Source organism: Phoenix dactylifera, chromosome 16 (genome assembly GCF_051530095.1).
Source record: "Phoenix dactylifera cultivar Ajwa chromosome 16, Ajwa_hap1_PhDact_Kaust_v1.1, whole genome shotgun sequence".
In the NCBI taxonomy this organism is placed as follows: domain Eukaryota; kingdom Viridiplantae; phylum Streptophyta; class Magnoliopsida; order Arecales; family Arecaceae; genus Phoenix; species Phoenix dactylifera.
In genome coordinates, this window is record NC_143205.1 from 19,314,223 (window position 1) to 19,868,627 (window position 554,405).

Below are 554,405 nucleotides of genomic sequence, written 5' to 3' on the forward strand. Positions count from 1 at the left end.
TGCACGACTAGATCGGTTCTTTCGGTGCAGAATATATTTTTTTTAAAAAAAAGAAAAAAAATGAAATAGGGCATGACATGATATTTTAGAAAATGTGACAGCCATGGGGCGTTACCACGTGGAAAGGATGGTGTGAATGAGCGGCGCTGGAGAGAGTTTGGGGTACGGCGTTGGCGAGAGCTCCAGTAGCTACTCACTCGAGGGCCACCAGACAACGTAGCGATAAGCTTTTTAGTCTCATGTGGTGTTATTGGCCAAGTTGTTTTAGTTAAAAAAGAATTCAGTCTTTAGGTCCATGTCCTTGGTTCCCCCTAGCAAATGGATATGTAAGAAGATATCAGTGATCGTTCTGGAGAAGGTGCAGTACAAAACATGGGCTTAAGACTTATAATTTTTATTTAAAACTATAAAATAAGGGTTGAAATTGATAAAACAACATTACTGCTTGTATTGAGACATATTAAGAGGGTATCAAGTTCCAACATATAACATATTGAGATACCAGTTATGAGGAGATGTAGAGACGTACCGTAATACATATTGAAGAAAGAAGGATTTGTAAAAGAAAAAAACCTGCAGATTGAAGAACCATAACACTGTTATGTTGAGTTGTACAACTTGTACTGCACTTGATGTACATCTATATCTAGATTTTGACTAAAAAATTGGTTAGAATAGGTATTGGATGCTTTTGCGGCATTCCTATAATTAAAATATTACGTGCAAATCATGAGGAGGAAAATAAACAAATAACTTCTTTTTATAATCTAAGTGTTGGCACTATGGATGGACTATGCTCATCGGGAGAAAAGAGAATCTACTCTTTAATAATGAGACAATAAAATTGGAGGTCTATAGTATTGATCACGATTTATATTATTAAAAATATCTAAAAATAAAATATTGCATATTTTTATAGTTTTTAATGTGGACATCATGTGGATGCAAAAAAATGGATTGGTCGCGTTGTACTTGTATACTAAAATATATGATGAAGTATTTCAACTAAGAATCCATCTTATTCATCATGATCTACATATATTAAAACATACAAAAATTAATCGATATATTTTTAATATTTGGATCATAACAAAATATAATTTTATATAATTTTAATTATTTATTTTTATATTTTCTATATGCATAAATAAGTGGCCACCAAAATATGTGATTTTCAGTTTGTATATATTTTTAGTAATATAGATCATAATTAATGGTATAAATTTTTGATTTAATAAAAATTATAATTAATATTGATTTTAAGAGGAATAAATTTTCTCTCCTCTCGATAAGAGCATATGCTCTCTCTCTCTCTCTCTCTCTCTCTCTCTCTCTCTCTCTCTATGTATGCATATAATATTTGATAAATATTTGTTTAGACTATTGTCCCTCTCTAGACCCACGGAGGGAAAAAAAAGAGGAAGAAAATCTTACAAACTCAAAAGTTAAGTGAAACTTTTACGCAAATCCACAGGTGAAGGGCTTGGCTACATTTTACATATCCGTTCTTCCCTAGTTTTTCTTATAAAGTTATTTTCTTGTGATTCTAACCTTTATAATGACATTTCTCATGGCTTAACGCTTCTTTTTATGCTTAGTGTGCCGAATTACATAATTAAGATATCAACAAAGCTGGAAACAAGCCAAACCAACTTTTCTTATAGCTGGGTCCTTAGCTTGGAAACTTTTTCTAAGTTCAGGGTCCGGGATGTCCCAAAGTTTTTTTTTTCCCCTAAAGGTTGCAATCCAACCTGGGAGCCAAGCGGTGGCGGTGGTGGGTTGGAAGGTACTGGGTTTGGTTAGTCTTCGTGTCAAGCTCAAGCTGGGCAGAATAAGAACTTGGGGTCTACCACCGAGCACAAGCTCGAGCCTGAACTCTCCCAAGTGAAGCCGACACTTTGACCCGATACTCCCAGCTCAATGGGTCTCAGGCTGGCTCAGGCCCATTTTCCGTCCTAATCCCTGAAGGCAGCTTAAAATGGGCATGAACGAGCCTGAAAGTGCAACGTGCTAGCTAGCCTCTTTAAGTGGGCTCGCAAGGCTTATTTTGGCATAAATAACTCTCACCTTGGTTTTTGGCCCTGGCCGTCCTAAGTTTTCTTTGACCATTCTCCCGATGTGTTTCTTGTTGAACTTGGCCAGGATGGACCCAATTTTTGAATTAACAGCACCATGATGGGTGCCAACTTGTTAGATTGGACCAGCTTGTTCGGTCCAGGTTAAGGTGAGAAGCACCTTAGTGGTGTAGACTTGTCAAACCCAAGCTCGAATTTGGCACGAGCAGCACGAACGTGAGGTGGTAATTTGTTGAGTTGATTCAGAGCCCTGGTTAGGCCCATCAAATATGGATTCAATTGTGGCTTGTTGGCCTTCCGTTTCGTGGGAGAAGGCTAATCAGAGGTGACGGTTGGCTTTTTTGGCGGAATCCAGCATGTATTTCTCACAGGTCACAAGCCTCAATAACAAACTCCGTATCGGGTCAAAGATTAACCCACCCAAGTCCGCAGCAATGCGCCGAAACCGCCATTATCTCCACGCTCCCCTCGCTCTCTCTAACCACCAACTCGACTCCCCTTCGCTTCTACTAAAAGCCACTTCCTCTGCCTGTCTCTCATTTGCCTCTCTCTTATTTCTCCTCTCTCTCTCTCTGACCACCTCCATAGCCGGGCTCGAAAGATGGCTCTCTTGATGAGCTTTACCAAGCGCCTCCTCCTCACCCTTCTCTTCTCCATGCTACATTCCAACGCATTCGATTTCGAGGTTGGCGATGAGGAGGGTTGGGCCGTCCCTCCTTCCAGAAACACGCAATTCTACAACCACTGGGCCTCCAGGAACAGGTTTCAGGTTGGCGACACCATCCGTAAGCCACATACTCAATCCTGCATTCCATGCTCCTGCTTAACAATCCAAAGAACATCCTTCAGAATTCTTGTTTGTTTTTTCTTTTCCTTTTTTTTATGAAAAAAATAGATTTCAAGTACAAGAAGGATTCTGTGATGGAGGTGAGTGAAGAGGATTACGAGCACTGCAGGTCCTCCCACCCTATCTTCTTTTCGAACGATGGAAGGACGGAGTTCGAGCTCGATCACTCGGGGACGTTATACTTCATCAGTGGGGCGGCAGGTCACTGTGAGAGAGGCCAAAAGATGATCATCAAAGTGCTCAGCCATCCGCATTCGGAGGGGCCAAGTGGATCACAATCCAGCAGCAACCAGACGGCGGGAAGCTCGACTTCTCCTGAATCACCTGACTCGAGTGGTGCAGTTCAGGCCACGGCGAGCGTTCTTGAAGTCATTGGGTTATTAGTTAGCTTGCTCTTCTTCTAGATTCTGGAGACAATTTTCTAGTAGAGCATGGCAGTGTTTCAGGTTTTCTACTAGTAGTTTAGGGTTATTTGAGTTGGTTATTCTACTTCTGGTGATAGGTTCTGGTTTGGAATTCATAAGAAGAGTCATGCGGCTTTCGCATTCTTATTATGTTGAAGTCAATCCCAAGTATTTTATTTCTTTCTGGTAGTTTGGCACGATCTTTTTTTTAAAAACCTTATTTCTGTGGGTTTACTCCAGCAATAAGTTTTTAGACATGCCATGACTTTATTGGGAGAATTAAAAGTTGAAATTGTCCCTCAAGATCATTGTTCAGAGAGCAAATTGTGCAAACCGCTAAAATCATCTTTGTCCCACTGTTAATGGAACATTCCCTCAAACAAAAAAAAAATAAAAAAAATCATGGAATATTTTAGAATATCATTTTGTTTCAAGTACTTCTCCTTTGTACTTCTCCTTTCTTCAAGCACATTGTGCCTGTTGCTTTCGGGGGAAAAAAAACTTTACACAAACAAAGGTTTTATTTTGTTTGGTGCCTTCATGAAATAGTACACTTAAAATACTTCAGGTACATATAGTCTCCTCACCTCAGATGCTAGATATATGACAAAACTGCTCCCAGAGAGCAACATCAGCAACATAACAGTTATCCTTGCTCCATTTGCTTTTTCAAGCCCCCGAGAGGTCCATATTCTCTGCCCTTGTCCTGCACAACTTCTTTGCAATTGCATTTTCTCTCCACATATCAGACAGAGACCTTTGCAATTTGCATCGCATAATGCATTTATGGTTATCTCTACATGCACAATGTCCCTTACGTGTTTGGATAAATCAATTTCTTCTTTTTCAGCAGGGAAGTAGAGCCGGTCATCCAAGTCTATCTGTTTCTCATCATCTTCTTCTTCATTGTGGCTGCTTTCAGCAGAGGTTTTGGCTTTGTCTTCTCCATAGATTACTTCCAGATTGATTACATCAGGTTCCTCGATAGGATCCTCGGTCAGCAAAAGTGTGAAATTTCAGAATACACACTCAGCTGCTGGTTCAGCACACCTGGAATAGGAGTATAAAAATCAAGCATGCATCATATATTGCAAGAAGACCAATAGCAGGCATTTAGGGTCTGAAATATGAAAGATTATTTGAATAATTTATCATGAGAGAAGCAGCAAACAGAACAAGATTCAAATAAGGGAGATATGTCTGAACTTCTAGTATAGAAATTGTATCCGTTACTTAATCCTCCTATTTCAAAAACCAACACTGGCGATGATGCGCTTTTACTTTTTTGATGGAAACCTCGGCAATGAAATGTCAAAGCAGTAGGTTATCTTCGCCAAAAATCGACCAAAATACTGGATGAATTTGAAGCAAATTCCTCAAATGTTTGACAGACGGCTAGACTCATTTACTCCTATGAATTGTAGTTTGCAGGTCCAAAGAAGTGGAAAATATTTGGCATATCAACCCATTCAAATTTCAAGGGATGCTCCCCAAGTAATCATGTAAAACAGGTTATTCTATTCCACCCTCCACCTTAATATGACCCATACCTTTTGCAGATTGACTCTAAAAAAATGATTCTCAAACCAAGGTATGATTTTTAAGTTTGCATATATCCTGATGAGATGATCTTCACATACTATGTCTCAATGTTGTCAAAGTTAATCAACAATTGTAGAACCAATTCATAATTCTTTTAAAGTAGAAAATTGTTTCTACAAGAAAGAATCGAGGAATCCTAAAAATGGTACCTCTGTTTCAATCCTCAACTAATTCTAACCTAGTGGATTATCAGCAGAAAAATAATTATATCCGAAAACATCGTTAAAAAATTTACCATGTCTACTAGCAGAAGCACTCACCTATTGCAACCAAGGGTGATGACAGTCCTCACGATCCCATCCAGCTTCGGCCTCCGCTTCCTCCTCGTGACGTCAACGGAGATGAGCACGGGCGTCTCTCCATCGCCAAAAGGCGCCTCCTTTCCCCTCCTGGCCGGCAGCCGGATCCCCAGAGCCGACGCCCGGGACCGGGAGAGCCCGGGGGAGAGCTTGCGGAGGCCGAGCCGTTCGAGGGTGGTGGAGTACTCCAGATGGGTCGCCGAGGCGTCTCGCCGGTAAACCACCGCCCCCTCCCACGGCGAACTGGAGTTGTCCTCGTCGCCAACGCCGTCAGCGGTGGCGGTGAAGCGGTGGTCTCGGAGAAGGTGAAAGACGACGCTTTTAGGAGAAACGAGGGGTTTTTGAGGAGAACTCGGAAGGGAATTAGTGGGGATTTTGAGGTGAGAGAAGGGAAGGGGCGTTTAGGGTTTGGAATGGAGGGGGAGAGCGTGGAATTAGGAGCGTGGGGAGTGGTTCTGATGGTTTGTAGGAGAGGGGGAGGAAGAAGATAAGAAGAAGGGAAGAGGAGGGCCATGGGGGTCTGTTTCTTTGTTATTTGAGTGAGAGAAGTTTATTAGGGTTTAGTTAGGGTTTGTGGTCCGGGGAATGGAGGAGTTGGGGGGTATAAGGATGGGGTTGATGGTGGATTGGGTATCATGTTCTGGCCGCACAGCAAAGAGCCATTTTACTGCCAAACCCAAACTTAGGTTTCGAGGTCCTTTTGATTACTAAGTCAGGATTAATCAACAAAAAGCTCAACTTGTTTAGACTTTTGAACTTTCAAAATTTAGCAACATAATCTCTATGAAATTTACCAAAATAAATCACGATAAGAGTAAGTTCTAAGAAATAAATAAAACCATTAAATCTTGAGAAAAATATCAATTTATGGAGCTTGGGATGTTCTTGGAGTCACTAATATTGCCAATCGAATAAGAGTCCTATCATCTAGCATAATATGTTGCCAATATAAAGCTATTCAACAAACCTCGTTCAGTTCATGAACAAGTTCAACACATGAAAATTGCAGAACATACCCAAACTAGGCTCCAATATTTTAATTAAGCTTAGCTTAAGCTAGAACATAGCAAGAACACGATCGATCATCAAAGTTCAAGTCGAGCTTGAATTATGCAATCTTCTTCTCATCTCAAATTATTTTGTACCATAGACCTTTGATCAAGTCCCATCATCATCAACATCGGAGGATGGATCCATGGGTAAAAGAGGAGGGCTACCTTTTATTGTAGTGCAAGTATCCTTAACCAACTACAATACTCTATCTTTAGTTTGTACTTATGATAAAAACATCTCTACAAGAAGGGACCCACTATCGAGTTGGTAAAATCCTTAATTGTTGGACCAAATAATCTAGGACTGAATCCTACCTTCACCAGAGATTTGAGAGCCATAGATATTTGAAAGCGAGCAATCCCATGTTATGTGGTAGTTCATTGCTTAAACACTCCTAAAACACCTGCCCAACGTAAATTCTAGTGAAAGAAAGATTTAAACCTAAATCTTCAAATACAATGAACCAAGAGGCCTGAATATCAAGCTAAGCTAGCACCTTCAGCAAGCTCGAGTTTGATAATGGTCGATGCCAAATCTAAATTTTTGCTTTTCTTTTAGAAAATTAATTTCATCAATTTAAGTATTTGCTAAAACAAATTTAATTTCACATGGGCATCAAGTCAAAGCTCATCCTATTGACATATATTAAACGTCAATATGGAATGAATATCCAAAATTAAATTTAGATATAGTTACAGACACAAATTTGAGCAGTGCTAAATAACACTCATCTGAAAAATTAAAGCATTTTTCCTTCATATTGGCAAGAAGCATACAACTAGGATTGGGGAGAAATAGGAGAGTCACTTCAGCTATATAACCTTTTTGATTGAGGTTTGCATATAACTAAAGCATTCCTTCATATTTCGTGTATATGCCAGCTCAAGCATGAAACCAAGTACAAAATGGAATTCAAATAAGCATCCAAATATTCAGAGTCACCAACTTTATACTTGTCCGCCTCTTGAAGTAATTGACTGAAAGCAAAATTTGGTTGCTACTGGTTTAACAATAGACCATGACTCGTATCTAATAGATATCGATATTCATTCAACATCCCTATCCAAAATCTTCCAACTGAACCATTCAGTACATGCAGATTAGTCACTATATAACCCTTGCAAGTATGCAGCAATATGAGATGTTGCATAAGAGTTAAAAATGTCCATAACATGGCTGCTCTATTCAAATTTCTTTATCAGAGAGAGATCATTTAGCATTTTCTCGATTTAATCATCTTCATGTATCTGTCCTTCGCTCTGCGAAATAAAACAAGAGAAGTCAATGGACTTTAAGTTTAAAAAAGAGTCGATGTTTGCTAACAATTTCCTCTGGATTTTATCTAGAGGGAAGAGCATATGAAAAACCGGCACGGATATATTACTTGAAGTACATTCGAGAGAGAAGCAAATAAGGGCATGAGGCTATGTTTAAATAGGCGACAAAAGCAAAGTTTCTAGTAAATTGAGTTGATGAAGGTAGAAATACTAAGACTCCCACCATTAGCTAATGCATCGACACTTACCAAAAGTGCCACGAAAAGAACAAGCAAAGAAACCAATGTTTCTCTCTAATAGGGGAAGATTTTAAACTTGTCTAGTAGGGTTTATGCAAACTTGCTGGATTAAGGAGTCAGAAGTACAAACATTAGTGCATCATGCTGACCGAAAGCAGTATACCCCTTCCTACCAACTTTCTTGGCTATCCCCTTGGACTAATGTCTAAGCCCCCCACCCCTACTTCATGCAGGTTCCACTTGTTAGCAAGTTGGTGTAGGTCTAAATGATGTCAAAGGTGAGTATATTTAAGAATTGATCTTCACCTGAAACCTCACTACAGTGCCACTAAGCAGTAGATGAAGGCCCCTCCAGAAAAAATTTAACATTTATCTAGGCTGGAGAAACTTGCAACATAATGGAGGTTCTATTTGTAGAACTTCAAATGATGGAAGTGAAGATCATTTTATAAAGGATTTAACTAGTGAGAGAACAATAACAGGAATAAGATATCACTCAGATATATTGAGAAAAGGGAAATGTAACATGTCACAACTAGGTTGAAATAAAAGAGGAACAAATAATAAAATAGAGCTACTTGCAGAGTGGTTCATATTACAATTACCTTAATTGATGGGGCCATAGCAATAGCTCAAGTCATGCTAGATGCAGCTTACGAAAGAACGGTAGGTAGCTCAGAAAGAGAATTTCTTGGATTTAGACAACAAAAATTGTATGGCTTCAAGGATGCGGTTAGCTCCTCTGCAAAGCAATGCATGTGAACTTTTAGATTTGGAAGCCACATTGCATATTAAATGGTAGAATAGAAAAATTAGCAGGAGCATTTCTGGATCTCAATGTCTTATCATTTATGGCAAGAAGAGGATTTGAGCCTCACTCATGCTTCCGTTCCATGATTCAAATCTTATGTCTAGATCTTAGAATCCAAATCAAAATGGCTCTCAATGATCTGGATCCTATCCTTGGACCCGGATTAATGTAGGATCACAAGATTCAGATTCATATGATGGATAGTCCCTTCATCATGGTCATGATATCCAAGTTGATTATGCTAATTAGATAATAAATTAATAAGTGGGTCCAATTTATGTAATTTATGTGATTATGTGGTTTTTAAATTATTTCCTACCAACTAGTTTTGAATAATAAAATAAGTCTGTCAGTAGAGCTCGTAGAGTTAGAGACTCTATATAAACTTTGTACTTTTACGGCCATGTTCAAACCTTGTCCTTGTTTTTCTCTGAAATATTCTACTTGAAAAGAATATTTGAATTGTTAGATGATATATTAATTTTTTGAATAACCAAACAAAATATTTATTTCATCAGACACGCAATAAATGGTCCTTATGGTGAAAATTAAACTAGTTGTATGCATGACTTCTTATTCTCCATTCTTTTACTTTATAATTTACTTCTATTTCAATTTTGGTATTTCTTTTATATTCAAAAAATTCTAGAAGGAATTAGAAAAGTCGTACGGTTTACGATTCGATCCACAATCCAATCTGATTAATGAGTCCCCTCTGTGATTTATGACTCAGTCCCAAACTTAACAATATTGGTTTCGTTTAATCTTATATAAAAAGAATACTCTATATAAAGTGTTGCTTCTTAAGGAACCAAAACAAACATTGATGAGCAGCCGTTTAATGTGATAGCTTTCTAAATCAAGTTTATTATAGAGGAATTAATCTTAGCTTCTGAAAATGCCAACTTAGTTCCTCGAAGAACATGCTAAAAATCAAATAACAAATGGAGCGAGCCTTTTCTTATTTCTAGTAGCACCTCCAAGGGGCATAGCAACATGGGCTGAACATGGGTTTGTTCGATCCACGGCCCAATCAGGTCCTGATTTGATTGGACCTACTTTTGAAGGCCTGTATAGTTTAGGTTGACATTAAACGGCAAAACAAAATTGAGTATGGCTTTTGTAATTTCTTATGTAATCTAGTCTAACAGAATCGATTAAGTTCTATAAATATGGGTCAATCCAGAATATATTGATTTGGCTCGAACTCAAAACAACCAAATTTAAAAGAAAAAACCTGAACCATATAAAACCCTCCTTGACCTTTGCTTTCAGGCCACAAGATGCAACTTGATCGAGCTCATTCAAACATACCCAATCCCAAGCCAGCACATTGGGGGCTTGATAGCGACTCCAATCGATTGGTGGCTGGTGAAAAGTTTTTTCAATATCAAAGGGCGAGAATGCTACATCTGATTGCACAAGCATTTCAGACTGTTCAACTATCAACGAGAAGCAGCTTCATTTTCGCATTTAAGAATCTTTAGATCATTCACTGAATTCTTTAGAATGATGTGTCATTTGGAACAACGAATAATGTGATCCACTTAAAATTCTGAGCGAGCTGGACCATTAAAACTTGTAGGGACCATTTGTTGAAAGCAAACATAAATGCCGCTATCTACCGAGAATCATTTTTATCTAGACTAGATAAATATCCCGACCATTTGCTTAATTTCTTATCTATACTAGATAAGAGATTAAAAATGGGATAGTATGGTCGCATGAGATGAATGCAATTTTATCTTTTATGATATACTTGATCCAATGATACCTCCCATATCGCACGAGCTATATGCTAATTCCAGTCGAAAATATCGTGCCAACTAGACTTACCTTGACACAGTTTGGGCAGTGGCAATTTACTATTTAAATTATATCTGTCTGTTAGTTAAACCATCCGGGAGATTAGAAAGCCACAAGGCCACGATTCGACTTGTTCTAGATTAAATCCTCGTTTAACTAAAAGGAATCTGAGGTAAGATAAAAAAGAAACAGGTTGGCAGCGCTGGTAAAATAAATAAAAAAATAACTAAAATAGCCGGCTGGTTCCGCGTCTAGGGAAGCTGAAAGTTGCGTTCTTCTCCAGTACGCAACTGAAGAAACTTCATGGCAAGTTCCAGGATAAAATGACTGGTATGCAGGAATCAGGATAAATAATGTCACAAATCTGGATTTGTTTATTTTTAAGAAATAATGAAAGTGTTTGTTATAACGTGTGTGATGATCAGTCATGCAGCTCAATTGCGGGTTAAATTACGCTGAAGAGAACAAGAGGAGGCTGGATGAGCATCGTATTCGGACATAAGCATATAAAAGCATATTAGGTAGGAAAGGCCATCAAGACCACTGCAACTTGCGGGACCATTTAATTTGTTTGAAGCATCGCATGCAGACAAAAATATCGCTATCTAACAAGAACCATCCACCTACCACCTGATGGATGCCCGTCCTGGACGATGAACCAGTCAAGGCTTATCCCTCGCGCGGCACTTGGAGCCGCGGGTTCTCTCTCCTTTCTTTCCTTTTTCTGTAGCATTTCCTTTTTCTGCAGTGCCTCACAGCTTTCCGTTCTTTCTGAGTGTCGAGAGTTCCGTCCCCCTCTGATAGTCTCAAAAAATGGCAATGATCCTAGATGCCTTTGTGAGAAGATACGTCAGCAACCTTTCAGAATTTATAGAGGAAGAGATGTCCATGATGCTAGGCGTGAGGGATGAGCTACTGAAGCTTAGGAGAAGGATGGAGAGGATAAGAGGCTTTCTCGAATCCGCAGAGCGGAAGATGCATACAGATCCGAATATCAATTTGTGGGTGACGGAGTTGAAAGGTATCATGTATGATGCGGATGATATCATCGACCTCTGCATGATCAAGGGCAGGAAATTGTTGGAAGATCATACATCTAAATCAGCGGTACGCCATCCCTTATCTTTATTTTCTTGCTTCAGCTGTATCAAGGTCCGACATGATATTGGTAGCAAAATTAAAGAACTTAATGACAGGCTAAAAGAGATGGAAGAGGATAGATCAAAATTACCTACACTAGAATACACCGAGAAAGATGTTCAAGTGAGAGGAGTAAATCGTCGCCAGACTTTTCCTACTGGGGTCAAGTCTGATATTGTAGGGACAAAAATTGAAGAGGCTACCGAGAGTCTTGTGGAGTCGTTAATTAAAGAAGATACCAAAAAATATCAAATTTTGGGAATTATTGGGATGGGTGGAATAGGCAAGACCACTCTTGCTAGGAATATCTACAATGACGAAAGGATAAAAGAGAACTTTCCTATACGATTATGGGCGTGTGTCTCTCAAGAATTTTCAGAGATAATTGAGGGGGAAGTTGAAAATTGTAGGAAGTTTGAAACCAATGCCGCGCTCGTATCATATCTTTCCTCTATACTTTCAAAAAAATTTTTTATTGTATTAGATGATATATGGAAGATAGATGTATGGGAACATTTGCTTCGATATCCCATTGAAAGTGCCACAGCCAGTGGCAAGATTTTGATTACCACTCGAAATACAAACGTGGCCAGAAATATGAGAGCAGAGATCCACCGTGTTGATAAAATGGATAATGATAGTGGCTGGGAATTGCTCCACAAGAATGTCTTTGGAGACGATGATGAGGAGGAGGAGATCTCTAGTTTAAAAGAAATCGGGGTTCAAATTGTTGGAAAATGTGACGGTCTTCCTCTTGCAATCAAGGTCATTGCAGGGGTTTTAAGGTCGATGGATAGAACCACCATAGAATGGAATAAGGTTCTCAAAAGTGGTGCATGGTCCATGAGCCAACTTGATGAAGAACTCCCAGGAGCTCTATTTTTGAGTTATGAAAACTTACCATCCGATCTCAAACAGTGTTTTCTTTATTGCGCATTGTATCCTGAGGACTCTCGAATCCTTCGCGAGGATCTCATTCGTTACTGGGTGGCCGAAGGTTTTATACAACCAGCACAAGAGGATATACTTATGGAGGATGTAGCAGAGGACTATTATAAAGAGTTAATTGGGAGGAACCTTTTACAGCCATATAATGACATTGTGTGTAGAATGCATGATCTACTACGGTCCCTTTGTCTCTATTTGACACGTGATGAGAGCATTTTTCTTGGTGCCGAGCAATCACATAACATAAACCCCTTGACTAAAATTCGTCGCTTGTCAATGGTAAACATGGGAGAGAAAGTAGAAGTCCCTCATGCAATAAAACAGCAAAAGTGCTTGAGGACTCTAATGCTTGAAAGGAGTCTCAAGACAAAGATAATAGAGAATGAACTTCTTGAGAGACTGCAGTTTCTACGAACCATAACGATAAACGACACGGAAATCGAGAAGCTTCCAGACTCTATAGGAGATCTTTTGCACCTGAGATATTTAGATCTTGATCGGATGAACATCAGTAATTTGCCAGAGTCCATCGGATGTCTCGTAAACCTGCAGATACTGATGCTCTCGGGTTGTAGATTCTTGCATACTCTCCCCAAGGCCATCACAAAATTGTGCAATCTAAGATGCCTTTGTGTCGGAGGAGAAACTCGATTGAGTCATGTACCAAAGGGAATAGGCAAACTAAAAGATCTTAACCATCTTGAAGGATTTGTGGTTAGCCATGATGACAGAAGAGGCACGCAAGATGACGAGGGGTGCGATCTGAAGGAGCTGCAGTCTCTGCCCCAGTTGAGATTCCTAGAGGTAAGGAGCTTGGAGAGGGCACAACCAGTGGGAGCTCTGGCACTCGCAAACACCCACTCTCTTAGGACACTGATTTTGACTTGCAGCCCACCACCTGAAGATGCGGACGAAACAATTGCAACTCAGAGAATTGACGAGATTTACAATGAGCTCTCTCCTCAATCCATGGACCTACAAAGACTTGAGATCCATTACTGCTGGAGTACTCGATTTCCCTGCTGGATAATGTCACCTTCCTTGGATGTTTCTTTTCCTAACCTGACATCCATAGAACTCTATGATTGTAAATCATGTTTGCAGCTTCCTCCACTGGGCCTGCTGCCTCAGCTGAAATCCCTTTGCATTCAGGAAGCAGCTGCAATCAAAACCATCGGACTTGAATTTCTTGGCCCTCGTGCATCAGCAGGAGCAGGGACTACATTTCCCAAGCTTGAAGAGCTGGTATTTGACATCATGAACAACTGGGAAGAATGGTCGTTTGGTATGGTGGAGGGGGTTGGTGAAGAAAGAAGAGGAGCCCCCAAGTTGCTGCCTCGTCTCAAGAAGCTGCAACTTGGAGGGTGTCCCAAGCTTAGAGCTCTTCCAGAAGGACTATGGCATGTCACTAGTTTACAGGAATTGGAGATCTATGATGCTAACAACCTAATAGAAATCGACAACCTCCCCTCATTGAAGACTCTGAGAATATACAATTGTCCGAGGTTGGAGCACGTGGAGAATCTTGATAGGTTGCAATACCTAGACACAGCGACATCCGGCACCGATGCTGATGGAGAGACAGAGCACCTCCCACAGTGGTTACTGGAGCTACTTCAAAATGCACCAGCTGCGCTAAATTTAAAAAGGTTTACACTAACATGCAGCGTACCACTCCTTAAGACCTTCCTCAAGGACGGCCCCAACTGGCCCATCATTCAGCGGATCCCCCACGTCAGCATCTACAGCGGCAAGCTTGATACATTTGGCCGCTCTCAGTCATATATTGAGTATACCAAGGACCCTCCCGCCTTCAAAGCCCACGTGGTGGAATCAGAAGAATCAGTGGATTGATAAAGCAAGTGTCCAGAAGCGTCCTCTCTTTTATCGAGGTGATTAATTTCTCCTTCCATTACTTTTGTTTTTTGTTTGTTTCTATTTTTATTCACTCTAGCACCTTTAAACTGCCTGGCTGTTATGTCGCTAATCTTATGGTAATCTTATCCTTCCCCAGATATCACTGCTCGTGCTTCCTTCTTGATCGAGGACAGCGGATCACTGGCTGCTCAGCATTTTCCCTATATTTAAATCTTTCTGTTGGGTTTTATTTTGCCTTCTGTAATTTCTGTTTGCTGGTGTTTTTGATACATTTGTAATTTCTATTTCCTCTTATTTTAATGACATGATCATTTGCTGGAGTGTAACTTTTAGAATTTATATGAAATAAAATCATCATTTCTCTCACCCTCTCTGTCTCTGATGTCTGTTTCTCCTTGATCTGGGAGGCCAACTTGAATTCCTGAATTTTGATAAATTCTATTATTTATTTATGAAAACCTAACAGAATTTACTGGAAGGAAAGTTTAGGGGCGAAGTTGCACAATTCCCTAGAAGAATAGAATTTAGTGGAATAAATGAAAGATTTGAGATGAATGGGCTCACATTGATAGCTATGCGAGCAAGGGAAGTTGAGCAACATGATTTGAGTGGGAGTAAGAATCCAAATATATTTGTTCCATTCTGATTCGGATCCTGCAAGAATCCGACCCGATAAGAACGGGCAGCTCATTCATCACGCCAGGAACTATTAATCCTCACCATACACTTGTCCACTGCCACATCCTCATGCTTTCTAAAGATGGAGATAGAGAGGTGATGGATTTCAAGTTATAAACGGAAAAGGACTAGGAACGGAATCAGGTTCCATAGGATTAGTGGAGGCACACGTGTGCCACCAGGTTGGGCACGCACCGGCAGCATTATTCCTGAAAAATCCCCAGGAGGGACAGGCTGAAATTTTTGAGCGATAGCACCATAACTCCTATACTCTCCTTTAGATGCCACTATGCGAGAAAATATATCACAAAGCCAATGCTGAATTACTCTTTGCTCTGCTATCTACATCTAACTTTTTTATCCATAGATAATATTTTTATTGAATTTTAAAATTACTATAACTATAAATATATGGGAAGAACGGATATATAATATTTTATATAAAATATTACTTATTTATAATATTTTATAAATAAGTAAATTACTATGTCCGACCCATCTACCATTCGGGATGGGGAGGACAGAATATAAGCTAGCATGGATACTGTGCATCCCTGTATTTTGCGGTGTTTGTAAATATTTTTTTTTGATAAATTAGATTTATTATACAAGTCTAGTATAAATATATCTATGAAAATCGGAAAATAAAATATGCAAAAAATTAGAAAAAATATTTATCATAGTAATCCACAATATAGCTCCCATATGAAAGGTTATGTAAATGCTATCTAATCTGCAACACTATTAGCTTCTCTATAAATATGCGTTACTTTATACAGTACTATTAACAACCTATGGATTGCCTTATTTTATTTTATTTTATTTTATTTTTGATGACTCTGCACTTTGCTTTTCAAGATTATTCATTCTTTTCTTGTTACTTAAGCATTTTTCTTGTTGCCTTGTAGCTGTTTGACACTAGATCCTCGTGTCCATTGTTACGACAAAAAAAAAAAAAAAACACCTCAAATTTGCCTTCGAATTTGCATTTGACCTTCTATGGGCCTTCTTACAAAAGGCCAGTTCCCCCGCCCAACCTAAACAATTTGATGATATTCCATGCTATGCTCCTCTTTTTAAAGGGAAAGGACCGGGTGCAATGAATTTGAGAATCATGAAGCACCTCTATAGCAATTCTTGCAAATATTTATGGGGGACACGCAGGAGTCTCAGTAATATCATAGCAAACATACATAAAGGTAGAATCAAATTGAATTTACTTAATTGGTGTCCTTAAAAGGACTTTGACCAACTGCACCTTAGCCAAATCCAAGCATGTTTTGCAAGGCAAGGTTTTCGTTCAAGTCAAGCGGGCAATCCTGAGTGACATTTGCGTACATGGTTACAACTTGCAACAGCCCCTGGTCTGTTGCTTTTGCGCGTCATGTCTATACCACCATTGTGTTTATCTTTTAACCTTTAAGTGGGTCATATATTTATCATATAAAGGTTCCGTTGCTGTCTAAAATCAGGGGTTGTTGGAACATATCCAACGGAGGATCCTTCAATAGTTAAGTCAGATGGAGTTTTTGGTGAAACAGAAGAGATCTAAGAGTATGAATTACGATCTAAGAGCAAGGTAAAAGTTTTCCTAGACTTTCATGCATCCGCATTCTTGTATTGGTTTAGGGAATGGTTAGTGGTTAATCCTTTGTTATCTAGACTTAGAGGAACATAATACCACATGGCCGCCTCGCTGTGCAGATCATAGCAACACCACGTCCTTAAATTCAAGGCAAATTTTTTTTAAAAAAAAAGTTGATGGAACATTGCATAAATGTCGATTGCTTGGTGTTGGCAATAGACGTCATGTTTTGTGCAGGAATTTTGCTATGATTGGAGTTTTGTAGGCACATTAGGCTTGATCTAATAAGCTTTTGCAATAAATTGTTTTGGATGTTTATTGATGGACCGCGTCAAGTGATCATTTGATCTGCACCCGCACTTAAACGTGCCTCACATTTGTGAACCACTTTACTAATTCAGAACCATCGAGGAAGAGTGCCAATTGGAGTTGAGTGGGACATCAATGGCCATTTCTCCAATGTTACATCTCAATCTCATGTCAGTCCCTCGTTATACATTAATGGCACAATCTTTGCAAGGAAGTTACTGCGCCCTCGTAAATTGCCATCTTGCATATTTTTTAATTTGCTCAAAAATTGAATAACAGAACATTTTTGTAGCCCTATCTATAAATAATTGTTAACTCAGCTGGTTGGCAATTTCTTTTCTCCAAATGTTTATCCTTAGGAGATGTCCAAAGTTCATTTTTTTTTAATAAAAAAATTGGTTTAATGAAAAGCTTTATGCAAACTTTAATGATGTTTCAGCCTGATAATCTAAAGAGACTTTTAACTTCAAATAATCCAGCGAAACTTCCTAACAGCTAACTCACAATTTTCATTTCTAGCTGCACACAAGATAAATATTAGAACAATGGTCATTTCTAACCATTTAATCTCAACCAGGACCCTTGCCTCAAAAAAAGAAAGCTTGGCAGTGCATTGTAGCTTCCAATTATCCAACTACACTAAATAGTTTCAGACCATTTTTGAGGAAAATATTATCTAAACTTCATCTTCTGTTCAAATCATATTAGATGAACCTTTGTATTGCTATGAGAACATTTTCTAAATAACAGCTCGCCAATTAATTAGGGTTCTATTTTAACACAAATGTTTGATCAAATCGGAGGTCCTCTTTAACCTCTAGTTTCATGCTTGATCCATGCAAGTGCGAACGAAAACCTCAGCAATCCAAGGAAATAAAACGAGGGGGGACGAAGCACATGCATGCGCTGCACAAAACAATTGAACCAACTCCTTGCAGCATCAAGATTGAACCATTGATAAATTTAAATTATCTCAATAAACTTTTCGCCAAAGAAAAAAAATAATAATGGAACAAACTGGAAGACATACTCATGCATGCATTCGAGGGATAAAAGCCGCAGGACCCTATCAAATGAGAATACGATCTAATTCAGAACAGTAAAATCTGAAGCATAATCATCCTCTAAGGCGGTAGAGTCGGCATGGTCGCCGCCGCAGCACCTCAACACGAAGCCGGTAGTAAGCATAATACACACTCCCAGGATTCATGAACTCAAAAATCTTCGTTCCCAAGCATTATTTGCCTCAGGAAAAGCTCCGCCGCAGGAGTCCATGCCACCACCGAAGCCACCTGCTCAATCCGATCGCATGCACCCCTATCGTCATTCGTCGGGATGCTGTGGCAAGACCGCATTTTCCTTTTCTTCTTCTAGCTCTTCCATGCCCATCTGATATCTTTTTACCGGTCTGTAACAGTTGTAAAACGAGGGAAAACTATGGAATGGAACAAAGATATGGGAAATGAATACCAAAAGAATCAGCTGCTAAAAAGCTAGTCAGGGGAAAAATGATGAAGGAACTTGAGGAGACGAGAAATAATGGGAGCAGAGTTGAACGGTTGACAATACAAGGAGTCCAAAAGAGGGTATGGTTCTCTATCTTCACGAGGACTCCGCTGCCATTGGCGATAAGTAGAATTCAAAGGTGACGTAGAAGCCCAGGAAGATGGGATTTGTTGTTGAATTAAGTAACAAGCTATGCAATGTTCTGAATTAGTGCCATAAATAAGTGACATAAATAAACGAATATTGATGGCACGGATCTTTTGAGAAACAAGCATGCATGTACGTGGATGAGAATTTGAAGGAGGGAAGACACCTACGCAATAGGATTTCTTTTTTCCTTTGATCATGTGGTATTAGTTGGGGTTCCCTTCATGGTCTTTGCGTTCGCTTCCACTCGTTTACTTCCCCTTTCTCTCTCCAGCATTTACATGGGACCACCTTTTGACCAGGTTTCTCGTAGTATGACTGTCTTCGTCCCTGACAACTTGACCAGGACCATTCCTACCATAACCACAAAAATTAAAGCATCATTTGTATCATTTTACGTAATTATCATACTTTATTCACCGTAATTTGTGTTACATGAACATTCATAGCCGGCTCCAGAATACATTTTGAGTACATATCCAAGTCACACTTGGACGCTCAGTTTTTTTTTTTTTCTGCTTTCATGAATAAACGGATAATTTGACTCCCATCGGTAAGTTCCACCCACCATAATATTAATTTTTTGGTCCAAGAATGTACATATTCAAATAACTTTGCAAAATATTTTTTTTTCTTGCATCTCTCCACAAGCTTTAGAGTTTGAAAAACACATAGTGAAAAACCTTAACAAATATACCATGTTGTACTATTTTTTTTATACAAATTAAAATTAAACATAAACTTAAATTATAATTATTTTTTCTAGGTATACCTATTTCTCTTTTTTTTTTTTTCTTGCTGAGTTACATACTTGGACTTCTATCTGAATCCGATACTCCTATCAGTGTCCATGCAATATTGCTTATAATCGATAAATTAAAGAACAAACTTCATCTCTGTTATCTTTTTTTTTAAAATTTTTTTTTTCTTGTGCTTCTCCTTTCTTCAAGCACTTTGTGCCTGTTGCTTCCGGAGGGTAAAAAACCTTACACAAAAAAAGGTTTTCTTTTGTTTGGTGCCTTCACGAACTACTACACTCAAATATGGTTCTCTTCATCATAAATTTGCACTTGGGTGTTCTATTTAAATTATATACTGACCTTTAACTCGGTTTTCTTTCAACGTCTAAAACATCCGCACATTCATACTTAATTTTCTTTTCGGATTCAAGATGGATTTTTCCAACCACAGGACTTAATACGAATTTCTAAAAATTATACTCAAGCATAGCATAATAGCATATAGTAAAACCTATGAACTACAAAACTTTTGACGAAGGACTGGAACCTTATTTTTCAAATTCACGTCATTAATATATAATTGCAAATATCCAAGGGTGTATCAAAAGATTTCGATAAGTTTATGCTGATATAGAATTATGCATATTATAGAGCCCTGTTATTTCCTTTCTATAATATTTTGAGCTTGAGTTGATTAGCCAAAAGCAATGAGAAAAGGAATGTGGGTACAAGAAAATATTTTAGGAGATTGCCATCACCATGAATTGCTTCAGGTACATATAGTCTCCTCACCTCAGATGCTAGATATATGGCAAAACTGCTCCCAGAGAGTAACATCAGCAACATGACAGTTATCCTTGCTCCATTTGCTTTTTCAAGCCCTCGAGAGGTCTATATTCTCTGCCCTTGTCCTGCACAACTTCTTTGCAATTGCATTTTCCCTTATTAAGATTTGTGCCACATTTGAGACAGAGACCTTTGCAATTTACATCGCATATTGCATTTATTGTTATCTCTACATGCACAATGTCCCTTATGTGTTTGGATAAATCAATTTCTTCTTTTTCAGCAGGGAAGTAGAGCCGGTCATCCAAGTCTATCTGTTTCTCATTTTCTTCTTCTTCATTGCGGTTGCTTTCAGCAGAGGTTTTGGCTTTGTCTTCTCCATAGATTACTCCCAGATTGATTACATCAGGTTCCTCGAAAGGATCCTCGGTCAGCAAAAGTGTGAAATTTGAGAATACACACTCAGCTGCGGGTTCAGCACACCTGGAATAGGAGTATAAAAATCAAGCATGCATCATATATTTGCAAGAAGACCAATAGCAGGCATTTAGGGTCTGAAATAAGAAAGATTATTTGAATAATTTGTCATGAGAGAAGCAGCAAACAGAACAAGATTCAAAGAAGAGAGATATGCCTGAAATTCTATTATAGAAATTGTGTCCGTTACTTAATCCTCCTATTTCAAAAACCAACACTGGCAATGGAAACCTCGGCAATGAAATGTCAAGCAATAGGTTATCTTCGCCAAAAATCGACCAAAATACTGGATAAATTTGAAGCAAATTCCTCAAATGTTTGACAGACGGCAGCTTGTATTGTTTACTTTCACTTGATTTGGCAGCTTGTACTCACGCTAGACTTATATGAATTGAAATGCTGCTTTTGAACAAAAAAAAAAATAAGCAGCCAAATATTCAGAGCCACCAACTTTATGCTTATACGCCTCTTGAAGCAATTGACTGAAAGCAAAATTTGGTTGATACTGGTTTAACAATAGACCATGACTCATATCTAATAGATATCTATATTCATTCAACATCCCTGTCCAAAATCTTCCAAATGAACCATTCAATACATGCAGATTAATCACTATATAACTCTTGCAAGTATGCAGCAATATGAGATGTTGCATAAGAGTTAAAGATGTCCATGACATGACTGCTCTATTCAAATTTCTTTACTAGAGAGAGATCATTTAGCATTTTCTAGATTGCATCATCTTCATGTATCTGTCCTTTGCTCTGCAAAATAAAACAAGAGAAAACAATGGACTCTTAAGTTCAAAAAGGAGTCGATGTTTGCAAACAATTTCCTCTAGATTTTATCCAGAGGGAAGAGCATATGAAAAATCGGCATGGAGATAATACCTGGAGCACATCCGAGAGAGAAGTAAATAAGGGCATGGGCTATGTTTAAATAGGCGACAAAAGCAAAGTTTCCAGTATTCAGTCGATGGAGGCCGAGATATTAAGACTCCCACCATTAGCTAATGCATGGACACATAGCAATAGTGCCACGAAAAGAACAGGCAAAGAAACAAACGTTTCTCTCTAACCGAGGAAGATTTTAAACTTGTCAAGTAGGGTTTATGCAAGTCTGCTAGATTAAGAAGTCAGAAGTACGAACATTAGTGCATCATGCTGACCGAAAGCAGCATGCCCGTTCCTACCAACTCTCTTAGCTATCCCCTTAGACTAATATCTAAGCCCCCCACCCCTACTTCATGCAGGTTCCACTTGTTAGCAAGGTGGTGTAGGTCTATATGATGTAGAGGAATTGATCTTCACCTGAAACCTCACTACAGTGCCACAAAGCAGTAGAGGAAGTCCCCTCCAGAAAAAAATAAACATTTATCCTGGCTGGAGAAACTTGCAACATAGTGGAGGTTCTATTTGTAAAACTTCAAATGATGGAAGTGAAGATCATTTTATAAAGGTTTTAACTAGTGAGAGAACAATAATAGGCATGTGATATCATTCAGATATATTGAGAAAAGGGAAGTATAACATGTCACAACTAGGTTGAAATAAAAGAGGAACAAATAATAAAATAGAGCTACTTGCAGAGTGGTTCATATTAGTATTACCTTAATTGATGGGGCCATAGCAATAGCTCAAGTCATGCAAGATGCAGCTTACGAAAGAACGGTAGGTAGCTCAGAAAGAGAATTTCTTGAATTTAGACAAAAAAAATTGTATGGCTTCAAGGATGCGGATAGCTCCTCTGCAAAGCAATGCATGTAAACTTTTAGATTTGGAGCCACATTGCATATTAAATGGTAGAATAGAAAAATTAGCAGGAGCATTTCTGGATCTCAATGTCTTATCGTTTATGGCAAGAAGAGGATTTTAGCCTCACTCATGCTTCCGTTCCATGATTGAAATCTTATGTCTAGATCTTAGAATCCAAATCAAAATAGCTCTCGATGATCTGGATCCTATCCTTGGACCCGGATTAATGTAGGATCACAAGATTCAGATTCATACGATGGATAGTCCGTTGATCATGATCATGATATCCAAGTTGATAATGCTAATTAGATAATAAATTAATAAGTGGGTCCAATTTATGTAATTTATGTGATTATGTGGTTTTTAAATTATTTCCTACCAACTAGTTTTGAATAATAAAATAAGTCTGTCAGTAGAGCTCATAGAGTTAGAAACTCTATATAAAGTTTGTACTTTTACAGCCATGTTCAAATCTTGTCCTTGTTTTTCTCTGAAATATTCTACTTAAAAAGAATAATTGAATTGTTAGATGATATGTTAATTTTTTGAATAACCAAACAAAATATTTATTTCATCAGACACGCAATAAATGGGTCCTTATGGTGAAAATTAACCTAGTTGTCTGTATGACTTCTTATTCTCCATCCTTTTACTTTATAATTGACTTATATTTCAATTTTTGTATTTCTTTTATATTCAAAAAATTCTAGAAGGAATTAGAAAAGTCCTACGGTTTACGATTCGATCCACAATCCAATCTGATTAATTAGTCCCCTCTGTGATTTATGACTCAGTCCTGACAATATTTGTTTCGTTTAATCTTATATAAAAAGAATACTCTAAATAAAGTGTTGCTTCTTAAGGAACCAAGACAAACATTGACGAGCAGCTGTTTAATGTGATAGCTTTCTAAATCAAGTTTATTATAGAGGAATTAATCTTAGCTTCTGAAAATGCCAACTTAGTTCCTCCAAGAACATGCTAAAAATCAAATAACAAATGGAGTGAGCCGTTTCTTATTGCTAGTAGCAACTCAGAGGGGCATAGCAACATGGGCTGAACATGGGTTTGTTCGATCCCGGCCCAATCAGGTCCTGACTTGATTGGACCTACTTTTGAAGACCTGTATAGTTTAGGTTGACATTAAACGGCAAAACAAAATTGGGTATGGCTTTTGTAATTTCTTATGTAATCTAGTCTAACAGAATCGATTAAGTTCTATAAATGTGGGTCAATCCAGAATATATTGATTTGGCTCGAACTCAAAACAACCAAATTTTAAAAAAAAAAACTGAACCATATAAAACCCTCCTTGACCTTTGCTTTCAGGCCACAAGATGCAACTTGATCGAGCTCAATCAAACATACCCAATCCCGAGCCAGCACATTGGGGGCCTTGATAGCGACTCCAATCAATCGGTGGCTGGTGAAGAGTTTTTTCAATATCAAAGGGCGAGAATGCTACATCTGATTGCACAAGCATTTCAGACTGTTCAACTATCAACGAGAAGCAGCTTCATTTTCGCATTTGAGAATCTTTAGATCATTCACTGAATTCTTTAGAATGATGTGTCATTTGGAACAACGAATAATGTGATCCACTTAAAATTCTGAGCGAGCTGGACCATTAAAACTTGTAGGGACCATTTGTTGAAAGCAAACATAAATGCCGCTATCTACCAAGAATCATTTTTATCTAGACTAGATAAATATCCCGACCATTTGCTTAATTTCTTATCTATACTAGATAAGAGATTAAAAATGGGATAGTATGGTCGCATGAGATGAATGCATTTTTATCTGTTATGATATACTTGATCCAATGATACCTCCCATTACGCACGAGCTATATGCTAATTCCAGTCGAAAATATCGTGCCAACTAGACTTACCTTGACACAGTTTGGGCAGTGGCAATTTACTATTTAAATTACATCTGTCTGTTAGTTAGACAGTCCGGGAGATTAAAAAGCCAAAACGCCATGATTCCACTTGTTCTAGATTAAATCCCCGTTTAACTAAAAGGAATCCGAGGGAAGTTACAAAAGAAACAGGTTGGCAGCGCTGGTAAAATAAATAAAAAAATAACTAAAATAGCCGGCAGGTTGGAATTTGGAAACCGCGTCAGGTGTTCGATGTAGGTTGCTTCTCCAGTACGCAACTGAAGAAAATGGCAAATGAAGTGGGTTGTCTTTTATTATTTTCTAGCCACCTTCATGCCAAGTTCCAGGATAAAACTTGCAGGGACCATTTGTTTTTTTTTTTTGGTAGAACGGGGACCATTTGTTCAAAGCATCCAATAATGCAAACATAATTATTGCTATCCGCCAAGAATACAGTCAGACAACGAATAAAGTGATCCGCTTAAAATGCTGATCAGTGAGCTGGGAAGGCTGTCACGACCACTGCAACTTGCAGGGACCTTCTCTTTTTTTTACTCTTTTCTTTGGCATTTCCGCGTGCCATCTTCATGCCAACAGCCGGGCATGTTCATTGGGATCTTTATACATAGGCTTTGAATGATCCGTAGCGGCTCACAGCTTTTCCTTCTTCCTGAGTGTCGAGAGTTTCGTCCCCCTCTGCAAGTCTCAAAAAAATGGCAATGATTCTTGATGCCTTTGTGGGAAGATCCATTGACAAGCTTTTAGAATTTATGGCGGAAGAGATATCCATGGTGCTGGGCGTGAAGGATGAGCTACTGAAGCTTTTGAGAAGGATGGAGAGGATAAGAGGCTTTCTCGAATCCGCAGAGCGGAAGAGGCATGCAGATCGGAATATTAATACATGGGTGACGGAGTTGAAAGATATCATGTATGATGCGGATGATATCATCGACCTCTGTATGATCGAGGGCAGGAGATTGTTGGAAGATCATACGTCTAAATCAGCGGTACGCCATCCCTCATGTTTTTTTTCTTGCTTTAGCTGTATCAAGTCTCGGCATGAAATTGGTAGCAAAATTAGAAAACTTAATGATAGGCTAAAAGAGATGGAAGAGGGTAGATCAAAATTACCTACTTTAGAATACACTGAGAAAGATGTTCAAGTGAGAGGAGTAAATCCTCGCCAGACTTTTCCTATTGAGGTGAAGTCTGATATTGTAGGGACACAAATTGAAGAGGCTACCCAGAGACTCGTGGAGTCGTTAATTAAAGAAGAAAATAAAAAATGCCAAATTTTGGGGATTGTTGGGATGGGTGGAATAGGCAAGACCACTCTTGCTTCTCACATATACAATGACGAAAGGATAAAAGAGAACTTTCCTATACGAGTATGGGCGTGTATTTCTCAGGAATTTTCGGAGACAGAACTGCTGAAAGAGATCATTAGGGGTGCAGTTAAAAAGAGTGAGGAGGAGCTTGAGGAGGCTAAAACCAAGGAGAAGCTTGAGGCGGAGCTTGAGAAGGCTAAAACCAAGGCGGAGCTCGGACCCCTTCTTTGCTCTGCACTTTCAAAAAAATTCTTTATTGTATTAGATGATGTATGGAGGACAGATGTATGGGAGGATTTGCTTAGATCTCCCCTTAAAAGTGCAAGAGCTAGTGGTAGGATAGTGATCACCACTCGAGATACAAACGTGGCTAGAAATATGAGAGCAGAGATCCACCCAGTTGATAAAATGGATAATGACAGTGGCTGGAAATTGCTCCGCAATAAAGTCCTTGAAGATGGTGATGATGATGAGGAGGAGGATATCTCTAGATTAAAAGAAATTGGGGTTCAAATTGTTGAAAAATGTGACGGTCTTCCTCTTGCAATCAAAGTCATTGCAGGGGTTTTAAGGTCGAAGGATAGAAGCACCATAGAATGGAATAAGGTTCTCAAAAGTGATGCATGGTCCATGAGCCAACTTCATGAAGAACTCCCAGGAGCTCTATTTTTGAGTTATGAAAACTTACCATCTGATCTCAAACAGTGTTTTCTTTATTGCGCGTTGTATCCCGAGGATTATATCATGGATCGCGATGATCTTATTCGTTACTGGGTGGCCGAAGGTTTTATACAACCAGCACAAGAGGATACACTTATGGAAGATCTAGCAGAGGACTGTTATAGAGAATTAATTGGGAGGAACCTTTTGCAACCATATAATGATTATGGCTGGGGTGAACTACTTGGGAATCGGTGCAAGATGCATGATCTGCTACGTTCCCTTGCTATCTTTTTGACACGTGATGAGAGCATTTTTCTTGGTAGCGAGCAATCATCTAACATAAACCCATTGACTAAAATTCGTCGCTTGTCAATGGCAAACATGGGAGAGAGAGTAGAAGTCCCTCATGCAATAAAACAGCAAAAGTGCTTGAGGACTCTAATGCTCCAAAGCAGTCCCGAGACGAAGATGATAGAGAATGAACTTCTTGAGAGACTGCAGTTTCTACGAATCATAGCGATGAATGGCACACAAATTGAGAGGCTTCTAGATTCTATAGGAGATCTTTTGCACCTGAGACATTTAAATCTTGATGCATCAAACATCGGATATTTACCAGAGTCCATCGGATGCCTCGTAAACCTACAGATATTGATGCTCTCGGGTTGTAGGTCCTTACAAGCTCTCCCTAAGGCCATCACAAAATTGTGCAATCTAAGATGCCTTTGTCTCGAAGGAACTTCATTGAGTCATGTACCAAAGGGAATAGGCAAATTAAAACATCTTAACCATCTTGAAGGATTTGTGGTCGGCACGCAAGATGACGAGGGGTGCGATCTGGAGGAGCTACAATCTCTGTCTCAGCTGAGATTCCTGTCGATAATGAACTTGGAGAGGGCACAACCAGTGGGAGCCCCGGTACTCGCAAACACCCACTCTCTGAGGACACTGATTTTGACTTCCAGCCCACCATCTGAAGATGTGGAAGATGCAATTGCAACTCAGAGAATTGACGAGATTTACAATGAGCTCTCTCCTCAATCCACGGACCTACAAAGACTTGAGATCCATTACTGCTTGGGTACTCGATTTCCCAGCTGGATGATGTCACCTTCCTTGGATGTCTCCTTTCCTAACCTGACATCCATAGAACTCTATCATTGTAAATCATGTCCGCGGCTTCCACCACTGGGCCTGCTGCCCCAGCTGAAATATCTTTGCATTGATGGAGCACATGCAATCAAAACCATTGGACCTGAATTTCTTGGCCCTCGTGCATTAGCAGGAGCAGGGACTGCATTTCTCAAGCTTAAAGTGCTGGAATTTTGCTCGATGAACAATTGGGAAGAATGGTCGTTTGGTATGGTGGAGGAGGTTGTTGAAGAAAGAAGAGGAGCCTCCAAGTTGCTGCCTTGTCTCAAAAAGCTGGTACTTTGGTCCTGTTCCAAGCTGAGAGCTCTTCCAGAAGGACTACGGCATGCCACCAGTTTACAGGAATTGCATCTCTATGTTGCCGACAACCTAATAGAAATCAACAACCTTCCCGCATTGAAGTCTCTACATATAGCATATTGTCGGAGGTTGGAGCACATGAAGAATCTTGATAAGTTGCAATACCTAGAGGTCCAAGGCATGGAGACATTCGCCGCAGATGCTGATGGAGAGACAGAGCACCTCCCACAGTGGTTACTGGAGCTACTTCAAAATGCACCAGCTGCGCTACAAAATTTAAAAAGGTTTACACTAATATGCAGGTTACCACTCCTTAAGACCTTCCTCAAGGACGGCCCCAACTGGCCCATCATTCAACGGATCCCCCAAGTCAGGATCCAAGAATATCTCGACGGATCGTTATATATCGAGTATACCAAGGACCCTCCCGCCTTCAAAGCCCACGTGGTGGAATCAGAAGAATCAGTGGATTGATAAAGCAAGCGTCCAGAAGCGTCCTCTCTTTTATCGAGGTGATTAATTTCTCCTTCCATTACATTTCTTTTTTTTGTTTGTTTGTTTCTATTTTTATTCACTCTAGCACCTTTAAACTGGCTGGTTGTTGTGTCGCTAATCTTATGGTAATCTTATCCTTCCCCAGATACCACTGCTCGTGCTTCCTTCTTGATCGAGGACAGCGGATCACTGGCTGCTCAGCATTTTCCCTATCTTTCGCTTCATGTTTTCCTCCCCCCCGTTTCGTGGTTGTGTCGCTTGATTTAAACCTTTCTGTTTGGTTTTATTTTGCATGCCTTCTGTAATTTCTGTTTCCTGGTGTTTTTGATACATATGTAATTTCTGTTTCCTCTTGTTTTGACGACATGATCATTTGCTGGAGTGTAACTTTTAGAATTTATATGAAATCAATCAACATTTCTCTCAAACTCTGTGCCTCTGATGTTTGTTTCTCCTTAATCTTGGAGACCAGCTTGAATTCGTAAATTTTGATACGAGTATTCCAGCAGAAACTGCTTAGCCTATGATTGTTTTGCGATTGAAGATTGGTCGCATTTGAAAGAGCCTGTCAATGTTACAGCAGATGGGGAGATTCAAGCAATCAAATTACCTCATCTATCAGATCTTTTGCTATGCCATCAACGGTGGTGGTTTCTTACACCTGGTAGGTCAGGAAACCATAGAGAAGTGATGCCGTGGTACGATGCTATAGATGGTGGATGGGAATGCGTTGGAACCAAATGCATGAGGACGGATGGGCATACAAATTTTTGTGTTCATCATTGTCCTTTGATTGTGTGTGAATGGATAAACATAAAATCATTCTGAAATGTACTATTTTTTTAATGATTAACTAAACATACAAAAACTAAGCATCATGTCTTCATAAATCTAACTTTTTTAAAAAATATTTTGATGAAAAATATTCTTTCTGCAAACCAAACAAGTTCTTAGAGTTTTTTTCGCACTCCCAACATCTCATCTTGGTTGCAAAATTGGAAAAATTATTACATAATCAGATTGAGTGGACCGGTGCAATAGTCACTCGCGGCATTACATATGGGACTCGGAGTATAAAGGGCTCGTTTGGTTCGCGGGAAAAGAAAGGAGAAAAATGTGGTCAACGGAAAAGTAATAAAATGCCTCTTGTTTGGTTGGAGTTTTTAAAGGAGAGAGATGGAAAAGTTGTATTCCCATGGAAATATGATTCCCATATTTTATGGGGGGAATCACTCCATCTTTATTTTTTTCCAAAAAGGCACTTTAGCATTAAAGAAGCATTAAAGACCTAACTTTTATTAAGAGTATAATAGGAATTACACATAACTTTCCTAGGGAAGTGGATGATCAACCAAATATAAGCAGTCTGAAAATCTGTCACTTTTTCATATTTAACCAAACATGTCAAAAGTACATTCCCATGCATTTTCTTTCTAGGAATCTTCTTTCCAGAAATCATATTCTTAGGAGAAAAAATACTTCTCGCGAACCAAATAAGCCCAAAGTGTTAAACAGTGGCCATGAGTATGAGCTTCGTTACTCGGCTCCCATTAGATCATGGATTCCCCCTCACCTATCCCGTAGAGTCGTGGCCATTCTTTTCTTTTTTTTCTCTCACTTACATGGGCTGGTATGTTATATGTACCATGCACACCAAAAATCTTTCGATTCATATCCTACCTTATAAAAAAGAGTCACTCATTGAGTGTGTGGCATAAAAGGAATTGTACGGGGGCAAGATAATTTTTTTTAAAAAACGATTTCAACAGTGCTACTAGCCAGAGGGCTTTATAATAGTAGAAAAATAAGAGGCGGCAATTAATCTACGTTCACTTATTACATTTACATACCCTGATATCCACCATAATGTAGATTTTTTTAAAAAAGCATAACGACTGATGCTATAAATCTTGTGCATTAAATAATTTTATTATGAATGTAACTGTGTTCACCTATTCTGTTCTCAGAATCACGTGTCATTGTGAGGTACCACGCGGCCAAGTATACGGCCCGTGGGGCAAACCTTTTGGCCGGGACGCGGGAGGAGAGGAGAAGTCCCGGGTGGATGTGGTGAGACATTTGAGGCCCAGGCCGCCGTGGAGAAGCTTGACAAGCTGTTCGAAGCCTATGAGCGTCAGCTCTCCAAGACCAAGTACTTGGCCGGCGACGCATTCACGCTGGCCAACCTGCCCCCCCTCCCGGCCTTGCATTGTCGTATCGCGGCCCACCTTCCAACAACAACAAGCGTGAAGGCCTGGTGGGCCGACATCACCAGCCGGTCTGCATGGAAGACGATGATGGCATTCTGGAGTCGCAAGGCATTAAGCTTGTGAGACCCTGGAACTGAGCCCGGTCCATTTGACCGGCCCAGTCCCAAACCTTGGCCTCACGTGCGACGCACGTGAGGCAACGGGATGGAATTCCTTCCATCCCGAAGAAGAAGGAAGCCCTGTTTTTAGGGCTTCCTCTCCTTCTTTCCGCGGAGGCCACCGAGGAGAGCCGCCACATCAAGAAGAGGGAGAAGGGGGGGATTCTTCTTCGTGTTGCCCAAGAGAGAGAGAGACACACAGAGAGAGAGAGAGAGAGCTGAGAAGCCACGGCACGGATCTTCCTCTTTCTCCGTTGCCGCCGGAAAGGAGCCGCCGGATCTTCGCCGGGGCTGAGGTAAGGGTTTCTACCATTCATTTCTCTGTTAAACTATTTGAAAAAGAAAGAAAGAAAGAAAGAAAGAAAGAAGAAGAGAGGGAAGAGGGGACTTACCCGTGTGCGGCCGCGAGCACCGCCGATGCTGCGGGTCCCCGCCGCGGGCTCTTCCTCTCTTGAGCTCTCTTTCTCCTCCATGGGAAGAAGGAGAGAGCCAGCGGACGTCTCCCGAGCTCGCCGACCTCCCTTCGTGGGAGAAGAAAGAAGAAGAGAGAAGGGGGGGGAGGAGAAGAAGTCGGGAGAAGAGGAGGAGAAAGAAAAAGAAAGAAGAAAGAAAGGGGAGAAGGAAGAAAAGAGTCAGAGGAAGCTTCGGGAGAAGAAGGAGAAAAGAAAAAGAAAAGGGAAGGAAAGAAAAGAAAAGAAAAAAAAAAGAAAAGAAAGAAAAGAAAAGAAAAGAAGAAGAAGAAGAAAAAGGGGAAGGAAAGAAAAGAAAAGACAATAATAATAATAATAGTAAAATAAAGGGAAGAGGGCGGTCTATGGGTATGAACCCGAACCCGAACCCAAACTCAGGGTGCTAGGCACTCCTGCAGGGTCGGCCATGGGGAAATATTAAATTTAAGTTTTTATATATATTATGATAATTTTGAAAGAAAATATGATTTTTGGATATTAGGTCCTGCGAGGAATTTGTGAGATTAATTGGATTTGTTGTGGATCGCGTTCAATGTAAGTAATGAACTGCCTTCTCTAGACTCTTCATTTATATAATATTATTTTTGCATCAAGTAAATTGTTAATGAATTTATATATGATTTATGAATTTTACGAGATGATGCTTTGAATGAAAAATGGATATGTGAATTGGAATAATATTTTTTCGGACTATTGTTATATTATTGTTCTTGCATCGTATATGCATATTTAGATCGGATTATGATATATCTATTATGTTACAAAAGAATTTTGATGTGCATCAGATTTAGAACTCTCAGCCTGGCTATGTTCTGGACCCTGCCAATAGGAGGTTATGCATTGGCAATTCTGGCCCCACCACAGGGTATAAGTGTGGTATTCTGGCCCACTCCGCATGGTATAAGTGCGGTATTCTGGCCCACTCCGCAGGGTATAAGTGCGGTTCTGTTTCTGGCCTAGCCACAGGGTATAAGTGTGGTCGTAGCTAAAGGCTGATGAGATGAATGTGATTTGTTTCGAATCATATTTATGATTATGTATGTGGATATTTGAAAGATACGGATTTCAATGAAGTTGTGCTTGAAAAGGAATTGATTATGTTATTATGTTGATTCATCGTAATTTGTATTTATATTTTATGTTATTATATGAATTGACTAGTTAAGGTGTTTATTACTTACTGAGCTGTCTAGCTCATTATACAATTTCTTACTGTTTTTACAGATCCGAAGAATTAGCTCGATCCGGAGGTTTTACAATATGGGAGAGCGAATACAAGAATTATGACACAAGTTATCTTAGATTAGGTTTTATTTAAGTTAATGTTCTATCTTTATTGTTCCGCTGCGCATTGAGAACTGTGAAACTTTATAATTTGTGTCAGTCAATGGAATAAGATTGCATTTATTTCAGCTGAATTATTTTTAGTTATATATTTGAGATATTTGGTTTAGATGCCTTGCATGCTCGTAGGGAGAGTTCCCTACGGGTGTGTGGCGGTTGGCGTGACCTCCGGCTCGCGATCTCGGGCCGGGGGCGTGACAAAGCTTCTCTCCCAGAGGACCAGGGTGGGACTTGGGCGTTATGATGAAGTTAGTGAGTGTCTTAAAAGCTTGTCTTTGGTCATGTGTGGGATGCATGTGAGACTTGGGCACGCGAGAGAGGTCTGGAATCGAACAAACTGAGATGGTTATGATGTTTTAGATAGTTGCAGTTGCATGTGGAGCTCACTTTGGACTCTCTCCTTGGGTTTCTGTTGTTACCGTTTCATCACTTCGATGAAATGATCAGTTCATCTCCCAGTTCATAAGATGAATGCATTTGTTTGTAACTTATGTCATCTCCCAGTTCATAAGATGAAATGATCAGTTCATCTCCCAGTTCATAAGATGAATGCATTTGTTTGTAACTTATGTCACCAGAACTCCTATTCTCTGGGTATTTACAGATGGGCCTTTTTGAGATCCATATATAGACATTATTAAACTTGTGATGAAATCAGACACGGATTTCCTCATGAAACTATCGTCATTAGAATGATGTTACAACTTTGTGATGGAAATGAACACATTAGGCATCAAGAAGTGGGAGCAGCCAGGGATGAAGTTACGGCCATTTTGTTGAAGCAAGCCGATCTTAAACTTATGTCTGAGGGCCAGCAATCAAACTTTTTGAAAATATAACAATATATAGGTCAAATATAACAATAAAAGGAACAGTAGGGAATTAATATAAAAAAAGTACGTAGTCTTTAGTTGAATCCACTGATTTAATATCTTGGAAGAGAACTCTTCAGTCCGTTGCAGAATCAGAATTTAGTGAAGCAATCTTTCTGATCAAAATCTATTGGAGTTATGAAGGCTTGCTGAATTTTCCGTACCGTCCTCGCAGCAGGAGAAAAGACAAAAAGCTCTGATGTCATCCAATTTTTTTCAGTAATTAACATGTGATTGCAGGGTGTTTTTTTTGGTTTTTTTTTAGAGCCCGTCCTCGTAGAGGCCGGTTATTAAGACAGCTTTTTTTGTTCTTTTTCAGCAAAACAGCGGGAACCATCGGCGACTGTCATTGATGAATTAAACAAAACCAAGAGAAGAAAAGATAAATAAAGTAGGAAGAAAGAGAAAATAAAAGGATGAGGATCTCTGCAAAACCTAAGATCTCATCATAAAAAAAAAACAAATTAAAAATTATTATTTGGATCTCTTAGCTGTGCAAATACCTAAGATCTACTTGGTAACTAAGTTCTCACAAGATCTCACCCAAAAAATATAGCTATATAGATATTTAAAATTTATTCAGTATATAATAGATGTGGAATTAAATATATGCCTAGATTCTAGTAGTCCCATCACCCCCATCAATCCTACCATGACCACCTTTCCAAAACAAAGGAAACATATCCAACACCTCCCCACCTACAGATGCAGCAGCTATGCACCGCCGTAGCCCTTCCACGAACTTTCTACCAGTGAGTACAATTTACAACAGAGCAAGAAAAAACAGAGGGAAGATGAAAGTAATCCAAAAGCACCCAAAATCTAGCTTGATCTCCCAGATTAGTCAGTGGTGTAAGTATAGTATCAGGCCTTTGCTGTGGATGTTTTCTTCTAGAACACCTAGCTGCTCGCGGCCTTTCCCTTTAACCCCTAGGCAAGTCTCCAGCCCAATCACAGATAAGTCTTCACTTTTCAAAGGTGACATGATCTGCCATAGAAGGTTAACAAAGGGACACAGCACTCCACCATTGTTCAAGAACCTGTAAATTAAAAAAAGAACGAACCAAGAACAACTCTGGACTCCCACTTTCTCATCCATCTAATCTTCCATCCACCCTTTCAATCACCCAACAATGTAAAGAACAACAAAAAAATCAACTTCTCTTATAGTGGAATATACTTGTTTCTATTATTATACATGGCTATGTAGCAGCAAATAAAAAGGTGGAGTAAGCTGCTGCATTTTCTAATTTGAGGATGCCAGGTGTTAATCTCCGCACTTCTGTTATAAAGTCCGCTTTGGAGAAGACGGGCTGATAAGTGATCTTCCATAGGCAATAGGCAGAGCTATTATCTTCTTTGCTTTGCTGACATAAGCCCTCTTTGTGAAGTTATTATAGTCATTTGCTTCAATCTCATCAAGGATCTGCCGGTACAATAACGGAGAAGCCCACACCTGCAACAGGCAATGCACGAGTGTTGTTTTCTTTTTATTTTTTTTGGGTCGGTTGTAAATATTAAAGGAAGAACGGTGAGTGATCAGTGGGCTAAGTCCTACCTTTTATGTTATCGGATGTAACCGGTCTATGTTTTTTACTAGTACAAGTGCCTGAAGGCAGCTCTGTTTAATGAGACTAAAGGCTTCACAAGACAAGTCTCTGTAACAATGGCAGCATCACAAGGATTCTTCAAAAAAAAAAAAAAAAAAGGCTACATCGCATGGTTGGTGACTAGTGTTTTGAACAGATGGCTAAGATATCATTTAACATAACTTTCATCTTTTCTATTTTTATAAAATATAAATAAAATTTTATTTCTATTTATTTTCTCATTTAATTGCAATGTAAAAAGATAAATGTGTTTAATATATTTGATTTTTTTACAAAATAAATATACCAATGGTGATAGGCACAACGATGTTTGCAACGAAGGTAGCGGAGATAGATATCATATTGATAGCAGATATGATGGTGATAGCGGCAATGGTGTGGTGGAGGTGAGATAGTGGTGGTGGCGGTAGCGACGATGGTGATAGTGATAAAGGCACCAACATTGTGATAAAGGTGATGGCTATGGTATTGGTAGTGTGATGGTGATGGAGATAAATGGCTATATAGTGCTGGTAGTATGACGAAAGTGGCGATGATGGTAACAACAACGACGGCGGCAACGAGGGTGGCAATGACAATAAAAATAGTAGGGGGTGATGGAAGGACCAGTATTGATGGTGGTACAGATCATGAATTTCTTATTTTTAGATATAATAAAAATAATTTTAAAAATAAAAAATGAAGACAATACTATCAAATATGTTTGTATCTTGGTTTCTATAATTTTAATTTTAAAATATAAATAAGAAAAAAATGATACTAAACAAGCCTAAGTCTATTATTTTTCTTTTCAAAATTGGCTTTTTTTCATATTTGATTTCAGTGGAGAGGAATCATCGAATGATGCGCACTACAATGACGAATGAAAGTTCATATTTGGTTTCAATGGAGAGAAATCATCTCACTGATTGATGAGCATTACAATAGCGAAGGAAAGAAGGAAAAAGAAATTGATTTACCGGCCACCTACTAGCTCGACTGAGCTCGGGCACACCTTTCTCTGCTTCCTGGAAGAACACCCTTGCTCTCTTAATCTGGCTCTTCATGAAGCTTCTCCATCTGTTGATCACCTTCCCATTAAACACATCTTCATCTGAAAGGCCGCCTTGCGCTAGCTCCTCCTGTGGCAGATAAATCCTGCCTCAAATTGCACTGAGGAAATATTCATCAATAAGCAGAAGAAACGGAAACATTTACAGCATTTTTTTCTGGAATTCTGCATACAGAGTTTGATATTAGAGGAGAATTGAAAATAATAAGTATAAGATGAAAAACAACACTTGTTTAAGATCGGCTTGCTTCAACAAAATGTCCGTAACTTCATCCCTGGTTGCTCCCACTTCTTGATGCCTAATGTGTTCATTTCCATCACAACGTTGTAACATCATTCTAATGAAGCTTCTCTGCTTCCTGGAAGAACACCCTTGCTCTCTTAATCTGGCTCTTCATGAAGCTTCTCCATCTGATCACCTTCCCATTAAACACATCTTCATCTGAAAGGCCGCCTTGCGCTAGCTCCTCCTGTGGCAGATAAATCCTGCCTCAAATTGCACTGAGGAAATATTCATCAATAAGCAGAAGAAACGGAAACATTTACAGCATTTTTTTCTGGAATTCTGCATACAGAGTTTGATATTAGAGGAGAATTGAAAATAATAAGTATAAGATGAAAAACAACACTTGTGGATTTTCACTTACTCTTCTCCTACATCCTTGAGTATATTGGTGAGCTGGTTTGCTATTCCTAAAGCCAAAGCAGCACTGTATACGCTCTCTGCTGTTGCCTTGGACTCTGCATCAATACCCATTACAGGAACACTCATTAGTCCAACAGTCCCAGCTAAATAATAATAATACAGATAGAGCTCATCAAAGTTCTTGTATCTCGACTTCTTGAGATCCATCTGCGTCCCTTCAATCATGTACTTGAATGGCTGAAATGTGCAAAGAAAGAATCTGGATCAGCAATCAATGAAGAAATTGGTATAATATTGCTAGCATCCTTTTTTTTTTTGGTATAATATTGCTAGCATCATTCAAAGTGGAGTTCCATGCATGCATCAATAATATATGTTTAATGTGCTTATCAATTGGCTGAAAATTAAACTGGAAATGTTAAAGTGGTAGGCAAAATGTTTTTTTGCTAATTGTATAAGCAATGTGAACTTGGAGGCTTTATTGAGAGATGTAAATATGTAGATGTTTCTTGAGATAATTGATTGGCATCAAGACAAAAAGAAGTGAAATACTGAACTTCAACATTCTCAAGCCTCAAAAAAGTTCTTCTTTTGGCCACAGGAAAATTGGTTGAATGTCATGCATAAGGACTCCTGACTGTCATGAGCGCCAAAGAAATATCAAGGCCACTGATTCAGAATCGATTAATTAAACAAAAGTTGCTTGAGTTCTACTTAGAACACCAGTTATGGACCAGAATAAGTGCGATCAACTGGAAATTCAAAAACAATGGCTCGCTCAGTAATAAAATGGAAAAGAGTTAAAAGCATAAGCGAATGAAATCCTGGAGAAAAATAATGGCAGTACACTATCATAACATAGGGTGCTTACCTGAAGGGTGAAGAGCCCAGCTTCCAGTTTTCAATTATAACGCTCCTCTTCATCCATCTACGAAAATAAGATGACCAGATGTCAGGCTTCACCTTAAATAATAAGCTGAAGCAAACTCTATATTGAGATGAGGTAGCGATCTCCAAGTCATCCAATTCAAGTCTAGGAAGTTTGTTCAGCCTCAGTTTTAACTCCTGTCAGATTACCTACAAATTATAGCAGTTGATCATATGCCGGAGGCAACAAGTTATAACATCAATTGCAAGAAATCAAACTCGAGGAATAAAGATTCTACAGAGAAGTCAGCAAGATATCAGAATTTTACCTCATATAGGTGTCCATCAGTTTAGTCTATATTTTCACATTCATTTTCTTCTATATTTTCACATTCGTTGTCTACAAATTTACTTAACAATCTCTCCCTTTTTGAAACTCTCACAATGGCACCAGATGGAAAATTACCAAATACAAGGACATAAGATAAAGTGAATAAATAAAAATGGTGAAAACTAAGCACCAGGGTGATGACCGAATTTAATCAAATTTCTAAATGCTAATCAATAAATCTCTTATGGCAAATAAGTCAAAGAATTTAAAAGCAGATCAAGCTACAGATCAATTGATTCAGTTCCTCTTGGTTAACTAACAAAGAAAGAAAACAAGTGTACAAAATGTTACTTTTTTATTAACTCAAACTTTGTCCCCCTGCCATGCTCCACAGATGAACTGCTATGCCAAAAGAACTAGCTGAAGGTATGAGCAGGTAGGGGTGCAGGAATACGGAACATTGGTCCTAGAAAATAGCAGGAAGCTAACCTAAGCATTTAAATAACTCAGTACTAATTTGATTCAACAGAACAACTAATTTGATTGCATTCAACAAGGTAAGACAAGAAGAGGTGGCCCGGAGTGATTGAAATTAGCAACTTAGATGATATCATGTACAATAGCTACTAGCATAAGCACCCGAAGGCCTGGGAGCATGGTAGTGGAAATTGGTGAAGGGGCAGCATTGAGGTGGAAACTCCCTGAAACAAGGGGATAGAATAAAGGAGCCCTAGTGCACGAGGCTCCTACCACTGTGGGGTCTGGGGAAAGTCAGATGTACACAACTCTGCCCTCACAAGCAAAGAGGTTGTTTCTATGTTTCGAACCTGTGACAACTAGGTCATAATTGAGCAATCTTACCATTGTGCCAAGGCTCGCCCTCAAACAAGACAATAAAACGCTGCTTGTAAAAAAAAAGTGTAAGAGACAAATAACTTCAGCAGGAAACCTTATCCCAGCTCTACAAGGTTAGCTTTATCAACCACAATACGGTCAACCACAGCCTGAGAGTGTATTCTAATTGGCACTTGGCCTATATCAAACACCTATAAACCAGTATTTTCACATCCAGAGCAACGTGTGTTCTTTCTCAAGTTGCAATATACAATGAGGAGAATCCTCTGACATGAAACAAAAACACTCTCCATAACTACAAAAATATGTGTGTGTGTGTGTGCATGTGCATGTATATTAATATATATATATATATATATATATATATATATGAATTTGTTAGTAAGTGAATATCTATCTAATGCAGGAGCTCGCAATAATGGACTTAAGTGATATAATCTAACAAAATCAAGCAGGTTGCCCCATTATTGCGAGCTCCTGCATTAGATTATATCACTTAAGTCCAATATAATATCAACATGGCCTGTTGGCCGAGAGGGAGCCAAAAATGTCAATCAATGTCAACTCCCCTTTTTAGTATTGTTCATTTTCATTAAAAAAATTATGCTTTAGCATTCAAAACAATAATATGTGTAAAAATTTGTGAATTGGAAGCAAAATAAATTTGCTCTTTACCAATTGATTTATACATTACTTAATCCTGATTCCTTTTGTCCTATCAATGTGCTATCTGTTATTTGTTTTTTAGTCTGTTATCCTCTCTCATGTCTCAATTACTATTCTCCATGTTATACACAGAGAACTCTTATCGGTTCATACACATATCAAACTACATAATAGGCTGGTAGAGCAATTTTGGAAAAAACATTATCTAACATCTTGGTAACTCTTAATTGAGATGTGAAGTGAACTTTGTATGACTATTTCGGAAAAAATATTGATTGACAGGTTTGTGGTTTCAAGTATTAATTTTAAGTTAATAAAAAGTGGTTTCCTATTTTATTAATAAACCTTGTTCATTATATATATACAGGATCTTTACACGAGCTTTCCACGTGACAAAAAAAAAGAAGATAGACATCTAAAAGATTATTTTTAAAAAAATGGTAAAGATTTTTGAAGTTGGAGAAACTTTCGGTGGTGGTTGCAAATATAATATGAGATTAGAGATAAGAAAGATCAAATTTTATGAATGTCTTAAAATAAAATAGCATTGCATTCGATTTAGCATGTGAGACTAATATCACTCTCTGTGTATTGGCATGCAAAAGAGAAAATTTTACTTGTAATGAGCAGGTGGAATGTATTCCATGTCAGCAGCCAATATCCAGAAATAGGTTTATCCAATTCTATCATTATTTGTTATTTGCATTATTCTAATTATAGAAAATTCATGTTATACTGAAAATACTAAGATATTAAGTTTTAGCACCACTCGAGAAGATAATCTCCTACAGCATTGGCGGAGGTTGTGAAATTATAGGACTAAATTTTGTGGGTAGATCTGTTTGCTAATCGAATGTAGCGATTAGCTTGCGAGCATATGGCTAATGGTATACTATTATCTCCAGAAGCACTCTAGAATCGCTTCTGTGTTAGGTTACAAGTATTACAGTTTAGTAGAGGGTTTATTCTTCTATGGTTGTTATCCAATTTTTCTAATTTTACAGCTGCATAAAGGTTTTAAGTCAGCGCTTGAACACTGTAGAAATCTCACACGAATCATGGACAAAACAATTCAGCGAGTAACATGCAAATCTCACACAACAAATCACCAATTAATGTGGTTAATTTCTTTAATGTGAAGCACCAACTTGAAAAATGAGTTATGACAAAGCAATGCACCATCTTTGTGATCTTCGTGTAAAAGTCTGCACGCGTGCTGCAGTCTTTTCTCCCTTATCTTTCTCTGTCAACGCAGCCATGACAGCACATGCGAAGCAAGTTGTCTTCTAACTTGGTTGCTAAGAGAAACCAACCAAGATGTGACCTGCTTCGCATCATGCATGAAACCGGTCGTGCATTCCAACCAAAAACAGCGGACAATGGCCAGAGTTCTCAAATCCTTCATCATTCTTCCAAATATTCATTAAAGATCCAAGCCAGACACAGAAAACATTCTCCTTTACCCTTTCACACCCTCGGCCCCGGGAAAAGAAAAAAAAAGAAAAAACAAAAGAAACTTTCTCAAACATCCCTTAAAAAGAACGTTTACCTGAACCTAAAGAAAAGCAACTCGAGTTACAGTTGTAAATCCCAATCTATCCTTGATAATTGGCTAATAAAGAAAGAAAGGAATGGGGTTTCCATCACTTTAAGTCAAGATTAACATGAGCTAATCTTGTATCTCTCTGAAGCTAATGTTGTAGCTTTGGGTTTTTGTTTCTGTTTTTTTTTTTTTTTTTTGTGTGTGTGTGTGTGTTTGCCCCTTACCACTTACCAGTATTCATTTTAGAATTCTAACTGTTAACTTCAAATGCTTAAATTCGGCCTGGAATTCGGGATCGTACCTTTGAAGCAATCGCAGACATCAAATATGTTATATTACTCGCGACTATCTTAAATTATGAGACGTAGGGCAAGAAATTATACTATCACGAGCGATAGAATTGTAACCCAACGTAAGAGTCTTGGTCTTAGAATCGCATCGCTAATGGAGAGCAAGGTGGACGGGATGAGCGATGCGTACGACAACTTCGTAGCGGCGGCGACGCGGGTCCTCCAGGCCAACGAGGCCGCTGGCGGGCGGCGGACAGTGGCGACGGAGGTGGCGCTCGAGAACTTCAAGAATCGGTGGGAGGTGTTCAAGGCGACGTGCGATCGGGTGGAGGAGATCGTGGAGGAGGCGAGGCGGAGGATCGCGCCGGAGTACGTGGTGGATGTGGCGGGCGGTATGGCGCCGGCGGCTGCCGTGGGGGCGGCGAGGGTTCCTCCGTTCAGCGTGCCCCAACTGGAGCAGGCGCTCCATGTGGTCCACTCGATGGCGGCGGATCTCCGGCAAGCATCGGGCGGCAGCGCCGCTCCCTCCGCCGCCGTCCCTCCCTCTGATGCCGTACCGCCATCTGAAGAGAAGGATGAATAAATGATTCCTGCCAAGTATGAATAGATGATTTGAGGATGTAAATTTTTTAGCAAAGATTTGAGAAAAAAGTTTGTTTTCTTGCAAAGAAGATTTGAGAATAAAGTTTTATATGAATTATTGAATGTATGAAATTCTTCTTGCATTGGGATTCCCCAACATTAAAATTAATGATAACTACAGTCAAATGCTATGCTGCACCACAAGATTCACTGCCTCCATCCTGCCCATATCCTCTCTTGCCATCTCTGGATGAAGAATGGAGTAATAGTAGTATTAGTTGATAATTACAGTTGATTACTATTGAAAAAAATGCTACAATACTCAGTTCCCCTGTTTCATTGAAAGCCTATGAACCATACCAATCATCTCTCTTGCTAAGGAGGGTGAGAAAGCAGGATCTAAATCTTTTGTTTGAAGTTGGATCTAAAATTAGAGAGCTGGCATTCAGAATAGATTTGGAGCCTTTGTATCCAATTTCCATTCAAAAAATGATTATAAATGGATTATCTAGAGTTTTCCTATCAGGCTATCAGCAAAATATATTTTGGGAAGTGTCTAGGCCAGACTAGTGAAATAATTAATGATTGGTTAAATGAACATTTTGCCCTTCTCTCCTTCTAAAAAATGTTCTTTTCATCCTTTGACAAGCACTAATGCATGAGGCGACAAGCAACTACTAAATAATGCAACTCATAAGTTGAATTCTTTAAGATGACATCAAACTTATGTTGTGCAAGTTAATTAATGAGATTTATCATTTTGTTTTTATGTAATGATAATGATAGTACAAATACATGCGCCGGCTTTAGGCTGTTGAGAAATGAATAAAAAACAAATGAATAATAAGACAAAGTAACCATGCACTCAATGCCAACAAATCATGCTTCTTAACATTTATATCACTAGAGAGGTAGATAAATATCAAATTATCTATTCAATATTTTATAATGAACTCTTCTGAAAAAAGAAGGTCCAACTCTTTGTTGATTGTCTGGTTGTCCTCAGACAACCAAGGACCTTTTGATAATTCTACATACTTTTTAATGTTAAGAGAATGACAGGTCAGAAGACACCCGGGATTTTGCTGGAAAAGTCTCTCTCAATTTTTTTTTTCGTTTTTCTTTCCTTTTTGTTTGGTAGATAAGAAAGAAGCCTACCAAAGAATCAAATAAAGAAAGAAGTAACGTATCAGCATTCATTTCATAATAGTCGCACTTGGACCCATATAAATGATATAATAATGGAGAGAGAAGGGACCAAGAAGCATACAGCAGAATACCGGGAAGGCGTACCTATCAATGTCATTATTATGTATCCTTAAGATACAGGTTATTTCTCACATATTGCATGTGCCCTGATACTAATTAAACTAAGGGCATAAGCATCAAAATTATTACCCGAGTCTTGAAATAATATGAAAGAAACTTGTATCAGCTTCCATGCTGGAAATGGAGAAACTTGCTTCAAACTTTGATCGCATTTTGCACAAAATAATGGAAGCAAGAATACTCCACAACGAACGAGACCAGGTCTGGGAGCAGTCATGGATTAAGAGATAACCAGTTGATTACTGATATCCTATTGAACTTTCTAGACACTGCATAACCCAATCTGTCCTGCTGCAGCAAGATCCTTTTCTGTTTTCATTTTCAAGAGAGCCATCTCTTGGAGAAGAATGCTGCAAACAGTCTATAGTTTCTTCCACGGCTGCGACATATTATTCTGACTTATTATTCCAGAATGCATCTTTGCCAAATAAACTCGCTTGATCAAGGTGATTCTCCTGGCATTTTGTTCCACAGATTAACTTGACGAGTTTGCATTGAATGATTTTTCTGAAGTTTAGAGCGTCGCTGTTTGCCAATGCCTCTAACATTGTCCAGACCTTTTGTTAGCAATTCCTGAACTCCCAAGCTTCTTCATTATACTTCCCAGCTCATTATCAGACCTCCAGATTGTCCTGGTAGCATTTTATTTTTTTAGGCCTCGCCATCTGATACAAACTCAGCATGCTCCCTATATGGCACAAAAATCTGGATGGTATAAAATAGATAGGATCCATTTGCAGAAGATCACGTAAAACAATGGATGGAGAAATTACCAAGAGTAATAATATCGGATAGTTCAAAGTTACAGCAATCGCAACACTATCTCACTGTACATTCATCACATTATACATAGGATACTGGGGGCATCCATGAACAAGCCACCAGAGCACATAACAGAGCAATTATCGACTTTCCTAAGATGATGGTTCTTAACAAAAATTATAATCCAGCTGATAAGTTCCCAGAAGGACCAGCATGATAACTTTGCCAAGATTTTGATCCAGCATCATGCTTGTTGCTCTATTTATTGTGTTTAGGTACATTCTCCAGAGAGAAATTAGGATGAAGTATTTAGAGTAATAAGATTCTCTTGAAGTTTAGCGACCTGAGCCTGTAATTTTGAACTAACGTAAGAACCATATCCTAGTAAAGAATTAGTAAAGCATACGCAACATCTTGAAACCTAACATTCATTAGGAAGTGTTGGTCCATTTTCCAAAAACAAAAGATGGAGAATATTAACCTTGAATGATTTGGAGCGACGAATTGATGGATCAAGCTGCAAAGCGGTTGAATATGCCTTCTCTGCAGCATTCCATTCTCCCATTGCCAAGAATGCATCGCCTTGGCATATATAGGCCTACATGATTATACAGATAAGCATCACCATAATTTATCCCCTAACTAAAATTCAATGTGAGAAATCCAAGATGCACGAGCAGAAAACTTATTTTCAGATTAAAAGACATTTTTTTTAGCTTTAATCCTAAACGACGGCTTTAATGGAAATATTCTTTTAATGCAGCCACAGTGTGATAATTATCTTTAGGCACACCAAAATGACCTTTTCCCTGGTACAGAGGCCAGGAGCACTTGAACAACATGGTATGATTATTAGCTGTAGTTATGGCTGTTTCAATAAATAATGAAGCATAGAGATGAAATCAATTTTATTCTTCCCTTAAACTAGAAAGAAATTGTATATTACTGCATTGCATGGCATGCTCAGTGGTACTGCTGTCGGTGAAAAGAATGCAAGATTGAATAAAATCCCACAAATCATTTTTTTTTTTGCTTCTGTAAGGTTGAGTTACAAGGATTTTACCTTTCCCTCAATAAACTATTGATTTTTATAAATCCGAAGGGTTTTTCACACATTTTTCTGCTCAGAAGAGAAAAATACATGGTGGGTGAGATGCAGGGAAAAGCATATATATGGAACTCTGTTCAGAACCAAAACTGCAATGCCACTATGTCATGCATTTAAATTCCTGGAATAAAATTAAACACCCATCACAAAGAATTCTAACCTGCTTAGCCAAACATTATGAAAAAAGACCATATGCAGAATACACCTTGATAAAGCATTCTTGCCTTATAATCCAAACATTCTCGCCCCAGTGTCATAAAGTGAGCTGAAGTTCGTGTGGCTAGAAAGCAACCATGTAAAAGGTAACCAGCACCCCACTTTGCAACTAGTTAGGTTATCCAATCCCCTTACTTCTAATAGGATTAAGTGGATAAATGCACTTTGGAAAGGCTATAGAACTAATGTTGGGTGAAAGCGCACTTAAAACTAAATGGTAAAATGGTCAAAAATGGGTCTGTTCCAACCTAAATGGCAAAAATACCAAAAAGAAAAGTAAGTGGAAAAAAGGCCAAAAATGAATAAGTGTGTTTAGATAAAAAGACAGATTGGCTAGGGGCTCTTAACCTAGGGTAGGGTGCAAGCAAACTCAAACTAAGTGGCAAAAAGGCCAAAAATGAGGGTGTTCCAAACTCAACCTCAATGGCAAAAAGACCAAAACTAAAACTAAATGGGATAAAAGACAAAAATGCATGAGTTGTTTACTAGATTGAGGTGGCAAACCAAAGAGAACAATCAACCAAATGGCAAAACCACTCTTTAAGCAGCAAGTTACTGGATTTAACTCGATCTGCTTGGAAGCATTCTAAGATCAGGGCCGATCAAATCACATATTATCTTAAGAAAAGAGTTCCAATTCTAAGGAATAATTAGACCTGCATGTCATGTAAACAAACTCTCCTCCCTTGATAACCATAGATGGGGCATAAAGCAAACCCTAAGCAAAACCCTCAACACATTGTTACCATAGCTAATAATAGTCACCACCTTGCTATACCACAAAGGTCTAACTAAAACATTATTGTGGCAAAACTTTGCAGTGTGACTTGATCTCTGTTAAACCCTTGATGGCAGTATGTTCAGAATTTAGTAATTCATTGCTGTACCTATTTAGAATGGAATAAATAGTTATTCAATGAAAATTGATACTATATTTCTTAAGCATGCTTCAGTATGTTTGTATATTAACTCTCATTTTCTTTAGTTCCATGTTCTGGAGTGCCCTCATATTTATTTCCATACTGAAGAACTAAGATAACTTTTCTGCCTTTAGGCCAAGTTGGCTGCAAGATGGGCAAGACATTTTGGCTCAGAACAGGCAAAATGCATTCCAAAACTGAACCTAGAATACATAGTAAAAGGACTGAAAGGAGTTCTGCATAAAACTACATAAATGTCTGTAAACTCATTTTTGAAATTTTACTTAGCATTAAAGTTCTAAGGTGAATGTATGAAAATTCTGCTTTCAGCTTCATGGTGGGAATGTGGATTTCCTATGATTCTTCATGATATGATGAAGGGAACAGGAAGATGAGAAAAGTTGAAGCACATTTTTTTCTCTTCTAGGGGTTAAAGAATTGCATTTCAAAGTTATCCACTTCCACATTTTTTTTTTCAAATATTCTTTCCAAATTACTAACACATTCATGCCAAAACTTCTGCTACAGTATTTGAAATAAGTTAATACTATCTCACTAGAATTGATGGTATCATATACCATAAGCTCAATTCCAGGAATCATGCAATAGGTTAAGATGACAAATTTTAAGTTTTCTTTTTGGGCTGTTGATTTTTTAAAATTATAGTAACAGCTAAATCCTGAAATTGTTTTCAATGAGATCAGGTTGTTCATACGTTTTACAATTTACTGCTACATAATCGTTCAAACTTCTATACTATCATTATGTTTCAGTCAATACCTGAGGATATTTGGGATCTATCCTAGATGCTTCATTGGCATCATCAAGAGCACCAGCATTGTCGCCGATAGCTAATCTTGCAGATGACCTGGATAGCACCATTGAAAAATAAAAGGGGAACTCCCTCAGTTCTCATGACAGCATAACTCTTCCAGTATAATTCATATTGAAAGAAAACATAAAGAGCAGCTAATTTTTCAAGAAGCAACCAGAAAGCTTTGTTCTTTCAGTAATAAATCATCAGAAACCTACTAAAGTATAGTAAACAAACAATGCCATTATCTTGTTCTGATTCTAGTGAACACAAAACCTGCTTTTGTATATAAAATGCAAACCTCCGGAAGGTTCGAGACCTAGGGCCTGCAACCACAAACCACATAGTAGATCCGAAATTAGATTTTTTTTTTCCTTACGCGTTCTTCTAATTAATCTAAAGTAAACCCAAGACTATGATTTTCATCATAATGCTCATAAAGATCTTTTTTCTATACATGTATGCAGGTTAACATAGCGAATTGTACCTGGGAGAGAAGGGCTTCGGCCTCGGCGGCATTCCCCTTCTCGAGCTCTCTCTCTCCCTTTTTCCTGAGGGTGAGCACCTCCAGACTCCTCTGGGGATCAAAGGCGGAGCCGCAGAGATCGGCCAGGAGCTGAGCGGCGCGAGCGGCGGTACCGCAGTGGCCGACCAGGGAGCCGGCGGGGAGGACGGCGAGGTTGGGCCCGGCGCCACATCTGCCAAGGCAGCCGCAAGAGGTGACAGCGACCCCCGTGGGCGCAAGGGCGGAGAGCACCGCCAGAATCTCCCTCGACCCCTGCCGCCCACAGCTCCGGTTCACACATACCCTTATCTCCACCTTCTCCGCCGCCGCCGCCGCCCTCCGCCGCCGCCATGAGGCCGGCGATGCGGTTTGGAAACCGTAGCTGCTTAGACTTACCGCCATGTCTCAGCTTGGTCAGCCACGAGCTGAAGGGAAGACACTTATCTCTAACCAAGGCTGCAAATGGGTCGGGTCGGGCCTGACCCGTGTAGGTCCAACCCTATCGAAATTTTACGGCCCGCGGGCTGGGTAGGGTTCTAAAATTGGACCCAAACTATTTTTTGGGGCGGATCTAGGTTTACTGAATCTGGATCCGACCCAACCCGACCCATTATTTTTTGGGTCTATTTCGGGTTTACTGAATCTGGACCCGATCCCAACCCGAACCGTCGGCCCGAACCCGAAATGGAGCGGTATAAAACAAGCAGCACAGTGATAGGCTTTTCTTCTCCCGAATCGCTATTGCCATTCTTCATCCTCCGAGCCCCTCCTCCGAGCAGCCTCCTCCGAGCACTGCCTCCTGACTCCTGATTTCGGTGAGTTCCGACTCCCAACTTCCCTACTCCCAACAGAGATTCAATTTCTTTTTTTTTTCGTGTTTACGGTGATTTATTCTTTCTGAAGCTGTGAAGCATGATCCGAGTTCGAATCTGAAGTGTATTTCAAATGTTTTGTAACCATTATTACTGTTTGCTTGTTGGCTGATTTATTCTTTGATTTTATATCAGTAACCATGGAGTCGCTAACAAGTAGCAAGTGACTGAATTTTGGCCCTTCATCGATAGTTTGTATAATTTTTCTTCTTTTGCAGCCAGTTGCTTCTACAAGAACTTATTTACATGCACTCATACATGATTTCTCGAGTTTGATTAGCAATGAAAAATTCTAGAATTGAATGGAAAAAAGAATATAGAAGAGTCATATTAAGATGTGTGCATTCTTTTTTAATGATGTACTAAGTACTACACACTGAGGTTAGGTGACTTGGACCCGACCTAAACCCGGACCCGACCCAAACCTAAATTTTCTAGGTCAGGTCTGGGTTATACATGGACTCGATCCGAATGACCTGTTAGATCAAAAATTGTAGGTCGGAATCCGACCCGAGCCGATTTTTAACTGGGTCGGATCTGGGTCCAAAATTAGAACTCAAATAAAAAATTAGATTGGGTTGGAGTCACTCAAGACCCGACACAACCCATTTGCATCCCTATCTCTGACGCGGGCATACAGGCCCTATCTACCGCTGACCGCGTGGGAAAATTTTTGCGGGCCAGGACATCTTGATATCGAGTTAGCAGGGCCAATATTCGGATCCGCTTTCGGAAAAAAAATTATTAGATCCGATTCCCGATTCACCGGTTCCGTTTCTTGATTCCCGGTTCCGATTCGCCGGATCCCCGGTTGCCGGTTCCGTTTCCTTGGTTCGATTCGCTGCGGCGATCCATTGGATTCCCAAACTGGGGTTCTCTCTCTCTCTACTCAAATTTCGATCGCTGCAACTCCCCTCTTCTGACTCTCCTCCACGATCCCTTCTCGACAAACTTCCCGCCGTCGGAACAGGCCATTATAGCCCTCCGGCCGCTAGAATCCTCGTCTCCGGCCCCCTCCTCCTCCTCCAGGCGACGACAGCGACAAGACAAGCGGTGACTCCTCTCTTGCTCTCTATCTGTAGGGAATAATTCGTACTTATTTTGAGAGATGATATATTTCGATAAGATGGATTAATATTTCTTTTTAGAGTCAAAATCTCTCAAGAAGTATCTGCTTGCTGGTCGTTTCCGATTCATCTTATTCTAATTATATGTCGATACATTATCTTAAATCTCACTCCCGTTTTTCTTTCTCGCCGTAGTACTCTAATGGTGTTAAATTTTTTATGGGATTTTTCTTGAAGTATCGTGTGTTGGAGATAAAGGAAATTATTCCGTCCATATCGTGCCTCTAAGTTATGCTTCTAATGTGTTTGATGATATGATGGAGAATGTCATTTTTCTTCTACTCCGGATTGTTTGTAATAAGTTTAATTTGGCACCGATGGGACGAGTGTTCTGGTTAATGGGAAAAATGCTTTCTTTTCTTTCTATTCAGTCAATGCGGCGTTTCTAGTGAGGTAAATGCATGTTCAAAAGGGATTTAAACAAGCTTGTGTGGATAGTGATTAGGTAGCTCTATAGGAGTGAATTGTCAAGAAAGATCCACAAAGCGAGAAAATCATGTATTATGTTTCTCAATGATGAGAATAAGATAATTGCAAATTCGAAACTATACAGAGGGCTTTGGGAGTCTTAACATCGATTAAATTATGTGAAATACAATTCTAGTGCTAAGTCGGAGAAAAAAATGGGCGGTAATATTAAAACACTACCTAGTGAACTTAAATAGTAACCAGCAAGCTCTAGTCTATCTCATTCAGGTTAACTCCATGGTGGCTTCAGTACCATCTATTCCCCTTAGCAGCCAATCTATCCATCAAAGCAAGCTTCTTCAGCATTATCTGTCAAAGATGTGACATGGCTGACAAGCCCTTCCTGCTTTCAGCTGCTCCTTCCAGTTTGTTTCATGATGCTTGCTTTTCATCTCTTATTACAACACTTGATCCCATGACACATGCTGGTAGCTTTGACCATTCTTATGGGGATGCTTCCTTGACATTGTGACCCACACTCTGCTTACATAGTTGCCCTTTTTTAACTTATTTCTCAGTACTTCAGAACTATGGAAGGAACACGCATTCATCTGAAGGGATGGCAGCAGGCAGCAGTTGCCCTTGGCTCAGCTCTTGGTGCCCTAATGGATCCAAGAAGAGCAGATCTAATAGCTGCTCTTGGAGAGACCACCGGAAAGCCAGCTTTTCAACGGGTGCTTGAGAGGATGAAGAATAGCCCTGAAGGCAGAGTAAGCTAATCATGTGATTGTAGCTTCTATTATTCATATTTCAACTTTAATTTGTTTATATATGTTTTTGTGTGTACATGGTCCTTGTTATCTTTAACTGTTTGCATTGCTTATGCTTACACAAAAAACGAATCACTTTCTCAATGTAAATTTCAATTTTCTAGTTCTTGTTTGCTTATCAAGTGATTATTCATGAGCTTGTTTTTGTTGGTACAGGAAGTTCTTTTAGAGCGACCCCGTGTTATATCTGCAAAGGTGTCACATGCATGGGACATGCCTGAGAACACATTTGGTTCGGCATATGCAAGGTTCATGGGATCAAGGAACTTCTCTCCAGATGACCGCCCACCTGTTCGATTCATGGATACGGAAGAACTGGCATATGTGGCTACACGTGCTCGTGAGGTGCATGATTTCTGGCATGTTCTATTTGGCCTGCCTACAAATCTGCTTGGAGAGTCTGCCCTGAAGGTAGTGGAGTTTGAGCAGATGCTTCTTCCCATGTGTCTGCTGTCAGTTTTTGGAGGTTCAGCAAGGTTTAGTGAGAAGCAAAGGGCTCGCTTCTTCCAACATTACTTCCCATGGGCCACGCAAGCTGGTCTGCGGTGCACAGATCTTATGTGTCTCTATTATGAGAAGCACTTTGATGAAGACTTAGACGATGTGCGAAAGCAGTGGGGGATAATCCCTTGTCCAGAACCGAAACTGAAAAGCTAAGTTGTGTATCGAATTTTTCTATTTATTGTCCATATGACTTTTTTTTTTAAACCTGTTCATTGGCCGCTTAGTAGCCAAGGAATTACGGCAAGCAGGATTGCTGTTTTATCCAGATGCTTGTTACAGTGGTACACATGTACAATGTGGCAGCAATGTTGGTTTTCTTTTATCAAGTTGTTACTAGTGTGAAAGTGAAAGTTGTTGCTATCACTGGACGTTGATTTTCCAAATAATCTTATTATGAAAGAATGATTTCTGTTGCACTCGGTTCATTCTGCTCATATTTATACCTTACCAATTGTTTGAGTTGCAGCTTCGTGTTGCATCATAATTCAAGTTCTTCAAACATCACGAGAAATCAATGGTTATGCTGTTTAAAAAGTGCAGCATAGGACAGTCATTTGAAATGCATGGTAAATGTAGAAAGTGTACAGTAGCTTCTTTTTTTTTTTGTGCAATACAGAGTATTTACTTTCCTCACTGCTAGGGGAATGGAGGTGGAGCAAATATCTTTGAGACAAAACCAAATGAAAAGAGGGTTCAGTCCTGAGGTTCTAAAAGAACAACTTTTTCTTTTTGTGATCTGTTTTCCTGCAAGGAGATATCTTTAGTTGCTGGATTTCTCGGTATTAGTGTATACACTTGAAAATCTTTTATCATTTTTCAGTTATTTGGCAGTCGCTGTTTTAAAACGGAGTACTGCCTGTCTTCTGAAAAAAAGAAAAATGGAGCACCACATGTAGCAGTGCAGACTTGGACAGTGCTAGTGGAAGAAAGATATCACCAAAAATATTAGGGCTGATGTGTAACATATTGTTTCTGCCTTCTCGACTAGTAAAGGAGGACAGGAATGCCGAGTAGCACAAATCAAAAGCAATCATGTTACACACTAATCTTTAACTCTCCAGTCTCTCCTATTGCACCATTCACATCTATACAGTGCTGTACTCCTCAAAGATGAGAGGAAAAATTAAAAGAAGTGAGGGGATAGAAAAAGAGGAGTAATCCATGCAAGAAAAAAAAGAGTTACAGGAAAGCAAAATGGATTCTAACGACACTTCAGGCACAGAATGTATGGAGCATAACTTCTCCAAGCGCAGAGAAAGCGAAGCCTGTCTCTGCCCGAGGATAAACCAAGTCCTTGAAAAGAGCTAGAGTTGCCATTAGCTTTCTTTCCAAGGAAGATCCTTGAATTCTTTTCCTTCCATATTGTCCAATACAGACCAGTTGATCCCGTATTGGCTTTTACTTTGAATTTGATCCTTCTTTGGCGCAAAGGCCCAGAGACATTAGAGGGAGGCAAATTTGCCTTTACCCCACACTGAGAAGAATTCCAACCAAAACTTCATATGATTTCATTGTTACGGACACAAAAGGAACAGCCAGAGCTAACAGCCCAACCAACCTCAGCTAAATGCTGAAAAAAAAAGGCAGTTCTCAGCTACAGCAATTCTCCAAAGAGCAGAATAATGATGACAAATAACACCACCTTTGCTTAGGAAGGAATAGAAGGATTTGCCAGTAAAAGACTTGTTATTAGCATTCACATGGGTTGATCATAACGGGACCAAGGTATAGTAAGAGCCAGAAGGTTTTGTAGAGAGATCATTCAGCGTTCGCTCAAAGGGTTTTCTTTGAGTAACATATCATGAATTTCTTCTAGTTCCACAAAGAGAGCACGTATAAATCTTGCAAGATTCCTCATGAAGAGGGGAGGAAGGACGTATAAAGGAGTATGGCTAAACCAAGAGCCATCCTAGAATCAAACAGTAGATCTACTTCTAAGTTGACTCCAGAAGGAATGAACAGAACTGCAGATGTCCCTTCGAATAGAAGAGAGAGAAGATCCTGTTCATTAAGACGGTGAACCTAGATTTGTCTTCATGTATTAGTTGCCCTTGATCCAGGATTTCCGAAAATTTTCTTGCTTGGAGGAAAAACAAGAACACCACTTAACAAGCAGGGGAATACTAAAGCAACAAATCTCACACCTACGAGTTACAAAGCTGATTGTAACTATTCCATTCACCTTCTCTCTGACAGACATCTAAGATATTAGGTACTGTCTTCCAGTGAGATCTCTAGAGGAAAAGTAACATGACATCCATGTCACTTAATTACCTGACATTTTTTACTGCTTCACTACCCAGCAAGCAGAGATTAAAGCAGAGACATATCAACTGTGCACACTACTACGTGATATCTTAGTGTTTGACTAGCATTACTGGTGGAACTGTGTGTGTGAGATAGATGCTATTTGAACAAACAGAAACAGAACAAATTCCCAGACCATGCCCAGAAGAAGTGTTTCAGATCAGCAAAAATTCTGCTAGGCTATCTCCAGTGTGCAATAACTTGAACCATGCATGCTTCAAGTATGAGAGCCATCTGGTGAAAAATATACATAAAACTTTCAGGTCAGATGAAGTTAAATGATATTTTTTAAAAGTTTCAGAATAGGACAGGAAGAAACATGGGTGAAATAAGGTGAAGGTGGCACTCAAATCCAGGTCATTGGCGCCAACACCTAATAGCTTTACTGACCGCAAGAGTTAGCACCCTCAAACTGAATGAATAATTAAGAGCACTCATGACCAACTTGAAGGAGCCAAAGCAACTGCACATACCAAAATGTTAATAATTGATGATTTAACACATTGAAAGCGCTTTTCCGTGAGAAATAATTAGAACAATCCAAATTGGAAAACTAATGAACTGAGAAATTTTTTATTAACTAATATTGAGATACAAGATGCCAATTGGGCAAAAAAGAAAAACAAAAACATAAACATAAAAGCTCACTTATAAACACATATACCACTCAAATATTCATCCATTAGCTGTAGTGCACAACACACAACGCATCCGAGACCCGCCATCACCATCATTGTCATCATAACTGTTAGATACATTGTCCACAGAGTCTGAGCCATCCTGGAGACAGGGGACATGATATGCATGGCAACAAAAGAATACAACGACATTGACATTTTGAATGGAGAAAGGATCAAAGCACAAGCAACACCTCCCATTGCCCCTTGTTCTGGATTTTACTACCATCATTCTTGTCTTTGCTGCCCTCTCAGTTGTTGGAGCAGAAGCCTCATTTACTGTCTTCCCACATGTTTCTTCTTCTATATTGCCCAAGTAGATGGCACGACGGGTCTCTTTGTAATACTTGATCAAAAGGTTGACACAGTCGGCCTGTAGAAATTTGTCAGTTAACCAGAGACATGAGAAAAATCAAAGAAAGAAATCATGGTCAAGCTAAGTAAGAAAATGGAGGATAAAGTTGAACCTTGAGGATATCGTTACATCCATGTCTAAGAGAGGTTTCCGTTCGATAGTCAGTGATGACTTTGACGAGGCAATCTCTTAACCTGTAAGGTTTCAGTAGAACAGACATTATGCCTTTTTCAAAGGAAAGTTAAGAAAAAAAAAGGTACTAAAAAAACTTTCAAAAAGGTATGCCCATTGTTCATCCAGGTGCTGATATGGGATCATTCAGAAGAGAGAGAGAGAGAGAGAGAGAGAGAGAGAGAGAGAGATCTTAATCACCTATGCAGGCAACAATTAACAAGGATCAGGAAAATTTTAGAAGAGCATCAAATTTCATCACAGAGCCAGAACTTCTCAAGGAAAATATCAAGAAAAATGATATCATGACGAGTTAAAATAGTTGAAGATTAAAAGAGAGAATAACAAAAGTTGATGCTCACCGTGGTATCTCTAATCCATTGGGCACCATACTGACAATATACAGAGGATCAAGATTACCAATAGTGTTCTCCAACAACATCCCAACCTGCCTTATTGAAAACAGTAAGTATTTAGACACACCATGCAGGTTGAGACAACATGATAGGGTGACTTTAAATTAGTTTTGTTCCTGTCATGTACCATTTCGGGCTTATGGAGACATTGCTTGATCAACTCCTCCCATAGATCATCATCACACTGTGTACTTACAAAATCCACAGCCTGCACAAGTAATGCTTTTCATCTATCTTCAGCTCATTCAGTATTGGCAAATGCAGTTGTGCAAAAAAAGGGCTCTTGACAGAAGTGGAAGATGTCCTTGGAAAATGAAGATGACGAGATGTGCATACCTCCACTATGTCTTCCAGCTTATTTATGTAAACTGCAAGTGCTCTTTTGGCATTTCCCATTCTTGCAAGGATGAAAGCCAACTCTCTTAGAAGATCTTTTTTGACACAAACTTCATATGCCTGAGAGGTAGCGATAAGTCATTTAATGTTTTTTCTAAAATAAATAAATCACCATTATGTGAATAACTAGTTGATGTCTGAACCTTCTCTAGCTTATAATGGTGACTGCTATGAAGAAATGGGAGTAGCATCCGTGGCTCGTAGTCAGCATAAAGCTCTACCTGCAGAGAAGAGCATGAAATGTTATCTGCATGTTGTATAAGAATCAGAGCACAAAATAAAGACAGTAAGCTTTATCGCATAAAAATAGATGGGTGCGTAAACCACTGGTGATCAAGATTCTACATCAGAACAAATTTTCTCATCCTACAGCAATGAAGACTCAATTTATTAGGAGATGAAGAATCAAGAATTATAAAGTCAAACTCAAAGAAAGAGAACCATTGACTTGGAGACTGTGCTATGGGCTTTGATTAATTATCCAGTAAACCACTTCCGCAAAATCAGTGGAAGTAGTCTCTACAAGTACTCAACAGGGAGTTGCTTTAATCAAAGCTAGAATGCCCAGAGATTGATCAACAAACTGAGATTCTTCATGCATTACAAAAAGCATTTGGGTTGCATCTGCCATTTTTCAGAACAAGAGACAAGCTGGTTGTTTTCCTTTGTTTCCAGTTTTCTGATTACAGGATACATGCTTGGTGGTCGAAGAGTTTTCAGTTTCTAGAGCAAATAGAAATGGTGGCAGCGGAAGTAACACCAAGGTGGTGGCAATGGTCATGGCAGTAATTGGGGGGCTTTTGGTGATGGTCGATCAAGGGATCTAGTGGTGATGATCGGAGACAGTTGTGATGGTGGCAGTAGCAGGTTGATGGTGGTGGACACTGCACAGCAATGACAAAAGGCTGGTGGCAAGAAGAGCGTGTGGATCATCATGGCTGTAGTGGTGGTGACAACAGTGAAGTTGTAGCAGCAGTTACAGTTTTTCAAACAGAGCAAAAAATCGAAAGTAAAATATTTTCTGGAATTTATGGAAAATTTCAAAAAAAGTTCTCTAGAATTGGAGAAAAAAACTGATTTATAAAACATGTTTGTTCTTCTTGATAAGCTCCCGTCTTTCCCTGAACCTATAGTTACTGATTTACTGTTATTAAAAACAGAAAAAAGAAAACAATTGCAATTCCAGGTGCACTCTTTTTCTCCTAATTTCTTATAAAATAACGTTATATGTGACTTCTAAAACACTTAATTGACACAGTTTATGTAAAATACATATTTTACATTAATAATTCTGTAAATCACCAAATCTTACTAGCCAACTTCTTTCATGGCTTATGCACCTAAAAGATGGATCAAAAAGAAAAAAAATTACTTGGCATGTAGCAAATGCTGCATTCAAAAATTTTGGCAAAAAAAAAACAACCTTCATGTTGCTCAAAAATAAGCACATCATGTAACTTTTCATGTCTTCTTCCAGTGGCTTTTGTCAAACATGCAGTTTAGAAATTTTGAGGTTTCTCTATAAACTAACATACTCAGATCGTTAGCAGCCAATTTTCAGGATAGCTAGCTACTGCTTCAATTAAATAATAAGAAGAATCTCAAATGCCACATAGACCCCTAATCACTTAGAATATCACAAGGTTGACCTCGAGATTAGCACACCCACAAAGAACCATGTAAACATCCTTTGAAAGAAACATGTAGAATGACACAGAATTGAAGAAAGGTAATATGTCAATTGCATGCAGAAGTGAGAGACGAACTTTTTGTGGAACTGACTTATTTGAACCCTTCGGCTTTGTATCATGAATTCACTACTTTGCATTACTATATCAAGAACACAAAAGAGAACCAGTACTATCTTCACATGCTTCTCCAATATAAGCAATAATAGTTTTTGTTGATCTTTGATATCAACGAGCATACTGTTCCTTCCTTACCAAAATGCAAGCGAGACGAAGTACCTATCATGCATCCCATACAGAAAAAGCAATAAACTTTAGAATGGCCATCAGTTAGCAAGAATAAGCATGAGCGGCAACTTTGCTCATATATCTGGCAAAGCCTACATTTCATCATAAAGGACTCCAATAGAATCAATTACACTTCTTTCCATATTTGACTTGGTTTTCTACTTTCATCGAGCCTACAATGCTTAAGCCAGTGATGCATCTACTTATTTTCCATCAAAGTGCCATCGTGTACTTTCTTGAACACTGGAGTAACCCTTGTACTCAAGAAACAATGTTTAGAGGACATATTAAATCTCATTGACAATCAGGCTGCCACCTGCTGAGACCAATGTTTCTCATGATTCTTTAAATTAACTCAGTACCCCACTCTCTACTATATCACCGTATACCTGAAAAATCCCATGATGAAGTTTGAACTATAAAAAGGATGTCCTGTATTTCTTTTTATTTTCCAATTCAGATCGAAAGAGATTGGATGTGCCAGAAAATTATAGTAGAAGGAAATTGATGGCCTATTTTTCTTTTGAATTTTTAAGAATCAGTGAAAAAGGAAAAATGTTGCAGCGTGGCCGTGCAACAAAAATAATTAAGCCACAAGAAAAAGAAAAAATACCTGCAAATCATGGAATTCCTTCCCTGCTTCTGAGTCAATGTCAAACAGTGAATGCAGGTATAAATGCAAGAAAAATCTATTATCACACTTTTGCCTGGCATGCAACAGTTGACCAGCAACTTCAGAAGGGGATATTATATCACGGTGTTGGATCAATAGAGATACAGCTCTTTTACTGTCCAGGATCATTAGCTGGACTACCTGTCGAATGGACGAGAACAGTTAATATATAGCATGCATAAAATTACTAAACAAAGCACAAGATCTTTCAAGGAATAAATGTTGAGCGGCGCTATGTTAATTATCACATTGACATCTATGTCATGACGTAAATTTCCATTTTATTCCACTGAGCAGGAAAAAAGACAACAAATTGAGGGTTTAATAACATCCACTAGCTCTGCATGATCGTGAAAGAACTGAAATGATACTGAAAAAGAGCATTCTAAGGATTCATGTTCCCCAAATACTTTTTTCTGTTTCAGTTTTTTTAATGAAAAAAATAGAATAAAAGTAGTACACTAACTTGACTGCCAAGCTGAACGAAGCCCTAAAATATATCATGCTTTCTTCCCTCTACACTGTGTGCCAATTATAATATAATGGATGCCCATCATTTCTAATAGAGATTTTACATTAACATGTTTATTTGCAATTGATGACACTAGATGATACTGGTGTTAGCGTTGTAACTCAACAAACTCTTTAATCTCTTTCTTCCATAGCCATCTTAAGTATCTAGACAATAAGCTCGAAACAGCCATCTTAAGTATCTAGACAATAAGCTCGAAACAGCCAAAAACATAACAGCGAAAGAATATTCCAACTATTTGTGGTTAGCCTTATCATTTTGCGCCAACTATTCCAATTATGGCCCACTTCTTCTGTCACAACAAGCTTTTTCAGTTTTCTGTCACAACATCCCTCAGCGTTACCTTAGGCCTTGGCCAACTTCTATTTAGCCCTTCATACAAACCTAAGAACTCAGTCACGATGAGGATTCAGCACCTGGTTGTACCATTTTAGCTGTTCTTAATCAATTTGTCCTCCACTGATGAAGATCCAAAACCAATTTCATTGTGGCCATTTCCCATCCAGTACTTCAAAAAATTAAAAACATATCCATCTCAATATTAATATTATTTACCCATCAATCTGTTCTTCCATGGATCCCTCCTGTTACTCAACATTCTGATTCATCTAGCACTGTGGACCTTAATGTGATTGTACAAATTTTTCCCTTAGTCACCACTACATTCATCAATCACATAGAATCTAAGGACACCTGTATACTTCATTCTCACAGATTTAATCCTATAAAACATGTCATAATCTCTCTGTTCTTTTGGGAAGAAAACCACCTTGTCGAGCTGGAAGACCGCTCTAAAGCGATCCTGCCCATTACTTCTGAGCGAGTCCGGGCATATCAAAGGCTTTGCCGAGTTAACCGTTCCTTCGTTGCCTCTTAGTTTGATTAAGGGTTCTTTTTCTTTGCCTTTCGGCTAGTGTGAAATGAAATCTTGGTGCCAGCTGAGCTAGAATCATTCTTCAACCTTCGTCCAGGCGCCTAACTCGAGTGATTCTTCTTCTATTAGCTTAACATAATCCAAGATATAAATACAATCACACTGTCTTTTGGCCATCAATTTTGACTAGAGATTTAATTTCATTTCCATTTTCAATCTTCATTTTAGTGATTTTAAGCACTTATCCTCCAAGGTTCCTCCATAATTCCAAATACATCTACCTGAAAGGCGACCCCCACTCCAGTCCAAAAAAAAAAAATATTCCTGACCACAATTCAACCAGTCTAAACATTAATGGAAAATAATTTTATTTCATCATAAAAATTTAACTGACTCTCATACATTTACCAGCCTTCCGATCTGGACAGAAAAAGCAAACACCAAATTTTCATCAGCAAGCAGTAGAGGTTTGGAGTAACTAGTGTTCATTATTCTAACGCTTGACCTAGTTTCATTAAAAATTATTTCATACAAATCAATCATAATGCTCCACTCCACTTACCAATTAAAACAGTACCCTCTGACCTTCCAAGTTCTCTTCTCAATATAGAAAGCCTACTTTGTGAACCCATAAGTTCAACTTTGAAGGCCACATCCATTATAAATTTGATTATTACCTTACTCTAGTTGACACTAGAAAATTGCAACATAAATACCATATCTTAGTGATGCATCGCACAAAATGCAAATCTTCATGATGCATATGGATAATGTTTTAGCTCCATGCAAGAAGATGTATAATAAATGGGCTAATTTTGAGCATAGGAGCTGAAAGAACCAATTAAGTCTTAACCATGTTTACATCGAATGCAGCATATCGATAGCTTTTTTTTGTTCCTTTAATCATTACAAAGTATCAACTCTTTAGTAAAGTTATAAAGTTGCATAAAAAGATGGCTCAGAGAACAGGCTATAGCACTAAATAAAATATAAATGAAATGTTACTCCAAGATATAAATAAGGAACTGATTTCATAATGGAATCTTTCATTGGATCTAGCAGGACTAAAGCCATACCTTATCATGAATGGCAACATGCAAGCTATGTTTTTCGACAAAGTCAAATATCTCGACCTTCATCAGCTGAAAAATAAATAGAATAGTAATTAGGTATTGCAAGATGGTAACACAAAGAATGCTAACACGAACTTTCAGATTCTTCCTCTACGCACATCCTTAAGATGCAATTGTTATATCCACGGATCGAAGTACCATACCCTATCAGCATCAGCATGCTCTGAATACTGTACCATGCTGACACATGGTACTACATCTGACCTGTTGTACCACCATAACATACTGGAAAGGTACAGGTAGAGGGACTTCATACCTTGGTTATATCAATTTTAATACACAAAAAGATAGAATGAAACACTTACATCAGCATATAATGAAAAAGCCTTCTCATACTGAGTATCCATTATGTACAGTTCAGCTAATGCCTGTTGCAAGAATAAAAGCTGAGTTACATAGAAGTAGCCAATATAAGAACAAGAAAACTAGATTAATTTTAAAAAAATATTAAAAAACCTCTTTTAGTGAATCAGTCGTGGAGGAGGCATTAAGCTGAGGTTCGATAGCAGAGATAACAGTTGACGTCAAATATAATGTAGCTGGCCATGATTTAACAGTTGACAAGAGAAGCTGGTGAAAAGATGGATTAGTAGCTAAAGCAACAAGAGCAACCTGCATGACACATGTAATTAAGATCAGAATGACCTAAATTGACAGTCAATAGCAATCATGGAATCAGGAAACAAAATTTGCATATCCATGTGACCTGATCTACAGACCTCATAAACAGTATCACGCAGCCGTGGATTTTCTGTAGGCATGTAAGGAACCAAAACAGGCAGCTGGCGGAGATGAGCAAAGTGGAAAACCCATCTGTCAAATAGAAGACTTGATTATGATACAGAATTAAAATGGATAACGTTCATATGTAAGACATTTTCAAACCTCTCCCAAGCTGACGCAGATCCATGGAGTAACTTAGGACACAAAGCAGCAGCTTCTGCATATTTTCTTTTGACAATTAAATGATCAAGGTATCTCAATCCCACCTGACATGTAAGGCATAATCCATAAAACTGTCACAAAATGGAGAGTGCACATATGGTCTGCCATATGAACAGTGGAACCATATGACATAGAACAGTAAGAGAGTAGAAATCTTTACAATTGATTCAAAGATGACTTGAGGCAATAAAAGAGGCGGACGGGGTACTATTAATGAGAGAGGGACTTAAATAAATACTCAACATAAAAACATCAAATCATAACTTGTCAAAGGATGCATGCAGTGCCAGGGGAAAAGGCTTTGTGAAAAAGGATGAATGCCAAGAAACATACCATGTTATTATAATATGAAACAGAGTAACTTTTCCAGCACTTCCTCCTAAAGAACAAATGTTATGATATGCACATGTTTTGCAATGTGATATATGGAAATTAATAAGTTACGGTTAACATGTGCCTGACATGTATGCCAGCCGATAACATTTTCAAAATCTTGCTATTGAGTCATATCAATTATGTAACTCTGGTTCTAGGTTTATGAATCAAAAGGTACCATAATTTATAGTACTTTTTCTATATGCATGCTCTTTATCAACATACGTGCTTGGCTTCAATTTTCGAGGATATTGACGCCATGTGACAACTAACAAGTCCTCTTTAATAACTACAAAATAGATTTAGAAAGCTAAAATTATTCATACAGCTGAATAACACTATAAGTCTAGTATTCATGCCACAGTCAAATTCAAAACTGATCAACATAAAAAGGTGATAAAGTTTACCTAAACATGAATGAAGCTCGTTCAAGTAGAAAAAAGGTATTATTGAGCATTGAATTAATTCATTTCAGTATTTTAGCATACAAATGCGTACAATTGTCATACAATTTGATTGCATTTAGCCAGTGGCAACAGAATCAGAGTACCTCATCAAGAAGCTCAGTCCGTCCTTGTCTTGCTTCAACTGCAGCTAATGCTTTTTGATGCCAACCATGTTGAACAAGCCAAGATATATGATCCTCAGCATCTCTAATAATTAATGCACAAAACCTTTATTAACACCAAGTTTGCAGCTTTATAAAGTCATAAACAAAGCAGATATTTAAAGTAGGACAACTGGTAAAAACTATGAACACCCTAAACTCGAACATTTCGAAATTAAACATATTTTGCTAGAAAACAACAGGTTTCTCAGTTATCATAGATGAAAACTCTCTCTCTCTCTCTCTCTCTCTCTCTCACACACACACACACACACACACACTCACTCTCACTCTCTGCGATGTTCAGAAAGCACATCTAACTTGCAATTTAGGTTCAAGGCATGGTGAGATTTATATGGTAACTAGATTTTAACAATGAGGCTACTACTGAGAATCTGCAAGGAGTGATCACTGTCACTGTTTTGTCACGACAACTATTCATAGATGCCCTCATTATCAGATAACAAGAAGAACGGTATGTATTATTGCATTAGAGTCAATGTGCGAGCCCTCCACAGACTTCTACACCCCCTAGAAAGTGTAAAATGCCTCTACCTAGCTGTTTATAAGCTCAAACAAGTCATCCTAACAGGTTCTAGTATTTCTGTCACATCAATGTGAGATTTACACAAACTATCTTGACTCCACTCCTTTCACATGATGCTCCTCCAGAAGCAACAGAAACCTAATACATAGTGAAACATCATATCAGACAAGTCATAGGTTTCTAAAAATAGTTTGGGAGGAGATGGTGTTCGGTGATGGGCAAGCATAATCATGCACACATGGGATATGATCAGAGCCAGCTTCCTATGTCTTCTTGAATAACAGGAACTGTGTTCAATCGATCACAGCCCTTCATATGACTGTGGGTGGCTGCAGGCAGTGAAGATATATCAAAAGACTGGTCAGTTCCTACACCAGGAAACCAGTTTCATAAGAAACCACCCAAAATTTTTCCCCCTTCTCTTTGCTAACAAACTCACTTTCATGGGGCCAAAGATACTCAGGTTCTTGGAATATAAAGAAAATAAATTGATAACATAATTTAGGAAAGCAATCTCCCCCCCCCCCCCCCCTCCTCCTCCTCCTCCTCTTCCTCCTCCTCCTCCTCTTCTTGCCACTGCCTTCTTTGCTTCTACCATTGCCTGACAACAATATAATCTGCTAAATGTTGCTTCAATATGTCAGGTCATGGTTTGTCCCATCTACTTGACCAGCTTTGGTTGTGAAAGCCAAAGTAAGCAAGGCCATCAGAGTTCCTTTCTCTGTGTGATACATATTCCTCAAAATCTCTAAAGAAACATAACTTCCTATATCTTTTCTCCTGCCTCTTTGTTGAATCTCTTTGAGTGATGGTAACAGAATTGACAATTCTATCAAGTGGTGTTCTACTACTAGCATCTTCATTTTCCCTCCCATACCCTCCTTATGAAAAGTAAAAAGATAAGATCAATGCCAAGAATATTCTGATCATTCGTACTACAACAAATGGTCATCTCCATCTTCCCTCTGGCATGGGCTTCACCTTTAACTCTTTTTAATTATGATAAAATACTTTGATACCTGCTGCTACTTTAGCTGACACTTCATAATTTACTCAACTGCTTAAACGAATCCAGTTTTCCAGAAACTTGCATTCAATTTCACAAGAGATTAATACAAATATGCTGACAGACAAATGCCCGTTTTAAATAGGCTATATAGTTGAGTTTTATATATATTTATCACATGTGGGTCCCAGCCTATTGGGCTGCGATTCCCCATCTGTGGATTCATTGCAGCACTGAAATCAAGCAACAGTTCTTCTATTTTCACTTTTTGAATTCCATTTTCAGTTAGAATTTTCTCATTCTGTTGCTTCATGACAGCCTGCCTCAACATCCATTCCATGGAAAAGTAAAAGTCATATTCAACACAATCGACTATCCCTTATCATTTAGATATCAGAGGTAGAAAATGTGATTCAACAAAACCTAGTAATTTAATCTAATCATAGGTATGATTTATGTAAGGGCATGAATATATCATCTGAATTGATGCATTTTAGTGGAAATTGTTTTCCAACTACATGTCCTAGTAAAGATTTGCACTTTTTTCCTAAAGAAAGAAACAAAGAGTTCAATGCACTGAACTCTAAAATTCAGTAACGTTTATTCAGCATAAAAGCCACATGTTCCAGAAGTAGTGTGTGTGGGTGGGTGTGTCTCTGTTTCTGACTAAATCATCACAAACCTCGGCCTTGCGACCACAACATCCTTGGGAGATACAATATAATAGAAAGGTTCATCACCAGCAGCCCACTGGCCACCTGCATAGCTGTTTCCTATGTCCAAATGCACAAGCAATTTTAAGTTAGGGCTGCTGGCGTGGGTAATTACAATCGATCATGATGAAAGCCTCATTTTATGAGTGATATGAGATGTTGAAAACCTGTAAAAGGGGCATGCGCAAGGACATAATCCTTTGCCTTACAATGCTCGTAGCCATGCACAGGTAGAGCATCTGTTGTAAGTTCTTCATTTTTCCATGTAACAATGCGTACTTCTGGTCTCTGTGCAGTTCCCTGCATTAAAGTTTTCTGCATGTTAAGGATGACAAATCTAAATCTAATTGTTCTATGCATGAATCTTTGTGATTTATAATGGTTAAATACATCTTCAATACGAGCATAAATTAATCAAATGAACCTTTTAGAATGTGGTATCCTACCAAATGATCTCAAAATTCAAATTCTGATATAGCAGTAGAGGAATAAGGAAATTTATAACTGACGTAACAAAGATATGCATGCATACATGGAAAAAGATCGAAAGTATAAAAATTGTATATCCATATTTTGTATACACAATTTGTAACTCTATGCAAGGTCCTAGAGTCTATTGCTATTGTAATTAGTTGTTCTTAATTCTTATTGTGGTATCATGATAGAAATTGATCATGGAAGGTCAGATTAGTTATTCGTGTTCATAGTTCTCTAGTGAATAATAGCTGATATTGATTTTTTTTTCCTCAGTCATTGCTGTCTTGACAAAAATCGTGGAGTAGGTTAGGTTTGCAAACACATATTCAGAGCTGTATAAAACACAAGGAAGCAAGCATCTACAAAGTGGTCTATACAAAAACAATATATTATAATATGTGCAAATGTACCTGGCGATTATCAGATAGAATAATAAAACAGAACAGCAGGTTGGAGAGAGCTGACTAAATTAAGACTGATTTAGATGAAATATCAAAGTACTTAATGACGAGAAGAGGAGAGGAGCAAGAGAAATAAGCGGAAAATAATGACATCTAGACAAAAGATTCTGATAACTAACTGGAGCCCAGTCTCAGTGGTAGTTTAGTAGGAGTTCGATGACCTTTGGAATATTCAGAGAGACTTGCTGCAAGTTTCCCAGCTGGTATTTTATATATTTGAGGCACCATTTGTGAACTACTGAATCAATCAAATAGATTGCAGCTCAAAATACATCATAGGGTCTATTTTGGTTCCTATAATTTGGGAACCATTTCCTCTTTTGACAGCTTTAAAGGCTCTCAATTTTAAGTTACTATGATAGACACATGAGTACATTCTTCCTGATCCACATGGAGGTTGACTATGTGCATTGCTGCATGTGACTGAGATTGCAGAAAATGACATGACAGGCCAACTTAGATTGTTACGATCATGCTAAAGGACTTTGACATCCTATAGGACAAAGATGATACAAATGATCCGTTGATTCAGAGTGTAACCAAGCAGGGCCTCATGAAACTTGACATAGGGCTTAAAGATATAATAAGAGATAGCAATGGAGAATGCAGTGAACTCTGAAGAGCTCCACTATTTCCACTCACCAGTCACAACAATGCCAGTGATGACAACAGTGAAGAGTTTCAGTGGCTGATGATAGATCCATGGCAATGTCATACATGGTAAAATTTATTTGATAAGTTAAGCAACTACCACAAACGATCCTTTGGATGTTCTGAATGGAATGCTCACAGATGATAGGAAAATTAATATTATCCATCACAAAGCAAGATATCCTGTTCTAGCGATGAGAAAGGTGATAATGATGATGGGACTACTAGAGATAGTGGCGGTAATATAAAGTCTCAACGAGACCTGGGTCCACTAAGGAGGCTGGTTTTGGCCCTTGCAATTATGAAGGTATTAATGGTTCTAGGACCAGTTCCAACAGTACCAAACCCTTTTACCAAAAGCTAGACTTACCTTACGAGAGACTGGGAAAACATAAAAGAGAATGTCCTACAATGATTCAGGAGAGCCGTTTGATCTAAATATGGAGACTGATCATTGCTATGATCAGATCCATTTGACATTTTATAGTTTAAATACATTGTTTAGTTTGCAGATATCCAATAGACTGATCATAGATATGGTCAGATCCATTTGACATTTAATATTTTAAATACATTGTTCGCTTTTCAGGTATCCAATACTTCTTCTAGCTATACTCTGTTACAGCAATATACATTAAGAGCATACCGCACAACCTACTGAACAAATCATGTCATCTTTCATCATTCTAGTTCAATGCTTGCAGTTCACCTAGTACATTTCAAACAAGCCCAATAGCTTGGATTTGAGAAGCTGCTGGAAAGTTAAAAAACTGGCCAGATCAAGGTCAGAATGTATTTGTTTGCTACACTTCACAATCTATAGTCATTCTGCTATTTTAGTTGACACTTGACAATACAGTACTCCATAGAGATCATACATGTAATTTATCAAGATAAGAATGAAATCAGCTTCAATTTGAAATGATGAATCCACCAAATTCATTATTTTCAAATTTACAAGGCTGCCACTAGTACCTATCTGTAATTTCAACCCAACTAAAGCATAAAACAAATAACAAGATTAGGCCTCAACAGGGATGCACTTTGCCCAAATAAAAAGATGCACTCAAAATAGAGAAAGCAAGAGCTCTAACATGACGGTATAACAGACTGATTTGAATATAATAAATGTAAACTCACATCATCCAAATTTTGCATCATATATGAATCTCAGTGTGCTGTTAATGTAACATCACAAAGCCACAATACACTGAAAAATAGGGCAGTATCTAGTTTTAAAAAATTGAGCAAATTATAATACTAGTGTCAAATAGGCTTGTATCCCTCTCAATCTCGGGATCATTCTTTTAAGTTTATAGGAAGTTACCTTGTGTGATGCGATAGTGCTACTAAAATCTCTCTCTCCATTCTCCTCCAAAGGAATGTAGGCCAGTATAACTAAAGCATCACCATAGGGACCAATACCAGATATATGGTACTTAGTCTGGAAAGATGCCACAATATCCATGTACTTTGTATTTGATATGGACATGTTCTTTTGTATTCCATTGGTTCGATGAGGCGGATTGGTTCTAATAGCTGCAATCTTTACACATGTTCCCCAGCCAATCACCAAGAGAGTGTCATCCTAAATAGGTTAGAGCAATTGTTACCACATAATACAGCAATCCTGTAGATGTAATAGATAAAAAGAGAACAGAAAGGAGGAAAAAACTGTTATAAACTTTCTAATGAATTATTCTTACAAGAAAATAACATAGACATCTCGTAACAATGTAGCAGAAAAGGACTAAGAGAAGAACAGCATACATTCCTATTGCTGCAAGCAACCATAATTTATTACCCCTCAAAAAAAATGAAGTAAAAACCACATCACTTTTAGAATTTGCAGTGTGATTTCATTAATTAGAACACCAAAAGTAATAGAAATCATACTCTACCTAATATAATATTTCTCAAACTTTTTTCTGTATGGTATTGTAACTTTAAGATACTTTAGGGGTCCATCAAGAAATACAGACCAATTTACACCAATCTTCACATATTAGTTGAGTTTTTGCATCAAGCTAGTTCTGACCCAAATTACCAACAATTCTACCAAATTTATGATAGACCAATAAACTATATTTCAGAATCTAGTATTGAGCTAATTTCAGCAAGAACTTACAATTACTCAAAAATTCCATGTTAATTGTACCCTATAATATTTCAAAATTCTTGAACCTTGCATCAAATCCATATGTTTAAATGGGTCCAAATGTTGAGAATAGTAAAATGGATTGCATCCTTCATTTTTTTTCACATGAAGTACTCGAATTGGACAATATAAGAATGCTGAACTGAGTCAGTTCATATGGCTACTTCCGACTGACCTGCCAAACTAAGTGAGGAAGTAAAAGCTCAGGGCGTGGGCTTCCTCGTGCCCTCTCAATAAATGTGATGCATTGATTGTTTGCCATGTCATAAACCTTCACCCCTGCATCATTAGCCCAAGCAATAAGACTTGTCCTCCACTTCGCAGCATGTATTGGACCTTCAACATCATGCAGAACCTGCAAAAAGGAAAGGGTAAATTGTATAAACATTACAGTACTGGATACTAAAATTCTAAAATTACCATATTTCCTGTATATGAACTTAGAAAACCAGACAAACCTGTTTGTTGTAGCCTAGCCAGTTCTTTGTATTTAAAAAAAGTTGACCAGCTAAACCACCAGCAACAAATCTTCTTGAGGATTTTCTTGAATAATCAGGGTCTAGTGCTATGGTTTTCATCGGACGATGATACTCAAACTTTAATCTTTCATCACTAAAAAGACTGTTTATAACCACAGATCCATCATCTGAGCAGCTGCCAATATATTCACCTTTTACATCAAAGCAAAGGTCATTGACAGTAGCAGTATGATCAGCAAATTCTTTAACCTGAACAAAAAAAAGCAACATGTGGATTCAAATATATAACACAGTAATTATTAAAAACAAGGCACAATGGCAGAAGACAACGTAATCATTTAGTTCAACTTGTTACAAGAAATGATAGGAAGTGCTCTTGAAGGAAACAAGGCACAGTGGCAGAAGACAAAGCAATCGTTAAGTTAAACTTGTTACAAGAAATGATAAGAAAAGCTCTTGAAGGAAACAAGGTTTTGAACTAAGGTCCGCCGTACTGGTACCGGTCGGCGTACTGGTGGCAGGCCGGACCAGTCCGTACCGGTCCCGTATTGGTCCGTACCGGTACGGCAGTCCTACCAGGCAGTTTTCCAATAAAAAGCTCCCGGTACCGGATCCCACGCTGATCCGATACCGGTCCCAGCCCAGATCGGTTCGTATCGGCCGGTACGGACTGGTACGGCGTACCCTGCTTTGAACTGTCTGAAACCATTTTTCTTTGCCTTTTTTCTCAAAACCTCTCTAAAACATTTAACTGCTTCCATTTGAAAAAAAACACAAAAAGAAAACGAAAAAGAAAGCCATTTTTATCTTAGTGCAAACCTAAATTGGTTTTGAAGCTGAAAAAAAATCCATAAAATTATGTTTTATGGAGTATGCATGTTCATGAAAACTTCTTAACAAATCCACTGACTCAACCTTTTACAAATTTCTAAAGGATATTAAAAGCACATTCTGCAACATTTTTCTTTTCCTGGATTTGGAAAAAGAAAAAAAATGTTGCATCTCCACAAAGAACAAATAAATGCAAAGATAAAGAACAAAGACAAGGGATAAAAAACTAGCTTGATGAAAATTTATGACCCTTCAGGCTTCAATACCCTTCAGGCTCCAGGTTTGGATGTCGCGGAGATCTTATCAATTAACAAGATCTTCTTGGAAAAGTTCTTCTCTTGAAAATATCGTGAAAGGGAGCTCTTACTCCTATTTTAAGGATACTTAACCTCTTTTAAAAGACAATTTATATTATCATAAGAAGTACAGATTAGCTGTGTTCTCGATTGCCTCCATCTCTCTAAACCCCTTCATTTTTTTCTCCACTTTCATCATATTTTCAAAACAAAGTCTTCCTGTGGAGATCTTATCTAACCAATAAGATCTCTTACCATCCAAACAAGCCTGTCTGTATTGAAAAGCCTAGGATAGGATAGCCAACCTAAGTTTTTAAGTCCTAAAGGGGTCTCCTTAATTCACAAAAGCAGTCACTTTTGGGTAGGAATGTCTAGCTGAGTCCGCTCAGGGCAGTCACAATTTTAAAGAGGCACAACTTGGTAACCTAGCCCCGAACAGTATAAAACTAGGCCCAGAGGGTCAGCTTCTTGACAACCCTACTTTTAGGTCATGAATTTGTTAACCAAGATTGGTCGGGTTTGTGAAAGTGCGAACAAAGATAAGTACTAAAGCAAACAATGAATATAGATGTAACAGAAAGAATGATAAGCTCTCAAACAACATTAAAAAGTTGGGGTGGTTGGCGGGGGGTAAAGAAACACCTAAGAAGCATTTATGTAAAATAGTGACTGTCTTATTTATTTCTGAATTAAGGCAGGTCATGATAAAGTGGTAGAAAAAGGGGGGTACCTTCATTTCTGAAGAAGGTATGGCATTCGAAACAAGAATCTGAAATAGGTGAGATAGCTATGAAGAAGAGTCATCAAAGTCATATCGAATTTCACATGGAAAGACAACTTAAATAGGATAGAACACAATTTTTGTGACCCTAAGATTCCCTAAGCTCAGCATATGACCAAATCGAAACTTTACATCCACACGAGTAGTGAAAACAAGACCCAAAAACATTGCAAAGCAAACCTGAAACACACTTATTGTTGGTCTTCATCTCTCGATAACCAATCGTTACCCAGTGTCCAGAAAATCAAACAACTAAAGCGCATATACTTTCGCTTGGACACTTGTTTGAAACTACAATCAAGAAAAAAATAGATATACAAGAACTTCAATACGAAAATAAAAAAGACTTTGCAAAAAATTGAGTAAATAAAATTCTAATGACTTGTTGAAAATTGATCTGGCGATCATTATGAAACAAAATTCTAGACGGATCCAGTTGATAAGGATTCGAATTTTGATCGCTAACAAACTTCTTAGTTAATTTCCCAAGACAGGGTATTCAACCAAGAACTGTTCCAATCAAAACATCACCAACGCCTAAAGAAAGGGAAATTCAAAAGCAAAGAGAAAGAGAGAGAAGGAGAGACCTGATTGCCCTGGAAATCAAGTATATGGACGGCGCCATCATGGGTTCCGAGAGCGACCATCCGCTCCGCGATGGCGATGAAGGACGCGGCATCGGTCGAGAGGAGAGACGGCACGCTCCCTCCTAATCTCTGGTACTTGAGCCTCGGTTCCACCTCCTCCTCCTCTTCCACCTCGTCGTCTTCTTCTTCTTTCTCGTCGTCTCCGTCAGCGCCGTTCTCGGACTCGGAGGCCATGATCGCCGGCGAGATCTGTGGGGCAAGTTTCCGACGATGGCACTGTTTTGCTTTCCTCCTCTTCTTGATTTTTGCTCTTCACCTTTTTCGAAATAGGGAGCTCGGGTCGGTTGTCGCTTCAAACATTCGCTGGTTCTTCCAAACGGGCAGCTCCGTCGACTTCCCTTATCAGCGGTTTATCAGCATGAGTTGGTTTCTGGTGCTCTCGCGGAATTTTCTTGATAAACCGGTGAAAGGAAATAGGCTCGGGTTCAGGCGCCAAGCTAGGCTCACTAGATTCTACTAATTTAAAAATATGTACTCTTAAGGGAGGAGGAAAAAAAAACTCACTAGATTGAATTAGATCCTAGCATGTTTTAATTTAAAATAATAATCATTAGCTCTTATAATGATACGAGGCCATCTTTTTTTATGTTACATTATATATAATAGTGGAAAAAATAATGACTATTGTAATAAAATATTTAGTATCAGCAAAAGCATTGTAACGAAATTAACAACTGTTCTTTGGCATTTGCAGTGTTCCCTTATTAATCAAAAATATTTTGTCAAAAACATTTAAAAAATTACCATAAAAAATTTGTTAAGAAAATGGTGATTGGATAATAATATCTGTTACTTTTTTATTATGTTATAATGGTATTTATAGCAGCCACTGCGTATTAGATAACTCTAAATCATGAAGAATATGGAATAAATAATTGCTACTCTGATCGTTAATTATGGTTACAGTGAGAGAGTCTATATAATAGAATAACTCTTATCAACCTTGAAAGGGAAGTTGCCTTGCAACTTGACAGCCACTTTTGCTCCACTTATTTGATTCTTAAATTCATTTATTATTTAATAGTGAAAAATCTTGATAATTAATTTATGAATAATACCACAAAAGTTCCCAACCGCATAAAATCTTGTTACTACGAACCCTTGTACATTTAGTGCCGTCCAAGATTACAGTTGGGACCTGGGGGATACCATGCAAAATAATGAAGGTCAAGTGCAATTGATCTGGTGATCAAGTGACACATTATCTAGCAAAGGTGCATGAGGAAGCATATAATAATCTGAAAAACGTTGGCAAAGATTAAGATGCTAGGAATGTCATCTACCTGTACCAACTTATAAAATCTCTGTGAGGTTTCCCAGGAGTTTCCTCGGCCACCCTCTTTGAGCCCTTCTTGATGTACTTTAAGGATAAAATAGTGGAGTTGTCTTCTCATTAACAAAATATACATCAGTCTATAGTTCTTGATCGAGGCTTCGATCTGCTACCACCTCAACCCAACACCATCCCAGAAGCATAGGCTTCAGAACTTGCCCAAGCATGTCACTGCTCTGCGTGCTTCGCCTGCGAGGACCATCTTGCCTTCTCCATGGTTTGCCAACATCAAGCATTTCACATGGCACGCTCTACATGTTAAAATGCTTATCAAACTGGTACCTGCTATTGAAACAGCTCGCTTACATGGCGACCATACGTTTTCCTGTTAACTTTTTCCAACAGGGGCTCCTGTCTGAATTACCATCCAAACATTTCATCAATTGCGAACATGTTGATCCCCTCACACTGGTTCCTAGCACCCTTGTTATCTGTCATCAGTAATTGATTTCCAAGTGTCTGCATGATTATAACCATATGAGGATGTCCCAAAGTGATCAAACTGGGAAAGAACTGTAGACATGAATTAATGCAGGTGGCAATATGCAACTAACTATATCAAGATCTAAATATAAAAGATCTGCAAAAGGTATCATTAACCTGGTTCTCTGTCCAACTTTTGTATGTTTATCAATGCTGCTAGCTCGATCGGTGTCCAACTTCCGCATGAGCAAGTAACTAACACCTCGGTCGTACGAGAACAGCAACTCACACCTTTGCATGATGTGTTCACTCAGTTACAGGATAACAGAGTAAAGAAAAATCTGTTCAAGCTGAGTTTCTGTAACCAAAGAAGGTAAAGCAAACTTAAGGGAAAAAACGAACAAAGAAAACCAACATAATGAAGAGGAATTAACTTGCAACAGCTCCAGGTTTATAGTTGGATGGCTCTGTCGGAATTTTATGTTATTTACATAAGGAAACAAAAAACAGAAGCAATATCACTAATGCTCATGAAACCACCAAATATAGAAGATCACTTAATAATATGAAAATCCAAAATGATAACCTAGCAAAAAGAAAAAGAAAAAAATCCAACATGATACATGAGGTGAACAGCAAGGCTTCAATAATGATACTGTCCATTAACCATCTCTCTGCTAGTGTGTTTAACTTCTAGCGCACTTAGCCATGCAATAAAACTGATAATTTGGCCCCTCTTCTCTGACATCAAGTCCGAGCGCACTCCAAGACATAACATTCTAACCCCCGCATGACATGTAATCATCTCTCTGTTGAAACCTTGTTTGAAACCTACAAAATTACAGGATGAATCACTTCACGCCTACAGATGCCATTAGATCCTCATACTCTGCATCTGGCTCCGGTTTTCTCATCTTCATAGGATCACCTCTCTGCATTGCCTGTGCTGATGAAATTGATGTGGGAGAGAAGGGATCATAGATTTGACTCCCTCCAGGACCTGAAGAGATTTTACCCCCTCCAGAACTTGAAGAGATTTTACCAGCCATGAGAACAGGAGAGTTACCACCTAATTGGTGGTGTGGAATCATAATACTGCTGGGTCTGTTTACTGGAGGCAATGGATTCTGATGCGGTTGCATAAAATTAACTGGATGGGCAGACATGTTACTGGGCAGATTGGATGCTTCAGGTGCTGTAGAAAAGCTTGGTGGACCCATTTGAGTTGCTGGAGCCAATGGTGGGCCAGGATTTGTGCTTCGAAATACTGGAAGCCTTGGTGCTGGTTGGAAGACAGCTGGATTCACGGAGAAGGGGGCAACAGATGATGGTGTTGGTGGAATGGGAGCTTGAGATAGACCTGTTTGGTTAGCAGCCAGATATGTAGAAAATCCTTGAGTGCTAACTGGGGATGTTGGGTTTTGCATAGCCGGCCGGAAGAATGGTGCTTGAGGTGGAGCAAGTCGAATGGAAGTCTGGGGTACAGACTGACTACTGGGCCCTGGAGTGGTTGGAGAAGCTGGAACTTGAGCTCTGACAGGTTGAAAGGTAAAATCACCGGACACCGGGCGGGGGGGCCTTGGAGCTGCAATGGGTGTAGTATTGACGGTGGATGTTGCTGGTGTTACAGGAGTGAAACTAGGCGTGCTCACAGAATTGGAAACAGGTGCTGCAGGTGGTGGTTGTGGTGATGGCATTGGTGGCTGAGCTGGTCTTGGTGCTTGTCCAGTAGCTACTGATTGAAGGGGAATAGGTGGCCGCGCCATTACTGGCGGCACAGATTGGGAAGGAGCTGATGCTTGAGCCAGAATAGGGGCAGATGGGCTAACTAATGCAGCAGTTTGAGGAACAAAAGGTGGAGGACCAAGCATGGGAGATGATGCTGACGCCAGCATAGGTGGTGGTCTCTGTGCTGGTGAAGGAATTGGTGGAGGTTTCGGAGCCAATGCGGGAATAGGTGCACGTAATGGTGCTCCAGAAGTAGATGGAATCATTACTGGTGTTGAAACAGGTCCACCTGGGGGAGGCATTGAAGAAAAAGGTGGAGCAGAAGAAGACCGGGAAGGAAACACAGCTGATAGGGCAAAATTTGCTGGTGGAGGCCTATTGGTAACATCAGCAGGCATATTTGGTCGGGAAGGTGCAGAAGCAACCGCTGGAGGCCAACTGGCTACACCAGAAGACATATTCAACGCAGAAGAGGCTGAAGCAATGGGCATTGCAGAAACAGCTGGCTGAGGCCTCATAGGTGGAGCCATCGAGGGAGGAGCCATCTGAGGTGGCCTTTGCATTGGTGGAACAAATGGAGGTGCAGTGGGCCATCCAGAACTACCAGGAATAGCAGGCGATGTTAATGGCCTGTTGGGAAGTTGGACTGCAGGAGCCATGGATACCGACTGTGGATTCACAGGCACAGGTGGTCTTGGTGCTGGCATTGTTCCATAAGGCATTGATTGAGAAGCCGTGAATGGAGGTGCAGTGGAACTAGGCTGGGATTGTGTAACCGTATATGCCGGTGGGGGCTGCTGAGCTGGCATGGGAAGGCTTCGAGGTGGAGTAGCCTGGTTCAGAGGCTGTGGCATAGCTTGCATAGGTAACTGAGGTCTAGAGGCAACAGCTGAAGAGGACCCCAGAGTTGAGCCAAAGGGAGGGTTTTGTCCAATTAAAGGACCAACACTATGAGGACCGGCAGGAGATTGAGGAAAGCGAATGGAATAGTTGGGCAAAGGAGGCATGAATCCAGAGGGTGGACGTGGAGTATTGAATGAGGCAACTGGATACCAAGGTGCAGGATATGGTGGATACTGTGGTAGAGCAGGCTGAGCAGTCACCAGCACCGGCTGCGGAATACCCTGATTGACATCAGCCACGGGCGAAATCATATAAACAGAAGCTGTCTCCTCCTGGCATCCAGCAATAGAGGTGGAATTTATTGAAGAAACTGCTGAGCTACCCTGAGAAGAACATGAAAATGCAGTTCATATGGATATAGTAATTGAAAATCTTTATAATATAAAAAATCTTCAAAATAGTGAAACTCACAGATACAGGAGTAAGTAGCAGCTCAATCAGTGCAACAGCAGCATCAACTTTCTCATATGTGTCTGCTGAGACATTGACGTACAGCTCCTCATAAGCACCCTGGGCTTCAGGTAAGTCTGACTGAGTAATTTGACGCTGAGCAAAGACACATCAGCAGTAAGAACAGTGATTTGAATTGTACATAAACAAGGCAGGAAGACCACCAGAGTAGAAGAGAGGCAGAGAACAAATTTTTGAAGCACATATTTTGGTTGAAAGTTCTGCCCCCAAGTAAATGGAAGTTTCCTAAGCCAAAGATATAAATTTATACCTGCTCTATGTCTTAGAATTTAGATTGCTTGATGTCTCAAATTTAAAAAAACAATTTTTGCAGGGCAAGAAGGAAAATGAAGATCCAAATGAGAACGAATGAATGAAGATACACTCAAAAACTCTTATAAGTTTCTTTCTGGAAATTGCATCCTGTAGACATTATCATAATTGGTCATCCACCTATTGAAAACCTCCAACACGTAGTGCAAAAATTTTACAATTTTAAACATTGCTCCAGAAAGTGGCACATAGTTTAGCAGACCACCAGATGAACAACAAAGCAGGAGCATATTCATACTCTCCTTATTAACATTTCTTGTATATCTTGCTTTAGCATCTGGAAATAATCTTACTCATGTATGTGACTTACCTTCTCTCCTGTATCCTTTTTTGCTCCATATACTGATATTTTAGCTCCCGTTTCCTGGCATACATGAAAGACATAAGTATCAGAACCAAGAAGATACACTGTTAGAATTTTATCATGTGTCAGTCCTCTAAGTGCCATGAAAAAAGCACAAATACTGCTGGGAAGCAGTCCATACCTCTTCTAACCGCTTCTGTGTATTGCTTTCGGGCCCCAATAGTAGTCCAATAAAATTGTATCCTGGATATGCTTTAATCTGTAAATGCGATAAAAAAAATGGAATTATATAAGATAGAGACATATCCAGATAAGGTTCTTTAAGGTTCTTCTCGTGCTGAGGTAGTCAAGTTGTCTAGCTAGTGACAAGACAAATACTTCGCCTGGTTTCCATCAGAACTCTGTATCTCGACAAATAAAATGTAGGAAGGGATAGATATCTTATAATCATTAACGTAAAATGATAATAAATTTCTTTAATGGTTGTACTGTTCCATACACAAATATTTGCAATGAATTGCCACATCACCTTCTTTCTACTACTAATACAAATGCTGACATTTTATATTTACATAATAAACAAAATTAAAGCTAAACTTAAAATAAATAAAAAAACAAGCATGATCTCATCATGTTATGGTTAATCTTATGGATTATTCTTTGTCATTGTTTAAATCAAGGTTAATTTCCCTGTATAGAAAGTGTCCTATGGATTATAAGCTCACCAACTTATTTTAGTCTTTTCGGGACTACCCTTGTCTTAGAACCCTTTAACCAAACTCCAGTTTCCATCCTCAATGAGCCAATAATATGTAGACGTTATGCATGTCCAAGCTACCTTCATTTACTGCTATTGTTCCAAATGAATGCTCATATTCTTTAATCTGTGCTAATTTAAATCCGATTCATCCTAGTTCTACATTTACAACACTACACGGGAAAATCTCCATGATCACAACAATACTAGCTACAACTTTACAATGACAGTAGTTCCAGGTTTACTACTTAAGCTGATGCTAATGCAAAAGTATATGAACTAATGCTATATTCTCATTTAAATACTAACACTAATGCTATCACAAAACGAAGAGACTCATTTGGGGATATAATACTAATGGCAATGGAAGTACAAAAACATGCATAACACAAACGTCCTCGTGCTTAATAGGACAAACCCAAACCTCAAGTTTGTTAATATACAAAACTTGAATGTTAGAACAATGGATGCACAATCAACTTGCAAATCAAACAAATGATTAAACATCATTAGAAGAAAGCAAAAACATTAATCAAAATTAACAGCCAGCAAGAAAATCTCAGCAAGCCTAAAAAGAAGTTCGAGAAAATAATGCAAAACAATAGAGCAAGAACAAAGCCTTTGTAAAATTAAAGACATAAATATCAGCAGAAGGAAGCTATCGCATGACTCCTCATGGATGCAATTCTATACAAACACTTGCTTCCTTCCATCTGTTTAGTCTTTAAGTTTCTTAAGTCCAAGAGATTTTAGAAGGTTGCTCCACAGTTGCATGAGCTTCAAATGCCACGATCTTACTGCAAGTTTTCCATCATTTACACAGTCCCCTTAAGTTTTATGCTGGCCCATCTTTTGCCTAAAGTTGCCTTTGCCAAGACATCAGCTCCAAGATTGGAAAAAAGTTGATATCATATTGAGAATCAAGCAAAAAAATCAAGAATCTGATGGATTAGAAATTGATCCATAAAGCTGACTCCATATAAATGAAATAAAGCTTGTTGAACCAGGTAGTGTTTTTATTCTGATATTTGCGTAGGTCAAAACTAGAAAATATTTTCTAAGCAAATCTAATGTGAAAAATAGAGCAACACATGGGTTATGCAAAAGTTAGATATTGAATGTGACCTAAAAAGTTAGATGATGTCACCGAGAAAAGTATGCCATGGAATATGTTCATGGTGGATTTCTTTGTTTCGAAATTTGGAAAGTCATGCAACAAAGAAGATTAACATTTCTACATTGCCAATGGAGGTAAATTGTGTCACCATGTAAAGGTATTCATGGTGGCCTTTGCGTGATGTTAACACAGAAAGGAACAAGAGAACTGATGAATGTTTAGAGATGATTTTCAAATCAATTGAAAGTTTCGGGAGAACCTAGGAGCATGTAAACTAATGTGACATGGTGCATCCATGACCTATATAGTAGGGGTTAATGCCACTAAAAAGAATTATATTGAACGCATAAAATTTAATCACTGATCAAAATATTTTACCGCATGTATAAAATCGAGTCAAACACAACATTCAATACACTAAGAAAGCAAGAAATATAAAGCAAGGATAGTGCACCATTATCATACTTACAGGAATAGGAACTTTGGCTTCTTTCAGCAATGGTTTATAATCTGCTGGAGCTTTGTAGCTAGGATTTAGACGTAATATTTCGCCTGAAAACCAATAACTTGTAATCAGAGATTTAAGATTTCTTTTTAACTAAAATGGGACAAGATTGGTCCTGAACAACTAAAACAATAAAGTAATTTTGAATAATGTCTACCAATAACTTCTCGTCTTTCCAACTCCAAGAGCTCAAGCTTCTGGGACTGCAGAGTTCAAAGGTAAACACTTAGACAATTAGGAATCACAGTAGAAAACAGATAGATGAGACTTTCTATTTATTAACAAATGAAACGTCAGAGACTGTCCTCTACAGATGATTCAAAGAATGATAAGATTTTGACCAAGACAAGAAGTATGAAAAGAACATTTACTGCTACAGTAGTACATCAACTACAATAACAGTAACTCATTTGTCAACCTGGTGGCTAGCAGAATCATGGTTTGAAGCATGCTTTGGTGACTGAGAACCTTGATCATCTACAATCTCCAGAGCTCCAGATTTCAGTTGTTGGGTTATTTGCTCCAGTCGAGTCTGCTCAGTCAGTAATATCATTTAATGCCACCTGGAATTGGAAGCTTCCTATGTGAGAAATTCACAAGGAAAGTGCTGGCATTTTATTGCCTAGAAGGAATGGGAACTCTCCCATTGACACAGGTGAAGGAAATGTTTTCTTTCCCATGAACCAGAGTGAAGCCTGTTATTTGTTAAAATTTTCAAGCCTCGACAAAACAGGCTCACAAATTGCACATCTCTGGCTCTCTGTTAATTTCTTAAATCTTAAACCACAAAGTGCTATAGAACATAAACTAGTTATATGAAACTTGTGATGTACCAAATAGCTTAATATGGAACAACTGATATCAGCGGTCAAGATGGAAAGAAGATATTTCTTAGTTTATGTGCAGTGCACCTGATATGCTAAAGCTCTTCCTTTCCTGACAGCAGCATCTAGTGTTAGATCAGCACTCCATTTTGTTTTCCTCTGAACTTGTTTGGTACTTTCTTCTTTGGCAGTACTGCCGGCTTCTACTTTTCCACCACCTCGGATGATAGGAACCAAAGAACCAGATAATTTATTTTTTGGTATGACAAATCCAGATTTTGCCCCCAACATGGAGACCTTATGTGTACTTGCTGAAACTGTAGATGTAGTAGACTGCAGATGGTGAGATTCAGCAGAAGATGAAGGATTGACTTTTGTAGCCATCTCTTATCTGACTTCCAATTTCCCCTGTCATAATATCACAATAGCAATATACAGTATAGAAGATATATTCAAAAATATCCTAGACTTCACAATAAACCAACAGGCCATTACTAAATAATGTCAAGCATAATTTGTTTGGAAAAGTAAAGCATCAATAGAAGATTCTTCTTCCTTCATGAAAGAAATCTTGTTGAGCACAAGAAAATTAAACCAGCTCTTTTCACCAACTAATTGGCCTGAGAGACAATCAGACAAAGGTCCAGAGCTATGATAGTCGTAACACAGAGTAATTTTAAGCCCTCATCAAGCTCATTCCAGAACTAAAATAATATGCAAAAGAAAAATAATTTATTAACAGCACGGTTTCGGAACACAAGCTGTCTCAATATCACATTTGGTGACTGCATCTTGTTGCATTTACACTACCTAAAATAGTAAAGCATAAGATCATCATTTTAAGTGCTGACCCATATGAGGGAATGGGTCCTACATTACCACCCTGTATCGGCACCAGTAGGGTACATGGACTAGGTGCACTCTTTTACGATCACATGGTACGATACTGCGCTTAGTACGATGTGTCAATACAGAGCAATACAATAGCACACTTGCAAGATATCAGTCCAAGACCCGATATCAAGACATAAAAAATTGCCCAAGATTGCATTGGAAAAACATCGACATAGAGGTCAGTGTATTCATTTCTTTTCCAATCAAATTACTATGTGCTAGAGACATGAGAAAAAGGATTCACAAGAAAGCCCTAGGTTTAACCGTAAGGCTTCGTTTTTTCTTTTCTTTTTAAAAGGGTAGGGGGAGAGGAGGTGATGATCTGTTTGAACAATTACCTTATTGTTTTCTCAGAATAGTTAAAACATGGTTGCTAGTGTAGAAATCTGGGACTTGATGAGAACATAATTTCTTCATCTCTTGAGAAGTGAAATTTTATGGACTTCCTTTTTATTTGATGGAGACCGTAACAATAAGTGAACATGTGAGGACGGAAGGTCCTGAAGAGAATGTCGTTTAACTTGGAAACCATCAAATCTATGTAATCCTTTCTGATCAACGATACTAATCACGTGCTTTTTTTGCAACAAAGATTGAAATCATTTTAGAAAAAAAGCAAAATACGGGATACTCTCAACATAATTAGTTGTGTATGATAAAGAACAGAAGACATGTTGTATACTAATTACCAAGTGCATGTTTCAAAAACAAAAGACACAATGTCATGCACTTGACGTTTGGCTGCCGATAGTGCTCAAATCATCTAGTTTTTTTTTGTTATCTCTTATTACTATTGCTCCTTCTAGCTACTATCAGTTGCATGTCTAATCTCTGATCTAACTTAGGTAATTCACTAATCAAAGCAGTGCCAATGAAGGGGATGCAGAGGCGAATCCTTCATTTCCTTTCCATTAACTGCATTCCCTAAAGAAGTGGAAAAGTTAGATTGTTTTGACCTTTTAAATTGCTATAGGTAAAGATATTTAAAATAAAAAGTACATATTCCTGAGAGAACTCGATATTGATTGCATTGTGGCAAACAGACACTCTGATTTTTATACTCTATCTCAATAATGGTAAAAATAAGCGTGTACAAACATCTGTTAGAACAGATCATATAAATTAGGTCTCGATGGAAGAAATAATAAAGGTAAAATGTTCTTGTCCCAACACCTACAAAAAGGCCATGCAATTAAACACAACTACAATTAAATGTAACTTTTAAAAATTACTACAACAATTAAAGGGAAATTCTCTAGCCTCTTAAGCATCATTTACATGGTGCCCATTGGAACACTTCATGACATAGCAATGAACAAGTAGAGCAATATGCTCCAAGAGGTTTTAATAATGTTTTTCCTTTGAAAAAGAAACTCGTGTATCAAAAAGAGCGCAAATGAAATGGCAGTTAGGGATGGTAAACGATTTGAATAGCTTGAGCTTCACTTGAGCTTGGCTCGGAAGAAGCTCAGTTCAAGCTTTCTTTGATGCTAAATGAACCAAGATTGAACTAGCGATCTAGGCTCGATCAAGCTCGGCTCAAGTTAAACTCGAAAATATATGTTATATATATAAGTTTAGATAGTGGTTGTTGGATTTTAGATCTGTGGTCCACTAAATATTAATTTATTTTTAATTCATTAAATGTTAATTCAAATTTTAAATCAAGCTTGAAATTACGCTTAAATCAGGCTTGAATCAAGCTTAAGTTAATTTTCCACTCGATTTAGGATTTTCAAGCTGATCAATTAGGAAAACCCAGTTCAAATTTAAGCTCAAACTAGCTTGAAATAGTGGTAAACAAATCGAACTTGATCTCAAGTTTCAACATCGAAGTTAATTTCAAACGAAGGTCAATAAAGGTCAGCATCGGAAGCCTAGTGATAGTCCAAGTTGATCTTCAGAGAAACCTAAAAAGACATTTGCAGGGGAACATTGATAGGAAGGCAGAAAACATGTGTGTAAGTTCTTGAGCACTTGCAAGCTGGACAGACCCTATTTCAACCCAAAAGCTTGCTTTGATCTTTTTTTTTCTCTCTTTTGATAGGATTGTTTTGATCCTTCAGGGCAGTGACTTCCAAGCAGACATGGATAATTCCATCTTAATTCAGTACTAAAGCAAGAAAAAAATCTGCATCTTCATTTCTCTCTTCTTTACAGGAAAAGGCCTCCTCATAGTTAGTGCTGCATGATAAATTCAAGAATTTAGGGTATCCAAAGCTTGCAGCCTTTTCCTAAGAGTAACTTGATGGTTCTTTAGGTCCACAATCATTCATTATAATTATAAAAGCAATATCGTGCCCCAAAAAATATTTGTTTTAAGTCTTTCCTTATTTAGTTCCTATCAACAACAGAACTGCTTATTAAAGCTTTAATTAAGCCATCACAACCGCGTTTTGCTCATCAGAAGCACCATATAATAAAATTACAAATAAAAATATTCTTTGCATTCGCATAGATAACGGGTATTCAAGTACCAATTGATACACCACCAAATCTTTGACCCAGGCACCATTTTTTCTTCAAATAATAACAAAAAACGCAAGAAAAAAAATTGTAAATTAGTAATCGAAAACTCAATTCAATCAACTCCAAAGAACTAGACCTGGAAGAAATCCTTTGCAAACCCTAAAAGCACAACAATATCACAAAAGACCCTGTAGGACTCCTCAAAAGCCAGAAAAACCGAAAAATAAAAAACTATTAAGGTTCTATAATTTAGATTAGAATCACTCTTACTCGGTCGTAGAACATCGACAACGAAGAACAAATCTAACATAATATTTTTCGAAAAGATTAGAAATCTCGTACCATTGCCAGCGAACGCAGAAGAACTAAAATTAGATCAAATGGAATTAATTAGGAAAAAGGATCTTTTGCTTACCTCGAGAGCGCGCCGTCAATCGTAAGGCGGAAATCGCTCGCAAGCCCACCGGCGATGGAGCGAGTCGAGGGGAAACTAGTTCCGGCGAAGAACAGGAAATTATCTAGGGCTGCAAGCGGGTCGGGTCTACTAGGTCCGACCCTTTCATCCTCATGATTCGGAGGCGGGTCTCTTACTATTGGCACGTGTAAGTTACACGTGTGAGAACCGGCACTTTTTGTGTGCGCGCATGTTCGCACGTGTAGTGAGCTGCACCCATCTACTGCACCGATAGAGACACCTAATCCCCTCATGGCCTCATGATAGATCTCGAAAGAGATATTACCAGGCCATCAAGATGGTTGCCTGGTGGTAAGGGGTTTGGACTCCATCCGAGTTGTCCAGATTCGAAATGCAAGGACGTCAATTAAATTAGGGGACTGCATGCCCTACGCTCGGATGGCTCTGTGTGGATATGCTTTTCTTCCATCAGTACTGAGGTGGCGCTGGGGTGACTTACTCACGTGGATAGCCCAGTGAGATTTTCTACGTATGGGGGAGGGCATGCGGAAACTTGCGACTCGCATCGAACATTTTCTGGTGGAAGGGGGGGCAGTGGGGGCTGCTACGCGGATGGGATTCTACCCCTCTCCCTCTCCTCCTATCTTTTACCAAAAAAAAAAAAGAAGAAGAAGAAGAAGAAGAAAGATATAACGAGCAAGCTAATTAGCACCTCAAGAAATGAAAACACCCTGGCGTGCATTGTTGCTAGTGTGAGTCAAAAGAGCATGTTCTAGGTCCTCTTTCAACCTATTTTTTTTTATATTGCTCGACTAGCTCGGCAATATAATTGAGTTGGATATGAGAATCCAAAGATCCAAAAGAGGTCCTCTTTCAACCTAATTTTTTTGATGTTGCTCGACTAGCTCGACAATATAATTGAGTTGGACATGAGATTCCAAAGATCCAAAAAAGGTCCTCTTTCAACCTAATTTTTTTGATGTTGCTCGGCTAGCTCGACAATATAATTGAGTTGGACATGAGAATCCAAAGATCCATTCTTTTGGATTCAGATGTAAAATTAGCATGGTTGAAATAGGATAATGCGCAATGTCCATTGTCATCTACAAAATCCAAAAATATAGCCTAATTAGATATATGCTATTTTGCTCGTCAATAATTACTAGCCCTGATCGATGGTCATCTCACTCTGCTTAGCAACTAAAGATTTTGAGTTTTATTCTTGGATAGTGCATCCTCTAAAAATTATTAATTATAGGAAAGAATTATTTGCATGGGTGAAGAAGAGAAGAATGAGTAGTACAATCAAAAGAATCAAGACAACAAATACCACAAAAATGCCAAGTAGGGACTTAGCTGGTCACTGATGGCATCAAAGATTCAAGCTTGTTCCCTTTCAAGGCACAGAGATGCTCCCACAAGTGAAAAGTATAAAGAATATTTTAGAGGATTAAATATATGGAATAACTCTTTCGAAGGAAAATCCTTGCATGCCTCTGTTATCAAATTTTCCAATAAAATGAAGCAAATAATTGGTCCTCTGCTCTCTTCGGTTACTGCCTATTCATTTGGTCTACAGGCGGTGCAAGTTCATCCGCCTCCCTCTCACACTTAATCGAACCTTGATGGCCACCAAATACTTCTTCCATCTTACTATTATTATTTTGGAGCAAAGTTTGAGCCTAACCAATAGAGACAGATCACATCATAGAGCCACATGATATGCAAATAAAATAGCGTGAAGTTAAGATTTTTTTTACTATTAGAATTTTTTTTGCATGAATATCTTCTAAATATCGAATTTTGCATAAATCCTTCCAAAAGTGATATTTGCATATATACCCTCGTAAAACACTTGTTTTGCTATTTTGCCCTTTTTTATTCTTGTTTTTGTATATGTATCCATGTCATCTAACGCCGTTAAAAAATTAACGATTTCAAATTAAAATGATTAAAATATTTTTAATGAGTAAATGTGCAAAACGAAATATTTATAAGACGATCACAATGGAGGACAAAATAATAATTTCAAAATTATTTTTTATTTTTAATTAAAAAATTCTTACTAGAATTTTTTGCATGAATATTTTTTAAATATTAAATTTTGCATAAATATTTTTAAATTTAAATTTTTTAGTAAAGTATTCATGTAAAAAATTCGTACTATTATTATTTTACGGCAAAGTTTACTTTCCTAAGGGTCGAGACAAAGGCATCGCATAGTTCATCTTCACAGTTCAGTTCCTGTGGATGGATACAAAATTACAAATCCATAAGCTATCTTGTTTGCATTTAACATGCTGTTCATGTACTGTCTAGCAAGTTAAATATTTTATTTTAGAAGATGATGACGAATGAAATTACATACCTTATACTAATCAATGAGGTCTTGACATTATTTTTTCCAGCAATACGTCACATGCGATTACATGCAATAGATGAAGATGTTGGGTACAAAAGATGGTTGTTTCTGCAATCATGCTGCAATTTACCGACACAAAAACATGCACGCACTTTTACCATTTATCATATCGTACACTTTCAAACCATACAAGGCCACTGCACAATCTACCTACGAAAGAATAAATCAATCCATTAATCTTCTCTCTCCTCACCTTTCAGCCATCACAAGCAAGATTAGGGTTCCTCCCAAGGCCTTGCTTTGAATTAGGCAAGAGAGGAATCAAGAACCCCGTATTTTGTTTATCCTAATAGAAAGCTAGTTTCTTACCAGCAAACTACCAATATAAGTTCCGACTTATTACATAAGTTGGCTTATGATTTCGCTCATGACCTTCTATATTGATTTTTACCGCTAACATAGTGTCTGTACGGTACTCTACGAAATTTTTTTAATGTATCGAATATCTGTATGCCATCCATATCGGATACTGGTATCGAACTAATATAATATATGGTACGTTCTATACCGTCCATTTAGGATCAGTACGGCAGATATTAATTTTTCCTAAAACATTCTCAAGGAGCATCTTTTAAGTGATGTAAAAAAAAATTCAAACATCATAACGTACACGCACCAAAACAAACACAAAAGAAAAAAAAAAATCAAATATGCTCTCCGATGCAATCGAAACCAAAAATTCCAAAGACTCAGTTCAAGGAGTATGGTTAGATTCTGAGACATGGTGCCTGTCTCTGAATTTTAAAAAACTTGGTACGAGCTAGAATGGCCTACTGAAGGCCCTTGTTGGAGAATTGCAGCACCGTAGGACTGGAAGTGGGCCATGTTCAGGCGACACAATGGGAGGAGCCGCTCGCTGGTGATCTGTTTAAATGGCACCTATTGCCAACCACCTATATGCAAAGGATGCTTTCAGCTGAATGTTAGAATAATTTTAAAATATGAGCTTACACTGATTGCGTATTTTTGTTTTATAAAATGGGTTAGACGTATGGCTCAGAATGGTACTATGGTTAAGCCCAATATGATATGTGATTATTTTTGTTTATGGGCTTTGTGCACCTTGGATGTATAGGATTGAGTCCTATTTATTGTGGTAATTTTGGTATGTAGGTCAGGAAATCCAATTAGAGTTTTGGAGCCTTTAATGGGAAGGCTCCTCTATGTTTCCTATATATAGGCTAGGTCCCCCTCTCCTCTCGAGATGGTTGATAGCTTGCCCCATTGACGGCTATCCTTTGTGAGGAGCAAGGAAGGAAAGATCCAGCCGCTATTATTCCAGGTGATTAAAGAACGTATTCAATATGTCTTCCGCAGGTATATCTCTCAAACTTGAATACGCTATTTATTGTGATTCTAATCTTAGCATGTTATTATTTTTATATTTAACACTGAATACATGTACCATCTCTCATAGTGGATAGTCCGCAAGACTGCCTTAATATCCATCCACTGCAGGCGCGCCAAGCTAAAATCCAAAGCGAGACTGGTGCAATTCTCCTTCAAGTGACCCTATACCGAGTTCTCTCGGCTGATGTGGTCGGAGGGGATTCGTATGATTCATCAAGATTGGTGCAATTCATGAGAGTATAGCATGGCACGGCAATGAAATGTTAGTATTGAATGAGGAGATTGAGTTAGGCATCAGACAGGAATCACGTGAACAAGTCAGAGATGAATATCGCCGGGGACTGGAATAATCGTCCATGTAGATTGGATTCATTATGTCTTGAATTATAGATCTTGCAACCTTGATGAGGCTAAGAAGCTGGTCCGAGCCAAACAATCAATTAGCTAAGGTTTCGAAACAACCGAGTCCCGGTAATGCTTCGTGTTAGCCAAGCTTATTTACAAATGCTCGAACTCGGCTTGTTTCCTGATCAATCAAATTCAAGCATCAAGATCAAGATCAAGATCAAGCTTAGCGGGGCAGTCTATGAGTAACTTCAATTATATATACTAGAATCTCTCAGGCCGTAGCTGATCCGATCGTAGTCTTATTCCAGCTTAGTGGAAAAGGTAGAATAATTTCAACACAAAAAGGAAGGAATATATATATATGAATTGGAATAAATGTACTCAATCATTGCAGTTAAATTGATAGTTTTATCCTAGCTAGTTAAGAGGAATGACCGAGCACAAATCTGGCCTCCTTTGTTGCTAAAGATTTGGGCGGTAGAAAGTGTGTGAAGAGGATTTCATGAAGTTTTTATTCCACATTTTCCTGCATGCGTTTGGATCCTGGGCCAAGGAATCAAGCAGCTCCGTATAACTGTTTTAGCTTTCTCCACAGTGAGGCAACTTGAGGGAAGAGTGAGTGCCATGGAAGCTGCAGAGGACTCATAAAGGTTACACAAGGCCACAGTAGGTGTTTGATGATGACGTTTTGTATTCTAATCTCTGGCCCCCTCGGCCACGGAAGGGAACAAGTGAGGCCCCTCTGGCCCTGCGTCATGTAGGTGGCTTGCAGTGTGCAAGCGTGCGTCCGGCTGCCAACTTGGATGTACCCGGATGCTGAGTCAGTCCTCTGCTTATTGGATGCTTTAGACTGGCATGGCCTGGCATCTGAGTGCTCGCAAACAAAGCTTTGTCTCTACCCCTTTCAATGAGTCCGCTATTCACTGTTCGATTTTGTCGGATTTCTGCGGTATTCTAGTATGTTGGAATTGAAAAGATTTGGCCCTATGGGCATTACTAGTGATCTTAGTCCTTGCTTAGACAGCATCTGCCATGAGAAGACCGAGCTCTGTTGAGGAAGAGATCGGGAGGGCATATCTGGCCTATCACATTTAGTTGGCCAGAAATGCCCGAGTCTTTGAAGGTAGTAGGTCAGCACCGAGGATGGTGGTGGACAGAACTTTCGTCATGCTGCGGAGATCAACACGGCTATCGCGTCGAGATCCTCTAGGATAGTCAGGAACATCTAGGATACCCGTTGCGCTGTCACAGTACCTAGGTTTGTCCTCTTTTTTTGGGTACCCCCACCCCTTGATCATCTTAAAATTAATTTCGATGTTTTAAAATTTGAATCGGATTCAATGTAGATTTTGTTTGGCAAGAAGGGTTCAGTCTGTTTGAGCTTTTTTTTTTTGCTTGTCCTTTTTTTTGGTGGCGGGCGCCGGGAAAGAAAATAAAAGATTGTCGTATAAATCAAAAGGCAAGGTGAATGTGTAGGCTTGATTTCAGGCCCATAGAATATTAAACTATATGTGAAGATCCATGAGGGTGCGTATTTAGTTTTATATTGGTTATTTGCTGGATAACATGGATTTATTGGAGATAACTACATGCCGATTGTAGTGTTTGTGATTAGATTTGATTGAATTGAACTTTTAGTCTGACGAAAATATTAAGGTTTAAGTGGAGGAAATATGTGAGGATCCGTATGGACATGTGTTAATCTTATATCAGTTATTCGTAGAATAAATTTTAGGTATTTATATAGGATCAAAAAATTTAAGTAATATCTTTTGACTAATTTTTTTTTATGATTAAAGTTACAGTAGATTGGTGCCCGATGCGCAAGTGGACTCAGGTTTGCTGTTTGGTTCTCTGCAGCCAAAAAGTTCTCTCCCGTCTCAATCTCGGTTCCTGAAAGCTGACCCAAAGAAGGCGTCTCCCTCTCACGGCCATGTGGCTTTGCAATAAAAAAAGCCAACCCATGGCGGCATAGGCCAAGCGGGATCACTCTCGGATGTGATATGCTTCCCAGGGAGTCCGATGCGGATGCTCTTAAATAAAAAGATATTCTGAGCACCCGTGAACCCCAAGGTGCTAAAAATGGGCCCATCAAATGGAAGACATTCCCCTCGGCAACCCTCCATTTGAATTATCTCGTAAGGAGTGGAGAATCCCTGATTCTTTTTCCCCTCTTTTTGGCATTCAAATTTTTACCATTGGTCTTCGATAGGTTGAATGATGAAAATCATATAATTTGGATGTAATTAACTGCCTCAAAATTGCTTACATATTAAAGTCAAATAGTTTAGATACATCTAGCCTATTTATCAAATGATTAAAAAAATCGATAATCTAAATAATATTAAATTTTATATATATATATATATATATATATATATATATATATATATATATATATATATATATATATATATATATTGATCACTTGATGCATAAGCTAAGAAGCTTTGAAATATAGAATTTTTAGTATTTAAATAATTTAGAGGTATTAGGACATATCAAACAATTTGGACCATCAATGTGAACTTTCATCATTCAATGTAGATCTGATCGAATCTGAGTGGCGATCCGTTCGAGTGTAGTCAGGTCCAACTTTTCTCTCTTTCTTAATGTATATATCCACACCTGCCTTTTCAAATTCGAAATTATTGAAAAAAGAAGTGTCAATTAGTGGAGCAAAGTCTCATCAACTGACACTACAAAGATATGATAACCTTTGTAATAAACACCATCATAACCATCTCCCTTGAAATTTCTGCCTATTGAGAGCCTACCACATGGCCTTCGCTTCTAAACCCCTAATTATATTATATGCAACTAATACTGTTGCTTTAGGGTTATGTGCAAGAGGTGCACACTGCTTTAACATTTTTCTAAAGAATTTTGTTCAAAAATTTATTACTCCCCTGTGATTATTATTCATCATTAATAACAATATAACTGCCAATAATTACCTAATTTAGCCATGACCAAAATATTATGCGAATAAAAAAAATGGATGCTAACATAGTTGTTGCCTAGCCATTATAAAGGAAAGTAAAGAATGACAAAATAATGTCATTGAAAGCATATACCTCTCTTGTTAATCCTATCATATGCCAGTCTTTGTTAGAATCCTTCCGGCCACAGCATCAGGAAAAGGTGGGTGTTGTTGGTTGAGCTATGGCTGCCTTAAAAAGTTATTAGAACAATCGTTACAATGATTGTTTATATCAAACTATAATTCTGTCTAATTTTTGGGTATTCACCTCAAAATCACAATGCTTTCTGTTCAGCTCTTTTTTTTTTATCGGCTTCAATGCACGGTCATTCGTACCAGGTTCCAAATGTACATGCCAAGTAGATACCCACTCGAACCAGTGTCATGTACTTGCTTATATTTTCTCGTCAGAATAATTTGATTCCACCTACACTGGACCAGCCTAAATAGACACTATTAGATTGGACCAGACTTGAAGAGATGCAGTAAAAAACAATAGTATTTTGCTCCAAAAAAATTCTAAGTTTCAGTCTAATTTGATTATAAATCCACTAATTAATTTCATCTCAAGGGGCTCCCAGTCCTAGAACCATAGACAGTTTGGGTCATAACCTTTCCCGGACCAACTTGCAACCTAGTTTCTAGGTGATCTTTTGTTTAATGGTGTGAGGTTGGATCTACTTGGTGGCGGTATTAGGAGAATAGATCTTGATTGCATTGCCCAAGGCATTGAGAAACCCAGACCAAAGGGATATTTGTCATTAGTGAATTAATTTTAAAGCTTGGCTACTGCTTTGGAGGGGTCTAAGTAGGGCTATCCCATGACTATTTTTCACTCAAGATCAAGGATTAAACATGAGCTCCCTGGCTGCAAACCGAACACTGTTGTCATCTGGGGGCCAAGTTATAGGCCTAGAATTTCAGAAAGATTTGGGTTGCCCATTTCTTCTCCACTTGTTGCAAGGGCTTGAGTTGCTCTCAATTTCATGCCAAATGAGATAACACTACACCTTGTCTTATCCCACCCAAACAAGGCTCAAAAGGTAGCCATTTCTCCATTGGTGCCATTCTTCCTCAAATAATCAAAAATTTTCCCAAACCTACCAACTGTGGTAACAAGAGTGAAGGGGCTACAAAGTCATCCTCTAAAAAGGTGCTGACTTATAATTCTTATGTTGTATACTGCTTTTGCATGGGTGTGCTAGAAGGACAGAAATGCCAGGCTATTCCTCAACAAGAGGCGCTCAATGATCTCGGTGGCTTTGGATGGATTGCATTTGTTCAATGATTGATCTACTCTCTGTGACCACAACCACCTACCTGATTTTCGAAAAATTTGGGTAAAGTTAGGAAGATAACCTCTAGCCACAATCTACTGCCCGATATCTTGTACTTTATGTTCTTTCTTCTATGAGTTGTCAACTATTCAGCTTGTAGTCAGACTTGTAAGTATTTTCTTTCAATAAGCTTTGGGTGCTCTTCTAGCTCCCTATTTTCCTCAAAAAGAAAAAATAAAGGCATCCCCTAATGAAAGAAAGGATGTTTCTGCTTTGCCCTTGGTTCTCTGTCACCAGAGAGTGTTTTTTATGATTTCTAAAAGATGGTCCCTAGCCCTTCTGATGAGCCCTTAGATTCACTTAATTCATACATCCTGAGGGCCTTCTCCCTCCAACTTCCACATGGCTTAAGTTGCAAGTCCCATGTAGCTCCAAAGCCATCAATGGTCTTAAACCCATAAAGGTGACAAAGCCACTCAAAAATGCTAAACCAAAATGATGCTTGACTTCCAGTGGCTGTCGCCAGCTCCAGACAAAATCCAACAATTTTATCTACAAAAACAAAAGGAGGGCAGTAATAAAGAACCCCATTTACATAAGAGAAGCAGCCCATAGAAATGCACCATTTTGTTTGTTAGGAATTGCGAAGCATAAATAGGTAACCGAACCACTATTTCTACATGCATGCGTTATCGATTTACCCGCATGGCCATCAAAGCAAATGTAATATGCGAAGCGACCAAACGTGATACAAACCTTAGCTCTCTCTCTTTCCCATCCCTCATCTTCTTTTCCCCTTCTATCTCCACTTCTTTCTTATCCCCTATCATCACATTTCTTGATATCATTCATTCAACTCCAAACAGCCATGAAGGATCTCTGTGATCTCAAGGTTCACATCAATGGGCAGCACACCTTCCTCCTCCATCAGGTAATCTTGAAACCCAAAGCCCAAGTGAATCCTTATCTCCTTCACATCTCCATCGATTCTTTCAAGAAAATATAAGGTTTCTTTATGTGGTCTTCTTCACTCGTCTTCTTTCCTGCAGAGGATTCTCTGTTCATTCTCGGGGAGACTGAAGAAGATGGTAAAGCAAGAGAGGAAGAGAAGCCAACCGAAGGGCTCGGGGCTAAAGATAACGGAGTTCCCTGGAGGCCCGGAGGGGTTTGAGCTGATATCAAGATTCTGCTACAGCAATGGGAGAATTCCCATGAGCCCGGCCAATGTGAGCCTGCTCCACTGCGGCGCCATCTTCCTCGAGATGACCGAAGAGTTCTCCACCTGCAATCTTCTGAGGCAGACTGAGACTTTCTTGGATGGTCTCTTCTACTGGACCTGGGGCGACATCTTGACTGCCTTGAAGATTTGCGAGACTTGCTTGCCCATTGCCGACTCCTCTGGCCTGCTCCTGAAGCTCATCGCCTCGCTCCTCGCGAAGATCTCGGCCAATTCGGAGGTTCCATTGACAGTGGCCACCCAGCTGCCTTCCTCATCCTCCTCATGCTCCTCTCCTGATACTTCCGGGTTCAGGTGCTCCTCTTCCACGAAGACCCCTGAAACCATAAAGCCTCTGCTTCTGAGAATTGAAACCATAAAGCCTTGCTTCGCTAAAGAGTGGTGGTTCGATGACCTGACTATTCTTGGACCAAACATTATAGAAAAGTTCATGAGGAACCTTGGAGCCTATGGAACAGATAACAAGAACCTCATACTGACCAGGTTCCTATTGCACTACCTCAAAGCAGCAGCCAAAAACCCAAGCTTTGACAAGTTGGGGTATGGTGGCCTTGCAGACACTGCAGTCTACGGGGTGGTGCTAATGGGGAGGTCAGCCTTCTCTTGCAGGGGATTGCTTTGGGTTCTGAGGCTGGTCTCTGGCCTGGGCCTGAGCAAGGAATGCAGGTGTAAGTTGGAAAGGCTGATAGGTCTGATGCTTGACCAGGCCACTTTGGATGACCTCTTGGTATCAGGGTATGATGGGGTTGTCTATGATGTGAATCTGGTGCTTAGGTTGGTTAGAGTCTTTGTGAGTGAAAGAGAGGGTGGGTTGTCCTTGCAGAGGATGAAGAAGGTTGGGAGGTTGGTAGACAAGTACTTGGGTGAGATCTCCCCTGACCCGAGCTTGAAGGTGTCTAGGTTTCTTGGGGTGGCTGAGAGCCTGCCAGATTCCGCCAGGGACTGCTTTGATGGGGTCTATAGAGCTTTGGACATCTATCTTGAGGTAAGATTGAAATACCATCATCTTTTATGGGTGGATAGATTGGCAGGAGTATGATTGTCTAGTTCTAAATTTCTTCCACTTTATATGCTTGGTGGTCATATGAGTATTAGACATGGTAATCTGAAAATGGACAGCAGTACTTTGTGGTTCGCTTCCCAAGGATTTTTTTTCGTTTTTGTTGGGATGCAAACCACAAAGTACTGCTACCTGGATTGGTACTTTACAAACTATATATATCATTAGCAATGCGTTTTTTATTAAATTAAGTGATTAAATTCATATAATTTTACTTTAATCTTTCTGATTTTGGATCAAACTTGTTTCTTATTTTCTGTTTTTCCTCATTTTCAGTTTATTAAGCATTAATCCATGCAAGCTAGAAAGATTCTGCTCAAGCCTAATTAGCAAGTTTTGTATGATTTTTGACTGATTCCGTAATGTGTGTGATTAATCTCATGTGTATATAATTGGTGGGAGGTTGGAAACTTCCTAAATCTTGTTGCCTTTTTGTACCAAGCAAAAGTTTTTTCCTGCAGTCATCTCTGTTTTCCTCTTGTGATCTTTTGGTTTCTCACTTTTTGGCTCAGATATGGAGCGGACATAGTTTACATAAAGTATTAAAGATTGTATCCTTCCTTTCCCTAAATGGTAGCAGTTGAAACATACATGCCTTTTTGCTTAGAAGATCATTTGTGCCTTCTGTATGATGCTTCCTCTTAGGTCCTGTTTGGGAAATCCCAATTGGATTCCAAAAATCCCAGTTGGATCCGGCGAGATCTAGTAGGATGGGCAGGGAGGGGGGAAGACAAGGGTACAAACTTGTGTCTCCCTATATAAAATGACTGGAGGGCACATATCCCGTGGGTGGCACCGGGCAACCCAACCCTGCTGTACTTACGTTCGAAAGAGTTGCACTACTTGGAAACATTCCAATGCTGCCCTAGATTCTCAGAAAATTCAAGAAGTTTTCCAGATTGTCATATAAATCCCCCTCTTTTTTTCTAATTTATCCCTAGATTTTTGATGATTTTTGGGAGAACACCTTTTAAATTTGTTCCAAAAGTTCTTGCAATTGCTATCATCTACTTCATATGATTGGCAGTTGCCAGATACAACTAGAGATTCCAATATGGTGATCCCTTGCAATAATCACAAATATGGACATTTCTCAGAACCACTCTTGTGCCTTTGTGCCTTGTACACTGAATTTAAGTATCTGAAAAGCAGTGAATATCTTATTTTGTGCATAAGATTTGTGGCTAATTGGTAGAATGATATTGGAACTCCTCACATGATGCTTCCTACAATTATACCCCAAATAATACATTCCACAGATATTTTTTGTGTCTGCATAAAACTTAAAATCATGATTCTTGGTTTTCGTAGCCCCAATTCATTCAGCTCCTGCTCTATCCATTTACTTATGTATCTATGGAGTATCTGCATTGCCTTGTCTGATATAACAGCTGCCTTGTTCAATTTGTCAGTCACACCCAAAGCTGACGTCTGAGGAGTGCATGAGACTATGCCAATGCTTAAACTATGAGAAGCTCACCCTGGAGGCCTGCAAAGACCTTGCCAAGAACAGGAGGATCCCTCCAGGGGTTGCTGTCCAAGCATTGGCTGCGCAGCAATCCAAGCTTCGAATCAAGAGTTACATCGCAGATGGGCTCGATCCTGCTGCAACCCCAAGGTTGGCCCGGTGCACCGCAGGGGCCGAGGCCGAGAGGATCTCTCCAGAGCTGTTGGATGAGAAGGAAAAGCTGAAGCTCAACCTACAGAGAATGCAGAATAGGGTAATGGAGCTGGAGAAAGTGTGTAGGGAGATGAAGGGCCAGATGTCTAAGATGGTGAGGACCAAGACCATCGACAGCACCTACCACCACAGTACTAGGGGAATGCCTAGGCTGTGTTGATTCACCTCATTCTTCTCACTCCTCTCTATGCATTTTTCTTCATCCGTATCTTTTTTTTTTGTGAAGGACTAGCAAGGGAAGCAACAGAGGGCGGGGTCTGTAAATTTCTAGGTGATACATCCTTTCTTTTCACTCTTATTCTTTTCTCCTTCCAGCCTTAGTGGTGTCTTGAATTCAGTTGAGTTGCATTGTATCACTTGTGAGATCATTGTGATCGAAGAGCATTTGAGGAGTTTGTAAAGCTTTTCACCGTGTGAGTTGATGAAAGGTTGCTTGATTTTAAGGAGGCTTTTGATTCTGCCACCAGGTGCATTTCCTGACCAGGAAAAAGATGTTCTGAAGGTTCTCTATGCAACAGCTTTCATAATTTCTGCTTGATTTTAATCTCTGGATTCTTCCTTCTGAGTTATGATGAAGGTTGGCAAGCCATTTCTAAAAAGCCTTCGGCAACAGACAAAAAGTTCGTAGTCATTGGCTCGCAAATTGCATCACAAAATAACTGAACAGAGTAGAAATAAAATGGATATGAAGTATTTACCCTATTTTTGCTCTGGAGGCCAATCAAGGAAGAGAGAGAGACTTCAAGACAATACCATTAGGACAAAATTAAGATGGCTCCGCATGACTGCGGCATCTCGGGTGGATCTGGAATGACACATTGCAAAATAAAGGAAAGAACGAGAGGAATACCTGAGGTTTTTGAGGTGTAAAAAAGCATCCAAAAGAGTGGCAAAAGTGCAGCGAAAGACGTCAGCTTTCATGGGACCACATACCTGCAAAGAGATAAAGCTAAATTCTACTAACCAAGTGGTTAGCTCATTTTTTATCCAGAACAAACATGATATCTGCCAAGAATCCTGTGTTAGATGTACTTGGGTAAATTGGGTCTCTTGAACGATGCTATAATCCATATCACAATAGAACAAACACCCAAGTTCCAGAAGTAATAAATAAATCGTCAAACGAGCTCCACCAGTTGGATTGGTGCACCGAGTAGTCTACAAATAAAGGAGTGATGACCCACGTAGGTTCGACGAATCAGTTACCACTCAAACAAGCATATGGAATGGAGCTTCACATCATTTGGACGCTAACGTTGGAGAAAATGGGTTTCTGCTGCTGGGAGAATGTGTCCCTTGAAATAAGAACATAGATTCCTCTTGAGGGGTGGAGGAACAACTTGGGAGATGAGATGGTATGTTTGATGAGACAGGTAACACAGATGCCGAGATGGATTCGTCATAACGGCAGCACGCCCCTAGTTTTGTGGCCTTTGTTATGCTCGGAGTAGTCCTATATGCCATGGTCACAGACTGACATAATATAAATTCACTAATATAAATTTTTTGATAAGCAGCCCATAGTCTATATTTATAGTCCTGCAAGATTAACAGGCTCAGGAAGAATGCCTGACATAAAACTATTAACAAATGTGATGACAATCAAGTCCGTCCAAAGCATTCCATTGGATCGATCGTGAGAAAAAATTAATTAAGAACTGATAGAACTTCTTTTTAGATTTAGCAAGACATTTAGTAAACTATTATCCAGAAAGGTAACAAAATCACGAGCTCTGATACCTGCAATCTTCTTTGTCTGATCTTTGGATACATCCGAATGATGAGGTGGCAGAATGCTAGAGGTGATACTAAGGGCAAAGAGAGACATCCATGGGATTGGTGAGAAGGAAACTCTACATTTACCGGCTCTAAGATTAATCGCATGATGGTAACACTGCTAGCGGCAGCATAGTTCTTACCTGAGCAGAGCAAGCAGCAGAGGTCCATAAATAGATGCTAAGCTAGTTGATGATTCATCATTTGTTTATATCTTACCTATTCACCAGCAAAGTAATTGCAATCTAGACCAGTGCAATGGAGCATCTTAAAGAATATAATGTGATGATCATCTTCAGGAAAGGTTAAATGTTATAAGCAGTGTAACCTATAAGATGGGGATGCATAACAATTCTACCCTCAGATTACTGCTTTCTAGTATCAGATGGTCAGCCGAAGATGGCCAATTGATTGATGTGATGAATGATATTTGAGTATCTGATCTACCACTATGGTTATGGCCTACCATGGTTAATGTGGAAAGCTCAGATGGCCTCAAGATCTGCAACCTCTTCACTCCAGAGGGGAAGAGATAGGATGCAACATCTGTTCAACATATCCTTGGGGATCATCTAGCGGAGAGGATTTTTGTTGTGCCAATTCCCAAGTGAGGAGAGGGGGGGTTGGAGTTTGATAGGAGGGTACGCCAGTGTCGGTACGCCTGACGTACCGCGTACCGTACCGTACCGACATTCGGTACGCTTATGCTAGTGCGGCACCGGTACGAGCTTCGGTACCGGTACGGCGAACCTTGGTCCTGTTCTTATGGAAGGTAGCGTGAGATTGTCTCTCAACCAAGGGTGTACTGTGGAGAAGGGGGTTGAGGCTTCATCCTGCTTGTGATGGATGTTCGAACAAGGTGGTGTCCGTAGTGCATGTCTTGTTTGGATGCTCGAGGGTGGCTCTAGTGTGAAGGTTGGCCGGAGTTTCCTACATTCAACAACCCCTATTGAAGCCTTCCTCGCTCATTTGAAGGGTACCTTGAGGAGATCTACTACTATTCCATGGGCATCAGGTTCGTCTATGTTGCTTACCATATCTAGCTAGATAAGATTGCTAGGGTTTTTGAGCATAGAAAGCAACATCTGAAGCTTGTTGTCGACAAGGCTCTTCTCCATGCAGTCGAGATCATCCAGACTCAGACCGCCAAAGAATCTAGAATTGCAAGGAACATCTGGATCTCCCATTCAGCTCTTGCAACGATCCGGACGATTTTCCTCTTCTAGGATCCCCCGAACTTTCTCGAGGTGAATTTCGATGATAGCATGATTGATGCCAGAGGTAGGAGTGGTGCTAGTTTTCTGATCAAGAACCCTAACTCCAGAGTTGTTGTTGTTGGGGGTAGCCATATCTACGACACTTCTATCCTCAAAGCTAAGCTAAGGGCTGCCTAGAAGGGTATCATCTATATGAGGCTTACCCTAGGGCGGATTGTATTCATCTTGAAGCGGACTCAGCTACAATGGTGGATCCAGAGATAATCTAGGCGGGCGATAGGCACCCGCTGCTGCAGGACATCTACGGCTTGTCGAGGGACCATGTTGCTTTCCGAGTCACTCATGTATATCGAGAGGTTAACAGAACAGCTGACTTTGTTGCCTTATATATAGCCCAACACTCCAGTGGCTTTCTTTGGGATGAGATTACCACCTCCCACCCCCAACGTCACCTTCTTTTTTTTTAACTTTCTTGAATGTATTCATACTAAAATGGTATGATTTATATGATTTATCAAAAAAAGAAAACATCATTATTTTGTACAACATAAGAGCCAGAGAAAAGTGGCCATCAAGATGCATGCCATGGAAGATGATAATGAAGAAAGCAACCATATAGAATCCTCATACAAAAACCAGCTCAAGTCAAGACCAACAATATTTACAACAGAAATACCAATGGATGAACAAACAAAGATGCTGACAAGATTGACGAATTACAGAACTACCATTTTAATACAACTAAGAAGAAAAGATACATTACATATATTAAACAGCATTCGCAAGCAGGCAGACCAACTTGCAAAATTGATTTATTTCCTAATTTGATATTTCTTCAATCTGACTTCTAAAGGTCCTGCTCCATACATCTAGAATGCAATTCTCGGCCCTGTTGCAATTTTATTCAAGATCAAATTGGTTCAGAATAGTTGCAAGTCCTCTGTCCAATGGAATATTCCTGTTTAGGGGTTTAGCGAGCTTCTGGCACATATTGACTAAATCCACGATAGCATTGCACAACACCTCTCTTACATTTTAGACCCTGCTCTCTTGGAAATCAAAGTTTCAAGAATAGATTGCTGAACTTTTCAGTTACCAAGTTTTGAACCTTATTAGGAAAGTTAGCAGACCATTAAACTCCCCTTGCTAGCAAACCTAACTCTAATTCTACCTAGAATAGGTGGGCAGGGGTGTAACAATTTCTATTATTCATTATTTTTCTTAACTTTTGGCAGAATAGCAAGGTGCCTATTAGCAAAACATGAGAGGTCTCAAAGCTGAGATACATTAATTGTAAATCATCTTTCAAATAGATAAGCATACCTCAGAGCATTCCATTATTCATTCTCCAAAATAAAATGACCAAATCATTACTGCATCATGAAGGCAATACAGTACAACTAAACCAAACCATAGCTGCTCAACAATACAGTATGAAACAGTACAGCTTTTTCAAATGAAAGGTAGTTACCATGGAAATTCTGTGTAGAAAAATAAGATATAAACATAACAAAGCAGCAATGGCAGAACGACTCAGTGATTTCATGCATAACTAACAATGTGTATCATGAAAGCAACTACAAGGATGTCAGATATCAGAATTGATAAATGCACCTTATAAAATAAACCTCATCCAAGCAGATCATATGCAATTGCCATCAAAAGTGCCAGAGACAATTTTATTCAGTACTTCAGCCTTCAAGCTGCTTGAAGAAGAAGCCATGCTTGCACTCAAACACTCCCACCTTCACACACCATATGCAATTTGCTCATTTGTTTGCTCCTAAATGATTAATTGAACAAGCAGCAAACGAATCCTCATCGGCACGGGGGGTTGTGGGGGATTAAATTTCATTGGCAATTTGCTCCTTTGTTTGCTTCTAAATGATTAATTGAACAAGCAGCAAACGAATCCTCATAGGCGCCAGCTGAATTCCTCAAGACTATTCCTGAATTCAAGCAGCTACTGCTTGCTCAGATCCTTCTCCATCCACATGCACACCAACTACCTTCTCAAGCTTCTTCCAGTCCCCTGTGAAATCTTCCGGGAACTTCTTCTTCAGCCCACTAACCACCCTCTTCGCAGCTCTAACCTTCGAATTCTTCATCAACCCCTCAACCAGAAGCTTCACCGAGCCCAAATCAGGCAACTTGCTCTGCTTTATACTATCCATGAACACCTCCAAACTGCCATCAAAATCCTCATTTTTACATAAAGAAGCCAACAAATTCCTAAAGGTTGCAGTATTTGGAACACATCCCTTCTCCTCCAACTCCTTGTACAGTTTCTTCGCCTCCTCAAACCGGCCATGACTACAGTAACAGCTTATGAGATAATTGTAAGTAATGGTGTCGGGCTTCAATCCGGCTGCCTCAATCTCTCTGATCAAATCAAGCACGTCTTGCGGTTTTCCCTCGAGGGCTCGGTACATGACTCGGACATTATAAGCCGGCAAATCGGGCTTGCATCCCTTCTTCTCCATCTCCTTCCACAATCTCTCGGCCTCCTCCGGCCTACGCTCTTTATAGAAGGAATCGAGAAGGGTAGTGTAGGTGACGGTGGTGACCTCGACCTTTTTCTCCTCCATCTCCTTGAGGACGGCGAGGGCCTTCTTGGCGTCGCCGGCGAGGCAGTGGGACTTGACGAGGATGCCGTAGGAGACCTTGTCGGGGACGATGGAGAGGCGACGGGAGAGGTCGGCGAAGAGTTCGGGGACGCGGCGCCGGGAGGAGGGGAGAGGGGAGTGGTTGAGGGCGGAGAGGAGGGCATTGAGGGAGAGGGCGGTCCGGGGAGCGCCGATGGAGGGGATCTCGTCTAGGGTGCGGAGGGCGTGTTCGAGCATGCCGGCGGCAGAGTAAGAGGTGACAACGGCGGCGAGGAAGGGCTCGCTGGAGGCGCGCGGGTCCCTCTTGAGGGGCTCGAGGAGGGCCTCGATGTCGGAGAAGCGGCGGGCGCGGGCGAGGCGGCGGATGGCGGGGTCGAAGGCGTGGCAACTGGAGAGGAGAGGGGCTGCGGCGGCGGTAGGAGGTGGAGACGGGGTGGATGAGAGGAGGCGGAGGTGGTGGCGGAGGAGGAGGAACGAGCGGTGGCGGCGGGAGGGAGCGATGACCGCCATTGCCGTACTCTCCGCGAGGGGTCTACGGAGCTTTTTTCCTCCTTCCGAACAAGCCTCCGGAAATTGTGATGGCTCTAGGGTTTAAGACATGGACTCGAGGAATGAGTCCCTTGTGGGGCGGGGCCTGGCTCGGACCCAACATTACAGAGGCACTGCAACCCCGCATCCCGGCTTTCCGAGATCGTGTATTAGCTGTCAGATTCCAGGCTATGCATTGGCACCGTTAAATCTTTCTTTCTAAAATTTTGAGTTAACGAGATCCTTCCGAAAAGTAAAACATAAAGTTCCATAGAGTGGAGTCGAATGCTTGTATAGAATTGAAACCCAACTCCTAAGCCAAGTCCTGATGGGTTCTAAGATTACAGTGCATGGTTGTACCAGAGACCCGAGTTCAAATCCCACCACGAAGATGCGCAATGGGTGTTTAGGTTTTGAGAATCAAAGAGAATCAGAGATCTTCAAGATATGTCTGGTGCGAAGCTAGAGTTCGGGGGAGAAGAAATGATATATGAATTACAAACAAGTTCAAAGAGCTTATCAATCTTGAGATAATTGCTTGTGGCTTGCTAATGTAACCACTTGGCATTGACACAAAAGAATTATAAGAACAAACATAGGCAGCATAAAGTTGCACAGGAAGCCTGATCAAACTCTTCAAGCTGAAATTTGTATGGAATGCTGCCATCCAAAACATGTTTGAAGTTCGATCTGGTTCTCCATTATCAGGCAAGTTGTCCCTTGTCTTCGGGATGAGTTCCATTGGGGTAAACTCCCAGCAGAAATGAAGACAATGCTCACAGGAACCCTTCCTTATTAGCTTCTTTGTATCAGCTTCAGTGGAAAGACAGACCACTGCCCTGCAATCCACTACTCAGATCACAAATTCCCAATGAACATGCAGGCAGATGGCTGAAGTCCAAAAGTTCACAATCTACCCATTCTCGAAGATTAACATTGGCTGAAGGATTCTTTCTTGGTCATGCCCACAAGCCAGGTAGTTTTCGAGAGCCCAACACTGTTAATTGGCTTGCCATCACAAAGACTAAACAAACAGACACCACAAAAGCAGCTGAAATTGTGCAACAGTTACACTGACCTAGGGTATGTTTCCGAAGTATGTGATAAATTAAAATTTTCAGATACAATCTTTTTTTATACAACAAAAAAAAAAAAATCCATATTCATGCCTATGGGACTCCAATGAGCACTGGACTGATTCAAGTTGGAAAGAAATCCAGCTCAAAACATCTCCTGCAACCTTCCTTCCCATACCTAGGAATCTAGGATACATAAATGTATGCCTACATTTTTGTTATATCTCTTTTACCATTCTAGGGTTAAAACTGTGCAAAAATTAGTATTCATCTACTGTAAATGAAATCAAACAGCTAATTCCCCACTGGTGATGAATATCCAAGTCACACAATCAATAAGAAAGAAATAGTTTGCGACAAAAAGTAAATTTGACTGCCTAAATGCAAGCTACAAATCCAGCAAAAATCCCTATAGTGAATAGCAGATTAATTATCTTGGGTACCTTCTCTCACAACACTTCTACCATTCCCTGCAATTCATTTATGCCGAAGAACGCGCACTGCCCTACAAAGCAAATTCACCTTCAACTTTCTTCCATGCATCAACAGCATCCCCCTTAAGCACCTTCCTCATCTTCGCAACAATGTCCTTTGCCTCATCCACCTGAGAATTCTCTATCAAGCCATCAACCAATCCTTTCACAGCCTCAAATGGTGGCGCCCACTTTCTCTCCAAACACTCCTTGAAGACCTCCACCCCAGGACCAAACTTTCCTTTCCCGACCAAGCCACGAAGCAAGACAATATACACCTCGAAATTAGGCGACACGCCGCTGCCATCATCCCTCTTCATATCCTGCATCCTCTTGAAGACCCTCATAGCTGAATCCACATCCCCTTCTTTGGAGAAGGCATCAATTAAGGTCTTGAAGCTAAGCCTGTTGGGATATACCCCCTTCGAAATCATCACATCCAACAACTCCTCAGCCTCAGAGTTCTTACCTTTCCCACAGAGCTCCGAGATCCGACAATTATAGGTGACCACGTTGGGGCTCAATCCTTCCTTGGTAATCTTTTTCAGCACCCCTTCAAACCCAGTTTCATCACCTTTCTTTAGAAACCCACTCAAGACCGTATTGTAGGAAATTATGTCGGGATTCACCCCTTTCTCGGGCATTTCCTCGAGCAACTTGTGAGCTTGGTGGACCTCACCACCAGAGCACAGAGCATCAAGGAGCACGTTATAGCAGGAGATGCCCGGGGCGATGCCGAGCTCCTTGGGGACACGATCGAAGGCCTCGTGGAGGCGGTCGAGGCAGCCGTGGCGGAGGAAGGCGGAGAGGAGGGCGCAGAGGGAGCGTTCGGAGCGCGGACAGCCGGCGGAGGCGATGTGGTCGAAGGTGCGGACGGCGTGGTCGAGCATGCCCGCGTCGGAGTAGAGAGAAAGGAGGCGGATAAGGAAGCCCTCAGACTTGGGCGCGGCAGGGTCGGACTTCTGGTGCTCGAGGAGGCGCTCGATGAGGTCGGGTCGACGGGCGGCGGCGAGTCGGCGAATGGAGAGGCGGTAGAGGGGGCGGTCGCCGTGGAAGGCCGGGGAGTGGGTGACGGAGAGGAAGAGGTCAGCGAGGCGGTCCGGGTCGGACTCGGCGCGGATGGCGGACTTGGCGCGGGAGACGGAGATCGAGGGTTTGGCCTCGGAGGAGGCAGTGGAGAGGGAGGAGCTGCGGGGGCGAGGGAGGAGGAATCTAGCGTTCCGACGAAGCGCCGCCGCCGCCATTGGAAGAGGTGGGGAGAGGGTTTATGGGTGGACGAGAGAGCCAAGAGAGTAAAAAGGCGTCACCGCGGGGTGCGAGCTTTTAGTTTAATAGTGGTAATAGAATCGGATCCGGGAAACGACTAGAAAACTAACCGTAAAACTTTAGATTAGTAGCTGTATAACGTTAACAAACAAAATAACAAAAGCTCGGAATTGGGCAATGATATGTTGCATATGATCCTTGTTGTCCAAGGGCTATCTTTAATTAAAGGGAAAGTTGATCAAAAAAATTGAGCTGATTGCGATCAGTATTGAAAAGGCTCAAGGTTCGACAAAAAAGTTTCAATGTTTGGATGGACTCTAGATCCGTTATTCTAGGATTTTTCATATTATATATCAATTTGCTTACCATGAAAGAGTTGGTGTTAATTTGTAGAGTTTATCTTAACATGTTTGATATAATAAGGACATGTAATGCGAATTCTCTTGAATAGAGCATGTTTAACTATCCATGTTTTCTGTCATACATCTCTGCATTTTACTAGTGATGTTCACATTCTAGTTTTTATATAACTACAAACCACATTGCTCTCCTCACTTCTATATCAGCTTTTTGACATGTAGAGTAATCAATAAAGTTAAATGAGCATTCGTTTAAGGATAGGAGGCATAATGATCAAATCCATAAGAACAATTTTCACAAAGGAAAAAATATTTATTTATTGAAAATGAAAATAAAGTAGATCTTTGCGGGTGTGAATGATCTCAGCTATGACGAACAAAGTTATCAGCATCCTAGAACAAGTCCGTGAGGTTCAAGAGGATCACACCACCAATCTCTCCAGCATCAATATGTTTCAGAAATCACTTGTTACAGTCAGCACATTAGCCAGACACTGCAGTAGTTATCGATCACTTTTATCGATTTAAGTTTCATATTATACAATCTTGGATTTCAGATAGTCCTTTGCATGGTGATCGGAAGCGAGACTCTGCAGTGTGCATCTGAATCAAGGGAAGTCGTAATAATCACTTAACAAGAATCCATACTAAATTGCGACACCTCAATCCTCAAGATCACACAAGCTCTTGTTTTGATATATAACAAATCTATTTGAAAACAGTGCACATAGAGAGACTGCATCCCTGGTCTCCCCAGGGAAAAGGTGATTATCAGGTGATGCCAAATAGTTGCAAGTTTCAGCCTCTTCGAGTCTCCGCCTTTGTAGAGGCTATGCATTCTGCTGTTCCAGTAAAAGAAGGATGGTTAAGGACATAACTCACTTAACCAACCCTCAGATGCCACTAAGAGTGGGATAAACTTCTAAAGGTATTTATATAGGTCCTGATGAACTGCCCAAAGTTCCGATCAGCCCCACAAAATGAAAAATTGAATTCATGTCTTTCTTTTTTTGCTGAGCAAAAGTTAAACTCACTTCTTTATAATACAAGATTCAAACGCATATAATTTTCTGATCCTTTCACTCATCTTCTTTATCAGTGAGATTCCCGAATATCTTCTTTATCAGTGAGAATCTAAAATATGCATCCATTCTTCCTGAATAATCCTAAATTTTAACCCTAGAAAGAGCATTTGAAATTTCACTTCCAGTTCAATGAAAGATTCCAGTCATTGCTTTATATATATGATGGATACCTAGAAGATCATATAAAGAACAACAATGAATATCACAATGCCATGTCAGGATCAACAAGTATATATTATCTATTCTCTCATCATTTTTGCAAATAGAGATTCAGACTAGAGGTTTACTTTATGTAACGCACCACCAGCAAGATTGCTGGATTAGTACAATTAAAATGCAACAAAGATTTAAAGTCTAAAAAAGCAAGGTTGTTATCAACCAAGCAAATGTCCACTGTTGATAAAAAGAAAAACTTTAAAAACCGCATGCCATGACCTTTGTGAGAAAGGTAGGCCGTAGGCCGTAGCAGATAAAGAAAAGAGATTTACTCCCCGTTTTCCTTGGAGAGTCTTTGGTTCTCATAAAAACAAAAATTAAATGACTCCTCCAACATGAACAATCTTCAGATAAAATAATTAAAAAAAGAAAACAGCTGCATCTAATCCAAAGTTGCTCCAAAACTTATATTTTTCACCTTTCTCAAATCTCAACTAGGAAACTACCTTCTAAAGCGCTCTGTATGTTGGCTTGGAACTACTCTTGCCATCTGGCAAAGAAATGACCAACTTGCTTCAAATCTGACTATTCAATGCCATAACTCAAGTGCACACAAACAAGAAAACCTTTTTGGACTTGATTATTCTTACATTATATCTTTGAAGGTTTTTCTCACAATATAGCAAGAACTGAAACAATAAAATACATGCCTAGAGTTATGGAGTTCTTAAATACAGATGATTCGATGTCCACGAGTTTAGATGCACCTTGACAACTACGGCATGCCTTGTAGGCCACACTTTCGCTACAAACTAATAGATCAGGAAGCAAAAGTATTATGACGTCAACAATTTACAGTCTCCTTGATGAGGACTCTTTGATTCTAACCTGATCATACTTGCAAAACAATATAATGCCAATGATGAATAGCATAATCATGGATTAGATAATGCCAGAAACTTAACCTAGAATACTTGTAACTACAACACTGACCAGTTCTGTTTGATTCTAACCTGACCAGTTCAAGGTTTTTTTGACACTTAGGTTCAAGGTTTAAACACCATGGGACGGGACAATGCCCTATATCTCGGCATTTAGGATGGTGAATGTCCCATCTTTCCTCTCCATTTCCCAACTCATCACATCCCGACACTCAGGACAGTGGGACTCCTCACCTTCACAATGGTATTTGATACCTTGGTTAGGTTCCACAAGCCTTAAGATTAACCAGGTATCCCTTCAAATCTATTTGGAGTACACGGTTAAACATATTGAAATAAAATATGAACAGCTAAGCTGATAGTAAGAGTTAAATTTGGGATGGATATGGAACCAAGAACCCCCACCCAAAAAAAAATCTGGGGAAAAAAAGATACTTTAGAATATGAATGGGATATTGCATGATCTGCATTCTTCCAAAAGACAAGTATGAATTTTGACATATTGGAGGGATTTGTAGAAAAAAGACAGTCCGCAATATAAAAGAATATAAAAAAGAACAAGATGTTTGCAGTACAGAACAGACCTTCAGCAGAAACGTCAAAGTCCTGCCATGCAGCAGATGTAAATCTGGCCTTCAATGTGAGTACTATGTTAGAAACAAAGCTTCCAAGTATTCATCCACATAAGCAAGACATGGCCAGTGGTCAGTTCTTATTCGAACTAATGTCGAAGCATCACTTACTTCCATCTGGAAAAGGAGATGGAACCGCGGAGGCAGGAATATTAAAACAAGAAAAATACCCATGTTCCTCTTATTGACTTGTGGAGGATTATCTGCATCACTTTCTTCCTCAGCATATGGAAGCCCAAGAAGTACGTTGTCTGAATATGGTACCAGGGCACGAACGTTACTGCCAGCAAAATTCTCAGAATCCTCTCCCCAGACAACATCTCTGATAACCTCATTACCCTTCACGACATTCACTAGGGGGCTGCCAATGACACTTACAACAAAGGGAGCCAGATACCTTTCAATAGCTCTAATCAAAGAATCTGCGAGTACTTCCAGAAGCTTAACTGATTGTGTCCCATTAATGGCCACAGCCCCTTTACCTCCACTCAGAGGAAAGGTCTCCCGTCCTGTGTTAGCAGAATTACCACAAGCCTCCCACAAAGCATGAAACAGATCCATGTAGTATTCTGGAACCCCATCTTCTGTAATATCAGGCGGTATGCCAGCCTTGAGGAACATGTCTTCAATACCAACTGTAATACTTTGAAGTGAGCCAGAGATAATTTGCCCATTTTCTGCATTTGCTTTGATGGCTACATCAATAAGACCAGGAACTGGCTCTCGAGGTTCCAATTCTATCATTACCGAGGCACAAAAGCTTGAATCTTCCTCCTCACAACTATCGTCCACAGGCACAATATCAAATCCAGTTCTTGAAGGTTCACCTAAAAGAAACGGTACACGGCAAGGTGGAATAGAACCATATTTTGATGTTGATGAAAAAGTGATTGTAGTTGCATATAGAGCAGGCAATCCATCTACCTCTTCCGAATCCAAAGCAAATGAAGCAGCTCCCCACACACGAGTGAATGGCTCAGAATCAAACCCCAGTCTACAGGCTATCCTTATCTTAATCGCAGGCATGTGCCGGTAGTCCGGAATGCATGCAAAATGCCTTCGCAGGACTCCTAATATTTCTGCAACCTTAGAATCCATCACACGCAATGGTTCCTTTGGCAAAATGATCCTCTCGATATTCACTTCACCCTCCCCCTCCAGTTCTGTAGAAGGTGTGGCGCTGGTGTCCTTAATTCCTTCAACGTAACTGGATTTAGTGTCTCCATTACTCAAATTAGGTAGTGTTAGCGACCACGACTGTTTAACAAGCAATGGAATGACTCTTTCAAGATGAATATAAGAAGACACTCCAACTGATTTCTTGAGATCTTGTGAGTGACGGGGTGATGGAACTTGAAAGAGTGAGCCAGGGTGAGGAGAAGGAGAGACTCCTGAAGGCTGTTCACCGAGATTCATTATGTGCCTCAACTTCTTCCCAGGAATGCAGAGAAGCATCCGCAAGTAAATCCTGAATAGGTTGCAACATTAATTATTAAAGTCACAAGAAAAAAAAATAAAGCCACAAGATCATCAATCATTACCTAGCATTGTCACGAACCTCCAAGTCCGGAAAGAACTGACAAGTGAATGCCAGGAGGTGTGACAGAGCAAGGAACACTCTGGAGCTGTGATGATGCTTAAGCATCGTCCTGCAAATGCCCAATACCTTGCTTCCCTGAGACCATGATCTCAACCAAGTATCAGGGCCATGTTTATCCGAAAGAGTAACCATATGCCTGGTAAGCAATTCTAACAAACCACGAGGTGGTATCATATCACTCTCAGCAATCCTTTCAAAAATTGGGAAGTATGAAGCTAATCGGTAGCCCGATTCAAGTTTTGGGAGCAAATGCTCGTCGAGTGTCTGAAGCAGCCATTCACCTACTTGCCTATGGGCCTTGCATGCCAACAACCGGTCGACAAAAGTAGCAATCACCGGAACTAATCCATGATGCTCCAATGCCAAACTCACCAACATACTCTGCAGTTAACAGAGAATCAAAGATGGCCAAGTTAAGAGCTCGCACACAAAAACACAATCCTTCTGTAAAACATAGCATGCTAGTATCATATCTTTACCTGAACCGTGTGGAAGATGGTAGACTGCATCAAAACTCCTATTTCAGAATTCTCTGAGCTGCCGCTAGGATGTGGGGCGACTCCAATTAAGAACGTGTGAAGAGTGCGAAAGGCCACCGAGGTCTCGGTGCTCCTTGGTGGTAGCCATTTGAACGCTGAGACACAAACCAATCCATCCTCAAAGAGCTTCACCACTTCCGGCCTTCGACCCTCCTTCTCCTCCTCCTCCCCCTTCCCCTCCCCTTTGGAAACATCAAGACTGGCAGCAATGCATGAGAGGACATCCAATTTCTTAGCTTTCAGCGCGAGGGGATCAAACACGGTCGGGTAAAAGTTGGGTGCCAGGGGGGCAAGGGAGGCCCTCCCATGGCCAAGCCGGGGCAAGCCAAGGAGCCAATGGAGAGCAAGAAGACGGAAGATGAGGGGATGGTGGGTCTCCCTGGCAACGAGGGCAAGGCGGCGGGTGATGCCCCGCTCGTCCTCCCCGGTGAAAGCATCTGAGAAGCGGGAATACAGCATGAGAACAACATGGCAGAGGATAGGGTCATAGGAGTAAAGCAGGCCAGAGAACTGCACCTTCAGGAGCGCCGTCACCACCGGCACGCTCTGCTCCAGCACGCCGGCGATGCTCGTGAGCATCGACACAAGCTCCATGGTCGCCGGCGGGGTGAGGGCGTGCGGCCGCTCCAAGAGGAATGCCATCACCCGCCGGATCTCCCTCACATTGAGATCAGAGGGCTCGCGATAGGGGTCGGGAGGGGAGAAGAGGGATTGGGGGGCGGAGAAGGGGACGAGGGGGGTGGAGGTGGAAAGGACGGAAGAGGGGGAGGAGAGGAGACCGTGAAGGGCGATGTTCCGGACGACGGCAGCGAGGAGGAGGAGATAGCTCTGGGCGGCGTGGGTGCGCTCGGCCTGGGCGAGCACCCAGAGGTGTCCGGCGACGTCGGAGAGGAGGAGGGGATTGGCACGCTCGAGCTCGCGGAGGGACTCGCAGGCGAGGGCGCGGGAGAGGCGGTCGGGGCCGTGGTTGGGGCGGTTGGCGACGGCGAGGAGGACCTCGGTGAGGGACTCGAGGTGGGAGGCGGCGGAGGGGGGGAGGGGAGAGGGGAGGGCGGCGACGGCGACGGCGGTGGCGGAGAGGATGGCCTGGTCGCGGACGGCGGCGGCGTCGGGGGATGGGGATTGGAGGAGGGCGCGGAGGGCGTCAAGGAGTGGGGGGAGGGCCGCGGCGGGGGACGGGAGGGGGAGGAGGGGGAACGAGTCCTCGAGGAAGATGAGGAGGTGGGGCTTGAGGGCGGAGGGGAAGTCGCGGCGGAGGAGGGCGTGGAGGGCGAGATCGAGGAGGGGGAGGGAGAGCCAGCGTGCGAAGCGGCCATGGACGCCGGACTGGAAGTCGTCGATGAGGGTCTCCCAGTCCTGTGGGGAGAGCTGCAGCGGCGGCGGCGCCCCCGCTGGCGGGTGCCGGCCGGAGGCCTGCTTCTCCATCGGGGTTCGGAAACACTAATAACCCTGACCGTAGATTCGGGAGGACGGAGGGTTCCTCATGGATTCCGGTATGATAGACTGGGGGAAGAGAAGATGGGTGAGGGTTTGAGGCGTTATTAGAGATGGAACCGTGAAAATTGAGGGGGTCTTCGCGACGGAAAAGATTCCGGGACTACAGATCGGAAGAGCGCCAAAGAAAGGCGGAAATGACCCAAGTAGGATATGGATATCGGAGCACCAGACAAGATAACTATTGATTCCGTAGCTTGGTTTTACTGATAGGTTCGGCTCCCACATTAGTAGATCTGATCAGATCTGTGTGGTTGGATTGCCATTTTTATTGTCACATTTTTTCACGAGAGGAAGTAGTGAAAGGTTGTCTTTAAGCTCTAGGGCTCGTTTGGTTCGCGGAAAAAGAAGGAGAAAAAATATGATCAATGAAAAAGTAATGATATGTCTTTTATTTGGTTGGAGTTTTTAAAGGAGAAAGATAAAAAAGTTGTATTCTCATTGGAATATGATTCTCACATTCAATGGAAAAATCTTTTCCATGAGAAATATGGAAAAGTTACTTTTCCATGAAGCAAAAATCACTCCAAAAAAAGTTCTTCTGTCACTTTTCTCTATTTAACCAAACATGTCAAAAGTACATTCGGAGGCATTCTAAATTTTCTTCCCATGAATCGTATTCTTATGAAGAAAAATGCTTTCCGCGAATCAAACGAGTCTCTAGTGCTCGGCAAAGTACAAGATGATTTCTTGAATCAGTGGCACTAAATATTAGAGACATATTGAAATTGCCGCAATTATTATGTAAAGGGAGTGGTCAGTAGTTACTTTGCCAGGAGATGAAGGGTCCGATTCTATTTGGAGTGGCCCTCAACGAGTAGGGTAGGAACAAAGGTAAAGATAGAGATTAGGCCCTTTTAATCCTCAAAAAAAGAAAAAAAATCTATTAATTGAATTTTTGAAACATGGAGACCAACTTTGATAGGATAATCGTGACATCTTTTTGATCTTATTCTTTCATTTTGATCTTTATTAACCGGCCTTTCTTCCTTGATTTTGTGTTTTATTCCTAAGGAGTTCTTTTGAAATTGGAGAGTATCATTAGGAATTTTCTGTAGGGTTCAGATAATAATTCTAAGAGGGTGCATTTCATTTCTTTATATTATGTATGTCAACTTGTTTGGGGTGGTGGGTTGGGCATTTCCTCTTTGATTATCAAAAGCGAAGCTCTTATGGCTAAACATGCAGCAAGGTATTTATTGATGCAAGATGGTTTTTAGAGCTCTTTTAGGGAGACGAAATTTGGCTTGTGGTATTTGGTATCTTATCGGACTTGTACATAGACTCATAGAGTGCCTCACTGGTTTAAAAAAACATTTGATCTTATACTTCAGTTATTTTATTCTAGCATTAAATGGTGCATAGATGATGGTGAATCTAATAATATTCTCCAAGGTCCTCGACTGTCATTTTTACCACTTTCACAATAGCCGACTTTTATTGATATTTCTTCACTTCAAGATATTGAAGTTGAGAACTTATAATATCTGAGGAAAGGAAATGAAATCAACCACTTATTGCTCAATATTTCTTGAAAGAGTTATGGAACAAAGTTATGCCGATTCCAAATTCTATTGGCGACTGTGGTGATGGGTTGGGTTGGGGTCCTTTTGGCATGACTACCAAGGTTTTTGATTTCTACTATCTATTTCTCTTTAAACACCTATCAGTTGAGAATATTGCTCATGTTTAGAAGCTAGAAATTCATGTGGAAATTGGTGTGGCTTCAACTTCCATGTAGAAGTATATTACATCAATCACATCCTAAGACATTGTGATCTATGCCTAGATATTGAAGAGTCTTTTGTCTAAATATCTCATATGATGCTTTGGTGGTGGCTTAGGTATGGAGATAAGCTCCAATACAAAATTCAGCCTCTTCTTTGCCTGTCTGTGGAGGAGTATCTATGCATTGTTAAGGAGAATTTTTTGGGTGCTCATCAAAAGAAAAAAGTGGAAGCAATATTGGCTTGTTATATTACTTATCATATTTGGTTGGCAAGGAATAAATATATTTTCAAAATGTGAGGCAGAGTGCTCGATTAATTATTATGAAAACCTTTGCCTAGGCCCAAGAGTTTCTTTAGGTTGTCGTTGAAAGATCTTTGCTAACAAAAGCATTCTATGGCTCTCCTTTTACGGTCTCTGCATCTCCTCGAGTAACATATTTTACTTGGGAACTGCCACCTCTCGTTTGGTTCGCGGAAAAAGAAGGGGGAAAGTATGGTCAACGGGAGAGTAATGTGATGCCTCTTGTCTGGTTGGAGTTTTCAAAGAAAAAAGATGGAAAAGTTATATTCCCATAGGAATATGATTTCCACATTTCATGGAAAAGTCTTTCCCATAAGAAACATGAGAAGGTCTTTCCCATGAGGCGAGAATCACTCCATTTTTATTTTTTTCCAAAAAAATCCTAATGCATTAAAGAAGCATTAAAGAGATATTAAAGACCTAATTTTTATTAAGGGTATAATAGGAATTATACATAACTTTTTCAGGAAAGTAGATGGTCAACCAAACATAAGTACTTTGGAAATTTATCACTTTCCCATGATCAACCAAACATGCCAAAAGTACTTTCCTAATCATCCTCTTCCTATGAGTCTGCTTCCTAGGAATCATATTCCTAGGAGGAAAAATGCTTCCTGCGAACCAAACGAGCCCAAGATCAATTTTGATGACAGTGTACTACAAATAAGTGATTCAGATGAGAGGCAGAGGTTATCAAATGCCTTTTTGAGTCGCTTGTTAATGAGAGTAGGCTTCACACTTTTTTACGCAATTGCTGGAGATTATCGATATCAATACTATCTTTTGAGATCTCACGTAGTTATAGGGAGCAAACAGTATTGTCGATTGGATCACATCACAAATTATTCAAACTTGAGTATTCTTGGCTGATCTTCCTTTTCAGTTGTACAATATTTTATTTTAATTCCCATGGATATATTTTTAATTTAAATCATCAAATACCAAAAAAAAAAAAAGCTTCAACAACACCCCGTCCCTTGTTGTGGATCTCCTGAGGAAAAATGGCTGCAAGGGAAATGAGAAAGATCGAAAAAAAATAAGAAAGATATTTCAACTTTCATCCTATAACAACAAGATAATCTCAAAAAAATATATCTAAATTTTTTCCTAACATTGTTTCATTTCAGTGGCGTTCGTTATTCATACAAACATCCAAAGACTTTTCTAAGTTATGCATGTCAGATGATTATGAAATATCCTGCATAGATGTTGGGTTATAATATGCTTTTGTATTAAAAATTAAATTCTTATAGAGATAATTAAACGGTCTAGTGTATGTGATCATGGTTGTCTTGCAATTTACTTTAAGATTTGAATGTTTGAAGGAAAATAAAAGGCGTTTCATTCCTTTCATCCAACATATCAATACTGATACCTTACAACTACATTCATAAGTAGTTTTGAATTTCGGGTTCGCAGCCTAAACAAACTTTCAATAATTTTGGGGTGCACATCCTACCTAAGTTGTTCATAAAAACGGTTAGGATTTTTTTTTCATTAGGTAGGTTGGAGATGTATATGACGATAATGTTCTCAATGTAAAGAGAAGATACTGAGAGCCTGCACAGTATATTGAGTCTTGCAATGTTAATGAATAGCTTCTATGTCAACACTGGCTTATGGCAATGAAGTAATCCCAAGAAAGAATCCTGCATGAATAAACCATGATGCCACATGCGACAACAGCATAGCTTTTTGATAAGAATGGGACAATAGTATTCAAAGCAAGAACCTTGCTCTCATTTTGATGTAAATAGACCCTACCATCCCCTTGTAGTAAGACAAAGGCTTTATTTAGATTGTCTCCTAGTGCATCAAAGAATGCACAAAACCCATACTTATAATATTAATAAACATCAACAGAAGTTGCTCTTCTTCCCTTATTTTTTTTTATTATCATGAAGCCCATCCATTGAAAGCACATCCCCGTCTCTGTCATCCACGTTTTAAACAACCTTGGGTTCATGTCAAGCAACTCTGCCAAGGCATCAAAGATGAGCAACTCCAACTTCGAGCTCTCCACGAAAGTCGTTATTTTTCTTCGGTCGTTCGCCGACATCTCGGTATAGCTACCGAGTTCCGCACCGGGACGCGTCCGTTCGCCGACCGCGGCCCCGTCACGCGGGCAAGACCCCCTCTAAGACTCCAACGGTCACGTGCGCCCGAAGGGTGGAGCCACGCGTCCCCCACGCGAGGCGGGAGAGGCCCTGCAAGATTTCCCCCGATTGGCCGAGGCTCTCCTCCAGCCGCCCATTCCTTTCACACCCGGACTCCCCTTCTATTTCGCCCCCCAACCGCCCCTGCCCGGTCCACGAAACCCCGCACTCGCTCTCGCCACCGCCTCTTCCTCCTCTTCACCTTCGAAACCCCGCTGAACCCTAACCCCGATCGAAGATTTCCTTCTTGGTTCTACCGTCGTCGACACGATTTCTTCAAGATTTCGGCTTCAGGCCATGGAGGTTTCTGCGTCCCTTGAGCGGGACTTGGGAAAGCCTAACCCCAAGCTCTCGAGATTGCGGTCTTTATAGAGGCAAATCCGCTTGAGTTCGAGCTTCTCGAGCAGTGGGTATTCTGGCTTGGGATCTATGTTTTCCGCTGCTGTTGATGTGAATTGCGGTGCCCAACGTTGGATTGGGGCCGGCGTTTCTTGTTCCTGGAATGTTGGTGCCGCGGGATTCTTTGGGGTTGGCTCTCTCGCAGGTTTGTGGGCGTTCGCCTATTGTTTGCCCGGGTGAATTCGGAGATGGAGGCATCGGTTGTAGAAGAAGAAGAAGAAGAAAAAAAGGATTGAGTTTTGGGATCTTTTGGAGTGAGTTTCGGAGGAGCAGATGGCGATGCGGCGCGTGCATGCTTCCAGCCGAGAATAAAAATTCGAATTTGGACGTTGAGTTCTTGAAATCTGCCAAGAGAAGTGTGAGAGCCCAGAAGCAAATTGTTGCGAAACAGTTGTCCAGTGAACTGGATTATGCGGAATCCGAGCCGATGCAGATGGCTTCCAGCTTTACAAACTACCAAGATGATCCGTTGGTGGATAAATTGAGGACTCAGCTTGGAGTGATCCATCCCATCCCTTCTCCCCCCATTAACAGGAGCATTGCTGGCTTCTTTGTCTTTTTTTTCTTTGTTGGAGTTGTTTTTGACAAGATTTGGACTTTTAGGAAGAGGAATAAATCAATTCAGCATGTTCGGAATGGTACCTGGCCTCAGGTGCCAACCAGCTTCTCTCTGTTTCTGGAAAAAGATCTTCAGAGGAAAGAGTCAGTTGAATGGGTCAACATGGTTTTGGGGAAGCTATGGAAGGTTTACAGGTCTGGACTTGAAAATTGGATCATCGGATTGGTTCAGCCGGTGATAGATGACCTCAGGAAGCCTGATTATGTGCAGAGGGTTGAAATTAAGCAGTTCTCGCTAGGAGATGAACCATTGTCTGTTAGGAATGTCGAACGAAGGACTTCACGCCGTGTCAACGACTTGCAGTAAGTTTTTCTTTGCAGTGTAAAACACAAGTTTTGCTAGTAGTTTTATTATGTGGATAAAACATAACCTGATTATATGATATAAATTGTTTCCATCCATAATCTGTCTGATACTTGCATGTAGAGTCTCAAATGTTAATATTGGAATCCTTGGCCAATGGTTCTACATGCTTGGCGGATCCAAACATGCCTTAATTGAAAATTTAAACCATGGTTTATTTGAGAAAACAACCCAATAGTGGAGATATAATATATTTTTCATGTCTGATTAGCCCTTCCACCCCTATGTCAGGTATCAGATTGGCCTTCGTTATACAGGTGGTGCTCGCATGTTGTTGTCCCTCTCCTTAAAATTTGGCGTTATCCCCATTGTTGTACCTGTTGGAGTTCGTGATTTTGATATTGATGGGGAGCTTTGGGTTAAGTTACGTTTAATACCTACAGAGCCTTGGGTAGGTGCTGTGTCATGGGCTTTTGTCTCCCTTCCAAAGATTAAATTCGAGCTGTCACCATTTCGTTTATTCAATCTTATGGGTATGTTTTAATTTTCTTATGACTACATCTTATTTTCGTGCATTCATTATTTTTAGCATAATTTTTTTTTCATTGAACAGTTTCCACTTTGAAATATTATTGTTCAACATGTCTGTAAGTTAATTCACTGGAAGGTATATTGCATATGTTTACCCATTTTTGAATGCATGGGCATTGAATAGAAACATATATAGACATAATCTTGTACATAATTTGATTAAATGGTCATTATTGTCTGCCTCAATTAATCATATGGCGAGGCATTATTTATTAACAGGCAAGCAGTATCCAGAAAGTTGGAACTTCGCATCGAACCCGGATGTTTCATTCTGATCTCAATGGGCCAGTTTGAACTTGTTGACAGGAGATAGTTTCCAGGCTAATAAAAACTACCAAAGGCACAATAAATTAAAAAGAGGGGGAGGGGGGAGAGAAAGAGAGAGGGAGAGGGAAGAAGAACATACAATCGTAAAAGGGAGCAGGGAGTAAAGAAGAGGGATGGAATTAATCTAAATTGGGGTGGTATGGATGACTGTAATCCATAATAATTACATGTTACATATTTTAGCAATGAACTTGAGACTAGCAAAGGCAGCATGTGTTGATTAACTATTAATCCACATTGTTTGCACTGCAAGTTCATGAGATTTTTGGAATCAGATTTGCTGAAAGTTGGTTTTTCCAAGATTTGTAACACCCATGTGAGTGTATAATAGGCTTCGCTTTGAGTGGTCTTGGGCTACTTGAGAAATTGATTGTTATAAATAGTTTTGGGCATGTGCAATTCATGTGCCTTGGGGAGTGGAGCAGAAATAAAAGAAAAAATAAGACTCTGGACACCAAAAGCACAAGTCGCTCTTGGGAAAGGAGAAAGAGATAGATTTGTTCTTGAAAAGTTAAAAATAAACAGAAAGGCAGAGTTGAACTTGGGGGGTCGAGATGCACCCCCAAAGAGTTCCCATTATATATTCAGAAGATGCTGATGTTGAGAAGTAGAAGACTTTCTGGAAGATTGTTTCGCCCTTAAAATGAAGATAACAATGTAGGATGTAGATTGAGATAGAGATTTGATAGGGCTTCTGATTCCATTGAATAAATCTAGAAGTAGTATGACCAGTAAGTTAACTGTTTGGCCTGATGCAGATTTGAAACTGTCACACAAGACAACCACAATTGATCAGCCCCATAATGTTATCATCACCATGCAGATATTTAAGGTTTATTTTGAATGAGAATCCTTGCAAGATTGGAGCCAATCCAACATACTGGGAAGGCAGTAGGCACAGTTGAGCTATTGTGAAGCTGAGTGGCATACTTAGTCTGTGGTTCTACAGTTCTATGTTGGTTGTGTTTGGCCAATGAAGCAATAAGAGAGCTATACCATTCTATTTCAAAAAACTTCTGAAGATCTCTACAAGATTTAGTTGGGCTGGTGGCTCTGTAAATTTAACAGCTCCAACTGATGGAAAAGTTAATATATGCTGTAGGAGTGAATATCAATTATTATAAGGGGAGTTGATTTTGGTGCTTTCATAGCTTTCACAAGTTTGCTAATTATTTCTGTGAATCAGACTTCTTCATGAAGAGGATAGGTAGAGCAACTGAGATAGTTTGCATTGAGTTTTGTTGCCTTCGTATTTGAAACCCTTTTCAGATTTCTCCGTTGTCCCAATTTTTTGAGGTAGTCATATGCTGCTAAGCATTACAATTTCTGGGTTTATCACTACATGCAATTTATTCTGATACATCCTAGTCTAAGGGATTGAAATGTATATATGATCTTCATATTGCACAATTACTTTGATGTGTTACTAATGCTAGCTTAAATGTTCATTGCATGGAATTGGCTGTTCTCCATCAGCAATCCCTGTTCTATCAATGTGAGTAAAATCATTCCTCTTCCCTGTTTCTCTGTCTATGATCTATCTATAACTCATTTGCATATTTGTTGTTCCTTTACTCTAAGTCACATATCTTACTACATGCCAGTGTTTCTATTATCACTATATTTATTTTTATTCACACTATGTAGAAATCCACACAGCCAGGCCCTTTTCTGGATAAATTCTGAATCTAGAAGTGGCTGAAGCCATTAACATCTTTGATTTCAGAAGTTCTCTTTGTAGGCTATATTCTATTGCTTTTGTTTAAGTAATACCATTTACATCTAATGTGTATCCAAATTGTAAAGAAACTTGACTTCATTATCATCAGCACATCAAGTATACCACTATCCTGTGTGGTATTTCTTGCTCTCATGGTAATATGAACTTGTGTTATGTTGTCAATCAAGGTTGAACAGGGCTCAGGAAATATATCATAACTTTAAAAGCATGCCAACAGATTTTGTTGTCTTGTTGGACATTTTTTCGATGCTTTGTGTTGGTTGTTTTTGCAGGCTAGTGACTAGTGCATCATTTAGGAACAACTTGGGTATTGCCTTACCTAATTGTGTTGGAATTACCTGCAACTTAGAAATTCACTCAACCTTGCTCTAGAGGAATCACCTGGCTCTGCTTTAACTGAGGGTGGAAATAAGCACATCTCTAGAGCCAAAAAATGCCTCATTCATACCATTTCACATATATGGGCATAAAGCATGATAGTCCCAACTTGAATACATCTTTCTGCTGTGGCGTGTGCTATCATATCTGTGTCCTTTTTTTCTGGATTGGCCATATCGACATGTGGGAAACATCTAATATCTATTTTTCATATTCATGGCCATGCTTCTTACATGGTTGTCATCTCTTAATACGCATTAAGAAACAATTTCACTATACGAAGCATTTGGTTTCAAATGGAACTTAAAAGGCAGCGTTTTTACCTTCAACCCAACTAATGATTTTCAGCCCATTGCCTGCATGCAAAATTGCTTGATATGTTTTATATCCTAAACACTTCTTTTAGGACACAACATACTCTGCAACTTGCATATAAAATTTAGTTGGGGAGGAGGGTGACTTTTGTAGGATAGGTGAATGGTAGAGACCATGGAGTGGCACCTTGTATGAGGGGTGAACTCATCGTCTTTCAGTGGATTTTTTTTTTGACAAAAAAAGAATCTTATGTTTTATCAGGCTCTATGCTTTAAATTATTTCCTGTGTTGTGCTTTCTTCGAGTATGCAAATATGACAAGTCTCCTCTTTTTATGCAATTTGCTGCCAAAACTAATAATTGTCGATTATTATTGCCATTGTCTGATGGATATATTACTTTGGTTTGTAATGTTTTGCTGTGAACTGAAATCTTTACTTTCATCTTTCTAGGTTCCTGACGAAGCTTCTAACTGAAGATTTGCCTCGACTCTTTGTTCGTCCAAAAAAAACTGTCCTTGACTTTCAGAAAGGGGAAGCACTGGGCCCTGTTTCAGATTTTTTTAAATCAAATGCAGTTCAGGAAGGAAATAAAGATTTTGTTGGAGAGTTATCAGTGACTCTAGTTGATGCTCGGAAACTTGCTTATTTTATATTTGGTATCTCTTCTTACATTTTCTTTAGTTTCTTTGCCATTGATTTGCTACTTCAAATAAAAAGGGGCCTGTCTCTGGTTTTATAACATTCAATTAAAAAAATATAGTATTTTATGGAAATTTTTGATATTTAACCCCTTTTTTTTCGTTGACCTGCTGATTGTGATTCCAATTCTAAGAACCTCTGCAGAAACCAGCATTTACCTATAGTTCTTTTATCTTGGTAGTTTCAGGAAGCATTCATTCTCAAGTGGTATCATGTTTTCAGATGTAACTTTGTTTTAAAATGGTTTATATTTTTTGTTTTGTAGCCATTTTTATTTAATTTTTTAACAAAAGCTGATATACCTATTCATGCATGGACAGGAAAGACAGATCCATATGTTGTTCTAAGTTTGGGTGATCAGGTAATTCGGAGTAAGAAAAATAGCCAGACAACTGTCATTGGGCCACCTGGAGAGCCAATCTGGAATCAGGTAAGACTTCTTTATTTTAAGTATTGTTCAGCCAAAGTCTAAACTCTTTAGGTGATGTATATTTTGGCATATGGGCAGGATTTTCATATGCTTGTTGTGAACCCTAGGAAGCAGAAATTATATGTCCAAGTAAAGGACTCCTTTGGATTTCCAGATTTCACTATCGGCACAGGCGAGGTAAAGTATTGCTATCTTGCATAGTTGATCCATGCAAAAGTGGTTAATTAGTAAAGTTGAGTATGTATCATTCACATTGTTATTCATGCTTAATGCATCTGCAAAACCAACCTCAATAAATGTCATGTAAAACTGTTATTGGATCCTGAATTTAATTAGAAATTCTGTGAGATGTCTTGTCCTGTAATATAAGATTAATATTCTCGAAGTGAAGGTGTTTCCATTAATAGCTGCTTCAGAAGTCTATTATAACATTTTATTTTGAGAATGCTTGCTATATGTTCGAGCAACTAGTCTTGAACTTTGCATTTGAATCTTACCTTAACTACCCTGCTCTGATTATCTGAAATTATCATGTGGAACACCGAGAACTGATACCATCAAATGGGCTACTCTTAATCCTTAAAAGAATATGGATGGTTTATGTCATGATTGTCTACATAGCATCTTCATTGACTTGAGGAAAGCTTATGTTACAATACTGAGGAAGGTAATTTTGTGGTTTTGAGAAGGAAGAGTGTGCATAAATGGTACTTTGAAATCATTAAGTACATGTATGATGGAAAAGTGATAAGTATATGGAGTAGCTTTGAAATTGAACAGATAAGGTTGGGCTCTGAATCTATGTTTTAGGCTTTCCATTCTTTCTTTAGTTTTACATTTATGTATCTTGCTAGTCATCTGTAATTCTTATTCATTAAGACTTTCATTGTTTACTAGGTTGAGCTAGGATCTCTTCAAGATACAGTACCAACGGATAGAATTGTAGCTTTACAAGGAGGTTGGGGATTGTTTGGGAACCGATCTTCTGGGGAAATACTACTACGCCTCACATACAAGGCATATGTTGAGGATGAAGATGATGATAGTGTAGAACCAGAGTTTGTGTATGTTGATGCATCTGATGATGAGATACTTGACTATGAACAAGCGAACAGCACATCTGGACAAAGTAAAAGTGACCCTGAAGAAAAACAAAGAGAATCATTTATGGACGTCCTAACAGCTCTGCTCGTAAGTGAGGAATTTCAAGGCATAGTGGCATCTGAAACAGGAAATGCGAAAGTTTCTGAGGAGTCCAAGTATCCAGAATCAACGATATCAAGAGCCCGTGGTCGTAATGCTGAGACATCACCTCTTGAACCTGATAGTGTTTCAAGCGGTGCCAGAGGTAATGCCAATTTCTTTCGTATTAATAGGTGGTATATGTTCTAAACAACAAACTTCATAAAGTTTGACTATTGTGATTTGACTTTGTTTCATTTTTTGCAGACTCAACATTGATATGGCTTGCTGTGATAACAAGTATAGCTGTGCTGATTTCTATTAATGTCGGTGGTTCAAGTTTCTTCAATCCATGATACCATTCACCATACCTGTGAGTGGCTGAAGCATCTTACTTTGATTAAATCAAGTAATTCTTAAAAATTCATCTTCTTGAACTTAGATTCTTTAAAATCCTGAGGAAGTTACCTTTGCCTAGCTGTTTGTTTATCATTAGAAAGCCTATATCACCAATTTAAAGGCTATGAAATAGCATAAAGTTTTGTATTATTTTGTGATCAACTATGCATTTTTCCTTACGAAATCAAGTTATGAACTACTCACAAGAGTACCCAGCCAGTGTACCTGGATCTTTGTACGCTGGAAAACGTTTTGGTTCTGGCCGTTTTGCTGAGGGTGAATGCCATACATATGGTCATGGTTGAAAGTTGTCAATAAACTTATTGCTTTCACTTTTGGTTTATACTTTTAAACTCCCTTTTCTTTTCTTCCTGCATACATGGCTTGAAAGTTAACAGGACACTCTTGAGCTATTCTTAGAGATTGATGGAGTAAGATGGCAGTTTATTCATTTTCAGTAATGTTCATGACCTCATTTTTTGTCAGAAGATATGTTTGCTTTGTTCTTAGCCGCTTACTGCTATGGAGATGTATTAACCGGACCCTGATGCCTATCCACACAATTCAATCTTAAAAATGAATAGCCCCACTTTGGATGTTTCTTAAAGAAGTTTCTTTTAATTGTTCTTTTCTTATTCAAATAATTATACTGCATTCAGAATAAGAAGAGGTCGTGTTTGACTTGATGATCTGCTATAATCAGCCATTCAACTGTACATATAGTATATTCCAGAGTCTTTGGCTAATGATTCCCATAACATAAATGCACAAAAATGGTCTGAAATTTTTGAAGCTTTTGGGTGGTTCTCCGATGTAGGAAAACTCCTGTACCTGCTTTGCTTGTATAATAAACCTTGTAAAAACTATGTGAGCAAAATAAAGTAGGGTTTTTTCCTTTTTTCCATGTATAACCTTGCAAATATGGCTTATTGTATATTTATCCTTAAAAAGTCACTGTTTGCATGTATACCTCTCAAATCTTCCTGTGTTTGCAAAGATATGCCTCCCATTAAATTTTTGACTGATGGTGTTAATAAATAACTGTTTTAGGTACAAAATAATTTTATTACCCTTTTAGATTAATTTTTTTGCAAACATATAGCTCTTTACAATATGAATTAAATGCTATAATTTTCAAGGTTATTAATTCAAAACGGTAATAGTGTCCTTTTACACTTAAGTTACTTTTTAAACAGCTTGTCAAAAATCCTCCAGGGCAGGTATCATTACAACAACAGGATGATTTGAGGGGTGTATATAGATAGATAGTGATTTTTGGAGGATAAATGTGTAATCAGCCATATTTTTATAGGGCTATATATGCAAAAAGTCTAATAAAGCATGAGCTATTAGTTGTGGAATTAACTTGATTTCAGTGTTACTCAGCACCTGATCTGTTAGCTATTTGAGATTCTACTGATTGAGAAGATTGGAATCTTTTTTTTTGTGGGGTCCAACTAATGGATGGATTGCTCTAATCTATTTTTAGAAGCTTGCACATATAATGTGCTAAAGTGCTGATCTAATTTTGTTGGTTTTCAATTCAGCATTTTGTTTGAATTTGCTGGCTCTAATGTAGATGTTTCATGCCAGGTCATGTTTTATCTGCAAACAGTGACAACATTTCAAGGTAGAGTAAGAATCAACTATACAGTTCTTTCTGGTACCTGCAATCTGTATTCATTTCTGGTGTAAATTCAGCTTACCAGCAGAGGAACATGTTCATGCGGCCTTTTTTCCCCACTTATTTCCCCTGATATTTATAGCGGTCGTCCCATACCTTATGTCCATATGCACCTTATGTTGATATGCCTTGACACTTGTATTTCTGAATTTTCTTCGCTCCGTCAAGGCTTAAGTGAAGTGCACTTGCGACTACTTCATGGGTTGTTGTTTTTGTGCATAGGCCTAATTTATGTACTCCAATTTATTCTAAGATGGCATTCCTAAATATAGCCATGCGTATATTTTCCAAGTTTTTTCTCTGTTTGCACGGTACCTCGAGCCGGTGATTTACTTAGCAGATGGACCTTTTCTGCGAAGTTGTATCAAATGGTCGAAATCTCATTTCATGGATGTCTTCTGCTTCAGGATGCTGTTTATCGTCAACATCCTGTAAAAACTGAGATCTGTGTGAATTATCCATCTTATCAAAAAAAAAAAAAAAAAAATCTACCCATCTAGTATTCATTTTTCCTATTTTCATATGGTTTCTTTCACAAACGTAGGTTTTTGTCAAGATGTAGAACATAATGAATAAATGGGCTGGTAAATGGACGGTGCTGATTTCAGATGCCCAAATTGAGGTTGTCAAATATATCAGGGGCAGTAAATGAAGGAGGCAGCAGTCCTAATTTTCGAGATAGGTCTATCCTGGTACATCTGGTGAAGTTCATCTTAAGGGTATATATTAGCATTAGTCCCAACAAATTAGCTTGATGGAGGTCCAGCGATTTACACGCCTCTATTCCTGCGATAAAAGTGAAGTCATGTACCCGGGGTATAGCTTCTTATCATACTTTTCAAATATAAAAGATTCCTATTCCAAGGGCTTAGGGGAGAAAAGAAAGGAAAAAAGGCTGAAGGATTGCTTGCAACTTCTAGGTCATATCAACATGTCCTCAAAGTGCATTTGGACCGCAATCGCAAGGTTCATGTAACGTTTTTTATAATCGATCCTTGTTGACCTACTAGGTCCCGTGCGGGGAGAGCAGCATTCCGCGTCCACTGGTTTCTCGCGCGTCTTGGTTACCATGCAACGAAGGCTCCATGTTATTATGTGCATGCAAACGGGGACGTGGATAAACAATATTGGAGTTTTAGACACTTTGCAATAACACCCTGTGCTCATTAATCAGCCAATAATGGATAATCAGATAGGCATAAATTTACATGTCCTTTCTGTCACCATTCTCTAACAAACCCAAGGATGAGGATGATGGGTAATTTAAACTGGATGCTCCTTCTTGTAGAGCCTAATTATGCGCTGCCCTTCATTCTTGATGGAGGGTTGCTACCTGTTTGGCAGGAGCGGCCCAATATATTTGGAGGTCTAAGACTATTTTATCTTTGAGGTTTTTCTTACAGTAGGCCGATCTAAGGCAAACTCACAGGGGCGCCCTTTTTTCTTTTCATTTTGTTTTTTAGGTTTTTTCTGCGATAGGCCGTCTTTGGGCCGGAGCCTTAAGTGATCACCTAAGTCATCTGAGATTTGATTTCAAGGATAAACGACTGCAAGGAATAAAAAAGGATTCGGGATTAGACTTTGATGGTGCGGTAACCAAATCAATGCATGCTTTAAAAGTAACATTAGCATACATTAATACATACCTAGGATCGTGGGGGAGGAAAAAAGTATGAGATACTTGTCTCGATATTCGAAAGGTAGTGGGGAGGCTAAATGTTCTATTTTAATTCGTGCGCATAACAATAAATGAATAAAAGGAAATAATCGATGAAAGAGAACGGTGTGAAAGAGAGATGAAACGTAGTCTAGAATGAGATGAAACCAGCATGGCTTCGGAGCACCTCCATAAAAAATAGCCTTTCTTAGCTCCGCTTCTCCAAGCAATGGAGCTTGACCCTCTCTTGGAGCCTCTTGTTATTTAAGAATTGGGTGGAAAACCAATTATTGATCATGCGCCGAGAGTAGACGGTGTAGGGCTATTTATAGAGGCCTCAGGGGTGGATAAGCTCAGGTTATTCACAGCTAGATGGTCTTTTTTATTTGAGAGTTTTCATCTTCGAGTTTTGCAACTTTGATGGGTCTATCTTGGACGGAAGTACGAGAGGCAGTGCGAATTTTGTTATTCGAGACCCGTCTGCCTAGGTCGTGGCTGCATAGGGCAATCAACGCTTTGACATATTGATTCCAGGTGCAGAGTTGAGGGCCGCTTGGGCGAATCTTTGTCACACCTGGTGTATTTTACGGACTATTGTTCTGGAGGGGGAATCAGCCACGATCATCAGTTGGACCAAGAGGGCTCAAAGGGTAATGGTTTGCATCCACCCTTTGCTCCTAGATATCCAGGCAATAGTGAGGGATGGAGGGGCATTTTAGGCCAAGCATGTTTTCCGTGAAACTAATGGAGCTGTGGACTGGGTGGTTGCTTATGTAGCCAATCACTCCGATGGTATTCTGTAGGCTAGAAATGAAAAGTTACTTCTGGCACTCTGAAGTATTTTATTTTATAATTTTATTGAGTGCATCTGTACTCATCAGATAAAATTCATCCGCCTTGGAAAGAAGAAGAAGCTGCAGGAGCAGCAGTAGCAAAGCAGTATCCACAATAATTCCAAAAGTGCCATTTTTCAAAATCGGAGTATGGTGACGAGACTTGGCATCATAAGGTTCAGACGTCAGAAAACTGTTATTACGACTCCAAGCCGGGAAATCTAAAAATAGCTTCCGATGGCAGGGTTCTATCATCATCCGAAGGTTTTACTATAAAATTCTACTATCGAAACTATTCTGGCATTAGAGTTTTACCATCGAAACACCCATGGTCATGGTAAGCTAGGGGTTGATGCATGGTACATGAATAAATGATGGATTGGATAGTAGAAAACTCCCATGATCAGGGTAAGCCAAGGTTGATGCAAGGTACATGAATAAATAATGGATTGGATGGTAAAAAACTCCCATAATCAGGGTAAGCTAGGGTTGATGCATGGTACAGGAATAAATGATGGATTGGATGCTAGAAACATCTAGGCTTAAGCTTTGGGGCATTAAATGGATGTCAACTTCTCTGTTTTGAATAGAGTAGCGGCTCGTGAGCTACCACTAGAATTAAAACCCCGAACATTTCTCAACACAAAAAATAGGTGCTAATCAGCTGAGCTAATAATTGCTTAGAGATGTTACCCCCCTTATTGCAATCATTAATGATAGCATAATTTAGAAAAATAAAATACAACTTAATCATGAATCATACCAATCCTTCTTGACTTAACGAACTGGAACCAGTTTGGTACTTGCATTACTCTTCATGACAATGCCCAATCAAAAATGCCTAGGGCATTCGTCGTCGGTTCGGCCGGTGCAGCTAGAAACGGCACAGGGCAACTAAGATGGTTGGATCAACTGTGGGAATCATGCCACCACTCCATTGCAACGAAATGCAACATAGGCTCATCTTTTTTTTTTTCATGCCATCTAAAGACTGAAGTGCATGATTTTTTTTTTTTTAGAGCGTGGTACTGATGTTTCTAAAGGACCCTATTTAATCAATCAACTGGGGCACGATGCAAGTCATCCTATAAAACACTGGTTGCTGTACGAGACAGCTTAAGCTAACGAGAGGAGCAATGCTGCACGAGGTTTCAGCAAAAGCCATATCAGGCCCCATTCATTCAAATCCGTGGATCCAACTCCATCTTTCCCATATGCTCTTAGCTCAATCCAAGTCATATCCCATCGTATTCAAGGGACCAGCATGACGTCTCCCACCTCTGTCTCTCTCTCCCGTCCATGTAACCCGGTATATTTGCCAAATAGTTACGTTAACTTTTATGTTGTTAATGTGCCAGGTCTCCAATTTAAAATGTTCCAAGGACGAGAACAATGTACATCTCTCTTGCTCAAATCACTTATTTCTTTTCTTTGCCACAGTATCAGTATAATATAATATAATTTTTTTTACATATCAAACGCCGATATGCTCTCTATATTAGATATTGACATTAAATCCATGTGATACGGCAATTTTTTTTTTTTTTTGGAAAACGGTAATTTATATAGCTTTTACGTGAGTATATTCAGCTAGATCAAAAGAAAGTAGAGAGTAAAAAGGAGGAGAAATATCTCCCAAGAAAGTCCGGATGATTTTTCCGAAATGCTGGACAACAAAGAAGGCGGCCCAATCTGCAGCACTGTTCGTCTCCCGGAATATATGTAGTGCCTGAAAAGAGCTCAGCTTCTGAATCAGTCTACAGGTGTTATGGATAAGAGGATGATCATTACCATATCTGTCTACTCTCCACACCCAATCAATCACTACTGAAAAGTCCCCTCGAGGCATATACACTCAACACCCGGTATCCGCCTCGTAAAGAAGATGCCCTTCTAAGTCGTCCATAGCTTGGTACCAATTACAATATGATCAGACATACGACGATCACCCGCTGCTCTAACAGAGGTGGTCTTTGGGCCCATACAACGCATCTATGATAATAGCAATGTTCTGGGTTCGGACAACCGGATCCGTGAGGCAATTTGCCAACCCTTTCATTTGGACTCACGCGTCTTGTTTCTGGGACCCTGGCGGTACGTGTCCAGGACGGCAGCGCATGCTATGTTTATCTAATTTATAAGTGATAGTCGGGTAGGGTGAGTTTGATGTTGGAGATTATTTATATGTAGATACGATGATGCAAGTTGTAGATTGCGAAATATTTATTTGATTCTTTCGATCAATGGCCGGACTAAATACGTACGGAAAGATCCAAATGCCTCACGCCTCGTTGTCCGCAGAATTCTTCTTTTTTAAAAAGCTATCAGATCATTAGCATAATATCATTTCCCTCTGAGATGCTTCGATCGCCTTATAAAATTCTACTTAACCTTAGCAAGAATCCACTGTCACAAATCTACATGTTAACAGGAGCTTAGCTGCAAAAGAAAATTATTTTTTTGATAATTAACCTACACAAATGTCATTACCATGTATGAACTTTTGATGAATTATCCGTAAAATTTAAAAAAATTCAGTAATCTGTAGAAAACTTATTGTTATTAGTTTTTCTTTTTCCATCTAAGAGATGAAATTATATGGGACTATTATTGTTAAATGACTATTCTATTAATCAAGTTTATGAAAGAGTAATTTGCTATTAACTTTGTTTTTCCCAAGCGTGTAGCTTGCTTGGATCGGTTCATGGCCATGGTAAAATGGGTACTACTGTTTTAGGTTGTCATGCATGGAGATATCAAAATTAACTGAATTTATGGAAGTTCGTAAAATAACATTGATTTGATAGCGTTTTCCCTTTGTTTAAGGTTCAGACTCCGTGCTTCACCTGAAATGGTGACAATATTAAATTGCAATCCAGTCTTAGGAAACAAAATCTTTCTCCCACTACATGACAACAACGGGACGGTGGCACGACTATCGAAGAGCACAATCCAGCCGCATATTAAACCTTCTGGGGTTGGCAAAGTCTAAAACATGGTGCAGCATAAATACTATAACTTATATTCTTCAGAGTATAATAGTCGGACGATCGGCATATAGCAAAAATAACTCTGTACAAATAGCCAAGCCTAAAGCTCCACCAAAAAAAACATCATTCTTTGTCAAAAACTCTCTTAAAATATTTTGATAAGTAAAATAAAATAATATTATATATTTTTTGGAATGAAGAAAGGGAAGAATTTATATAGAGAATTTGAAACTTTAAATTTATGAAAATAAAAAGAACATAAATGCACTTAAAAATTCTAAGAAAAACTTTTCCACCAAATAGACATTGATTCCCATTTTTCAAAAGCAGTTCATGAATTATTCTCATTTATTTTCCATGAATCCTTCATCTCTCCAAATACATGAATCTTTCATCTCCTCAAATACATGAACCATTTCATTAAATACACGAACCTTATAAATAATATAAATATTAAACTTTAATATTAAAATGCACCAAAACTATATATAGAATTTCATTCATTGCGAGATTCAGTCATGGATTTGCCCTTTGAATATATGCATCTTATACGGAAAAATGGCCTTTTGTTTGAGGAGTATATATGCATTACGACGAACCCAAAGCCATATATGGCAATGTCAGACAATGCATTTGTGAACCATTTCAAAGTAGTTTGGCTCTATTCATTGTATTTCTACATAGACTTTTATTACTTGACAAGGGTGAGCAAGCATGAGTGTTTTTAGGTATTGCACTAAGTCTAAATGCATTGTTTTAAATCAATAAATTTTTAATATACCCGATTTGGCCGGCTTCCATTGATAATAGTGTTGTCCGATAGCAGCATGACATAATTCCAACCTTTAAAATTGATACTTTTAAATGTTATGATGCCTTTCCAAAGCCACAAATTGTAATTTTACAATCTAATTTCTCTTAGTAACTTTGCTGTTTAATGTAACTACAGCTGAAAAAATAATTTTAGAGTATAATCATGATAAACACGAAGCATTCAAAAACTATTAATAAATAAATAAATACATCAATAAGTACATAATAACGAAGCATCGCTAATCCAATATTAAAAACATACGGGACGTGTTCCCCCAACCCGAATCCAACCCAAATCGCACGGAACTGAGACATCTCCCACGCGGACGTCCTCCATTGTACGAACTATCGAGATTCACGCCCAATGCCAGCGAATACGACATACGAAATGCTATTTCAAGCCAATATCTGATTCCCAATTCCGGCCGGTAGCCTTGCACCCACTTAGAATGTGGGGTGTGGATGATATCCCGCTGTATCTTTTCCCTAATTTAGATACTACTTTTTGAGTTCGATCCAATTTCGATATGGATAGTCTGTTTAAAACTCTTCTACGGATACACTTAATTTTCTTGTATCCGAATTTAGATATTCATATAACAAAAATTAGTAAAAAAAAATTAAATCAGAAAATTAATTAAATAATTAATCAAATATAAACTTAAAGGAATCTAGATATTAAGTGATTGTAATATAAAATATTCGATTAGAATAAAATCCTTTAGATCACCCTCAAGCCTCTCGTTGGTCCATTTATTTTTTTTTTCTCTTCATCGTCTTTAAGCAAATGGAGTTTTAAAGATTCCGTTCATTCTATTTTTTAGTTTCTACCTGATGATTGCAACCGACGACAGTTGTGAGATGCCCTGTGGGTGCCATAGATTGCGTCTACTTTGGTGACGAGCAATCCTGAGGAATATATCACTTACGAAATTGTTAGTTTTTTATTATTAATAAATATTTGTTAAAATTATATTTTTTTATTAATTTTTTTTCTGTATGATCATGTCTTTATTTTTAGTTATTGTCATTAAATTTTACTCAAATTTGATTAATATCCAAAAATTATCCTTCCTTATTTGGATAAAAAATATAAATATATTTAATATATAATTATTATCCATATATATTTATAATTAATATATATTAATTTTTATATTTATTGTTTTTTTATATTTATATTTATTGAAAAATATGACTCTCGAGTCTCGACGTTGATATTTTCGCTCTGGATTTATCTTTCTTCTGTGCTCGGATGGACGGCTGAGATACGGAGTATGAAAAAAAATATTTTGGCTCGCCGGGCTGACGCTGCCACCTGGTGGGAGACAGGCTTTGGACAGTTGTCCCGTGCGACCTCGACTATCCGATCAAGACTCGACGGCCGAGATTCTCCAGCTCAGCACATGGTCGTCAGCGTACGGGATTCGACAGTGTACTGTCCTCGTGTAGGGGCATGACCGCCTATTTTCTCATCAATCCCTCGCTACTATTTGAAACCCCGCTCTCATACTCTACTTCAGTAGTCCGAAGTTGTGGAGATCGCCAGGGCGAGGGAAGAGGACGAGAGAGCGAGCGAGAGAGAGGGCTCTCTCTTGCCTTGTGTTTCCCGTTGAGGTAAAGAGTCGGAGCTTTAGTTTGATTCTTTAATGGCGGATTGTGAACTCTGGAGTCGATTATTCTTGGTTTTGTTTTTCGATTTTTTAAGTATATTTGAGGTTTGTTTTTGGTGGATGGAGTAATGAATTCTTCGCTGTTTTCGAGAGCTCAACTGGTCGGTATTTCTGATTTCGTTGGCTTCTTTCTTTCTTGTTTTGTTTAATCGATCACGTGGTTATCTGATATTTGATCGGATTCTTGGGTATCTTTCCGGTCCGTCGCTTTATATCTCGCCTTTTGCCGTGTCTCTTGAGATTAATATATAGTTGGAATTAGCTCTGATCCGCCTTTCTTCTCCGTGAGGCGGAGTCGGAACTCTTTCTGGACTCGTCCGATCGGTTCTGATCTACATCTCTAGAGGTAATCGTGATCCGCGCCCATATTCCTCCCCTATTTTTAGATGCTTTTGGTTCTGATTCTTTCCGTGCGGCGATCGAGTTCTGTGTTCGTTTTCTGGACCTCTGCGCTTCTTGTTGATCTTTTGAACTGATCTTATACTTTCCATGGTAATACTTTTCAGACATTCTTTGGCTCTTAAGCTTATCTCTTCTTGCATGTTGGAAATGCAGTAGATCCGGAACTGTTGGTGCTACTTGTTTTGCTTTTGTCTCCATGCTTAAGATATTCTCTGATTTTTTTTTTTTTAAGCTTATTCCGGAAGTTTTCTCTTGCTCTTTTTGTAGAATAAGAACTGTCATGTTGTTTGCTTCTTCTCTTTTATTTAGCATAATGCCCTGCGTTCTCTTTTTTGGTTGCCTTTCTGTTTTTGAAAGTACCGATGGAAGTTTGTATCAGAGTCACGGACACAATAATCTTCATTGTTACAATTTCACCTTCTGAGATTTTGGTCGCTAGTTGTTGGTTTCTTATTTCAGGTACGGATTCCTTTTTTTTTTCATGCGATAATTGGACATATATACCTTAATGTGTATCCATTTAAGGGATCAGGATTTTTTTTTCCTAATTTAATTGGTTGCTGGATCAGAGTCGTTCTTGAACAAATTTTGCATCGAATATGTTCGCCTTCTTGGGGAGCATCCATAGTGCCAATAATGCTCTTTTCTTTGGCCTTTTTGGTTCATCCATATGTACTGTTTTTATGAACTGTTCACCTTTGTTTTCTAGTATCTGTCTCGGTATCGTCTTCTATAAGCCATCTATGTTAAGGAATTATTGACCCTGGTTTCAGGTTTCATGCAGTCATTCCCTGTTTATTTAGCGAGAATTGTATCAAATGGGATGCCCATGCTTTCTTTTGTTGCACCTTTACATAAAATCCTTGTTTGGGCGAACAAAGCCTGGCTAACAAATAATTTACCAATCAAGCTGCATTGTTGTGACTTTTATATTTCTGTGCTGTAATCCGTGTACTACGACAAACAATAATCGATCCATTATTTTTGTGATTGCTATCATATAGTTAGGTCCTTTTAGATTACTCTTGCAACTTAGATTGGTTTAGTGGAGCTGTCATCAGTCCTCAAACAGGGTATCACTTGTAGCTTAGACTTGTTATTCATGATTTTTAGTCCATGCGAGATGCCCTTGATGTGGACTTTTTTTGGTAAATATAACGAGCTTCACTTGGACATGGACGATGCTGTGCGTTCGTTAGAGAGTTTTTGGTCCTGCCTTTGCATTAGATCATGTTGTTTTGGCCTGCATGTTCTCTGTTCCTCAGTGTTGATATGTAGATGGGGGGTGTCCCAGCCATCTCATCCGGTTCATATGAGAAAACGTGATTGGGATAGGGTTGGGACTCCAAAACCCATCCACATGGGAAGAGAAGAAGAAAGAGGAAAGAAAGAAGGGAAGGAAAGCTGAAGAAAAGGTGAAAGGAAAGAAGAAGAAAAGGAAAAGAAATGAAGGGAGAAGGAAAAGAAAGAAATGAAAGAGAAAAGAAGGAAAAGGAAAAAACAAATAAAGAAAGGGATAGGAAAAAAAAGAAAAAGGAAAGGAAAGAAAGGAAGGTAGAAGAAAAAGAAAGAAAGGATAGAAGGAAGGTAGAAGAAAAATAAAGAAATAATGGAATGAAAGAAGAAGGAGAGAGAGACAGATGATATCTATTAGGATGCATGACGAGGGCCATCAACAGAGGGGCATTCTGTTCTATGGAGAAAATGGGACACCCCTACAGGATTTAAAACATTGTTATGCATTGTGCAAGTACATCAATCTTTCAAATGAAAATTGCTATGTTCGTATATTCACATGGTTTTTATATAAAGTTGCGGGTCAGTTGCTTAACCTGCCATTATGAAGCCATCTTCTTTGCTTGTTTGTATTGTCACAACCAAGTAAAATGATTCTAGATGTGGTACGACATGTGGGTAGATGGAATCAAGGATTGCCGAACCGGTACCAGTAGGCATACCGGTCGGCCATCGGACTGGTTCGGTAGCGGTTCGGACCGAACCGAACCGGTACCATTGGTTTGGCCAGGTTCATGCATCCAAAAGTCCAAAAAAACTTAGAAGATTCAGGCCGGTACCATTTTTTAACACCGAACTGAATCGGTCAGAGACCGGACCGGTTCGGTACAGGTTGTACTGGATTTTTTGTCTCTAAAAAATTTAATTGAATTTTTAACTTCGTTTAATCATCCCAAGGTTCATATGGCAACATGCTCTCTTTGAATATATCAAGTCTTCTAGTCTCTACAGTTAGAAATTTGGTCCCAGGTCAGATGATCCATAATATCTGAATTGAGGGAATTGTGTTGATCATATTTATGATTGTAAATTTTGAACTGTGAAACAAATAAATAGTTTGAAATTTTGCCTTGTGATTGTAATTCTTTATTTTTCTTTTCAGCCTTCTGCTTTCAACCATGTCGGACCTACAAACTCCTCTGCGTCCAAAAAAGAAGAAGGATTGGGTGGACTACTTGGTCATGTTCCGATGGGTTGTTGTTATCTTTGTTGCCCTTCCAATCTCTTTCACAATCTACTTCCTTACATATCTAGGAGATGTGAAGTCTGCAATGAAATCAGAAAAGCGCCGTCAGAAGGAACATGAAGAAAATGTTAAAAAAGTTGTTAATCGCCTCAAGCAGAGGAATCCAAAGAAGGATGGTCTTGTCTGCACAGCAAGGAAGCCATACATTGCTGTTGGCTTGCGTAATGTTGATTATAAACGTGCAAGACATTTTGAGGTGGATCTTTCAGCATTCAGAAACATTGTTGAGATTGATAAAGAAAGAATGATTGCAAAAGTGGAGCCTCTTGTTAATATGGGTCAGATTACCAGAGCTACTGTTCCTATGAATCTTGTCCTTGCTGTTGTTGCAGAGCTTGATGATCTCACAGTTGGAGGATTAATCAATGGCTATGGAATTGAGGGAAGCTCTCACATTTATGGCCTTTTCTCTGATACAGTAGTTGCCATGGAAGTTGTGCTTGCAGATGGACGGGTTGTTAGGGCTACTAAGGATAATGAGTACTCAGACCTTTTCTACGGGATTCCCTGGTCTCAAGGAACACTTGGACTATTGGTTTCTGCGGAGATTAAACTCATACCTGTTAAGGAGTATATGAGGCTAACATACACCCCAGTGAGAGGTAACTTGAAGGAACTTGCTCAGGCTTATGCTGATTCTTTTGCACCTAGAGATGGGGACACATCAAAAGTTCCAGATTTTGTTGAGGCAATGATCTACACACCAACTGAAGGTGTCATGATGACTGGGAGATATGCTTCCAAGGAAGAGGCAGAGAAGAAGGGCAATGTCATCAACAGCGTTGGATGGTGGTTTAAGACGTGGTTTTACCAGCATGCTCAGAAAGCGCTAAAGAGAGGTGAGTTTGTGGAATACATTCCCACCAGAGAATATCACCACAGGCATACAAGGTCTTTGTATTGGGAAGGAAAGCTGATTCTGCCATTTGGGGACCAGTGGTGGTTCAGGTGGTTTTTTGGGTGGTTGATGCCTCCAAAGGTTTCTCTCCTTAAGGCTACCCAAGGTGAAGCTGTCAGGAATTATTACCATGATAAGCATGTGATCCAGGATTTGCTGGTTCCTCTTTACAAAGTTGGGGATGCTCTCGAGTATGTGCACCAAGCAATGGAGGTATATCTGTCTTTTGATCTGACTAATAGCTCTTATGCTGCCTAATTTTCTCTTCATGGGAAGTCACTGTTTGCATGTCTTGATTACCAACGTCACCACATATATCTGATGTTCCTTCTGGAAATTATTATTCCTTGCATTTTTTTTGTGCTAGCTTTTTTCAATTGCCATACTGTTTCCCTGTTATATGTGTGCATTACTTTCCAAATAAGTTTTGGACTTGTGAAAGGAAAAAGGTTTAGCATGCTGGCTCGTTCATATCTTGATTGCCATGTCTTATAATTAGAAAGTACAAACACAAAAAAAGGAATTTCAATTGTTTTCTTTTCCACATACTAAAACAGAAGAAACAAGATATTTTCTGCTCAAGCGATGGTAGGGATTCTTATGTTATTTTTCAGGTATATCCAATCTGGCTCTGCCCCCACCGTCTTTTCAAGCTTCCTGTCAAACCTATGGTGTACCCTGAACCAGGCTTTGAGCTGCACCACAGGCAGGGAGACACAAGCTATGCTCAAATGTTCACAGACGTTGGCGTGTATTATGCTCCTGCAGCTGTCCTAAGGGGTGAGGAATTCAATGGTTCCGAAGCCGTCCGCCAGCTTGAGGAGTGGATGATCCAAAATCATGGTTTCCAGCCGCAGTATGCAGTTTCTGAGCTCACTGAGAAGAACTTCTGGAGGATGTTTGACGGGGCTCACTATGAGCACTGCCGCCGGAAGTATGGAGCCATTGGCACCTTTATGAGTGTCTACTACAAGTCCAAGAAAGGGAAAAAGACAGAGAAGGAGGTGCAGGAAGCCGAGGCAGCCATCCTTGAACCAGCCTATGCTGAGGAAACTTGATCAGATCAACTTGTTTGAATTTGGATTCGGTAGGATTTTTCCAATCCCATGAATTGTCTGAAACACTGCTTTGATTACTTATTGAGGTTGTAATCTGTGGCTTTCCCTGATTGTTTGTTAATCCCTGATGTTTTTCTAGTAATTTAGCATGACGGGAATTCAACTCTTTGGATTCCGATGCCACTATTGATCAGTGTTTGATTAGTTACTTATCACTCGTCTCCATCATTGATATGTGAGGCAGCTTCTTGTTTGCAATCATTTTTTTGTTCTATTAGTTAACTACCTGAACCAAATTAACGTTTTTCTGAGACAACTCATTGCTCGGCTAATTGTCTCCGGATGGAGTTTGAGTTTGCAGCTATCTGATAAGCTTAAAATACGCATCTTAAGATTCGGTTTACTTTTTGAGGGTTCTCAGGTGTCTGAAGCAGCTGTTGTGCCATTTGGGGGCATGATCTGCTATCCTACAATTATTCTTGAATCAGAATAACTTAGATCCCAAAATCAGTGTCCCAATCGGCAGGTGTTTTGCATCTCGCTTGCAGTTAATGCAGGAGAGGATGAAACATGAATTGCATTAATGGCGATGGACTATTCTGCATTATGGAGGGCCGTCTGTCTGTCGGCAAGCTCTTAACTACTGAGGGCCATTTCCGTTGGCTTACCGGGACAGGTCATCAGGTATGCGTCTTTACTCAACATTATCCCTCTTCTCATCTTCCCTGCCCCTCTATCTTTGGCCCGTGCCGCCAAACACTGCTGATGTTAATGAAATTCTCAAGGTTTCTGAGCTCCTCAACCAGAACAGAGATTGGGTTGTTTGCAAAATTCAATCTACATTTCGTCGTGCACAGGGCTGCCCAAGCCTTAGGCGGTCGCCTAGGGCCTCGGCCTAGAGGAAGGCCTTCGTTTGTCGAGCTGCGCCGCTTCTTCATTTGCCATGGGATTCTCCGACAACATTTAAGCAGTAGCTTTCTTGCTTCAGTAATTTTTCAAGAAGTAGGCAATTGATCTTCACTTCGTCACTCCTAAACTTAATGTTGGTTCTTGAAACTAAGCGAAAACCTAAGGATATAAGTTTCTCTGCAGGTTGGTGATTCTTTGGTTGTTCTCTTTTTCTTTTTTTCCCCTTCCGTTCTTCTTCTTTTTGTTCTCTCTCTCAATCAGCACTATGCTTTTGCTGAATTTAGATATTCTATTATCTAATCTAATATAATTTGACCTGTTTCTGGACGTTCGACTGGTGATTTGGCTGTCATCAAATATATTTCTTTGATAATATACTATTTACCGGGCTCCAGAGGAAAACAGCAAAGCAGGATGGTGGTGCCATTCAATGCCTGCTCAAATTAATTTGTGGAATACATATTTGTCAGAATGCCAAACACACCGTGAAATAAGCCATCGAAAATCCAATCCTAGTACAAGGGTGGGAAATTTTTTTTGATATAGCATAGACTTAGGTGTGTATGACATAGATATATAAGTAACTGCTCATCTCTTCCATAGGCTATGGTATTTTGAACTTCTGCTGTTGCAAGACTTGATAACCAGATGTGCGAGGACCAGCTCTCTTTGTTGGATTCTCAGATTTCTCCAAAGGTGCTCCGTAATGGGTTGCTCAAACACAACACCATCTTTTGTATTGAGTAATCATAGAGAATGAATGTTCATGGTTTTATAGATCTTGAACCGAGTTACTGAGACTGCACAAGTGCAAAGATAGGTTATAACAGCAAAATGATGCTTCAGCGGAGGCTGTATTACATGATCCCTTCTGTTTAACCCAAAGTACTCTGACATGACTCTTAGATATAATTATGGGCATGACATCTTGATTCATTTTACTTTAATAGTTAACATATTCCTGTACGTAATAATAACACGGGCTCTTCAACACTTCCATTTGCTTAATAAATAAAACAAGCATCGGGTGGGAACCGACTAGCCTTCTGTTTGATAATATTATTTTTAGATTTAAATGTCTAATAGAAAATATAAATGTGGGATTGAAAAACTCAAAAAAAAAAATCGAAAAACTGATTCAACCTCAAAAGGGAGTTTTAAATAGATTTGTTGTCACAGACAAATAATTATTTAAAGCTAGACGAATTATTTTTAAATAAATTGTTAAAGTATTTTGCACTTATTAAAATTTTTTCATCATTTTTTTAAAAAAATCTTTCTAAATGAGTACGTCTTAAGCTTCTAAATGTATTAGGCCGCCTCCGCTCATGGAATGGTTTCACAGGTTTTAATAGTGGCTGTGCCATTCATTCCCTTTCCCGACCGGCTGGCTTCGGGGACTCTCTTGATGGAATATTGCAACTAACGACCGGTAAGCTGACAGGCGATGCTCGTGGCTGCCTTATGTTACCCTGGATGGATGATTTGGTTCTCAAGAAAGTAAGGGCGATTCCAAGGAAAAACTACCTCGGCAACGCGATTTTTCCATCCCGGAATTATCATTCTTGATGGGGAGACTGTTGCAATAACATGTCGTGGGACTGGCTTCATAAGAGAGATTGACTGATATCCAATTCAGCTTAAGAAATGAGGTTCTCAGATATAACCATTATCTAATTGCCATCGTATACATCATAACACAAAAATATGTGTTGAAATATTTGTAAAACCAGATAACGGTGTTAACAAGACCATTATCTAAAACCTTGGTTGCTTTCAGTCAACCAAGCATAAACATAAATAGTTCTAAAAGGCCATTTGGGCGATGGAAAAATGTTGTGGTTTACCTTATATCATATTGAATTGCAATCCATTCCTTACTACGTTAATGCTGCGCAAAGATGCCCATGCAAAGACTAAAGGGACACATGCACTCCAAAATTCTGGGCTCGTGGGCTTCCCAATTATGCTCTTCCCGTACCCAAATTGTACCATAAATTTGGATTCACATTTGGCCCAACTAGTTAATACCGTGACCAGCCCACCTAAGCGTAGGCTGGCCTGCATGGCTCACGGAAAAAGACATCCCTTTGGCGGGAATCGATTAAGAAGGCACCCACTGATGCATAAATTTCCCGCGCCCCCTCAACTTTGCTCCCAAGTTTTCCCCCAGTTTCCAGGAAGTTCTAGGGTTAGGGTTTTCCTTCGCAATTCCGACGAGAAAAATGTTTTCCAGCCAGCTCGACGGCGGAGCCTCTCTCTTCTCCGGCAGCGGTTTCATGGCGTCCCAGGCCGCCCAAGCCCCGGATTCTAGCCTCTCCAAGGTAAATCAACAAACCGGTTCGTCTATCTCTTGATCTTGATCTCGTTTCCCTTTCTCCTGATCTAGATCTCTTTTTCAGAATCGCGGTGCGCCGGGGGTATTCTCAGCGACTGTGAAGCAGATCAGCGACGCGTATCACTCAAGCGATGACAAGTCCAGTTTCGTAATTGACGGGGTCGATGCCACCAACGTAAAACAGAAATTAAATTTTGCTCTTTTTTGTTGCGTTGATTCTTCGTAACGTTCTACTCCTAAGCCGTAATTTGTTTCTGTGGAATGTAATTGGTGTTTTTATTTGGGTGATCGCAGTTTAGGCTCCTAGGAATGGTGTCGAACAAGGTGGAGAGGACTACGGATGTCACCTTCACCCTCGACGATGGCACTGGCCGGATCGACATCATCAGATGGTAATTTTCTTTTTCTTTATCTTTTTGTTTCTTTTGTTTTAATTTTGCAAGCATCATTCTTGATCTGATTCTATGAAAAGTTCCATTTATTAAAATTCTATTTTGGTACTATTTGTAGGGTGAATGAAGCTTCAGATGCAAATGAAACAGCTATTCTTCAGTAAATGTCCAAAATCTCTATTGATTCTTCCTTTTTATTTCTTAAAGAAGCCACCGGCCAATGACTTATTTCCTTTTTTTTCTGATGAAGGAATGGTATGTATGTCAGCGTCAGTGGCAGCCTCAAAGGATTTCAAGACAAGAAGCGTGCTGTTGCCTTCTCCATCCGGTGAGCTATATAATGCCTTTTTACTAACACATAATTGTTAGACTCTGTGCTAAGTTACTGATTGTTGATTGATGATACTTTTAGTTTCTTGGTTGACTGGCTGTGTTTCTTATCTCTGTTACATCCATTTGTATGAACGGTCCTTGTTCTGCTGTCTTGGTAGACACTTCATCTGTTGTCATGAAACCAGGTTGTGCCAAATCCTGCAATATTACTCAAACTTATCCACTTTTCCGTGGCTGGTTGTTGGGTTTCGGTGACTGGCAAAGCCTGCCATGAGTGCATCACTCTGTAGTGGTTGATGCAGTATTCACGTCTATTAGTGATGAGTGGTTAAGGTTAAGCGATCTTGAGAATTAGTTTCAAACCTATTGCAGTTTGTTGGCAAATACTTGTCTGGAGCTTTTTTATTCTTTTCCATGATTGGAGTTATGTGCAAGATGAAGCTGTGCCTAGCCCAAGTCTCTGGGACCTGTGTTTGATCCTCGATCGCAATGCTGTGTCTCTGTGTCTCTTATATAGATTAAGTGATTGTTTATAAAAGAAAAAGGAGCAAAAATGGTGGGGAAAGACATGAGAATCCTTTAGATTATACCGAGAAGCAATGGCATATAAAACAGAAAGAGCAAAGATGGTGGAGAAAGACATGAAAATGCTTTAGATAAGAGGCAAGGTGTTAAGTTAAAAATAGCAGGAGTGGTGAAGAGTCTTATGTAAATGCATCAAATGTAACAGAACTCAACTTCACAGCATCATGACCATCATAAGGGTGCTGTATGGTTATCAAAAGGACAAACATGAGAAACCAAACTGATTCGCATGTAAGTTAGACCTATAGATACGCAATAATTATGCAGATCATTGGCGTGTTTCATGGTGCAAATGATTAGCTTGGCAAGGTATGCAAGGGAGTCTTGTGCAATGTGGATTTGAAGTGAAGGACATGATGGAACAATCCATATGGTTGAAACATCTAAAGTAATGTTATGGTTATTCTACATCATGGTATCTATTTCAAGAATAATAAAAGAGTCTAGTACCTCTCAAGATACTGCTATTTAAAAGGGAGCATACTTGGGGAGAAACTGAAGGATTAAGCACATCTGCATCTGTTAAACTAGTTCATTGCCACCTGTTGCAGCACAAGGTGACGAGTAATAATAACATCATCATTTGAAAAGGCCATTGTTCACGGAACAAAAGTTTTAGTTTTCAATTTGCATTAAGATTTAAAATTTAAAATCTAAAATCTTTAATCCGATGACCAATGAAAGTGTCAAAAAATTATTCTTGGTATTGTTTAACAGCTAATTAGTGGACATTTTTGTAAGACTTGCTATGCATTATTTATGACGAGTACACCTAGTTGATTATTACATAAAATATCATTTGCCTATTTGGATTCTATTGAGAATAAAATTCAATATCTAGTAGTTAAATGAGGATGATGGTTAGGACTGTCACTAAACTAGTTGTGTGGCCCTATAGAGGACTGATATTTCATAATGGACATCTCCATAGCATAGTGGGGAGTCTTGGGTGCTGTGTTGGAAATTCTTTCTCCAGAAATTATTTGAACTGGGGAAGAAAATGCACAAGGAACAGACATATATGTTTGCGATTCTCGGAGTGTGGTTACTCAAGCATGCAAGATGGTGGTGAGGATCTCATCCTCCTTTTCTTTCACTTTTATAGTCAGGGGAATTCACCTAAATAGGGCCATTGCCAAATAATGCTTATGGGGACAAAACTCTTTCTTTTCCACCAAAGAAGAAGGCAGAGTACCTGAAATTAGTTAACATTTGTTATTTCCTCCGTAATTCCCTGTGTTTTCATAGTTTAATATAAAAGCCTAGTTAAGAGCCATGGAGGGTTTGGTGGAAGGCCATGAAGAATGAGATTTTTTTCAGAGTTACAGCATCGATTCCTATCCTAATACCTGTCTTAATGATGAAATTATCCACCAGATCCAGTTCAATATTGTAACTTTAAATTGATATGTGCACTATGAAATACTACCAATCGAGGTTGTTGTATCTCCCCCTCAATAATGGGTTAGATCATTTTGAGCCGAATTCTTTAGCCAATAAGAATGGTTACTGTGATTTGTATACTAAGGTGCCTTAATAGCTTAGCCTATTTGTTACTTTGCCTGCATTTCTGGTGTTTTTTTGGGCTTAAGTTCAGGACTTACTTGTATCTAGGTAATGAAGCACCAACTTTCTGTCTATGTCCTGTTTTTGTTATAGTTAAGGAACTGCTGATATTGCTCTAGACTTCATGCTTTGCCTAAATTTGGTTGATCCATCTCTCTAATTGGTATTCCATCCCCAATGTGTGATATAAATTTTTCTGTCAGCTTCTTCTTATTATGCGATCAATGAAGCTTGTGATGGAAAGAATGACACTTTGCAGCTTCCCTTTATTGGTGAGCAAAAATGATGGTCATATTTGGCAAAACTTCTGGAGCCCATATGGTCATAAATACACAAAGCGGGAATTCAGATATAGATTTCACACACAACCCAGTGTATTTCAGGTAATGCGTTTGAGAAGTGATATGACTGTTTGTGAATATGCGGAAAATTGACGTCAGACAAAATGCAAGACACAAGGGAAACAAGAAGATGTGTTTAAAAGTCTATAAACAATTATAGAGAAACCAGCTGGAAAATGCAAGCTTATCTATCAGTTTGTCGAAAATTTCTGAACTTGTTTCCTATCTGTTGCCCTGCGTATAACATTTCTTACATGTGTTTCTTTTGGTCATAACTATGGTTTTAAGGTGGACGGTTATCTTGATCTTGAAGCTCTCTAGCAGACATCGAACCTGTTAAGTTTTTCCAGTTCGACTGGAAGTGATGTGATCTAATGACAGGGATTTCTGCCCCTTTTCCTTCCTAGTCCTTGTTGTTGCTGTATTATCGAACTTGATCTGACGTATCTGGACTTGAGTCTGGGTTGGCTGTTAGCTTGATATCTGCTCTATTTGCAATTAGCAATTATTTAAACATATGTAGAAAACATGAGAGTAGAATTTGAATGATACTGGGTGATTTTTTTTAAATAGTTCAGCAAATGTTGATGTCTCTGGGGCTTAACTAGATTTGTTCTTTTTCCAGGCCTGTCACTGACTACAATGAGATTGCATTCCACTTCATTCAATGTATTCATATTCATCTAGAGAACACCAGAACGAAGGTACTGGCATTTTCAAAAACATTGCATTTCTGGTTCTATGCACTTGGCCACAAGTATGCTACCAGATGCGCGCCTGTGGGCATAAACTCTTGATCTTCTAAGTCACCATACATTTGACAGGTTGGAGGTCCTACCCAAACCCAGGCAAGTCCAGTCATGGGAACCTCTTTTGTGACTGGACCAAAAGAACCTCAAACTCCTGCCAATCAAGTATGCTAATTAAGATTTCTAATTTTCTCCCCACATTTCTTCATGTGGTACAACTCAAAACAAGAAGACAAACTCATGCAGTATGCTCCTTTTCTTCTAGATATCAGGGCCCAAAATCATGAATGGATCAGAGAAGGACATCTACAAATTGGTCTTGAATGTTTTCCAGGAACCTGCGAGCCTGTAAGTTTCTTGTGATATCTTTCTGTACCTCCCAGTTGTTTCTTGGCACAAGTGTAACATAGGACAAAAGGCAAGCAATCTGAATCCCCTTTTAATATATCAATATGAAAATAGTACATTATTTATATTCGCATAAAATCTGGTTGGTGTTATTTAACCACGATAATTTTAGCCTTGCTACAGATTCATCCATTATTTGTCTGGACCATATACGGATATGGAAGCAAGATTGCTTATGTCTGAAATAGTAGATAAATTCATTAAAGAAGCACCGTTGCCTTCTAATTTCTATATCTGTATTGGAAAACTATGCTTAGGTTTAGGTCATATTTTTCCAACTCAACAACCAAAGTCCTTTTGGATGCTGGTGAGCCACCTGCCCAAGGCCCCACTACTACCAATGTTAAGTGGAGGGATCCATTCTAGGGGAGATTAATCCATATGGTTTCTTCATCACTGATGCCTTCATTTTCCTGAATGACTTGTCATTTTACCTCTATTAGTAGTTGCCATATACTCTTGTCAAACCATGTTGGATGCACGGTTACCTTGTGCCTGCCTTTTCATTCAGTAATATGTTTTTTGGCAAGCAAACTTCTTGGACTAAGTACAGTAACTGATGCCCTTTCTAGTGTATGACGTGCCATTCTTTCTTCAGTGCTAGCGAACATGGATTGCACATGGATGAAGTTGCCAGGCGACTGGGGATACCAATCAATCAGATCAAGTCTCTCTCTGTCTCTTTCTTGTCTCTCACACTCACACACACATACAAATGAATTTGCTCTTAATCTTCCTCTTGTTTGTGGTGCAGGGAAGCTATTGATTACCATGTTGATGTCGGCCATATTTACTCTACAATTGATGACTACCACTTCAAGTCTGCATTCACCGACTAAGACCTTATTAATCTCCATGTTCATGATGCGGTGCAACGAAGGATTTTATTGTAAGAAAGAATCCCATCTTTTGCTAGCCAGTGAACTTGATGCTTCAGCTATCTTCCATAAAAATTCTGTTGTCGCAGTTGAATTATAGAACTTCTTAAGAATATATAGATATTGTAAATCGAAATGGACTTGAAGTGTTCATCTGGCCCTTTACTTTGCGTTAGGTGTGTGCTTAATATTTAATTCTATCTCTTGATCTATTGGAATTTATGATCCAAAACAAGTAGTTTACTGATAATTCAAACAGGTAGAATGGTTGGTACCAGCAAATGAAAATGTCATCCAGAATGGAGCCAAGTCTGTTCTATTGTTATTAACGAGCTAAAAAATCCTTTTCCCCCATTTGTGATGGTTGGCTTAAAACTTAAAAGCAAAACTTTTTGCATAAAGCGCAGACGGTGGTTGCTCCTAAAAACTTCGGAAAATCCGATGCCCTCAAAGAGGCGAATAAAAATTGTATATAGTTCCTTTATACAGAGCTCATGTATGGCACGTACTCTTCTTTTTTTTCTTTTTTTATTTTTTTTAATTAAAGCCGGTGGATTATATTTAACCAATATGGATGTATCTAATAAAATTAAAAAATAAAATATTTTAAAATATTGGAGACAGTTTTTTATTTTCAGCGACTGGCTATATAAATAGTTATTCCGTTGGCCCCAAATATCGTATGCGAAAGCAGAAGGATGCATCCCGTACTTTTTTTTTTCTTCTTTTTGCCGCTCATGCTTGCATGACATCATATACAGGGCCCGTACGATGCACCCTGTAGAACTCTATACGGAATTTTTATTAAAAAATCGCCGACGTTGGCGTGTCGACTCGAGTCTCTCAGGCCTCGAAAACTCCCCCAAGCGTCGCTATTCTTGGTGTTGATGGCGTTGAATCCAGGCCAAAGTCCGCTCTCGAGTCTGGAAATTGCTGGAAAGGAAATCACGCATTCCCCGTCTCAAAAGACACCTTCTATGCGGCACCGTTCAGTCGCACGGAAAGCAGCCCTCGGATCCCGTCAATCCTCTCAATCGCGGAGCACCCTTCTTTTCCCTCTTGTAGTTTCCGTCAATCCTCCCACGTGTCAGGCTTTAACTGGCTCTCCTGTGCGCGTACCACGCTGGTGCACACGCGATCCCTAAGTCCAACACGCGTCCACTCCTTCCACGTGCTCATTCCGGATCCCGTGGTCTACAGCGAGTCTGCACCGTTGGATCGCCGCCCTCCCACCCTGGTCGCAATCTTCACCGCCGGATTTGACCCGAAGAAGGCGGTTAGCACGACCCCGTCACGGACGCCACCGTCCTAAATAAATAAATGGGGGAGGCCGAACCGGCCCCCGTAGCAGCCGTAGCTGTTCTTCTCCATCTCTCTCTCTCTCTCTCTCTCATTTAAATTATTAGGAAAGCTTTCTAGGGTTCTCTCTTTGTCGGTCGGGGCGGTTGGGATCGGGCATCTCCCCGTGGGCACGACAAGAAATCTCTTGTGAACTCTAGGGCTTCAATCGTTGAAATCGTTTCAGGTGAGCAGATTTGACTTGTCTCCGGATTTCCTGAGGATCTTTTCTTTTGGGAATTTGTGGTTTGATATTTGTGTCCCTAATTTTTATGGAGATTTCGTTAGATTTCGCGAATCTTTTGATCTGTAGGACGCCATGGCGGCGAAGAGCGGAGCGCTACTTTTGACGGATGATGCGATCTTCCCCGTCCTCGCGGGTCTGTCCGCGATCAAGAATCTTGCGAGCGAAGTGGCTGTGGAAGATGATGATGTCGTTGTTATTACTCAATGCGGTTCCCTAGGTAATATTTGCTTCGTTTCTCTGTTTTTTTTTTCAGCTGCAATCGTTAAAAGTTCGTGTTTTGCTATATCATGATAATGAAGTCGATGGAAATTATGAATAATTTTAATTTTTGGACCTGAGATTTGTTGGGGAAGTAGCTATCTGGAGCTAATTTTCCAATTAGATTCAAGAAACATGTCAACCATTAGGCAACAACTTATATGCATGTTAAAATTTTTTAGAAATTAAGGCATAGACAGGGACCACTTTTGTCAGTTCTGTAATTGAAATTTTGAATTGAGATGATAAGGCTTGTTGGCGATGTTTTTCCCCTTTTTTGTGTAAATTTTGTAATTTATTGTTTTTCTAGTTGAGAGGAAATGTGGATTCTGATCATATGGTTGATAAAAGAAATTAATTCTTCTTCTAAGCATCTGAGTTTTAAGATATTTTGCTTGTTTAATTACTATCACGTTGTTCTACATGTAAACTTTGATGTTTTGGCAACAGGAGAAAAGTTGCCAATGGAGTCAGGGTCTTTGGATGTTGTTGTTTCGGTTTGGAAGGCACCTGAACTTGTTGGAGAGCAGTGGCTTGAAGAGATCAGCAGAGTGTTGAAGCCTGGTGGGAGGATCTTAGTACAGACCCCTCTGCCTTCTACAGAACAGGATAAGGTAATATCTCCATGTTTCATGGCTGACTTGGTTCTGTTTGTTGATTGATGAATATTTGATGCCACTCTTAAGATGATAAAAAATGATTTTCTTGCAGCTGAATTCTACACTCAAGCGCAAATTACTCGTATCAGGATTCTTGGAAGTGCAAGCTTTAGAGTTGAAGTCTTTATTATCTCATGAGGATGTTCAATCTGTAACGGTGAGCAAAGCAAAACTTCTACACCAAAAAAATAAAGCGAGTTTTATTTCCTAGTTATGCCTGTTGTGATGTACCTGAAACCTCGAATTCTTCCAATATTTTTTGCAGATTGAAGGCAAGAAGGCATCTTGGTCGTTGGGGTCATCTTTCCCCATTAAAAGAGCAGTAAAGACTGTTCCCAAGATTCAAATTGATGATGAATCAGATCTGATTGATGAAGACAGTCTCTTGACTGAGGAAGACTTGATGAAACCACAGCTACCACCTGGTTCAATTCAAAATCCCAGTATTTCTGGTTCCATTTCTTCAGATGATTCTTTTTGTTAAGGAAGACTTAGCAGTTATTTGATCCTGTGCAGTTGGAGATTGTGAAGTTGGAAGCACAAGGAAAGCTTGCAAGAACTGCGTTTGTGGTCGAGCTGAGGCAGAGGAGAAGGTGCAGAAACTGGGGCCAACCGCAGAGCAGATCAACAATCCTCAGTCTGCATGCGGCAATGTAAGTAGTGATGACCAGCTGAGTTATAATTGCTAATAATGGCATCCCCTTGGTGTCTGGTGTATCAATACAATCTTGCTTTGTGATGTTAATCTTGCAGTGTGGGCTCGGGGATGCATTCCGGTGCGGTGGCTGCCCTTACAAAGGTCTTCCTCCATTCAAGTTGGGCGAAAAGGTAACAACCAATTATGGGTCCATTTATACATTTATATTTGGGTTGTGCATTCGTAGAGATGCAAAACAGCTTGTTTGGAGGTTATGCTTGGCTAATGCATGTTCTTGGTTGCAGGTTTCCTTGCCTGGTAACTTTCTTGTGGCTGATATATGATGGTTGAGAAGAGCCAGCATTGAAGTAGGATGATGTACTTTGTCACCATTTCTTTTTTGTTCTCACTGTTAGATCCTTGATTGTTGGTCTTGCACTGAAAGAAGAATCAAACTGATAGAAAAGATTGATTTGGACAGACTTTTTGTTCTTGATGAATGAAGATAATCAAATCTCGGTTCATCAGTTTACAATGTTTTGTGTTTGTCACTCTCTGTGAACAATTTTCAATTACTTCTTTGCATACACATCTACTGCCTAAACTTGTTGAGATAAGAGCACAAGTAACCCTTGAGGGCCGACTAATATTTCGTTTAAGAAGCTAATCAATCCAAACCAGACCACAGGGGTTACATCCACCCCACCAAGAGGAGGTATCAGCTTCCTTGTGACTCTGAGGAGTGGTTCTGTAGGTGCATAGGCAATGACATATGGGAACTTCCCAACTGGGAGCTTTGGATACCAAGACATAACTATCCGCAGGACAAATAAAAAGCCAAACGCTGAAAGGAAAGGGCCTGTGATCCCAATTGCCAACTTTACTGTAGATGGGTCCAGATCTGCTACTACCAAAGCCTGCGAGTAGTTGGAGATGGCTGTTTGTAAGCTCTGAGGTATAAGCAGTTCAGGTGTTTGCAGGCATCTGGATAAATCTGGACCAGCCGGAGCATTAAAAGATGATCGGATTCCACTGAACGTTGTGGTGCCAAACAGGCAGCAGGCACTGGTTTTCCTTGAAGTGCGCCATAATTTGCTTCTTCTTAAGCCTTCTGTAAATACCTGTCGATCATAATGTTAGCAATTTACCAGTATATGTTCCTAAACTAAATTTCAGCAATTCAGAAAAATAAATTCCTACAATACAAAGCTAGGTGATCTGAAAAGGGACCATTTGGAATTGCTGCAGACCATACGCATACAGCAAGAGGTAAGGGTTGACTGCAGACCCGAACTTTCAAACAAATTATGGAGTAAGACAGAGCCCCTAAAATCCACCTTCTTTCTACTAATAATTGAAATTAGCTTCCTTTCAATCAACTGTCTTGGAAATCTTAATATTTCTCACTTCAAAACCATTAACTGTAAAAAGAAAAAAGACCCACTTAATCATGCATTTATATAGTCTGAACTTGCTTCTATTCAGAAAAGTGGATGGACAAGTTTCTAAGTCTCACCAAGTATACCAAAGCACTCCATGCTCAAACCCCACAACCAAACACTTGTCCTGCACCGAATCAGAAAATGAGAATTGCTTTCGGCTTACTTTCGAAAAGGAGAATTGCTTTCAGATTTCTCATAGCACAGGTCAAACCTTTCTTGAAACACCCAACTCCATATATGAAGGTTTTCCTCTGTAGGGATCCTCATGAAGATGGCCGGTCAGGAGAACATGAGTTTTTCAAGGGTTCTTTGGATTTGGAATCAGTTTTTGAAACAATTGATCACCAATGAGGAAGATGAATTTCATGGTGAAGTTCTCAGCCACCATCCTTCCAACACATCTGTTTTCCATCAACATCACAGCTCCACCAGGTTCCAAAATAATTTAGTATAGATTTGTAAAATGATATGTAACATTTTGATGTTTCACCTGTGATTTTCCTTGTATGATTCTTTAAAGATTTCTTTTCTATTCAGAAATACCCAAACTTGTTCTCATGGAGATGCACTAGACAGAATAACAATATCAGCATAATTCCAGGGGCTGAAAAAGCTTATAAAGATTATTATAGTCTTAAACTTAGAAAAACTCTCCTCTCTCTTCTTTTTTTTTGATGATATTTTACTTAAGTATGTGGACATGATCTTAGTGATGGTGGTGGCAATACTATTCTCAATATTCATTCAATTGAGAATCCCCGAGTTCAATATCATGTCAAGTTAAAGGAAAAAACAATATTTTCATTGTAATCTAATATAAATATAATCTTCAGGCAAAAGAAGATAAGTGCAAAAAATAACAGACGAAACATCAGGAGATCCAGTGGCTCTGCTAAATAAAACAAAGACATGGTTGATTGCCAATTATTGAAGGCCCTGAGATATAATTTAAATCCGGAAATTATCTCAAGCATGGAAAAATAACCTGCATGAAAGGCCCCATCTAATTCATCCATGAATGGCTATGGAAACTAGGCCACTGAGCAAGCATCTTTAAAAGCTTAAACAAGAAAAGGAAAGAACCAAGGTGAAATTTCCTTGATGAAATATGACATGGGGAGAGAACCTCTTGTCCAACCTATCAACCTTTCTCTTAACCCGGTTTAAACATCAGAAGGTGTTGAAATCCCAATCCACACAGTTGTAAGTTTTTGCAAGATCGACAATATCCACCACTCGTTGGAAATCGTTCAAGTTGTAAACCCATTTTGTCGATAAATTCTTTATGTTTTTCAGGTTTTCTGAGAGGACTCAATGCCATTTCCAAGCTTGCGTTAGCTTTGACCTTAAAATGGAACCTTATCTCAAGAATTTGCAAGATAAACTAAAAGCAATGGAAGCTTTCAAGTTCATAGCAAATCTATTCAGCAACTCAATATTGAGTGATATTAATATGGAAATCTAATCCCGATAACTGCAATCATCTACAGCAGTCTTAAGGCTCTGTGTGCAAAAATTCCAACTTTTAGCTCAATAATAAGAAGTTTCATAGAACAACCAAATATTATAACTTCCGAGAGATCGAATGTTACGTGAGTTGGAATCAAGAATGAACACTTACTGAAAGTCTTACTGAGCTGATTCCATGCAAGAATCCTGAAAAAAGGAAAGAAAAAAAGTTTAGAGGAAGTAAAAGAGGATGGCATCATAAGAAGTAAGAACAAGAGAATAGAAAATTAGTGGGGCAACCATAAAGAGAAGAGAGAGGGCAACCCTTTGTTTGGAGACGATTAAGTTGGAAACGAGGGACCGAGGTGTAGAAAAGCGCCATGGGGAGAGAGAAGTTCTGTATCTTTTCCCTATCCAATCTCCAAGGAAGGAGAGATTTTCCGCTAGATATTTTCCGCTCGACCCTTCTTCTGAGCCGCACCCGATAATCAATCGGGTGGAGATGGGGTGCAAATGGATCGGGTCCATCTGGGATCCGACCTGCTCCGGAACTTGATTCCTGAAAAATCAGATGGAAATTGAACTGTGCCCGGTCCAATTTGAGTTGATTTGTAGATCAACAGGGTCTGAAAAATGCAATGGTGTGCTGATCATGACCTTTACATGCCAAAATTATATGCCATTTAATTTAGATTTATAGGGCACGAGAAAAGAGTTAATCAATGTGCTTAAATTATAATTTTATGGTTGTTTTTAAGGATAAAATTCAATGTTTTAAATTTTTCTGAGACTTTTATCTTAAAAGAAAAATGAGATACGGGTGCTCTGTCTGCCTTGTCTCGTGAGAAAATAGGATTTCAAAACGTTATCCTGATGAGAGAAAAAGAAAGAAGAAAGCAAAAAAAAAGAAAAAAAAGAAAGAATGGGTCAAAAAAAATAAAGAAAGAAAGAAAGAAAAAAAAAAAAAAAGTAGAGAGAGCCAAATGGGTGGAGAAATTAGGGCATTTCGTCCTATAAAAATTAAAACCTTGATAAAATTTATTATTTTTATTTTTATTTTAACGGTAATGTGTTTGAGAAGTGATATGACTGTTTGTTAAAGTTCCATTTTTATCATTTTCCGGTGTAACGGTAGAAGAATGGACGGGTGGATTTGGATCACATATGACCTGTTCGACTCAAATGATCTAATAAATATAAAATATTTTACGAACCGTGTTGACCCAAACAAGCCAGGTCCAAATTCAAAGTTCGGACTTCGGACCGAGACATACATTGTGCTGCTTAGCCGAAACAGTAGACATCGCATTCCCCGGGAGAGGAAGAGGGGCGGAAAGATCCGACTCATCGGAAAACGGAGCTCCGAAAGGCCAAGACGCCGGCAAATGTCCTTGGAGACTTCCCTCGTATTACCCTCCCCTTTCCCCTTCTCTCCTGCCTTGTACTCCCCGTAGGAGGAATTCCAGCTACCAGAAGAACGGCGAGAGAATCTCTTCCCTAAAACATCCAATGGACGGTGAGCATACGGTCAAGGTATCATCTCTCTCGCTCCTTCTCTGAAGTTCTGTTTGCGGATTCTATTCTTGTCTTCCTTTTAGGGTTCTATTGGTACTGGATTATTCTGAATTCTCTGCTAATTTGAGGATCGAGAATTTAATTAGCTAGGCTGTGGCTTTTGGTTGTGTACATTTCTCTCTTGATGGTTTCCTTGCCTTTATATTATATATGCGCAGTGATGGAAAACCATTGGAATTTGGACTTTGCTTGTTCTCTTCATAAAGTTGCAATCCACAGTGTTCGCTGTGAAATTGGGCGTTGCGATCCAAGTTTTGTGCAGTTTTTGCCCTCCTGCAATTATTTTCTGATTTCTTTCCTTCTTTCTTTTTGATTCTTGAGCCGATAAGAATCTCTTCTGGATCCTATATAATCTGTTCTCTATAAATTCCTTTTGAACTATTTCTTCTACTAATTTCATTTCTTTTATCTTGTTTTCATGATTATGGAAGGCATGCCTAGGACTCCAATTGTGTTCCTTTTCTTTTCTATGAAATTTCTGCAAGAGTAACAACTGACAAGCTCTTAAGTGAGTTATTGTTAAAAGCTTTAACATGTGGAATACAGTTCGTAATTAATTAGAACTCATATATTTCGCTATGAAGAATGGAATTGATGAAGACATTCAACGTAATTTGAGTGTATGAATGAAGTGGAGCTTTGATGCTAGAGAGTTGACATGAGCAAGGCTGCTGATGTTGTATGAAGTTTCAGAATGCGAGGTGACAGAAGAAGAGTAGGACATATTGAATGAGCATTGCATAGATTATAATGTCTGAATAACTGTATTCTATATCGAAGAACGTTTGGGACAAACATGATATCATGCATAGGAACAAGGGAGGTCATAATAACAAGATACGGCCTATCAAACTGGTAAAGGTTTTAACCAAGTTCTGTTGACTTGACCAGAGCCACACTAATGTAACCTATTTTTAGTTTCACTGGTATAATCAAGCAACCTGCCTTCAAGCAACCTAATCTCATGCTGACTTTCCATTGCTGTTGTTTCTGAACATGGGATTGTCTTGTTCGCGGCCTCATTTAGTATTTGGCACTAGGATTGCTGACTGGTGTGGGCTTTAGACACTTTTTTTTTTCTTCGATGAATGCCATATTTTTAGGGGCTTCATCTAGTAGTTTCCACTTTGAGTTGGCCTCTACAGCCTAATGTGTAAATGTTGGTTATCGGCCCTTGTAACTTGGTAGCACGCACAAACAGTTTGTGTTTCATGGCTTCTATTCCATAGGCCTTACTGCAGCAAAATTCAAGATTTGGTTTTGAAATGGTTTTGGAATCTAGACATAATATTTAGATTAGATCATATTGGAATATTCTATTACTGATCTGTTCCGAGCCACCAAAAAAATTATGCAATTAATATCATAATAAGGCGAAAATATGTATTGGAAAAAAGAAAGGTTGTGATCCATGACAAAGGGGCAAACCTTAAGTCTCATCAGAGAATCAATAACATGGGGACTTCACTGCATTAAACAAAGAAAAATAATAGCATTGAACGATAACTAATACAAAATAGATTGTGTCGTTCTAGTTACCATGTGGTCTCGTTAGCTAATTGGTCCCAACCAGGCATGAATCAAGTTTTTGCTTTTTTATCTGTTTTTAACCAAATTTGCATGTTCGGATTACTAAAGTGTATTGACTTTTTCACTAGACTGCGGGATTTTCTCTCATTACTCTGCACAACCAATTGCTTGGCATATGGATTAGCTAGCAACAGACTTGATGCTGATTCTTGCTTGACCATTAGCTGGATTGTCTTTTAATGTCCTTCAATGAAGAATTGCCTTCCAAGGCTCAATATGTTAGTTCTTTTATGTATGATGACAAGCACATTCATATGATGGAACTTATTTTCGAACATTCATTGTATTTGTATGTAGGAAGAGCACTGTATTGCATCCATATCTGAGGATCATGAGACAACATGTTGGGGCTGTGGGTTGCACCTTCTTCTTGAAACTGATTCAACTATATTCAAGTGTGGATGGTGCGGAGCAATAACCCACCGAAACAAAGCTTTGAGAAAACCTGACAGTATATGCTTTTCTCGTTGGAGAGTTGTGCGGGACCGATTCTTTGTTACTATTCTTCTCTTCTTTGTGTTATTTGTGATATGTAAGTTGCAAACTCATTTCTTTCTGTACTTACTTTACATGTTTGATCAGTAAATTCTTGTTTGCATTTTTTTTAACATCATGATGCTGCATCCAGTTTTTGCATTAAGCTGTTTCATATATATTTTTTTGTCTTCTATTTTGACTCATGACAGGTGCTGGTGTTTGGGGCGTATACCCAGTTGTTTTCTCAATCAGCTATTTTTGTGGGATTTTCCACTCCACATTAACGGCCATTTTGTCTGTCAGTACCATATCTAGCTTCTGCCTGGCAGCCTTTAGGTCTGCTGGCTCACCACGAAACATACTCTGGGGTAGTTATCCAGTTGTGGCAAAAGGTGACCTAGAGAACTACACCTTTTGCATTTACTGTGCAAAGCCAAAGCCCCCAAGAGCACATCATTGCCGTTCATGTAGAATGTGTGTGTTGGATATGGATCATCATTGCCCATTTGTAAGTGAAATGGTTACTTACTGCCCCTTCTTCCACTGTTGAAATTTATTGGACTGAATTTTTCTGAATCGTAACAGAAGATGATGGGTTGATCTAACCATGACCAACTAGTCCTTTCCCATCTTGCTCACCTTATAATTATAAACTTATAATCTTATAACTTTGCTTGGACAGGTGCATTTATAGATCATGCGGATATTTTGGAGGCTGTTAGGTTAGGCACAGATTAGTGCATGGAAGACAGACTCAAAATATACTGCTTGAAATAGAGGCTGCTTTTAAAAGGATGCCAAAGTGCAAGCTTTTATTGTAGGACAGACAGAAGAAAGACAATCATGACATGTGTTGCAGTGCATGGGCCTGAGGTGAATAACAAAATTAGTGAAAAGGGACTTTTGAAGTGGGAATGTGATTACTATGTCATTTCATGGATACATGAAAGGGATTAACTCTGGCAACTTTCTTTAAAGATCAGACTTGCAAATCTAATGCTGCTCAAATTTCTATCAGACTCTGGAATATTTACATTGTAGTTGCTAGTAGTTTCTTTAAGGGTTTGACTTACTCTTTAAGACTCAACACGTTAATTAGATGCCACTTGGTCATCCCAAGATATGGGACTTCTTTGCACTAAACAAACCTAGGTTGGGAATGTTTTAAATTCAGTGGATAAGATCCATAAGGTGTTATCATGTACGAGGAGAGCATCTATTGGTGTTCTGTATTGTTTTTGTCAGATATTGTTATAGATGCTTTATAACTAAGTTGGATAGTTTTAATATTTGTGCAAGAAAGGAAGTTTAGGAGTTGTACCAAGTGATAAAACTTATTGTTATGACATGCAAAGAGAGACAACATTATGTGGAAGATTTCATTTCTTGTAGGGTTGAAAATGGATCGACCAACAATATATCCATATCAATGTGCATTTTTATTTGGCAAATACAATATGGATATGGACATTAATTGTATCCTAAAATTTATATCCATAATTATTTTAAACAGATATCGATACAAATTGAATATTGGCAACATGGATGTAAATGCTGATATAAATTGGACGGTTAAATTTTATGAGTCGTCAAATAAAAAATGTCACTATATGGAAGATAAATTGAAACAAAGGTGTTGATTTTGTCATTCATTTCCCCTTGGAAGTTTATGAGAGCTATATGAGAATAAATAGAATTGCAAATGGAATGGGAAATTTGGGTACAGATATGATAATTGTATATCATCCACTTTTCTTTTATTGATAGAAATAAAGATATGGATATTAGTTGGTGCTATTTGAATTGATATCCAGATTGATTGGGAAATGGAAACAAATCCGGATGGATAAGTACCTGATCCATTTTCTCCTCTAGTTTCCATGGTAGAGAAAATCTTACTAACCTAGATGAATCTCCTAATAAGAGATTGAGAAAGGCATTCCTTGATAGAGCATGCAACATTTGATTGGAGCTGATCTTGATCTGTAAGATTTTTTTTTTCATTGAACAGATGGACTTTTTAATTATGGTTATGGTTATCGAATAATTGTGGTAGCATTTTATTATTTAGATTTGCTTAACTGTATGTTTTAAGATTACATGTTCATATATAAATTAAAATGCATGTAACAATGCAGTGAAAACCAATTAATCTAGTAAACTACATCACTCCTGTAAGCATGATAAGAACATCTGTTGGGAGTTCATGCAGATTCATTTATACGGTTTACTTTCTCTTCAGATAGGCAATTGCGTTGGAGCAGCAAACCACCTGTTTTTCATTGCATTCCTTATCTCTGCAATCATTAGTTGCACTTACGTTGTCCTGATAACACTATTTGCTGGGTTTCATACCTGGCCTCCTTTGGAGTTTAGAACACTTGGCTCAACTGGCTTCCACAATGTGAGTGGTACGAGGTTAGCAAAGGAGATCATCGCGGCCTTAGCTAGCTCAGCACTGCGCTTGTCAGCAAGAGGCCTTGTTCTTATTTATTTGGCATTTGCATGCCTGTCTGTGGAGATTGGTTTAAGTGCATTGTTGTGGCAGCAGCTCCATTACATCTATGAAGGTAGAACTTTCATCAACCGCATAAATTCACAGAATGTTTGGCATGGAGAAAAGGGGTTCCAAAACCTTTTGCGTTTTTTTCGTTGTCCATATTCAGTTTTGAGGGTATCACTGGGTCCTGCAAATGCTGGAAAGTTTCAGGACACATCAAGCTCCAAGATCTTGTAGAGGTAACTGAAAACTATTCTATATTTTTTCATTGTAGATAACACAGTTAAATCATTCCTTATGAGTTGCCTCTGTATAATGTTACAAAGTGACCATCCTTAGTGGCATAATAATTTATACCCTTTCGGCCTAGAGTTATGATTGCATACTGTGTATTAGTTATATGCACTGGCCATCCATAAGTTAATGGGATAACTTTTATATCTGACATCTTATTTTTATGTGTTGGTTATTGGTGTATGTATTCTGTTTTAATTATTTCCACAACCAATGCCAAGGAGCCTTCTTTTTTCCCATGGACCTTAATGCAAAACTTTGCTCTTAAAGAATTTCTTCTTATACATTTTTACTAAAACATGGTGATGCTGATTTGCAGAATGATACTTAGATATTCTAAATGATGTGCACTTTTGGAGTTTGCGTTGTGGCATACCCTGCTTACCAAGATGTCAAATGCCAGAACCAAGCAGTCTCTTATGCTGTTCGATAGGCTAACCAGGTAGCAGATACTTTCAACTGAGTTTGAGGGCATTCTGGTATAGAGAAAAACTGAACGGATTGGCATCTAGCTGGAATTTTTTTCTATTTTCTTTCCGTAATATTGCAATCTACCAGGCTTAGTTATTACTGTGCTTACTGTCTTCATCAGTGTAAGGTCTTCTGTTGCTAAATTAAATACTTTAAATGCAAAAACTCGATTTTCACTCCTAGATTCTTGTTGTACAAGTCCTCGACATTATTTACATGTAGGCTGTGCTATGTTCGACCATCATAGACCTATGAATTATTGTCGTAACTGCATGATATTATATAAGAAGTTTTGGATGCTTTATTGAGAAGGGTGGCTCTTCTTACGTGAACATAACAAACTTAATTCAGTACGTAGCAGAATATGCTGCAAAGAGTGCTGAGTATATGGAGGCTTAGTGTTTTTTTTTTTTTAAGATGTGCGGTGCTCAATTATTATAAGCAAGGTCTCAGGGGTTATTTTAGTTATCTATTTATTTCTTTATCTCTTAATAGATATTTGATGTGTCAATTTTTTTAATAAAATAAACTTCTATTGAAAAGTTAGAAAAATCACATTTCATAACCCTCTTTCTATTGATTTGTGCAGTAGGTTCTTGAAGCAAGAGCAATGATATGAATCAAAAGATCTTTAAAACGATTTACTAAAATGCAAGGCAAGATTCATTTGAACCATTAAGACAGGTGTTGGGCGATGGGCAATAGTGTTTCTATGATTAGAATTTGATCGGTTAGCAATGTTGAAGAATGATAGTCGACTAGGAGTTTGTGGAAACCGACAGTGCTCGAGAACAATATGCGACAAACAACCATCTCAACGCTCAGAATATAAACCTCTAGTTAGGTGAGTCTAGGAAGAGCCATGAAAGGAATAAAAGCTTGTCCAAAAGGTTTTTTAGTGAGCGATGACCCTTTTTTCGCTTTCTACAAGATTAGAAGATCGCATATAGTTGGGAGTATCCTTTTAAGAATTTCATGAGATTATATGCCTTCTTCTTCAAGTTTGGATCTCTTGCATGCATCTTTTGCACCTCGGAGCTGTGCATGCATGGATTGCCGGCCGCTAAGCCATCCGTCTTGGAAACGGAAGGCTCTCACTGCTTTTGGAAATTGAAACTGTCATCTTTGAGTTTGCAAGCACTCCAAGTGGGGAGATTGTGCTAGAGAGACTTTGGTTTCCGAGATGGGTGTTGTGACGGCAATCCAGGCATGCACAATCCTCTATGATGCATAAAAAGAACCACGAAGGGTCCCTCTTTTGTTGTCTTCAAAAGGTTGGCATCGTTATCGCCTTGTTAGTTGTGATTGGTTCTATTGGCCATTGATATAGCTCAATAAGCTTTTATGGTAAAACCTAGTGTATTGGGCTATGGAGTGGTAGTGGCTTCCCACTTATTTGATGTTAATGGTTGAGCATTCTGGATATCCTACCATTCTTATTAGCTCGCCCCTATGACTACATTTAGCAACTAGAAGTCCTAGATTCAATTTTCGGATGGTACATCTCTAGAACTTCAACATGAACAATGATGATGGATTTTCCTGCTTGTCTCCAGTAATTCCTAGCAACAAATTAGCATCTTGGACGAGGATTTGAAAACCGGACAGGCCAGAAGCTATGTCTTTGGCTCTTCTTTAGCTAGAAGAAACGCATCAACTAAAACCATGGTCCATGTCAGGCTCGAACCCTTGCTAGCACTAGCTATGTTAGATGCCACGCATGGCATTGGGCTTTTTTTTTTTTGTGGTATGTGAGGACGGCTATAACAACGAGTCCTAGTATAAATGTAGCCAGCCACTCGTGTCACTCACAAAATATTACCAATGTTCACAGAAAAAGTAATCGTAGACTCCCACAGAACAGCTTCATATTGCTTAGCCCCATAAGTGGCAACCTAGTTGGCAGCATTCTTTCGCTCCTGTAAATATGTTGGCTTTATAGAAGGCGAGCAATAAAATAAGCCTCAGGATAAAATGGGTGTGCATCCTCATAATTTTTTTTTAACTAGTTATCCAAAAAAAAATTACTATTTTTATTTTTTTTACTAAAATAAATATCCATACAAGCCTAGTAGGAATATATCCAAAATAATAAAAAAAATAATAAATTTCAGAATACTCTAAATAGCTTTCTCTCTCCAATCCACGGAACTGAGTCTTCTTCCAAGATTATGTTATCCGTTCCGGATCCTTGGATCAACTTGGGCATATGGAAGTTAGGTTGTATACTTGTATCTTATGCCGAGTATACCAGCTCAACGGTAAACCGAGTTAATAATAACCTGCTACGTGTCCGTGAGTAAAATAATAAAAAATCAAACAAGCCCTGACTTGGATGGTGTGTTTCCGCAAGATAGGGGCGCTATCGGGGAAGGGGAGGCGGCAGGAGACGGAGTCGGCCGTGGCAGAGGCTCGGGGCAAAAGGGGTGGACCGCGACGTCAACGGAGGTGATGGTCTCGGAGAGGATGCGGATGCGAAGCGGAGGGACTGGGAGCGGCACCGGTACATGAGGCCTTGGGGGCGGCGGTGGCGGTGTCGTCCATGGCGGAGGTGGAGAAAGCTTTGAGGGGATGCGGAGGCTGAGGTCGAGGCGGAAGGGGAAGGAGGAGAGGCGTTCCTTAGGAACTCAAGCACCCGGGCGATGATGTTGAAGAGAGTTAGCTCGTTGTTGGAGCCTTTGAAAGGCGTGACGCCGTAGAGGAGCTCGATGAAGACGCCGAGGGCACACCAAGTCAGTTGGCCCTCGCCGGAGATGTTCTCAAGGGCGAGATACTCGTCTGTGCCGATGAAGGACACGGAGCGAACGTCCACAGGCTCGACGACGAGCTCAAGGCTGCTGGCGTGGCCGTGGCAGCCAAGCTTCCAGCAGCGGCGATGCCTGGGAAGGAAGTGGGAGCCGGCGGGTATGATGCAGGTGGGGAGGAAGCAGGAGGCCGCGGGCTGGTGGTGGTGGTCGGATGCGGAGGTGGTCCCGGCGGAGGAGGGCGGGGTGGGGAAAGGGTTGTGGTTGGAGATGAGGTGGGAGAGACTCGAGCACTCGGCTTTACACACACACACACACACACACACACACACACTCATATTTAAAGGGCATGCATTCAAGCAAATCTAGTAAAAAATAATCTGAACTCCATTTTTTAGTGATTTATAAGTGCTAAGTTGTTTATTTGTTGAGGAAGAAATTTTGAAAAGATGACATGATTTATTCTATAAAATTGAAATTAATATAGAATGCATGATAATACTGATATTTTTTATCACCCTCTTCCATTAAGAATAATTCAATTATCTTAATTGAATTTCACCTTTACCGTTTGAGCATGTGCCCCAAATTAAATATAATTCAATCACAAGCTTTGGGGTATATACACGAATAGTAGAAGTCAATTTCAGTAAAGGTAATTCAGGTACTCTTGATTGAAGAGGGTGATAAAAGAATTAATATTATAATGCTGCCCATGTTGACATCAAATTTTATAGAAAAAGTCATGATGTCTTTGTAAAATTTTCGTCTCAATAAATGAATAATTCACCGTTTATAAATCACTAAAAGCTATTTCACTGATCTAAACTTCTATAAATAATTTAAATTTAATGTGCTTAAATATTTCAAAAATAATGAAGAATATATAGCTGTATAGATCCGCTAATAATCATTGCATGAAATTCAATTGAAAGAATAGAGTTACCAAAATGATCATCCAATATTCCAATTTGACTAAGCTAAAATCTTAAACAAAGAAAAATTGAAAATGCTATTTAGTTTTTATTTGGACTTGTCATTCGACCAAGCCATAAAAGACTTGGCAAGTATCAACTAAGTTTTTATCATTTTTAATAGATTTTTTTTGAGTGTTTATCCTTCTAAATATGAGAAATTGCATAAATACCCTCGTATGGTTACTATTTATGCATGTACCTTTATGAAATTTTTGTTTGTATGTTTACTTATAAGGATATTTCAGTCATTTTAACTTTAAACTATTTATTTTTTTAATGATGTTACATGGTATAAATATATGTGCTAAATATATATATATATATGCAAAATCGATGTTTTATGAAAATATATATGCAAATAGTAATTTATAAAAGTATTAAAATAATTGTAAGGGTTTTCTGCATACATATGCTCCTAAATATTCAAATTTGTGTAAATATCCTGCCAAAATTGATATTTGCATGTATAACCTCATCAAACACTTGTTTTGTATGCATATCCTTCTTTTTTTTACGTGTGTACCCATGCCATCGAACGTTGTTAAGAAGTTAGCGGTTTGAAATTGAAATGATTAAAATACCTTTAACGAATAAATATATAATAAGAAACATTTATAAGGGTATACAAGCAAATAACAATTTTTGAGAATATTCATGCAATTTCACATATCTAGAAGGGTATACACGTAATTTTTTTTGAATTTTTGCATAAATACCTTTCTAAATATATGAATTTGCATGAATACCCTCTAAATCGATATATACATGCATGCCCTCATAAAATACTATTTTTATATGAATATTTTTGATAGTGATTTAGCTAACGTGATTAGCCAAAATTATATTTATTTAAATAAAAAATTAGTTAAAATTATGAAAGTATCTTTTTACCCTTGAAGCGGGTAACAGTTTAATGAGTCTCATTGGAAATTAATATCTCTAGCTTCTTTTACAAATTTTTATCTCTCTCAATCCTCTCTTTCACGTTTCTGTCCGAACTCAAAATCATTTCTCCAACTCCCTTCTCCACCATATAGACAGCCTTTCACTGTATCATTTTTTATATCATGATGGCCAAGTTCTATCTTTAGCTTTATAAATTATTTAAAGAAAGTGTTATGAAAGATTTGCAATATTTATCTTTTAGTGTATGAGATTTTTAATATTTATCTTTTAAGCCAAAAAAAATTTTGTGTGCAGGCTGGTGGTTGATTTAATATTACCGTGACAAGATAGGCTCCATACACTAGATTTTTTCTTTTTCTAGAAAATTGAATCTCTAAAGAAAAATAGAATAATTCCATAATTAGTGAAAGAACTTTCATAAATTTTTTGATTATCTAATTATTGAATGAATCTATTTCTTGAGTAATATGTTCACAGAACATTGAGGAGCAGATATCAGATAAATTTGATTGTATACCTTTATAATTTTTTTTTTTTTGCATGTGTATCCATTAAGGATATTTCAGTCATTTTCAATTTTAAACCGCTAATTTTTTGACAACGTCAGATGGTATGGGCACATATGCAAGAAAAAAAAGAAAAAAAGAGCAGACATGTAAAACAAATATTTTATAAGGGTACACATGTAAATATCAATTTTGAAAGGATATTTAGGTAAATTTTAATATTTAGAAGGATATGTATATAATTAAAAAATCTAAATATTTAGAAAGATGTATATATATATATATATATTTATATATTTAGGAGAATATATATTAAAAAAATAATTTTAAATATTTTGGAAGATGTGTGTGTATATATTCTTGATCTGGATGTTCCCATGGTGCGGTGTTATTGGTCTGATGTATCGTTAAATTTGTACATCAGGTGTAGAATTAATATAATTTGTTCTTTAATACGGATTAGATCAAAAGGGAGCTAGCCTTCTTTGGCTCTGCAAGACAGAATCGTGAAGCTTAAAGACCTAATCGAGGATAAAAATGGAAAGAGCACTGACGCAGTACCTCTCTGCACCTATTTGTTGGTCTGGTTAGGGGGAGAAGACATGACGTGTACCCCATTCACGTAATGGTCCAATTTAAAATAAGATGCGTGTCAACTCTTCTCTACCGCCCCACGCTAAACGCGCGCACATTGAGCAAGAATTTCGACGTGCACGGGACACCCGTTATAGCAAAAATAACGTATGCACATTCGTCACCTCAACTCCAGCCACCAAGAATATATTTTCTACCCATTGTGGCTGGCCCTACGAGGACTGAGGAGTGCTCCATGTATCCGACTTCAAGGAATGGGCTGCTATTTGTTCCAAGAGCGCACCTCCATGTCCACTCTTCTGTAGCTGCGAACATCTCTTTTAGTCTGGTATTCGTCGTCCGAGAAGGCTCTGTTTTCCCTCCTCCTTTCCCCGTCCTTCCGGTCTCCTCTTCTTCTTCCTGTCTTTTTTTTTTGCTTCCAGTTTGCTTATTTTCTCCGACTCTAATGTTTCTTTTGTCTCTTCTTTCTTGTGCTTATAAGATTTATTCAGTAAAATTCCATTGGGACGACTGGGCCAAGTTCTAAGTTCTAACCCTCCCTCCTTTGAGACAAAAAGAGAGATCTTTAGACAATTCCAGGCATTTCTCCAACACCATGGCCAACCTCCACTTTGTTCTAATCCCATGGCTGGGCCAAGGCCACATGATCCCCATGGTGGACATCGCCCGCCTACTCGCCGAGCATGGCGTGACGGTCTCCGTCATCACCACCCCCGTCAATGCGGCCCGCATCCAATCCACCATCGACCGCATCTCCGCCTCCGGCCTCCTCGTCCATTTCGTTACCCTCCGCTTCCCCGCGGCCGAATTTGGCCTTCCGGAGGGCTGCGAGAACGTCGACAGCATCCCTTCCCGTGACTTGATCCCCAATTTCTTCCGAGCAACCAAGTATCTACGAGGGCCTCTGCTGCAATATCTTCGCAGCCGCTCGTCACTCGCTCCGAGCTGCATGATCATCGACGTCGGGCAAGCATGGGCTCATGGAGTTGCTCGAGAGCTCGGAGTCCCTCGCCTCGCCTTCAATGGCTACTCTTGCCTCACCCTCTTGAGCTTGCACAACTTGTACCATTACAGAACGCATGAGACCATGCCCTCGATGTCGCATTCTTTCATCCTGCCGGGATTGCCTCATCGGATCGAGATGACGAGGTGGAAGTTACCGAGGCAGTTCCATGAGGACAACCCGCACCTGGAGATCTACAAGGAGGTCAGAGATGCTGAAGTGATGGCAGATGGAGTGATCGTGAACAGCTTTGATGATTTGGAGCCAGGATATACAGAATGCCTCGAGAAGGCGACCGGGAAGAAGGCGTGGACCATTGGGTCAGTCTCCCTTCGTAACAAAGGAAGGTTGGACATGGCAGAGAGGGGGAATAAGTCATCGGTCGACAAGGAGCAGTGCTTAGATTGGCTAGATTCGAAGAAACCGAAGTCGGTGATCTACGTTAGCTTTGGCAGCATGGGCAGCTTCTCATCCTCGCAGCTGAGAGAGACGGGCGCCGGCCTGCTCGCTTCGAACAGGCCTTTTATTTGGATGATCAAGGCGGAGCAGAAGCTTTTGGAGGAGGTGGAGAGGTGGCTTCTGGAAAGGATCGAAGGGAGGGTGGATTCAAGGTGTCTTTTGATCAAGGGGTGGGCGCCACAGGTGATGATCCTGTCGCACCCGGCGGTCGGAGGGTTTGTGACTCACTGTGGGTGGAACTCGACGCTGGAGGGCGTGTGCGCAGGCGTGCCAATGGCAACCTGGCCGCTCTTCGCCGAGCAGTTCCTTAATGAGAAGTTGATCGTGGAGCTTTTGGGGATCGGCGTGGCGGTCGGAGCCGAAATGCCGACCGAGTGGGGGAAAACGGGGGAGGAGGGTGGAGCGATGGTGAAGAGAGAGCAGCTGACTAAGGCTGTAGAGAGGCTGATGGATGAAGGGGAGGAAGGGGACGAGAGGAGGAGGAGAGCAAAGGAGTTAGGGGAGAAAGCAAAGAAGGCTATGGAGGAGGGTGGGTCCTCCTATTTGAGCATGACACGCTTGATTCAGTACGTCGCAGAGAAAGCTGGTGAGAAGGCTATGGAGAATTTTAGTGCTTATTAGGTGGAGGATACCTGAAGGTTTGGGTTGTTTTGATTTGTTTGGTCGCCAATGTGCTATTTATGTAGCTCTTTTAATATAAAAAGTTACGTTGAAAAATCTGCCTCAAAAAAAAAAAATACTTAAGTTGAAAAATAACAAAATTTTGATGGAACTGCATGCTTCTATTTCTCTTTAATGCTAGAAAGCTGTTTTGCTGTTCTATCTGAATGATTCCTGAGGAACTCATTGGCAATGTGTTGATTAAGATCGAAGGATTGGATGAATCATGATTGCCTACATGTTTAGAACGCATGCAAGCTTAAAAAGAACGCAGTTTGGACCACCCATCTCTTGCATCCAGAAGGAATTAAGCACGAATGAACATGATCACTCTCAGAATTCTTCTCAAGAAATAAAATAATTTTTTCTTTAAAAAAAAACTCTCACAGAATCAGTGAGAAAAAGGGTCTGCGACCTAAATGATCACGTTAGTAACATTCCTTGGATATGTTGAGAAAAGTTGAAACTTGAAAGATACTTTAAGAATATGATTACTTGCACGCAACATACGGCATATATATATATATATATATACCCGCAAGTGTAACAAGCTAATTTGCACCCACAGCTTGCACGTTTTCTGTAATTTATTTAAGCTAATTAATTAGTGATACAACTGTAATCCTACACAGTAATTTAGATATTTATGTTCTTTCCATTTTGTCCAATGGTAGGCTAGTCTTCTCCCTATTGGTCTCATGGAGAAAATAACAGAAGTTCCCAAAAAGCCAACTACAAAATTCCATTTCAGCATTTTCGCAATTGACAAAAGCTACAAAATTCAACCGTCAACAAAGAGAGAGAGAGAGAGAGAGAGAGAGAGAGAGAGAAGGAAAGAAAAGCTATGGTGTTCATGAATAACCAACACCTGTTTTGATCTAATGTATACAATTAAACACATCTTGAGTAGATGTATTAATTTCTTTTGGAAAGCATTAACCAACTACAAAATTCCATTTCAGCATTTTCGCAATTGACAAAAGCTACAAAATTCAACCGTCAACAAAGAGAGAGAGAGAGAGAGAGAGAGAGAGAGAGAGAGAGAGAGAGAGAGAGAGAGAGAGAGAGAAGAAAAGAAAAGCTATGGTGTTCATGAATAACCAACACCTGTTTTGATCTAATGTATACAATTAAACACATCTTGAGTAGATGTATTAATTTCTTTTGGAAAGCATTAAAAGACGCTCTCTATTCTAAGTAAACATTACCAGTGGTTAGGCATGAGACTCGACTCCCTCTAGACATCCTCATGCAAGTATGAGTACTTACCAATAGCTTCTGCCAGTCATGGGAGCCCAAGAGTTGATGGAGGTGTCCTTCCCTGCATTGCAAATGGTGGAGATGGGAGCCAAACACAGTCCTCTACTTCTCAAGTCCTCTTTACCTCCCATTTCCGTAATTTCATAGCTCTGGAAAGCATAAGAAAAAATATTCATAACTGAAAATTGAAATTTGCCATCAAGGATTGCTAGGAACGAAGAGAAAAATTCAAGAAATTTCTTTCGGAAATTTGAAAGACTTTTGACCTCAAATTAATGCAATGTTCATGTGTCAATGATCACAATTTGGTTAGTTTTAGTTTCGTTCCATGATTATGTGGAGCTCTAGTTTGCTTAACAGCAGCAACACCAGCTAACCGATCCATATCATCACCTTGGTTAACTTTTATCACATATTTTGCCGTAAATCAATAACATTCAAGTCTCTAGGTGATATTAATTAGAATTTGATGGCTAATTAATACAGAAAAGATACAAACCATCTTCACATATGGAGAGCATAGTACCTGAAATTAGAATTGAAAAATGTAAGATTCATCATTTATGAACAACTCATGATAATCCATCTATAACAAAATGGCAGTTTCTAAAAGCTTTCTGGGGTCCAATAACATACAGTCAACTGCTCATGAAGACATTTGATGTATTCAATTGCATCCAACAACACGGAGGCCGTGTCAGTCTGAAAAGATGCATATATCCAAAGAATGAATTGAATAAGGATTCTAGTTTAGTGGCAGGAAGGAACAGGAGTGATCATTTTGGTATTCAGCTTATCATCTAGTTTTTGAGCACGTAAACAGTCATCAGTTCCGAATATTTGCACCTTCCCGAATGGTGAAACCAGCTGCTGCAGCGCGGCGATTCTGTCACCAAGTTTCTCTTTTCGAACCTGGAAGACCGAAATATAGCATGGTATAGTTATGAGTTCTTCGGCTTTCTACGCGCAAGATTGTTTGTAGACTTACCTTAAGTGGTGTAATACGGGAGGTTATGGGTTTTTCCAACTGCTTTTGTCGAAAAGAAAAGCTGCAGTTATCAGGAGATGGCTTCTTAATTCGATTGTTATCGCGTAATAATGGATGTTCTCTCTGATTCAGCAGAGGAAAAGGTGGGCACGCTCCTCCTTCAGTGTTCTTAAGCAACGAAAATGGAATCTTTGCGGAAAAACGATGAAGTGGTTGCACTGAATGCTGCCGATGGTTGTCTTCTTTGATGGCTTGGACAGGTGCTGCTTCTGCAATCCAATCGCTCATATAAGAGCTGCTTCGGCCGCTACAAATTGGAGGAAAGAAAGCAGAAAGAAAGAAGTCATATTGGCCTATTTTTCTAGCTCAACGTATACGTAAAGTAATTAGCAACTACAAGTCGTGTTTTTCCTCCCTTTTTCCCTAGAAGAAAAGTACACTAACTACACAAAGAAATCAAATGATCAGTGCGAGGCAAATTAAGAAAAGGCTGGACAACATAAGCTCAACCTTGGATTCCTCTTTCTCGATTAAGGGACCAAACTTACATGGACGTGAATCCAGTTATCACGCAGAACATAACATGTTGTTGGAAGGTAAAAAAGTGGGAAGATCATCAATGATACTCACAAAATCTCATTGTTCCAAGCTCTTGAAGGATCACCGGTCTCAAGAAACGATGTTGAGGATGTGCAAACTATGGGATCATTTGCAGGCAAACTGACCCATTGTTGCATCTCCGACATCCGTCCGCCTCCATGCGTCTCTCCACCCATTAATCCACTGTCATACATTAGTTTCCCTTCATAGAGTGTAGTCTCAGGCAATCCTGGAGAATGGTCTCATGTTTGAACTACACTCTTAGTTCAAAGATCTTTTTTTCTAGATCTCTCTTTGGACTCTAGCTTGAATTTTGCTTGCCGGTGGACCCCAAACATCAGCGTCCAAGGAAAATTGAGTGGGACAGGGAATATGGGCATAGGAAACTTTGGGAAAAGGAGGAAAATCTCTTGCATCATTAGTCAAGTTGATCGAACCTTTAAGCAGAAGCGGCCATGCATTTGGTCTTAACAAAAAATAAAATTCTTGGTTTGGTTTCTGGTGTCCTTTCTGGCGTCAGAGGGAAGAGCCATCGTTTTCTTCTTTTTTTACTTGGAGGTGTGGGTTGTAAAGTAGGAGGGAGAAGCTTTTTTTCTTTTTTACTTGGAGGTGTGGGCTGTAAAGTAGGAGAAGCTTTTTGGAAAGAGTCTGCCATGGTGAAAGGCCCATCTATAAAGCAGAGAGCTTTATGAATACTTGAAGAGAAGTGCTTAAGTAATTTGAAAAAGAATTAAAAGAGGAATGCTTACGTAAGATAAAATATAAAAAAAAAAGCGTGGCGTCGCCCGGACTCGAACCGGAGACCTTCAGTGTGTTAGACTGACGTGATAACCAACTACACCACGACACCGCTTAGAAAAGTGATGAGCCTTTACTCTATATAATCGTTTCGTTTGTTCACTCTAGCCTACTTTCTCTCCTTAGCCATTACTTTAATCTTTTCTTCTTCGGACTAGAACCAAGGCATCATTGATTTGAAAATTTTATTTTTATTTATGAAATCGCTATCGGGGGCGTGGTTAAGTCTTAATTACTGTAACACCTTTCTAATATTTTATTACTAATATGGTAATTTGGCTTTGTAAGTAGCATTATCGTTGCAATATAAATAATCAAATATTATATGGCTGATGGGCCAATTTAAATGAGGGTGCCTCTAGACCGATTTTTTTGACAGTTCCAAACAAATCTTTTGGTTAGCCCTATTGAAAATCTTGGATATTATAGTTTTCGTATCCTAAGATTTTGGCACCTTTCATGCTGTAGTGCAATATTTTATACTTTTTTCATGCACAGAGACAATCTCTTGGATTCACCGGTCTTCCTTGAGTTATGAAACGTCCTTCAAAACTTTTCTCTAAAAGGACGCACTAGCTTTTAGCGAACAATTACAAATTCATAATAAAAAGATAACTCCTTGTGTTATTTATTTTCTAATCTTTATAAAATTAGTTTCGAATGGATGCTAAGAGAAAGGTGAAAGCAAAAGGAACCAATTGGAGCAGACCATCACGCGATGGTCTAGCAGCCCCAACTACGTCATATGGCTTTTGGAGCGACCTGTAATGCCCACTAGGTCTGATACTTGAACTTTTGATGAACGCAACCTATCTCCATAGTTCGCGGTAAAGCGGGCAATGGAGTTTTTTCGGGGTACCTCTATAGACGGGCCTTTAATAGCTCAAAATATTTGGGACTCTTATTATGCTCAAGTAACGCTACGGATGGTGTTCTTCATCTGGAAGCCTTCACCTCCGAGTTTTCTCAACGTTAACTTCGATGGATCGGTACTGGATGGAGGGTACACAGAAGGCGCAGGCTTTGTTATTAGAGACTCGCGCTCGAGGGTGGTGACGGCTGGTGGTTGTCAGTTGTCGGACACAATTGTTCTCGGAGCTGAACTGCGAGCGGCTTGGGTAGGTATTCGCTATGCTTGACAGGTGATGCTGACCAATTTTATCATCATGGAGGGTGACTCAGTCACAGTGATAGATTGGATTCAGGGGAGGCCCAAGTGGCTAGAGTAGAGACCACCCCTCTGCTTCAAGATATTTGGTCGATGGGCGGGGACGGAATGACTTTTTAGGCCAAGTGTGTCTTTAAGGAGACCAATAGTGCTGCGGACTGGGTGGCTGCTTATGTGGCTAATCACTCCAGTAGCACCCTGTGGATCCGAAGAAAGAATTTATCTAGGACATTCCGTGATATTGTATTTTTTGATTTTATTGAATGTGTTCGTACTCATGTAGTTTGACTTGCCTGTTTCAGGCAAAAAAAAAAAAAAAAAAAAGAGAGATCAAAATTTTTTTGCTTGCAAGGTTCTGTTCGTTGCAAGCTTTAAAACCTTTTTTTTTCGTTTCTCCGTTCGAAAATTTCATCTCATTCCCTTTTCTTTTGGACTGGGAATTATTTTAATCAATGTTTAAAAGTAGAGGATTGAAATCTTGCTGGCAAAGTAAAAAAGGTTTAAAAACTTAAATTCTACATATTTTGTCATTGAACCTTTAATAAGAGAGGATTGCAACAACAAAGCTGGCTTTTCTTATTTGAAAAAGAAAATATTTTGATCCCCCCAAGTTTCAACAAATCACACTTGAGTCCTAAAATATTTAAACAATTTGCAATGAAGACCATCAAACTATTTTCATGTATCAATATGATACGGCTCTTTAGGTGGCTCCCAATATCATTGACGAGCAGGCATAAAAATACTAAAGTGCCCTTTTCCCTTCTCCTCGCGGTCCTCATAGTTTCCCATTGTTCTGTCCTCCTCCTTCTCACACCAAGCTCCCTTCATCACCACCATCTTGGGAGCCATCGTCGACTCCCAGGAAACCCCTCTCGCCTCCTCCCCTTCCTCACGCCCGCCCTCTTCATCTTCCTCCTCTCCCTCAACTCCCTCTGCTCCGTCCTCTGATGTTGCTGTTGCTAGGCGTGGCGGCATCGCCGTTGGAGGGGGCGACGCTGGCGGCCTGGTTGACGGTACGTGCTGATGCCGAGGACGTAGATGGTGTTGACGAGACCGTGGACGACGCGGTACCTGTTCTCGAAGCAGGTGACGACCTGCCCAGTGGAGGCGGAGAGGGGGTCAGGGCGGAGTCGAGGTCATCGTCGGCGGCGGCGGCAGATGGCTGCTGCTTGCGGGGACTGGTGGCGCCATTGGTGGGCTTCTCCATTTTGGAGCTGAAATGGCGACAGCAAAATATAATATCATAAGTTTTTTGATTGGGTAAAATATAATATCATAATAATTAAAAAAATCAAGGAAAAACGACAGTTTAAGCACCAGGAGATTAAAGTTGATCTTATGTTTGAAAATTGATTATCGATGTGATTAATGATGTGAGCTTGATGCATCTTTGGAGTCATTAATATCATGGCTCCCACTTGAAAGATAACAAAATATCATCAATCCTCGAATTAGGATGGTGATATAACATTTCATTCTTGCTTCATTTTTCATTTGCTTTTCAAAAGGCAATGGTGGCATTTACATTGCACAATACGGCACAATTCCATCCTCTTTATAAAAGCCAATCTTAATTAAGATTGAAAAAAAAGGGAATACGGCCGTTCTTTTAATTAAGTAACTTGTTTCTGAAAATATTTTTAGAAAAGTTTATCAAGATTTGAATACAGAAATTATATAGTTGCATATTGAAGATACATAGATCCTTCAAATTACTTATGAAATTGTTCAGCTTGTTGAATCGTTTAACATGTCTATGTATCGACCACCATCTTTTGTAAAAAAAATTTAGTACCTTTTTATATTTTTTTTGCAAACTTTTTATAAATAGTTTCTTTAAACGCAACTATTCTAATAAAGGCGGATGGCTTTGCCTCCGTCTTCATCAAAAAAAAAAAAAAGAAGAAAGAAAAACCCTTGTTTACCTAATTCTTTCTTAATTGCTTCATTTCAACTCAAATTATAAGTAACAGACAACAATAGAAAATAAAGATATGTTCAGCTTTGTTAGTTTCTATTAAGTGAAAAAAAGAGATATTATTTCAGCTAAAATAAAACATTTAAATTGGAAGATATTATGTTGCATATAAAAATATATTAGTGGCAAATACCAGTGATTGCTTTTATTATACAACAATATTGCTTAATATGATAGCATTCAAATAAGAGCAATTAATATTTGATACATACCACAGCGGATTTCATTACCCTGAAACTGAAACCGACAAATGTTTCAGTCAGCCTTCAATGGGCTGGTTCTTCGATGTCTCCAAATATGTGTCCATGGGCCGACTCGAGGTATGGGCCGAAAGAATTATCCACCCAATTGAGCCCAGTCACCTAGTAGGTATCTTGAGATATGGGCCCCCTTAGCACCATTGGATTAAGCAATCTAAAGTCCAAACCCACTAGCCCACTATATGGACAAATGGGCACGTCTGCATTTAACCTGAAAAACAACTTTTTTTTTTTTTTCAAGATCAAAGCTACGTTTTTTTTTTTTATTTTCTAGGCCGGTGATATCGAGCCTCGAAGCTACCGCCAAACTCTGAATCTTTCTTTTTTTTTCTTTTTTTAGTCAGAGTAGATTTTTTTTTTCATCCGCAAAAACCTAACTATTCTTAAAAGCACCCTCTGCCTGCTTCCATTGGGATTTCATTCCGCAACCCGGGGGAAATGGACTGCCATTACGCTTTGTCACGGATGGCTGAGGATTTTTGGTAACCTATTGTAACCAAGTTTTCAAATATTCTCTCCTACGTTAGTATCAGTTTCTGAGTTTTAAGAGCAGGAATGCCATCTTATCAGTACAAGCCCAGGAATTCTCCCTGCTAGGAGAGTAGTACACATGACATGCAATGAAGCCATTCGATATTTACTTCAAAAAAAAATAAAAATGAAGCCATTCGATAGAGGCTGGTAATACTGTAAACTTTGAATCACATACAAGTTGATGGAGGGCTCTTGTATGCAAGGCAAAATAAAGGATCAGCAGTATTTTGCTTCGTGTGGGATGTACATTGATCTCATTCTCAAGGTCAATGGAGCTTGAAGGTTTGTCACCTTTCAAATTTAAAAAGTACGGTTTTCCTCAAAAGGAGACAAGGAAAAACAATAAACCATTTGATGTTGGATCCACGTCGGATTGATACATTTTTTATGTGCAAAATTTTTTTAGGCATTCTTTTTGCCAAGTAGTTGAGTATTCATGCTTGGAAGCTAATTATATGAGGTTTATTGGAATCTCATCCAAATTTTAGATTCTGTCCTTGTAAATGTAAGCAAACCTTCCTATTTATGTAGTTGAACGCAAAGTGAACTCCACTTCGGGAAGCAAGAACCACATGAAGGTTATGTTTTTTCTGTTTATTTATTTATAATCAGAATGATGGAAAACCATCTCTCATTTTATTAGATACTAGTTTTGATACGAATGCAAGTACGTATGGCTGCCACTGAAGTTTGTAGATATATAATAAAATTTCATAAGTTTTTAACATAATTTAGATGCTAATATTTACTTATCATAAAACTACTTAGAATTTATTTGGTATTTTGCGTTCTTAATCTGTATAAATCTTAGTTTTGCTATAGCCAATAAATATCAATGAATTTAGATTATCGATATGGAACTACAACCAAGGAACGCCTAACTGAAGCAGAGCTCCTCTTTGGACTATTTCTTGGAGTCAGCAATGTCAGATTTCCCTTGGACTTAGGATAGTATTGTTTAAACATTTAAGCGAGATATAACTAATTAGGTCGGTATGGAAATCGAAAAGTTGAGAAATTAAGTCCTTTTTATATAGTGTTATGATGAAATCAGGGTGCCTCAACAAGGCCCAGAGGAACAGGGTTACAAGCTTTATGATTCGAAATCTGGTTCGATACCGGAGAACTGAACAAGAAAACTTTTTATACGTGACTATCAAACAGGAAAGTTAGCAAGCAAATGACACTATGCACCATGCCTTAACACAATTTGATAGGGAATCGAATGCATCAAGAAGAAGCCACGAGGTGGGTGGGACAGCCTACCCATCCTTCTCTCTTGGAATTTATGGCTTGCTTGCAAAAGAGAATCTTCCTTAACAAATAAATTCTGCAGCCAAAACTTACAAGAGGAATCAAATCCTATTTTTCCGGGTGCTTTGCTTCAGATATTAGGCAAAGTCTCTTACCTCTTTTAAAAGGTGCCTCATCAAATATAGTCTATTTCAGAACAAAGTCGTACTAAGGACCCATTTGGCTGCCACTGCTCCGAGCGTGCACCCTTGTGCAACAGTCAAGTAATACAGCATTCCTGCAGATAATTTATTAGAGAAATAAGAACATATCGAATACGTATGCCCAGATATGGACATAAGAATAAGACTTACATCTAATAATAGATTGGAGGCAAACGCTTTCAGCTGAAACATTGCTGTAAACTTCATGTAGCCATGTTAGGCCATGTCCAAATAAGATATGATAGGCATCGAACCGATCCACATGCAATGAGATGGATAATGCTGTGAATACTGCAGCAGTCCAAGCAACATGCATGTTGAGATTTATATAAGAACTATTTGTTTACAGATCCAGTTGCGAAGAACTTTAAAACTATATTCGTTTTGTCCTCATACATGTAAGCAGAGTTTGGGTAAGGATTAATATTTTGTTTAGTCTAGTCATGCTCTAATACAGCCAAAGAAGTAGGTTTAGCATACTTCAATACGTTTCTTTTCTTGTGACTAATCGATAAAGAAGTTAACAAGATCGCTATACCTCATGGCATCTAGGATCATGGTTCATGAGTAAATTCATAAATGGTAATGTAATCTTATTATTAGTGCTATTTGTTATGTGTATACAAAAATTCTCAGCTATATAATAGGAGACATCAACTGAGAACATCAACTGAATGTGGTCTAATAGGAGACATTCCAACCTCTTACATGCAGCTATATAAGAGTTGAGGGTTTTGGTCCCATAGAAATGAGTGTCCTACTGAAGTATTGCTCTTAAAGCAGTACGTGCCACTTAGGGTGTTATAATTGCATGATTTGTAGCTAGTGTATTGAATCTCTGTATGGCATCAAGTTGGACTCTGAACATGTACGACAAATGTTGTTGGGGGGGATCCTGATGGGTTAATATTTTGGTCGGCCGTCATTACTTTCATAAAACCTAACAGCTTTATAACTTACAGCATTACATCATAAAACCAAACACCTTCAGAATTTGCAGCACTGATATCATAAAACCTAACAGCTTTATAATTTTCGACATTACCATCATGAAACCTAGCAGCTATGTAGTTTGCAACATTACCATCATAAAACCTAGCGGCTATATAATTTGCGACATTACTATCATGAAATCTAGCAGCTTTATAATTTGCAACATTACTATCATGAAATCTAGCAGCTTTATAATTTGCAACATTACCATCACGACACCTAACAGCTGGAACAAGGCAGAGAAGAAATGAAGCTGCTCCTAGGGTCAGGTTGACCTGCACCATCTGTTTAAAAGAAAAGAGCTGACCAGAACGGAGAATTCAAGAGCTTTCACCTTGGAGTACATCCACTGTCGTGAGAAGCCTGATCCATGGAAATATGAGTACTTGTATTATCAAAAGTAGGCACTTTGAGCATTGTGTGGGTGTCATAAATCCTAACTTTAATTGCAGTATTCAGGCATTAAACATAACAGCAGTGTCATTACAGACATATGCGAGTAATTACAAATTCAATTAGGTCATTTAAAAAAAGTATGACATTTCTGATGTCCTGAAATGTACTACTAATGTTGTTCTAAAACAAGCGGTAAAAAAAAAAAAGTAGATAGTTTGCTTATATCTCATTCTAAATATTCGAATTTGCATGAATAACCATACAAAGTTACTATTTGCATGTATATCCTGAGAAATTTTTTTCTTGTATGTTTACCTATTGAGAATATTTCGATCATTTAAATTTTAAAGCACTCATTTCTTAATAGTATTAGATGACATTGGTACGTATGCAAATATATATATATATATATACACATAAAAAATAAATATTTTATGAGGATATACATGCAAATAGAAATCATATAAATTCAAACATTGAAGAGGGTATACATGCAGCAAATGCATACACTCACCCATGAACTATTTCATTTGCATGATTTCGACTATTCATGCTTCTTTTCATGATTTCATGTGTCAAAAATCAGTCCTTTTATGATGATTTTTTTTGATAGTTGTGGATGCTATACGGGTGAGTTCCAGCGATGGCCTTATTCTTGCACCTTTGTGCAGATGCCATCTAAAAACAAAAGGTAGCGGACAGACTACTAGACCATGCAAAGCCTTATGGTAGACGAGGCCTCGCTTTAGTTGTCATGAATTAATTTTCCACAGTGGTCCATCATCTATGATGTGGTCCACGATATCCATATCGTAGAATTGGATGTCGTTTAAATCCTATTAAGATACGATCACTAACATCACGGATTCGAAGTGGTGGTAAGCTATGCCTCCAGTGTCACGGATTCATAGTGGTAGGTACAAATTGTCCTGTGGGAAATCTACAAGCTTGCGCAAATTATATAGGCCTCTTGATAGCTACTTGCTTTGCATTCATGGCAAAGGCAATGTAGCAAAGCTTTTGTGATTTAAAACTTTTTCTTTATCTCGGAGCCCTCTTTACAGTGGGACATGGAAGCCCCACTTCAGGTTTATTTTTCTAATTGCACTATGAGTAGGTTTGTTGCTAAGACCTTGTCATCCAATGAGTTTCTTTCTTTGTTGTCACCTAACTTATTATTGATAAACTGAAAAGATGTTTGGGCATGAGCATCTTTTTATTATACTATTGGACAACTTCACATGATGTCAATATAAATCTCAATGTCTATCTCCTACCATGAGAGAAACCCTCTACCTAGCTCTTAAGGTAAAAGAGGACACATATTTCATTATGGAAAAAAAATTTTTTAAAAAAGTTCAGATGCCTAATTGAGTTTCTTTGTCATTTCCATCCTAGGTGACTGCTTAGAATCACACCAATCCTCTCGTGCCACATCAAGTGAGAATGTAAGAAAAACTTGGATTACTTGGTTTTTTAGTTTCCATTGTTTAGCCCCTTTTTTTTTATACTAAAGGAGGCAAAAGCCACCTAAGACTTTATTAAAAGAATTGGTAATTACAAAGACAATGAGTTACAGAAAGTAGAGAGTGTGTCAAATCAGAACTGTAGGTATTAGTTGTAACTCAATTCAAATTCAAATTTGATGCATATGTGACATCTTGTCATATGTATGGTATGCTAGATCGAGCTAAGTGAGTGTATGCGTTTGGTTACTGACCTATCATCCCCAAAATTTAATTGGGTTTGGAATCATTGGACATCAATAAATGCTTGTACTCGCATTTAAATATGTAATATAAAATTATTGAGAATGGATTTTTAAAAATTTGAATCTTTTCAAGGAAAAACAATGTCATCATTTTCATTCAAAAATTTGAATCTTTAAAAAAAAAAAGAAAAAGAAAATCCCAACAAGCATCCATCTTCTTCCTAAATAAGAGGAGACAAAGGTGGCCCCGTTAGTTACACTATGCTCCCATCGGCAATGAAGAACATTTCCATGTGAGTGGGCCCCAAGGCCAACAATGGCACGCCTGCTCCTCTTTTTTATTCTTTTATTTACTTCCATGCAGGCCAACCTCGCTTCTCAGAGCTAGAAAGAAGCGTTAACCCCATGCTCGTACCAATCACTGGGACCCATCGCCAGTCTGCACCTCTTTTGTGGCTTACACCACAGCTGTTTCAGAGCTCAGAACACTTATTCCGGAAGAATCCGGTGCGCCGGAACCCGCTTCTATTTAAGTCTCCGCAGAGAAACGCAAAAGAGACCGAAAAAATGGACTTCCAACGCTAAAAACTCAAGCGTCGGCCGCCAGCGTATGAAATGGGTGGCGTTTCTTTCGGTCGCTCTCTTTTAAAGCCTTACGTTCTAAGCTTTTTTTATTGGAACGGTTCGGCGGTTAATCCGGAGCGTGGGCCGGACGACCGTCCAATCCGTGATGGACGACCCACAGGAGCCGGCAGGCGGTTCGCCGAACCCGGCCACCCTCCCCGCACGACAACCGTGGCGTACGACGAGAAGGACACGCGTGGAGTTACTATTCGCTCGAGGAACGTGCGAGTGGAACCGGAAGGGCGCATGCGCACGTGGGGGATCTGGACCGCTGGTTTTTGGTGACTCCTTACGGTTGTCCGCTTGCTTTACTTAAAAAGCCCGGGTGGGACGGCTTTTTCCACTCACCAAGCGCTTCTCTTGTTTTTCCTTCAACCTCCTCTTCGCCCCTGTTTTCCTTCTTTCTTTCCCATTTTTCTCTCTTATTTTCCTAAACTTCTATATTTCTTCTACTCTCCCTTGAGACCTCTTTTCCAATTCTCCACTACTTAGATAAGTTTCTATAATTCTTTATGCTAAACTTTTATTCTCCTTGTCCAATCCATTTGCTCTTGGATTCCTAATGATCGTCTAATTTGTTGCTCGACATTCAAATTTCCTTCTTGAATCCATTCGTTTTCAAATTATACTTTAACTTCTAAAATTTCCATACCTTCTATGCTTTTCTTTTCATTGTTATACTTTTGACTTCATTTTTCTTAGATTTACTCCTTTTTCCCTGCCAATTGCATACAATATAATTTCTTTTCTTATATCACACTCCCTACGTATGTTCACTCATTTTGATATGAGCTATTGATTGAGGAAAATGCTCGCTTTCTTTGTCATGTTGTGACTTACAGTAGTTTGCTTATAATGGTTTTTGAGATTTGCTTCCATAGAGATCTTAGATTCATAGCGTCTATCCATTTGTTTTTGTTGGGCAAGAAGATAATGAGATTATGGATATGCTTTTCCACGGCTTTCTTGAACTATGGACTTGTTTGGATTTCTTCTTTACCTCTTCTTTTATAAGGAAGATTTCAAGAGATGAGAGACGAAAGGGGAAGACCGTTTAGTGCAAAGTTCAAGAAAGACGTGGGAAAACATAACAGGTCTCCGAATCCCACTACTCGTATAGTTGGTAATAACCTCCATTCCTCTGCAAATTCAAGAAGCTTTTTTTACTGTTGCAGCTCTGAATTCTAAATATCTTGGTGTGCATCGTAGAGCAAGTTCATCTCCATGTTTCATCTATTTTATGATACTTTATGTTTTCAACAAAAAGGATGATTTGATTTAATTTTCTCTTTTCTTTAAAGAAAAGATTTTTAATTTTCTAAATTTGGCAGTAGATAATGATATTGCTTGTTTTATGCTTGTCTCAAGCAGATTTTGTCTAATTAGGTCCTTGAATAGTTTGATGAAGCTTCATTTGTCCCATTAAAGAAAGAGCTCAAGAAAACAAAATGAAGGAAGTGACCTGGTAGTGTGAATCTCGACCCTCCCACCAAGCAGCAGAACTATCAGAAATTGGCACAGAAGTTCTTCAAAGGCCGAGCTTTTGTTACCTCACCAGAATCTCATTTTGATTAAATTGTGAGTGCTATACATAGCAAAGATCCTTCCCCCACCATTTTCCCAAGAGAAAAAAAAAAGAAAAGAAAAAGAAAATATTCATGCAATTATGTCGTAGAAATTAGTGAGATTTATTTGATACATATGGTGCAAAGAAACGACTGTTTCTTTCATCTCCTCCTTGCATACGAGTAGCATCCATAACTTGGCTAGCTGTTTTTTTTTTGGTTGATGAAGAGAATGTGATCATCTCGATGAAGAAATATAACACTAGATGTTATGATATGCTTATGCTCATACATTTTTTTCTTTCAATTTTTTTTATGAGTTCTGACATGCTTTTTTGTGAATGGGCCTGGAGAAGAAAAGCATCTGAGTGCATGGAACTGGTCATGGAAATTGGAAAGCGATGGTCATAGGCTTTTCTTCAATTTTTATTTCTATTTTCCCCTTCATTTCCAAATTGAAGCAAGAAGTGGATGGCCATTGGGGGATTCTACGAATTATTCTTTAACAGCTATGAGGAAAGCGATCAGCTTTTGGCGGTCTCTGATAGCTGCAGCACTGGGCAGTAGGCAGAGGAAATATCAGAAAGCGAAAGGTACAAAAGGAAGAATGTGGGGAAAGGAAAGAAGAAACTCATGTGAGTCCTGTGCAAGAGGGGACTTTACAACTCAGAAGCACACAAGACATGAAAGGAAGGAAGGTGGACGTATATGTGGCCTTTACAATAATGAGCAAAAAACGAAGAGAAGAGAAAGTGCTTGAAAACTGCTCACAATTAATCCACGTCTATCCCATGAACAATAAGATCCAAGGGATCTGCATGCAAGGTCTTTCAGATGTATTTTATACGCAGACTTATTTATTTTCCTTTTCTAATCACAGCTTATGGGCAAGTTTGGATGTCAATAGAAGAAAGTACATTCGAAGTGGGATTCAGTAAGTTTTAAATATTGCAGGGGGTGTCTGATGGGAAACTGGAAATAGATAGGTTTGCCTTTATGCCATGAGAAATGACTTGTAACTTTATGGAGTCATTTCATGATGGTAGTTGTGTAAGTAGTGAATACATAGGTTTTGCGGATTTTAGTGAATACCAAATTTTGAAAGCTGATGAACCAAAAAAAAAGAAGAAAAGCTGTCCACTTTCTTAAATTATAAGGCTTTTAGTTTTGAGCTATTACATGCAGAAGATACACCTGCTCACATTCTTTGATGGAAAGGACTTGCAGAATTGCCAGTGTTAGCATGTGTCGAGGCCTCTTGCTATATAGAGATACATCATTACATGCTACCGATCTTAATGAACACATACCTTTGTGCCATTATTTTGTTAACCATTCTTACTTGATGCATTTGTTTGCACCATCATGTTGTGACTGATCTTAACACAGATGTTTAACCATCATTCATGCTTGTAACTGGGCTTAACGTGGATGCTGCACCATCGTTCTTATGATTGATATTGCTAAGTGAGAGAAAGTGGCAATTAATGTGCGAGGATGCAGTCTTCAAATGCTCGTTCATGTTAGCTTGGGACTGGCATTAATTCATACGTAACCGCGAGTAAACACTGCATGGCCAATGAGAAATGCATCAAGGTTACTTGGCTTGGACATTTTGCCAATGGAAAGCTGGGTGGGGATCCCAAAAATTACTAACATAGATACAAAGAGGTGCTTATTAAGCAAATGAGAGTGTGATTCTTATCACTTTTCTCACTCATCATATGGGAATATGCGACTCTGGCGAGGTTCACATTTTGGTCTCCTGGATAACTTCACATATGAGGGACAAACATTGTTATGTGGTCACACCTCACATCCTCACCTCAAGGAGAAGTTGAAACCAATCACCTTACATGTAGAACAATCACCTTTCCTTTCACCTTGATATTGTAAGTAACTTCTGTACAAATAAAACCTGAGTGGGTTTTGATACCTTCCCTTTACATCAAAAAAAAAAAAAAAATCTGATCTTAGTTCTGCCCTAGAGTTTATGTGGGGGTCAATTACTGTGTTACCAAATAAAAACCACTAATAGGAGATCATGGTCCCCTACATGGATCTTAGAAACATGTGTTAGGGCAATATTTTCCATTGAGCATAATTAAATCGTACATTTGAGTGACAAATAGTGTCTGTAGATATCGAGTCTCAAAATGTTATAATCTTGAGGGTCGTCAAGCTAATCTATTTCTTTCTTTACTTGCTTAGCACCTTACTCTATAATAGAAGTAGTGGAAGAGTGCTACTTCATATTAAAATATTGTTTCTATTAGATTCTTTAAGTTACACTTTTTTCTTTTGAAAATAATAAATATTTATGAATACAAAAAAAAACTGAATAGTTCAAAAGTTTTATTTAAGAACTCACTCAAGGTCTCAATGAGACTGAAAATTCTCTACAATTAGGGTGGTTGGCTTTGAATGAAGAGAGAATCTAACCTTGACTTTTGTTTGGCCTTCCAAAATACTCTATATCAGTTGTACAAATTTTCCATACAATCAGCGTTGTAGAAGATCTATTGCTTGTCAATACATGGAGCAATGAGGAGTAATCATGTTTGAGTATATTTTCCTAGAAATTTCTAAGTTATGATAGTATATGTATGGTGACATCGAATGAAGAAATAACAGGAAACAACCATATTTGTTGAGTGATTTTATTGAGTTTATATATATATATATATACATATATATATATATATATAAGATATACTAGCAACCTTTTTTATACCAATGGATCAAGAAACAAATGAAACGACCATACTTGCTCGCTAGTTTCTTTCAATTGCAAGGTATCTAGATATGATAGTGACTTCTATGGTGCTAAGGAACGAACAAGCAACAAGTTGACATACCTAATTTGGGTTTATTTGATTCTTGCATAAATTTATTAGGAAAAAACTTTAACTTGCAAAATTTATTTAAATATTCCTATTTGATAAGATAAAACTATTCAATTATCTGATCCCTCATTATGAAATAGTCTTAAATTGGTTGGAGAAGAGTATACATCGTTAGATACCTTTTCAGCTAACATGATGAAATTGCCTTTCTTTATATCTATATTCTTCAAGCATCGAGAAAGTAATTTTGCTGACTTGAATAACAAAACTTTATTTACATTTGTTTGTGACTAAATAGGGCCTATTGGGGAATTGTCTAAGATATGCTAGTATTCCACATTTGCCAAATGAATGAAGTAATGGGAAATTGCCACATTGAATAGTTTTATTTAGTGTATGTATATAAAGTATACTAGCAACCTCTAATATGCAATGGATGGAAAAATGACAAGGCACTATATTTGTTGACCCTTTTTTTTGTGCGGAAGATACCAAAGATGCATTAGCCACTAATATATTGCTAATGAGCAAAAGAGGAATCGTGAATTGCCATATCTACTTGATTCTTGCATAAACTTTATTTGATGGTTCGACCTTCCTTTATAAAATAGTTTTGACTCAGTTGAAGAATATGTATCGATACATTGTTTTTAAGCTAACCTAAAATTTTCAAAATTCTCCGGTTGAAGAATAAATATTCATACATGCTTCTTAAGCTAACATGACATTTTCAAAATTTCTCGTCTCTATTTTTTTGTCTTTTAAATCTCAAGAAAATAATATTGCTATCTAGATAAGTGAACTTCATTTAGATTTGTTTGGGAGCTAAACGAAGTTTTTCAGTGAAATGTCCAGGATACAAAAATGAATAAAGAAGAGATGGTATATTATTATATCTAGTTAGGGCAATTTTATGGTGCATATGTGCGTAAGATACAACAAGAATCTCTATCGAATGAAGGAGTAATGGAAAACCACCATACTTGCAGACCAATTTATAAGTGGAAAATTTCGAATATATACTAGTAACTAGTACAATACAAGTAAAAGAGGGAGCATTAGACAACCACAACATCTACATTTTTTAAAAAACTAAAATAGTACTTTAATCCGCATAAATTCATTTACTTTTTTTCTTTTTAACCAGATAAAACTATTATTAATTTGACTCCATATAGTTTTAACCCAATCAAAAAGCATAGATGCCAACAGCAAATCTAAAATTTCAAAATTATGCGAGTATCTAAAAATTTATTTTGCGAAGATTAAAAGGTAAACTTCATCCGGATTAGTGATATGTTCAGAGAGTTGCCCAACATATGCTTGCTTTAAGAGTGGGAAAATTGGAAAGCTCATGCTCATGGCCTCCTACGGTATATGGTGCGCATCCATCATGGCCACCATGGAAAAGTGACAGCAAGTTACAGTGGCCTGCAGGTCCCACAATCCAAATCAAACAAATCAGCGTACTCACTTGTGGGGTCCAAACTTTGTCACAACTCATCTCATCGATCATGGATGGATCGGGGCTGGCCGCGCCCACTCCGACCCACGCCGGCGAACAGTTCGGAGAACCTGGAGAGAAAACCTGAAACGGCAGGCCATCGGTTCCCCTCCAACTCCACACGCTCGCCTCGGAAATCGTCACGTACGACTGATTGAGAAGGACACGCGTCGCCTGGTTATTGGCAAGCCGCATGTGTGGGGGGCGGAATTAGGAACGTTGCTCGCACGGAAGAATCTGTTTCGGTTACTGCACTGGATGTGGCCGGTTCCCGTGGGTCAAGTGGCTGGTTTTTTGAGGCTTTTCCGATCTATTTAAAGCCTTGGGTGGGCCTCGTTTCAGCTCACAACTCCGAACTGTTCTTTCTTTACATCTCTCCTTCCTCCCCCCCTCCCTTTCTTTCTCTCTTTTTCTCTCTTTATGTTGGTTGTTTGCTTCTGTTGCTTTTGGTTTTGGTTGTTGGCTGGCTGCCTACTTTTCTTTTCCTCCATCTCTCTCTAGATCTACTCTTCTATTGTTGATGGTTTATCATTTTATTACTGCATACTAAGTTGGATCTAGGTTTTCATTTTCTAGCTGTTGTCAATCTATGTTATGGCTTCTAGTTTTTTTTTTTCTTTTTTCTTTTGCTTCCATATTACTTGTTTTCATTTTATTCCTTTTTTTCAATTTTCTTTTTTGATGAGGATTTGTCAGGGTTTTTGATATTATGGTCTTCTCTTTTGTGACCTTATGATTTTTTGGTGAGTCTCTCTTTTTTTAAAAAAATTTAATGATCTTTGTTAGCCAACATGGTTCGACAATTCTTGTTTACATGTGAGGAATTATGGAGGAGAGATAAGTTTTGCACAGGCTGTCTTGAAATGTGAACTCATTGAGGTTTAGTTCTTATTCTTTCTTTCCTGTGGGAAAAAAACTGCATGAAAGCTGTTGGAGAAGAAGATAGATCTTTACTTATGTAGCTTCGACATTAGTAATTAGTGAGCTTTGAATTCCTCTCTCTCTCTCTTACACATGATCGACCATGTGAAGAATTATTGGAGGAGATGATACCAAGATTATGAACATACCTTCCACAGGCTTTTTTGAACTGTGAATTGTTTAGGTTCCTTCTTTTCCTGCAAAAAACAAGTGCGAGATGGAACATCAAGAATGAACCAATATGGTTGATAATTTAAGAAAGTTTCCATGGAAGACATGACAGATCTTTATGAGAATTTTAATATAGGTTCCACATCGAGTCATTGGTATTGGTGATATCCGAATCTCTCTCTCTCTCTCTCTCTATAAATGTTTGCTTATGTGAAGAAATGATGGAGGAGATGATAACAAGATTTTGGATATGTCTTCCACAGGCTTTCTTGAACTGTGAACTTGTTTGGATTTCTCAAAAGAGAACCAAATTAAGGGTTGATAGTTCAAGAAAGTCCGTGGAAGACATGACAGATCTTTATGAGAATTCTAGCTTCCACGTGAGGTATTAGTCATATCTGAATTCCTCTATCTCTCAAGTTCAACAATTCTTGCTTATATGTGAAGAATGGGGATAATAACAAGATTCTGGACATGTCTTCACAGGCTTTCTTGAACTATGAACTTGTTTGGGTTTATCGCAAGAACCGCACCAATGGTTGATAGTTCAAGAAAGTCAGTGGAAGACATGACAGATCTTCATGAGAATTCCTTTCCAGCTTCCAGATGAGGTATGATCTCTCTCTCTCTCTCTCTCTCTCTCTCTCTCTCTCTCTCTCAAGTCTGAGAGATTTCAATTTTATATTGGGTGCTGTGTTGCCATGTGTAGTGATCTTCTTTGTCTTTTGTTTCCTTTGGTCTGAATTTTATTCCGTTCCCATATCAGGTTTTGACATGCTGATTTGAAATTGATCAAGTCTGAATGATTTCAATTTTGATTACCTGTTGCGATCTTCCATCTCTGTCTCTTTTTTTTTCAATCTGAATTATGTGTTCTCAGATCAGGATTTGACATGATCTATTGAAATAAATAGAGAGAGATGGATTTTCCCTGTAAATTACCTCCTGTTGAGTGATTTTTTTTTTCTGGCGTTTTGTTTCAGACCAGAATTTGACATGCTTCCGTGAAATATATCAAATACGAACGATTTTGATTGTAAAGTAGCTGGTTTTAAGTGATCTTCTATCTTTATATATATTCTTTTTCTTCTTCTTCTTCTTCTTTTCTTTGAGGAAAAGATGGGTTGCCCCCCATCTTTTTAATGTCTCCTGCGTAGATCTGGAAAAGTATTTCATGTCTGAATGGTTTTAGTTGTAAATTGCCTACTTTGAAGTGATTTCTCTCTCTCTCTCTCTCTCTCTCTCTCTCTCTCTCTCTCTCTCTATCTCTATCTTTTTTTTTTTTGAACCTTTTTTCTTGTTTCTTCCAGTCTAAATTAGCTGTATCCAGACCAGGAATTAGTATGTTGTTTCAAATAATTCCAAATTTGGCGTTCAGCGTTGTCATTTGCTTACAGTTCTAGACAAGACAAACAAAAAAAGGAATATAAAAATTGGATTTTTTGAGCATGAAATGGATTTTGGTTTGAAGGATGAGAATTCGATCGACGAAGTGAACCGGTGATCTCTCTCTCTCTCTCTCTCTTTTTCCAGGTGAAGGGATGCTTAGCCGCCCAAAATTTATTCAATTGAGATAAATTATAAAATCAGCAAGTGATCTCATGACAGCCAACTCTAGCCTAACTACGATGTTGAGATGTGTCTCACGGTTCAGTGGTGTATCTTAATTGGGCACTACGTCTGTTCGGTAAAATTTCGTCTTAAAATGTCTTCAAAATGTGTGCCATGTTTTGCGTTCATATGTTGCTTACTTTGTAGTTTCTTTTTCACTGAAAATTCTCTGAACTGTTCGAGGCTTCTCCCTTGGGAAATATTCTCTGAATTACTGTTCAGGACTTCCTCACAATTAAAGTGCACTACTTCCTGTTGGAGTTCTGTTGTTTTTGCTGTTTTAGCACCATTCCTTCTGAATAAGTAAAACATTATTCTTGAATTTTATGTTTAAACTATGGAAACTTTTCTAACTTTTTAGCATCTTCGCGGCGGCGACGAAGTTTCCTTATTTTTGAGGAATTTCCATATCCATCGTTTATGTTTTTTCTTGATTGGAGGTTTCATTTTATAACATTATTTTCAGCTAATGCACTATCGTTGAAGATTGAGTGAGTAGAATTGAGGTGTTCCCAAGGCTAAGAGCCTAAGAATAAGGTTTCCGGTGCATGGACGCGGTGACATAGAATAAGTTCAAGGTTTTATCCCTTCTCTCCTTTCACTGCCAAAAGAGACTTACTAAATATCGCTTGGGAGCTCTGGGGGTTTGTTCTCTCCAGACGTGGAAAGTGCTCAGCTTTTGGTTCTCTGATAGCTGCAGCAGGTACAGCCAGAGAACTAAAAGGTTAGAGAAAGGGGAAGAATGTGAGATAAAGAGGAGGTAATACATGTGAGTCCTCTCTTAAAAAGAGAGACTTTCAGGACTCACAAGCAGAGACATGCAGATTGGACGATTCATGACATGAGAAAAAAGAGCTCAAAACAAAGCTTGTGGAGGTTCTCATTATAAATTTGGATAAGCTGCATGGTATTGGCAATCCTTTTATTCATACAATTATTTTTTTTTCTTTATTTGTTATTATTTCCATTATTTGACAAAACATGGGTGTTCTTTATGATCATGTTGTGGAACTCTTTTATAGAATTGTGCTCCATTGCTAACTTAATATTGCTGGCATAAGCAAGCTTTGGTACAGTTGTTGCTCCTTTTTGATGGGTTATTTGAAGTTTCTCAGCCTTGTGGGCCAACTTGGATGGAACCACCACCTCAAATCCTTAATACCTAACACATGGAACAAAGTGGAACTTGGAGAGGGATGCTGATCAGACCTGCATCCAGTTTAGATTTGATGGGAAGGGACACCGACGCCCATCATCATTTCGCTGTAGAAATATAGTGTATTAGAAGATCCAGCAAGTGGAAGAGGGAACTGGGACCTACTAAAGTTTACAACGAAAACAGAACTCAGAGAGAGAGAGAGAGAGAGAGAGAGCAGGTTATCTCAGAACACAGAACTAAAGAAATTCCATTAGTTTGAAAAATGAAAAGTAATGCATCACTTCAGGTAAGGGGTTTCTGCACCAAATCTGGATTGAAATGGAGATGATGAGCGCAGTCCGAGGATCTCATTTGTGAAAGGAGACTCCATCCTCTGAAGGAAAAAGAAGCTCTTTTTATGGGATTCTGAGAATCTATGAGGAGGAGAAAGATACAGAACAAACGCCTGTGTTTGATTCTTAAATTTATTCTGAAGTTGTTCTCTCTAATTTCAGTACATTTCACATGAATGGGATGCAGCAACATTTAAAGGCTGCCCACAAAGCTAAGCTGATATACAGGATGAAGTAAAATTGTATTATAAACCTGCTTCCCTCTTTTACCGTTTATCTTCACTGCCTGTAAATCTCCTAAATCTGCTTAAAAGATTTTCTATATGACCTTTCGCCTTCAACCATGAGAATTAAGATAAGGCTGCAATGCAGGTATCCACCTGTGCTTTCATGCTCCATGACAGAAACTTCATGCATACGGATGACTTCACTGGAGAAAGGGGCAGAGTCCATATCCCATCAACACAAATCAGAGCAGAAGTCATGGTGGGCCCAAATGCACTAGCCTTAGCCTTTTCAATCCTCTCCCATACAATTATACCAGGCTCCACACTCACATGTCATATGCCTATGATCCCAGATAGACGGCATTGCCATTGGCATAGGGAGTGGTATAAACCTTGCCACCTTTTTTCCAACAGCATCTCTCAGCAAATTGATGACAATGGCAGCGTCGCTCATAGCATAATGCGAGGCGGTGCTTTGGCAATGATGAGAATCCATCAACTCCAAGTATCGCCATGTTACGGTAAATAAGTGCATGAGGTGATGGGTATTCTGATCCAGGAACATCAATGTCTTTGGAGGCCTTGAGGAATAGCCAGAAGACTGATGGTGCAGCGACACAACCCATGGCAGTGCCAATCACCTGGCAAATGAACATGGACCTCGGAGAGGCCAAAGTCAGGTACCCTGTCTTGAAATCCTGCATAAGTTTGAAGCAGAATACCACAGGTTGCGAGACCTGCAAGGATGGCACAATAGGAGGCCTCCGCCGCTGCTGCAATGGTGAAAATTGTGAGCTAACTGTGGGTGGAGGCAAGAGACCAGTCTGTGAGGCCAGCATTGTAGGGATTGCAGAAGGCGAGTCCTGGTGCAATGATCTAGGCAACCAAGACATGGCACCAAGATGTGAGGAAGGGTGGCAGTGGAGACAGCAGCAACAATGATATAACCTCCAAATACCAGCGGTTTCAGGATTTGATCCCTTGCCAAAGTTCGGGTAAAGCTTGTCATCAGACGAAATGTGGGATGCGTCGATGGGACTACTGTCAGCCTGAGATGAGAATTGCCGAGGAGCCTTGGCTCTGCACTTGCGATATAAAGGCACAAAACCTTTAAAAGAAGTTGTAAATGTCATCCCCAAGAATCAAGGCAATAGCTACAAAGACCTGGAACAGAGAAGACATGAATGAATGTTATTATTATATATTTTAATGCACTTCTTATAATTCAAAGTAGTTTGGAATAACTCAAAAACTAGCTTTAAGCTCCTAATTTGGTGAATACAATATATGTTCCAACTGTCTCATGATTAAAGTTGGTTTGGGTAGTTTTATGGCACCTATGACAACAAGAGGAGGACTTTATTTCTGTTTAAGGGCCTGCAATGATTTTGAAACTCTGATTAAACTACATGGGAAAAATTTATGAGGAGAGGAGGTGGCTGTTACCCTGTATCCTTGCAAACCATGAAGACTGGTATCTGGTAGATCTGCTGAGCACCGGTCGCCTTTTCTCACATCAAGTAGGGCCACATGATTCCCCGTGACAGAGTGCCACACAAGACGACAGAGATGTTTAGCGCAAATCAGCCCAACCCCAACATAAGTCCCTGAAAGATCAAAAAACAGAACCTGAATGAAAGTAATGTTTTTTTAACAAGTCTACTTACAGACCACTATCTTTTGTAAAAAAAATTTATTGCTCTTTTGTATTTTTCTTTATTGCAAATCCTTTATAACTAGTTTCTGTAAACTCCCTTTTCTAATAAAGGTCGGGTGGCTTTGCCTCCCTCTTCATCAAAAAAAGAATGATAGTAATGTATTTTGGCAACACGTTGAAATCAAGCTAGAAGAATAATGGCAAACCTAAAACATTCATGAACACATAACGGAATTGAGATTTTCAGTTCTTTTGTGTCAAATTAATGTCTCACTTTCAGGAATAAGAGGACCTATACTCTAGGCGGATAGAGAAATATTTGGAATAGAAGGTTTGAACACAATGAATGCATACTTATGTTGACAGGCTTGGAGATCTAACGTCGGAAAGGCTGCGAATCCACAATCATCCCCACCAGTGTAAAACCATTGGAAAAATACCCACAAGAAGCTTGAGTATGAAGAACTTGCCAATGTTCTAACTTGTTTCCTGAAAGATATCAAAAGGAGGCAAACAACAACAAGTCTTTTGTCTAATGCCACTAGGGGAAGAAGAAAATAAAGAAAATACATGTTTGGTTCTTGAGATTGTTTGAAGTTACATTGCTAGTTTGTTGTTTGAAGTTACATTGCTAGTTTGGCACCCTGAGGAGTGTGGAAACTGTTGATCAGATGAGCTGTTGCAGTGCCACTGGAATGTATTAGCTTCTAGTCAGTGATCATGATCTGAAAACAAACTCATAGTAAGAATTTTATCTGCTAATTCACTCAGCTATCCTATTAATGTTTTGGTGATCACTGCACATTTTAATGTTCTCATTTTTCTTCCGATTGTAAAAGTTCAGAGGGCATACCTTTCGAAGGCGCACAAGTGAGAACAGTCAAGGTAACTAACAATGAAGAGAAATCCAATCACCAATCCTAATTTTGAGTTCTCGATGTTTTTGTGCAACATTCGCTTCTGTAGCTTGCTTGGCAATTGTGTCCATCGTAGCAAAAAAGATAACTTCCAAAGCCTCCTGTTGATTTCCATATTGTTCAAACAACTTAAGTAATTCTGCTACTAATTAGAAGAACATGCAAGTGCTTAATAAGACTAATTAGTACTGCAATAACATGACAATTTCAATGCTCTAGTTTTCTGGTACTATCTGAAGGTCAAAATGATTTGGAAGATTCTACATGTTACGATGTCTTCTTTTCTCATTTACCAATACAGACAGGCTGGGTCCAATCAAGATTAGCTAAAACATGATCTAGCAGCATTATATATCAATATATCATGCTGTTAATGAAGTAGATTAACCCAAAAACCAATCAAAGACTTGGACGAATTCAAAATGACATGTCTCCAATTAAATTAGTTACAAGAGGAAAGTCCAATCTCTTCACTGTTATTTAATTGAACAAACTGAATCTGAGGTTAGCTGACCCCTAAATACCAGCCTAGGATATAAAGAAGGAAAACAGCTAAATAAAGTGGACCAATCCAACTCTAGCTGGAACATGCTACCCATCCAATATGCATTGGTCACGGGCCAAAAATCTTTATTTTATCCAACTCCTTTTGCAGCTTTACGACTTACTGATAGAGCCATCAGAAGTAGTGATCCATATGCAATTATCAAAATCTACAGGGGCTCATATGCAAAAATCCTAAACGGTGAAAAAAATTAGAAATGGGGGTAAATGGGTAATGTTACCACCAAAGGCGATGCCAGAGGTGGCGAGGACGCAGGTCTGGACTCTGGATGACGGTATTCTCCTGGCGGTGAGAGGATGCTTAAGAAAACCGGCGCTCTCCAAAACCTTGACCCTCGACTCCACACGAAGAAGAACCCCAACAAGCCGGCGGAGACGTGGAGGGAGGGGATCGTACCGGGGGTGAGATTAAGCTTCATGACAATGATGCTTCACATCACCCCGAGGAGTCCGCTCGCCGCGAAGGCCCGCACCGTCAGCTGCTCCCGCCGCGCGGGCACCCGCTTCCCGTCGAACTGCCTCTCTATCGACAGCGCCTCCGCCGCCACCGCTGGCGGCGGTGTCCTCCTCTTCCGCCTTCCGCAGCAGTAGCTGGTGGCTGCTCTCCTCCGCCGCCGCTTCCATCTCCAGTTCCTCCGCCTCCTGAGTCTCGCCGGGCTTTCCTCCTCGAGAATCTCTCTGGTGACACAGGCTAAGGTCGAAAGAGGTTCGAGAAGGCCAAAGGATGGGTGCTTACAAGGGAGCATGCGATGCTTGGTGGAGATTGGACGGCCGTGATGACTGTTGGAACGCCACCTGAGGGAGTATGATGCGTTTCATCGCGATGGAAATTCTATTGCAAGGGAGGACAACGAGTAAAGCCCGTACCCCTACTGGAGATTTCCCCTGAGGTTTAAAAGCGGGTCCTTCAGGGTTCTACGAGGGTACCAGACAGGGGTCTGCCCGGTTAAAAACGGGTCGCATCCTTAGAGCTGGTCTTATTCTTCCTCATGATGACTCAGTTAGGATGATTGAGTGGATTCAGTTTCAGGCTAATGCAGATCGTAGATATCTACAATTGCAGGACATCAGCAGATTGATGAAAAGGTGCATCACTTTCCGTGCCGATCATATTTATCGCGAGGCAAACAGAATATTGGATTAAATTATGTCATATGTGGTATAGTATTTAGATAGTATCTTATCGACCAACTATAATAATATTTTTTTATTTATGATATTTTATTTTTTTATTATTTTGGATGTACTCATTACTAAATTTGCATTATTTATTTTTTCTCCCTGCACACACGCACAATATATTAGATCTCATTTTCACTCAAAATGCAATAAAAGTGTCCTATCCCATATAATAACCATAGAACAATTGTGTTGTTACTATATGTAATATGAAAAACAAAATGTAATGGCTCATAAATTTTGTATATAATATTTATATATACAGTGAATACAAAACTATCCTAGCTTTACTATACAACAATATTGAAAAAAATGTGACGGTCTCTCTATGATCCATTCATTATATTAGGATCTAAATTTTACGGTTCTATTTTTTACAGTCACTATATAAAATATGGAAAGTAAAAATGGATGACCAGTCCCACTCTAGCTCACCGATTGTAATAAAGCCCATTTTTTTTGTATTTATACATAGCAGCCATGGAACCATTCTAGATCATTCTATGCAACATAAAATTTAAACGTATACTTTTATGACTCATTAATTATTTTAAGTTCTAGATTTTTTTTTGTTTTTATATGGTGAAGGTACGAGAATAAACTAGTTGATAAGTCCTTATATACTTATTAATGTGAACACACAACCATATAAAAACATGGTTTTTACATGGTGAGCCACAACCATTTTATGGTTATTGTTGGGAGAAAAACCCCAAGTCATACCGCCACGGAGGCGCTCGGCCAAAAAGCGCCGACCGGAAAGGCGCTCGACCAAAGAGTGCCGACCAGAGGGAGCGCCAAGAGGCGCTCGGACCAACCAACACAACCAAGTAGGGATGCTCGGCTAGAAAGAGCCGACCAGAGGACGCCGACCAAGAAAAGCACTCGATTAGAAGGCGCTGACCAGAGAGGAAAGAGCGCGAAATAAAGGCGCTCGGCTAGAAGGCGCTCGACCAAAGGGCGCCGACCAGGAGCATTAGAAGCGACCCCGCCACAGGGCGCCCCATTGGGCGACCAGCTCGGCCCGGCACCCCTGCCGAGCCGATTGCCTTGACCAAATGTTCAACTCCTGCCTAACCCCCTGAGGGACCTGACAACTCCACTACAACCTGCCGCTATCTCCAAGCCATCAAGGCATAAGATCTCCGCAGGTATTCGGCACGACCTGCCATTAATGCATGAGACCCCCTCAAGTCTCCGATGCACTCAGTCATTTAATGAACACGGCTCAAGACGATCTCCGGATCACTGAACCATCAAAGCGTATGGCTCTCCCTGACCGCCGGTTCACTCGGTAATAAATGCACTTACCATCCATGGACCCCGGGCCTACCACGGCCGGCGGTTCAACCACTCCAACAGGTCCGATCGACCGTGACAACTCCCTGGTTCCGGTCTGATTCGGCCTTATTTTCCACTACGCCATTAATGGGCCAAATCGTGCCCAATTATTACAAAAGAGAACAAACTCCCTGTCACCTCCCGGGCAACATTAAATCCTTCTATAAAAGGGAGCCTGGGAGGAAAGAGGGGGGGACCGGAACACAAGTAAATAGCACAGACACAATTGAGCACATTATTCTCTTCATCTTCTCCACATATCTCTTCCTTGCTCTCTCCACATATTTGCCCCCTCTGACTTAAGCATCGGAGGGCCGACGCCGGGGAGCCCGGCCACCGGCTTTTTTGCAGGACAGGACAGGACGCACTCTCCCTCACTCGCTCACCCTCCAGGAGGACGCAGCCGGCCGGCGCACCGCCGTCCGCCCTCCCTGCGGTGGAGCTCCTCCTCCCCTGGCTCCGTGGCGGCCCCCGGGTCCAATTTCCAGCAACAGTTATTATATAAATATTATAAATGCAATTTCACCATAGCTTCTATATGACTCACTCAGGACTTAGATTTCATTTCTTGCAGTGACTATAGAGTAATTATGCAGCCATACTGTAAATTACATTACAATTTACAAAACATAGAAAATAAAATTTAGTGATAGATCACTCCAAAGTTAACCCAAAATTTGTGTCTATATAGTAAACAGATATGATAATCATAAACCACTCCTGGGCCACTATATGGAATATGGAAAATAAATTTTGATCATAATTTTCTCAGTAAATAATTAATTATAATAAGTTTAAAATCTCATGTTTGTGTATAGCGACAAAAATGGTGTTTTGGAGTCATCATATGACATATGAAAAACAAAATAAGATAATAGATCCTTTATAGTTTACTGATTATATAACCCCAAAAAACAATTCAATGATCAATACATGGAAATAAAGTTTGATAACATATCTTTCCTCCACAATTAATTGATTATAGTAAAATTTAAATCTTATATTTTTATATAATAATATAATTAACATGCTAAAACATGAGCCGGAATTTTTGTACCTCAAACCTCGCCTTAAGAAGTTTGTTGGGCTGCATGTCAAGTCCGGCCGATATCCTGTGACTATTATAACCGGGTTTTAATCGATCGCACGACACGAGGGTCCGGAGAAACGCGAAACCGAAATGGCGCTGTATTTCTTGCGCGCCGGTCGCAAGCTTTGCTCGCGATCGCCTCTTCCCCTTTCCCTCCTCTCCCTCCCTTCTCGCCCTCCAAGCCCTAATCCAATCACCCCTCCTCCCGCCCGTCCCCAAACCTTGGGCTCCCCTCTCGCGCCATGGCGTCACCCTTGGATGGGGTCGCGGCGGCGTTCGAGGATCCTCGACAGATTCCGCCACGGTCTCTCCCTCGCCTCCATTTCCAGCTCCCCGGGCACCGCCGAGGACCATGAGAACCGGCGGCTGGATGGTGGGGAGCGATCGCCGCCGGAGAGTTCCTCGCGCTCTTGGGTCGATCTCTATTTGCCGGAATCGGTGCGTCCGTATGCGCTCCTCGCTCGGTTGGATAAGCCTATCGGGACCTGGCTGCTTGCTTGGCCGTGCATGTGGTATTAAATTTTACTTTTTCTTAGTTCTTTAAAAGGAAATTCTTATCTTTAGTTGATTTGAATGCTAGATTCTGAATTCTCTCGTTAATTCAATAAGTATATGCTTTAGATTAACTATTCAATTCCTCTAACCTAGAAAATCTCCGCTATATTAGTCCAGTATATGTGAAAAAAACAATTAATACGAAATTCCCATAATCTCTGACATATAGTTCGAGCCAACTTTTGCTAGTAAGTCCGGCACTCATGTTCTCTGCTTTGAAATGATTTTTTTTTTTTTGACTTCAGAATGTGGAATTTGTAATGTAAATTTAAGAAGGTGAAAAAAAGAACGCTAATGCGGTTTTCAATCTCTGTGATATCTAGGTCAATTACAATGGCAGCTAATCCAGGAGAGCTTCCTGATTTGAAAATGTTAGCATTGTTTGGATGTGGAGCTGTGCTTCTCCGAGGGGCTGGTTGCACTGTGAATGACCTTATTGATCGTGACATTGATAAAAAGGTGCCTTTTTAAAAAGTTCTTGTTTTCCTTAAGTTTGTTCTAAAGTGAAAAATATATGAAATACACAGAGGAAAGGAACAGGAAAAGAAATCTTTTGCTTCATTCTTTTATGTTATCCTAGTGACCTATGGAGCTTTCTGACTGTCATATTTAATAGATAAAAGATAGTACCTACTTGTATTCAATTGGTGAGATGAATTTAGTGATAAAAGGAAACAGAATTTTTGTTTCAGTTGTCCTGTTTATGCGATTCTATTAATGTAGCATCTGTATTCCTTCAAGTTTCAAATAGGGGCTTCATATGCTGCAAATTTACTAGTGATCAGATTAAGTGATACTTATTGCCACGTTAAGCATTGGTTAACAAGTAAAATGTAGTTGGTGTCAAGCATTAGGGTTTGTAATCATGGAACATTTGCTTCTCAGTGACTGACGGACCATTGTCTGTTGACTTATATGATATTTCTTTGATGCTTCAGGTTGAGCGCACCAAGTACAGGCCTGTTGCATCTGGTATTCTGACACAATTTCAAGGGCTCTGTTTTCTTGGATTTCAGCTTCTATTGGGTTTAGGAATCCTTCTCCAACTAAACAATTATAGGTACTTTACATTTCTCGTCTCTGATAATTATAGGGGCAAGAAGGGGTTGAATTTATTATTGGAAGTTCAGAAAATTCACCTCAGATGTCTGATCTGCCATTTAGGATGCCCAAAGTACATCTTCACATGTTCATATGACTTTTGTGCGTGAGTGCTCTTCTTCTTTATGCACGATTCCATGCTCAAGTGGACTGGCATGTTTCACTAGGAATCTGTGGCAGAAGGTTGAATACCAAGACAAACTTCTACATATGCATCTAGAACTGAGCATTGAACTTATTTGCTTCATATATGAGGTACAATTGTAGAATTCGGTGAACAACATGCTGTACTGGTTTTCATGGTCATGTCTTTATTTGTGAAATTCAACATTGCCGTACTTTACCTCAAGGAGATCCAGACAATAAGCTAATAGAATGTGACAAGATGGTCCAACCTTGATCTGAAAGTCAAGAATGAACAGTATTTATTTGTGTAGAGACTACCTCGTGACAAAAAAGATGCTAAAATGCCGAAGCAAATGACTGTAGTATATAATAATTGAATGATAAAATGTTTTGTATAGTTGAGGTGAATGTGTGATAAGACTAGGAAGTTAAGGGTTATAAATGGATAAATTGGAGGAAACTTCAAAGTATAACAGAAGTAAATATGTGAGGGGGACTATCTATAGTGGTATGGATGTCTGTTACTTGATGAAGAACTGAACCACAAACTATTAAGTCTTGGCTGCTAGTCTGAGACTTATTATATCACACATCCATCTTTTTTGAAAGCTAATTCGTCTAGTTTCTGTGTTACAAAGCCATTATGAAGCATTTGAAAAAGGATACTTCATTGTGGTTATCGAAATTCTAGTTCTAGAAATCTAGATTATCTTAGACTAGAGTCCAGCATATGTGAAGCACGTGCAAGGGACTTAGTTTTTCATTTTGTCTCTGGGGAGAGACGCATGGGAAACAGGAGAAGTTAGGACCCATTTTATTTTTTGAGCGGTGGGTGCATGGGAAATGAGAAATATTGGGAAACATGCTCTAGTTTTTTTTTTTCAGCGAAAGGTGCATGGGATTTTGATGGGAAGCTCTAAAGCATGGCTTGAGGCTCTGAAGCTGGCCTCAGAGCCTTTTCCATTACATATTAGTACATAATCATTGGGTGGTATAAGTATTCTTCTGCATCTTTCCTATGAAAGACTTGGTTTCTTTGGCTTGGTTTCTTTTTCTTAATGTGAACATGATTGATATTCCATGCTTCTGTTGGAGTTATGTTGCACGACATTTTTTAGATAAAGTATGTACATGTTTATAGGCATGAACTTTCCTTTAAGCTTCTTTGGAGTTACATGCATATGTTGCCGGAATGTTTTCTGCTTAGATAATAATTTTATATTTCTTCTGCATTAAACATTTACAGATCTAATGTCATTTTACTTTTTTAATGTAGCCGTATTCTGGGGGCATCATCATTGCTGTTGGTTTTCTCATATCCCCTTATGAAGAGATACACTTTTTGGGTATATCTTTTCGAACAATATCTGTAATTGAGTTATTCTGTAATTTCTTTAGGCGATTAAAAGTGATGACCATGTGTTTGTTAATGTTATCATAACAGCCTCAAGCATATCTAGGTTTGACCTTTAATTGGGGAGCTTTATTAGGATGGGCTGCTGTAAAAGAAAGCTTGGATCCTGCAATTATTCTCCCATTGTACAGCTCTGGTGTATGCTGGACTCTTGTATATGATACAATATATGCACATCAGGTGCATCTCATGACATTGATTGCTCGTGGCATTTTTTTTCTTCTGTACATACTTTCTTGAATGTAGCAATTTTTTGTTTGGTCCATTTTCTACTATTGCTAATAATAGTAATAATAACTGAATACTCAGGATAAAGAAGACGACCTAAAAGTTGGTGTCAAATCCACAGCATTGAGGTTTGCAAGTTTGACAAAGACTTGGATTTCTGGCTTTGGGACAGCATGTATTGGTAGCCTAGCACTTAGTGGATACAATGCAGAGCTTGGTAAGTATTTAGACCTGTTGCCTCGTCTGTATTTTATGTACTATTGTGAACCGTCTCGTATTCTTGTCTTACTGATTGCTTGGCTTCAATTCCCATGGCAGCATGGCCATACTATCCATTTCTGACTGCCGCAGCTGCACAATTAGGATGGCAGATTTTGACTGTTGACTTGCCTAACCGTGCCGAGTGCAATAGAAAGTGAGTACTTGGTAATATCATTCTTTTGCATCATTCACACAAGTTGGGTTTCCTCACATTTGGGATTGTTTTGGTGTTAATCATGATACAGAATTTGAAGGAGCTAAGCTTTGCATAATTTTGCCTGCCTGTATTTTTCCGGGGTGTCATGTATTGATTTTCTTATTGTTGATTGGCTATCTTTTCTCTACCAACTATCCTTCCTTTTATCTTTTATGTTCTCAATGTTTATCTGTGGGAGTTTTATTTGGTCAGAGGTAGGCAATAGTCTGTAACTTGTTAATTATAATGTCTGTTATCCTGATGACATTTTGGACTGACCAACGAGCCTGAACCAAAGACCTTAGCATAGTCCTGATTGCAGATTAAGAACAGAGAGCGAAAGCAAGTGCGAGAGATAGATAGATAGATAGAGAGAGAGAAAGAGAGAGCAAAGGTTAATCTGATCAGATATAATCACCAAATTAATTCAAGGGCAGCCCTGTTTGTCTCCACCTATGGTAGCACAGCATGCCCTGGTTGATTTGAATTGTATATTTTCTTAAGTGACAGTCTATGTGAAGTTCTGCAAAAGATTCAGACCAAAGACAGTTGTGCTGGGTCTGGGTTATGCTGGAAATATCCCAGTGTCCCCCTTAGCATTCTATTATGATAAACAAGTCTCCTTCATTTAGCAATTCTAAGGACTAGCAATGTGTTCAAGTGCCTGTTGTGAACATACGCAATGTTTTATATCTTTTGGCTACTTTGTTTCATTTCCAACTCCACTCTCCTTTACATGAACAGCAAAGTAGATCCCAAATCCAGAACACAAACATAGGCATTATAGACATGCATTCGAAAATATGGAATTGTATTACAATTCTAAAGCTGCGTTTGGAAGCAGATAAGTTAACCAGAATAAATGGGTTACCTTACTTCTACTCCTCTTTTCTCTAGAATAAACATCCTATATGGTGGAGTAATTTATTCTTGGGTTAAGTAGGGTAAATGAGTTTGGAAGGCAAAAAGTTGTGTAACAACTTTTCAGCAATACCTATTTTTCCCTTCTAAAAATGTGGTTTAACCCAAGTGTTCCGATGAGTGTTTGGTTGAATATGGTGCAATGACTGGGTTAAGTGACTGGGTTAAGATTTCTTAGCGGACATTCAAAACAATTTTATTTTCAAATTTGTTTGGTGTTCTAGATTATCATACCGTGACCTTTTAATTGCAGAAAGATTTGCTTCTGTGTATGTGTGGGAGTGTATATTTATAACATCTACTTTAACTTTATCCTTCAATTTGTTTTGTGCGCATATTTCTTATTGTGAAAGAAGTACTTCAGCAATATTGATGCTGAAGAGGAAATTCCAACAATTTGAATGTCCTTATGTCCAGGTTGTGACGGTTGGTTATTAGAAGTGTCTCAATGAGTACCCTAGGAGGCTTGAGACTTCATCAAACCTTTAAGGGAGAGGCCATGAATCAGGTGCTAAACTAGCAACATACAAAATTTTTTTTGATAGGAAGGTTAGAAAAATATGAGCCTTCAAGAGTTGTTTGATGGTTATGTTGGAATGTCCAGTCTATAGTGCCACCAAGCATAGAACAATAATTATGTTAAGATGCAGATATTGTAGTGGAGGTTTTAATGATGCAGAAAAGCTACAAGATATTAGATAACTGTGTCTCATATACAAGTTTGATGTTACTTACCTAGGTTCATACTTGAATATTAAGAAATTATGGTGCCCATCAGTTTTGGGATGCTGTGGAAAGGTGGAATCATAAGATCAACACCTGGGATTATGGGAAAGATTTATATTTACATGGAGGTTCAAAGATTCCAAAGTTAGGTCTGATCCAATGGTTGGACCAACTTGATGAAACTCTTATACCCATTCTGGTTCAGGCATTGTGGTAACCATGAGCCTTTTTTTTTTTGGATTCTGGCAGAGGTATGGCCTGGGCTTGGTGGTTTTGATGCATTTGGGGGTTCACATCTTTTATATTCTATATTTAAATTGGATCCTTACATTTGTTTTTGACAGGTTTGTTTCCAACAAGTGGTTTGGTGCTTTGGTATTCAGTGGAATCTTGTTTGGTCGGCTTGCATCCTAAAGGTACTCCATATATCAGCCGAGCCCCCTTTTGTTTGCTTCTTTATGAGAATCTTAGAAGACTTCCAACGATCTTCTCATGGCATGCAGGAGGAGTGGATTAAAAGTGTGACCAAAAGAATGTTCCCAATCTGATGAAATTTTGGAATCATCGATTTTCTTGTAAGTTGTATGTGATCTGATAATCATTTATTGGAAGTGTCTTACATTTTGTCTTCCTTTACGGAAAAACTTTGGCCTTCTTTTGAATGATATAGTTCTGATTCACTTTTTTTTTTTTTTTTCAAAAGAAAGATTCTGGCTTGTTCGTTTACCAGAAAAATAATATATATATATATATATATATATATATATATATATATATATATATATATATATATATATATTTCTGGTTGACGTTTCTGCAGATATCACTCTTCACGACCATTAAGTCTTGGCCTTGAGGAACATTTACCTTCTCAGAAATAGTAAAAGGCTACAGAGATGTACAAATTTCAATACTCATTCCAAGCTGGAATATTACTCCCGACCGTGTCAATAACTTGTATGCACCTGTCATCGATTCTTTCTCAATTATTTTCTTATGCAAGTAGGCAGTTCATCCTTGATTATGTATTTTATGAGCTTACTACTGACTCTGAAGGACATGTAAGGGTCTTACAGGGAAAAACAATCAGAATATGTTAGAATAATATTCTTTGGCATTCGATCATGTATGTAACCTAAAACTTTTACTAATTGACACTCTAGGTTTTTCAAACGAATGCACCAGAGTTACTATGCTCCCACAAATTACATAATTCTTGTTGCACTAAATGTACACACAACATGCCGCAGAGGCAAGACATGCCCGTGCATGTGAACATTCTTTAATCAACTGATTCATAATTTTGAATAGCATTTGAAACTAATTTGAATACAAGTGCACTTTGTGTTGTTATTTTGAAATGTTTGCATGGTTTTCTAGACCGATGATCGACAACAAATTTTCACTAAACCGACTTCCAGTCACTTGCATAAGCGATCTTTGATGAAATCCTATATTGGATTCATTTTTTTTCTAGAAAAAGAGAAAAATATAAATTTGGTGGAAAATAAAAAATTGGTTGATGGTACATAGACAAACCTTAATAATTATTCTCCTTGCACGTAATGACGATATCCCTCTTGCATAATCTGAAAAATCTTATTATATTTATTGGATTTAGACTGTTGACAGTGATGATCGTTTTTTGAATTATTTTATGACAAGCACTGCCAAGTTGCCTTTATAAATTCTTTTTGATAATTTAAAGGAGTGTGAATTAAATAACCTGCTTAAAAGAAGTAGTTCGTTGTTTCAGGGAAGTTTTAGATTGTCTGGTGACTTAATCTGGATTTGACCAACATTTTTATTGATAGGTATTCATAGAGCTATTTGATATTTTATCGGGTGTCTCCAAAAGAGATTGTAGAGCTATTTGATATTAAGTTTATCCAAGATTTATTATATTAGTACGGTACGAAGTTTTTTTAGCATACCAAAGATTGGTACATTATTGATACCGAACTAGTACGGTACAGTAAGTCTGGTACCATCCGATTCGGTATAGTACAACATATCATGAGTTTATCTAAAGTTGGTTTCCAGCATGGCAATTCCGGAGAAGTTTTTTATGCTATTAGGAACAAGTAACCTTCCACATTTAGCTGACCGATAACCCATGGAGAGGAATTGGGTTACTGCAACCACTCTTACTCCTGCGTCGAATGCCAATTTGTGGAAAGCAAGATTTGGTTGCTAGCACGACTAGAGCCCCTTTGGCCCTGTGTTTGTGCTCTCCCGCATAAAGTTTCTAACTCAATTTTCTTGAGAAAAGGTTTTAGAAACAGGTCAGGACATCTAACCTCCCAACCAGATTGTGTGGTCTATGAGTAAAAGTCATCTTAAATGACATCACATCACAGGAATATGACCCATGCCATACCCAGCTGGCACCGAGCTCTTTTTTTTTTGGTAAGTAGGCCGCTCACACATGTCGGGCGTGAAGCTGGCTGGCCTACAAAATCAGAAAACAAAATGCTACGGCACCGAGCTCTCAAGGGCCATCATTTTCGTTTCTTTCTTCGTTGGGATCTCTTTAGCGGGATTGGACTCTTTTGGGAACACTTGGGTGCAAACCGGGCTAAAGTGAAACTCGCTAATAAAAGAAGAAAGATTAATTAATTGCTGTGGTGACTGGTGAGTGGGTGGATGGCAAATCTAAAGCCAACTTTGTCATCTATGGTCATAATTATCTCCTGGGAGAAGCGGTAGCATGCTCGTTTATAATTCCGATGCAACTTTACTGGTGGATGGCGTTATCATGAATGTTGTTCGCTGCCGCCCCTCCTAACTTCCCTTGCAGGATTTTTCTGGAGGCGCCGGTGGGTCAATTAAGAGTGACTTGGGTTGGAAATACCGGTTGTGTCCCTTGGGTTTTGGATCCGACCAGCCCATGGTAATGGAAGGATGCAAGCCTCAGCCAAATCCCTTGGGCACCACTGATATCAAGATATGGTGCATTTCGAGCTTAAGCCTGCTCATGCTTGTCCATTTGTCCCAGTTGTCCCGCGATGACCAGTTTAAGCTGCTTCGATATTTTATCTCATGGTCGGCAACCCAGCTGCTCTTCGGATTCCATTGAACCGGGCGGAACCCGACTCGAACTGAGCCAACCGACCAGGTCGACTGGGTAGTATAAACCGATTTTTGGCCCTTTAGAGGCCAAAATTTGATTGGAACCCGCCAAAATCGGCCGAAATCAGATGGTTTTGTCTAGTTCGAAGTCAAACTGGTACTGGCTTGTATCGGACACCAAGTGGTACGAATCTCGATATCGGTTCGACGAACATTGGTCAGATTTTTATCATTAAAATAATAATAATAATAAAAAGCAGCTGGGTCGGATGGGACCTAAATGCCAGCAAGAAGCTTCCTGCTCGCGTACAGGGCTCAGGAGGGTGAGGACTGAGGGTTGGCGGGCAGGTGGAAAGTATGGAGACATGATATGATTACATGGTTCAATGATGGAGGCTTCGAGAGAAAAGAGAACAACTATTCATCCAGCTATGACTTAGCTGTACCCCAAGGCTCATCCGGCCTGCCAACCATGAACCCCCAGATATACCTTTGAAAGCAATGAGACCAATGGTCCAAACTCCGGAAGAATACGTGAGCCCCTTTTATTATGAAACCAAAGCACACATAAAGAAATCGGTCAACCTTATCTCTTAGTCCCAACCTACGTATCAATGAGGGATATCTTTTTCTGCTGCCTCCTCTACAACTTTTCCTATAAATAGTGCTCCTCTTTTGGCTTCTCAGCTCGTGAACAATCTTAGAAGCTCAGCACGGTTCGCAGGCATCACACAAACATCTTCTCTCCTAGAGGACCCTTTCAACCTTGGCATTCCCTCACCTTCTCTTAATGGCTCCTTCTCGTTTTCTCGTTGCTTCCCTCCTCCTACTTCTGTTTGCGTTTTATCTCGCGGAGCCGCGTCTGATGTCTGAATCTGAAATGGTATATCCACTGCAGAAACTCTTGTTGTCCTTCTTCCTTTATATTATTCTTGATCGTTTTCTGATGAAGTTTCTTGCTTGCAGTTGGCGAGCGAAGGGTCGGGAAGGTCTCTTCTCTCTAACGCTTCCATAAGTAATACCCTCGTACTAATCTTTGGCCGAGCATATAGGTTTTAATTGCCATAAACAAAAGACTAGGAAGAAGCCACCGTTCTAACGTTTTTATCTCTATTGTTGCTTCCCATGATCAGACTGTGGAGAGGCATGTTCAGCGAGGTGCCGGCTGTCGTCGAGGCCTAACCTTTGCAAGAGGGCTTGTGGGACTTGCTGCTCGAGGTGCAACTGTGTTCCTCCTGGCACCTATGGCAACTATGAGACTTGCCCTTGCTATGCTGCCTTGACCACCCATGGTGGCGCGCGCAAATGCCCTTGAGATGATGGCTTGGGTTGGTGGCTTGCCCTTGTGGTAGCGCTCATAGTAATTACGTAATCAGGAACGGCGTTTTTACGTGGAATAAAAGGTTGTAACGTAGTTTCGGAATATATATATATATATAATAAGAAGGTGGAGCGGCATTTGGGGTTGGAGTGCCACCCCTGAGTGCTACCATAGTATGTAATCTCTGTGTACCTCTACTTGTATAATGAAAATTCTCAATTTAGCATTCTAGTTTTTCTATTGATTCTTACCTTTTCTATAATTATTGAATTGCCTTTTGAGTTTTGTGTGATTTGTCTTTTTTTTCTTTTTTCTTTTGGCCTCTATCATCTTTGAGGGCATATGGGATGCGATCCCTGCTTTGCAGAACAGAGAATGGCATTGCATATGTCTTGTTTTAATATTGTGGAAAGTGTCACACCTTAAATTTAATATCCGGATCGGCTACGTGACACAGCGCATATTTCTTAGTGACGATTAGAAAATTTGCAAGGCTTGAAAATTTATTACAGCATCAATATTACTAAATAATAATGATATCAATTCATAACAAACAATAAAAATAGTATAATTATAAAATTTAATCATTTAACTAGTATTAATGGTGGTCTACCTATTCATTCTATCATCTGTGATTCCAACTATAGCTAAATACCAAATGATAGTAAAAATCTCCACAAATCTATATCAACATAATAATATAAGTTTAAAAATAGTAAGAAACCAAAAATCATTATACATATTATGAAATTACAAACCAATCATCAATAATGCTTGAATAAACAATATAGATATGCGCATCACATATTAATAAAAATCTAACTACTCAAGAGTGACATATCATATGATATCTCATAAATCTTCAATAGTATTATAAAGCAGCCTTTTATTCCATTTCTTTTTAACTTGATCCGGATCCAAGATCAATAATCTTTTCGACTTTGGGCCAAATCTCGATCACATTTTTCGCCCATGACGAAGCAATCGATAGTGCCACATTGTTAGCCTGTGATAGGACAATTAATAAAAATATCAATATCAATAAATATTTTTTTTTATTTCTCTCAGCCAAGATAACTGGGCCAGTCAAGTGGACCGGGCTAGTTTGGTGGGTTTTGCAGAATGTTTGCAGTTCAATATGTACATGCTAAACTTCAAAGCCGTCCAGTTTCTCTCGATGTAAAATTTGCACACAAAAACAATGAAATATTATACACTGCAACAAAAGTAACAAAATGTTATTTATCTTTCGAGCATATCCGGTAAATCTTGTCAATTTTCTTTCATGTAACAGTAATTATTTGACTCAAAGCTTCTACATACGTGCTCCGTGAATGCCAAATACTAATAGAAAAATATAATAAGAATGAAGACTCCGAGCATGTTTCCAGTCTTTCTTAGCCTCAATTTGGTTCATGCTAGATGGCACTCAAACCCAGTCAGACCGTGCCAAATTACACTACCCTATGCTTTATCAGATCAAACCATATGTCACACCGGCTTGAACCGAACCGACACGCTACCTTACTGATTTATTAAATTAAACTTTAATATGTTGAAATCTATAAAATAAGACTATTTTGTTGCTAGAAGCTTGACTTGGAATTCCTTGCCTTTGACTCATGGGGCTTCTCACGTGCCAGTTGAACCTTTGCGGGACTAGATGGACTCAGCTGAGAAAATATCACGCGCTTGGGATGGACGCACAACCCAGCACCTTCCTTTACAGCGTGCATGGCTTTTTGATTAAGTGCATGATCAGAATCTCTGGCACGCATCTCACAGCCACAGGGAGATCAGTCTTGTCTGCACACAGTAACGAAGTCTCTACGTACCTAGAATATTCAGTCCCCTTTGTTGCCAGACCTCTCTCTTCGTATATAAGTCGCAAACCATCTTTGATGTTCTGAAGCTTGAGGGGATGCGAAAAGAGACTAGGTCATGCTGCGAAGGCGGCCAGATCTCTGCTTTATCTAGCATTGAATATAAATGTCGAAGACATTTATGTTATTTTTATATCTTGGTGACCTCAGTGGATTTTAGCCCATTGTTCTGCATGCAAGGCAGAAGAAATATTTGAGGGCAAGCCATCTGCTAAGATTATGAAATCAAAATACTAAGAAATATGTCGAATAACTCTCAAACTTCATATCAGCAACTTATCTAAAAATTAGCGTCGACAGTTTCCAACATTTAAAAGCATCGGTAATTGCTGACACTTCTACAAAGCGTCACTAAATGAAATTTCGCTATCCAAATTGCCGACGTTTTTGCGACGCTTTAAAAAGCATTAATAATATAAACGTGTGTATATGCATTAAAAAGTGTCGGATTTTTTTTTTATTTCTTTTGCTTGAGCATCTGTTTAAAGGAGTGTCACTTGCTATGGTCCACAAAATACAAATATGACCTAAGTTAAGTAATTCCAAAAAACCGTCCAATGAACCAAGCGTTTTGCGTTTGTATTTGATGAAAGTGAAAGGCTCGCTAATGATGATATTGATGAGGTTTGTCAAAAGGAATAAGATCGCACTACTACATTTGCTATAGCTTGAACTTTCAAAATGATGGGCAATGATTAATATTTGAGCGCACTCATAGCATTAGGCATCTAAAGGCCAGCTAGGTCAAGTTGTACTACAAAGAAGTTTACAGCTCATACTCTTTCAAATTAACTGTAATAATAATACTGGTTGAGTCAGTCATAATTCATATGCATTCAACCCACTAAATATGTGGGATGCCTTAAATCGAATGAGCCTCCATGACCCGCGCCACTAGTAAGAATTATGACTGACTTTTTTTTTTTTCCGCATTCGAATCTTTCAGTAGAAAGTCCAATCTGGGGCAAAATCTAATTAACAAACTCCACTGGAGTCAAACAACTCGCCGGAGGCAATTGGGGTTTGATGGAGAGGTTGGCAGGAAGCTCCCTGAGCCCTCCAAAATGCCTCGGAAATTGAAATCGGTCTGCCACATGAAGCGCGTCCTTTTAAACATATACGCGTGAAGTGAGTTCAACTCCTCCCGCTCACCTTGAAATCCCATCTCCAAATCCAATTGGCACAAAACAGGAGCTAAAATAGAGAAAGTCGAAGCTTATTCTTACCTGGTGGTGATAACAGCTGGCTCGGATGCAAGGTGCCGAGCAAAAGAGAGTAGGATGTAATACAGCTGGAGTCTTAGCTGTGCTCTGTGCCCGCCCATGACATGATGTTATCATCCCACGCTCTGTGTTTACCTGCTCCTCTGGAATGCTCGGCTTCCTCCCTATAAATTGAAGCGGTCTCTCTCAGCCTTTGCCATCATTTTAAGAGCTCAATCGGAGTGCCTCTTGCATCTTTTACTTACCAGCCATTGCCTTTCATGGCGCTCTCCAATTCTTTTCTGCCATTTCTTCTGCTCCTTTTCATCCTTTCAGTTCATCTTGTCGATTCTCGCCCCACACTTGATCATGATTTGGTAAGGTCGTGCAATGTGTAGCAAAGCCTTGTGTTTCTTTATGCATAAATGTATGCATCTATCTTTATTTATTTATTCATTCATTCTTCAGAGCAATACTCCAGACCTCTAAAAATGAGTTCAAAGGACAGGAAATCCGGCTGGAAATAATGTAACTCATCCTAAGTAGTAGAGGTGTCTTTTTTTCTCTCTTATAATAAGAGATGAAGCTATCTTTTAGGTGAACTAGCAAATAAAAGACTTCTCGTTCACTCCGTTTTTTTTTTTTTTTGGATAAATCAGATGAATTAAACCAAACGAGCATAAGTACATCTATGGAATCATCAACAAATAAAATATCTAATAATAGTTCACTCCAAGTTTATATTTGTCCTTTTTAGTTCACCTTGCTTGTAAAATGACTTCGATCCATAAGTCTATCCAGTAGCGAGCTCTTGTTGGGTTCCTTTCAATATTTTCTCTACCAGCCTTCAAAACAACCTTGCAAGTTGGATGCTTTAATTTATATAATGTAGTATCATCATGCTAACCTTTGATGATTTGTGTGCAGGTGATGACGACCAATGGGAGATCTCTCCTTCAGGCGCCTAAGCCTACAATAAGTACGTACTACCCCACTCCTTAATCTTTTAACTTAGATATAGCCCATGGCAAGATTGATTGGAATTCCAAACATAAAGCAGGGCTGAAAGCGCTTGTTTCTTGTTTTGCAGACTGTGGAGAAGCGTGTGCGGTGCGGTGCAGCAAGTCTTGGAAGCAAAAGATGTGCAAGAAGATGTGTGGGGTTTGCTGCGGCAAGTGCAGCTGCGTCCCTCCTGGCACTTCTGCGGAAACTCGTGCCATGTGCCCTTGCTACGCCAACATGAGGAATCCTAAAGGCCAGCTCAAGTGTCCTTAGATGCCATTCCTCTCCTCTCCTCTCGAAATTTTAAGATAATATGGCTGCTAAATATTATATATGAACCAAAAAATATAAGATAGAGAGTTGAGAGCATTTGTACTGGATGTTGGCAACCAGGCAATCTTCGAAATAAAATATGTTTAATTTCTTTTGAAGGCCAGCTCAAGTGTCCTTAGATGCCATTCCTCTCGTCTCCTCGAAATTTTAAGATAATATGGCTGCTAAATATTATATATGAACAAAAAAAATAAGATAAAGAGTTGAGAGCATTTGTACTGGATGTTGGCAACCAGGCAATCGTCGAAATAAAATATGTTCAATTTCTTTTGATTATTTTTAATTTCAACTAAATTAATTAAGTTAATGATGCAATCCCCTTGTGCTCCTTCTCGTCTTCGTCCTGCTCCGCTTCTCCTTCGTGTTCTTCTCCTCAACCTCGGGTCCAATTCCGTGTACTCCCTCCGAAAATCCTGAAAGGTAGCCTAACTTTACCTTCGGAGGGAGAGTGTGCCATGGGTCGAGATCGACGGCGGAGAGAGGTGTCGAGGAGGGCTCGGCGGAGCGGTAGAGGTGCCCGCGTGGGGGGGGGGGGGGGGTGGGTTTGAGGAGAAGCGATCTTGCACACCTTGGGGCCTATCCTAAACGTAAGCCATCTGATCTTGATCGAGCGGCGACTAGTAGACCCCATGGAGGCGGGACAAACCGCATAAAGATCCTATGCGGAAACAGCACGCAAGTTCTGCATAGTTATTATGCGGAAACAGTCCGCATAACTAGTCTATTGGAAAGTCCGCATACAATATTTATGTGGCAACTGTCCGCATAAAGTTTATCATAACAGTCCGCATAAACCATCCTATGCAGACATCGTCGGCATGCAGACTCCTGTACGGAACCTGTCCGCATAGAATGTCTATGCGCAAACAAATCCGCATAGACAGTCCATGCGGGAACGGTCCCCCATAGACATTCCATACGGACACGTTCCGCATAGCGGGTCCCCATCCGCATAGCGATTCCGCAGCGCGGGTCCATGTGGACTGTTTCCGCATCGTGCGTCCATGCGGACTGTTTCCACATCGCGCGTCCATGCGGACTGTGCCCTGGGCGATGACGTCGCGGCCGTGGATGATAGGAATGACAGCCCACTGCTGAATGGCGGAGGGTTTCTCGAAGCCGTAGGCGTAGATCCCTCGGAGGAGGTCGTCGTGGATCCCCATCTGGTCGAAGCTCGTGATGTCCTCCACCCGGGGCTCGTCTCAAAGACTAGGTTCTTGTCGTCGACCCCTTGGCCCTGCGGTTGCCAACCCCAAGGGGCCACCGTTGCGGCCGCCGCCATGGGAGAAGACACTGGAGCTCGAGACGGAGAGAGATTAGGGACTCGGGGAAGGGACGCGAAAATAGAAGGAAGAGTGTACCGGAGGGCCAGCAATAGAGGGGGACGATGGTGCAATCGGAGGGCCTGCAATCAGCGGTTGGCGATGGCGACCGGCACAGAAAAGGAAAGAGGGGGTTAAACAAGGGACATTTTTGACTAGGTGGATTTCATGTTCCAACTCATTTGCCGATGGATGGGGCTCCTGGCATTGGCCAAGGGATGATGTAAAGGAGAGGCCGAGGCTTTCGGCGACGAATACCGGTGGTAGACACAATCAGAAAATCGGCAGATTTCTCAATCGGCAACAAGAAGAAGAAGGGAGGAGATCGGAATCTTACCTTGGCTTTCGTGAGCATTGCGACCCCGGTTTTTGACGGGCACAATATTAGGAAACGACGAACTCGAAGGAAGAAAAGAAGGAGAAAGAGCGGCTATGCTCGATGATGGAGGGTCATGGAGGGGAGTGGGTATCAGGCTTCTAACAGCCCCTAGGTCTCCGATTTCTAACTGGAGTATCAGGGTTTGCAGATGAATAGAAGATTCCCGATGGGAGTCTTCCACCCGTCATGTGCGAAGCACGCTCGTCTCCCACTGGGCTGGGCCACAGTGGGTCTAGCAGGTCAAGTGGAGCAAGCTGGCTAGGTCTGTTGGATTGGGCCCCCGCATGGTAAATTGGATATTCAATTGAAGTGATAGGTCTGTGAGTCATTAAAACATAGCAAGAAAGAAAGTGTTGTTATAAAGTTTCGAGTAATACTGTACAGATTCATGAAATATCCTATAAATCAAATGGCATCAGTCATTGCCTTGATCCTTTTTTTAAATTTTTTAACTCCTCCTGCAAGCTTCCCGACTTTGGTGAAATTATGTCGGCGGCCAATTCTGGTTACAAACGTCCATATCTCGAGATGTAAGAGATTAATGCGGATGCTGGCCTCATATCTTAGCTTGTGTCTTTTATTCTTTTGAGTTGGAATCTATACGTCATTTCTTTATGAAATGTCATTTTGACCAAACAATATGGCTTCTCTTCCAAAAAAACAAAATTTGGAAGAAAAAATTTCGAGTTGCCATAACCTTTTGCCCACCTCGGTTCGAGAAAGATCATTAAAAACATAATAATCTGTTGAGGTTGTTAAAAAAAAATAAAAAATAAGAAAAAAAAAGGTAGTTTTGCTGTCAATGTTACAATTAATTCCACTACAGCACGGAGTTTTTGTTTTTTGATGTTTAATATCTCTCTCATTTGTCCCCATCAAAAGAATTAGCCTCCTTCTCTATGCAATTAATTTCACTACAGCAGAGATCCGTGATTTCAGGTACATGATGTCCACTTGTTACTGAACTTCTATTTTTATGCATCCTACCGGCCGCCAGAGCAACCGATCAAGGATGGTTGCTTAGAGAAAGACCGACTCTTAGTCAACAATGCAAGGAGGTCAATATATATATATATATATATCAGGAGTCAGGACTCAGGTAGGTAGATAGCTCTGTCATACGCTCAGAAGTTTTATTACTTTTCTTGGATGCAGAAGATGAGGGTCTGAGAGAAGTCATTGTGAAAGCTTTGTAAACTAATTTCAGCTTCTAGAGGAGCTGCATGTGTCACTGCTAGCATCAGCGATATGACTTCATGGCATGCCTCATCCTATGTTAGCCGTATTTTTTTTTATGGGCACTGTTAATATATCCAACCCAACTTATAATAATAATAATAATAGAGTTATTATCATATATGTGTGTGTGTATTGTACATATCCTTATATGCAAGTAAATTTTACATCGATTAAGTAAATATAGTTAGGCTCAGTTGTTTTTGTCTCACAAATTCTTGATGATGTTGATGAAGTGTTGGACACAATGGCTATGAAAGAGAGCTTACATAAAAAAAAAAAAAAGACAATTTTGATTTGTGTGAGTAGCTGGCCGGCTTTCCTGTCCTGATATGTAACATCTTGAGACGAATTGGACACAGCTCCACTAATGATCGCATTTCTTTCCACCTTGGTACATTGTGAACACTAACCATTATAACAATATCTATCTAAAACTATAGAAAATGAAAAATATTATAACAATGCGAAACCCAAGTGAATTTGCCATGCAAGGACTCCCAAAATGGGCCACTAGCATAGGCTCTTATGAGAAATTTTAAGACTAAAAATGTGTGGACATTTAACTTCAAGAAAAGGCTCATGTGGTGTACTTCAATTATTTCTCATTTGCCAAAATATTATCTCAGTTGTGGACCCTGTTGCTTGGGGTTCATATTTTAAAGTAGCGTTCCTCAATGCTTTGACCCCGCCTCAATTGGAAATTTTTCTAAAGGACAAAATCTTTTTTTTTTAATGTGGAATAGAAGTACAAAATCCTGGCCCGCAAACAGAGAAATTTCTAATAGATTTTTCCAAGATCGATCCTTTTCCGTGTCGCGATATAGTTGACAAGGGGAGGGGACGACTGTGTGCTTCTAGATGAAGAGTTTTCTTATCATCAGCCATGCTTCACGAGGCATGATCATAAATAAATAGAAAACAAACGTTGAAGAAAATGAGGTGATTTGTGGTTTTTGTCGATGCAACGAAATAATGCCATTCTATTATTCTCTGCCACGTTCATGTTTCTGATAGCCTGAAAAATGACATTCCTAAATTTCTATTTTATTGGAAATTTGTCTAGCCTTGTATTATAATCTAAATTCTGGATTTAGTGTTGGTATAGGTTAGCTTAGTTGAGCCTCAGGCTCAACATACAACAAGGCTCCGGTCGGCATAGTTTTATTTTGCCATTTATCTCGTCTTATTATCTCGTCCTTATTTTTATGGACCTTATTTATTATGTCCTTGTCTCGGATTGCCGGCCCTCATTCCAGATTGTTCCTCACAGGGAAGAGAGAGAGAGGCATCTTTTAGAAAAATGGGGGATAGGAGAAAGAGGAGGCATTTTTAAGTGTTAGAGGGGAGAGAGACTTAGAACGATAAAGAGAGCCGAAGTAGCTCACTTGATTTTTATATTCGATTTTTTTAAAAAAAAATATTCTCTCGATCAATTATCTGTTCTTCTCTCTCTAATATTTACTTTTTTTTTTGCGTATGGATAAAATTTGGTATTTAATTTTGTGATTATGCACTAGCCAATCTTATTTCGTAAATAATCTTGCCGTTCTATAGTCAAATAGTATATGAATTGTTCTAAAGTATGTAGGATCTACTAATGGAATAGAATAGATCATTTTGTCGAAAAAAAATCATATGATTTAAAAATCCTCAATATATGCAACAAAGAGTCAAAAAAATATGTATTGCTTTATATTATTTAAATTGTTTAATTTTTAAATCAATTAATAATAAGTTATAGATCTCCAAATTACATAATTTTTGATAATATAATACATTCAATAGATTGGGTTATCTATATGGAATGCCCCATCATTCAATAAATGTATATGTGTGTGCGCGTGCGCGTGCAATCGCTAGCAACTATTTATTATCTAAACTGGAGGTTCATTTTGTTCATAGTTCTCCCCATATAACTACTGATTTTAATGTACTTGGCCATCATTAAAATCAATTACCTAACAAAAATCATATGTGATGGGCAACGAAAAAAGAAATATAGGACCAACTTTTTATTTTGCCATATTTCCTCCTAGCGACATGTTTTGAAAAAAAAACCCAAAAGCCAAAAATTCTCTTAATAACAAATTCCTCAATCTCGTGATTACAAAAGCAATGCCACATCCTCTTTCTTCTTCATTTTTTACTGATATCCATTACATGGCTAGATGATATATATCTTGTGCAAATTAATTATTCAGCAAGCTAATACACACTTCTAGATATAAGGATACACAATTTATAGATTATGGTGTTCACCAATATACTATATATGACCAGATAATACGCACAAATTAGATATCTAGTAAACCAATACATATCGCTAAACAAATTATTACATAGTTTCGAGAACATCATATTCACCATTATATACTATATGACCGGATGATACATATGCATTGACTTTCTTATATATAATGCAAGACTTTTTGATATGCACCCAATAGTAATCCAATATACACCTTCAGATAAATTAATATATATTTTTTTAAAATAGTGTTCATCAGTATCAATACACAGTACATAGTTTTCTAATTTTATCTAATTTATTAAGTATATATTATATGATTATGTATTGTGTAATGCTGAACATTATGTTCTAGAAACTATATATGAATTTATTTAAGGATGTGTTAACTTGCGAGATGATTAATGCAATCTAGTGACCGCTGAAAAATATCTAACAATTAGGAAGTATATTTTTTTAATCATAAAGTCGAGGGCTCTATTAGTAAAAAAATATTAATTTTTAGTTTTTTTAAATAATGGATATGCCAAAAAATATGGCGGGATAAGAAGTCCGCCGATGCCAGATCTGTTTGTTTAGTGGCCTACCATATGATTCCCGTTACATCGCAAGTCAACACCCATCCAGCCATCCTTGACTACACGCCATTAAAGACGAATGGACATGGCCGACTTCCTTCCACCTATCACTCGCTCTCTCTCTCTCTCTCTCTCTCTCACCACACAGAGCAGAGAAGGAGAAATCGAAGTAGAGACGACGCCATGGATCGAATGAGACCCAATGCCGCCAACCGCAGTCCCCTCACCCCACTGGGCTTCCTCGAGCGCACCGCCACCGTCTATGGCGACTGCCCCTCCGTTGTCTACCACCGCACCGTCTACACCTGGTCCCAGACCCTCCGCCGCTGCCTCCGTCTCGCCTCCTCCCTCTGTTCCCTCGGCATCTCCCGCGGCGACGTGGTATCAATCCAACCTCCTCCAATTCCCGTCCAAGATCCCGTCTTTTTCCTCAAATCAATCTCCAAATATCTGCTAAAAGTTCGATCTTTTGGCTAGAAATTTGATCTTGTTGCTTAAAAACATACAACATTTTCCAGGTCTCGGTGCTGGCGCCCAACGTGCCGGCAATGTACGAGATGCACTTCGGCGTCCCGATGAGCGGCGCCGTCCTCAACACCATCAACATCCGCCTCGACGCCCGCACCATCTCCGTCCTCCTCCACCACAGCGGCTCCAAGCTCGTCTTCGTCGATCCCCTGTCCCTCCCCCTCCTCCGCGACGCCCTGCGCTTCCTCCCTCACTCCCACCAACCCCCCCGAGTAGTCCCCATCGAAGACCCCGACGAAGAGAACGCCAAAAGCTCCGATCTTTTCGCCGCGGGCGGCGGCCTCACCTATGAGAAATTGATCGAGATGGGCGACCCGGAGTTCAATTGGGTCCGCCCCAAGAGCGAGTGGGACCCCATGGTCCTCAATTACACCTCCGGCACCACCTCCGCTCCAAAAGGCGTCGTCCACTGCCACCGCGGTCTCTTCATCATCACCGTCGACTCCCTCATCGACTGGTCCGTCCCCAAGCGCCCCGTCTATCTCTGGACCCTCCCTATGTTCCATGCCAACGGTTGGAGCTACCCCTGGGGCATCGCCGCCGCCGGCGGCACCAACATCTGCCTCCGCCGCTTCGACTCCGCCACCATCTACGCCGCCCTCGCCACCCACCGCGTGACCCACATGTGCGGCGCCCCCGTCGTCCTCAACATGCTCGCCAACGCTCCGGACTCCGCGAGAAAGCCGCTCCCCGGCCCGGTCCAAATCCTCACAGCCGGCGCGCCGCCGCCGGCGGCGGTGCTCCACCGCGCGGAGGCGCTCGGCTTCTCCATCAGCCATGGGTACGGGCTCACCGAGACGGCGGGGCTGGCGGTGTCCTGCGCATGGAAGGGGGAGTGGGACCGGCTGCCGGCGGCGGAGCGGGCCAGACTCAAGGCGCGACAAGGTGTTCGAACTTTGGCCATGGCCGAGATCGACGTCATCGACGGCTCCACCGGCGAGAGCGTCAAGCGGGACGGCGCCACCTTGGGCGAGATAGTCCTCCGCGGCGGGTGCGTGATGCTCGGCTATCTAAAAGACGAGGAGGCGACGAGCCGGGCGGTGCGGCAGGACGGATGGTTCTACACCGGGGACGTCGGGGTCATGCATGCAGACGGGTACGTGGAGATCAAGGACAGATCAAAGGACGTGATCATCAGCGGCGGCGAGAATTTGAGCTCGGTGGAGGTGGAGTCGGTGTTGTATGGCCACCCGGCGGTGAACGAGGCGGCGGTGGTGGCGCGGCCGGACGAATACTGGGGGGAAACGCCGTGCGCTTTTGTGAGCATAAAGGAAGGAATGGCGGCGCCGCCGACGGAGGCGGAGGTGATTGCTTGGTGCCGGGAGAGGATGCCGCGCTACATGGCGCCCAAGACGGTGGTGTTCAAGCCGGAATTGCCGAAGACTTCAACGGGGAAGATTCAGAAGTATGTGTTGAGGGAGATGGCCAAGGCCATGGCGTCCCCTCGGCCAAGTCGGATGTAGGAAGCCGGTTGGACGGCGAGCTGGGGGTCTGGGATTGGTATCTTGGAGGAGGTGGAGCATACTATGTTCAATTATTGCGGGGTTTTGGTGGAACGATCCTAACAATGAACTCATCAAAAGTTTGGAGACTAAAATAATTTAAGAGATATGGGGAGTTTCTCTGATTGGCTATACTTCACCCTTGAACGGAGAAGAAAAAAAAAATGAAATTCTCTTTCTTATCTTTGTAGATGAAGAAAATACTTCCCATATCTTTTAAATAAAAATATAAAATAGTTTGTAAAATTATCGTGTCTAAGAAGTGCCAAATAAATGCTAATATTCAATCCATTATGTCCATAAGTGTATTTTTGGCATGAAAAAATAATTATTCTTCATTAACACAATTTGCATAGATTTCAAAGCACACCAAATTTTTTTGTTCATCTGCCTCCGCAAACCCTAAAATAATTATTGCACCTTCCAATGGTAGATTCATATGAAAAAAATGAAATCTTTCTTTCACGCAAGGAATATGGCCCTTGCCTGCATTTGATTTGAAACATATATTCTTCTGATGTGATCGAAGTAAGATAGATATGGAAGCTTGAGAGTGGTTCATCCATCATCCAGAGATGGAAGGGAGATTGGAAAAGTACAGAACACAGAAATGTCCAACTTCAGAGAGCTTCTGCAAGATCCAAAAGATGCTTATGATATAAACCTCTCCAAAATTTATCCTTCTATATATCACCCTACAGACAGACTATCCATAATTCATATAAAAAATGTAAATCAGAACATCCAATGTTCATACAAAACAAATAGTGCTACATGGATCATGCTAGGGAGTGGGAACCAGGTTCCATGAAAAATAATCCTGAGAATTTCTGAAATTGCTGAAAAAATGTGGTTGCCAATGCAAGAAAATAGAGCTGCTATGTCATCCTCTGCCAAATTCATGATTTGTTCAATTCTATTATTGGGAACCCCATTACAGTGCGGGTGTTGGTAAACAATCTTGAATCCTTGCTATCTGCATTGATTGGTTTCGAATAGGTTACACCTTTGTAGCTGGCAGGGATATCAGTGGGAATATTTTAAATTTTCAGGAGGAGTTGTATTTTTTTATCTTAAAAGATGGGGATTCTAGTATGAATTATAAGCTAAACATGGAATAGACCTATCATAAACTTAACTTGGAAGCCATTACTCATGTTATGACCGAATTATACTTTCCAACTAGGAGGATCAACTGGATTTGGGCCTGTAACTCGCATGTCCTTTCAGCAGTCATTGATGATCAGCATACTAGATAGAATTATGTCTGCAAAAGATATCAAGCAGGGAGATAACTTTATCTCCTTACTGTTTATTCTCTGTTCTCAAACCTTCACTAATATTCCCAACTCTCACATACATGATTACTCTGTGAAAAGGCATCGATATTGGTGAGTGCCAAAGATACTATAATTCTTTCGGGGAGTGGATAAGTACAGTGATGGCCATCCTTTCATCCGAGAGTGTTGCAGACTGATCCGGGAGTTCAGAAAGGTTCAGAAAGGTTCAGATATCATATGTGTTCAGGGAGGTGAACAGTGCTGCAGACTAGGTCGTCTCTTTTGTCGCCTGACACTCTCGAGAGTTTTTGTGGACATCGGCGGGGAGCATACCCCAACCCTTGTACTTTTGACTTTCTCTTTGACTTGGCAAGATGTACTCATCTTAGAGCTATAAGAATTTCCGTTTTTACCACAAAAAAATATTATAATTCTTCTTTTACTTTTATGCAGATGATATTATTGTACATTCTAGAGCTTCAATTGCAGTTTATTTTGTGATTTAATCATGCACTGAAAACCTATCACAACGTTACAACCAGCAGGAAAGCAAAGGTAATTCCAATCTTGTGATACCGAGTTATTTGGAGGAGCGTCGATGGACCGAGTCAACCCGAAGCAAGCCCAAAGTGCGAACATGAAGCTCAAGTCCATCTGGGTTGATTTGACCAGGTATATGTTTTCAGGCCCTCTTGGGCTACAAATGGGTTCCGTCAATTTTTTGAACCCTAACATTCCAACCCAAGCCCACTCTGAACTAGTATTAATTCTGGGCAAAAAACTTCCTAATCTAGCAGAATTTGGCTGAAATAGTTCCGCACATGGAAACTCGATGTGCCTCCTCATATTAGAATTTTCTTGTGAAAGATGGCTTGGACAAGGTTGCGTGCTCAACTTTGGCTTTACATTTGTAGCTAGGCCCTATTCCTACGTGTAATGTTTGTAACTTTAGTGCCTAAAGATACGAGTCCCTTATTTGTATATAGGTGAGATGGACTGATCCTAGATCAAATATGGTTAAGGACGAATTGGTCCTCTGCCGACAATCTATGACGCTTTCAATGATGTTGGTTAAATTCTATTATTTAAATCCTAGTTGCTCCAAAAGTTACTCGAGCAGTTTATGGGGTAAGAAAATACTGATTTGCTAACTTTGTAGTGAATTGATCTAATGTTCGATAATAAATTAGGGAGTTGCACCAATCCTATATGTCAGAGAATTGTTTGCATGTACTCTATGAGACCTAGCATTTCTTTCTTAGGACTCATTTGAATCGTAGGAAGAATTTTTCTTTATTGGAATATGTTTTTGGAAAGCTAATTCTTAAGAACATGATGCCTAAAAAAATAGCTTTGACATATTTGGTTTGAGCATAAGAAGTGGTACATTTAGAAGTGGCTAATATCTGGTTGGGCATTTATTTTTTAAAAAAAATTAAAAAAATATCTATTATACTCTTAATAAAAAAAAGATCTTATTCAATTTTAATGGCTACAAGATAATTTTGGAAAAAAAATTCAATTTTCAATATGTAGAAAAATAGTTTATTCATGTCTCTAATTCACTTTTCTTTTCCATAACATATAAAAATTTTATTTCTAAAAAAATACTATTTTTTAAAAAAATTCTAACCAAATGAAAATATTTAGAAAAAGCTCCGAGCCAGGCCAACTCTCCTCCTCCCGCCCCTCTCTCTCTCTCTCTCTCTCTCTCTCTCTCTCTCTCTCACTCTCAGACAGAGAACATAGACGGAGACGACGCCATGGACCGGATGAAGCCTAACGCCGCCAACAGCTGCCCGCTGACTCCTCTGGGCTTCCTCGAGCGCACCGCCACTGTCTACGGTGACTGCCCTTCCGTCATCTACCACCGCACCGTCTTCACCTGGTCCCAGACCCTACGACGCTGCCTCCGCCTCGCCTCCTCCATCTCCTCCCTCGGCATCTCTCGCGGCGACGTCGTATGCATGGCTCCCATCCAATCCCATTCCCATCCAGAAACGGATTTTAAATTTTCTCTCCATCGATCATAATCTCTGCTCAAATTAAAATTCGATCTTGCTGCTGAAAGTACGATCTTTTTGCAGGTCTCGGTGCTGGCCCCGAACGTGCCGGCCATTTACGAGATGCACTTCGGCGTCCCGATGAGCGGCGCCGTCCTCAACACCATCAACATCCGCCTCGACGCCCGCACCATCTCCGTCCTCCTCCACCACGGCGGTTCCAAACTCGTCTTCGTCGATCCCCTGTCCCTCCCCCTCCTCCGCGACGCCCTCCGACTTCTCCCCCACTCGCACCAACCCCCCCGAGTGGTCCCCATCGAAGACCCCTACGAGGAGAACGGCAAAACCACCGACGTTTCCGCCGGCGGCGATGGCGGCCTCACCTATGAGAAATTGATCGAGGTGGGCGACCCGGAGTTCAACTGGGTCCGGCCCAAGAGCGAGTGGGACCCCATGGTTCTCAACTACACGTCCGGCACCACCTCCGCCCCTAAAGGCGTCGTCCACTTCCATCGCGGCCTCTACATCGTCACCGTCGACTCCCTCATCGAGTGGTCCGTCCCCAAGCAACCGGTCTATCTCTGGACCCTCCCCATGTTCCACGGCAACGGTTGGAGCTACCCCTGGGGCATCGCTGCCGCCGGCGGCACCAACGTCTGCCTCCGCCGCTTCGACGCCGCCACCATCTACGCCGCCATCGCCACCCACCGAGTCACCCACATGTGCGGCGCCCCCGTCGTCCTCAACATGCTCGCCAACGCCCCGGACTCCGCCCGCAAGCCCCTCCCCGGCCCGGTCCGGATCTTGACCGCCGGCGCTCCGCCACCAGCAGCGGTGCTCCACCGAGTGGAGGCGCTCGGCTTCTCTGTTAGCCACGGGTACGGGCTCACAGAGACGGGCGGAATGGCGTTGTCCTGCGCGTGGAAGGCGGAATGGGACCGGCTGCCGCCGGCGGAACGGGCCAGACTCAAAGCGCGACAAGGGGTTCGTACTTTGGCAATGACAGATATCGACGTCATCGACGGCGCCACCGGCCAGAGCGTCCGGCGAGACGGTGCTACAATGGGGGAGATAGTTCTCCGCGGCGGGTACGTGATGCTTGGTTACTTAAAAGACGAGGAGGGTACTAAGCAGGCAGTGCGGCCGGACGGTTGGTTCTACACCGGCGACGTAGGGGTCATGCATGCGGACGGGTACGTGGAGATCAAGGACCGGTCCAAGGACGTGATCATAAGCGGCGGCGAGAATGTGAGCTCGGTGGAGGTGGAGTCGGTGCTATATGAACACCCGGCGGTGAACGAGGCGGCGGTGGTGGCGCGGCCGGACGACTACTGGGGGGAGACCACGTGCGCGTTTGTTAGCATGAAGGAAGGGGTGTTGGCGCCGCCGACGGAGGCGGAGGTGATTGCTTGGTGCCGGGAGAGGATGCCTCACTACATGGCGCCGAAGACGGTGGTGCTCAAGCCGGAGCTTCCGAAGACATCAACGGGGAAGATTCAGAAGTACGTGTTGAGGGAGATGGCCAGGGCCATGCGAACCCCTCGGCCGAGTCGGATGTAGGGAATCGGTAAGACGGGCGAGTTGAGGTTGGTAGGAGGTTTGTATGTCATTTTATTTTTTTTTATTTCAATTTGGTGGACACGTCTACGTTGCTTGGCCGCGAAAAATTGATGCTTATATCTTAAAGCTTGCTTCCCAGCTGATATTGTAAACGAAAATGATGTCAAGACGCAACTGTTTGTCCTATTACTGGCTATGGTTTAATAATAAATCTAAGTTGTCGTGTTTGTTAATGTTTAAATAATCTTAGTGATGCCATGCGGAATTATTTGAGCAACGAGAAAATGCTTTAGTAACTTACAGAAATGTGACTCAAAATGTCAAGAAGCCGGACAGCTCCTGTACGTAATGCATGCCCATTGCTCTCTTTGACATGGCATATTGAAATGTGCTACGAAGTAAGGCATAGTGCATGGTGCAATAGAGCTTTCGCCCCCCAACGGAGGAGAGAAGCTCCACCAAACTTCAAAATGGTGCAAAAAAATTTTCCGCCCTATCAAATGAAGGTTGGACCAAGCGAAAGTCATGGAACCTAAAATCATGGAATATATGAAATAACAAATCAATTCAAAAATAATTCAAAGACATCAATCACCTGCACACTTTTTTCAACATTTACTAACATAATATCCCCATAATAAAATTGAAGGCCACTAAATAAAAATATTCCAATAGCAACCATAAGTATAATTGGCCTAGAATCCAACAGAATGTTTCATATTCTCTTGATATAAAAATTCATGATCCAAATTTATCTGTACAAAATTAAGCATAATGCGAAATTAGTCAATAGGTTAAAGTCATATACTATATCTTTCATTTAATAAACAAGTAAACAAAAATAAATAATATTTTTAGAACATTCAACAAAATGATATTTTATCATAAAAGTAATATATATATATATATGTATATATATATATATATATATATATATATATGTATATGTATATATATATGTATATATATATATATATATGTATATATATATATATATATGTATATATATATATATATATGTATATATATATATATATATATATATATATATATATATATATATATATATATATGTATATATATATATATATGTATGTATGTATGTATGTATGTATGTATGTATGTATGTATGTATGTATGTATGTATGCAGGTTATCTGTGACTAACCATGAGATAGATTGGTTATTGAGTAAATCCTACGATATCTCAGTTGGATTAACTAATATTAAGTTCAATTGTGACCTCAAATTATATATCTCTGGTTGCTTAGATTGTATCTTTATATTTTGAGCCATTATTTATAACAATTGAGTCTCCAATAGTTATTTTTGAGTGGCCCTCGAAGTACTTGGCTTTGGACCATATTCGAGATCCTTGATATACTCTGATCTTGTACTAAGTATATGATCAAGGCCAAGTCAAAATAATTGCCACGCACATTTACATTCTTAGCGGAGATTGTGCTTTTATTTTCCATTTGTTGGTTGAAGGTTGGAATTTAATATTTATGTTGGCAAAAAATATGTCCATAAGCTTTTGAAATAGGAAAACCATGTGATTCCTATTTTTTTCCCTCATAATGCGAAAAATTATATATAATTTGCTCGTATCATGAATGCGGATATCACTGTTAAAATAAATTAAAGAAACATATTAAATGAGATATTTATTATAAAATTGAATGACAAGTCTTGCATAGAAAATATGAGTAATTGGTTGGAATGCGCCAACTTACTAATAATAATGCTCCATATTCAAATGTCTTAGATTTTACTTCGATTTCTCGGGAACCTATGATGTCATGGGAATGCTTAGCCCTTAACATGATAAATTTCTTATTGCTTGTCGGGGCCCTCATTTCCTGGTGTTTCTTGCGGCCCTCCATTGAAAGCAAAAAGGGAGATTGTCATGCAGCAACAATCACCCCTAGCAGCTTGAATGGCCTCAATAGTTATCAGGTGTTTGTGTCTATATACATATATACATACATACATATCATACTTTATAGTCCTATATTATCACAGCATCTCTGACAAGTGCCAATGAGAAAAGCAAGGCATCATGCCCTTTCCTCAGCTCAATAGGACCATTGATGTCCTCAGTTGTGATGGTTGCCAGCCCACCAAGAGTCTCCTTAAGGACAAAATTAGTCCTGTTCAAAACTCAAATGGCCCGCCTAGCCCATCAAGCACAAAGAGACTTGGTCCTAGATTTTGAGACAGATGGGCCGACTTATGTTGATCGGAGGCTATCTTTTGCTCGCCGGCATGCTCGGCACCATCTCCATGGTCACCATCCCTGTCATCTTTACCTAGTTCAATTTCTACCACATCACCGTCGCGTACATCATACCCCATCCTCGCCTCGTGCTCGCCAGCCTGACAGGACTTTTCTTTAATGGGCGAGCCTAACATATGAAATTTTTTAATAATGGGGTTAAAGAGTGTGGAGACAGGGTTCGAACTCAAGACCTCTGCTCTGATACCATGTTAAAATTATCATTTTTTCTAAAAACTTAAATGCTTAATTCTCCATCGGTCATCTGGATGTTCTCCAAACCATTCCCTCGAGGAGCAGAGGATTCCGAGTACCCGGCGCTACACGCCAAGGTCAATCTACCCAGGAAATGCGCTGCTCGGGGTGATGGGATTCTCGACACAACGAAAGAACTGTATCAGCTTCTGCCTCGGTTTCTTCTCTTAGCCTTTGCCTTTGTGGTGAGGGAGGTGGATAGGGCTGGTGGGCCTATAACAACATTCCGAGTGCCATGGGGGTGGGGATACCATTCTACTTGGGATCCTACTTAATTTACGAACGATATGTGCGTTGGGAGTTTGATGATGCTTGTAATATAAAACCCCAAGTTGCAGAAGTTTTGGTACAATGGTCTTAACTGGGACTCTGGCTGAAGGGAAGCATGGATGACTGTTGATCTTAAGGGTGGGTATGATGTCATCCCTGATAAACACACTCTTCTTTTTAGCTGGTTTATTTATATTATTTTTTTTTTAAGCAAAAGCCAAACTGTGAACTGGGACTATCCTTATTGTTCATGCATCCCTTTAGTAACGAGAACCTTTGGGTTTGATTCTTGAGCAATGCATTCACAAAAATTTTGCACTGAAGTAGTATACGGTGAGTAGGTCTCTCTCCCTTTCTGAGCTCTCTATCGAACAAAAGACAAAAATTATAAAACCCGTTTGGTATTGCTTTTTTTTCTTTGTTTCTGTTTTTGTTTTGAAAAAAAAGAAAGTTAACCATAGCTTGCGGCATGTTCATCAAATAAAATAATTAAAAAAGCAAACAAGACCCTCCTTGCCGATGATTCACCGACGGCCGCGCTGGACTCCATATCCCGCACCATCTCTGAGATTTTAGGGCCCACTAGCAGCGGAGAGGACAACTTCCCTGGACCCGTGCTAGTGGTTTGTTGGATTTGCCGATGCCTCTGGCTAGGGCCGGCCCAACTCTTAGGCGACTGAGACGGTCGCCTAAGGCCCCGGCTTAAAGAAGGTCCACGGCATGAAAGACCTCGAAGACAAAATGGAAAGAAAAAAAGGCTCTCCTGTGAGTTTGCCTTAGATCGGACTACTGCAAGAAAGGCCTCAAAAACAGAACGGCCTTAGACCTCCAAATACATTGGGCCGCTCCTATAGCTCTAGCTCGTGGCCCACCACCTCGCCCGACCTCCTCTCCTCCTCACCTACCATCCTCACCTCCCTCCGCGGTGTCGCTAGCTATAAGAACCAAGCTAGCTGGGCTTGACTTGGACCAAAATCAGTAGGCTCGCCCGGCTTCTGATTTAGAAGATAAAAGAGAGAGGGGGGGGGGGGGGGGTGCACAATCCCCTGTATGAGCTTTCGAACGACCGTCATGGAGGCTGGCCGAAGGAGGTTGCGGCTGTTGGAAGCGGTTACAACCGTCCAACGGTTGGCCAGTATGGCCGTTACGGCCGTTCGGCACCCTTATCCCTTCCGGAGGAGGGTTATAAAAACTCCCGATCCACCACCTCCTTCTCCTTTCTTTTCTTCTCCTCCTCCATCTTCCTTCCTCCTTTCTCCCAATTGAGCTCATGGCTGTAATGTTTGTAACTTGCTGCCTAGAGATACAAGTCCCTAATCTTTTGTATATAGGTGTGATAAACTGACCCTACATCAAATATGGTTAAGGAGAATTGGTCCGCTGCACACAATCTATGACGCTTTCAATGATGTTGGTTAAATTCTATTATTTAAATCCTAGTTGCTCCAAAAGTTACTCGGGCAGTTTATGGGGTAAAAAAATACTGATTAGCTAACTTTGTAGTGAATTGATCTAATGTTTGATAATAAATTTGGAAGTTGCACCAAGCCTATTTGCTACTTGATAAGAGAATTGTTTGGATAGACTCTATGAGACCTAGATGGTTTCTTTCTTAGAACTCATTTGGTTCGTAGGAAGAATTTTTTCTTGCTGGAATAATTTTTTTGGAAAGCTGATTCTTAAGAAAATAATATCTAAAAAAATGATTTTGATATGTATAGTTGATCATGAGAAGTGGTACAATTTGGAGTGGCTTATATTTGGTCGAACATCTTTTTGTTTGGAAAGGTTGTGCAAAATATTTTTTATATTCTTAATAAAAAAAATTTATCCATAAATTTTGATGACTAAAGAATAATTTTTTTAAAAAAATTTAATTTTCAATTGGTGGAAAATTAGCTTATCTATGTTTCTAATTAATTTTTATTTCTCATGACACTGATTGCTCGGCACGCAGCCAGGGTCATATTGGAGCCGCAGTGTTTTTAAAGTCAGATGATGATCGCCCGATATGGCCAGTTTGGGAGCGGCGCGGTCCTACCCGGGGGTCGGAGAGTATCGCTGATTTGGCGTCAGATATGCAGATATGTGCCTTTGGTCCTGTCGAGATGCAGATGGCTGATTGGTGACGACCATAGAGTTGACGTAGTGGAGGATGCCTGGGTGGATGAGCTCCTGTTGAGGCGTTGGCCGACCTTAGTCAGTGTTGAGGCAGGAGAGGGGCTCCGGGTGTGCGACCTCCTTCTTCCCAGTGGGGAGGGGTGAGATATTGTCCGGATCAGACGATTGCTTGGTGAGCCTCTTGTGGAGCGGAATCGAGCGATCCTACTTCCGATTCATCCATCCCTTGACGTCAAAGTTTGGAGCACGTCCTATAGATCTACAGTCAGAGTGGCCGATGTCTGTGATGTCTTCCAGGGAGGGGGGCAGCTGGCGGTGGACTTCGGCTTGATATGGCAGTTTGGGCTGTACCCCAGGATGGCCTTATTCCTTTGGAAGGTCACTTGAGGTCGGCTACTGACGAGACTCCTGCTGTTGGAGAGGGGTATAGCCATTCTCCCACTGTGCCCGGAGTGTCAGACTCTGGATTCATTGGACCATGCCATCTTTCAGTGCCTGTGGGCGAGGAGAGTCTAGTGGCGAGCGGGGTTTCCCATGGAGATATGGTGCCATGCGGCATCCTTTCTGCAGATTCTTAGATGGTTGGCTAGTTCTTCGCAGTCGAGACTGGAATCAGTGCGGGCTTGCGAGGATCTGGCTTGCGAGGAATGCTTCTACGTTCGGGGAGAGGTGCCCCCCTCCGAAAGAGGTGGTGGAGAGGGCTCGTCTGCTAGCAGCGGAGATCCTATAGGCGGTGCAGTCGGATAGACTTTTGATAGCTCGGGATACCTGGCGCTTCACCTCTGCTCGTAGAGCGCCCCGTATGGTATTTTTCATCTGGGAGCCCCCACTCCCGAGTTTCCTCAAAGTCAATTTTGATGGTTGCATCCTGTAGGGAGGTACGAGGGGAGGTGCAGGCTTTGTGATCAGAGGTTCGGACTCCAGGATGATTACTGCTGGGGGTTGCCAGCTGTTCGACATCTCGATGCCCGGGGCGGAGCTGCGAGCGGCCTGGTCGGATCTGTGTTATGCGCGGCATGTTTTGCAGGCGAGAGAGGTTCTCCTGGAGGGGGATTCTATGACAATCATTAGTTGGATCCAACAGGCCGCTTGGGGGGGGGGTCGGCGACTACCATCCGCTGCTGAGGGATATCCGGGCTATGATTTGTGGTGGGATGAGTATTCAGGCGCAGCATGTATTTCGCGAGGCCAATGGGGCGGCCGATTAGGTGGCGTTGTTTGTCGCTAACCTTTCAGGGGATCACCTTTGGGTGGGGGAGATGGAGCTGCCTTGTGCGCTCTGGAATGTACTTTTTTTTGACTTTTTTGATTGTATCCGTACGCGTTTTGTATGATACCTCCATTTTAGCAAAAAAAAACATTTATTTCTATAAAAATACTATTTTTTAAAAAAATTCTAACCAAATGAAAATATTTTTTATTTTTTTATTGGCTAGATTTTTTTTTCTTCTTTTGCTCGCAAATCAAAAGAATCCTTAATATTTTGTACACGGCTCTTTCGGGTTTTTTTTTTTTTTTTTTTTTTTTGATACAAGACTCTTACGCTTATTTGGTCTGTTGGAACTGAACATATATGACATTGTTCGTCTCGGTGTGCTTGGACTATGGCGCCGGAGTATTATATAAATATTTAAACTCCGAGAAAAATGATGCCAGGGAGGGAGGGAGGGAGGGAGTATACCCTCGCTCAGCCAATTTATACCGAACCAAACGAGGGGGGAAAAGAGGTTTCACCAAGAATTATAACTATTGCTTCTCACCAACGGCCCACTGGCATAACGTTTTTTTTTTGGTAAACGCAAAGAGAGTTCGTTGGCAGAGCGTTTTTACTTGTCAAAGTCAAATCTCGTGGCCACTATTTGCTATAAAAAAAAAAGCTCCGTGGTTATTAAAAGCCTGGCCAACTCTCCTTCTCCCGCCACTCTCTCTCTCTCTGACACGGAGAACATAGACGGAGACGACGCCATGGACCGGATGAGGCCCAACGCCGCCAACAGCTGCCCGCTGACTCCTCTGGGCTTCCTCGAGCGCACCGCCACTGTCTACGGTGACTGCCCTTCCGTCATCTACAACCGCACCGTCTTCACCTGGTCCCAGACCCTCCGACGCTGCCTCCGCCTCGCCTCCTCCCTCTCCTCCCTCGGCATCTCCCGCGGCGACGTCGTATGGCTCCCATCCAATCCCATTCCCATCCAGAAACGGATTCTAAATTTTCTCTCCATCGATCATAATCTCTGCTCAAATTAAAATTCGATCTGGCTGCTAAAAGTATGATCTTTTTTCAGGTCTCGGTGCTGGCCCCGAACGTGCCGGCCATGTACGAGATGCACTTCGGCGTCCCCATGAGCGGCGCCGTCCTCAACACCATCAACATCCGCCTCGACGCCCGCACCATCTCCGTCCTCCTCCACCACGGCGGTTCCAAACTCGTCTTCGTCGATCCCCTGTCCCTCCCCCTCCTCCGCGACGCCCTCCGCCTCCTTCCCCACTCCCACCAACTCCCCCGAGTGGTCCCCATCGAAGACCCCTACGAGGAGAACGGCAAAACCTCCGACCTTTCCGCCGTCGGCGATGGCGGCCTCACCTATGAGAAATTGATCGAGATGGGCGACCCGGAGTTCAACTGGGTCCGCCCCAAGAGCGAGTGGGACCCCATGGTTCTCAACTACACATCCGGCACCACCTCCGCCCCTAAAGGCGTCGTCCACTGCCATCGCGGCCTTTACATCGTCACCGTCGACTCCCTCATCGAGTGGTCGGTTCCCAAGCAACCGGTCTATCTCTGGACCCTCCCCATGTTCCACGCCAACGGCTGGAGCTACCCCTGGGGCATCACTGCCGCCGGGGGCACCAACGTCTGCCTCCGCCGCTTCGACGCCGCCACCATCTACGCCGCCATCGCCACCCACCGCGTCACCCATATGTGCTGCGCCCCCATCGTCCTCAACATGCTCGCCAACGTCCCGGACTCCGCCCGCAAGCCCCTCCCCGGCCCGGTCCAGATCTTGACCGCCGGCGCTCCGCCACCAGCAGCGGTGCTCCACCGAGTGGAGGCGCTCGGCTTCTCTGTTAGCCACGGGTACGGGCTCACCGAGACGGGCGGAACGGCGTTGTTCTGCGCGTGGAAGGCGGAATGGGACCGGCTGCCGCCGGCGGAACGGGCCAGACTAAAAGCGCGACAAGGGGTTCGAACTTTGGCAATGACAGATTTCGACGTCATCGACGGCGCCACCGGCCAGAGCGTCCGGCGAGACGGTGCTACAATGGGGGAGATAGTTCTCCGTGGCGGGTACGTGATGCTTGGTTACTTAAAAGACGAGGTGGGGACTAAGCGGGCAGTGCGGCCGGACGGGTGGTTCTACACTGGCGACGTAGGGGTCATGCATGCGGACGGGTACGTGGAGATCAAGGACCGATCCAAGGACGTGATCATAAGCGGCGGGGAGAATGTGAGCTCGGTGGAGGTGGAGTCGGTGCTATATGACCACCCGGCGGTGAACGAGGCGGCGGTGGTGGCGCGGCCGGACGAGTACTGGGGGGAGACCACGTGCGCGTTTGTTAGCATGAAGGAAGGGGTGTTGGCGCCGCCGACGGAGGCGGAGGTGATTGCTTGGTGCCGGGAGAGGATGCCTCACTACATGGCGCCGAAGACGGTGGTGCTCAAGCCGGAACTTCCGAAGACATCAACGGGGAAGATTCAGAAGTACGTATTGAGGGAGATGGCCAGGGCCATGGGAACCCCTCGGCCGAGTCGGATGTAGGGAATCGGTAAGACGGGCGAGTTGAGGTTGGTAGGAGGTTGGTATGCTATTTTATTTCTTTATTTGAATTTGGTGGACAAGAAAAATGCTTATATCTTAAAGCATGCTTCGAAAATGATGTCAAGACGCAGCTGTTTGTCTTATTACTGGGTATGATTTAATAATAAACCTAAGTTGTTGTGTTTGTTAACGTTTAAATAATCTTAGTGATGCCATGCGGAATTACTTGAGCAACGGCAAAATGCTTTAGTAACTTGGAAATGTGACTCAAAATGTCAAGAAGCCTAACAGCTCCTGTACGTAGTGCATCTCCATTGCTCTCTTTGACATGGCATATTGAAATGTGCTGCGAAATAAGGCAAAGTGAATGGTGCAATAAAGCTCCACCAAACTTCAAAATGGTGCAAAAAAATTTTCCACCCTATCAAATGAAGTTTGCACCAAGTGAAAGCCCGTATATCGTATGGTGAAATCGAGTTCGTAGAGTGACTGTTTTGAGTGATTTTCCCGAGTTGCCATGTCATTGCTCTTTATTCAGTGATGCTGACCCAGTAGATGTTCTTTCAACATTAGTTAGGTAAAATAATGTAGATGGTGTTAGGTTTGTGGATGAATGTTAGCATAGAATGGTTAAATATATCCAAAACATCCGGACTTTGACATATTATCTGTAATCGAATGGATGTTTGGCCTGCTGAGCACAGCAAAATAGGTGTACTAGCCACCTATCCCATGGTGGAATTTGGACAATTTTGGAAGTCATCTCCAGTACCAGAGTGGCGGCCGGGTTTTCGAAAGCTGGTTATCAAAGATGTCTGTTTCACACCCTAACTTCCGTTCCCATAGGAGGTCGTCATCCTATCTCTCGAGACTTCACACCAACTGATTGGAAGCAAAGAGCTTTTATATTCAACTTTTACGTGGCGTAATCTCAAGTATTTGAGCTTGGATAATATGTTGTTTAAATATGGTTTGACAGTCGACCAGATCACTCCTAATTAAGTGAATGCATCTAAAGTTTCCTTCAAGGTGTGGGCTGGATTTTTTTTTTAATGGATGAGTCCAATATATAAAATTTTTAATAATGAAGTTAAAGAGTATATAGACAAAATTCGAACGCAGGTTCTCTGGTCTGATATTATGTTGAAATCACTAATTGTCTCAAAAACTTAAATTAATAGAATGAGATAGATTTATTTTTATATTTTATATTTTTTTATACAAAGGCCTATATATTATTTATTGGCCTAGATTTGTTAGAGTGGTGCTTAGCAATACCAAGAAGGACATATGCAGCAGTTTTACGACCGTTTCGACATTCACCAAAGTTAAGACAAAATGATTAAAATCCTATCTGAGGGAGGTTGCTTAACCTAAAATTTTGTACAGGACAGCAACTTATTATCTACTACCAAAACGGACACCACCAACAGTATTGACTTGGGGTGCGAACAAATATTTGAGTACAAGGATTTGTTTAAAAAAATAATATTCGAGCTTTGTTTGATCTTTCAAAAAAAAAAAACAATGCCCAAGTGGCATTGGTGGATGGATATATATCCAGATCACTGCATGGGCTCTGTCAAATGATCATCCATCGGAGTTAGGTGGCTTCTTGTCTGTGCCTTGTGGAGCGACATGACGTTAGACCAAGTACAAAAAACAATGCTTATCTCATATAAACAAGGAATTTGTGACTTCGTCCGGCTCCACAAATAACACGAGTAGGTAGGCGAGCTTGGGATCCAGTCCACCATGCAGATATGGGGTTGGTGCAGACCATGGAGTAGTTTATCTCCTCCTCCTGGAGAACCCTAATTTATCATTAGTTTGTCACCACTTCGCAATATATAATGCTAGTTTATGAAAAAGAAATAACAATGAGATGAATTGACTCCCTTCATATGACGACTTATTCGTGCCATGAGAATTTGAAGGAGTGGGTACGATTCATTTGCAAACCATTGTTAGGCAGCGCAAGTACTTGAAAACGGCATCCAACAACCGTTGAGAGAGATTGGTTTGCCATATCTACAAATTGGCTTAAATCTTAGTCTGGAACTTTTCTTTCATTATTTTTTTGCTGCTCCGGCTTGCAGACAGCAATTAATCTGCAGGAGTCATTTGACTAAGTAAATCTTATGTAACAAAACAAAATTGACTATATCTATGGACATTGCGTATACCTAATGATGGGTTTTGGAATATAGACGCCTTGGCTGCTCGAAAATCCTTTGTTTTAGTGCAGTTATGCGGATGGTAGAGTTAGGAGTTCCGAAACAATGATCCAAGGTGCATGTGACCATTCGCTGCAAGAATATTTGAGCTGGACCATGGAACTCTCAAGCTGAAATCAAATAAAAGCCAACGAGTCCAAAGTTCCTTAGCTAATGCAGTTATTTTTTTAAAGCCAAAATTGGCGGTGTGGTATGCAAAGATTTTTTTAGTAGTTAAGGATGATAATTTATGATCCGACCCATCAACCTGATTCATAAACGATCCGCTTTAAGCATGTTCGAGTTTGCCATAAATAGGTTTGGGCCATAAATGGGTCAACCTATATAGACCTGTTTATTACATGCGTTGGGTTTAGGTTTCGACTTTTAACCCGTTTTAACCCATTTTGTAATTGGGTCGGATCATAACCTGACCTATTGAACCTATTTAGGATATGTTTTATGTGTTTAAAATCTACTTAACCTGTTTCTGTCTTGTTTAACTCGATGCGCTTAATTTTTTAACCTATTTAAATCCCTTTAATCCATTCAAAATCCATTTAACTTGAATCAGCCTATTTTACTTGTTTAAGAAACATGTCATATTCAAGCCTAAATTTTTGATCTATTTAATAAACAAGCTGGATTTGGGTGGATAAATTTTTGATCCGACCGAACCTGATTGTCCCCCCAACTAGTAGTAGCTGGCAACAAACCCGAAGTAGCTCTTCAAGGTTGAACTAAATGGAATTAGTTACAAGCCTGCGATAATATAAATTTGTTGGTAAAATATAAATTCCTTGGTAAAATATAAATTTTATCACCTAATGTGTCTAGTGATGGAAACTATTTTGTTTCCAGATTCATAGCCATCACAACATACTCAGCATTTGTGACCAAATCAATATTGTTGATTATACTTCTATAATTTGTTGTTTTCGATGATGAAGCACTTTTATTGCTAATTGTTTTGGTAACAAAATTTTTCATTAAAAAAGATGGCTTCTAATGACGAATATGCTATCACCCAAACTCAGATATTAGGGATGGAATATTTTGTTGCAAATTGTAAATTATTGGCGATGAATATATCTTCCCCATGAATAGCTTATTATTTATTGTAAAATAGTTTTCGTTGCAAAATTTTTTAAATTAGTAATGAGAGGTTATTCATCACTAATAGGTATTCTTCAATAATGAAAACCTTTTTCACTATGAGATTGGTATTCGTCAGCTTATCTTCAACAACTTTTACAGATAAAAGTTATTATATTGCTAAAAATAATTTGTTGTTAGAAAATAATTTTAGTTTTCAATGTAAATTATATTTATGAGATATAATTGTTAAATATAAGGTCCATATTTTATAAATATCATCTACCAACAATATATTTGAACCTAAAATCATGGAATATATGAAATAACAAATCAATTCAAAAATAATTCAAAGACATCAATCATCCACACATTTTATCAACATTTACTAATGTAATATCCCCATAATAAAATTGAAGCCCGCTAAATAAAAATATTCCAATAATTACCATAAGTATAATTGGTCTAGAATCCAACAAAATGTTTCGTATTCTCTTGATATAAAAAATTGTGATCCAAATTAATCTGTACAAAAATAAACATAATGTGTAATTAGTCAATAGGGTAAAGTCATAGACTATATCTCTCATTTAATAAACAAATAAACAAAAAATAAATAATATTTTCAGAACATTCAACAAAAAAATATTTTATCATAAAAGTAATATATATATATATATATATATATATATATATATATATATATATATATATATATATATATATATATATATATATATATATATATATATATATATATATATATATATATATATATATATATATATGTTGTCTGTGACTAACCATGAGATAGATTGGTTATTGAGCAAATCCTACAATATCTCAGTTGGATTAACTAATATTAAGTTCAGTTGTGACCTCAAATTATCTATCTTTGGTTGCTTAGATTGTTTCTTTATATTTTGAGCCGTTATTAATTGTAACAATTGAGTCTCCAATAGTGATTTTTGAGTGGACCTCAAAGTACTTGGCTTTGGACCATATCCGAGATCCTTGATATACTCTGATCATGCACTAAGTATATGATCAAAGCCAAGTCAAAATAATTGCCATGCACATTTACATTCTTAGCGGAGATTGTGCTTTTATTTTCGAATTTGATATTTCTATTGGTAAAAAATATGTCCATAATCTTTTGAAATAGGAAAAGCATGCGGTTCCTATTTTTTCCTCATAATGTGAAAAATTATGTATAATTTGGTCGTATCATGAATGTGGATATTACTGTAAAAAATTTTAAAGAAACATATTAAATGAGATATTTATTATAAAATTGACTGACAAGTCTAGCATAGAAAATATGAGTAATTGGTTGCAATGCACCAACTTACTAATAATAATGCTCCACATTCAAATGTCTTAGATTTTACTTCAATTTCTCGGGATGCTTAGCCCTCAACGGTATAAATTCCTCATTGCTTGTCGGGGCCCTCATTTCCTGGTGTATGTCGCGGCCCTTCATTGAAAGCAAAAAGGGAGACTGTCATGCAGCAACAATCACCCCTAGCAGCTTGAATGGCCTCAATAGTTATTAGGTGTGTGTATCTACATACATACATACATACATACATACATACATACATACATATCATGCTCTATTGTCCTCTGTTATCGCAGCATCTACGACAAGTGCCAATGAGAAAAGCAAGGCATCATGCCCTTTCCTCAACTCAATAGGTCTATTGATGTCCTCTTCTTTGATGATTGCCAACACACCAAGAGTTTCCTCAAGGACAGAATTAGACCTATTCAAATTCGGAATGGCCCGCCTAGCCCATTGGACAGAGTTGCTCTTAGATTTTGAGCCAGATGGGCCAGTCTAGCCTAAAATTTGAGCCCGTCTATTAAACAAGCCGAACTTTGGTTTGCATCAAGCGGGCCTAGCCCATGTTCAAAATTTATATAATATATTTATGGCCCAAACCCCACCTATGCCCGATCTGGTGACCCATGCATGAGCCTAGTTTGCAGCGGAGGTAGGGGAGGTCGGGTCGAGCTCCACCACCATATTGATGGGTCATACAATGGGGTAGTTCTATATACACCCCCCCTATTGCTCAGGACACCCCCCAAAAATTAAAAAAAAATTAAATACTCTCTACACCCCCCCATTTGCTAAGGACACCCCTAAAAAATTAAAAATTCCTAAATTACCCCCCACCCTCCCCACCCCCTCACCTAAATTGCTCTCTACACCCCCCAACCCCCCCCCCCCCCCGCCCCGCTCTTCCCCTCCAAAACACCTCGCCAACGCCCAAAACCCCCCCGTTCCCCCTTCTCCCTCTCGTCGCCGGCATTCTCCCGATCTCCGACCACCTCGCCGGCTTCTCCCGGAACCACCTCGCCGGCTTCTCCCGAAATTTTTTTTTTCACGGTTCGTGCTCCGTTCGGCACTGGATCGCCGAACAAAAGGCTTCTGTTCGGCTGAACAGTGCCGGATAGAAGCCTTCTGTTCGGCACTGTGCAGCCGAACAGATCTGTTCGGTTGAGGGTTGCCGAACAGAAGGCTTCTGTTCGGCACTGTTCAGCCGAACAGAAGCCTTTTGTTCGGCGATCCAGTGCCGAACGGAGCACGAACCGTGAAAAAAAAAAATTTCGGGAGAAGCCGGCGAGGTGGTTCTGGGAGAAGCCGGCGAGGTGGTCGGAGATCGGGAGAATGCCGGCGACGAGAGGGAGAAGGGGGAACGGGGGAGGAGGGGTTTAAGGGGGGTTTGAGGGGTGTTTTTTTTTTCTTTTCAAAACGAAACGGAGGAAGAGGAGGGGGGGGGGGGGGGGGTGTATGAGAAAATTTCAAGGGCAATATGGTAATTACACTAAAGGTTAGTTTGGGTATTTTTTTTTTTGGTTTTTGGGGGGTGTCCTGAGCAATAGGGGGGGTGTATATAGAACTACCCCATACAATGGGATGCTAGCCATCATCTGGAGGTCGAATTGAAGCCAACCCCAGCCAATGCACTTGAAGCGGAGAAATTATATCCCCATAGCCTACCACCTCCCCCGCTCCCCGCCGGACCTCCTCTCCTCCTCCCCTGCCATCCACACCGCCCTCCGCGGCGTCGCTAGCGATCTCGAAGCAGCCGCCGCCGCCCTCTCCACCGACCACTCTTGGAGCCGGATCTACGTCAATCCCTGATCTCTGGGATCTCTGCAAGAAGACCATCGATCTTTCCCGGGACATGCAGCAAGCTGACCTCCGAGTAATCCTCCCCTCCTCGATTCAACTCGATCTCCTTTCCCTCGAATTTTTACTGAAAAATCTTATCTTTGTTTCATTGGTTCAATTTGGGCAGCAAGAAGGTGACGGAGAACGAGGAGATGGTGTACACGATGCTCCAGAAGGAGGCCGAGTTGCGACAGAGCAACAAGGCAGTGCAGAGCGCCATCATTACGGATCTCACCCGCGCCCTAGGGATGGACTCGATTGACCACGACAAGCTTGGGGAGCAAATTAAGCTCTTGCAATCCGATCTCTCCGAGTCGATCGAGCACCGTCGCCACACGACGGATCTTGATGTCACTGGAGAAGATCTTCGATAGCCGGTGGTCCATGAAGCTCAAACTCCGTCTGCCTCTCCTTTGGACTCGGGAGAACAATTCCGGTGCATGAGAGCCGGAGGCTGGCGGCGCATGCGAAACCCTAGGGTTTCTCTAGAGACGACGGCAGAGGAGAATGAGAGAGGGCGGAGAGAATTCGAACTCCATTTCTCTCTCTCAGCTTACGTGGATCTGCGACATTTAGATTGCATGGTTTTTCCTGATGAGACCGGTCTACCGCTGAGCTGGTAGACCCAGTTTAACTAATAATTTCTCTGGATAAAGAGTTCAGATCCTCGGGCGAACGTGGGCACCGTGACAGCGGGGATCTCTCTATATTCAAAACAGCAGACGTGCTTCTGTGGTAATCTATTGTTTTAGTTTCCTGAATCCTACTCAAATCCAATCAGATTAGCCTGTCAAAGTGAACCACCATTATAAATATAAATGATAACCGGCAATTTGTGCGGCAGGCTGGAGCATGGTTGGATTGAGGGTACGTCGACAATCTCGGAGCAAACCAAACACGGTGGAGACATGCACCGCCCCCTGCGGTGTAAAACACGCAACTCAGAAGATCGCAACTCGTGGAATCCTCCCAAGGGCCGCTAAAAGAGGCAGGAGTTTCTCAAGAGTCTTACTCACCACCCCCTCTTTCCACGGCAAGCATTTCTCTCGTACATGGAATCCAGCTGTATCACCGTAATGCCCATGGATTCTTATCGCCAATATATTCACCAAACCTCTCGTATCATCATCCCTAGCCCTTGCTCCCCTTTGGCTCCACGCCGTCCCTCGGCGTTCGCTCTCCGGGGAAATGGCGAACGCCGGTGAGGGAGAGAGTCGGCAGGGCGCCGGGGAGATGTCGTTGGAGCAGCATTTCGAGAGCAAGGACATGCCCTCATGGAGGGATCAGCTCACCTTCAGGGCTTTCGCAGTTAGCCTGATGCTAGGGTTCTTCTTTAGTTTTATCGTCATCAAGCTTAGTCTCACAACCGGCATTATTCCCTCCCTTAACGTCTCCGCCGGGTTATTGGGGTTCTTCTTTGTGAAGACGTGGACTAAGATTCTCGAGAAGGCCGGTCTCCTTAAGCAACCCTTCACCCGCCAGGAGAACACTGTCATCCAGACCAGCGTCGTCGCTCTCTCCGGCATCGCCTTCAGCGGTAATGCTCATTATCTTTAAGATATATTTTGTGCAAGGGGAAGACTCAGTTGATTCATAAATGTCATGGTATAAAAGAGCATGAATAGTATCCCGCTGCTAACTTTCAATCTTCTTGGCACCGGAACGAAGTATCTTAGTTGATATATCGGCCAGAATGGTGAATCTGAGATTTTTGATCATTTTTAAGGTACTCATTTGGATATTTATTAATTAAAAAGTAATTTAAGATCTCGCAAGATTGGCCGAAAAACTTTGGCTGAAATCGACATTTTATTGATTGACAACAAATCATTTAATATAAAAAGGGCGAGATTTTGAGTATATCTGTGACTTGATACCAATACCAGTACATGCCAATACCTCATCCAATGAAGATGATGACTTATGTGGACACTTAACTGATTTAAAAAATCTAATATTTAGTGTGTCATTGAAATCCAACTCCAAAATTTGTGAAGAAGTATTTCCTAGTAGTAGGATAAATCATGTATAAGCCAAAAATGTTAAAACCTAATTAAATGCGTTTATGTGTACACATGCGCGCATGCATATATCTAATTTTTGCCTAACACTTTCAAGAATGGGTAGTCTGGATTCTTATAAGTGTTTTTTTGCCTAAAATACAGAACAGTTAGGACTTAACATTTAAACGATACACTGAACAGAATGTTTTTTTAGTTACTTATTCCATCAAAAACATAAGAAGAAAGACTTGAATTTTTAATTATAATGCAAACAGTATACACAGTATAGCCATAGTCCAGCTACCCTGCATTGCTTTTAGACTAAGGCCTTGATGCTTTGGGACTAATCTTTCATCATTACACGAAGAATGCAGTTTATTACTTAATGCTTTGGCTTTTCTATCGAATGGAGAACCACTCGGGGCTTCCACTGGACGTTTTTCCTAAGCGAGGAGTAGGTGTTTGACATTTCATAGTAGTTTATTGTGAGGCTTCGTCATAAAATTTTAATTTCATCAGGTGGTTTTGGGAGTTACATACTTGGGATGAGCAAGAAGGTGGCAAATGACCTCAATGAGGGCTACACTGCCAGATACACGAAGGAACCTTCTCTAGGTTGGATGATCGGCTTCCTCTTCACAGTTAGCTTCGTCGGCTTGTTCACTATTGTGCCTCTAAGGAAGGTATATATACATAGATAATTGTCAAACCTATTGTATAATTAACATATGTTTATTTGAGAAAGAATTCTATAACTAATGATATTTTCTTGCTAATATTATTTGAACTTTCTAAGTCATTTAAATGTAATTTCTCAGATCATGATCCTTGGATACAAGCTAACATACCCAAGCGGCACAGCCACGGCCTACCTTATCAACAGCTTCCACACCCCTCAAGGAGCTCTGCAAGCAAAGTAATATAGATGGCATTAACCTCTAGATTTTTTTTTTTAAAACCTTCTAAGTTTATTTCTAAAAAAGCCTTCCAGCTTGTAAATCTTATTATGAATTCTTCGTAGCTTACTAATTGGAATCTAAACCATCTTCTTTCAGGAAACAAGTCACGTTTCTGTTCAAAACCTTTGTTGCTAGCTTCTTGTGGGCTTTCTTCCAGTGGTTTTACACAGCAGGTGATGGTTGTGGGTTCGCTGCTTTCCCAACCTTCGGGCTTAAAGCTTATGACAGCAGGTATAAATAATTGTGACATTAAACGCGTATCTTCTTGCTGAAGAACAATTGCTTTTGCTCTGCCTGTACTCATTATACTTTCTGCTTCATTTTTTTTGAGGAATCTTTTTGACTTCATCGAAATTGTATTTTTCTGGAGTATGTTTAAATTTGATAACGTATAGAAATAGTTGATGACTTTTCGTGCCATACTAATTCATACGTCTGTATGTTGAAAATATAGTACAAAATATATGTTGTACGTATCAGTCAACTTATAAACATAGCTATGCAATAAGTTTGGTGCATACAATATGGCTTATACATGAATATGCATACAACATGCAAAGGCAAATATTTTGTACATGCGAACATTTGTATGTCTCCATGTATAGAAATTTGTTTGCACATGCAGTCGTCCACAATTATGTATAATACAATGCAGGCATCTATGCATGCATATGTGCAAGGTTACATGCGTACATGTGTTTTCAGAGAGATTGAAGACTAGTGCTTTCTCATATTATGATGTTCTGAGATTTTTATGTGGAATTTTTTGGATAACATATCATGTATAATCTAGGGAGATTATAAAATGCGTGTAAACGAGCACATATAATTATATTATATATAGACCAAAAATTTCTTAATAGCATTTGTTCACTAAATATCATGCAAAGTATACTTTTCCGGAAGTGGGTTCAATCAGACTTTAAAAAGAAAGAAAAGAAGGCCAGAAGAATTAGTGTATAATATCTTCTATGAATATAAAACATGATCGTGATCTGTACTCCAAATTTCTCAGATTTTACTTTGACTTCTCGGCAACCTACGTTGGAGTGGGAATGATTTGCCCTTACATGATAAATATCTCATTGCTTCTTGGGTCCATCATCTCTTGGGGCATCCTGTGGCCTTACATCGATAGCAAGAAGGGAGTCTGGTATGACGCATCAGTCCCCTCCAGCAGCATGCATGGCCTCACTGGATACAAGGTAACCAACCACATGCACCACTCTTCTCCTCCATATTCCCATTGTCCTCCAGTTCTATCTGATCGCCCTCACTTCCATTCGATGCATTTTATAACAGGTGTTCATCTCCATTGCCATGATCCTTGGCGACGGCCTCTTCCACTATCTCCTCGTCTTCTTCAGAAGCTCCTATGACATCTACAACAAGTGCCGACAACGAAAGGAGGTTATCACACCCTGCACCGACGATAACACAACCCCCGACAAACCCCGCAGCTTCGATGATCGCCGCCGCGCCATGTTCTTCCTCAAGGACCAGATCCCCATCGGATTCGTGGTCGCAGGCTACATCATCCTCGCGGCCATCGCCGTCATCGTCGTCCCCATAATCTTCCCCCAGCTCAAATTCTACCACGTCGTCGTCGCGTACCTCATCGCTCCCGTCCTCGCCTTCTGCAACTCCTACGGCACCGGCCTCACCGACTGGTCCCTGGCATCCAGCTATGCCAAGCTCGCCATTTTCATCTTTGGTGCATGGGTCGGTCTAAGCCATGGTGGCATCATGGCCGGCCTGGCGGCCTGCGGTGTGATGATGGGCATCGTGTCGACGGCGTCGGACCTCATGCAGGACTTCAAGACCGGCTACCTCACACTGGCGTCGCCGCGGTCCATGTTCGTCAGCCAGGTTGTGGGCACCGCCATGGGGTGCGTCATCTCTCCGATAGTCTTCTGGATCTTCTACACGGCCTTTCCGGTCGGGAGCGAGGGATCGGAGTACCCAGCGCCATATGCCAAGGTCTACCGGGGGATAGCTCTGCTCGGAGTCGAGGGCTTCTCTTCCCTCCCCAAGAACTGCATGAACTTGTGCGTCATCTTCTTCTCTTTGGCTATTGCGATTAATGCACTGAAGGAGGTGGCCGGGCATAAGAAATGGCGGATAAGTAGGTACGTGCCAAGTGCCATGGGGATGGCGATACCATTCTACTTGGGATCATACTTTACGATCGATATGTGCGTAGGGAGTTTGATACTGTTCGTATGGGAGAGGATGAACAAGAGACATGCTGATATCTTCGCACCGGCACTGGCATCGGGATTGATATGTGGGGATGGGATATGGTCGCTTCCGGCGTCTTTGCTGGCCCTGGCGAAGGTCAACCCGCCCATATGCATGGGGTTCTTGTCCCGAGCTGATAAGGCGATGGTGGATGCCTTCCTGAGTGGTGGGTCATAGGCTCTCGAGTTGATTCAATGGTTTAAGGTGTAACAAGGCGTTTAGGTGGCATTGTTTTCTTAATTGATTTTTGTTTATAAATGTTGGTGCCCCATGTCCAGCTTGGGGATTGGGGAATATAATCTCCTGAATTATGGAAAAAAAGCGATAGGGAGAACAGTCATCTACTTCAGTTATATCTGTATAAATTAGATGACATGATTTGTTTTTTAAAACTATGGGAAGCTCGAGAGGAGGAAGGAAAGGGACAGGAAAAGGGAAATACAAAATAAGAAAGGACAAGGGAGAGAGTGAAGGGACAAATAATTTTTTTAAAAAAAAATCAAGTGAGGATCAACTTATAATCATTTTCCTTTTTGTCTTTGTTTAGGGGGCCAACGTCACACTTCCATTACCTATTCTTCTCATCTTCTTTTACCTAAATCTGATATTCTGTTTTTAGATCCATGACTCAATTCTCATCCGACATGATTCAATAGATTTGACAACATATAATACAATACGTCCAAGTGGGAAATGCATTAGATAGTATTGTGATCACGTACGTGCCCAAATGACTATTGGTAAGAACAACACTGATAACACTCGTTTTTCCTTATAGATAGCCTACAAATAATTAGTAAGCCAAGGTGCGAGCGACTAGAAACATACTATAGTTTTTTGTTCAGCAAGTTGTGCTAGTAATATCTTTGATGCTTGTGGTACTTATTTATCTGTTTAACTCCTTTCGTTCGGCAGCACAAGAACATTCAAACATACAAATGAGTATAAAAGAATAACATCAACATTATTTGATTACATCATTTGTCTTGCAATAAATTTTTACGTTTTCAAAACATATAATATTTATATATAAAAAATATTTTAATTAGATGAACAATGCAGATAATTTGTTATCATCCCCATTGTATCTCTATCTCTATATCTATATATTAAACAGTTAGGGGAGAGAACGTCCTAACCTCTCCAAAATTTAGGGAAAAAAAAATTCAAGTAAATCTGAGAAGAATCCCCAGGCCACCTAATTCCAGAGACACATCATTCACCGAGCTAGTCTTTATTTTTAGTCGAGTCATAGCTGGTTTTTAACTTCAATAATGACTCTTATTATGGAAATAAAATAATTGACTATGCTATTAAAGGTATGGAATTCGCCTAGCTGGTCTTTATTTTTAGTTACAGCCTTAATTGGTTTTTAACTTTAATTATGACTGATTACGGAATTAGTTATGAAAAAAATAATCATTATATTAATTCGTCTAGCTAGTTTTTAGTTTTAGTTATTAGAGTCCTAGCTGGTTTCTAACCTTAATTATGACTCTAATTATGGAAATTAGTTATGAAAATATTAACTATGTTATTAAAGGTATAAACTTCTGATGGAGACTTGGAGTAGAGAATTTCAATCTACTCTCACATGTTGGTATTCGGGCTTTTATTGAGGAAAGAAAAAGGAGGAGGGAAGTCGAATGACTCCTCGCTCTAAGCCGCTTTGAGAAATAACGTATTAATAGGCATAGAAATTAGAGAAGTCCAACATATTCTATGAATCTGAAATTAATAAAAGAAAGACTAAAAGAGAAGTTTGGTTTAATTAGGAAACAAGAACAGAGAAGCCCCATAGAGACGTGTTGTGAACTTCTGATCAGAAATATTAAAAAGTGTCTTTACCCTTTACCCTTGCTTTTTATTTTTTAAGGTCTATCTAATTAAAAAAAATTCCATCTATGAACTTTGTCCCTTGCAACTTTCTCTCACCATTGCTCTAAGATCGGTCCCTATTCTTTTTTATTAAATATTATAATTGTTACAAAGTTTATTTAGCTTAATATCTTTATTTGCAATTATCATCTATTAATGTAGTTGTTACAAAGTTCGTGTGCCTATAACAACATCTATATTTATACAATCCTCATCTAATTGATTTTCACGAAATTATGTAACAATCGATATAACAGTGGATTAAATTACTATAATTTAGGATTTTCTGTAAATGAGGGCAATGTAGATACCAATATCAGGAGTATACTTTATTTTTTTAACTCCATATTCTAAGCTCCTTTTTATCATTCAATTCGGATGTATTGGTTAAGTGGTACCAATGCAATCTTACATATTCTCATGATTCCTTAAAAATATTCCATGCTTTTTGAATTCGATTTACTTTGCATGAAATCATATATTCAGTATGTTTGTCATATTAATATCTCCTTCAATTATTATCTAAAGTATAGTTCAGATTTCTTTAACTTCCTGAGAATCGTGCAGCTATTAATATATAAAAAATTCTATGTTGATTAAATTATCAATTGAGCTAAACTATTTCATTTGATATATCGATTACAAATAAAAAAAGGAAGAAAATTAAACTATTCGATAGGCCTTCGTAACCTAGATAACTAGCTTTTTCTTTTTCTCTTTTTCTTTCTTTTTTAATTTTAATGAGAATTTGAATATAATATGCATGACAAAGGATTCTAATTTAAAAGTGAAAAATAACACTACATGCAATCTTGATGTACATCTTAATGTTTACGGTCAGTGGATCTAAAATCTTATATTAATTCTTTTTTTTTGGGTTAAAAAGCACCATTTATAGAGTTCTCACATAAGTACAGCTTGCCAAATCAAAAAAAAGAAAAATGATTCAGAAGATGGGGTATACCTCCGACCCTAGTCTAAATCAATCCATCCGAATGCTGGGCCACAAAAGAGGTGCCCCAATAAAAATTCATGTTTAATCGAACAAGAATCTCTAATTCGATTATTAATAAAAATTTGAATTCTATTTTTTTTAGTATTTATTCATTCTTCGACGTTATAACGGCCGTTATTTTGTGAGCTGGCTTCCCTCCCTCTCCATGGCTGGAGATAAACTTCACCGATAACGCCCACGCGCTCTCTTGTCGTCTACCAATCGCCAGATCAACGGCTCGTATCGCGGCGGATTTATCTACGAAGACCTTCGAGAATCCCGACAATAACGGGATCCACTTTTCGCGACGCGTAGGTTGGTACATCATCAGCCGTACCTCTCAAGCCCGCTTCCCATCGTACGGTCCATTGGGACGGCTCGTTCGAAATGAAATTACCCAAACTGCCCCTATTCGCACGTAATGTCGCCAACATCGTATTAATCTCGTTCCGTGTTTCCGAAAAGCGGTACTCCCGTGGCTTGGCAGGATTTGACCCCCAACAAACCCGCTCGGCCCGAAGTCCGGGTCGCGATCCGATCACTCGCGGTTAGCTCACCCCTCCCACTTCTCCGACTCCCCAGTCCCCACCTCCACCTCTTCTTCTAATCGCCCCGGCCTTTAAATAACCCGACCATCACCCAGCTTTGTACTCGCTCCTCTCCTTATTCTGACGGCCTGCCGCCATGTCTCTGCTCGAAGATCTCGTCAACATCAACCTCTCCGACTCGACTGAAAAAATCATCGCCGAGTACATATGGTTAGCAAACTGTGCATATTCCATCGTTATTCTTGGAAGATAATTTTATTCTTCGTAGTGATTTCTGATTTGCTTTTGGTGTTATTCTTTTCTCTCTATCTTTTTTTATTTTTGACCCTCTCCAGGATCGGTGGATCTGGGATGGATATGAGGAGCAAAGCAAGGGTTAGTGATCGTTTTTTTACTTCTTGATCTTTTTCTTTTTCGGTTCTCGGCTTCTTTTTTTTGCGGCAGTTGACGGAATGGAAATGTTTATCCTTGGGTTGGTATAGACTCTTCCGGGGCCGGTATCCGATCCGTCCAGGTTACCCAAGTGGAACTACGATGGATCCAGCACTGGCCAGGCTCCAGGAGACGACAGTGAAGTGATCTTATAGTGAGTTGGATTTGTTTTTTTAGATTTTATTAGTATTGGTTCTGTGTGAAATTTATGACCTTCTTTTTGTTATTTTTAGTCCTCAGGCTATTTTCAAGGATCCATTCAGGAGAGGCAACAATATCTTGGTATTAATATTCAATTTACTCTCTCTTTTTTGTGATCTTTGGCTAGATCGGTGGGTTTTTTTTTTTTTAAATGATCTTTTTCTATAATAATTTTTGTAGGTTATGTGCGATACTTACACGCCTGCTGGGGAGCCGATTCCTACCAACAAGCGGTTCAACGCGGCCAAGATCTTCAGCCATCCAGATGTCGTCGCCGAGGAACCATGGTATTATTTTTTTCAAAGTATTTTATAATTTTTCATAATTTTTGTCCCCTAATTTGTTTTTTTCCTTTATATAAGTGATTAAATTATATACAACTTTTTTTTATTAATTTAATTGGAAGAAGCCCCCCAAATGTAAATAAAGTTCTGCTTGATTTACTTAAAAAAATATTTGTTCTAGGTGGTGGAATGGATCTAATATTTCCAGCAAGCATGGAGATCAATCTCTCTCTCTATTTTCTTTTTGTTTATAGGCTTATGGCCAATCAAATTGGTCTTATTCCTTTCCTAAGTGAATAGTGGCAGTGGATAAATCCATCTGGATCTTTCTTATTTTATCATGATCACTGAAGTGAGGCCCGTTATTTAGATTTTAGAACCAAGAATAAAATATTTTGCCATAGAAGACTGGGTAATTAAGTGGTCCCCCAGGAGATGCTTGTTATGTTTGTCTCTCACCTATTTAACCACCCTTTCCCTCTTTTTGGTTTCCCCATTTGTTTTTACCTCCTCTTCTCTGCCTTCATTTCGACCCTTTTACTATCTTGAAATTTTTTAAATTATAGCTCTCTTACTTCTCTCTCTTAATTTAGAGCTGCCTCCATCATTGTCAATACAAAAATATAAATCGGTTTCTTTATTCTCAGGCAGTTTAGCTTCTGGTGCTTTAAAATGCTGTAAGGAGTAAAATATTTGAAGCCGGCCGAGCCCTGTCTAACAGCAAACTTCATCATTGTTGCCTGGTTGTTTTGTGGGACAAACTTGATTTATGAATTATATTTTAAAGAAGGTTAGAAATGATAGGCTAGAAATAATGTTTTTATTGGTCTTAAGTAGTGCACCTGGGCATCTGAAATTGGGGCTTGTTTATGTATAATTAGTTTCTGTCTTCATATTTTTATTTGTTGAAGTGATCCCTCATCATGGATCAGACATATTAGATCGATAGTCTTTCCTGGAATAAGACTCTGCAGACCCTTCCATTGGTTGGTAATAAATATTAGGCCCTTAATGATGGTCACTGGGGTTCTTCTATGAGATTGTTCATCATCAGCATTTCGCACCATCATTTTACTTGGCATATTGCTGTATATTAAAATAAGTAGTATTGCTTGTTAGAAAATTTGCAGCATTTTTTTAATAAATTGATGACAGGGCCACTTACAAAAGTTTAACAACATTGCAATTCTTGGCTTTCTTTTATTTTCTGATCTTTCTGCCACAAACACCCTAATACATTATACAATTACAGACTTTAAGTACATCTATCCATAGATTGAAACTAGCATCTATCTCAAAGGAGCCATTGATTTCCAAGAAATTATGCATATTTTCTATCTCATAGATGCCATGATTTTCCAAGAAAGGATATATCTTAGACTGGTATCATCTTAACTCATACATACTATTAATTAATTTTTCTCAGAGTTGATTACTTCTAATGAAATGAGCCTATAAATCTGACCTAGAACATCACACCTTTTCTCCTGGTCAAGTACAAGCTGATGGGCTTTTCTGGACAATGTTCAGAACGAACAAATGTTAGGAGGCCTTTTTCTCGTCATTAGTTGCAACTATTGTTTAGTACTCTTCTATTTGTCTTAAATATATGCTTAATCCTGGGTTAACTTCATTGTTCTTGGACTTTGCTTTTGCTTGCCTTCACGTAGGTCACACCAAGTGACCTTGACTTCCGCTGAATTAAACCCATTTGGCATTTAAACCTTTTTTTGATTTTTTTTTTTTTTTGGTTTTGGGTGGTTGGGGGGGGGGGGGGGGATGGCATCGGAGGAGGGGGGATTACAAATTACATAGGTTATATGTTAACTGATACTTTGTTTTGGGATCAGGTATGGCATTGAGCAGGAGTATACTCTGCTTCAGAAGGATGTCAAGTGGCCTCTTGGATGGCCAGTTGGTGGCTACCCAGGCCCTCAGGTTTTTATCTAATTATTCCTTCATATTTATATTTCCAAATTAGCAGCCTGCTAACAATTTTTACTTATCTGAGCCAAAGAGTCCAGATATTTGGCAATATGCAGGGTGAATAGAACCAGTAGAAATAAACATTTGTTTAATTAGTTTTCATATGGATCGTAACATAATATTATGCTGTAATTTGTTGAAATGCCTATTTTAAAATGTATTACTTATTTGTTAATACTACAAGATTTGTGATTCCAAGAAGAGGATAGAAACTTGCCTCATCACATGTAGAAGGTAAAATGAATAAGGGTGCCTAAGTTATAATTATGAGCAACATAATATGTCTAAATGGCAATATAACCGTATATGTCAGTGTTCAATTTGGCTTTCCATGTAGTATGTCAATAGCCAATTATTGGTTCTCAACTTTTTGCAAATTATGAATCATAAACTTAAGGCAGTAAGTATGAAGCATATGCCCAGTAACATAATTGTAAGATAACATTGTCCAAGGGCACTTTTCCTGGGAGTTTGAAACTCTAGTAACCCTCTTTCATTGCCATGTTAATACACTTCTAATTGGCTGATTGTTGCGAAACTACATGTCTGATAGCTTCTTATTTGCTCACTTATAAATTATTGTCCTGCTTCTAGCTTTTGTTGATGCCATTGGTTTCCTAAATTAACCAAATTTATCACATGAATTGTCTTCTACAGCACAGAAGAGATGTCCTTATTTTTTCCAAAGTCACCTATTTCTCTGAATTATTCATTTGTGTGTAGGGCCCGTACTACTGTGGTACTGGAGCTGATAAGGCATTTGGCCGTGACATTGTAAATTCTCATTACAAGGCATGCCTTTATGCTGGAATTAACATAAGTGGAATCAATGGTGAAGTTATGCCCGGGCAGGTAAAATTTTCCTATTTGTTTTGTAGGCCACAATGTGAATTTTATCTGTTTATCCCAATGATAAGGGGATAATTACTCTTGTATCATTTGTTTCCTTGGTCATGAATTTCTTTAATTTTACCTATGTATTCCATATCTTTTCTCAAAAGAGATGATGTTTTTTCTGGTAACAAAAGAAATGATGGTTTTAGATGATTCAGCAAATACCTACTATTTGGCTTATCTAGAAGTTTGCTTTTGGACTTTCTCCTCTTTTATAATACAAAGAAAATTATCTTAATTAAATTTTTATTGTTCTTTTTAAAAATGTGACTAATAAATGGATGCCTTGATGGCATTCTGAAAGTCTAAGCTTCGACCTTACTTGCAGTTTTCCTGATGGAATTTATTGTATTTGACAGTGGGAGTTTCAAGTGGGTCCTGCTGTTGGAATTTCTGCAGGTGATGAGTTATGGGTGGCCCGCTATATTCTTGAGGTGAATATAGCAAATTCTTCATAAAATGAATGTTTCATTTAAATTGAAGGACTTTCCATCTGCTTTTTTATGAATTTCTAAAGCTTAATTTTAATAATATGCAGAGGATTGCTGAAATTGCAGGAGTTGTTTTGTCCTTTGACCCCAAACCTATCCAGGTGTGCTGCTATGTTTTTTCCTTCCTAAATACTCCCAAGCAAGCATATTTTTAGTTTTATTAGTGTTGTTAATTCCTTCAATTACAACTAGCCATGGATGTCTCTTCATTTGTAATTTTTAAATGGAATCAGGGTGATTGGAATGGTGCTGGTGCGCATGCTAACTACAGGTGAGCATTTTCTCTCCCCCTGCTAATTTCACATATATGTACAGCATATACAATTTTATTAGTCTACAAAATCTCAACACTTTTTGAAATTGCTGAAAATTTCTAGTGCTGTTGATTTTTTTTTTAAAACATTTAAACAGCACCAAGTCCATGAGAAGTGATGGTGGAATTGATGTGATCAAGAAGGCAATTGAGAAACTTGGCCTGAGGCACAAGGAACATATTGCTGCATATGGTGAGGGCAATGAAAGAAGATTAACAGGTCACCATGAAACTGCTGATATCAACACATTTTCATGGGTAAGGAATGCCGAAGATTTATATTTTGTTTAAGAAATATTATAACCGACAAACTTTGGTTTACTTTTGCTAGGAATCGCTTGTTACTTGCTTCCACCTAGTGACGAGTGTGAGCCACCTTACAATATAGCCAGCCGTCTTAACATTAGTAGACAACCTATAATGAGACTTCATCAAGAAAATACTTATAAATGAATAATAAAGGAGATTTGATAAAATATTCTCTATTTGGGGTCATCCTTATTATAGAGTGAGCTTTGGTGCAATGATAAAGTTGCCCCATTGTTACCTTGAGGTCATGGGTTTGAAGCATAAAAAGTGCCTCTCTATATGCTGGGGTAAAGCTGTGTACATCTAACCCTCCCCAAACACCCAGTAGCAAGAGCCTCATGCATTGTGCCTCATTTTAACTTTCAATGCATAATATTATAGAATTCTTGAGGACCCATAACACCATAGAGCTTCTTAAATTAATTGAATGGCATGGATAATTATCTGATATACTTGTAATACCTGAAATTGCAGGGAGTTGCAAATCGTGGTGCCTCTGTTCGTGTTGGCCGTGAAACTGAAAAGAATGGCAAAGGTATGACAATGTTTCTTCAATTTATTGTTAATTTGCTCCCCTCGAAAAAAAACAATTTATAGACCATTTGGTACAGACTCTATAATAACAGTCTTTCTAGATTGTGCCATGACCACAGGTTGATACAATATTTCATAAGTATTCTTCAGTGTTCAATAAGTATTTCCCTGGTGTGTTCATAGCTTGGTTCCAGATGAATTTGTCATATTTCTCTCCTTTTTTGGTCTGGTTTTAGTTTCCAGGGGAACACAGCCACCCCTTCCCCTTCCCATTCCTACACATGCATGCACACCTCCAGGATCTATGGTAGCATTCCCGTCATGGTGCCTCATGCTTGCAAATGCATTTGTTGGACTTCATTTTTCTTTTCATGATTTTGCTTTGATGAGAAGTTTTGTAGAGTCCACTTTCCCCTCAAGACTTGGATGTCAATGCATCAAACATCGTGTCAAGTTGAAGCTTGTTTTTAGTGTATTCTAAAACCAATATAATTGGAAAAAAATGGAAAAAGAACTGTCTAGGATTTTTTTCCCCGAATAATGTTGAAAAGAAGTAAAAGCTTAAGACCTCAGGGTTTTCATTAGTCATAGTTATTCAATTCTGCTCTGATGTGTAGGTTACTTTGAGGACAGAAGGCCAGCATCTAACATGGATCCTTATGTGGTGACCTCAATGATTGCGGAGACCACCATTCTTTGGAAGCCGTGATGGCCAGCAGACTGACTTATGCATACACAATCTTAAATGATTCCTGTCGGACTCGGATCCATATCTTTGTGGATTGCCTTCTCGTAGTGGTCCTCTACTTCTTAAAAATTGTTTTGTAATGCATCTCAAGAACATGGATTAATGGATATTTGTTATTTGGAATCATGATTCTATGAATGCTTGTGTTATGAAGAATGCTTTATTGCTACTCATGCTAAACTAGTATCATGATGGATTTGTTGCACTTAAATGGCTTTTCCTTGTTTGTATTGCTACTATAGCTTTAATTCCCAACTTGCTTTTCACCAAAGCATAATTCTCTATCTATAGAAAATTTGAACTTGCACGAAAAATGCCAAAGGAGCTGAAGTTTCTTTTATGTTTTTGAGTGTCACTATGAATACCAAATTTGATGCTAGGATTGCAACAACCAACTGAAAGATAAGTATGACTCTTTTTATGCTTGATTGGTTGGTTATAGGGCTGGTACGTCTGCCCCCGTGTTTATTTGTTTAGGTAGTAATGGCAGGCTTTTGTACGACACTGTCTTGAAATAGTCGGCAATCAGAAACAGGCTGCTGTGGGTCTAAGGATATCACGTACCCTAATTTTGGGTGGAATCTTACACAGTGGCTTTTGTTTAATTGGGTGACATGAATGAGGGTATGGTTATTAGTTGTGGTCGATCTCCTTGTGTTTGCTTAATCTATCATATCTCATATGTGATGTTAAGATAATGTTCTTGCTGAACAAGCTATGTAATTTGCTGGCAAAATTACTAGAGATAGTTTTTCGAAGTTTCGGCAAGCTGGTGAATGATGGATTGTAAAGATACATGGAATCATTGGCATCTTAGTAGAGTAGAGAAAAAAATTGTGAGCCCCAGACCTTTCTCTTTTACAAGGAGTTGTTGTCTATGATATTATTTGATAATATTGTGAAGATTCGGTTTGAGTGCTAGGCTAAATTTTCTTTTATGTTGATATCAACTTGTTATATGACTTCATAAGTTCCATTATATGACAAGCTTCAGATAAACTACATAAACAGGGTCTTCATTTCTTGCACTATTTTAATAGTTGTCAAAGTAGTTGCGGTGATTGAGGTGCTATACTTGTGAAATCGAATCAATTCCCAACTTGACCATTAAATTTTTTTTATATAACTGCTTGGTTTGCAGCATAGATCAGACTTTGAACTACTCATTCTTTTTCTGTCGATTGCTTTGCTGCCGACCAACAGTGACAGTCATGGCTAATAAATTGGAGGAAAGTTGCCAATATTTAATTTTCTACCGATTTTGTCTGTGCTATTTCAAAAGGTAAAGGAGGAAATGGACCAAAACAGCATGGGATTACAAGTTTTTTTTTCATGAACTCTCTTCATAAGCAGGGAAAATTTTTTCACGTCCTCGAATAAATTCTTTTCAGCTCTCTGAAATATTGATGTTTCTCACATGGTTTTAGTGGTAGCTAACAACTGAAACCTTAGCTTGTACCCCCTCTTGGATATAAACAAAATCAAATGGTGTGCCAGGCTTCACTACTTGGAGCCATGGAGGAAGCTCATAGATATTCTTCTCTGTTGTTGGCGACAGACCCCACAGAGGGCCTGAGAGATTCTCTATGTGCAGCTTGAGGTCAGCTATTGGCTTGCTGCCTGTATTCTTGACAGTCACCCGGTGGCGGTAGTAATTGACACCTTTTTCTTTCCATGAATTGGTTATTGTATGGAGGAATTCAAAAGGCACCTCTGCTAAAAATTCAGATGAAAATATAAAGCAACATCAGTCCACCTAGTTTTTATGTTTGTAGAAATGCTTACTAATTAGGGAAACTCTGAGAATAGATTATTTAGTAAATTATATGATTATCTTAACGGTAATGTGGGATACCTAATTTATCTTAATCTTTAATCAATTCCTCTGTGTGTGTGTGTGTGTGTGTGTGTGTGTGTGTTTGTATATATATATATACCTAATTCATCTTAATCTTTAATCAAGTCCTCTCTCTCTCTGTGTATGTATGTGTATATACCTAAGTCCTCTCTCTCTCTCTCTCTCTACCTGCCTATATATATATATATAGTAGGGAAGGTGGCCCATCTTGAAACAAAGTTGTACATGCATTAGAAGAAGTTGATTGTGTCGGTCTCCTTGCCATCTATATTTGATCTGGAAGAGGCGGGAGGCTTATTTTGAGGGATTTCAATTGAATCACTAAAGCCAGTTTGTTGCGAGCACTTTGCTCCTGAGAGTGAATATATATATATATATATATATATATTTGTGTATGGTTTTCTTATCTATCATTGTTTTGCTTCAGGGGCTTTACCTGGCTATGAAAGGAAAGTTCCAATATCGCTGTAATATTACTCACCAGTTGCTTCTGATGGTGCTGCTGTTGAATATCTGGGAAGATAACCTACAAGATTTTAATGCACTTAGAGTTAGCCGTCATATTCTTACTATATAATTAGTACATGATGCAGGATGTTTTCCAAGTGAATGCCAAACAAGACCTGTCCTTAAATAAATCAGAGCATGTTATGCAAATCTATAAATTATTAAACATCAGACTAATGCAGCAGTTTACCTGAATATCCTGGTTCACCGGCTAACCTCGCAAAAAGCCCGATTAGAGGAGCATTTCCAACAACGGTGGGCTCGGTTTGCTCGTACTTAGACCTGTCATCATGAAACTGGTCTTGTCGATCAGGACCACCAACAAGAGCTCCCACAATCACGTTGGGATTGCCCTCTTGACGGTGGTACCACTTATCAAATCCTTCAATGCATCCGATGGGGGATGGTAGAACGAAAATGGATGGCATTGAAGCACCCCTGTGGTGCACATGAGTTGGGTAATTCCATTGGTAACCAACCAAGTAGCTCATGGACTTCGGATTCTTTCCAAGAATGTAGTCAGCCTGATGTTTTCAGCAATACAAAAGGAACGCCACAAATAAATAATTTGGAAGATATGGAGACAATGCTAACATAAATATCCAAGTTCAGAAAGGATCTGTTTTCGAATAGATGATTGAGGTAAGGTATGGTTTCAGTGAGCGTATTGCCATGGATCTCCTTGACAAGAAAGGGATTAAGGTCATCATCACTCATCATACAGTGACTAGCAAGCAAGGCCAATATATAAGCAATCCTTCTTTACCTGAGATTGTGCAAACTTGAGCAGTTCTGAAGGTTGAACCTGGCCATCCGGGCATTCAAGTTTAGCGTGTTTCATTGACAATAAATCTGAGTAAACTGCCAAAAGGAATGATGCCGTCACAACATATTGCATGTTGTTCCACTCATCAAAATATAGCAAACCTCCTGATCAGACAAGGCAGCAACCCAAATGAGAAGCGATTATGTTATAATCAGATATCTTATGCTATGGGACAAGCTTGTCATTGAGTGGGAAAACCTGGAGTCATCTCGACATTGTGGTCCATGTTCTTTTGAAGGCATGCACATAGGAAGTACTCAGCTTTGGCCTGATATTGCTTTAGCGTAGAACGGTAGGCTTCGCTGCCTCCCTCCATTAGCACCTGAAAGCATACGGTTGCTGTAAATAATCTGTCCTAGGCAAGCCTCATCACTTCAGGGCCGTGTCACTTGCAGGTTAATTAAAGGAGATCGAAGAAGGCAAAAGAGAAATTAGATATGACATCTACCTTTGTTAAAAGGACCTGCACACCCGCATATTTGTTGTCCCAAGAGAATTCCCTGACAGCCCACCCAGTTCCACCAAGGGAGACAGCATTATCAGCAACATATTTTAGGTAGTATTGGTCATCAGTCGCCTCAAAAATCCAAGAAGCAGCCCACAGCAATTCATCCTATACCAAAGAATTTGTTTGAACATTAGGGTAAACTCAGTAAGAAAAATATCAGAAGGACATTTCAAATATTAAAGAGCTTGGATTTGCATCAGCAAAGAATTTGATAAGAAATGAATTTTTTTCTTACATGTTTTCTGAAAAAATATTTTTTTTCCTTACATGATAACCAGATGATGAAGGGTAGTACTTTCGAACGGCGTCGATGGAGTCATCATATCGGCCTCGGAAAGTATCAGCAAAGGAGAACAGCTGCAGCAACAACAGATGTGGATCCAGTAGTTAGGCCGCTAGTAATTTGATGTCATGGAGTTTGGATTGGTCTCTGTTAGGCTTGTGTTGGTGTAAGGCTGTCTCGCTGTAACTATGGTGCCTCACCTGCTTTGCATGCAAGAGGAGGAGCTTGGAGTACGAAGAATTGTATGGCTTAAAAGCTATAGAAGCTGCAGCCATCGCTGCAGCAGTCTCGGCTGCAACGTCCGAACCTGGACGCTCGGAATCGACGTTGTATGCAGTCCTCGGAGTTGCCATATCCTCCGCCCTCGTCCAGCAGTAATGGTCGCTATCTCCATCACCAACCTTTATAATTTGCCCCAGAAATCAAAAAAAAAAAAAAAAAAAAAAAAAAAAACAGAAGAAGAAGAGAAAAATGGAGTTACAAGCATAAATAAATATCTTTACCTGTGCCCAAAAGGTATCGGGTTGTTTGTGTGCTTTCATGAAGTAATCAGTTCCCCATCGGATTGCATCCAGAGCATACTCTAATTGGTTAGCAGCGGCAATCTCTTTCTCGAACTCGATGGTGCCCCATGAAAGCATTGTCACAGCAAACGCCATGGGCAGCCCAAACTTAACATGATCGCCGGCGTCATAGTATCCTCCTACCAAATCCACCTGAGGATACATTCCACTAGTTATTTCTATAGTTAGGTCAGGAGAACTTTGGCATGCATGGGCATTCATGTTAGCTTCCTACATCTTTGACCTACATATACCAGCTAAAAGGCCTAGCTAGCTACTAGAAACATAATTGCATTTTTCTTATTTCATTCACAAAAATGAAAACCTACATACCCGATATCCATCCTCTATATTTGTCACTTACATTTAGAAACTAGTAGGCAAACAATTATGCATGTACATATGTATGAACAAATAATGATCTGACATTGTAACATTGTTTTGCATTTGAACGACATCTCCACATATCTATATTGTGTTTTGACACTAATAATGCAATAGTTTATTAGATAAACTTTATCACTTCTATTAATTAAAGGAAATATATGAATATTATTTCAGAAATTCATGTATTATGCTGGTTGGTGAATCGTATCACTCAACACGATGAGAGTAGGACTCGACCAAATATGTCGCAAGAAGTATATGTAGAAAAAATAGTGGCTGCTGAAGTAGACAATACATGATAACCTATCATGTAAGGGGGCAATTTTAAATAATGTTGACTCAGTATCCATCAGCTCAAGAAGATAATTAAGCCGGACTCACCCCTTGGTCGAACCCATCTTTCAGGCCAGAATCACCACGCCATTTGACACGCTGATCAGGTGGTAGCTTGCCGGATCTCTGGACCTCAAAGAACAACAAGCTCTTCTCCAAGGCTTGCCTGTAGTCGAACGCGTTTGCCATGGCCGCAGTTGGCTTCGAGGCAAGTGAGCACACTACCAGCATCGCCGCAATGCTGAACGACACTATGGATCTCGCCATGGCTCTACCGGCAGTCCGAGTTGGGTTCAGCTATTTGGCAATGGAGATTGGTGTGGCCATGGTGTTTTATACTAGTACAAGGGTAGGAAGAAAACAGGATATATAGTATTCTCCGGTGAGAATTAGGTGTTATGCACGTCGAGAGCTGAGATGAATTAGAGCCATGCACGTTGGGAGATAGGTGGCAGGAGATGATGTGAGGTGCCAGCCAACTAACTAGGGGTTCTGACTGGTCTGGTTTGGGTCGGCTCCCTGGTATTCAATTCCAAAATTCCAAATCTAAATTTAAGCTTATAGTGTCAACCCTAAGAAACTAAATGTAGATTTCCGAAGTTGTTTGTAAGGGTTGATGTTAGTTCAGAATATTTTTTTATCACCTTTAGGTTCTGATTTTGTATGCATAACAGCATAAGGAAACTAATGATATGGAACTTTCACTAGGTGCAGAAAATGAACCACATTGCGATTGTTAATTTGTAGCTATATATTATATGTAGAGAAGCCAATGCGTGTTTTTTTTTTTTTTTTTTGTTTGTGGTGCAGTGTACTGGCCATATGTCTTCCTATCGTGCTTAAAACTGGTGGTGATCAGAATGTCATTTACATCTATTCCATTAGGAGAAGATTCTATGTTTAAACTTTGAGAGGTTCTTTCCAAGTGTTTGATAGAGATAATTTTTCACCATTTTAATGACAGGATAAATGACACTCTCACCGCTATTCTGTAAAAAAAAATTTTAACCATTTACCTATAAGTAAGTTTAACAGCCGCTGAGAACCTAATGTACGACGGTCTTGTCCGTGTTTAGCTAGGCGAACAATGTTAAGAGAGAGTAAAAGCTTAGATATAGATATATTCGTTGCATTTTGATTCAAGTAATCATTTATACTATGTCAAAGATTAAACAAAAATGTCACCTATACTTCTGCAATTTTCTTCCATGCAGCACACCTGCAAACAGCAATAGAATCTATCGAGATACTTGATGTGGCATGCATCACTAGCTAATAAACAGAGTTGGAGCTTGCTGCTCCTATTCCTTCAAAAAACAAAGAAACTGACCCATTCTATCACTCGATCCAGTCTATCCATTTTGAATCAAGAATTTCCCTATTGTTGGATAATACTCCTCCATTAATCCTCTTCAAATTGTTTGCCTTCAAGGGAAAAAAAAATCTTCAGGTTGTGTCTTGTGGTATCATTATTCCTTCTATATCATAACAATGCAAATTTACACAAAGGAAACAATGATCACAAGAAAGCCATATCCTTTATTAGGCACTAATGAATTCAAAGTACAAAATTATTTTACGGAGGTATATGCGGCTGCCAAAATTTACTTAGTCTTTTGCTGTTTTCACGTGTTAGTAGTCAATGTCGTCCGTTCATTCACGGGGAGCAAAGGGGATGACACGAGAAGTTCTGGTGCTTTCGTTCATGAGATAGAGATTTCTGGATTCAGAGTTCCTGCTATTTTTTTAAAAAAAATATATTTTATGACAGGCTTTTTGTTTTATGAGCCTTAAAAAGGATCTCTAATTTTTATGATAAAATTAATCATTTTTAATTCAAATTTTTAAGGTTCTACCAAGTTGGTTTTATCTAAATTTGGCGCTCCACGTATGTCTCACTCTGCTTTGAGTTCCCAGGTAATTCTTTCCTTGTATCTTGATAATTTAGAGAAGATAAAATGAAAAAAAAATTCACAAAAGCAGGCCACCTATCTAGGATTCAATTTATAGCCCTATAAGGGTTTAAACGTCAATATACTCTCATACAGGCTTATGGATAAGAACCAGGTCAATTCAGCCAGGAGAAATGTTATGGGGATCAAAGATATCTTCACCACATATGGAATATGGTAATTGGTGCAGTCGATGACGAACCACCAATATCGGCGTGACACATTGCGACGGAGCATTTCGGCTAATTATTAGGTGGATCAGGTCTAGTGTAGATTTATGGCTAATTATTAGGTGGATCAGGTCTAGTGTTGATTTATGGCTAATTATTAAGATAAAATTATTAAATTATTTATGGCTAATTACTCTATCGTGGATCTAGAGTAAAATTATATTAAGATAAAATTATTAAATGACTTCATTTTATCTTAGTTCCTTGATAAATCTGGTTCACTTAATAATTTCTCTTTAGTCCCAATTTGGGCCTTAAAGTTCGAGTCTTGAGGCAAACTGGACCTACTATTAGGTATTGGATTGGTAATTAGGATTGTCCGGGTCAGGATTTAATGGATTCTAAGTCGACCCATTTCCGGAAACCAATCCTCTGCCGTCTGATTTGTGCTAGTTCAAATCTTCGCGCAAGGTCGAGTCCTAGTACGAGAACACTCAAAGCTCGCAACGGTGGAAAGACCACTCGTCATCTCTGCCCTGAACTTTGTCGCAGATTCCATTAGGTAGTGAAAATAATGTGAGAGAGAGAGAGAGAGAGAGATGAGACCGCCATCTTCTCAAGTAATTTCCAGCATGGAGGACTCTAAAGATCGGATTGTCAATGAGTGGCAAGTGCACCAATCTTCTTTACAATCATTATTCAGTTGTTTAGTTTATATATTTGATCAATCTTTCTTTCTTTTTCCCTTCATTCTTTTTCTTCTTCTTCTTTTTATCCATACATTTAAATCTGATTACATGTGAAATATCTCATGTTTCAGCTGTTCTTGCTGTTATGAATGCATGGAAATGTTGCTTTGATTTCATCTGCTGCTCCCTCCTTTGGTAGCATAACCAGGTTTTTAGAGTTTGGAAGTTTCAGATCCACGAAATCATTCGCAGAAAAGCATGGGAAAAATATAGACACGAAATAGAAGAACTTAGCATGATACCAGACATTTGTGAAGAGATGCTTAGTTTTTACTCTTTGAAATATGAAACATGGTGGTACCAGCCATATTTCTGCTAGAATGATTAGCATTCTTCGTTTTGAAGATGGTAGTGAATAAGATGATGCTGGGATGATATATGTGATTTCTTCAACCATGTGGCTGACAATAAATTATGATTCAATTTAGATTACAGTCTTCAGAACATTTATTAATGCCAATTACAAAACTGATCCAGTAAAGATCTAGGGATGTTGCATTCCCAAAGAACTACATAGCAGGGAAAATTTTAGAATGATTGAAGTTGAATTCTGCAGCACTTTTAGTAGATGGATTCCATCAGTCCTGCATGATAAGAAGCATAGAGTAATTAGCCGCAGCATTGGTAAAAGAAGCACTCTCACACTTAGATCTCTCCTTCAACAACCTTGCAACAAATTTCCAAACATTAAAGATAATAAACAAGAACAATAATATTTTTGCTGCTAATGGTAGTGATGCGACCATAACTGGCATAAGTCTTCCTAATTCTTTCCTCAAGCACTGGATATCTTCGCATAAGGATCACAGATTTGTTTTGAAATTTATATCAGTCTACATCCTCCTCACATAAGAAGAGTTGCTCTTTGAATCAAATGTTATGAGTTGTCTCTAGGCAATAGGCAAAAGGTCGGGCAACGAGGTCAAAATTCAGGGTTTCGATCGAAGTAACTGTAAACTAGGAACCTTAATAAGTGTCGAATTGTTATGGGTTTTAAGCATTCCTCTGTTGCAACAATCTATTTCTGTCCACCAGATTATCAGCAACTCTCTCTCTCTCTCTCTCTCTCTGAGTTTGAGGGTATGTCTTTTGATGCAAAGATTGGAAGCCCATCTCCATTTCACCAGATGGTCACCATCACTAGGGATCACAGCAACTAGGACCCAAAAAGAAACTTTGAAGATCAACAAACATTGAAAAATCAAAATATTAAATCAGAGCTTTCTAATAAGGCACTATGTTTTTTGCGTTGATTGCCATGCACTATGAAGAGCCCATCTATTCTTCTTTTTCTTTTTTTTGTTTTCCAAACTATATATCTAGGATGGCAAACAGTGTTTTCCCTTCATAACAATATCTGCACTTCTCTAATGACTCTTAACATGTAATAAGGAATAAGACATCAACTCATTTGTTTATAGCCAAATAAACAACACTGAAGAATAGCTAAACGACTCTGCTGTACCAACATACCTCATTGCCGCTATCATCGTCGTCTGCTTTCTTAAGTTTCGTGCTTCCACCTTCCCGATGGAATGGCAGCTTCATTGGACCGAATGGAGTGTTCACATCAAGGCTCCCCTTCATGGAGTACCCTGTCCCCTTGCCTCTTATCATATCCCACAGCGCAGACCCGAATTCCTTGGGCCTGAAGGAGATGGGCAGCTCGACAACCCCATTGCCCTTCTTCGCAGTAACTGCAGACTTGGAGAGGCGAGCACCACCAATGCTTACTTCCCCAAGGCACATCTCATATTCCAATGAGTTCAAGCCCAGGTCGAAATCATTCATGTTTTCCACCTTCAGGAAAAGGGTTGCACTTGTTTCCTCAAACGAGAAGCTATCAAACTTGATCTTTTGCAGGTCTATTTCCGGCTTGTAAGGCACGGGCATCTCCCCATTCTTCTCCATTGGAAGGGTGATGTTCCCGAACACCGGCAAATCCACAGTAAGCTCCACCCTCACCTTGTAGGGAATCACACTGCCTGGTTCTATGTCATCATAGCTGGACTTGATATCATCATAGATCAAAGTGAGTGGGACCTTTATGGTTTCAGATCCATGGGCATGGATGGTACCGGCATCTGGGATTTTACCAGAAACAAGCTTCCTACCACCGCTCTCTATCAGGTAGTTGATGTCAACAAGAGGAATTGGAATTGGGTTCGGGTTTGCGACGAGGACGTCGACGACAAGGTCGGCCCTTTCCAGGTCAATGGAATCAATGTGGACTGCTGTGACATCGGCTGTGGGCTTGCCGAACCCCACAGTCTCTTCGATCTTCTCGCCGACATCATGGATGAAGTCCTTGACCTTATCTAAGAACCCTCCCTTCTCCTCATCACCTTTCCCTTCCATCCTCTCTGGTTTATCAGAGGAGGCCATGGCTGCAAACAGCACTCTGCAACTTTGGTCAGAAACCAGAATATATAATGCTATCAAACCACCTGAAATTTTCGAAACGGAGGGTCTATTCCTTCCTATTCTTTTCTTCTCTCTTCGATGCCACGCTCTAGTAGAGAGAAGGGAAGAGGGGAGGTGATGGTTTGGGGCTTGGTTCCAATATACAAATGAGCGGACCAGCGGGAGAGTAGCCGTTGGAAATGAGGATCACCTAACGAACTTTCAAATGGCGGATAGGGACCCGGGTTTTCTAAATATTGGAGTGGCCTTGTAAAAATAACCATGAGATTTAGCTATATTCAACTAATTAATTTATGTTCTTTTAGTTATTATTGTTCTAAAAAAATAATAATTCTTAGGTTTAAGATAATAATCCTTCCCTAACACTCTGGTAGAAGAGGGACTCGAATGTATATGTGTGTCTCTATATATATACATATATATTAAAAAAAGACAGCCATTTACTGAACATTGAGTGTATCAGCTCTCTCTTCCTCCGAACAATGAAATATTTCCTCAAAAAAAGAAAACAAAAGTGGATCAGCTCTCTCATGACAAACATAACTCAAGACTTCAACTTTTAGCACTCGTTAATGAGCCCTGCTGCTAACAGGCATCATATGTTTGTCTATCAACAATTTGTACTTTTCTTTTTTTTTTTCTTTTTCTTTTGTAAGAATTAGTTAGAGAAGGTCCAACCATATTGATGGAGACAAGGAACAGTCCCAAAGCAAAACCTCTAACAGGGACAGGGTTCAAAGATAAGAACAAGCAGAGAATTGAGGAAGATGTAAACGCAATCAGATTTTTCAGCATACTCACTCCATAATGGACCTCCTTAAACTTCCTCTGTCAAAAAAATTGTATCCACTCTGCTGCTAAATAGTTTTGATCGAAGTCTCAAAAACATCTCCTCCTCCAATAGTTAGTCTATGGTTCCAGACGTGCACTTGGAATATCGATCCTATCCATGAAGTGAACCAGGTGGCAGATTGGACTGTCAGCCTCAGAAATAATGGGGGCCAGAAGATTTTCTCTCACGCAAACATTCACGAGAACATCTCTCTTCCTCTCTTCCAAGGCCTTGCGTATAGACTCAGTACCCTTATTCGTTAGAGGGGTGCCTGTGAGCAGTTAAACGTTCGGATTGGAGTTGTTGTCAATACATAGTACTCATGCTTTTCTGGTGAAACTGCAATTCTTTGTATAACTGCAAATGCATTGACGAGAACCTCTTACAATTTAGGATGTTTCAAAACCTGATTGGCTCCTATAGACCTAACAACTTGAGAACTAACGTCATGGCGAGCAGTCACTAGAGTTACATGGAGACCCAACTTTATCAGTATAACAAAAAGTTTTGTCGGATGAGAGAGACCAAAACTGGAGTTCCAATTATATTACACTAAAAGTTAATTTTTTGAATTGTTAGTTTGATATCATGACTCTCTTCAACCATGCAATTAATGCATCTATAGCTTTCTATATAAAAAAGCATTGCTCCACTTCCTAATCCACTATCTTAAATGACAAGTTTGAACCACCTACTCAAGCATTACTCTCCATAATGGATGTCCTGCTGGAGCACAAACTAACACGATTTACCCACTTTGATCACATGTATTGATCATTTCAATTAAATTACAACTAGTGGATTGCTCCATTGTCTAATACCTAATTTGAGCAGTAACCTATTAGAACAACAATGCAGTGCCCACCACCCCCATGCGCAATCGCCTTCAGGTGGTGCCACCTTTCACAGATCATAGTTGACTGCTATTCATTAACACCGAAAGTTACTAGCGTCAGTTTAAAGAGATCTTATTCATCGAATAATGCATTTCTAATGCATATTGTAAGTCTGCACCCAACTCCAACAACTGTGTTCAGAAGTGCCTCTCTTTTAATCCATTAGAAGCTTGTCAAAGGAATTTGCTCTCAGTTTGCCTTCCTCTAAGACTTGCCAAGAAGCATGCGAGAAGGGACACTAACCACCTCACGAGTTGTCCTCAACTTTCCACATAACCACTAAAGAAGTCGTGTGAGAAGTTCCCATCATCCATTGATCCTTTTCTATTCCCTTCTTTTCATGGTTGAGGAGATGTCCAAGCCAAGTCTTTTCTTTTCAACAAGATAGAGAACACCAGTTTGGACTGCAAGGTCAACCTTATCTTTGTACTCGTTGGTCACAACCCTAGTGCTCGCGGCACTCTCCATGAGACTTTATAAGGAGAGGTGCAATATTTGTCCCTGCGCCTTGCCTATGTAAATCACAAACCCAAGATATCCTAAATCACCAAACTGGTTTATTGAAGAGTTAACAACAGTACATTTGTTCTATGCATCTCATGGATCAGAAACCTGCTAGCCGTATCATCTTTTCCTTGGTCTGCCTCCTAATCTTAAGTCCTCTAATCCACAGCCAACTTGATTACAGCTTTTATGATACATCATGCCCCAGTTTAACCAGAATTGTGAGGAATGGAGTGTGGTCAGCCATGCGCAATGAAACCAGAATGGCGGCCTCTCTTCTTCGCCTGCACTTTCATGACTGCTTTGTCGATGTACGCGATCAAAAATCACCACAGCTCAATCATCTTCATTCCTTCACCATCTTTTCATGATTCAAACTAGAATTTAACTGACAAATCTTCTCTTCCATCGATATCAAGGGGTGTGATGCATCGCTACTACTTGATGACTCCAACGATATCATCAGTGAAAAGAGTGCATCGCCAAACCGTAACTCGGTCAGAGGTTACGAGGTAATAGACAGCATTAAGGCTGATGTGGAGAAAGCTTGCCCATCAACAGTTTCTTGTGCAGATATTGTAACGATTGCAGCACGCGAAGCCGTCTTCCTGGTTAGGAACTCATACTAATTACTGCTTATGTTCATTCTTCCCCGAGCAATAGTAGCTACTTATCGCAGAGGGTTGTCTCGTTTATATGAACAGAAGGTGGCATTTATTTCTCAAATTCTTGTGACATCTTTTTCTTTTTCAGTCAGGAGGGCCTTACTGGTTCGTTGCACTGGGCAGGAGAGATGGGACAACAGCCAACAGGACCGCAGCCAACGAACAATTACCGTCACCTTTAGATGATCTAACAACCATTACTGCTAAATTTGCTGCCAAGGGCCTTGACGCTAAAGATGTTGTTGTCCTCTCAGGTGTCCCCCTCATTATTCCTTGGTCTTACACGCATATAAAGCTATGCCACAGTGCTCATATATATCGCTTCCTTGCCCATACTTTCTCAACTACTTAAATATCAAATCGCTTATGGTTATGGTTCCATGCACGTAACATGCAGGGGCACATACCATCGGCTTTGCGCAGTGCTTCACCTTTAAGAACAGGCTCTTCAACTTTAACAGCTCGGGTGGACCAGACCCAGAGCTCGACGTCTCTCTGCTCAAGAACCTACAGAGCCTGTGCCCAAACAATGTCAGTTCCGACAGCAATCTTGCTCCTCTGGACCCCGTGACGACAAGCAGGTTTGATAATATCTATTACAAGAACCTCATGAACAGTTCTGGCCTTCTCCAGTCAGACCAAGCTCTCCTGGACGACTCTGATACTGCCTCCATGGTCAGTAACTATAGCATATACCCCTACTTGTTCTTCCGGGACTTTGGGGCATCCATGCTGAAGATGGCCAACATAGGTGTGCTCACTGGAGGGAATGGTGAGATAAGGACCAACTGTAGGGCTGTGAACTAGTCTTGTTTCCAGATATCACAGCTTAGGAAAGAAATATGAACTGTAACATGCTGCATGAAGTTATGTGTGAATGAATAAGACGAATTTGCTGATGGAATTTTCAGGTGACGAATCAAATATTTATTTTCCTAATTCTCTTGAAGGTTAATGAATGAAATCAGGATATAGCTGCAAACAACAGCAATAAGCATTAACCGATGAATTTTTTATTAGATTATTTTCATGCAACAGCTCTGCATTAAACTTTTATTCATTACTTCGATGCATCAGCATCCGTTGCACCAGCCGTGACAATCCAAAGTAGAACCAACCCAACACGAGCTGCAGAATGTATAACATATTATGAACAATGTGAAAACCAAAATAAGAAGAAATGGTTACGTCCATAGAGGGAGATTTCACACTCTAAGCTTAACTTCTAAGTATCAATTTTTGCTTTTCTTCGTTCTAGTAAGAGTTTTATTGACGTTTTTCTTTACTTAAGGTTCTATCAAAAATTTTGATTCATGCAAAAATTTAGAACTTATGATATCAGTGAAACTGGAGAGACCCGAATTCCTATGGATACGGGCATCACCTAATCTAATGTATTAGTTTAGATAGCTTATGAATATGTTCGACAAAATCTCTAGGAAATACCAAAATAAATAAACTCAGTCGAACTACCATAATGGTCTAGAAATCCAAAAGCTCTCCTCTAGTGTTTTCTAGAGCCAACACTTTGCAGAGGCTTATACTGCTTTTTCCATAGGACACCATCCCACGACACCACCTGTAAAGGTCTGGTCAATTGACCACCCGAGTATGCGTGGTCTGTGCAGGTTCGTGCATGAGGCGGAAGAGGAAAGACCTATAATACCGATCCCCCCTATCTTCTAGAAAATCCATCATGAAATCACACCCATTTTTTCATCGCTGTTGATTTTGAGCTTTTCCCTTAGAGATTTCTTGGGGTTTTTCCATTGACCTAGCTGCAAGATCTTGTCAAAGTCGAGGTGAAAGCCTAAATTTCATTTCTTCTCTTTTTTTTGTCTAAAGCAACCATTGGAGGGTTGTTTTGACTCGACCAATCGCCGGATTCCGTAGAATATAGTCTCATCGGTTATCTCTTTTTCTTCTTCTTTTCCATCGGCTGACCACTGTCACCGCCGCCATTGTTCATTGCCATGGACCACCACCACCCTTGCCTCTATAGCTTCCCTTTTTGTTTTGAGAGAGGGAGATACCTATGGTTCACATTGCCACCCCTCCTCTCTCTCTCTCTCTCCCTCTCTCTCTCTCTCTCTCTCTTTCTCTAACCAGTCAAGTTGACCTAGTGGGTGGTTCCAAGTTTTCGCTGAGTGAGCATCTGGTGACCTAGTATAGGATACTAGGCTGCCAATTATACCTTTTATGGTTGATGTTTGAATTTAATTATGCAAGGAGCAATCGTCTGTGCAAGAAAGCATTGAGAAAGATATTATACACTTTAGTTCTTAAATTAAGGTTTGGTTGGTACATGTCGAGTAAAGATTGTGACTAGTATAGATAATAATCTTTGGACATTGTCACCTATATAAGAAAAATATGTGTGTGTGTGTATATATGCTATTTTCATGTATTGTTGTTTTTCGCTTTGCATAGTATAATTGTTTGTTGCATAATTATCTGTTGAGGATATATGGTTCTTTGTGTGTGTGTATATGTAGCATATGTTGTTGATTGTGGTTTGTATGGATTTTAGTACTCCTATGCATCAAATTTTGTAAGGGATATTGCTTTGAATTATATTTACTCAACAAGTATTATAAAAAAATAGAGAATTGTATATTTGGATAGTTGGTTATGGTGCTTTGAACTAGCCACGTTGTTAATGCTCCATCACAAGCCAAAAATGTGGTACTCATTGATGCCCCGCCACAAAAGGGATACTTGATTCCCCACCACAGGCCGGAAGTGTAGTATTGTTAATACCCCACTATGGATTAGAAATTTAGTATTGTTGATGCCCCGACATGAGCTAGAGATGTGGTTGTGGTAGTCCAGAGTCAAAATGTTAAACATTGTCGAATCCGAAGTATGCTAATCGCAAGCAAAGATAATTAACGGAAGTCATTATTGCATAGAAGGATAATTTTGATGCTATGTGATATATTGTTGAGCTGTGAAAGTATGTTTGGTACCGAATTTTATGGCAATTCTCGTACCCCTACCAATCAGCTAATTAACACCTCCACTTAGATCCTCTTTGCAGAGGTCCATACCTTAGCGGCGGCATCTCTATTATTTCTTAAAAAATTAAGAAAAAAACTCATATTATTTCTTGGAGATTGTTTGTAATGGTGCAAACTATTCAGTTTTATGTATTAAATTTCAATGATTGGCTAAGAATTTAAGATAATTCGATGACATTAATATTTTGCTTTTGAGTATTAACATGGCAAGGTAGGTTGAGAAAGGTAAAAGTTGACATGAGATGAACAACTAGCTGTAGAAAATATCGAAGAGTTTGAAATAGATTTAAATTTGAATATTATGTTGTAGGAGAAAGTGGGAAAGTTTTAAAATAATATGAATAAAAGTTTTAAGAAAAATTTTGGAGAAATTTGAAATAATATTATAGATGGCTTAAAAATAGGAATGATGCACAATTAAGGATCTCTAAGACTAACCCTACATAAGGGAGACCAAGATTCATTGAATTGGTATTAAAAAATGTATCGGCTGCTACTAGTTCATTACAGTACCATTACATATCATGCCAAGCTGAGACATCTTAGAACCTGGAGAGGAAGAGAGAGAGAGAGGTAGGAGGAGGAGGGGGGGAGAGAGGAAGAAAGGGAGGAGAAAGAGAGACATACCTCATCGTTGCAGAGCTCTAATCCTAGCCAATATCCTTATCATAGAATCATCGACAGCAACGGAGAATTGTGAGAGTGGGACAAGGGGAGAGAAAGATTGGGAGAGTAGACTCAAGGGAGAGGGAGAGGGAAATTAAGAGATTGAGAGAGAGAGAGGGGGGAGGGGCCTAGCTGATGTCTCCATCATGGAGCCATCATCATCATCGATTGAGCATTCAAAGAGAGGGGTGAGGGCAGAGGAAGATTAAGAGAGTACAATTGAGTGAGAGGGAGAGGATTGAAAGGGCGGGAGGATTTTTATTAAAGAAAAAGATGTTCGATTTAAAAATAGAATGTGTTGAGGAATAATACTCCAACATCGAATATGTTAAGCATTCTTGTAGTGCATATGTACTCTTAAGCTTATCCATCTAAATGCTTAGCTTTTTAACTAGGATCTTAATATAGTATCAAAGCCCACTGATATTTTTTCCCTATCAAAACCTTCAATTACAATCCCATCACATACCTTGTTTGATTATTTTTTTCAGAGATTAGCACCGATTTAAACTGGAATGATTTTGTAACGTCATTCTCCATTAGTTCATTTTTGCACGAGACCACGATAGAACTTGGGAGTACTTGGATACCAAAATCACAAGTCTCAACAAAACGTTACTTCGTGTGAGCAGGAAGAGATTAATAGTGATATTTCCAAGTGTTCCAACTACGACTTCAAGTCGTGGGATGCCGCAGGGGTGATTGCAGAGGTCGGAAAGGAACTTGATCAGTTCTTTATCAATTGGGTTGCAGTAACTGTGCTTGCCAATGGGATCTAACAGTAAAATACGGAGCATCTATGTATCAGGGTAACTTAAGAAGAAAAAACTTTCCCTAGGCAGGGAAGAATTTCAGCTCTCGCAATCAGCATCACCTGACTAATTACTAAGCCTTCTGCAGTCCCCACCAGAGCTTAATAAACCATATGATTCTTCAAAAGACATCACACTCGGCAAAACAGATTGCAATAGAAGAGATACGTTCATCCTTAGCCAACTTGAGAAGCCAATATTTTGGAAAAGATTTCAAGTTCTAAAACCTGAGTTTGCATTATGAGATGTCTGACATTAACTTGTTATACTGTCTGTTCTCGCCAAAAAAAAAAAGAGACTGCAGATGAGTCACAACTAAAGCTTTGATAAGAGAAATTATGAAGATAATCCATACATAGACAATGTACAAAAAAAAGGGGGGGGAAGTAAGTTAAGAGCTTGCACTTCCTCGTTCAGGTTAGATTCCTGCCCCTGATATAAATTAAAAGCCTTCAAGTTAGCTCTACTCTTACATTTGTTACAAATGAAAGGACCATAGCCTAGTGAAAGAACTGAGAGAAGGAACTTTTGCTCAAAAGAAAGAAAACAGCCCCCTACCGACTCCGCAATAGGAAGAACTCATAATCCGGATGCCTGTTTACAGATCTCTGATTGCTCTTAGAAACTGAAGCCCTAGCCATTACATTTGCAGTTTGCCTGAGTGTTCTCAGTCTCTCTTTCAAGATGTCTGAAGGATTGGAAAATCGAACTTCATTCTGGATGACCTTTGAAAATGAGTCCTTCAGTCTAAACCAACACTCTCCCTGCATGAAAATCATACATCATGTTAGATACCATTTAAAATAAAAGTAAGCAGTGGGGGGCACATGCAATATTATACCTTGAGAACTACCTTAATGACACTAATAATGGGGAGGAAACCATGAAAGTTACAAGTTACTTGTGTCAAGAAATAAAATGGAAATAATTTGAAAAACAATGACTGCATGAACTTTCTGGCAGACAGCATTTTCTCCAAGGGAACACATCTGTCTGACATTCATTTTTTTAAAAACAAAGTCCGTCTCAATAGTAGCAAACAGAGATTGGAACCATGTTAGCTGATTCGTTGATTCATTTGGTACAGGTTCAGGTTCAAAATTCATGGTGGGAGCTACAAGTCCACTGCAAGGTACAAAACAACTAGATGAGATCCATGGTGGGAGCTGCTCATCTAAATATTACTAAATGCTGCATTTTCACCCTTTCTAAAATAGATATTCCTTTATCTTTTCAACACTTGCTAGTGTCCAGCCAATACCTATGGCGGAAAATAGTTTTTCCCCACAAAACTCTTCATGGCCAGATGTCATATCCTACTATTCTTCTTTGCCCTTTTCTTCTCTCTCCCCTACCCTTCCCTGCCTTTTCTTGAGTTCATGACAACAGTCCTCCCAACTTAATCCATCATGTGCTAAATGAAGAGGTATGATAAGAGAGCAGTATATCCCCTTCCTCCTGAAAAAAAATAATATATTTATCTCATTTTTTTATATCATTAATTCTTCCAACTTTGATATGCCTTTTTTAAGTCAACTAGCATTCCAGTCCTTATTTTTAATTGTCCCATTCCACATCATCTTTTTCTTTGCTGTTTTCATATAAATCAAGGAGCAAACAGTTAAACCACTTTAGAGTACACATAACATCATTGATCCCTCCACCCTAAACCTTTATCTCATGGTACCCAATATTCATCTCTCTATTTATCTATTCACATTTACAAGCTATGAAGGACAAAAACAACTATACTTGATGCTAACTGTACACTATGACTGGTTCTTTATAGTGCTACAGGTCGTCTATTGACCTTTGCTATTTTGGTTTTCAGTTTGTACCCTTTTGAGAGGAAAAAAGAAACTTTCAATATGTTACTTAGTCTGCTATGAGTGGATTAGTGCAGAATTCCTGAATTAAATTTAGTAGGTTAAAGTTGAATTTATGCATATACAACCCAAGGCTGCTATAGCACAGATGGATTTAGCGGATATTGTAAACAAATTCAGTTAGACCTGAAAAGCAGGTGTAAACTCAATTTTATCTGTACTTTATTTCTGACTCATAATTGTAGTGCAAACTATAAACAACTTCTTTTACGCATTCATCTTAAGCCAACACAATGATACTATTGACATTTCATTCAGTAAACTCTAATATAACTTCTTTAAACATAAACTGAAAAAAAATACCTTATCATTGTAAGTCTGCAAACCAACAACTGGAGAAACTATGCAGCTGAGGCTGTCAGATGCTTTGGAGGAGGAACTTTGGTGAACAAAATGGCCAAGAGAATGATAAGTTAAAAATGCGGCATGAAAATTGCCATCTGGTATACGATATATAGGATACCATGCAACAGAATACCTGAAACACAATATTGGAATTATGAATCAAACTGTGAAGAAGCTCCATAAGTTGGGAGGAAAATCTGACACACCAATCTAATTAAAACTTCTTGCTGTTAAAAAGGCAAAGAATATGAGGATATTATGACAAACCATGAAGCAGGATGAAGATCTTGCAGGTTGATGCTTTCCAGCTTCAGCGGATCTCCAAATGCTCGGCAATTAGATAATGTGTCACCACCAATAAGCTCATTTATCCTAATTTAGATTATAGAAAGGTCTGAATAAGACAAGTTTTTTCAAAGAAAAAAATATACAAATGATAGCAGTTCAGAGTCAGAGTGTAGGAGGACAAAAAAACAATCCACCAACAATCTACTTATATGGAAACCAATTGACCAACCAAAAAAGGTTTATTGGTAAATCTACAAAATTTTGTAGTTGATGCCACAGTAGATTGTGACAGAGAAATCAGCATTCCAACTCAAATACATAAGTCAAAGCACGGCGTATAACTGCTCTATCCAATCAAATGCTATTTTTTCCTGAAGTTAATTTAGTACATGGTTATGCATACACAATTTGATCTACTACAAGAAAATTGGAGGAATTAATTGTCGCATCCAAAAATGCTTGCCCCAGGACCATCATAAAGATGCTTTAGTACTTTTTCAACAAACAAGAATGTAATATTCTAACTCCTTATTTACATTTAACAAATTTTAACTACATTTGTGTGCATGTTGAGTTAAGTGTACTGAATGGTTTTGGTAGTTAGCTTTTCTCAGCTTCAACATCAATACGATTTGTTTCATCATTACAAATCCTGAACACTCTCCATTTCCATTTCCAAACTTTTTTGCACATCTTCCAAGCATTAGAAGCGGAAAAATAGAGTGGGAAAAATCTGTTTACAAGGAAAAGAGCCTTTCAATATATGTGTAACCGAGAAATGCTACAGTTAACAGCATGGTTTCAAGCATGGAATGCCGTACCGGCCCGTACCGGCCGGTACGGGCCGGTATGTACCGGTCCGGCCGTGGACCGGTACCGGAACGGATAAAAAACCAGTATTTCCCGGTTTTTTATCCGAACCGGCCGGTACGGGCCCGTACCGGCCAGTACCGGCCTCGTACCGGTGCGAACCGGCCGGTTCGCTCCGGTACGTTTTTTTTTTTAGAACCACAGCGCCGCGCGCTGTGGTTTTTGAAACCACCGCGTACCGGCCGGTACAGGACCGGTACCAGCCGGTACGTACCGGACCGGACCGGTACCGTACCGGTCCGGCCGGCCACCGGTACGCCGACCGGTACCGGTACGGCGGACCTTGGTTTCAAGTGTTGCCGTGCCAGTCACCAGCCCCCACAACAGCACACCTGCCAAGCTTTCCAAAGTAATAAATTTTAAAAAAAAGAGTTAATATCCATTTTAATTATAAATATTAAAAAAAATAAATTAACAGGTGCTGCACCAACATGCGACAGGTGCTGGGAAAGGCCCAGCATGAAATGTGCTGGCTGGCATTTGACACATTGGTTTAGAGCGAGGATTCGGTACCTAGTACTGCTGGCATGCTGGCCTACCAGTGGCATGGCACATATCTTGCCATAGCATTTTATGGTAGTGCTTGGCACACAACAGAACAACAGAATGCCATGTACCAGCATGTACCATCAATCAAGCTAGTGCTGCATGCCAATAAGGCTGGCATGATGAATATCATGCCTGTGTCATGCCAATTGGTGCTTAAACCATTTTTATAGATTTATAATTTAGAAAAACATTTTTGAATAACAAATTCTGCAATAACCTATAAGAAACTTAGTTTAAGCTCTACACCAGGAACATAAAACATATGAAGAGATTGTAATAAATGATAACAAAATATATCTGCAAAATGCATCTTTCAGATCATCATAGTTGTAGGTCAAATAAAGATATGATGACATGCATCCAAGGGAGTTGGTGTGAATGCATGAATTCTCATAGAGAAATTTTGCATAACATAGTGACTTGAGCCAATTTTTAGTTCAGTATTCACCAGGAAAAAACAAAAAGAAATCATCAAGGAACGAGAACTAACTTTTCAAATAATGGACGTCGCCATGGAGGTTGGTCAGATTCAAAATATTCAAAGATGAGCTCCACATCACCCTTACATGTGCTTCTATCCAACTGATCGCAAAATTCATCTTTGGCAGAAGAAGATGATTCAGGTAAGCACGTATCTGTTTCTTTAAAAGGCTGCGGCAGTAGCATGGAGAAAATTGGGAGGGAGCATAAATTAGATGGGGTTTTGAATCTCTTATCCACCTCAGAAGCTATTGCTACTTCATCAGGGCTGCCATTTCTGGTATTCCTGGATCTCCCAAATAATTGCACAGCAGAAAGATAAGGTACAAAATATGCACTGAATTCAGAATAACCATTATGCAACCTTTTTGATTTGTGATAATCTTGTGCCTTTACTTCCAATCCAAAACACCCAGGTTCTTCATACCACTGCCAGAGGCTCTTCAAAGATATGCTAGGAATCTGATGCGCACACAATGAGTCGCCGATCAGTTGTTCTTTGGAGCAAGTCCTGCAACTTCTAATAGAACGTGTTTGTCCAATAACTGGCGAGGTGGCATAAAGAAATCTCTCAAAGTCAGCCAGTGGACTCCCAGAGGCTAGGTGAGCACCTTCTGCTACAGTATGCAATTTGTAGGCATCATGAACAGCCTCTATTATCTTATCCAAATCACTATCAGATCTAGAAAAGCATTGAATTTTCACCTCATGACTTTGACAGTTGGATGCAGCAGGCACACCATTTGACTCTGCAGCCACATGAGGGTGATTTCTCAATTTACTATTTATTTGATCGGCTTTAACAGAACAAAAATTTTTATCTTCAGCTCTGGGACTTGAGCATGGAAACCCACCCGCAGTTAAAGGAGTGACGTACGGAGTATTTGAAGTTGAAACCTCTGTTTTAACATTCCTTGAGTCCAATTTATCAGGAACCAAATCTTCCGCAACAGAGACCTTTATATTATTTAAATGGCTCATATTGAACACCGTTGATTCTTTCCTTCCCACAGGGACCCACTTCTGCAATACAGAACCAGCACCACTCTCTGGTTTGCTCCATTCTGTATGTGAACTTTCAGTTTCTAATTTCAAACATTGGTTTCCTTCAGAGTCTGTAAGGCAAAGCTCTTCTTTTGAGTACTTAGCACTACTGCTATCAGAAGTCACTTCATTGTACACTCGGTCCGAAGAATCTGATGGTGAGGCACCTATATCATTATAAGCAGCTGGAGAACTCGTATCACATACTGCGCCACAACTATATCCTGATGATGTTACTTCCTCTATGTAATTCTCTGTCTTCTGCTGTGGCTCTGGGTGACAATGGTCAATTTTGTCAGTAGGTGCAACCAAAAGTTGTTGGTAATTAGCGCTACAAGGTGATCTTAATCCAGTTCTAATGTGCTTGCCATGATTCACCTGTGGTAAGATCGGCATTCCTTCATTTTTTGGAACATGGTTTTTGGAAGCCCGGTTCACGTTAACTTTAGCTGCATAAGATTCCTTCCTAGAATAGTGATATGCCTGTTTAAAGGCTGAACTGGCTTTCTTTCGGACATTATGCACTGAGTTTCCATCAATCAAATTAGATGCTATGTCACTTCTACTAACAGTGTCAGAGGCTACTTTGCACAAATCTGCCTTAACCACTTCATTTAAAGAAGAATTTCTGCAGGGTTTTCCACTCTGGTTTTGTTTCAGCCCCACAGATGTACCAGATCTAATCCTTGCATTGGAACCTTTTGATGAAGTGTTATCCTGGGGAGCTACAGCATTTATGGCCTCTGTTTCACGAATGGGTGCCTCAGTGTCAATCTTTTGGACCTTCTGCCAGACTGAATGATTATTTTCTTTTCCTGTGGGACCATGAAATCTGTTAGGCCCAATTTGACTCGCACCACCACTCATTTTTCTAGCACGCCTACCCCTCCTTCCTGATAATACAGGAAGGAAGTCATTGCTGCTACAGGCCTCGCTACTACATTGAGCTCTTTCAGTACCGTTACAAGTATTGACAACATCCTTTGACCAACAAGAGTTACCGATGCAACCATCATTTAACATTTCAGTATTTATATCACATAAATTTACAGTTGTAGTATGACATGAAGTGTCAGAATTCCTGGAGTCTGAAGTCATTCCTCCCCCTGAAGAACTAAGTCCATTTTCATCCTTGACAAATAACGGAGTTTCAAAATCATCAATGGAGTTTTCACTGATATTACTATTCCAATCATTTAGATATGAGTCTAGCATTGGAGTACTACAAGAATCCAAGGAAGTGCTGGGCGAACTGTCAGAGAAATTGCTCTCTTTTTTTGAATTAATGTTTTTATTATTCTCATCAAAGGTCATTAAAATTATTTCTGGTGTTTGAGTAGTGCTTGATGCATTATTTACAGAAGCGGCACTGTCGTAGCTGGATTCCTTGCCAGCAGATTCCTGAGACAAAGAAGCTATTTGGTCAGACTCATCAATTTCATCGCCGTATCCATTATTGTTTTCACTATCATCCTTCTCCGCAGCAGTATCCTCAATGGACAAACTAAGGAAGGTTGCCTTCTCGGATACACTATGTTCTGAAGTGCGCTCACCCAAACAAACCAGACCACTGTTGGTTGTGGCATCAGAAACAGGACCACGTACACTTTGTTCATGTTGAATTTCTAGTCCGCCAGTAACTTTTTTGCGTGTTGCTCGTTTGTACTGTTTTCCTTTCTTTTTCCCCTTCTTTCTTGAATTTCTTTTCACAGACTTGTCCCCCTTGGGAATTTCGCTCACCAAGAAATCTGAGTCAACTGAACTGGAAAAGTTGTCTGGTACCGAGCACCCAGAGGGAGTACTGGAGGAGTTATTGAAAGGCTTGGATTTGTTCCTGTTGTGAGATTCTCCCAGAACAACTCCTCCAGAAGAGCTGCACACTGGAAGCGGCTCTGCAGAATCTGTACGTTCAAGCATATTGATACTCTGTTCTTTTGGCAGGTCAAGATGGACAATAATTGTCGGTGGAAAAAACAGTGTGAATACAATGCACCTGATAAACAAAAAGAGGGAGTAGAGTAGAGATACATCATAACCATCCCGACTCACTGAATAAGGTGAGTTTACAGAAACATAAATGAGCAGAAGGTGCTTCATTGCCAATGTAGAATCAAAGTCAGAAACCACATTGGACATAAACTTGGCTACATTATCATTTGGAGAGGACAAACCAGCTTTTTAGTCCCTTGCAGAAAAATTGAAGTCCAAATAACAATTTAAATAGGAGGAGGAAGAAAAAGATAGTCAGGAATCCTCTGTCCTTTTGGAGTGAAATTATTAAGGAGTGTCAAATCTGGTGAAATGCATGCAGAAAGAAGGTAAATGATCCAAATAAAGAAATTCAAATGCCATCCAAGACCAAAAAAAAAAATGGAAAAAAAAGGTGGATCAGCAAAGGTCACAATAACAGATAACAATAAAGACACACAGCAGAATCAAAGTTTGTTTTGCTGCTAGCATCAAAGTTAAGGAATAACCTCCTCTTCAGCTTATGTAAACCATGAAATTAGCATAAAGTATGCTGGTAGACAATAATATAAAATCAGTAACGAGTACCTCTGCTCAGAATTCCTCAAGGCATGTCCAGGTGCTTCACGTTCCTGAATGAAGACATGCATTTTCAGCAACTACCAAACCTCATTATCAGCATTCAAAAAGAGAAGAAGAATTTTAAAATTTCCATGAAAAAAAAAACAGTTTGCACTAACTAACCTTTGAACAAAACTTATACTTGCTATGATCTAGAGATCTTTTGAATAAAGCGCGACTTCTTCTATCTGCAACCTTTTCGACATTGCTACTGGTCCTTGAATGGCCACAAGGCATCTTAGGTCGTGCCTGTCTATGCATAAATGAGTAAGAAAATACATAAAAGTCAACAAGTTACAACAGAAGAGTTGCTATTCCAGATTGGAAGTACTACCATGTACCAACAATCTAGTTTTGAATAAATTAAAAGGAAGTCCATTGTTTTAAATCAGATGTATACATGATTATCAGGATGAAACCATAAAGTTACATCTGCTTCTCTAAGTGGATGAATCTGCTAAAAGGATATGTGGATCATGATGCAGAACCACAGATGCCATGCTAAACTGAAGATGGCAGTAGTAGAGTTTTGGAACAGTCACAATAAGATATTAGCCATAAACTGTATGTTTAGTCTAATGCAATACACATGTAGCAACAAAAAGACAACATTATGGGCCCAAGTTATACACTTTTGAACATCTGAATACAAACAAGGAGCAAAAAAGAAAATTCACTACGAATTGGTAATGGCATCATCTAAAGCTCTATCACATTCACATCACATAACGACAAATTGGTTAAATTTAGTCTTGAAGCATAATGGAATGAGAGGCTTCTTGAGAAAATCTGGGAGGTAAAGCATCAATGGGATCTGAGGAACAATTTGTCTTAGTCCATGGCAATATAGATATCTAGTTAACTCAATTCATGTTCAAGTTTTGATTTTACAATTAGCACATCTCAATTGAACTCTGTTCATGGAGGTCAACATGAACTCAAAATTAAGGCATGGTCGGTCATTTAAGTTCTTACAACGGAATAACTATAAACAGTTCAAATTTATATTGCTTGTGATTGAGGCAAAGTTAGAAAAAAATAAAAGAGAAGGTACTTGACAAAATAAAGTAAGAACTAGATAAAAGAAATTTAAGAAAAAAACGAAAATTTGTTATTTACATAGCTAACCAGAAAAAAGGATGGTAATGGTAGTGGATGACACAATAAGCTGATCAAGTCTGACCAGAATTTTCAGAATCAGATCACCGATAATATCGCTTAAAGCAGTTATTCAAGCTTGAGACAGACTGTTGCTTGTGTCAGGAGCAAGCAACTGAAAATATTAGTCAAAAGGACAAAAGTTATCTTATCTAAGGGAAAGCAAATATGTAAACAAGAAACTGGACCTAAATTCTTGTTATATCAGCTTTGGATGTGTGAGATCCAATCTGGCACTTTGAACCATATGATAAATGTTTATACTTTATATAGTATGTATAACTAGCAGAAGTTTAAAAAACATATTTCTCATATCATAGTTTTAATCTTTAATTTGCATTTCATTTGACTCCCTCTATCCTGACAGAATTAATCATCACCATAACCATCAAGATTTGTCTTAGCTATCTCGGCTATGAACACTTATTCGTGAATTATTCCTACTTAGGGCTAACTTTGGTGTTGCAAACTTTTCCACATCCTCTCGCTACTTCTATTCATGGTATCTAGGTCCTCCACTCCTCTACATAAATCCTTCAACAAAGATTTGAGCACCTCTACCTGAAGGAGCCTCCACAAGTTTCATTTTGCATGACCTTATCGACTCAATCAACTCTCCATCGCTTTCACTCAAAATCTACCATTCCCTACTTGATCCTTCCATATGTTACCATGCATCCTTCTCAACATCCTATTTATGTTGCATTCACCTTTTGTCCTTGGACTCTATTGCCCAACATTGGGAATCATGAAACACTGTGGGTCCCCCTACCATTTTATAGGACAGAAACCCAAAAAAACCTCTCTGCTTCAGCATCCAGCCTCAGATATATTTCACCTATCTCCATCTCTCTGTTTTCCCTGAAATCACTTGCAAAGACAAATTCTAAAAGAATATCAGCATGTTCCTCTTTGATAAATTTCACTAGCTAGTTGAACCATCCTCCTTATAGTTCTAAACTCAAAACAGCACCATGTTTAGCAGACTGACGCATCATCCACTAGAACTTTTTTAATTCTCTGTAGCTAGTATTTATCATGGTAGAATGCCAGAATTCGCCAACAATAACTCGATCTTTGGAAATATTATCACATAACCTCACAGACATGTGCAAAAAAAAAAAAAAAAAACAGATTTGCAGTATCTATGCATGTTCATTAATCTTCCGCTCCCACAATATCTTCACTGGGACTAGGATCTCTTCCAAGTCTTCATGTTAACCAACAAGACATATCTTGTCTATACGGGTCAGCTTCATGGATCAAGATATCATTTAATTAATGACTAGCATCATCAGAGCAACACTCTAAATGATAATTAGCAAGGAATAAATTTATTCATATGAAAAGAGAACACAACAAGAGGGTGCTTCTTCTTAAGCAACAGTGTGTAATAATTATATTCAAAAAAGAGCGCAAAAAGCAGAGCAAAATTGTAGAACCTCACAGCAGAATAATCTGGACACATATGAAAAAGGTAAGAGCTAAGCAAGCAGAAGAGAACATGGTACCGAAAAATTTCTCAACCAGTGTACCTCATGGCCATCGAAGAAAGAAATAAGTTCCGAAACCGGCATCCCTACCAAATCAGAGCCATATATTCCCAAAATCCAGCTATCCCATTCTCACAATCAGATCAGCGCAACTTAAAACTAGTCCGAAGAAAATGAGAGAAATCAAAGGAAAATGGATTCTTCATCTGATAACAAAGCATTACAAAGGGGCAAACACTTGGCTATATACACCCTTGTACCTAACTCCGTGATAAAATCAATCGTTATGCTCCTAAATTCAGAAATACATCAAAAGAAGAACAGAAAACTGGTCCAGAACTCTTTGAGAACCTTTTTCCGCTTGATCTTTTACGCACGCGCTCTCTAAACGTCCTTTTTCTGAAGCAAAATCCCATCTTTTGAAAAATTCCCTACTTGAGGAACCGCAGTAGAGACATAAGAAAAAAGAAATCCCCCCGCCATATCAAGCCAAAACCTCCGAAATCCAACTAAAATAACAATTCAGATCAGAAAAACAATTTCCACCAAAAACCTCCTCACATGTTGGCCCCTAGAAAAACAAAAAATTCACTTCTCATGATCGCTAAAAAAACATTAAAAAAAAACTTACAGGGTTAAAAATTTCACAACCGAGGGGCAAGATCCTACAAAAACAGAGAAAAGTTCTCCGAGAACACCACCATACCAGAATCAAGAAAATAAAATTTAATCTATCAAACAATACGCCGACCAAAGAAGAAACAGGGAAGAAAGACCGACAACGAAATCGGGCTGCAAAATTTTACTACGAACAGTAACAACCGGATCAAGAGCTGCAAACAGAGAAGTCAATAAATGGAGATTACGGAGAAGAAATCTCTCGATCCTTTGGAATCGCAAGAAACCTATGCTAAAAATAGGAGCCGCTCAAGGATCGCAGAATCCTCGGCCTAGCCCCATATATTTCCGGGGAGAAACAAGGGGGAAGAAAGAGAGAAGACCTTCGCGAGCCAAGGTGCGGCTCTCCTAAATCCGTGCGCTCTTCGCTTCTAATTTGCTTCCGATTTTTTTCGCCCTCTCCCTTTTCTTTTTGCCTTCGATGGTCTCCCGAGTGCTTATTTCGGCGATCGGCCGAGCGAATCTCCAAGAAAAACGAGAGACGAAGACGGAAAACCAGAGAGAGATTTTACGACATAAACAAAATCCCCAGTCTTGAGAAAACAGCTCTTATATAGGCACAAGTTGGGTGGAGAGGGATTAAAGACGGGGTGAGGACATACGAGCTGAAAAGTTTGAGAGAGTGGAGATCCGCAGCAATTTGGAAATTCTACTTACAATTCGGAAATATGGAGTACACGAGCTTTGAGATATGTGTAGCGGATGGATGGGCGGCCAACGGATTGCGTGAATTGTGAAGCACACGTGTAAATCAGTTGGAGGCAGCGGAGTGTGGCTTCCCGCTGATGCGGTCGGTGGACAGGATGCCTTCGCGGATACTTTGATGCCATCGCTCGGAGACGAAATCCCGGTCTTACAAAGTCACGTCTGGAGATTAAGGTTCATTCGTGCCGCATAAAGTTTTCATGCGGGAGCATGCCCCAACTTTCTCATGGGCGGATGATGGCTTTGTCGCAGAAATCGAACGGCCCGCGTGGAAAGGAAGCGGGGAGGACCGGGGTTACCGGCGTGCAAGGGTTCTTTATGCGGTTATGCGCATGCAAAAAGGTCGTGTATCGCAAGAGCGTAGGTGACTGTGCCTGCTGGGGTATCCTTGGTCCATTCGGCTATGAACTTCGGACGTACAGTATCTCACTCACCTAACTCCATATCGCGAGTCGGACGGCGCGGCAACAACTGCCATTCATTAAAAAAAAAAAAATTATTTGCATACAAAATATTTCATCATAATATCATAATTAAACAACTATTTAAATTCTAATTAAATAATAAAATTAAAGGTCTTACAAAACTAATACTATTTCAAAATTTTATATCAACTCTAAAATAAAATTTAGTCTAAATAAAAATATCAAAATTTTGTCTCTAATCGCTCTCCCATAAAAAATCTCTAACTCAAGCTAATTCTTCATATCAATAAAAATAATAAGAAATCGTATAATAAGCTATATAGCACAATATGCAATAGACACTTTAGCTAAATAAATCAGACGATAAATTAATTGATTATTTAAGGAAAATAAGCGTATGAATTTCATCACTTTAAATCTAAATCCAGATATGCAGCATTATCGGAACATTATGTATGCTAAATTCAATTTTCTTAAAATCCAAATATAGTTTGTAAATTTCAAATCATCAAATTTAACTTGACAGCCGAGAGTTGTGATTACATCAAAGTGCCACCGCATAGCCCTCAATAGCGGGGTATCAAAATACCAACGTACAACCCTTACTAGCAGGGTATCGAAATGCCAATGAACAATCCCTACTGGTAGAGTATCAAAGTGCCAACATACAATCCCTACTGGCAAGATATTGAAGTGTCAAATGTACAACTCCTACTAGCAGGGTATCGAAGTGCTAATGTACAGCTTCCTCTAGCAAAGTATCAAAATGCCAACATACAGCCTCCACTGGCAGGATATCAAAACATAATCTCGCCATGAGTCCAAATCTGTTTCCATTCAAAACTCTTTTTCTCAAAATATGTTTAGCGTTCTAAATCATAAGATGCGAAATCGAAATCAATCAAACATAATCTATATCAAAACCTATACATTTAATTAAGAATCATACAATATTCTAAAAAAGACATATATATTAATAAGACACCATGTATCAAATTCATAAATCAAGAACAATTTGATTCATAAAATATTTATAATTTGTCGAATAAATCTAGAAAAGAGGGTTACATTACTTACCTTGCGAATGCAATCCAATTAATAGATTCAATTAGGGACCCATGGTTGCCTAGTGTGGACGGCGGCCGACGATGGCCAACGACAAGGAAAAACAGACTGAAACAGGGCTCCCCCATTTTGGACGGTTTTTCGGTGATTTGCCAACCCAAAATAGGGTGAATCCCAGCTGCAATACCAGGAGAGAGATAAGAAAAGGAACACATACCTCGATCTGGCGAGGTGGTATGGCAGCTTTTTTTTGACGACAAATTGAGGAAGAAGAAGGATCGAAAGAGGAGTTTGAGATTAGTGGCTCGATCTCAGGTGAACTCGAAGGAGGAGGAGGTCTTTAAATAGATAACTCTGGCCTTATCCGACCGATCTTTGGATCAAGATGAACTTCCAATCTCCGGAGCGTATAGGGTCAGAGTCTTCTTCCCTGCCTTCCACATGTGCATCGCACGTGAAGCATGGCCCAAAAATGGCCGGGCCAAATACTCTAGGTTGGTCAAATGGACCGAGCTCAGATACAGGGCATCACAGTATCAAAATAACAACTAAGAAAAATTACAAAACTGTGTTCATCCTTCCAAAAATTCGTCACACTCTTACCTCTATATGTGATTACTTAGGTACAAATTTTGTTGCTATCCTTGGGAAAGAAAAGTATGGTTAATGAAAAAAAGAAGAAAGACCACTTGTTTAGTTGGAGTTTTCAAAGAAGAAAAATGAGAAAGTAGCATTCCTATAAAATTAAGATTCTCATATGTCACTAAAAAAAAATCTATGAGGAATGTGAAAAAACTACTTTTCCACCGGTTGAGAATTGAGACCTTTTTTTTTTCAAAATTTTTCTTCAGCCATCAAAATTCATAGGTAAGATCTTTCTCTTTATTAAGGGTATGCTAGATATCTCACACAACTTTTTCAAAAAAATAAATGTTTAATCAAACATAAGCTACCCTGAAATGTGTTATATTTTCATAGTCAACCAAACATGCCAAAATCAGATAAATACACCTTCCAATGAATTGTGTCTTGTATTAGAAATATAGATGATTTAATTTTCTTAAATAGGAAGGTTGGCCTTGTTCTATTGCAAGATCAAATATCCTAAATCTCTTATACAAGTTATACTTCCATTGTGAACTAGCCCTTCCATCCATCTTCATGAACCAAACATGAACCTAGCTTTGGCAAAAGACTCATATAGCTATCACATGATCTTTAAAAGTTTTGAAAATCTTTAATATACCTTTGTCACATGTTCAATTGAGGAGAAAAAAATCCTCTGAAACTTTCCCTTTTCCCTTCCAGCGTTGAACGAGGAGCTCCTTGTTGAGGTCTCGGTTGAAGAGCCTGAGGAGGAGCCTATCATCGATTTTGGGGCTGCCATGGATTGCCAGGGAGTCACTCAGGTAGACAACCGAGAGGTCCTCGAAGAGGGAGCTCTCGCTCACCAAGTTGGATCAAGCGTTCAACCAAAGGTAGTGCTACGAGATGCCAGTGGGCTTTTTCAGCCCAACCCTATTTCATCTGAAGTGTTTCCTAATTTACATAGGTTATAAAGTAGGTCTACTCTGATACTATTTGTAACAACATAAAATCTCACCAAAAATGGCCAACCAGAAAGTATTTTTGGGGTTCTTGATTTTATATAAGTACGCAAGATATATCCAGCAAAAAATTGATGTGAGACTAAATACACGCTCATGCAGGTCCTCACATATTCTCTCCGTTTAAGTCCTAATGTCCTTACATCGATTATTCGCTGGATAAATATTGAATATTTATACATAATCATAAAATTTAAATAATATTTTTTTGGTTAGTTTTTTTGGATAAATTTTTAAATTATCAAAGAAAATCTAAGCATATGATGGTGGTGATTGTCATCGAGAGAAGGCCAATGTCTAATATAGCACACCCGTATGTGATGGGTGTTCCAAATGTTTGACGATGAACCTCTTTTTATGTTAATAATACTGGTCGTCAATGTTAACAACCTGTATAATATCCATCAAGAATGAAGCTGCATGTTTTCGGTTAAAAAAAAAATAGAAACCGAGAAGAAAAGAACGTAGGAAGACAGTGATTTTAAGCTCCTCGGCGTCATCGCTGACGGAAGCACGCGCGTACCACCCGATCTACGTGTCAACCACCATGAATCAGGCCACACCGCTAAATGCACCTAACGCTTGACGGTCAATTTGGATGATTGACCCGAGGGCAGGTGTGAGCCGTTCTTAGCTTGAGCGTTACCAAACCACTATCCTTCCCTTTCTTTTTCTTCCTTTTTTTCTTTTTTTTTTGGATTTAGGTGCAGATGACACTGGAATGGATGCATCCTTGACCAAGTTTGACAATTAGTGTGGGTCCAGCTTGATGGGTGCGTAAAAATTTTAGTACAGATGCCTTGATAGTAAAAATAATTCTCAAATGATCACCTCCTGATCCGAGACATAGGGATGATGATGAGAGATGGAGGAGCCTTTCAGGCCAAGCATGTATTCAGAGAAGTCAATGGGACAGCTGACTGGGTGGCTACTTACGCGGCCTACCACTTAAAATATATCCTTTGGTCTGGGGAGAGAGAGTTGCCATTGGTACTCCGTGAGCTTTTGTATTTTGACTTTATTGGATGTATTCATACACGTACTGTATGAAGCACCTGTTTTAAGTAAAAAAAAATAATCCTCAAGTAGCATGATAACCCTCTCAACCATAGTCTGTAATGATATGTTACTACGCTACAGAAGCTTATTATAATAATTATAACGATCATTATTTATCTAAAAAGTAGCATTTTTAATTTTAATATTACAATAATTATTCAAATAATGGTTGTTATGAAGGTACCATAATGGAACATAGCATTCAATAATGAAAAAAATAACAGTTTAATCTTTTTCCTCGTTTTATTTAGATAACACAATAGATTATTTGGAATGTATAATCAATTTAGGAAATTGAAATTTAAAATAAATATTTATTTTACTAAATTGAAATTGCAGAGAAAATAGTAGTTATTATTTGTGTTATAGCGGTTTGCTATAATGAAAAATAATAAATATTATTCTTTATGTTATTTATCTGAATAACATAATGGAGGTGGTTCAAACCATTATAACAACTATTATAACGATTATAATAGCCGTTATAACGTTTAAAACATCGCCATGGTCTCAACAATCATAGTTGTGCATGAAGACATGAAGACTTGCGTGCACGGACTGTTGGAGAGTTACTTATGAATAAAAGTCTTGGAAAGCTAACGTTATTTAGGGAATTTATTTATGTGAATTTTACGTTATTTGAATAAGTGAACCATCCCGCAAATAAGAGGATGCAATTGGATCTGCAATTCAGACCGACAAAATGGGTACATCAAAGAGTCTAATCATGCGTATTTATCACCTAGGGCTCGTTTGGTTCGCGAGAAGCATTTTCCTTCCTAGGAATATGATTCCTGGGAAACAAATTCCTAGGAAGAGGATGCCTAGGAAAGTACTTTTGGCATGTTTGGTTGACCATGGAAAAGTGACAAATTTCCAAGGTGCTTATGTTTGGTTGGCCATCCACTTTCATAGGAAAGTTATATATAATTCCTATTATGCCTTTAATAAAAATTAGGTTTTTAATGCCTCTTTAATGCTTCTTTAATGCTGAAGGGACTTTTTGGGAAAAAGTAAAAATGGAGTGATTCCCGCCTCATGGGAAAGTAACTTTCCCATGTTTCTCATGGGAAAGACTTTCCCATGAAATGTGGGAATCACATTCCCATGGGAATACCACTTTCCCTTCTCTCTCCTTTGAAAACTCCAACCAAACAAGAGGCATCTCATTACTTTTCCGTTGACCACACTTTCCCCCCTTCTTTTTCCGCGAACCAAACGAGCCCTAGTGTCAGCCGATGCACCAATCAAAATGGGAGATTGAACTAAGATAAACCTCCAATTCAAAGCACCTACGAGAAAATGGGTATTTTGAACCGTTTGACTTGGATCTCTCAAAATAAATAATAGTAAATTGAAGAATTCTAATAACATTTTTTTCATTAATTTTATGATAGAATTGATTGCGATATCTTTATTTATACCGGTAAGATCTGTTCTTACAAAATATGGATCAGATTTCTACCTACTTCAATTGTAATCATTTCGTCTAACTTTTTTTGGATTGAGATATATGCAGGTTAAAAGTATTTTCTAAAAATGAAACTTTTATTTTGACCATCTTATTTGGAAACCTAGATATTATTTATTGCCTTTATTACTAGATGCATGATAAATTTTGAGAAACTATTCAATTTCAAAAAAAAATCTTAATTGATGTTTATCCCATGATTGCTTTGTTTATATGAAAATTTCATAGAATCGATAATCATGTCATGGTATCTTACATCAGCATGGTCTCTGTATTCCGAATCATTGTGATTTATGTCCTAATATTGAGGAATCTATCTCTCATGTTATTTTGGACTACAGATTGGCGACTTAGATTTGGAGATGGGCCTTTCTCTCATACATAGCTATTATTGCAATTCTCTCCATCGATACTTTCCTCTGGAATATTAAAGATAGATCCTCTAGAGGTAACCGAAAACTACTGAAATTTTGAGGTTGTCCTAATGTCATGCATTACTTATTAGATTTGGTTGGCCAAGAAAAACATATCTTCCAAAGTATTCTCAAAATGGTCCTTATGAGAGCCTCCACCTTAGCCCAGGAGTATATGCAAGTAGCTGCCTGGAAAAAACTTTTGACAGACTCTATGCTCTCATAGATGATATATTTTTCTTGGATGCCACCACTCCCCATATTTTCTCAAAGTTAACTATGATAACATCGTTCATAACAGAGGTAATTTTGGTGGGACTAGCTTTGTTATTAAAAGTCCTAGTACTATGCTGATGGCAACAAACAACATTAGCTACATGAGGTTACAGCAGCAATGGCAGAGTTGCATGCTGCATGGGAAAATTTGACATATGCTATGAAACAGCTGAAAGCTTCTCAAATTATTCTTGTGTGGAACTTTTTAATAGTGGTTAAGTGGCTATCAAGCTCATCAAATATATACCCCAATTCTCATCTTTTAATACTGGATTGCTGGAGAATGAGAACAACTCTACGTTCATATGAGGCGACATATGTTTATAGAAAAGCTGCTAATCCTGCAAACTGGATGGCAACATATGTGGCTAATCATACGAAAACTACATTGTAGATTGTTGTAACAGGTATTCCTTCTGATATTTTATATATTTTTATGTTTCGGTTCCCATAGATATATTTATATTAAATTGGTATAATAAATCCTATTTATCAAAAATTGATGTCATGGACTCTATAACAGTTTTAATGTTACCCACAAAAAATCCATATCATAACACACCTCTCAGAGAATACTAGAGAACAACATAAAAGGGATTTTTATTAATTCTAAGTATTGGGTTGCGCTTTTAGATTTATGGGGCGGTGGAAACAAATTTAATTACATTATATGCTATGCATGAACTTTAAGGTAAATCATAAACAAAACCCTACACTCAAGCAACAACTCTGTCCTTCTATTTCGTACATAGCAAGCCGAAGCTGCGCCGCTAAACATTGCAATAAAGGAAGCTAAACCTACCACCAGGTGCTCTAACGCAGTGAAACCCCATGTGCATATCACATGGCACCCATGTCCCCCGATGTATGTCACCAATGTCCAACCGCCGCATAGACCGCAAAACGTGATCGCACCTACAAATCGCTGCGAATTATATATATACGCGGACTGTAGATTTCTGAATCATGCCACAATTTTTTTTCCTATCATCCATCAGCGTTCTCTTCTGATTAATTTATCTAGGAGCTGGACCACAAGACATGACTTGATGGACCCAACACCCAATTCTTTTTTTTTTTTTTTTTTTGGCAAATGGACTCGGTCCTTTTGCTAGTAAAAAAACAGAGACGTGAGCCCCCTTCCTGCCCTAGTAGTGCCCACGATAGATTTGGCCTCTTGGGAGCTCCCATCTTTTAGTATTCTCAAGATAAATTTCGACAGTAGTATGGATAAGGATGGGAGCATTAATGGCGTAGATTTCATCATTAGAGACCACGAACCCAGGATAATAGCAGATGGGGCCGGAGGATATTTGACGCCTCGATCATCGGGGCTGAGATCGGAGCAGCATGGAAGGGAGTCACCCATGCGAGGCAGATTTTGGGGCGGACTACATCCTTTTCGATGGTGATTCGGCTACGGTGGTTGAGTGGATTCGAGGCCGAGGTCGTGATGCCAGCTTCAGACGGTTGCTATGCGACATTCGGAGGCTCTTAGTTGAGTGTGGTCTGTATGAAGCCACATATGTCTATAGAGAGGCGAACTGTGTGGCTTCATTCGCCGCCCACCACAATGGAGGCTTCGTTTGGGATATTCGTGTGGTGGTGTCTCACGCTTTTGGTTAGCTGCCAGATATGAGTGGGCTGCTGTTTTTGTGAAAAAAAAAAAGGACGTTACCGTACCAGGAAAAAAATAAAAAACAAAGACGTTACGAAACGAGGCACCCGCGGTCCGATCGATACCAGGTAGCGAGCTAGCCGTTGCGTGCTGCACGTGGTCACCAGCCCCGGAAGTGGGACCCACTGAGACCGGTGCGGACGGAGCATTCTGCGCCGGTGCCGAGGAAAAAATAAAAAGGGACCATGCTGAGCCACCAATCAAATCGTGCCCCGGATTTTTTGGGGGCGCGCCAATTAAATGAGTGGCGCTGGTTGCACCTACATCGTGGGAAGGTAGCAGTCAAATCAAGTGGGTGGCAGGTTGGGTGGATTTACTTCTGCCGAAATGTTGGGAATGGTGGCTACGGGGAGCTGCGGGAAACCGCGAGTTTCTTGGGTTTCTTCGTTCGAAATCTCATAAAAAACACGTGTGATGACGAAATCATCTCCAATAAAAAAAAAGCTTTGTGAGTCGGCGAACAGTTTGGTATCGCGAAGTTGCTAATGCCGAAAATGGTATAACCACTTCAGTGGAAGGAGCTGAGACGGCGCATCACACTGCCAGACGTGAATATATGCCCCCCCCCCCGCGGCGCCGGAAAAAAAAAGAAAATTACATAAATATCCTCCTAAATATAAAATTTTACATAAATAACTTTTCAAAATTAATATATATATATTCTCAGAAAATACTTATTTTGCTATTGTACCTATTTTTTACCTTTATTTTTGCATATGCACCCACGACATTTAACACCGTTAAAAAATTAATAATTTCAAATTAAAATAACTAAAATATTCTTAATTGGTAAATATGCAAAAAATATATTTATAAGGCGATCACAGCGGACAAAAAAATAATTTCAATATTTTATTTATTTTTAATTGAAATTAATATGGTTTTTATTAACAGTATTAGAAGAAACGTTATATTAGGAGCATTTGTGCAAGAAAAAATGTGTCCTATAAGGGTACAAATAAATATAAATTTATAGAAGGTATTCATGCAAAAAAAATTTCTTCAAAAAAAATTGAAAAATAAAATGTTCCCAAAAGTTACAAGAATATGAGCATGAGAGGAATAGACGAATTCACTAAAATGATTTGCCATACGAAACTATTCAATCCACAACATTGTTCGTCTCCCGATAAATATGTCTCGCGTGAAAGGAGATACAACCGCTAACCAAGTGCCGAATATTCTGCATCAAGGCGAACTTAATTGTTGAGAAAGAGCTTGATGGTATAGGCTTGATGGACAAAAAAAAAATCTAAAAAATATATTAAATTCAGACATAGGTGAAGAGTTGGACGTAAAGTCGATACCAAGATAATGTTTAAAATCCATGTTTCTGTAGGTGGCTTTTGTATGCACATGAGTACATCGTTAGCAATTTTAATAACTATACATGAACAAATTTAGAAATTAAATATATGTGCAATTGCTAGTTTTGATCATAGTATTGTTCCCGGTATATCATCTTGTATGAATCCTACTGACTTGATGATATGGAATGATTATGCAGCATCGATAGTTAAATTTTTGGAAGCAACAACTTGTTTCTTTTATATGTAATGCTCAACACTGGATTCTGAATTAGTCACAATAAGTAGAACAACAATAGTTCTAATTGAACGCAACTACATAGACCTTAAGCTACATCGTCTAACTTATCAGATGTATATTTTAAAATTAAAATTGTGAGACAAGCAGTCTCACTTATACTTAGCAATCTAGCGAACATCACTGTCATCAATGTTGTTTATCCAAATTCAAAATCATGCCAACTATATATGTCCCAATAATTATGGCAGCAACACCTAATTTTGCATACGTGGCCCATGCTTAATTAAAGTAACATGCCGGCGGTGCCATTATGTCATCAAATTTTCCCCTAACAACGATTGTAATGTTAAAAAAGAAAAAAAATTCTCTTCGATGCAAAGTGAAAGGAAAGTTAATAATGTTACCTTCTCGGTTATTATTTCAGTATAATGGTTTTAAACATATATTACAACAGTGATTTAAATACAAAAAAAATAAATATTATTTTTTTGTACAATGGTGTCTCATACACAGTGGATGTAGATGCGGCCAACAAAATTAGAAAATAAAAGACTAGCTAAAAGCCCTGACATAGACGCACTGTTCACCGAGACGAAACCTTTAGAGTGGAGAGCCGCAAAGGAAGCAACGTAATCCGTAGCACCGTTTGCCTTCCTTGAAACGTGCGTGGTCTGGTGAGAGTCGCACTCCCTCAGCAATCTACGAATCTCGTGGATCACCGGCCGGTCCTACGCTATATGTCCTCAACTCCGGATCCACTCAAGCACCATGGCCGAATCTCCCTCGAGAATAATATGGTCTGCGCCCAGTATCCGCCTCGTATAAAAAAAACATCATTCCAGGTAACTCTAAGCTCGGCGCACACCACTGACGAGTCGAAGATCCGCCAACCCCCCGCTGCAACTAATATAGTGTCGTGGTCTCAGATGGCGAATTCTATACCTCCACAGCTCCCATCCTCGGCCACAAATACTGTTTAAATAATGACTGTTAGAGGGGATTGTTTCCAGCACAATGCATTAGTAACGTGGATTTGGCCTATCATGCTGGTTTTGGCTGCAACCTAGAGTGTGACTCGCAATTCCTAATATACTACACATAATATGATGGAAAGTTAGTCTCCGAGTCACCAACTTCTCAGGTTGGTTGGCCATAAATTGTCCACTTGCTATTTTCCATTTTATGCATTAAATACCTCTTCACAACTTGTTCTATGAGCAGGGACTACTTCAACTAGATAGCAAGGATACAGGCCACTTCTCTCACAATATGAGAGGAGCTCAAGAGAAGGCGTAGACACAAACCCTATTTAGAAACCACATTGGACTTGGCAAATTTATTGTACATGGAAACACAATGACATAGCAAATTCTGCACCACCGATATCCTGCACATCACTTAACGGTAGGCCCTTGCATCTGAGATAACAATTTTGTAGGTATGCAAAAATAATTTCTACCAACAATTTACAACTGAATAAAAAGGTACAGCGACATGTGCCCAAATTGCATCATCTTTGAGGGCGATTCGACCACAGTGGTTGAGTGGATCCAAGGTCGGAAATGCATAGTTGAGGAGCGGCCGATGATCCAAGAGATATGTAGATTGCTGAGGGAGTGCGACTCCCACTAGACCTCACACGTTTATAGAAAGGCAAACGGAGCCGCCGACTGGATGGCTGTATATGCAGCCCACCACTTTGAAGATTTTGTCTGAATGGACAATAGCTTTTGTAGTTTGCTATTTTCTGATTTTATTGGTCGCATCCATATCCATAATGTGTGAGCCGCCGTCGTACCAAAAAAAACAAAAAACAAAAAAAAAAATAATCTAGATTTCAACATGATCATGTTTATTATTAGTATGGGCTTCAGTGTAATTATCTTTTACCATCAGTGGGTTGGCAACGGGCCACCGGCATGGAACGACACGAGGAGTGTAAGGGAGGCATGGGGGGAGAAGAGAGGTCTAAGGGTTTTGGACCGCAGTAGTGTTTTTGTCCCATGCTAGCATGCACTTGAGATAATATATCTGTCACATGTAGGCTGCACAAATATAAAGCATTATACTCATGATGCCGACAACAATATCTTAATTAGATAATATATTTGTCATATAGCAGACTATGCAACTGTATAGTGCAACTTATATTATTTTGATCCAAAAGTAATATTCATTTGAAGTCACTGGTGAAATCTTCAGGTTAGCTCATAAATGACTTGGCCCTAGCAGAAGATCCATTAACAAATCAGCACTGTTTGGTGTGGAATCTGAACAGATTGCAAATATAAAATTACTAACCATCCATTCATGGGCTTAATGGCAAGCACTTTGAGATTCCTGCTAAGTGTTAAGGGTGAGCATCATGCTAGGTCAACAGATGGCTGGCTTAACCTGTCCAGCTCTAGGATGACCTAGTTTGATGGACCGAGCATGGGCTTAAAATATTTTTAACCGACTTGAGCCTGAATTCCTTTCGAGCCCCCTTGCACGCCGGAGGAGCTGCCTATGTTTGTCCAATTTTCTACGAGACACAGCCTCTAGGGTACCTCTCGTCGTGGATAACAAATCCGATTTTCTATCGGACACAGCTTTTAGCTTTTAGGGTACCTCTCGTCTTGGCTAACAAAACCCATGGCATAAGGAACGACTACAAACAAACAAAAATTAAAAAAGTTGTTGCATGAAAATTTATTACCTAATATTATGAAATGGATATAAAGGCCCATGGATGCAATTCCAATGGTAGGGGACTTCCAGGCCAGCCCAATCCACTGGAACATGTGTTTTTGAAGTACAAAGAATAGGAATAGAGAATATCCATGGTTCCACTCAGTATTCTTGGAACTAATTATTAGTCTATATCATACTAAAGCCATTTACTATCATCACCTCAACAGATGTAGATGAAGAGATAACGTAATTGGGTAAATTGTGGTTGAAGTTTGGATTACTTTGTTGGCACAGGTGATGCATGGGGCCATGGAAGAAGCTCAACTTAGGTTGGTCCTTGGTCACCTGGATCTAAACGCACATATGTTCTGTGTAAGCATATGGGCCAAACATGGTAGGATGGGCATGGGCCAAAAGTTCAACTGTGAGGTGTTATAATTCTTTGTAATTATTTCGCTTGAGAACGAACTTGTTTATTCTAAGCCCACCTAGGGCAAAGGATAGCAAAATGTTACCTCTAGCCTTACCTAGCCTGATCACATTCTATTTGTTTTAGTATAAACTTGTCTCGAACTCCTTATAGCCTGGCCTGGCCTCGCCCAATCGATGGCATGCGACAATTTGGTCAATCAAGTATATACCTAGGTATAAATTTTAATCCTACCAATGATCGATAAAAATTCCATGACGTTATCATCTTGTGGGAATTCTTCACCAGAAATGCTTATGGAGCAGCCTAAAATCTAAACCAACTAATTTCATTTGAAGGCTGCTGACAAGATAATGATACATTTTCATTGGCTCATTTTTGCAGACTTTCTTGGTGGAGTTTGTATACATGATGTTGTGCATGAATTGCAAGTTTTTTTTCCTCAACAAATAAACGAATTCCTTTTTAATTCCCAAATAGAAAATCACCTTTGCATCACTTCAAATTCTTTGAATGCAAGATATGCCTTTCAAGTTTGGCAAGCAATTGAGGGGATAAAAAGATATATCCCTGAATTCCTGGTAAATTTAAAAATTCTAGAGTCCTATTACTTTTAAAAATTTAAAGATTATAACGCCCAAGAATTTCGGGATTGGGTAATCTTTTTCTTGCCCTATTATATTTATCTAGCGTAGGGAATCCGGACCCCGTAATTATCTCATCTGCGCAACCGCCGGACATCATAAGCCAACCGACGGCAGATGCCGCGCCGCCGTAAACAACCTGACCGTATATCAATAATTCCCTTCATGCCGGTGGGGTCCTTCTAAGAGCGACATCCCTCCTCTTCCTTCCTTCCCGTGGAAATTACAACCAGGACCCAAAACGAAGGCGAGTTCTTTGGTCCTTTCTTCCTTGCCTTCGAGACGCGGCGACCTCGTCCTGGCCCTCGGCCTCCACCAAACCCAAATCCCTCGAGTTCTAGGGTTGCGATTCGCCCATGGCGTTTCTCTCTGGAATCTAGCGATTTTTCCCGTCTTGCGACCGGCGAGATGGATCCATCAGGCGACGCGGACCTCTCGCTGCTGGAGGATTTCGGGCAGCGGGTTGACCTCACGCGGCGGATCCGGGAGGTCCTGGTGAACTACCCCGAGGGAACCACCGTCCTCAAGGAGCTGATCCAGAACGCCGACGACGCCGGCGCCACCCGTATCTGCCTCTGCCTCGACCGCCGCACCCATGGCGCTGGCTCCCTCCTCTCCGGTAAGCTCGCCCAGTGTCAGGGTCCGGCGCTTCTTGCCTACAATGACGCCATGTTCACCGAGGACGACTTCGCCAGCATCTCCCGGATCGGGGACAGCAAGAAGCAGAGCCAGGCATGGAAGACTGGCCGTTTTGGGTTACAACTTACAACCCTAATCTTTAACCCCTTTCCCTTTTATTTATAGCTTTGACGCATGGGAAAACGCTTCTTTTCTGATAGCATTGCGTGCCATACTGCCCTTTAGGAAACTAACCATAAGTGCTTGCGGAATTTAGAATCTTTGGTCAGTTTCGTCGTTCTTTAGCGGTTTGTGGCATAATCTAGTGACCGATATAAGATATTTAGGGCTAAATTTATTTTTTCTTTCCTCTTCTGTTTTTGTTTTCAAAAATCCAAGAAGAAAAATGAGCTAAATTGAACAACATGAATGATGAAACCCTTCTGTTTTCTGGAACTGTTGGTAAAACCTTTAGAGGTTTTGGTAACGAATATTTATCACTTACGGAAAAAGAGTGAAAATAAAAGCAAGAAATTGCATAAGTTTTGTGCAAATGCTGTCTTCCATGTCAATCTCCATGTGGCATTTCATCAATTTTTAGAGGAACAAAAACACAAACACAACAACGATGCCAAACAGGCTCTTAGTAATGAATAGGTATGTGCAAGTATCAGAAATCAGCAATGTGGGGCTTTCAAGTTTATTAATCTGAGAGGTGGTTCTTTTCTTGTCCTTGTCGCAGGCCACTCCTTATCTACCACTCTCACTTTAGGGTCAATGGAGATTATTTGCAGGTTACTCATTAGGGAATTTCTTTAGTGGGTACTTGTAGTTATAACCTTTTGTTCTTGTTCGATTTATGCTAGTGCCAGTTTTATCAGACGTGATTGATCTCTTGCATATATTCTTAGTACTAATTTTCTTGCATCACAATCTACAATAGCTGGGAAGAACTTTAGCCATTGATCCACAATTATGAGAAATAGTTCAAGGAACCTTCCCAAGAATAATGAACCTGACATGCCTTCTTTAGTTGCTTGGGTAGAATGAGTTCAGCTTTTAGCTTTTGTAAGTGATTCATCATTTTTAGGTCCTTCAAAAATCTCGAGGAATGTTTTCTCTTGAATTCTTTAAAGAATAAATTTTTGCAAGAGCCATTTGTTCCTTCTTGTCTCTATAGCTCCCCACTTCCCCTCCCTTTCTTTCTCCATCATCTTATAGCTGAACGCTATAATTGTGGAAAATTAATTCGATTACCAGTAGCTAGACTCACTTTTGTCTTGGAAAATATGTTTGGCTCTTTTGACTTTGTGTTTTCTGCAACATCTTTTAATTAGCTTTTTTTTTTTAGATATATTATGCTCGCTATTGGTCTCTACTTCTTGTTTCCTGGGAATTTGAAATATATCTTCATTCGCTATGTTTATGGTTGTATTGATCATGGCTTGATGTCTATTTATTTATTTTCAAATAGGGTGGGCTTTAACTCAGTGTACCATCTAACCGACTTGCCATCTTTTGTGAGCGACAAATATGTTGTCCTATTTGATCCCCAAGGTGCATACCTGCCAAATGTTTCAGCTGCAAATCCTGGGAAGCGACTTGAATATGTTAATTCTTCAGCAATATTGCTATATAAAGATCAGTTTATGCCATATTGTGCTTTTGGATGTGACATGAAAGGGCCTTTCCCTGGGACTTTATTTCGTTTCCCTTTGAGGAATGCAGATCAGGCAGCTATTAGCAGGCTGTCAAGGCAAGCATACTCAGAAGATGACATCTCTTCCATGTTTTCGCAACTATATAAAGAAGCAGTTTTCACTATGCTTTTTCTTAAAAGCATTATCTCGGTTGAGATGTATGTGTGGGAAACTGGTGCAAGGGAGCCACAAAAAATATATTCTTGCTCTGTCAGGTTGCCGAATGAAAATACAGCATGGCATCGCCAGGCACTTGCGAGGTTTTCTAGTACAGCTAAATCTTCTAATTGGCAGACTGACTCCTTCTCATTGGATTTTTTGAGTGAGACTTTCTCTGGGGCAAATTCAGGAAAGCGGATTGATTCATTTTTCATAGTACAGGCGATGGCATCAGCATCGAGCAAAATTGGCTCATTTGCAGCCACCGCTGCCAATGACTATGAGCTTCATTTGCTGCCTTGGGCATCTGTTGCAGCGTGTATATCCGATGGCTTGCCTGAGGTAATATTCTTCTCCACATGCTTTCTATTAGTTGGCACATAAATCTTATAGTGTTGGTATTTTGGTAGAACATACTTGTGGGTCCAGTTCAATAAATTATAGTTATTTGATTTCAATCTTATATGAACTTAGAGCTACTTGCAACTATAGTGACTAGGTTTGACTAAGCTTTCACCTTTTTATGGAAGTAACCCTATATCTTGCATTTCCATCTTGATATAAGCTGAAGCAGATAGTCATGCATGCTGATATATAAAGGCTGTTTGTTTGCGCCATAACTTGAACTATTTATTACCAATCTGTCCATCTTTGTCATGTTCTTTGACTCCATGAGTTCATTAAAGATGGCTGCAGATGCTTTTCTTCAGCTCCTTTTATTTATGAAAACAGCTTTATCATGGATGGGCACAAGTATGTTGACTATATTTCATAAAAAATGTTTATTATTGAATGGTTTGATGAATCATAACCACTTAAAGAGGAGGAAATTCTACATGAACATCATTTGCTGTCATGTTCTGACACTGAAGTGAAAGTCATCAAATTTTATTTGGATTTGGGTATGAAAAAGAAGTGGGATGCTCTTCCCTGAATGCCATGCCTTCTGAATGATTCATCATTTTCATATGTTATCTACCACATAGAAAATGGTTTAGTCTCACAGTCATAATTTCACCCAAAAAGAATGCCCTGCTTGTAATATGCAGGTGGGTGTTTGGTTTTGTAATCATGTACCATTACAGTGCATATGAGACACTAAATGAGATGCTGTAATGTATTTTTGAAGAACTCTGATTCATGTTCTTTGTCCTTTTTTATTTTTCAATACCTGAAAACCTGCATTTGCATTCAATCTCCCATCCTTATAATTTTTATGTTTTCAAGTGTGTCAAATTTCAATCAATGCAAAGCCTATTGCTTATGATACTCAAACTTCAAACACCCTAATTTTTATGTATTCAAGCTTGTCAAATGTCAATAAATGCAAAACCTTATGCTTGTGATACTCAAAATATTTAAATACCCTGCTCTTAACATAACGTTTAATGTGCCCTTTCCTCAAGGAGTCTTAGTTCTATAAAATCAGAGCTTATAACGGCTTTCTTGTGAATTGAAAATTACAGGATAATGTTCTTAAACAAGGCCAGGCATTCTGTTTTCTTCCACTGCCAGTAAGAACGGGATTGCCTGTGCAAGTGAATGGTTACTTTGAAGTCTCCTCCAACAGACGTAGCATATGGTATGGAGCTGATATGGACAGGGGTGGGAAACTTCGGTCTGACTGGAACAGGCTTTTGTTGGAAGATGTGGTGGCTCCAGCTTTTAATGAGTTATTGCTTGGTTTACGAAAGCTCTTGGGACCCACCAAAAGGTACTATTCTTTATGGCCAAGTGGAGCATTTGAAGAGCCTTGGCATATTTTAGTTGAACGGATCTACAAAGTTATCTATTCATCTCCAGTCTTGTATTCAGATTTTGAAGGTCAAAGGTGGATACCACCAGCCGAAGCATTTGTTCATGATGAGGAGTTCTCTAAAAGCAATGATCTTGGCAAGGCTCTTGTTTTGTTAGGAATGCCTATTGTTCATCTTCCTAGTATACTAGTCGATACGTTGTTCAAATATTACGCAAATTTTCACCTGAGAGTTGTGAGTCCTATAACAGTGCGACATTTTCTCAAGGAATGCAAAACCTTGGTTATGTTAAGTAGATCTTTCAAGTTGGTTTTATTAGAGTATTCTGTCAGCGATCTAGTGGATGCTGATGTTGGTAACCATGCAAATGGTCTTCCTTTGCTTCCATTAGCAAATGGTCAGTTTGGAGTCATTACAGAGGCCTCACAGGGAATTTCTTGTTATGTCTGCAATGAACTAGAATACAAGCTGCTGAGCGTAGTTCCTGACAAAATAATTGACCAAAATATTCCTGCTGACTTGTATTGTAGGCTTTCTGAGATTGCCAAGGTCTCAGGTGCAAATATCTCATACATCAATGGTCAGACTTTCCTTCAGTTCTTCCCTAGTTTTTTTCCCACTGAGTGGAAATATGAAAACAGAGTCCTATGGAATCCAGATTCAGGTGCTACATTTCCCACAGCAGCTTGGTTTGTGCTTTTCTGGCAGTATCTTCAAGATCAGTCCTATGATTTGTCAATATTCAGAGAGTGGCCAATATTGCCATCTACAACAGGGCACCTTCACAAATCTTCGAAATTCTCAAAGTTGATTAATGCAGAATTCTTATCTTGCATGATGAGAGAGCTTCTGACCAAGGTCGGTTGTAAGATACTAGATGTAAAGTATGGAATTGAACATCAGCAGTTATCTCTTTATGTTTATGATGGTAATGCTGCCGGTGTTCTGAGCTCAATTTTTGAGGCTGTTTCGTCAAATGATAATCAATTGCAGTTGCTTTTTCAAGATTTTGCTGTTGATGAGAAAAATGAGCTCCGCCACTTTCTTCTGGATCCAAAGTGGTATCATGGAGGCTCTCTATCTGATCTAGACATAAAAAACTGCAAAAAGTTGCCCATTTTCCGAGTGCATGCTGGAGGGCATACCCATACCTCACAATTTTCTGACTTGGAATGTTTTAAAAAGTACTTACCACCTGTTGGTATACTTGAGAACTTATTGGGTGGTGAATTTATTCTCTGCACATCTCAGAATGAAGAAGATATTTTATTGAGATATTATGGAATTGAACGTATGAGAAAGACAACTTTCTACAGGCAGAATGTGATAGACAGAGTAGTTGAGCTGGAACCAGAAGTTCGTGATGCAGTCATGCTATCCATTCTGCAAGATCTACCACAACTGTGCTTGGAAGATTCCTCTTTTAAAGAACTTTTGAAAAGGTTGACATTTGTTCCAACCATCCATGGGAGCTTAAAGAGTCCTCAATCTCTTTATGATCCTCGGGTGGATGAACTTCTTGCTCTTTTGGAAGAATCAGATTGTTTTCCATCTGGCTTATTCCAAGAACCAGGTGTTCTGGACATGTTGCTGCTTCTAGGCCTTAGAACATCAGTGTCGACTGACACTATTATACAAAGCGCTCGCCAAGTTGAATCATTGATGCATAAGGATCAGTTGAAAGCCTATTCACGGGGTAAGGTGCTTTTATCATACCTTGAAGTCAATCCTGTAAAATGGTTGCACAATATGCCAAATGACAGTCAAAGTAGGGTCAATGGGATGTTCTCAAAAGTTGCTACAGCACTCAGGCCTCGTGATATGCCTATTGAAGCTGATCTTGAAAAATTCTGGAGTGACCTACGAATGATATGCTGGTGCCCCGTTCTGGTTACTGCACCCCATCCAGCTTTGCCATGGCCTTCAGTTTCATCTATGGTTGCTCCCCCGAAGCTAGTCAGGTTACAGGTGGATATGTGGCTTGTATCTGCTAGCACTCGCATACTTGATGGTGAATGCTCTTCATCAGCCTTGTCATTTAGCTTGGGTTGGTCTTCTCCTCCTAGTGGTAGTGTAATTGCTGCTCAACTACTTGAACTTGGCAAAAACAATGAGATTGTGACGGATCAGGCACTTCGACAAGAATTAGCCCTAGCGATGCCAAAGGTATACTCTCTGCTAACTAATTTGATTGGTTCAGATGAGATGGATATTGTTAAAGCTGTTCTAGAGGGGTGTCGGTGGATTTGGGTGGGAGATGGATTTGCAACTGTTAATGAAGTAGTTCTGAATGGTCATCTTCATCTGGTTCCTTATATACGTGTTATTCCTGTTGATCTGGCAGTCTTTAGGGAATTGTTTTTGGAGCTTGGCATAAAAGAATTTTTAAATCCGACAGATTATACTAATATTCTTTATCGAATGGCTATGAGAAAAGGTAGCACTCCGCTTGATGTGGAAGAGCTCAGAATGACTGCATTGGTTGTGCAGCATCTGGCTGAAACTCAGTTTCAGGATTTACAGGTCCAGATTTACTTACCAGATGTGTCGTCTAGACTGCTTCCATCAAGCGATCTAGTTTTTAATGATGCTCCATGGTTGTTGGATGTTGGAGAGAGTGCATTTGGTGATACATCTAACGTTGCTCTGAATTCAATGAGAAATGTTCATAATTTTGTTCATGGCAACATTTCAAATGATGTAGCAGAAAAACTCGGTGTCCGCTCTCTTCGTGGCCTGTTGCTTGCTGAGAGTTCCGATTCAGTGAACTTGAGTTTGTCTGGGGTTGCTGAAGCCTTTGGACAGCACGAGGCCTTGACAACCAGGCTCAAACACATTGTTGAAATGTATGCAGATGGACCAGGAATTCTCTTTGAGCTTGTGCAAAATGCAGAAGATGCACAAGCTTCTGAGGTGGTTTTCCTCTTGGATAAAACTCAGTATGGGACTTCATCCATTCTTTCTCCTGAAATGGCTGAATGGCAGGGGCCTGCTCTTTACTGTTTTAACGACTCAGTTTTTAGCCCGCAAGATCTTTATGCAATCTCACGTATTGGTCAAGACAGCAAACTTGAAAAGCCTTTTGCAATTGGGAGGTTTGGGCTTGGTTTCAATTGTGTTTATCACTTCACAGATATCCCTGGTTTTGTTTCTGGGGAAAACATTGTGATTTTTGATCCTCATGCATGTTATCTCCCTGGGATATCTCCAACTCACCCAGGACTGAGGATAAGATTTGTTGGAAGACGGATCTTGGAGCAATTTCCTGATCAATTCACTCCATTCTTACACTTTGGATGTGATTTACAGCAATCATTTCCAGGTACTCTATTTCGTTTTCCTCTCAGGGGTGAAACTGCTGCTTCCAGAAGCCAAATAAAGAAAGAAAAGTATGCACCTGAAGATGTAGAATTGCTTTTCTCTTCGTTTTCTGAAGTTGTTTCTGAGACATTGCTTTTCCTTCGTAATGTCAAAAAGATCACCTTATTTGTCAAAGATGGAACTGGTCATGAGATGCAACTTATCCACCATGTTTCTAGGCACAATATTAGCAGGCTTGTAAAGGAACCACATCCACTTCATTCTATGCTGAACTTTATGCATGGAAACAGGCGAAGTGGAACGGATAGGGATCAATTCTTGCACAAATTAGATAAGACTGTAGATAGAGATCTGCCATGGGATTGTCAGAAAGTTGCAGTTGTGGAGCAAAGTCCTTTTGGTTACATGTCACATTTTTGGATAATTAGTGAGTGTATAGGTGGGGGGCATGCTAAAAACAAATCCATAACATTGCGTAATAGATCACGTAATTTTATCCCTTGGGCATGTGTTGCTGCATACTTGCACTCAGCCAATCTAAAGGATGTAAAGGAGTTAAGCAATGCTCTAATTTCTGAAGGAGAATTTAATGGTTTTGCAGCACTTGAAAATCAGCCTCTTGCTGAAGCCATGCAGGATAGGAAAAAAATTGAGGGCCGAGCCTTCTGCTTCCTGCCTCTACCAATTAATACCGGTCTTCCGGTGCATGTTAATGCATATTTCGAGTTATCTTCAAATCGAAGAGATATCTGGTTTGGAAATGACATGGCTGGGGGTGGAAGAGTACGATCTGAGTGGAATACCTGCCTCCTTGAAGATGTCATTGCTCCCGCTTATGGTCACCTGCTTGCTGTCCTTGCAGAACAGATTGGTTTATGTGATTTGTTTTATTCATTTTGGCCGACTACTATAGGAGTCGAACCATGGGCTTCATTGGTGCAGAAACTTTATAAATCAATTGCTGACCTTGGACTCCCTGTCTTGTACACAAAAGCTAGAGGGGGGCAGTGGATCTCAACAAGACGAGCTATTTTCCCTGATTTCACATTTCCAAAAGCAGTTGAGCTTGCAGAAGCATTATCTGAAGCTGGTCTGCCTATGGTCTTGGTGTCCAAGCAAATTGTGGATAGGTTTATGGAGGCATGCCCATCACTGCATTTTTTGAATCCTCAGTTACTGAGGACTTTGTTGATTCGACGTAAGCGTGGGTTTAAAAACAAGGAGGCAGTGATATTGACATTAGAGTACTGCTTAAATGACCTGAAGGGAGTTGCCATTTCTGATAAATTGCAGGGATTGCCCTTGGTTCCTTTGGCAAATGGATCATTCACGACATTCAACAAGCGAGGGGAGGGTGAGAGAATATTCATTGTGTCTCAAAAGGAATTTGATCTTCTTAAGAATTCAGTTCCACATCTTCTTATAGATTGCTGTATCCCAGATGGAATTTTCTCAAAACTACATGATATAGCTCATTCTGGGCAGTCAAACTTGTATGTATTCACATATTATTCCCTTGTCGAACTGTTCCCTAGGCTTCTGCCAACTGAATGGCAGCATGCTAAGCAGGTGTCTTGGACTCCAGGGCACCAAGGCCAGCCAAGTATGGAGTGGATCGGGTTGCTGTGGAGTTATTTGAAAGAATCCTGCATGGATCTTTCAATGTTTACCAAGTGGCCTATACTGCCAGTTGGGAATGGCTGCCTTATGAAACTTGTTGAAAATTCAAATGTAATTAGAGATGATGGCTGGAGTGAAAACATGTATATGCTATTGCGGAAAATAGGATGTTTCCTTTTGTGGTCTGATTTACCAGTAGATCATCCCCAATTGAAGAACTTCGTTCAGGATGCAACAGCATGTGGTGTTTTGAATGCTGTGCACGCAGTTGCAAGTCAGCCACAGAATGTCAAGGGGTTGTTTGTGAATGCCTCAGTAGGAGAGTTGCATGAACTTCGGAGTTTTATTTTCCAGTCTAAGTGGTTTTCTGGAAATCAGATGACTTCGTCGCAAATAGACATGATAAAGCTTCTTCCCATATTTGAATCTTACAAGAGTAGAGAGCTTACAAGCTTGGTTAATCCTACAAAATGGCTTAAATCAGAGGGCATACATGAGGATCTGTTGAATGAAAATTTTATCTGGACTGAATCTGAAAAAGAGAAAAGCATTCTAAGTTGCTATATAGGTATTAAGGAACCTACGAAAGCTGAATTTTACAAGGAACATGTGCTGGAACGTATGCCAGAATTTCTTTCACAACCGAGCATTCTTTCTTCAATCCTTCTTGATGTGAAGTTTCTGAATGAAGTGGATACTGCTTTTAAAACTGCACTATCTGAAACCCATTTTGTTTTAGCGGCCAATGGGTCCTGGCGTCATCCTTCCAGGTATGCTCATGTCCAAGTCTTTGCCATCCCCGGCGGGTCATACCATGCGAATGATTTTCAACTTTTGAAACATTATTTGGTTTTAGATAACATCTGCTTTCCTATTCAATGTGGAACTAGTTTTTCTGATGTTTTGAGTTGAATCCAAAATAATCAAACAAGGGAATGCACATTGTTCACACAGGCACATTTGCTTATTTCAAAGATCATGTGCATACTCTGTAAAAGAAAAGTTGGCTTGCATCCCTTACATTTGCATCACAAGGAGTTGCTTTTTCATGGTTTTAATTTTAATGTTTTGATGATCTCATTTTATATAAATCCAAATTTCTTACTTCTATTTCTTGTGAGTTATGCTTTCAATATCACTGTTGTAATCCTTGTATTTTATGCGAAACCTTGCCATCGAACTTCCTTTTAATTTACTATGGTAAAATCTGTAAGTTCTAGTAAGTTTGCAGCATTGTTAAATTGTACCATGATCCTATAGGTTATGGAAAATATGCCTTGAAGTGTATGATGCTGCAGAGTTTTCTCTGAACTATGTCTGGGCAATGATTTGATACGAATATTAATGTTATGCTGATAGACTTATAAAATACATCTTCTAACTATTTAGAACAATTTAGGACCATATGAGATGCATATTCATGAATTTTTATAATCTCAGCACTAAACACCAAAGCATGTAATTTCTTTGCTTAGCTTGCATATGTTTATTGCATTAAATGTGCTCTTCCAATATGCCTGTAGGATGTTATCTGTGTCAGGAAAGATTGTGCATTAGCATTTTGATGCTTGGTTCTTATGCAAACAATCACAATTTATATTCTGCTCGATTTTACTCTGTTGATAGTGACATACACAAATCTAAAACTTGCATGATAAGCATTGTTTACATTATAGCATGTATATTTTCATATTAATTATAGAAGTATGTTAATCTAGATTCCAAATTTTGAATTGCTTTCATTTTTTCTAAACTAATTTGTTTTCTCTAGGCTTTATGATCCTCGTGTACCTAGCTTGCATAATTTACTGCATAAAGAGGTTTTCTTTCCTTCTGAGAAGTTTCAAGATGCTGCCATTCTTGAGTCACTAGCAAGTCTGGGACTTAGAAAAACCTTGAGTTTTACTGCTTTACTTGACAGCGCTAGGTCAGTTTCGATGTTGCATGATTCAGGAAGCATAAATGCACTAATTTATGGTAAAAGGTTACTAGTTTATTTGAATGCACTAGGGTTTAAGCTTTCAAATGCTAATATTGAAGAAGTAAACCATGGAGTTGATAACATAATGTCATCCATTGATGGTGGTTCTCATGATGGAGATCCACAATCAAAGACTCATGAAGAATGTGACCAGGAGGTATTCTCTTTTCTTTCCAACTTTGATCATGATCAATCAGAAGATGAATTTTGGTCACAGATTAAAGTCATTGCTTGGTGTCCTGTCTATGTTACTGCACCACATAAAGAACTTCCATGGTCCAAATCTGGTGATTGTATAGCACCTCCAAACGTTACAAGGCCTAAATCTCAGATGTGGATTGTATCATCGAAAATGCGAATTCTTGATGGTGATTGCTGCTCAGACTACCTCCAACAGAAACTTGGTTGGATGGATCTGCCAAACATAAGAGTTCTATCCACTCAATTAATTGAGCTTTCAAAGCTCTATAACAAGCTTAAGTTGCAAGTTGAACAGGAACCACCTATTGATTCTGTTCTGGGAAGGGAAATCCCATCAATATATTCAAAGTTGCAAAAATTTATTGGTACAAATGATTTCAAAGTTGTAAAAGAAGATCTTGATGGTGTTCCATGGGTATATATAGGCGACAATTTTGTGTCTACTAAGGCACTTGCATTTGACTCGCCAGTGAAATATCATCCTTATCTGTATGTCGTTCCATCTGAACTCTCAGAATTCAGAGCTCTGCTTTCAGAATTGGGTGTGAAATTAACCTTTGATGCTATGGATTATCTGCATGTCCTGCAATGCTTACAATGTGACTTGAAAGGAGAGCCACTATCATCTGAGCAGTTAAATTTTGTTCATCGTGTCTTGGAAGCTTTTGCCGACTGTTATGCCGACAAACAGGGACCTGATGTATCACTGAACTCGCTACTGATTCCTGATTCTTCAGGGGTTCTGATGCATGCTTCAAATCTTGTCTACAATGATGCACCATGGATGACGAATAATAATCCCACTACAAAACATTTTGTACACTCAAGTATTAGTGATGATCTAGCAAACAGGCTGGGAGTACAATCTCTTCGTAGTTTGTCTTTAGTTGATGATGAGATGATGAAGGATTTGCCATGCATGGATTACGCGAGAATATGTGAGCTGCTAGCTTTTTACAGAGATAGTGATTTTTTACTGTTTGACCTTCTAGAGTTGGCTGATTTATGCAATGCAAAGAAGCTCCGCCTGATATATGATAAACGGGAACATCCTCGTCAATCTTTGCTCCAACAAAATCTAGGTAATTGTTCTACTACTTTTAACATGTTTGACATGTGTTGATGGATGATTGAACTTAAACTTCTATGATATTCATATATCTTCCTGTGTGTGCTGTTCAGTATTTCTGAAAGTTGATATTTACTGGAATTTGATATTTACTGTTATTATTTTCTTTCAAACTGCAATGTGTAGGTCACTTTCAAGGGTCTGCTTTGACAGTTGTGTTGGAAGGAACTACTTTGAGCAGGGAAGAAATATGTGGTCTGCAGCTTCCTCCTCCATGGAAGATTCGGGGCAATGCTATTAATTATGGGTTAGGACTGGTTAGCAGCTACTTTGTGTGTGATCTCCTGACCATTGTTTCTGGTGGTTATTTCTACATTTTCGATCCTCTTGGTTTGGCTCTTGCTGCACCTTCAAATACTGGTTCCTCTGCAAAGTTATTTTCTCTGACAGGTGCAGTTTGTCCTATCCTCTTGGGCCCCACATTTCTAAATTGTCGATTAATTAATTTCAATGGATTTCAGGTGCATTGAAATCCCAATAACTAAAATAAATGATGGATTGATTTACTAATAGAACTTCAATATTATTTGCTGAAAACTTGACTATTTTGCCACTTTTCACACAGCTATTCGATGGCTTTTAGCCTCTAATTTTTGTTCTCTCACATCTCTGGAGGAATGAGATGAAACACCTCTTTTTCAATAATGTATGTATGAAATTGCATTTCCTGCATTAGACTGAAAATGGATAGTCATTTCGACTTGAACCTGGTATTTTTTTAACATGTTTTGGATCTATAGATTGCCGAAGTATATTAAGTTGAAACTGTAAAGATTGGTCAGATCTCTTTGGGCTGAGGAAAAGGAGGAAAAAGCAAATGCGATCCAAAATTTATGAGCTCAGTTTCTGATAATGACAAGCTTTTGAGATACAGAGGGAAAAAAAAATCTTTGTCCCTCATGCTGATGGCTTCTAGTGATGTTAGACATTAACTTTGCAGCTGCTTTAGAAATTAGGAATGTGATCATCTATAACTAAGTTGAGGTTTCTCATACATTAATTCAATTGAGTGTTTCATGGATATTCATCATCACATATAATTAGCACATTCATGCATTCCTGTTGGCACTCTCCTGGTCTTGTTTTTGGTATATTAGTCTGTGGGTCCATGTGATTTTTTTTGTCCACCTCATCAATATGACAATATCATCTGTCCATTGTACTCATGGATGCCCTAAATTTATTTTTTGGTAATCTTACCAACTGAGCTTGCCAATCCTTCATCCATGTTTGGAATGATTGAAAGCCATTTATGCAATGATGACAAAATATTCATTTTTAAGTAAATATAAAACTACATGACGACTGTGTATATCTTAAAGTTCTGAATATTGGTGAATATGGATGAGAAGGCTTGTGGAGGTGGCAGGTGAAAATCAGCTGAAACTAGTTACTATTTATGGTCCATTTGGATATAATAGCATCATGGAGTTGTTTGGTTGCCTGCATTTGGGAGCTTGTAGTTGCTGTTTGCTGCAATTGAAGTGCAGGCAACCAAAACAAGTGTTTGGATGCTTGCAGTTGCAACTGGAGGTTGTAGTTCAACCGCAACAAAGGTCACAATTCTAACTACAAGGTCCTGTAGTCGAGAAAGCCCTTTGAAAGAGGTATCTTTAGTTACCAAAAAAAGAGTTATCTGAATCATTTTGACTGTTCGCCCATCTCCTTCTCCATGGTATCCTTCTAAGTAAAGTATTATTACTGTAATATTGTTACTACATTAATACTATAATATTATAATACTATTACTAGATCAATATAGTTCTTTAAATAAAATATCATATAAATATAATAGTAATATCATATTATACTACTATTATACTATAATAATATTAAGACGTGGACTAGGATCTGGTCAAGTGCATTTTCGCTCAAATTCGACTGGATGCTAGTGGTCCAACATTGATGATCCAAGCTATTGGATATGATCTATTACCTCTAAGTTGCTTACTAAAAATTATGTTATTTGGAGATCTCGAGCCTCTTACATCAAGTGGGCAAAATTAGACAATTTAAATTGAAACAATACATGCTTTTTGACCATTTGATGCATAGGCTAGGATTTCCAAATCATACGATTTTTTATGTGTAAATAATTTAGAGATACTATATCACATCCTATAGTTCAGATTATTGGTGTTAGACGCCTATCATCCAATCATGACCTAACTGGATCTGAGTGTAAATCTACTTGATCTGGTCCTAGTTTATCTCATAATATCTTTATAATATATTATTTCATTATATTATATTACATTATAATATATTATTATTCTATATTCATATAATTATTATAATAAAATTATAGCAATACTATGTTATCATAATATAAAATTATTATAATAATATTACATTATAATTACAATAGTATTAAAATATATTATATTTGATATTTTTAAAATATTATAATACTATGGTATTACTATTATTACAATATTATAACAATATTAGAAAATAACATAATGATTCCATTGTTATAATGTTATGATAATACTATAGCCTGTATATAATATTTATAATAGTTATAATTACCTATAATAAACGATATATAATAATTATTAGTTAATTATAATGCATATGATAAATAATATGTCTAGATGTTATAATATCAAATTGTTTTATATTTATATAATTACTATAGTAATTATTCTTATACTAATACAATGATAATATAATAGCAACATTGTTTTTCTATTATAATTATAAAAATAATGTGATAGATATTATATTGTATTCCAAAATGTGAAGTTGTGAACAATTCATGTCTCTCAGGGGTAACCTTAGCAGCTCAAGTATAGGGCAATCATATCTCTTTCCACGTCAAACAACAAACAATTATAATTGCAGCTGTGGTTTTCAATTATAAACAACCAAACGAGGCCCCTTTCTGCAATTGCAACTGAATGGCCCCTTCGCGTACTTATACCTATACACATTGCTACAAGTAGATACTTGGAGAACTATCATTGTGAAACTTAACATGCATGTAAGTGTTATGGTCTGCGTTCCCCTGATAATCAGTAGGAACTGCTGTTTCCACATGGTCTCCTAAACTTACTAGTGTTAATTATCTATGTTTACTGTTGACTAGAATTATCTGAAATATATGACATGCTGCAAAATTCCAATTATCTTTTACAAGTCTCCAATGTTATAATAAAAAACATGCACAGAGCACCCGTATTTCAAACCAGAGCTTGTAGCAAGAAGATAGCTGATAACAAAATGCAGTCTTGTTTTTTTTTTTTTAAGTTGAAATCTATGTAGCCTTAAAAAATTCATATGTTTCCTTAATTCATTAGGTTCTGAGTTGCTAGAGTTTGTAATTTATGGTGTTCATCACTTGCTAGAAATGATCCTACTCAAGTTAATTTTTGTTTTCCAGGCACTGACTTGACTGAGAGATTTCGTGATCAATTTAGTCCAATGCTTGTTACTCAGGATATTTCATCATCCTCATCTAATTCGACAGTTATACGCATGCCTTTGTCATCAAAATGCACGGCGGAACTTGAAACTGCTTGTAAGAGAGTAAACCAGATCTTCGACCGATTTATGCAGAATGCATCTTCAACACTGCTATTCTTAAGGTCAATCTTGCAGGTGCATACCCAACAAATGCCTGGTGATTTAATAACTTTTACTGTGCTGTAGAATTGACTAAGATCTGTGCTTTATGTACAATACCTAAATTAAGGTAGATGTGGAAGAGCATGGTACTATAATTGAATTTTTTATTATCAACTCATTGAATTATATGGGAAACAGACATGTTCATATTGAGTATGTGATCTACACAATCTAACCGTGGGAGAGTCAGAGGTTATGGATATTACATAGGGAAAAGTTCGCTTTTCCTAATGCATACCAAAACACACTCTCTAGAAGATGCATTTGACAAAGTTTATTAGGAAGAAGCTAACAGCATTGGGGCATAAAATTTGTCAGACTATTTTTTTTGAAATTCAGAAATATCATCTTTTTTAATATAATATAGACTGAAGGTCAAGGCAGTTTTACTCAGTTTGCTGGTTGTCCATTTCATAATCATGTGCAGAGTGTTCAAAGGCACTTTTATTTGTAGTCCTGGTTCAATTAAGGTGGTTGTTGAGTAATTTTGTGATTTTTAATAAACTGAAAGTATGATTTCAAGCATGTAGAAGAATGTTTCAGGAAAAGAAAGGTTAGCTATTTTTGATATTCCTTCTTCTTCTTCTTCTTCTTCTTTCTTCTTTCTTCTTCATGTTGGGCCCGCCATACACAACATGATAATTTGGAAATCTCAACCTACATGTTCCTTGAATTTGGTAATAATAAATGGACATAATAATTTTGGAGTTTGATAATGTGGCACATTTGGGAGGAGTGGAGGGTTATATTTTAATTGGTGCATTATTTATTAAGAGACAAACTTTGCCTATCTAGATGTGTATTATTAATCAATGCAAGGTTTATTCAATTTATATTTGTTCCTTTATGTTTTGTTGTGCTTGGCATATTGTTTTGGGAGACTGCTCATTCTTTATTAAATGAGAACTGAAAGTCTTTCTATACTCTAAATTGTTTTCTTCTACATGGTAGTTTGATTGGGGAAGGTTGCTTATCTTTTATATTTCTGAACAATTTGTTAAACAATAGAGGAAGTTATTGGTTATTTTTCTCCTACTCTTGAAGTGTCTCCTACATTCTTTTTGTTTTTTTTTCCATCCTCGTTTGAAATCAATATACAACTTTTCTTTTTTCATTTCAGGTGTCATTATTGACATGGGAAGAGGGGAATCTACATCCAACTTTGAATTATGCTGTTTCTATTGACCAATCATTTGCTATATTGAGGAATCCATTTTCAGAAAAGAAATGGAGGAAATTTCAACTATCAAGATTGTTTACTAGTTCAAGTGCAGTGATAAAAATGCATGTTATAGATGTTCACGTGATTCAGGGTGGGAGCAGACTGATTGACAAATGGCTTGTTGTGCTTTGTTTAGGATCTGGGCAGACTCGAAATATGGCCCTTGATAGGTATACCCCTTACATACCTAGGTGCATTTATGAATTATATAGTTTGAATATGCTATTTTATCTTGAATGAGGAATTTATTTTGGATTTAAGTATATCTATGACTTTCTCTAGCGGGTGTGGAATTGTAAAAATGAGTTTTTCGAATCCTGGAATATTGTACCGTAAGTTTTTCTCTAGCAGGCTGTATTATTTACTAAAATTAAAAGTGCAAATGGTTATGTTGGCCATTGGTTGCGCAAGACTTGTCTATTACACGACTTTTATTTTTTAGTTACTTCCTTTTTCAGTAAGAATTAAAATTAGAGCTTTTTTAGATGTGCTTAGTTAGCATAAATTTTTGGTTGGCTTTCATCTTGTGGTCATATGATGATTTAAGAGCTAGGCAACTGTATACTTATTGGTGGTTTGCATCTTTTAGTTGGAGCAACCATTTTTTTCATTAGGAACTAAAATCAGATTCGGAGCTGTTTTAGATGGATTAGTTAGGATATACTTTTGAGTACTTGCATCTTTTGGTCATATCATGATTTTCTTGAGTCAAATATTTAACATTATTTTTCCAACTTGGAGGAAAGAAAAAAGTTCATCTTTTTCTCTAAAGCATGTGACCGACCCATTATATAAGTGCCTTCATGCTGAATCATGAATTTCTCCATAATGAGAGCAGGTGATGCAGTAATGTGGTATTGATCTGGTGTTGCATCCATTATGTTCATGCAAATCTAGTGCAGACTGCCCCATGGAGAGTTAAGGACATATCTAGACTGCCAATAGAATTCACATTATGTTTTCCTCCTGATATTCTCTTAATGCTTGATATTATCCTCATCAAACATAGTACTGCATTTCAGGCGGTACCTTGCTTATAACTTGACACCTGTTGCTGGAGTTGCCGCTCACATTTCACAGAATGGACAGCCTATAAGTGCACATACATCCAGCTGTATATTGTCTCCTCTTCCCCTCTCTGGAACTATTAATATGCCAGTCACTGTTCTTGGATATTTCCTTGTATGCCACAATGGTGGACGGTATCTTTTTAACAGTCCACTTGAAATGACTTTTCCAGAGTTGCAACATGATGCGAGAAATCAATTAATAGATGCTTGGAACAAGGAATTGATGCTCTGCGTTCGTGATTCGTATGTTGAGATGGTGTTAGAATTTCAAAAGCTGAGGAAGGACCCCTTGAATTCTACTATTGAATCAAATTCTGCACGTGCTGTGAGTTCTGTTATACAAGCTTATGGTGATAGACTTTACTCCTTTTGGCCAAGATCTAAGCAGCAGTCAACATCCTGTAATGAGCTTGATGCTGCTGTCCGTCATTCTAGTTCAATTAAAGCACCCGTAGCAGATTGGGAATTATTAATTGAACAAGTGATAAGGCCTTTCTATGTTCGTCTTGTTGATCTTCCTGTCTGGCAGCTTTACCATGGAAATGTTGTCAAAGCTGATGAAGGTATGTTCCTGTCTCAGTCCGACAGTGGTGAAGGTGATAAATGGCCACCATCTGGTGTTTATAGTTTCATCAAGGAACTTTATCCTGTTTTCTCTGTACCATGGGAATTGGTCAGGGAAATTCAAGCTGTGGGAATCAAGGTTAGAGAAATCAGACCTAAGATGGTCCGGAATCTTCTTAAAGCTTCTCCTTCTGTTCCACTTAGGTCTATTGAAACATACATAGAGGTTCTAGAATATTGTGTCTCTGATATTCAGCTACAGAAGTTATCAAATTTTACCAGAATTCCTGGATCAGTGGCAATTAATGATATGCAGGTTGAAAATGTCCATATGTCTACAAATATGGCACCTTCTTCGTCGAACACAAACATGACAATATCTCATCATGCTCTTAGACAGAGCTCAGGGACTTCCGGTGGTGATGCTCTTGATCTGATGACATATTTTGGCAAGGCTTTATATGATTTCGGACGTGGGGTTGTTGAGGACATTGGCAGGGCAGGAGGCCCTCTAGCTCATAGAGCGACTGCAGGTAGCAGTATATACATGGATGAGCCATTTCTATGTATAGTTGCTGATCTCTATGGCATGCCATTTCCATCTGCAACAAAGTGCCTTACAAGGCTGGGGACAACTGAACTTTGGATTGGGAGCAAGGAGCAACAGTTACTTATGCGTCCGCTAGCAGATAACTTTATCCATCCACAATGCTTAGAAAAACCTTCCTTGGCTGCCTTTCTCTCTAACCAGACTTTTCATAGTCTTTTAAAATTAAAAAATTTCTCTCCCCACTTGTTGTCAAGTCATCTGAGGCATCTCTTTAGTGAGCGTTGGGTAAATCGTGTAATGGACACTAGTAAGACTCCTTGGGTTTCATGGGACAATATGGCAGAATTACCAGGTGATGGACCTTCTCCTGAATGGATACGATTGTTCTGGAAGATTTTTAGAGCCTCAAATGGGGAACTTTCACTTGTAGCTGACTGGCCCTTGATTCCTGCTTTTCTTGATAGTCCAGGCTTATGTCGTGTAAAAGAGCATCATCTAGTATTTGTGCCGCCAATTACCGATCCAACTCTTCTCAGTGGAGTTGCAGACTCGAATAGGGAAACAGATGAGTTGCTGAATACTTTTGACAATGATATTGCAGAATCTGATCTAAAAAAGTTGTATCATGCTGCATTTCAGTTGACAAAATCAAGATATCCATGGTTATTTACTCTGCTTAGTCAGTTTAAAATACCCTTATACGATATATCCTTCCTGGATTGTGACATACCATGTAACTTTTTTCCTGCAGCTGGGCAAACACTTGGACAAGTGATTGCGTCCAAATTACTTGCAGCTAAAAATGCTGGCTATTTTTCCATGCCACCGAATTTATCAAATGAAAATTGTGATAGATTGTTTACTCTTTTTACCTTGGATTTTAGATCAGCCAATGGGTGTGTATACAAAAGGGAGGAGTTGGAAGTGCTGAGAGAACTTCCGATATATAAAACAGTTGTGGGTACCTACACAAGGTTGTCTGGCCCTGATCTGTGTATTGTTTCTCCAACTTCATTCTTTCATCCTTGCGATGAACGATGTCTTTCTAACTCTATTGATTCAATTCTATTTTATCACGCTCTTGGAGTCAGTGAATTAAGTGATCAAGAAGTATTAGTGAGATTTGCCTTACCTAGGTTTGAAAGAAAGACTTCAGGAGAACAGGAAGAAATTTTATTGTATTTATATACAAATTGGAAAAATCTGCAATTAGACTCCACTGTATTGAGCACCTTGAAAGAGACTAACTTTGTACATAATGCTAATGAACTTTGTACTGAGTTATTCAAGCCAAGGGAGCTTCTTGATCCGTATGATTCTTTATTGATGTCAGTATTCTCTGGAGAACGAGACAAGTTTCCTGGTGAGAGGTTTACTACGGATGGCTGGCTTCGCATTTTGAAGAAAACAGGCCTTCGGACATCCTCACAAGACGATGTCATAGTTGAATGTGCAAAGAAAATAGAAACACTTGGAAGCCTAGCGATGGAACATATAGAAGATCCTGATGATTTTGAGGAAGAATTTTCAAGTACACAAAATGAAATTCCTTTTGAAATATGGTCCTTAGCTGAATCTGTTGTGGATTCAATATTTACAAACTTTGCAACTCTTTATGACAATGCTTTCTGTGAAAAGCTTGGTAAGATTGCATTTGTACCTGCGGAAAAAGGTTTTCCAAGTGTTGGTGGTAAGAAAGGTGGAAAGAGGGTCCTTTCTTCATATAGAGAAGCAATTTTGTTGAAGGATTGGCCGCTGGCTTGGAGTTCTGCTCCCATTCTTGCCAAACAAAATGTTGTTCCTCCAGAATATTCTTGGGCAGCATTTCGCCTGAGGAGCCCTCCAGCCTTTTCTACAGTCTTGAAGCATTTGCAGGTAAGAATAGTGAATACATTTGAGTTAATTTATTCAATGTATCATTTGCTTTTAAGTGTTTTACATTTAGGGGTTTTATGAAAAATGACCACAGGTTGTTGGAAGAGATAATGGCGAAGATACCCTTGCACACTGGCCAACTTCATCAGGCATGATTACAGTAGAATATGCTTTTCTAGAAATTCTGAAGTACCTGGACAAGGTTTGGGGAACACTTTCTTCTTCAGGTCGGTAAATGCATGTTATGTATATTTTTGATTATGTAGTTGTAGACCATTTCTTATTAATTGTCATGTGCTATGGATTATGAGCAGATTTTGTTTGTCTATATCTTCATGTTTTTGGAAGCCATCCTTGAACTAGTTAATCTATGTTAGTTTCATTTTCATCTGCCTTGAATGGGGACATTAAGCTAATGGAAATGTGAGAAAAGACTGGACATTAAACTATGGAGATGTGAGAAAAGACTTTGTTGCATATCTCTTAATTCAAGCTATGTTTCAACCCACACAAATTTGCAAACAAAAAAATAATAATCAGAAGATAGGATTTAGACCATGCTTGAATTTTACATCCCAGATGTACCTTTCTTGGCAGATATGGCAGAACTGCAGAAAATGGCATTTGTGCCGGTTGCTAATGGCACTCGTTTGGTTACAGTGAAGTCTCTCTTTGTTCATCTGACAATTAACCTCTCGCCTTTTGCATTTGAACTCCCCAGTCTATACCTCCCATTTGTTAGGATCCTCAAGGAAATTGGCCTACAAGAGGTTCTCACTATTTCCTATGCAAGAGATTTTCTTCTGAGTATCCAAAAGGCATGTGGGTATCAACGTCTCAATCCAAATGAACTCCGGGCAGTGATGGAAATATTGAATTTCATATGTTCTGGGGCTACTGCAATATCTGATGCACCGGACTGGATAACTGATGCAATAGTCCCGGATGATGGCTGCAGGCTTGTTTTGGCAAGATCATGTGTATATGTTGATCCCTATGGGGCCCAGTTCCTTGGTAATATAGATACTTCCAGATTAAGATTTGCTCATCCTGAGCTTCCTGATGCTATATGTATGGCCTTGGGAATCAAAAAACTTTCTGACATTGTTGTTGAGGTATGCTGTATTTGCTATGTGATCCTTCTCTATTTTCTGCGGGTCTTGCATGAAATATGACCATCAGTGTCGTTATACTTATTGATATTCTCCCTTGCAGGAATTAGATGAAGAACACCAATTACAGGTTGTGCACCAGATAGGGAATGTACCGGTGAATAAAATAATTGATAAGCTTTTAAGCAAGTCACTACAGGATGCTGTGTGTGTTCTAATTAATAGCATAACCAATCACTTGCCCTCATTTGAAGGTCTGAGTTTGTTGCAGATACAAAGTTCACTGGAACACATGGCAGAGAGATTGAAATTTGTTCAATCCCTTTACACTCGATTTTGTCTACTTCCAAAGCTTCTGGATATTACACGGGTGGTGAAGGGTTATCCTATTCCAGAATGGGGAGGTAGTACAAGGAATCGAACTATTTACTTTGTGGACAAATCAAGGACTCGTATTTTAGTTGCAGATCCTCCAAGCTTTATGACGATATACGATGTTGTCGCCAATGTTGTGAGCCAGGTGTTGGGGGCACCTGCAATATTGCCCATTGGGCCACTGTTTGCCTGCCCAGATGGTTCAGAGAAGACAGTTCTCAAAGTGCTCAAACTAGGGTCTGAAATTGGGGTTATCAATCATGAAGGCAGGACCAAAATTTTGGTGGGGAAGGAATTGTTGCCTCAGGATGCTCTTCAGGTGCAGTTCCTTCCATTACGCCCATTTTACACAGGAGAAATAGTTGCATGGAAGACGGGAAGAGATGGGGAGAAACTGAGGTATGGCAGAGTTCCAGAAGATGTAAGGCCATCTGCTGGTCAAACACTCTACAGATTTCCTGTGGAAACAGCATCTGGAGAGACCCAAGTACTACTCTCTACTCAAGTTTTCTCGTTTAGAAGTGTTTCAGTGGCAGATGCATCTTCCTTGTCATCCCTACCTGGGAGCAGTAAGGGCCTACCTGAAAATAAGATGTTGCACGGCCAGGCATCCAAAGATGCTGGGCGTGGGAAAGCTGCAATTGAGGTTAGATTACATGTTTTTATATAACGTGTCATAGAATGCCAATTTTTGATTTATTTATCAATACCTAAAGGGTCTTTCTAATTTCAGGTCTCTAAAGAGCTCCAGTATGGCAAAGTATCTGCTACAGAATTGGTGCAAGCGGTTCATGACATGCTTTCAGCTGCCGGGATCAATATGGACGCTGAGAAGCAGACACTACTGCAAACAACTCTTGATCTGCAAGAACAGCTTAAAGAATCTCAAGTGGGCCTTTTGGTTGAGCAGGTTTGTTTCTTATTTCCTTGCTAATGAATGTTTTACCATTGATAAGCTGGTTCTATTAATTATTTCTATTATTTGTTTGAAATGATTCTCAAATCATTTGGCAATGGCTGATGATAGTTTCAGGAGTATTATTTTCAAAGATTTACAAAATATTAAGGGCAATCATGAGGGTTCTGGGGAATCACAGGTTAGGGGATTAATTTAAATGAGTGGAATTATTGCTTATCAAGATTATGGTGGGAAGTTGCAAAGTAGTAGTTAATTAAAAAAAAAAAAATCTTATAATCGTAATTTATGTCAACCATGGAAGATTATTCCAATTCCTGCATTTGTGTTTTATATTATGCGGAAACAAAGGTCAAGGATCTAAGCAAGGTTACTAAGGTCTCTATTTGTGTTAAGTGTCGGGCACCTCCTGATACAATATATGTAAAAATTTTGGTCCTATTATCTTAGCCGAGATAAACCAATAAAATCTGAGATATCAACTAATAAGATATCATATCAGCGACGTTTTTCAATCACTTTCGTACTTTTTTAAATATAATTTTAAGAAATATTGAAATCAATATTTAAATATAGTTTAAATATCACATGTTGAGACATCAATATCTTAGTTTGAAAATACTAGCTAAAATCTTGGAAAATCTCGATTCCCTCAAAATTTTTTCGACATACCATATTAGCCGAGATAAACGATCTCGGTTCGTCTTGGTTAGGGATCCAAATGAGCCAAACAGCTCTCAAGCTGCTTGAGCTCGACACGGGTGCAAGCTTGACTCGATTCGACTATGTGAGCTCAAGTAGCTTGAATAGTTTTTCAAATCGAGCTCGACTAGCTTGAATAGTTTTTCAAATCGAGCTTGAGTAGCAAAATACTTGAATTGAAGGCTCGTGAGCCTAGTTAAGCATAAATATTTTTATTAATATAGTATTTTTATTTACAATATATTATTTATTTATTATTTTAAAATATAATATAATATTTTATTTTATTTTAATTTTATTTTCAATTATGACCAAGGCTGAAATTCGAGTTTGAGTATGGCTCGATTGATATTCGAGTCAAATCAAATAGATCTCGAGTATTGCTTTTTTTTCTTTTATCAAGTTGAACTCAAGCTTGGATATTAAGGCTTGATCGATCTCGAGTCGAGTTTTGAGCCTGAATATTTTTTTATCCGCCATCCGCCGAGATAACTGATATATATAGATCTAAAAACCTTGGATTTGAGTGAAAAGTTTGTTTTGAGGTGATTGAGCGGAGAAAAGCAAGATGTCATTTGTGAAGAGATGAGTGTTGTTTGTCTTATGGAGTTGGGATGTACGAGAAGAAAGCAATCTCAAGCCTTTCTTTTAGCTTGTTCACCAAAATATGCTGAAAGTTCGGGGGCATATGAAGACAATTACTGTTTGGTGATTGATAGATATAATACTGATTGATGGCAAGTAATTCTTGGGTCATTTGCTAGAGCCCACTAGCCTAGGAGAGGTTGATCATTTAGGGCTTTAGTTTTGAGGCTTTGAACACTTTGGCTGATCTTCTCACATCCGGTTTTCTTTCTTAGAAAAAAATGTATAACCAAAATAATAGAGTTCTCAATATTTAAAGAAGGGCCTGAGAAGTTGGACGATAGGTCTTCTAGAATACCATTGACATGGACATTTTAGTAAAATTTGCCATGTTGCATATTTCTACGAAAAATTGGTTCGGTCGTATATTTTCTGGAAGATTCTCTTAGGCAATCATATAACATAGTTGGGCCAAGTTAGTTGTGGTTTTGTGGTTCGCTAGTCTGTTCAGCCATGCTTTGGCTCTGATAAAGCTAGTTCGTGTGTACGCTCCATTTCTCAGTTTATGCACTTTGCATTTTCTTTATGAAAAATTGTGCTTGGTGCAGCCTAATTCATTGGCAAACATTTGCGATTTATTAAAAAAGAGGTGATCATCAGTCATCACAGTTTGTGTGCAAAGGTCTAGCCAAACTTGGCTATTTACATCGTATATAGCTGATGAAAACATCTAGTGGTATACCGTAAAGATACGGATGAGCAATGAGTGGTTATAACTATTTGGGATGGTATCATGTGAAGAGCTTAGATTTGGACAAAAGGGCCATTAAGAGTTTTGATAAGCTTGTGGAGGAAATCCTGGAAACTCCAGGAGGTAACAGGAGCTTTATAAAGTTGAACCTGAACAAATGGAGATGAAACATGTTCACTAAGAATCCTCATAATGAGACAGTTTATGTTGTGGTATAACCTGATAAACGTATAATCTGCAAAATAAACAATTATTTTTTCTTCTCTTTTTTTTTGGAACAGCTTGGTGATGTTTAATGAGAAAGCTCTGCATGATCATTCTAACCAGAATGCCACCTCTCTTCTGCTTTCTACGTGCTGCTGCTGCTTTTTCCCTTTCCCCTTTATAAAAACTTGCTTGCAATCCCATTAAGCAGTGCTTGAAATCATGCAGATTGCTTAGCCCTTGATTTCTTTGTACCTGCTTGTTTACTCCTAATATGACCCTTGCAGGAAAAGGCTGATGCAGCAATCAAAGAAGCTGATGCAGCTAAAACAGCATGGTCATGCCGTGTCTGTCTGAATGCTGAGGTCAACATAGCTGTCGTTCCTTGTGGCCACGTTTTGTGTCATAGATGTTCGGCGGCTGTTACACGGTGCCCATTTTGCCGTACCCAGGTTTCCAGAACAATGAAAATTTTTAGGCCATGAAACACAAGGGCATTAATGAAGCCATGGTGAACAGTGTCAACATTAGAAAGACCTCGGCTAATGTGGTGAAGTTTGGTGCAAGATCTAAATAATTTGCAACATAAAATTCCTTCTGCTGGTAAATTGCCTCAGGTTTCAGGATCGTACGAGTAGTTGCATCCCATGAAGATAAAATGCTGTCTGCAGAAGCTTGGAAAAACAGCACTATTTTCACTCTGCTAATTTTTTCTTGCTGCAGATTTATATTATCTGTCTATAGAGCTCATGTAAAAATAAGTTACAATCAGCTGCAGCAAAGATACAGATACCTGAACAGCTTACTGTGAGAATTGGACTTATAGGAATATCATGATTATTGTAGATAAGAATGCAAATTTAATACATACAGCTTCACAAAACTGAATTCTCTTATGGGCTCATTGAATCAAGCAAGATATCGCAGCAAGACCATCATTCCCTAGTACAAAACCTCTGTCATCGGTGATAAATCTGCACAGAAAGGTGCATACAAGAATAGTGTGCTGTGTCGGTCTGTGTATCATAAACTTGATGACAATGTCTAAGGTAAGTTGAAAAGGTTTAAAATCAAACCCATTGGATTATTCATGAAGGGATGCCGAGCAGCATCCAAGTTTAGATCAAAGAACCATTACTTTACAGAATATAGATGTGCTGCAATGCTATCTGCAGCTTTATCACGTGTCCAAGTCTTCCCTCCATTTGTTGTTCTTAACAAGATGTCACTTCCCCCGGCTGCCCATGCTTCATCCTGCATCAAGATTTAAATTGATAGTGTTATATGATCTTGCTAGATATGCTAATTAAATTTTGATAACACCTAGGAAGCTGGTCCCAATTGATTAAATTATTTCTAATGTCCTATATGCATCTCAGTGGCTCCATTAACTTGCAGTGGAGCTAGAATGAGTTCGGCACTTCCAAACCTTCATGACGTATAGTGATTTGTGATTTGCAAGTGGACAAGTTCATTAGCAGTAGTCCAGTTAGAAGTATACTTGGGCAAGCCCCAAATATGAACTTTTGGGATCAGGCATCGATTGAATGTCACTTTGCCTGGATAAGAAGGTTCCAGTCTAGCCAACACTCTTGCAGCTCTATTTCACACATGTCTGAAACTTACACAAATCCAACAGAGTGTCTGAAAATATTTAGCATTTGACATAGACAATATTCGGTGCATGAGATTTTGGATCCCCAGTGAAAATATAGAAAGTAAAATATTGTCCTTTGGGGGGCATTTCACAATGAACATTATCACCTGATTGCTAGATATCATAAGGATATCACTTTTGAATTTGGACAATGTTTAAGATTCAAATTGATAATTTAAATAAATCCAACATGAATATTTGCAGAAGAATATCTAACATACACACATGCATGTTTAGACTTCTCACACTTCTGAAGACACCATTACTGTTACGTATAACAATAATGTGCATTTGTGAATAGTTGACAGACAGTTGTGTTCATTATTCCTTTTCCTTCCTATAGCAAACTATTACATAGGATGGCCTAATGAATGAAAGAGGAAGAAGTTTGAACATACAAAAGATCCCCTCAAGGGCATACCTAGCCAAAAAGGCAAGTGTAAATTATAAGATGCGAGCAACATCAATGTTGGAGGACAAAAATATGCGCTTAACCAAAATTATTTCCATACAGCAGGATTTGTACACATATGAGTGAGCATCCTCATAGGACATCAAACATAGTAGAAGTTTCTCGTGCCAAACATAGCATGGCAAAGGCAGAGAGCAACATTTTTAGAGGAGGCTGGAGAAGTTAAAGTTATCAGGTGTATTCTAGATGGTAGGAGATTAAATTGTGCAGTTGGTTCCATAGGGCCGCTGGGTAATTGCTGCTTGGCATTATTGTTTATAACTGAGTGCTAGGTTTTACAATTACAGTCACTCTTAATGGCAATGATCATACTGAATTTAACCAAGATACATGCCATCTTGGTTACCATAGTCTCTCTCTCTCTCTCTCTCTCTCTCTCTCTCTCTCTCTCTCTCTCTTTCTCTCTCTCTCTCTCTCTCTCATTAAGGGGGGAAAAAAAACTTGGTTACCATAGTAAATTCAGTTATCTACAAAAAAAGTATGTCCATTCTACAAGTTGAAAAATTGTGGATGGCATGTTAGCTTGGCCTGTTATGACAGATACAGTGGTAGCAGAAGAATTTCAGGATTCGTTATTCTTCAACAGACCAAGTGCGAATGCAATACATTGAAAGGAAACAAGATCCAAATGAAAGAATTCAGCACTTGGTATAATAAAACATACTATGCTGCATGCTTTTTGCCAAATTTTTTTTTTTAAGAAAACCAACGTTGAAGTCGGGAAAAAAAAATGAACAGCCATCTCGGATGTATCACAATATGTTGTGCTAAGATGCTCCAAAAACAGGGTTAAGGGAAGGGACAAAATAGAAAAAAAGAAATAGACATGATAAGATACATATCAAGATCTGCCTCTGATCAAATCCAAAAGCCATCTTCTACTTGGAAACAAATAACTGTACAAGATTAATAAGCAGGAAAATGGAGCAGATTAAGCATTACCTTTCCACAGAAAAAGAGAGAGAAGTTTCTATTGTAATTATTTATAAGTCCTGATCCTGTGGCCACCATGATTCTGAATTGTCTACGAGATTCACTTAAACATCCTAGATTCTCTCTCTCTTCTCCCACCTCCTCTTGTTCTTAAGTCTTCTTACATCTTTCTCCAATTATTTTCTCCCTTTTGTTACTTATTTCCGCCGGAAATGCAAAACAAGAGGAAATGCCTAAAAATAATGACAGAGGGTGTGGCTACCATATCTCCAGGAAGTTGCGCACTCAGAGGTATTCTTTCCCAGCTTTCTCCAGCATCTGATGTATATAACAAAATTGCAGGTTTTCCAACAATCCAACCTTCCTTCCCCTTGAAGCTTATGGAATTGAATCTGTAGTTAAAATCATCATCTTCTGCAGAAGGGATGGAGCACAGGAACCAAGTGTTGCCTCCATCTTTTGTCTCCAGTATCGTTTGCCTTGTCCCCAATAGAAAGCCTGAAGGAGATGGACTACACCTTCTTAATTTAATTTTTAAAGAACGTGCATGCAAATTTGGTTGGAAAAGGGTGTAGGACCACAGTATGCCTGTAATATCAAATTCTTCCTTAACATTACTCAACTAAACTAAACTAAAGGTTCATGACCCATAAAGGCGATTAACATTGTACAAACTAAGTCAACCCCCTCCACCCCTTTTGGCATTATTAATGGAATATCCTTCATTATTTTACTAAAAATGGAACGAAATGACATTTGATCATCCATGAAAGCAAACAAATGAAGCATTAAAGTTTGAACAACTTGAGCAGATAGAGGAAGTGAGAAGTTGTATTGTGATGGCAGATGATCCAGCAATTCCAAGATTTTTGGGATACCATGACGAATTATAGTATCCCAAAAATTGTGGAATAGCAGGATGAAAGGATTTCTCTGATCCTCACAGTATCCTCCTCCTTCTCAGATGCTTCACCATATACTAATACCTCTATGAGATATCATAGGATGTGGTAACCAGATATCCGTATAGTCCCCTAAAAGAACTTCTAGACATCAATACTTGCATTACAAGTTTGCAGAAATATTTATTAAAGTGAACTCGGAACTATGGCTAAAGAATTGCACAAGACTCGTAAAAACCTTAGCTGAAACAAACTAGAGGCTGGGACGTTGATTATAATATTTTAATAAAACTTGGGGAGGGGGACTAAAATGGAAATGTGCTTTAATATTGTTGACAAACATCACTTGGCATTAGGAGACTTTATAACTAAGATGATACCACACAACTACAAGTTCATTGTAGCAAAGATGAGTTTGCTTGTGTCAATGCATTGTAAAACTTTGAGGAACAACTGACGAATGTACAGGACAATCAATTTAACAAGTCACGTAAGATGCAAACAAGACAAGAGATGGATCTTAAATCTTTTTCACCATAAGAACAGGGGAAGCCTAAGCAGAGCTGAACTCATGAGGAAGCATGTAAAGAAGCTCAATTTTTCTTACAGGAAAACAAGATCCCAACATGGACAACATGCAAGAAGCGTAAAACTTTTTAAATTTGATATGCTGTGGGGAGCTTATCAAGCCATAAATTTATAGTCAGTAGTTTCCAATGATTCTTTTTTTTCCCTGATAGAATGGCCTGCAGGCAATAAACTACACAACGGGGCAGCCCTCTCCCCAAATACCGCTAACCCTCCAAACCTAGTAAAGGTGGGATACGATGCCAGGTCACTTAGTCTTCCTGCCAAGAACTTTACCAGCTTGACAAGTTGGCATCTTCATGACAATTTTGCAGTCAGTGATGCTGGTTGAGATTTGGTTGCTTGGTCCCTTTAGAATAAAATTCCAAGACAGAATAATAAATTAAGCAGCAAATAGTTATAACCAAAATAGCTAGCGACTCTAGGGTTACTTGACACGATGTTTTAACACTCAATTTCTTTCAAGATTAGAGAAAATAACAACGCGATTTGCCAATTTTCAAGAACTGATAAAAGGTTTTAAAAATCAAGGATTTCCAAGAAATCGGGTTGGGAGGAACAGAGAGGCGGTAAAGGAGAGATTGGATGATCGGAGACAGACCGTGGTTCAAGTCGTCGGGGACGAAGGCAATGTCGAGGAGGACGACGCCGACGTCGACGGGGAGGTAGACGCGCTCCCATTCGGAGAGGGCCGGCTCGTCGGACCTCGCCGGTGGCGGGTGGAGGCCAGAGCGGGGCGAGCGCGAGGGAGAAGGAGGCGGTCTCGGCTATGAACTGGCGGCGAGTCTTGGAAGAGGGGGATGGGGAGGGGAGGGACTGAGGGGAGGAGACGGTGGCTGCGCCATTTCAAATAGGAGTAGTAGTAGGAGGAGGAGGAGGAAGACAAGAGGGAGGGTTTGAGGAGGAGGGGGTTTGAATCGGCGAGGTGAAGGCTCGCCATCGGAGAGGCTTCTCCGAGGTTTTTGGTTTCTTGGTTTTCGCCCTCCCCCGGCTCTTCGTTCTTTCTTATCTCGCTTCCCGCGCATTTGAAAGCTTCCCATGCAGAAAATTATTTGGAAACTCTGGAAAATACGTTTAACTCGGAAATAAAAAAAAATTAATAACGCGTGTTAGAAAATACTTCAACAGAAAATTATATTCAAATAAACATGATAATTTATGGTCTAGCAAAAATGTATTGTCTCTCTCTTTTTTTCAGAGAAGGCAATTAGTTGGCCGAAAATTTACGCAGAATTAGATCAAATAAAACTATAAAAATTATTTTTATATATTTTTTTAATTTTTTTAAAAATTGTGAAAAGTTATATTCATCTACGGAACAGATATTACTATTATTTGCATCCACTTTGGATATGCTGTGATCATGTAAAATCTACCTCATTTAAATTGGATGAGATCGGATACCTAATAGGATTGAAGAATTGTTACCCCTAATTTTTTTTAATAAAAAGATAATAAACATTCTCGAATGGTTTTATTTTTCTTTTTTAGAAAGTTTATTAATGTTGTTTTCTTTGCTAGAGAGACTCTCTTCTACCTGAAATATATTTTGGAATAATCAATTATGGGTTTATTAGTATATCAAATTTTGGATGACTAGAATTTTCCTTGTTTCTTATAAAGAACTAAAATGGATGGAGGGCTAGCTAAGTACTAAAAAAAATAAAGGTGAGATCAAACTGAAGTCTAGAAATTTTATTCTCATTTGGATAGGAATAAAAAAAACTTTAAGGGCAACACATATAATTTTTAACCAAATTGAGCCATAAGTTGCAGGCCAATAAGGTTATCGTACAAGATGAACAAGTGCATCCTCCGACCGGTCGGGTTGGATGCAGGTCGAATAAAAAGTTTATCAATCCAAATCCAACCTGTTTATTAAACTGGACAAAATTTCAAATATGAATCCGACCTTTTATTAAACAGGTAACTTGATTCGACCCACATAATTCATTTATTAAATGGGTTAGACAAATTTTTAATAGATTAAATGGATTTAAACAGATTAAATAAGTTGAGCTGATTGGATTAAACAAATCAAAAACATGTTAAACAAATTTAAAACATGTTAAATATGTTTTAAATAAATTACATAGATCGGGTTATAATCCGACTCAATTATTAAAAGGATCAAAATAGATTAAATAGGTCAAAAGTTTAAACCTAAATCTAATTATTTAATAAATAAGTTTAGATGAGTCGATCTATTTATGATCTAAATTCATTTATATTAAACTCAAACATATTTAAAGCGGATCGTTCACGGATTGGAATGATGGATTGGATCATAAATTGTCACTTTTTGTACACCATCTCTAAGACCCGCATTGCATATGCTTTGAGGAATAACAATGCTGGTTGAAATATGATAGATATGGCCATATGGGAGCATAGATAGCATTTGTAACATAGATTGCAAGGAAGACGGCGTCGGTAGGAACCGTAGGGCAATACGGTAACAAAGCATTATTTGGAGGGCTTATGGTAAGAACGGCAGGTGGTCCGAATCCGATGGCGCCGCGCCGCTGCCCCAACCGAGTAAATTGGACAGCAGATCTCACGGAGTCCGCATGCGGAACCAATCATTCTCGCTCCTTTAAAAGTGATCGTGCACAAGATAATCACGGCCATCGGTTTTTACAATGGTGCATCAAAATAGTTATGCTTGATGAATGTGGCTGACGGAAATCAGCTCTCATTATCGAAGAAATTATTAGGTGGACCGTCTCTAGAATGAAATCGTCCGGTCGTGTCAAAAATAGAAGAAAAAAAAAAATGTTATCCTACACTTAAATGCGTCTGATCCGTCTAATAATTTTTTGTCGTTTTGTGCGCTGGCACTAACTACCCTGAGTCCGGAAATTGGAAGCGGTCCACGTGTCGACGATTCCGCGAACGGCGTCAGCACTAGTAAAAGTGCTTCGGGCAAGTTTCCAGAGCGGCAAAAGCCCCTCCTCCCACCTTCCACTCCAAGGTACCGACGCCGTTTTATTTTTAACGCTACCCCCGCGCCCGGATTTGGGGAACTCCAGACAGTCCGGGCCGAAGCCAATCGAGATCCGGCCGTGCTCGGGGTTCAGAGATCGAGATCTATCGATCTACGGTACTTTTGGGTGATCTCGCTTCGATTTGAGAATTTTCTGTCGGTTGATTCGATGGGGTTCCGGTTTCTTGAATCCGTGTCGCGGCATCGGCCGATCGAGGGAGATTCGATCGGATTTTTAGGGTTGTAGACGAGAAAAGTGTCGATTTTTTGGGGGGATTTTAAGTTCCCCTAGTTTCCATCCAATCGCTTCAGATGCAGAACGAGGGAGCCCGGAAGAACGGGGCCTCTCGTCTGCTTTCAGCGGGACGGTTGGATGGCTCCGTTTCCGCATCTTCGTCGCCGACTTCTTGTTATTCGGGTGCTAAGTATATCGAGCACCATGTTTCAAAGATGGACACTCTTGCTGGCCTTGCGATAATGTATGGTGTTGAGGTAATTGGAGTTCTCAGACTTGAGTATTGGATTTTAGTATCACTTCGATTAGGTTGATGCAAAGTAGCGCCTTTTTGTTGATCAATTACTTTTTTTTTTCCTTTCATGAGCTTAACCAGTGGACTTATAGAGACAAGTATATTGTGGCTAAAATGTCATCTTTTCATCGTACTTATGGATAATGCTGGCAGCCATTGATCCCATCTGTAATTATCCTACTATTGATTGTTAGTAGGATAAGGTAGGAGTTGATCTTTTCCAATATGGACTGCTACGAGACTTGGTAAGGAAGTTCTTTTAATGATTCAGGTTGCAGATATAAAGCGAATGAATGGTTTGGCGACGGATGGCCAGATGTTTGCGCACAGGACGCTGCGGATTCCTTGGCCAGGTCGCCACTCCCCATCTACCATCCATTTGAATGGTGCAGCCAATTATAGGTAATTCTTTGTCATGTCTTTAATAATGAACCATATTGGCTGTTTGTCTGCCTACCCAATTAGCATGCTTCGAGGCATGCGTCATACGTACTGTTCAAAAGATCATGAATGATGTCATCATCAAAGACTTCAGTTTAATGATGCTATTACGTGCTGGATCACCTTAGTGCTGTGACTGCAAGCTATTGTTATTGTCTATTATTGTTTATCTCCTTTAATGTTTTAATTACCCTTCAGTGAATCTAATGGATGGGAGATAACAATAAACAAAAGAAATTGGTGTTCTTTTCGTCAATTGCTTAATCTTTCAATCGCGTGCCAAATTCTAAAATCTTTAATGACTAATTGATTACCTGGACACAAAAAATTCTTGATGCTGTGGTAATTTCGGTTCAAGTGAGAGATGCAAGAGTCCATCCTTTTCAAGTATGATGTATTTAAGTGTCAGACCTCATTTTAATTCAAATTTAGAAGGTGATCATCTTTTTTGTGCACTTCTAGTTATGCCTAGCCTGTGACATTATTATCAATCTTTTGGTTTGCTTCGACCTTCCATTTGGTTGCAAAAAGTTTCAAATAAGAATTCAGAAATATAGGAGGTTTCAGAAAACTTTTCTTCTCACAAACCTTTGACTACAGGGGACTATGGGGTACTTATCTGGAAACTAGTTTCATGTTGATAGCAATTTCATGATAGCAGGTATTCTAGATAACATTTGTAGCTGAGAAGCTTTTTTCCACTGTTTTAGTTATTAAATGCAAATATGAGGAGGGCTTACTTTTGGTTTACAGATATTCTTGTATAAGATAAAGCTTTGTCTTCTAGATGGAAAGGACAAGCCTTATGCTTTGATGACAGCATCTTAGCATTGGGAGACCTAGAAAACTTGATTGCAGCATTTCTATTCTTTTTAGTACACTTGGAATATTGCAATATCACAGAAATCCTGAGTGCGCTGAAATTTTGTTTCCTATTATGATACCTCGGGCAGTCGGGCTAGGATAAAGGTGCATTTTGAAGATGGCATAAGGTGAAGATAAAATATGAGCAAATATGTTGTAAGAACAACAACTTTATGATGTAGCTGCTTTACCATATATGACTATATGGTATCAGTACATAAAAACACCTATGTACTTTAGGGCAATCATTGAGATGAGTGAGTACATGGAGCTAGTTCCCACCTTCTACTGTAAATGATTTTAACATTTGTTCTATTGAAATATGCTTCTTCTTGTACTACAAGAAACCACCTAGTTAAACAGGTTTCCATGATGCTTAGACTTTGTCTACTAGCTGTAAATATCCGGAGTAAATCAAAGTGCCCTGCCATTGTTAACTGAAAAAATCAAATCCTTCCAAGTGACTATTTTTTCTCCTCCTTCAGCAAGCCTGCACGTGGCCTCGTATAATTATATTGACATTCTGCATGCAGAAGGTAACTCAACTACTTAGACTTAAGAGTGCATTGTTAAAGGCTGATTTTTAGTTCCATGCACATTGCTAGGATGCTTTCTTTATATCTGATCTGAATAAGGCCTCCTGCATGCATAATAACCTGATCGTAGGACCCTTTCAAAATTTTAGATTCTAGACGTATTAGTCTATCTTTTATACTCAAGAAGTAAACTCACATTGATTACAGCATTAATGACATAAACCAAGCGATCTTCTGTCACTGTTACCTGGGGGGTCAACTTTGAACGTTGCTAAAGTATGTTTCCGAGAAAAAAGTGACACCTTTTTTAACCTGGAATTTTTGTAATAATATCGGACATCTGTTTAGTCTTGAGCATTTGACCAGGCGTGCCTCAGATTTACCTCTGAGAACCATGTTCAGTCATGGCAGTTGGAAGGAGCAAGGTTATTAGTTACGAAAGTCATTTTTCCCCTCTTGGTGGGGCAAAGATATTTGTTTAGTAAAACAAGAAAAAGAAAAATATGAGGAATAATGAAGTTAACCATCGAACATGAACATTTGGGTATAGGATCATGGAATAAGATAATCCTGCAACAACATGCAAAATTTTGAATTCAGAATGAGCAGAGTTCCAAATTTTAAATCATTTTATTTTGTGCCATGAGGAATGTGCTGGTTTACCTCATCATTCTCTAAAGCTCCTCAAAATGGCACTCCTAAATTATTTGACTTGAAGCTGGTTTAGGATTAGTCCCATGTATATGAATGAGCAGACCACTGATTGTATCTTTTTGTGCCAGCCTGCCATCTTTGTCTATTTGAGTTCTAGTATTTCAACTTGCATGGCATGATTTCTCCTTGCATGAGCTCACATCTGGAATTGCTGTTTATAGATATAAAGTCCACAAAGAAAATCAAATAAATGACCGCTGATAAGACAGAATAGAATTGATTGCACGCTGATGAAACCTTCACCAGATTTAGATTTTTCTTTCTTCTGTTGTTTCAAACAAAATGAACTGCTGCTGATTATTTTCGTAGTATTTAAATTTGAATAGTTAAACAAGGATTTTAGAGTATTTCTTTTAAAGAAGTTTACAATGGTTGATTAACACTTCTCCAATTACATTATTGAACTGTTGTGTGTTTGCTGTTTACCATTGTATCAATTTGTTTCATGTTTTGCTTGCTCTTGGATAACCACTTGCAATCATTGATACTAGCTTGATACCAAAAAAAAAAAACGTGATACTAGCTATAATATGCCAAGGTCATTCAGTAGCATCTTTTATAACGTTATTTCAGAGAACCGACTCTGGGTCGTCACCCTTGCAGAGATACTCCAGATTCACTCCAAAGGCCGAAGTTGATACCTCCTCATCACAAGATCTCCCCGGCGATGATCAGTCTGCAGGGATATTATGGTCTCAAGCCCCCTAAAGGGGGTCCAGCTGCTGAAGAAACTGAAATGTCCGTTTACAAAATAAGTAGTTCCCTCTACTTCGAAGATGAATCCCCTAAAACCTCACCGGCTTCTGGTCCGGAATACCCGAACAAACGTAGGATGTCTGCAAGCCTAGCAAATGGGTTCCCATGGGAAAATGGTGAGGCAGTCGAGATACCAGTAGTTGCTGAAGCTGGGGACGGTAGTGATGAGAAATTAGAGAGTGAGAAGTCTATAAGGCGACGTCAAAAGGCTGATACTGATCCTCTTTTGCATACCCTAGACATACTAATGGAGGATGGCGGAGGGCTCGCAGGGAGAATAGGAAAGAGTCTGGCTCCAAGGCTGAAGTTGGGAACGCCAGTAGATATCGACTTGGTCCGACAGAATGCCGTTTCAGCCGAAGACACTCCTACAGGCAATGGGCTTGCTGCCGTAAGGAAATCAACAAGCACCTCAAATTTGCAGGACTCGGATTCTGGCTCGACACGGTCATCTTCCAAGTGGACTTCGAAATCTGATGCTAGCACCAGACCAGTTTTTGGTGGCTTACCAAAGCCAATTGTTGCTTGGAACAAAGCCGCTCTAGATTAATCATGCTATTATAATGTCTACTCATTCTCATCATTTTTTTTTTGTTATGTGTGTAACCAATGTAAAGCTACGACTCAAGTCATCAAGATCTAGTCATATGTAACATTTATAAGGAGAAGTAAATATAAACTTTCAGTGAACAAGACTCCGGCCTGTACTCCAATTGTCCAGAAGATCTGAGCTCGATCCAAGCATCATCCTTTCCTAGTTCCACTCTGTTCTAGGAAACATGTCATTGATTAAAATGTCTGAAGTAAATATGAACCTGTAAATGTTTGTTGGTTGATGTACGAGGCTGCCGCCCTTTTCAATAAACGGTGGCGCATAAATGCTTGCACCATTTTCTTTTGGTAAAGCAATGCTTGCAGCATTTGAGTAAATACTCAGGTGAACTTGTTCCATGGCAATCTGTTTTTTATCATAAAATTTCAGCAAATCATCCTTTCAGTACGTTCATGTTCTGAAAAACATGCTCCGTTGTTCCTCAGTGACAACAAATTCTAGCACCAAATAAAACATGTTCGGCAGGGCAGGTGCTCCCATGATTAGTGGGATAAAATTATTAAAAAAATGGAAAAAAAAATAAAGAGGGAGAGAGAACTTTGCATGGCTACAATTAATTCACCCTCCTTTGAAATAAATTTCTATAACTGATGTACTTTTTTTTTTCTTTTGACCAAATAAACTTATACACCACTTTGTGAATAATTTTTGACTCATTAATTGCATAATTTTATATTAGTCACCCTTTAACAAGCACCAAGCATGCCCTTAGTAGGTAACTGGCCCTTTGAAAGAGAAGTGCTGCTGGAAATGGAATAAAATACGGGCGGTTAAGCCTAATACACAACATGCATAGTTACGAGTTCCAAAGGAAGTTAAGGAACGCCATTTTCCCCTATATTGGGAGTAATTTCAGTAAACCTTCATCGGATGCCGTGATTCCAGATCAATTGATATTCTTCCCAAAAAAAATGATAACAAGAATAATTTCGATGAAAGCATGAGCCGATGAAATATCAATGTTTATTTGCTAAAGCTTGGGAGAAAGCAAAAGCAAGAAAATAGAAGCAGCTGATCGTTTTCCCTTCTTTTCATTATTTTATTCTTTTGCCCGTTGAGGCTTATGAATAAACTACGCATAAAGCTGATGTCCCGGGGCACTCATCAATGGAAGGAAACAGTGGCATAGCACTCATCAATGCAAGGAAACAGTGGCCTAGCGTGGTTTGCTTCTAAGGCAATTTTCTTTGCTTCAACAATCTATTAGTCATTTGATTTTCCCTTTAAGTTGTAACAAATATGTAGCAATGATTTGCTTTATGTTTACTCTAGAGTTGATAATGCAATAAAATACTTGCGCTGCAGCCCTTTTTTAATGAAAAAAGGAGATAAGAATCAAAACCAACTCTTCCTTCTACGGCCCCTTAACGCGATGATAGGAGGATCGGGACACGTGTTAATAAGAATAGTAAAGGTCTACAAGACAGACTATGAAGCCGAAAACAGGTGCTAAAACAAATTTTGAGAAGCAAATTTCATGCTAATAGACAACTGAAAGAGATTTTGAGAAAAGAAAAGAGATGGCCATTTTTTCCTTCAAATTAATATATATCTACATACAGATTATTTTAGCAACTTAAAGAGAGCAACAAAGGCAAGTACTAGAGCTTCTCCAGTACATCCTTTTACACAAAATCTAAGTACCCCTCCATACTAGAGCCCCCTTAAATCTTCGTTATACATGCCCATGGCAATTTAACTGCTTCTCTAGCATTTTGTCTTCATGTATGCAACTACTACAGCTTCTCTAGCACACTTCTCCTCCATCTATCCTTCTAGTTTTATTCCTACTTTGCTATGCTCCAGCTCTTAGTCATTCAATCATATCAAATTAAAACTTTAGTTCATGCAAGATTTCTTAACCCCTCTGGGCAAAAATTTTAACCATCATACTTCTAGGAGAAATTAAATTTTCAAGCTTTACAGAAAAGACTTAGGCCCTGTTTGGGGGAGCTGTTGGCAATAGAGCTGTTGGAAGTAGAGCTGTTATAAAAAGCTGTTTGCTGTTTGGTAACTACATTCGTAAAGTGCTGTGGTACTTTATTTTGTGTTTGGTAAACAAACTGAGAAAGTACTTTTGCATGACAAAATTACCATAAAGGACATTGCATAGTATTATACAACAGAACATAATAAAACATAACATAAATTAATACATAAATATACGATATAGTATAATATTATTGTAATATATAATAATATTATGTTAATATAGCATAATAGTAATATAATTATTAGAGTAAATTAATATTTGGTAATATAACATAATATTAAATTATTTAACATAACATATTAATGCATTATGATATAATGTAATATATATTATATTTATAGTATAATACAATAATAAAAGTATAAAATATTATAATTATTAGTATAAATTAATTTCTCATAATATAACATAATATTAAATTATTTAAAATAACATATTAATGTATTACAATGTAATGTAATATAATACAATATTTATAGTATAATACAATAATAAAGGTATAAAATATTATAATTATTATTATAAATTAATTTTTCATAATATAACATAATATTAAATTATTTAAAATAACATATTAATGTATTATAATGTAATGTAATATAATATAATATTTATAGTATAATACAATAATAAAGGTATAAAATATTATAATTATTAGTATAAATTAATTTTTCATAATATAACATAATATTAAATTATTTAACATAACATATTAATGTATTATGATATAATATAATATGATATTATATTTATAGTATAATACAAAAAAGAGGTATAAAATATTATAATTATTAGTATAAATTAATTTTCCATAATATAACATAATATTAAATTATTTAACATAACATATTAATGTATTATGATATAATATAATATGATATTATATTTATAGTATAATACAAACATAAAGGTATAAAATATTATAATTATGGGTATAAAATAATTTCCCATAATAATTTCCCATAAAATAATTTTTCGCGGTCCAGGGTCTCTTCTTCGTGGTCCACGCTCGAGGAGGACCTCAGCGTGGGCCGCGAGGTTGATGATAAAAAAAAACAATAAATTGATTTTGGAAGGTATGGAAAAGGATTAAAAAAAAATTTCTTCTAAAATGTGGTTCAAGAGATGCATACAAAAATTGAAAAGAAAAATACCTTTTCTTACAGAAGGGAGTCTGACGGCTAGGGTTCTTGGCTCCAGCAAATTTTTAGGTTTATAAAGGGACAAACTATGTAATTATGTTATTTTAATATGGGTATTTTTGTCAAAAATACAGCTTTCCGAAAAAGCTGAAACAGCTTCCTCCCAAAAGCTCCAAATTGCAGCTTCCTCCCAAAAGCTGTTTTCAGCTTCCCGCAAAAGCTGAAACAGCTTTTTGAAAAATTTACCAAACACAGTTTTTCATCTAAAAGTACTTTTGGAGGGCCAGAAAGTGCTTTCTGGCCCTCCAAAAGCTCCCCCAAACATGGCCTTATTGCCATCCCTTGTTAAGGTCTTCTTTTTCTTCCTTTTCCAGCACACGAGTCCTCCATCATTCTAAACCCCCTACCAATGCAATCAGTCAGCAACATGCAATTACCTAGTTCTAACTAGGTACTTCGTAATCGAACTACATTGCCACCAAAATTTCTCATCTGCATTGGCCTTGTGTTTGGCAGATAAGAAAATGGCTCATTGACGTTTTACATTTCTTTTGCTCAAAGTGTACAAGTTTTGCAATCAAATAATGGTCTGTAAGCACAACTCAACCCCATAAACTCTATTTGGTTTACCTTTCCACTTCTTTGCGTGAAATATCTTAGAGATCCAAATGATAATAATGAACAAACATTAAGCCACTAATTATAGTTGGAAACCATTTAGGCCCTGTTTGGGGGAGCTTTTGAAGGGCCAGAAAGCACTTTCTGGCCCTCCAAAAGTACTTTTAGATGAAAAACTGTGTTTGGTAAATTTTTCAAAAAGTTGTTTCAGCTTTTGCGGGAAGCTGAAAACAGCTTTTGGGAGGAAGCTGCAATTTGGAGCTTTTGGGAGGAAGCTGTTTCAGCTTTTTCGGAAAACTATATTTTTGACAAAAATGCTCATATTAAAATAACATAATTACATAGTTTGTCCCTTTATAAACCTAAAAATCTGCTGGAGCCAAGAACCCTAGCCGTCAGACTCCCTTCTGTAAGAAAAGGTATTTTTCTTTTCAATTTTTGTATGCATCTCTTGAACCACATTTTAGAAGAAAATTTTTTTTAATCCTTTTCCATACCTTCCAAAATCAATCTATTATTTTTTTTTTATCATCAACCTCGCGGCCCACACTGAGGTCCTCCTCGAGCGTGGACCACGAAGAAGAGCCCCTGGACCGCGAAAAATTATTTTATGAGAAATTATGGAAAATTATTATGGAAAATTATTTTATACTAATAATTATATATTTTGTACCTTTATTTTTTATTATACTATAAATATAATATCATATTATATTATATCATAATACATTAATATGTTATGTTAAATAATTTAATATTATGTTATATTATGGAAAATTAATTTATACTAATAATTATAATATTTTATACCTTTATTATTGTATTATACTATAAATATTATATTATATTACATTACATTATAATACATTAATATGTTATTTTAAATAATTTAATATTATGTTATATTATGAAAAATTAATTTATAATAATAATTATAATATTTTATACCTTTATTATTGTATTATACTATAAATATTGTATTATATTACATTACATTATAATACATTAATATGTTATTTTAAATAATTTAATATTATGTTATATTATGAGAAATTAATTTATACTAATAATTATAATATTTTATACTTTTATTATTGTATTATACTATAAATATAATATATATTACATTATATCATAATACATTAATATGTTATGTTAAATAATTTAATATTATGTTATATTACCAAATATTAATTTACTCTAATAATTATATTACTATTATGCTATATTAACATAATATTATTTTATATTACAATAATATTATACTATATCGTATATTTATGTATTAATTTATGTTATGTTTTATTATGTTCTGTTGTATAATACTATGCAATGTCCTTTATGGTAATTTTGTCATACAAAAGTACTTTCTCAGTTTGTTTACCAAACACAAAATAAAGTACCACAACACTTTACGAATGTAGTTACCAAACAACAAACAACTTTTTATAACAGCTCTACTTCAGACAGCTCTACTTCAGACAGCTCTACTTCCAACAGCTCTACTGCCAACAGCTCCCCCAAACAGGGCCTTAGTGTGGTGTATACAAAGTAGACTATGAGCCTAGTAAATTTTAAGGTTTGACTAGGTCTTTCTATAATGATTGTTCCAAGCCAGCATCAAAATTGGCCTACATCAAGGCCTATCAGTACTCCTCAACTCCAAGCTATCTTCACATACACAATTTAGCATATAATAATATTTCTCCTTTCATCAACTAAAGCTACATTACACATGCTACCCTTTTAAGACAAGTGTACACTGTACAGGTTGGACTTAGTTGGAAAGGTAGGTGTTTGGCATGTCCCTTGCTCGCGAAATTGGAAGTTGGATTGTGGCATGGGGACAAGATTGTTCCCCATGCTAGTTAATGCCATACATGTCATTTGAGGTGTTAAGTATAGTCTGCAATGTTCCAAATGAATAAAATAATGACTGGTTTGAACAAGGTATAGCTAAGCAACATCAGATGTCAAAAGTGTGTCCCCACTCCCCTCCCCTCAACCCCAACAAGAAAAAAAAGGTGAAGAGAATGTTGACATGAAGGTTTGGTAAAACTAGGAAGCATAGAATGAAAAGTGAGAAATACTGTAGAAAACATAGAAGTGGCACAAGACAATTATCAAAAACTGATCAAAATGTCATAAACAAGTGCATGGAAATTGGACAAAGTGCAGTTTAGTAGAGGTGCTATTTTCCATTGAAAAACCCAGGAGGAGGAGAATACCTGGGCCAGCATGAATGGAAGTAGCTCATAAGGATTTAGCAAATCTCAATATAACAACAAATGGTTGCCCTTAAAAGAAATATTGGTATAAGACTTCATAGAGCCAAGGATTGATATTGATGGTCATAACCATACCATGTTAGAAAGAGCTTTAGCAAAGACCGAATGCTTTCTGTAAGCAAGCAAAACTTTATATTATTAAGGTTCATGAACAAAAATTGGTTGTTTTAGAAGTGTTTTAAGTGATTGTTTATCAGGTCCTAAACATAATCTTCCTATTGCTTCTTTCTCATACTCTGTTTTTTATTATATTTTGTGACAAGAAGTCTAGAACATATATAGCACTAAACAGTTTCATATAATCTCATTATGCCATTGTAGTTGGTCCAAATACTGGTTCTACCAAAATTTGGTCTATTCGAGCTTCAAATCAATACTGTTCACTATCTCAGACTAATGCAAAATGATTTGACAGATTTGCAAGGGCACAAAGCTTATATCTGCTTAACAAAGAATATACACACAACAAAAGTCCAGATGATGAATGCACCATTTCTTGAATGTTAAAATAACAGATAAACTTTGGCACAGAGAAGCAAGTATAGCTCATTTATATGTGATAAGCCTACAAAAAACAATTAGTTCAGAATTTATGTAGTAAATTTCACTCTGTTTCAGCTTCAAATTAAAGCATGCAAAATATTGATATTAAGAAAATTATAGCTTATTATTATCTCTTCCCACTTTCAATCACAGCAAGAACTTCTCAATACATATGCCAAAACTAAGACAATTAAACCAGAATTCTGAACTTAGAAGTTAAGGAATAATGACCTCTGTCCAGTGCTATGAAAATGCTCTGCGGAAAGTCATTGAACTGTACATTTCTCCAAGAACCTATGGTGTAAACTTCATCTCAGCATTTGAAGCAGTTTTTATCTGGCAGGAACCTTTAACATCTTCATCAGTCACTAGCATGATCCCAATAGGATATCTATTTACATAGATCACCATATGTGCAGCCAAAAACCTGTCACAGTTATTTCAAAAAAAAAAATTATGGTCCATAGTTATTATTTTAACCCTAGCACATACATAAAGAAATCAAGCAAGAAGAGTAGTATATTAACCAGGGCACACCCCAAAGAACAGAGAGAGAAAGAGAGAGAGAGAGAGAGAGAGAGAGAGAGAGACCAATTTAATTTTACCACTATATCTGACCTCCTAAATGAAGCAAACTGGAGCACATGCATGTGAATGCCAACATTTCCTTGAAATATAACATTTATACGAATTTCACATGAAGAACCAAAAGTGATAACACGGTTAACACCACAATGGCGACCATGCATGGTTAATTAAAATATCAGGGGCAGACACTTGACTGTTAACTCTCCATGAATAAGCTCTTTTTTACTCTGAAAATATTCGATCATTGTTGCATGTCAGGAGCAGCTGCAGAAACAGACTTCGGTGACAGCGGGCAACTCAAGCTCTAAAAGTCAAAAATAGAGAACGCCTTCTCAAACAGTGCAAATTCTGATGAAATGATTAAGAAATTACTTTATCAGTTGCTACTTCTTTTAAGGAATACACATCATAAGAACTCAAGAGAAAATTGCAAAACAAACATATGATTCAATCATGACCAATACATTGCCAAAATATATCTGCAACATAAGTATTACATACATTTGAAAAAATATAAAGCAGGTGCAAGAGCTAGAGCAGAAATTAAGAGGGGGTATAACCGATGCAAAAGATTCCAGCAACTAGAAGTTTAATGAGCAACTATGAGATAATGTTATATCATACAAAGCAACTTAAAGTATAACAAAAATCTACCAGACATACACATCACAAGAATATAGAAATTAGAATCTTGAGAACCCCGCATCTAATGAAATTCTTGAGTAAATAAATGCAGCTTGCCAACACATGTACATATATATTGCAAAAAGCCCGAGGAAAAAAAATACTAAATAAACTGAATACCTACAGTGGGACAGGAATATGCATTTCAAAATTTATAAGAAGTGCTTTGAAATCCAGCATATTACCTGTTGGTCGACAAGAGAAAACCCTCGGATTAAACTCAGATGACTCATGGAAAGAAAAGTTATATTTGCAAAATGGCAATTCACATCTTACATTCTAAAGACAAGATACTTCAGATTTAGGATCTTAGAAATCCGCATTCAATGAAGTTCCCGGGCACAATGATATAACTTATGACCACATCAACATATAAATTACAAATGAAAAGGTGAAAAAAAATACTGAAATTAACTGACTGCCTACAGTTCCACAAAAATATAGATTTCAAAATTTATATGATGATCTATGAACTCATACACGTTACTAGTTGGTTGACAAGAAATGGCCTTGTGATTTAAACTAAGATGATCAGCACCAAAAAGAAAAGAAAGAAAAGGAAAGAAAAAGAAAACACAGAATAATTCAAAAGTTTGGCATATCCTACACATCATTATGGTACCAGATAACACTTTCTATATTCAAGTGCATAAGCACGAAAATGAAGATTGTCCTTAAAACCATGACAAGTTCGGAAAAGTGCCTTAAAATCATCTTAATTTTTTACTCTTTTGACAGGAAGTGCAGTGCTATAATAGGTAATAAAAAGTATAGACCTACCATAAAAGCATGGGGAACCAATAAAGGTGTCAAACATAGAAACCTCCTTAAAAAAAAAAAGGAAAATGGGGCATAGCAATGTGTATGAATACATATGTAAACCGCTAAAACAAATTGTGAAATGATAATGTGTGGATGCCGGCAAACTCCTACTTTAGCAACTTTAAGCAAGAGAAAACAAAATGGGTTTTACTAGATAAAAACAAAAACAAGTGCCTTTAAGTCCAAACCTACTTGTCGCAATAATCTTTGCAAAAATAAAACAGACAACACAGAGTATTTAAAATGTATTCCCATCAATACAAAGCAATGGTTTTCAGCACTATCAAGCTAGAGCATGTTCAAGATTGATACAATGAAAGACTATAATGTGCTCAAACACAAGATTGTCAACTGTGTTTATAGTTCACTATTTTCCAACTGTCCATGCTTTCATTTCACAGCTACCATTGTTAGTTCTTGCTAGCCTTATGTTTTCTGCATCACAAGGCAGTACCATAATTCTTGCTCTTCCAATTTATTGCATTTCTATCTCCACTATAGCATCTAGAAATACTGGAATAGTGTGAACATAATCCTTAACATGGATACATGATACCTTGAAACACATGCTACGAGCACATTTGCCAAAAAAGTGAAAAGGTTGGATCAGAATATAATTTTTAGTAATTTAAATGTAGTAGGACAAGCACGCTGCTAGTTGCTTAACTACCCAATATAAACTTGAAGATAGCCTGAAGACCTTGCAACTTAGAATGGTTATATAACCCAAGACAATCAGCTAATGCACAGTTTTAATTATGAAATAAAAACTTCATAATAACCCCCATGATTGACAGACACCTGAATGCCTAGATTCTTGCCAAATACTAGGATTTTCTTCACAACAAAGAATCTCAAATACAAGCCAACACTTACAATCCATAGGCTTCCTTAGTACCTTTTCTTTTAACCAAATCATATTCTGGGATCTTTGTACCATGGCGATAAAATAATAAATAACTTTTTTCTACTCCTTGCTGATGATCCATTTAGCAGGATGTTTTCACATAAAAACATAAAAAACATAAATAGACAGATGCATATACCATGCTAATTGTATCGAGGAAGAAAGACAACTTACAAATAAATTAGCCGAGCAGAGGAGTGAATCTTTGCCATATTTGGGCCCTTCAAATGGCCATCATTTATTTGTCTATGAGAGGTCCGCATAGGTAAATACATAGAAAGGTAGAAACAGAAATACATGTCCCATAATTCTCTTTCATCAGGTTCAGAAAAAGGAGAAAAAAATCAACATATGATACTTATGTCCCCATGACATCTGCATCCCATGAAACATAGAAGAGTTGCTTCAGGCATCTCAAGAACTGAATTTTCAGCGAGATCAAAAAACATAGACCTCTTCTATGAGAATAGTTCAAGAGAAAACAGATCCCCCAGTATTTTGTTTCTGAATTAAAAAAACAAGATTTGATTCCCCAACCTTGAATTTGCGAATCAGCGCATCAAAAGCTATAATCAGTTCTTAAAGAAATATGAGGCTCTTAGAAGTATGCTAGAGCTTGTATTTCCGGTTACCATAACAAAGGCAGGGAAACAAAGAGAGGACATTGGAGTAATCCTAATTCTATGATATACATTTCACTGCAACTAAAAATTCTTAATTACAAATGTTCTTACTAGATACATATACTTCTACTAAAGCTTAAATGTAACTCTACAAATGCATTCAGTCCGCTTGATCTCAGAGTCTATATTCTCAAAGTGATAGTCGAGTATCAGACTGCCAGTCATGCTAAATACTTTCCCCATCATTATTGTTCCTCTGAATATTTTCTCCTTCCTGTATATTGGTAGGTATATCATACACAGAATTTTCTCACAAGTTTAATACAATTATAACCAGTGCCTAATAATCTTACAGAATGTTGTTTTGTTTTTCCCAAATGTTATAAGTGAATTTGTACTAGAAGAAAATCCAAAATCCAAAGCAGATAGAATACATCTCATCCTTAAATTCGAAGGTTTACAACCCAAACTACAATCCGCAGCTGCAAAAGAGCTTCCAGGTGCTATGAATCACAAAAGTTTAGAACAGTATAATTAAACAATGAAAACATAGACAACAGATGCTTCCGAATCACAACTGAACTTTCTCCAGTACATGCCGTGTTTGCCCTGACCATTAACACTCATCACCGAGGAAGTTAATAAGAAGAGAACTACTGGATTAATATGTTTGATTTCAGAAAGATTTTTTACAGCTCCAAAAGTCTTGTAAGTTGTGATATTTTCATCTTGAATCTATAGAAGCACGATTTTTGATTGGCTTTTGTTGACTAATTCATTTTGAATTTTCATCAAGAGACCACAAAAGAGAAATTATTTGAATCATCACATATTAAGTTTGACATTTTATTTTTTTACGACCACCAAATAGTATCTCTAGATCCAGATCTAGGAAAACCATTAAAATGACCTCTCTCCTTAAAAGGATGTCCAGAAGCTTCGGAAGTTTTCAAACTTGTTCAGTAATGATTTTTTCAGATTTTTGGTTTTGGCAGAATTATAATGCTAACGGGCTACTGCTATGTGAATCATCACTAAAAACTGCAGCTGGTGTTTTATTACCATCATGGGTCACAAAATTGCAGCTGCAAAAGTAAATTTTTGCACCAAGAAAAGTTGATAGAGATCTAATTCTCCATACATTTGTTTGACTGTTTCAACTACCTTAACTCGGGTATTTTTTCAGCTGAAGATTAAGATCAATCTTCTATGTCGGCAAATATAAGATACGGGTCTGAAAGATGTAAAAAGTTCTAGAAAGCAAGCTATTTTGCAAGGCTTGCCACATGTATTAGATCAGTTTAGGACACTTGACATCATTTGCTAAGAAAACATGCTAAAAAGTAAGCCTTTGATTTGTGCTCATCAATTTCTGAAATTCTATGGACTACTGACATGCTTGATAGGTGTAGCTGCGACTCTGGAATAAACAATCTTTGTTAGAATAATCCTAGACAATTTAGATAAGAATTCAATCATGTTCATCAAATCTCAGATGCTAAACTTGCATACATACAGAATCCATCAACCACCAGATTAGCCTGTAACTTAGGCTGCTAATCAGTACCTAAGCTATCGAAATAGTATGCTCTGACAAAACGAATCAAATACAGCTCTAACAAGGGACACGATAGTATGCCCTCATTAAACACACCAAACACACTTTCCTTAGAATACCATTAACAATTAGTACTTGACAGGCCAACATCATACATGCATTGCATCAGGGAGGGTGGTATACATTGTGCCTATGCTTGGTAACATTCATCTAGTGCAGAGATATGTAATAAATAATTTAAGGATAAACAAATGCTAACTAGGACAGACTCAATGTTATATCTTAAACTGTTAAAATAGCAATAATAGAGGTGTAAAAACATGTTTAAACCTTTAAATATATTTTTAATTCTTATGACCATGCCAAAACCTACGAACCCATCACAATTTATACATATTCATGCATACATATGATACAATATTTTCTTGAAAACTGTGAAATTATATAAGCCACATTAATACAAACGACATTATAATGGCAAGATGATATCATCAATGAAACTGAATATACAATATATGCATCCAATAAGTTCAGGTAGATTAAGTGTATCAGTTATGCATGCTTATGAATCAATACTTTGCAATTACGAAAGAGTAACAACCAACTTAATATTCATTGATGAGTCGTCAACATAATTTTGCTTCCTACAACACAGTACGTAATACACATGAAAGTTTTAAATCATTGATTGCAGCTGCCACTGATATTCCCCTTGTGCAAAGAGTCCCTAGTAGATGCATTTTAGATCTCTTATTCAAAGCACTTTTGATCAGAATATTTCAAACCAGTACAAGGATATGGACTGCTAAAGGTTATCAGGCCAAAATAGTGTTTAACTACACAACACTCAAAATCAAATCACCACTTCAACCATCTTTAGAAATTACAAGATGATGAGCCAAATTATTATACGAAACAAAGGATGGCATGCAATTATTCCTCATGTATTTATATAGACATAGATGAGAAAGATATTAATTTATATTGCATTCTTGACTTGTCAAGGAACTCAATGATAATTTTTTTAAAACAGTAACAATTTGGCTATGTTACTATGATTCAAATGGTAAAGGGGCAAAGCTCCTAAACGTCAAAAATGTAACAAATCTGCTATAGGTATGCATCAAATCCAGAAGTATGTTAAATATCAGAATAGCAGAAACAGCTCAATGAACACAAATTTATTTACTAAAAGTTGCTAAAAGGGCTCAGTTTTGGCTTTAAGTGGGAAAAAGTCGAGCAAAAGGCCAAAAAGAATATGAATCGAAGTGACAGAAGAATTTCAAAGATATTAAAAACTTACTACCAAGGAAATGAGCATAGAGATTACAAATAACCAAAGGCATTCAAAGAATTATCCTATACACCATAAAGGGTAAAATCTGCAACTAACCACTTCTGATAAGTATGAGTATTGGCTTTGCTTGTCCCTCGTGATAATCATTTGCATCGATTTATACTATCTTGCTTCCAAATTGAGGCCTTGCAACTTCTAAAAGTAAACTTGCATGAAATATGGAATAATAAAACTATTGCTCAGTACCAATGATAACATGCCACCATTTTCCTTGTAATAAACTGCTAACCTTGTGATGAGAAATTCAACATTTCCTATAAACTCTTGCAGACATTAACTTGATCTTGCCATGAGTTTAGGTCATGGTGCTCTCAACAATCATGCATACCAATCAAGATAAATAGTCCATTGGTCCCTTTTATTTCCAAATGCCATTGAAGTTTTCACTTTTCAATGTCTCTCTCACACACACTCTCTATCTCTCTCTCTCTCTCTCTCTCTCTCTCTCTCTCTCTGTGTGTGTGTGTGTGTGTGTGTGTGTGTGTGTGTATGTATATGTATATATGTGTGCATACAACACACATATGTATATGCACGCACTTACATATGTAAGTGTGTGTCACTGTGTTAAAGAGCACCTTCCATGAAGCTTACTGATGGTAGATTGGCCGGGGCTCTGCCTTTCATGTGTATGCTACCAGGATGCTTCATTTTTGAGTTGTTTATGTAAGTGCGTGTCACTGTGTTAAAGAGCACCTTCCATGAAGTTTACTGATGGTAGATTGGCCGGGGCTCTACCTTTCATGTGTATGCTACCAGGATGCTTCATTTTTGAGTTGTCTGGAAGTGTCAACACTTTTGGAACGGGATACTCCACTTGTAAGTGTCCTGCTAATGGTAGCAAAAAAGTGTCTGCACTTGGCACTTTTTTTCTGGAGTGCCATGCAGAGAACTCATAGTTCTAAATGTTGGAATTTTCAGTTAAGTGTCCTTAAGTTTTTTTTTTTTTCTTTGGGTCACTTCAAGCAAAGTTTATTTAAGATTATATATATAGTTTAAGCAATATCATTGTATTTTAAATATAAATATATCACAATAAGTTATCAATCTAAGTATCTCAACGCATCTTACAACTAGCAAATAAATTCAAAAACTTGCAAACTCGTGGCTATTTAATTCATTTATTTGCTAAATAGCATCTATAACTCTAGGTTTCTTTTTCGCTTTTCTGAATAAGCATCAAAAGCTACAAACACACGCTACACACACCACACACGCGCACACATTGTGTCCCATGCCTGTGATTGAAACTTGGACACTTGGCACCCATTACAAGTGTCTAGGTAATCCATGCACCAAAGAAAGTATATTTTATCTAGAGAAGAAGAAACTACAAGAATAATAATATTAAGTCTAAGTGTGGAGCCACTAAATTTTGAAGAAATAAAGACAAATTTAGTTCCGAATCTTTATTGATCTTTCTCCAAGGATAACAAAGAGTGGAATTACCACTAAATTCAAGCAAATATTGACTCAAATTCATGCCAACTTTCACTGATGTTTCCTTCTGCACTACATCCATAGTGTCTAATAAGAGATGCAATGAATACCTCATAAACTCTTATAGACACAACACATGAACCATAACTAATGAAATCTAGAAAAACCAAAATTAAACCATGAATCTCCTAAACATTTTACGACTCAAACACGAACTATAGGGTACCTAACAAAAAAACTGTTTAACTGTACTTTGACTTATTGACTTGGACTAAGATATGAATTCTCCATAGCAGCTGCTGCAGAAGGGCAACTGATATAATAAGGGTAAGAAGTAGGTAGAGATCAATATTTGCATGAATTTAGTGGAACTGATATGATAAGTGCAAGAAGTGGGTAGAGATCAAGAGTCTCTAACAATGAAGAAGGGCATTGGTCCCACAATATGAAATGTCTCATTAACTAGTTTGTATAATATCATTATCCACTTGGGCTTATTTTAAATGTGCAAAATTGTATATACAGCAGCTTACCCAAAATTACATGATTATTTGGCTTTCAATAAGACTAAGATACATATGTTTACAATACAAATACCTACTACTATTCATTTGAACAAAAATCAAGGTAACATATATATATGCACGTGTGTGCACGTATGCTTACCACAAATAAATATGGATTACACTAAACATTAAAACAATAGATCTTCGGTATAAGATTGAAATTTAATTTAATAATGTACATCAATCAAAATTGGAGATTCACATCATCGATCATGATCTATACCATTAAAGATACCTAAAAATTAACAATCATATAATTTGGTAGTATCCTACCTAAGCATCAAGTGGGCGGAAAAAATGGACAATGCCTAACAATTCTAGAGCCCTAAAATACAAAGAGGTCATACGAACTGAAAATTCACACCATTGATCTTGATCTACATATCTCAAAACATCTATAGACCATAATTAGATTATAGCAAGAAGACGGACCATTCAATTAAAGCCATTTATGTTTGCCCTTAATGCTAATACCATGTTATTATAAATGTCGGTATACGGTACGGTATGAGACAGCGAAGCATACCGAGTTTTAGCACGATACGAGAATGTGTGCCGGTATGGTATGGTACGCCGGTGCGGCATGGTACCAACTAGTACAACAAACCTCGTTACCTAAACTGCAAAGTTCAATAATTCAAGTTGCTAAATGAAAATATAAACCATTGGATGTCATGTATAAGTTTTAAGCCCATACGTACAAAAAGGCAGGTTTTGGACAGCATCACTCCAGCATCACTCCTCCCACTAGATGTGATCTATAAGGTCTAATGGTACGATACAATGTATAATTCTAAGACAACTTCATGCATAGGCTAGGGTCCTCCAACACATGCTTCGGCTTGGGGTCTCCAACACATGCTTGGGCTAGGGGTCTCCAACACATGCTTTATTGTATGTAGCATTTTCAATCTTCTAAATCACATCTAATGGTTTACATTTCCATGTTTCCACATTGATCATGTACTTGTATGGGTGTATGGAGCCCTCCTTTACACTTTGTATAATAACCATGCTCCACTCCCCAAAAAACACATGCACACACATATATTCGAATGCGTGGTTGCAATCAACATATATTACAACAATTTCTTTGAGGAAAGACCTACAAAAAGCCCATGGAACTTCAACCAAGATGATTGACATGTTTGGACAAATAGGATACTAAATTTAGAACCTGTTAATCATATGACATTGGTATATTAATCATGAAATTGGTACAGACTGGTATTTGATATGGTCTAACCCAGAAAGAGTGGAAGCTCCAACATCAAAGCAAAAACTAATGCATGTCTAGATCAAATCTAACTATCTCAAACATAAAAAGGCAAATGAAATTTAAAGACATCCATAATGGGGATACTTCTGCCTAGTGGTTTCCAATTAGGACAGTCTCAAGCAAAACAATATCCACAAATATTATCGGTTGGCATAAAAACATCAGAAAGAAAAACACCCAATGGACCACTGCAAGTAAAATCACAAACTTTGTCCTCATCTCATGCCTATTTTGCTTCCACCCAGATATTTCTACTCTGTAGTTAACTGAATTTGACTTGCAAAGCCTCCAACAGTCAATGAAGACAAAGTGCTTCATCAATTAAGACACAAATATACCAGGAACAAAATTCTTCTGAACATTATCATTAACAACGTTGAATTGAAACAAGAGCTGTATTCAATTCAGAAATATACAGAGGTTAGAATCACATTCTCTAATTGTGTAAATAACATGGGCTTACGTTTAGCAGTGATTAGCCTGCTTGATGAATTGTCAAGGGAAAAATTAAAATGTACAAAGCTTTGCCAAAGGCAATGTTAGGTCCGGTCACCATCTTTAATGGCAAGTGCCCTTTTAGAACTCAATCGGAAGGAAAGGACCACCTCCACAAATATCAGTATTGCAAGTCCCCAACTTCCACATCATACAGGTAAGCTGAAATGAAATTAAAAGAAAAAAGCACAAAATGTTTTGAAGTGAGATTCTTCTACAAAATATTCTTGCTGTAAAAGGTAATGTACAAATTTCAACAGTAGTTTCAGAAAATGAAGTAAGCATCAGCTGCATATTATTAAAACTTACCACAAAACACTAACATATTCACCGTTAAGCTGGCCTCCAACAATTAAGAGCAGGAGCATCAGGCCTGCATGGCAGCACCTGGGGAAGACCATGGCCTGTATAAATTCAAAAGATACCAAATCAATCACAATATGATGACAATAAAAAATTGAATTTGCCAAATTCCCAACTTGCAAATCAAAACAACCTGGAATTGAAGCTCCAGAAGGCATGTGAGAATTCAAATGAAGCTGAAAACCCACAGAATTAGAAGATGGTCTTTCCATGTTAGTCCTCAAAATTCCTGCCAGAAGAATGTCAAACATATTCAGAATTTGACCATCCTATGGTTAAAACTACTAAATTAAAGCTTTTGCTTGTCATATTTAACAGGTTTATTCAACTGTGAAAACAAGATATTCATTTTCAGAGCAACATTTTATACCACATACCATCCTGCATAAAAGAAGTTGCTGAGCTTCTCCCTCCAGATACCCAAGCATTATGATGATTATCTGGACTAAAATCACTGGAATGCACTCTCCGTTGTTCATCAGAAGCAAAATGCCTTCGACTACCATGATGGGATGAGAAGGTGTAAGGATTATATGGCTGCTGCATATTTTGACTCATAGGGTTAACATGTGAGAAATGATTTGGTGGTGTTTGTGCAGGGGGGAATGGATGATTTGGGGGTGTTTGTGTAGGGGGAAGAGGATGGTAAGGTCTTTGGTGGAAGGGCACACTTCCTTGTTGAAACTGCTGACCGGAATGGGAAGATTGAGATGTTAAATACATGTCATTATGCCCATATTCATATTGCCTTGAGGAACCAAAGTTTGTTATAGGTTGTGTGTTGCAGATGCCACTTGTCATGAAGTTAGCAGGCTGCTGCAGAACCACTTCACTTTTCAAAGCAGCATCTTCCTGGCCGTGGAAGGCAGCATTCCCAGTCATCTGGGCTAGTTGATTGCCCTGCATACAGAAGAAAGAGGCTAAAGATACTATATAAAAAGCATAAATCCAAGCTACTAATCAATACACTTACACTTGAGGTCGTGCAATATTCTTGTATAGAAGGATGATATAACAATGATGTCGGAGATGAAGACACCATGGGTGGGGGTGGTGGGAGAGATGGCAAGGGTGGTGCTGCAGATAATGGTGGGGGTGGGGGTGGCGGTGGAGGAGATGGTGATAATGGTGGTGGTGATGGTGGCGGCGGTGGCGGTGATGGAGGCAAGGGTGGTAGTGGAGGTGGAGGATCCAAAGGCAATGGAGGTGGATCTAAAGGCAATGGAGGAGGGCCCACAGGTAGACAGGGAAGCTCAGTTTGATCAGCCAACGCTGGTTCAAAAGCTATGTCAGAGTTATGATGCTGAGATTCCAGTTCTAGGCGATCATTCTTTAGTATACTTTTCTCATCTTTAGATAACATGGACACATCTTCCATTTCAAGCTCGCCATCCACATCCTCCAGTATGTGATGATGTCTGTCACTTGGAGTACAGGCACAAGTATCTAGCTCTTCTGAAGCACCAACAGCTTCAACCGGCAATTCATTGCCAGTGTCCCTGCATGGACCACTAGGAAGATCTTCTTCCTCATCTTCAAAAACATGGTAAGATAAAAGGCCAGGCAACTGAAAAGTTGCATTGCTGAAAGAACAGAATACAAGAACATGTAAAAAGATTCAAAACATGGAATCAAAGGATAAAAGAAACAAACAGATTCTTGAGTACTAGGAAACAAGCATTACATAAAAAAAGAAAATAATAACATGACAAAGAAATTTAAGTAATCATGCAATTACCAGTCTAGTTTGCAGCCTATGCTTTATTATATACATACATAAAGAACATGACCTCCAATATTTGTTTCCTCTCTCTAGCTTGTTCTTAGACTCTCTAGCAGAAAAGTAAAGGATTCGAATTCCCTTGCGTATTGGCGATGTCTGTGTATGTTGGGCAACTTAGTAAACAACAAAAGAATAGGGGAAAAGGGGGAAGGTTGTGGGAAGGTTGACACTTCTTTGGTGTATTGAACATTGACTTTTCATCCTAACCTAAAGTACCATGTGCATCGCTTACCATGGGATTACAGCAATCAATGGAATCATGTGCCACACAATTCACATATATACAAAAGTCATGGAAAACATGTGACCACAATCATCTATTGCATATAAGAATCATCACACGTGATGAAACAATAGTTACCATGATACCAATAAGGTGCACTTAATAAGCTAAATGTTGCTAATTGAATTAAAGCACAACTTATGTCTTAAATCTTTGCTTTAATTTAATAAATCTTACTCATTATCATCAAACCATAAGCTTGAGTAAGTGACACATGATTGCCAATCTGTGCATGCCATGAATACAACTGGATGGGAAAAAAAAACCTTCATTATATAAAGATGTGGTATTGGGCAAACAAATGTGTCGATTCCAGGCAACGAGTACCAAAGAACACAGAATGGCAAGAGGTGATATGCTCAATGTTCTTGTTACGAACATTACAAAATGGAACATTTCATACAAATCTTAATTGCAACATTGTAATACAAAGCCAAAAACATAACACAAAAGTAACATGTCGGTTTTGATGGCTTTTCCAAACCAAATGGATCTTAAAATTAACAGCACATTCTAGATCCCATTCCAATGTTGAATCTTAATTGAAAAGGGTATTATCATAATGAGGTGACTAGCAAAAGCACAGAAGTTATGAAATTTCTTTGGTGCAGAGTATTTTTTTTAAATATACATAGAAAAGGTATTCTATACACCAGAATGCATGCAAGCACGCGCACACACACACAAGTATAATGTTAGATATGTACATATGTTTAACTTAGTTTAAATAATATTAAGTTAGGGGCATATTAGGAACACCATTTGCATTGGGTTTTTTTTCTCATCAAAATTGTGTGTCTACATAAAAAGTAAAGACAATATCACATTTATCAATTTAACACCATCAGCATAACCTCAACTACATATATCAAGTTGAGTCAGAGGAGACACTGGGTTATTGGCTGAGATAATTAACGTCTGTGCAATATGGATGGAGGTATCTAGAGCCAAGGATCCATAGGTAATGGCCCAAATGATAGAAAAAAAATATATAAGAAACACTGGGAGTTAATATAGTACTGAAAGATGCAACATCTTTTCTAAGAATTTTGGATTTGGGTAATCATGGAATAAACTAAACCCTAGTTGCAATCAAAAGTCTAATTAGACAGCTCAAAGTCTTACGCTCTCAGTAATATACACTAGATCCATTTTTGTTCTGTTTAAATGTACAATCAATTCATTCCAAATCATACACATTAATTTTGATGACTTAGTGCATCACTTTATTTAAATCAAACATTCAGCTACTAGTGTTGCCAAGCATGCTGGCTACTGGCCAGCATGGCACATGCCAAGAAGTGCTGAACAAAAGTGTTTAAGAAACATAATAATCAAGAAGATAACTTCTTATAATTAAAAATAAAAAGAAAGAACTAAATGACTGCTGTGATAACCCAGTACTGGTGTTGGCACTTCTTGGCACAGTATCCGTAACCCAGCACAAATGGGCACGAGCCAGCACTTAAAATCTAGGTTCAAATTATGAATCACTAAATTCCAAAATATATCCATTTTCAAACCTGCTACTATTAGGAAAAAAGGAATCACTAATCACTCACTAGCATTTCAGCCGGACCTAACTCAATCAAATGGTAAATTTAGCCACTAAACCAATACACTAGATGGCTAGACAATATGGAATTAGCATATTAAAATGTAAGGAATTCGATTAATATGTACAATAACAACCTTCCATACTCGTCAACAAGCATTCCTTCCATTTCTCTGATTGGATCATCCACAGAACGTTCAGCTCGAGAAGGGCGTCTGAGAAAAAATCCATCATTCGTGTCGTCATTCGGAACATCAATGTCATCCATGTACTGACGTAGTAGTGATTCAGGTAGAATTTTCCTCTCAAGCCACAACCTTAAGACCTGGGGGAAAGAAAACAGTTACTTCCTCCAACAAACACAACCTCTTATTAGCAGAATATTAGTAACCCAATTAGGCCACTTTGTGTATTTTAAAAAATTGCCAAAGACTAGGTCTGCCACCAGTCCGCCCCTCCCAAGACCGCAGTTATCAGGGCTATAACTGGGTAATGACTTTTTTAATTAGCAACCGAATTACCTTGAGGCACTGGCGACGATTCTCACGAGCACTGGCTCCAGGCGGAGCTGCAGCACCCAAAAGACGTGGTAATGCTGCTTGCACAGTAGGAACATAGGAAGCTCCAGCAATGCCTGAACATTTTAAAAATGCTTCAAGATTTTTTTAAAAAAAATAAATCCATCCATTGGTTATCATATTAGATCCAGAAGCATGCACCAAAGTGTAAGGTTGTGGATTGCATTACAAATTATGGTTTGATCCAAAATTATATTGAGTGTAAATACATTTTCACGGAAGCTACAGGAGTTCTTCCATAGATGCACCAACCTTTCTGGTTATGTGAACATTGAGTGATGGAATCCACAAGAAAAAAGAGATCAATTCTACGATGAAAGCTGGTTTCACCCTCCAACTTCCGAATGAGAAGCTCTACAATCTGCAGAAGGCATGAACTTTTACAGTGGGTAAACATTAAAATGTTTCAGACCACAAAAAAGGGACAAAGCATATATTTTATAGACAACTTTCAACAAAGAACCATTACTATCAAATCAAAAAACTAAAAGGTACCCAACTTAATTTTGAAAAGAAAGCCCTGACTAAAATTAATTTTAAGCTCAAAAGCACTTAACAAACATCCTTAATTTGTCAATAAGCAAATTGATAAACTTGTCCCACTGATAAAATCCAAATAGAAAATACAAAAGCAGCCATCAAACATTACCATTCAAAGGAAAGTGAGAAACTATCACCCTAACAAAGATCCTTATTAGTAATTGCAAGTAAATATATAATGAGCTTGATAGCATATTGATCATATAAAGGGTGGAACACACTTAAATGCAAGCTAGTGCATGCAGTCGGCTTCATCAAATGTGCATTTATACCCCCCCACCCCATCCCTCAAAATTATTACAAAAAAAAACATATACAGAGAGGATAAAGGGGAGGGTTTGAGAGATAAAATGTTTGCAATGAGACATGACCACACAAGCTTGCCTACCTCACCAGCAATGCCATATTTGGCACAATCAATCGCGAGGCGGGTTGCGCGTCCAATACTATCTTTTGTCCTCGAAAGTGTTTCTAGCATTCCTTCCAAAGCATCACGTGCAACAGCAGCTTCAGTACCACCACTCAATGACCCGCCAGGTGGCCTATGTTCAGAACTAAATTTGTGCTCGCATTCTTCGAGTTCCACTTGATTTGTTGATGACAGTTGTCGAGCAAGTACAAATGGAGAATCAGAAGGTGCAAATGTTCCCTTTGCATCCTTCTGAACCGAATTCCCTGATGGCAAGGGAATGGAAGAAGCAGGACTTGGGCTCCTTCCCTGTATCAAAGGTGGTGTCGAGACTGAACCACGAAAAGCATTTTCCTGGGGTAGACAATGAGACTGTGCCTGTCTCCTCTTTGCTTGAGCAGCTGCAATTAGATGTTTCATTGACTTGAACGAATCTGTAAATTTGGAATCAGTTGATAAACTTGCTGGTTTGTCTTGTTTAGCAGTTTCTGATCTGCGATCAGACAATAATAAAACCAATTGATTAAAGTAAAGCAAGTATTCACCAAACCTACGTACAATATCAAACAAGGGAAAGTAGCAATTTACATACCGTTCTCCTGCTAGAACATCCTTCTCAGTGTTATGCTCAGCTGAAAAATTAATGGCATATCTATTCTCAGCATCCACAGACATCTGCATATTGGATTTAGAATTGATCTTCAACATCTCTGACTTAGATGATGACCTATTCTTTTCTGTAGTAGCTTGATTATGAGCGCGGGATGAGCTCTCAGGAGTCTGGTTTGAGAGTTTAGATGAAGAACTTTGTGCTTTCTTTACTGAAACTGAACATGAAGTTTTTGATTGGGGTTTGATGGATTTATGCTCTGACAACTTGGCTGTCTCACCTGGGCCAACAGATGTTTTGGGTGAAATGATGGTTTTCCTAACCTCATTAGATGAAGATTTCTGATATTCTGGCTTCCCAGGACTAGGAGATACAAGTAACCCAGATGGTTTTTCAGCCTCTCTTGCCCTAATTTTGCCAGGACAAGGAGATGCAGAATCATTCTCAATTTCAACAGGTGATATCCTATCATTCGAAGATTTCTCCTCCCTTGTAAAACCTGGATTTTCAACCATACCATTGTTAACACTAGACACAGGATCTTTACCTCTTCCTGGCTGTGATTGAATAGGAGCTGAGATGTCTGGTTTTACTGTAGTCAAATTGATAGCAGATTGTTTATGAACTGGAGTTCTGTGCCCTTCCTCTTCATCGTCATCGTCAATTCGGCACGACCTCCGTCTGGGGCGAAAATAGGTTTTATCTTTAGCACTTTTAGCCTCTGAATTTGATACTGCCTCCAATTCACGACAATGTCGTTTTGATAATGCCAGGATGACCTCATTACCTTGTAAGGGCATCCTATCATTATGTGTTCCTGTTTTAGAAACCAGATGACTATCAGCTTTCAGAGATGTAGCAGATTTCTTGCTTTCTATGACTTTATCTTCTCTACTTTTAGCAGAAAACTGAGAGAAGTCGCTATTTGTTGAGCCCTTGGTGATTGCACCACTCTTGTCTGCATATGTTGATTTTTTAGCTGGTCGTGAATCTTCGGTGTCATCCAGCTTATGCTTTTTACTATGAAGCTTGGACCTTTTCTCCCCAGATCCATCAGAAGATAATGACCCTCCAGAGACATGTCCCTTAGTAGTATCTTCTTCTTCCTCCTTGCTAAGACCCCTCTGTAATGTTTCTTTTCCAGAATCCTCTGATTTTTTCAAACCCCTTGATCTCTTTACAATGTTTGCATCAGTATCTAATCTCAAAGCTTTTTTGGATCTGACACCATCACGTGAAGCAATATTTTCATCTATGTGCTGTTTGTTTCCCTTTGTATAAGAATCCTTTTCCTGCTTTTTCAGTGGAGGGCTTCTTTTCACTTTCAGGGCATTGTTGAGTTCTCTTTTTGGTTTAGGGGCCGCCTTCGCTATGAGATTGCCATTCTCTAGAACTTTCGGTGCATTGCATAAATTTTTTGAATGAACTGATGTTGCCAAAGGTTGAGAACCCAGAGGTTCATTGCAAGACAAATCTCCATGGCCTTTCTCAGGATCACCAAGATCTTGATATCCACTAGCAACAGAGCTCTTTGGAAGAGCCTTCACCATTTCAGTTTTTGAGCATATTTCCATGCCATTACCTTGATTGACATCAGGATAAGGACTTGTTGGATTATCTTCCTTCATGGAAGGAGTACTGGAAGCTGAATTAGAAACTGAAGCTTTTCTTTGTGGTGGCTCATGTATAACATTATTTGATGCTTTCTTCCTCCTCAACTCAGAGAAAACTAGAGACTCTGTTCCACTTAAATCACTAGGCTTCAGGTCAGACATCGCAGTCCTCTCATGCCTCCATGAACAGTGCTCCAACCCATGCAACTGATCACTAGAGTTCTCATTTCTATCCGTCTCCTGTTCAAGTTTTCCCTCTTGATCTTTTAATGGAGACATCTCATGATTATCTACTAGATGCATGCTATCTTCAAAACAATCAGTTTGGGATGATGCAGGACCAGTGCTGGTCCCATCGGCATCATCTCCAAGCTCACCTGAACTTTTCTTGTGCAGTTCTTCAAAAGCCTCACAAATCTCCTCCACAGCATGGGCAAAACATTTGACGGTTTTACGCTGGCAGCGAGCTATCACCTTACCTTTTGATTCATTAGTAAATACTTGAATATCAGCTGGTGCAACAAAAGCACTGCAGAAGAGCAGCAAACAAATATTATCAGTTACAGGAATATAATCAGGATACACTCTTATTCCAGACTTAAGTACCCTCTGAAAGGATTTAGAATACAAGGACAAAAGACATACGAGAAGAATTGGTATACGAAAGTTAAGTACCACCATCAGAACAGGTGCAAACTTTCATATGAAGACTATTTATCTATCAGGGTATGATATTAAACAACAATAACCTGCATGGAACACGGAAAGGAAAAGAAACCAAGAATGACTGGAATATTTCGATAAATGGTCATATATTAACAAGACTAAGATAGGGAAAAGAAGACATTTTATTTGATGTTGCTTACCCACATTTTTCTCAGTACATGCATCAGAAGGCTATTACTTCAGAAAAATACCACAATGGGCACCTCAATTATAAATGAAACAAAATCTACAAGCTGGCATAGCCTTGTTAGTTATAACACAACTAATTTCTTTTTTTTTAAAACCCAGGTATGGTCCTGGCGATCCAGGGTCCTGGGACGGGACAGACCTAATCTTTGGCAATTTTTTTGCATAAAATCGCTGCCCTAGAACTTGAACACGCAATTGTGATTGTCAAACTAAGCATTTTACCATTGCACCAACCAATGGCCTAACAGTGAACTCGTTTGTAAAACATCCTTGACAACAGCATTCTTTAAGTATAAATGGCACCATAGTCCATGTTCAGCAGCCTCAGTTTTCTCAGTATTCATTAACCAGTTTCCAGCTAAAATAAACCATAATGCAAATATTTGCTGTATCAGTATAACATGGAACTGTTTCATGCAACTCCTGATCCCTTTAGGACAGTCCGCTTGTCATCTTTTAATTAGGAGAGTGTCATGCATGCCAAGAGAGAAAAAATACAAAAATTCTCTTCCATCTTGTCACCATCTAGTAGAATATTATCATATGTTAAATATTGCAAAATAAAAGCCACAATAAAATAATGCTCGAGAAAAATGTCGAACTACTTACAGTCGGTCCTTGAATTAAAAACATTACCTTTTTCATGTTTGCATAACTTAGAGCCACTTCCATGTCATAAGGAGAAATCGTTGTGCTTCCTGAAGTGTGATCCTGATCTCCAACAGGATTTTGTGTCTTAGGATTTCAAAGAGTTTTGCTAGGGAAATATGAAACTCCTCTTTCAACACATAGATATTTGAACTTAATTGTAAAAATACCCATAATAAACCGATGGCAGAGTCATCAACTAATTAAGTAGTTAACTATTATAAATAAGGGAGACCCTTCAATGACTAATACTTTAAAAACCAATGGTCTCTGATATTTAATACTTTTAAGGAACCAAGCCATTTTGTGATTAAGAACTAAAAAACTCTAAAATCTACAAAAAAAACTATTTTTTTTAATCTCTATTTACAATATGAGGTATTGGAATGCCAATTTCTAAACTAGAATATGCAAGCCTCCATATATACATTCATGTGTCATGTATACACCATGTATATAATACACTATCAATAAATTTAGAATAAATCTTAAATCATAGCTATCCTGATTCTGACTTCCTAGAAAAATTTACAACTCCCAAATATATTTAATTTGTTAAAATTTCAAGCTTATGTGCCATATCCCACAATTAAAATTCATAAGTATAGAACACCATTATGAAGGACAAACTGACTAAGGCAATCACCAACATCACTTGTCTATTGAAAAAAATGACAATCTGAACTGCACCATCCTTATTGGTAAAGTATGGGTTTCAACATAACATCAGGAGATCAACTGAAATGTCCGATTAACTAGATAGCAAAGAAATATCAATTGTAAAGCCTTTTTGTGAACCATCTATTTTTCAGCTGTTGGAAGGGGCAGCTTGGTTTCTAAGATATAAACGATGGTAGTACACAGTATATATTGGTTCCTAGGCTTAATATGAATTCATGAAAGTTACTCTATAGGGGGGGAAAATAACTGTTACATTGCAGGGATTAGCAGGATTATCCCCTTATTTATATAGGTTTTGCAGTCGGGACTATGAAAATGTGTAATGCTTGAACTTACTCAAATTTAATTTTGAATGAAGACAAAAAAAATCAAACAAAGGGGTATTACCAATAATAGGTTTTTTAAACTTTTGTCGAGTCATAGCTGCCAGTTGGCTAGGTCAGAAATGCATTGCACTTCTATTCTTACTAATCTTACTACACGTGCGCATGATACGATAAGAGTCCCACATTATGGAGAACCCCAATCTAGTCAAGGACAAGATTTTCAAAACTTGAAAAGATATTCTTGAGCAAATTTAGAATGTAAAAAGACACAACGACAAATATATTAATTGGATACACAATAATTCTAAACTAAATCAACTCTAAACTACTCCATTTTTTCTTTGAGGCACTAAAACATGATTACAAAGTTGCACATTGACATCATTCTTGATGTAACAACTTCACCTTCTTACAAAACCAAAAGGGAGACGAATGATATGGGGGAAAGGGGGAAAGATGGAAATGAGGCTAAAAGATAGTACAGTTAGATTCATAAATGTGTTATGGTCAATATCAAGAATCGTGAAAAAGAGAATGTGAAGAGAGAGAGAGATTGAACTATAACATGGGTGTCGAGAAACAATAGAAACACATAGTATGGTCGTCGTCACCTTCAATATTATAAGTTATCACCTACTAAGCAAAGACTAATTCGAAAGTTAAGACTAAATTGCATCACTCTTTCCCTTTTCTAATCCCATTGCCCTAGAACCCCAACTATCAGTCCCTCCCACTCCCTAGCACCTTGTTACACTACTTGGTGCCTAGAAACATGCATCTCTCGCCCTCAGTCTCATAGCCCAAACAACCCTCTATCCCTAAATCTAAAGCATGTTGATTGTATCCAATATCTCCTCCACTTTGGCCTTAAACTCAAATCCTCGACTTTTTTTTATCATCTTTTATAAGTAGAAGACCCTCCTTTGGTATCCAAACACAATAGAATTAAAAATTATGGATATTTGATCTACCGCATCCAAAAATACCATCATTAAAATTGCATTCAAAGAAAACCTAGAAACCACTTGTGGACTTCTTGTAACCCACACGTTTCCAGCTTCCCTCCCTCTTTTCCAAAGGCTTACCTATGCATTGATGTTTTGTTTCACAAACTTTTGTTTTCAGTAAACCAATGACACTTGAAAAAACCATGCATCAAATGCATGATACAAATGCAAGCCAAGAACCAGTCAGTCCTCTTAATTCCAACATGAAACATGCATGTCTCATGCATTCAGAGGACACATCAACCTCCTGTTGAGGAAACTATATGGTCAATTATGCATCAGATGTGTGACATTTGTGCACACACCTTGGTCACATGTAAGTAGCGGAAACATCCACTTCTCATAGAGAAAAAGGGCCATGCTTTTCATAAGTGAGTTGTGGATTCTATGAAACCACCAAAGCACCAAGACCCACACCCCTAATTTTATTTTTTTAAAAAAAAGAAAAACACTCCACAAACAATGGTCTCCATATTCTTCCCTGTTAATATGATCCCAGTAGCTTTCTTTTATATGAAACAAGCAAAATACAATATTGAACTAGAAATATCTTCAATTACAGTTATTATGAAATTATATGCCAACATTCAATTATATGAAGTACTTGGGTAAGAGATAGTCAATTCTTGTTCTTATTGATTTTTGGGTTCTTCTCCCTGATTTAAACTCATTTTACCAAATTTTTAGATGAGATAGTCTTAAGATCAAGTTTGCACTCTAGCCCAAATTCAAGCTTGAACATGAACACGGCTAGTAGAACAAATAAGCCAATTGCAAGCTAAGCTGAATCTGCCAGCACTCTCTCAAACCAAGGTTGAACTTACGTCTGTGAACTTGACTCTAGCTTGAACTGAGACTAGATATACCTCAGCCAAGACCAAACAGCTTAATCTCCTGCCTGGCAAGCTAGTTTGCAGCCCTATCAACATCAACGCAATCAAGGTGGGAGTCACTTTAAGCATTCTAAGGTATGTCTTCTGCTCGGATGGAAGCCCAAACACCTAAAACTGCACTCAACAATTATTTCAGGTCGATCACAGAGATTATGGAGGAGTTTCCTCAATTATTTCCTACCTAACTGCCACTATGACAATGCCTACAAACTATTTATTACTTACATGAATTATCATTGATAATCTCAACATCAATGGGAGAAATATGACACAGCTAAGATTTAGACACAAAGTTCATCATCCTCTGAAACTTCAAATCAAGTCCCAAAAATTTCTAATGTCACCCTCAATTGACTATATTGAAAAGGAGCTAACATGGAGTACATAGTTCTATCTGAATATGTTGATAATGTTGTACGACAATACTAATAATTAATGACACAGAGAATCATTTATGAAAAAAAATACCATTTACCTCCATATAATAAAAAAGAGAAGATCCACTTTCTAAAGGGATTTCATCCAAAAGCATTTATCTACACAATCCTACCAAATTTAATCTTTATGAACCTCGTATGAAGACCATGAAAAATCTCCCCTTGAATTTTCTCTACAAGGACTTGAAGAGGAGTTTTGCCTTTTATGAACATTGCACTATAAAATAGTTCTAGAAATATCTTCTAGCTATATCATAAATTGGTAGTCCCCATATTTACTTTCAAAATTTACCAAATTAATTGAAAAGGTGTGAAAGGGAAAACATGCAATGGTTTGACTGTTCAAAGCACAGGATAAGGTATAATAATGCAGGATGTAACTTGGACATTCACCCGGTGTAAAAATATAGGTTATAGAGAAAATATGGGGAATGCATCACACTTACATTTCAGAAGTCCCAAAGAACTGAACGAAGTATTTCTTAGGATCAGGCGAATGCCCCCAATCTTTAGGATTGCTTATCTGAAAAGAAACAACCAAAGGTCTATTAGATATAAACCACAAAGAAGCAACAAGAATGTTTGATACAAGCGCAATAAGGAGAAACTGAGGAACAAAGATAATGGTCCTTTTTTATTTTTAAAAAATATATAACGCACTTTCATAGGATCAAAGATGGCAATAATCTAAAAGCCACCAAGAAACAAACGAAACGCAACAGCTAAATTTTACTATAGGTGGAGTTTGAGAGCTCCAAGGGTCCCTGATACATAAATAAACAACCAGAAGAGGGAGAAATATACACAATTAGGAGCAATAATCATCGAATTAGGCGAATTGGGTTCAAACAAAGTTTCAGTCAGAACATAATCACGCTACCTAGATATTTGGTTAAAGAAAAGTTCCGAAACCCTAGAGGTCGTGCTTCATTGAAATCGAATCAGATGGCAACGAAACCTTGAGACGAAAAAAGATAGAGGACCGAAAACTGCACCGAAATCAAAATTCCATCTGCGAGACAAAATCAGAATCCAACCAAGAAACCGAACTCACCTTCGCCGGCCACGCCGGGAATCCCTTGACCTTCGCGAGAACCAAATCCCCCAGCTTCAACTGGTCATTCGCCTTGCCACGCGCCCCACCTCTCCTGCGCCCCGGAGCCATGGCAACGATCAAGAAACCCTAACCCCCACCCGTCCTCCAGTAACCCAGGCTCAGAGAGAAAAGATCGGGAAAATAAACCCTAGAACGCTGCCACCGGCTCGCTTCCCCGAGCCCGAGGCGGCTCCTCGCCCTGTCGGATGCCGGAGACGAGTATTCGGGCGGCCGGACGGCTACGGCGGCGTGATCGAGCGGCCGTGGGAGGATGGCGAAGAGAGGAATCTCAGCATTCGAACGCCGGAGACGGCGAGAAGGGATCGAAGAGGCGAGCGAGATGAAGCTGCAAAAGACGAGAGTCCTACAGCGACCGAGATTTGGGTACAGGGCGAGAGAAGCGAAGGAAACAACCAGGGAGAGGGGCGAAGCCTTTAAATCATACTCGCCAACACCATCCTAGCCGACCGATTGAGATCACACTGTATGCCGATGATTATACGGTGAATATTATACATATCTAACTTCTTGGCCGTCTGATCTGGATTCAACGGTACGATTAAACGGAAGAAGGTTCCTGATATTATTTTAGTTTTAGAAATAAAAATCCTCTTAGTATTGAATGATGGACACCTGTCAACTACGGAGCGTATCCACCGTTGATTCGATGCGGGTCGTATTTATCCGTGCTCGGGGGCCACCTGATAGAATCCACTGCGGAGGAATCCCTGGGTTCTTATGACTGGACTATGTTTTTGTTGTCTTGGGAGTCATTAGTGGACTTGAAAATGGAACCCTGATGCAAAGACCATCCAACGTGGCATCTAATTCTACCCTGTGTCATATGTGCATGACCCATGTTTATGATTTTGCTAGTAAAAAAAAAAAAAGGAGTTGCAGGCTGTTTTTTATGGAATTTAATGATCAAGAGGATGATTAAGAGGATTGCTAAACATACACACCATAATCAATGGTGTTGTATTAAAATCTCATGCAAGATAAAGGAGTCATAGATTGCTATTTTTATGCAAAGTTGAGAAAGAGCAGACGACAAGGAGCCTATGGTATAACATCAGTTATGTTTAAAATATATAAAGTAAAATAGTTGTATAACGTCATTTATGATATTAGTGATCAAGAAGATTGGTGTACACATGATCACACGAATTTGCAGCTCAAGCTCTTTATAAGCTACAAACAAGTTCTATTGATGTGGATCCTACATCCAATTTTTGCGGCTAGCTTTGCTTGGATGTTTGCATATCTTTTTCTTTCTGATGATTTAAAACCCTAGATTCACGGAAAGATATTATGATAGGTGATGAGACAAGATTTTCAAATGTAAATGTTAGTAACACATCTTTTTGTTCAATTAGACTCAGTTTGCTTCTTATCCAAACAGTAATGATGATTTGCATAAAATGATAGCATGAAGAGATGCTCCAAAGGCATTTGATGATGCTATTGCCCTTATTACTCTACCATAATCGTTATCAAGACTTCCCCCCCCATTATCCAAGATTGGCTTTATCTACAAAGCTTTCTCTAGCTATTTGTTGGTTTTTTTAATATCTAATGTAATTAGATACAAATAAGCATGTCAAAAATTTAAAAAGAAAGATGCTTAGTTGACATGTTTATATAATGCATATGATCACAATTTTGTCGTTCAAGAACACATTGGCCCTAAGGCAACAATTTGAAGTCAAGAAAAAAAATATAATTCATCAAAAGTTTGAAAAGAAGTCGACCTTTCAAAAATCAAGGAGAAAATTAAGATAAATAAGAATGTTCAATTTATCATTGTATTTTGGTGTCTTATATTAGTAAAAAAAATTAAAACAACCGCAGAAGTTTAAAGATAGGAAGCCATAGAAGAATACACCAGTTGCAGCAACAATAGCTAGCACCATTAACATTTTGCCAATCATTTATTGTACGAGTCCCAAATAAATCATGAATTTCACAAACCATTGAAAATAAGATATGTGGTTCATTCAATTTTTCAGACTAATGCAAGAAATCATTTATGTCATGGAAAAAGTTGCAAGTTGCATGAAGATCAAGAGAACATTGCTAAGGTGCTTTGAAACATTCTTTTTCTTTTTATTTTTAAGTGGCAAATAGCAGGTTCATGCCATGTCAAGCTGGAGATATTTTTAATGGATTGCAGATTCTTTGCATGTAAAGTTCAAGAGAGAGAGTAACATTGAAGTGGAGAAATGAGCATTGAGATATTCTAGGCACTACATGGTCCGTAGGATATTGATTGTCAAAAACATTGCCAAATTATCCTAAAACAACTGAACATGTCATTTACGAGCAACAGCATCTCCTATGTAAATAAATGGCGTAGCGGGAACTATTGATGCAATACAGTGTCTGTTTCATTCTCATTGATTTTTTGTTATAAACAAACATAACTAAAAACTATGACGTCAAAAACTTTTGGCTCGATCTGTGGACATATGACAATAAGCTCGTGACCTTAAAAAACAGATAGATGTATGTATGTATGCCTCTCTCTAGACACATCAAGAGAAAAATTAAGAAAGCATCTATCCAGACAAGGCATGTTATTCCTGGTCTTTTAATAACATATAAATCAAGTTTTGTGATTTAATTCATCAAACTCATCAACAGATCAAGCCCTAAGGCAAACAAAGTCATGAGTTTGATTTCTTATAGCCAAGATAGCAATTCAAGTAATGATGCAGAGAACTTAGAAATGCAAAGAGAGAAGCCATTGAGCAAATCAGCTATCATTGAAGATATGAACCTACAATTTCATCTTACAGAGCAAGCAAACAAATTTAAGAAGACTGATATAAGTTAACAGTCAAAACCAATCCTTCTTTACCCCAAGAAAAGGTCATTTTAATAAGTTTTCTTTAAAAAAAGATCCTCATGATATCAACTAAGAGTAAAATTTATCTCAAAAAATCAATCAAGAATAACATACAATATACTATCTCAATAGGTAAACTGGAAACAAGAAAGTTGCAGTAAGTTTTCATTAGAGGCATGTAGAAGGAGCATTCATAAATTTCAGTTGCACAGGACACATGAATTCTAGTTGATGCTACCATCACAGCTGGTTCACAGCGTATATGACTAGCAAAATATGTGTTTCAACTATAAGCAATTTCAGAAACTTCATGTACAGGCGATATATTCTGGAATCGAGGTTTTGGTAACTCACATGATCATTTACACAGTACTCTTCTGCTTAATTTGATAAAATACATTGCATGCCAAAAGTTTTGCACTTTAAAAGGAAAATAAACCAATGTTGCTTTTGAAAATATTCTATTTTTCCATAATGCATTCACTCACTAAAATATCATGCCTGGACATTTGAGTTCAGGACTTGATGAAATTGGTATGCATGCCATGAGACAACATTGAGTAGCATGGCAATGCACAGAGCAGCAAAACAGAATATGACATGCCATGCATTGGTCTTAACTCTGAAGCCTTGGAATATGGTGTATTCACCACTTTAATTTTGTTTATCTTGACTGACTGTTGCTAGCCTTTCTCATCTCTTTCTGGTGTAAGCGGACCTCCTGCAGAAAACATGAAAACATGAAGGAACTTAGGTGATTGTTTGCAACTCAAGAAGATCCATTCAATGCTAACGTCTGTCAGGTCTTCTAGCTGATATGCTCAAGCAATTCAAGAGTACTCCAGTTGGTTCACATCCTCTTCACCCTTCACCCAATGCACTATTCCAGAAGAAAAATGAGTGGGCCATCACATCTTAGGATGAGATCACCATCCTATCTATGCTATGCACTTTGTAGAGTTGATATCATTAAAGATACCATCTCATATGATTCCAGCACATGACAGTTGCAAGCAAATGCCCAGAAATATTCATTTTCCACTTCAGTTTGTCCTGGCTCACTCTAGAAATCCACATAAATGCATCTGCTTATGATTCAGTGCCGCAAAAACTTACTATGTTATGAAAAATCCTAGCCACTTGCTCCTTTCTTACCGTCCACTGTTCACAGTTCACCTGAGTGAGTTCTGTCCCGGTCAAATCCATTATGTCATGGTCATTCTATTCATTTTTCAATTACATCCACTGTCTGGACAAAACAAAAGTTTCATCTGCTTGATTGGTCCCTTTTAAAAGATTTTTCTTCATAACCCCTTTTACGCTCAGATCAGAGATGTAATATGATGAAAGCTAGTAAAATTCCAAACATCATTGTCATCGTGCAGTCTGCGCACAACACATTGAACTCATCTGGATATCTATTTCATGCAACACAGAATGGATATCCTTGATCCTTGGATGTGAATTTACCCCCACGAGGAATTCATGAATCGTCCCATTCAGATCAAAATAACTCCATCCAGGCCGATTCTTGATCCCTCTATCTTTCATTTCCTTCCTGATTTCCAGAACTTCCCTCCACTTACCGGCAGCAGCAAACATACTTGATAGCTGAACATAAGCTCCACTGTGAGATGGATCCAACTCAAGGATCCTCTCCCCAACAAACTTTCCAAGTTCAGCACAGCCATGGACCCTACAAGCGCTTAAAAGAGCTCCCCAGGTAGCGACATCAGGTTCCACAGGGGATTCTCTGATGAACTCAAAGGCCTCGGTCAGAAGTCCTGCCTGTCCCATGAGATGGACCATACAAGAGCAATGCTCAGCTCGAACAGCAATTCCATAAACTCTGGTCATCTTATCAAAATACTCCTTTCCTTCTTTTAACCAACCAGCATGAGCACACGCTGACAAGACCCCGACAAAGGTCAAGCTGTTTGGTCTCGGACCATCTTTCAACATCTTGGAGAAGAGCTCAAGGCACTCAGAAGCTTTCCCATGAATGGCCAATCCCATTATCATCACATTCCACGACACTAAATTTTTCTTTACAATACTGTCAAACAATCCACAAGCCATCTCCAGGCAGCCACACTTGGCATACATGTCTACAAGGGCGGTGCTCAAAATAACATCCGATTGGAGTTTACTCTTGTCCAAGCTCACATGTATCTCTTGCCCGAAATCAAGAGCCCCCAAGTGTGCACAAGCAGCAATAGTACCAGTGATGGCTGCTTCATTGGGTGCAACACCTCTGTCACTCATCTCTCGATATACCATCAAAGCTTCCTTGAAGCAAAGATTTTGCACATAACCATTGATCAACAAACTCCAAGAGACTTCACTCTTCTTTGGAATCTGATCAAAGAGTCTCCTTGCAGCCACCATGTTGCCGCATCTAATATATCCGGCAACCATAGAGTTCCAAGATACAATATCTTTATCCACCATCCCATCAAACAACTTCCAAGCATCACCAATGCTCCCACACTTCCCATACATATCTATCAACGAATTAACCACATAAGTAGTGTACCGTATTCCAAGCTTGCAAGCTAAGCTCTCTACCTTCCTGCCCAAATTCAAATCCCCCAACTGAGCACATGCCGTGAAAACAGCAACAGCAGCAACGTCATCAGGTCTCACATTTGCTTCCACCATAAGAAGAAATAGTTCAACGGCCTCCTTGGCACAGCCGCTACGAACATATGCATTGATGAGCTCAGTCCAGGAGATCAAATCTCTTTCCGACAGTTCATCAAATACCGCACGGGCAGAATTGAGGGATCCACCAGCAATATAACCATGGATCAATGAATTCAGTACTAGAGCATCAGACTGAAATCCTAAGGCTAGCAATTGTGCATGAATTCCCACTAAGAAGTGCATATTTTTAAGTTTAGAGCATGACTTGATGACAAAGGAGAAGGCGATGCCATTTGGCTTGGCGCCTCTCTTCAAAAGTTCGTTGTAGAGGGCGATGGTTCGTATTGGGTCTTGGGAACGGGCTTGGGCTCGAAGAAGGCAATTCCAGGAGAAGGTGTCGGGGGATTGGATTCGGTGGAAGAGGAGGCGGGCATAGGTGGGGTCGGGAGGGGTTGCGAGGGAGCAGAGGTGGAGGATTTTGGTGGAGGTCTGGTCGTGTTGGAGAGAGAGGCCGGCGACGATGATATGAGCGTGGGTTTGCTTGAGTTGAGCCATGGTGGTGCAGGCCTGGAGAAGCGAAGGGAGGCATGGGTTCATGGGGAGTATATATCTGGCCAAGTGTTTGGCCATGACGGAGAGGAGAAGAGGGGTCGGTTTCTTGGTATCAAGGGGAAGGAGGATCCGATCTCGAGATAGAGAGCGCGAGAGTTGATGCAGTCAGGATAGAATCACCACCACTAAATGTTTAGCTTTGAAAAAACAAGATTTTTTTTGAAAATTAATTCAACGCTCTCCAGCTCCCTCCCCCATCGTGGTCCTCCTCCGCCACCTACTCAACCACTTTAAAGAGCAGTCGGAGTTTCTCCCTCCTTTCCGATCTCCACCACCTCAACCTATTCAACACATCTTCAATGGCAGAGAAAGCGGGAAGCGGAGCACTCGATCGCTCCAACCTACGAAGGAAAGGAAAGGAAGCGACTCCACAACGACTTCGGCTCCTCCTCCTCCTTCGTCGTCAACGACGGCGAGATCGCGTCCGCCTACCGCCAGCTGCCGCCTTTCGTTCTCAACCGACAATTTCCATGCAACCGCGCTCTGCCTCCGGTGCTCAATCGCCGGGCTGAGAAGAGAGAAAAAAGAAGGAAAGAAACAGATGGTTCCTTTTCTTCTCTGTCTCTTCTCCTCATAATTCCCTGCAATTTTTCCCCTCTGATCATTTTGTATGGGGGTCTGGGACCTGGCTTTGCATGGTAGAAATTACTCGCCATTGATGGAGAGGGATACGTGAAAATCTTTTATTCTGTTTGCTGGGGGAATAAGATTTTTCTCCTCGACACGAATGCCCCCAAGAAGCCGCACAATCGCCGACCCTGAACAGCCGAAGTCGGCGTCCGACCTCGGAACGCCCGACCTCAAGATATTCGACCTAGAAAAATCTTGATGCTCAAGGTCTACCCTTGTCAGCCACCTACTACGGCCGTACTTCTCCGAGGTCCAACTGAGGACCATATCCTGCCACTGCTTCAGCATTTATTGCGCATGGCCGCTGCAACCCTCCGGTTCACTCTACAATTAATATGGATCTCCGGCTTACTCGACCATTAATGCGGATCTCCGGCTTACTCGACAATTAATGCGGATCTCCGGCTTACTCCACAATTAATGCGCATGGCTCCTGACATCTACGGATCCTCGGCTCTCCACGGCAAGTTAGCCCAGCAGAGTCTAGTCAACCATGATAAGTCTCCGATCTCGGCCATACCTCCGACACCGATGCAATAATTCGCCTGGCAGCGCCCCAATTCAGGTCGTACGACGACCTCACCGCCGACATCGATGTAATAATTCGCCTGACCGTGCGCCGACCTGGACAACATGCCAAGCCGTACTACGGCCTCGCCCCGTTACATCACAGGTACACCGACCCCCGCCTATAAAAGGGAACCTTGGCTTCTCAGGCGGGGGGGGGGGGGGGGGGAAATTACACGCTCTACTAACACTTTATCTCCTCTTCAACACTATTTGCCCCCTCCCTGACTTGAGCGTCGGAGGGCCGGCGCCGGAAGACCCGGCCACCGGCTTGTTTGCAGGCACACCAAACGGAGGACGCCGCTCGCCGACGGATCGCCGCCCCGCCGTGAGGACCCCCAGCTCCCTCTCTCCAGCCACCCCAAGCGGAGGACGCCGCCCGCCGACTGGTCGCCGCCCCGCCGTGGTGACCCGCTGCTCCCTCTCACTCGACCGAAGATTGCCCCCGGGTCCAATTTCCAGCAACATTGTTTGTGTTTTATGCCTCGAGAAGTGAGTCGGGTTTTTTTTTTTTTTTTCTCTCTGAATTCCTCTGTCTCCTCTTTCCTTTGATCCTTTCCTTCTCGCCTTGGCGGCCATTGCAAAGGCGGGCATACATTTTACCATTTCATCTTCTCAACAAATTGGCCATGGCCATGGATATCATTTGCTTAAAGAAAAGCATATGTTTTATCTTCTTCTCCGTTTCTCTTTCTTCTTTGTACAAAAGGATGTCTATCTAATTTGACAAATGAGGAAGAATACTAAAATACCCATCGATTGGAACGGACGTCAATGAACGAGATGAACGCCGAGGAAGAGCATCTGGGGAGTAGATGAGGAAGATGGCAAAAAGGAAGAGGATCCCAGAGATGGTGGGAGTCTGTAAAAATCCTTGTAATTTTTTTTTCTGAATAGATATCAGATAACGGATAGAATAGTTTTCTTGGTAAAATAGAATTTTAATCTTCTATCAATGTCCATTAACAGCATAAATACGTTGATACAATAAATTAACCTTTAGGGTCTAATTGAAACTTAAAAATTTCAAGTAACCATTCAAAGCTACCCGGGGCCTAGCTCCATCACTGCACCCCCAACCCTCCAAAAAACCGGCCACCTTACAAAACGCCGGGGATACCCGGGGCATCTGAAGCCTTCAAAACCCAAGAATAGAAACAACCAACAAGAGCTCACTTCCATGGCAGAAAATTCAGATAACTGCACGGCCTGCAAGCTGCTCGGCAGACTAATACTATTTTTACATGCATGATTCCCTATTTTTATCCAACCTGTACCTCTCTCACACGCAGACCACGTCCTCTTACAAGGTGTCCATCAAAGATTGGCAATGTGCTGCTCACCACCTCTGACGATCCAAACAAGATTCTGAATGGAAATATCACTGCAGAATCTGTTCAGGAGGCCAAGTAATCCGTCATAAGAACCACCTTACATATTAAGCAAACCAAGAAATCTCTGTTACCAAAAAATTTGCATGAACACCAGTGTGATTTCTTAACGACTTGCTGACGTTTTAGAGTGCGCTTCAGATGCCATGAAATTTGCAGTGTGTCAAGTCCAGTTGCTGTGTATCAATAATTAATGCAAACATGGCTAAGAGATTCCAAAAAGATAGAATTGCTAGTTCTGTCAAAATTTACTTTGCAGCTAAAACATAAATAAAAGGGGTGGGGATGGGATGAAAAGCCTAGAACTCAAACTGACGGTATCCAGCCTCGGCATATTGAAATAACATGCTATTCTGTCACGCTCCAAGAAAAATCAACCCTCCTGCAAACAGAACCCCAACCAATGAAAACCCATGTTTTACATTACATGGGCTCACCTTCCACTGTATATAAGATCGTGCAATGTTCTGCAGATTGAGCACAGTGATTCATATCTGGGGTTCCTCTAATCTAAAAGGCAAGACGTTCAGAGACCTCACCACCTGTTTTTGGGTGGCTTGACTTTATATATCCGAACAATCCAGTTCGATGTTGTGAATGCCTCTTCCAAGTATTCAAGCTTGATATCTTTATTTCCAATTTCCACTCCTCTTGCTCGATCATACCTGCCAAAAATAAGTCTGAATTAAAACATGAAATCATAACTAAAGCAGCAAAATAAATTTACACTATGGATCCTAGCATCACATAGATGCAGCTACCCCAGCAAAAAACAATGTAAAACTAGTTCTGAACAGACAGTATAGCTAGAACATTTAATTGCACTGTCTGAACTGATGACTCTGAATATTGAGTGGAACTGCAGATTTTCTAAGAAACTTTAACAAGGAAGAAAAAAGTTGCTCTGATTTCAGTAATCGAGAACTGCATCATTACAATTTTTCCCAGTTGCATTTCAGATCCCAAGCCAAAATACTTACCAAATATTAATCACATGACTGTAACATTCTATGTCAATTTGCCAGCAGCCTAGAACAACAAACTTTAACATAGGACAATTTATCACCATCACTCACTCAGTGCAGAAAGCTATTCACAGGGAGGGTCACAATTAAAAGCAGGTTGCTTAACAAGAAAGTTTCAGAATTCCTGTGTATTTGGCTAATGTGAACTAAGTCGAAATATACGATAATAGATCAACATAACTGAAGAAACTTATCTTGAAGGATCCTCAACTTTTTATGAATTTAATAATTAAATATTCATATTTATTTTCATTATGTGAACTGGCTTAAATTACGGAAAAAGGCATTATACCAAAAAAAATCCATGTCAGACTTTGTGACCCTTAACTTTCATATTTAATTCATGAGTAAATTCTAATTAATCTTTCTAATTAAGTAAATTTGACTACAGGAAAATTGATGTGGGGCTCATCAGATTTCAGTAATAAAATAAATGAGATAACAATCAAAAATATCCTTTCCTAAATAATCTTTGGGCTTTCAACTTAACCTAAGCAGCATATTTGATAGTCTCAAGACTTCTTAAGAGAGAAACCTACAAAGATTATGCTACAAGTAAACAGAAAAACCGCAAATACTTATCCCCAAATTCGACAATAATACTTATAGCCTTAGGGTCTGTTTGGATATTCCTAGAGAATTGGGCTAAAAATTCTGTAGAAATCGGGCCTGTTGGTCCATCTAGCTTACATTTTTTAATAGTCTGTCCAAATTCAGCCTAGATCCTAGCCTTTGGGCTGCAGAAAAAAAAAAGACCTATGGAGGTCATTTTTTTTCTTCCCAGAGTTTAATTGTTATAGGGTCATGCTCAAATAGATGGCCTAGTCCACGAATCCTACAAGATTTTCAGCCTAATCCTGTAGGAATAGCCAAACAAGCCCTTAAATGTATACAGATACATACACATGCTTGCATTTTTTTAATAAAAAAATGTATGTATGCATATATCATAGACGATTTATACAAGCATGTGTGTGTATAGCCAGTCTAGAAATCCTAAAAAATGTTTGTCACAAGCAGCTACTTACGTGCTCGAGCAGAATCCATTGTCTAGGAAAGTGGTTGTCATAGGCCTATTAAATTCGCATGGATTTATAGGGGCAGCTTAACGCTAAAGCACCTGCCTAGATATAAAATCAATCTAATAACCACATCGATTAACCTAAACTGACATATCTAATAGCTTATATCTGTATAAGTTACACAAAGCTTAGTTAGTTTTAAGTACATAAACTACATAATTACTTATTAGACTCAAACCTAGTGCAACAAGACTTGTCTTTCTGTGCCTAAATGACTCCAAAGACGACATGAAGTCCTGATGTCGATCCTCTAAATCAGTGCAAAATTCTTGGCCAATAAATCTTCCAAATGTGAATTAGTAACTTTTGACCATATTGGTAAGTGTACTTAGATTAGTTTTATGAAAGATGCACTCATAATAAAATTGCATGCAAGAAATAAGCATTTCAGAATTTTTATTATCTGTTTACACAACTTAACGTATAATCAATGCAATTATTTTATGCTTGAGAAGAGGTGAACAATTCTCTTTCACATTTTGAAGCACCATTATAAGTAAAAACAGAATCATATATCATGACTTTACAAGAGTAACTGACATGGTCTGCTGTGCGGCACCGAGCCCCAGACGGGTTGCCTGGCACATCGGTTACCCGGCAGCACAGGTCGGTACGGCCCACGCCGTGCCATGCCATGCCCTGCCGGGCCTGTACCGACATAGTAGACGAGGCAGGAGAGGACGAACAGGAGAGAGGAAAAGAGAGAGAGAGAGAGGAGGGTGGCGGAGCGGAGCCCGAAGGAGCGTCCTCCGCATGGCTCACCGGCCTTCGTTGGCCCTCCGCCAGCCGATCTCCACCTCCCTCTCTCTTCCTTTCTCTCCCTCTTCCTCTCCCACCCCCGCTCGCTCTCTTTTCCTCTCTTTCCTTCTCCTTCTCCAGCTCCAGCAACAGGTTTCGTTTCCGTTGCCGGAGCCGTCCCGGTCCGCCGCCGGGATGGCTCGGTACGACCAGAACCATCCGATTCGGGACGGTTCCGCCGACCCTAATAATTGACAACATGCTAATTCATGAAAAAGTAAATTAATGGATGTAATATCTCCTTTGGAAGAGTAAATGACCAAACTATAGAATTAAATTGCATGGGTTTGATCAAAGACACGTAGGATGGAAGGCAAGTTACTTACCCAGTGGGTTTTCCATACTCTGTTGTCAGCTCCCCAAACCGATAATAAGAAAGCTTGTACCTGTCCATCACCAGATAAACTTATTTCAGGAAAAACTGGACATCAAACATAAACATAATAGATGTCTGAAATCTCATTTTTAGTACTCTCAGCATGATGAGTAAAAGAATTATTTTTCTTCTGCATCCCGATTCCCCACAGCACATTGCGTGGGATTGAAAGAACCTCTCATCCACCACCAAATCTAACTTCCTTGGCCTTATAAAAATATCCACATAGTCTGAGAATATTCACAAAGCATCCATAAAACCACAGAAGTACAACCACACATGCCTAAGAACATTGGATACACAAACTGCAATTGGCCTTGGCCATTCATCCTATATATCTCTTTTCCATTGGGATAACTCCAGTTCTTAAAAAGTTTATTGAATGAATGCAGTTTATCGAAAATGTAGAACTAAGAGATATTTCTAATGTGATAAAAAGAAGATAGTCTTTTACACCTTTCCCAATAAAATAAATGGTGTTTCAGATGCATATCAGCTGACACAATGTGCTTGAATTGACATCAGATGTAGTTATGTAAATGTGAAGAATGCTTGTAGGGATAGAAGCAAATATAGGCAAGCTAAGAAAAGAAAATAAGAAATTCAAGAAAAGAATAGAAACAGGTGTGGAATTTAATAGAATAAAATTAATTCTATCACAATATCATTAGTCTAAAAGGCCTGGATAAAACCCTCTATGTGGCATATATCCACTTCAAGGACTCCTAGCATAACTAAGATTTGGCTAACATATCACAAGAATTAGTATATAATCATAGCTAAAACTTTTACTTTTGACACCTAAGATAAATGATTTGACCAAGGGCTCTTTGTGACACTTTTGAATGCTGTATGACGATGACTAAAACCTCATGTAAAGTGATGGAAGGTGCCAGACTAAAAGCTTGCTGGTGCAACACATTTTTAAATATCGGTGAACCATCAGGTTGATTCTAGATCATATAGCTACTATAAAAAAAATCGAAATTGACATAATCAGAATTAGTTAAGAATTTATACAGCCATAGGATTTCTAAGCTCCCTTCCCCAAGTACAATGTTTAATTCTCAAAAGCAGTTTTCATGGTAAAATTTGTTTATTCAAAAGTTTATTTACTTTTCCCCATTCCCAGTAAGTAGATGTGATTGACCATGCTTCTTCTTTATTTAAATGGCCAACTACTTATTGTCTTAAAAAGAATGAATCAATCAGGCAGCATTAGAAGAAAATAAAAAAGAAAGTAGAACAAGGTTGGTTCATATTTCATCATTGAAATCTAATCAATGTGTGTGGAAAGCTTACATGAGACAGTTCAACATTTTTGGAGCCGCCCCTTTGTCAACGCGATACTCGCCATTCACAAGATAATCAGGTTCTTTTATCACAGGAAAAACTCCACCACCGATACGCACCATCCACAGAAATCTGTCACAGCATACAAAAAATCATCAGATAAGTAAACATGATCAAACAGGTAACTAAACTTAAAAGGTTACTGAATAAGCAGTTCATTGATGCATCTTTAGGAAACAGGCTTTGCCACTTTGCTAAACAATTAGAAGAATGCATGCAAATGTACTAGGTAAGTTAAACCCATACTTGTTAATATCATCAGAAGAATAGCCAGTAACACCACCAAATACAACAAGCACATAATCCACGTCCAGTGATTGCATTATCTCATATGCTTCATCCTCATATGATGACATTGCACGCCCAACAGTAGCAATGTGTGTATTATTCCAAGTATTATTGTCTACAATCACAGTTCTATTTCCCATGGCAGTGATCTGGTATCCATAGTCCCACCATGACATCACCTTGGCATCTGGAGGAGTATTTTGACGAAGCCAGAAATATGCCTCACGGTAATCATCAAATATAACTCTGCCACCATGAGCGCTCCTTGCAGCCAAGACAATAGAGGGCGAAGAATATGCCTCAGATGTGACCCAGGTGCAGTGTATAGCATATCTACCAAGCAAATAAAATGCACCAACAAGCAAAGCAATAGCAACATTTCTTTGGAAAGGCAAAGCTTGATCAAGTGATGCCTGCCAATTGAAAAAGTAGGAATTATCCTAATCAGATAAAACATCTTCCTTAACTGCAAAAGGTTTGTGAGGAAATATTGTAGTAGCACACCACATCTAAATTGTGAACTTTCAACATCAAGATGCTTCAAGAAGATAGTGATCCATCATCATATAATTATAGGTCTCGTCTCTAACAAGCATGCAACAAGCGCAAAGGATAGAAAATTTTGAGACAATGGCTCATCAAGTACTGCACCTCAAACTATATTTCTCAAAGATAATTTCAATGAGAAAATGTCAGCTTTAGGAATGCAATTTTCTAATTGATATCATTGTCCAAATCAATGTCTCAATCATTAAACTACCTCAAACTTGGAAATGTCAAGCTGCTATATTTACATGTTCAAACATGCTTCAAATTTATAAACTCGGTAAACAATGTACTTCTAAACTATAGCTTTAAAATTATATAACTAATGATACAAGAATGTTGATGTCAATATGCCAGCTCATGTTCTGTAGGAAAATATTTTTGTAAAAGAAGCTAGGATCTTGAAAAATTGAGATGGAACATCCATACATGTAAATGGTCCCTCCAGTAATACATGCCTGCACACATGTATTTGTAAGTCTACCTGCCAATCTAATATTCACATAAAAACATATGCCGGCGCATGTATATGTGCATAAATGAAAACGTGAGCACAGATTTACACATACACACTGTTTGTTCATAGGTTATCCCCTGTTCTGTGCCATCAAAGAATCAAAATGCATCTCCTTGTTGAGGTCTTTTTTGATCTCAGTAAACTTGAATCTATCTTTATTGCGATGACTACTTCCAGAAAAGCACTAATTTATAATTCAAGCATTATTTCCTAACATTTTGATTCATATAATGACCATGAATGGTATTAAAATTTTAGCAACCCTTGGCTACACTCGAGTAGATCTCCCATCAAATCCGGTCACATCTAGTTTGGATGAATGGAGTCCCATATTGATGATCCAAACTGCTAGATGTGATCTACTACCTCAAAATTACTTACATACCAAAAATCATGTGATTTGGAGATCCTTAGCCTATACATCAAATAGGCAAAAAAATTGGATAACCTAAATAATATTGAATCATATATACTTTTTTTGATCACTTGATGCATAGGATAGAAGTCTCCAAATCACATAATTTTTGATGTGTAAGTAGTTTAGAGATAGTAGATCGCATCCAACGGTTCCAATCATAGATATGAGACCCTCATTATCTAATATAGACCTGGCCAGATCTGAGTGGAAATCCACTCGAGTGTAGCCAAGTTTGGCTCTTAAAATTTTACATTATCTATGTATGCAACTTAAAATCCACTTTAGTACAACCATATCCCAATTTCATCAACTCAACATATTAGAAATGTCTTCATCTATCAATCCTTGGTTTGGAAAATACGTTCCAACTATCACTTTGGTATTTCTTCGACTATTTCACATAAATTAGTTATATATGCTCCATTCTAGTTTTTAAAAAATCTAAAATGTTGAAAAGTTTGAAAGAAGACGAACCATCATTACCGAGTTCTTAAATGCATTATTCATAAAAATAAAACCAAAACTAACCAGAAGATCATAAAGACAGTCACATGAGAAGAAGTTAGATTTTACAATATGTGCTTTTTTGTTTTGCAAGCCCTTACCTTAGCTGATGCCTTCAAGCTAGATATCCCTTTGGTGGAAAATGTCTGTGCAGCCTTGCTCTTTTTTCGTATCAATGTTGTCAGATTTTTTATTGTGGCAGAGAGAGCAATAGAACTAATAAGGCATACAGCAGGTGTGGCAACAAGAATTAACCGAACCATCACACCAGCAAAGTACATGCTTGTCAGGCCATACATAACTATGAATATCGTGGCATCTGACAGACGCTTAAAGCAGAAATAGAGTCCTGCTGGAAAGAGAAACAGAAGGATGTGGAAGTCAAACATGAATGATGACCATGCTGTCGGTTGATGCTCTGAAACAGATGCAATGATGGGTATATGATCCTTTGCATATGTCGGATCAAGCAGGGAGTAAAACCTTCCTGCCCAGGGAGAGATATAACCAGTTGCCATGCCAACTCCAAGAGCAAGAGCACCCACAATTATTGCAGATGTCAGAGTAATTCTCAAGAAGGAATGGAATAATTTAGGATCATTTATTATGTATTTCACCCAGTCTACAAAGTAAAAAACCTGAAAACAAGGATCATATGTTAGGCTCGCAAAGTGGCAATAAATTAAACGACTCGGGCATCTGCTAACTATTGTATGGCAGATAAAGCCTAACAGAAACTTCAATACATATACAATGAAGGGAAAAAAAAAATGTTTCATTGATCATCCACTGGTTTTCATAATGGACATCGTGCTGGATGATGTATTTAACATGATACAATGAATTTGACGATCAGAAGGCATTTTCATGTTTATTAGTTCATTTGAGTATGTTTTACTGAAAGACAACCATAAGCAGGTCACTATGAATTAGTCAAATATCAGTCACCATCTGTGCAGCTATATGTCACGATAGCCAACCACTTTTCTACAACTAATTATAGTTAAAAAAGGGACAAATGTTCTGTTTTTTTTTTTAAATCCCCTAATCAGAACCAAGTGAAAGAACAAACTATAACACGTAGAAACAAAGAAGGAAAGGAGGTGCAAACCTGCATCAAGAAAAACACACCCAAGGCGGCCATGTGCTCTCCGGACTGCACATGCTGGAATCCGACGAACCGGATCTGCATCGCGAGCAGCATCCCCAAAATATACATGCAATTATAAGCAACGTAAAGCCTCATCGAATACCTCCCCGTGATCAGCAGCACCAAAACATACAGCGGCACCAAGTTGATTATAAACACATACCCGCCCCACGCCGATACCATGTAGAAGTAACCGAACGCCGAGGCCAGGCCCCATGCCAGCGATCCCGTGTTCACAGCCTTCACAAAGAGGTAAAAGGTCAACAATAAGGCGAAGATGGCGACCCCCTCGTTATCGTAGGACCCGGCGACGGACCGGGAGATGTAACCGGGGCAGATGGCGATGAGGGCGGCGGCGGCGAGGCCGGCGCCGGCGTCCCAGATCTCCTTGCCGAAGAAGTAGGCAACAAGGGTGGTGTTGGAGGCGAAGAAGGGGGCCGTGAGGACGCAGACCTCGCGGATGTGCACGGCGAAGGTGAGAAAGCGGAGAGCGCGGTAGATGAGGGCGGCGGTGACCATGAGGCCGGGGAAGAGGGTGCCGCCGATGATCCGGCCAAGGGGGTACCAGCTCTCGGAGTCGAACCAGTTCCAAAACTCGTAGAAGCCGTTCTTGGTGAGGAAGAGGGTGGTCCGGTAGTTGAAGTAGGGGTCGAACTCGTGGATCATGGACTCGTAGCGGAGGACGCTGAAGAGGCGGACGGCGAAGGCGAGGACATAGATGAGGGCGAGGGCGGAGACGCGGATCAGGAGCTCCTGCTGTTTGGTTTTGAGCTTTAGGGCTTTCAGGGAAGGGAAAGGGGAGGAGGAAGGCGAGGCGAGGGGAGTGGGCTTGACGCCATTCTCGGCCTTGGCTCCCATGGAGAGATCGGGAGGGAAGGGAAGGGGAGGTGGGGGAATGGAGGAACCCTACAGTCTTGATCGGGAGAGAATTAGGGTTTCAGGGGTTCATTTAGGTTGGGAGAAGGGAGAGAGAGAAACCTAAATATTTTGATCCGGAGAAGGATTTTAATGATCCAATTTGGATCATGATCTCTGAAACTCAGATCGTCGCATTTGATATACTATATTTTAATTTTTTTTTTTTTTTTCTCAGAAACTGCCTACTCATTTCATAGAGTCCTAATATGAATAAAACCTGCAGAGCTCTGGGGAGAGAACTTTCCCCTGAGGTAACGGCTAGTTTTCGCCGGCGTTGAGAGCTCGGCGAGGTCGTCGCCGGTCGAGGCAGCGGGGCGCACCGGCATTGCGTGGACCCGCCTGGTATCCGGAGGGGCGTGACAGCTGGGGTCCCGTTGACAGCCCGGCGATTCAGGGGGGGGGGGCATTCGGCCTTCTCCTTAACGCTAACTTTCCTTGCAGAGTATCTTCCTTGCAGGCGGCATGCACCGGAAGGGGAAGCAGCCGGTGGGGACCGAAAGGGAGGGCGCGGCGAGAGGCAACGGTAAGCCTAACCCCAGTGGAGGAGCCCGTAGCGGAGGTCGTGGGGAGCACTCCGGCGCTTGGTCGAGGCCGGCGCCGTGGGTGACTCACTGGCCCACGGCTGCGGAGGTGGAGCGGCTGCGCCGCCTTTTCCCGGAAGTGGTGACACTCTCGGAGGAGCCCATCGAGGAGACTCGACGGGAGTGGGACGGCCGGGCGGCCGTGGTCCGTAGCCTTGGCCGCCGTGTCCCCGCGGAATGGGTAGCCAAGGACGTGGCTGCCCGGGCCAGGTTGAAGGAGGTGGTGGCCGTCCCACTAGCGGACGGCTACCTGGCTCTGCGTTTCCGGTCGACGGAGGACCGGGACAGGGCCATTAGCGAGGGGCCATGGGTGGTGGCGGGACAGCTTCTCGCCATCGCCCCCTGGGTCCCGGACTTTGAGCCAGGGGAGGAGGCTGTAACTACGGTGACGCTGTGGCTCCGCCTCCCTCGGCTGCCTCCGGAGTACTGGTCGACGGCGACCATTCTCGAAATCGCAGCCCGGGCAGGCCGGCCGATTGCGGTGGATGGGGTCACCGAACAGCGACGGGCGATGGGATTCGCCCGCGTGAAGGTGGCGATTGACGCCACCAAACCCCTTAAACCGGGGATTCTCATCCAGGGGAAGACGAAGGTGCGGTGGCAGCCCTTCGTCTTCGAAAGTGTGCCGGCCATCTGTCCCCGGTGCGGGCGGATGGGCCACTTGGAGGCGGCATGCCGGTTTCCCTCAGTGGCGGTGGACCCGGGGGGCGATCCTGCTTCGCCGCCTCCCGGTGCCGGGGTGGACACCCAAGGACCTGCTTATGGTCCTTGGATGGTAGCGACCCGGCGGAGACCACCGCCGCGTGAAAACCGACCGCGGCGGAGGGAGACTGAAGGGCCCGAACCTGGGACTGAGTCGGTATCGACTCGGCCGCCAACCCCGGCACCTCGCCCGGAGTCGCCAGGGCCTGATCCGGGTTCCGTGGTACCCGTGCCCCAAGCCCAGCCGACACTGCCGGCGACCAGCCCGACCATGCCGGTGTCCCCGGCGGACACTGACGGCTGGCAGAAGCCGGCGAAAGTCGCCCGTCGTCGGTCACCGCCTCGCCATGCTTTGACGGAAACCCTCGCCCCCCACTGGGTTGACTCGGTCGACGACCTCGATGACGCCGAGTCAGCCGACCCGGAGCCAGGCGTCGGTCGCGAACGGGGGCGGGTCAGTCCAGACACCAGTCGGGCTGAGCCGGGGCCAAGCGGGCCGAGTGAAGCCCGTGTCAAGCGGCCCAGGCCTCCTGCGGGCCTTGGCCCGCTTCAAGCCTCGGAAACGGTGGCCCAGTCGGCCACCGCTGGGCTGGCCCGGCAAGCCCGACCTTTTAGGGCTCGGCGAGGGGAGCGGGGGCCGGCGGTTGCGGCCCACGGAGCACCGCTGCTCGTTGAGGGCGCGCGACGAGCCGGGGTTGACCTGCGCGCTCGGGGAGCGCGACCTGCGCGGGCTGAATGGGGTGCGCGGGCTGCGCAAGCTCAGCCGGGCGCGCGCGGCATGCGGGCCCAGCTGAGGCAGCGGGGAAAATTCGCTACAGGGCCGCTGGCCCTGATACGGCAGCAGGGGCTGTGGGTGCCCCACATGAGGGGCCCACAGGCCCAGTCTGAGGGGGGCCCACGAGCGCAGTTGGCCCCTGGTCTAGGGGCCCAGGTCCAGCGAGACCCGCAGGCCCAGAGTGAGCTGCTCTCGGACCCCGGGGCATCATTAGGCCCTTTCAAATACTGCCCACCTTGTCAGGAGATGGTTTCAGAGCGGGATACCCCCCTACCAGTAGGTCAGACTCTCCTCATGCGGGAAGTGCTGGGAGAGCTGCGATCCTGGGACGATCACGAGGGCCCTGGGAGAGGCCCAGATGGGGTGTTTCGGTTTGGCTCTCCGACCCCTGCCTTGGGCATAGAGGTCGCTCTCGATGGGCCCGAGGTTGGCGGGCACCCTGGGCCGTGCCTGCAGGGTGCGATAGGGGTGCCACTCGGAGGGGCCCGTGAGGGACCCATGGACGTTGGTGACAGTGGCGATTGCCACCGGGTCATAGCCACGGCTGGCAGCGCAGAGGGGGGTCACCCAGCTGTTGTGCGACTCATCAGGGCGGCAGTCATGCGCGACGCACCAGGTGTATGCGCTGAGGTAGAGCAGCAGGACGACTTAGGCCGCCAGTCTGAGGTAGCTCCTGAGGCCCAGGGGGAGGATGAGTCTGTGCCCGACCATGCGGTTGTGATCCATGAAGGTTCTAGCTTGGAATTGTAGGGGGGCGGCCAAGCCGGCCTTCATGTCTTCCTTTAAGCGGCTAGTACAGATCCACTGTCCAGATATCTGCTTCCTTTGCGAGACACGGTTATCTGGCGATGGGCTTGGTAGACTGAGGCGGCGCCTGGGGAGGGACTGGGAGACCTATGCAGTCGATTCCCAGGGGTTGTCTGGTGGCCTTTTGGTCCTGTGGAGGCGAGGGGTGGCGACGATTGATGTCTTCCACAACTGCTCTCAACAGGTAGTCATGGTAGTATCGGAACCCTGCAGTGGTCCGTGGGTGTTGTGTGGTGTGTACGCGAGCACGGATCACAGGGTTAGGAGAGCCCTCTGGCAGGAGATCACTGACCTGGCCGCCCAGGGTATCCCGACGCTGTTAGTTGGTGACTTCAATTGCATCCAGAGTGCTAATGACAAGAGGGGAGGTGCAGCATTCACGGATAGAGTTGATAGGAGGGAGTTTCGCGACTTTGTAGTGCGGAACGGACTGGTGGACCTAGGCTTCTCCGGACCGCGGTTTACCTGGTGCAACAATCAATCTGGCAGTGCTAGGGTTTGGGAGCGGTTAGATAGGGCCTTTGCGTCCCCGGACTGGATCCTTCGATTTCCTACTAGCCGAGTGAGTCATTTACCTCGGATTGCATCAGACCACTGTCCCTTGCTGATCTCCACCTCATCGGGACCTAGCCATCATAGCCCCTTCCGCTTTGAGAAGATTTGGTTATCGTATCCTCAGTCTTGGGACATTATTCGCGATGCGTGGCGTGTCCCGGTGCGGGGGAATGCGATGCAACGAGTCTCACGCAAACTCGAGATGACCAAACGTCGGCTTCGCCGATGGAATCGCGAGGTAGTGGGCGATATTTTTCGGAGATTGGATGGGGTGGAGACTGCGATTACTGAACTGCAGAGGAGAGAAGACCTACGTGGTGAACTCCCGGAGGGGGACATGGCCGATCTTCGGGGGCTTCTAGCGACTCACCACTCCTTACTACGGCAGCACGAGATATTCTGGCGACAGAAGTCTCGGGTCCAGTGGGTACGCGAGGGTGATCGCAATACTAGGTTTTTCCACCGGACGATGGTTATCCGGAGACAGCGGAGCATGATCCACTCATTGCGTGATGGGTCTGGAGACCGAGTGGAGGGTGAGCCTGCCGTCAGACGAGTCATATTTGATTTTTTCCGCACCAGATGGACGGAAGATGGAGGCCCGGATGATGGCGATCACCCTCTGAGGGTTGATGGGGGCATTGATGATGACGAGAACACAACCTTGATTCGGCCGGTGTCGGCACAGGAGGTGCAGGACGCAGTCTGGGCTCTGGCGGCAGACAAGGCCCCGGGACCCGACGGGTTCCCCCCGTTCTTTTTTCGAAGATACTGGGGTATCGTTCGGGGAGCAGTGGTTGAGGCTGTGCAGTGTTTCTTCACCCAGGCAGCCATGCCTGAGGACTGGAAGGCCACCTTCATCACGCTCATCCCGAAGCGCCAGGAGGCGGTAGAGCCGGGTCACTTCAGGCCCATTAGTTTGTGCACTACCTTGTATAAGGTTGTGGCGAGGATTATGGTGGGCAGGATGAAGCCCCTACTGTCGGGCATCATCAGCCAAGAGCAGGGGGCTTTTGTAGCGGGGAGGAACATCTCCCAAAATGTTATGCTGGCCCAAGAGATGATGTGGGACCTTCAGCGAGCACCGAAGCGGCGCAGCTTGATGGCAATCAAGCTGGATATGGAGAGAGCGTATGACAGGATCAGGTGGAGTTTTCTTCGGAGAGCACTGGAGGCCTATGGCTTCCATAGGCGATGGATCGGATGGGTCCTAGGGTGTGTCCAGGGGCCAAAGTTCTCTATCTTGGTCAATGGCACACCGTCAGCTTTCTTCGAGTCCACCATGGGGCTGCGGCAGGGATGTCCCTTATCCCCTTATTTGTTCATTATTTGTTCTGACATTTTGTCCCGTGCTTTGCAGAGTGCGTGCACTCGCCAGGAGCTAGGGGCCTATGTTCCAGCTCCGGGGGCGGGACCCATCTCTCACTTACTCTTTGCTGACGATTGTCTTCTTTTGTCTAGGGCGCGGATCTCTGATGCACGGGTTCTTCGCAGGGTGCTGGTAGATTACTGTGCAGCGTCCGGCCAGAGAGTGAACTTCACGAAGTCAGCTATTCAGTTCAGCCCTAGCACGGAGAGCAGAGTCAGACAGGAGATCAGACGGATCTTGCAGATACCAGAGCAGGAGGGGACACTGGTCTACCTGGGTGTTCCCATCACAGGCCGGAGACTACGGGTGGCAGAGTGCTCGAGGCTGGTACAGCGGGTTGAGAGCAGGCTGGAGGGATGGCGGGCATCATCTCTATCCATGATGGGGCGACTGACACTAGTCAGATCAGTGTTAGGATCCATGCCGGTATACCTTATGGCCAACACTGTGATCCCAAAGACGACCTTATTGAAGATTGAACGTCTCCTTAGGAGTTTCTTGTGGGGGTCTCATGGTGGGGGCCATGGGGTACACCTGGTGGCCTGGGAGCAGGTCTGTCTTCCTATCAGTGAGGGCGGTCTGGGAGTACAGTCCCTCTTGGAGAGGCGTGAGGCCCTTGTCGCTCGACACGCAGCCCGCTTTTTGTTGGAGCCACAGGGGCTTTGGAGCCGGGTGATGGCAGCTAGATATGGCCAAGGGGGCTCTGAGGTGGTACGGAGTGGCCGCCGCGCCTCCTTTATGTGGCGGGAGATCGGAAAGTATTTGCCGACTGTGTTGGCTAACACCAGGTGGCTGATAGGCGATGGTCGGAGCATCGATGTGATTTGTGATCCATGGGTGGATACCCTTCCTTTGCGATACTGGCCGACGATGGTGGATACCGAGGCAGCTGAGGGGCACCGGGTATGCGACCTCCTAGCACCAGGGAGGACAGGTTGGGATGAGATCAGACTCCATCAGTTGTTCGGGGTTCACCTTGCTGAGAGGATTCGCTCCCTCCCAGTACCAGGATGCGAGGGGCCAGACGTCCGAGTATGGGGCACCTCATGTAGGGCTACCGTTAGGCTGGGTGATCTGTCACGAGTCATCCAGCAGGAGCATGAGCGGGGACCGGACTACACCTGGATATGGAGGTCCGGTCTCCAACCGAGGGCAGCTCTCTTCTTGTGGAAGGTGATGTGGGATCGCCTTCCGACGAGTGCAGTGCTGAGGAGGCGTGGATTGGGGATCCCTGCGGAGTGCGGGGCTTGCGGCATAGACGAGACTGTGGATCATGTACTATTTCGTTGCACTTGGGCGAGGGCGACATGGCAGTGGACAGGTATCCCGGAGGTGGCGTGGCGGGAGAGGAGATTATTCCTTCAGATGATACGACAGTGGCTGGCCAGTCCCGGGACACATCAGGAGGCCATCAGAGCGACCTGCACAGCCCATCAGATCTGGCTGGCAAGGAACGCTCGTATCTTCAGCGAGCGCAGGATATCGCCGAGGTTGGTTGCGGAGTCTGCTCGTGCACTGGCGGTGGAGTCCAGACTCACCATCCCTTCAGATATACCTTTGATAGCTCGGGACACCTGGGGTTCCTTCTCTGCTCAGGCAGCTCCTCGGACGGTGTTTTTCACCTGGGAGCCCCCACCCCCGAGTTTCCTCAAGGTCAATTTTGACGGGTCGGTGTTGGATGGAGGTTCGCGAGGCGGGGCAGGTTTCGTCATACGGGACCCTCATTCTAGGGTAGTGGCAGCAGGCGGTTGCCAGTTATTCGACATATCAGTCCCAGGGGCGGAGTTGCGAGCTGCCTGGGCGGGTCTTCGCCACGCGAGGCAGGTGCTGCGGGCTAGCTCGATCATTCTGGAGGGCGATTCGGCTACAGTTATCCGGTGGATTCAGAGGGGCACGAGTGGTGAGAGCACAGACCACCCTCTGATCCGGGACATCGGGGTGATGGTGAGGGATGGCGTGGCCTTTCAGGCCACGCATGTATTCAGAGAGGCCAATGGGGCGGCTGACTGGGTGGCTGCATACGCAGCCCACCACTCAGGATACGCCCTGTGGGCAGGAGAGAGGGAGCTGCCTTTGGCACTTCGTGAGATTATGTATTTTGACTTTCTTGGATGTATTCGGACCCGTGTTGTCTGAACAATCCGTCACAGCAAAAAAAAAAAAATAAAAAAAAAATAAAACCTGCAAGGTCGTGAGAAAACAACAAAGACAAAAAAAAAGGAATGCTTGATACTTTTAGATAATTATCATGTTTCACAGAAATTCATAGTCATTGATCATATAATATCTAAACTTTTCCTTCTATATTACATAAAATATATTTATTAATCATACAATATATATTTTTATAATAAAATATTAATATATTAATTATTAATATATTTCATAAAAATATAGTTATTGATCTTATAAAAATATATTAATTATTATTATAGATTTAATATTTTTATTTATACTTTTAATATATTATTCTTAATGGTAATGTTGCGGGGACGGACGCTTTGGCCGGAGCCTCACGCAACAGTTAGCCCACATTAAGCTAGCAGAGAAAGAGGACTACGTTCCTCCCGAGGTATTGTCCGCTTTGGGCGCTCCGGCCCGCGCGTCCAGCGCAGACGGGGGGAGACTGGTGCTCTCACGGTTTTGTCCCACAAAAGGGCCCTCGAGAGGAAAGGATTTCCACCCCCCATTTAAGGCACAGAACCTTTCCGCTACTAGCCGATGTGGGACTAAATTCGGGTGCACCCCCCCCCACAACATAGCCCCCCTAGCGGGAAGGTTCCTGTGGCGCCTCCCAGTCCTAGGGGGTAGTCTGCGGCAAGGGGCGCGGCCCTTCCTCTAGCGCCAATCTGTTGCGGGGACGGACGCTTTGGCCGGAGCCTCACGCAACAGTTAGCCCACATTAAGCTAGCAGAGAAAGAGGACTGCGTTCCTCCCAAGGTATTGTCCGCTTTGGGCGCTCCGGCCCGCGCGTCCAGCGCAGACGGGGGGAGACTGGTGCCCTCACGGTTTTGTCCCACAAAAGGGCCCTCGAGAGGAAAGGATTTCCACCCCCCATTTAAGGCACAGAACCTTTCCGCTACTAGCCGATGTGGGACTAAATTCGGGTGCACCCCCCCCACAACATAGCCCCCCTAGCGGGAAGGTTCCTGTGGCGCCTCCCAGTCCTAGGGGGTAGTCTGTGGCAAGGGGCGCGGCCCTTCCTCTAGCGCCAATCTGTTGCGGGGACGGACGCTTTGGCCGGAGCCTCACGCAACAGTTAGCCCACATTAAGCTAGCAGAGAAAGAGGACTGCGTTCCTCCCGAGGTATTGTCCGCTTTGGGCGCTCCGGCCCGCGCGTCCAGCGCAGACGGGGGGAGACTGGTGCCCTCACGGTTTTGTCCCACAAAAGGGCCCTCGAGAGGAAAGGATTTCCACCCCCCATTTAAGGCACAGAACCTTTCCGCTACTAGCCGATGTGGGACTAAATTCGGGTGCACCCCCCCCCACAACATAGCCCCCCCAGCGGGAAGGTTCCTGTGGCGCCTCCCAGTCCTAGGGGGTAGTCTGCGGCAAGGGGCGCGACCCTTCCTCTAGCGCCAATCTGTTGCTGGAAATTAGACCCGGGGGCAATCTTCGGTCGAGGGAGAGGGAGCTGCGGGTCACCACGGCGGGGCGGCGACCAGTCGGCGGGCGGCGTCCTTCGTCTGGGGTGGCCGGAGAGAGGGAGCTGGGGATCCTCACGGCGGGGCAGCGATCCGTCAGCGGGCGGCGTCCTCCGTCTGGGTGCCTACAGACAAACCGGTGGCCGGGTTTTCCGGCGCCGGCCCTCCGACGCTCAAGTCAGGGAGGGGGCGGATAGTGTAAGGAGGAGATGAACAGTGCTTGTAAGGCGCGGAATTTCCCAACCCCCTCCTGAGAAGCTAAGGCTCCCTTTTATAGGTGGGGGTCGGTTTACCTGTGATGTAACAGGGCGAGGCCATAGTACGGCTCGGCATGTGGCTCAGGTCGGCGCACGGTCAGGCGAATCATTGTGCTGATGTCGGCGGTGAGAGCGACATACGACCCGAACCAGTACGCTACCAGGCGAATCATTGCATTGGTGTCGGAGGTATGGCCAAGATCAGAGACTTATCATGGTTGACCAGACTCTGCTGGGCTAACTTGCCGTGGAGAGCCGAGGATCCGTAGATGTCAGGAGCCATGCGCATTAATTGTGGAGTAAGCCGGAGATCCGCATTAATGGTGGAGTAAGCCGGAGATCCGCATTAATGGTGGAGTAAGCCGGAGATCCACATTAATTGTAGAGTGAACCGGAGGGTTACAGCGGCCATGCGCAATAAATGCTGAAGCAGTGGCAGGGCATGGTCCTCAGTTGGACCTCGGAGAAGTACGGCCGTAGTAGATGGCTGACAAGGGTAGACCTTGAGCGTTAGGATTTTCCTAGGTTGGAGGTCTCGAGGTCGGATGCCGACTTCAGCTGTTCAGGGTCGGCGATTGTGCGGCTTCTTGGGGGCATTTGTGTCACTTGGGGGAAAAATCTTATTCCCCCAACACTACCCCCCGACTTCCGAGTTCGAGCAGCTTGCGGGCTTGGACGTGGGAAGTAAAGTCTATCGTTAAAGTTGGGGGGTGAATCTCGTCTGCGCCCTCGTGTTTCTCGGAGTGTTTATGGCGAGACCCGCGCCCTTGGACGTTTCGAGGTTGCTTTATTCAGCGAACTTATGGTGGAGCTCGTGTCTTTACGTTTCTCGGAGCGGGTGTAACGGGGGTGGCGTCTCTTGGATCGCCAAGATCGCTTCGTGCGGCGGACTCATGATGAGGGTCCTTGGGCTCGACGAGGCGACGCCTCGATCCCGTAATCGGAATTCTCCGCTCATCAATGAGCGTGCCGTTACGGGGTTCAAAACGGACACGCGGCATGACCTAGGATCGGACGCTTCCGATCTCGTATTACTGGATCATGGATCCGGCGAGGTGAAGGCTACGTCGGGGCTCCACGTGCCCCAGGGCCTTATTAAATGAGGGGAGCGGAGGTGCCGTCCGTTCGTTGTTCAAGGCGATTCGATTCTGCGGACCCATAATGAGGCCCCGAGATCCGATGGGACAGGACTTCGATTTCGTACCCGATTTATTGATCCGGAGTGAATACGGTGCCTCGGTCTCCGAGGTCAACACGTGGCGCAATCCGATCGGGGGACGGAAACCGACCCTGTCGATCTGGACCGCCGAGGGGGTCTATATAAACCCCTTGAGGTTGCCCTAAAGGTTTTATTTGGCTGCCTCTTATTTTTGTTGTCTTTCTCCCTCGCTTCCTTCTTCAACCGAACCTCGCCATCGGTGCCCGGAGCGATTTCCGGCAATGTCTAGTAGGTTCCTACCCTGCAACTGCTAGGGTTCTCCTTCCTTTTCCTTCCCCAGTTTTCATTCTCTGTTTTCGATTTCACTTCGCTCTTGTAAAATGGGTCTTGGTCCGGAGGAGGTAGGGTCCAGCCTGTCAGAGGAGGAGCTGGAGTTGATCCGCTCCCGCTTCTTCTTCCGGCCCGGGTTTCGCCTTGAAACCGCGGGGCCGGAGGACAGGGTGACGCAGCCGCCCCCAGGTCGGATCGCGGTCTACCGCGAGACACTCTGGGCTGGTCTGCGGTTTCCCGTTCACGAGTTCGTGAACATCCTGCTGGCCGAGTACCAGCTCGTCCCGGCGCAGTTGGCTCCGAACTCATGGAGGACGATAATCGAGTTTTTGTCCCTGTGCCTCGGGCACGGGATCCCGATCTCAGTGGGTCTTTTCCGCCGGTGTTTTCTGTTGAAGAAGAACCCGGCGGACGCAGGGTGGCTATACTTTGCCTTTCGGGGCGGTATGTCACTCTTCCAAGGCGCCCCTTCCTCGATTCATGAGTGGAAGGGGAAGTTTTTCTTCCTGGCGTCCGAGGCGCCTTGGGGGTTCGACCCGAGGTGGGGACACCCTCGGTTGAAGGCCCTCAACAGGCTCTCCGAACCGTCGGGGAGGGGGCTGAGGACCCTAGACTCTCTGCGAGCCCTCGGGAGGGGCAACGACCTGACCGAGCTCCTGCGGGAGGGCGCCCTGGCGAGCGTGGGTCTGAGCTCGGCGCGCCCCGAGGGTAACGGTAGTCATATTACTTTATTTCCTTGTCCTTTGTTTTCACTGCTACTGGTCTGACACTTAGTGAAATTTTTGTTCAGACATTCCCCTCATGCCGACCAACAACACATCGTTTTTTTCCCGCCTGAGGAGGCGAGAGGCCGAGGCCGACGGAACTATGCCTCAGCCTCGGAAAAGGGCGAGATCAGACGGCGCCTCGACGTCGGCCGGGACGAGTGGCCCCGAGGCGGGGGCCTCCACAGCCAACCCGAGGCGGGCACGGGTCGTCAGCCACGTGGGCCCATCAGCCCCTCCTTGCCCTGCCCCCATTGCCCAGCGGGGGGAGCCGTCCACGATCCGGCAGCAGCGCCCGGGACCTGAGCCGACTCGAGGCCCCGAAGCGAGCGGCTCCGGGACCTCGGGCTCGGGCATGCCGGGCCCTTCCCGAGCTTCCCGGGAGGAGTCAGTCGAGCCGGACTCCCCTATTCCCGAGCGGAGCTCGGCCATTCATAACGCCGAGGTCGCACGCTCCGTGCTTCGGCGTGCGATGCTTCCGGCGGACCGGGCCGAGTTCCGGAACATTCCGCTGGAGGTGGTCGTTGACAGTGCTTACTGCAATACCGCCCGGGTAAGTCCTTTTTTCAATTTCCTTAAAGTTGTTAGTGAATCCGTATGTTTTTAACTCATGATCATTTTGTCTCTTTCTTTACAGCATGTTCACGAGCTCGACACCCTGGTGTTTATCGCCCAGGGATGCCAGGAAGAGACCCGGCGGGTCAGCCGGCAGTTGGAGCCGGCTAAGAAAAGGATCGCCGAGCTGGAGGCAACAGGTAATATTTATTTGATTATAAAAAATAAGATAAATAGAAGTGATATATTAAATATTTTTACTATATAAATATAAAATACAATAATATATTTCTATTATAATTTAAACTTATTATTAAATAATAATATAATTAATAATTGTAATATAATATATATTATAAATATAGTATATATTATATAATATTTATATAATATATAAATATACCAATTTTTTCTGTTGGATTGAGAGATATTTTTTTCTTATAGATATCCAACCTCAAGGACATAAATGATGATTTAAAAAGTAGAGATGCTTTAGAATTACTTCTTGCTTTTGTTTTCCTTTGATTTAGGGTGGTGATTGGCGAAGATCAACCCGACCCGGTAATGTAGCCCTAGCTTGGTTTGGCTGTTTGTTCCAGCCGTCATATGGGCTCGGTTTGGATGGAGCCATGATTGGTTTGGGTACTAAGATTTCATCTATCTTTTACGTTGTCTTAATCCTTTGACACAAATTCACATGGCTGTGCCTGTAGCAAAGAAAGACATAAAAATGCTCGCAAGACTTATCCCCAAATTAAGGTTGATGTTTGGATTGTCAGCTCGATTTCTTTTGGTTATATATTTTACGCAACTATATCATGGCGTTGGAACAAAGGCATGTCACCTTTTTGCTTTTACGAAAGCCTGAACAACTTAACACGGGCACGGAGGCAATAGTTGAACCCATTTCTATGTCCAAAATAGCCACACTGATAGCCATAAAAGTTACTACCTCTATATGAATGAATCATCCACATTTCCTCAGGAGCTACATCTTTGTTTTCTTATGTCCTGCTCTCCTCTTTCTTACCCTCGGAAACAAATCTCAAAAAAATTTCTAATTCCACAAGCATTAAAATCACTGAATCTCCAGTGAACGTATTTCAGCATGGCTGTCCAAAGTTCAGGTACCTTCCTGCAAAATATTAAGCAACAAAATCACTAAAGCAAAGTATTACAACTAACTGGCGATTAGTCGCAAGAAGAAAAAAATAACGGAATACTAAACAGAATGATAGCCAATAGCTGATGTGCCAAGCTGCCATCAATGCAAGAGCTTCATTAAGAACAAACGCTGTGGAACATATGAAAATTAGGGGGTTTTTTTGTTGTTGTTGAGCCATGTCGGCCATAAGTAGAGTTCTTTTTTGCAATGGTAAGGAGGAAGCCAAATGAAAAACCACAGTTTCAGAAAGCCTGGCTAAACCATCAGCAGGCTGGTTCGCCTCTCCAGATGCATGGGAGGCCATGAAAAATTGTAAAGATGCTGCGTATCCAGCAATGTCCAAAAGGAGGGGATGGTTGTGAGAGACTGTAAAAGACTGCATTGACAACATCCGTTGATACAGTGCAAGCCATTGGATCACCGTGAGGGAGCCTAATTCTAGCCAAATACTCCTATATCCTAGTTGTTGGGTGACTATAAACAGGTTTGTCCAAGCAGCTTGAAGCTCTGCCTGAGGAACTGAAATTGTTTTGAGTTTTGAAAGGACCAGCATATAACATAGTGCAGTAGCGATCTCTAATGATGTATCCCAGCGCAGCTTCCACCTAAGTCCATGAGGCATCGAAATTATGGTACTGATGCCCCTAAGATATTCAATTATCTCTGATCTTCCAAAGTTCTCAACTCCCATCGACTCTTAAGAAGAAAGTTGCAGAAACCTAAAGTAAATATAACAATTATTTACAAGGAAAGTAGGCCAACTAGTAAAAAATTCAGAAACTGACATGCTGAGCACATGGCACCCATAAACATATTATCATGCCAAACTAACTTTAAAATAATATCAAACATACCCTTCTTAATTGCTGTAACAAGCCAACATCTGAAGAGGTGTCAAATCCAGTATAGTCTTCCAAAATCCAGATTAATCTTCTGCAAACCAATACGTTCAAATTCCTTATTTGGCTCAAATAAGCAGAATATCAAAGTCAGCCACCCCGCTTTCAAAATATGTAAGAAAAACCCTGCATTTTGAATGAGTGATGCAATCCTTTGCTGATTGCCAACAATCCACTCTCATCCACGCTCCAATGGGGGGAAAACAAAATAAGCATATCTTACCTCTCCAGCAGGGTGGCTTTTCATGTGCCCATCTAAATGCCATCCTTCAAATATACGGGAGTTTTTAATGTCATCTTTGAGCAGAGATGTCCTGCAAAGCATTGATATAGAGATGCAATTCACAATTCACTAAAAGAAAGTTAAAATATATAATAATGACGATGTAAAAAAAAAAAAGGTTAAATCTGCACTCCATGTTATGAATGTTTGCACAACAGAAGGTTCTATACACACGTCACACCTCTCTCCTTGGCAACCAGAGGTTCTGGTTCAATTCTGTTCATCCCCAAAAATACGGACATGGATAATTATAATGCACGTGCTTCCCCCCCTCCCACCCCCCCAAAAAGGTTTGACACACGTCACCACCACTAAAGCACCAATTTTTTCTTTCTTCTGAAGAATAAATCCACAGATAACTTATCTGAACTAGCTGACTGCTCCCTAGGATATTCTCCCTAATTGCAAAGAGGCTTATCCTCTGGAGAATCATGTCAAAGTCACCACAGCGTAGCATGCTTATGCTACCTATTGCTCATGTCTCTTAAGAGAAGTGCATCATTTTCCTACCACATATTTTTATACCATATGGAAACTTCAGTATGTGCATTTTTTTAAATAAAATGCATAACATTACTCAGAAAACTTTGGTGGAAAATGAAGCAGAATCATGCTGCAAGTTCTCATGAGATTTACTCGGAAGCGTTTATCATCATCCAAGCCTTTTCCCAACAAACGTGGGGTATGCATTTGCTAGGAGGTTTAGTTGACATGCAATTTCTAACTTGACAGCAGAAGGTTGATGACAAGACATTGTTAAATGGAGAGAAGTGACAAATTTCAATGCAGAAATCCAGACCAGATTTGGATATCCACAAAGCTAAGCTTCACTACATTCTATTAGAAGGAACACCATCTTTTGAATCAAAAAAGAAAAAAGAAAAAGGAACACCATCTTGATTAAATCGTCAACTGCAACAAATCAACATAAATTAGGTCATGGCCCTGTTCTGGAGCACAACATGCAAGAACTCAAAAAACCAAAATTGAAATAGAAGAGCACCAATCACCCATACCTCATGAGGTGCCATGGCATACAGACCCCAGTCTCACAGAAATATAATTTCACTAGTGGCCAACCAAAAGCACCTCTGTGTCTATATCTGCCTTTCATCTCTGAAAGAAACCCATTCCATGCGCCCCATCATAGGTAGCATAAGCAGAATATTAAGACTTCATAATGACCGAACAACGGAAATTGCTTCAGATATCTCTTAAGGACATCTGAGCCCAGGCTTCATTTAACAAAACCTTAATCTGCAGCGAATCTGCACAGCATCTGAGACTTGTTAAGTAATGAGAATACCATCATTTGTACGGCTATTAGATGATTATGACTCCATGAGATCTTATTGAAGGGCTCCATTATACCTTTACGATATGGCAACCACAACACTATTAGTGGTATTAGTGTTCTTGCATCTGCATCGACCTGCATCATTGGAAATTAGAGCAGATTAAATAGTTAAGTAGAATGACTGATTAAAAGCAACATGAGACAATAAATGGTCATTTTATCAATGTTTACTTAGGGAAATAAAATAAGTAGCAGCATCTATAAACGTACTATAAGTACTCAAATACAAAGCTCTCACTCACAAACTGGTCCAATAATATATATACAAAAGATGAAAGTCAAGTTATGCTCCATACCATACAATGCATTGGAGGATATAGATGCACTTCAGGTGCTCATGATCATGAAACTGTCTGATCTTTTACAATCTTTTGTCCACCAAATCAAAATGAGAAGCCAGTATCTATCCATTTTGGCCTTTTCTTCAGGTAAAAATAGTTTAGCTTTGTATTGAGCACATTTTCCAAATGAAATCAATAGCACTTCATCCAAAACCTATAGTTGGAACCATATCCTAATTCTGGAGGATCACCGTACACGTGGCGGCTCTAAAGTGGAATCAGATGGGGCTCCCAGACTTTGAACCAAGGCCTAAAGTTGTGTGGTTGTCCAAATGGCTGATAAAAGAAATGGGCCGAGGTAAACAAGTATTGCATAAGGAAAGCTGACCGAATCCGTCTTAAAGATACCTTCAAGTGCAGAAGACATTACTATAGGCAGATTAAAGAGAGATGACCAACACAAACCATGAAGAGATAAGCCGAATGGAGGTTAAGAACAAGTTAGGGCATATAAAGTATGATGATCGCTCTGACAGGTGGTACAGGGGTTAGGTCATTCTGACAGACGTGGAGTAGTGGGAGGACAACTGACATCGATTATCAGAATTGCCAAGAGCGGAGGCTAGACGTGGGTAGCATCCATCAAAGTGGGCAATTACTATCTCTTAGTATAAATAAGTAGAATTTATACTCTATAGGGACCTCTTTTGACATCCAACATATCAATGAATGTTATTTTATCTTAGTTTTACTTTATCTTGCACTTTGCTTACCAGTAAGACTCTACCTTAGGAATAGTATTAACTTAGATTTCTTCTACCTTAACCTAGGCTACAACCTATCCCGATCCGTCTTCCGTGAATGGTGGTATGATGGTGGCAAAAGTCTTTGAAGATCAAGACATCTGGACCAATGCTACTCTCGCATCCTCCGTTCAATTATCCTCTTTCTGGATGCTCTAAGGCTGGTGGAATGCCCGCGTACTTATCTTCCCTTTGTCATTGGACTTGTTACCCTTTTCCATCAGCCAACAAGTTCTTTGGCACACTCGGACAGGATAGAAAGGACAAACAAGTTTTTTTGGCATGCCCGGTGGGATAGAAAGGGCAAACGCATATATAATAGGACAAATGCTAATATTATCATAATTATGAAATGTTAGGTGCATTTATTTATTAAATATAAATTCAGACCATAGTGTTGGTTCTATCATTAAGTTATACTTTATATAATGTTGATTTAGTTAATAAAATTGTGCTTCTACTAGGTCACAGTAATAGTAAAGGTAGGATGTCTTTGCCATGCTTGAGAGCTGTTTATGAAAAGAAGACGAATAGATGGATTCAATCTCAAACACAAATGTTGCTGATAATTGCTACTGACAAATATACCGTTGTTCCAGGTTATATGTACTAATCAGAGAATGAAAGGAAAAAAAATAGCCATATAGAACTATTGTCTTGAAGCATTCAACATCTACTAATGATATTTAATTACTAAGTTTCATCATATAGAACTAAAAATTTACATAATATTTGTCATATTTGCCGCATAGGATAGCAAAAACATGTAACAAATTGAAGTTGGAAGTCTGACTAGACAGTAATAAAGTTACAGACATGAATTATATTTGAAAAATTGGTCATCTGAGAGCATTTATCGAACAAAACATTGATACATGTTGGAAATCATATGGAATATATGAAAAAAGAAATGGCAATTATATTGTACTGATATCCAAAACAAAAGGCAGATGGAATTCAGCTGATGAAAACTTTGCATGAAGAAAACATGAAAGATTTAAGTAGAAGAAAGGAAATACCCGCCATAAGCATGCTTCTTCAAAGCAAACTTATGATCAGTACAAAGGCTACAAATGCTAGCCATGTGTCATCCTATTCCTAGCATTTTGTCCAGAATAAAAGAGACTTTTGCTATCTCTCCATTTTGACAAGAGCCAATCCTGCAAAAAGCCTTGATTAAAAAATTGAATATCCGGACATCAAGAACCAGTCCTTGTTTTGACATTTCTTCAAACACCCTTAGCAATTCCCCAATTTTTGCCCCCCTAACCAACCAATAAGTTAGATGTGCAACTGGCTCTGATGGGAACCCATCTTCAAGGGATCTAACGAAATCAACTGCCTCCAAAAACTTCCCATTCCTACAAAGACAATCAACTAACGTATTATAGGTGACTGTATCTGGGGCATTCTTCTCCACGTCTAGGTTTGAGAACAGAAGGCAAAGTTCATTTATTCTTTCCGCCATATAAAACTCATGAATTAATATGTTACATGTCACGATATCAGCAACAAACCCTTTGCTTCTAAAGATACATATTGCCTTCTGAAACTTCCCACCTTTGCAAAGGCTATAAATCAAAATATTAAAAGTCTGTGTATCAGGTCTTATTCCCTTCTTCAACATATCAGTGAAGAGCTTCAAAACACCTAACCATTTCTCATTCTCACAAAGCCTGCTCATCACAATGTTGTAGCTGACAACATCAACCTCCAATCCCAATTCTGAGCTCCTTTCCAATGTATACTTACCATCCCAAACCTTTGAAGAATCTTGACAGAAGCTATCAAGAAGAATATTCAAAGTCACAGTGGTGGGGCATAATCCCTTCCCAAGCATAATATCTAACTGCTTGAAAGCTTTGTCAGCCTTTCTTACCTTGCAGAGCCCATTCATATAAGTGTTATAAGTAACAGCATTGGGTTTCCAGCCCTTTGACACACTATCTTTCAAAAGACTCTCGACCTCATCAAATTTTCCAATCTTGCAAAGCCCATCAATCAGTATATTGTAAGTCACAGCGTCTGCAGAGCACCCAATATTCTGCATTGACTCTATTAATCTCTTGGCAGCACCAATCTTTCCTTCTGAGCAGTAAGCCTGAAGGATGGGAGAATAGCAATGAGCATTCGGAGTGCATTTCCTCTCGAGCATTTGATCCAACACCCCCCATGCCTCAGTGACCCTCCCGGCCCGGCTAAGCCCCGTGATCAGCGTCGAATAGGTAACGACATCCGGATCACAGCCGCGCCTTGCCATCCATCTGATGACTTCATAGGCCGAATTGAACCTTTTGAGGTAGCAAGAATAGAGCTTTACCATAATAGTATAAGCGGCAGCGTCCGGTTCCACTCCTGAATCAATCATTTCCCCAAACACCTCTTCTGCCTTTGCTGGCCGATTCGCTGCCACCAAGGCATTGATCACTGTAGTATAGCACCGAACATTAGGCTTAGCGCTGGACTGTTTCATCTCATGGTAGAGCCTGAGGACCTCACTGATATTGCCGGCCCGGCTGAAGGCCTTCATCAAGGTGTTATAATGGAACGGATCGGATTCCAGGGGCTTGGCGCCGGATTCAGGAGCTGGATTGGGTTTGGTTTTGGAGAATTTCCCCGCAACCTCGGAGATTCGGTGGAGGAGCTCGTCGCCGGAGGTATCTTTGTGGGATTCCGACAACGGGAGCCCCTCATCAGCGAAGGCGGCGCTGGATGCCATACTGTGGCAGCGGAGGGATCGGCGCCGGCTGCTCGTCTCGTGGTGCATCGCATCGATCAAAAAGTCTAGGGTGCGGATGGCGGTGCGGATGACGAACGGCAGTGGCGACGGGATCCATGCCGTCATAGGTGAGGTCGACGGCGGCGGAGGAAGACGGTTAGGGTTTTGGAAGGAAGGAACCCTAGGGAACGGAGATAGATGGCAGCAGCGGCCGCCGCCAGTAGCGAGTCCCAGGAGGAGGAGAGCGGAAGAACTGCATTTGAAAACCCGAGGCGATGACGACTTCGTTCTCCACCACCCTGCAACAAAGGTAAGAGATGTCCATGTTTGCACGTGCGGGTTGCACGAACCCGGACTTGTTTCCGATGGGCAGGGCTAGGTTGGGTTAGGTGGTTGGGGTTTGATTCGAGTTGAGGGTTTACGAATTTGGGTTTGGGGCAAGTTTTTAATCTGGAATTTGTCGAAGATAATCTATTTTTAAATTTGAATACATTTTTACACAATGCTTGTAGGCTCACTTTGGTCACTGATTTATGATGGACACACGCGTCTAGGTGCATATTTTTATTATAGTTTCAATTAGAATTAAATTAAATATGATGTACATTCTATGCTTATTAGAGCTTATGGACCCTCTTGATATGATTTTTTTTTTCTTTTCTAATTGGAGGGGAGGGGAGCGGTTGGGGTTGATGCCATCCCTGCGTTTTTTTCTACCTGCAGCAATCTCACCCTAAAGGATTAAGTTAAATTGGATCTGAATTTACTATTCCGTGTCCGAACAGCAAAGATAATACTATCCAAGCAAGTGCTTGATAATAACACTTATCATTAATCATATATTTAGATGAGTAAGTTGAAAGAAATTTTAGAACTATTATTGGACCATCCCCATGGTTCAATATAATCCATTGGATGAGTAACTTCAAAAAGATTTTTAGAACTATTATTGGCCATGGGGCAAGACCCGTAGGTTTGCATCCAATTGCAACAATGTTGGGCCTCCGAGAAGGAGAAAAGAGGGTAGTAGGCCGTTAGAATGCAGGCCCTGGGCTGCTCATCCTTCTCTCAGTTCGGCCTCACGAAATCGAAATCAGGATACGGGAATTGGGATTCCACAAAGCCCGGCCTCACACAATTCGACGGTTACTTGGGATCATTTGGTTTGGCGATAAGAATGATCCTCTTTTCATACTTCACATTTAAAATCTCACATAGTACGGAATTTTGACTTATCTAGAAGATTATTAGGAAAAATTGAAAAGAAAAATATCAGTATTTGCGTTGAGATGTTAGGATTCACTAGAACTGTTAAGATTAGAAGAGAAAAATCTCACGCTCTACGGAATTTTCACTTATCCAGGAGATCAATAGGAGTAGTTGTAGAGGGAGTAGAGTATTTTGGTACTGCAAAAGATTACGATTTTGAAAAAAAAAAAAATATTAGTATTCTTATTTAGGTTTGTTAGGATGTTAGCATTAATTAGAAACTGTTAGGATTAGAATAACTGAGAGTCCCTAACTCCCAGAAAATGGAGTAGGAAGGAAGGAAGCACCACAATACCACGTAGAAGCTCCCCTATAAATCCAAACTCATTCTTCTCCCCCCACAAACTATTCATTCTGTTCTCCATCATACAAACAACTCGAGAATGGCTATCTTCTCCTTCTCCTCAATCTTTCTCTTTACCTTCCTCCTCTCCTCCTCGACCCTTGTTGAGTCTAGAAAACTGCTACACTGCGAGGAATCATCTCAACAGTTGGCCGACATCGTCGACCGGCTCCCCGGGCAGCCTGCGGTGAACTTCCGGCAGTATGCAGGGTATGTGACCGTCAATGAGACCCATGGAAGGGCACTCTTCTATTGGTTCTTCGAGGCCGCTGAGGACGTCGACAAGAAACCTGTGCTTCTTTGGCTCAATGGAGGTATCATGGAAATACATGCCAGCCTTTTGTTCTATCTTAACTTGTTTCTGTTGTCATTTCTACAACCAACTTTTTTTTTTTTTGTTTCTTCTTCACCTTCTGGTGTTTCTTCTGATCTAAAGAGTTGGATTTCATTCTTTAGATAAAGTTTTAGATGATGATACTATTGGAGAAGAATCTCTGTAATATCCCATCCATACTGCACCCATATTTCAACTTTATGTACAAGTTATCATTGGTTCAGATTCATCATATAAAGTTAACATTGACCTTCTCTTCCACTCATGATATTTTAGTAGTTCTTCTAGCCCTCAAGACGCAGCTTTTTGTTTCTCTTGTTTCTTCTGCCAGTTGGAATTTTGACCAGCACGTAATTTATAACTTACTCAAGCACTGTGAAGTTGACTACGTATTGTCTAATGTATAACCATGTGAAGAAGATAACGGATCTTCCTTAAAATCTCTCAAAATAGGAAGACAGAGAACTCCCTCGCCAGCCTCATGATATCAACTCATGGTTCGCCTTCTTTCATTCTGTCAACAGCTTCTTATTCCACTGCACATCTGATATTCTTTTGGGGATTTGCACTATTTTGGCTGCAGTCTACGCAAAGTTTCTGCTTTGACCTTTGACTTTTTAACTTCTGTATTATTTAACCACAAATTTAGTATACGGAAAGATTCCCTATAAAGTATAAACTACTATGTTTCTTTATGCAACTGGGGAATGATCCTTATACCCTCTATGTAAGGTTCAGTACTGAATAGAATGTAAGAATTTAGTTGATTTCCTCGTTATATATTATTATCCATGCTACATAGTGGCCAAGCCTATTTCATGGACTTCAAGTATGTTAGTTTCAGGTTTATTGGTGTCCTTAACATATCCCAAACAAAACTTAATTTGGAATACTTCGAAAAATTATCATCTTTAATCAGTGAAAAAATAACAACGATGTTTGAAACCAAAAGAAACAATCAATTCAACATCTTGATGCTGGTATATTGGTGTTTAACAGATCTACTTACAGGCCACTATATTTTGTAAAGAAAATTTATTATTTTTTTGTGTTTTTCTTTCTTGCAAATTCTTTATAAATAGTTTCTGTAAACTCTCCTTTTCTAATAAAGACAAAGGGGCTTTGCCTTCCTCTTCATCAAAAAAAAAAAGATGCTGGTATATTGGCCAATTAGTTGCCAATAGTAGCTTGACTTCTTTCCTCTTTTAATTTTATGTGATTACAATAACCAAAGAAGACTAAGCAATAGAGTATGGATAGGACCGTTCTATCGATTTCTCGTTGATCGAGCTGTGTCAACTTCTTGGTGTATGTTACTGTTCTCATTTATTATGATTGCATCACAGCTATCTCCTGCATCATAATATGTAATTTCCTTTTCTTTTTTTTCTTAAAAAGAAAGGAGAAAGGAAGCTTCCCACCAAGGTGTCAGGGACCTACCAATTTATTTGTTCCCCCTAAATTATAGCCTCTTCGTACTCGGGTTTCAATGTGTATCTGAAGTTGATCTCAATTAGTTGTCATTAATACTTGTTTTTATTTTTTTAATTTCAGGACCTGGCTGTTCTTCCATTGGATATGGAGAGGCAGAGGAGCTTGGCCCTTTCTTGATGCAGAAGGGCGTGCCAGAGCTCAGATTTAATGGAGAGTCCTGGAACAAAGGCAAGATCACCCTCACTCGCTACAGAAAATTCTAAGATGTCTTAACATCTCTCTGTAGACACACATGTACATACATACATACATAGCATGTACATAAATGTCTATATTTACGTGTGAAATTTGTTAAAAATATATGTTAATAGGGCAGATAATTTTACTGAAATAACAACAATATAATATGATAAGAAATTGCTTCAAATTCATTTGTCCTAGTAATGATCTAATGTTTACACCCATTGTTTGCATTATGCTTTCATGACTTCTTTGGATTTTTATGGTTGATTTTTTTTATAAAAAAAAAAACAATCAATCTTAGAGAAACGAGTGAGCGAGCCTAACCCAATTCATCGAGTTAATCAATCAACTTAGTAAGCATGCAGTACTTGATAACCATATCCTGCAATTCAATTTTCAGAGGCTAATTTGCTTTTCCTGGAGTCACCTGTTGGCGTGGGATATTCTTACACAAACACAAGCTCTGACTTGAATATGCTTGGTGATGAAATCACTGGTAAGTCTATTAACTAAAAAAGTTTATACCTCTAATCTTCTTGTACATAATTGTTTTATCATTTCACTAACCTTTTTTCTGTTGTTATTTTTCAAAGCAAACGATTCATATACATTTCTTGTCAATTGGTTCAAGAGGTTTCCACAGTTCAAAACCCATGACTTCTACATTGCTGGAGAGAGCTATGCAGGTAGATAATAACATCACTGTTATTATCTCTGATATCATGATTGAGTGATTACATAGTAAATATTTTCTAGATTTGGACCATTCTTTAAACTGTCGCCTTTCATTAGGGCATTATGTTCCACAACTTGCGGAGAAGATCTTTGATGCAAACAAGAATGGTGATAAGGATAATTACATCAATTTCAAAGGTTTCATGGTAATTGAGACTCCATGAAGCACAAAGTATATTTTAGCATGCAACTTTCATGAAGAATAATTTCCATTCAGAAAAATTGACCTTTAATTGAGCCTTTGTTGCAGATTGGTAATGCATTGTTGGATGATGATACGGATCAGACGGGAATGATAGACTATGCCTGGGGTCATGCTGTCATCTCTGATCAACTGTACCATAAAATCAAGAAGGGCTGTAATTTTAGTGATCCAGGAGAAACCAAGACTTGTAATGGTCTAATGGAAGAATTCTATGCAGCTTATGATATCATTGACATGTACAGCTTATATACCCCTACATGTGCTGAAGATAACAATTCCACCTCTTCTCATCAGCAAGGAAAGATCAGGGGCAGCAAGTTCAGGTTCTCCAAATATGTAAGCCTCTTACTTGAGTAATGCTAAAAAGGCTTAAACCTGGTATCAAAGAAAGGGTCGGGGGTGTATCTTTCGCGCGAAAGAAGAATTCACTTTTCTTCGTACAAATCCACCATTGGATCGTCCGCTATTCGCTTTGAGATCTGTATAGGTGGATGACTGACAAAGTTTTGAATACTTTGAGTTCTGTGCAGTTGGAGGTGATTTGTACGAAGGAAGGTGAATCCTACTTTAGTATAAAAGATACAACCCGATCTCCAAAGAAAAGCCACAAGGTTATAGAGAAATTATTGCCTACACTGTGTGCACAAGCATGACCGTGCGCGAAAATTGGCGACTAGTTAATGTGGTAGTGCACTGAGATGCATGCTTAATGAATGGGGCCTATAGGAACAAGTAGCTGCTTGTAGGCAGTAATGCCTAACAGAGCAGGTCTGTGGGGTAAATCACCAATCTCCTCATGACACATGGCTCCCAAACCTTTTCTCGGTGTCAGGTTTAGGCCCCAAAGCATTTTCCATTTCTTTTTCCTTTCATATTATCTTTATCGTAGCTTATAAAATTTCAAAATTGAATTTTGATTATGGATTGGATGTTTTTTTCTGGTCTTAAGTAAGTTTTGAGATGGATCATGGTTCATTCGATTGTGAAGGTTTCCCTTGTTTTTTCTTTTTATTCTTTTGTTTTATTTCTTTCCTGTCAAACATTCTCATTTCATTTCACATAGACACTAACAAAAATTGATCATGGTCTATGATCAACACCAATCACAGTTTTGTAAACAAGCATGCTCAAACTACAAAGAAGTTTCTATGTAGTTGCTTCCTACTCTGTTTAAGGTAACTTAAAAGACTCCCTTATTTTCTTGAAGTAGAAAGAAAATATACAAAGTTAATGGTGTGAATTTTGTGACAAACATCAACCGGCAAGCCCAAAAGAGTTCCCAATCCTATATTTTGGAGTGATTAAAAATTTATATTTGGTTTAAGATAAAATAATCAAGAGCTGCAGGTAGATAATACTCAGGTCTCATTGTAACCAAAACTGAATTCGCCTTCTTTTTTTCTTTTTTCCTAATAATTTACAGAAACTGTGGCATGGGAGGTTGGCTGGCTATGATCCCTGTGTCTCTGACTACTCCGAAGTATACTTCAACCGACCAGATGTCCAAAAAGCTCTGCACGCCAATGTCACAAAGATTGGATACAACTGGACTCATTGCAGGTACCAATATCTGAGTAACTAAGAGGAAAAATTTGCCTCAAAATATTTATGCTAGTAGCAAGTATTACTTCCAATATATCTCATTCAAGCCACAAGTCTTTCCCTCCCAAAAACGCTAAAAGACTTTGCAGCCAAAACCAATCTCTGCACACAATTCTACAAATCCTCTTTGGTTATGACTAATGACTACAAATTTTGTGATGCCAGCGATGTGATCCTTGAATGGAATGACTCCCCAGCTTCCATGCTCCCAACCCTTCGGAAACTCATTAATGGAGGAATTAGAGTTTGGGTATACAGGTGAAAATCTTTCAGAAATAAATGCTTAATAAAACTTCTCTGTTGCAAGCACCTATGGCTTGCAGAAGTTTGGTTAAGATCTTTTGATTATTATATACTTATATGTTTATCTAATTTTTGTATGAACTCGTAGCGGCGACACTGATGGAAGAATTCCTGTCACCTCAACGAGATACTCATTGAACAAGCTTGGCCTCAACACCACTCAAGAATGGACACCATGGTACACGAGCCAACAGGTATGCTTCTTCTTCTTTTTTTTCCATCAGCTTTATCGATCTTTGCCTTCTCTGCTACATTCTATTTGGCATTCTATTAGGTTGGTGGCTGGAGAAGTGTTTACGACGGACTGACGTTTGTCACGGTCCGTGGCGCCGGGCATCAAGTTCCAACGTTTGCACCGAAGCAAGCACGACAACTTGTCGAGCATTTCTTGGCAAACAAACAGCTGCCTTCTTCTCCATTTTAGCTTCCCTTCTAGTGTTCTCATGAGGTCTTCTTATTTGGTATTTGTTTTGATCTCTCGACCTATAAGTTCTAATTTAGTCCCTTGGTGATCTGATACAGGAATCCCTAGTTGGCCAATAAAATTTCAAAGAAATATGCTGTGCTCGTTACTTAATTCCATTTATTTTGTCGAGCTATATGAGTGACAATGAGGTGCAGCTTTGAATCTTCTAGTTTTAATTGCTTGCGGTGATGTTGTTGTTGCAGTGTTAGGAGTTTGATGAAATGCCGTGCAGGTTCGGATAAAGTTCATAGTGGTTAAACTTGGAAAGGATTAACACATATAATATATTCTTCTTGTTTAAAGCAAACCTTATTGTGCTGCCCCGTGATTAATGATATAAACTTGGTAAAAGTAGAATCATGAGGAACGTGGAGCAAAATAAAATCTTCGTACCTTTTCACATGACAAAGACCCATCTATTTTAGAAACAAATACGCATATTATTTGCATCCAAATGATACCACTCCCTTGAATTCATGTGCCTTCTATGCAAGCTTTGGTCTTTTGCACCCTAATGTACACTGAATAGTTTTTATGATCCAAAATTTTTGGTGGCATGATGACCCTGAAATAAAAAAAATTGCCCAACCAAAAAAAAAAAGCAAAAAAAAAAAAAGATTTCTGCATGAATATCCTTCTAAATATCGAATTTTGCATAAATACCTCCTAAAACTATTATTTGCATGTATACCCTCGTAAAACACTTATTTTACTATTTTATCTTTTTTTATCCTTATTTTTGAGTATGTACCTACACCATCTAACGACGTTAAAAAATTAATAGTTTCAAATTAAAATGATTAAAATATTCTTAATGAGTAGATGTGTATAAAGAAATATTTCTAAGGCAATTGATTGTGATGGAGGACAAAAAAAAAGTAATTTCAAAATTTTATTTTATTTTTAATTAAAATTACTATGGTTTTATTAACGATATTAGAAGAATTTTTATATTAGTAGTATTTGTATAAAAATAGTATTTTATGAGGTTACATAAATAAATATAAATTTTAAGAGGGTATTCATGCAAATTTAAATTTATAGAAGGATATTCATGCAAAAAATCCAAAAAAAACTGCCCTTTTAACAACAATTATACTCAATTACTTTTGTTATGCATACCCAAACTAACTAGGAACAAATTCTAGACATTTTCTATATTTAATACATGAACTCGACCAGAAATCCCAGGAGACACGCATTTGCCCAACCAACACCTACTACGTGGGCTCACGCTAACGGACCATTGTAAACCGCCCACGCGCTAAAACTATTTTCTTATACAAGACTGAAACAAATTCTCTCCTATACTTGCCTATAAATACTTCTTCTTTGCGATATCCCACCCACCAGGGTCATCACCAAGCTTGAGTTCTCCAAGAAGTCCTCTGCAAGCTTCCCTTCTTGTCAAGAAATGGCGAGAGCTGATTTCTTCCGATTTGCGATGGAGGTCGCGCCACCGCAGCTGGTCTCAGTTAGGAGGCTGAGGGCATCGAGGATCCTCGAGACGATCCCCGAAGAGGATTTGGATCCCATCTAAGCATTTCCATTTAGGGAATGACGTTGGAGAAATGTGAATTTTGATGGAGATTCCTTCTCTTTTCGTCTATGTACAGATTTTTTTCCCTCTCCTTGCCTTTGTGTATCTGTAATCTTAAATTATTCATCAATTATAAAGCAAAGGTAGTTTATCCAATAAAAAGAAAACGCACATTGTGAGTTGGATTTCTTAAGTGGCATGGGCGCTCATTGCTGAGTAGATTGAGGGCCCAAGGTGGAGCTTTTACTTAGGATTTATTTGATTTCGAAATATTTTTTCTAAAAAACTAATACCTAAAGGTATAGGTATACGACGGAAAATAGTGCACATCTCAGAATGACTTAGGTTTGATTAAGCATATGTTTTCCTAAAAAAGTTGTGCACTCTTAATAAAGAAAAGAAAATCTAAAATGCGAGAATCTTATTTTTATGAAAAAACTACTTTTCCATCGCTTCTTTAAAAATTCTAACCAAATATAAATATTTTTTTATTTTATTGTTGACCATACTTTTGTTCCTCTTTTTTTTGCAAACGAAAAGTCTTAAGTTAGAAAACTTTATCGCACGCACAATACATATCTTGCACGGACTTTAGTTGTTCCCCGAGTATGCTGGTGTTGAGCATAAGATTAGTTCACGCCTCCGATCCGAGATCACGAGCCAGAAGTCGTGGCAACCGCCGCATATTTATAAAAAACTCTTTCTATGAGCATACAAAATATCTCAACATAATATTATCAATATACAGTGGAATAATTTAAACTAATAATATATAATTTTTATTTTATTAACTAATTTGGGGTCTTTAAAAAAAGAGGAAAAAAAAAAAGAAACCCAAGATGTATGCGCCTAGAGGTCTCGTTAGGGACAACAGCAAGAGTGTGACGGGCTTTAGATTGGACAATATCTTTTTTTCCAAAATTTTTAAGATGTTTTTATGCTGACAATGGATTTTTTGCCCAATTGTTTACTCGAAAAAGAAAAAAAAGAAAAAAAAAAAGAAGAAAAAGCGTTAATGCTAGTCTTACTTTTACACTTTTCCTAGCGGCAATTTCCCCAACCAACCTACTTTGTGACCCTCTTTATGATCTGATTTTTTTTTTTTTTTGGATCGAATTCTTTTTTTTAAGATTGCCTTACGCACTCCATCAACGCACTTGATGCTGGGGATCTACTCATTCATTTATTGTTTGAAAATTTCAAATAAATTTATTGTTTGCCAGATTTTATTAAAATGGATCTATGAAAAATCTAAAGAGTCTAAAATAAGCGAACATCAGAAAAATACTTATTTTGCTACTTCAGTAAAATATTACTTAAAAAAATAGGAAGCTGTAAAACAATAAAAAAGTAACTTCATAAAAAAAAAATATCAAAAAAATCTAGCGTGCCGCATAAGGACGAAACTATTGAAAATGACACACTTCACGTGCTATATATAATCCAATAAAAAAATAACGCGTGGCCTAAAACACACGGTCCATTTACCGAGCACCTTCCTAGTTCCCAACCTCACGCGCTAAACGCCCATGTGGTCAACGTGACCGGAATTATGCCTTGTACGTTCTCTACACCTTAAAGATTTGTATCAACTTTACGACACGAAAAAAAAAAATCTGATTAAACCCAAGGACTGCTCCCACGAGGCATATATTTTTCCAACTCCAACCGATGCCCGACACGTGGATGAAAACCAGCGGTCCACTGAAAGCCGCCCACGCGCTAAAAATTGAGGCTCTCGTCCGGGGCAGACTATCCAGTTGCATCCTCTACAAGAACACTAATTTTGTATCAACTTCCTCCACCACCTTGTATGCTACTTCATTGGATCCAACAATCCAACGATCCAGATCGTTTCTCATACAAAACACTCTTCCATGTATAAGACTTTCACGAATTTCCTCCAATGCTTGCCTTTAAATACTCCTTTGATCTTTCCAGTGTCCCACAAGGGCATTCAATCATCTAAGCTCCAGTCCTTGAGAAACTTTCAGTGTCTCCTCTTTCATATGTTTTGCTACTCTTCGAGTCCCTGCAAGCATCCCATGGCGAGAGCTCTCATCTTCCAGTTTGCAATGGAGGTTGCGCCGCCGCAGGTGGTCTCGTTTGTGCGGTTCAAGCCATCAAAGATCTTGGAGACGATTCCTGAAGAGGATGTCGATCCGATATAAGCCTATTCCTTTGGAGTATGACGGCAAGGAAGTGAGAGTTTTGATGGAAATTACTTCTCTTTTCCTCTATGTACAGTTGCCAAGTTTGTGACATCGTTTACCCCCTCCCTTCTGTATATTTGTCATCTCAAATAGCTCATTGATCATAAAGCAGTAGTATTGTTTTCATATAGTAAAGAGATGTGTTTTTTGGGAGCAAGAGAAGATATTTGTTGATGGAATGGTCTTGTAGAGATGACCGAGGGTGAAATTTCCACTAAGTTCAGTTGTATCCTCCAATAATCCAGTAATATTCTGCAACTATGAAGTTTGAACCAAAGATGTTTATGCTTTGAGGTCTTATTTAAAACAAGAACAGAGGAGTGACTTGTATCTTATATATTTGCAAAATATTTTCATGCTAATTTTGTTATTAAAATTTGGATGGAGCCAATTGTCCAAGCCATTGTGTCTCTTTGTGCTTTAAATTATGATTCTTAATGCTTTTGCAAAATTACCTGGACATAAAAGTTCTTTATATCACTCAGTGGCTCAAGGGAGATCTACAGAGTGTAAAATAGATGCGTTTTGCGAAAATGCTTGTTCAATTGCACAAAATTATAGTAGAACATAGCAAGCTATAGAACCTTTTAAAAAGCAGTTTTTTTAAAAAAAAGAAATCCTCTAGGTTTTCATAAGATCTTTACAATTAAAAAGCTAATTCTATGATTATTGACTTTACAAAATCACACAGGAAATCAAATAAAAGTTCTTAAGAAGTGGTAGAAAATCTCAGGCTTAAAAGCAGAACCAATGGTGAGAATGGAAGGGTTGTAATGGCTAAAACATCATACGCGAATTTATGCAAGTGAAAGGATACATCTTTCATTCTTTTAATTTGCAATAAATCTTTTATGCTCCTAATTTAGGTGCTTCCAGCACGCAGCTTCCTGTTGACCCTTGGAATGATACTAGGTTTGTGATACAATTAAACCAAGCTCAAAACTTTTATCCTGCTCTAGGTGAATGCAAATTCGTCTCATCTTGTTCTTTTCATCGCAACCTAGCTTTTTCTCAATGAAGGAGCTTACAAGCATTCGGTCTCGAGATGCCGATCAAATCAATTGATGCCAATATTGTAGCAAAGCCTACCTACACATCTAATTTGAGCCACATCAAAAAGGCGATATATTTTTCTTAATTACTAAACTAAAGGAAGGTTGGACAATCTTAATGCTATGCATTTAGTTAGATCACAATCTTTTTGCAGCTAAAACATAAGAGCAATAATGTGGTTGGCTTACATGAGATTCAAAATTGTCATGTGAGCTACAAATAACAAGAAAAATTTCTAATGCAATATCTATGTGGTAAGTTTAGAAGGGTGCTATGCTATATTAATTAGGTTTTTTTAAAAAAATATGACTCTAATCCATTTTTCCATCAATTTTTTTTTTGAGACAAGGAAATATAATAAAGCAGAGAGTATCCGCGTAAGCCGTTCCATCATTTTTGTTTTTTGCTTTTTTTTCTTTGGAGTGGTGACGTTTTACCAATTCATGATTGCAGCCACTAAATCACGGCAGCAGCGGCGAAGGCACGAGGAAATGAAAGCGACACCCGAAGCCCCAAGGAAGCAAACCACGAATGAACTACGTGTACATCCCCACAACCACGAAGCTCACGAAACATTTTCGTGGGATCCCTTCGAATAAGACGACCCAACGACTGTTATGCTTATATAATTTTTTTTTTCCATGTGTAAGACTTGCATGAACCCTTCCCTGTAGCTGGACATACCAACCTAGCTGAGCGAAAAAATATCAGAGAAGGCCGCGCGGAGGCTGGAGGCGGTGTTTTTGAGGGTGGTCCTGAGGGAGATGGTGGGTTGATGCGCCGGCGTTCACCGGAAACTTGGGGGTCATCGCCGTCGAACTATCGGAGAGTAGATAGGGATCCGAAGAGGGTCTGAGCCTGTGAGGAGAGAACAGGCCCAGCGCGGGATCTAAGACGCAAACAGTCAAACGGTTGTGTGAGTGTGAAGGGAGGAGGTTGAGAGATGGCCTCTACCGGTGAAGGAAGACCGGCGAAGTCATCGCAGGGGACGGAGGGGGGATCGGGTAACCCTTTTCCGGGCGGTGCCGCGAAGACCCCGTCGTGGGCAGAGGTGACGAGGGAGATGTCGAGACAGCCGGCTTGGACCAACCACCGGATCTCTGCACGGGAGCTGGCATCGCTTCAGAGGCGCTTCACTGAGGTCGTGGAGATCCCGGAGGAGGAGCTGGAGGGGACCAGGGCAATTTGGCGGAGCTCGACAGTGTTAGTGCGAAGCTTGGGGAGGAGTGTACCGGCGGAGTGGGTGGCGAAGGAGTTCCGGAGAGTGGGGAAACTGGATTACAATGTGGAATGCTTTCCCCTGTTGGAAGGCTATGTGGCGGCGAAGTTTGCGACGGAACAGGATCGGGAAGCCGCTCTGCTGAATGGTCCCTGGACAGTAGCCGGTCAACTGCTCGCCGTGGATCGTTGGCGTCCAAACTTTGTGCCGGGTGCGGGTGGGGTGGGTAGAGTGGTGGTCTGGCTCCGGTTACCGGGGTTGCCACTGGACTACTGGAAGCCAACCACCATTCTTCGGATTGCAGCGGCGGCGGGCAACCCATTAGCGGTGGACGGCATCACGGAAAAGGGTCGACGGTTCGGCTATGCCAGGGTGAAGGTGGAGGTGGACTGCTCAGCCCCTCTCAAACCGGGAACCTTCGTTATGGGCCGATCGTTTGGGAGTGAGGCGAGTTTCTGGCAGGGGTTCGTTTATGAGAACCTGCCTGCCCCGTGCACCATCTGTGGGAGAGTTGGTCATGTTGGGGTGGATTGCAGAATGTCCGCCCCAGTGACAATGGAGGAGGAGGAAGAAAAGAGGCGACGGAAGGGGAAAATGCCAGCTGAGGGGGTCGTCCCGGAGCAAGTGGATGTGGAGGAAGTAGTGCCAGAGGAGCAACCGGTTTTCGGCCCCTGGTTGGTGACGAATAGGATTTGGCAGCAGCGGCCAGCCAAGCCGGCCATGAGGAAGAAGGTGACGGACGAGTCGGTGGTGAGCCAGGACCCGGTTCCGACACCTCCGCACACAGGTCCGGTTTCAAAGGGTGACAAGCCGACTACAAATGCCTCTCCGATAGACCTTGAGGGCTGGCAGAAACCCTCAAAGGTCGCACGGAGGAAAACGCCGGAGAAGGATGTGGCGTTGGCCGGAGCGGGTACAATCGGAGGGGGGGGGGCTGAGTCAACCCAGTGAGTGCACCGAGCTGGGCGCCGAATCAAGCTCCAGGCCAGATGTGGGTGGGCTCAAACCGTTCTCGGGCCGGGTCGATGAGGGGCCCAAAAACAAACTTGCGGGGCGCGCGGGCGGACCGGGCCTCAGCCCAGGAAGCGGTCGAGGAGCCCTACTAAGTTTCCGGCACAGGGTCCGGCTCGCTCCGCGGGGCTCTTTCCAGGTTCTACCGGGCCGATGAGGAGGCAGGTGGGGGGTAATCGCCGGAGGAGCAAGAGCTCCCCCCCGCCACTGTCGGCGACACGCGGTAGACCTCCCCGGGCGGAGCTGGTGTGCCGAGATGCCGGTCAACTACCGGTCACCGGGGGAGTGAAGGTTTTGGGCAAGGCGCGGCTGTTCCGGGTGGCATCGGCGGCGGCCTCCTTGTCGGAGTTGGGGGCTGCGGCGGCGGCGTCGGAATTGAGCGGCGGATCGGTGGTGGAGGGGAATGGAACGGCTGGGGGGGCAGCAAGCGTCGGTGCCAGCCACTGTGTGCTCATCCCGTCTGAATCCCCTCAACCGATGAACAGTGTGACAGGCTATTTGGCACAGTGCCATAATGTTACAGCTATGGAGGGGGTTTCAAGGCGACCCGGGGATTCAATTACTGCTTTGGAGGAGGAAGGGCATCAGAGGAGGTCTGAGGTGGCTGGGGAGTCTGGAGCCACAGCGTGCCATTTGGCACAGGTCAACAGTGAAGCTCACAACATGGTTTTGGCCCAGATGATGAATGCTGTTAAGGGAGGACCTACAACTGAGGAGGTGAGCACATGTGAGGTGATTTTGGAAGATTCTTGTAGGTGTGGTCCCGGGGAGCTGGGCCGCGCCAATTCACCTAGTGATTTATGAAGATTCTACTTTGGAATTGTCGTGGTGCGGGAAAACCTTCCTTTGCCCCGGCTTTTCGCAGGTTGGTGCTTCAGCACAACCCGAACATTTGTGTTTTATTGGAGACTCGGTTATCTGGCAGAAGTTTAGAGAAGGCAAGGAGGGCGGTGCCGAGGTCATGGGGTTTCTACGCAGTGGATTCTCAAGGTCTATCAGGAGGTATCATTGTCACTTGGGCTCAGAATGATTATAAAATTGACATTTTCAATGTGTGTACTCAAGAGGTAATCTTGGTTATCTCGGAAGGCAACCGGAGGCCATGGGTCTTTGCAGCGGTGTATGCTAGCACAGACTATAGGGAGAGGAGGATTTTGTGGGAGGAGGCATCTCTATTGATCAGCCAGGGCCAACCGATGTTAGTAGCAGGGGACTTCAATTGCATTACCAACTCTCAGGAGAAGATGGGGGGTAAGGCCTTTACCTTTAAAAGGAAAGTCAAGGAATTTCGGGATTTCCTTGACTTGAATGGATTGGTTGACTTGGGCTACTCTGGCCCGAGGTTTATCTGGTGTAATAATCAACAGGGGCAGGCCCGAGTTTGGGAGAGACTGGATAGAGTTTGTGCGACGGCAGGATGGGTTCAGTGCTTTCCAGATTATCACGTTAGACACTTGCCGAGGATTGCATCGGACCATTGTCCATTACTAGTGAGTATGGATACATTTATTCCGGTTCGCCCCCCGTTTAGATTTGAGAAGCTTTGGCTCTGCTACCCTCGGTCGTGGGAGATGGTTAGGGAGGCGTGGAGTATGCCCGTCAGGGGAGATGCCATGTACCGTGTATCCCGGAGGTTGGAGTTGACCTCTAGACGGTTGAGGAGGTGGAACCGTGAGGAGGTGGGGAATATTTTTAGGAGGATTGAGGATTTGGAGGAGGTCATATCCAGTTTACAGTCTCAGGAGGTGCAGAGTGGAGGCTTATCGGAGGGGGAGTTGGGGGAGCTCAGGTCACACTTGGCTCTACATGATTCGCTTCTTAGACAGCAGGAGATTTTTTGGAGACAGAAGTCAAGGGTTCAGTGGATTCAGGAAGGGGATCGGAACACCAGATTCTTTCATCAGTCTACAGTGATTAGGAGGCATCAGAATAGGATCAAAGCTATCAAGGGTGAGGATGGGCAGATGATGGAGGACCCGGACACGATACAGAGGATTTTGGAGAGTTTCTTCAGAGCTAGATGGACAGAGCAGACACGGGTTGGGAGTCTAGTGGATATCCCGAGGCCTCAGATCCAGGTGTCGGAGGAGGAGACTGCTGCATTGATCAGGCCGGTATCAGAGAGGGAGATCAGGGAGTCAATCTGGTCTCTTCAAGGGGATAAGGCTCCAGGGCCGGATGGTTTTCCTCCGGTGTTTTTCAGGAGGTATTGGTCGATTGTGGGACAGGAGGTGACAGAGGCTATTCAGCAGTTTTTTAGTACAGCTATGATGTCGAGGGATTGGCAGAGGACATTTATCACACTGATACCTAAACGACAGGATGCTACTGAGCCGGGGCATTTTCGGCCGATTAGTTTGTGCTCGACTTTGTACAAGGCTACGACGAAGATACTTGCAGTCAGATTGAGGGACATTCTTCCGAGGCTGATCAGTCTGGAGCAGGGAGCTTTCTTGGGTGGGCGGAGTATTACAGATAATGTGCTTATTGCCCAGGAGTTTATGTTTGATCTTCGTAGGGCCCCGATGAGGAGGAGCCTGATGGGGATTAAGCTTGACATGGAGCGGGCGTATGACAGGATGAGATGGGATTTTTTGCAGCAGTCTTTGCAGGGGTTTGGGTTTCCCGAGATCTGGATTAGTTGGGTGATGGGTTGTGTGCGGTGTCCCTCCTTCGCCATCCTGGTGAACGGCACTCCATCCCGCTTCTTTGAGTCTAGTCGAGGGTTGCGCCAGGGTTGCCCTCTTTCTCCTTTGCTCTCACGGTGTGCGCAGATGCGCTCTCCAGGCTTCTTAGACATGCTACATCCACACAGGAGTTAGAGGCCTATAGGCCGGCAAAGGGGGCAGTGTCGATCTCTCATATTCTTTTTGCTGATGATTGTTTATTGTTGGCTCGGTCGACTCCGCAGGCCGCGCAGGTCATCTGTAGGATTCTGCGTGTCTACTGTGCAGTGTCAGGGCAGTGTGTTAATTTGTCCAAATCAGCAATATGTTTCAGTCCGAAGACGAGAGTGGCAACGAAGCATTCCATTCTGGAGATTTTGGGGGTGGGGGAGCAGGTGGGCATATTGACATACTTGGGGATTCCGATCTCAGGGCAGCGGCTTCGCAGTAGGGACCTTACCTTTTTGGAGCTTAGTATCAGACAGAGACTGGAGGGCTGGCAGAGACTCACACTGTCGATGATGGGGAGGATCACCTTGGTTCGGTCAGTTCTCTCGGCGATTCCGACTTACTTCCTCTCTAACTCTCTTATCCCTATGGAGGTCCTGAGGACTATTGAGCAGCTCTTTAGGGACTTCATCTTGGGGGGGAGTGGTGGCAGAGGCGGTATACACCTGGTTGCATGGGAGGTGGTGTGCCAGCCGACCAGGGTTGGAGGATTGGGATTGCAGTCCATGGTGGTGAGGCGGGAGGCGTTAGCAGCACGTCATGCAGCTAGATTCATGCTAGAGCCTGACTGTTTGTGGTCCTCATTGATGAGGGCCAAATATGGGGCCCTAGTTCCGGGGATACGGGCAGGATGGCACCATTCGCCGGTCTGGACTCTGGAGGGAGATGTGTGCCAGAGACGTGCAGGTGCTTCCGGAGATTACATGGTCTATTAGGGATGGACGGTCGATCGATGTTCTGGCGGACAGATGGGTGACTGAGCAGCCGATCAGTCTTCTGCCGACTCTGGTGGACTCGGCGAGATTGGATGGATGCAGAGTCTGTGATTTATTTGACCATGCTGGGGGTCAGTGGAGGGAGGGCCTGGTTCGGGAGACTTTTGGAGAGCAGCTGGCAGAGGTGATTCTGGCTTTACCGGCTCTTTTGCGGGAGGAGTCAGATAGGCTAGTGTGGAGGCCGTCGGGACGGACGCGGGTCCGAGCTAGGGATCTTCTTCCCCTATTTAGGAGGGAGTCCGGACGGCAGATAGAGGGAGGATGGATTTGGAGGATGCGGGTTCACCCGCGTGTGGCTTTGTTCATCTGGAAGGTGGCATGGGGTTGCCTACCTTCCAGAAGCGTACTTATTCGGCGAGGAGTACGGATCACGCAGTGGTGCATGGTGTGTACGGAGGTGGAGGAGACTATTGATCATGTTCTTGTGCAGTGCCTGAGGGCGAGAGAGATTTGGAGTAGATCGCCGGTTCCCTTGCCCCAGTCGGTGGAGTCGGCTCAGGCCTTGATTTCTTTATTGAGAGGATCTATGCGGAGCCCCAGCTCGTGGGAGGAGGGCATTCTTAGAGCATATCTGGCTTACCATATCTGGTTGGACAGGAATGCTGGCATTTTTGAGGGTCGGAGGATATCATCGAGGATGGTGGTTGATAGAGCTCTATTACAGTTTGGGGAGGTCATTGCAGCCTCTGCGGTATTCACTAGTGAGATGGCTAGGGACATCTGGGGCACTTCACCCGCTTTTACAGCGCCCAGGTTCGCCCTCGTCTCTTGGGTGCCCCCACCCCCTGGTCATCTCAAAGTGAATTTCGATGGGAGCATGATGATGGATGGTGGATTTGGAGGGGTTGGATTTGTGATCAGGGATTCCTGGGGTAGGAATGTAGGATGGTGGCAGCAGGGGGGCAGCGCACGACGGGTCTTTCAGTTGTTGGGGCTGAGCTTCGAGCTGCATGGGAGGGTTTGTCTTTTGCGAAGAGAGTCCTTGGTGCCGAGTGGGTGCTATTGGAGGGGGATTCCTCTGTGGTGGTTGATTGGATCCGAGGTGTGGATAGATATGGGGATGGTCATCCCCTCATTAGAGAGATTCGGAGACTAGCTCAGGAGTTCGGTGGCTTCCAGGTAGCCCACGTATATTGGGAGGCGAACAGGGCAGCAGACTGGGTCGCCTCCTTCGTCGCACGACACTCTGGGGAGTTCCTTTGGACATCTGTAGGAGATATTTCTTCAGATCTGTACTCTTTACTTTATCGTGATCTGGCAGGATGTACTCACTTTAGAGCTATATAATTTGCCGTTTTGACCAAAAAAAAAAAATATATCAGATGGATCATATCTAGGATATCATCACTCTTTTTTTAATTTTTTTTTAATTTTAATGTGTAATAGCAACTCCATGATGAAGCTGATTCATCCAATAATTTTTAGCTCTATATCCTACTCTCGAAGAAATTATCGTGTACATCATGTAGCTATGCATGCTGCCAATCACAGTTACTTGTTTTTGTGAGCTCCATTCATCGACGGTTAATCTCGATGTATCGCTACAGAAACGAATAGTTCTGATTAGCGGCATGCATGATGACGACACCGTATAGGATACAATTTCTCTTACTCTCCTTTCTCTCTCTCTCTCTCTCTCTAGAATTTCAACGAGCTTTTTTTTTTTTTGGTGCATTTGTACTCGCCTTTGCTTCAAGAAATGACGAAATATTGTGCTCTCCTTGTCCACGCACAGATGCTGATTTCGATGATGTTGGCTACGAGTTTTTGATGGGAATGAGCATTTTCCTTCTTTCCACATGAGTCGTCCAATTTGCTCATCAAATTTTGCTTTGAAAAAAAAAGTTTTCATTGAATTTCTAGTGAAAGGTGGTTTGTAGTAGAGAGAACAAGAATGACATTATTGTTTTTGAGAATGGATTTATCATGTAATCAAAGTTTGTGTCCTCATCAAGTCCTTGGGGTTGTGTCATGGCAATTAAAATCAGTGTGTCATAGTGCATGTGAAACACAAGCTAATTCTTCTTGAGGCAAATGAAACACAATCTAATTCAATCTGCCATGATCATTTATTGAATTCTGTGGCGGGTACACGTACAACCATCCGTTCTAAATCTGGTGACCATTCATTCTTCTAACGTTGCCTCAGATGTTTTATAAAGCAAAAACAATAACTTAGAGGTACAGCCTTTTTTGGACCATATCTATCAGGCATGCTATTTTTGAGAATCAACAATATCCAATCCAATCTAACAAGATCTATCAAATGTTGCCCAGATCCTGTTGAATCATGACAAGAATGTCATCAATCATGATGGGATTTTGATAAATCTTGTTGATGTTCCAAGATCATGCGGTTTGTCAAGATTGCCAGGAATTCGGAAACTTAATGCAAGCATGAAGAATATCTACAAAGCCTTCATGGAGAAGAAGCAAAATAAGCGCAGTTAATTATCATGGACATCAGCAACTTGAAGTCATTCTTCTGCTATTTAAAGAATGACAAACCTCTGATCACTACATTGGGAAATTAACTCGTCCGTTGTCCATTAAGTGACCATTGCCTCGATCAAAGCATACAAAGGTCTTATTAGAGAATTTGTACCCAGAATGGCTTGCCGATGCTTTGAGAAAACAGGACAATAAGAACCTTAGCATCACTCTTCCCCCTCTTTTTAAAATTGAAAGGCCTGAAAGCAAGTAGACTACACTAAAGGCATTTTAGTTCATCATAGGAGGTCCGAGGTGAAGGAGAATTTTTGTGATTATTTCTTTCAGACAACCAAATAAAAGTTCTTAACTGCCAGTATTAAATCCTAGGCTCGGGGAGAGTCAGTGGTGAGAGGCTGAGAGTTGCATAAAAAACGGGGAAAAAAAAGAAAAAAAATGATGAAAGTGCCTAAACATATACAAGCTAAGCAAGGAAACAATTTAAATTTTCTTGTAACCATTCTATATCTTCTGTTCATTTGGTTTTCTTTTTTCTTTTTATTTTTTTATATTAAGGGAGGCAAAAGCCACCCAAAACCTTTATTAAAAAAATTGGTATTTACAGAGAGTGCAAGTTACAGGAAGAAGTTCCTTTGATGTGCTTTGAGCTTGTAGCTTGTAGACTACTAAATCAAAACTCTATCTTCCTTGTCTTACGGAGTTACTCTGTCTCTTCCTGTTCTCTTCCTTGCAAACTAATCACCACACAAATAATGAGGGGGGGAAGAATTCATGATGCAGTCTCAATGTGCTACCGAGCCCATTGCCGTATTCTACAGCAGTTCTGCATGACTGTTGAAAGAGTATAAATTTATCATTCATTTAAGATATGCTTCAAATGTATTTGGGAGGAGTAAAGAGTATTTTCGTCTCTAAATATAATTCTAAAATCGTAAAGGACCGGAAGTTAAACCACCGGTCAACAGAAACTTTTTCTTAGGTTTCGGTCCGACACCGGACCGCACATATTATCCGTATTTGGGATAATTAATTTCCCACCCTCCGAAAGAAATCTAATCTTTTACTCAAAAAGAAGGAAACCTAATTTAATTATTTGATGTAACCGTGGGAATCATTGTACCAAGTCATGTGATTTCTAGCCACCAAAACAGTGTCCAAACTCTAAAGTAAAGACAAATGAAAAGGACACCTAACCTACCAATAAAGCAAGCAAGCCAAGATACCACGACGAAGCTCCCACGAGCCAACTAAAATATCAGACGCGGCCTCATAAAGGCGATCCATTTCGCGAGCGCCTTCCCATCTCCCACCAGAACGCGTTAAAGACCCATGCGGTCAACGTGGCCTGCACGGTTCCGTGTCCATCCTCCACACCTGCAAGATATGTATAAGCACTGTCCATGACGATCATATGTCATCCCATTGGATCTGATGATTGAACGATCCAGATCAATGTTCATGCAAAATCCTGTACATGTATGGGAGTCACAGGGACCCTTTCAGCGGTGGCTTATAAAAGGACTCTCTTGGTGGCCAGAGTTATCCACTCCAAGCTGAGCTCCAGTCCTTGCTCTTGTGCGTCTTCTCCACTCGGCTCTCTCGAATTGCTACGAGCTTCGCCTCCTCTTCTGTGATTCATTTCTACCACCTTTGATTCGAAAAATGGCTGTAGCTCCAGGCTTCCGATTTGCCACCGAGGTTGCTCCGCCGCAGCTGATAGCCGTTGTGAAGCCCCGGGCGTCGAAGATCTTGGACACGATTCCTGAGGAGGAGATGGATTCCGTCGAAGACCAGTCATCCTCTTCTGAGAGCATCCCTTCGTGTGATTGGTTGGAGGAAGACAGTGGAGAGATGGGAACTACTTTGGTCTGAAATTTAGATCTTCTTGTCTATGTACAGTTGCTGATTTTATGATGTCAGCTATGGGATCTTGAGGGAACAAGAATCCTTTTTTCTTTTTGTATTTCTTATTGCAATTCGTTAACCATCTTTGCAGCATACCTGCTTTCTTTCAGTAGAGAGTGAGTGAGAGCAAGGTGTCGATGGAATTGTTTAGGAAGATAAGACTTGGAAAAAGACTGTCCTCAAGAAGGTTTCGAACTTTCAATTGAGGCTTATCGGATTGTGCCATGCCAGTGTCTGCCTTTCTTTAAAGTGTATGCGGTCGGAGTTTTATTGAATCCTGGGGGGTTACAATTACGTTGTTCTGAAGTTGGTGATTGTTTCTTCCTCCAAGCAATAAGCGAAGCGCTTCTGTTCTCCTTTGAAATTATGTGCTTCTTGGCATGTCAAAACAATTGAGAGACCATTGCCTGGACCGATGCAAACAAAAGAACTGTCAAATGCTATGTGAACTTTTATCTGATGTCAATCTGATGATGTTTTGAGAAAACAAAAGGTTTGGCATCAAACTGTATATTTTATAAGAAAATTTTCCCTTTCTCGATTTATGTTGAAAGGCCACACCCTAGAAGGGGCCCGAGCATAAACATGCCAAAACATTCATAAGGTGAGGAAGCACCATGCACGGCCACAGCGAATCACCACAAAGAAAGCCAGACTGCACCCGCTAACAATCCAAGGTTCCATACAATGAATGCCAAATATCTATATACCCTCACGGTATAAAAGCATTCAAACTGATATGATCAAAATCTGATAGTAATCACCAAAACAATCATCTTCCTGATATGCAGTTCTCATTGTAACCAAAAATTGAAGGCAAAAAAAAAATAAATCTCTCCTTTATATGCTGCTTTTCTTTACATCATCATTCTCCTTTTCTTCATTTGAAAATGAGAAGACGGTATATGCAAATCTACCATTTCTTGTTGCTTTTGTTTTTGGAAGTGTAGCAATGAAGAAAACACCGGATTCTGTTGAAGAATCTGAAAAGGATATGAGACTTACTTTAACTCAAACAAGAATGTACATATATTCTCCAGAATAAGATGCATCAAGAACTGTTTCTAATAACTACAGGTTACAACTTGCAGCTATCAACAGATACACCATATGAATCCTACACAAGGATTCTGTATATTTTTTCATTTGCCTCACATTTCTCCCAAGGTATCAGGAAACTTTGGAGCTGGAAGACGGTAGAAAATTAATATGCGGCAGGTGAATAGGATTTTATGAAGCAAACTTGGGTAAACCACTGAGATTAGCTCAAAAGGAACAAAGAATGGGTCAGATCAAGAGAATGGTCAGTCCATCAATCAATACAACAACTGAGCGAAAGAAATAACACACCCTGGTCATGTGTTTTAGACACTGCTATCCACAGAACAGAAAGAATTCAGGAACATCATGGTTACTTTAGATTCGCTGATCTGAGCCATACCGACAGCTTCAAAACCATTAAATCTTGCAGATGCTACATTTCATCATTTTTAGGAACCATACCAGCAGCTTCTTAACCATTCAATAACACAGCTAGTTGATCAGCAAAGACCAAACCATTAAATCTTGCAGATGCTACATTTCATCATTTTTAGGAACCATACCAGCAGCTTCTTAACCATTCAATAGCACAGCTAGTTGATCAGCAAAGACCAATGGTAGGCCTGAAATCACCAGAAAACACTACGCCACAAGTTCAATTCTTTAGTCCTTTTCAGACAGCTGAGACAACAGGACACATTCTTCATTTATTATCCTGAATCCAATTGAAAGGGAGATTTTTGGCGGATGGAAACATGTAACCTACTAATTTTTGATGAGGAAATCATACTTGATTTTGGATACCACCTCGACAGAATCTCCATGAACCATCATCATCTTGCCTCTTCAAAATATACTTTACTTTGTATGTACTGCAAGAATACAATCACCAAATAAAATTGAAAACCCAAGTTACTTTATACCAAGCATGAGACTGACACAAATATATTGAAAGGAATTACCTGTAATAACTTGGTTTTTTCAGCTGAGACTCATCAACAAGCTCAGCAGCTTCTTCTAGCACAGCCTCAATTTCAGCAATCTCACTACCAACTCCATCTGATATTATCTCAGCCCTTAGGATAGACAGATGTAGTAAAACAAATCTCCAAAAACAGGACCTAGCTTTTGCTGAATGGGCTAAATCTTGCCACTGTCCATCAAAAGAGGAACAATGAAGGATGCAAAAGAACAAGAAGTTACAATAAACCAGACAAAAAACAAATATAAACATGCATTCACCTTTGAAAGCATAGACTCAGCAAGAATCTCTGAGAGTGCTTGTATTTGATAGCTTGGACCCAATGCGACTGCTTTGATGTCTTGCCATTGCTTCACCAGGGCTTCGGCTTCTTCTGCAGTCATCTGTTCCGTTTGTAGCATATTACCAGCAAGAGCAGGTAGAGGTGAGAGATCATCAGTGGGCCATGAATTTTGCGAAGTTCCTGCATCTGTTTGATGCTTAAGGTGTCTCCTGAATGGCATCAACAGGTTCCTAAGCTGGCCCCAAATATTTCCATCAATAAAGCCAGAAGCACTTTCTAAGCCTGAATGTTGACTCGTGGTCCAGGCAAGGGTTTCTTTGCTCATTGGGTGAGCAGAGTGCCATTTGTGTGAAAACCTAGCGTGAATAAATTGCATATTTAAGAGCTTAAAGGCACCGAGTAGAAAACAACACGCAAGAGTAGTACATGCAACTTTCCCTGCTATGTCTCCTGCCAAATACCAGTCTTTCGAACTTTCTGTATGATTTATTCCAAGGTTTCTCTTCAGCTGAAAACATGGGCCACTAGTGCTACCAGGAGCCTTAACTAAAGCTGTTTGGCTCTGAAGGTCCGCCGGTGCAAGTTGCTTGACAGCTTCACCCAGATGTCTAGTTGAATTAATATGTGCCTTTTGCTCTGCAGATGCTCCACGGTCAGGAAAAAGAACAAAGGATGGTGGTCGACAACTAGTAGAAGGGACCCTTTTCATGTTTCCAATTTTTTGCTTGCCAACTCTTAGAATCTGCTTTGGGCCCCCAAAAAAATTGGCCTAAGATCAATAAATAAGATTTAGAACATTCCCAATCCAAAGAGCCATACTTTGTTACATTATCCATCCAGTACAGTACTAACCAATAATGGAGAGCAATCTCGTGTATCAGGAAACAGACAAAGAACAGCATCCTTCAGCCACGTTTCCTGGTAAATTTCAGCAGGTCGTCTGGCATAAGACAATTTCAATCTTAAGGGAAGTTCTCTGATCAGTAATAGCTTATGTTCACAACAAGAATCTAGGTTATCCACCTGCTCAAATTGCACCTTTTGTCTTGGACAGCAATGAAGGTAAACTTAGGTTTTCTATAACTTCCCAGTGTGATGAGTTCATAGTCAAAATGAAACTGTGTAGCAATTGCTGAATTGCAATGATGAAAATCACAATTTGTGATGAAATGAGAGAGTTTTTCTTTTGTTTTTTTAATTTTTGAAGGTATTGCTGCAACCACTAAAGTTTAGAATTGACATCAGATTATTTGTTTATCCTTTATTAAAAAGGAAACTTAACAACAAGCAGACTTACATAAAACATATTATGACAATTTACAACCAGTAAGAAAACAACAATGAAGTAAGCAGCACCAAGAAAAGAGAATAACTACCCAAGAACAACTTTGCAAAACAGAATTGTAAAGTCAGTCATGGTTCATCAATTAAAATATGATAATTTTGTTTTGGTATGTAATTACTCACTAAAAAAAACATATTTCATGTAAGATAAAGGGCGTCTAGAGGGATAATTTCTTGAACACAAAGACAATAGACAATCTGTATTTCCTAACCACATCGCTTACAAGTTTCTCACATCTCAGAAAAGGTGAATGGAGGCAGGTGAGGGAGAAATAGCAGGGGCAACAAAGGAGAATGCATTTATGACATGTGACTGAGCACCTAAGAAGTTATTATACCATGTATATCATTTTATAATTGCATATGTGCAAATTTGTCTGTCCGACTGTCCAGTAAACATTCAATTTATTGTAAGTAAGTATGTATGTATGTACATATGTGTGCATGCATATATGTATGGTGGGTTCAGTCATAAAATATTACCTTAATGAAATGCATGTGACATTCAATTTATTATTGCTTAAATCATATTATATGACTCGTGGATCTTTCAATACAAAATGAACAACTTAATGTGCCCTCTATGCTATTAATCTTAGGAGCGAAATATAGTTTCGTGCTCAAAGAAGTAATTGTCTTCTAAAAATGTAAAATTGTGTATTAGTGTTCTCACAGCATATTTGCATACACATTCTACCAGATCTTCAAAACTAAACGGCACATATGCGTTTGTAAGCATTCAAAATATTGGGAACTCAGAGGATTGTAGCTGAAGTGTTGAATGAGCATCCCAAGCCAAGGGATGAGAGTCATTTCATCACTTGAGCCACTACTGAAAGCATTCAAAATAATCAGTTGGTATATGAATAATCAGTAGGTATACATATTTGAGCATTCAAAGTATCGGGCATGGAAAGCGGGATTGTAGCTGAAAGCATTGAATTAGCATCTCAAGCTGAGGGATAAGAGTGTCATTTCACTATTCGAGCCATTAGTGAAAGCCCTTACAGTTGTTGACGGTTCTAATAGAACTCAAGAAATTGGCACATGCCAACTGAAAGTCAACAATATGAAATATGTTGCGAGAGTTGTAACCAGAAATTTTTTGAAGCATTAGATCAGACATCTGACAGAAACATATGAAAAACTTTTTGAAGCATTAGATTTTTCGAACAAAAGTGCGGTATTTGCAACTATGGGTACTTATATGTGAATCAAAGCTCAGGCACAGAGTGCTCTTCTTAGCTTGTGTATTCTTACTTTTTTATGACTGGATGTTGGATATCTTTTATTCCAAAATTGAGAGGTGAAAACTACAATTTGTCTTGAAGGATGCCCACCCCCTCCCTTACTGCACATACTACAACAATAACATTATGCTAATGACCATTTCATGTCAACAACATGCCCCACTTAGTTCGGGCAATTTACCAAGCCTACTTAGCAGCTTTCTTTTCTATTCTCTATTGATAGGAACTCAACAATTCTTTGATGGCAGGGTTTTTTTGAAGTCAAATTCCAGTACAATCTCCTCAATCATCTCTGAAGGTATCTTACGCTGACATGAAACACATAGACAGACTGGAGAAGACAGAATTGACAAGGATTAGCCTTACTTACAATATTCTTCCTTCGCAACTCTCTCTCTCTCTCTCTCTCTCTCTCTCTCTCTCTCTCTCTCTCTCTCTCGCTGTGAAATAGGATCTCAAATTGACTGAGAAGACAAAGACCCAAGTGTTCTATAAATATATCACCAGAATCAGGAAATCAGTTTCTAAAACAAAAGGACGTAGATGAATTTTAGCAATCTAAGTGGAATAGACATAAATGATACAGTATACGGCTTTATAGAGGCCATGTACCAGAAGCAGCACCGCCTAAATAAATTGATATTCCACTTAAAGGGAAAAAGGGACTAAGATCACCAGCATGGAAAGCTGTCTCAATGAATGTAATGTAGTGAATGCAAGGTTTTTAAGTGAACTTATACTATATTTTTATTGACATGAGAAAACAAGCTGAAAGACTATATATATCTGTATTTCTTTATTAGTTACTCCCATTATCTCTTCTATTTTTCGGTGCCCGGGATCAACTATTTTCACTTTCAAAATTCATTCTATGAAGACATGAGCATAGTCATTCTAATACCTCTACACTTTCCCTTGTAATCAAAAAGAAAATAGCTGTTTAATGCATAAATTTCAATATCACTTGAGAGAAAAGAGTCCACAATCTCCTCGGATCGATTGACACTTGAGTCTAATAAATCGACACCTTCAACATTTGTTTGTATTTTTAGACAAAAAGAGGACAAAAAGAAGGGAAAAGGAGGGGGGGGGGGGAGGGGGGGGGGGGCAGAAACATGCTGAACCGTCAAGAACGCCAATCAGCACTCAGATCTTCAATGGCTAACACTTTGATGGAAAATATAGAAAGAAAACATAACAAATTGTCAGAATAAACCAGCTGCAAGACTAATCCAAAGGCTTCCTAACCTGTTCCTACCAAAAAGAAATAATGTGCAACATGACATACCAACGACTGGTTAACAGTGCCCTTGATTTTGTCTTGTCTTATTGTAGATGGATCAAAAGTCTGTAAAGTAGAATTTCCATTAACTTCAAGCTGGCGAAGTTTTCCAACAGCTGCTGTCGCATCACCCTGAGCACCAATAGTTAGTTTTGTACATATCTAAATGCAATATAATACAAATGCCCCTCAAAAAAATTTACCTGCCCAAGAAGAAATGAGCAGAAGGCTTCCTCAAATTTTAAATCCACACCGTCTGATGCAATCAAGCACTCACAGATGATTTTTGCTTTAGTGATCTACATCACAGATTACCAAGAGTTAGACCATTGCATTGAGACCTATAAAATTATTGTCTTAGCTAAGAAAAGGATACCATATCAATTTGTCTTGTTGAAAATCCGAGAGCAATATGAGCTATCGTCGCCATATAAAAACAATTAAAATCAATTACAGCTCTCTGATTCTGTGATTCTAGAGATTTCTTGTTCTTGCGAGTAAGAGCCAAGATGTCCCAAGAAAGAAGATCTACTATTTCAGTAGCCATTAGCTTATTCATTGCCTGGCTCAAGAAACAAGACCAGTCTTGAACTCTACATGAAGATTCCACATCAAGACCCTGTCTAAGCAATTCACGCAAGGCTGCAATTGCTCCTCTCCTACGTTCAGCATTATCCGGAGTGCAAGGCATGCCTAATATCTCCGATGTGCAAGCAGGTGCAAGCTCCTCTAAGGATTCTTCTATCTAGAAGCATACCCAACAAATCCAGTTATTTCATAAAGGAACATGTGATGAATGGAAATGGACATGTAAGGTGTTTGCCTGTGATAGCAGTGGCATTTTTCCTAGAGAAATTTTGCTCCTCAATAGGTATTGAGCACGAGCAAGAGCTTCAAATCCTTCAGATACATTGTTTTTCTCAAAACCAGTCTTTGCAATTGAGCACTTCATCAAAAAAATATACCAACATTGGGAAAAAAATTTGAAAGAGAGATGATAAATATTAATACAATTAAAAAGCAATGCTTAAAATAAATTAAAAAAAAAACTTATCAATACTTCAGCTAGTGCCATGGAGACAAGCAAATCATGAACATATGGTTTAGCATCTGGAAGTTGCAGAGCTGCTCGGCCAATATCCAATACCAGTTTTTCCTGTCCCACCTGTATTAAATAATTAGTCCTCTGTCACCTCTAATTTGTTTAAACTATAACACATAAATACCTTAGTGTAGCAAATTAGTATCAGAATTTGGCAACTGAATTTTGACACAGGATGATAGATATATTCCATGCATATCGATCAGTATACATATCCTGCCTCACAGGGTGCCTTTCTTGAATAAGAATCAATGCATATAGCAACATCCACATAGGACCTTTCTATATTCTAATATTCCAAGCAAAATTGGCATATAATTAAATGAATTGTCATTACGATGAAGAAATGCTTCAAGTGTGCAAACCTTCTTAGAGATTCAGAACATATATATTCAAGCTTTGAATCATATAACAGGGCACCAACATCGCTACACATAGGTGTAATTGTGTCGATAACCATGTTAGTACATCTTGAACTGCCTTTTTTAAGAATTGGAGGTCCCGAGCTTCAAGTGTGAAAACCTTCTTAGAGGTTCAGAACATATATATTCGAGCTTTGAATCATATAACAAGGCACAAACATCGCTACATATAGGTGTAATTGTGTTGATAACCATGTTAGTACATCTTGAACTGTCTTTTTTAAGAATTGGAGGTCCCAAGCCAGGATAACTATGAGGAAGTATTTGTTACTGCTTGATCTGTTTCAGCTGGCCAAAAGCATGTGAAAACTCTATGCATTCCCATGGAATACAATAAAAATGGATTAGAAAACCAAGATCTCTAAATTAGGAGGGCTGGTAAATTCAAATAAGTGGATCACAAATTAGATGTCTTAAGAATATTAACCTTATAATTGTGACAGCTCTCTCAATTCAGATGACAGATTTCCTTCCTCACTGCTAAGTTGGAGTTTACAACATGGGCAAAGTTGTAGCAAATTTGACCAACCAAGCTAGAAGCTCAACCTAAATTTTGCTAAAGCTTAAACCAGAAAGTTGGTACTAATTAATAATTCGACTTTCTGACTGAATGGAGAGGAATTATTGAGGATATGCCATAAGCTTCTCTATTACAGCTGTAAGATGGCTTTTCAATTATATATTTTTCTTATACAAAATTCTAGAAATCAAAGTTTGAACAAACCAAGGCAATAAACAATGTTACAAAACCATCGCAAGCAAATGGGAACCAAGGGGCCGCCTAGTGCCTCCGCATCAAGCAGTTGCATTGGTAGGTGTTTAAACCTAAAAAGACAGATACGACACAATAAATGAAACATAACTTATCATATAAAATACAGTACATCATTGGGAACTACTAACTTGCAACAGTAATACTAATTTATAAATCAATCTAAATCTTCATACTCAAACATGATGCACAATGTTAAGGGGGCAACCCAGGCAGCTCCATCTATGCAGCCCACCTAGGCAGCCATCAGTGTTCTAAGAAGCAACTATGGTATTCGAGCTGCATATGCGAGTGCATATATGGTTGCTCTTTATTAACAATTTTAAAATAAATATAATATTAAGTATTATAACAACAACAATAATAATTTTTAAATGGATAATAGCAATATTAATAACAAAAATAACAAACAATTGGTGCTCCTTACTTAATATCTAACATCCAATAGCAATAACAATAGCAGAATCAACATTTTATCACTACTAATACTCATATCAGGCCCACCTAAAATCCATATCAAACCTAATCAGGAGCTTCAACCTGCTTCACCTACATAGGTCCACAAAAGAGTAGGTTGTATATATAGTCCCGGAATGTTTAATTGGCTCACATATGCAGTCATATGATACTAAGCATGCTACATATACAGCCGTTCAATCCTAAGTTGGCCAACCTTTTGGTCCATATGTGGTATGACAACATATAATACTGCATACAGACCAAGCTCCGCAATCTCGATATCGGGTACCATATTGGTACCTTATCAGTACGGTACATTTTTGTACCGAAATAACTCTCTGACCATCTTCTCAATTTTTACCTTGGTACAAACCGGTACGCACCTTGGAGCAATCGATACGGAACGATATGGGGCTTGTACCGACTTAAAGGTAAGCTTTGTATTGGTTTTCTTCCGGAATGGTACAGTACGCCCCATATCGAGCGGTACAGGATGGTACGACAGACCATGATATAGACAATGTGGTGTCGTCAAAGAACAACATAAATATATGCAGGCATATATGCGGCAATATGCAATGCATTTCAAAACATTGGCAGCTATGTTTTGAAACATTGCCAATATGGTGGATCTTACCTCAGCTACTATTTTTAACACTAGTTCAACATAGTATTGTTTAGCTGATCAACTTATTAAATGATTGTGAGAAAAATTATACGCCTTTTCTCGATGAATGCATCAGCACGTTAGCATGAAAAAGGAGCATTAAGATCATTAAATCAGTATCTTAGGGAAAATAAAAGTTCATAACTATTCAGATCTACAGATGTTTGCCTTCTTCTTTAACCATATTGCACGATGATTTAAATAAAACAATCTGCATACAACAAATTTTGGCAAGAATACCTCCTGTAGAAGGCAAAGGGCACCGGGCAGCCAATTCCAAGGAATATGAAGAATAGATTTTGGTGGAACCTTTTCCTTTATATTGCCAGCATAGTCTGGCTCAAAAAGAAGTTTATCCCTCACATCCATCAAGAGATCCTGCGAATCAGCAATGAAAAACATCAGGTCTGATGTTTTCGAATTTTCCTATAAAGGAGAACGTATAACATAGAAATATTAATACATAGTCAAATACCTGCCGGGAAATAATGACATCTGCTGTGTATCCATCTTCGATCTCTGAATTCTTCAGCTCCATTGCTGCTCTCACAATCTCATCCTTTTCAGCTTGCTCAGGTACGCCAAGAACCTGCAAAATCATTTGGAAGGCTGCCATCATGATAATGAAGATAATGTGTTAAAGATATTATGATTCAGTATAGATCATACCACAGGTCACTGTGCACCATCTTCTTGGGATGGCCACAAATAAATTTAGCAAAAGGACCAGTAAAAATAGTGTACTAAATAAGTACATGGGTTTAGTTGCTCATGTTAAAAAAGAATATTAGGGTTCTAGGGCTGAGTTTATTAAGAGTAATCTCCTTCCTTTGATAGCATACTCATATTCACAAATTATGCACTAGGTAAGCTTTTTTGATTGCTTGACAGATGAATTAGCAGTGTTGCATCCACAAGCAGTATTTTCTAGGATTTATAACCGATGTTATCTAGTTACTAGTATTCAGCATGTGTTTTGCACATGTTTTTTGTTAAAAAAGGGATGCTGTGGGAGCTTGCTGGGAAAAAGCAACAGGAACATGGGGAGGATAGTTATTGCGGGATTTCTCAAAATGACGTGGGCCTGCAAGACTTTCTTTTCCTTAGGTAATTTTCATCTAGGATTCTAGAGGCTTTACTATTGGAGTCCACCTTTCCATGGCCAACTCCAGGAGTTTCCATTGCATATAGTAGATAGATTTGTTAGTTGTAAGCTAATCATATATAGAAATAGAAATTATTTTACTTTTTTTCCTGAAAATTTAGATGGGATGGCCTGAACCAAGTGGGTTGGTTACAGCATTTTCTTCCACTGATCATAAGTAACCAATCTAGAACCTATGTACCAACCACCTGTAAGTCTCTCCTGTAACCAATCTCACAACATCTAACATCACGAAGGCAACACTTATCTCTTTAACACATACCTCACCTTTATTTGTCTAAAACACATAACTTCAGCTCACTTCTCAAACAGCTCTCCCGTTTAAGAACTAATAACATAATTGTTCCCCAAATTCCAAACTTATCACCTCCCTTATTATTCGTAGTCTTGTACATTTTCTTTGTTAATTGCAATTTTATTGCATGGTTCTATTTGCAGAAATGAGACTAAGAAAGCAGACGAGAAGGAATCAGAATAATCTCACGAACTGCAGTATCAGAATTCCAGGGTCCACTCATTTAATAGAGTCTCTGAGGAGATGCAACTCTAATGGGATTTCTTACTCTAAGACATCACAAATCAAATTAAGAGTGCAAGGAAATACATCAGAAAGTTTGTATGGTCTTAAATGGTAACTAATAATGCCTCCTCTTGGCAATGAAGCACCCATAAGGAGCTTCATGGGGAATCAACCATAGCAGAAGATTTCAACCAACTAGTAAATCATAAAGTGAAATGGTGATTACGGGACCTGAGCTGCTTTTGGACGCACATATTCGGATCAAGCAAATCAAAAGGCATTCAAAAACTCATTTCGAATTCAATTACACAATACCATAATTCTTCACATCCCCCCCCCCCCAAAAAAAAGGAAAGAAATCATTACATGCAATGGGATAATATTCCAAGTAAATATACTACCGTCCTCACCTGATAACAAGTGACGGGAATCTCAACTCCCGATCGAACCTGGCCATTCGCCACGGCCGGCCCCTCCATCACCTTCACCCTCGCCTTCCCGGAGTCCTCCCTCCGGAAGGTACGGGATCTAGCCTCCAGAGCAACCTCGTTGTGAACTCCGCCGTTCCCCTTACAAGCAAGCGAGGCCACGCCGCGCGAAGCCAAAGCCCTGCGCCTCTCATTCAGACCGCCATTTCCGAGGCCAGGGCCCGATGGGGGCAACCCGAGCACCAGATAAGCCAACGTCATGCCCAGAACGAAAGCCTAATCACCTCTCGTTCCCCCACTCCTTTCCCATTTCCATGGAAACCAACGATCGAGTGGAGGGGAATGATTACAAATCCATGGCGATGGTTAGGGTTTCTTTTCTTCCATTGTCGGCCCAAATTTTGGAGATAAGAGATGACGCAAAGGGGGAGGAAAAAAAAAGGCCACGGCGTACCGAAAGACGAGAAAAAGAAGACGACCGGAAGCCTTCCCGCCGAAGCTTCGATGCGTTGAAGAGGAGGAGGAGGGGAGAGCGAAGGGTGCAACGTAAAAAAGGACAGCTAGGGGAAAGTAAAAGCGGATTGCTTTCCTTTTCTTAATTTGTTTATTTGCTTTTTAATTTTTCATAAGAACACACTGATCAGACGGTCCAAAATCCTTTGATCGGGGAAGGTTCAACAGAACAGAGTGAACAGAGTTTGGTTATACCAACTCGCAAAAAAATCAACAGTGCTGAATGGTAATCGTGGGGGCAAAAAAAAAAGAAGAAAAAATCAACATAAAATTAAATTTTCCTTATAGATAAAATAAATATATATTTTGAATCCTCCCTTTAAAGCAATATGAGGTCTCTACGTTAGTATATTACCGTAGAAATTAAGACAAGAAGGAAAGCTATAATTTCAAGATAAAAATGGCAGGGGGAGCAGCCCTTGCAACCTGATATGATGGAATTGCTGCTTTACAACATAATCAGACCATTAATCGCATAAATCAGATAAATCTCACCAATCTTTTAATGCCAGTGGCATGCCAAATTACCAAAGCATCTTTTAGCCAACAGGACTCAGCTGTGCAGTATTTCTCATCTCGAAATGTTAGTTTTTTTCTAGATATTATAGCTGATGAATGAAGGCTAAAGTATCAAAATGCCAGATTATACAGTAAACTGAATCTAATTATTTCTTCACAGGTTGGTTTATTATTATCAGATCGAACTCAAGTAAGTAAGAAAGCAAAAATGATATTATTGACTTTAGGCTGATAATATAAATTCGCATCAGACCAGACATAAGTGTTTTTTGGGTTTTGATGACTGATACTTTGAAGAGAACAATTTAAATACGAATCAATATCTGAGCCACAAATAATAGAAGACCAATCTCTCACAGTAAAGCAAATTTGCTGAGATGTAGAAGAGTGTGCAAACATCTCAACATGTCAATTGTCTGAGGCTCAAGGTTTGGCAAAAACTATCTTTATCATACTAAGATTCACTGCCTCTGTACCAGTGCGGGGTGCCACACTAACAGTATGTCAGAATGGTATGAAATTTTTTTAGCATACTGAATACCGATACGCTACCGCTCGATTCGAACCAATACGGCGGACCAAAGTTCAGTCCTGACAGCTAGACAACATAAATAATTGTCTTAGCTTCAACAGCTTCCTCATTGTATAGAATGAATGGAGCAGAAACAGAAAAACACATACTTTCATGCCCTTGAGGTCAACCTGGACCCAAAACCACACTCACCAGGGAGATATTAACACAGAACCACTTCCAATACAAAACCCTCAGGCACCTTCAGGAAGGTTAACACTGAAGCATATTCACACAATACATACATCAATGAAAGTAAAATCTGTTTTTTCTGATCCTTCGGACAGTCAGTACCTCACAGGATAAGTCCGGTGCTGTAGTCCGCCGTTACCGAATAAGAGATGGCTACCTTCCATCACCCCCTTGCAGAGACTAAAGGGCATTACAGTTTTGCACCTCATCGAATATCATCAAATCAAAAGATTGATCCTTCAAAAATTATAGATAAGTGTTGGCAGAATAGAACTTCAAAATAAACTCAAAGCCAATTTTCCATTTGAGAACGGTCCAAAACGATGTGCTTTAATAAACACATACACACAAGGCAAATGGCTGGCCGCCGGTGGATCCAAAATTTACAAGATAATTTCATATAAGGAGCTCTACAAAAAGCCTCTACATCTGTCGTCCCACAGCAAAATGTGGCATAGGCCAAAACAACAACAGACTGAGACTACAAACTGCAAAAGAAGAGGAACCAATTGAGGGGATATGTCCATCCCAGATTACTTAACAACAAAACACCAGTATACTGCTGTGCGGGCTATCATAAATGCCATTTCCAGAATGATAAATCAAAATCAGGTCAACAACTGTCCTACAGTTAGCCATCAGCATCAGAAGATGAAGTTGGCAATGGCTGAGATGACTTTAAATCCTGCGATGCTGACCCAGTTGGGTCTCCAATTTCCTGCGACGGATCTGTTTCCATCATTCGTTTCTCTTCATCTTCAGATTCTACTATAGGTTCTTCAGATTCAGCCTTCGGCCTGATACAGCACAGCGAATTATAAGTTATGAGATTTCGTAACCATTTCCAGTAGAATGACCTAGTATGCTACAAGTGAAGGTGCCCATAAAAAGCCATATCCTTTCAAGATTTTTTGAAAGCAACACATTTAATTGCTCAAAGCATTGAACCATAATGTCGGTCATGTTCAAGATCCAAAAGAACCACAAGTTAGTCATGATTGGACATCCATGCAAGGCACCGGAACGGATTTAAATTCACCTTGGTTAAAAGCAAAAAATGCAGGGATATGAAAAACTCACCCTGGTTTAAAATTATAGGCTTTTAAATCCTCGACAACATGTATGAATGCATGAAGAGCCATTTTCTTAACCTGGATCATGTTCAATAAAGTTAGAAACCATTACAGGAACTTGAACAAAATCTTCAATATGCATAACAACAAACAAATTTAACAAAAGCATGAAAAAGCACAAGTATGGATTTATTGGGAAACATAGGACCGAATTACTAAACCTCTAGCTTATCTTCCTTAGCCCTGTGCTCTTCTGGAAGTACACGAAATTCTTCTGTTAATCGAATGCACTCACGGACATTCTCAGGAGACACAAAGTCCAGAGCAACCTTTATGCATGACTGTTCATGAGAAAAAAAATGTCAAATTGCAGTTAACAGTGAATCAAGCGTGAACTGTTGGAGTTGGTCAGAATAAATAGTTTATAAATAACAAAATAATCCACTTGTCATGTGAATAAAAGAGAAGCATACCTTCAAATTTCTAACTTGATGGGGGCATCCTGCTGGGATAAAGACAGCCTCGCCAAGCTTTTGCTCAAAGGTCCAGGGCTCAATTCCTAAATGAATCCAAGATTATTAAATCTAGATGCCTTCAAATAGCAATACGAATACATAACAGATAACCAACAAGGCTATCATTGTCTCCATAATTAGTGTAAGATTAACGGACCATATTCATCCTTAAGCTTCCTTTTATGCTCCAAGGTTAAATAGAAAGACTGATCATGAATAGGGTGAATCACCTATGACAGACAATTGAAGTTATTTACAATGCAAAAAGGAAGATGAAGTGTAATACAACATGATACTGTGCATACTGGCTTGTTTTTACCTGTTCAACTTGAGAACAGTGGACATGCCTGAACTCTCTAGCATGTTTTTTAAGATATTCCCGTAGTTTTGTAACATCTTCTCTTCGAAAAATATCCCACAAAGCCCCACCTTCTGGCTGCTTCTGCTCTTTTTGCTCTACACTATCACCAGACACAGCAGGTTGGTGCTCTCTTACATTATCTGAACCTCCAGGTTCCTTCACCTCTGCACCATTTTTTGAATCTGAAACTTCCCCCACTCGACAACCATCAGGATCTTCAGTGGTTTCAGTGCTGACAGTAATAGAATCAAGTTCTCTTTTCATTCGTTGACCAGAAAAGGAAGCCTTTCTCCCCCTCTTTTTCTTCCTACCTCTTTTTTTTGTTCTCTCATCTGGCCCTTCAGAAACTTTATGATTGTTACTCTCAGCTTGCATCTCCACATCATTACCAGATTTGTTTTCTGGTAAGAGATTAGGAGATAGCATCACAGTTCCTCCCTCGCTCCGAATTTCCCCTGAAGTTTGACCAGGTACTACCTTGCCCGGCTTCTTTCCAAGATCAGCAGGCTTGCCCCTCTTCTTTTGACCTCGTTTTGTCTTAACCACAAGCATTTCATCATCATCCTTAACATTTGAATTACGCACTTCATCATTTTCAGTTTTACTGGAAAACTGACTAGCATCATCTCCTTGATCGACTCCTTCAGAGCAAGAGACTCCATTGCTTTCAGTTTTAACAGCACATGGAGGGCAATTGCCATTACCATGCAGCTCAGTTTGGCAAGCATCATTACCTGCTTCAGCTTTGACACCAGTATCCTGATCAGATCCTTCCTCCCGAACTCCATTTCCAGCATTTATCACAGCCAATATCTGCGACTGACCAGTTTCTTTCAAGGAGGATTCAGATATAGGAAATTCTCCATCAGCAACAGCACATGACTGAATGCCAACCAAATCGGATGTGGATTTAATCACTGATGGATCCTTAGCATGAGCTTCCACAGTCTCTTTTAGATCATCACAGATTTTTGCAGAATGCGGGATTTCATTTTGGCATATATTCACCTGACCCATCGCTTGACTTTTAAGAGCTCCTTCATCATTCAAATTAGAAGAAGCCATTTGACCCACTTTCTTCTCTTCCAATTCACTAGCTGATGCATGCAACTTGATGCTTTCCAGAACAGACTTGTTCACAGAAAGCTTCGGACAAATTCCATCATCTGCTTGACTATCATCTTCAGTTGTTTGACGTCCTTTCAAATCTTCATTCTGAGCAAGCTTTTGGTTATTTGATAAACAACCATTTTGTCCCTCTTGTTCATCATGTGTAACAACTATTTCAGCTTCAATGTCAAAAAAGCTTGCATCAGCATCTTTCTGAACATCCATTGCATCCCCAATCTTAATATCTGAATCTTTCACATGAGATTCAGCTAGAGAGAGAGAATTTATTTTTTGCTCCCCAAAAGAATTATCGCATAGCATATTGTTGGCTTGAACAGGATGATGAAGGTCATTTTCTAAATTGGACGTTTGCATGAAGTCTTTTTCCCCAGCAGTTAAGGTGACATATGACTTATCATCAGGAGGTTCCATTACAGATTTCCCTGGAGATGACGATGAGTTCTCTTCTGGATCTTTTCGTGTGGTAAAAATCTGTTCTCTTAAATCTTGATCCCTGTGCTTCTTTTTCAACTTCTCTATCTTAGAAAGCTGATAATCAGAAAGGGTCACCTCTGCTGTGTGTGTTAAGACATTCACCTGGGTAAGCAATTAAATATCAGGCATTAAAAAAATTTCCTGATTAAAATGGAGTAATATGCGAGACAAAAACTAGTGAAATTATCTAGAACACAGGCTCAACAACAAACGTAATGGGAAAAAGTTTAATCTAATGTACTAATAATATTAAAGAACAGCAAGCAGAAAATCTAATCATTAAATTCAATAATTAGAGCCCATGATTTTGTAGGTCATTCCGGAGATCAAGAGATGATAGCCAAAAACAATAGACACCAAAAAATGATGGTCACAACAAACAGATGTTTCTGGTTTAGCTTTTCAACACTTTCCCAACAAAAAACAAAAAAAGTAAAATGTTTAATACTGCAGGAGCATAACCTGTCAGGGGATATCAAATCAGTAAAGCCAGGGGCACTAATGTATCCTTAAAAGCTCTGAAATCAGATTTTGAGACTATTGTGCAAACATGTGGTTGAGTTAGGCTATATATGTATTCACCTCATACAGAAAACCAAATGTCAATTATCAACATGAGGTTACTTATATCAACTTACCAAAAATAAAGCCACAGATGGACATGATATTAATTATTGAAACAAAATACATACCGCATCAGACATATCGCAATGAAGCTTCGTTACGGAATCACCCCTGCCCAACTCTTGGTGAAGACCATAAGCAATATATGTTTTGGGCCCCAGGTCTGGCTTTAGAACATCCTTAGGCAGCTTCACTGCAAGATTCAGAGGACCATACCTAGGATCTGTATATTCTGGGAATGGCAAAGCAGTTATAAACTCAGCACCATGGCGAGGTAACCGATCCTCAAAGGCACTGGCTGGAGGCCAATCCTTGAGTTTTAGCATCTCAGGCCATTGATTGCTGTGAGTTCGCCCCTCAGTATATCCTCTGAAAAACTGGTGAATATTTATCTCAACCTACAACAGACAACATACGCATCAGGGATTCTCAAGTTAGACAGATAGCATAAAACACCGGCATGCAGTAGGCAAGTCTGCCAACACATTTCCTTACATTAGACTGATGAAAAATTATACAGGATGATAAAAACACATCAAACAAAGGAATACATGGCTCTCAAAAATAGACATAGGCAACTGCCTGCTTGCATGATAGTCATCAGATAGGCCATTTTATCCTATGTAAACAATGAACAACCAAGGAGCACACATTCCTTAACTGCAGACAATTGCAACCGCATATCCACAAAAGTTTCTTCAAAGATTCTTTACTGCAATAAGTACATGTACATTTCCATCTGAATGGAGCATTACCAAATAACATTCCTTCAGAATTCATTCAAATGTTTTCTAGGATTTAAATTAATCAACAAAATTCATACACTGCTCAAAATATACTTCACTGTGAGTAGATTTTACAACCATAGCAGTTTTAGCTCATGCTTAACACAATGGCACAAATTGTCATTCAGCTAAGGATGAGTCAATTACATATACATGATTAAGAAGTTTGGAAAGCTCTGTAAGTCGAGATGCAAAGAAAATATATTAAAAAACATATGCACCGTTCTACAATTCTACAACTCTTTTAATAGAACAAGGACAAGACCAAAGTCGTGTGTATTCAATGAAACTTCTTTAGAAACATCTCCTAACATCAAAAACATCTATGAGATATCAAAACTAACCTCACACCAATCCAAACAATCAATTGCCTTTACTGCAAGCTGCTCAGATGAAGCCTTAGACTTTGTCTTCTCTCGTAATGCACGCCACATAACCATTGGCTCCCAGCTCAGGCCAGAAGTAAGCTCAAGTACATCACGTACAATCACCGGTTCTCCCTTTAACCAGTGGTTTTGGAAGTGCTTCAGTTCTCCCTGTTGAATATCTCTAGCAGTTGGACAATATAAATAATTATCATCAGAATTCTCCCTACAGGCTGCTTTCCGCAACATTTCACTCCCAGTGTTAATATTGCCAGATGCAGTGAAACAGGAACATGACCTGGACATGTCCCCAAATTTTGCAAACTTATTGCTCCTAGCAATTGCATCAGCTTTCTCCTCTAACTGAGAAAGCAACTTTTCAGGAAACATGCACTTCAGCTCCAAGAGGGAGCTACCGCAGCCCCCAATCTCCTTTGGCGGGCAAGGAACACTGCCATCACTATTTGCTTTCCATTCTCTCATACGAGCCATGCTATCTCTAGAGATAGCGACCCGATTGTCTAAAGAACTCTCTTGACTTTTTTTCCTCTTCCCTTGACCTTTATTCATACGACGAGGAGAACCCCCATGCACATAATCTTTACCCCTGTCTGGATATGGCAAAATTACTGTCCCATCACCACCAGGTATGCGACCTTCACGTAGCTCCCGGCAGCAACTAAGGCATAAGTCATATGAACAGCGACGGCAGCTTCTATGGAAATCAACAATAGAGGTTCTGCAATTGTTGCTGCTCCAAAACAATTTCAGAAATCAGGTTTTATAAGGCTTAACCTAACCACAGGCAGAGCCTACTACTTATGAAGAGCAAAGTTTCCACAGTGGGGAAATCAGAGAGGAAGTATTAAAGGCTCAACGATACTATATAACTGATATCGCAGATGAAATTTCCTAATCAATCTTTACAATCTTAAATTAACATTTAACATAAATGCTTTTGTGGAATATGTTAGTGTACATGGAAAGTTCTTCAGGCCCACCTACTGCTAGTTTGGCAACTTAAAATCTAATCCACTTCTGCACATCATGCAAATTCCTGAGAATCATGCCAATCCCCTCAAGCCACGTGGCAGGAAGAACTCTTCATGTCCATCCGACAAGGGCCCCAAGCATTACGCATTTTTAATTATTAAACATTTAAGTTTATGCAATAAGAATAGTATGTAATCATGGATTTACCAGTATTGGCCAATATTTAGATATCTAAGTTCCATAGTATCAGCCAAGATATGGAAATATCCAAACCTCATATATTTTTCCAAGTGTCCCATTTTGGCCAAGAGAAACCACAATGTAGGTTCAGATCGGCACTGGCCATCCAACAAGATGGCCGAGATCTATGGTTTTAAAAAACCTTGATGAGCAAAAGAGTTTTACCAGTATACGCGTTCATCCTTTTGACAGTTAGCTCTTCTTAACTTTATCTCAGTCGATGCCAAACCTGGTCGGGAGAAAAATGCAGCAGCAGGGGAGAAAGATCAGATGAAAGATAATGGATGGAAAGGTATACAACTTAAAATCCAATTTACGGCAATGATACCTCGAATATTGGCCTCAATTTCCTTTTCTGCCATCTGTTCTCGTCGTAGTTCTTTCAACCATGGCAGCAATAAGCGTACAATATAGCAGTTGTATTGGACTCGGTCAGCATTCATAATCTTTTTTTTAGGAGGCTAAAGTCAACATAGAGAGTGTGTCATCAGATACGATTACATAAGTAGAGAACTGAATGCAACAACGATCAAGAATTCCAAATACCAAAAGCAGACCTCAGAAACTCCTTTCATACGCAAGCATGCCTTGCAATTGCAATTGTTGCAGCAAAATGGGCATTCTTTTGCAAATTCAGCCTCTGATAAATGAGGATACCTGATAAAAATCAAAAAGGAGAATGCATAAACATAATACAACATCTATATTTTCAAGCTTGCAATTTTCACTTTATGCTATGAAATACTGAATATCTCACTACTGCAGCAAAAAGATATCTATCAGCTAACTCCATACAATCTTCTAAACAGTCAAAAAAACAGTACAATTTGGAAGAATAGAAAATATTCCTTAATGATGCAAATTATAACAGGATAAAATTTACACATTTCAACAATTCAGCCCTATCAGAAAGAAAGTGATTAGAGTTTATAGAAGAAGATGAAACTCCTATGCTTAAAAAAAGAAACAGATGAAACATGGAATAGCAAAAGAGCAAAAGAGAAATATTGAGGTTTATAGTAAAAGTGGGATGAAGAGCTTTTAAAGGTTAAAACCTACAGAAGAAAACATACATTTACAAGAAGAATGAATAGATAAAGAAGGAAGGGGAAAGGATCATCACTCACCAGCGAGTCATGCACGGTACACAAAAGCGTTTCCTTTTGCACTTCAAACACCATACTACCCTTCCCTTATCATTCCTTTGGCATTGGTGGCACATTAGGGCATCCTCCCCTGTCAGTGGCTTCCTCTTAGAACCCTAAAACAGGAAGATACATACCATCAATTAACTGCATTCAACCAAACCAAAGGGATGAAGTCGTGCGCCCAACCAAAAGGGGAGAGAATTTATTACCTCAGAATTTTTCTCAGGACCTGAAACCTTGTTGGAGTTCCTCGTAACCCTAGCAACAGAAGAGGACCCGGCTTCCAAATCCTCCTTATTGGCCTTTCTCCCCTTCCTACCCTCCTTCTTCCAATGCCTCCTCTTTCGCTTCTTCCCCACCTTCAAAACCTTGTCTTCTTCCTCTTCTTCGTCGCCCTAATCCTCATCACACCACCGTATGTTAAAAAAGACAAAAAGATAAATTTTTGTACGAGAAAACAGTCGATAAATTTCGAAAGCCTGCAAGAAATCGCTCCTTGCCTTCTCCAGACCGAAAACAGCAAGAAACGAAAACGGGAAGGATCAAATCTTTCTCCAATAAAGCAAGAGAAAAACCTCGAAACATTGCAAGAAGTCGCCCCTAAAGCTCGCCAGAACCGAAAAAGATAAAGAAAGCAAAGGAAAACAAAAAAGATCGAATTTTGCGCCGAAAAACAACGAAAAGATCGCAGATTAACTGCAAGAAATCGCTCTCTCACCTTCGCGAGTCCGTCTTCCTCGTCCTCCTCGTCGCTTCCGAAGTCGTCCACCACCATCGGCTTCACCGGCTTCCTTTCCCTCATCTGGATATCCCTTCCAATGAACATTCCCCCAACCACAGCCGCCGGCGGCCGGAATATCTTATCATCACTCCTCTTCCTCCGCCGGCCGCTCCGCCCGTCCCCGCTCTCCCCATCCCTCGACGAAACCCTAACCCTACTTTTCTTGACCAGCTGCTCGTAATGAGCCTCGCAGAGGCTCACGCCTTCCTTCTTCCAGTTCTTGCACCGCCACGACTTGCCGTCGCTTCGGTTGCACCGCCGTTCAGCCGGCGGCGTCCCCGCCCGCTCCCCGCCCGCCATCCCTCCCCCAGAAACCCGGTTCTCTCGCCGAAAAACCCCGGGTTTTGAAACCCGATCGTCCCGCCACAGAGGAAAAAGACCGGTGGCAGTGGAAAGGGAAACGAAAAGGACGAGTCTTTGCCTGACGGTACAAAGAGACTTAGAGAAAAGAGTTGGATGGATGGCGAGAGAATATATATAAGAAGAGAGAAAGGAACAACTAAGGTCTGGTCCAAAACAGTTTCTCGCCTTGGCTTGCACAGGAAACGCAAATTTAATGCATGGGAAACGGGCTCGGGAAGGGGGTGGCGTTCGGCGGTAGGGGGGGAGGAGGGGGAGCGCGATGGTTTACGACAGCGGAAGGCGCCCGCGGCTTTGGGAGGAGAGCCAAAACCAGCGGCGGGGCTGCCGGTTTCGGGGGAGCGCCCGCCCGCCCGCGCGTTGCGTGTTCCGCTGGGGTTTTTTGGTGTTCCGGAGGTACGAGTTATCGTCCCTCGCCGCGCGCGTGGGCGCTTGGCGCGGTTTGCGAATTTTGGCCCGTGTGTCGGATGAGTGCGGACTGCTGGATCCGACATCCGAGCTCGTTGATTGGAAGGAAACCAACCTGGGCTGAACTGAAGCGGACTACTATCTTTATACCGTCTCTTGCCGGATTATAGGGTATGGAAATGGTTTCTTGCCATTACGATTCATCTTAGCTGAACTTTTTTCCTCTATTTTTAAAAGAGAAAGAGGAGTAGAATCTGAAGCAGAATTTGTTAAAAAATAAAGAAAGATAAGAAGCATATCTAATTAGATGGAGGGTCTTCGTCAACCGTGCTTTCTCTAACATGCATTGTGTTATATAGATAGGCTAATGTTAGATAGTTGTGGTAAGAGAAGCGGAGATGATTGTTGGACGCATGGTTGTTGGAGAGAAGTTGCATGAGAAGAAAAGAGAAAGGGAGGGTTCGATGGCGGAGATGCATTTGGAATTTGATATGAGGAGATAGTGAAAGAAACACCATTGTTGTGATGTAGGCGCAAGCAAACAAAGTATATGATTGGATGTGCCCACCATACTACCATCTTGGAAATGGAGGGCTCTCATTCGTAGAAACAAGGAATGTCGTATTGGAATGCCAAACAAACAAAATAGTTGTCAAACACATGGTGCTAAGAGATAGAGATCGTAGCGTTAGGCTGATTGCAGCAGGTGGACGCCGTTCTTTCAAGGCCTCGACGTTTGGGGCGGAGCTTAGGGCTGCCTGGGAGGGGCTTTCTTATGTGAGATATATTCTGCAGGCTGGTTGCATCGTTTTGGAGGAAGATTCAGCTTCCCTGATGGCGCGTCTAAGGGAGGAGGGGCGGGAGGAGGTGGAGCACCCGCTTCTGGGCGGCATTCATCGGATGCTACAGGAGTGCCGGGTTCTCCAAAGGCATGTCTTGCAGGAGTCGAACCAGGCTGCTAAATGGGTCGCCTCCTTCATTGCGCACCACTCCTCAGACCTTCTTTGGACGCAACAGTCTTTGTTCCTTTTGTTCTGTGTTGTTTGCTTAATGCTGATGTAGCTAGCTGTGCTCATGCTAGGGTAGTGGGAGCAGCCGTTTCACCCCAAAAAAAAAAAAGAAGAGATTGTGTGTGAGAGAGAGCTCTCCTAGATGTTACAAGTATGCATAGCTCTCGATCATGAAAAAGATGCATCGTATTTGGAGGAGATTGTTGCACATTATTAGGATGCTAGCTCTGAAGTTCAAGATGCAGCCAAGATGTGGGAGGAGGCTACACCCGATCTAAAATTCGTAAATAAGTTAATAACTATATACTAGGAGTTATTACTCTAGACCTTTCGAGTTCTAATATGGAAAATAATCACAGAACCACTTCGTGAAGATCGCATCCTAATTGATAAGGCAGCAAATTTTAATAAGCATTTCAAGCATTTTGAAGGATCCTTAAATAATGTCTATAAAACCAATAAGGACAAATTGGCAAAGAATTATTTATGTTTTAAGATTCTAAAGAGTGAGAATATTTCTCTTCTAGTCACCATCACCTTTTAGTGCACCTAGTCCAAACCCTAAATTTCGAAAAGATGAAGGTTTGGTTTGTTTTTGATTTACCCACACTAGTGCATCAACCAAATATCACTTGAAAATGAAAGTTCAGTTTACTCGTGGCTGCTCTCGTTATGTTTTGGCCATAACACATAGTGAAAATCAAATATTACTGAGCCGTTCTACCCGGAATATCGTATATATCTTTTCTTTTCTCTCCATAGAATTTGCTATGGTATCATACCCTTTTTTTTCCTTTAATATAAAATCATAGAACCATAAACACATAAAACCTATAAAGATCAAAATGCATGATCAATTCTATCCTTTCTCCCTTCTTTTAACACTGTTGCCACTAAAAATTGATAAATTTTTGTTAAGGCATCAAACTCATGTAGCCCAGCCTATTAACTTTAACATCACACTACAGCACCATTTGGTAGACAGGGGTCGCCCTAGCATACCATGCAGTCATAACATCCGACATGGACAAAATAGCAATTGAAAGCAGGCCATCAAGACATCAAGATCAGGACAAAATAGCAGAAAACCCTCAGACCAAATTATTTATTCAATCTCTTCCTATTTGGTACAATCCATATATTCCTAAAACAACCATTAACTTTCCATGTTTACAAACTTCTACCATGAATAAGAATCCATGTCTCACTTCCACCACACTCTAAATACAGCAAAGATCATCTACAAATCAAACAAAACTTAAACTAATAAGAACTCTAGATTTGATTCCATGTATCATGCATCGCATTTCTATTCCCTTGATCTCCACTTTGTGCAGAACCACCTAGTCTAGTATTACCACCTCAGTCGCCACCTCTCCAGGCCCCTTGCTCTTCTGCCAGTCTCTAGCATGCAGTTTCATATGGAAACCCACTTTAGTGGCCTCGAGATTGAACGTGGTTGTTTCAGCAATTGCTTTACTCGGATTTCTTAGCAATTGCTCGAACTGCATGATGGAGAAGCTGGGACACTGGGTAGTCCAGACGAAACATATATATAGAGAGGCAAACGAGGCCGCGGACTGGGTTGCTGCTTACGCGACCAACCATGCGGTAGATACGCTGTGGACGACTGAGGGGGAGTTGGCTAGGGCACTCCGGAACGTTTTGTTTCTAATTTTATTCAGTGTATTCGTACCCGAGTGATATGAACTGCCCCCCTAAATTAAAAAAAAGAAAAGAGAGACACTCGGTAGTGATGTACACAAAGATAACAAAGAAGATGTCAGCAACAGCCAGTCTTGGGCAGCATGGTGCAGCACATCAGGTTTCCAAGTCTCTTGAAGACATGAGACGCCGGCACTGGGGAGGGCTTGGCCTAGCCATGGTCATAAGGATTTAAGAGGAATTCAGTTTGTAGTAAAAATGCAGGGGGGTCGCCGGTCGCACCAGACATGTCGCAGAAGAATGGTGATTGTGGAGAAACAAAATTTTGCTGGCTGGAATTTACGTAATCATAGACATTGTCTTCATGCAACTTGAATGCAATCTAATAATGATAATCTTCACTCTCTTGATTGTAATTTGGTTTATAGGCAAGAGAGAGAGAGAGAGAGAGAGAAAAGAATGAAGAATGGCAAGTTCAGGAAATTAACAACCCAATGCAGAACTTTAGAATGACCGTTTCATCTAGGTTGGCAAGGGACATCTAGGTCTCTCTCTCTGCTGCTACAGCGCCTAGGTATGTCCTCATCCTCGGAGCCTTCAGCTCTCGGCCACCTTAAGGTCAGTTTGTTCGTTGGCGAAGGAAGCACGGATGTTGCCTTTGTAATTAGGGATCACGAGTCCAAGCTGATTGCGGGGAGAGGGCGGCGCACCTTCGAGTCATTAGTTCCGGGTACGAAACTAAGAGCTGCTTGGGAGGGTGTCTTCTATGCGAGGAGAGTTCTAGAAGCCATATACATCATCCTAGAGGGGGACTCAGTGGAGGTGGTTAAGTGAATTTTACAAGAGGGGCCGGGGATATTCGACCATCTGCTTCTAGAGAACGCTTGACAGCTACTGCAGGAATGTGATGTCTTCCAGGTTGTGTATGTATTCCGGAAGGCGAATAGAGCTGCTGACTGGGTCACCTCCTTTACTGCTCATCATTCTGAAGAGTGTCTCTGGACCCGCTTTATATCCATCCCTCCACCCTTGTGGAGTATTTTGTCCCTTAACTCAGTAGACAATGCTCATGCAAGACTAGTGTAAGCTACCAGTATACCAAAAAAAAAAAAGAACTTCAAAAGACTTGCGCGTCGCTTACTTCATATGAAGAATCTAATTACTAACAGCTCCAAGGAGCATTTGGAGTTCTATCTGAATCACGGGAGCAATCAGTCAGGCAAGAATGCTCCTTAAAATTAACATATAGAAAATCATCAAAGAAAATGTAAAAGGGCAAGAAAGCTTGAAAGTCACAACATGTGCTCTGAACAACAAAAACTAATTAGAGGGGTCAATATTATAAAGGGAACCTCATATTGCAGCAAACTTTGTTAATACAATAAAAAGGAAATGTGTAGAGATATATACAACTCACTGGTTCGAATTTACAGTCTTTTTTTTTTTTACTTTGATGACTTGATTGAGTGCATCGAGAGTCATTTTCTTTACCTGGATCATGTTCGCCATGATAAGAAACTATTTCAGGAGTTTGGACAAGTAGGAAAAATGAATTTCAAAATGCAGAACAAGTAACATTTCTAATGTAAGCAGGCATTTATATGTATAGATACCTATAAATATGGATTTCAAAATAGAATGTGATAATTTTCCATTTGGGAATTGTCCAATAATGCATTCCAACAAAGATACAGAGACCAGAACATGGCTAGTGGATCCAAAATTTACAAAGATAATTTCATACAAGGAGATTTACAAAGAAACTCTACACCAGTCATACCACAGCAAAATCAGGCATATGCCAAAACAATAACAGACTTAAGTCACAGACTCTGCAAAAGAAGTCCTAATTGCAGGCATATTGCTATCATGTATTGCGGGCTGAGATTGGCAAACAATACCTCAATCTATTTGTTCACCACCAAGATCTTTTTAATCATTCAAATTACAGCATTATTTGTCCCATTTCCTTCTCTTCTAAATCACCAACTAATGCTTGCAAAGCAACAGGTTCATCCACAAGTTCATTAATAGACAACTCTGAACAAATTTCATCAGGTACATGACAATTAGTTCTTTGTTGCTCCTTCAAATCTTCATTCTGAGCAAGCTGCTGGTCATTTGGAATAGCCATCGTCTCTCTTGTTCACCAGGTGAAGCGTTAGGGTCTTCATTGTCCCCAGCTTTAGCAGCAGATAAAACACTTGTTACTGTATTTGGATCACAAGAGCAAGCAGTTTCACCTCTTTCAGCTTCAGAATCAGAAAATCCAGCATCGGTGTCTCTCCGAACATCCATGGCATTTCCAGCTTTAACATCTATGTCTTACAGCAAGATTTATATATACATCCAGAATTTATTTTCTGCTCATCAAGGAAGCTATCAGATATCATACATACTGTTGGCTTGCGCATAATGAGGGAGGATATTTTTAGTATTGGAAGTCTGAATAGGGTTATTTTCTCTAGCAGTTAAGGTGATATTTGAGTTAGTATCATGTTTTTCTGTTACAGATTCCACAGGAGATTTTGTGGAGCTCTCTTCTGGATCTGTTTGTATGGTATAAAGTCGTCCTCGTAAATCTTGATCTTGGTATTTCTTTTTCAACTTCTCTATCCTATAAAGCTGATGGTCAGAAAGGCTATCTCTGCTGTATGTGTCATAATACTCACTTGAATTAATAGTAGAATATCAGACGACAATGAAATTTCCAGATTAAAATGGAGCAACATGTTAGATGAACAATAGACGTAGTCACCAAAAGGAAATGTTGATGCAACTTTTTAAGATTAAAAGCATTATAATCACATAATTACAAAATGAAAATCTAATCATTCAGTTCAACAAATATAAACCTTTTTTTAATACATGCCCACAAGAGATCTAAAACCAGAAGGAGCAGATATAACAATGATCAAAACAAAGAAGTCGCAAGAAATAGAAGTTTTTTGTTTAATTTTAACTCTGCCACATATTAAAAATAAAAATAAAAGAAAAAAGGAAAAGATACAGGAAAACAACAAACCCCTTTTGTAGATATAAAATCATTGAATTCACTCTGAAATTAAATTTGGTGACTAATGGGAGAAAAAAATTTCTCAAGCTAGGCTAGATATGTATGGTTTGATATCACTAATACAGAGCACCAAATGCCAGTTACCAACATGAGAAGTTGCATACTTTTAAACACATCGACACACAGCCACATAGAGAGAAAATATCAGTTATGATAACAAACAACTTACCACATCAGAAATGCCACAATGAAGCTTTGTGACAGAATCACCCCTTCCTAACACTCCAGGAAGTCCATAAGCAATAAATGTTTTTGCCCCAGATCTAGCTTCAGAACATCCTTGGGCACTTTCAGTTAAAGATTAAGAGCACCTTACCTAGGATCTGTATATTCTGGGAATGGGAAAGCAGTGAGAATCTCAGCCTTGTGGCGTGGCAACTGCTAAAAAAAACTGGTTGGGGGGCAGTCCTTAAGTTTAAGCATCTAAGGCCATTGACTGCTATGAGCTCGTCCCACAGTACATTATCTGAAAAACTGGTGACCATTTATTTCATCTTACAGGATATCCAATATGCATCAGAGTGTCGCAAGTTAGAGTGCATAGAATAGCAGAGCACAGTGGATTGGCCAATATATTCTAGACAAATTTAATGAATGGCTGGAAATTATGCAAAAAAAGATGATGATGAACAATATAAACACTGCACTTGGACAGGGAAGGAATAGCCACAAAACATACATAGAGGGCAGCTGCATAATTGGGTAACCTTAATTGCCAAGGCCTTTTTTAAGACAAGCAAAGAACTAACAGAAGAACAATAGACTATAACTGTGCATATGCATAGGATTTTACACAGACGTTGTTCCCAGGGGTACATATACATGTCAGCATTCCTACAGAAATCTATTTTAACACATGGATATCAAAGCAATATTATGATTCATCTTAAAACCCCTGAAAAACTCATGCACTAGTCAAAAAACAATATTTGATTGAAGAGCGAATTTCATACTCCTGTCAATGTATTAGTTCATGTTAAACACGATATAAAAGATGATCACTTAAGGATGTGTTTGCAGTTTATACATAAATAAGATATTTGGAAATTATGGAGGCCAATATCCAAGGCAATTTTCTATAAGAGATGCAGCATTTAACAGCATTGCAATAGAACAAGGCCCAAGCCTGAATAGAGAGTAAATGACAGCCACAGATTCATTCACTCACTCTTACTATTAAGAAACATGCCTTAAACTCGACTTAAAAGCATGCGCAGTATATTGAAACTAACCTCACGCCAACCCAATGCAAACAACCAATTTCCTTAAATTCAAAAGCACCCTTAGACATTGACTTCTCTCGCAATGCAAGCCATATAACCATTGGCTCCAAGCTTAGGCCATAAGTAATTTCAAGCTCATCATGAACAGTTACTGACTAGCCCTTTACCCAATGGTTTTGGAAGTATTCTAATTCTTCCTGTTGAATATCTCTAGCAGTCAGACAGTATAAATAGTTATCATCAGAATTCTCTCTACAAGCTGCTTTCTGAAACATTTCACTCCCAGCATTTAGATGGCCAGATGAAGTGAAACAGGAGCATCGACAGGGCATGTCCCCAAATCTCGCAAACTTATTGCTCCTAGGATTTGTATCAGCTTTCTCCTCTATTTCATAAAGCAACTTTTCAGGAAAGTCATGCACTTCAGTTCCACCAAGGTTATTACCACAGCCCCCAATCTCCTTTGGTGGTAAAGTAATGCTGCCATCAATATTTGCATCCTATTCTTCCATGGGAGTCAGATAATCTGACGAGATAGCAAGCTGCCTGTCAAAAGAACTCTGGTGACTTTTTTCTCCTGACTTATTGACCTTTCTTTATGTGATGAGGAGATTCTCCATGCACATGATCTTTACCTCTATCTTGCTTTATGTGATGAGGAGATTCTCCATGCACATGATCTTTACCTCTATCTTGCTATGGCAAAATTACTATCCCCTGACCACCAGGTAAGCAACCTTCTTGAAGCTCCCAGCAGCAACAATAGCATAAGTCATATGAACAACTAAGGCAGCTTCTGTGAAAATCAATGATAGAGGTTCTGCAATTGTCACTGCTACAAAACAATTCACAAATTAGATTTTTGAAGGCTTATGTAATCACATGCAGAGCCTCTTATTTATGAAGGGCAAATAAGAACAGTAGGCAATCTTCGATTTTCTAAATTGGCCAATATTTCAATAGCTAGGTTCGTATGATATCGGCCAAGATCTTGAAATATCTTAGATCTCTCGATTTTTTTTTTTAAGTACAATGGCAGCTCACATACAATGGGTATGAATGCGGCCAACAAAATCAAAAAACAATATCTCACTATAAAGCTTCAGCAAGAATTCTTGATTTTTCCATATAAAGCCCTCGGAGTGGTAGGCAGCAAATGACATAACCCAGTCAGCCACGCCATTCGCCTCTCTGTAGACATGCGTGGCCGTGAAGGAGCCACACTCCTTTGGTAGTCTGCAAATGTCAATCTTTCGAATTTTCCGAACTTTTCATTTTGACCGAGATAAACCATAATCTCAGTTCAGACCAGCGCTGACCACCCAACGAGATGGCTAAGATCTCTGGTTTTAAAGAACCTTGATGAGGGAAAAAACTTTACCAGCATATACATTCACACTTCTGACATCTAGCTCTTTTTAACTTTATCTCAGTTGATGCCAAACCTGGTTAGGAGAAAAATGCAGCAGCAGAGGAGAAAGAACAGATGGAAAAGAACAAAGGGACAGGTATACGACTTGAAGTTCAATTTTTGTCAGTTATCACTCGAATCTTGGCCTCGATTTCCTTTTCTGCCATCTGTTCTTGTCGTAGTTCTTTCCAATAGCTTGTTGCTGTCATGGCTTTTTATATTACTTTACTGAGAGCACAACTTATGGTGTAGTCATTCTAAACTAACCACTATAGGACCATCCATGACTTGACCTGTCATTATTCCTAATAAACCTAATTTATGACTGGTTTTATCCGGTTAAAACTAATCATAGTCCAAACCATCATCCACCGTATTATTAATCACTGCTGCTCCCCTGACCTTGGCTGGAACTATGAAGCAAATTAACGCATGTTTTCTCTTTCTATTTTAACCTATTTAACTCAATTGAATGAATGCCCCAATCAGCCTGACCAACCATCGTAAATCGCCCTAAATAGATCGAGAAACTAGCCGTTTCTACCAAACTATTTTAGCTAGGTTCTATAGTTCATTTCTTGTAATAATTCACAAATTACCGAGAAAGGACCTATTTACATGGATCATCAAACAGTTTGATGGATATATGATCCGCTTCCATGAAATTATTATATTGTTTCATTATAATAAAGATGGATGGTGCTTGCAATAAAAGAAAACTCCATTCATTTCCTTTTTTTCCAACCTCCCTCGCCAGAAAAAAAACCCCATACTAGCGTGTACCATGTGTGGCGCGAGCTGCGAGCCCATGCTGTCGTACTCGAGGACGATTCAGCTACACTTATTGGTTGGATTCAGCAGGATGTGAAGAGGATGGGCAAGCACCACCCGCTGCTAAGAAATATCTAGGCTATAATCAGTGGCGGGATGGCCTTACAGGCAGAGCACCTCATCCTGAGGCCAACAGGGCAGCATATTAGATAGCCTCATATGTGGTTAACTAACCATTCTGGATAGATCCTGTGGCTAGAGGAGAGGAAATTACTCGGGGCACATTAGAACTTGTTATTTTTTTGATTTTTTTTTTCCAATTTGTATGAGACATCTGTCTCAGCAAAAAAAAAAAAAAAAAAAAAAAAAAAAAAAAACACCTCCATACCATCGCCACTGTGAGGATGAGTCAGAGCTCCCCGTAGACCCCTTCCCACTGCCACATGTTGGTTGACCATGCATCATCCTCGACCTCCATTATTACAGCTATTCATGGTCATCCTCCCCCATAGCAAAGGTAAGAGGGGCGCCAAGCCAAGGGACATGGACATGGGCGCTCTGATCACCAGCCATCGCACGATGGTTGCCGCACCTAGGGCCCAAATTTGGTACAAGTTAGAGGAAGGGGCTCGGGCCAAGGCCCTCTTCGCCTCCCTCTATTTGAATCCCCTGTCGACTATGACGTCGGTGCATCGTCGCCCTCACCTCAGCCCCCTCCGCCTAACCCATCTTCGGAGATGAAGTCCATTCCCTGCTGCCCTTTGCTGCCTCTTGCCCTCGCCATCTCCTTTTTTTTTTTTTTTTCCTTCCCTTGGCAACCACTAAATAGGGGATATGGAGCCCCCGCAGGCGGACTGCTCCACGGATGGTAATGTATGTTGCAGCCTGTCAGCTCGAATCCCCAAATAACCCATCATTTCAAGTTTGACTGAAATAATGGGGCCATTTAACCCATTTTAACTTATTTAATAATTAAGTTGGTCCATAGCCCGAAGATTCAAAATTTATCTAACTCATATAAAATATGCATAACCTATTTCTATCCTATTTATCCTAACCAACTTGACCGATTTAATTTGTTTAAATCCATATAATCCATAAAAAAAACCTACTTGAACTATTTAATCCATTTAACTTAATTTGCCTTATTTAATAAATGGCTTATGTAAGCCAAGTCAGATTATCTATTTAATAAATAGACCCGATATAAAGTTGAATTTGATCCATTTAATAAACAAGTTGGATTCGAGCTGACAATTTTTTCATTCAACTTGCATTCAACCCGATCCATATCTGATTTGACTTGATCCGATTGCCACCCCAATATGTTGAGCTTCAAATTGCCCTTAAGGGTTCATTTAGTTGGGGTATGCCAAAGTAATTTGATGATTTTCGAAAATTATTTATCTACAAAAATAATTGCGAAGAAATAAATTTTCTCATATTTGATAGGTGGAAATATAGTTTGGAAAAACGATATAGAAAAAATATTACAATATTTGGTTGTAGGTAATCTTATACGAGAATATTGCCAAATTTTCAACAATGCATTTAAATAAATAATTCAAGTAATAACATTTTTTTTTCAGTCGCCATCTATGACTAGCTTACATAAACGCCGACAATATCAACTATTTCGAATATTCAAACATATTTACGTAAATTAATAAATATTTTTAAAATTAATAAATTCTATTAAAAATATATATTTTTATTATAAATGAAGTTTAATATGTTTTGGTATATAAATAAATATATTAATTATTAATAAATCCTGTGTTATATTTATTGATATTTAATAAATATTTGTTAATTATCAATAATTAATATTTACTAATAATTATATTAATGCATTAAATATATTATTATCTATAAATATTATTAATCAATATGTTAATATATTTATAATATTAGTATAATATATATAATTAATATTAATTATATTAATGTAATTAATATAATATTAATATAATATAAGAGAGGAAATTTTTGTTAATAAATGATCTTTTTAGATTATCCCAACTCGATGATCCGACATGGGAGGGGTGATATTTGTTTTACCTTCATTTTGAAAAAAAATAGATATAAAATATATCATTTATTTTACTATTTTTCTCGTTTGCTTTTTATGCCAAATATGATAATCTAATACAAGATTTATTTTTTTATACCAGATTATCTTCAATAAACGATCCATCATTTTTTTTCTTGCCACCGCATTGAAAAATTTCTCGAGTGTGAAAAAGAGGTTTCCCGTCTCCCAAAATTATCTTTTATTAAAAAATAAAATTAAAATGTAAACTCCTGAAGATCAGGGTGTATTTTCTAATACTAAATTTATTTTAAATAACATTGATCAAAAGAATCTCTGCCATCCATCAAACTATCCCTTCTCTCCAAGAAACCCACGTCCACGCGAGATCAAAGACCATTACCTGCGCCATCGCCTACGACGGAATAGCGAACAAAACCCCCATTCCGCTGGGCTTTCGTGCGCAAGGGTTCTGTTCTCCTCCCTTTCTCCTCTCACGGATAACCCGGTTTCTCCCCCTCGCCAGTAGTCCTTTCTCGCCGATCGCTCGACTCACAGAGTCGTTAACCATAGATCGATGGGAGACTCTCAATACTCCTTCTCGCTAACCACATTCAGGTACTCACCGTTCCTTCCACCCCTTTCCATTCCTTCTCCCGAACCCTCGAATCCCCAGATCCTAACTCCTGTTTCTTGATTCAGCCCTTCGGGGAAGCTGGTGCAGATCGAGCACGCTCTGACGGCCGTCGGATCCGGCCAAACGTCTCTTGGAATCAAGGGTAATCTGCACCTCCTTGGATGAATTCGCCCCCTTGCTTTGACCACACCAATTGGCGTAGATCGGTTCTTGCTCGGTTGTTCTTCTTATTTTTATTGTCTTTTGATATAAAAATAGCTTTTTCCAACGTTTTTTTTGCCCCTTTCTGTCTGATAGTTTATATTAAAGTGAACATGAGTTGCTTGTTTTTGGGCGTCGAGGGTTGGTAAGTTTCTCACCCACGAAACTCCATTTTTAGCCTTATTTTGGGTTCTATGTAGCGTGCCAACTACTGAACTAGGGTTCGTTCTGACTTAGTTTTTTCTATTTGAGCTATGAAAATCTCTCTCTCTCTCTCTCTCTCTCTCTCTCTCTCTCTCTCTCTCTCTCTGTGTGTGTGTGTGTGTGTGTGTGTGTGTGTGTGTGAATTCCGACCTGAATTTCATAGCCTATTTGCAATAATTTACTACTAGCAGTGCTTGACATGCTTGTAGAATCATGATAGGAGCAATATAATTATCTTAGTTAAAAATCATCGCAATTATGACGTGCTCAAATATTCCAACTTTTGATGAAGATTTATCGTATTCTTGTTTAATATATTGCTATCTAGATTGTAGCCTCCTAATCTCTTCTTTGCTGACTTTATCTTCATGTGGATATATGCCATGACAGAGCGTGAAAATTTTGATAGCAGATATCATTACTTATCCACAATTTTTTTTTCTTGTTGATGCTTCTTGTTTTCCTAAATCAATCTTTTTTTCCCCTAAAAATCTATTTCTTTATTTACCAGATAAGTTCTTAATTCTTTATCTCAACGCGATAAACCCGATGCCTGTCCAGGACCCGACAACATCTGAGATAATTTGAAAGTTAGACTGAAGGGTCATGTTATTTCCTGTTGATTGTTTTCTGAACACGACATGTCGTGCCATTAACATTAATTATTCTTCTTATGCTGTCATTTGAGGGGCTTAGAGACTGGTGCAGCAATAACTATCAATAGTTCTAGTTGGACCTTTCCTTCCCAAAGATGGCTGAACAGTTATGAGTCTTTGATGTAAAGCAACTTTGAGTTTCGCTAGTTCCACAAGAAGTAGGGTTAGATTATTTTATTATACTTGATGGAAGTGATGTTGCGTATATATTTAGATGTTAAATTGATTGAGATGATGCAGTGGTGGAATCCTAGTGACTGGTCAAAGTTAAAAGTTAACTAGTTGTTAAGCATCATTTGTGCAATTCCTTATGTTTTCTTCACAAGTCTGTTATCTTTGATTTTCTTATACACCATATCTAAAGCTTTCATATTTGTATTGGTGGTGATTGCAGCTGCCAATGGAGTTGTTATTGCAACTGAGAAGAAATTGCCTTCCATCTTAGTGGATGAGACATCTGTAAGCACACATCACTTCCACCTCTGGAAATACCTGTGTTGTCCTCATGTGATTGTGGCAAAGTTAACTTCATTTGATATTTTCTCCCTGTCCCGAGCTGTTTTACCCTAGATATTTTTAACCTTTCTTTATTGGGAAGACAGTATTTTTCATGTTTAAACATGTTTATTATTTTTATGCATCCTTTTGGTTTGTATCATTTGCTAACTTCTTTATAAAGAAAGTAAAAAGTAAAAACTGAAACGCAATGGATTCACTTTGCTTGATTGCGTATTGCTTAGTGTGCTTGCATCATGATTTTTAATTTTGGACCTCATCATGAAGAGTCATTTTATGGCTGCCTGCAAATTTAAGTTCCTATAACCGGGGAACCCCCCTTGGACTTTTACATGTCTTACTAATGAGCCTTAAGGCGTTTGAGCGGGCTAGCCTGAAGATGTACATGACTCCTTGGAGCATCCCTTAGGGGTCTGTGTTAGCGAGACCAAGATACCTCAGTATCCTGAGTCTTTGCTATTGCTCCCTCTTGTATGGCACGTTCCTCTCAAAGGACACCCTTATGTTCTTAACACCCTCTTCTATGACATCTATAAGAGTCAAATGCTCACCAGTTGGTGAAGGTAATGCTTGCTGCCTGTACTTTGGCCAACCTCAAGAGCTGTTTGGGCAGTTTGAAAGTTTAAGGACTCTAATTAGTCTGAGGATGTTTAGCTTCCCATTGAAATGGTTGGTTGGCTCTAGGATTGTCACCTTTGAATTTTGCTGCATGCAAGTCAACGCATGCTTTTTTGTAGATCCAAGAGGCACATGATTTCGATACTTCTACTACATTCAATTTCCTTTCTGAAATTTTCTTGTCTAAATGATAATGACTGGAAGTAGTAATACAGATGTCAACGTATTTTTTTCCTTTTGAGTTTGTCAAGTAATGCTTGATGAATTAATATGGATAATCTAGTTATATGGGTTCTACTATGTTCAGTTGAAGTCCTGTTTTACACTTCCTTTCAGAATTGAATATTTTGTTGACTAATGAAGGATATGCTTCGAAGCTTTTTCTTTTCGTTGAGATAAGTCTCCTCACGTCTGCTTACATTGTAATATTTGATCAGCTTCTGATTACAACGTCTGGCTCTTTTCCTTGTCTTTATTTTCTTTCTAGCATTCACATTTCCTTGTGGAGTTGCAGTTAACCTTCAGCTTTATCAATAAGTTCTGGGCACTTATCCAATCTTAAGTCTCTGTGTTTGCTTTTTCTTTGGAACATGGAAGCTTGATTTTAAACTTATTTAACTGTAGGTGCAAAAGATTCAGCTGATGACAACAAACATTGGAGTTGTTTACAGGTGTTATGTGCCACTTACTATGTTCATTCCTTTATTTATTTAAGTTGCTTATATTGTGTTTATGATATTAAATATTATGTGACCTCCAAACTAATTTTGAACTTTGATTCTATACATGACGTTATCATGGGACTTCTAATATGATAACTGTTTATAGACTCCTTTAGCATGCTTCCAGATATATAGTCATTATCTCCCATGGCGATAGTTGTAGTAATTGTGAATTTTATAAACAATAAAAGCTGTTGAATCGATAAATGTTTGTGAGAAAAGTGCATGTCAGAAACTTTGTTAGTGGTTTTGCCTTCTAAATTGTCCATCACTGGCATTACAGAAGCCTAGTACAGTGAATGCAAACTAGCGCATTGGTGTGATTCCCTGATGAAATTCTTATGATTAGGTTAATTTGACACCTGCAGAATGCTGACATCTCTTCCCTTGACATTTGAAATGGGGGATTCCTTGATCGCCTTTCTAATATGCTATTGCTCATAATTTGCTATTGCTAAGTATTTGCCAGCTTTTTTCAGAATCACCTTTTCTATTAGATGCCGTCATTAATTTTATTTTCTTCTCTCAATTGTTTGTCTATTTATATGCAGTGGAATGGGCCCAGATTCCCGCGTTCTTGTGAGAAAAAGCAGAAAACAAGCACAACAGTATTACCGACTATATAAGGTCTGGTCAGCTGAAATGTTTTCTATTTACCTAGTAGCAAGATTTGTCTAACTACTTCCATTATTGTTTTTTCTTCCTCCCATTCATGAACATTCTGCATTTTTTTTTGCGTTACACATAGTAGTAGCATAGTTATTACTAAATCCCCCCAAAGCATATTTTTTATATGCTGCTTACCAGAAAAACAAAAAATGCACATATTATATGTTTTTATACAACTCATTTGAGAAATAGTTTCCCTGAACACAGTCCTTATTTCAATTTACACTTTGGAAAACAAATAAATTGAAGGCAATCAGTTAGCGTAGACTTGTGCATCATTTTGCTTGCTGTCTGATGAAAAAAAGTACAAGTTTTTTAATGGACACATGATAGTGAGGACCTGTTTGTACAAAGTTTCTTTGCTTAATTGTCGTTTCTGGACTTTTGTTCTATAATAATGCCAATAATTCTGCATTTGTCTTTGCTTCATATTGTTTTATCATTCTTTCTGATGGTTACTGTGAATTCATGATCTCAGGAGCCTATACCAGTTACCCAACTTGTTAGGGAAACTGCAGCTGTTATGCAGGAGTTCACTCAATCTGGGTATGTTATTTTTTGAGTTGCTTTGTTAAAGGATACACATCAGAATTACCAATTGTTAGCAAATGAAAAAGCCTATTTATTTGTCAAAGATGAATTTTTTCCATACATATATATTATAATTAAGTTATGGACGATATCTCCTCCTTTGCTGGCAATGACATATGAATCAACTGTTAACCAAAAATTTCAAATTTTAAAGCCGCACCAGAACTGCTTATTTGCCTCTTCTTTATCGCCTTAATTTTTAATTAGTCTATACTTATTAGTTCTCTGTGGCGCAATCTCTTTTTTTTGGTCATACTACCTCTGTCAAAAATGCTACAAGATTCACTATATGTGGTAATTGAATAATTCCTCTTTCTTCTGATTTGCCAATGTCGTATGTCAAACCTTCAACCAGGTCAATTGAACTGGTTGACTTGCTATTTGAAAATGCATGAAAGCAAAGTTAAACTTCAGTTAAGTTTTGCTTTTAGATGTTGACTTATTATTTGAAAATGAATGAAAGCAAAGTTGAACTTCAGTTAACTTTTGCTTTTAGATGTAGTTTCCTCTTTCCATGTTGATTAGATTCCCTTCAAGACTTTGGTAACCTTCATCGGCTTCCTCATGATTCTGAAGCTTATTTTGCATAGCATTTGTATCCATACTTGTTGACTGCCTTTTAGGTATCATGGCTGGTCTCTCTTTTATCTATAATTTGCCATAACTAGTGTTGCATGGACGCGGGCATGAGAATCGGATTCGGGCACGTGTCCCAATGTCGTACTTGGCAAGAGGAGAAAAAAGAGATGCAAGGATATGCAGAAAAATAATTTTAACTAGTATATATATTTATGCATATAGTTACATACATACATATGCATACATATGCATATATACGTACATATATACGTATACATACACACATGCATGCATACATATATATATATATATATATATAGAGTATCATATAGAAGAAATATCAAAAACATTAGTTGTTAAAAATTCCATTAGCTTAAGGATCTTAGACAATTACAGTTTACAAAATTATTTTAATAATTGCATTCTTAACTAATCTTTGAATGCTCACTTTGAACATCATTATAGCGGATCGAACTTATTGTTGGAGGAATTAACTCCACCAATTTTCACAAACTGTAATTAATAAATATTAACAAGAATCCAAGTATCTGACACATATCCAACTCGGATATGTATCTGGCACGGATTCTAGGAGCTGGAGGTCAGTATCCAGGTAACACAGGATATAACCAGGAATCTATAAATGACCGCTGTCAGGTTGAGATCCAATGGTCTATGCTCTCAAACTCGGATGAACCATGGAAAATTCATATAGCCATTGCCACTTGTATGGATAAGTATTTCATGTATGTAACAAAACCAAACTTCCCTTACCAAAGTTTCAAATGGGTATGTTATGTCTCACCTCCAACTTTAGGTGCACAATCAGATATGCCAGCTTGACACTCTGCTTGTCTGGTTATTGCAAAGAAAGCCTTATGATAATTCTTATAATTCATGCTTTCTTTTCTTTCCCCTTTCTTTAACCCCTGCAGTGGTGTAAGGCCATTTGGAGTTTCTTTGCTGGTTGCTGGATATGATGACAATGGTCCACAGCTGTATCAGGTATTTTGGCATCTTACCTTCTTTTTTTTTTCGCCCTTTTACTGGTTTCATCATCAGTAGAGGATTCTGAGTTTAGTGCATGATATTCCTAATAATTTCTTTCAGGCACATTCCCTGTTGTTAGGAGCTGTCAATGTAACTTATTTTTTTCATATAATAATGTATATGTACATCTTAAATTGATGATTTTTTGCATGAATTGATCTTAATCTGCATCTGGTTCTTTTTTAATAGGTACAGGCAAGTCTTGTAGCTTCTTGCAATCTTTTTTTTTACTCACCTTCTTATGTCTACTGTCATTAACATGATGTGACAATTCAAATCTTATACTTCTTATTTCTTTGAACCTTGTTTTCTAGGTTGACCCATCAGGTTCTTATTTTGCTTGGAAAGCATCTGCGATGGGGAAAAATGTTTCCAATGCAAAGACATTTCTTGAAAAGAGGTACCCAGTGCTGGCTGATGTCATCCATAATCCCCCTTAGAGCTATCAGACAACCTCCATCGCCACTTTCTTAAAAAACCTTAATTCATCTCTGAAATTCTATGTTTGTTGCCATGCTTTTTGCTTGCTGGAGGAATATCTGCTGTTGCAAGCATCAGCTTTTATTGCTTCATCACAAGTTGAAACCTTTCTTCTGATTGTAGGTATACTGATGACATGGAGCTTGATGATGCTGTCCATACTGCCATTTTGACTCTTAAAGAAGGGTATTTTCATATGCTTCATTTGAAACATTTTTCATTCATCGTATACCTAGTTCTTCTGTGATGCTAATGCATTATGTTGCAAAATGTGTAGGTTTGAAGGTCAAATTTCAAGCAAGAACATTGAAATTGGAATTATTGGTGCTGACCGTAAATTCAGGTATGCTCATTCAATTTCTGTTCGGCAAATGGTTGAGCAAGTGTTTCAATGTTTTAAGTGATGTTATCAGTTTATCGTGTCTAACGCATAGAATTGCACTGTTTGCATGTTTAACTAAGTAAAATGGGTTAACCTTAGTTTTTGCATCAGTTGGCATAGATGTACTGGTTAGGCTACATCAATTTGATTGAGCGCTAGTAGAGTTATGGAAAAGTTAGGTGGTACCATGAAGCGCTTGCTTGTGTGATATTACCTCTTGCCCCTACGAGATGGGGGTTTGATACTAATTGTGCTTGCTACGGCCCCTATGGGATGGGGTCTGCGTAGAAAGTGGGGATTTAGCCCCTCCAGGTCTCAAAAAAGAAGAAGAAGAAGAAGGAAAAGGAGGAAGAAAAAAAAAAGAAAAGTTTTGGCAATTGTAATGCTATTACATATGCCTCCATATCCTATTCTACTGTCTGAACTTACCTGTAAAATTCCTGTTATAAACAAGAAGTCACTGAATGCTGTAGCGCTTGTGCATTTGAAATTCATCAAGCCTTTGCCAAAGCTATGTTTGGATGCTGAAAGAGCAAGGAAAAGTTATAAATTAGGTGGAGTGTGCCATGATTGGCTGATTCTCACTCAGTTGCATTCTCAGTTCATCAGTTAGCAACAAACATAACATAAATAAATTTAGTAAGAGAAACGAATCTTAACGGTAATATTATGAATAGCTGCAAATTGATAAAAGTTGTGATTGATGTATGGGGAGGCAGTAATCATCTGGATTATGGGTAGTCATACCTTGCTGCATGCAAAAGGAATGGTCATGAGTTCAGGGTGGTAGCTTATAATCGGTGTCATACTCATTAAATTTCATTTTATGTTGCAGAGTACTTACTCCAGCTGAGATTGATGATTACCTGGCTGAAGTGGAGTAATTTTATCAAATCCTGTATCCAGCTGAGGATATTGAATTTGTTTTAATGCGTACAATTTTTTTAAACATTCAAGTTTGCTACTCCAGGTTTCATCTATTTTGCTCCAAATTTCTCAAGCTGTAATGGTTTCTTTACTTGATACTGCACAACTGAAGTTATAACCTGCAAAATGACTTGCCTAAAATATCTATTGAAATGCTTACCCATGCTGGGCGTGTGTTCAAATCAAGGGTTATCCGTCTCACAAGCTATATTTTTTCTGTTGTACCCATATAACAAGTGGAGCATATGTGAAGCACGTGTAGAGCATGTCATACTCTGAAAAAGGGGCGACCTTGCAACATCTAGCGATCAGCTTTTACTCTTAGAAAAAAAGAGAGAGAGTATTTGTGTGTTTCAAATCTATTATATCATCAAAATTTATTTTTGAAGTACGTGATGTTTTAGTCTTCTATAATCCCTTGTTATCTTGAGGATTTATTCAATGTCTTGACGACGACTGTAACAGAATGCTGACACGTGGGATGAGGTTCTTTTTGGCCCTTTTTTATCTATTCTTTCGTTTAGAAACAGGAAGGAGGCTGAGCTCGCCTCTCACCTCAAAATTTATTAAATAAAGGGTAGAAGTGGGAGAGACGGGAGAAGCAGAAAACAGGGAGGGTTAATGGGAGGTAGATGCTCTTTGGTGGAGAAAGAAAGAAGAATCCTGTCACCCTTCGACCAAGTTTGGTGGTAGGGTGTCTTCTTCTAGATGAATTAAGAGTACTTGAAGGATTCAATAAAGTTTTACTATTACGAGGCATTGCATTAAAGATGTTTTTCGGATTCTGTATTCCTGTATAAGCATTCAAGATTTGCTTGATGCATAATTAATATAGATTTAAACACGTATATGCATGAGTCCTCAGAAGGCCAAAAGGGGGATAAGATGGTGTTCAAGCATGTAGCGGTATTGATCAGAGTTGAGGCCATGTTTGAGAATGGGAGAGGATTTGGAATAGGGAAGGGATGGATGGAGGTCTCAAACCCTTAAGAAGAAGGGGGCGCATATGATTAAGATCTTAGAAGATAGGATTTGGATATATTGTTGAACTATAGTTCAACCATGGTTGAACCAATCACCCGTAATTCGAATCTTAGAATGGTTCAATTGGATTTGCTAGTTCAAAATATGGGTAAGAATTAATTTGAAGTTGTAATTATGATAAATGATTTGTGAATACAAAATTTCACCTAATATTAGCATATTCTTATGGACACAAATATTGGTTGTATCTCTTTAAGATATATACCCTTATGAGCATAATTATATCATATTTTGCCATCTAAAATATCTACTTATATATCTCTTAAATTATCCTTTTTTGTGATGATACCCGGTTGTTAGATTTTTTGACTAATGAAATAAAAGATTGCCATTTTAAGTATAAAAGAACACTATCACTCTTTCGCATTGATATCTTTAAAACTTTTTAAATTTAATTTATATTATTAACAGAATTTGTGGGTACCTAACTCTCGACTACATCACCAATGAGCCACTTCTTCTTGGTGAAGATAATGTACCATAGGGTGGTGCGATGACATGGTCATTGCTGATGATCCCAACGTGGTTGTTGAGACATAATTGGATATAGGTCATGTCAATTGCTAAGGTTGATGCCAATAGCCTTCCCTCCTTTACTGATAATATCAACCCTCTTATAGCATTCCGAATTTTTTTTAGAATAATTGTTGAAAAGAGATGGTAGGGATCATTTCTTCATGGTGATCTTTTTATGTTTTTTTTTTATTTTTTTATCCGCATGGTCTGAGGGCAGTGGCGGAAGATGGTACTTCACAGATGATAGAATTCGATAGAAGAATGATGGAAAGACTTCTCGGAGGTGGTTGGCAGGGAGAATAAATGGGGAGAGGTTTGGAGATTGCTGTGGAGAACATAGCTGAAGAAATACCACTGTAGTTGACGCGTATGAACATGCAAGTAACCTAGGAGTTATCGGAGAGAAATAAGAGTAGTCTGAAAAATGGAAGGGGTTGGGGTGGGGTTGTCATGCCTGGCTACTTGCATCGGATACTCGTTAATATATTATCGAGTGGATTCGTGATGTTGGGCAACAGGATGATAGCCATCCCTACTCAAGAACATTTAGAGTCTAATAATTAGTTGTAGCTCGTTGCAGATTGCTCATGTGTTTCAGAAGACGAACATGACAACAGAGTAGGTCGTCTTCTTTGCTGCTCACCATTTGAAAGAAATTTTACGAACATGAACTATTTTTATTCTCCTATCTCTATCTACTCTTTTTTTTTTTTTTTTTTTTTTTTTTTTTTTTTTTTTTTTTTTTTTTTTTTTTTTTTACGCTGAAGATAGTACTCACGCCACCTTACGTGAGCCACGGTGGTACAAAAACAAACACAAACACAAACAAAAACAAAAACAAAAAAAATTCTGATTGAGGATCAAGTGGTAATTTTACCAACACTATAAATAAAATCCTTCTTTTCCTCTCTATTTTCTCCCGCCGACTACAGTCGATTGAGAGGGGCCTGACGGAAGGCCAAGATGGGGAAAAAGAGCGAGAAGGAGGAGAACTCTCGGCCGGCGGATCCTGAGACGGAGGAGAAGAAGAGGCTGAGATCCCTCGCGTTCTCGAAGAAGCTCCTCCGCCGCGCTCCCTCGAAGCCCTCCGCCCCTCTGGAGCCCTCCAAGTCCGTCCTCAAGCTCCAGGGACGCGACGTCGTTAAGCGGGGTCAGCGGAAGAGCCGCTACCTATTCTCCTTCCCCGGCCTCCTGGCCCCCCTCTCGGGCGGCCGTGTCGGTGAGCTCGCCGACCTCGGCACCAAGAACCCCGTCCTCTACCTAGAGTTCCCCCAGGTCCGTCGATCGGTGCAATTTCTCCTCTATCCTGTTCTTGATTCCTAGGGTTTGTTTGATGTTCTAATTTTCTTGTTTTTCTTGGATCTGGGTGGGTTTTGTAGGGTCGGATGAAGTTGTTCGGCACGCATGTGTACCCAAAGAACAAGTATTTGACTCTCCAGCTCACGAAATCATCCAAGGGTGTGGTCTGCGAGGATGCATTCGACAGTTTGGTTAGTGTTTGATGCAATTCCTTTTCCTTTTCTTGGGTTTTCCTCTTTTTCCGTACTTGAAAAAAGATGTATGTATTTTATTCTTGAAGCATTGTGGGCGGAAATTAAATGCAGAATTTAGATCAGAAGTTGATTATAAATAGAAGAAGGACGAAATAATGTAGTAGAATTGCCAGTTAACTCAAGAAGGGTATTTCTAGGGTTATCTTATGAAACTAGAACTAACAGGAGCCTTGAAAATTTGTTCAAATTATTTAGGGACATATCCAGTGCCATTTTGATCTTTATTGCTGGATTCTCCTGTCACAATGCATCGTATACTTAACAAAGATGCTGAATTTATCCCATTTTCCTAGTCTTTCTTGGTTTGCCTTCAGTTCTTTTACTTGAAAAAGATGCTTTCATTTAATTCATGGAGCATCATAAATGGAAATTAGATGCTGAATATAGATCTGGAAGTGATTAATAATAAAAAAATGAAAAGAAAGAAAAGAGATAAACTAGTGTAGTTGGCAGATTAGTAGCTTGTGGATTTTGTGCTGTGAAGTTGTTGGGTTTTTACTGAAAAGGAAAGTTCTAGGGTTACCGTCTTACAGAGTTATTGAAACAGTTGTGACATTTTTCTCATGAACTCTTTAGGGACAATTTTGATATGTTGATCATCATTGCTTGACTCCCTTACTGCTTGAGTTTAACAATTGTTTCTTAAGCTAATGAATAAATTACCGAACAAATTAAGCACCGAGCCATGAAAAATAGGAACCTGATTATGGATTGAAAATAAAGGAGAGATATTATTATCTGGATTTTCCATATATATGGGGATAAGAATGCATCTTTATCAACTTTTGACTTCTTGGAGTTCCTTACTGAGTGTAATTATGAAAGCAACCATGTTGGAGGATCATTATACTCAGTCCACCACACTAAGCACGAAATTACATTACCATGAAGATATCCCTTTTTCATTTCTTTCATCCATCCTATATTGTCACCACCTTCTATATTTTGGCAGATTGTGTTTTCTGATGCTTGGTGGATTGGGCGAAAGGAGGAAAACCCAGAAGAACTCAAGCTTGAATTCCCTAAAAACCTCAGTGAGGTTCGTCTCATCTAATTATTTTATGACTTTTTTTAATTTATATTGATGGTATGAAGCTTTGCATTTACTTTTCAAGTTTTGAGATATCAGGGCAAACATGCTGCAGACTGTGACTTTAAAGGGGGAGCTGGTGCAACAGTTGAAGAGTTATCGGGAGGTAACAAACCTGGAAAGGATTACGTAGAACCACCTTCCCCTGACACTGATATGGAGGGTGACACGCCCGAGGATTCCCATTTCAAAACTGAAGAAAGCACAAAGAATCTGGCAGAAGCAACTCCAGTTCGACAATCAGCAAGAACTGCAGGAAAACAATTAAAGTAATGAATTCTGATTTGCATTTTATATATTACTGTGCTGGTGTTTACTTGATGAGGAGAACTTAATTTACTTTGTCAGCAGCTTTGCACCTTAAGTTCTTGACATCCACACAAAAAGTTATGGACGGTCAATAAGATTCTTTTTTTAACCATTATTATCGGCATTCCACAGAAGTAAATTGCTGTCATCTGCATTTACATGATATTATTGTTGCTGCTTGTATCATTGATAAAGTAGTCAGAATTTTTCCTACTATGGAAGGCTGCATATATGGTCCAACCTTTATACTCTGGTATTCTCTTTTCCATGAGCAAATTTTGCTTCTTGTATCATTCATGAGATGGCCTTGGATTATTGAGGACATAACTGGCTAATGTACTTGTTTTTTGACATTGTGAAAAATATAAACTTCTGACTGATGTGAATAATTTTCAGTAGCTTTACCAATATGTTTAGCTAGGAAGCTCAAATTGGGAATTTACACACACACCCTCTCTTTTGGTAAAAACAGTAAGATCCTAATTTCGGGGAGCCTGTTTAAGCACCTTAAATGTTGCTGATACCAAAGTATTGTTTAAATTAAAATGAAGAAGCTAGGCACTCCAAGATGATTCCATCTGTTAGAACTCTTTTTTTGTTATCATTATTATGTCAAGATATTGTGAACTTAATAAACACCTTTTTTCTGCCTTGTAGTTTTTGCTGATTAACATCAAGAAGACGGTGTTTCTTATTTTAGTTTCTATACAAGATTTTGGCTGCTGTACATGAACTATACTCGTTCCTTCTTCTTCTTCTTCTTAATAAATAAGAAGATGAAGTCAACAGCATATTATTCACTTCTATATGTGTATACTAGATAATTTTTTCAGGTGTTTGGTACCTTTCTTAGGCAATGAATCTTTTCCCTCTTTTCTGGTTCAGTTATGCAGAATCATCTTCTGGAGATGATCCCATTGCTAGTGATGCTGCAGTACGAGAAATGATGAGTGAGATGGTCAATACTGGTATCAACAATGCAACTAGAAGCTTCACAGTTGGAAATATCCATTTTGTATTGTCGATATTATTCTTTACCTTGTCTTTTCAGTATTGCATGGTTTTCTTAAATTCTTTGTTTCCATGTGTAAGTGCATTTAAAATGTCTGCTTTTCTATAGTCTAGTTGATAGCCTTAAGTTATAGCACAGAGTGAGGGGTATGTTCCAGCAACTTCTACGGTTCTTACTCCAGAGGATGGCTTTTTTGAAACAAAGATTGATTCAATGCAAAAAACAGAGGAGTCTTCTTCATCAATGAAAAGGCCGAAGAAAACTCTCTCGAATAAAAAGGGTCCCCTGGTTCAAGCTACTTTGTCTACTTTATTTGAGAAAGTAGATGATAAGGTAAGTAGTGCCAGCTCCAGGAGAATTACTGATTTGTATTTTTCTTCATTCTCTCAAGTTTTTCTAATAGATTTTTGTTTGTTTCTATTGCATCTGCAGGTACATATTATTTGTCATGCCTTTAGCATTCCAGGAATATCTGGACTGCTATTTGTACTAAAATGGTTGCAATGATATCTGTATGCACAATATGCGGCTGGCATTTCTGAACGTTAGAATTATCAACCATCCTCTAGCTTCCTTTGCTTGTTATATGTGTTAAATTAGCATTCAATTGGCAATTTTGAGCTCATGGTTGAGGCGCTGTGTATTGACTAATGCAAAGGCAGCTGTCCCTTGTTCCAAAAGATTCACTTCTGCATATTTTATTTTGTATCGACTAATCCAACCATGTTGACTTGTCATCAGAAGTTAGGTAAAAATTGTACAGTTATAGTGTAGCTTCCATGCAAACAAAAGTTCATGAGCATGGGAGCCTGAAAGTTTTGCTTGTGCAGTGCATGTGCTAGCTTATAGAGTTCATTGATTTGATATTTGTACCATATGGTCCCAAATTCATGCACCTTTTATCTTTTTTGTGTATCCCTATATTGCGGCATGGAGATGTCTTGTTCAAGATTTTTAGTCATAACTTTGAAAATGATTTATATTGGACATGTCTGAAAATCAAGATATCAAACTCCTAGTCCTCTCAACCTAAGACTTTTTATTTTGCAATACTGTGTGGGTTAAATTACATGTATGGTCTAATGATGACTATATGCAGACTGTATTATTTGTTTATGCATAGACTCAGAGAACTATTTATCAGGAACATATCCTGTATTCATATTATATTTATATTATATAGCTATTTCAAAATATTATATAATTATATTCCCCTTGATATGGTACATTCATCCAAAGCTTGCTTTCTTAGGTAGTACTAGAGAATGAGATTGGTTCTCCATGTTGCCTCAATTCTTTGTTCTAGAAACTATCGAGTGCCAACACTTTTGGGAACTTTGGCATAACACAACATTACACTCCTGGGCTCCCAGAAATTGTGTCTTGCTTGAGTGAGCCTATTTCAATGCTTAACTTTCTTTTCTCCCATCAGACCACAATCTGATGCAAGTGATCAAGCTTAAACTTTTTTAACCATTTCAACAATAAAAGAATATGCAAAAGCATTTGGTCATATGTTTGAAGTGTCAAGACTTTTTTCCTTTTCCTTTCTTTTCATTCTCCTTTTGATATAACATGATATGGAATGGAAATTTAAACAACTACCACTAACTAGTCAACTAGTATGATATTAAGCAATGTTGATCTGAATTTATGTTCAAATGTGGGCATGTACATAGTCACATGCATTTGGACAGGATAAATGGTAATAGAGAAAAGAAAGATTTGGACTTCAAAAACTTAGGGACACTCGGACAAATTGGTAATCATGCACAGAATCTTTGTAAACTTGTTTGGCTTCCTAGTCTTCTATCCACAGTGAATGTTACATTTACTCTCTTATGACTATATTGCAACTGGTCTGCCATCTTGAGGGCCAACAATCTGGTTTCTTATGCATGGGCAAGTATATTGTGATTGCTTTGCCACTGCATTCGCTGTTTATATTAAAATGCTTCATTAATGTTCTATCTCTGGCATATGAAGCAGCTCTTAGGCTTTTTCACAAGGATGACTCTACTGAGTTTCAGCATCTACCAAGCAAATTTGCCATCTGTAATTAATTATGATTTTGATGTACACGACACATTTTAATTATAGGTGATAGTACTGACTGCATATGGTCATTGTGCATGTCCATATGCTGTACCCATGTTTTATATGACCTTGTCATATTTTGACCAGATATTTCAGCATCCATATGTTTCATCGCTTTGCATTATCATTTCTTGAGTTGTCTAGTTAATCTTTCTTTTTGAAGATTTCTTCTGAAATGATACTGGAACATGTATGATGTAGCATACTCAGTTCTGTTAATCACTGTACATATATATATGTGCATACAAACTCAGTTGTATATTTTAAAATTCATTCCTATTTAGTTTTACTGTTTTCAATAAACAATTACTTAGGCCATTCGAGTGAATGTTCTGCCTTGTCATTTTGGTATCATGTATCTTATCTTGCATTTTTGGGTCAAAAATTTTCTTTCTTTCTTTTTTATTTCAGTTATATGATATGATATAAAGCCTGCTGTTTTGTTTTTCGTGCTCTAATTTTATGCCTGATCTTTTTATGCGGCATTTGCATTTTCCAGAAATCTAAGCGCAAAGCAGAGGACTCTGCTGGACCTGAAGGTTTATTTTCCTGATTGGGTTTCTACTTTTTTCCTACACCATAGGCTTGAATCTTCATTTTGCTCAACGAAATGCAAGTGCACTTGTTCTCAAGTTAATTTCATGACTAATTCTGCTATCCAGGTCCTACTGGTAAGAGGCAACGGAAGCAAATAACTGAAGAAGTGCAGGTAAGGATCTTAAAATCGGCATGACTATGTTCCGTTAATGGCCAAGGTTGATACTGTGGCCCACAATCCATCTTGACGGCTAGGTACAACACATTTATATGGAATTTTGTTTGTATTGTAGGTGAAGCAATCTGGTAAGAAACCGGCACGGTCTGGCGGAAAAAAAAGTGGTCAGTATTTGTTCTGATAATATAACGGTCATGCTCATTAATCAAAGTTTTTATAAGTTGCAAGCTGAATCGTAATTCATTTGCTCGACTAGTTGTTTAGCATAAGTTATACATTTCAGTTTCTAGGATGGTAATGACATAATATATGCTTTTTTCGACTTCTCTTTTTCATTTTGGGGAAAGTAAATGCCGTAATTTTTGAAAGGGTTAAGTTGCAAAATCACATTAGATTAGAGATAATTGTCTGGTGCTCTTCATTCTAGGCACTCCAGCAAGTTGAACTTATGTAACTGTCTGATTATGAAAAATGCAGGGACTGGGACTGTGAGAAAGCAGAAGAAGTCTGAGGTACTATTGAAGACAAACGAATTTTAATGAACCAATGTTTGTTGATCCATCTCGAACGATGTTCATCTTCTCTCATATGTGAAATTGCTTTATGATTACTGTTGCTATTTTCCCTTTTTTTCATAAAAAGTATGCTGTTAAGTTATCACAGTTTTGTATTTTCATGTGGGATTGAAAATAAAAATCAATAAAAATTTCTGTTCTTTCAGTTGTTTCTGTTCAAATTTCCAAATAATGTTTTTTTCATGAGCAGTGCAATGCAAGAATAATTATGAAAATGAAGTGACTTCATATTGGAAGGCACATACTCAAGGTTCTTTTTACGTGTGGAGACATAAGTATTTTAATATGTTGATTGTTTAGAATAGTGTGATCATATCATTGACAGAAACCTTGCTGTCAAACTTTATACTATGCAAATTTTTTTGTTTGGTAAATTGAATTGAATTATATGTATGGAAAGCAAATTGCATGCACCAAGTAATTTCCCGTGAATATTTTGTTCGAAAGAAATATTACCCAGGGATTCATGTTGAAGTACCCATCCTATTATTAGTAATATTAGACCTTAAGCAGCTCAGACCACATTTTCAGTACAGGTGGGACCTTTCTTTTAATTCCTTCCAAACCATTCTTATTCTGTGCGGTGGATCATCAGTGACTTTTGAACAAGTGACATGTTTACAAATATGGGGCAGATTTCAGTTCTTTTTCTTCCTTGTCTATTGCACATCTGCAGTATTTGAAAATGCCAGTTAGTATGCTGATTCTAAAGATGCAATATTCCCGATTTCTTTCTCTTAAAGTTACAAAATGCGCGTGCCTCAGTCGTAAGGCTCCCTGAATACACCAAGTATACATGGTGAAACAACAGATCAGAAATTTCAATTTATTCTATAAGATGATGTTAAGGGTTTATAACAAATGACTCTGCATATTCATTGGTATCTGCATGAAAACCCAACTCTAACATGAAGGTAGAAGTTTATGTCAAACACTTTGGATGGATCTGTTTCAGTCAGAAACTCAGTTACACCACAACAAGCAAGATAATTTGCTTGTCGCTGCTGTCTCATTCTTTTTTTATCTATTTTTTCATTTGTTGAATTTGAATAAACTTATTTTAAATCTTATCTATTCCTAACACTGTTGATTCTATAATAGGTACAAGATGATGAGATAGAAGAAATCTCCAGTGAATCCCAGGTTTGACATTACTAAACTTCTTTCCCTTTTTTTTATTCTTTTTGTTAATTTCAGCATGTACATGTGCTGTGCTTCTCCTTCGTATCTGCATGCTGCAATCATATATAGAATTATAACCTTATTTCACCATGCATATTATGTTAGTGCTCATTTCATTTATCCACAGGGTCTATTTTTCATATAAATGGTAAATTTTCCATCAACTGATGTTAAGAACTAAAGTTCATTGTGTCTTCTAAAATTGATTTCAACTCCTTTGGTCCGAAACAATTCTGTTGAATTAGTAGATGACATTAATCTGTAAGACCAATGCCATTGTTTCAATTCCTCTCTACTTCTCAAGCAGTCGAAAGTTTATCTACAAATAACAGTTTTCAATTCCTCCCTTCACCCTTTGGAGTTCAGTGCATGCCATTATAGTAAATTTCTTTAACTGACCATCCAGCTGAATAGTTTATTTTGCTCTTTATCTGCAACATACTCCTTTCTTCTTTGGATTCCATGACACTGATATTCTGCAAAGCAAACAGAACCTATTATTACAGTTACATCATCATCGGATAAAAGTTAAAACAGAACAAGTCAGATCACGTTTAAATTCTGAAATGAGCACTCTTCTGCCTGAGTCTCCTACATTCTAGTTTGTGAAAGAAGATTATCTGGTTATTGACTATTAGTGTAAGAGTTCCTTAAGGTTTTTTTTAACCTCTTCATAAAACTGTTACTAAATGCTCCAATGTCTAGTTCCCCGACCTGGCTATGGGGACTTAATCTAAAAATCCAGAGGCTGCCACTTACCTCATTCATGTACCTGTTAGTGACCTCATTTATAGCTTAAAAAAGAGAGAGTAAATCTGCGATGTTACTAAAAGAGTAACTACCTAGGATATGATATTGAACATTTTAACTATTGATATTAAACTATCTTCCTCACTAGACAATGTTGGCAAATCCCAGTCACTTCTGGAAGTTATGGATTTGTTCTGCATGCTTGGAATCTAAATACCAACAGCATGCCCAACCATTTGTTCATGGATACCTTGCACTTCACCCAACATTATCAGGCTTGCTTCTTCAAGGATATTTCAAACAAATAGTCTATGCACATGCCCACTCTTTATGGTCAAGGCCATCTTCTGTTCCTTGGTTTTGTCTAGGTTGTTCTTATGTTTTGTGCTGTGCCATGTACTTGTGCATTATTATGAGTTGCCCTCTCCAACTCTGGCAATTTGTTGTTTCAGGATGACAGTGATGAAGACTGGGCCTTGTGATGCAATCAGCTGGAGATGGAAGAATACTGATACCTCTACTCAAGGTGCCACACTATCATTGATCGTGTACTAATATGGGGCATAGCTGAAGTAGTCGATCAGGAGAGAGAGTATCATCATTTACTGCTCAATCTGTTCTCGCATGCCTTCATGACTCGGTTAAGTTTTTTCCCCCCTTCTGTTCAATTCTCCATTTTGGCAATCTTTCATGTGAAATCTTTTCGCTGAATGTGCGGGTTAGCCTTGAAGCCCAGAAACCTGAAGAAGATCTATGTTAGAGAGCATTTAACATCAACAAAAAAGTTGAGCAGGATCCCATGCATTATGACATATCTTGGCAAAGAGGTCCAGGAAACTGGTGAATCAAGTGATGGTGCCTGCTCAACTGGCGTAGAGCTGACCATCTATCTGATAAAAAGGTACTCTTGGGGTGTGGGGCCTGTAAAGTTGCTTAAAAACCTATGAGCGTTGTCTCAGAAACGTACGTGACCAAAATATCAAGTTTTCTTAACTACTTGGTTCCTAATGAAGCATTGTTACATTTCATATACTCCAAGGGAAGCTGCATATATTAAGTCGTCGTCCCGGTGAGGAATGAAAAGATGAGGCAACAAATCCAAGATATTGTGGAAATAATAACATATTGGGGACTCCAAAATTGTCTGCTGAATTTGGGTGCTTGCAATGTGCAGTCCGGTCCCTCTCTTCTATGATCAGCACTTTGATTACTGAATGCTTGAAGGGGGTAGTTTTTTTGGGCAAGCATGCTGATAAGCTCCTCTAGATATGTGGTAGGCTGCTTACGTTGTGAAATTTTATTCAGCATCACGAATCCCTGGCATCTTCTGAGGCAGGCAGTATTAATTGGAAAATTGATTGACTACAGGTGTGTACTCAACTTGGCTTCAAGTCCAGATTTAGGTCGCTTTGGAGGAAATATTAACCATCAGTATTGGTTCTTCAGCTCAGATAATGGAATGGACGCACGTTTTTGTCGGTTCCATTGATTTTGCTCTTGCTTTAAGTAGGTTCATGATAGTGAATTCATGAACAGGAAATTAATCTGCTGGGATGTGGTCATGTGGCTTGTGTTTCGACTTTCTAATACAAGAAAAAACAAAAAAGCAGCCTATTTGCCCTTCTCGTTAGCCTCTAATTCTCATGAGTAAATGTCTATAGAGGATTGTACCATCTCCAAATATCGATTAGTGCATCATTTAATCCATCTCCTGTCCCAAAACCGGATGATATTTGTGTGCCACTGTGAGATGAGGCCACCCTATAGCTTACCACATCCCTGACAAGATAAAAAGAAACCAAACAACGAACACACGACCATGGGAATGTTCGACCTTTCTGGGCTTTAACAGCGATAATTGCAACGCCGTCCTCTCTCCCTGTGGAGGGGATCTGCAGTCGCACTAGTCACCATACGAGGAGCCGTCACCGCAAGCACGATCGCCTCTTTCTCCATCTTCTCCACTGCCGTCGCCTCTATGGATTCCTTCACCGTTGTCGATGCCATCAGGATGAGTAGTTATTGAGAAACTAATGGGAGTCCGTCCCTAAAAGATGCTGTATATGCATAAGATATCCAATGACACGGACCACTCACAAATCCTTCTTTCTGCAGACCTCCAGCCTTGGAAATTACACTCTTCTTTTCCTTCTTGGATTCGGATGATTTTGTGACTAGTGAGTAAAAATAAATAAATTACATATGTGACCTGCCTGGTCAGAGGGGTCTCCAAATGACACATTTGTCTCATGAACGGCTTGTGATCAGCTTGATAAATAGCCAGTTTAAGCTGGGCTCAATCAGAAAATGCTTTGAACTCAAACAGTATCTAGAAATTCCGTTTGCAAACCAAATTTGACTTTAGCAAGAAAGTGGCTCAGCCCGATAAGAAGCTCTGTTCAAAGCCAAAACAGAAGACAAGGTCACAGATGTGCACATGCTTCATCTTCTACAGCACCATAAGAAGAGATCGCACGAGCTCTTGAAAATGTTCTAGGGGCTTAGAGGACTACTGCCAACCGAGGCAAACCTTGATTCACCCATGAAAAGCATGCAGCATCCCTGAAGAGGTCAATGTATATGATCCGTGGACATGGTGCCGAGCCGTTCGACAACTTACATAAGTAGGAGAGGAACTGAAGATGCAGCATTGCCACGCAAGCTGAACAAGCATCAAAGACATGGGAGGAAGACGGCAAGGCGTTCTCTGAAACTATATGGGTAATCCAACTTTTCTTTTCTTTTTTTCTTGATATATTCTGAGCAAGTTTGGACACGATTTCTCGTCATGAGTTCTTGCAGATATTCTACATGCATTTTGAAATAGCTAGTGATAATTTGTAATATCAGGTGGTTGGTCATGCAACAAAATTTTTTAATTCTATGATATCACGATACACTTAATGCCTGATGGTCATGGGGATGCTTCTCCTTAATCAACTTTAAATGATGAAATTATATCCAAATAACCTTTACACTAATCATGTTTTCATGAATGGGACATAAGTTGGTTTCTTTCCCCAGTGAGCGACATAACCTTACAGCAAAGCAAATCTAATCGTTTGGTAGTCAGGTTTTACTAAAGTGGCTTCTGACAGAACCCACAATGAGTAGGTTCGGTTAAAATACTTGTTCGGTTGTTTTAATAAAACCTACTGGAAAAACTACAAGCAAATACACGAGTCCATGAAAGCCTTACATTTATTTTCTACCAAAAACGCCTTCATTTTTTTTTGTAAAACATGTTTTACACAGAGTAAGATTTTATAGTCATCATTTCAAACAGTTAAATGTTTTGACGATGGTATCCAAGTGTAGAGAGCTAACTAAATGAGTTGAACCTCAGTAAACCTTGTAAGTTCTTTGTCAACACAAGATCGACTTGCAATAAAATGAACACCTTTGTGGGCCAATTGCAAACAGCTTTTATATGGTCGCTAGATTGCAGGAACTAAAGACATAATAGCCAGGAAACCACAAAAATAGAGACGACATCAAGAAATAGAAGTGCAAGACTGTGCAAGTGGGGCATACCAGGGTTCTCGAGCTTGGGTGCCAAGGACAGGTTTAGCAGGCCGGCCTTGCTACATATTTTCTGCAGCCGAAGTAAAAGTTTATCTCCACAAAGTAACTGTCGATACAAAAGTAGCAATGATCTTTGAACATAAGTTACAAAATAATAAATATAATCCCGTTCTTAACACACCATTTAATTAAAAGGTTGTCTCTATATACGGGCAGCAGCAAAATGCAGCGGTCATTTCCAATCAAGCATGTCTAGAAGCCACAATACTTCGTGCTCTTTGCTTGCAGCATCACAAAAGTCTATCTCAATCCCAAACACATCAATGGCATTGTCATTGCCATTGGCCACAAATAGCAAGGACACCCAAGCTCTAATTTCAGATATGAATGGATGTCCGGGTGAAAAATTGAGATAGGCATAGGCAAGTGCTCTGAAGGCACTGCCATCAACATAATCAAAGAAAGAGTCTCTTACGATGCATGCAATCTGATTGGTATCCTTTCGACCCACAAGAACGGACACACTGATGGTACTTCCCAAAGTAATGGTGAACCTTGGCTCTGCTTGCACTATCATCTTGTAATCAGGGCCATCAAGGTGTACCTTGAGGATATCAGATATGCCGGGAGGTGGGTTTTTTATCCCTGTCCGGAGCATAGAGCCTGAGATGGCTTCCGAGAAGATCAGCTTTTTTTCAGACCAAAGATCGATGTAGAATTCTAAATCATTGAAGGATAACCTTGGTGGAAGAAGAGGCTGAGGGCGCTGGTTTCCGGAGAAGGTTTTGAAAAGCTTGAAGTAGCTAAGGGCAGGAAGAGGTCTTCTGCAGATAGAAGGCCATCTCTTGGCACAAATGCACTTCCAAACGTAGTCCTCCTTAGCAATGTCTCTCCACTGACGGCATACCAGCATGCACGAGGCCAGGTCTTTACCATCTAGTAGAGGAAAGAGTGCCTTTAAAACTTCACCATGCGACCAATCTTTGGTCATTCTGGACTGCTTAAAGACAACCAAGCAGGAAAGAAGCCAAAAGTTACAATAAATCCAGAGGGACGTCAAAGGTTTCGAAAGTTTGTGATGTTGAACTGAATAGGCAATGCAGGATTAGCAATTCCCCTGCAAAGTAAACATGCTCTATTTAGAAATACCACATTGCAGGCAACTTTTCCCTTAAGTAGCAACAGTACAAATTCGATTTCAAGTGGCTTATAAATTCAAATCAACATATTCATTCAACCAGGAGGAAGAAAAAGGAACTTGTTCATTCAAGCAGGAGGAAAAAGAAAAGAGGAAGATATTATGCACGTATGTGTGCGAGTATGTATTAATGCAAGGCAATTAATTGAAACTGATATTGTAATTGCAGAAGCTTTATGCTTGGAATGGTTTGGACGGATTAATCATGTGCAGTGAAGTTCAAAGACAGTCTAATTAGGAGAGCAGGCTCCAGTGGAATCAATTGTATCTTAATCAGATTGTTAGAATCAAGGAAACCAAGTGAAAGATATGTTCCATGGAATCAGTAGAGATCAGTGTTATTGTGACCATATTGGAATGAAATAGCACATAGCAAATGGAAGGATGTGGTTTTTAATCATAGTCATGGTCTGGACAAGATACCCATATGGGAGTACTAACTGAAAAAAATAAAGCAGGCAAGGCACATGAGACCCATAGATTTACCTTGATATTCTGAACATAATGCATCTGTCCAAAAAAATCAACAAACTAGCGAATATTTAAAACAAAGTCTTCTAGTTCAGCAACTACATTTATGTCTAAATCTACCTCAATTTATTCGGTGCAACAATACAGTTCTGCTGTCTAATAATTTCAGTCATAAAATGCAGCCAAAAAAAGGATTTTAAGACCGACCTATCAACCATTATTCATGAATTAGATCACCAGGATAGAATCAAATGTAGTACTAGTAGAAATTGGGCATAGAGTCTGGCATGGAGGTATGATGCATTACCCGAAATAATGTTGCAGATGTTGGTGCAAAATGTTGATTTTTGTTTTTACAGAACAAAACGAAGGATATGAGAAGAATTTCAACATAGAGAAAACAAAACCAGGCCATTACACACACCAGAATCAATTTATATTAACTTCCAAGGTCATTTGGCCGTATCGTTGAAACTACACTGGAAAATAAAATATGAGACTTGGTCAGCAACTTAGCTAGAGCAATGACTTGATAATAAGTACATACTAGAAAATGAAGTATTCAGACTTGGAAGTGAAAAGATATCTCAAACAGCACTAAATTTATATCTCATTAAAACAGCAAAAAACAACAGATGGGAGTACTGGAAATGAGCTATAAGTTAAGGCAGCTTTTCAGCATTAGATCCCCAAAACTGAAATACTTTAGGGATCATGATTTTCTGAAAAAGGGCGGTCCATTATGGGGTCAGCGACCAGATGGCCCAGAAACTTTACCAATTAGTAGTCCAGCTAGCATTAGTTTTGTTGTCAGCCACCGACATCAGTAAATTAGTTTTACATTTGCCTCTCATCCCATTCTTCCAATTATTTCCTGCCATCATTATACATTTATACTTAGTTTGCTTTGGTGTCCTAGACAAGAAAATGTTTAATCGATTAAAAGATGGAACTTGATGTGGGTAAGAAAAGGTCCCAGAGACAACCAAAAGTTTCTTCATGCATTTGACAAAGTTGACTCACAATGTCCATATCAGAATTTTACAACTGTAAAATCCTTCATATTGAAGGAATTGGTGTCTACAGAAATGGCAAGAGTGTATGCCTATGCATGTCTCAACACCAGCATGTCTATATTACATCAAGAACGCTGATAGAGTCATCTAATGGCTGATGCTTCAGCAGTACATTGACAATACTGAATCAACATGAATCAACTACTTCCAGCTAATAGTCTATCTGGACTGAATGGAATTGTATCCAATAACTCCATTCATGACATTGTGTCCTACTGTGCAGGGGAACATCACCACTTGCTCTTTGACCCCAACATTTAGCATCCCTAGAAGACACCTCAGATGTTATATGGAATGTAGCTTAAAGAAGAGAGCCTTTCTCATCCACATCATTTTGATGCATCTAGCACCCATACTACAGTGTAGCCTAGTCTTGTAGCTTTGCCTCCATCTCCCTACTGACCACTAGTTCATGGGTAATCCAAAAGCAACTCATATAGCACACAAGTGCAGCATAGGCAGCAACCATAACAAATATTGCTACAGTTTCTACTTCCAAGTCCAAAAAGTCATAATCATAGCCCCCCATTCTTACATAATGAATAACATTATGATATTATTAGTACAATAATTACAATGGGATGTTAACATATTAATACATGCTAGCCCAAGACAATATTTAGCACACCGATCTAGTATATACTAGTACCAGAAAACAACATTGGTAACACGTATAAGCATCATTCATGGCAATACTGAAATGCAACAATGTAGCACTGTAGCATAAACTTAGCTCAATTAAGATTCTAACCGAATAAATGCAAGAATCAATCAGTATTCACCACTATATATTGATACATAGACATAAACACATGTATATATGTATTTTATACATATATTATAGAACTTTTTTCCTTTTTATAATTGACTCTTGGTTTCAAGCAATTTATATGACAACATATTAAGTCTAAATTTCAGGAGGGTATCCTTGTGAAATCAGTTGATAACAACATATACTCTTATATATCTTGAATTAGCTTTATGGAACCTAAATGACCAAATAATCAGGCATGCAACATAGAACCAAAAAAAAATAAAAAAATCACTTATTAATAATGACTTCAAGAATTCTTTTTGAAGAATGAGACAGTTTTTTTTTGTTTGCCTTCTGTCCAAAACTACATCGCATCATAATTAATGAACAAAAGGTTAGAGCTAAGCATAACTTAGGCAAGCAACAAAAAAAGGATATCTCCAGCAAAAGAACTATATTGACCAAAAAACTAAAACATGAAGTTAAGGCCCGAAATACATGGAAGCAAGCATGAATACTCTACAATCAACAGATTGAAAAAGACATGTAAATCAGAATATCTAAGCATAATTTAAGCGAGCAAAAATAAAATATTCTCCAGCAAGAGAACCAGATTGACCAAAAAACTAAGACATGAAGTTAGAACCCGAAATACATGGCCCCAAGCATGAATAATTTGCAGTGAACAGACTGAAAAGGAAATATGTAAATTCGAAAGCTGGAGGTTGTTAGAGAGAGTTGAAGAACTGCTAGAAATGATTGGAGTGCCAAAAACTCATTGAGTGGATGAACCAAGGGCTGAAATGGAAGAATGGTATGTCAGAGCATATATTTATAGCCAAGAGATACAAATGTTAAAAACTTGAACTGTCTGAGATCTAAGAGACTATATATGTCCGCCCACAGATTTTTTTTTAGCTAAAAGTTATATACAAATATGACAATGGATTTCCATTTTCTAGTGTTCTAAACCAATAACCAATAATGATGAGAAATGAAGTAAATAAGGAAATTAAGTAACAATAAATATACAAGTTTCTGGGAAAAGTTATCTTTCCTTCCCCAACACAGACTACCGCAGAATACTACTGGGCACATTAAAAATTGAGAGGCGCCAAACAATTCAAATACATCAAAGACATTAAATCTTAGCATTAACACCTGATCATATACTGAAACCTGTCGTTCCTTTGACTCCCTTGGTGCTAAGGAGATACAGATACGAATAAATACAGACCACAACTTTTAACTACCGACAAAGGCTAAAAAATGGTTCATCCAAGTTTGCATCAGAATTCAGAACAAATCTGCTCAATGCCATAGTTTAATATTGGAAAACATTGCCATAAAATCCAAAAGCACAAAATCAAAGTCCCGAAATCCTTAACCTTCATAAGCTCACAAAGGACGATAAGCAGCTAAGCAACACGAACAAGAGAGACACATTATCCTCAAAGATGTCAAGAAAGCCATATTCGATAACCAATGTCTAGTCATAACCTCCACCTCAAAACCTCACCTAGATAAAGGCCACAATCTTACTTTAGCTATCAAAAAGCATTTTATAGCGAACCAAGCAGAAACACAAAAAACTCACATGCATAGATACATCTAGGTATTTACGAAAAAGAGCACATTGCCTAAAAATCCACGAAATTGAGAGCACTAAGGAATATCAATCAATCACAACAATTAAGTAACAATTCAGAAAACAATAGCCATAATAAATTTCTAAATTAACACAACTACTACCGATGTGCTGGATTTTCAGCAGCCAGAGATCATACTATGATTGTTGTCGGTTAGGGTTCGGGTTAGACATGAAGGGTTTAGGAAAAAACCGAGGAGAGGAGATGGAAAGGCTCTCGTCGGAGAGACGAAGCCAGAAAAAGAAGGGGGGACGGGGGGTAGACGCATACGATCGGAGCGCGGAGGTGAGATCGGAGCGCGGAGGTGAGATCGGAGACGCCGGCTGGCCGACCGAGATCGAATGGGCGAGTGCGAGATCGGTCCGCTGGAGGGATGATCGGAGCTCCTTCGCCTGCGACCTGACAGCTGGAGCGCAGTACAGACGTTCTTGAGGAAGGACAGGAATGGGAGAGGGATGGAGGAGGAAGAGGGCGGACGAGAACGAGAGGAGTTGGGGTTGAAGCTCTCGAGGATGACACGACCGTGAAATGAGTATCGTTAGTCTGTTACGCTGTTGAAAACGGGCTCCCAATCGAACGCCGCACGAGGTAATTCGGCGGTTTTGGCACGTGAAAGGAGAACTGTTACGCGGTTAAAAACTGGCTACGAATCCCAACATGCCACAAGAGTGTTGTGCCTTCCTCCACCACTATACAGTTTACTTTTTAATGATTCAATTGGCTATGCTCATGTGAGATTAGTATAAGCAGTTGATGTACCCAAAAAAACTGGCTCCGAACCCAACATGACATGAGGTAATTTGGCAAATCGGTGGTTTACCCTATTGGTTTGGTTTTAAACTGAAGCTTGCTTATAGAAGTCCAAGTGGTCCCAACTTTCCAATATGATAAGCACGATGTAGCTGGATATCTTATCCGTTCCTAGGAAGCCTTCAGTACAAACGTGTGGAGCCGTCAGTACTAGGCTTTATATATCATGGTGTGGAGACTGCCAAGTAACCTGCGAAGAAGGATTCCTGTGTGTGGGATGTGCAGTAGTATCTACATATTCGTGACACAAAATGGCCTCTCGTGTAATACTCGCCGAGTGTTACGCACAGGATGCTGAAACACTTTGGCATTGCGATTTTTCCACAGCTGCCATAAGATAGAAGCAAAAAGAGCCACACCTGAGAGAGGATTTGAAGATATAATTTTAAGCCACTCACTCTAGAGTTGCAGCCGAGAGGAAGAAAAAGGCTACTGTTCCAGCCAAGTTCCATTCAATTGTTCCCACGCAAGCCTTGCATGCTTACACTTGAAAAATAGATGTTCCATACCTGGTGAAAATCTTCCCACTTACCTGCACTTGAGCATTATGGTGCCAGGTACCCTGAACAGCAAAGTCATTTGCTTTCGGTTTAGTCATGTACTTTAGTTGGATATTTACTCCATAGCATGAATGTATCCGCCATTAAAGGCCCTACAATTCCTGCCTCAAACAATCCGCAATCTGGGATTACTTGGGGTTGTTGGCTTTGGTAGGTTAGAAAGTAGCATGTCCTTGACCGTGACATCTAACCATGGCCAGAAGGGCCCTAACATAATCACCGCAATGTTGCTACACCTCAACCATTAATTCACCAACCTACGCATCGTATATACGTGTGACGATATCCGGGAGTACAGCAGCCCTAAATTCAACAAAGCATTGTGATAGGCATGGCCTCCGCTTAGAATAGAATTCCCAGTCCGGCAGGAAAAACCCCCTCGAGAATTACTCGAAGGAGTCAATATTCACTGTAAGTATAGGTATTTGTTTGCCATGCAGCCTGCAATAACTACACCATGTTTCTCCAACATTTTGTTTGATGTTCTCCAAAAACATTTTTTTTCCCATATCTATTATGCTTCCCAGCCTGCAGGTCGGTATTACTTAGGTTTCACTTGCATATACATCCACAGAAAAATCTAAGAACACGCAAGCAAATTTTACCTGTTACTTAGGTTGCAGTTACCAAACAATGTCCCAGCAAGCTTCCCGACGTTAATAATCTTCCACCATGCGAAACCAATTATAGAACAGAAACTGAATTTGAATAAACATTACTCACCTATGGTGCAACAAAGCCCTCATGGCAGTGCACCATGTTAATATGACAGGCTAAACTCTATAAAAGATACGCATCAAGGATGATTGAACGCCTAGAACAGCTTCAGAAGAAAATAGTTATATTTATACAATGATCCATTGAGAACAAAAAGCACTATTGGTTAAGGTACAAAAAATGGAAACAACACAGGCATGCTTTCATGATGAACTGATTGAATATCAAAGCTAGCCTCAATCGGATATACTTACTGTCCCAGGCATGTTCCTATTGAATTCGGATTTGGTGACTCCCAACTTCTGGTTCATGGCTACAGGTATAAATTAAATCCTCATTCTCTCTGACCATCACCAGCAGCACCAAAAATAATAATAATAATAACCGCATGAACAAAGAAAGTATTCTGAGCATGTCTTGACTTAATTTTCGAACATGTATAACTCCGATGCAGCAAATGTTGATCTCTGTACCAAGGAGAATAGACTTCCAAGAGTTCAACCTACAAGAAATGAATGAAAACAATTAGAAACAAAAGCATGAAAACATTTTACATTATTGATATCGAGTGCAGGTTGCCAGTGCACTTGACCCTCCATGTTAGTTCATTCGTTTGACACTGAGAATTAGACCAAAAAGTGCCTACTCATCCTCTAGTGGACACTACAAAAAAACTCCTATCAGTACATCATTCTGCAAATCACAAATAAAGCAGTTCACAAGAGAAGCCAAAGTAACATATTGTAAACCCCACATAATGAATTTTGTGAGATTTAGAAACTTGAAGAGGGTAGCTTGGGCATGCGGCATGCCACTTCCTACTATATTTGTACACGTAAGATTGGCTGTGAAGATATAGGCAACAAGCCCATTCAAAGAAAAACAAAAGCTGCAGCCACAATATAAAGATGAGCAGAATCAAAAATAGAAACTTTAATACAGAAGTTGAAAACAAAAAAGCTACACTTGCAAGGAAACCAATGCACCGTGAAGGGAAGACTAAAGAGATGACTGTGGACAAGCATCAAAATGTAACACAGCTTGTTATATATTCTTAGACAAAACACCTCAGACTACCATGTTTGCTCGAAAACAATAAGATTATCAGACCACTCAAAGCTTAAATCTATATAGTATATCAAAGGAGGGAGTTGAGTCCTTTCCACCCTAATTTTTTTAAGCAACAACTTGTTCGAAGAGAAATATTCCCATAGCATGTTAGCATAAACACTAGAAGGGCCAAGGTTTTAAGTTTCCATCTAAACGGTTCAGTTTCAGCTGAAACTAACCTGAAATTGACTGAAATTTTTGGTTTTGCCTGGTTTCAGCTGGTTTTGGTTAGTTTCGCTAGTTTCACCCAGATTTGCCGATTTCGACCAAAATTGACCAAAACAGCTTTTTCTTGGAAAAAGATGTTAAATGTCTATTTAAAAGAAACAGCAATAAAGGTTTTTGAAAGCTTAAAATCATTAAATAGACTGGCTTATTATCTAAATTATGTGTGTCTGTTTCTAAGTTGGAGAAAGAGAACTTTTAGGATCCAATATGTTGGCGTTAGAGAAACAATGGGTAATGATCTAGCCACATGTTTAATTTGTTGGTAATGCACAATGAACAAATATGATTTAGTAAATTTGCATACACAATAGGTATAAAGCCATTCAAAGAGAACATATTGACACAATCTAATTAACGTACTATATTAAACTTTAAGCAATAATCTCCTGCGCATGAGCCTAGTTAAGTTTTCACGTGTGCAAGCTACCATTGCAAAACAATTAAGTCAAGTGCGAGAAATAATACTTGTCCAAGTCCAAAAGAATAGTAAGAGAGGTTCTCTAGATATTGAAGATACTAGAACAAAACGATGCAAAGTGATGACTACAATATCCTAAAGTTTACTCAATATATCAAGTGACTTATAAATCGAAGGACAGGTGACAATTTATAAAAACCTAAAAGGAAAAAAATTGGATTTTGATAATAAAGTAATTATATCAAATAAAAAAAAATGATGTAAATAACTTGTTTTCTCTTTTGTTCTATTTATTGATTTTATTTTGATTCTTTTGACTGTAACCAAGACCCCACCTAGGGGACCAAACCAGAAGTGGAATGGGGTTCAAAACTTTGAGAATAACCATGTCAATAGCTTAATTATATCTTTCTTATTTTTAACTAATCTCACCTTTTCCAATCTCTACTTACTAAAATGGCTCATAGTCTCGATAATTCCAAAATCTTTCGTTTCTAAATATTCATTTACATGTCCTGATATACTATGTTTTCTAAATTCACTGGCTACAATGTGATAAACAAACAAACACCTAATACTCGAAAAGTCCATATCAATGCCTTTATCACTAGCTTTTTGCCGGTGTCTTACTTGGATATTTACTTCATACAGCAATAGATTTTTATGCACCCCTTGCAATGCTCATTTTAGCACATGTAAAAATACTATTTCTGAGCTATCCTCCAAGTCTTTGTTTTGCTAAAATCCAAATGCCCATGCACCAAACCCATCAACGATTGCAGCCAGGGAAGCAACAGTGATCTTTGTTGGAGATCCATTTCCTCCCCAAAAAAAATCTAACCTAAAAAAGAAAAACAAAAAAATAAACTAGTAAAATTCCAATTCCAGCAAAAACAACGACCCAAAAAAAGCAACAACAACATTTTTGGAATGTTGGCGGACTCGTCCCAAACCGCCCGGTTCAGGGTGTCCTAAGCCATATCAGCGTCAAATCGGAACAGTTCCAACCTTTACATTGAGAAACCGGCAAGGAAGGGGGCGAAAGATAAGGAAAGAGAAGAAAAGAGGGTTTTTTAATTTTGATGAAATTAATTAAAATCAGCAAGAGGGTTGCCAAGTTCACTTAAATTCTTCAAAATAAAAAAAGGGGCCCCTTTGGGACCATGTTTCATTTAAAATAGGGGAACCGGAGGGCAAAGCCCTTCCTCCGTCCTTCTGCTCGGTCATCTGCCACACTCCCTCTTTCTCCCTCCCCCTCCCTCCCCCCTCTCTCTCTTTTCCTCTCTCCCATTCTTCCTCTCCCCGCCCTCTTTGTTGTGTTGGTATGGGCCCAGCACAAAACGGCACGAGGGCGTACCGAACCATGCTGCTAGGCAACCAGTACGAGCCCCGATACTAGCACAGTAATCCTTAATTTTTTTTCGAACATAGTTTGTTGTATACTGAGAGAAATGTGCCCACTTCCCCTACCATATTGTCAATATATGAATGCTATCAAGTTATCAACCCCTTTTGCAAAAATAAAGCAGTTCAAGAGTGAACATATTATTTACTATTTATTTCATCACCATTTGTCGTATCAAAATTGGCTGAGGCAGTTATAGAATGGGATTAGATGAGGTGAGGATTTTAGGCCACATTTAATAGAAATTAAAATCTTACTCCATAAAATGTGAAATCCTCCAATTCTAGCTACTCAAGGCTGGAATAGAAGACTTCTGCATCAGTTAGGGCTCGAGATTTGCTTATTTTAGTAAAAAAGGAAAAATATCATGGGCTCAATCTTCTCTCATGGGGGTAATCTCTTCCCTTAATTTTAGTTTATTTGATAGGAAAGAAACTGGATGGATGTTGTCTCTTGTTTGAATTTAAACAGGAGACAAAGTGAGAGAGATGAAACATCTTAAGATTTTGCTCATATATGCTCAAGATATTCACTGCAAATGACAATTTCTAATTTAGACATGCCAACCTGCTTGAACCTCCTCAAAATAAACAATTGTGGGCTTTTTACAATCAGGTAGTTAGAATAAGCTAAAACAAATCCAATTTACATAGGTATCGATCAGGTTGATCTCGCATATGATGGGTCATATGGATTGTGGACGAGCCCTAAAAACCTAGCCCCAAGCCCTTAAAAACATGGTAATTCGATGGGTCAAGGATCAACAAGTTCTGCCAAAAAAAAAAGAAACAATAAATGCTTGGTTTGGGTGATAGGAAGGCCGTGCAGCTAGTGGATAAGAAAGAATACAAGATCTAAAAAGGAAAAATAGAGTGGATATCCATGATTTATTGGACTTCCTTTTTCACTTTAACAACTTCTCTCCCACTTTGTTGGGAGAGCCGACCCTAATTTCCCTCTTTTGGCCCTATTTTATTTTTTAAATTTTTAAAGCATATGAGTAGCAAGCAAAGCCTTAACTGGGTTTGCAGCTTTAATATAGGTCTATATAAAATACATAAAATGAATATCCTAGTAACATGATCCACCAGTTTTGTGTAAATTCATGAATTATTCATGTTCAGCATCTCTATTATTATGTGAACAATTCATCCATTCATGAACATTTTACATATACTTAAATTAATCAAATTCATGTTTCATTCATGTATTATTGAATAGTTCGTGCATTCTGGAGTGGAAATAGTCCATAGCCATGCTTCAAAGTTTGAAACGCTAAGGCAAGCCACGAGCGTAAAGGACCAAAATGGTAAGCGTTGTGGTGTCGGGACTTGGGACTTGAGGATTTCATTTGATATTAGAATTTGTTTTCCTTAAAAAGTAAATAGAAAGTCAAACCTCCCACATTGTCTCTTATCTTTGAGTCTTCTTGTACTTCAACCTTCTTCTAGTTGTTTGCTTCTTCTTATCCTTCATTCCCCTCCAACTATTCTCTCATTCTCTAATATATAATTATTCTCCCCCATTTTTCTTCTACCTCTTAGTTACCCTCTCTCTTCCAAACTTCTTCCATTTTTTTTTCAAATTTACCAGATTTTTTCCAAATACAGAATTTCTTAACCCTGTCGAGTTATTACTGAATCCAAACTTGTGACTATGCTAGAGATGGTTTAATTCTTTTCAATGCGATTACAAATGTAATAGGTATGGGTTGAGGGTCTTTTGGCCTACCTCAATTTGACTGTCTTATTGCCTCATAGGATCCACTCACAACCTACCCCCTGCCCCCTTCTCTCCCTTCTTCACATGTCTCCCTCTATTTGTACGCACTATCATATTAATACATACAACCCTTCAAGCAGAGAAATAAAGAATCGCTAGGAGTGAAAGGGTAGACATGTTTACATACAAAATAGGAAATGATTTGCGAACAACCAGGAGATCAAAACCATCCCTTCAAGGAAGCTACTGGGTCAGGTTTGGATACCTATAAACCAACTTGAACCCACCTTGGGAGTGGGGCAGGGTCTCTACTAACTCAAACCCTACCCATCCAAGAATCGGTCAAATAATGAGTTCGAGTCTAGCTGTCTCAATAAGATAGGGATCACTTCAACTAAGGATAGAGTCCAGGTTCAGTCGCATTGGGTACATATTGGAGCCATGCCTAAGTCTACATTAAATTTCGTAAAGATTGGGTCAAAGTTCAGATTGCAAGCGGACACCAATACCTTGATAGCTTAATTCCCTTCATGCTCTCAAAACTATACCGTTGTAAGCAGATCCCTATCATCCATCCCAGACTAATGGGATACGCTACTTCTTTAAATCATGGATCTTGGGAACCTTCTCTCCTTTAATAATTTGCACCACGATACATATTGACCAAAGATTTATATCTTCAAGACAAGCCATTCAGAAAGCCTCTCATGCAAGATTCGCCGTATCAGTACCGGACCCCGTACCGGTGCCACACTAGCATAGACGTACCAAGTGTCGATACGGTACAGTATGCAGTACGTCCGGTACCGACCGGTACTGCATACCATGCTCTCATGTATAGAAGTTGAATCTAGAATAACAAAGTAATAATCATAACAAAAAAGCAACCCATTCGATTCTATATCAAACAAGGAAGCATTTTCTATTGATGATGCTGATTCCCCCTCTATTAAAGATTTTAATAGTTAAGATCCTGACCCAAATATTCATCCAAAGAAGCCCTATATCCAATATGGAACAACTGGGTACCAATTGTTATGTTGCCAAGGGCATAAGGTCCCCCTTCATGTTAGACTCCATATAAAGGAAAATAATCACAGCTTCAAGATAAACATCAAAAGAAAATGTTCCATTCTTAACCAATTTTATTTTGACGTCTGAAACTATAACAAGACACAAAAATGAGCATGAACTTTGCTGGCAACATCCATCCAGCTTCCGTAGAGTCAGTTTGGTGTTGTCTAAATTCAAGGCTTCAACAAAATGATTTGAGTTCTATCTGAAAAATCTATAGCATGACTAAAGTTCAGTAAGATATATGGTGATAATGATGACTTGAAGAGTACTCTATGTTATCAAACACAACTTCTTGCCATTCACCGATGGGCTTAACTTAAAGCAAGTCAAAAGGCTTTCATGCATCAATCTCCTCTGCTCCTGAGAGAAGCATGCAAGCCCCTCTTCCATCAAAACAGAATATAAAAAATTTCGGCTCCTTAAATATGCTTAGATTTGGTGCAAAGCCAAAAGGCCATCCTAAAATCCCAAAACTTCAATTTGGACCCAACTTACTTGACTATAAGCTTACTTTTATGCCTTGTTAACACGACATTCTATGTTGCTGATCTCATTTGAAAATTCACTCAATCATCTGGTTGCCCTACCAAATATTTTCTTTGAAGGCTACACCACATTAGTTGTAACCTTCAACCATGGCCACTTTTATGGTTGTCTATCACACCCCATGCCTAACATAGGCACACAAAAAGTGGCAAAAATAAATAAAATAAAATCTGACAGCACAAAATAACTTTTACTCAATTCTTTTTGCAGTTTACTATTACACTGACTCTGAGTAGTCATTATAATGTTCAAAAGATGTTATTTCAGTTAAGCTGTTTTAAGCTACTATTTTCATTTGTTATTCCTAGCTAAGTCAAACATTAAAGACACCTTCAGTTTTAATAATGAGGGTTAAGTCATTTGGTTTTTATAACATGCATGAAATAATACAAGATTATGTTACATAGTCACATCAAGCGCCGCAAATATCAAATATTGTACCATGCAACCACAATGCAATTTGAACAGTAGTTCAAAGACTTTTCTTTTACACGTGTTCTCGAGATAAAAGATTCCTATTAGGTTAGTTTTAAGCAGTAACTAAAAGGTCAAAGATTAATTATTTGTCATAGTTGATGAAATCGTAATTTACACCATTGGCCCTAGATACATCTTATTAGGAGGGATCCGAGGTATTTATAATAGGGTTCAAGATGCTCTAAAATGAAAGCAGGTGAACAAAATTTCAGTCCTTTTTCTTATGAAATTTTATAAACCAAAAGTGATTGGTTGCACTGAACACGACCCTCCCATCCGTTTCTGCCTTTTCCTCCAACTTCTCAAGTACTAGTTCCTCTATATCATCTAATTTCTTCTTCCTTGGTCAAAGAAGTCCTGCATCAGATCTAAGAACTAAATCTTATGATTATCATTTCATTTTGCACAGAAACAAATACAGATCAAATCTGAAACTTATGATTGAAACCAAGAATCAAATGAGCTCCTTTAATCTTCATATTAAATCAAAACTTACCTTATCCTTACAAACCCTCAGTTTGTTTCCTAGCACCAAACCTTAGCCTTAATATTCAGCTATGCTCTAAATATAAACTGAAACAGGCAATTGGAGATTATTCCAAACCTTTATAGATCCTTAAATTGTATACCTATAACCGATCTTACTATCTGATGTAATCATACCAACTGGGAGACAATTAAATAGGTGACAAATAAAAGAAAATTAGCTGCAAGGAAAGAAGAGGAAAAAGGAGAAAAGAATAGCGTAAGAGGGAAAGAAGGTGAACACCAAGAATAAACAAACCAACATAAGCCTTTTAGTCAAATTTTATGCATAATCAGTTGTCGACATGTATAAATAATAGATAAATTAAAGAAACTATTTGAAAATTAAAAAGAAAAGGAGGATAGTTATGCTCGCAAATATAATATAAGTTCAGCCATGAAATGTAGAATTTCTTCAAGGAAAAAAAAGGCATGATGATTGACAAGGAGGAGGAGCAGGGCGAGGAAGAGAAAAAGGAAAGGAGTTTGATGGAAAAAAACATGTCAAGTGCAGCCAAAAACATTTTACTTCTTAAAACCATCAAGATACAATTCCAACTATAATATAAATTCAGACATGGATGCAGAATTTCTTTAAAAAAATATATGATGATAGACAAGTAGAAGGAGGAGAAGAAAAAGAAAAGGAGTAGATCGGAAAAAAGCAAGTAAAATGCAGCTAAAAACATTTAAAATCTTACATCCATCAAAAATACAATTTCAACTGGTCCAACTCCATTTCCTTTCCTTTTGAACAACTTAAACCTTATTCTGAAAACCCAAAAAATCTCATAACAAGTCACTTAATCTCAAAACATCCAATCATTCCGAAGTCTAAAAAACAAAGCAAATCTAACATCATAAGAAAATAAATGAAATAACATCCCTCAAACCACAACATATGCATCTGATCTCAATTTAAAGATGCATATTCTGATTTCACTTTATTGTGCTATTGCATCCAACCAGCTTCTCTATGCACCTTTCACGTATGGGACATCCTTCTTTAAGCACCATCTCAGCTCAACCAGCAGGTGCTGCACCTCAATCATGTTTGAATTTCTACGATTACATTTCGGCTATGCTCCTCTCCCCTAATTAATCAATCTATTATATGCTGTGTAGGTGATCCATATTCAAATTCCACACTCTTGGCATTATCTAACCTTCAAAGTTTGCATGCAAGTATAAGTGTTCATGAGGGTGGATGGTGAGAATCATGGGATCAACAACATTCTAGCAACAAAATGCAGACCACGGACTATCTAATGGTATTGTTTCACAATGTGCTCATAGAAAGAAACATAGTATAAAGGGGGCTTGAGGTGGCCAAAAACAACCCCCCATCATTTTTATAAAGACATCCTCAGAGACCACCTCACCTTTCCTCAAAAGAAAAATATATTTCTTCTTTCTGTCTCTCCTTATACTGATCTTCTTTATTTCCAAACTGGATCGCAAGTAGCAGGAATAGAAAAGGCACAATATCGCAAAAGGATCTAGGTCACCAAGGAGTATATTAATGTGGCTAGTTTAAGTCATACAACTGCATCGCAGATGCATTCTGAACCAGCATGAACAATTAAATCTAAAAGGCATGCAATCTAATCTGAGAAAATGCCACAAGCATGTCAAAAATATCTGGACAGAAGAAACAAAAACGAAATTTTTATTGAAATTTTTGCTTAATTAATCTAAAATTAAACTGATAAGGAAGAAAAGATGATAACAGCGACGATGAACCCTGACAAAACAGAACAAACACTGCTAGCAAACACAGTTGCTAATAGGATAGTGTACAAAAGACAAGGGCTGACTGATGAATCATGAAATACTTTTCTAACCAGCATTCAGCCAGGTTCAAAATATTGTAACCAGCAATACAGCAATGTAGTACTCAAAAACCCATTTAAATCTGAGAAGAGTTGGACATCTTACATTAAAATTTGCTAACCTGAAGAAGCAATACAAGTTGGAACCGGCTTCTTACCTCGCCCTTTGACCTTTAAATTGGGCAAGAGATCTAGTCGAAAATCTTAATCATGTATATTAAAACAGCTGGATAACATTTCCTTTAACAAGCAGATATAGTCACAAATAGCATCAAGAAGTTGCAATTATAGTTCAAATAAATCTTTTACGTGATTTTCCTATCATCGTGGTACTTGGTACTGATCTCACAAAAAAAAAAGAATATACAGAAAGAAAATAGAAATAAAAGGCAACAAGATAAAACACCGATATCCAGAAGCTGTACCTCCAACTATTCTCAATCCAAATCCTCTTGCCGGGTCGACCCAGTGTTCCCACGGCTACCAGAATTTGCACCAGTTCCTCCAGAGCTGCCCCCGCCATCATTCCCACCACCTCCAGCATTGCTAGCCTCAGCTTGCGACCCAAAACCCCTCAGTGGCCAAGGCAGCGAGATCCTAAACCTCCTCTCTACCGTCCTTGGGCTCTGAGTGTTCCCATCCCCCGATGCCCCAGCCGCCAACCCACCGGCGCCACCAGGATCTTCGGTCCCCACAGGGTGTGCCCCCTGAACCGCCGGCCCCCTCCGGTTCTCATAGTCCGGATCGTCTGTGGGCAGCTCGTACCTGCACACAGGGCAAGAGTTATGCAGCTCAAGCCACGGCAGGATGCAGTCCTTATGGTAGATGTGTTTGCACGGCATCTGCTTCGCCTCCTCCCCGATCTCGAAAGTATCCTTGCACACCGCGCACTGAGCCTCGTCGGTGGCAAGGAGTTCCTCGGTGATCTTGATGTCCGGCAGGGAGCCAACGGCGGATTTGGCCGCCGGTGGGGTGCCGTAGCGGTTGGGGTCGTTCTCGGCGAGCTGCTGGATCAGCTGCTCGAGGCCGGGGCCGATGAAGTAGTCGCCGAGGTTGCCGCCGGGGCCGCCCTCGAGGACGATCTGGATGTTGGCGCCGCCGGAAAGGAGTTGCTGGATGTGATTCTGGAGGAAAGCCAGAGGATTGAAGGGCTCCGCGCCACCTCCACCGCCAAGGGCGGGGGTGGGGCCGGGGGCGGGGCCGTGGGAGTGGAAGGCGTCGGGGTCGAAAAGGCCAGCGAGGTCGCTAGGGTTGCGGAGGTCGAAGCTGGCGGGCGGGGAGGAGGAGGGGGAGAAGAGGAAGGAGAAGGGGGAGGGAGAGAGGAATAAGGGATCGGAGGATCGGAAGGAGAAGAAGGAATGAGGGCTAGGGTTAGGGTCGGGGAGGTCGAATTCCTCGATGAAGCCGTCATGGCAGATGGGGCAGGCGATTTCTGCGCCGGGGGAGGGCGTAAGGGTGACGGTGCGGTCGCACTGGTGGCAGAAGTAACGCTGCGGGGCGGTGGCGCCGCCTGGGGCTCCGGCGGAGGACATGGGGAAAGAGAGAGAGAGAGGGGACGGAGAGGGAGAGGATTTTGGGCGGCCTGGGCGGATGGAAAATAGAGGGGAATTGGATATCAGGCGATGAGGGGAGCGATGGGTGCATCGCGTTTTCTGAAACGCCCGCCGTATCGCGGGGTGGGACCCAGAGCCGCCGCAGGCCCGGACCCGCGCGGCTCGGAAGCTTCTGGAATTGGGAAGGTGGGGCGCATCACGTCACGTCAGCGGTTTGGGATGACCGTCAGTAAAATGGTCAAAATGGCTTGGGGACGGACTTTCCATTTGTCCTGGGTGAGAGAGGCAGCCTCTCGCGCCATCAAATTATTCTCGTCTGGATTTGCTTCTTTTCTTTTTCTGAGACCGTCTCTATATATAGCTTTCTCTTTTTTTTTTTTTTTTTTTTTGATAGACAATTTTTTTTAATATATACATAATCTCTTAATGAATAAATCTAATATATAAAATTTTTAATAATGAAGTTAAAAAATGCGGAGACATAGTTCGAACTACCTATGCTGTTGAAATCACCATTTATTCTAAAAACTTAAGCTAATAGGATGAAGTAGTTTTATTTATATATATTTTATATTTTCTTACAGATATGCGGGAGCCTTATTTAGCTTTTTCTGACAGAGGAACCATTTATATGTATATAAGAGTATTCCATTGGCAATTCTTTGCCATATTGGATAAGCTAAATGATACATCAAGCTAATTCATATCAATAATATCTTGTTAACAATTGTTGTGGTTGAAATGTTGTATATTAAATTGATTGTTTAAATCATATTTTGAGGAATCATTGTGATGTCTTTCCTTATTACTTCTCCTTAAGCTATGGAGTGAAAATGTCGAGAACTCCAAGCTTGTTCCAATAGCAACCTGAATGCATCCTTGGGAACTTTGACTTAAAAAGAACATCAGTTAATTGATTTGAGGACCGACGTGAATAAGTGATCCTTGTGCCATACAATGTGAAAATTCTGGCATAAAAGGTGGAATTGACTGTCATGTACAAGACATTGATGTTATCACAGAACAACTTTGCGGTCTAAACAACATGATGTAAAATATTTTTGTTCAATTCAACTGTTGCATGTGCTGTGGACTGATGAGCACTTGAATAGAAAATTGTATGTGTTTTCTTTGAGCTCCAAAAGATTAAATTTGATCCCAGAAACACGCAATAGCCTTTGGTTGGTAATCTAGGGATTGGACAACTTGACCAATCAATACTATAGAATGAATATAAATTAAGAGAAGTGTTGTAAAACAAGTAAAGATCATGAGTTAGAGTCCCTCAAACGTAAGGAAGAATTCTTTTAACAAGCTGAAAATGAGACATGGTGGGAGCATGCATATGTTGGCAAGCAAGATTCCAAGAATAAAATAATTTCGGACAAGTATGTCTTAGATATTAAAGGGCACGGACAATAAAATGATATAATATCACATAAGCAAAAGGATGGTCTAAGAGACCTTAGCAGCTAATGGGGTAGAAATGAATTTACATCTAGACACGTGTTCATGATCTAGTTGTTTTTTTATGCCTAATTTAATTGTGAAAGAATAACACCTCAAGAGTTAGGTATGACTTCAATACCTCAAAAGCATGCAAGGGGCCTAAATCCTTTATAACAAACCTAGAGGCAATATCTAGTAATAAAATGATCAAGAAGAGCAAGATTACTACAAATAAATATGAATTATCATGAATATAAAGTAAATGAGAAAAAAGAATTAATGTCTACTACTACATAAGAGAGAGAGAGAGAGAGAGAGAGAGAGAGAGAGAGAGAGAGAAGTATCATGTGTGCTGCAAATAAAATCTAGATAAAGAAGATAACTAACTTTGAATATAAGGTAAACAAGCTCTGCAAGAAAGCTTGGGGTCTACTCCATGCATATTGGGTCCTTCAAGTGACCATGCAAGAAAGTATTTTTTACATCTAGTTATCTTATCTCCTGTTGAAAAAAAAGAACAATTGTGAAAACTATTCAAATGGCCGATGACTTTACAATAGGATCGAACATCTCTTCGAAATCAATTTATTTTACTTAATTGTATCATTTTGCAATAACACAAGCATTGAGATGCTAGGGTGAACCATCAAAGTTTAACTTGGTTTGATCAACATTTGTAGCCAACTACATTCATAGATGGCCAATAAGGAACTAGAGTCCATCTAAAATTACTATATAATGCTTTTAGCTCTTCATCCATGGCCTCAAGCCAATTAGGACATTGCAATGCACTTTTAAGTGTTGCTTTTTATAGCAACCGTTGCACATTAAGAATTGGCTTTATAATACCCGTCTTAATTCTAGTGACTTTTGTTTTATATCATTAAATCAAGAAAATGAATTGATAACAGGGAGGAGTTGGGCCATATGCCCTCCTCCGTGATTTTCATATTGGTTAACAGAGCGAGATTTTAGTAACATCAATCTTTATAAATATAGGGTATTAACATATATGATATATAAAATACAATCTCACTGTCAAAAGTCATAAACATAATTATATCTCAGAATATTGACAAATACATATCAGTGATAAAACTATTTTAGCCTTCTTTTGTATTTCTAAAACTTTAAATTATAAAGTATTAAAATGAAGATCTAAAATAGAAACATATAACCATTTTTTATGAGCCTATCTAGCTTATATTTTTTAAGTGTCTATCCAAATTCAGTCAAAATTTTAGTTTTTAAACTGCAGAAAAGAAAAAAAATATATATGAAGTCGGAGAAACGTCATTCGATCCGGTTGGAAAGGCATGCTCCTTATTAAAGCTTCAGCTTCTGCATTTTAACCTGCCAGAGAGATCTACCATACATGCATCGTGATCTTCGTTGGGGTCCATCTTATAATCATATGCTCCTAGTTGGAGAACTTCTAACCTTCATCAATAAACACTCCTTGATTGCATGCATATATAACACAACTGAATGTAATATAATTTGGCTTTCCATGCTCTAAGATCATCTCATCAAAGACTTCCATAGCTTTGTACCAGAAAAAGAAAAAAAAAAGACTTCCATAGCTTCCCAAGCAAGTCCATTTTTTCTAAATCTCATAATCATAGTGTTCGATGCAATAAAAGAACGCTCTTTCGCTGATCGTAAAAACCTCCTTGCACAATCTCCATAACTATATTTTTTCGCATGCATGTTGATAAGTGCATCATCAACGCATTGATCTACATTGACTCCTAGCTTAATCCTAAAACCACGCGTCTTCTTCCCTTTTATTTCCAAAGAAGCTAAGCTAGAACATGCATTAGATGTTGTTGATAGAAAAATTCATCTGGTTTGATGCCCTCCAACTTTATAAGATCTATAATTTCATGGGCCATACACTTACCAGTATATTTTTTTGCCCCTTTCACCATATGATGCGGTGTTAATATGGAATACAAAAAATGATTAAAAGCACTTCAATTGTCTCTGTTATAAAGCTGATTATAAGTAGAGTCTAAACTATATTTATTTTTAATCAGACGTTCAGATCGGTTGATAGCTTCAAATCAGTTGCTCCAATTCATTGCACCACTTTTTTTTTTTTTTTTTGGTACGATGGCAGGTCACCCTTGTCAAGCATAGGAGCAGCCAGCAAGGTCAGAAGAAAAAAAAATAATCCAAAGCATAGGGCACCACTACATAATCAGCCCAGATGAAGCTTCCAGCATGGTGAACTGCGAATGAAGCCACCCAGCCGGCCGCGTTGCGCAACTTTTGTAACAAATCAAGAACCTTGCAGTGGGTAACTTTTTTTCCATTGATGCTTTGAGATTCGTGTTAGATGGGCTCCTTCCGCGTGTGCAACTTTTTTTTTTCGCGCGCATCCACCATTGGGTTGCGGAATAATTGCTTCGAGATCCGTACAAGCTGATGGTAGAGAGTTCAAAATGCTTTGAGAGCTGTGCGTAGCGCCATCCAACAGTCCAAGTCGCGAAAGAAGATCGATCATTCTTTCGCGCGAAAGATGAACCTGAACCCGTTACCGCCTCCCGCTTCAACCCCTTTCCGCCGCGTAGACCCTGCACCCGAATCACTCCTCTTCCATCCCCATCTCTCCTCCGCAGAGCCGCAGAGTATCGCGCCTTCTCCTACTCCGGCAATCCGACCTCAGCTCCCGGAATTCCGATCTGCGCCTCCGGCTCTCCGATCACCTCAGGTACGCACCAACCCCTCGTCCCCCCTCCCTCCTGTATCTTTAGATCCCCGCCGTCTCTTCTCCTCCATGACCCTAATCTTTGCAGCACCCATCTCTTAGTCCGAAACACTCACTCTAAGCGGCGAGATCCCCTCCACCTCTTCCCCCTTCCCTTCTCTGTCTCACCAACACTCACCCAAACTCCCACTTGATCTCATATGCCTTGGATTGCATTTGAACCTGTACGGAGTTTGAACTTCTACTATGAATAACTTAATATGAAAATAGATTTTTTTTAGTCTTCAATCTTCGTTTCTTTTCATTTTTGGTCTGAAATTTGAAATTTTTTTGGCAAAGAGTAGATTAGATGGCTTCTGGAAGAGGTATTAACCAGCTCGTAAGGAAGAGATTTCAATTCCAATCATCGGCTTTTCTTAAAGAAACGTTCAAGTTCCCTACTATGCCATATAGAATAGGTTTGGCGATTGGGTGCATTTTGATGGGGAATTTGTGTGATTTTTTTTTTTTCGTCTCATGCTTCTGCATGAGGCCCTACTGCATTTTGGCAGTTGATGTTTCCAACACTTACCCAAACTCCCAATTGATCTTATATGCCTTGGATTGTATTTGGAACTGTACGGAGTTTGAACTTCCAGCATGAATGACTTAATATGAATTAAACTATCTATTTCATGAAAATAGATTGTTTTTAGCCTTCAATCTCCATTTCTTTTCATTTTTGGTCTGAAATTTAAAATCTTTTTGGCAAAGAGTAGATTAGGGGCTGCCGGAAGAGGTGTTAACCAGCTCCTAAGGAAGAGATTTCAATTCCAATTATCGGTAAGTGTGCTTTTCTTAAATAAAAATATGTTTAAGTTCCTACTATGTCATGTTAGAATAGGTTTGGTGATTGGGTGCATTTTGATTGGGAATTTGTATGAATTTTTTCGTCTCATGTTTCTACATGAGGCTCCATTGAATTTTGGCAGTTGACGTTGACTATGTTTTCCTCATCTTGTCTGCATAATAATGTTATTTTCCCTCTATCGTGAAAACATAAATGGACCAATCTAGCCAATACAATTGGATGAGTCACACACTATTAATTAGATTTATACCAGGTACAAATGTTTGCCTTCTATTTTTGAAGGATGAATGACTACAAAGAAAATTGTGCCCTAAAGATATTTTTTATTCGCCGTCTTAGTATCAGACTCCATATCGGTACCATACTAGCACAATATCAGTATGATATGGAGTTTTTTGACATATTGAGTATCGGTATGCTACCTGTACTAGGTATTAGTACTAAATCGGTACGATACTGTACACTCCATACCACTCGGTTCGGTCTGATATGATGTATCTTACTTTTTGTCTATATGTCCAATAATTTTTTCATATATATCTTTATTATTTTCTTTCTTTGGTTTGTTTTTTATTTTATTTTATTTTTTTCTTTCTTGCCTTTCATCCTTTCTTTCTTTCTTTTCCGTTTGTTTTTTCTTTTTTTTCTTCTTCTTCTTCTTTTCCTCATTCCTTCCTTTTCTTTCTTTTTTTTCCCCTTTTCTTCTTCTTTCCTTCCTTCTTTTTTTTCTCTCTTTCTATTTTGTTCTTTTTTTCTATTTCTTGTTTCTTTCCCTGCGTGGAAGAGTTCCAGAGTTCCAAACCCATCCTGGTTCTTTGTCTTACAAGAATGAAACAGGACAGCCAGGGTGCTTGGAGCAGCTTCCCATCCCCTTCTTGCACTCGGAGCACCTCCACATAACGCGCGGCGTCACTGGTAAGGTCCCTCTCTCTAGTTTCCCCTCCCACTCCCCCCCTCTCTATCTGTGCTAGGGTTAGGGTTTAACCCTCCTTTTTCCTTCCTCCCTTTCTGCGTCCACCCCTCCCTCTCCCCCCTTTTTCTCTTCCTCTTTCCTTTTCTCCCACTCCGCCTCCCTCTCACTGTTCTCGGTGTGCCCCGGAATGGCACGGTATGGATCCCTAACTGGTCGCCGGCTGGTACATCCTCTGGTACCGGTTCGGCAAACCTTTCCTATATATACATTAAAAAATATTTTCTTTAAAGCTTTTGAGTTATCAAATTTCTATTTTTTTTCTCATTACTCTGTTATCAAATCTGACACCTTTAATAGTCCGATTTCTTGTACCGTGGACCCTGGTGGAGGTCATTGGTGTTACAGAGCAACTGGTGTTATGAAAGAGCTGAGTTGAGCTTGGACAGTTTGGCTCAGCTCGACCACATGAAGAGGCTGTTTGTGCTCATAGTTGTGATTAAATGTAGTTGAGCTATAATTGTTCAAACTTTGTTTGCAGTTTATACAGGGACCATCCACATTGTAAAAGAAAACTCATACAGCTTTTAGTCAAATTAAGGTGGTATATTTTGTTGAGATCATGTGATAATGCTTGCCAAATGTGAATAAGGAAAACTTATATTAATGTTGTCTCACTGTTCTTTCTCATTGGAACTGGATGTTAGAAGTTAGAACCCACAAAAAGTGAAAGATGAAATTTTCAGAAGTATGCTTGGAATATAATGTGAACAGCCTTCTAATGGAAACATCTGTAGAAGATTACTTAACCAATGCTATTGTGAAATCTTGCAGGGTATTGTGATTTGGACATAGTCTGATACATCTGAAATCTAAAGCATAAACTAATGCTAAAAAGAAATATGTCCAATAAATAATTGCAAACTTCTCTCTTAAGATAATTGTGGAATTTTTTATAGGAAATGGAGGAAGCGAAGTGCTTCCCCCAGCATTTATTTGAGAATGAAGAATTTACATCGAGACAGAGCTAACAAAGAGCTCTGGAGAGAGAAGGAAAAGACAAAGCAAAAGGATAGAAAAGAATAACAATCAGTTACAATGAACACTTGTTGGGAACTACTTCACTGAGACCCCAGATGCAAGCCGGGAGGATCAGGTAGGCTGATTTGGCAACGGAGGGCGAAGAAGATTGAGTGTCATGGTGGCTATCATTTGCGTTTGCGAAGGATGAGTGGAAGATGATGTTTATCAGCTTTTCCCATAAAAAGAGACTAATGTACAAGTGACCAACCTATTGTATTGCCAGCTATGGAGAATGGAAATAGATACGAAATAATAACATGACAAACATGGCCATGCCAATACAGAGAATCTGGGAAAAAAAGAAGATTTGGGTATAGTTAGGATGCATCGATAAATAAACAATTTTTCTCACATATATTAACTGTATGTAATGGAAACTATGATGGAGAAACTTGCAGCTTCTGATCGCTTATGGGATCTGGTTCCTTGCTGCACTTTGACTGCTTTCAGAATTTAATTCTTCTGAGTCTTCTCATCGCTGTCTCTCTATCTAAAGAGGAATGCTTCTTGTGTGCTGGAAGCCTGGAATATCTCTTTTGCAGCTCTTTTGAAAATCTTGTATATTCTCTCTGCTATGTTGTAACTTCACTATTTTTTCTGAATAAATTTTGGTGAGTCTCCATATTTCTCAAAAAAAAAACATTTATTAACTATATTTTAAATGGTGCATGAATTTGTGTATTTAGAAAACATTCTAAGTCCTAGATCTGCTCCACTCTCTTCTAGTAGACTCTCCCTTTTTATCTCAGTTATGGTACACAGGAATGAAAGGCAAAGGGCATTCTATTTGCCTTAAGATTTTTCAGATTTGGTGTCCGACTTACTCGACCCAATTTGACCTGTAAGTTGGCAGACCATAAAACTATCCATGATGTATGAGAGAAGTAACTAGATTATGTCGCCACTATATCTAGTACTATTTCTTTTTGAGAGAACAAGTGGTTGCTTATGAAAGTATCAAACATGCATTGGACCATATCGAAGTTGTATCAACATCTAATAAACTGTAGCCTCTTGGGAAAGTGTCCTGGGAAAGTGTCCATGCTTCATAGCTTGTGAGAGCACCAATTGAAAGGATCTACATGTCGGAATATTGCTGCTTAAAATTTTGTACAATTTGACTCTTAAATGAGAACTGAAAGATCCTGTGGAGTGGAAGATGATATATAATTTGTTTGATGGTAGAATTTGTTGTGTTTGGACCTTCTTGAGTTTAATATATGTTTTGTTATACAATGGTGGTTGCCTATCTCTTCTCACTTTTTATGTGAAAAACTTCATTGTTTATAGCTGACATTTGTCAACTTTTGGAAGCAGTCTCCACCTTTGCTTGCATCATTTCGGCTGCAGCAGGAAGAGGCTGTTGGATCTGCTGGCCTGAAGTCACTCAGGGCATTAGTAGTAGCCGGCATTGGTGTATCTGGTATTTTAAACTTTGTCACCATAGCATCTGCTGACGAAGCAGAGCATGGCCTACCACGCCCAAGCTATCCTTGGCCTAACAAAGGCATTCTTAGTTCCTATGATCATGCATCGTAAGACTATCGCCACTTTTATCTACATGTTTCCTTGAACTGTCATTGTTCTATATGAATTGCTTTTCTTTCAGATTATAAGCTAGATGGGTTATGTACTTGAGGAGACTGGTTATCTTTTAATAGTTGAGGAGATACATTGGTCTAACGTTCCTCCAAGTTCTTAAAGAAGCTCCTAGCAAAATAACTATTAGATATTGTACTAGTTAGTAGCCTACAAGGGCAAACACTCCTTAGATAATTCTGTTATTTAGACATTTGTTGATAGCTGTAACTATATAATGATGTGAATTGTGAACGGAATCCGGCGTGGTCACCAAGTATACCAACAAGTTTGTGCTTCTTGTCATTGAATGTCTCTGATTTCATATCGGGATCTTGTTGGTGTTGCTTACACTGAAGAAGAGACAAAGGCAATGGCTGCTGAAATTGAGGTGGTTGATGGTCCTAATGATGAAGGTGAGATGTTTACTCGTCCAGGTAGACTAAGCAATCGCCTTCCTCAGCCGTATCCAAATGAGCAAGCAGCTAGGTTTGCAAATGGTGGGGCACATCCACCAGATCTGAGCCTGATTGCCAAGGTCATACAACTAAGAGTGAATTCTGATTACCTGTATCCTTTGGCTTGTAAGCAACTAACATGTATCTCTTTGTCCCCCTGTTCCTCTCTCTCCAGGCATGAAACAGTGGCCAGAACTGTGTTTGCCCTTCTCACTGGCTACCACAATCCTCCTGCTGGTGTTCTGGTGTTTTTTTTTTCTGTCTCTAAACTTATGTTATGCTTTTTTTACATTATACTAGCCTGTATTACATGTAAAACATATGATAGATAAATAGATATATATGTGTGACATGTAAAATATGATCCACCTTTGATTTGTTTCTTGATGTACTTATCTTGTCTCACATAAGAGGCTTTCATATATTAAACAGTCATGCTTTGCATTCTCATTCAATCTTCTGAGTTGTTACCCTTCTGAACTTGCAGTATCTAGAATTCCTGGCTCTGATACTCAGACAAGTTATTTCACATACTACTTTATTGAGATTACTGATACTGTGCACATTTATCTGCCTATCTTCTTCCTTTCAATATAAGTTTAATATTTCAGTAGTGTGCACTGTGTGCATGCTTGTGTGTGTGCATGTTTGTGCATGTGTGTACTTGTGTTGGTGAGAGCACATCAATTGTGGTATTTTTAGTAGCAAGAAAATGCAATATTTGTTGCATCTATCCAAGCTTGGCTAGTTGCTTGCTAAAATAGGAAGTTGACGTAACCCGTCAAGAAATTAGGTAAGAATGGTATTGATGAGTCATGATTTTCTGGTGATTTTTGCACATTTTACTCAAGTACTTTTCAAATTATTATGAAGATTTTCTAAATTTTATTTATTCATCAAGATGACGCCCTTAATTTTATATCCTCTTTTACTATTTTTTTTGTTTCCTATTCTCTGGCATTCTTCTGAATATTTCCTAAACCGCTGCTGATTAGTCTATTTCAGCTCCTGTTTACATATTCCTAAAATCTGAATTTTTTATTAGTTGTCTGCTAATAGTTTAATTAGACAGCAAAAATTTATCTTTGTCCTAACCAATAAAGCATTAAGCAAGGTCAAGGTTTCATCAATGCTTTTTAACCACTTCAAACTTTAAGCATATGTTCATAAGGGATGTCTTGGACGATGCTGAAGCAGCTTGAGCCTTTTTGTTTAATTCCTTTTATCTAATGATTTTCTTTTGGAAGATTTGTTGCTTCTTTGCTTTGTACTTAGATTTTCTTTTTATCACCAAATACCTAGTGGCATAAATGCCTGTGAAATAATTGACTTTTTAAGAAGCACTTCTGCACACTAGTTCCATTTTCTAAAGATTTTTTCCATTTACATTTTACAAATGGGCATAAGTTTTGTTATCAGATACTTGGCATCCTTCCAATTGTTCAGTTCCTTGTTTGAGGAACCATGCTTGGTGAATACTTTCTTAGGCAAATGAATTCCTCAGTTCCTCCATTTTGGATTTTGCTTATGTTCGATGCACCACTTTCATCATCAACCAGTCACACATTTATACTAATCAGATAAATCCACTTTACCTAGGAGAATGCTCACCATATGCATAAATATGCAAAACCTCATTTCATGCATTTAAAGTTTTAACTCCAGGTTGCTGCTTTTCCTTAAAAATATGGAATTTGTTTGTGTCAGTCTGTCTTGTGCCATGCTTAGCTGCTTGAATATCTTTTAGACCTCATTATGAATTTTCCTCGCCATCATGATGTCCTCAGAAACTAGAGGGGAGCTCATGATTGATGGACATGGAATTAGGAAGAGTGCGCGATTATTGTTAGGATCTTATGATCCACAATCCATATCAAATGGTCCATGTTAAAATGTCCATCGATGATCCAGATCAGATCTCTAGATCAGGATTGTAGGATCCAGATTGTGGATCATATGATCCTTTGGATCGTAAGATCCAGATCCAGGTCTTCTTAGGTTATCCATCTTTTAAGTCCACTAATTTTTCGACATGTAAGATGACCAATCTATCATTAGTAAACCCCCAAAATATCAAATCATCAATCTCCTTTAAATTGTCATCTATTAAGAGTAAAAGGATTTAGCTGTTTCGGAGCGAAGACCAAGTGTCATCTCTTATACCAGGTTGGTAATTTGATTCCTTCTAAAATCTCTTTACCTCAAAGTAAAATTGAAATCAATAAGCCTATGCCTTTAGACATTTTTTGGGTCGAATAACTCAAAATATGGCGAAATAAAAGTATATTATTAATTAGTCAAATATTGTGTGTCTTGGACATAATATTTATGAGCTTATGATTGTGAGAAAGTAAACTTTTTGTGCTCTAATATTTTAATTTTTAGCAGTAATCAGAAAGTTTAATACATTTTTTTTCTCTTTTCATAGATAGCATTCAAATGAATTTTTCTACTGCCCCTTGCTCTACTCCAAGCTGGTTACTGCCGGCGCTTGAGGTGGTCTGTTCTCAAGTTGCGCAAACTGGTCGTTGATGTTGTCAACTGATCTCCTTGGACTTGTTAAGGCGATCATTTTTGGTGGAAGAAATAGCAATAATCAATTCGGGCGATGTATGATTGCCATTGGGATGGTATTCCATCTTGAGCGATTTTCTTTCCTTTTGTTTTACTCCTTTTTTTCTTCTCAATTTGGGTGAAACAATCATATGGAGCGCTTGATATCTGATTCTTTTGAACTTCAACTTTTTAGTTTGTCAAGGCTAGTCACAGCCTTCCACAGAAGAATTTGAAATTCATGAGAAATCATATCATCAAATGGTGTGTGCAAAAATTATGTAACAGAAAAATGTTTGTAATGTTGTTTGTTTCAGAATATTAAGTGATAAAGAAGGTTGAAGAATATAAGCAGGGAACAAGGGTTCAAAAAGGCAAGGTAAATCTAGTGAAAATGAGAATGTTAGAGATAAAATGTATAGTAAAACTTCAAGGGACACAGTCAAAAAAATTGAATGTATTTAAAATGTGAACATTATATGCTTAGCAGTGTGAAAATTGGCTCAGTCTGATGAATCCTAGAACATTATCATTGTCTTGGTCTTTTGTAGTAATTGGAAGGCATGCTTATAATATTGCTCATGGTGTTCGATTTCCTTCTACTATCTCGCATGCAAAATAATTTTTTTCTGGTAGGAGTAAGATGCAATTTGTAATTTACTTGTCGGTAAATTAATTCTTCCATCTATGGATGATGATTGCAATCTTCATTTTATGTTTGTAATGGTACCTACAAGATAAAACTATACAAGTAAAGTAGATAAAGAAAAATTAATTAGATAGACTCATAGCATCTTTGATTGCTATATCCATTACTAAATTCTGGTGGCTTTAGTGGAGAAGCTCCCTCAATCAAAATGGATACCGACCCGTTGTCTCTATCTTATCTTTTATGATTTGAATTAAACAATCTTCCACAATCCAAATGCAATAAAATAACAGAAGTGCCAAAAAAAATCATTCAAATCGATTGCGCAGGGATGACGCTACTGGGACGTGTCATAATGCATGGTTTATAAAGTAATCTAACTTTCATAATGCATGGTTGCCTGGAAATAGAATAATTTATGTGGGAGACAAAACAACCCCATTAAAATAAGCCAAATGCGTATAATAGAATATTCAGGACACCTCAAAATTGACATGGTTGTTCCTAAGATCATTTGACAAAAGTGGACAAACAAAACATAGTCCCGGCTAAAGAAAAATAATTTCAAATCTTTAAATGGCTAGCATCAAGATTACAAATATAATCAACAACTATAGGTCTATAAAATCTGAGGTTGAAATCAGATCGAGTACGAGTCAGGTACTAGTATATTTATATCCATATCTGTTTTATTTAACAAACATGAATAAGAATGTTAGTCGGATACAAAAATTTATATTCATATTTATTTTAAACGAATACGGATACAAATTGAATACCAAAAGCTTGAATATAAATATATAAATATAAATTAGATAATTAAACTTTATAACCACAAAATCAAATATATTACTGAGTGGATAATAAATAAAATTAATAGCATGTTAATGTGGTCATTTATTTTTTTAAAAAAAATATTAGTGCTGCATAAAATTAATTAGGGTTATAAATAGAATCGGATACGAATCGGATAATTGTCTATCTATATTCATATCTATTTTTCTTTGACAAATATGGATATTAGTTAGATACTCAAATTTCTATTCATATCTAGATAGATTCGAATACAAATGGATCTACACAGATATTATCTAATCCACTTTTATCCTAATGAAATCCCATTAAAATTCAACTTCTTAATTTTATTCATTTCTCAACTTGTCTCTTGGTCTTAAAGAAATTACTACTTAAAAATTTTTAATTTTTTTGGGAAAAAAAAAAAGTGGAAACAGATGGTACCAGTGATACTGTATAGTTTCATAAAAATATCGGTACAGATAAGCGATCATGTACCATAATTCGCTACCGGATACTGTACCATTTTTTAAAAAAATCATGGGGTAACGTGCAGCAATTGGCCGCGTGGGAGGAGGACTCACGCAAATCAAAGTACTAGCTAACAAAAATCTGGTATCCGGTTCATGTCAAGGTGATTTCGTGGGGGCCGTCCACTTGACCGATGTTTTGTTGTTAATTAAAAAAATTATCCACCAGCCATTGTTTTTAACAAAGCTTTAAATCTCTGACAAGCTGGCCCCCAACATGGCCACCTTGGTGGGGTTTCCTTTCTCATTAGTTAACGACTCTACCTAAATGTGGACTAATCATTTGAGTTCTTTTGAATCCAATGGAGTAGCCATCCAAAATCATTAGGATAGGACTAGGTCTATACTAGGTTTCAAAAAATATAAATTGTGCCACTAGCGCGATCTAGATTCGAAACACGCGGGTATCGATTAAATGTTTAGGTGGCGCTGAGGTGACATACTCACACGTGAGGTGACCCACGGGTCGGAGGAGGTATGAGAAAAAATTTCTGCCCGTATCGAATATTCTCTGGTAGAAGGGAGACCCAGTGGGGACTGCTATGCGGATGAGATTTCCTCTCCCCCTCTCCTCTTTTTAACCAAAAAAATAATATATATATATATATATATATATATATATATATATATATATATATATATATATATATATATATATATATATATATATATATATATAAATTGTAAGTAGTATCTGCACATAACTCATCAACTGTCCATGATTTTAAAAAATGTAGGTGATTAAATATTCATCACCCATCTTGCAATACTTGGATAGTGCACTGGCTTACACTGGACCTGGCTTGAGATTGGAGAGGAGCAAGTAGTTTTCTTATAAACAGCCACCGGTTCTAGCTTGAGTTTTCAGATAAAACAATCCTTATGAACATTATTTTTCTAAGCTTTTGTGAAGATTGCAAGTTTAGAAATGTTCCTCAAAATATCTAGCTCGTTGTTGGAGAGCTAGAATGATTCACAGCAGCCAATACGTCTCGTGGTAATGAAAATATATTGTTCTGAGGTATATCATGATTCAGTCTTCATCGACCAATCCTCACATCTTTGTTGGAAAAGTTTCTTTTGCAGTTCCTTATAAGGACCAAAAAAATAACAAATTTCCACCTATACAAATAAATTGTTGATAAAACTCCAAAATAGCATCTGCTTTTGACCTCATCTTTTTGTTCTCCTTTTCCAACTATATATTTACTGTTGTAGAATTCATGATGTGCAAGCCTTATGTATGAAGATGGAATGTATTCTTCATGCTGCATGCGAGTGGATTATAATCGTGTCCATACGTACGCAACCATATTTGCCTGCATGTACATACGTACGTGTAGAATTTTATTTTGCTATACTCAGAAGGATCATAAGGTGTCATTGCTCCATGCACAAACCCTACTATATTTGTGGGTCCATGCAACCGGCATATTTTTATCTGGCTCTCTCCTAGCTTTCACTTGATCAACTGCATCACCAATGGGAAAAAACAACATCGAATACATTAGAATTTTGAAGGAGGATATGGTGGACTTGGTGGACACAGTTAACAAACCCTAATTTTTGGATCAATTTAGAAGATAAAGGGAAGACTAATTCTTGGAGCATTGGCAATATTATTGACACGGTCTCATGCCTTACTATAGAAGATGCCACTCTTTGTTCTGTGTCTTGCATCCACGATTTTTTTTTTCTCAAAAAATTAAAAACTAAAAAAGGGGACCCAGCCCTTTGGAGATAGAATCATGATTCCAGCATCACTCTACTCTCCCTTGAGAGCACCAGTCTTAGCGGCAGTCAAGGATTGTTGCGATGCACCGAGTCACATAGGTGACACATGGAATTTTTGTAACACCTTAGAAGTGGGGAATGGAATTGTGGGGGAGAAATTAAACCTTCAAGGAGTGGCACCAGTGGCGTGGGAGGGTGTCACTTCTTACTGCAGGATATTCGGGCCATAATTAGCAGTAGCAAGGCTTTTCAGACCAAGTACGAGTTTCAAAAGACTAATGGGGCCGTGGACTGGATGATCTCGTACGTGGTTAATCACTCTGGGGATGCCCCGTGGGTTAGAAAGAAGGAGTCGCTTAAAACGTTCCGTAATTTGTTGTTTTTTGATCTTTTTGAATATATCCATATTAGAACGGTATAAATCATACGATTTAGTAAAAAATAATTAAAAAAAAAGGACAGCCCCAAATTTTTGAAGCATATGAGCCGCATATGGCTGTGAGAACTGGAGAGCAGGACTGGTGCTGTTGATGGTGCCAGGTCACCTTGGCAGTGAGGTAGAAGCCCACCTCATAGGACATGCCCTCCATCTGAAGGGCATACCCGAAGACCCTATAATATTTTCTTTTGTCACCCAAAACGTTATCATGATTGAACAGTATTGTTATTTCTCCACTATTATTCCTTTTCTATTATAATGACTAAGAACTATATACTATTTTATCCATATACCAATCTGAGACTGAACCTGGCAAATGATGGTTATCTTTTATGCTGCAATCTGGACTAAGAATTTCATGGAGGATAGATGTTTTCGTTCTATATTCATAACTTTTAAATTGTTTCTTAGTTAAATTTTAACTCTCGTAATTAGAAGTCAGGATCTTTAATTTGTAGTTTGCAATTATATTTGAGAGTTTCACTTCTAAATGATCTGTTGTTCACGTGTTGCAAGAAAATAGATGATTAAGCAGGGCTTTTTGACTACATATTGCGAGGTCTTGATCCAGTATACATGAATGGCAGGCGAATTAGAACTAAATATTCTTGGTTTGGGTCTCTAGTCGAACCTTGAATCACTGAAGAACTAACCTTCATCAATAAATATATCAGTTTGAGTACACGAGAGATTTGACTGCGTGAGAAGTGCTGAATTTACTAAATATTATTATTTGTTTGGATGCTAAATCAGAAGTTTGCGTGCAGTGGATCCAAGTTAATCGATATTCTTTATAAATATTAAAAATACTTGTCAGCCACGAATTATTGATGCATGGAGCTAGAGATTTTTTTAGAAATATTGAGAAAAAAAAAAGAAGAAAACCCACTCACATTATAATTACCTATAGCCAAAATCTCTAAGTGAACTGGTGTAATCCAATGGTTAAGCCCCATGCACCATGAGTAGGAGCTACGAACTTTGCAAATAAAAAATAGCTCCCCACTTTCGGAGTACTATTATGGGACCAAGGTCCCCCACTATCTATATTGACTTGCAACCTGCAAACATCATATCTTCTATCCGATTCTAGATCTCATCTGAAAACATAGTCACATCAATTAAAAATAAAGATTTGGAGTTCAGAAAAAAAAATAGAAGAAATTTTGTCAAAATATTGAAAATAATTAAAATAGCTAAAAATATAAAATAAGATAATAAAAACCAAAAATATAGACTTTCTAAAATATTTATATATTTATTTACTTCCAAAAAAAATATAGAACAGTCAAGCAAAACAGATACTTTTAAAAAAAAATCACTAGCAGCAATAGTATTTGATATTATTGAATTGCAGCACGTGAATATTTCTTGAATTATCTATCAATAACTCATCAAAAAATTATAAAATTTATGTATAATTCAAAAAAGAATAACCGAACAGCTTTGGATTACTTTGTTTATAAAGAATAGTTTGATTTATAAAAAAATGACTTCTTTTACTCTGTGACATTCGTCGGATGATGGAAGACTACAATGCTTTTTTAGGTATTGTATGTGTATCGGAAGACGGATAGGAGCGCAACTTCTGGACACACTAGGGGACTCTCCTTTACTATTTTGTCACATTGTCGCTTTTGATTTTGTTGGCTATATTCATATTAGAGTAGGGTAAGAAGCTATTGTACCAAAGGAGGAGGAGGAGGAGGAGGAGGATAATTTGATTTGAGTCTAACACTTAAACCCACTAACAATGTCCGGATCCGTAACGGTCATGAGCTGATGGCAACCCTGGTAAGCCTGGCCTCACTCCTCGGTGGTTTCCCGGCAATTCAATCCCAAATCCGGATAATTTGATTTGAGTCTAACACTTAAACCCACTAACAATGTCCGGATCCGTAACGGTCATGAGCTGATGGCAACCCTGGTAAGCCTGGCCTCACTCCTCGGTGGTTTCCCGGCAATTCAATCCCAAATCCGGATAATTTGATTTGAGTCTAACACTTAAACCCACTAACAATGTCCGGATCCGTAACGGTCATGAGCTGATGGCAACCCTGGTAAGCCTGGCCTCACTCCTCGGTGGTTTCCCGGCAATTCAATCCCAAATCCGGCGCCAATCAATCAACCCGAGCCAACGACTTTCCCTCTCTCTTACGAATATCGTGGTCCCGGTGTAGCAGCACCGGGCCCCACCCTCCCATGTGCCCTTCCCCTCTCTCTCCACCGGCTCCTGCCGCTCAATCATTGGCCCCGTCGCACAAACCCCCACCGGCCCTTCCAAATCTCTGCCCCCCTTCCTATCTCTCTTAACTCCGTTACGCTATCCTCTCTCCCTTTCTCGCTATTCCAGGCTTATCCTAAGCTTATTCCACTGCAATGACGACGCCCGACGGGGGCACTAACGGCGGGCAGGCCCCGGGCGGGACGGCACAGCAGCAAGTGATGGCGGTGGGCGCGGCGGGCGCAAACGGCACGGCGCTGGCAGTCAAGAAGCCGCCGTCGAAGGACCGGCACAGCAAGGTGGACGGGCGTGGGCGGCGGATCCGGATGCCCATCGTCTGCGCTGCCCGCGTTTTCCAGCTGACCCGCGAGCTCGGACACAAGTCCGACGGACAGACCATCGAATGGCTCCTCCGCCAGGCCGAGCCCTCCATCATCGCCGCTACTGGCACCGGCACCACCCCCGCCTCGTTCTCCTCCGCCGCCGCTTCCCGCTCCGCGGCCACCCACTCCCTCTCCTCCCCCTCCTCCTCCTCCTCCGCCCCCGCCGACCACAAGACCCCCCACCACCTCCTCCCCTCGGCCGTTCCCCACCCTTTCATCCTCGGCAAGCGCCTCCGATCCGATGACGACTCCTCCGCCGACAAGGACGACTCCGCAGCCGCCGCAGGCGGCGCTAGCGGCCCTGTCATCGGGCCGGCTGGGGGCTTCTGGGCGGTGCCGGCCAGGCCGGACTTCGGGCAGCTGTGGAGCTTCGCGGGGCCGGAGATCCTCATGCCGCCGGCGGCGGGGGGCGTCACCGGGCGGTTCGCCGCCGCCCAGCCGGTCGGGGAGGCCTCGGCCGCTAGGGTGGGGAACTACTTGCCTATCGCCCAGGGGCACCTCAACCTGCTCGCCTCCTTGTCGGGGGCGCCCACGACTGCGGCCGCGGCGGGGAGGAGAGAGGACGAGTCTCGCTGATCGTTTCCGGTTCTTAGGGTTAGGGTTAGGGTTTTAGGATTCTTATAGTTGTTAGGTTTATAGTTGGGTCAAGAAAACGTCGGAGTTTGTGGAATTGAATGAATTAGTTCGCCCTGTGTCTTTTTCTTCTTTGTTTGTGAGGCTTGTTCAAGGAGGAGTGGAGAATTCGGGTCTGTGAAACGGCTTTGGTTCCCTGAGCCTTGCAGCAAGTTAACAAGAATGGTTAGAAGAGGAAGGAGCCCGGAATCAGAATGATAGCTACTGTACTCAATGGAAAGATAGGAGCTTCACTATTTCCTGTTCTGCTGAGGAGAATGTAGGATACTGAAGGTTTCATCACTCCTCTCTTCTTCCTACAAGCCGCCCAGTGTGCCCAAGAAAGGCTTCAATGGAAATTTAGGTTTCCTGGAAATAGATGGGTCTACAAGCTTAAGGAGTAGCATCGGAGTTCGGTTTGATTGAATAATTGGCAACGGGAATGTTAAAAGTTGGTTAATTTATCATCTTGGCGTCTGCAGAGAAGAATTTGGATTAATAAGTGATCTGAGGTGCTTGTAATGAAGAGGGCTTGGGAACCCCGTGATTTGTGACTGAAACTTGGGGTATCTTCCTCCATTCTCTCCATATATCTCTACGTCAAGTGTGAAAATGGCTGCAGAAAAACTTCTGTTGTAAGCCTGTAAGTTCTGTTAATTTGACTTCCATCTGTATCTTAGTCATTTTTCCTGGATTTATTAGTAAGGAAATAATGAGTGTATGTATGTACTTATGGATTGTTTGGAGTGTATGATGCAAATAAAAATGTGCCTGTTCTTGCTACTGCCTGGACTTGCATTTGTGTGCCGTATTATCTAATTAATTCACAAAGAAATAAATATTATCTCACATTTCTTCTCTCTTTTTTTTTGTGTGTGGTTTTTTTGGGGGTGGGGGCAGCGGGGTTGGGAGGGGCATCATCTTAGATAATGCTTTTTGTTCTATATAAACTGACAATTAGTGTTGAATTCTTGCTTTAAATGTAATAAAGTTTCATTACTTGAAGGATTTACACTAAATATTTCTACTTGTGATTTTTTTAAAAAAAAATTGGATCTATGTGATACTTGAAAAGATACAATTTTTGCTCATCTTGGGTGCTCATTTTTGGTTGATTTTAACTTCAGAGAAGGGAGAGCGAAATCAGTGATTGCACTAATTTCCCCTCAAATTGTTGAATTCTTCTATGAATGAAAAATTTAAAGCATCTTGATAAGTTAAGAATCATTAAAATGTCTGAACCATATGTTTTATATATGATTGCGAGAAAGTAAAATCAGAGCAAAAGAGATTATTAGAATAAACTTGAGGACCTGCAATATTCTCTGTTATAGTATTTCGCTTCTCGAAAACTACTATTTAAGATGCAAATGTGGGAGCAAAGGATAATTTCATCGAGCATTTGGACCTTAATTATTAAGCCCAGTCAAACTATTTGGATCAGCTTTGAAAGTTCCCATTCATCTGCACTTGAATTTGGAGTTTATATTACAAGTTACTTGTTCACTATCAGAACCTTTTGGATTGTTTAACCATTCATCTATTTTATGATTATGACTTAGCAAACAATATGCAATTATGAACACCGGTACTAGTTGATTAGACCATTGTGTAGAGATTCTAGTATTCGCACAGGCATGAGCAGTGAATGAGGATCCATAGAGCTGAGCCCAAAGAGTTGGGGTAAGGTTGGCTGGTTATTGTTATAATTCCCTAGGCACAAGCATCACCTCTTGCACAATCAATGATTGACTTTGTGATTCAGGACGAAGGGATCTTAGGAGTTCTTGACTAGCAAGTACTAAAAGGGCATAAATGGGCACATGTACATTACACTATTATAGTCTTATAAGTGCTGGAAGAGTCTTAGTTTCAGAAGTCTCATTTTGTTGCCTTTGCACAAGTTGCAACATTTTGGGGTGAATAGGTGGCTGCGAGTCTCAAATCTCAAGTATAGTTCCACACAGCATTTATTCTGATGTTTAGATATTTCCTTCTAGGCAATGAAATTACTGGGGTTGTCATTGCAGTTAGACTCTTTTGGTATAGACTGAAAAATATGTTTTTTTTGTTGTATCATGTAATGGGCAGGAGAAGGGTTGGGGTCTAATTTCAGAGTATTTTGACATGCTGGCTTTAATTGTGCTGGAGCAGATGTTTCCTTTCTTATTCTACCACCATTTTCTCAGCCTCTAATTTTGTCCTTTTTTTTACCAAACTGGGTTGCTCCTAGTCCATGTTGTAACAATCTGGAACATGGTTTCCATTTGTTGTTAGTGAATTGTACCATTAAGAAGCGGCCATATATTAGGGAGCACCAAGTAGTTACCGGTTATTTTTCTTCTTCTTCTTTTTTTTTCAAATTGGAGAAAAAGAAAAGGAAAAAGAAAAAGTGGAGGGTTATAAGCATTCTCCCTCTACCTGTGGTCCACCAACCCCAGTCTCTCCTTTGATGTGCTCTGATGTTGTAAATAGTCACATGAATTGTCAAAGGAAATCATTCTTCCTCTATGACCGATCCATGTTCGTATTTATTTGTGCTTACGATATTAAACAAGCATGTTTGCCATGGTCATTTACTCTTGTACATCCAAGCACAAACAAACTACTTTAGCTTTGTTACTTGAAGTTGGTTTGTTTATAAAAGGTAGCTTTCTTCATTCTCCTTTCTGATTTTAGAGGAAAAATTTTCATGAGAAAAAGTTGCAGTTAGTCTCATTTGAACTCAATAAAATACAAAACTATGTGCACATCAATGTGGCTATTACATCCAGGGCATTTGATGGCAGTCTGGCAGAGGATGTATTTTTCTCAATCAAATCAAGCAGTAGTAGAAGTCGATGTTTTGCAACATGGTCAATATTCTTGCATAACTAGATTTAATCTTAGTTTTCAGCATGTTAAGTAACAAAATATCTTGCAGTTTTCTCTTTGATGGTAGACTATCTCTAACAAGACCATCCCCCAGTAGTATGGCAACAAATAACATTGCTTCAAAACAGAGTATGTCATGGATCCTAGAGAGCTTTGCTTTCAGCAGATTAAGTTTCAGATTATTTGTTCTTATCATAACAATTTCAGTGGGTGGAACCAATTTTTCCACCATAATATTCGGAAAACTGGTTAGATTCCTTTATTTATGAATTGCCTTTTATTTATTTTATCTGGTTTCAGCAAGTACTGTGGTTGGTGATCCCATCAAGTGGGTTTCTTTTAATTTTTTGTTTCCACCTAGTTATTGTGTTTTCTAGTAGACTTTTGAGGATTACTGGGGCCCTATATCGAACTAATCATAGAAAAAGTCGGCTCAACCTATTCATTCCAGCTTTGAGATATGATATGCAGGATGAGCAACTTTCACATTGACAGCACCGGTTCTTGGTTTGGTGGGAAAAAGCTTCAGCTTTGAGATATGATATGCAGGGTGAGAAACTTCCATAGGGCTCATTTGGTTCGCGGGAAATATTTTCCCTCCTACAAATATGATTCATGAGAAATAAATTCTTAGAAAGAAAATGCCTAGAAAAGTACTTTTGGCATGTTTGGTTGACAATGGAAAAGTGACAAATTTTCAAATGACAAATTTCCAAAGTACTTATGTTTGGTTGGCCATCCACTTTCCTGGAAAAGTTATATATAATTTCTATTATGCCCTTAATAAAAATTAGGTGTTTAATGTCTCTTTAATGCTTCTTTAATGCTGAAGGGTCTTTTTAGAAAAAAATAAAAATGGAGTGATTTCCGCCTCATGGGAAAGACTTTTCCATGAAATGTGGGAATCATATTTTCATGGGAATACAACTTTTCCATCTCTCTCCTTTGAAAACTCCAACCAAACAAGAGGCATCTCATTACTTTTTCGTTGGCCATACTTTTTTCCCTTCTTTTCCCGCGAACCAAACGAGCCCATATTGGCAGCACTAGTTCTTGGTTTGGCCGAAAAAAGCAATATAGTGTTGGCTGTGACTACTTAAGATGGGAGTCGGCCAAAGATTACGGCTTCAAAAGAGTCAAACGTCCAGGAAAAAAATGAGGCACCGCCCATAGACTGGGCTCGAAGTCTGGGGTCACCTTTCTCGGAATAGCGGTGATAGTCTTGTATGAGTTGTTGAGGAGAAAAAGAGGTTCTTTGACAAAGCTCCTCTATGTAGGGGAGGTTCAGTTTTCCCACACTGGAAAGCTGGTCTTGGGTTTTGAAACAGGTAAATTCTTGCATCATTTCACTAGAACAACTCTGTATCAATTCAGCATTGGTTGAATTGAAGAATTCTATGATAAGCCGGGATTGAAGGTTTAGCGGGAAAAAAAAGGCCTTGGTCTTGGACATCTCGAGGGAGAATAATTCGTAGGTGGATTATTGACTGACCATACCCATGAAGATTGCGTGGGCTTTGACTGACCATACCCATGAAGATTGCGTGGGCTTCTAAGGCAGAGTTGAGGATAGCAGGCAGATGAGAAACTAAGTATAAAGAAGAATATGAATTCCAACTATTTAAGTCCGACACTACTTGATTATGTATTTTACGCTATATTTTAACCTAATATATTATAATATTTTTTCCAACAGTAAAGATAAAAGGATTTTTTCCTAGAGAAAAATGAAACAAAAAAAAAAAAATGCAGACATGCACAAACGTGCTTTTTGTGGCTATAAAAAATCAAAAGAATTATACATAGCCATCGAACCAAAAATATGGAGCCATACATATTTGGTCCCCATGCAGGGTCGGACTACACACCTTCAGTTTCCAAGACTAACGCTCTGCCACTGAGATATAGGGACTTTTCTTTTTAATTAATGCAAAGAGAACTATAAGATATAATCTTCCATCTCAACTATAAAACCACAACTATTGAAATTTCAAATACATATACCAATATATGGAATGCTCAATAGAGAGTAGGGTCGGCGGAACTGCCTCAAATAGGACGGTTTTGATCATTTCGAACCATACGGGTAGCCTACCGGTATGGTTATGGCAATAAAAATGAAAATCGTTGTTGGAGGCGGAGAAGAAGAAGAAAAGAGAGCGAGTGGGGAGGGATTTGTCAGGAAGAGATTAGGGTAAGAAATCTATGCTTGAGAAGTTTGAAACATCCAATACATATTACAAAAATTAAATCATGAATGACAAGAACTTGATAGTTAATCATATAAAAATAATGTAGCAAAACTTGAAAAAATTCCCTACTTAAAATTAAGTATAAATAGCCACAAAAGTTCTGATATTTTTTTTTTATATTTTTTCAATTGAAGGATGTGTGCATAAAACTAATATTGTGTGTATATATGTATGTAGATGCATGTATAAATGTACATATGTATACATATGGGAGTGTGTGTTTATGAAATAAACTAGATAATTATGAAGGTTCGTGTAGATATAATCGGAAAGTTTTAATGGTTTGACTTTGATTCCGCACCCAACCAACTCATTACAAGATCAGATCTGGTCCTGGCCGGGGTTTAGTCGGGTCTATATTGGGTGTCCGATTTGCGGGTTTGATCCACAGCCCTAACCTGCACCATTGCAATTGCATTTTGTTGGTTGCAGTACGGCCTTTTGGGTTGCTCATCAGAATCCTTTCTAAACAATCATTTAAAAACCTTTTGAGTTGCTTTTGATAAATAATAGCAATATCCATCTTTGGCTTTTAAAATATCATCATCCACTGTCTTTTTTTTTTTGGCGCACCATCATCTACTCTTTTCAATAATGTCCCTTCCCACTACTTATTGTCAACTACTTTCTGTTTTTTTTTTTTTTTTTGAAATTCCTTTTTTTGTTCTTTTTGGCAAATGAGCTTTGAGCTTTTAAAGTTAGATGCCCACCTTGAGCCGAAGGGTTTATAATCCTTGGATACAAAACAGAATTCATTACTTGGAATCTATTACTATCACTGTCCCATGGAGTTGATGAACAAGGTTGGCCTACTTGAATCTTTTTTCCCTATGGAGGGAGCCCATGCAAACCATGGTGCAGGGTCTTTCGCTTCTTTGGATTCCTATTGTTCATTTAACATTTTTCATAGCTATAACAACACAAATCTCATGAATCTTTCCAGATTCCTTAAATTTCCTTGCTTGTGCTGGGGATGCCTTGCATGTCTACAAGTTCGAACACACAGGCCAGACAGATAGATTACAGAAAATTACTGCTTTCCAAATAATTCCAATCTCATGCAAATCCTTTCTTATAGTTCATGGCACGCAGATAAGCAAACCAGATATACCAGAGAGGAGGTCGTCACCCTCGCCCGGCCCCTTCATCAGAGCAGAAGTCTCCGGCTCTGAGCGGTGTTGGTTGCCCACAGTGCTGCGCCATAGATGACGACGTTCCCGTCCCCTTGGAGGACCAGACGGTAGGTGTTGGGCCCTGGGGCGCTGCCGCTGGTCCACACCACATCGCTCCCGGAGAAGATGACCAGGTTGCCATTTTCCTGCAGCGTGGCCCGGCACGAGCTGCCCTTGCCGTCGGTCCCCGACGACCACAGCGGCCGGTTCCCGTTCACGTACAGCACCAGGTTGCAGTCCCCCTGCATGATAAATCGATACGGCCCCTTCTCCAGATACTGGCCGACTTCGAGGCTCTGGCCGTCGAACAATGTGTCCTTGGCGACTGCCGTCGTCGCCAGGAGGCCCAGGACCAGCGCCATGACCTTCATGCTTTGGCCAGCCATCATGGTGTTCCTCTCTCTCTCTCTCTCTATTTGTAGTTTCATAGTCACCTTCGTCTGGTTTTATGGACTCGTATTTGCGGCCGCGAGACTTTGGAAAGTCGACGGGCCTCGAGTCCTCTATGGTTGGCGAGGAGTGGGCTCCTCGATGGCGTTGGGCGTTTGTCTGTCGTGCGGGAATCGTTTGACTGCTGAAGGTGGGCGGTTCTTGGATTTTGTGCGTCCAATGTGATCCAATCAATGGAAGTTTGAAATTATTGGCCATAGAAAAACTAAGTACTATGAGATCCAACCATTTAAATCCTACACTAGTTGATTATGTATTTTACACTATATTCTAACCTAATATATTATATATATTTTTTTTCAATAGTAAAGATAAAAGGATTTTTTCCTGGAGAAAAATGAAACAAGAAAAATTGTAGACATACACAACCGTGCTTTTTGTGGGTACAGAAAATCAAAAAAATTATACATAGCCATCAAACCAAAAGTATGTAGCCATACATAAGTGTATTAAAAAGTTAAAAACAACAAAAATGAATTTTGCCCCCATGCAGGATCGAACTACAGACCTTCAGTTTACAAGACTGACGCTCTACCACTGAGCTATAGGGGCTTCATCCGTGGGTTACTGCAAAGATAATTATAAGATATAATATACCATCTCAACTCCTCTTGAAATTTCGAATGCACATACCAATATATGGAATGCTCAAAACATTCTAATGTTGCTGGAAGAATTGCTTGCAGAGCATTTTTAATGTCCTCGTCAAATTTGTCAAGACATGTTTGTAAGTTGGAATATTAAAATTTTAATTCAGTAACGAATATATTCCATCAAAAGTCAGAGAAACCTTATGACTTTCACATATTTATATCAGCTGAGGACGCAAAGTAGCAGCTCAGAGAGGCCAGGCCCATCGTCATTGATGTTGAACCACTGGTCAAGGATTTTGCAAGCAGATGGAAGGCTGCAATTGAGCTTATACACAAAGATGTGATTGCTTCTTTCAGCAATTTTTTGTGTGGAATGGAGATCCTCAAAGCTGCATTGACACAGCTTCTGCTGTACTATGCTAGAATAACTGGTGGCTCTGCTCTGAACTAGGACTCGGTGTCCATATCCTCAATAACGTATGAAATCAAAAAATACTCAAGGACCTTTTAGTTCTCCAGTTCTTTTGAATATACTGGAAATCCATGGAGACCAGCATTGCAAATATCAAGGGAAGGGATAAAAGTTTCAGTTGATAACAGGGCTGTTGCCATGTTATCTGCCATTTTTTTCGAATGGCCTTTTCAATTATTGTTAGTTATTTTTGTCCAGTTGACAGCCTACAGTTTAGTACGGGATCATTGGGCGTGTATTAACAATGAACACAATTAAAGGAGGGGATGTTAGAGTTGGATTTTATTTGTACTTGTATGTAACTATACCATTTCCTCATTGCCCTGGGCATGCCTACAAGAAGCAATTTTTTGATGGCTGGAGCCATGCGACTGCTCGATTTGTTCAAAAAGCTGCTCGAGTTTGCTCAATGGCTCTGAAGTTATTTCCATCTTGGACAGAACATTGAGCTACTTGAAACTCATTCCTTTTCATCCATGGACGACCAAAACAAGATGATTGTAATACCTTAAAGCATCTTTCATAGCTTTAGATATCGTTAACATTTAATATTAGTGCTTTATCTTATGAGCAAACAGGACATGCATATGCTGACCTGCAGAAATATTTTTTATCCTCTTTGTGGAGAACAATGGGGGGAATGCCATCAATCACTTTGTAGAAGTGGTGAAAAATTAAGCATGAAATAGCGTGGATTAATTTAGTGGGTATATGGTGATTTTACTGACATAATTTTCTGACATCTGATATGTTACTCTGTAATCTGGAGACCTCAGCGCACGGTCTTTTTTCAGCAGGATGCAAGGTCTTGGACTTCATGCCAAAGGCAAACAGCGAGAACATCACCCTCTTTGATTCCAGGTGGATTCATTCTCATGGTGGCTTAGCTAGAGCCGAAGTCCCGTGCATTTGGCAAAATAGGGAGTAGGATTGGCGGAATCGTTCCAAATCAGAGAGAGGTTGAGAGAGAGAGGCCGACGGAGGGGCGTAAAGAGGAAGCCGTATTCGAAACAGGGATCAACCGCAACTTCCCCTTTTTGCCCCGGCGCCGGCCTTCACCGGCTTCCCTACCTCCCTCCTTCGATCTGTCTCTCTTCCGCTCTCGTTCTTCCTCTTCCCTATCTCTTCTACTATCGGCATGGTATGGTGCGGGCCTGTATCGACTCGTCCTGCCGGAGAACCGATGCGGTGCCCATACCGTTTCCACCGATCTTGATAGGGAGTATTCTTAGGTTGTGCTTGGTATCGAATTGTCATTTAAAAGAAAAAAATCAAAATTTTATTTTTACTTTTTCTTACATTTCTTATACCAGCAAATGTTTGGTGATAACAGGAGCCATTCCATCATGTTGGGGCTAGGAGGAAATACTCAATAGCCATTCCATCATGTTAAACAATCAAAACAACTCTATTGCAAACTAAATCCTAGATTGCATTATATAGACTAGTCTTGCAATGTTTAAATGAAAATAGGAAATACTCAAATTCCAGATTTTACCTAACCCATCTTGTTATCTATCCCTTGATTAATTGCCTCCCTTGGATGCAACTTGTTCTTTAGCCATTGAAAAATTCGCTGTGATAGTTTTATTATTTTAACCTTTTTGCATTTGACATGTAAAATTTTTGTTTTCTCGTTCCCTATATTACTATACATAATTAATGGATTTCAATACCATGCTATGCACATGATTACCATATAGTTTTAAACATAATCATGCATGTACTAATTGTGATATACGCGGCTTCCATTAAAGATTTTAGATGGAGAATAAATTTCGGAAAAACTGTAACGCATAAATTTTAGTTAAGATTAAATTTTGCTATAATTAATAAATCAGTGGGAGTTTGGATATTGGAGGGCATGAAAGTTTTATTGTGCATGGAAAGATGGAAATCTCATTCTTTTCTATAAAAGGTTAATATGACTTAAATATCCAAGTGGCAAAACAAAAAAAAATCTAATCGAAGTCACTATAAAAGGTGATTTTTAGAATAATTTACCAGCTTCCCCTTTGAGAGCTAAAAAGTAAAAAGTAAACGAAGTACAAGGTGTCGCCTTTTTGTCTCTCCTTTCTCCCGTCTATTACAGGACTCGAAAGGCGGGAGAATATATATTCTCCGTCTCTCTTGATCGCCTCTTGGAAGTCTCCTTCCTTTCCTGTGCGAGGGTTGCCGGACGATGGCGACTAGGGTTTGGAGAAGCTCCATCCGGGATGCCCTGTTCAAGAAACCTAAATCTGGGGCTGCTGGCGGAGCTGTCGGGCCGAGGCTGGCCAGCACCGGCGCCGGAGCCGCCCCGAAGATTCCACCCTCTTCCAAGAAGGTTTGAGCCTCTTTTTCTGATCAGCATTTATTTCGTTCTTTAGATTGATATTAGCTCTTCGTATGAGTGGTTGTGATGTTTCTAGGTAATTCTTGCTAGCTACAAAAAAGGTTTTTTCTTGTTATTGTTCCTGGATCATAGCCTAAGCTAGGTTTTTTATGTGATTCTTGGATTCGTATGCTAAAATTAGTGCGAACTATGCTTGTTTACTAGAAACAAAATGTTTTTTTTCCTTTCCCGATTCCTGGATTTATATTGGGAGGTTACATGAAACAGCTGATGCTTGCGAGACCTGCTATTTGATCACGATTCGTTTAGCAATTTTGGATTTTTTTCCCATTATTTCGAGAGGTGTGCCGCGCATCTTTCTGGGTTTGTTGTGGATTTCTGTTGATACTAGAAGGCAATTCTATTTTTTTTTTTTTGTAGGGAAGGTTATTAAGTGGAACCATGATAGGGCTAGCAATAGCTGGAGGAGCTTATGTGAGCACGGCCGATGAAGCCACATTTTGGTACGTCTTATTAAATTCTTAGATTTGTGCATAATGATCTGTTGGCAGATTCAGACTTTCACTTAGCTTGGCTGTATATGTTACTTAGTGCTTAAAAACTGTTATGGATTTTGTTTTCTAGAAGCATTCAATTGGACTTCTTAGTCAGCACTTAACAAACTTCTCAATGATGTATACTATGTTATGATTAAGAATAGTATGCGCTCTATCTTAAAACTTTCATCGACCTCTATTGCAAACCTATTTATTAGTGAGGCCTGTGAACTATAGGACTGAAACTTTATAGAATGGCCAGTTTCTCTATATTTGTGGCAGAGTTCTTACCTTTCTATTTGGTTCTTCTTCCACACTTATTTGTTTCTGTGCTAGCTTTAACTTCTTGCATGTTTAGCTATGTTCAGAGCCTTTCCTCACTTTTTTTTTTCTGGTTCCAAGTGTTCATATGAGGTTCATCTCACAGAGTTCTTGACATGCATTGTCATTTAATTTTTATTATAAGATTTTTTTTGTTGGAGGTTAAATAGACATTCAAAAAAGAAACTTACATACAGCATATCTAGCACTTTCTGATATGCAACTTATATTTGTCTCTATGTTCGCACACATGCGAGAGATAGAGAGTTTACATTTGGCTGCATAAGTCCTGCACTTAACTACCTGTTTTGACATTAATTTTTTGCTAATTATTGATTTAACTCAGTGTCTCTCTTTATACATATGTTTGAATAAATACACATGCATGTGTATATGTACATGTCTGTGAGTTTGATGAAGGAACCGAGTCAATATTTTGAGTGAGTGAATAATGAACTCTCTAATGTAGCCAAAACCATCAAGTCGAGATTCAAAAACTCGTTATGGTTTTGGTTTTGCGTATTCAACCAAACTAGGCGAGTTTTAGTTTTTGTGGCCCTTGCTCTAGTTTCGGCAGTTTTTTTTGAATATTACAAAAATAACAAATGATATTAATCGAAATAAGGAAAAACAGCATATCAATAAATAGGCAAGCAGGAAGATGAATTAGACATCATTTTAAAGTACAGTTCTGTTGAATATACTGGTTACATGGTTTCACGTAAATGTCATCTTTTTAACTTATGTTCAGAGTGTACTCTATCGTCGTGCTTGTTGATGGAAACCTAACATGTGTTAATAGAAATGACAATTAGATTTCAACTCTGGGATAGTGAAACCTATATCAAAAAAATTGCTTTCCACCGAAATCTCCTTGCAAATCTTTTTAGAACTTCAAAATCTATTTTTGAATTGAAAGAAATGCTTGTTGACATTGAAAAATGAAATGGAAAAATATTAGCATAAGCAACCCAAATATGCAAAAAGCTTGGCCTTATATATGTTGGTTTCTGTGGAACTCCAAAATCATTCAACATCCAGCTGAAACTAAACTGTTTCACTTTTATTTTTGAAGTTCCTAACAAAACTTTAGATCATGCATTAGGTCATATGCCAACCATTAGCAGTCTCTACCTTACAACTAAATCAAGTTTGTTTTAGAGGCCTCACCTGCTAGCACTACAGGATTTTTGGAAACCATCATAATATCCATGCTACAAGTCTTTCCCTCTCCATTATGCTACCTGAGGTATTCTCCTTCATGGTGATTTAAAAAGTGGTGTATATGGCTGCATATGCAGATACCAGCCCTAAATCCATTTGCTATATGCACTGCAGATGGGTAGGATAGGTTGTTTGCATAGCATTATACATGCAATCACTTAAGCTTATCATTTCTAGTTGGGAGAAGAGAATGATATGAAAGTTTCTCACAGTGCTTGCAGTCCTCCAACTTATAAGTCTTGCTTGCTTAGCTTGCATGGTCATGAAGGTTGCCATCGAGTAGAACCTAAATTAAACTGGAACCTTCCGGTTCCACTATTCTTTTGCAAGCTAGATGCTTACTTCTTTCTTGGCATTCTTCAAGCATTGCGTACTCTCAAGAGATCTCCATGCGTTACAGAAGAATTATGTTATTTTTTATGCAGTTGTACATGATAAATCCTATATTACTTTCTGAATCGCATAACTTCTTTTGCTGCAGATACTGTTCATACCTTTTAAATCTATGTATCGAGTAATTATTTGTTTATCTGATTTAAGATTCTTTGCTTCTAATCTTGCAGTGGGTGGTTGTTTAAGGCTACAAAATTTTTGAACCCATTCTTTGCATTGCTGGATGCCGAGGTTGCTCATCGGTTGGCAGTCTCAGCTGCGTCTCATGGCCTCGTTCCTATAGAAAAAAGACCTGACCCAGCAATACTGGCATTGGAGGTCTGGGGAAGGAAATTTACAAATCCTGTAGGTCTTGCTGCTGGTTTTGATAAAAATGCGGAGGCAGTTGAAGGCTTACTAGGGCTAGGCTTTGGCTTTGTGGAAATTGGCTCTGTTACCCCTATTCCCCAGGAGGGAAATCCTAAGCCTCGTATCTTCAGATTGCGACAGGAGGGGTAAGCATGTATGTTGCAACTGAGTTTCTTAAAGTACTGATTTACCATTTAAAGCCATGGCATGAGACAGATTTATGATACCAAGTCTGCATAGCAAAAATTTGTTGGCATTTGAGCTTCAAGTCCGTACTTCTATTTCATCAATCATTGGGGTGCTTAACTTTATGAGCAGTGCTATAATTAATCGATGTGGGTTCAATAGTGAAGGTATTGTGGTGGTTGCAAAACGTCTTGGTGCCCAGCATGGTAAGAGGAAGATGGAAGAAACTTCAAGCTCATTACCTTCATCAGGTGATGAAGTAAGGCCGGGAGGAAAAGCAGGTCCTGGCATTTTGGGCGTTAATCTTGGCAAGAATAAGACAAGTGAAGACGCAGCTGCTGACTATGTTCAAGGAGTCCATACTTTATCACAGTACGCTGACTACTTGGTATCCCCTCGATCTGCTTCTAATTATCATAGTGCGAGGCTAATGACCTTATGATCTTTTGTTCATGTATGCATAGGATGTCATGCTTTCGTGACTTCCCAGATACAGCAAGTTCCTCTGGTCGGTTGGTTGGTCTAAGTGCTGGTAATTTCCTATGGTCTAAATGACCAAAGATGAGTTGCAGCTGCTAAGACTGCAATAAAAATGCGCGAACATGATATATATGCTTCTATGAGCCAGTTATTATCACATACATAACGTACATCGAGTCTCGTTGACTTATTACATGCATAACCAAAAAGTGGAAGATAACCACATTTGTTGTAATTGTAGCATGAAAACCTCAGCTACATGAAAAATCCAGTTACTTGCAGACAAACAGATCCCAAGGGTTTTGGTTGTGCATATATTAGATGTATTTTTGAAGGAATAATTTTGCGAGAGATGCCAGAATACCCTGTCCTTTTTTACTGGCTGGCCACCTTTGTGACTGCATTGCATTTAGTTCCTATCAATATTCTGCAGAAGTAGCAGTGTCATGAGGAATTCTGGCTGTCTGATGTTCATTTCTGTGGCTTGGATTTTGGAGGACAACCCAGATGTCTATCATTTTGGACATATTCTCAGTATAAGTTTCCTTCCTTTCTCTTTTGTTTCTGGGGAGCATTAGTCATGTGGAAAGGGGTTCTAGCTTGTTGGAGGTTATGACTCTGCTCCCTTTAGTTGTAATACCTGCAGTTTATATTTGTAGTCCCCTGTGATACAGTTCACCTTCCATAGAATACAAATACTTCAAGTTCAATTGAAGTGCCCATTCATGTTGTTAGACAGATATGATGAAGTAACAGATTGTTTATTACTTACTGGGGCAAGAAAGGAAAAAAGTCCAAAAACTGCTTTCAAACTTGTACTTAAAACCTAAAATTCAGAGTTCTAGAACTATAGTATTAGAATTTCCACTGTGTCATTTCAACTTTCCTGGAATTATACCAGTGCGGCTTTCATATCTAATGGTAACAGTTTTTTTATTAGAAAAACAAGAAATATGTGATAACATTCCGTATCTTATTTGAATGAGCCTCATCATCTCATTTAGAGTATGACTTGAGCATTAATTCATGGATATGGAAAGTTTGAGTTGGCACCAGGATGAGAATTGAGTGAACTCATCAACTAACTGTACTCCTGATCTTGGCCTATCATTAATATGAAAATCATAATGTTGGTGTTAGCTATAAATGACAAAATGTTATGTACTGCATTTACTTGGTTCTCTTATGTAATAGAATGATTACGATGAGAAACCTTTCGTACAAATAAAAGAAGGAGAGTATTTTACTATTGGGGATTTATACTTGATATAAGCTATAAAGCTAACCTCATATTTATAGGGAAGGGGGACCTGGCAGTCACTATGCGACAAGATGAACCATACTGCTTATGACATCTGACTAATTATGGACTATGATATCTAATTTTCAAACTAGTTTTTTGAATTATTGCTGTGAATATTAAGTATCTTTTTTTGTGTATTTGAAATCACATCATGTTTCAGGTCATAAATATCTCTTCTCCAAACACTCCAGGCCTTCGCAAACTTCAGGGGAGAAAACAACTGAAAGATCTTGTTAAAAAGGTATAGAAATTGGAATTTTAACTGGGCATTCTCCTCCCCATTGCTATTTTCTTTCAGCCTGTTAATTTAGTGCACTTGAGATGATGGGCAATTGATTCTTTTGACTTTTGTGATTGATTTGTAGGTGCAAGCTGCTTGTGATGAGATGCAATGGGCAGGGGAGGGTCCACCGCCATTGTTAGTGAAAATTGCACCTGACTTGTCTAAGCAGGACCTTGAAGATATTGCAGTGGTATAAACTCAGAGGAATCTTGTTTCCCCTCTGAATACTGTACCTTGTTCTGATAGTCTTCCTTTATGCTTTCTAGGTTGCTCTTGCTCTCCGCTTGGATGGGCTGGTAGGTTTCCCCAATATTTGTCTGAATCTTTCTTTTGGTTATTTTGAATTAATGTTTGTCAGTATATCTCTTTGTCCATATGTGTGCATGCATTTTATTTTTGTGTGGTTCGGTTGTTTTGCAGCGTCTTACTCAAGGATTAGGTGCTGGTACCCATCCTGGTCTAATCCCAGGTTGGTATGGTATCAGGACAGACTGAAACAACCATCAACAGTAAGAATGAAGCGAAAATAAATAAAAAAAAGGTGTCCCAGGACACCAGGCCATCCAAAAGTGCTGCTATGCAACCGTCCCAGTCCATCCTGTCTGGTACAAACCGAGACAGTCAGGATGTCCTGGTCTAGTAAAAAAACCAGTGTCCTAGGTGCGTCCGTACTGTTCTCTCATCAGAATGTTATGGTACCGGCAGGACATGCCAGGATGCATCAGGACTCAAATCTCATAGTTATGAAGAGATGTTTTCTAAAACTCAGAACAATGGATTTTAAGGAAGCACTCTTTTCTTAGGTGTTGAATTTTTTGACGGATTTTGAGAATGCAAGAACTTAAACAAAAAGAGGGAAAAGTTACTGGTCATGCACTCCAACCTTTATATGCAGCTTTTGCAGTTTATTGCTCACGCATAGTTTAATGAATATGGTAGGTTTATGAAGGCTTTTTTCCTAGGTTTGTACCTTAGCTGTCAAGTATAATGGCATTGTTGCATATCTGGTCATCTTAACTGTATATCTGGGCACTGACCTCATTTATTGTGTTATTTCTGTATGATTTTATATGGCTTTGGAAATTCTGTATGCTCCCATAATTCTGCTTAGCAATAAATGTTACCCATATATCATATATTAAAACTGTTGAAATTTTAAATTACACCAATCTTTCATAATGGTTGCATTTGAATTTATTATGCACAAGTATAAACAATGCCTCCTCAGATCATATCAAATACAACTGTTTCAAGACCCGATCCTGTAAGTAGACACCCATTGGCTGGAGAATCTGGTGGTTTAAGCGGGAAGCCACTCTTTGATCTGTCAATGAACATTCTTAAGGAGTTGTACATTCTTACTCGGGTATTAATCTGCATCCATTTTTACTGGAATACATAGAAATCTTTGGTACTGCATTCCTTTTTCTTTTCAAAACTACATCTTTCATACTTTTTTTTTTCTGTGTGCTCCAGAATGATGTTTCTCACCCCTGATCATTGCTCACTATTTTGTTCGCATTCAGTTTTGTAAACTGACTTCAGAATACTTGCATTGCAGGGAAAAATTCCCCTTATAGGCTGTGGTGGTGTTAGCAGGTATTAGAACCTTATAATTAGTAGAGACATTGCTGGATGCTTACTAAAAAGCAATTCATTAACTAAAGTTTATTAAGTGTTACCCAACACAGTGGCGAAGATGCATACAAAAAGATTCGAGCTGGAGCAACACTTGTTCATCTTTACACAGCCTTTGCTTATGGTGGACCAGCACTCATTCCCCAAATAAAGGTTTCTCTTGGAACAATGTTGCTTTGTAATATTTTTGATGTAATTCTTTTCATGTATTCCATCAAAGTGATCATTTCACAATCACGTGAAATAGATTATTCTGTTTCTTAAAAATTTTCTACTTTTGTAAGCTAATATAGATAAGCTGTTTCCAGTGATTAAGAAATAATCCTTTCTAACATGCTTCCTTTTGTGAATAATTGATTTCTTACTCCATCTCACTGCATCTGGTGCATAATCATTCTATTATGTATCCTCTTATTCTGCATCTGCCATTCTCCTGTGAAGTTCAAGTGTTAATTAACCATCGATATTGACTCTAGCATTTTTCCTTATATGTTCGATTTATATATGTTGTGTTCGCACATTCTGAAGTCTTATTTTCTTGTGCATTGATACTGGTCAGAATGCTTATAATGTTCTAAAGCTGGGTAGGACCTCCCAAATTTTTGAAAGTTGAAATTGGTGAATGCAATAACCCTGAAAAATGCCTCTATGAACTATTTGAATTGGTAGATGTTCAACTCTATGTGGGGATCTCACCTGTTTGCATTTGAGGAGTGCATTTCTTAAATTTGATTCCAATTATGTGCACATTTAAAAGATATATTCAGAGATCATAAGCCTTTAAATTTGTTGTATTTTCAATAATGGTGTCAGAGCACAACTAGATTATGGTTTTAACGTCAGAAATATTTAATAAAAAATAAATACCAATGTGTAAATAGTTCTGTACGCAAAATATAGTGGATGTGTTTTGCCTAAAAGATTCGTTATGATATGACAAAAAGTGATACTCAAGTAGAGTCCCCAGAAAGTATATGTTAAAGACCACTTTGAAGCAAACCAATTGCAATGTCCAGAACTGGAGAATTTCTTTAAGTTTTAAATTTCTAAGTAAATGGGATTGCTCAAACTTTTAAAGGTAATCAGTATGTATATCTTCTTTTTCCTTTTTTTTGATGTAAGGGATTTAGTTGATTTAATAGCTAAAAAATCCCATGCCAGATTCCAATAACTCTAATTAAGGTATTAGTATTATGCAAACTTGAAATCAAGAATATAATAAAACCTCTATAGCAGCCTCAAAATAATCTTGGTTGACCAATACAATGTGGTGTCACAAAACACAGACCAACTTTGTCTGGAATGGTCTCATATTGGAAAATGTCAAACATAATATATAGCACCGTACAAGCACTGACCATACTGCCAATGATGATGCTTCTTGTCTCAGCCACAATTTTAAACCATACATGATAACATGACAGTTGACTAGTTGTGGTGGGTCTTTGATTCATCAAGTTGATTACTCTTCAAACCTGTGTAGGTTAGCACCTTGCAAAGTTGAGCCTAAGATTTTATTTTATTTTATTTCTGAGGTATGGTAGAAAACTGGAAATGCATCATCCAGGTTTGAGCCAGAACCTCTCCCCAGTGCATGCACAGGTGATAACTAGTAGTTTAAAGTCCTGTTAGCAGTAGTTTTTATGTGCTAGCATGGAAGGAAGCTCTCAAAATCGAATTTGTTATTTTGCTTCCCATCAACGCCCTTGCTTCTTTCACCAGTATACCATATCTTACTGGTCTGGATGGACTTTCATTTTATCTGAGCTAATGCTGATATTTAAGAAGCTATTCAATGTTTACAAAATAGGGTTTTGATAGTCTTTTTTTTTCATTTTCTTTTTCCAGGCTGAGCTGGCAGAATGCTTAGAAAGGGATGGTTTTAAGTCCATCCAGGAAGCAGTAGGTGCGGATTGCAGACAAACTTTTCATAATTCTTAGAAGGAACTGGATGGCTCAAAAATGCTTTGTGCTGATGGCAAGTGACTTCCCAATCTACTGATTTCCTTAACCAAGTTAAGCCAACTCATTCTACTTATGTGCAAAAATGAAACCAGTTTCCCACACTTGAGAACTCAAAAGTTGCGGCTAGTTTTCTCTTAACATCGAGCAATTTTCGTTCCTGGATTTTATTAAGTTTTGCTCCCTCGGTGTGACCTATCATCTCCATATTGGCGATGAAGTTTTGATTGATATATGTGGCTTCCCAAGGTATTCTAGAAACGTGCAAGTCATTTGAAACTTTGGGAAGTTTTTTATTCCTCAAAATTATATATATAGCTTGTTTTTGGAGGACAGACATTTTCCCATTTCTCAAAACGGGTCTGTTAGCCGTGTTTTTCCCTTTATAATTTTGCTTTTTGGTTGTTGGGAAAGGATGAACATTATTTTACCTCTTACCTTTTTGTAAGCTGTGTTGTAAGATTTTCAGATCCTATGATTATATTTTTCTTTGGTGCTCCTTTGACTCTGTTGTTCACTTGTTGGCATGAGACATCACTAAGGTAAAAACAAGGCCAAGCTCAGATTTTTAATTCTATATGTATCAGTAATATGCTTACTATTTATTGTTCAGCCTGGAGAGAAATATTTCTACTGAAATCACATTATGAAAAAAAGAATTTCTACTATGATCTACCATCGGTTACTATATGCTTTAACCCTCATAATCCAGAAAAGTGGGGTTTAATCAGCATAAAGTTGACCAAAGACTAGGTATTACCTTCCTACTTTGATCACTTTCATGAGGTTTAAACATGCATCATCTTAAGAAACATGGACTTGCCAATCCTGGTTTTAGAAAAGATTTAAGAAATATTTAGCACCTATAGGAATTGCATCATCTCCTTCAGAGTAGGAATCGATAAATCATTTTAAGGAATTGGCACCACAACATGCTGGTTATGATGAATTAGATAGTTTGTCCTTTGTCTTGAAGATCAAAATGTTTTAGTATATTGTCGCATGCAAGTTTTGACAAGAGACACTAGCCATAAAAATGCCAGTATCTATATGGGAGTTCTGTATCCTAGATCCTTTTTGACATAAAATATTATTATATTTCTATTTGACAGAAATTGGTCAAAATATGTGAGAATCCACCTGCAAAACCATCTATCTTCACCATAATATATAACAGAAGAAGTTCCAATTCATTATGCAGTCAGCCATATAATTTTTTCAGTATCTTTTATCATAGATTAGAATAGAGATTGTGATTTGCAGCATTTATGTGCATCATGCTGGAAATGTGCATACAGTTATAAGAAGTACCGGGCTGATGGATCATTCTTGCTTGCACTGTTTTCTTGCGCTGCATTTAACTCCTTGGAGATCCAACAACACAGATTGGTACTGCCTAGTGTCCAGCTTATAGAATTTCTACCTGACCTTGTGGGGTGAATGAATGATGAGTCATGGATACTCTCAGGACAAATTAAATTATGTCTTGTGAAAATTGATATTAGATTAAAATTAGAAACAAAACCCTGGATGTATCAAGTAGGACTGCACTTGAATTTGCCAAGAAATTATCCATACATGCAAAGAAAGTACTTGATTAGGAGAACTCTTGAAAACTCTTCTTGATCTGATTGCAAACACCCTGTTGTTCTAATCTTCATCCTTTTTTTCAGTATTCTTTGTGCTTTTGGTCTATCTTTTGCAAACACCCTATTGTTCTAACTTTTCCATATTTCGCCCTGAATATAAAAGAAACCATTGAAGTTCTAAAATCTCTGATATTGAGGAATCTATCATCTTGAGGCACCTCTTCCCCATGATGTTGTAGACCTCCTCCTTGATTATATCCTCTCTAAATCTCCCCCTAAATTTATAGTTCTGTTACAGTTCATGTAATCAAATTCTTATTAAGCTAAGATGTTCAACAATCATACAACATGCACCATGCTGTTTCTCCTATATTCCATGAAGAATTTCCATCTAGCTCTACAAAACTTACGTGTAAGTATAGATTAAATTATTCTTGGTACTCAATGAGAGATTCAATGCTGGTCTTGGAGCAAAGATTGTAGTTAGAGCATGGCATAGATTGTGAGCCATATAGTTATGATAACTATAAAAACTGCTCAGGTTTCTGCTGATAGCATTACCAAATTGAGGTGGTTGACTTATGCATGAGTTATTCTATATATGTACCTTTAAGTGTCTGAATGATTGTAATCCAAGAATTGTTGCTCTTAGAGCTCAATGCAGTATGGCATTCAAGTCTTTGGGAGCTGGACTCCTAGTAGAACTGGAGATGATAGGCAACTGTAATGTAGTTCACCCTAATGTAAACTAGGGACAGGCATTTCTTAAAATCAGGATCTTATCCTGAGGTATTATAATTGCTTGGTTCTTTCAATTAGGGAATGTTTCTTTTATGCATAATATAGACAAGGAATCTCATACTTGAGATGAAGCTACTGGAGTTGGTGATGGACATCACTATAATAAACTCTAATACGATATTCTATCACACCGTTTGCTGTCACTATCTATTTAAATTTTGGACCACGATCTTCATACGACAGTGTCTAGCATCATGCATTTCTCCACCTAAAGATTTCTGGAGGCATGTCACATCTGAGTTATGTAATCCTCATGTGCGCCCTCCTATTAGGTCTTAATGGTTTTCCTGTTGGGCACCATTGTTCATTTTCGGTCCGAGTATGTCGTTGTTCATTGGCTGTGCCTCGACAAGCAAGGTCCCAAGTGTCATTAGATTTTAAGAGATTCTTGAGTTCTGTTTGAGTATTCTGCAATATAGTATGCTGGCTGGGACAACAGTAGGCTTTAATTATTCTTTTCAAACATTATGTGAAATTCTGTAGTAATGTTTCTTACATGAATAAATTTAGTCCGCTTCTTACATTATCTCATACCCTTTGTCCATACCTAGCATGAAGTACCTGTGCATTCTATATCTAAATTAACCAACTTACAGCAATTGTTCTCGTGTCATCACGCACCGTGATGTGTTATGGTGTAGAAGAGGACTAGATAACAATCTATTGTGTGGATCATACCAGAAAGTTTCTCACAGCATCTCTTTAAACAAATTGCCTGGCTCTTTAGTCCAACTTGAATCACAATATTCATCGAAGTTGGTAGCATTCAGAAGGATTTGTTATCTTCTGTAATGGCCTTCAAGAATGGATATCTGAGCAATATTGAATCCCTTCCTCTCTTGCATGTAAGGTCTCACCTGCAGGCACCTTATCAACAAGCAGGTAAACAGAAAGTATTGACCCCTATTTAGCATTCTAGTGTGGTAGTTGCTTTTGTGCCAATGGTACAGTTAGGGTTGGAGAGCCCTCCCCAACCCTTAGTATTATAAAGGCAACAGCTGGCATGAAGATTTATGTGGTTATGGGTCATCATTGGGAGTCCCCACTATGATTTTTTAACTCTTTATCTGTTTGTGACTTCTGCTATTCCATGCATAAATTTTTCTACACTGAAAGGGCTAGATCTTAAGGCGGCTGAAAGCAACATAAAGTTGCAAGTTGGTATGGAGGAGATGCTAAAGGCTAATTGAAGTTTCTGGCTTTTGTCATTTGTCTCTGTAGTATTGCAGATAGGAGGTGGTTAGCATCAAACTCCTTCCCCCTCGGAGGTGCTTTTTTTTCCTTCATCATTGCATTCATGGAGGAAACATAAATTGAGATTCTGGGGTTCCTGTGGGTATAAGAGGCTGTGGACACTCAGGAGAGGTTTCTGGCTGCTGCAGCCTCCTGTACTTTAATTCTAACCACCGTGTCCTTAATCTCTACCCGTTCACCTCCTGTAACCTCCCAGGGACCCTAATTAATTAGGTTGCCTTAGAAATGCTTGTTTTGACCCTTATATAAAAACCCCGTAACTATAGATTGATATTTAGAAACAATGATTTGAGCTCTTTAGCTTTGTATAAATATTCAAAATCTATCTAGTGCATAATTGATGTAATACTAAATCTATGCCCGCATAGATTCTCATATACTTTTCTCATTTAAGCCGAACATTCTCGTCAGATTAAAAATTTAAATTCATACAAATCTAATTACAAATACTTCGATCGACTCGTGCTGCAGCATTTTCTAATCTACATAGGTCAATGGCTGAATCCGCTCTGATACTATCCGTCATAATTTAGAATCTCACCAAAAAAATTAGTTGAATTCTTTGACCTTGTATAAATGTTCAGAAGCTATTCAATGCATTAGCGACGTGGGATTAAATGTATGCCTATATAGATCCTCACTGCCCAAGTGGCGAATAGCTCCAGGCCAAGTAACTCCGGCATTAAGTACCTGGTTCATTGTATCTCATCTTTATCTTTATTCCCACCTACCGGAATGCCTCTTTCGGCTTAGAAGGGTCCGAGACCAAGCCATCATGAAAGGCCAAGAAAGTTGTACGCAAGTGATTGCTGCCATCACAACCGACCGTCCTACACGAGAGATCACGTTGGCTATGATCCATATACGACATGGAGGTGTTGCTCACCTCCTTTCGGGTCCCCTATCCCATGGTTTACCAATTACCATAGGCAGCCCCAAGCCTCCCAATTCCTGGGGTCAAATAATGCAAGATATTTTGTTTCAGGAAAAATTTATCCGGGATATTGCCGTATAACATTCATGCAATAACCTTGATCCGATTAATTTCTTCGTGATCTTGTAGTCTTTATATCATCGGTGCCAAGGTACAGTCCTTTCTTTCCTGCTTCACGCTGGCGCTGGCACATTCAAGCACGTCAACTGGAACCCGTGAAAATGATGAAATTGTATCTGTGAAGCTACTTTGATGAATATTTTAGTGCTATGAAGATGTTAATCTGGTGGTACGATTAGAGTAAACTGAGGTTTAGGTTTTTTTTTTTGGTTTTGGTTGGCTGGTAGATAATGAGCTACATAATAGAGGTGGCTGCCTTTCAAATACTCTTAATTCCCTAAGCCTTTTGAAGATGGAAGTCGGTCCCAAGTCACTTTCTTGGTTGAGCTTATGGAGCAAACTATTGTAGTTTTTTTCACCAATTGATGGTGATATTTGTAACAAACCAAGACCTCACTCAAAATGGCTAGTCGTATGTATAAGTATCCAAAATCTATTTAGCACGTACGGGTCCTGATATACTCTTTCCATTTAAGTTCCGACGTCCTCATCACGATCGGCTCTGATACAATTTGTAACAATTAGGATCTCACCCATAAGACTAGTCAGAAGGTGTTATTATTTAGATTTTTAAATATTATATAAGTATCCAATATTTATCCAATGAATAATCGATGTGGGACTAAACACACGTCTGTTACCCCGTCATGACATTATTAATCACGTACTCATCCTAAAAAATAAAACATACTTGTGTGCTTGTCCTTAAATTGCTTATTTATTCTCATGTATCCTTCCTGACTTTTGTTGCTCCAGTGCTCAGCTTCTTTATCTTGGTTTCAGGAACAATTACAAGCTGCGAGCACATGCCATGCGTTCAAAGAGAAGGATGAATGGCTTCTCTTGTTTGTTTCAATGCATTGATAGCGAAAATAGTGGAATGCCAAGTCGTTTTAATTATAACTCGCGAGCACGCTCTCCTTGCATTTAACTAGTTACTTCACCTTTTTCCTTCCGTCGTGGAAGAGCCAGGAGAGCTCAAGAAAGATGGCAATGGGGCCAGAAAAGTTGAGAGGCCACCAATGCCAAGCGTGCCATTGAAGCCTTCCTGCCTTCCACTAGACCACTACCTTCTCGCCCAAGGTAGAGAGCGTGCGCGTGCTCTCACAATTCACAAATTGGGTCCCTTTCCCCTCCTTTGGGACCCTTCCATGTCTCTTTTCTCCGGGAAAGAGAGGAAAAGGAGCCACCGGCCGCCATAAAGAGCCCGGACGGACGCCGGACGCGCCCCCTGGCCGACCCCGGTGGCGTGCCCGCTTTGGCGCGGTGGGGCTCCATTCCGAGGGGATACGGTGGTGTGTGGATTCGCATACTTTAATATGATCTTTGCTTTAATAAATAAATCATGAACACAAGCATAATGGGTGGCTAAGGAATAAAGACCATAAAAGGTGATTAGGGAACTTATTTCCTTGGATCGGTGGCCAAGCCGTGGGAGCACTTTAGTTTTCATGTAGGCAAAAGCATTTGTTGTCGTCATTTGCATTTCTTAAATAGTAATATCTGGAAGGCATTATTTGAATCTCTTGATCCTTAGGTTTTTTGATCCTTTATAAGTATCCAAGATTTATCCAACAAATAGCTGATGTAGGATTAAACACACACTCGCACGGGTCCTCACATACTTTCTCCATTGGATCTATTCTACAGTGTTTTTAGTGCACATAGGTTATGAGCTAGATCTGCTCTGATACCATTTGTAGCAACTCAGGATCTCATCCAAAAAAACTATTCTGAAAATATTATTTGGATTTTCGATCCTATATAAGTACTTAAAATTTATCTAGCGAATAATCAATATGGATCTATATACATGCCCGCATGGATCCTCACAATGCATCTTACATAGATAATTCTCTTGCCGTGGGACAATATGGCTACTTTGTAACTTGCAGGTTTGTCGTCAGACATAGCAGATCGAGGGATTATGGAATTGCCAAGCTAGTAATTACGAGTGCGAAAATTTTTTAGTGGATGCATGATGGATAACCTGAGGCATTTTCCTCTTCTAGATGGTGCACTCATATCTCTCTTTGTAAGCAAAGCTATAGATTATTGGTTTCTATAAGCATGGTGGATGAAGGCCCAGTAGTAAATGAAGGTTCAAGTAATTTATCTTATACCGATGGTGATTAATTAGATATAAAGAACTTGAGAAACGTGTCGAGGGGCCCCTTATCAAACACTCGCATATATAAATTGAAGCATATTTTATTAAATTAATCATGGATTAGTATTGTTGATACAAAAGTACCATACATGTGCTTCTCTTTATAAATAGGTCCACAAAGCCAAATCCGCGGAACAAAGATAACATTTTGTGAGCCACGTCATGTTGACTTGGGCTGCACTCAAACTCGTCAGGATATGCCAATCTTCTTCTTAATATAAAGTATGAACATAGAGTTTGATATAAGACCCGGAAGATGAACCATGTCCCATGACCTATCATGCATAGACCTCGACCATATCTCGTCACCATTGTTGGTGTTCTACTAGTATTGCATATATTTATTGGAAACGTTCGTACGTGTATTCTCCTCTTTTTTCCACATTCCCATTCGTGCCAAGTTTACGTCTCACACAAGAAGATTTCATATCCCCTCATTAATTCATTCATTCCTCACTCCCATCATCACCAAAACATACCACTCATTATAAATTTGCTCATACACTTCTTGCATCGATAATTTAGATACTAATATATATGTTTCATAAGACGCATGTATTATTGCATATATTTCATACTATTACAATCTATAAGAAATCATAATTATGCTCATGATTATGCCCAAAGAAATCTTCTATTTTTATTTTTTTTTAATAATGATCATGGATCTCCTGTGCATGACACCATAAAATGCTCTTGATAGTTGCTATCAAAAAATGGACGGCTAAGATTATCTGGGTACGCTGGTTGCAGCTGGAGGGCAACGTACCACAAGTCGGGCTGTTATTGAGGTAGAGTTGCAGGCTACTTGGGAGGGCATGTCCTATGTGAGGAGAGTCCTGGGAGCTGACAAGATAATTCTATAGAGGAAATCCGTCATGGTAGTTGATAGGATACGGGCACCTGATGCTTCGCAAGATCTGCGGTTTGGTTGGGAAGTCAGGCTCCTTCCAGGTTATACATGTTTATCGGAAAGCGAACAGTGCGACACTGGATCCCTTTCTTTGTGGCCCGACATTCGGATGGAGTGGTTTGGATCAGGATCGGAGATATTTCCCACCTTTTGTATCATTTTTTTTATTTTGATTTGGCAGATTGTACGTATGTGAGAACTATATGAATGATGTTAAAAAAAAAAAGAAAAAAGAAAAGAAAAGAAAAGAGGGCGACTATGAAATAGATAACCTACGATTTGATGACTTACATATTCTTCCATCGGGGCGGACCATAGATGTACAGTATTTTAACTGCAGTTTTAGGTTTAAAACAATATGGACGTAACGAGATGCTGTACGTACGGCTCCTCCCACTCCCACATCGTTGGCCGTATCCCGTTTGTACCCCATATTCAGTATACGCTATCCTCTTCCCTCCCTATCCTTAGTTTTTTTTTCAAAAAAAAAAGAACAAAGTAACGACGGCACCCTCCACGATAAATAACAAGAGCCCCCCTTTCATTCGAAAATCCCCTCTCTCTCTCTCTCTCTCTCTCGACTGTAACCAGACCACCACTGGAAAATAAAAACCTTGGCGGATCGCCGATAGTAGCGTCTTCCATCTTGCCTTTCTCTCTCTCTTCCTTTCGTCTTCCGATTCTCTTCTTGTCCTGCAATGGCCGTCCTCCGACGGAGCACGCCGAAGACCGGCCTTCATACCGCGATTTGGGCCGCTAAGTTCGCCTTCCTCCTCGCCGGAATCTTGTCCATTGCCGCCTTCGCCAGGATCGCCGTCCCCTACACCGCCGCCCTCATCGCCTCCGCGCTCCCCAACGCCTGGGCCGCCCTCCGTACCTGGCTCGTCCCCCCCTACCTCTTCATCACCGTCCACCTCATCATCATCGTCATCTGGAAGCTCTCCGACCAAAAACAACCCCACTCCTGGCCAGCCGACGACAAGTCCCCGGACTCCCCTCAACCCCTCAAACCAAAAGATTTCGGTGCTTCGCCTCTTCCGCGGAAGCCCTCGCCGGAGATCTGGCAAGAAATGTCCCCCGACCCGCCGGAATCCGATTCGGCGACGCCGGCTTCGGCGGAGGAACCCGGCGAGACCTCGCCACCGTCGGACGTGTCGTGCCTCACGACCGATTCTGACGAGCAGTCCACCGCTGCGTCCCGCCTCGACGTCAAGAAAAGCATCACGCCCGCGCCGGAGACCGTGGAATCGGTGATGGAGGAGGAGTCGGCGCCGGCGCCGGGAGCGGAGATCGAGGAGAACGACTCGATGGACGACACGTGGAACGCGATCATGTCGAGGTCGAGGTCCTCAAGATCGGAGGCGGCGGCCGGAAGGGGGATGATCAGGGCAGCGCCGGCGGCGGCGGATCCCGACGAGATGAACCGCCGATTCGAGGATTTTATAAAGAAGAAAAAAGATGAGATCCGGCTTCAGAGGGACGAGTCGGACCAGCGGCGGTCGGAGGTGGTTAGCCGCGCTTTATACTAATTAATCCCATCTCCCCCCCGTCACTACCCTCTCTCACTCCCTCTCTATTATCCGTTAATTAGTCCTTTAATGAACATTAGTGACGGAGATCAAAAGGTCACCACGGATGGATTACTCTTCTTCTCTCTTTTTTTAATCTCGTCGGATGGAGAGAAGAAGAACCCTAAATTTCAGGTATTGTTCTCCTTTTTTTTTCGAAAAATTCTTCTTTTTGACTACCGTACGATCGTGTTCCAGAATTAGTTTTTCTGTCCTTGTTCTGAAAGGAGGCCAGGGGCATTCCGGTCATTATATGTTTTCCCCTTTTTTTCTATAATATTATTCACTGCGGCCAATTTCTTTTGGCATTTGGGTTACGAGTTCAAATTTTGAATCCGTTCCCTCCTAGTGATAAATCTTTATTCCCTCTGTGGTTGCAGGCTTTTTTTGGTTTTTTTGGATGGAAGTGACTTGTTTGATGATAGGACGGGATGGTGGTTTTGCTGCTGGTCTGGTGTTCCCCTTTTTGGTCTTCCACTTAGGTATTACTAGATTCCTGTTTTCTATAGTTGTTTTACTGTTCCTTACGAGCTTACAGCTGTCCTGATACTGTTTATATAGTGCGCATGGCGTGACGTGTGTGTTTGTGGCATAAATTTCTCTTGCTGTAGGGTGGAATGTCGTGTTCGCTTCTTAATATCGATGTCTTATTCCTTTTTGTTATCATGCATCGAACTTGTCTCCTGTAATTTATAATTAATGATAATAATATGGTATCATATATTTATAAATCACAATAATATATGATGGAGGTTTTAAAGAACCCAAGCAACCAACGAAGAATTTTCAGTAATAGCAGTGGGTTGGATGAGAATTTGCAGCTGTTTTGGTTCTACTCCCATCAATCAGCTGTAATAAACACAGCAAGATTTGCATGGGGCTGAATGAGTTGCATATTAGTTTGAGAGAGTTCTGTACCTCAAAGGGACCCCAAGGAACCATAGGGATTCATAAAATTTTATCATATTCCCATCCATATAGGAGATGCCGAAGGCAAGGTTTATAAACCGACCTGCAGCCATTAAAATGGTATTTAGCATAAATAATTCTGTTCCGCATGAGAAATTATTAGGTAGATCAGATTCACCATAAACCTTGGGTTCTAGCTCATGTTGTTGTTACAATAGATTTGATATATCTAATAATTTCTTGCTCCACGAAGTAGAGGATGAAGAACCATATTAGCTGCAGCTTTCTATGTGATAAAGTGCACCTTTCTTTGATTGGAGGTGTAACCCCACAAAAAGGCACGAAACTCCTCTAATTTATCTGACACCTTCATGGGAACGGGCCAAAGAGACGTCAAAAGTAAGTAGGAGTGGAAATTAGCACTGATAGGATAAGTGTGAGCCGACCGACTGGACAAAGACTGCGATTTCCAAGCTGTCGATCTAGAATCCAAGTGGGTAGTTATCTCCTTTTCGCCATGGAATGGGGTGACAGATATTGTTTTTTTAATGTGGTATTATCACTAGAGCATTTACTTAATGAAAAAGAAGAATGATGTATTGTCCCGTTGGGCACTTCATGATGAAACAGTACTTGTAACCTAAAGTTAGATATACTAAGAACAACGTCGCCGTAATGTTGGTTAGGTTTGTATGTTGTGACAAATTATTATTCAAAAGAGTTTAAGTTCACTCATCAGCCCTTTTAACCATAAACCTCCTTCACCACCTCTACATCTGTCATGCATCAAGACTTTGTTGGTGGATAAATATTTTGTTTTAAGCTATACCTCCACCAGATGGAGCTAATTGGGAGAAAAAGAAGTATCTACTGTTTTTTTTTTTGCCCTTTAGTTAGGTTTACTGATAACATCATACAGAATCATCAAAAGTGTTGTATTAGTAATGAATGTATGGATTGTTAAACACTATGTCAATTAATGGTCTTGGTTATGAGTAAATATCAGAAGAAATTAACTATGCCTCTAAACTATTACATAATACAAACTCCTGCGATGGGTGAGATGTGTCCCACTTTCTGCATTTGCTCATTCATCTAAGTTTAGCTAACAAAGAAAGGTCATTCTCTATCGTTTTATTTATAGACAAAGCCCTGTCTCGTACATTTTATTTGAAGTAATAATGTTTCCTTGGAATCTTGCATACACTCTTATGGATTGCTTGGTTACTTTTTAAACTCTTCAGCACAATCATATGGTGGGATTTCTATGAAATATCAGGAATACTAATTTTCCATTGCATGGGACCAACCAAAATAAAATCTTTGGACGGCCTATCTTTGATATTGATCTGTCAGAGCCCGCAAATGATTTTTAAATATAAATACCTTCGTTCATGTTCATCTTTTCTTTTCTTTTTTATTCTTGCTAGGATAAGTGGTCCACTGACAGGCCGGAGAGTCCTTTCATGGTCTCTTCTTGTCGTTCAAATATCTTCTCAAGGACAGTAGTCATGCGGTGGATAAGAGTTTTAGCATTTTTTTCAAATTGACTGCTGACTGCTGACTGCTGACTTAAATCAGTAGGTGACGGATACATATTCCCTTTTCCATTTTTGGATTAGTCAATTTTTGAGCAATCTACATGAACTTATGTAGACTGGTCTTTTAATTCTATTGAACTCTCCAAGCATGCTCCCAAGTTTTTGCCCACCATTTTTCGTCTTTCTCCACTCGGTTTCAAGAAAGAATAGTAAATTTTCGAGTTGGCTGCTGGTTTTTGCTGTAGGATCTATCCAATTTAATGGGAAGAGAAAACTTTAACATGTTGTCAGCTCTCCCCTTATGCATTACATAACTATTTTCTTTTTTCCTTTTCATTTTTTTTTTTTTAATTTGATGGATCGCGGGCTTTAAGAAGTCCTTGTATATACACATTTTCCAGCATCACTCATTACATTATCCTTAAATTGAAGACTCCCTATTAACAGCATCCTTACATTACATTGCATTTCCATGATATAACAGTTCTGGAATCACCTTCCAAGATTAGATTATCAGCCCGTAAGACAATAATGGCACTCGCCAGTCCTCCCCATATAGCTCTTGATTCCGCCGGTACCAAAATATTATAAAAAATTGTCCCATTTGCTGGGTTCTTTTTGGGATGTAACTCCTAATTGAGATTTAACTAGTGTTTGTAAAAAAAAAGGCATGAAAAAGATTGGATTAATTTGATTTGATGCCCACTCAACAAACAAACTATTATGCTTAATGAACAGACAAATTTCATGATAATATATCATGATCATAATTATCTAGCTTTTTGTTCTACAAAATCCAAAAAGAAACCTGTCCATTATGCTAGGATCCTTCGCCCTTGATTAACCACTTGTTGCTCTGAATTATTAGTTATGTTCAATATCCCTAACCACAATGATCCAAAAAACAAATCTAATCAAAATTTAAAATTTATTTTTGGACATGGACATTTTTTCCCGCTTGGCGTAGAAGTTATGTGAACCCATGATTGTCAATGTCATTCCTTTAAATAAATTTAAAGCGCTAATCTGCTGCTTCCAATGTTGGTTATGTTCTCTTTTTATATATATTAATAAAAAGAACTTGTGTGAGTTATGATAGAAGTTAACACGTCCATGCTTAGCAGTAGCCAATTTGAAATGGTTGGAGAGTTAGCAATTTTAATTTCATATAAAAAAGATGGGACAGGATAATAGACAAGGAAAGCTGAAAGCCTCAAAATATGAATTAATGGAAACTGAGTTATTTGGCTGGAATAGTTCAAAGACTCAATAATTAGAGCTTCCTACCATAGCCACATACTCTCAAAATATCAGTACAAGGCTACAAGCTTGTTCGAGGTCTACCATAAGAGTTTGCTGCCTTTGAAGCCCTGAAACCATGCAGGCGACTCCAGAAATTATTCTTGCCTACTTCATAATCTATCATGATTCTTGTAATTGACTCCAAAAGTCAATTAGAGAAAAGAACAGTTGTTTATAAAATGGTGGAGGAAGCTGGCTGTCGCGTTCCATAGAAGGATCAGTGATCAGATAAGGTGCTTGCCATCACTGTCATCCGGTGCATCCGTAAATATGGCACACCCAAGCATCGATAGACAGCGCACCAACCCACAGGAGGTGATCTTTCTAACTAAAACAACCATGTCAAGCCAAGCAAGTGATCTAAAAAGATGCAGTGCCACTCATTGTTTCATAGATACAGCCGACAAGAACACCTCTAAGATTCACCGTTCTTACCCGAATTCACCCCAGTGCTCCCCAACTCGACCATGGATGCGACAAAGGCATCGAAGAAGAATCCGTTGAACCTTCGCCATCATCTTGACGTCGCCTCGAGTCATCATGTCCCCATAGAGTCCCTGATGGGTCGCTTGCAGCCCATGACCTTCCTTTAGATTCTTGTTCTGGGCATTGTCTCCTCTGAGTCAGATTGAAGTCAGCCATGGGGATGAAATATTAAATACAACTTGCCCATAAAATAATAATAATAATAATCATAGAAGCGAGATACTCAAACCACCAAATGTAAAGGTTGGTTTCATTTCATCATGGAGTCCTTCGCCACACTTTCGCATGAGATGTTGAATGTAAGTAGTGAACAAAATATGTTCGTGGTAAGACCCGAATCCGAACCCAAACCCAAACCCGAACAAAAAAATAAATGTTTCTAAATTTTTAGATGGAGACTTGTCCAATTGTCACTCGCCACATCACCTTTATCAAAATAGGGGCGAGAATTCATCCTGTCATCCATCATTGTATATGTGCCCCAGGATTTGTACCGGTCTACTGGATTTGGTCGATCTAATAATTTCTCAGTTTCTGCTAGGTTGATGTGGTGCACCTGACTAACCTCCCAGACCCACCCAAATTTAATTGTGGTCCCAATATGATTGTGGGCCATCGTTTATTTAGCACTTTGCATGGTTGTTATTGTCTGCACTATTTTCTCGTAGCTTCTTCTTTCAGCCCAAAATTTGGTTTTCAAATTCTTAATTTAGACCTGTTATGGAAACTTCCAATGATAAGAGGGCAGGAATAGGAGAGCAGGCCTAGCCTTTAATGGGAACTGATTCGATATTTTTGCTTCTTTTTTTTGCCCTTTTTGTTTTTGCGGCGGAGTTGCAACCAACCAGACCGCGGCAAGGGTTGTCAATCTTCTCAAATAAAGTCTGGTTGACAATCCGATATAATTTTTGGAATGTTGATCTATTAAACCCATGTTTGGTTGAAACCTGCCTCCATGTGGATGGCAAAACTTATAACTCACTCCACTAACCCTCAAAAATCATCCACCACTTTGTCTGGCTAACTCTAGTTTGTACGTGCCAAGTTTTTTCTTGCTTGTGGGTGTGTGGGAACCTTTAATTGTGTTAAAGAGGTTCTTAGACACATACATCTAAGGAGTAAGGACCCAATCTCCAACTCATGATGTTGCCCTGATTGCCCACAATCTGAAGAGAATTATTCCTTACACTGCACGCACTGTGTGACCATGTACGCCGCCAATCATAGCCGCTCGTTCTCATAGAGAATTACACGCTTAATAAATGGGGCTCATAGAAATGAGTCATTGTGATTGATGACATGCATGGCCGCGTGGTGCCGGAGTAATTTCGACCTAAAAAGGGTCTTACAGGCCATCCACCAAACATTGGGCTACCCAAAAATTGTATAGCGTCGGCCCACCGAACCCACCTCTTATTGAAATGAAGTGCTCTAGTCTCCGCTCCTATCGTTGGCATCATCAAACAGTGCTTGTGAACATGAGCACCTTGTTCATCAAAAGCACCAATAGTTTACACGGAAATCATAATATTGTTGAGGCATTTATAATATATTCATTCGCATGATAGGAAATATGGGAGAGATAAGAATGATGAACATTTTTTCGGGGAAATAACAATATATATATATAGCAATATTAAATTGTAACTCATAAAGATAATTAATAAGGTTAGAAGAGATTATATTACATCGGATACAAATGAGCTTCTTCAAAGTAGTGCTCATAGAGATATAAATTTAATGGAGAACAAAAGCTTCGATTCATGATTCTTTATGTAAATCCAATCGGGTTGGTTTTGACAATGTCAATTAAATCAGTAGACAAAATTTTATAAAACCCCATGGATGCAGCCAAGCAGGGATGGTGGCATAAATCCTCCAAGTGATTTAAATCTGCTATTTATTCCATGCCCATGGTTGATCACCTACCCAAATACTAAAGATGAAGACCATATTTAGCAACACGGTTAATCTTTTGATTTTTTTTTTTGGCATGCCTGTCACGTGTGGGCTAAAGGACAAGGGTAGGATTCCGTCTCGTGTCACGGATGCTGGGCCACAGCAGAAGACTTGGGGAAGGAGAACTTGATGATGAGCGAAGTTGGAGGGTTCACGGGCCATTCCAAAAACAAACAAAAAAAAAGGTTGTCCGGAACTCACTCCAAGGGCGGATCCCGTTTAATTTTATTAGGTCTAGCAGTAGATAAGTTTTAAAAATAAAAAGTTACGGTTTCAATTAAGTAAAAGGGGATGCGTAGACTTAACTACGAATAGCGGGTACGCCCATCCAAGCAGGGCCTATTGGTGCAGATGAGTTGGAGTTGAGCTTTAGCTTGTTCGGGCTTCGCTTGGTCATGCAAACAAAATGTTTTTAAGTTTGGTCGGAGCTTAAGCTAAGCTCCAGAGTAGCTAATTTAGAGGTGCAAATAGGTCGGATCGGGTCATATGTAGCTCCGATCCAACTTGGCTCTTTGTTCGTGTCCGAACTTTAGACCTAGATTTGATCTGATAGAAAATCGGGTCCATGTATAATCCAAACCTGACCTAAAAAATTCAAGTCCAGTTTGGGCCAACCCATTCATGGCTTCAGAACTTGTGTTTGCACCTCCGTGGGCTGCAGCTCGCGGGTCTAAATAATTTTATATATTTGAGTCGGTTCGGGCCGGATCGTAGGGTTGAAAACTCAAAATTATCCAAATTTCAAATGGGTTGGGTTGGGTCTGAATTCAATAAATCTAGATCCAACTCGAAAAATAGAATGGGTCCAATTTTAAAACCCGACTCGACCCCACGGGTCCTTCAAAACAGGTTGGGTCAGATCATAGGAGCTATATAAACTCGGGGAATCAACCATGTAAATGAGTAACGTACCCCTATCCTAAGCCAAGTTTGAGCTTCCACGCTCTTTGCAAACTGGTCGATCTTTGAACTCTGTTTATTGATAACTCAAGTCCTGCAGCGTGGCCTGAGCTTGGCTCATTTAAGAATGAGTTCGAGTAGGCTGGCTCCAATAGCTACATTTTCCATTCTAGCTCTCAGTCATCGACTAAAGCGAGCGACTGATCTAGAAAGGAAATAGAATGGACATGTAGAGTGATGGTTCAATATTAGCATTGATCGGAGAAATGATATGTGGAGTCATTCAATTAACCTAGCCCCTTCCCATGTATGGAAGGAATCATTAACATAAGGAACACAAAAGCTTAATTACAAAGTATATAGTATTATGAGCCATTGGTTAGCATTTGGATTGTCATTGCATGGTCAGCATATTAGGATCTTGCAATACCTTGGTATCGAGGTGCTCAAAAAGTTTTTCGAGACAA

General features: G+C 39.6%; 47 protein-coding genes, 4 long non-coding RNA genes, 2 other non-coding genes and 8 pseudogenes across 110 annotated transcripts; 33 read left to right on the forward strand and 28 right to left on the reverse strand.

The window, feature by feature from the left end:
• The first annotated feature begins 2,623 nt into the window (after window positions 1-2,623).
• On the forward strand, window positions 2,624-3,441 carry LOC103718703 (early nodulin-like protein 21). Its single transcript, XM_089927963.1, has 2 exons — window positions 2,624-2,860; window positions 2,971-3,441. The coding sequence occupies exons 1-2, from the start codon at window positions 2,677-2,679 to the stop codon at window positions 3,324-3,326; spliced, it is 540 nt and encodes a 179-aa protein (XP_089784089.1). The 5' UTR covers window positions 2,624-2,676; the 3' UTR covers window positions 3,327-3,441.
• A 387-nt stretch (window positions 3,442-3,828) lies between these two features.
• Window positions 3,829-5,845, reverse strand: LOC103718694 (large ribosomal RNA subunit accumulation protein YCED homolog 1, chloroplastic-like; annotated as a pseudogene). Its single transcript, XR_015974126.2, has 2 exons — window positions 5,189-5,845; window positions 3,829-4,376 (listed from the first exon to the last, which is right to left on the reverse strand). The product of XR_015974126.2 is annotated as a large ribosomal RNA subunit accumulation protein YCED homolog 1, chloroplastic-like (transcript).
• Window positions 5,846-11,060: 5,215 nt separating this feature from the next.
• On the forward strand, window positions 11,061-28,609 carry LOC103718661 (uncharacterized). The gene is made up of 4 exons (XM_089927691.1): window positions 11,061-14,346; window positions 14,846-14,993; window positions 24,919-28,198; window positions 28,327-28,609. The coding sequence occupies exons 1-3, from the start codon at window positions 11,227-11,229 to the stop codon at window positions 28,158-28,160; spliced, it is 6,510 nt and encodes a 2,169-aa protein (XP_089783817.1). The 5' UTR covers window positions 11,061-11,226; the 3' UTR covers window positions 28,161-28,198; window positions 28,327-28,609.
• On the reverse strand, window positions 20,071-22,304 carry LOC103718671 (uncharacterized). Its single transcript, XR_015974118.2, has 2 exons — window positions 22,217-22,304; window positions 20,071-20,613 (listed from the first exon to the last, which is right to left on the reverse strand). It is a non-coding gene; the product is annotated as an uncharacterized LOC103718671 (long non-coding RNA).
• Window positions 28,610-33,163: 4,554 nt separating the features above from the next.
• LOC103718652 (phytoene synthase, chloroplastic-like) lies at window positions 33,164-35,997 on the reverse strand. The gene is made up of 2 exons (XM_088712107.2): window positions 35,805-35,997; window positions 33,164-34,691 (listed from the first exon to the last, which is right to left on the reverse strand). Exons 1-2 carry the CDS (start codon window positions 35,889-35,891, stop codon window positions 34,521-34,523), a joined length of 258 nt encoding a protein of 85 aa, XP_088568233.2. The 5' UTR covers window positions 35,892-35,997; the 3' UTR covers window positions 33,164-34,520.
• A 237-nt stretch (window positions 35,998-36,234) lies between these two features.
• On the reverse strand, window positions 36,235-36,749 carry LOC149751155 (phytoene synthase, chloroplastic pseudogene; annotated as a pseudogene).
• A 4,499-nt stretch (window positions 36,750-41,248) lies between these two features.
• On the forward strand, window positions 41,249-41,677 carry LOC103718644 (mediator of RNA polymerase II transcription subunit 32 pseudogene; annotated as a pseudogene).
• Window positions 41,678-42,414: 737 nt separating this feature from the next.
• On the reverse strand, window positions 42,415-47,759 carry LOC103718635 (tetratricopeptide repeat (TPR)-containing protein). 3 transcript variants are annotated; one of them, XR_015973861.2, is made up of 6 exons: window positions 47,313-47,758; window positions 47,102-47,151; window positions 46,792-46,879; window positions 44,249-44,365; window positions 43,779-44,116; window positions 42,415-43,693 (listed from the first exon to the last, which is right to left on the reverse strand). XR_015973861.2 is itself a non-coding variant. In XM_008807551.6 (5 exons), exons 1-5 carry the CDS (start codon window positions 47,730-47,732, stop codon window positions 44,063-44,065), a joined length of 729 nt encoding a protein of 242 aa, XP_008805773.1. In that variant the 5' UTR covers window positions 47,733-47,758; the 3' UTR covers window positions 43,712-44,062. The 3 variants fall into 3 exon arrangements, 2 of the variants coding, with proteins under 2 accessions (XP_008805773.1, XP_088568232.1); XM_008807551.6 differs by lacking the exon at window positions 42,415-43,693 and having other exon boundaries at window positions 43,712-44,116; XM_088712106.2 differs by lacking the exons at window positions 42,415-43,693; window positions 46,792-46,879; window positions 47,102-47,151 and having other exon boundaries at window positions 43,712-44,116; window positions 47,313-47,759.
• A 1,336-nt stretch (window positions 47,760-49,095) lies between these two features.
• On the forward strand, window positions 49,096-51,487 carry LOC103717171 (coenzyme Q biosynthesis Coq4 family protein / ubiquinone biosynthesis Coq4 family protein). The gene is made up of 3 exons (XM_008805462.5): window positions 49,096-49,255; window positions 50,316-50,507; window positions 50,724-51,487. Exons 2-3 carry the CDS (start codon window positions 50,328-50,330, stop codon window positions 51,222-51,224), a joined length of 681 nt encoding a protein of 226 aa, XP_008803684.1. The 5' UTR covers window positions 49,096-49,255; window positions 50,316-50,327; the 3' UTR covers window positions 51,225-51,487.
• A 2,436-nt stretch (window positions 51,488-53,923) lies between these two features.
• Window positions 53,924-71,938, reverse strand: LOC103717162 (vacuolar protein sorting-associated protein 41 homolog). 2 transcript variants are annotated; one of them, XR_015974065.2, is made up of 19 exons: window positions 71,496-71,936; window positions 68,980-69,249; window positions 68,697-68,876; window positions 67,691-67,951; window positions 64,942-65,074; window positions 64,744-64,834; window positions 62,452-62,554; window positions 61,467-61,570; window positions 61,301-61,394; window positions 61,038-61,193; window positions 60,887-60,949; window positions 60,525-60,590; window positions 57,983-58,183; window positions 55,537-55,614; window positions 55,334-55,453; window positions 55,125-55,219; window positions 54,944-55,029; window positions 54,523-54,604; window positions 53,924-54,428 (listed from the first exon to the last, which is right to left on the reverse strand). XR_015974065.2 is itself a non-coding variant. In XM_088712622.2 (19 exons), exons 1-19 carry the CDS (start codon window positions 71,727-71,729, stop codon window positions 54,054-54,056), a joined length of 2,778 nt encoding a protein of 925 aa, XP_088568748.2. In that variant the 5' UTR covers window positions 71,730-71,938; the 3' UTR covers window positions 53,924-54,053. The 2 variants fall into 2 exon arrangements, 1 of the variants encoding a protein (XP_088568748.2); XM_088712622.2 differs by having other exon boundaries at window positions 55,125-55,205; window positions 71,496-71,938.
• Window positions 71,939-73,730: 1,792 nt separating this feature from the next.
• Window positions 73,731-84,156, reverse strand: LOC103717143 (uncharacterized). Of its 3 annotated transcripts, none has more exons than XM_008805423.6 (9): window positions 84,011-84,156; window positions 80,320-80,640; window positions 79,827-79,940; window positions 79,566-79,611; window positions 79,373-79,455; window positions 77,211-77,288; window positions 77,036-77,089; window positions 76,354-76,488; window positions 73,731-76,265 (listed from the first exon to the last, which is right to left on the reverse strand). In XM_008805423.6, the coding sequence occupies exons 2-9, from the start codon at window positions 80,614-80,616 to the stop codon at window positions 74,163-74,165; spliced, it is 2,910 nt and encodes a 969-aa protein (XP_008803645.4). In that variant the 5' UTR covers window positions 80,617-80,640; window positions 84,011-84,156; the 3' UTR covers window positions 73,731-74,162. The 3 variants fall into 3 exon arrangements, with proteins under 3 accessions (XP_008803645.4, XP_088568747.2, XP_008803653.4); XM_088712621.2 differs by having other exon boundaries at window positions 79,827-79,971; XM_008805431.6 differs by lacking the exon at window positions 84,011-84,156 and having other exon boundaries at window positions 79,827-79,971; window positions 80,320-81,923.
• An 8,939-nt stretch (window positions 84,157-93,095) lies between these two features.
• LOC103717133 (Phototropic-responsive NPH3 family protein) lies at window positions 93,096-96,834 on the forward strand. Of its 2 annotated transcripts, none has more exons than XM_017845137.5 (3): window positions 93,096-93,321; window positions 93,440-94,612; window positions 96,100-96,834. In XM_017845137.5, the coding sequence occupies exons 1-3, from the start codon at window positions 93,259-93,261 to the stop codon at window positions 96,526-96,528; spliced, it is 1,665 nt and encodes a 554-aa protein (XP_017700626.2). In that variant the 5' UTR covers window positions 93,096-93,258; the 3' UTR covers window positions 96,529-96,834. The 2 variants fall into 2 exon arrangements, with proteins under 2 accessions (XP_017700626.2, XP_089783869.1); XM_089927743.1 differs by having other exon boundaries at window positions 93,115-93,345; window positions 93,398-94,612; window positions 96,100-96,674.
• Window positions 96,835-100,701: 3,867 nt separating this feature from the next.
• LOC103717124 (uncharacterized) lies at window positions 100,702-102,723 on the reverse strand. The gene has a single exon (XM_008805398.6). The coding sequence runs from the start codon at window positions 102,475-102,477 to the stop codon at window positions 101,317-101,319; it is 1,161 nt and encodes a 386-aa protein (XP_008803620.2). The 5' UTR covers window positions 102,478-102,723; the 3' UTR covers window positions 100,702-101,316.
• Window positions 102,724-103,852: 1,129 nt separating this feature from the next.
• LOC103717119 (small ribosomal subunit protein mL103 (rPPR7)-like) lies at window positions 103,853-105,360 on the reverse strand. The gene has a single exon (XM_008805385.6). The coding sequence runs from the start codon at window positions 105,286-105,288 to the stop codon at window positions 104,077-104,079; it is 1,212 nt and encodes a 403-aa protein (XP_008803607.2). The 5' UTR covers window positions 105,289-105,360; the 3' UTR covers window positions 103,853-104,076.
• Window positions 105,361-105,961: 601 nt separating this feature from the next.
• On the reverse strand, window positions 105,962-112,290 carry LOC103717108 (AP-5 complex subunit beta-like protein). 4 transcript variants are annotated; one of them, XR_005506706.3, is made up of 4 exons: window positions 110,563-112,192; window positions 110,025-110,464; window positions 108,436-109,951; window positions 105,962-106,511 (listed from the first exon to the last, which is right to left on the reverse strand). XR_005506706.3 is itself a non-coding variant. In XM_008805374.6 (3 exons), exons 1-3 carry the CDS (start codon window positions 112,045-112,047, stop codon window positions 108,499-108,501), a joined length of 3,378 nt encoding a protein of 1,125 aa, XP_008803596.4. In that variant the 5' UTR covers window positions 112,048-112,290; the 3' UTR covers window positions 108,284-108,498. The 4 variants fall into 4 exon arrangements, 1 of the variants encoding a protein (XP_008803596.4); XR_005506705.3 differs by having other exon boundaries at window positions 105,962-106,924; XR_005506707.3 differs by having other exon boundaries at window positions 106,374-106,508.
• A 4,017-nt stretch (window positions 112,291-116,307) lies between these two features.
• On the forward strand, window positions 116,308-125,662 carry NTMC2T5.2 (Calcium-dependent lipid-binding (CaLB domain) family protein). 2 transcript variants are annotated; one of them, XM_008805362.6, is made up of 9 exons: window positions 116,308-117,623; window positions 117,916-118,157; window positions 120,019-120,037; window positions 121,428-121,633; window positions 121,997-122,106; window positions 122,185-122,283; window positions 123,004-123,454; window positions 123,556-123,661; window positions 125,281-125,662. In XM_008805362.6, exons 1-8 carry the CDS (start codon window positions 116,806-116,808, stop codon window positions 123,642-123,644), a joined length of 2,034 nt encoding a protein of 677 aa, XP_008803584.2. In that variant the 5' UTR covers window positions 116,308-116,805; the 3' UTR covers window positions 123,645-123,661; window positions 125,281-125,662. The 2 variants fall into 2 exon arrangements, 1 of the variants encoding a protein (XP_008803584.2); XR_001880072.5 differs by having other exon boundaries at window positions 116,433-117,623; window positions 123,556-123,697.
• Window positions 125,663-133,130: 7,468 nt separating this feature from the next.
• Window positions 133,131-138,423, forward strand: LOC103717097 (delta(24)-sterol reductase). Of its 3 annotated transcripts, none has more exons than XM_008805347.6 (3): window positions 133,131-133,281; window positions 136,138-137,392; window positions 137,794-138,423. In XM_008805347.6, the coding sequence occupies exons 2-3, from the start codon at window positions 136,154-136,156 to the stop codon at window positions 138,235-138,237; spliced, it is 1,683 nt and encodes a 560-aa protein (XP_008803569.1). In that variant the 5' UTR covers window positions 133,131-133,281; window positions 136,138-136,153; the 3' UTR covers window positions 138,238-138,423. The 3 variants fall into 3 exon arrangements, with proteins under 3 accessions (XP_008803569.1, XP_038971030.1, XP_017701171.1); XM_039115102.3 differs by having other exon boundaries at window positions 133,168-133,829; XM_017845682.5 differs by lacking the exon at window positions 133,131-133,281 and adding an exon at window positions 133,581-133,683.
• Window positions 138,424-141,260: 2,837 nt separating this feature from the next.
• On the forward strand, window positions 141,261-146,830 carry LOC103717087 (replication protein A 32 kDa subunit A-like). The gene is made up of 10 exons (XM_008805336.5): window positions 141,261-141,470; window positions 141,549-141,659; window positions 141,779-141,876; window positions 141,995-142,036; window positions 142,127-142,204; window positions 145,327-145,405; window positions 145,526-145,615; window positions 145,716-145,798; window positions 146,457-146,525; window positions 146,613-146,830. Exons 1-10 carry the CDS (start codon window positions 141,372-141,374, stop codon window positions 146,695-146,697), a joined length of 834 nt encoding a protein of 277 aa, XP_008803558.2. The 5' UTR covers window positions 141,261-141,371; the 3' UTR covers window positions 146,698-146,830.
• A 794-nt stretch (window positions 146,831-147,624) lies between these two features.
• On the forward strand, window positions 147,625-150,410 carry LOC103717059 (anamorsin homolog). 3 transcript variants are annotated; one of them, XM_089927748.1, is made up of 8 exons: window positions 147,625-148,261; window positions 148,388-148,538; window positions 149,030-149,193; window positions 149,291-149,395; window positions 149,504-149,663; window positions 149,755-149,891; window positions 149,992-150,066; window positions 150,181-150,410. In XM_089927748.1, the coding sequence occupies exons 2-8, from the start codon at window positions 148,394-148,396 to the stop codon at window positions 150,217-150,219; spliced, it is 825 nt and encodes a 274-aa protein (XP_089783874.1). In that variant the 5' UTR covers window positions 147,625-148,261; window positions 148,388-148,393; the 3' UTR covers window positions 150,220-150,410. The 3 variants fall into 3 exon arrangements, with proteins under 3 accessions (XP_089783874.1, XP_089783876.1, XP_089783875.1); XM_089927750.1 differs by having other exon boundaries at window positions 148,079-148,261; window positions 148,353-148,538; XM_089927749.1 differs by having other exon boundaries at window positions 148,079-148,261; window positions 148,363-148,538.
• Window positions 149,331-153,246, reverse strand: CCB3 (cofactor assembly, complex C (B6F)). Its single transcript, XM_088712071.2, has 3 exons — window positions 153,091-153,246; window positions 152,939-152,973; window positions 149,331-150,996 (listed from the first exon to the last, which is right to left on the reverse strand). The coding sequence occupies exons 1-3, from the start codon at window positions 153,146-153,148 to the stop codon at window positions 150,475-150,477; spliced, it is 615 nt and encodes a 204-aa protein (XP_088568197.2). The 5' UTR covers window positions 153,149-153,246; the 3' UTR covers window positions 149,331-150,474.
• A 609-nt stretch (window positions 153,247-153,855) lies between these two features.
• On the forward strand, window positions 153,856-159,855 carry LOC103717047 (protein S-acyltransferase 11-like). Of its 2 annotated transcripts, XM_088712070.2 has the most exons (6): window positions 153,856-154,299; window positions 156,229-156,463; window positions 156,618-156,916; window positions 158,651-158,978; window positions 159,075-159,147; window positions 159,522-159,855. In XM_088712070.2, the coding sequence occupies exons 1-5, from the start codon at window positions 154,276-154,278 to the stop codon at window positions 159,143-159,145; spliced, it is 957 nt and encodes a 318-aa protein (XP_088568196.2). In that variant the 5' UTR covers window positions 153,856-154,275; the 3' UTR covers window positions 159,146-159,147; window positions 159,522-159,855. The 2 variants fall into 2 exon arrangements, with proteins under 2 accessions (XP_088568196.2, XP_088568195.2); XM_088712069.2 differs by having other exon boundaries at window positions 153,869-154,299; window positions 158,651-159,147.
• A 5,737-nt stretch (window positions 159,856-165,592) lies between these two features.
• LOC103717036 (UDP-glycosyltransferase 73C6 pseudogene) lies at window positions 165,593-167,623 on the forward strand (annotated as a pseudogene). 3 transcript variants are annotated; one of them, XR_015974062.2, is made up of 2 exons: window positions 165,593-165,728; window positions 165,882-167,623. The product of XR_015974062.2 is annotated as a UDP-glycosyltransferase 73C6 pseudogene, transcript variant X2 (transcript). The 3 variants fall into 3 exon arrangements; XR_015974061.2 differs by having other exon boundaries at window positions 165,594-165,782; XR_015974063.2 differs by having other exon boundaries at window positions 165,594-165,782; window positions 165,892-167,623.
• A 614-nt stretch (window positions 167,624-168,237) lies between these two features.
• Window positions 168,238-170,635, reverse strand: LOC103717025 (uncharacterized). Of its 2 annotated transcripts, XM_088712618.2 has the most exons (6): window positions 170,401-170,635; window positions 169,771-170,077; window positions 169,629-169,694; window positions 169,419-169,484; window positions 169,282-169,308; window positions 168,238-168,931 (listed from the first exon to the last, which is right to left on the reverse strand). In XM_088712618.2, the coding sequence occupies exons 1-6, from the start codon at window positions 170,562-170,564 to the stop codon at window positions 168,788-168,790; spliced, it is 774 nt and encodes a 257-aa protein (XP_088568744.2). In that variant the 5' UTR covers window positions 170,565-170,635; the 3' UTR covers window positions 168,238-168,787. The 2 variants fall into 2 exon arrangements, with proteins under 2 accessions (XP_088568744.2, XP_088568745.2); XM_088712619.2 differs by lacking the exons at window positions 169,282-169,308; window positions 169,419-169,484.
• Window positions 170,636-171,146: 511 nt separating this feature from the next.
• On the reverse strand, window positions 171,147-171,220 carry TRNAV-AAC (transfer RNA valine (anticodon AAC)). Its single transcript has one exon. It is a non-coding gene; the product is annotated as a tRNA-Val (tRNA).
• Window positions 171,221-180,638: 9,418 nt separating this feature from the next.
• On the forward strand, window positions 180,639-183,177 carry LOC108511685 (uncharacterized). Its single transcript, XR_016398786.1, has 3 exons — window positions 180,639-181,415; window positions 181,664-181,870; window positions 182,214-183,177. It is a non-coding gene; the product is annotated as an uncharacterized LOC108511685 (long non-coding RNA).
• Window positions 183,178-188,484: 5,307 nt separating this feature from the next.
• On the reverse strand, window positions 188,485-194,697 carry LOC103718616 (putative metal-nicotianamine transporter YSL12; annotated as a pseudogene). Its single transcript, XR_016398718.1, has 6 exons — window positions 193,988-194,697; window positions 193,139-193,303; window positions 192,913-193,010; window positions 192,627-192,774; window positions 192,075-192,257; window positions 188,485-191,792 (listed from the first exon to the last, which is right to left on the reverse strand). The product of XR_016398718.1 is annotated as a putative metal-nicotianamine transporter YSL12 (transcript).
• On the forward strand, window positions 191,177-191,940 carry LOC149751156 (uncharacterized). The gene is made up of 2 exons (XR_016398719.1): window positions 191,177-191,308; window positions 191,356-191,940. It is a non-coding gene; the product is annotated as an uncharacterized LOC149751156 (long non-coding RNA).
• Window positions 194,698-197,406: 2,709 nt separating the features above from the next.
• On the forward strand, window positions 197,407-204,117 carry PPT1 (polyprenyltransferase 1). The gene is made up of 10 exons (XM_088712405.2): window positions 197,407-197,888; window positions 198,255-198,390; window positions 198,870-198,991; window positions 200,435-200,504; window positions 200,603-200,752; window positions 200,882-201,017; window positions 201,119-201,215; window positions 203,249-203,320; window positions 203,408-203,479; window positions 203,725-204,117. The coding sequence occupies exons 1-8, from the start codon at window positions 197,467-197,469 to the stop codon at window positions 203,316-203,318; spliced, it is 1,203 nt and encodes a 400-aa protein (XP_088568531.2). The 5' UTR covers window positions 197,407-197,466; the 3' UTR covers window positions 203,319-203,320; window positions 203,408-203,479; window positions 203,725-204,117.
• A 2,481-nt stretch (window positions 204,118-206,598) lies between these two features.
• LOC103717005 (snakin-2) lies at window positions 206,599-207,535 on the forward strand. Its single transcript, XM_008805234.6, has 3 exons — window positions 206,599-206,859; window positions 206,943-206,991; window positions 207,110-207,535. Exons 1-3 carry the CDS (start codon window positions 206,767-206,769, stop codon window positions 207,289-207,291), a joined length of 324 nt encoding a protein of 107 aa, XP_008803456.2. The 5' UTR covers window positions 206,599-206,766; the 3' UTR covers window positions 207,292-207,535.
• A 971-nt stretch (window positions 207,536-208,506) lies between these two features.
• On the reverse strand, window positions 208,507-213,794 carry LOC149751157 (uncharacterized). The gene is made up of 2 exons (XR_016398689.1): window positions 213,377-213,794; window positions 208,507-209,349 (listed from the first exon to the last, which is right to left on the reverse strand). It is a non-coding gene; the product is annotated as an uncharacterized LOC149751157 (long non-coding RNA).
• Window positions 210,603-211,820, forward strand: LOC103716996 (cypmaclein-like). The gene is made up of 3 exons (XM_008805222.6): window positions 210,603-210,759; window positions 211,310-211,361; window positions 211,473-211,820. The coding sequence occupies exons 1-3, from the start codon at window positions 210,664-210,666 to the stop codon at window positions 211,655-211,657; spliced, it is 333 nt and encodes a 110-aa protein (XP_008803444.1). The 5' UTR covers window positions 210,603-210,663; the 3' UTR covers window positions 211,658-211,820.
• Window positions 213,795-217,491: 3,697 nt separating the features above from the next.
• On the forward strand, window positions 217,492-219,811 carry LOC103716989 (2-methylpropanoate--CoA ligase CCL4-like). Its single transcript, XM_008805211.6, has 2 exons — window positions 217,492-217,864; window positions 218,002-219,811. The coding sequence occupies exons 1-2, from the start codon at window positions 217,496-217,498 to the stop codon at window positions 219,472-219,474; spliced, it is 1,842 nt and encodes a 613-aa protein (XP_008803433.3). The 5' UTR covers window positions 217,492-217,495; the 3' UTR covers window positions 219,475-219,811.
• A 2,632-nt stretch (window positions 219,812-222,443) lies between these two features.
• On the forward strand, window positions 222,444-224,589 carry LOC103716977 (2-methylpropanoate--CoA ligase CCL4-like). The gene is made up of 2 exons (XM_008805203.6): window positions 222,444-222,754; window positions 222,881-224,589. Exons 1-2 carry the CDS (start codon window positions 222,557-222,559, stop codon window positions 224,354-224,356), a joined length of 1,674 nt encoding a protein of 557 aa, XP_008803425.2. The 5' UTR covers window positions 222,444-222,556; the 3' UTR covers window positions 224,357-224,589.
• Window positions 224,590-231,170: 6,581 nt separating this feature from the next.
• On the forward strand, window positions 231,171-233,230 carry LOC103716968 (2-methylpropanoate--CoA ligase CCL4-like). Its single transcript, XM_008805191.6, has 2 exons — window positions 231,171-231,442; window positions 231,565-233,230. The coding sequence occupies exons 1-2, from the start codon at window positions 231,245-231,247 to the stop codon at window positions 233,038-233,040; spliced, it is 1,674 nt and encodes a 557-aa protein (XP_008803413.2). The 5' UTR covers window positions 231,171-231,244; the 3' UTR covers window positions 233,041-233,230.
• A 7,493-nt stretch (window positions 233,231-240,723) lies between these two features.
• Window positions 240,724-241,092, forward strand: LOC149751158 (putative metal-nicotianamine transporter YSL5 pseudogene; annotated as a pseudogene).
• A 965-nt stretch (window positions 241,093-242,057) lies between these two features.
• Window positions 242,058-245,047, forward strand: LOC103718610 (putative metal-nicotianamine transporter YSL14). Its single transcript, XM_089927742.1, has 5 exons — window positions 242,058-242,221; window positions 242,357-242,454; window positions 242,594-242,728; window positions 243,513-243,702; window positions 243,800-245,047. The coding sequence occupies exons 1-5, from the start codon at window positions 242,084-242,086 to the stop codon at window positions 244,913-244,915; spliced, it is 1,677 nt and encodes a 558-aa protein (XP_089783868.1). The 5' UTR covers window positions 242,058-242,083; the 3' UTR covers window positions 244,916-245,047.
• A 3,037-nt stretch (window positions 245,048-248,084) lies between these two features.
• On the forward strand, window positions 248,085-254,523 carry LOC103716959 (glutamine synthetase nodule isozyme-like). The gene is made up of 13 exons (XM_008805181.6): window positions 248,085-248,368; window positions 248,494-248,533; window positions 248,641-248,744; window positions 248,824-248,872; window positions 248,972-249,078; window positions 250,926-251,013; window positions 251,785-251,913; window positions 252,315-252,389; window positions 252,494-252,547; window positions 252,680-252,717; window positions 252,858-253,017; window positions 253,543-253,603; window positions 254,220-254,523. Exons 1-13 carry the CDS (start codon window positions 248,295-248,297, stop codon window positions 254,309-254,311), a joined length of 1,071 nt encoding a protein of 356 aa, XP_008803403.2. The 5' UTR covers window positions 248,085-248,294; the 3' UTR covers window positions 254,312-254,523.
• Window positions 254,524-255,696: 1,173 nt separating this feature from the next.
• GH9C1 (glycosyl hydrolase 9C1) lies at window positions 255,697-260,226 on the reverse strand. Its single transcript, XM_039115245.3, has 10 exons — window positions 259,664-260,226; window positions 258,836-259,048; window positions 258,533-258,733; window positions 258,317-258,406; window positions 257,990-258,154; window positions 257,740-257,863; window positions 257,482-257,645; window positions 256,906-257,239; window positions 256,690-256,734; window positions 255,697-256,066 (listed from the first exon to the last, which is right to left on the reverse strand). The coding sequence occupies exons 1-10, from the start codon at window positions 259,880-259,882 to the stop codon at window positions 255,774-255,776; spliced, it is 1,848 nt and encodes a 615-aa protein (XP_038971173.2). The 5' UTR covers window positions 259,883-260,226; the 3' UTR covers window positions 255,697-255,773.
• A 2,200-nt stretch (window positions 260,227-262,426) lies between these two features.
• Window positions 262,427-265,279, reverse strand: LOC103716949 (uncharacterized). The gene is made up of 2 exons (XM_008805170.6): window positions 263,960-265,279; window positions 262,427-263,070 (listed from the first exon to the last, which is right to left on the reverse strand). Exons 1-2 carry the CDS (start codon window positions 264,869-264,871, stop codon window positions 263,065-263,067), a joined length of 918 nt encoding a protein of 305 aa, XP_008803392.2. The 5' UTR covers window positions 264,872-265,279; the 3' UTR covers window positions 262,427-263,064.
• Window positions 265,280-266,557: 1,278 nt separating this feature from the next.
• LOC103718596 (Peroxidase superfamily protein) lies at window positions 266,558-268,750 on the forward strand. Its single transcript, XM_008807495.5, has 4 exons — window positions 266,558-267,453; window positions 267,562-267,753; window positions 267,896-268,061; window positions 268,205-268,750. The coding sequence occupies exons 1-4, from the start codon at window positions 267,229-267,231 to the stop codon at window positions 268,612-268,614; spliced, it is 993 nt and encodes a 330-aa protein (XP_008805717.3). The 5' UTR covers window positions 266,558-267,228; the 3' UTR covers window positions 268,615-268,750.
• Window positions 268,751-272,610: 3,860 nt separating this feature from the next.
• On the reverse strand, window positions 272,611-284,340 carry LOC103716934 (uncharacterized). 7 transcript variants are annotated; one of them, XM_026808645.4, is made up of 7 exons: window positions 284,009-284,340; window positions 280,480-280,605; window positions 280,324-280,367; window positions 276,734-279,760; window positions 274,804-274,908; window positions 274,495-274,669; window positions 272,611-273,069 (listed from the first exon to the last, which is right to left on the reverse strand). In XM_026808645.4, exons 2-7 carry the CDS (start codon window positions 280,591-280,593, stop codon window positions 272,860-272,862), a joined length of 3,675 nt encoding a protein of 1,224 aa, XP_026664446.2. In that variant the 5' UTR covers window positions 280,594-280,605; window positions 284,009-284,340; the 3' UTR covers window positions 272,611-272,859. The 7 variants fall into 7 exon arrangements, with proteins under 7 accessions (XP_026664446.2, XP_026664440.2, XP_026664447.2 ...); XM_026808639.4 differs by having other exon boundaries at window positions 280,324-280,394; window positions 284,009-284,322; XM_026808646.4 differs by having other exon boundaries at window positions 280,480-280,609; window positions 284,009-284,216.
• Window positions 284,341-297,885: 13,545 nt separating this feature from the next.
• Window positions 297,886-324,604, forward strand: LOC103716924 (Zinc finger, C3HC4 type (RING finger) family protein). Its single transcript, XM_008805130.5, has 13 exons — window positions 297,886-298,434; window positions 299,772-300,498; window positions 301,623-307,624; window positions 308,626-310,118; window positions 310,292-310,555; window positions 313,551-313,768; window positions 314,916-315,187; window positions 316,040-319,076; window positions 319,171-319,303; window positions 319,674-320,191; window positions 320,292-321,209; window positions 321,297-321,473; window positions 324,009-324,604. The coding sequence occupies exons 1-13, from the start codon at window positions 298,088-298,090 to the stop codon at window positions 324,204-324,206; spliced, it is 14,304 nt and encodes a 4,767-aa protein (XP_008803352.2). The 5' UTR covers window positions 297,886-298,087; the 3' UTR covers window positions 324,207-324,604.
• Window positions 324,605-331,571: 6,967 nt separating this feature from the next.
• On the forward strand, window positions 331,572-335,793 carry LOC103716908 (uncharacterized). 2 transcript variants are annotated; one of them, XM_008805111.6, is made up of 3 exons: window positions 331,572-331,751; window positions 332,061-332,191; window positions 334,918-335,793. In XM_008805111.6, the coding sequence occupies exons 1-3, from the start codon at window positions 331,572-331,574 to the stop codon at window positions 335,648-335,650; spliced, it is 1,044 nt and encodes a 347-aa protein (XP_008803333.2). In that variant the 3' UTR covers window positions 335,651-335,793. The 2 variants fall into 2 exon arrangements, with proteins under 2 accessions (XP_008803333.2, XP_008803340.2); XM_008805118.6 differs by having other exon boundaries at window positions 334,948-335,793.
• A 6,570-nt stretch (window positions 335,794-342,363) lies between these two features.
• Window positions 342,364-366,829, reverse strand: LOC103716898 (ENHANCER OF AG-4 protein 2-like). 11 transcript variants are annotated; one of them, XR_015974110.2, is made up of 14 exons: window positions 366,312-366,795; window positions 365,704-365,780; window positions 358,720-360,879; window positions 358,107-358,620; window positions 357,431-357,539; window positions 357,122-357,234; window positions 356,738-356,925; window positions 353,953-354,562; window positions 353,357-353,879; window positions 353,113-353,208; window positions 352,926-353,020; window positions 352,585-352,778; window positions 345,473-345,673; window positions 342,966-343,189 (listed from the first exon to the last, which is right to left on the reverse strand). XR_015974110.2 is itself a non-coding variant. In XM_088712714.2 (13 exons), the coding sequence occupies exons 4-12, from the start codon at window positions 360,651-360,653 to the stop codon at window positions 352,950-352,952; spliced, it is 4,158 nt and encodes a 1,385-aa protein (XP_088568840.2). In that variant the 5' UTR covers window positions 360,654-360,879; window positions 361,902-361,976; window positions 365,704-365,780; window positions 366,312-366,768; the 3' UTR covers window positions 352,457-352,778; window positions 352,926-352,949. The 11 variants fall into 11 exon arrangements, 3 of the variants coding, with proteins under 3 accessions (XP_088568840.2, XP_088568839.2, XP_088568841.2); XR_015974109.2 differs by having other exon boundaries at window positions 342,966-343,233; XR_015974113.2 differs by adding an exon at window positions 361,902-361,976 and having other exon boundaries at window positions 342,966-345,673; window positions 366,312-366,358.
• Window positions 366,830-368,450: 1,621 nt separating this feature from the next.
• On the reverse strand, window positions 368,451-373,234 carry LOC148699791 (pentatricopeptide repeat-containing protein At2g29760, chloroplastic pseudogene; annotated as a pseudogene). Its single transcript, XR_015974116.2, has one exon. The product of XR_015974116.2 is annotated as a pentatricopeptide repeat-containing protein At2g29760, chloroplastic pseudogene (transcript).
• Window positions 373,235-375,253: 2,019 nt separating this feature from the next.
• On the reverse strand, window positions 375,254-384,243 carry LOC103716881 (dolichyl-diphosphooligosaccharide--protein glycosyltransferase subunit STT3B). Its single transcript, XM_008805072.6, has 6 exons — window positions 383,066-384,243; window positions 382,056-382,592; window positions 379,928-380,382; window positions 379,631-379,753; window positions 378,279-378,338; window positions 375,254-375,712 (listed from the first exon to the last, which is right to left on the reverse strand). Exons 1-6 carry the CDS (start codon window positions 383,960-383,962, stop codon window positions 375,583-375,585), a joined length of 2,202 nt encoding a protein of 733 aa, XP_008803294.1. The 5' UTR covers window positions 383,963-384,243; the 3' UTR covers window positions 375,254-375,582.
• Window positions 384,244-384,484: 241 nt separating this feature from the next.
• LOC148699792 (uncharacterized) lies at window positions 384,485-396,059 on the forward strand. Its single transcript, XM_088712345.2, has 5 exons — window positions 384,485-385,378; window positions 386,324-386,810; window positions 386,893-390,086; window positions 395,604-395,721; window positions 396,052-396,059. Exons 1-5 carry the CDS (start codon window positions 384,485-384,487, stop codon window positions 396,057-396,059), a joined length of 4,701 nt encoding a protein of 1,566 aa, XP_088568471.2.
• A 395-nt stretch (window positions 396,060-396,454) lies between these two features.
• Window positions 396,455-403,363, reverse strand: LOC103716784 (uncharacterized). 5 transcript variants are annotated; one of them, XM_008804947.6, is made up of 6 exons: window positions 401,329-403,363; window positions 399,240-399,300; window positions 398,885-399,136; window positions 397,809-397,899; window positions 397,541-397,619; window positions 396,455-396,656 (listed from the first exon to the last, which is right to left on the reverse strand). In XM_008804947.6, the coding sequence occupies exon 1, from the start codon at window positions 403,152-403,154 to the stop codon at window positions 401,397-401,399; it is 1,758 nt and encodes a 585-aa protein (XP_008803169.2). In that variant the 5' UTR covers window positions 403,155-403,363; the 3' UTR covers window positions 396,455-396,656; window positions 397,541-397,619; window positions 397,809-397,899; window positions 398,885-399,136; window positions 399,240-399,300; window positions 401,329-401,396. The 5 variants fall into 5 exon arrangements, with proteins under 5 accessions (XP_008803169.2, XP_008803177.2, XP_026664369.2 ...); XM_008804955.6 differs by having other exon boundaries at window positions 396,455-397,405; XM_026808568.4 differs by having other exon boundaries at window positions 398,885-399,147.
• A 1,280-nt stretch (window positions 403,364-404,643) lies between these two features.
• Window positions 404,644-410,131, forward strand: LOC103716803 (serine carboxypeptidase-like 34). Its single transcript, XM_039115111.3, has 10 exons — window positions 404,644-404,954; window positions 406,529-406,636; window positions 407,052-407,147; window positions 407,245-407,337; window positions 407,444-407,532; window positions 407,637-407,927; window positions 409,015-409,151; window positions 409,359-409,451; window positions 409,585-409,690; window positions 409,771-410,131. Exons 1-10 carry the CDS (start codon window positions 404,681-404,683, stop codon window positions 409,918-409,920), a joined length of 1,437 nt encoding a protein of 478 aa, XP_038971039.1. The 5' UTR covers window positions 404,644-404,680; the 3' UTR covers window positions 409,921-410,131.
• A 15,872-nt stretch (window positions 410,132-426,003) lies between these two features.
• LOC103716770 (plastid division protein CDP1, chloroplastic-like) lies at window positions 426,004-437,313 on the reverse strand. Its single transcript, XM_088712841.2, has 13 exons — window positions 436,724-437,313; window positions 435,104-435,217; window positions 434,869-435,006; window positions 432,267-432,371; window positions 432,030-432,152; window positions 431,583-431,951; window positions 431,410-431,505; window positions 431,213-431,338; window positions 428,183-428,248; window positions 427,308-428,099; window positions 427,028-427,218; window positions 426,856-426,937; window positions 426,004-426,746 (listed from the first exon to the last, which is right to left on the reverse strand). The coding sequence occupies exons 1-13, from the start codon at window positions 437,000-437,002 to the stop codon at window positions 426,729-426,731; spliced, it is 2,499 nt and encodes an 832-aa protein (XP_088568967.1). The 5' UTR covers window positions 437,003-437,313; the 3' UTR covers window positions 426,004-426,728.
• A 1,504-nt stretch (window positions 437,314-438,817) lies between these two features.
• LOC103716776 (lysine-specific demethylase JMJ27-like) lies at window positions 438,818-447,763 on the reverse strand. Its single transcript, XM_008804936.6, has 14 exons — window positions 446,964-447,763; window positions 446,455-446,640; window positions 446,225-446,358; window positions 445,655-445,754; window positions 445,426-445,558; window positions 445,263-445,326; window positions 443,844-444,615; window positions 442,783-443,112; window positions 440,444-442,192; window positions 440,282-440,354; window positions 440,083-440,168; window positions 439,831-439,950; window positions 439,617-439,687; window positions 438,818-439,333 (listed from the first exon to the last, which is right to left on the reverse strand). Exons 1-14 carry the CDS (start codon window positions 447,324-447,326, stop codon window positions 439,168-439,170), a joined length of 4,347 nt encoding a protein of 1,448 aa, XP_008803158.2. The 5' UTR covers window positions 447,327-447,763; the 3' UTR covers window positions 438,818-439,167.
• Window positions 447,764-459,340: 11,577 nt separating this feature from the next.
• Window positions 459,341-467,396, forward strand: LOC103716762 (proteasome subunit alpha type-2-A). Its single transcript, XM_008804915.4, has 11 exons — window positions 459,341-459,600; window positions 459,685-459,761; window positions 461,075-461,139; window positions 462,439-462,485; window positions 463,088-463,163; window positions 463,684-463,751; window positions 465,311-465,380; window positions 465,740-465,825; window positions 466,029-466,091; window positions 466,183-466,248; window positions 467,123-467,396. Exons 1-11 carry the CDS (start codon window positions 459,560-459,562, stop codon window positions 467,169-467,171), a joined length of 708 nt encoding a protein of 235 aa, XP_008803137.1. The 5' UTR covers window positions 459,341-459,559; the 3' UTR covers window positions 467,172-467,396.
• A 2,274-nt stretch (window positions 467,397-469,670) lies between these two features.
• On the forward strand, window positions 469,671-479,089 carry RHL1 (root hair initiation protein root hairless 1 (RHL1)). The gene is made up of 12 exons (XM_008804840.5): window positions 469,671-470,049; window positions 470,154-470,264; window positions 471,280-471,366; window positions 471,457-471,686; window positions 472,612-472,730; window positions 472,875-473,071; window positions 475,335-475,374; window positions 475,498-475,544; window positions 475,666-475,714; window positions 476,028-476,062; window positions 477,227-477,268; window positions 478,510-479,089. Exons 1-12 carry the CDS (start codon window positions 469,738-469,740, stop codon window positions 478,537-478,539), a joined length of 1,299 nt encoding a protein of 432 aa, XP_008803062.2. The 5' UTR covers window positions 469,671-469,737; the 3' UTR covers window positions 478,540-479,089.
• Window positions 479,090-481,648: 2,559 nt separating this feature from the next.
• LOC103716730 (F-box protein At5g39250 pseudogene) lies at window positions 481,649-487,271 on the reverse strand (annotated as a pseudogene). Of its 3 annotated transcripts, none has more exons than XR_015974066.1 (2): window positions 487,001-487,271; window positions 481,649-482,699 (listed from the first exon to the last, which is right to left on the reverse strand). The product of XR_015974066.1 is annotated as an F-box protein At5g39250 pseudogene, transcript variant X1 (transcript). The 3 variants fall into 3 exon arrangements; XR_015974068.1 differs by having other exon boundaries at window positions 481,649-482,579; window positions 487,001-487,263; XR_015974067.2 differs by lacking the exon at window positions 487,001-487,271 and adding an exon at window positions 483,559-486,994.
• A 1,632-nt stretch (window positions 487,272-488,903) lies between these two features.
• On the reverse strand, window positions 488,904-499,782 carry LOC103716715 (E3 ubiquitin-protein ligase RING1-like). The gene is made up of 2 exons (XM_008804827.6): window positions 498,583-499,782; window positions 488,904-489,319 (listed from the first exon to the last, which is right to left on the reverse strand). Exon 1 carries the CDS (start codon window positions 499,687-499,689, stop codon window positions 498,595-498,597), a length of 1,095 nt encoding a protein of 364 aa, XP_008803049.1. The 5' UTR covers window positions 499,690-499,782; the 3' UTR covers window positions 488,904-489,319; window positions 498,583-498,594.
• A 3,787-nt stretch (window positions 499,783-503,569) lies between these two features.
• Window positions 503,570-511,682, forward strand: LOC103716704 (cytochrome c1 1, heme protein, mitochondrial-like). 8 transcript variants are annotated; one of them, XM_088712599.2, is made up of 6 exons: window positions 503,575-503,875; window positions 504,626-504,694; window positions 508,033-508,250; window positions 508,325-508,831; window positions 508,927-508,996; window positions 511,180-511,682. In XM_088712599.2, exons 1-4 carry the CDS (start codon window positions 503,684-503,686, stop codon window positions 508,329-508,331), a joined length of 486 nt encoding a protein of 161 aa, XP_088568725.2. In that variant the 5' UTR covers window positions 503,575-503,683; the 3' UTR covers window positions 508,332-508,831; window positions 508,927-508,996; window positions 511,180-511,682. The 8 variants fall into 8 exon arrangements, 5 of the variants coding, with proteins under 5 accessions (XP_088568726.2, XP_088568725.2, XP_088568724.2 ...); XM_088712597.2 differs by having other exon boundaries at window positions 503,581-503,875; window positions 508,653-508,831; XM_088712598.2 differs by lacking the exon at window positions 511,180-511,682 and having other exon boundaries at window positions 508,927-509,110.
• Window positions 511,683-517,631: 5,949 nt separating this feature from the next.
• LOC103716697 (transcription factor TCP21-like) lies at window positions 517,632-519,453 on the forward strand. The gene has a single exon (XM_008804801.6). The coding sequence runs from the start codon at window positions 517,831-517,833 to the stop codon at window positions 518,632-518,634; it is 804 nt and encodes a 267-aa protein (XP_008803023.1). The 5' UTR covers window positions 517,632-517,830; the 3' UTR covers window positions 518,635-519,453.
• A 5,214-nt stretch (window positions 519,454-524,667) lies between these two features.
• LOC103716685 (mannose-specific lectin-like) lies at window positions 524,668-525,486 on the reverse strand. The gene has a single exon (XM_008804791.6). The coding sequence runs from the start codon at window positions 525,394-525,396 to the stop codon at window positions 524,944-524,946; it is 453 nt and encodes a 150-aa protein (XP_008803013.3). The 5' UTR covers window positions 525,397-525,486; the 3' UTR covers window positions 524,668-524,943.
• Window positions 525,487-525,898: 412 nt separating this feature from the next.
• TRNAT-UGU (transfer RNA threonine (anticodon UGU)) lies at window positions 525,899-525,970 on the reverse strand. The gene has a single exon. It is a non-coding gene; the product is annotated as a tRNA-Thr (tRNA).
• Window positions 525,971-528,537: 2,567 nt separating this feature from the next.
• LOC103716677 (dihydroorotate dehydrogenase (quinone), mitochondrial-like) lies at window positions 528,538-537,991 on the forward strand. 5 transcript variants are annotated; one of them, XM_088712563.1, is made up of 11 exons: window positions 528,538-528,809; window positions 529,239-529,321; window positions 531,463-531,786; window positions 531,989-532,214; window positions 533,770-533,850; window positions 533,975-534,082; window positions 534,159-534,188; window positions 535,121-535,258; window positions 535,454-535,491; window positions 535,584-535,683; window positions 537,379-537,991. In XM_088712563.1, exons 1-11 carry the CDS (start codon window positions 528,666-528,668, stop codon window positions 537,469-537,471), a joined length of 1,365 nt encoding a protein of 454 aa, XP_088568689.1. In that variant the 5' UTR covers window positions 528,538-528,665; the 3' UTR covers window positions 537,472-537,991. The 5 variants fall into 5 exon arrangements, with proteins under 5 accessions (XP_088568689.1, XP_017700599.1, XP_088568691.1 ...); XM_017845110.4 differs by having other exon boundaries at window positions 528,568-528,809; window positions 535,569-535,683; XM_088712564.2 differs by having other exon boundaries at window positions 528,579-528,809; window positions 529,244-529,321; window positions 535,569-535,683.
• A 7,836-nt stretch (window positions 537,992-545,827) lies between these two features.
• LOC103716661 (uncharacterized) lies at window positions 545,828-547,572 on the forward strand. Its single transcript, XM_008804769.6, has 3 exons — window positions 545,828-546,778; window positions 546,883-546,976; window positions 547,222-547,572. The coding sequence occupies exons 1-2, from the start codon at window positions 545,972-545,974 to the stop codon at window positions 546,883-546,885; spliced, it is 810 nt and encodes a 269-aa protein (XP_008802991.2). The 5' UTR covers window positions 545,828-545,971; the 3' UTR covers window positions 546,886-546,976; window positions 547,222-547,572.
• Window positions 547,573-554,405: the final 6,833 nt, after the last annotated feature.

Coding starts and splice junctions, on each gene's coding strand:
- LOC103718703 (XM_089927963.1), top strand. CDS start 2,677: ATGGCTCTCTTGATGAGCTTTACCAAGCGCCTCCTCCTCACCCTTCTC. Junction 2,861..2,970: donor TCAGGTTGGCGACACCATCC/GTAAGCCACATA, acceptor TGAAAAAAATAG/ATTTCAAGTACAAGAAGGAT.
- LOC103718661 (XM_089927691.1), top strand. CDS start 11,227: ATGGCAATGATCCTAGATGCCTTTGTGAGAAGATACGTCAGCAACCTT. Junction 14,347..14,845: donor TGGTGGAATCAGAAGAATCA/GTGGATTGATAA, acceptor AAAACCTAACAG/AATTTACTGGAAGGAAAGTT. Junction 14,994..24,918: donor GCAACATGATTTGAGTGGGA/GTAAGAATCCAA, acceptor CTTCTTCCTGAG/TGTCGAGAGTTTCGTCCCCC.
- LOC103718652 (XM_088712107.2), bottom strand. CDS start 35,891: ATGAAGAGCCAGATTAAGAGAGCAAGGGTGTTCTTCCAGGAAGCAGAG. Junction 34,692..35,804: donor GTCGAGCTAGTAGGTGGCCG/GTAAATCAATTT, acceptor TGCCTGTTGCAG/GTGTGGGCTTCTCCGTTATT.
- LOC103718635 (XM_008807551.6), bottom strand. CDS start 47,732: ATGGCGGTAAGTCTAAGCAGCTACGGTTTCCAAACCGCATCGCCGGCC. Junction 47,152..47,312: donor CCGAAGCCCTTCTCTCCCAG/GTACAATTCGCT, acceptor TTGTGGTTGCAG/GCCCTAGGTCTCGAACCTTC. Junction 46,880..47,101: donor CATTTTATATACAAAAGCAG/GTTTTGTGTTCA, acceptor GGTGCTATCCAG/GTCATCTGCAAGATTAGCTA.
- LOC103717171 (XM_008805462.5), top strand. CDS start 50,328: ATGGAAGGAACACGCATTCATCTGAAGGGATGGCAGCAGGCAGCAGTT. Junction 50,508..50,723: donor AGAATAGCCCTGAAGGCAGA/GTAAGCTAATCA, acceptor TTGTTGGTACAG/GAAGTTCTTTTAGAGCGACC.
- LOC103717162 (XM_088712622.2), bottom strand. CDS start 71,729: ATGGCCTCCGAGTCCGAGAACGGCGCTGACGGAGACGACGAGAAAGAA. Junction 60,950..61,037: donor CGACTGATTCACTAAAAGAG/GTTTTTTAATAT, acceptor TTCTTGCAACAG/GCATTAGCTGAACTGTACAT. Junction 54,605..54,943: donor AATGGATTAGAGATACCACG/GTGAGCATCAAC, acceptor GAAACCTTACAG/GTTAAGAGATTGCCTCGTCA.
- LOC103717143 (XM_008805423.6), bottom strand. CDS start 80,616: ATGGCTACAAAAGTCAATCCTTCATCTTCTGCTGAATCTCACCATCTG. Junction 79,941..80,319: donor GAAGAGCTTTAGCATATCAG/GTGCACTGCACA, acceptor CTGACTGAGCAG/ACTCGACTGGAGCAAATAAC. Junction 76,489..77,035: donor AAAAGGATACAGGAGAGAAG/GTAAGTCACATA, acceptor GTCTTTGCTCAG/CGTCAAATTACTCAGTCAGA.
- LOC103717133 (XM_089927743.1), top strand. CDS start 93,259: ATGAAGGATCTCTGTGATCTCAAGGTTCACATCAATGGGCAGCACACC. Junction 93,346..93,397: donor TCTTGAAACCCAAAGCCCAA/GTGAATCCTTAT, acceptor AGAAAATATAAG/GTTTCTTTATGTGGTCTTCT. Junction 94,613..96,099: donor CTTTGGACATCTATCTTGAG/GTAAGATTGAAA, acceptor TCAATTTGTCAG/TCACACCCAAAGCTGACGTC.
- LOC103717124 (XM_008805398.6), bottom strand. CDS start 102,477: ATGGCGGTCATCGCTCCCTCCCGCCGCCACCGCTCGTTCCTCCTCCTC.
- LOC103717119 (XM_008805385.6), bottom strand. CDS start 105,288: ATGGCGGCGGCGGCGCTTCGTCGGAACGCTAGATTCCTCCTCCCTCGC.
- LOC103717108 (XM_008805374.6), bottom strand. CDS start 112,047: ATGGAGAAGCAGGCCTCCGGCCGGCACCCGCCAGCGGGGGCGCCGCCG. Junction 110,465..110,562: donor CCATCTTCCACACGGTTCAG/GTAAAGATATGA, acceptor TGTTAACTGCAG/AGTATGTTGGTGAGTTTGGC. Junction 109,952..110,024: donor GAGGTTCGTGACAATGCTAG/GTAATGATTGAT, acceptor CAACCTATTCAG/GATTTACTTGCGGATGCTTC.
- NTMC2T5.2 (XM_008805362.6), top strand. CDS start 116,806: ATGTTGGTGCCGCGGGATTCTTTGGGGTTGGCTCTCTCGCAGGTTTGT. Junction 122,107..122,184: donor GAGAGCCAATCTGGAATCAG/GTAAGACTTCTT, acceptor GCATATGGGCAG/GATTTTCATATGCTTGTTGT. Junction 122,284..123,003: donor TCACTATCGGCACAGGCGAG/GTAAAGTATTGC, acceptor ATTGTTTACTAG/GTTGAGCTAGGATCTCTTCA.
- LOC103717097 (XM_008805347.6), top strand. CDS start 136,154: ATGTCGGACCTACAAACTCCTCTGCGTCCAAAAAAGAAGAAGGATTGG. Junction 137,393..137,793: donor ATGTGCACCAAGCAATGGAG/GTATATCTGTCT, acceptor GTTATTTTTCAG/GTATATCCAATCTGGCTCTG.
- LOC103717087 (XM_008805336.5), top strand. CDS start 141,372: ATGTTTTCCAGCCAGCTCGACGGCGGAGCCTCTCTCTTCTCCGGCAGC. Junction 145,406..145,525: donor TAGAGAACACCAGAACGAAG/GTACTGGCATTT, acceptor TACATTTGACAG/GTTGGAGGTCCTACCCAAAC. Junction 146,526..146,612: donor ATACCAATCAATCAGATCAA/GTCTCTCTCTGT, acceptor TTTGTGGTGCAG/GGAAGCTATTGATTACCATG.
- LOC103717059 (XM_089927748.1), top strand. CDS start 148,394: ATGGCGGCGAAGAGCGGAGCGCTACTTTTGACGGATGATGCGATCTTC. Junction 149,664..149,754: donor GAAACCACAGCTACCACCTG/GTTCAATTCAAA, acceptor GATCCTGTGCAG/TTGGAGATTGTGAAGTTGGA. Junction 150,067..150,180: donor CATTCAAGTTGGGCGAAAAG/GTAACAACCAAT, acceptor TCTTGGTTGCAG/GTTTCCTTGCCTGGTAACTT.
- CCB3 (XM_088712071.2), bottom strand. CDS start 153,148: ATGGCGCTTTTCTACACCTCGGTCCCTCGTTTCCAACTTAATCGTCTC. Junction 152,974..153,090: donor TAATCGTCTCCAAACAAAGG/GTTGCCCTCTCT, acceptor TCCTTTTTTCAG/GATTCTTGCATGGAATCAGC. Junction 150,997..152,938: donor TCAGCTCAGTAAGACTTTCA/GTAAGTGTTCAT, acceptor TATGATCGACAG/GTATTTACAGAAGGCTTAAG.
- LOC103717047 (XM_088712069.2), top strand. CDS start 154,276: ATGGACGGTGAGCATACGGTCAAG. Junction 154,300..156,228: donor ACGGTGAGCATACGGTCAAG/GTATCATCTCTC, acceptor ATTTGTATGTAG/GAAGAGCACTGTATTGCATC. Junction 156,917..158,650: donor TGGATCATCATTGCCCATTT/GTAAGTGAAATG, acceptor CTTTCTCTTCAG/ATAGGCAATTGCGTTGGAGC.
- LOC103717025 (XM_088712618.2), bottom strand. CDS start 170,564: ATGTATGACAGTGGATTAATGGGTGGAGAGACGCATGGAGGCGGACGG. Junction 169,695..169,770: donor CCCGTATTACACCACTTAAG/GTAAGTCTACAA, acceptor TCGGTCTTCCAG/GTTCGAAAAGAGAAACTTGG. Junction 168,932..169,281: donor GCTCTCCATATGTGAAGATG/GTTTGTATCTTT, acceptor TATGCTTTCCAG/AGCTATGAAATTACGGAAAT.
- PPT1 (XM_088712405.2), top strand. CDS start 197,467: ATGGCGCTGTATTTCTTGCGCGCCGGTCGCAAGCTTTGCTCGCGATCG. Junction 198,391..198,869: donor ATCGTGACATTGATAAAAAG/GTGCCTTTTTAA, acceptor TTGATGCTTCAG/GTTGAGCGCACCAAGTACAG. Junction 198,992..200,434: donor CTCCAACTAAACAATTATAG/GTACTTTACATT, acceptor TTTTTAATGTAG/CCGTATTCTGGGGGCATCAT.
- LOC103717005 (XM_008805234.6), top strand. CDS start 206,767: ATGGCTCCTTCTCGTTTTCTCGTTGCTTCCCTCCTCCTACTTCTGTTT. Junction 206,860..206,942: donor TGATGTCTGAATCTGAAATG/GTATATCCACTG, acceptor TCTTGCTTGCAG/TTGGCGAGCGAAGGGTCGGG. Junction 206,992..207,109: donor TCTCTCTAACGCTTCCATAA/GTAATACCCTCG, acceptor TCCCATGATCAG/ACTGTGGAGAGGCATGTTCA.
- LOC103716996 (XM_008805222.6), top strand. CDS start 210,664: ATGGCGCTCTCCAATTCTTTTCTGCCATTTCTTCTGCTCCTTTTCATC. Junction 210,760..211,309: donor CCACACTTGATCATGATTTG/GTAAGGTCGTGC, acceptor ATTTGTGTGCAG/GTGATGACGACCAATGGGAG. Junction 211,362..211,472: donor GGCGCCTAAGCCTACAATAA/GTACGTACTACC, acceptor CTTGTTTTGCAG/ACTGTGGAGAAGCGTGTGCG.
- LOC103716989 (XM_008805211.6), top strand. CDS start 217,496: ATGATTCCCGTTACATCGCAAGTCAACACCCATCCAGCCATCCTTGAC. Junction 217,865..218,001: donor GCATCTCCCGCGGCGACGTG/GTATCAATCCAA, acceptor AACATTTTCCAG/GTCTCGGTGCTGGCGCCCAA.
- LOC103716977 (XM_008805203.6), top strand. CDS start 222,557: ATGGACCGGATGAAGCCTAACGCCGCCAACAGCTGCCCGCTGACTCCT. Junction 222,755..222,880: donor GCATCTCTCGCGGCGACGTC/GTATGCATGGCT, acceptor ATCTTTTTGCAG/GTCTCGGTGCTGGCCCCGAA.
- LOC103716968 (XM_008805191.6), top strand. CDS start 231,245: ATGGACCGGATGAGGCCCAACGCCGCCAACAGCTGCCCGCTGACTCCT. Junction 231,443..231,564: donor GCATCTCCCGCGGCGACGTC/GTATGGCTCCCA, acceptor ATCTTTTTTCAG/GTCTCGGTGCTGGCCCCGAA.
- LOC103718610 (XM_089927742.1), top strand. CDS start 242,084: ATGAGCAAGAAGGTGGCAAATGACCTCAATGAGGGCTACACTGCCAGA. Junction 242,222..242,356: donor CTATTGTGCCTCTAAGGAAG/GTATATATACAT, acceptor GTAATTTCTCAG/ATCATGATCCTTGGATACAA. Junction 242,729..243,512: donor CTTAAAGCTTATGACAGCAG/GTATAAATAATT, acceptor CAAATTTCTCAG/ATTTTACTTTGACTTCTCGG.
- LOC103716959 (XM_008805181.6), top strand. CDS start 248,295: ATGTCTCTGCTCGAAGATCTCGTCAACATCAACCTCTCCGACTCGACT. Junction 248,534..248,640: donor ATATGAGGAGCAAAGCAAGG/GTTAGTGATCGT, acceptor GGGTTGGTATAG/ACTCTTCCGGGGCCGGTATC. Junction 253,018..253,542: donor ATATCAACACATTTTCATGG/GTAAGGAATGCC, acceptor CTGAAATTGCAG/GGAGTTGCAAATCGTGGTGC.
- GH9C1 (XM_039115245.3), bottom strand. CDS start 259,882: ATGGCGAGATCCATAGTGTCGTTCAGCATTGCGGCGATGCTGGTAGTG. Junction 258,407..258,532: donor TCCTCTTGCATGCAAAGCAG/GTGAGGCACCAT, acceptor TTGTTGCTGCAG/CTGTTCTCCTTTGCTGATAC. Junction 258,155..258,316: donor CTTCATCATCTGGTTATCAT/GTAAGGAAAAAA, acceptor TCTTTGGTATAG/GATGAATTGCTGTGGGCTGC.
- LOC103716949 (XM_008805170.6), bottom strand. CDS start 264,871: ATGGCCTCCTCTGATAAACCAGAGAGGATGGAAGGGAAAGGTGATGAG.
- LOC103718596 (XM_008807495.5), top strand. CDS start 267,229: ATGCATCTCATGGATCAGAAACCTGCTAGCCGTATCATCTTTTCCTTG. Junction 267,754..267,895: donor CACGCGAAGCCGTCTTCCTG/GTTAGGAACTCA, acceptor TTTCTTTTTCAG/TCAGGAGGGCCTTACTGGTT. Junction 268,062..268,204: donor AGATGTTGTTGTCCTCTCAG/GTGTCCCCCTCA, acceptor CGTAACATGCAG/GGGCACATACCATCGGCTTT.
- LOC103716934 (XM_088712719.2), bottom strand. CDS start 283,091: ATGCCGGTTTCGGAACTTATTTCTTTCTTCGATGGCCATGAG. Junction 280,606..283,049: donor CTTTCTTCGATGGCCATGAG/GTACACTGGTTG, acceptor ATGCATAGACAG/GCACGACCTAAGATGCCTTG. Junction 274,670..274,803: donor GATCTTCATCCTGCTTCATG/GTTTGTCATAAT, acceptor ATTGTGTTTCAG/GTATTCTGTTGCATGGTATC.
- LOC103716924 (XM_008805130.5), top strand. CDS start 298,088: ATGGATCCATCAGGCGACGCGGACCTCTCGCTGCTGGAGGATTTCGGG. Junction 300,499..301,622: donor TATCCGATGGCTTGCCTGAG/GTAATATTCTTC, acceptor TGAAAATTACAG/GATAATGTTCTTAAACAAGG. Junction 313,769..314,915: donor TCTTAAGGTCAATCTTGCAG/GTGCATACCCAA, acceptor TTTTCATTTCAG/GTGTCATTATTGACATGGGA.
- LOC103716908 (XM_008805111.6), top strand. CDS start 331,572: ATGCAGAACGAGGGAGCCCGGAAGAACGGGGCCTCTCGTCTGCTTTCA. Junction 331,752..332,060: donor CGATAATGTATGGTGTTGAG/GTAATTGGAGTT, acceptor TTAATGATTCAG/GTTGCAGATATAAAGCGAAT. Junction 332,192..334,917: donor AATGGTGCAGCCAATTATAG/GTAATTCTTTGT, acceptor ACGTTATTTCAG/AGAACCGACTCTGGGTCGTC.
- LOC103716898 (XM_088712713.2), bottom strand. CDS start 366,422: ATGGCTCCGGGGCGCAGGAGAGGTGGGGCGCGTGGCAAGGCGAATGAC. Junction 357,235..357,430: donor ATGTTCACATAACCAGAAAG/GTTGGTGCATCT, acceptor TAAAATGTTCAG/GCATTGCTGGAGCTTCCTAT. Junction 353,209..353,356: donor AACTTCTTTTATGCAGGATG/GTATGTGGTATA, acceptor TTCTTCTGGCAG/GAATTTTGAGGACTAACATG.
- LOC103716881 (XM_008805072.6), bottom strand. CDS start 383,962: ATGGGAGCCAAGGCCGAGAATGGCGTCAAGCCCACTCCCCTCGCCTCG. Junction 380,383..382,055: donor GCTTGAAGGCATCAGCTAAG/GTAAGGGCTTGC, acceptor TTCAATTGGCAG/GCATCACTTGATCAAGCTTT. Junction 378,339..379,630: donor AAAATGTTGAACTGTCTCAT/GTAAGCTTTCCA, acceptor GGTGATGGACAG/GTACAAGCTTTCTTATTATC.
- LOC148699792 (XM_088712345.2), top strand. CDS start 384,485: ATGCACCGGAAGGGGAAGCAGCCGGTGGGGACCGAAAGGGAGGGCGCG. Junction 385,379..386,323: donor CTGCTTATGGTCCTTGGATG/GTAGCGACCCGG, acceptor CCACCTTGTCAG/GAGATGGTTTCAGAGCGGGA. Junction 386,811..386,892: donor TGCGGTTGTGATCCATGAAG/GTTCTAGCTTGG, acceptor TCCACTGTCCAG/ATATCTGCTTCCTTTGCGAG.
- LOC103716784 (XM_008804947.6), bottom strand. CDS start 403,154: ATGACGGCATGGATCCCGTCGCCACTGCCGTTCGTCATCCGCACCGCC.
- LOC103716803 (XM_039115111.3), top strand. CDS start 404,681: ATGGCTATCTTCTCCTTCTCCTCAATCTTTCTCTTTACCTTCCTCCTC. Junction 409,152..409,358: donor TACAACTGGACTCATTGCAG/GTACCAATATCT, acceptor TTGTGATGCCAG/CGATGTGATCCTTGAATGGA. Junction 409,691..409,770: donor CATGGTACACGAGCCAACAG/GTATGCTTCTTC, acceptor GCATTCTATTAG/GTTGGTGGCTGGAGAAGTGT.
- LOC103716770 (XM_088712841.2), bottom strand. CDS start 437,002: ATGACGTTGGCTTATCTGGTGCTCGGGTTGCCCCCATCGGGCCCTGGC. Junction 435,007..435,103: donor ATGTCATTATTTCCCGGCAG/GTATTTGACTAT, acceptor GCTGATTCGCAG/GATCTCTTGATGGATGTGAG. Junction 428,100..428,182: donor GAGATTGCTCTCCATTATTG/GTTAGTACTGTA, acceptor TATTGATCTTAG/GCCAATTTTTTTGGGGGCCC.
- LOC103716776 (XM_008804936.6), bottom strand. CDS start 447,326: ATGGCGGGCGGGGAGCGGGCGGGGACGCCGCCGGCTGAACGGCGGTGC. Junction 445,327..445,425: donor AATTGAGGCCAATATTCGAG/GTATCATTGCCG, acceptor TCTCCCGACCAG/GTTTGGCATCGACTGAGATA. Junction 439,334..439,616: donor GCCTATAATTTTAAACCAGG/GTGAGTTTTTCA, acceptor GTGCTGTATCAG/GCCGAAGGCTGAATCTGAAG.
- LOC103716762 (XM_008804915.4), top strand. CDS start 459,560: ATGGGAGACTCTCAATACTCCTTCTCGCTAACCACATTCAG. Junction 462,486..463,087: donor AACATTGGAGTTGTTTACAG/GTGTTATGTGCC, acceptor ATTTATATGCAG/TGGAATGGGCCCAGATTCCC. Junction 466,249..467,122: donor GGTGCTGACCGTAAATTCAG/GTATGCTCATTC, acceptor TTTATGTTGCAG/AGTACTTACTCCAGCTGAGA.
- RHL1 (XM_008804840.5), top strand. CDS start 469,738: ATGGGGAAAAAGAGCGAGAAGGAGGAGAACTCTCGGCCGGCGGATCCT. Junction 473,072..475,334: donor TTGAGAAAGTAGATGATAAG/GTAAGTAGTGCC, acceptor TGCATTTTCCAG/AAATCTAAGCGCAAAGCAGA. Junction 475,375..475,497: donor GGACTCTGCTGGACCTGAAG/GTTTATTTTCCT, acceptor TCTGCTATCCAG/GTCCTACTGGTAAGAGGCAA.
- LOC103716715 (XM_008804827.6), bottom strand. CDS start 499,689: ATGTCCTCCGCCGGAGCCCCAGGCGGCGCCACCGCCCCGCAGCGTTAC.
- LOC103716704 (XM_088712597.2), top strand. CDS start 503,684: ATGAACCTGAACCCGTTACCGCCTCCCGCTTCAACCCCTTTCCGCCGC. Junction 503,876..504,625: donor CGGCTCTCCGATCACCTCAG/GTACGCACCAAC, acceptor TTTTTGGCAAAG/AGTAGATTAGGGGCTGCCGG. Junction 504,695..508,032: donor GATTTCAATTCCAATTATCG/GTAAGTGTGCTT, acceptor TTTTGGAAGCAG/TCTCCACCTTTGCTTGCATC.
- LOC103716697 (XM_008804801.6), top strand. CDS start 517,831: ATGACGACGCCCGACGGGGGCACTAACGGCGGGCAGGCCCCGGGCGGG.
- LOC103716685 (XM_008804791.6), bottom strand. CDS start 525,396: ATGAAACTACAAATAGAGAGAGAGAGAGAGAGGAACACCATGATGGCT.
- LOC103716677 (XM_017845110.4), top strand. CDS start 528,666: ATGGCGACTAGGGTTTGGAGAAGCTCCATCCGGGATGCCCTGTTCAAG. Junction 528,810..529,238: donor TTCCACCCTCTTCCAAGAAG/GTTTGAGCCTCT, acceptor TTTTTTTTGTAG/GGAAGGTTATTAAGTGGAAC. Junction 535,684..537,378: donor CACTCATTCCCCAAATAAAG/GTTTCTCTTGGA, acceptor TTCTTTTTCCAG/GCTGAGCTGGCAGAATGCTT.
- LOC103716661 (XM_008804769.6), top strand. CDS start 545,972: ATGGCCGTCCTCCGACGGAGCACGCCGAAGACCGGCCTTCATACCGCG.